This window comes from Manduca sexta, chromosome 7 (genome assembly GCF_014839805.1).
Source record: "Manduca sexta isolate Smith_Timp_Sample1 chromosome 7, JHU_Msex_v1.0, whole genome shotgun sequence".
Taxonomy (NCBI): Eukaryota; Metazoa; Arthropoda; class Insecta; order Lepidoptera; family Sphingidae; genus Manduca; species Manduca sexta.
In genome coordinates, this window is record NC_051121.1 from 6,313,172 (window position 1) to 6,852,292 (window position 539,121).

The 539,121-nt window shown below is 36.0% G+C and overlaps 21 protein-coding genes, 4 long non-coding RNA genes and 5 other non-coding genes across 44 annotated transcripts; 18 read left to right on the forward strand and 12 right to left on the reverse strand.

Annotated features, from left to right (window-relative positions):
* The first annotated feature begins 6,941 nt into the window (after positions 1–6,941).
* On the forward strand, positions 6,942–9,168 carry LOC115454332. Of its 2 annotated transcripts, XR_005114103.1 has the most exons (4): positions 6,942–7,789; positions 7,880–8,106; positions 8,482–8,608; positions 8,872–9,168. It is a non-coding gene; the product is annotated as an uncharacterized LOC115454332 (long non-coding RNA). The 2 variants fall into 2 exon arrangements; XR_005114102.1 differs by having other exon boundaries at positions 6,942–8,106.
* Positions 9,169–9,499: 331 nt separating this feature from the next.
* LOC115454331 (putative nuclease HARBI1) lies at positions 9,500–10,309 on the reverse strand. Its single transcript, XM_037447754.1, has 3 exons — positions 10,269–10,309; positions 10,016–10,157; positions 9,500–9,929 (listed from the first exon to the last, which is right to left on the reverse strand). Exons 1-3 carry the CDS (start codon positions 10,272–10,274, stop codon positions 9,517–9,519), a joined length of 561 nt encoding a protein of 186 aa, XP_037303651.1. The 5' UTR covers positions 10,275–10,309; the 3' UTR covers positions 9,500–9,516.
* Positions 10,310–11,709: 1,400 nt separating this feature from the next.
* On the forward strand, positions 11,710–19,109 carry LOC119193836. The gene is made up of 3 exons (XR_005114072.1): positions 11,710–12,310; positions 12,414–12,514; positions 18,187–19,109. It is a non-coding gene; the product is annotated as an uncharacterized LOC119193836 (long non-coding RNA).
* Positions 19,110–37,872: 18,763 nt separating this feature from the next.
* LOC115440387 lies at positions 37,873–38,855 on the forward strand. Its single transcript, XR_005114073.1, has 2 exons — positions 37,873–38,228; positions 38,316–38,855. It is a non-coding gene; the product is annotated as an uncharacterized LOC115440387 (long non-coding RNA).
* A 3,565-nt stretch (positions 38,856–42,420) lies between these two features.
* On the forward strand, positions 42,421–43,699 carry LOC119188595 (putative uncharacterized protein DDB_G0277255). The gene is made up of 2 exons (XM_037436315.1): positions 42,421–42,679; positions 43,084–43,699. Exons 1-2 carry the CDS (start codon positions 42,570–42,572, stop codon positions 43,697–43,699), a joined length of 726 nt encoding a protein of 241 aa, XP_037292212.1. The 5' UTR covers positions 42,421–42,569.
* A 34,984-nt stretch (positions 43,700–78,683) lies between these two features.
* LOC115450955 lies at positions 78,684–83,788 on the reverse strand. The gene is made up of 3 exons (XM_030179129.2): positions 83,520–83,788; positions 80,696–80,947; positions 78,684–78,903 (listed from the first exon to the last, which is right to left on the reverse strand). Exons 1-3 carry the CDS (start codon positions 83,716–83,718, stop codon positions 78,710–78,712), a joined length of 645 nt encoding a protein of 214 aa, XP_030034989.2. The 5' UTR covers positions 83,719–83,788; the 3' UTR covers positions 78,684–78,709.
* Positions 83,789–84,511: 723 nt separating this feature from the next.
* LOC115450956 (myotubularin-related protein 6) lies at positions 84,512–154,894 on the reverse strand. Of its 3 annotated transcripts, none has more exons than XM_037447567.1 (18): positions 154,635–154,894; positions 101,880–101,996; positions 96,789–96,951; positions 96,117–96,274; positions 95,625–95,797; positions 95,048–95,135; positions 94,326–94,458; positions 93,048–93,123; positions 92,103–92,259; positions 91,501–91,644; positions 90,413–90,519; positions 89,744–89,872; positions 89,120–89,246; positions 88,505–88,644; positions 87,699–87,819; positions 87,231–87,365; positions 86,851–86,992; positions 84,512–86,598 (listed from the first exon to the last, which is right to left on the reverse strand). In XM_037447567.1, exons 1-18 carry the CDS (start codon positions 154,656–154,658, stop codon positions 86,576–86,578), a joined length of 2,157 nt encoding a protein of 718 aa, XP_037303464.1. In that variant the 5' UTR covers positions 154,659–154,894; the 3' UTR covers positions 84,512–86,575. The 3 variants fall into 3 exon arrangements, with proteins under 3 accessions (XP_037303464.1, XP_037303463.1, XP_037303466.1); XM_037447566.1 differs by lacking the exon at positions 154,635–154,894 and adding an exon at positions 151,859–152,240; XM_037447569.1 differs by lacking the exons at positions 86,851–86,992; positions 154,635–154,894 and adding an exon at positions 151,859–152,239.
* LOC119193822 (piggyBac transposable element-derived protein 4-like) lies at positions 120,955–123,049 on the forward strand. The gene is made up of 2 exons (XM_037447570.1): positions 120,955–121,099; positions 121,184–123,049. Exon 2 carries the CDS (start codon positions 121,590–121,592, stop codon positions 122,955–122,957), a length of 1,368 nt encoding a protein of 455 aa, XP_037303467.1. The 5' UTR covers positions 120,955–121,099; positions 121,184–121,589; the 3' UTR covers positions 122,958–123,049.
* Positions 154,895–155,315: 421 nt separating the features above from the next.
* On the forward strand, positions 155,316–164,841 carry LOC115450964 (toll-interacting protein). The gene is made up of 8 exons (XM_030179143.2): positions 155,316–155,518; positions 157,660–157,773; positions 160,048–160,123; positions 160,640–160,751; positions 161,190–161,304; positions 161,588–161,674; positions 162,111–162,284; positions 162,599–164,841. Exons 1-8 carry the CDS (start codon positions 155,471–155,473, stop codon positions 162,707–162,709), a joined length of 837 nt encoding a protein of 278 aa, XP_030035003.1. The 5' UTR covers positions 155,316–155,470; the 3' UTR covers positions 162,710–164,841.
* A 292-nt stretch (positions 164,842–165,133) lies between these two features.
* On the reverse strand, positions 165,134–169,850 carry LOC115450963 (probable ATP-dependent RNA helicase Dbp45A). Its single transcript, XM_030179142.2, has 9 exons — positions 169,638–169,850; positions 169,234–169,427; positions 168,551–168,762; positions 168,138–168,273; positions 167,769–167,938; positions 167,220–167,447; positions 166,511–166,638; positions 165,884–166,037; positions 165,134–165,480 (listed from the first exon to the last, which is right to left on the reverse strand). The coding sequence occupies exons 1-9, from the start codon at positions 169,711–169,713 to the stop codon at positions 165,150–165,152; spliced, it is 1,629 nt and encodes a 542-aa protein (XP_030035002.2). The 5' UTR covers positions 169,714–169,850; the 3' UTR covers positions 165,134–165,149.
* A 509-nt stretch (positions 169,851–170,359) lies between these two features.
* Positions 170,360–189,733, forward strand: LOC115450965. Its single transcript, XM_030179144.2, has 8 exons — positions 170,360–170,579; positions 171,586–171,679; positions 180,230–180,372; positions 182,131–182,296; positions 182,869–182,999; positions 183,393–183,530; positions 186,884–187,061; positions 187,599–189,733. The coding sequence occupies exons 2-8, from the start codon at positions 171,605–171,607 to the stop codon at positions 187,743–187,745; spliced, it is 978 nt and encodes a 325-aa protein (XP_030035004.1). The 5' UTR covers positions 170,360–170,579; positions 171,586–171,604; the 3' UTR covers positions 187,746–189,733.
* Positions 189,734–196,751: 7,018 nt separating this feature from the next.
* Positions 196,752–213,834, forward strand: LOC115450962. 4 transcript variants are annotated; one of them, XM_030179139.2, is made up of 8 exons: positions 196,752–198,094; positions 203,296–203,389; positions 207,904–208,046; positions 209,224–209,389; positions 209,770–209,900; positions 210,132–210,269; positions 211,540–211,717; positions 211,973–213,834. In XM_030179139.2, the coding sequence occupies exons 2-8, from the start codon at positions 203,318–203,320 to the stop codon at positions 212,111–212,113; spliced, it is 969 nt and encodes a 322-aa protein (XP_030034999.2). In that variant the 5' UTR covers positions 196,752–198,094; positions 203,296–203,317; the 3' UTR covers positions 212,114–213,834. The 4 variants fall into 4 exon arrangements, with proteins under 4 accessions (XP_030034999.2, XP_037303496.1, XP_030034997.2 ...); XM_037447599.1 differs by having other exon boundaries at positions 196,753–197,982; XM_030179137.2 differs by lacking the exons at positions 196,752–198,094; positions 203,296–203,389 and adding an exon at positions 207,634–207,690.
* A 717-nt stretch (positions 213,835–214,551) lies between these two features.
* LOC115450961 lies at positions 214,552–217,903 on the forward strand. Its single transcript, XR_003939331.2, has 3 exons — positions 214,552–215,272; positions 217,026–217,083; positions 217,748–217,903. It is a non-coding gene; the product is annotated as an uncharacterized LOC115450961 (long non-coding RNA).
* Positions 214,562–214,633, forward strand: Trnaw-cca. The gene has a single exon. It is a non-coding gene; the product is annotated as a tRNA-Trp (tRNA).
* On the reverse strand, positions 215,403–222,205 carry LOC115450959 (RNA-binding protein 28). The gene is made up of 11 exons (XM_030179135.2): positions 221,962–222,205; positions 221,495–221,758; positions 220,773–220,940; positions 220,403–220,577; positions 219,908–220,085; positions 219,459–219,621; positions 219,043–219,148; positions 217,830–217,994; positions 217,190–217,289; positions 216,541–216,802; positions 215,403–216,168 (listed from the first exon to the last, which is right to left on the reverse strand). Exons 1-11 carry the CDS (start codon positions 221,972–221,974, stop codon positions 215,945–215,947), a joined length of 1,818 nt encoding a protein of 605 aa, XP_030034995.2. The 5' UTR covers positions 221,975–222,205; the 3' UTR covers positions 215,403–215,944.
* A 487-nt stretch (positions 222,206–222,692) lies between these two features.
* LOC115450960 (protein arginine methyltransferase NDUFAF7 homolog, mitochondrial) lies at positions 222,693–225,283 on the forward strand. The gene is made up of 6 exons (XM_030179136.2): positions 222,693–223,190; positions 223,363–223,503; positions 223,788–223,907; positions 224,235–224,495; positions 224,634–224,825; positions 225,047–225,283. Exons 1-6 carry the CDS (start codon positions 222,771–222,773, stop codon positions 225,224–225,226), a joined length of 1,314 nt encoding a protein of 437 aa, XP_030034996.2. The 5' UTR covers positions 222,693–222,770; the 3' UTR covers positions 225,227–225,283.
* A 3,826-nt stretch (positions 225,284–229,109) lies between these two features.
* LOC115447172 (E3 ubiquitin-protein ligase UBR1) lies at positions 229,110–274,035 on the forward strand. Of its 4 annotated transcripts, none has more exons than XM_037447550.1 (28): positions 229,110–229,482; positions 235,548–235,649; positions 248,643–248,791; positions 253,224–253,388; positions 255,816–255,970; positions 256,557–256,696; positions 257,010–257,109; positions 258,724–258,866; positions 259,836–259,928; positions 260,194–260,438; positions 260,792–260,967; positions 261,239–261,436; positions 263,179–263,365; positions 264,010–264,195; positions 264,600–264,748; positions 265,016–265,181; positions 265,549–265,663; positions 265,936–266,147; positions 266,644–266,810; positions 267,117–267,292; positions 267,538–267,629; positions 267,904–268,031; positions 268,268–268,378; positions 268,658–268,887; positions 269,045–269,477; positions 269,738–270,727; positions 270,847–271,026; positions 271,255–274,035. In XM_037447550.1, the coding sequence occupies exons 2-28, from the start codon at positions 235,561–235,563 to the stop codon at positions 271,399–271,401; spliced, it is 5,322 nt and encodes a 1,773-aa protein (XP_037303447.1). In that variant the 5' UTR covers positions 229,110–229,482; positions 235,548–235,560; the 3' UTR covers positions 271,402–274,035. The 4 variants fall into 4 exon arrangements, with proteins under 4 accessions (XP_037303447.1, XP_037303445.1, XP_037303444.1 ...); XM_037447548.1 differs by having other exon boundaries at positions 259,815–259,928; positions 271,255–271,401; XM_037447547.1 differs by lacking the exons at positions 229,110–229,482; positions 235,548–235,649 and adding an exon at positions 240,109–240,659 and having other exon boundaries at positions 259,815–259,928.
* A 794-nt stretch (positions 274,036–274,829) lies between these two features.
* Trnaw-cca lies at positions 274,830–274,901 on the forward strand. The gene has a single exon. It is a non-coding gene; the product is annotated as a tRNA-Trp (tRNA).
* A 482-nt stretch (positions 274,902–275,383) lies between these two features.
* Positions 275,384–275,455, reverse strand: Trnaw-cca. Its single transcript has one exon. It is a non-coding gene; the product is annotated as a tRNA-Trp (tRNA).
* A 731-nt stretch (positions 275,456–276,186) lies between these two features.
* On the reverse strand, positions 276,187–283,913 carry LOC115442897 (putative Ras-related protein Rab-33). Its single transcript, XM_030168137.2, has 5 exons — positions 283,518–283,913; positions 282,643–282,762; positions 282,061–282,210; positions 280,455–280,568; positions 276,187–279,857 (listed from the first exon to the last, which is right to left on the reverse strand). The coding sequence occupies exons 1-5, from the start codon at positions 283,716–283,718 to the stop codon at positions 279,774–279,776; spliced, it is 669 nt and encodes a 222-aa protein (XP_030023997.1). The 5' UTR covers positions 283,719–283,913; the 3' UTR covers positions 276,187–279,773.
* A 508-nt stretch (positions 283,914–284,421) lies between these two features.
* Positions 284,422–334,647, forward strand: LOC119193833 (myotubularin-related protein 13-like). Its single transcript, XM_037447590.1, has 12 exons — positions 284,422–284,945; positions 303,887–303,972; positions 304,291–304,446; positions 330,645–330,761; positions 330,988–331,207; positions 331,608–331,849; positions 332,123–332,373; positions 332,711–332,902; positions 333,200–333,308; positions 333,574–333,710; positions 333,951–334,062; positions 334,258–334,647. The coding sequence occupies exons 1-12, from the start codon at positions 284,891–284,893 to the stop codon at positions 334,444–334,446; spliced, it is 1,866 nt and encodes a 621-aa protein (XP_037303487.1). The 5' UTR covers positions 284,422–284,890; the 3' UTR covers positions 334,447–334,647.
* Positions 334,648–335,621: 974 nt separating this feature from the next.
* On the forward strand, positions 335,622–366,611 carry LOC115443894 (myotubularin-related protein 5). Its single transcript, XM_037447589.1, has 24 exons — positions 335,622–335,736; positions 354,873–355,008; positions 355,410–355,531; positions 355,968–356,065; positions 356,461–356,626; positions 357,355–357,460; positions 357,748–357,882; positions 358,244–358,418; positions 358,631–358,773; positions 359,215–359,372; positions 359,607–359,761; positions 359,976–360,141; positions 360,396–360,527; positions 361,838–361,943; positions 362,337–362,488; positions 362,797–362,939; positions 363,267–363,495; positions 363,934–364,069; positions 364,323–364,505; positions 364,829–364,999; positions 365,311–365,484; positions 365,746–365,894; positions 366,082–366,229; positions 366,339–366,611. Exons 2-24 carry the CDS (start codon positions 354,877–354,879, stop codon positions 366,570–366,572), a joined length of 3,513 nt encoding a protein of 1,170 aa, XP_037303486.1. The 5' UTR covers positions 335,622–335,736; positions 354,873–354,876; the 3' UTR covers positions 366,573–366,611.
* LOC115445528 lies at positions 346,488–349,613 on the reverse strand. Its single transcript, XM_030172229.2, has 4 exons — positions 349,523–349,613; positions 348,819–348,974; positions 347,679–347,840; positions 346,488–347,223 (listed from the first exon to the last, which is right to left on the reverse strand). Exons 1-4 carry the CDS (start codon positions 349,589–349,591, stop codon positions 347,050–347,052), a joined length of 561 nt encoding a protein of 186 aa, XP_030028089.2. The 5' UTR covers positions 349,592–349,613; the 3' UTR covers positions 346,488–347,049.
* LOC115444731 lies at positions 351,782–354,090 on the reverse strand. The gene is made up of 4 exons (XM_030171030.2): positions 354,007–354,090; positions 353,319–353,480; positions 352,624–352,785; positions 351,782–352,270 (listed from the first exon to the last, which is right to left on the reverse strand). The coding sequence occupies exons 1-4, from the start codon at positions 354,076–354,078 to the stop codon at positions 352,097–352,099; spliced, it is 570 nt and encodes a 189-aa protein (XP_030026890.2). The 5' UTR covers positions 354,079–354,090; the 3' UTR covers positions 351,782–352,096.
* Positions 366,612–366,943: 332 nt separating the features above from the next.
* LOC119193834 (myotubularin-related protein 13-like) lies at positions 366,944–372,241 on the forward strand. Its single transcript, XM_037447594.1, has 5 exons — positions 366,944–367,104; positions 367,368–367,494; positions 367,939–368,018; positions 368,172–368,254; positions 368,378–372,241. The coding sequence occupies exons 1-5, from the start codon at positions 367,089–367,091 to the stop codon at positions 368,468–368,470; spliced, it is 399 nt and encodes a 132-aa protein (XP_037303491.1). The 5' UTR covers positions 366,944–367,088; the 3' UTR covers positions 368,471–372,241.
* A 1,228-nt stretch (positions 372,242–373,469) lies between these two features.
* Positions 373,470–487,175, reverse strand: LOC115444425 (protein kinase C and casein kinase substrate in neurons protein 1). Of its 3 annotated transcripts, XM_037447591.1 has the most exons (12): positions 486,887–487,175; positions 461,795–461,877; positions 431,248–431,492; positions 422,230–422,378; positions 401,932–402,120; positions 382,758–382,894; positions 382,287–382,376; positions 381,703–381,823; positions 378,565–378,666; positions 377,341–377,477; positions 376,410–376,627; positions 373,470–375,967 (listed from the first exon to the last, which is right to left on the reverse strand). In XM_037447591.1, the coding sequence occupies exons 3-12, from the start codon at positions 431,462–431,464 to the stop codon at positions 375,855–375,857; spliced, it is 1,473 nt and encodes a 490-aa protein (XP_037303488.1). In that variant the 5' UTR covers positions 431,465–431,492; positions 461,795–461,877; positions 486,887–487,175; the 3' UTR covers positions 373,470–375,854. The 3 variants fall into 3 exon arrangements, with proteins under 3 accessions (XP_037303488.1, XP_030026169.1, XP_037303489.1); XM_030170309.2 differs by lacking the exons at positions 461,795–461,877; positions 486,887–487,175 and adding an exon at positions 437,545–437,762; XM_037447592.1 differs by lacking the exons at positions 378,565–378,666; positions 461,795–461,877; positions 486,887–487,175 and adding an exon at positions 437,545–437,759.
* Positions 487,176–493,522: 6,347 nt separating this feature from the next.
* On the reverse strand, positions 493,523–524,457 carry LOC115439850 (UHRF1-binding protein 1-like). 4 transcript variants are annotated; one of them, XM_037447614.1, is made up of 28 exons: positions 524,290–524,457; positions 521,992–522,193; positions 514,682–514,792; positions 514,215–514,292; positions 513,759–513,863; positions 513,265–513,391; positions 512,491–512,651; positions 511,672–511,819; positions 511,214–511,340; positions 510,719–510,824; positions 510,357–510,474; positions 509,995–510,086; positions 509,574–509,709; positions 508,854–509,023; positions 508,433–508,547; positions 508,051–508,185; positions 507,602–507,771; positions 506,996–507,171; positions 506,627–506,763; positions 506,336–506,473; positions 506,006–506,177; positions 505,575–505,689; positions 504,820–504,954; positions 500,907–501,038; positions 500,362–500,505; positions 499,883–500,193; positions 499,411–499,522; positions 493,523–498,899 (listed from the first exon to the last, which is right to left on the reverse strand). In XM_037447614.1, the coding sequence occupies exons 1-28, from the start codon at positions 524,331–524,333 to the stop codon at positions 498,870–498,872; spliced, it is 3,747 nt and encodes a 1,248-aa protein (XP_037303511.1). In that variant the 5' UTR covers positions 524,334–524,457; the 3' UTR covers positions 493,523–498,869. The 4 variants fall into 4 exon arrangements, with proteins under 4 accessions (XP_037303511.1, XP_037303510.1, XP_030019781.2 ...); XM_037447613.1 differs by having other exon boundaries at positions 504,820–504,957; XM_030163921.2 differs by having other exon boundaries at positions 506,336–506,476.
* Positions 524,458–524,886: 429 nt separating this feature from the next.
* On the forward strand, positions 524,887–529,282 carry LOC115439927. The gene is made up of 4 exons (XM_037447615.1): positions 524,887–524,970; positions 526,063–526,538; positions 527,470–527,689; positions 529,121–529,282. The coding sequence occupies exons 2-4, from the start codon at positions 526,087–526,089 to the stop codon at positions 529,175–529,177; spliced, it is 729 nt and encodes a 242-aa protein (XP_037303512.1). The 5' UTR covers positions 524,887–524,970; positions 526,063–526,086; the 3' UTR covers positions 529,178–529,282.
* On the forward strand, positions 528,265–528,336 carry Trnaw-cca. Its single transcript has one exon. It is a non-coding gene; the product is annotated as a tRNA-Trp (tRNA).
* Positions 529,283–529,673: 391 nt separating the features above from the next.
* Trnaw-cca lies at positions 529,674–529,745 on the reverse strand. Its single transcript has one exon. It is a non-coding gene; the product is annotated as a tRNA-Trp (tRNA).
* Between the last annotated feature and the right edge of the window lie 9,376 nt (positions 529,746–539,121).

Below are 539,121 nucleotides of genomic sequence, written 5' to 3' on the forward strand. Positions count from 1 at the left end.
TCTAAGTTTTCGTCCGCAGTCGTCCCTGCGCGGTGCCGCCTGTTGCGGCCCGTCTCCTATGGGGGGGCTCAGAAGCCCCGCGTAACCGAAGGACGCTCTCGGCGTCAACGGCAGCATGAGGCCTACCTTCCACGCTGCCGTTCATCTCGGGGGTCATCACAATGTGCGAGATGTGCACAACGTACACTAAGGGCGGACGGCCCCCAGCCGCCCGCCGACGACCCCCCGATGGCCCCTATTAGTTGCCTTTTACGACAGGCAGGGGATACCGTGGTGGAATTCTCCAAACGCCCCCACGCCATGAAAGTCTCCGTAAAAATGTGAAAATGTTAATACCAATAAAAGCATCTGTTCTTTAATCACAATTAGGAGCTATCGATGCACATTCCATGCCAAATCTGTTCTCAGGATAAGAAGTTGCCTATGGCACTCAGGGTATATAACTTGTATTAATTAAGTTTTTATATTTGAAAGACTAGTTCCAAATATTAATGGGTTATATATATTGCATATAAGTACATGCTACATTAATTTATTTGAGGTAGGTATAGATGTAAACATAGTTGAAATCACAAAAGTTACTAAGAGACAATTTAGTTTGTAATAACAAGTTTGCCAGTAGGTGTGCGGTAGCATAATTTGAAATGTTGGTCACAAATTCTTAAGTTATTATACACATATTTGGCATCGCGTCTTTGCATTTCTGAGTCCAAAACTGACGTCCATATATAGAACCTGTCTTTACTGTGTTGAGGGTTGGGAAAACGGTGCAAAAGCCCTGAAATAAATAGGGTATTACACTCTTTTTTTAAAAGTGTCTCAACTTAATCTCAAGGTGATAAAATACCACTAGAAATTTCAAAAAAAGTGCTATTAAAATACATCAAATAAAGTGCGAGCAGTGCCTCGAGTCTCTGTATAATACTGAAAAAATTGTGAATAGCCTCCAATTTAAAAAAAGATAAAGGTGGCTTACGATATCCGTCGCGTGACCTTATTTATTTATGCACTGTAGCGGAGGAGATATATAGAAAAAACAAAAATATTTATACGAAAGACGTGATGCATAATCTACTTCAAGAATGCATAAAAAAATGTAGTGGTAAAAGATTACATTATTCTACAAACTCTTATTTAGATAAAAAAGATAGTATAAGAAACTTGTATTCAAAATTAATTTTCTTTAAGGGCCAATAACTAATATATGAAATATTGGTTTGTTTGCGAATATATCGTGAACCACTGATCATATTTTGATCCATTTTCCCTGATTGATGGAGCTCCTTCCCGAAAAGTGCTAGTCGCGGGTGCAAAACTTTTGCAGTTATAGAAAAAAAAAATGCTTCAATTATTTACATATTTTCCGTTTTTATATAGACATAACTATAATAAAATTCCACACTTCCTAATTGGCTTTTGTCATAAATACTAAAAGAACTAAAAATCTTATAAATTATAATGACATACTGTGAAACTTCATTCTCTACTACCACGACTAAAAAATATGCATAACGCTCTCATGAAATTATTTAACTATTTATGATTTGTTTTTAAAATTTATTGTAGCTCTAAAATTAGACTTTCGTCGATTGGGTAAAAATTATGGTAGTTGGTAACCCAACAAAGTACATTGTGTAGGATGTACATTCTATCTGACCCTTTCGGGTGTACGCTCTTGCCATATCTACCTAATACTTTATCTAAGCTATTATACAGGGTCATTTCGACATTGCGTTACTAAATGAAACCACAGGTTCGTGGTGACCTCTGCTAACACCGTGCAAATGATTATTCATAAGTAACGAATATTTTCGTCAATAATCCCGATTTTAGATTTATGGTTTTTTGATCACGCTGTCTCTTAGCGCGCTTAACTGAAGTGAATGAACTACGTCACAGCTGATGATATTATTACCGAACCTATAGGGTTCAGAAGGTCAGCTCACAAATGAACTCCCAATACGTTCACTGACTTGGTTGCAGCAGTTCATTCAGTCAATAATTAATTACTACAAAAAATATTTCGTCAATTATAAACGTTATTTTCGTTATTAAAATAGTTTTCTTACCAAAAAAGTTACCTACATAATTACTAAAGCTACAAAATTTAAATCTATTGGTATCGTATTTTTTAGATTCTACATGATATTCCGACATTTATTTTAATTCCAACATTAATATTTCGGTTTGTCATAATATCTAAAAGAAGACTACGTAGACATTACCGAAAGTCATATTATGCTTTCTGTACCTTTTCTTTGCTAGATAGGTACACTATGGCAACGCGTCCGAGCCTTTGACCGAGTCCGAAGAGCGCGCGATTATTCAATACAATAGTCGTACTCTTTCTAGCCTAAACTCGCAGTGTTGTCAGTATAAACTTTTATATGGTTTTAACAATTTTATTGGTGCAAAACGGGTCACGTCCCCAGAACTCTGAAAATCGGGACGTCCCGCGCAAATCGGGACATCAGGCAACACTACTCTTGCCGCTACTTTGTGGAATTCGCTAAACTCGTGTGTCGCGTGTTGGTCGGTCAGGTACAAAGAAATTTAAAGTAGTCCCCTAAATGCGACCTTAACACGTATAAAATAGAGTCTATTTTTAGAAATATTTTTTGCCATTTTGAATATTTTACGATCGCGAAGTTGCATCGTTGACGCGTACGCGAAACTGAACTAATCACAATCTATTATGTTTCTATCGGAGGCTGTCATTACGATTTTAATGTGGATTTATGAATTTGCGATAGGTATTGAATGGAAAAATCCAATATCATTTTGTCCGACCCGGGATTCGATTCCGTGACCTTAGCAAAGCATCCGTACATACAATTGCGGCACCGAGATAGTCACAAATTAACTGTATTAAAAATACTTTGAAGTATGAAACAACTTTTAAAGGAACAAGCAATCTACAAATCATTATTAGGTATTGGTAAACGCATTTAATATTATGACAACATGCTAAGATACCCATTGGGACGCCGCGCCGCGCCGCGCCGTGACGCATCCCGTCGCTTGACATTTTTACCCCAAACTATCACATTACCTAATTATCTACGTTATTAATTGTTCGTGTGAATTGCCAGATTTGCAGAATGATATTTTATTGTTATGAGTGTTATAAAACTAACCGTTGAACGTATTTATTATACCTACTTATCTACTAAAATGAATGAACTACCTACATTAGAATGTGTGTGTTTTGATTTAAAAGAATGAAATAACTTTAAAATTACGGAAATCATGTGTTATGTGTACCTAACTTATGCAGTTGTGGTTGTTTGATTAGTGTCGTTTGCTTATGATGATAGTTTGAGCATAGAAAATATTATTCTAATGAAATGTGATGATTAGTGCGTGATGTTTATGTTGGCGTTGGATGTCCACCTGCAAGATGGACAGACGACTTGACAAACGTCGCGGGAACACATTGGATGCAGGCAACTTTCGACAGGTCCGTCTGGAAATCTTTAGGGGAGGCCTATGTTCAACAGTGGACTTTATGTGGCTGATGATGATAAAGATGTTTAGGTATGTGTCTTTTTGTAACGTCGGCGTAGTGTCGTCGCTGCTGGTCTAATTGTTGATTGAGTGATGTGGCACGATACAAAACCCTAGGTAGTTAAAGCGCCGACATCAGCTGTTCGGTTGCGGCGCGGCGCGCGCGGTGCGACGAACTACCCTTGCGCTCCGAGTGTGCATCACTTATTCGTGTGCGTGAGCATAATATTATCAATGACTGTGTGCGATGTTGCCGCTCCGACGTATTCTAGTATAGTAGTAGTGGCAAAAGGGTGTGTAAAAATAAAATGACTATTTGAATATTTATTTTGTTTGAAAATTTTACTTTTTTGTTTTTGACCTTAGGTTAGAGTAACTTGTAGTAAACTGCTTCTTTCAAAATGACTTTCTCGCAGTTAAATTTAAGTCTAGGGTTACAAAATGACCCTGTATATGACGTTTGACATGCGTTTGACAGAATACGACCGAATGATTTACCTTATGAAATAAAAAATGGCGACATGTAAGAGATGTAGGAGTGTAACTCCGCATGAGGAAGATAGGTTTCAGTATTCTTCACATTTGATCGGGTAATTACTGTGTTTACGTCCCTCCCCAAATATTGGCTTCATTGTGTTTCGTACATTTTTCTTAAAGTGTCGGGTCCATTCTCAAAGTCCTTGTTCCAGAGTCATATGCGCGGTATAAAAGCCACGCTAACCGCAGCGACCGACAGTTCGGTTTTAATTTGAGTGAAGTGTCAACAGAAAGAAATAAGCGCGAAAATACAAAGCGAAGTAATAAGTGATTCAGAACAAGTGCAGTTTAATAGTGTTTTGGTGAGGCAATAGTTCTAGTGTAGATTTTAACTCGGCTAGCCGGTGTCATATATTTTGATCCACATTCAACGTAGATTTCCTGTTGCAGTTTTAACCCGCCAAGTGCCGTGTATAATTGTGTTGTGAAGTCGTAAGTAAAACTCTGTTATTAATAAGTGTTCCCTTACCTATTTAGTCAATTTTAATCAAATTTAGCTTTAATGTTGCCCAAATATTAAAATAAAACAAATAAATTACTATTGTTTATATGAATTTCTGTAACTGTAATAATTACGTCATTATTTCAGACATAAAATCTGTATAAAAATCTTAAAATTTCTGAGGAATAATATTTATTCCTATTTAATCAATAATGTTTAATCAATTATTTTTGATAATTTAAAAAAGGATGGGTAATTAAAGTAGGTACTGTTATTGTTTTTAGGTGCTGTGTTTATCCTAGCCAGGATTAGAACGCATCATGGAGAAACCGGGACCTAGTAAAAAACGTAAGATTAAAGATGAAAATCGGTAGTTTCAAGAAATTTGGACTGAGAAATACTTTTTTGTATGGTCGCATAACAAAGTCGTTCGTTTAATTTGCAGGAATTCTGTTGCGATTTCAAAGGAATATAATGTAAGAAGGCACTATGAAACGCAGCATTCTTCTTTTACCAAGTTTACAGGCGAATTAAGAAAGCAAAAAAATTTGTCTTTAAAACGGGAGCTTATTAGTCAGCAAGCTATGTTTACAAAACCCATTCAAGATTTAGAAACAGCTACAGAAGTTAGTTTAAAAATTTCTCGAATGATAGCAAAGCGAAGTCGCCCCTTCAATGATGGCGATTTTTTAAAACAATGCATAGAAATTGCCGCTAAGAAAATGTGTCCAGAAGCAGCAAAAAGTTTGAGAAAATTCAACTGAATCGTATGACTACCCAAAGACGAATTATGTCTTTGTCAGGTAATATTACGGACGTGTTTATAGAGGTATGTATTGTGTATTGTTACTATTATATTGCCTGATTACTATTGTTTGACGTGCGCTTAGTGTTTTTTCGCTAAGACTGAATGGTTTTTCTATGAATAAAATTTTATGTCAATGTAGTATATGCGGAAGAGTTGCCACCGTGAGGAGGTCGGGAGACATGCTTAGTGGTTCAACTCTCCCTCTATAGTGTTTATATGACAGATTTTGGAGTTTGGTTTTGCTTGTTTTACTACGTTAAATAAAACTTTTTATTACAGGTTAATTGGATGAAAAAATTGAAATTAAACTAATTTTCGGATTCTATCGCGGTGTTAGTATTTTATTTTCTCCCGACGTTTCGAAGACTTTGCAGCCTTCATGGTCACGGGGGGGACTCCCCGTGACCATGAAGGCTGCAAAGTCAAATCCATGAAGGCATGGATGAAAAAATGCCGTTTAAATACAAGCCCTCTGAAAACACACGCCAAAGAAAAAGACACACCGGCACTGAGTTAGAAAACGCTATACGTGAGGTAAAAGAGGGTGCATCGATAAGAAAAACATCTATTAAGTATGGAATCGATAGAAGTACAATGAGACGTTATAAATTGAATGAAGAAAAACTGTTGGAAATTGTAACCTTCGTCGTGACTTATTATTTTTTATATGTTCTATTTTTAGAACTATTTGTGTTTTTTTGCCATAGTTGCCTCTCTTTAGTCCGAAATAAACACTCATGTCAATAACATCTTTTTACTAACTTTATTTAATTACTAAGAACATATACCATATTTACAACACGTTATCAGCACGAACGCTTAGCTCTTAGTTTTTCACGTTATTTGGTAAAATAAAGTTGAATATATTTTTTGTGTGACTAGGAAATAGTAATAGTCTGAAAATGTCACATGAATCTGGAGATGTTTCGAGTATGAAAAATTCCCCACATCTTTTCCATTTCCTTGTTTGAGGATAAAAGATGGATATCCGACTTGGAGTTCAAGATGCGAAATTACCTTATCCATGAGGATTTATGGGAAACAATTAGTGGATACCGAGATGGAGACACAACCCCTGCCTCTACAAAGGTACGCAAAGACGCAAAGGCATTAGCAAAGATATGCTTATCAGTAGAAGGTGCAGCGATAACCCATATAATATGTGCGAAAACTGCATCTGAGGCATGGACTTGTTTACAAAAAGCCTTTGAAGATAAGGGAATAGGACGAAGATTATTTTTGGAGCGTAGACTGTACAGGTTGAGTCTATCAGAGTTCAACAATATTGAACTATATATTAACGCAGTTATGTCAACCGCACAGGATCTTGCGGATATTGATGTAGTCATAGAGGACAAGTCTATTGCTGCAATACTTTTGGGAGGTCTAACTCCAAGGTATGAACCTCTCATTATGGCTATAGAAAATTGTAATATAGACGTGACTACAGAGTTGCTGAAAACAAAACTGCTTAATGAAATGTCCAAAGATGTGGCTACGTCATTAGGCTTCTTCGCATGAAAAACAGAGTCTAAGTCAATGAAGAAGAATATAGTTTTGTTATGAGTGCAAGACACCTGGACATAAGAGACCAGACTGTCCACTGAGAAACAAGAAGGAGAAAGGCAATGCGGTAAATACCAATGATACGATATTTACAACTCTTAATACTTCTTGAAACCCAAGAAAGGACATATTTTATGTAGATTCAGGTTGTACTAGACACATGACTTCTACACGGGACAGCAGGCTTACTCTGGAAACCAATTCCAATCTCAAGATAACACGAACTCGAAATAGTTTCAATTCCAATCTAGAAGTTATTGTTACTCTTGACCAAATCGAGTCCATTATGGTATTGCAATTGAAATTGAGTATACGATCGAGTATCTGTGTGGCCACACATAGCCACAATATGGCCATATTTAAGATAATACATGATCTACCAAAATACTATAAATAGTTTGGAACGTATAATTTTATTTTAAATAATTAAAAACATGCAATTATTATAATTTTTTACATAAATGTTGTAGAACGTCACATAAATAAATAGAAAATGATTTTTTTAAGTAAAACTTTAACAAAATGTTAAATTCAGGCTGAATATATATATTGCTGCTGCTGCTGCAGACAATGACAATATATATATTGTTTAGATTGTTTAGACAATGACAATATATATATTGTCATTGTCTAAACTATATTAAAAAAAAATAATGCGCTTCTGCGAACCGCGCAAACTTAAAAGTTGAAATTTGAAACTTTGTAAACATACTTCTTGCACTTCGTTTATTAAACCTAAAAAGATGAGTAGGCCTACATTTTTGCAACAATAAGCACTGGCAGATTTCCTGGAGAGAAATCCAGGGATTGCCAAAGGCCTCCTTCGTACCGCCCATGCGAAGCAGGATACGAAAAGAAAGTGGGAGGAAATATCTGTGAACTTTAATGCTCTGGGCGGTGCACAGAAAGATGGGAAAGGCTGGGCGAAGGTAAGCAAAGTGTTTGGATAATTAATTAATGTAATTTACAATCAATTTTGTAGTTGATTTATATAAGTAATGTATCGACTTATTTTTCAGTATTGGGCTGATAAAAAGTGCGCCTTAAAAAAGATATGTGCTCAGAAAGCACAATCTCTTAGTCGAACAGGCGGTGGGCCTGTCGAAACTTTGCCATCGTTGACGCCTATCGACCAGCGGCTGGTGGCTGTGATGGGAGGCCCACAATTTGCGATTGGTGCAATGGTGAGAGCCATCTCACCATTAATCCTTTCCCGGGAACATCTAGCGATTCTCCGTCTCCAGCAGTAAGTTCCTTCATTTATATTAGTTAATAATGTCCTGATAAAAATAAAATATTAAATGGTCAATTTAATACATTTTATTTCAAACAACATAGTCGTCTCCTTGGTCTGTTATATTATAAACAACTCCTTGTCAACATAGTCAGTCCCCTGGGTCGGTTATATACTCCTAGATATATATTATTTATATGAGCTTATACATTACATATTATTATATTAGAGCTGTGGACTAAGTATTGAGTCCGATAAGAGAATAAATTACTTATTGTTAGTAATTTTATTTTATTAATAGTACTTATATGAAATTGAATGTCTTATTAAAAAATAGCTTTAGATGACTAAATTGTTAAATTATACACACTAATTTGCTGATTGCAGGCTACATTTCAAAACATAACTCCTTCATTGGAAAGTGTACCAATGGAGGAGGCAATTCTTTTGAATGTAGAAGGAGCATTAGAGCCTGGCTCTAATTTTGTTGTGCTCAGTGCTGATCCTGTGACAGGTTTGTAAAAACAATTACAATAATATAAAAATATTTTTGTCATCCCACTCAATTACACCTATAGGAGAAATATAAAAACCTAACTTTAACTCAGAAATATATTGTATAAAAGTAGTAAATGTATAGAACCAAGAGCTGACAGTTCATCTTTGATTATTTAATTATATGAATAGTTCCTTCACTAGCTCTTTATTAATATAAGTATAATGGTATCTAATATCAAATTTTTGTACATTTGTTTTTGTTTAATTTGTTAACTCTAGTGAATACAACAACCCATGCCTCACGTGACCAATAACACCGACCACCAAGGGCAAGCAGGGCTCGTTTGCGGTCAAGACCTCTTAATTATCAGCAAGATAGGCAAATGTTTGCTGATATAGAGGCAGCGTGTAGAAGCCGAGACGCTGACTGCAAGAGCAGTAAGTGAGGCAGCTGGTAACATAGCCGATGTTGCTACTGCCATTAATAATTTAGCAGAAGCTATCACAGGTGCGGCCCAAATTATAGCACAAGCAATCAATAGTGCAAATCCACGATAGATGTTTTGGTGTGTATTTCTAATTTATGTTACCTGTTTTTTAATTTAACATATCATTATAATTGTTGAGCCAATGTTATTAGCCAAACTTTAGACATAGTTTTAAATACTTTTCTACTTATTTATGAGAAGTAGACTGGTTCTATATTAAACGAATAGTTAGACATATTGTGATTGTTAATAGGTAATTTTTATTGTTTATGTTAATAATTATAGTTTTGATATTATAATAATTGTCAGCTTAGCTTTAAAATAAGAAGGCGTTCTATTATTTTATTTGAATAGTTAAAAACGTGCTGTGATTATTAACATTTTTTGTGAAAATTGATAATATAAATAAAACATTTACATAAATTATATTTTTATATTAAAAGATACGACGTGCAGTCCACAGTTCATTAACCAAACGTGACCGAGCTTGTATTCCCCTAGTCAATTCTGCAGTTGATGCTGGCAGCTCTTCTGAATTACCTTCTTGGTCATGGTCTGGCTCAACTACACTAGGTAGTCTGGTATCTTGATTATCACTCAGACGCGTCTGATTACAAATGTTGTGCAGGACACAACATGCATTTATAATTTTGGCAGCCATGTCAGGATGATAGTGCAGGACCCTGTGGCCCAAAAGACAACGCCACCTATTCTTTAAGACACCTATAGTGCGCTCCACAGTATTCCGTGCCACAGTATGAACTTGGGTGTAATATCCTTCTGGCATGTTGGCAGGAGCATCAATTATAGGTGTCATCAAATATTCTCTTTGTGGATAGCCTGAGTCACCTAAAAGTAAATAAGTAACATTTACTAGATATAGTGCCACATAGTAGACAAATAAACACTTATTCATAATTTTAACAATAACTTACCTAGTAAGTAAATTAGTTCCCCTACACTTATTAAGTTCATTAAATGAGCTTTGAGAGGGTGCTGATTGAAAATGAAGCTGTCATGTGTGGCACCCCCACATGAAGCATCTACATTTAAAATATTCATGTCAGCATCACAAATCTACAAAGAATAACATGATACACATTAAGTTTAATTTACATAAAAATATGAATAGAAAGTTGAATTATTAAGATGTGGTTGAATGCAACATACACACACAAAATAACTTACAATCATAGCATTTCTTGAGTGGAAATCCTTCCTATTATAAAACCTTTCTTCATTATTACTTGGCCTTATTATTCATATATGTGTACCATCAATAACTCCAATTACTGATGGAATTTTAAACTTTTCATAAAACCTGGAATAAACACAATAGGATTGATTATATCTACATATTGTAAATCAAGGAAATGCCATTATATCACAGAAGGTAAAAGTGCATGAATTATGAAAGAATATCACAAACATGAGTAGGAACTCTACATAATAAGTACCTTTGTTTAATACAGTCTCTTTCTGCGCGTGTTTGGGGAAATTTTATCCATTTTTTTGTTATACTTTCATTATTTAAAGCGTTGGTAACTTCCTTAATAGCCTTTGAAACTGATTGCTGGGACATCATCGTCCCATGCGTAGCACCCACCAAAAGTTGATAACTTCCGGTGGCGTAAAAAGACAATGCTGCTAAAACCTAAAATTGATGTAATTGGTATTTTTTTAACCACGTCTATAGGCATATGTTATGGAATTAATTTATACTGTTTAAGTATATTGTGGTAATGATAAATCGATAGATACCTTATATCGTGTAGTTATGTCACTGCGACGAGTAGGCTTTGGTAATAAACACTGCAGCTCCTCATGCAGTTCTTCAAAAAGTTCTTTACTTAAGCGGTAATTATTTTTAAATTCAGTATCGTTCATCGCGAAAGCATTTTCGGCATATCGCGCTATTCTTCTTAAATTGCGTCTTTGCCGTTTATCAATATTATTGGATTCATCCAAAATACCATATAAAAGCGCAAGTCATGCCATTATCGTAATTTATAAAGTCACAATAACTCACTCGAACACCCAAAAAGTTAACTTTTTAAAACTATGTCGATTCGATTTCAAACACAATATCTAACTCGATACGTCGCTGTCAAAATGTAGTGAAGAGTGCCAAAATGTCGAGATCGTGAAGACTCTATTTCATTTAGTTCATTTAAATTCCACTGGAATTGTGTTTAATCATGCGCTGGTGTCGTGTTCAAGAGTACCATTTATCGTCTTTTCGAACTCAATCCTAAATTTCAAATGAAATCGAGTGTCAAGAGTAAGGCCACTGGTTTCAGAATATCTGGATACAGAATCAAGGTACTGTTATTGTCGCAAATGGAGAACAGATTAAGCGCTGCGGAATTGGAAATATTTCAATAAACACGCCCGAGAACGTGGTCAACAATATTAGTGATATTGCTTATATACCAGATTTGAGAGCTAGTTTGTTATCTGTATATAAAACTGTTGAAAAGGGTTTTATTTGTGTTTTTGATAAAAATGGATGTAACTTTTTTAAATCTGATACTTTTAATTTTACAGGTGAATCTGTTGCTCATGCCTCGCCCTGTGGTGGACTGTACGTTTTAGATGGTACTGTAAATGTTTCCGAGAATGTGGCGGATAATTTTTGACACAAGATGTGCACTCTGGCTGTCAGGATAGTTATCAAATTTGGCATAAGAGGTTAGGACATTTGTGTCGTATAGGCATGAACCAACTGAAAAATCACAAGGTAGGTATAAAGGTGCCTTTCCATGCTTGCCAAGGCTTGACAAGCGTCCACAAACACAAGCGTGCAAAGAGGGTGTTTGGCTTGGCTTGCGTGAGCTTGTGGACGCTTGTATCCGATCCGGTCTAGTGTCGGTTTTTGGACACAGATCAAAGGGCGCTTGCGGCAAGCGCTTGCGACGCGTTCACACGTTGGCGCGCGCTTAGTAGCCGTTGTGATCTCGCGACGAACGCACGTCTAGTTCTGACTTCAAAATGAGCGGCTCGTCGAACGAAGAGAGTTTATCGTTTTTGGAATATTACCAGACCGAAACGTGTATCTGGAACCCCAAAGATGTTAACCATAAAGATAAAAAGAAAGTTGCAGATGCTTGGAGTCGTCTTGCCCAGTTATTGGGGAAGCCAGTAAAGGAATTAAAATCCAAAAAAGAAATATTGATGACAACTTTCCGAAAACATTAAAAAAAAACAGGATTCTACTCGTTCTGGCGCAGGTATGTACAGTGTTTATTATATTAATTAAGTAAGCAAGGTGTGTCTTTGCTCTTATCACTTGTGTTATTAAAAGTAGTTTTAAAATTATATATTTTGTTTTAGGTGCCGAAGACATATATAAACCAACTTGGTTTGCTTACGAAATGATGGAGTCTTTTTTACTGCCAGTATATACTTGCATTGATGGAATAAATACCGAAACCGTAAGTAAAAAGCAACGTTTATTCTAAATCAATGAAACCAACTTTATTTATAATAATTTTATTTTAAATTTTCATAAACTTAACAATTTCTACTAAAATACGAAGTAAATTCGTCTCTGATTTGTCTGGCATTCAGCGGAGATCTTCGTGGTAAAAAAGGTAAATTTTGCAATGAATTATATCCATTGATTTCATTTCGCCACGAACCAGGGGTCATCATATTTCCACTACTATTGTTTAATTTTTATTAGTTCACTAGCTTCCGCTCGCAGCTTCGCCCGCGTGGATTTCGGACTTCAAAAATGGAGCCGGTCGCGAACGTTCGAGAATGTTCGTTTTAAGGTCGATTTACATCAAACGAGCGAATGCTCATTCTATCCCCACTACAGCTAATTCTTCTCGTGTAAACAGGCGTAGAGCATTCCTTCGTTGTTCTTAGTGCGTTCGCAAAGATTCTATGGAATATTCTAAGAATGCTCGCTCGCTTGATGTAAACGGCGCAAGAGCGCGCGAACAGTTGCTTAGAGCGTTCTAGCGTGTTCGGACGTGCTCGCGCCACTAAGCGGTCTCATTAAAGCGTTTTAGTGTTCTAGCGATTGTTTACGTATCTTATCGATTAAGTTATGGATTGGTCTCAAGAAAAATGTTTATTAATGATAGAAGCCTACCGCACTCTGAGACACTAACCAAAATAAAAACATGGTAAGTAGGTAGTTACGTTTATTTATTGGGTATTCTACCATAATTTTAGGTTAGGTTATTTACGCTTTTTATAAAGTAACATATCGCTTTCATTATGCAATATTGTTTTGCCATGGCAAAATATTAGTCAAATTAAAATAGTCTGAAAATTCTTTCCGGATATTTTCACATTGCAAAGTGTGTCTTCGTCCAGTGTTGGGTAACGGGAGAAATGATGATAAACGGTCCATATTTCTCCACTGGCCTGGAATGACGACGTCATCTTCAATTCTGTCCATCATGCCCGGTGAATTATACAGCTTCCTAGAAGCTTTCCTTTTCATCAAATAATTATGTAGGTACACGCAGGTTATTACGACGAGAGATGCTTTATCAGGTTGTAGCAACATAGGTTTTCGCAATACACGAAAAACTGCTGAAAGAATGCCAAATGCATTTTCTACTATTCGTCTTGCTCTAGACAAACGGTAGTTGTAAATTCGTTTTTCGGATCCCCTGGCATGAGTACCAGCCGGCCTAGCATGCGCATCACGAGATATCTCGAGAACGAGAGTAGACAAATTGTCGATGTCGATAAATATCTCGTTTTCTCTAACATGCGCACCACGATCGACAAATTCCTCGTTGAAGACATAAGTTTACTCGTGAAGACAAACCGATGTTGCCCATTGAAATATATATTCTAAACATTTTATTTTCTAATATAGCTACAATGGTTTTAGTTCATTCAATTTTTATAGATCTATGATCCAATTAGGTTTTTGACGTTTTATGTGACAGTTTATGTCATAACAAAGAGCATAATGTAAAATAAAAAACGTAAATAAGTAAACAAATTCAAAATTAATAATAATGTTGTACAATATAATAAGGATTCTAACACAAAATAACAGCTCCGCCCTATTTTGGAGTACGAAGTAACAAGACACAAATCAAATAAAATCTAATAAGACAATTATTTTTACGAGTATATGGTGCCCAAGCCGGACTTTACCTCGGGTGACTACGCCCCGCCGTGAGAACGATGTACCATAATGCCTAATGGAATCAGTAGTCCAATCGGGAAGGAGATGGCTGTGGCTTTGGGCCTGACAAAATACCCAATTGATGTAAGTATATGTAGTGAAACAATAACCTTATTAGCAAAACACCAATGTTGTAAGTTGAACTTTGCAGCCACAAAGCTCAAGTTTGTTCTTATTCGATGGTAATTGATGTTTTTAGTATTAGTGTTTATTAAAATATGAAGTAAGTATATATTTTCTTTTTGTTTTAGTTCCGTGAATCAAGTGCCTCTACATTCATTGGAATGTCCCCAGCCCAGCAGTCAACACCATGTTGAAGAGCTTACCAAATACTACTCCCAAAAAAGTTTTTTAGTTGCTCGGTTTGAACTTAATACTTTAATGAAAATATGTATTTTTATAACCAGTTTTTTAAGAAAAACTACATTTTTTAAATACTTAATATCATGTATATATATTTCGTTAGGTATCTTTATTTATACACTAGATAAAACATCTGTATGTTAGGAAATTTGGTTCTGTTCTGTTGTGTTCTTGTTCTGTTGGTTTAAATTAATAATATAAGTAAACTGCAGCAATTACTTGAGAGTGCAATTTCTGTTTCTTGTAAGTGTTCATAGTATTTCATAACAGTAATTGTAGGAATTTTGTTGTATAACAAGTTATTATGAAATATTCTATTGTTGCCTAAATTTGTGTAGAAGATTTTGTTGTAATAATGAAAACTATCTTGATATTTAAAATGTGAATATAATAAAATATACATTATTTACATAGGAAAATATCTATTTATTATAATTGAGGTCATCCTGCTTGTGAGACACTTGCAGGTACTGATAATTGTACAGGTTCTTCTCACATATGATGGTCATTTATAATAGTTTCCTCCATTGGAACACTGTAACATAAAATACTGCATTACCTACAGTTACTTAACAATAGTAATATACTTAGTCTGGCCATAAATACTGTTACACTTAATTATAAAAAAATATTACATTTGAATTTCGAATCTGTCATTTTTATACGATTGTTCATTGTGTTTTCTCATTTTGGCGCCAATACATTGTAAAATATTTTGCGATATTAAAATGGTGTGGGGTGATAAAGAGAACCGAATCGCTGTGATAGCATTACACAAAGTAGGTATGGAGCCAAATGCAATTTTTAAAACTCTCCATACACTTGGTATTAGTAAAATGTTTGTGTACCGGGCTATTAATAGGTACAATGAGACCTCCTCTGTTTGTGACAGAAAAGATCTGGCCGTCCACGTAGTGTTCGTACGAAAAAGGTGGTCAAAGCAGTAAGGGAAAGAATTCGAAGAAATCCTGTCCGAAAGCAAAAGATTTTATCTCGGGAAATGAAGATAGCACCTAGAACCATGTCGCGTATTTTAAAAGATGACTTAGGACTTGCAGCCTATAAGAGACGCACTGGCCATTTCTTAACTGATAATTTAAAGAAGAATAGGGTGGTAAAATCGAAACAACTACTGAAGCGGTACGCAAAGGGAGGTCACAGAAAAATTTTGTTTACGGATGAGAAAATTTTTACAATTGAGCAACATTTTAACAAACAAAATGACCGTATTTATGCTCAAAGCTCTAAGGAAGCTTCCCAATTAGTCGACAGAGTGCAACGTGGACATTATCCGACTTCAGTGATGGTTTGGTGGGGTGTTAGCTATGAAGGAGTGACTGAGCCATATTTTTGTGAAAAAGGTATCAAAACATCGGCACAAGTGTATCAAGATACCATTCTTGAGAAGGTAGTTAAGCCCCTTAACATCACCATGTTCAATAACCAAGTATGGTCCTTCCAGCAAGACTCGGCGCCGGGTCATAAAGCTCGGTCCACGCAGTCTTGGTTGGAATCGAACGTTTCGGACTTCATCAGAGCTGAAGACTGGCCGTCGTCTAGTCCCGATCTTAATCCGCTGGATTATGATTTGTGGTCAGTTTTAGAGAGTACAGCTTGCTCTAAACGCCATGATAATTTGGAGTCCCTAAAACAATCTATACGATTGGCAGTGAAGAATTTTCCCATGGAAAGAGTGCGTGCTTCTATTGATAACTGGCCTCATCGTTTAAAGGACTGTATTGCAGCCAATGGAGACCACTTCGAATAAGCTTTTTATATTTTTAATTGTTTTATATTTATGTATTAAACTGACACACTGTAAAAGTAATAAATGTTATTTGCAGTTAACAATTTTCTTTTTTCTTTATTACAATATTTATGGCAAGACTAGGTAATGTGAAGTTGTACCAGTGGTAAAATAATATAGTCAAACAACTATTTGAAACAGTGTATAACCATATATCCATTATTGTTATGTCCATCAGTATACAATCAGTGTAAATGAAGTTTTTAATAAAGAAATAAAGCAAGATATTGTTTGTTCATATTGTTAAGTTGCATAGTAATAGTATCTTCTCCGATACCTGGCATTCACATTAAGAGTTTTGGTGTTTGAATCCATAATGTGACATTTTTTGGTAACATATAGGTACTAGTTTTGCAAAACATTATGGTAAAACAAGTTACTCATTTGTATTTGTAGTATTAAAATAAACAAAATTAAAACTGCAATTAATCTGATTAAATAGCTCTTATTACCTCATTAGTTGGCACACTAATTTCATTTTTATGAAAGGTAACACGCTATGTATTAATTGTGAAGATATTTCTCAAAGTACATTCATGTTTTATTTCTATTAACTCTAATAATTAATTAATAGTACATTACCAGTTGAACCTTGGTGTCACAGGCATCTTTCCTCATTTTTTGATATTGTGCACTTTGTGGCTCATTGGGAGGTAATCATTTTATATGGGTACAATCTAAGAGCCCTAACATACCTTGCACGTAAAATTCACGAGTCTCATCTAAAAAAATAAAAATGATTCCATTATCTATAAATCAAAATACTTCAATTGATATTAAACTCAGCTACTTATGTAATTAAGTATGTAATAAATATATTCAATTACCTTTAAACGGACGGCTATGCCTTTGGCTTTGAGACTCCAAATCGGGAGCAAACTTTTCTTTAATATACAATGCCATTCGTTTTGTAGCAAAGGGATATCATAAATCAATTAAGTATAATATGTCTTCTTTCCACTTTACACGCCTCTCGTTTGTCGTATATCGATATTATTTTACTATAGTAAGATACCACCATCGCGTTTTAACGAATAAATTAAATTTATAATTTTCTCGGTTTATCTCTTCGTACAATATCAAAGAAGACAAATATCTCGTTTACATGTGTCAAAAAACGATAAAATTATTTGCTCATGTTAGGGTTTGTAGACAAAAATACCACAGATTAATAAAACATTAATTTTTCTCTACTTTTCTCGTGACAAGTCGAGAAAATGAGCGCGCATGTTAGTGTCGGTAGACATATAGAGATAAACGACAAAATCACGAGAAAAAGTGTCGACAAAATTTTGTCGTCGTGCGCATGCTAGGCCGGCAGGATACGGCTTCATGATGTGTCTTTGTAATGGGAATGCATCATCTGCTACAAATACGAATGGCATATTCTGTTGTCTTCCTGGAAGGCTTTGGTCATTGGGCAAATTTAATTCATTATTTTGTAGTTTCTGATAGAAAGAAGTGTTTCTGAAAACTCCGCCATCTGATATTCTGCCCTGACAACCAATATCGGCGAATATAAAATTGTAGTTAGCGTCTACTATGGCCATTAACACCACACTGAATGTGGATTTATAATTAAAAAAGTCGCTTCCGCTGTTAATAGGTGCTTGTATGACGCAGTGTTTCCCGTCTACAGCGCCAATACAGTTTGGAAAATTCCACTTCTCATTGAATTCCTGAGCGATTGATAGCCATTCTTCTTCTGTTGACGGTGGCTGAAATGAATAAAAAATTATTTTAGGGTGTATATTAATTAAACCGTTTTTTTACAGGCTGATGAGCAGGAGAATGAGCGAATTGGACAAGAAACTCCGGTAGTGGACCCTAATGCAGATACACAGTCAGATTTGTTGTAATAAATAAAATACGATTTGTAATAATAATTGTTAGTTATAATATGAAAAGACAGTTACAAAGGAAAAAGAAATTTTGACAGGCAATAGCATGAAGTTTGGTTCCACAAGGTTTATGTCTACATTCCAATAAGATTCAACAACACATTCACAACCTGCAGCTTCAGTAGGGTCAAGAAACACCACACCACAATGGCAACCATCAACATCACTGCAATCTGGCCACACAATACCACCAAAAAAATCAAAACATGAAGACCCTCGAGTAGCCGAAGCCTACCGTATTTTAAAAGATACACATGATTCAAAGATAAGGGACAAGAGTCGAGCTTTTGGAAATCATGTTGCTTCAAAACATCGCGAATACTCAAAAAGGACGAAAGCGTATGTTGAACATTACATAAATAATATACTGTTCGACGCTGATTTGGGGAAATTTGATTATTAGTCAAATTTAGCATCAACTCCGATGTCTTCATATTGAAACAGTTCACAAAATACTTGCATTGTGTATTCTGTAGCCTCAGATCAATCCCCTCCACCCAACCAAATGGAAGCCAGTTCAGAAAGTAATGTCAATTTAGACCAACAATTACACATTCCGGATGATACCGCAACTGAAGAAACCAGCGAGTCTTTGCTGCATTTTATTAAACATTTTAAGTAACATGTATATCTTTTCTAGTTTCTTTTTGTTTATTTAAGTTCTCTGATTGTGTTTTTTTAAATAAATATCTTAAAATAAATTGTCTTAGTTTATTTACTTACTTTCACTAATAATTACGGTCGTGATAATAGGTGTGTAGGTATGTATAAAAGTAATAACTTTACTTACCTTAGCATAGTCTTGCAATGCTTCATTTATTGCTGCACATACTTCAGATATAGCATTACATATTGTCGATTTAGACATTTTAGTAAAATACATGAGGCTTTCATAGGAATCTCCAGTTGCCAAAAATCGCAAAGTCACTGCTAGTTAGTCATATGCAGGAATCGAGTCTCTAAAATTCGTACTTGATTTTCGAATTTTTTCGCTGGTCAGAGATAGTAAATGATCAAAATCCTCTGGCGCCATTCTACAAAAGTTTTGGAATTGTCCACTTTCTTCTTGTTTTGCATATCCGTCATTGTTTCACCTACATTATCCAGTTTCCTTCGATGCATTAAATTTGTAACCCACCAACGTCTCTTCCTTCTTTTTATTTTTTGAGTTTTTGCGACAAAATAATAAATGCAGCACTTGCAATAATGATATCGCTGTCAGAGTCACACATAACGAAGCACTACCAATACTAACCACAGAATTGACACGAATGAGCAAAGAACATTCGATCTAGCTTTTGTTTACACTAAAAGATTACGAAAGAATGCTCTTGTTCTAGCTCTAGCTCTATGTTCGTTTGATGTAAATCGATACCTCTAGCTTTCGTTTACACTAAAAGATTACGAAAGAATGCTCTTGTTCTAGCTCTAGCTCTATGTTCGTTTGATGTAAATCGACCTTAACATTCGTCATTGTCTCTGGTGGTTCTAAAAATGTAGCCGAGATGTGTTTGGTAAAAATAATAAATAGAAAGTTTTTATAATTGTAGTTATAAAACCTTTCTATTTATTATTTATGCCGCATTGTAATGCGGCATATGATTTCGAGATTGTATCCCAAAAATAAAGCAATGCAGTAGTAGCAGAACGTGGTTCCTGGTTATTTCGGACTTCGATACTCACACGACAGTGCCGGGCACACGTGTTCTCTTGCGATGTGCATATAATAGCCGGAGAATTTTATCTAAATTAACAGTTAATCATGGTGATGCGAGAAAATACCATATTACCCCATTCGAAGGGTCTCATTTCAACACGAGGGCATTCAGACTGCGTAGCAACCTACGCGATAACAATGTATTGAGAGCGATTAAAGATGACAAATTTCATAGCAATGAAGACATCGCGGCGGTAGAGGCGGAGGCCCAATCCATCACTACAGCCGGCGCGGTGGATAGCCAACTAGAATATGTAAAGAAAAATACGGCATATGAAATGTTTAGAAATCTGGAAGAAAATTTAAAAAAATAAGAGGCGTTAGGTCATTATTATTCATAAGAAGAAAATTATCAGATATGAAGTATAGAGAAGCGAGTCACTATTGAAGCGTTGATCGTAATTGGATAAAATATTTACTGAAATAAAAGAAACAGTCAGAATTGAGTGACGTAGAAAAGATTTACTATTTGTTGTTGTCAATGCCAATGTCCTATGAAAGTATATCATTACTGCGTTAGAGTCCCAAGAAGTAATGAAATTTGTTTTGTAAAAATAGATTGTTAGGAGATGAAGAGAAACAGAAATTTTATAAAAATATTAATGAGGAATAGAACATTCAATGAATGGCATTTAATTTTTATACACACCTGGACACAAGAAATACCATTGTATAAGAACTGAGTTATAATGAAAGAAGTAAATACAATTAAGTAAGAGGTAATTATAACCAGCTAGCCGGTAATAGTAATTATTCAGGAAGAGAAAATTAAAACCGAAGGCGTGGTCACAATAACTATTATGTAGGAAGAGCCAGACCATTAGAGAGAGGCTATCAGCCATATGCAGTGGAGAATACAGCAGTGCACGGAGCAGCTTTCCGTAGTAAAATTAATGAGTATAATATTAACATTAACGATAAACTAGTATTGTATGTACACTTCAACTGTTCTGATCATTTAATAAATAGTAAGGACGTATTTTCTGATTATAAAGTGTTAGGTAGACCTAAGAATATTGCAGCGGCAAAAAATAGGGAATGCAGTATGTATAGGAAATATAAAGACTAAAACTTTTCTTGGAAAAGGACCTTTAGAATGCACCGTCAAAAGTGTATATGATGTACAAGATTTAAGGGAAAATATGTAGATCGATTCGCGGCTACATGTTCGCGGTTCGCGGTGTTTCCCGAACGGAGTCGATTTTTTGTTCCGCGACAAAGGGTACGCGCTTTGTTCGCGACTCGTGGTCGCGAAAAGTATTCACACTTGTCAACACGGTCCCCAACTTAGGGGTTTTCCCCCCAAATTTAGGGGGTAAATTAGTGGGATGGGATTTTATATGTTTAGGGGTATTTTTAGGGTTTTTCTGAATATATAATATTCTGAATATAATAGAACTATCCAATGCAATAATAGCGTTTGTTACGGTTCCCATTTCGAATGCAAGTGTTGAACATGCTTTCTCGATCTATAATATAGTTAAAAATAAGCTACGAAATAGACTATCGATTGAAATGTTGCAAAGCATAATGATGATTCGATTCACAGTAATTCGTAATGATGGATCTTGCACAACATTCAATCCATCTTCTAAAATCTTAAGTTTATTCAATGTTAACATGTATGAGTTTAAAAATTCTGACTCTTCAGAGGAAACTGACATAATTTTTAATGTATTAGTTAATTTATAAATAAAAAGCATTAACAAATATTACTGAATATTATTTATTATATATTATTTTGATTGATTATTATTTTTAGGGGGATTTTCAAATAATTGAGGCAGTTTTAGGGGGTTTTGACTTAGAGTTAGGGGTAAATATTTCTGAGAGTTGGTAACACTGCTCGTCAAATGCCAGAAGCGCGTATGACGCGGTATCGAGCGGTCGTATGCAAGTTTATTTTTTGTCACTCTGAGCATCACCTGAACTAATGAACAAGAATTGGCTCTCCTCGAGTACTATCAAGGAGAACGTGAAGAACGTGAGAACGGAGAAGTATAGGCATACTTTGGCAGGCGAAATACGCTGATACATAAAAACAAAAGTACATGACTCTTGGAGAAGAATAAGTGAATCGGAAGAATGGGATTTTGTCAAGATAAAGATCTTATAGCAAAAGTAAGGGATTCTTTTCACATTGGCGCAGGCTCGGGCTAAATTTATAAGCCGATATACTGCGAGTTCAGAATATGTTAATAGACAAATTCTATATCGATCGAAAGTATGAAGCCTTATAGAGTATGCAAACGTTAGGTTGAATATTTTTTCCTGTCACAACTCTTGGGTAGGCAGGTATAAACAGGTAAATCGATACTAGTAACTTGCATCGGTCTGGTTAATATGTTAATTAAAATTTGCTTAAAATAAAGATTATTTCATTGCGAACACGGTGGTATAGGGTTGTTTGCGAAAAAACAGTCCGGAATCCCGGTTGTCGAGAAAAAAAAAGTGAAATGTTGCGGCGAGCGAATGCGTGCGACAGAGAAGTCCCAGCGAACCATCCTATGCGATAGAAAAGCAGCTGTGTATAGTCCGTCCATTAAATGAAAGAGAGCCTAAGTTTGGCTCAAAGACGGATGGCGCAAAAATTCGCCAATCAGGACGGCTGCTACTCAGTTCTAATAATCCATCACTGAATTTAGTAAGTTGCGTCAAACGACTTATTGAAATATCATCAGATAGACGAAGATCTCGAGAGGATTTATGCAGCTTCTTTAAACCACTTGAGGAAAGGTGAAGGCTGCCCCTAGAACAATTATTGCTGGTTGGCCTAAAATCGCCCTTATAAGTGTAGGCATCGACTGCCCAGCAAGGTCAATTAGGTCGGCGGTGGCCTCTTACAATTACGAAAATAATACTCCTCTGGACAAGACCTTAAATCGCGGTCACTGGAGAGGCGCAACAAATTTCTTCAAACATGACTGCAAGCGGAGAGACTGGATAGAGACTTTCTAAGGATAGTAATAATGCTCTGAATGACACATTCGTGTCAATCCGATAAATCATTGAAATTATAATTGTGAATTTTGGTTTAAAATAATTAAATGTTCCTTGATTAAAGAATAAGTTCTAGTTTTCTTTTTAACTTAAATATTTGAGATATAAAAAAAGGGGTTGTGAAACGGAAGAAATTAAAATCTAAATATTTGCAATGAAGTTCCGAATCGGATATTCCGAATATTGCAGACACAGATGATTCTGATTTGATGAATACGTATCAAAATGCTTACAAGAGAAAGGCAGTAAAAGAAACTGGGAGCCACAAAACTTCACGGTACCATTTGGTATTAGTGACATCAACTATTTTACAAGTAATGTAGATTTAAAAGAGGGGGAGTGGGTTGTGGTGAAATTTGTAATAAAAAAAAAGCTTATAACACTGTTGACCGCGTTTGATACATAAAAAACAACATACCTGTTAAACAATTTTAAGTAAACTTGAAAACTGCATGTCCATATTGCTATGCTTAATGCATATTCAAGTATTTCGATTGTGAACAGACAGCATATATGCTGATTTATGTCTAAAAAAAAAGTTTTAAATCACATGACATATGGGCCGTTTAGTTATTTTATCCTCTTCTTTTACTGGTGGTCCACGCTACATGCACGAACGTACACAAGATTCTTTTTGTTACGTAAGAAAATATGGACGTCCCGACTTATTTATTACTGTAACTACCAATCCCAAGTGGGATGTACAATTACCTAGAGTCACGAACCACTGGAACCCTATATCGGAACACCTCTGATACAGGAGACCATTAGCTTGAACAAATTTGAAAAAAATCGTCAGTCTGCATTTCAATGACAACAGTAAGAACCTTCCTAGGGAACATCCTGATCATGACCGCCAGTGGCGTAACTACAGGGTGGCAAGTCGGCAAAATGCCACGGGCCCCCAGCTGGAAGGGGCCCCCGGTCAGAGGAGAACCACAACTCCCAGCATTTATTATTTATCATACATGTTTAGTAAAAAAAGTTTCGTCTTTGATTTTTTTTTTTACCTACTGAGTTGCATAAGCAAGTTCAAAAATGTATTAAAAATTCAAAGGATTTGTAAAAAAAGTTGTAACCCAGTTTTAGAACGTATCCGATGCCACGCGTGTTGGTATTACTGCGGATGTTCGGGGAATTCCCGCTGTAAATTTCGGTCAACAGCGCTTTGAGTATACTTACCTACGCGTCCCGACAATTTGACGCTCTCGGGGAATCCCCGATTCAAGTTTGTATATAAGAAAGAGTCCACTATTCTATTATTACGCAAGCTCTCAAGCAGTTAGCTGTTTATTATTGTAAGAATTGGGTGTTTGTTGCAAGTGAGAATATAATAAGTCAATTGGGAAAATAGGTTGACTATGTCTACGCGGTAAGAATTTTATTCTAATATTTAAAATAATTTATAAGATAACAATCATTTTAATTTTTAATCTACCTATAAAAGCACAAATCACTATTTTGATATTTCGTAACTACCGAAACTATTTACCTATGTTCATCGTTCTTTCAATAATTATAAAATTGCACGCTTGAATTAAGCATTGAACAAACTGGTGGACTTTCGTTACATACATTTGTACGGTCGCTTTTTTGGCATTTCTTAGCAATCAGATTTTTCATTTTATAAAAACTATAGTATTATTACAAACTTTTTTACGGTGTTGTTTTAGAAAGTATCAGAGTGGAAGCGAAAAACGAAAGCGAAAGAAGGAGTCTGAAGAACAAAACAAAAAGTTACCTAAAATAAGTCAGTACTTTAAGAATGAAGATAGTATAGAAGAACAATCAAATGAACAGTGCGTCAGAAGGGCAGAAAATGATGTCGTCATAAGTGGTAATATCGCAGAGCCCGATAACAGTGAATATTTAGATTCAGAGCAACCACAACCCGGTACGAGCAAATCTTCAAACGAATCATTTTTAAATATAGAAAAATTAAAATCTTTACCGTACGTTACTGATAAAGGTAACTTCAAAGAACTCAATGATCAAGTAAAACGGTTTGTGATCGAAAACGGACCCTGTAAACCAAAAGGCTCCTTTTTAAGGGATAGTAACAAAAGATCTTTCTTGGATAGATATTATTACAGTATTTCTAAATCTGGCGTAAAGTTAGAACGTACGTGGCTGTGCTATTCCCTATTGCTGCAAAAGCATATTGTGAACCATGTTGGTTATTCACAAGTAGGGCATCTAAAAATATACAAAATATTTGGATGGAAGGCTATGATGATTGGAAACATATTGTGGAAGCCATAGAAAGACATGAGACATCGAAAGAACATTTGCATTCATGCTTTGTACATCGACAGTGGCAATTACATGGAACACTAGATGAAGAGCAAGAGTCCATTATCAAGAGAGAAAAAAATTTTTGGCGCCAGGTACTCACTAGACTCCTTGATGTTACTCTAACACTTTCAACTTGTAATTTAGCTTTTCGTGGCCATAGAGAACTGGTATATGCCCACGATTCAGGTCCAAAAGGAAATTTTTTGAGTATTGTTGAGTTATTAGCCAAATACGATCCTATTTTACAAGAGTTGCTAAGCAAACCTAAGGGCCAGATTAAATACTTAAGTCCAAAAATACAAAATGAGCTCATTGCTGTTCTGGTTCAAAAAGTGGAAAATGCTCTGGTAAATGAAATAGTAACCGCACCATTTTATTCCATTTTATTTGATACTACTCAAGATATTTCCAAAACAGATCAATTGTGTGAACTTTACCGTTACTGTATAATCGAGAAAGATGAAAATGGAACTCCAAAGACTCTTGTAATTAAAGAGTCATTTTTAGGATTTGATGAGGTTAAGGATCAAACTGCCTTAGCAATGTCCAAGCAGATAATAAAATCCATAAATGACAAAAGTATTTCTCTCAATAAGTGCCGTGGACAAGGGTACGACGGAGCTAATACCATGAAAGGCACTTATGGCGGAGTTCAAAAACTCATAAGAGATGTAGAGCCAAATGCAGTTTATGTCCATTGTGCTGCTCATAATTTAAATTTGGTGGTAAATGATGCAGTAAAAGAGGTCATAGAAATACAAACATTATTCGAAACTGTGCAACAAATTTATAATTTTTTTGGCCATAGTATTAAACGATGGAATATATTATCTAGTTTTATATCTGACAATAAAGGAGAGACCCGGGTATCATCAAATTCAGTAACATTAAAAACAATGAATCCAACTAGATGGGCAGGACGCTTCGATGCCATGTTTGCTTTAAAAGTTCGGTTTGTTGATGTTCAAAAAGCGCTTACAAAAACTATTTTATTAAATTCCAAAACAGATGACAGAAATGAAGCTATCTTGCTGAAGAAGAAGATAGAAAACTACAATTTTATTATGTTGTTAGTTTTCCATTGCAAAGTCTTGCAAACTATAGACGCGGCTTCTAAAGCACTTCAGTCTAAAGCCATCGATCTTTCAAATGCTTCAAAGCGTTTACAAGTATGTCTAGAACAACTTGAAAAGTATCGAAATGAATTTGAAGATTTAAAAATGGAGGCAAATAGTATTGCAACGAAATGGTCTATAAACCCTGAATTTCCTAAAACTCGTCAGAGAAAAGTGAAACGTCATTTTGATGAAATTTGTGAGGATGAACGTCTCCAAGATCCTGAAAGCTTGTTTAAAGTGAACATATTCTATCGTGTATTAGACATAATCATTAATCAACTGAGATCGCGTTTCCTTGGAATGAATGAAATTGTTTCCAATTTCAGTGTCTTGCAACCTGCCACTTTACAAAATTTGAACGATACTGATTTGTTGGAGAAGGCTTTAGCATTTGTCCATCTATATAAAGAAGATATATCCATCTCGTTTTGCAAGGAAATTCTCAGTTTTCGATCCTCTTTTAGACACGAAATAGAAACATCATCTTCTATAAGAGAACTTGCTGACTTATTAATAATAAAAATCATTTTATATCTTCAAGCGTTCCTGAAGTGTGCACTGCATTTCTATTATTTCTCACCATTCCTGTGACTACGGCTAGTGCCGAGCGATCGTTTTCAAAACTGAAATTGATAAAAACTTATTTAAGAAATTCTATGGGACAAGACAGGTTAAGCAACTTAGCTATTCTATCCATCGAAAATTCTATGGCCCGAAATTTAAACTTTGATGATATCATTACCACTTTTGCTGAACAGAAAGTCCGAAGGAAGGAATTTTAATAATTAACATTTTATATTTTGAACAACTTGTGTGCTTTTAACAATATGATTATTCGGACTGCGTATATCAAATTGCTTTTTTTGTTGTTCAAATCATTTTGACTACTCTATGTGCCCATATCAATAAGATGCTGACTGTACTTTTTTTTTTTTTTTTTTATTTGAAATGGGCTTGCTCTTGACCACAATCATGTCTAAGCTATGATGTGGTCTACGATGGAGCGAGCTTACCCAGAAGATGCCTATTCACGTTACTTTTGAAACACCCAGGGTTATAATTAGGTATTTTTATTTTAAAGTGAATTATTAGAAAATCAAGTACCTAAGTATAATTATAAAGTTTGTATGTACCTACTTAACGTAGTGATTTATTATTGTACTCTTACAAGTAAAAGTGTATAAATAAGTATTATAAAATAAAAAAAATTATTATTGTTGGTTCATTTTTTTTAAATTGGGGGGAGGGGCCCATCCGATGAATTTGCCACGGGCCTTGAACGGTATAGTTACGCCACTGATGACCGCATATACAAAATACGTCCATTAGTTGATTCTTTGAATGAGGCTTACAGTAACATCCCAATTGAAAAACACCTCTGTGTGGACGAGTAAAGGTACTCAACTAAATCACGGAACACATTGAAGAGATACAACCCCAACAAACCTCACAAATGGCTATAAAGTCTATGTTTTGAGTGGTGTTACAGGTTTTGCCTAGAAGACAGAGATTGAAACTGGCAAAGAAAATGTCGTCTTGGATGGAGAGCCAGATTTAGGTGCCTCATCTAACGTAATCATGCGAATCATGCTCGTATGATTCCAAGGCACCAGAATTTTAGACTTTATTTTGATAATTATTTTATTTCCCTTCGTTTGTTGGAATACCTAGTCAAAGAAGGCATTCTTAGTACAATACAATGGGTACAATTAGAAAAAATTCGGATCCCGGATTGTAAGCTGTCAACTGAAAAGATAATGATAAAAAAGGAACGAGGTTATTCGGAAGAATATGTGGCCGATGTCAACGGGATTGATGTCTCAACTGTTGCATGGAAGGACAATAAAATTGTCAGCCTGGCGTCCACCTTTGCTGGACAGAAGCCCGAAAGTGATGTTCGTAGATGGGACAAACAAAACTCGAGGTATGTAAATATAAAGCGACCCAATGTGATAGGAGAATACAATCGGCATATGGGTGACGTTGACCTCCTTGACAGTATTATGGGCATTTACAAGATACGTTTGAGAAGTAAACGATGGCCCCTGCGTCTGTTTTACCATTATTTAGATTTGACTATGGCCAATGCTTGGCTTTTGTACAAAAGGGTAACTAAGTACAAAGGCCTCCAATCAGGTCGTTTATCATCTGCAGATTTTCGTCAGGAAGTTGCTGTAACCATTTGCAAATTAGGTACAAAACCTACTATATCTAGTCGGCGGTCACTTGAAAACGAGATCCAAGGAAAAAAGCACAAAGGACATGCTCAACATGTGCCTCCAAAAGCGGTACGTCAATACCAGATTGGACATTGGCCAAAATGGTCTAATAAAAAAAATCAGATGCAAATTTCCGAAGTGCGTAGGATTTACCCATACTGTCTGTGAAAAATGCGGAGTAGCATTATGCTACACGAAAACAAAAAATTGTTTCAAAAACTTTCATTTAGGTTAGGATACCCACCAACTTATCTTACTTTTTTTTTTACCACTTACCTCATTGTTGCTTGTAAGCAACACTCCCTCCTCCCTCCCTCCTATTTTTGTGTTTTTCTTTATAAATATTAAAAATATAGAAAAATAAAAAAATACGTGTCTTTTATTTTTATGCTATTGAATCGAATCGAAATAAATAAATAAAAACAGATTTCATGAATGATAGAGGGTTAAGAAGCAATATTAGGAAGGAGAAGAAATATGACCAATCTATGAAGTCTGGAGCATCTGCTGATGATGTTTACCGCATTACACTGTGGTACTACGATTTGTTCAATTTCGTGCATGATCAATGCACTCCAAGAGAATCTGCATCAAACTTAGAGAGTGATGACGAAAATAGTTCTTGTGAGGTAAGTAAAATTTTGTATACTTCGTAGTATAATTTTTTTATTAAATTGAATACATATAACACATAATAATTCTGAATTTACCTCCATTCTACATTTCACCAAAGCTTATATTATAACTATTAGTGATGTTCCGTTCAGCCTATTTTTTTAATTTACATGATAATTTTGCTTACATTAAAATTTTATGTAAACAATCAACAGTAATAATTTATCTTGGGTGAGTTTGTTTTTCTACTAAAATTGATACACATGTGGTTGTATTTTTTCCATTGGAATTACATGTCGTATTTTGGTCTGTTACAGGATTTTTCCCTTTTAACCTTGCGATGGGCGTCTTATTGATGTTCCCTATTATTGTATCCATCATAATGACATAACCATAATGTATCCAGTTTAAATGTGTAAACCTACATTTGCTGCAATTTTCTGCACCACGACCTCTCCACGAGGACCTGCTTTATGGGACCAGCGGTGAAGAGTGTTCTGTGGTCTTCATTAATTGTACTTAGCTAACTTTAGTTATTTCATTACTCTGGTATGTATTTCTAACTTAATTCCAATGAGGATGCAATAATACCCAAAGGTATTTTTATGTTCTAAAATAACTATTATTTCCAAATTTGTGAATTCCAAACTTTAGCTTACTGGTTGGAGACTTTCATTTAGACCACCCCCCTGAAGATTAAAAGTTCCAGAATCTTCCTAACTTTTCCAGGTAATTCTTTTGCTTATTGTCGCCTGGCGCCCGAACCTTTTTCTTTTCTTTATTTATATTTGCAACGGCGTTCAATAGCATAACCTAGCATACCACATTAATAAATAAAAAAAAAATACAATGGATTAACACAAAGAAAACAAGATCTTTTTATTTGGCTAAGAAACAGGCAAAAAAATTAAACTGACTTCACCGAAACTGACTAGAAAAATTCACATGATTTTTTTTATTATTTATTGACAAAGCCTTAGAGTATCTGAATAAATGGTTTTATTTTAATAACACAAACTGGTTATTTACACTTGGTTATATAAATTTAAAGAGCAATATTGAATTTGTTAATATTGTTAACATAATTGAAAATTTAAATCTTCAAAAACTTAATGTAGATATGGATGATCTTTATGGAGAAATTGCTTTACTAAACCAACTTTATAATCAGATATGTACTTCTAAGGGTTTTGCAGAACTATCAACGGCACAAAAATGGCAGCAAGTATTTAAGAGTGATGATAATTTTTTAAACTTGTATAAAGTAATTTCATTTTTATTGTCTGTTCCCGCCACGTCAGCATTCACAAGAAAGAGTTTTTTCTGTGATGAACAGCAAATGGCAAGACGAAAGAAACAAAGCTTCTCTGAATTTGATAAAAAATGAATTACTTATTTACTTTAATTTAAATTTAGATTGTAAAGATGCTGTGCAATTTTTTAGTAAAGATAGTTATTTGATACAAACTGCAAAAAGCAATAAAAAATATGTTTTTACATATAATAATAAAGAAAAATAAATTGTACTTTATTTTGAACCTAAGTACTTTTTTTTTCTTACCTTTAATAACCAATAAAAAAGCGGCGATAGCCTAGTTGGGTGTGGAACAGACTGCCGAAACGAATGTCCGCAGGTTCAAATCCCAAGGGCACACACCTCTGACTTTTCTAAAAAAATCATGTGTGTATTCTTTGGGAATCTATCGTTCGCTTTAACGGTGAAGGAAAACATCGTGAGGAAACCTGCACATCTGAGAAGTTCTCTATAGGAATTTCGAAGGTGTGTGAAGTCTACCAATCCGTACTAGGCCAGCGTGGTGGACTAAGGCCTAATCCCTCTCAATAGTAGAGGAGGCCCGTGCTCAGCAGTGGGCAAGTATATAATGCAGGGCTGATATTATTATATTAAGGTCAGTCGGGGGAAGTGCGCCATAAAATTTTCATAGCTGGATTCAATGCAAAATAATTTCTTTTTGTGCTGACTTAAGAATGTAATTTTATTAATTTAAGGATATTTGGTATTTCGTGATAACAACCTATAGCCATTCCAGGAAATCGGACCATAAATTAATAATATTTTGCTCAAAGTAAAAAAAAATGGTAGTAGGCGCACTTGCCTCTGGAAATGGGGTAAGTGCGCCTGTGTAACAAAAAACGCCAATATGAAACATTATGAAGAAAACACTCACTTTAGTCCATAGAGAAATAAGTTTTACTCGCATTGCTCTTGGATAATTTTTAATCACTCAATAGTATAACAAACTATGGCTGTCAAATCAAATTCGGGGTAAGTGCGCCATATATATATAATTAGGGCTTGAAAACATTTTAGATTTTTTTTTGATATATAATTTTTTCTTATCTTAGAGTTTTGTGTGCGGATATGTTGGAATAAAAACTGGTAGCCCTAATATAAAATCTATTTTATTTCTTAAAACTAAAAAAAACATACAAAAATGTAGGAATTAACAATTTTGAATGCGTTATAACTCAATTACTTAGAATTTGGCCTTATGACATTTGATATGTTTTAGCTGCATTATATCCAGATAACGTGCCTGATCGAACAGTTGCAACCTATTCACGTAAAGTTGCTCTAGACCAAGGTATTTCAGTTTTTCTTTTGTAAAAACGAATTAACTAATACGCCCATTTATTTAAGTCGGCTCAAAACAAAATACCTTGAGTACAAAAAACTCTGCTGTTAAGTATAATATTTTAATAATAATAATTCATATTAGTAAAACTTATTCTCAAAAAAGGTTGTTTATATATGGATCAGGGGCAAGTGCGCCATACGACTACTAACTGTGGCGCACTTGCCCTACTCGACAATTTTTAGGTACATTTTTTCGCATTGCTAAAAAATCCTTTATTATAGTATATATAAATAAAATTCAGGCAGGAAGTTAAAATAAAAGGTTTAAACTATGTATTCACCTTACTGGTTTACAGAAATATGTTAAATATCTTGAAATATTTGATGTTATCTTTCACAGGGTAATCTGGGTTTACAGGTCTAAATGACACTTAAAATAAAATGGCCAATAAATCGTATTAAAATGAACATAGCCATTTATGTTTTTTAGTGGAACTGTATTTCAGTTAGTGGCATAGATGTAAGATTGCGGTAATTGTATAACATCAATAGTTCTCGATTTTTTTAGGGTAGGTGAGCTTACCCCGTCGGCGCACTTGCCCCACCTGACCTTATAATAACCAATGTACGTTAATTGCAAAAAAAAGGTGGCAACCCTAGCTACAGCATGCGTGCGCCGCGGCCTGTGCGCCGATGGCTGTGATTGGCGCAGGCTAAGCGCGTACAAAGTCTCACCCATCGCGCACGGTGCCGTCATAGAATTGCATATAAATGAGAGCCTCTGAGGCAATTTTACTCAGCCTCAGCACTCAGCCTCAACTCAACTTCAGCAACCTGGCAAGAAAACTCAGCGGCTCTCAAATCAAAGGAAGAAAAGTATATCTATTGTACAAGAATTATTGTGAATGTATCTACTGTGTGAAAACAAGAAAATATACGAAATTTTTTATTGGAAAAAGAAGGTGTCTTATTCAGTCGATCCCTGAAGGAAAGACGCTCCTTACATTGCCCTTTATAATTATAAAAATACGATCCACTGTTAGCCGGTGGAACAATCGCTATGTACTTTCCATCTATTGCACCAAGACAATGAGGAAAGTTCCATCGTTCTTCATACATCTTAGCTATTTCTTTCCACTCTTGTTCAGATGTAGGAAACTGTAATATAAAAATAACAGATTTATCATATATACAATAAGTAGATAATTTTGATGTGAAATATGTATAGCGGCGGGACACACAACATGTAACAAAATTATTTGTTTTCAGAGAAACAAGACATTTCCCTTCGACCATGGAAGAAGGACGCTGCAGGTTCTGCCAAAAGAAAACTGTCGTTTATTGCATAAAATGCAACACAAGATTATGTTTCGTGACAAGAAAAGCCCCCAGAAATTGTTATTTAAATTTTTATACAAAATAAACTGTACTTCGGTATCAATTAGTTTTAAAATGTTAATTTCTGTATTTTTCTTTAATAAAAAAACATAAAAATAATTATGGTTTTTATTTTCTGTAATTTGGCAGTGTCCGCCTCAGCAAACATATAAATCTGACCATTCATTTCACAGTAATTGGCAAGGTCCACTATGACGGACACCAGTTTTCCCAGCAGTGGGCTGTTGTAGTTTATTTTTTTTTCATTTTTCCAGGACTTAATGACTTACCCCTGAAGCTTGTCAAATTCATATATTTTGAATATTTTTATCGGTGCCAAATTAAGGGTTAAAGCGGCGAAGATACTCTTGGCACAAGGCCTTTCAAAACGGAAAGTAGCAGTTCAAACCGGTCTGAAAGAAAGCATCCTTAGAAAACGCTTAAAAGCTGCGGAGAGTTTAAGAAGGTTCACGGTGACTTTCAATGCTGCTCAAGAAAGTAATATTTTTGAGTGTATAAAAAGATGCGATGACCAACATTATGGGTTGAATATAGTGAGTCTGAGAAAATTAATTTACGAATATGCCAAGGTAAACAATATTCCACATCGATTCAATAGGTTTTTAAGGATGGCTGGACGTGACTAGGTTTATGGTTTCTTAGATAGGCACCCCGTATTGAAATTACGTCAACCGACACAAACCAGCATTGCTAGAGCTATGGGCTTTAATCAAACACAAGTAAATATCTTTTACGATAATTTAGATAATATTTATAAAAAATATTATTTCCCCCCTAGCCGAATTTTCGATATGGATCAGAGTGGAATAATTATACACTATACAGAAAAAGATACCTAGGGTTATTTCCATGAAAAGGAAAAGCTAATTGGAAAAATGGTATCTGCGGAAAGAGGGCAAACAATCACTTTAGTATGTGCAATGAGTGCCACAAGAAATTTTATCCCACCAGCATTTATCTTTCCTAGGAAACGGATGAAGTGTTTTCTACTCAATAATGTCCCTGACGGAAGTATTGGTATGGTCTTAGATTCCAGCTTCATTAACACAGATTGGACAATCCAGTACTGCTCGTATTAGACAATCACAGCAGGCATATGTCTTTAGCGGCAATATATGACTATAGAGACAATGGCATTCACATGCTAACTCTTCCTCCTCATAGTATCCATAAAATGCAGCCGTTGGACCGTGGTTTCTTTGGACCCTTGTATATAAAGTTTGTCTACGCATGTGATAAGTGGATGAGTCACCATCCAGGACGAGTCATCGGGCAAACAGAAGTAGCCGTTTTAGACAATGAGGCTTTCTAAAATGCAGCAACTCTTAATAATGCAGTTGCGAGTTTTAGAGTATCCGGAATATGGCCTATAGATACAACACATATTCTAAGATGAAGAATGTTTTCCGTTTTCCAGAGGTTTAAATAGAAATCAGTATTCTCATTGTTTATCTAGAACCCTAGCACGTCACAATATAATTGAATTTTGTTAGCATAATTAAGTATTTTTTGAAACGTTACTTAATTAATAAGCAACTGCCAACAAATTAGTTTTCTGCTCTGGCTAAAAAATAATCTTTTGGCTTTAAACGAATTCCACACCAGTTTTATCATATAGCAAACATCAAGCATGATAAAATAAATAAAATTGCTACCTCTAAGTCACATTCTGGATGTTGGAAAGTTGTCTGAAACGTGGTGGATGATTTAAATGACAACCTAATATATTGGCTGAGTTTATATTAGCTGCGCAGCCATAAAATGTTAGAGCGACAATGTCGATCCCAACACAAAAGCATTCACTCCAGCTTGTCTTCAATAATTTGGCCTGAGTTTCAGTTAATAATCCTTTTAAGAGGAAATATGCCGAAAGAATTTCCCAAGATTAAGAAATAATAATAATGAAAATAACTGTAACTAACCAATCCAGGTTAACTTTTTTATATTGCTGATGACACCGGATTTAACCGGACGTCATTACCTTGTAATTAGACTACCAGAGAGAAAGTGGAAAATTTAAAGTAAATTTTTTGCCTCCTACTGTGAGATCCTTGCTATAATAAACTATGGACCAAGTATTGTTGAAACATTAAAACGACTTTATAGAAAACAATTTTTAGGTAGGTTTTATGATAGTTATTGTGTTGATTAAGATAACGAAGAAGTCATTTTATCATTTTTAAAAGAAATGAATTTAAAGGAGTGTTGTTACATGGTTGCAGATGCGTGGGTTTTGATTGAAAGGAAGATTTTAAACAAGGCTTGAAGCAGAGTACTTAATCGGAAGAATAAAAATTCAATAACCAATACGGATTATTTTAATTTGGAGGATATAAACGAACTAATGTTAGATACAAATATGCCAGGATAGTGATGATGATGATATGAAAGAGTTGATGAACATTATCGTGAAAATAGTGTAGGGATAATATAATACAGCCACCTGCTAGCAGTGCTGGCTCAAATCCAAACAACTCATTTAGTATTAGAACCTCGCCACTTCCAGTTTTAGAAAATGTCAACCCAAACACTTAACCATCACAAAATCGTACTTTACAAGAAGACCAAAGAACGAATTTCAGGCCTAAGCCGGTTTATACTCCGACCTATTAATAATAATATACAACTAGGATTCTGTACCTTTCCCTCAACATTTGGTAGTGATCATTTTCCTATTAAATCTGTTTTCCATACTTAATCACATATTCGCAACACAGAAAATCTCACTTAAGACATAAATTCTAAAGTCACTTATTCCATTGCGTAATAAAACAGATGGCATTTAAAAAAAAAATTAAACAATTAAATTTTATGGATAATAGCGCTTAATAGCGATTCTATCAAAATGTCCAATAAAAAATTACTACCTTACCTAGATCTACTTTGCTATCTGTGCCATATAGTATATTAGTAGCCGATGAGGCATTTGGGTTGCATCAAAATGTAATTGCTGACCCATTACACTTTTATTCAAATAAATCATACCAACAACAACATATCACAACCTACTTATAGCAAATGTCTACATAAAGTAAATCAAGCATTCAATGTTCGAGAAGTCCTACTTAAATACATAGTTTCTTTCATCACAAAGAGCCATCTATGCCATAAGGCAGAGTAAGTAATTACATATAATGTGTGAATTTTGTAACAATTACCTATATTATTCTTCAATGTAACTAAAGTTAGAACAGACTTTACAGTTTTATGGAAAACTTTAGGTCTCCTGGTGTAATTGGATGCATTGATGGTACCCATGTAACATTAATCTGGCCAGTTGAACATAAAGAAGCTTATTTTAATAGGAAAAAATATCATTTTTTGAATGTTTTAATAGTAAGCAGGGATGCTGCGAATATTCGCACCCGCATCCGCATCCGCATCAGCTCCGCACCGATTTATGCGGTGGCGGTGCGTGTAGCAGGTCACGACAAGAAAGGGGCGGGCCCGGCGACTAGCGCGTGTCGACCGCACGTGTTAATTAGTCAAGTGGAAAACAATAATTTTGTTTTGGACTTCAGTGAATTGCTGACGATGACGCGTCTCGCTATTGTTTGTATTTTAGTAAGATTTGACGCGCACGTTTGTTGTTTTGTCGTAAGTATTCAATCACAAGTTAATTACTTTTTTATTGTGTTTTGTGTTTAAAAGTGTTATCGCATACATAACTGTACTATTTACGTACGTAAGTACTACGTATTACGTTACGTAAAGTGAGTGCTGCTTTTTTAATTTATATTGACTTTTCTTAACCTATTGGAGAAGTGAACTATGCCACCACCTACGCAAAGTGAAATTTGGACCTATTTCAAACCTGTTGAAAATGACCGGGATAAATCTCAGTGTAAAGTATGTAGTAAAACATATTCTCGAAAGGGTCGAACAACATCGTCGCTAAAAAATCATCTAAGGTCAATGCACCCCGAAGAGTTTACTTTGTTTGAAAACGCGAATAACAAAAAGCAGCTACAGAAAACAAAAACTGATGCCGGTACGTTGTATTTTAGGCACAATTACCTAATTTGATGCAATACTTACTATTAGTAAGTACTACTATTAGTATTGCATCACGTAGGAACATTATTAAATTATGTTTATTATACCATATTTTTTAATATGCTATAATAATTATAATTTTAGATTATAATTATTATAGCATTGTTGTGATGCAACTTAAACATTTTACATGTTGATGCTTCATTTGGAGGTGCAGCACATGATTCTTATGTGTGGAATCAATGTAATATTAACTTTTATTTAAAAGGACTAGAAAGGACTGGAGTGCATTGTTGGCTACTATGTACGTATCTCTATTTTGTTCTATTCAATAGAAAGTTAAAAATTGTAATTGTAAATGACAACATTTTTATGTAACATAATACAGCACAGCATAATATTATTTTATTCTATTACTTTCAGGTGACACTGGATATACACAACGTCCTTCAATGGTGACACCTATTTTAGGTTCACCTTCAGGGACCCCAGAAAATTTTTTTTGGCATTAATCAGTTTATTATATGATACTTCTAATGTAACGTAATTTTTTGATTACCTTACATGTTTGGTTTGTCAAGTTTTTTTTGTTTCTTATTGCGGCTCTGGAGGCTTTGCTTGGTTTGACAGGTGATTGCCAACATTGCCACTTAAAAATTAAATAAAATTGAGGAAGTAGGATTTCCTGCACTGGTCACATTCGATAGGGTCAGTGGTCGTTTTGATGTCTTTTAGTGGATTGTCTGAGGGACATCTCTACGTCGATCTATGGACTTTCCCATCCCTACGATGATGATGGACGGCTGTCATAGACACAGGAAGTCACTTTCTTTGACGGTTCTTGAAGGATAACATCATGGATTAAATAATCCAATTTAATCTTTCACAATTATGGGCAGTATGCCCTAATATTTTGTTAAAATGTAAAATAAACATTCAAAAGTAATAATTTATCTTGGGTGAGTTTGTTTTTCTACTAAAAATTGATACACATGTGGTTGTATTTTTTCCATTGGAATTACATGTCGTATTTTGGTCTGTTACAGGATTTTTCCCTTTTAACCTTACGATGGGCGTCTTATTGATGTTCCCTAGTATTTATCTAAATTTGCCTTAAAAAACGGTGAGTTATTATACCTTTTTTACGTGGTGTTGTGCCTCCTAGATAAGGTTCTAATTAGATTTTGTTTGTTTTAGCTCTCCGCGTTTTTTTTTTTACAATGGATTAGTTTTTTTTTACAATGGATTAGTTTTTTTTTTACAATGGATTAGTTTTTTTTACTATGGATTAATTTTTTACATGGAACGATTTCATATTGTATCCAGTTTAACCTACATTTGCTGCAATTTTCTGCACCATGACCTCTCAGCGGGGACCTGCTTTATGGGACCAGCGGTGAAGTGTTCTGTGGTCTTCATTAATTATATTTAACTAACTTTAGTTATTTCATTACTCTGGTATGTATTTCTAACTTAATTCCAGTGATGATGCAATAATGACCAAAGGTATTTTTATGTTCTAAAATAATTATTTCCAAATTTGAGAACTCCTCGGAAAATATAAAGAACAACTTTAGCTTACTGGCTCAGAGACTTTCATTTAGACCACCCCCCTGAAGATTAAAAGTTCCAGAATCTTCCTAGCTTATCCAGGTAATTCTTTTGCTTATTGACGCCTGGCGCCCGAACCTTTTTCTTTTCTTTATTTATATTTGAAACGGCGTTCAATAGCATAACCATACCACACACATTAATATATCAATTATTTTATTTATATTTATTACATTTGCCCATCCCATCTCTTTTTTTTATTTTTTTATTTATTTTTATTACACTAATAACTAATCGACTATAATACTTAATAATTTTCAAATAAACTACGCCAATGTCATTTTTAGTCATCTAGTCAGGTAGCCAAATCCCTATAATATTAGGCATATACATGACTATGAATGATAGAGTGCGGAATACTACGGTCATGGATATGTGTGGAGTGACAGAGGATGTAGTTACAAAAATTGAGAAGGGTATGCTAAGGTGGTTTAGGCCTTTGGCGAGGATGGATGAGAAGACACTGACGAAGAGCCGGCAGGGGTCGACCGCACCGAACCTTCGAATGTCAGATATCTGACATTCTCAGTAAAGGCCAGGTCAAAAGTACCCGGAACCGGAGGGAATGCATGAAAGGATTAATGAAGGTTGAGGAAGCTCGAGAAGTATGCCAGGACCGTGCAAAGTGGCAATCTATAGTCTCTGCCTACCCCTATGGGATAAAGGCGTGATACTATGTATGTATGTATGTATGTATATACATAATTGTGCATGCAGGATCGGAGGAAGGGTTTGTATCAGGAGCATTATTGGTATTCAGCACAAAGTCAAAATCAGCCGACTACGATGATGATATGTATGGTAGCGATTTCATGAAATGGATGGAAGAAATGTTGATATCCAACTTAAACAAACCTATTGCGATAGACAGTATCAGTTATATTGAACCAGTGAATAAACCACCTAGAATGTTTGACACTAAAGCAAATATAAGATATGGCTTCCAAATAATAATATTCTCTTTGAAGATTATATTACTAAAGCTGAATAAATGTCTTTGGTGAATAATAATAAACTTCCAACAGTTTATGAAACAGAAGAACTCAAAAAGCATAGTCATGAAGTTTTTCACTACCACCATACCATTGTGAGCTCAATGTTATTGAATTCCTATGGAGTCAGGTCAAGAGAAAAGTGGCAAGCAAAAATATAGAAATACCAGGATCCGAAATACAAAAATTAATAAAATAATGTTTTCTGTGAATAACTGCTAATGACTGGAAGAAATACACTGATCATGTCATAAATATTGAAAATCAATATAAAATAAGGGACCTTGTTGTTGAAAATGAACTGGAAAGATTTATAATACAGGTCGGGGATAGTAGCAGTAGCAGGGAACAAACCCATGATACAGATACATTATTGTCAGGTGTGGAGTACATGGAGTCAGATTTTGACTATGACTCATAAATGTTTTTAAATAATAAAAAGGATCAAATATATTTAGTCAGTGTGTACTTACTCAGTTCTCAGTTCGGTTCTTATTTGTATTTTGCATTATTGTTAAGAAATCTCAAAGTAAGGCTCCCTTTTATATTTTCTTATTTCTATTTGTAGAAACATGTAAATAGTGTATAGTTGTTTTCTTAACTATTTTTTCTTTGAAAGTTTGTTTCTTAAAATAGAATAAAATAAAAATAAAGTAGGTAGGTACTAAAGTAGGTAAAGCGGAGGGGCGTGACGACCCCCACCACCCACTAGTGGTGCTCACTACCACTAGTGCAAATAGTCCACCGACTAATGGCAGTAAAACCATTCCAATATGGCGGAAGAAGTGACAAGACACAAGACGGGCAGCAGCGTCTTGTGATGAGACTTGCGCCACTACGATCGCCAACCCGACTGCCAAGCGTGGCGATTACGGCAAAACCACCCCTAAGATAAGTCCACATAAAAACCGGTCCCTAGTCTCCGGCGGCCCCGCTATTTCTGGCTACGGTAGCGGTCATGGTAACGATGGGGCAAGGGGTGCTAAGAATCCCCGGCAGAGACCAGGCCACAACCGACGAAAACTGGCCCTGGCAATATATAACACACGCACACTGCGGACCGACAAAATGTAAGTCGAACTGGAGGAATAAGTGAGCAGGTTATGATGGGACGTTAGAGGATTATCTGGAGTCCGAAGGCAGGGGGAGGACTCGATAATCCTCAAGTCAGGTAACCTGTTCTATTTTCTGGGGTGTTCCTCATTCTGAGAAGGCCAACTGGGAAGAGGATTCAAATGTTTGCCTCCAGAATCTAGATTGTTATTTAAAAGAAAAAGTCGATGATAATACGGAAGTAGTACATGAAGAAAATGTTATTCATTATAGTGATATTACTTTGCTTTGATGAGTCCTATGATAAAGACGCTGGTCAAAGTAACTATGTTTGTGGTTGGGTTTTGAAAAAATGTTTGACGAATGTAATTATAGGTTGTCAAACTTTTAATCAATTTAAGAAAAAGAAACCAATAAAAACAATGCCTTTATTAAGGCAAAAGAGTATAAAAATAAAAAATAGCTATGCTATCCTAGTACCGAAATTGAAAAATATTTCAAAGATATCAAAAATATAGCTACCAAAACTTTAAAAGTCTGATTATATGCCTATAGGGGTATAAAAACACAAATTAAGCAATTTATACACGCCCTAGTATATCGGTCAGTGTTATGTTCAAATCATAATGATAGCTTTTATAATTATTTCACTAACATGGTAATCAATTTAATAATATTCGCATGGTGCACATCTGTTAATCGAATTTTGGATGGGAAAATGACTAATTACAATGGTGATGATGCTACAAAAATTGCCGCCACAAATTATTACAATAAAATTAAGAATTATACAAACGCAAAATAAAGTATATTATTTCCACTCGCCTATTAGTTGCCAACGTACTTGTCTCACCATTATAATTATTATTCTACTAAAAAACACATAATATACACTATAGCCTTGTTGAGTACTGAGTGCCGAGAGGAAGATAAGAAGGTTTAGAAAACCATGCAGGCACCTCTGACTTTTTAAAATTACATATTATAATGTATTGCTTATCAATTTATCGTTCGCTATAACGATAAATGCAAACATCATGAAAAAACCTACATACCACTTTTCGATTAATGGATGTACCTATTTCATCTGTTATTCATGAATTAAACACAACACGAAACCGATTTGTGCTCATAGGTCGTTATATGACGATACTACAGGTTACCATAATATATAGGTAGAGTGTAACGTAATTTACGGAATAACTCAAATAGAAAAAAAAAATATATAAGATTTTTAATTTAACAAGAGTATAATAGCAAATTATTCGTTGCTTTTTGTGTGAGCGCTATTGTTTATTGAAATAATATTTACGTCTGTGATAACAATTAGTAGCATATATACTTCACGTTTTGAATTATTATGTGTCGAGTCATTTTGTTTGGGTCTGCTGAAGAAGAAAGGAAGAAAAAGACATTGCGTTTAGAAAGACGCCGTTTACGTGATCCATTGGAATTGCCAAAGAACGATTTCATTGCACATTTTCGTCTCAATATAACGCACCCACGGTGCAATAATGTCACTTATGCATTTTATGTTAAAATAAACTGAGTACGCAAAAAGTTGTCTAAAGTCCCTCTGCACTTGGAGCGTTATTGTCACTTTTGTAGTACGTTTAGTTTCCGTGTGAGGGCAGAAGTGTCTTTATGGTTTTGGCGCGAATGCACGGGTCACCGGGAGAAATAATGTCTCATTGGTCAGTTGCGTGCAGCGCCCCGCACGAGCAGGAGTCTCTTGGTGCTATAACGACACTAAGGTAATTGTGACAATTTATTTCGTTGATTTTGGGGCAATTATGACACAACTACAGTAGTGACATTCTTTCTTTAGAATTAAATTTGTTTAATAATTTTGACTTGTAGCAACAACGACTCTTATGTATATAACGACATTGTTTCTCCAACTTACTTTTAATTTCAAAGTCCAAATTGTGACATTGTTTCTTCGGAACTCAATCAGTTCAATAGTTGGGTTTTGCAGTTAACAATTTTTATAATTATTTGCTTAATAAGTTTAATTATGGAATTGACTTTATACATACAATATAACGGAACCAAATATTATAGTAAAACCTTTTTATGAGTAAATTCTAACAACTTTATGCGATTTATTCATTTAATATATTTTAGTTGTAATTACTATAACTTATATTTGTTTTAGATCAACAATGCTGCCACGTGGTAAAAAACTTGTGCTACTTGCACGATCAAGTAGCAATTTAAGTTATAATTCTAGAGAGCAAACAGCATCAAATGATACCATTCCGACCGCACCAGTAAGAACACTACCAGAAGAACATTACACTGTTATAATTCATCAAAGCATTACGGAACATGCACCAGCAACCAGCAGCAGTACTATTCTGGATGAGCCACTAGCACTACCTTCACTGCAAAATGAGACTATTATATCACGCCCAAACTCGCCGTCTATTTTAGGTGACAATGATGTTATCCATGAACAGGAAAACCAGCTAATGGTTAATTTTTCCGGAACCGATTCTAGTGACGAGTTTAGGCCTAGTCCTAATAAGTCTTCATCCGATAGCTCCAGTAGTAGTTCCAGTAGTAGTTCCAGTAGTAGTTCCAGTAGCAGTTCCAGTAGTCAATCGTCCGATGATAGTAGTTCTGATAACAACGATGTTGAAAATGAGACCAGCCATCCACCAAACCTAGCACCTAAACCGAAAGGAAGGAAACGAATTCGTAATCCAACAACCTGGAAAAAGAACATCGCGAAACGATTAAAAATTCTGGCCAAGGCTATACTTCAATAAAAACTAAAAAAAGAAAAATTCTGCTAAGAAAATGGGTCCCGTATGCTCAATAAAATGTCGGCTGTCATGTTCATCGAAATTTAATGAAGAAAAGAGAAATGAAATTTTTCAGTCTTATTGGCAGTTGGGAAGTTTAGAGAGACAGCGAGATTTTTAAATAATTGTACGAGACCACTGAAATGTGCATACCGTCGCATAAAGACAAATAATAGGAAATACGAGAGGAAAGAAAATACTGCATTTTACTTACTTAATGAAAACAAAGACATCCGCGTCTGCAAAACTTTTCTGATCAATACTTTAGGCATAACACAAAGGATTATAAGAACCGTTATTGATGGCAAAGCACGCACCGATGGTTTTATTCCAACAGATTTACGTGGAAAACATGGAAACCAATGCACATTAGATCCATACGTAATACAAGCTGTAAAAGATCATATAGAATCAATTCCAAAAGTAGAAAGCCACTATCTCAGGGCTAGTACGAGTAGAATGTTTATTGATGGTGGCTTATCAGTTGCAGAGTTGCATAGAAACTATATAAAAATTCAAAAAGAACAGCAGAAGCCATTTGTAAATTACGATGCATATTCACGAATATTTAACTGTGATTTTAATATTGGTTTTTAAACCAAAAAAAGATCGTTGCGACCAGTGTGAGGCATATGAAAATGCTCCGGCAGAAGAAAAAAATAATTTACAGGCCAGCTATAAGCTACACCATGAAGAAAAAGCTTAAGCAGACTTGAAAAAGACAAAGATATGAAACGATGCCACGAGCCCGGGGACACATCAATTGTTATCACTTATGACTTACAAGCTGTGATGCCTTGCCCTGTAGGAAATACGTCAGCTTTTTAATAAAAGTCTAGATTGAATTGTAACAATTTCACAATGTAAAATGCCAAAGACCATGAAACAACCTCTTAATTTTGGCATGAAGGCTTGGGCAACAGAGGAGCCATTGAAATCGGATCATGCGTGTATGTATACTTAAAGGACATTGCTGTAAAATATCCAGGGTCGGACGTGATTTTCTACTCAGACAATTGCTGTGGTCAGCATAAAAACAGATTCGTATTTGCGATGTACTACTATGCAGTTACAACGTTAAATATAAATTCGATCCAACATAGCTTTTTGATTCGCGGACATACTCAAAACGAAGGCGACACAGCCCATTCAGTTATTGAAAAAGCCATTACCAAGGCCAAAAATCAGGCCCCATCTATGTTCCTGATCAATACATATCCCTAATACGCGGGGCAAAAAAGACTGGTAAACCATTCGTAGTGAAAGAAATGACCTATAAGGATTTCTTCGATCTCAAATCATTAGAAGTTAAATTAAATTTTAACATGACAAAAAATATTAATGGAGATGTAATTAGAATAAGTGAAATAAAAAGTATTAAGTTCTCTAAAAATAACAGAAATTATAAATATCGCACAACTTATAAGACTGAATTGTGGGACGAGGCAAATGCTAGAATAGAACCAAGAAGAAAGAATTTACGCGGGAATAAAACAAACATCCAAAGCATAGGCAAGATTTCTTTGAAACCGGCGTACTCTTCGAAGATCCCAATTCCAAATCGCAAGACGCGTGATCTTATGCAACTAGTCGAAACAAATATTGTTCCACGTTATTATGAAAAATTCTACAAAGATCTAATTTAATTTTTCTAATTCTATACTAGCTAGGCGAGTAATTAGTATCTAATTGATTTTTGATTTATTCTTACTAAATACAAAGTTTCTGTAATTTAATTAAATAAAAATGTTTATTTTAATATTTTGATAGAGATGTTAATGAATGACTGTTGCTATAAATACAGGGTACAAATTAGAATTATATTGTTACTGCGCTCATGTAATTTAAAGTCTGATTAAACTAAGATAGTAGTTTTGTAAGCGTATTTTCTATATTTTATAAAGAAATTTTAATAAAACTTTGGCTGATTTCATGATCGTTGGTTTTAATCACTGTGTCACAATTATAACTTATACATTAGTTTAGTGCCACAACGTCACTACTGAGAGGGTTTTATTATTAAAAACGGTCTAATTTCTTATAACAATATTTTATAATATTTTCGCTTCTTTTATTATAATAGTAAAAGTATACGTAAAGATATGACATACATTTTTGTTTTAATTAGGAAGTGTAATTGTTTTTAACAACGGTAATTTTTCAAATACGTGTCCTGTAAAAACAACTTTTTGCACAAGTGACTTTATTGCACCGGAGGTACGATAATTGAGATTTCAACAGGTTTTTAAAGAGCTCACTTCATACCCGCCTGTAAGTCGCCGAAACACTGCTGTTTCCAACGAATTTAAAGTCAGTGTACATCTTGTATTGCCAACTTTATCATTATACGAACATTTATAAGTACCCAAAAATAAAAGAGATATCTTCATGAATTTATTTAGAAACTTACCCAAAAAATTACAAGATTTATTTGCTTCTTATATTTTTCAGATACTGGCAGTTTTAAAATTTTATGCAAATGAATCATACCGACGTAATGTCGGGGACTCTTTTATGTTCAACGTATCACAACCTACTTTTAGCAAATGTCTACATGAGGTATCTCAAGGGTAATGCCACGAAAAAATGTTCATTTCAAACATTAAAACTTAGACTGTACTAAAACTTTAAAAATACGGTACATTATTTTTAATACCATTTATAGTTCTATCAATATTTAGAGCCCAGTATGGCATAATTAAAATCTAAAAATATTTTACCGCAAAACAGGGTGAACAGAAATATTCTTGGGAAAAAGTCTAAAAGCCTGTGATTTGAAAACTACTTTAAAAATCGCAATAGTGTTTTTTTGTTTTTACAGTGGCAACATTTTTTTGTTGGTCTGACAACATTTTAATAGTATGAAGTTAGCAATTTATGTCAAAAGATGAGTTTAAAGTGCAACGGTTGTGTGTATGTCTTTTGTGCTCTTATTAACTTCTCTCTAGTTATTATTTAAATTGTGTTTTTGATAGTAAAATAAATTTATTCGACGGTGAAGTGTATCCAGAATAAATTGAAAGGATAAATCCACTGGACCCTACACAAGTACTGAAAAGATTACCTGGATATGACAGAGTTAGCCATCAAACAGAAACTATAAATGAATCTGTTCTAACAATACTAAAAGAAATGAGATATGGAACCATAAATGTCGCTGAACCTAAAAGAAAAAGAAAAATTGAAGTAGAACCTGGAAAGAGCGTTAGTCTTGAAGAAAGTTATGCTGAAACAGAAATCGAGAACCAAGAGCCAAGGAAAAAAAATAAGAAGAGAAATAAAGACAATAACAAGCAAAACGAACCAATAACTAAGAAAGGAAAGGGAATTGGAAAGAAATCAAAAACAAAACCACAAACAAATGTAACAGATGAAACAAAATCTCTCACCGCTAACTTTTTACAAGATGATCATGAAGCTGGAACGTCTCAGATGTTTTACGATCATGAAAGTCAGTTACCCTCTGAACCAAGCACAAGCTTCTGTAAAGAAGAAACAGCCTTATTACCACAGTCTTTGAGTACATGTGAGGCTAATGATTACTTAGATATAGAAAAGGTACAAATTATTTTTGGTGATGATGTTGTTATTGATCATTTTAAAACGATTGACAATTTAAGTGTCAGTTCTGATGCCATAATTTCAAGTAATGAAATAAAAAGCAATAACAAAATTGAAATTTTATCTGATATTTCAGTTACAGATCCTACACAATTAGCAAAAATATTATATAATAATAAAATGAAAAGAAAACAACAAAAACATCGAAATTATTACAGAAATGATGAGGAAATATTATCCGATTTAATGTCTGATATTTATTTAAAAAATTATTCGTATTAAAAAAAAGTGAGTTTGTGATAAGAGACATTTAAGTATAACATTCCAGAATTAACACTTTATATTGACATGCTAAAATTTTTAATAATGACTCATTTTGTTTACTTAATTATTTTAACACCCTAATTATTTTGAACTGATTATTGCACTGTTTTGTTGATTATTGTCAGAAGATTATTATGTATCAGACTGTGTTGGTAATTTAGTTTTAATACGCTTAATAATAATTAATTAAGCTTAATTGTTTTGTAGTCTTAATTCTGAGGCTAAAATTATTTTTGAACTGATTATTCTGTTTTGTTCATTATTGTCAGAAGATTATTATGTTTCAGATTGAGTAGGTAATATAATTTTATTACGTTTAATAATTATTAATTAAGGTTATTTTTTTTGTGATCTCAATTCTAAGGTTACCATTATTTTTGAACTGATCATTTAATAAGCATTGTTATTGGTTGGGATTATTTTATTTTTAATATTAATAAAAAGGTTTTCTAATATATTATGTACACTCTTTTAGTTCATTATCTCTGTGACGTCATACTACGTAATATAAAATATTTTGACAACCCTATCACTTTTCTCTATTAACCTCAAACGTCGTATCTATTGACCCCGTATTCCGGGAAAATAGAAATTGACCAGGTTTTTGTCTTTTTCTCCTAAGTAGATAATAATTTGGCATTAAAATTGTAATTAGGTTGTAAAATAACTTAATAATCCCACAATGAAAGCAGCTTTATTACCAGAAACTTACAATTTATATTATTAAAGTCGGTTTGAAAGTCTAGATTGTTTCTATTAACCCCGTTTTACGGTATCTATTTATGTATTTTTCGATTAAAATAGCACATAGATTTTTCAGAGAATTACGTATGCAAACTTAGCAAGGAAATACAATCGATGCACTTTGGTTCTTCAAAACAGCAATTTTCTCTTCATACCCGTCTTTTGTATGCTACAGATGACAAGATACCATTTGCATCAATTTCTCCAAATAATGACCACGGGCCGGATGGTTTATTGTAACGTAATTTTTTGATCACATTACATGGTTAGTTTGATAAATTTTTTTTAGTTTATTTATTACGGCTCTGGAAGGTTTACTTAGTTTGACAAGTGATTGCCAACATTGCCATTTAAAAAATAAATAAAATTATGGAAGTAGGATTTCCTGCACTGGTCACATTCGATAGGGTAAGTGGTCGTTTTGATGTCTTTTAGTAGATTGTCTGAGGGACATCTCTACGACGATCCATGGATTTTCCCATCTCTACGATTATGATGGACGGCTGTCATAGACACAGGAAGTCACTTTCTTAGACGGTTCTTGAAGGATAACATCATGGACTAAATAATCCAATTTAATCTTTCACAATTATGGGCAGTATGCCCTAATATTTTGTTAAAATTTAATGTAAACAATCAACAGTAATAATTTATCTTGGAATTTTTCCCTTTTAACCTTGCGATGGGCTTCTTATTGATGTTCCCTATTATTTTTCCAAATTTGCCATAAAATACGCTTTCCGCGTTTTTTTTCATGGAACAATTTTTTTATGGAACCAGTTTTTGGTACAGATCAAGTTTTTTATGGATCAATTTCATAATGTATCCAGTTTAAATGTGTAAACCTACATTTGCTGCAATTTTCTGCACCACGACCTCTCCGCGAGGACCTGCTTTATGGGACCAGCGGTGAAGAGTGTTCTGTGGTCTTCATTAATTATACTTAGCTAACTTTAGTTATTTCATTACTCTGGTATGTATTTCTAACTTAATTCCAATGAGGATGCAATAATGACCAAAGGTATTTTTATGTTCTAAAATAACTATTATTTCCAAATTTGTGAACTCCTCGGAAAATATACGGAACAACTTTAGCTTACTGGTTGGAGACTTTCATTTAGACCACCCTGAAGATTAAAAGTTCCAGAATCTTCCTAGCTTATCCAGGTAATTCTTTTGCTTATTGTCGCCTGGCGCCCGAACCTTTTTCTTTTCTTTATTTATATTTGTAACGGCGTTCAATAGCATAACCTAGCATACCTCATTAACAAAAAAAAATATATTATTTCAATATGGCCTCATCTTCTGCCAGTTTTGGAATGGATTCGAGAGAAATTCCCGACAGCAGATTCCATACATTTTTACTCAGATGGTGCAACTAAGCAATATCGACAGAAGAAAAACTTTTATTATTTCACCAAAGTCACAAAAGAACTTAAAAGAGAAGAACTAAAATCTGAAAGAAGTTTTATGGAAAAGTTTGGGTTTCCTAGAGTAATTGGATGCATTCATGGTACGTATGTACCATTAATCCGGCCAGTTGAACATGAAGAAACTTATTTTAATAGGAAAAAATATCATTCTTTGAATGCTTTAATAATAAGTGTTGCATCATGCAGGAACATTATTAAGTCATGTTTATTATTTATTATACATTTTTTAATATGCTTTTATAATTTAATAATTTTAGATTTGTCATACTAACTTAAACATATTACATGTTGATGCTTCATTTGGAGGTGCAGCACATGATTCTTATCTGTGGAATCAATGTAATATTAAGTTTTATTATTTAGAAAAAGCTTTCGAAGCAGTAAAGTTCGGAAAGTTAAAAACGGCAAAAAGTTATGCAAGTTCCAAAGAGCCCATTAAGTAGAAAGTATCGAAACATTGATTGTACTCAAGAAAAAGCTGGACACCCCGCACTGTTTTCACCTGAAGAAGAAAATGTCTTTGTAGAACACATTGTGGCGATAAGCCAGCGTGCACATTGGCGCTCGGCGCAGACTTGAGCGTTGGTGCGAACTCCGCGGGCACACGACGTTTTTCATACGACGCGTCGTGCTTGTTCTTCTTCTTGTTCTATGCTTTAAACACAGCTCGTTTATACGTGCAAGTATACCCTTGGCACCCTATTAGTCCAACAATGCACAAGATATTAATTCATGGTGCAGTTATTATGAAAAACGCTTTATTGCTCATATGGCAGCTTTCAGAAGAGGCCGCAGAAGCACGAAATAAACATTTTAGGTCGTATCGCCAAGATTTTGCTCGTAAATTTTCGACAGAAAATTGTAACTGAGATATTTTTAATAGGCTACTTCTAACATCAGACCTACTTATAAGTAGCATGAGAAGCGTTACAAATTGACGAAGATAAAAAATAATTATTTTAATATTCTTGTAGTAAAAAATATACAATAAACGAGTTTTATAATTAACAAAAAAAAAACCTTTTTTGTTTATCAATGACACGTGACAATCCTTGATCCTGATGTAATACCCGAAGATGCTTATGTTCCTTCAATTATTACTGAAAGACCTTTACCGGAAACGTTACAAGACTAGATCGACCAACCGCTTATATCTATTCAAATCTCGCCTCCTATCTCTGAATCCAACAAAATGTCAGAATTGTCATCTCCTCTGATAAATGAAAGCAGGCCAGCTTATGTTCTCGTCTCTTCAATTGTACCAGCAACTTTCGAAGAGAAGACCGTATCTACATTGCCTAAATTTTCAGCTGCATCAGAAAATAGAAAACCAGTTCTGTGGCAAACAATAATATTATTGTTTGCCACAGAACTGGTTTTCTAGTTTTAATATAAAACTACGGTAGGCTTACCCAGGTAGAGGGGGCTCTGCCTGAGCGGACCAACCTTTCGCCCACACTCGTGGGAACAGTTATGAATGTTGACAATTTAAAAAAAAAAACAAATAATTCTGACGAGGTTGGCCAGTCCGGTTCTGTCCGGAGAGGCGGAGGTCGGAGGGCGCAAGCCCGACGACGGGGACGACGTGGAGAAGAGCGTGGGCGAGAGGCCTATGGAGGTAGTGGCCGCAACATCTAGGCCAGAAGAGGTGGACTCAGAGTCGAGCGACAGTGTCTCCTCTGTCCGGCTCTGGAGATGACACTCTCGGTCCATAGAGAGCTGCTCGCTATTATCCTAGCGACACTGACGAGCCGCCGTCCAAGACGCCGACAATAGACAGCCGAGGTAGAGGCCGTTCCACCCCAACAGTGGGAAAATATGTCGGGCTTAAGAAGGCGCAGCAGGAACGCAACCGTTTGAGGCGGGAGGAGGCGCGGAAAAAGACCGATGAAGAACTGGAGGAGCGACTGCGCCATGTAAAGTCGCCGCTACCTCCCAGGGGCCGATACGGACGAAGACCGCCCCGTCCTCAGAGGACATAATGGAGTGCGGGCACATTGGGCGCGCCAAAGTGAAGAAGTCGGGCAATTTAAAGGGCACATCGCAGAAGGCGTTCAACCGGGTGATCAACATCGTCACCCGGTACGTGGAGCAGCCCGAGTCCGCCGCTATTGCCTGCCTCGAAGACGAAAGGAAGAAGGCAAAGGAGGACAGCGCCCGCCTGGAAACCTTAGTCAAAGAACTAGAGGAGGAGAAGGCCTCGCTCCGCCGCAGAGTAGTTGAGCTGGAGGCGAAAAGTAGCAAACCCTTGTCCGAAGAAATGTGGGCAATGGTCGAGGCGAGGGTCCAGACCAGGCTGGAGTCAGCCCTGATGGGACTAGAAGCACACTCTGGCCCATGAAGGGAAGGCCGCCTCCGGGGACACCCAACTCCCCGTGACAGGCGGATTTGCGAGAGGGGCGCCCAAAGCCAACCCGGCCAAGAATAAAGGAAAGGGGAAGGCGAAGGGAACAGTTCAAACCCGCTCCCCCTCCGTCTATTATCGCTCCTGTCACCGGGCCTTCGAGTGCACCACCGCAAACCATTGCGGACCCTTCTGCGGCGCCGAAGACTGCGACGGCACCTCCCGCCAAGGAGAGAAAAGGGAAGAGTGGCGCCAGCTGAAACAGACACGCGAAATTCTAAGAAGACGAAAAACGGGAAATCTACTCCTCCAACACAACCAGTCCCGGAGCCCCGTCCACTGCCCCCGGCCCCTACATCACTAGAAACGCCGTGGGTCGTGGTGGCCAGGGCGAAGCCCGTCGCAACGCGAACGGCGAACACACAGCCGCGACAGCCGGCGCGCCGGGCCGAGCCGAAGTTGCGACCGCCAAGCTCCGCGGCGGTCATTATATTTATGACACCGGCGGCGATACCTAAAGGTCTGTCCTATAAGCAGATTCTAACGGATGCGCAAAACAAAGTGGACCTCACCGGCCTAGATATTTCTAGGTTAAGACCAAAGTCTGCGACTACAGATTTATGAGGTGCCCAGAGCCAATTCAGAAGAGAGGGCCGACTCCCTCGCCGCGAGGCTGAGGGAATGCTTCCGTGGGTCGGAGGACATAAAAATCTTCCGGCCCACGAAGACGGTTGAGTTGCGACTGAGCGAACTAGACTACACAGCAACACAGGAGTCAGTCGCAGCGGCCCTCTCAAAGGCCGGTGAGTATCCCACGGACAGCATAAAGGTCGGGCAAATTCGGCTCAATCGTTCAGGTGCCAGAACGGCATGGGTCCGTATGCCAATAAAGGCGGCTCAGAAGGTGAGGGGGGCGGACCGCATCCTGATCGGATGGACCGCGGCTCGAGTGACCGTGCTCGAGTCGCGGCCACTGCGATGTTTCCGGCGCCTGGAGAGCGGGCAGGCAAGGGATGGCTGCGATTGCGCAGTAGACCGCAGCGAACTGTGTTACCGTTGCGATCAGGCGGGCCATAAAGCCCGAGACTGTAAGGCCCCGGCGAACTGCGCAGTTTGCGCGGCCGCCGACAGGCCCGCCAGGCACCGGCTCGGGGGGAAGGCATGTTCCGCTCCCTTCCGACGCAACCGGCGCCGCCCCCAACAAGGAAGGAATGACGCCGCGGCTGTGGTTCTGTCGCAGCCGCCAGGTGCGAGCCCATCACAACCAGTACAATTAGTAGCCGAGATGGACGTGGAGGAGATCGCCCATCAATAATGGACCTCAATTTCCTCCAGGCGAACATCAACCACTGCACCCGCGCCCAGGACCTGTTGTCCCAAAGCCTGGCGCAGTGGTGAAGTGGGGTACATAGCACATAGACAGAATAAATCAGTACGTTGTCCAGAACGGTTGTGTAATTTTACTTGCATCTCCCCGCACCCCACACCTCGTGGCGACCCTGCTGTGCCGTGGCGTGGGAGCGTGTCGGGTGACCGGCGAATAATGCACTTACGCGTCGGATTCCTGTGTGCCTTAGTGCCACTTTTAATCATCTTATAATAACTTCCTGTACGTGCGACGCGACTTCAAAATTGACCAAATTGAGTACTATATTGCCATTAATATGGGGAAAAGTTATTCAAAAACAGAATTATGATAAAAATATAAATCAGATAAAATATAGGGTAACCGTGTATCAAATTGCCCAAATATTAACTCCAGCTTACCTGAAAGCAGCCACTCTCGCAAATTCCATACAAAGCTTCAAGATATCTGGCATTCAACCATTAAATCCGGACATTTTTGGAGAAGAGGATTTTTTGGCTAGTGCAGTAACTGAAAGGCCACTGATACGAGTCTAATGAGGCACGCATTTCCCAGTCAGATAATGATCTACCAGAAAATACGCGTTTAGCGGAATCCGGTGACGTACCTATAGCAGAATCAGCTGATCATCTGGCACAAGATATACCGTTGGCAGAATCTAATGAAGTACAGATTTCCCAGCTGTCAAACTATTTGCAACAGAATTATGTGCCAGACAATTCTCCGCAACCTTCGTGCTCAAAAAATTATACACCTATTCAGCAATCAGTTGAGACAGATAGAGCTCGTACACCACTTGCCTGTCTTCAAATTCAAAATATCGAATCGCCTGTTGTCACACTTGAAGAGGTAGCCCCCCTACCACGAGCTGAATATTTGTCACGATCTAACCGCAAAAGAACTAAGTCGGACATTTTGAGTGGGTCTCCATACAAACTCGCTCTCGAGGAGTCTCTGGCTTCAAAGAAAGTTCCAAAACCAGTTTCAAAGACTCTTCCAAAAAAGCCCAAAAATCCGTTCAAAGTGCCAAAGAAAATGCCAAAGGAAAAGGTTTGGAGATGCCCAGCGTGTACTGAAATGTACGTGGACCCCCCAGAAGAAGATTGGATAGGATGCTCAAAATGCTCTTAATGGTGGCACGAAGCTTGTACCACGTATGAGGGCCAGGGAAATTTTATTTGCGACCTCTGCAAATGATTAGAATTTAATATAGAACCTGCGTACTCTTATCAACCTAGACGCGTACTCTTTCACATTAGTAAATATAAGAGTACGCAATTCCCATTTCTGATTATTTTTGTTATTCTAAGAGATAAAACGTAATTTTGTTACTTTTTCTGTTACTGTAAACGAAACTACGGGCACGCTTTTCGCCACCCCAAAACCATTTCGCAAAAGAAGACTGCCAGTTGAAAAAGATACAACACAACAAGAAGCTGTAAAGATTTTACAAAACATGTACGAAACTAGAAAGAGCAGGGATGAAAGTGACGCATTTGGAGAGTATGTCTCTATGAAACTGAAACAAATAAACAGTTATGCTAGGAATACTGCTCAACATCACATTAACAATATTTTGTACAATGCATCAATAGGACAATACGATTTTCCTACAAACCCAACTGCTAGTAGTTCCTGGGGATACAACTCTGAACCAAATCTATCCACTTTTTTGGAAAATAATGCTGTCTGTAGCTCGAGAGGATACTACACCGCACCGAGTCCCTCAGTTTCATTTGAAACCAATTCTTCGGATAGCTCCAGGGCACATACTGCACATCCTCGTACCAGCGCAAGAACACCGAGTCCGTCTCATTTATCGGAATCAAGCCAAGATTCGACCCAATCATTAAACGATTTGTTGGGATCAATCCAAAATTAAAAAATACATGTTTGATGTGTGGATTTTTAAAATGTTTATCAGTAAGGTGAATATCAGTAAAGTATGATTTGTCTCAATTGTGTGAAAAAAAAATTTCAATTCCGCATGCGGAGAGAAACGTAAACGTTGGCGTGACTAATAAACAGTCCATAGTGAAATAAAACATACAAATGGTACACAAGTGTCATTTTTGACAACTGAAACTGCTATTTAGCGTCACCGCCTCACGCTTTATTTATTAACAGTTGTAGACCTCACGCTACGGTATTTATCAACTGGGAAATTATTGCAAATTACTATTTTTTACATACTTATGCATAGTTTAAGATTACTGTGGGCCGCTAATAACGAAATATAATTGGAGAGACAGCGAACAAGAATATATCGCCGCGAAATGGAGACAATTGCAGAGATGTCTGAATCGTAATTTATCATTCGTTTTCGATTAAGTAAAAAATGTTTTAGACGTCTATGTGATGACTTTTGATATTTAACAATTTTAAAAGGAACCCAAGAAATAAGTTTGGACGCTAAAACTTATTTTAATAGATACTATTCATAGTATTTGTCATCACTTGTTATTTAAACTATGTTTCAAGTTTTGTGCACCCTTAGTTTTTTGGCTATAGGATCATATCAACGCATTGTTACTCTTACACAACATTTAATACAAAGATCCGCCAGCAAATACATTCACCAGGTTGCGGATGCATTAAACCATCCTGTTATTTTAAATAAATGGATTGTGTTTCCACAGTCAAGCTTCAAGAACGAGCACAAATACGACTTCAGTAAGTTTTTATAAAAATTACTATATTCATATTTTTTCAGGTACCTATTTAACTTTGAACACAAAACCCATGCCAGTTTAAAGAACTTTCTGTATAAAAATATAAGGAACAAATAAAAGCTTTGCAAAAATTTATATTTAATGCCCATTCTTTTAAAAATGTATGGCAATAAACATTTCACTGGTGTAGTACTTACAATGTTATGTTTGTATAATATTATTTAAGTCTTTGTTTCATTTTATACATCAAATCCTTTTAATTGCAGGTTTCAAAGAAAATTTAGACTTCCAGGCACAATTGGATGTATGGACTGCATATTCTTTTATTTATACATGATTCTTTTATTTGGCCCTCCAGTAGAGTGGAACCATTTTTAAGTGAATTACATCATAATGGAGAGCAAGTTTGGTTATTAGGTAACTTATAGTGAGCACTTTTTACAAATAAGTGTAAACTTGACTATAAATTTAAGCTGTCAGGTGATTGATTCCCTGTAGGTTTTGCATTGCAACAATAAATACATGTCAGTGTATACGACACCGATCGATCCATTAGACCGACGCGGGTAAAAAAGATGTCACAGAATTAGGTAAGAATAGTTATTTAGAATATCTTCAATATTTGCCTTTTTTCTCGTGACTAATAAGATTATTATAATATGCTATATGTTCGTAAATTATTTTGGTTACATCATATGACCTAAAATTGATGTAGTAGGCATTGGAAGGATTTTAGAAGCGAATTAATCGAAGTTAAAAGAAGAAAGGAAAATACAAGCTTATTTAGCTATCGACGCAATTGCGCGATAGCTAAATAAGCTTGTTTCTTACATTCCAAAAAAAAACATGAACATCCTACTGGTATCCAACACGCATTATGATGGAAAAAAATGAACTACAATGCAACCAAAGGAGGCGTTGATACGGTGGATAAAATGTGTGAAACCTACATTGTCGCAAGGGGCACTAACAAATGGTCTTTAGTGATATTTTATAGTCTAATGAATGTAACAGTAATAAACTCTATTGTCATATATTATCTGAACAATCCTAACAAGAAAATCAACCGTACATCGTTTTTTGATGCTATATATCTTCATATCTTACGATCTCATAAACTCACAACTGAGACGTATGGTGAACGCTTTTCAACCCAGATTGATACGGCAAAGAATTCCTGAAATTTGCAAATTACATGGCCCTGAGTCAGCTGTAACAGCAAATAACATCAAAATAGGTCGTTGTTATTATTGTCCATCTAAAAAAAATCGTAAGGTTCGCTACAATTGCATCAATTGTAAAAAATATTTTTGTATGGAACATGCTATTGTGATATGTTCTGATTGCCATGTTAAGTCAACTGAAGCTACTTAAATTATGTTTGTTCCTAGTTCTATATCTTTTTTTGTTTTATATATAAAGAAGTATAATTACGGAAAGGTTTTTGTAGCTACTAAGATTTTAATAATTTTTTCCAGGGTTGTAATAAAACTTAGTTCATAATAAAAGTAAATATTTTCTATAATCCTTTGTTTAATACGTTTTGCCGCATCCCCATCTATAATGAAGCTTCATTTCATAATTATATTTTACAGAATAATCTACTAAAAAGACCTTAATACTTTCAGTTCCACACACCGTGCGCGGGTATATATATTACACTATTCCACGCGGATACAGGAAGGTTAAAGACCCCCATATTCATTTTTCGGTATCAATTTTGTTATATGTGGATATTTTTATATATATAAATTAATTTGCAGGTGATTCTGGATATCCTCAGCGACCATGGTTAATGACACCTTTACTCCTAATGCTACTCCTTGATCTGCTGGAAATACATATACTCAACGACATTTATTAGCTAGGAACTGTATAGAGCGTTGCTTAGGTTTATTAAAATCACGTTGGATATGTTTACTGGGACATAGAGCTTTGCATTACTATCCTGTTATGGCTGGGAAAATAGTATCGGCCTATTGTGTCTTACACAACATAGCTTTAGATGCCAATTACCTCCATCTTCCTTAATAGAAGAGGAACATGACCATGGTAATATTGAAAGTGTCCCTAATGTTGCTATCCAGAGTGAATTACTCCAAGGTAGAATTGTTTTAAATATTCTTTTATTAAGATATTTACATTAAAATAAAATATTTATATTATAATATTGTTTTACATAATTAAATATCCACACATGCAAAGAAAATAAAGCTTTATTTAGGAATTTAGGCCTGATCAGAATATACGGTAGAGTGCCTGCCAAAATTGCAGTAGACCTTTTGACGAAAGACTATCGGAATTTGGCCTGTCTCCCAAGGCCAAATTGAGATTGATATCTACACCCGTCAAGGATAACCTTACTGAAAAGGAAAATAAGAAATCATCTAGAGCAGCAAAGGGGAAAACCCTTATGCCGAAAGCTAGCCAAAAGCAAAAACCTAAGAGATATTGCAAATAAGGCCAAAAGACGCGTACTACAAGATCTAAACACTTCTTCGGAGTCAGATATTAGTCTTAATCAGATATGTGACGATGATGAAGACGAAGTTTTGAATAAATGTTTGGTATGTGATGAAATTGGTCGCAACAATGAGTTATGGTACAGGTGCATTTCTTGTGGCTTATGGGCACACGCTAGTTATACAGGATGGGAGTCGCCAAAAAGTTACGTATGCGACAATTGTTAGGCTACGCTGACTCACATTTTCCTCATAGTGACTGTAATTACCCTCAGATATGGAAAATGGTGGTCAAAGATGTTTTTTTTTTGTAGTTTAATGTTAATTAATATATGATTCTAAAGGTAATACTTTGGGATTTCCCACTTTGGCCCCACTCGGGCCCCAATTGGGAAATATTAATAATAATTTTTTATTTTTACTTTGGGATTTCCCACTTTGGCCCCACTCGGGCCCCACTTGGGAAATATTAACAATAATTTTTCATTTTTACTTTGGGATTTCCCACTTTGGCCCCACTCGGGCCCCAATTGGGAAATATTAACAATAATTTTTTATTTTTACTTTGGGATTTCCCACTTTGGCCCCGCACGGGCCCCAATTGGGAAATATTAATAATAATTTTTTATTTTTACTTTGGGATTGCCCAGTGTACCCAATCTGGCCCCAAGTGGGCCCCAATGGGGCATTCCCTATTGGGAATGCCCTTTGGGGCCCACTTGGGGCCAGATGGGTACACTGGGCAATCCCAAAGTAATTTCTAATCGGGAGGTAGTAGATGTCATATTAATTCATTCTAGTAAGTATATATTATAATATTGATTACTTATATGGTTTTAAACTAATTACATAGGTACTATTATTGTACATTTAGTCATTATATTTCTTAAGTTTTTACAAGAAAAAATAGCAAAAAAGTGTTCAAATATCACCCCGCACCCGTTTAATAAATATTGTAGCCACTTTTAAATATACTTGAAACGTGTAAAAAAATTCTACAAAACTAATAAAATAATATAAAAAGCGTAGGTACTTACCTACTAATAAAATAAAAAGCCTGCGATAAGAGTTTTGTATTACTTACCAGCCCGAATATCTCTGAGAGAGATGATGAGAGTAAGTATTTACTAGCTGTGCCCGCGACTTCGTCCACGAGGAATAGTAACTTTGGAGGTATAGTGACGTTCAGGACTTATTTATTTATTTTAAAACTTCTGTCATCAAACATACAAACGAACTCTTCAGCTTTATAATATTAGTATAGATGTACGCCAAAACATTCACTTATATGTAAAGAATAGTGATTGGCACTAATTCTTTACATATATTTTATTCACGCGTCGCGTCTGTACAAGTAGGTAATATTTAGTGTGTGTTTGTACGCCGCACGCGGCATTGTTTGATTTGCGGCGGCATCCTTTTCATAGAGCCGGCACGTGGCGAGGCGGCGCGGTAGAAAGCAAGGAAACGTACTATAAATAAAGGAATTATTTTAATTCCAGTCATTTCCAATTGAGCTGTGCTTCGAGTCTAACTTAATAATTGTTTTTACTAATTCTCGTTGTTTTCTAAAAACGTATCATGTGTACAATTTAATATGAGTGACGAAGATTCAAATTATTCTAGTCCGAGTAACGAGAGTTTGAGTCACAGATCTAAAAGACCCAAAAGCAAATTTGAGGAGTTTTTCGAAATAATTCATGCATCCCAAACTGCCTTCTGTAAATTGTGCCAAAATAAAAAGATTGAAATAAAAATGAAAAACAGAAACACTTCAGGCTTAAGGAAACATCTAATATCTTTCCACAAAATGGAATCAGAAATATTTCTTCCTGTTAAACCAAAATTAAGTGGAGATATCACAAGCTTTTTAGTAACCGCTGGAAGAAGTGGACAGGTAAGAATATTTTTTTAACAGTTAAAAGAATTTTAACTCTGCGTAGCTATTCATGCGATACTTTCAAAAACGCCATTAACTTACGTAAGTATTTTTGAGTTAGTGGTGTTTTCATCTAGGGGTGCGACATATTAAGTATGTAATTATCGTCTTAAATATTTTTTATAAACACCCATATTTTCATTTAATCGGTCAGTAACAACTAAGTACTTTTTTGGTAAATTACAGTATTCAGTGCAACCTTAATATAACAAATATCAATTTAACGATTTTCTCGATTTAACAACAACAAACCTCCTCCTCTTAAACGCTCAAACCTAGTATGTTTTTAAATAATAACACAAGATTTATTGTTTTGTTTCAGTCGGAAAACAGCAGTGACAACATCACGACAGCTACAGTTGATTGGGTGGTGAAAAATATCTTCCCTTCTCATTTTTCGATGACGAAGCTACACAAGTATATTTTCGACGTATTTGCCCTAATATGGTGTTTCCTAAAAGGTCTACACTTAGAAGGAAAGTCAAAGAGCGATTTGAAGAGCTCCAATTGAATCTCAAGGAACGACTTCAACAATTATCATCTAAAATGTCTTTTACCATTGATGGGTGGACGTCAATTGCTGGTAGGAGTTACTACGGGGTTACTATTCATTATATAGACAACGAATGGAAGTATCAATCTGTAGTTCTTGATTTTTATACCATCACGCGGTCGACATACTGGGGAAGATATTGCAACGATTTTCCATGAATGTTTATTGGAATATGGCATAATTGATAAAATACAAGGTATCACGGTCGACAACGCAACTGCAAATACCAAATTTATGTATGAACTGGGCAAACAGCTGCCGCTACACTTTGATTCAGACAATCAACATTTCCGGTGCTTTGCTCACATTTTAAACCTTGGTGTACAAGATTTATTAAAGACCTTAGCATTACACTGTGAGTCTGACACTAACGCGCAAGATCAGCAGTACGAAGACTATGCAGACGAAACTGAGGATGAGGAAGATGAAGAATCTGCACCAAATATTGCTGACTCGCGTACATCTATAACAAAGTTACGCAGTATTTCCAGTAAAATAAAAAGAAGTGAGATAGTGAAGAAGAAGTTTCAGTCTGCTTGTGAAGCAGCTGGCGTGCCATCAAATCTAAATGCCATTCTTGACTGTCCAACGAGATGGAATTCCACACATGATATGATTGGATTTGGTTTAAAAGTGAGAGCGGGCATTGACATATTGTGCAGTTCTGTCACCGAATTAAATGATTTTCAAATCACAGCTAATGAATGGCAGGTACTCGAAAAATTACATAAATTTCTAATAAACTTTAAACTTTTAAGTACAAAACTTGGTGGAGACAAATATGTTACATTACCGCTAGTCATTGTATCATTCAATCTCTTGCTAGATAAAATTGAATCTATGGTAAAACAGTTAGATGAGAAACCTAATCGATCTGAAGTGGATGAAAGGCTCATTCTAGCTTTCCAAGCAGCTCGAGACAAAATGCTTAAACATTACAAGAAGAGCAACTGGATTTATTGTACTTCTTTAATTTTAGACCCAAGGCATAAGGCTCAGACTTTTGACCTGACAATGTGGGGGCAGCAACTTAAAACAGAAAGTCTGCGCAAGTTCAATGAACTTTATGAAGAATATAAAAGTCTACACTCAGTGAACAAATCTCTGGAATTACCAGAAAAAGAAAATCAAGTATGTGATGAAGATGAAGACGTAATAGACTTTGATAAACTCTATGAATGTCCCTCGACGTCATCTGGATCTTGTCTTCAAGGCTTAGTGATAGACGAGTTGGAGGAGTACCTGAGAAAACCAAGAACTGCCAGCTCGGAAGACATTTTAGATTGGTGGAGGACGCATGAGACAGAGTATCCGATTTTATCGAAAATGGCCCGTGATTTTCTCTCAATACCTGCAACTTCAGTGCCTGCTGAGAGGTTATTTTCTAAAGCATCATTAGTAATTAGAAAACATAGAAATAGGTTAAGTGTTGAGTCAGCCAGATGGTTACTTTGTATTAATTCTTGGTCAAAAAAATTGATATAAAGTATCATAACCTAATGATAAAGCTGTTGATTAGTGTTGTATTTTATTTTTTATTCAAATAAATGATAAATCGTAAAACTCTTTTATTAAATTTCTTATAAGTTGAAGGTTCAATCTCTTTCTAGACAGATAAGTATTGTTCTTTAAAATACAGTCAAGTTATTGTAATTAATTTGTTTTTTTACATGTTTTAGCAAATGTAAGCGTATAAATCATAAATGTTTATTAAGAAACAGTTACTTCCATGGAAAACGACATATAGGTCAGTTGATTTTTCGAATTTCTTATCAAATCTTCAGTTATTTATTAATCTGCTTGATCTTTACTATGGCTATGTTAATTCAAGCTCACAATGTTCCAATTCTAATACGTTTTTCTAAGATTTAAAGTAAACTTTAATAAATAGTAATAGACTAATAGGTAATTGCAAGACTTGCAAGACTCTTGCTGCAAGACCAAGACCAAGACTGGGAGCGCAAGAGCAAGACCAAGACCAAGATCAGGTGTATTGGCGCAAGACCAAGACCAAGACTGGCTAAGTCTCGTCTTGTTCTTGCATTTGGGCAACACTAAATAAAACGGTCGGTAAAGGGATGGTGACATACGCTAATTGCGGTGTATCGAATAAGTGCTTTAATTGTAATAAATTAATAAAAAAACTTGAAATTGATATTTTTTTCTTAATTCCAAAGGATGGCCAGTTTTGATTACCCAATGAAGATTGGATCTCTGACTAATTATGCAATTTGTACAAACATAAAATGCTATGTGAAAAACATTTTGATGGCACAGCATTTACCGGGAGTGATAAGTAAAGGTTAAACAGCCTTTTTTTTTTTTTTTTGTTTTCGCGGAGAAAGTGTCTTATGACTACCGCTCAGCCTTCGTGGGGGGCGACTGAGCGGTTATGTTGGGGTCACCGTGCCTTACGACCCGGCATTGCGCCGCCTGGATTTGATGTCGACCTTCAGGCGACCGCCGGGCCGAGTCCCTAACCTATGTACAACGCACGGCATACCAACTAAAACTCCGCGGTGGCCCTCTTCGGCGCATTAGGGACGACTGCGAGCTTCCTCTGACGGAAATGTCTAAGTCTGCTTCCACAGCCGCCCCTGCGCGGTGCCGCCTAGTGCGGCCCGTCTCCCTGTGGGGGGAGGGGCTCAGGAGCCCCCACGCACCGAAGGACGCCCTCGGCGTCTACGGCAGCATGAGGCCAACTGCACACTGCCGTCCATCCCGGGGGTCAACCGAAAGATGTGCAAAAATGCACAAAAATGTACTAGGGCGGACAGCCCCCTGCTGCCCGCCGACGACCCCCATCGTGGCCCCTATTAGTCGCCTTTTACGACAGGCAGGGGATACCGTGGTGAAATTCTCCAAACGCCCCCAATCCACAGGGCGGAAGGTTAAACAGCCTTGCCATTCGTATTGGATGGCAATGATTGGATAATAAATTACAATTTGGGTAGGTAGTCAAGTCAACTCTCACTTAGCAAGTATTATGTGTGTTCAGAGCTTGTACTTTTAAAGTATGGATCCTTAAACCTTTTTTTAGCTAAATTACCACAAGAGACGATTGCTACGGCAACGATAGTGTCCAAATATACACACTATTCGATGCCATGAATAGAGACACTCCATACAGAAAAAGAGGAAAACCCTTATTAACGAATATGTCCTCAACCAGCCCTCTTTTACAGTTTTTCAACGAAATGAAATCATTTTTGGTAACATAAATTTTTTGGGGGTTAGAAGTAAACACCCTTCACAAGAGGGCTGGTTGAGGACAATTAATGTCATGTTAATGGAAATTTGTTTTTTTAATTTAAAAGATAAATATAAACACTGTCTCATTGCGGAGGCTCAATCAAGATCCTCTCGAAAATTGTTCTGGGTGCATAAGGTCAAATTGTGGTTCGAGCCCTAACCCCATTTCAGTGCAGTTTGTTGCAGCATTAAAATCAACCTAATAACAAATTTCATTAATAATAAAAACAGAAACTGTTTGGACGACGACAATGATTTGCTTAATCATGTTCAAGTATTCCCTGACATAGGTACAGATATAAAATTACAATCAGGCAAAAAAGACGATGAAAACTAAAACAACTCCACTCTAAGTAGTGGAATGTGTAGAAGAATTGGATATACCTCAGTAATTAAGAGAAATTCAAGCATGTGCTTATGTTAGTGGTTACATACTAAAAAAATGTGGAACAAAATTGCCAAATATTCAAAAATATATTTCTTGCAGACCATAATACTGAGGTATGTCATTTGTTCACATCATTTAGCGAGTAGGAGGAAGAAAACGCAAGTTTCAATTATGGCCAGTCGACTTTTTGCAGACTGATAATGCTATAACGGTTATAAACAATTATTTCAAGAAAAGAACTCAGGCACCAATAATATTAAAAATTATTTAATAAAAAAATATGAAAAAATTAATTATGATTGTCTTATAAACTCACTGTGAAATTAATAAAAATAAAATAGTTTAAAGGACAATAGAAAAATCAATATTTGGTTGAGGAAGCCTCAAAACAATCACTATCAAAAAAAATTATATGTGATTTTATTGACACCTTAAAATCCAAAATATGAAAATGAGACACACGGGAATGTTTTATATATCTGTGACGTTTGTATACGGTAATTCTAAAAAAGTATCGTTTACCTATGCACATTTAATGTGTGAAAATGTGGTTAATATCTCCATGATGCCCATAAAATATAGCATACATAGGATTAGAATGCCCGCACTATATTACTGGCAGTGCAAAGAACACGCGAGAATAAACCAATACCGCGGCATCAGGAGGGGTTTCCATCGCGTCAAATACCTGCTGCATGGGAAGAAGAAATTTTAGAATATTTTGCTCGCAATCCAATAACAAATCTCCATAGAGAGCTGCACGGCAGTTCGGAATTTTTCCTAGGACCGTACATGCAATTTTAAGAAGTAATAAACGGAAACCTTTCAAACTTAGAAAAGTACGGGCCTTATAACCAAAGGACTTACCAATCAGTAATAGCTAGTGCCAGTGGTTATTACACAAAATTGACAATGACAGTCATTTCTTGTCCAATGTCATGGGAACCGATGGCATAGCCGCAGATATTGGAGTCTATAAAATCCCCACGTGTATCGGTCTGAGCACTAACACTAATTTAGTTTAAATGTGTGGGTTTGCATACCTAAAACCAAATTATCGATCCCGTTTTTAATAATGGCACCCTTACAGTGGCTAAATTTGTTGAATTACGGTGGGGTCCCGTTGCCAAGTACACTGACCAACTGCCCTGAACCGATCATCAGCAGTTATGGTAACAGTAGGATGGTACTCCTCCACATATTGTGGTGTCTTTCAGAAAGCGGCTAACCAAAAGTTTTGGGCAGCAGTGGATCGGTCAATCGGACCTTTTCAGTGGTCACCACGGTTCCCGGACCTCACTCGTACGAGCTTCTTTTTGTGGGGGTATGTTAAAAGTGAAATGTATGCCACAGATGTAAACTCCATAGTTGAATTAAGAAATCGTATTATTTTAGCATTTAATAAATTAAAGAGTTTAGCCGCTAACAGTGACATTATTGGAATAATTCAAAACAATATTGTTTGTCGATATAATTTGTGCGTCAATAAGGATGTCGGACATATCGAAAATTTAAAAGTTTATATAATACTGTGACGATGAGTGTGTAATTACTGATGAAGTTATTATTGTTGTACCTTCATTCAAACAAATACGCTCCGCTTAGCCCTAGAAATGCCGCGCACCCCGCGCCCCTTGCGCGAAAATTTAAAAAAAGATTCAAATGCTCACGCTATGCTAGATTACTATGCCCTTGATAATGACGGTCCGGAAACATAATGGGCTAAAGTATTGCGTTTTAAAAACATGCAACAGTGTAGGTCATGAAATGTTTTAAAATTTGAAATGTGCGATAAGCCTATTGCTCGTTATACCTCATTTTGAAAGAAGCCGTGCCACATTGCATAGAATATTGCAAAGTATTGGATTTAAATATAAACGTTGCCAGTCCAGTAATAGCCCTGGATATTTTCTTGTGGTCGGAAATAAAAAGACTCGTGAATTTACAGGAACACGAAACACCTGACGAGTTATGTAATGCGATAGTGGACGCCTTTAACCGAGTGAAAAGTGACAGACACATTGCGAAAGCTTAAATACAATATCTTAAAACGTGCACGTTTGTGTATCGCACGCGGCGGACTCCATTTCGAGCAGTTGCTTAATGCTTCGTTACAGGGAAGTGTAAATAGGTAATTTGTAAATAAACTGTTTAGGTATGTAAGTTGATTATTTTGTAAATACCTCCATTTTTTAAATACGCCAGAAATACTCACAGTTCGTTCGCGCTGTTTATTTTTATTAAATAGACAATAAATGAAGTAGGTATTTTATCGGAAAGTAATGCTTAAATAAAGTAGGTATTTCCGACGGTCCTAGGCCCGTGTAAAGTATGAAGGAAAAATTGGAGTATCCATTTACTTATTTAATTATGATTTTTAATAAATTTAATAATGCCTGTTCTACCAAAGTGAAAATGAAAAAAAAATAATAAACAATTGCGTTCTTGCCTCGTATCAGCTGATTCATGATGTGATGTAGGTACGTAACGTAAGTTGTGATCTGATATTATCCAAACCATCATAAAGCAATTAATTTAAAAGGGGTGGTATACCAGTTTTTAAAGGGACTCTGGAAACGCGCGCGCATCTTTTCGCTCTTGGTTGGTATCAGCTGACACGCGTTGGTATTGTACGTCGTTTGTGAATGAATTGTAGCGGCGCGGCGTTACTATAAAATTATTATCAAACTCAAACGAGTGAAAAATATTATTTGGATTATTTTTTAATTATCGACATTAGAATTTATTCACTATTTTTTCTTCGTCCTACAAACTGTTCTAAGTAACCACGCTTCGGTTCCAAAACGACTATAAAGTTACGGTGTATAATTTTAAAGTTTATAATATAATTTTCGTAATTATTAACGGTCTGGCATACAAATTATATAATTGCTACATTTTGAAACTACTATGGTACATAAGGTATCACGAATATTTCATTTACATCTCGTACTAGAGTCTCAGGATACTTTTTTATGGAAGTTCAGTAATATTGCTTTATAGGACTACCTTTGTTGTTGTTTTTCTATGATTTTATAGAATTATATGAGACTGATTTAAATAATTATTATCAATATTTTAAAGTAATAAAATTATATAATTACAATAAATTAATTGATTATATTATACTGTAACACCACTGCGCGGCGAGAGTGTGCAGCCGCAATATTACACGCCTCCCCAGTCGCTGCGCACGCACACAACGATGACCGCCCTAATAAAAACGGCAAACACGGGCCGGAGCAGTCAGTTAACGCTAGCGCGCCGCCGTATCCAGTACTGGAAAGGAGGCTACCGCTAGCTGAGACGCTCCCCGCTCCCCACACCGCGACCGGACTATTCCGCTTCCCGGGTGTAGCTTCGTTTCGCACCACGCGTCACGAACTCGCCTGGAACGGAACGCTGTTCCTACCGCTAATATATCGTATATTGTGACTGTGTGTAAAAATAAACTCATTGTTGGACGATCTTCTTTTAATCTCATCCGTTTCACCAAACAAGTCTTACAATACTGCTTTGTTTTTCCTTAATCCCTTAAAGCTATCATAAATATGATAGCTATTAGCGATCATAGCTAATAAAAGATCGATTGAATTTAACAACATCGATGAGTTCTGCGAATAACCTAAGAAGAAAAAGACAACTACGAAAAAGTCATCCAGGGTTATTCGATCCAAGAGGGGTGATAGTTCGTACATCAGATCAAGCAGCGCTGACGGCACACATGCATCATACAGTATTAAAATTTAAATTTATTATGTGTATAAAATAAAAAATATTGTACCTACGGCACAATGAAAACACGCTGAAATGAGAGTTAAATATTACACGGTAACTGACTGTGATAAGATCTCCCAAACCATAAAGTAACGTAAAGTAAGTAGGACACGATATACAATATCAATAACTGTAGGGACACATATATAACGTAGTGTTTTAAGTTGCAGTAGCGTGAATATCTGTGAGTGACGAATGTAACGTAATATAACAATGGACAATGGATAAATCCTGGACATGCACCACACGGCGACATCCAATCAGTGCCCAGTGGTCAGGAAGATCCGCAGCGATATAATAGCCAAATCTGACTACGTCCAGGAACAATAAGAATCCAACAACCACATGCATCAACATCACCCAGTGCAGTACGGACCGCAATTATAAATGCCATCATGAACTTCTCCACCACTTGGACAATAAGAACTGCGACATTGCTCTTATCAGCGAACCTTACGTGGGCAAAAACCTAACTACATAATTACCACCAGGATTTAATATATACCAGTTTTCTAGAGAAAACCCTGTCAAAGCGTATCGGTCTCAGCCTCTACATAATACTCTTTTACAAATCTATCCACCATGGAGCTATAAATAAGAGGAGAAAACACACGTGACTAATGTCTATGTTGAATCCAGGGAATACGTGAACGGAACCCTACACAAACACAACTACTAACTCAACAGTATTATATTAATTGGTTCCGCCAAGAAGACTTCACATTTTTTAAAAAAAAATCGCATTTATTAGTTGGCAGTCTATTCCCTATTTCCTTCGTTTCCTATTTCCGCACCCTTCTCCCTCACACACGCACGCCTACCCTATCTGTCGCACGCGCCCCGCGCCGAACCATCCACGCGGGCGCTATATTAACATCGGTACTCGCCACCGCCGCACTCAACCTAAGGGGCCTAAAAAGCCACCGAAGGTTATCCTTCAGCTTCCCGAAGGGGTTCCCCTTCAAACCTTCTTTGATGCACTCACCAGTGAGGGCATCAAAATCCCGCCTAACGCCTGGAACAGTGGCCAAAAACTGCTGTCCCTCCAGCCCGGGTCAATTAGCGACCACCGCGAACTGACCAAATTTCTCGATAGCAAACGCTATCACTATTATACCTTTGCGCTCCCGGACGAGCGCCGATACAGGTATGTCATCCGCGGCATACCCATCCAAATGTCGGCCATAGAGGTCCAACAAGGACTAAAGGCCAAGGGCAGCACAGCCCTAGAGGTGCACCGAATGCACCGCAAGTCGCGTCTTTCACGACCAGGCATCCAATATGAGATGGTCCTGGCTGTCCTAGCCACCTCCGATGACGTGAAAGCTCTGTACGAGATTCGCGATATCTCGGGCCTCGGCGGCTTCACCGTCGAGACCCCACACAAGACAAACGAGGTCACGCAGTGTCACAACTGCCAAAAGTACGGCCACAATTCGCGTGGTTGTCACCTCCCCGCCAGGTGCGTCAAGTGCCTCGGCGAACACGGCAAGTCAGAGTGCCCACGCCCCAAAGATAGGTCTCAGTGCACGGAGCCGCCTTCGTGCACTAACTGCCGGCAATCTGGCCATCCAGCCAATTATCGGGGTTGTCCACGGGCACCCAAGTCCCAATTTAGGGCTCCTAGAGCCAATCAGGCCCCTAAGGCGAAGGCCCCTCAGGCCGAAAAATTTAATTTTGGCCCCAGCCCCGGTACGTAATCCGTGGTTTCCCACCGCGGTACGCGCCGACTCGCGTTCCCAGGCCCAGGGCGGTGGTTCTCCCGGAGGATCTCCCGCCACCCCGGCCACACCAGCCGCAGCGGCCTCTGTTCCTGCTCCCGTCCCAACGCCCTCGACCTCTAAGGCTACCTCTTCCAAGGTAGTCAAGTCGAAGGCTCCCTCACCATCCAAACCCCAGGTGGCGGCGACTCCGGCGTCTAGCGGCGCGGCTTCTTCGCCCCATTTCGCCTTCTCTCTGGCTTCTCCAGAGATCATCCAACTCCACGCGCTGATCCATGACTGCGCGTCTCAAATGAAGGCACTGGGTCATTCTGACTCCACCCTTCTCGCCCAAATATACAACGCCCAACAGCGCATCTTCCAGCTCACGCTGGACTCTTTTCTCTCCGTAATGGCTTCACCAGACGGAAATAACCCATCGCGACTCAAGCCCCGCTCCCTCAGAGGCTTTTTCAACCTTAATGGTTTACGAGGCCAACGAGCCGAACTCTCTGATTTTGTTCGCGATCATAAATTGGACGTCTTCCTCCTCCAGGAAACGTTCCTTAAACCCACCCAACGCAGTCCCAAACTTCCCAATTTTAATCTTGTGCGAAACGATCACACCAATGGCCCTAAAGGAGGCACTCTCATCTATTACAAAAGGTCCCTGCATTGCATACCTCTCGACCCCCCCAAAAGCGTGAGCAACATTGAGGCTTCGGTGTGCAGGCTTTCCATGACAGAACACCCGCCGATCACTCAGATCTCGGCCTATCTCTCACCCAGTAAGGAGCTTCACTCCAACGAACTTGTAACCCTACTTAGTATGGGGGAGTCCGTCCTTCTGGCGGGCGACCTTAACGCCAAGAACACTCTCTGGAACTGCAACTCTACCAACGGTAGGGGTGCGGCACTCGAGAGCTGTCTTGACGAAATTGACATGAGTATTCTGGTTCCTTCTGAACCCACCCACTATAGCTTCATAGACGATAGTTACAGACCAGATATTTTAGATATAGCACTCGTAAGGAACGTGTGTCTCAACGTGCGTTCCCTGCGAGTGTTACACGAGTTAGACTCTGACCACAGACCTGTGATCCTAGATCTAGCCCCCCATAACGGTCCCTCAGACACAGGTCCTAACGATCAGGTGAAAATGTCGACGAATTGGCGGCTCTTGAGCACCAAACTCGCCGACACTTCATCTAATGATCTCTCTATTATTCCGCCCAACATCGTGACTCGCGAGGAAACGACCGGCGCGATTCGCTCCTTCACCAACCATCTCCACCACGTCTTGAGCGAAAGCTCCGAGAGGGTGCCCGAAACCGGCAACGATCAAGGGCATCTTCCCGATGACGTGAGATGGGTGCTGAGGAGGCGAAACGCAGCACTAAAAGCCTGCGTGTTTGATCCCTCCCCGGATCGACGGCGTCTTGCGCGTTACCTCCAACGTGAGGCCAGACGTCGCATACAAGAGGCCGTCGATTCGAGGTGGGAACAGCACTTGTCGGAAATCAAACCGACCCACACGGCTTTTTGGAAGCTGGTCCGCTCTTTCAAGAGAAAGGATGTGGCCTCTTTTCCTCCGCTCAATCGTCCGAACCAACGCCCCGCGTTTGACGACGACGAGAAAGCGGAATTATTAGCCTCCACCCTGCAGTCTCAATGCTCGCTCGCATCTACCCCCGTAGACCACGATCATCTTGTTGCGGTAGACACATTCGTCGAAAGTAGGAACGCGATCCCTCCGCCGCCTATTCCGCGACCGTTCCAAACAATAGACCCGGACGTCGACGCGCCCCCCCACCCCCTCGCGCCGGTGACGATTGAAGAAGTCGTCGATCTGATTAAGGCACTAAAAAGGCGAAAAGCCCCCGGGGCTGACGGTATCCCCACTAGGTTACTGAAAATGCTACCGGGGCATCTGGTCAAGATTCTTGCTGACATCCTCAATGCAGCATTCCAGAACTGCTACTTTCCTGAGGCCTGGAAAGAAGCAGTCGTGATAGGTATTCACAAGCCGGGTAAACCCGCTTCAGAACCGGCCTCTTATAGGCCCATTAGCCTTCTCAGTACGATAGGGAAACTTTATGAGCGGATCGTCCTCGACCGTCTCAAAATAGTAGCTCACTCCCACAATCTGCTCCCTCCGGAGCAGTTTGGTTTTCGAAATAGGCACAGTTGGGTGCATCAGATACTCCGCATCACGGAGCATGTCTATTCTAAATTTAAGTTAGGATTTTATACCGATGCTCTCTTCTTCGATGTTGAGAAAGCATTCGACAAAGTGTGGCACAACGGCTTGTTCAAGCTGTACACTCTCAACGTGCCCACACAGCTCGTGCACATCATACGAGAATTTTTGTCGAATCGCGGTTTCAAATATCGCGTCGAGGGCACCCTTTCCACTCGTCATACCATCTCGGCCGGAGTCCCGCAAGGCTCCGCGCTATCACCTTTTCTCTTCTCGCTATATACTAGCGATATTCCTAAATACAAAGATTCCCATCTGGCGCTCTTCGCGGACGACACGGCGATCTACGCTTCACGTAGAGAACCGGAACATGTGGTGCGCATTTTGCAGGCCGCCGCCGACCAGCTCGGCGAGTGGTTTCGCAAATGGCGCATCACAGTCAGCCCCTCCAAAAGCCAAGCTATCCTTTTTTATAGGAAATTTCAGAAAGAAGCGCCTAACGCTTCAGTTAGATTGTCTGGCCAGATCATCCCTTGGACCAATAAGGTCAAATATCTAGGTGTGTACCTTGATCAGAGGTTGACCTTCGTCCCACACGTAAATGCGGTACGCGCGCGAGCCGCATTCGCGATGGGCTAGCTTCGCTGGCTCTTGAACAAAAATAGTAAGATGTCTATCCGCAACAAGATTAGGATCTTTACTGCGTGCGTTAGACCGATCATGACGTACGCGTCCCCCGCGTTCGCGCATGTACCGCCTGCTCGACTTAAGCGTCTGCAGGTGTTACAAAACAAATTTCTCAGACGTGCACTCGGTGCCCCGTGGTACGTTCGCAATCGCAACCTCCACGTGGACACCGATATGCCGACCATAAGGCACTTTATGCACATGGCCAGCAGACGCTATTTCGATAAGGCAGTCAATCACCCGAATCCTCTAATCCGACTAAATTCGAAATACACTCCATTCGACCGCGCGAAATGGAGAAGACCGCGTTCAGTTCTATCAGATCCAGAGGACAATATAACTCTGGCAATCCGTAGAAAGCACGAGCTGTTCAAAAAGCTCAAACACTCCACACGACCGCTGCTCCGTCCTCGCCGTCGAGGACCTCGCCGCGTCCCCCGTCCTCCCGACCCTTCTGATAATTCCGGCCCGGGCGCCGATGTAATCATGTTAGACAGTTAGGTCGCTTGCACACCTTTCGCGTTTCCATAATCGCTGATGTCCCCAAAACATCTTCTCTCAGTGGCCGTCCTGAGCCGAGGCCGTGACCCTTTAGAGGGTCGCCCTCAGCATGGTCACTTAAGGGCTCGTAGTGCCTAAAGCACTCACCCGCAAGACCGGTGTGTTTGTATAAGCCGGCCCTGCCAGGCTAACAAACGTATGACAGGAATAAATAAAAAAAAAAAAAAAAAAACACCGCCGCAGCCATTGCTTTGGCTGTCGAAAATACGCATGAACTGTTCATAACGCTCGCTTTTAAACGCAAAATAACTCCTTTGAGACCGAACTCTTGTGCATTACTGTTGGTAATGCACAAGAGTTCGGTCATGCACATGTTGCATACTGTTGGTGTCACAGCAATGATTGGCAAAGAAAAAGGTGTAGTAAAGAGAATCAAGGATAAAAAATCAGGTCTAATATCGTATCAGTGCATAATTCACTACAGAGCCTTTTGTGAAAAACTTATCACTACACTGAAATAAGTGATACGATAGCTTGGTCAAGTGAATAATAATAAACACCAAGGCAAGAGTTTAATTAACTGGCTCCGAGCTGAAGAGGAAACCGCCTCACAATCTCCCATATTGGTAGTGAAGAAGGTTATGGAGACGGGGGCTTATTAATGTTCGAGGCCAAAAAAACACTGCACTGTCATCAAGAGATAAATGCCGAATATTTCGAAGAATGGTTAGAGGGAATTATACCAAGGCTAAAAACTACTTCGGTATTGGTTCTAGATAATACCCCTTACCACTCAAGAACACTAGAAAATGAAACACTACTGCCTCGCGGGTAGCACAAATTATCACCATTCTGCGACCGCCCATTATCATTGTGAATAAAACCGATAGAATTATTTTGAGCTCAAGTCAAGGATCACGTCGCCTGGAATATTATGACATTCAAAATGAATGAAGTCAAACAATCATTTGAAGACGGTTTACAAGAAGTGACACCGCAGAGGTGGAATGTATGTGTTAAACATGTAATAAAGGTAAAAGACAAAATATACAAATTAGACATCAGTGACAATTAATTTATAATAAATGTTATTGATTCTCAGTTATCAATAAGTTCGTCTGATTCAAGTGATAATGAAGGCTTGTGAACTGATTCAGTATGTGATGATAAAATGCTCTTTATATAACAAATAAAATATAATTCGGTTATGTTGGTGCTTTTCATTTTAACCAGCCTACTTTTATTATAAATGCTAGTTTGTGAGGATGGATGTATGATAGCAGAGGTAATTAAGAGAGCAGGTGATCAGATCAGGGTAGTACGAGTAAAGTTACCTTCAAGAGAAATGTTAACAAGCTGAATTGTGTATATTTATCCACTTGAAATAGATGACAAATGAAATTCAGCACCGATGGCAGAATCACTTAATGAAATCGAAAGCGATATCTTCTGACTAGTAGTCTAGTGCTGGAGGGGTCAAGAGTCAATGAGGCGGCTATAAGGGACAGATCAGACGCATCAGCGCGTGCAACCCAAATCAGAAGCAAACCAAACAGAGTATCAGCAATGAGAGCAAAAGAAAAAGTCAGGGTGTGGACGTCCCAATTGCTTATAAAATTGTTTGATTAAGACATAAATGGTAATCAGTAAACGATAACACTTCTTGTTTGTCTTTTCTCTGGTGGGAGTGTCGCGAATCTGAAATTTTATGTTTTTAGTTGCTTTTGTTTTACCAACCTAGCAACAATGATTAGCGGAGCGAAGATAGTTGCTAAATGGTTAGTAAATAAGTTAATGCTGAAGCACTTTTATTATTATGTCAAGGAGGCGCGGGAGAAAAACATAGCTCGATAAATAATGTAAGTCAATTTGTAGTTTTACCAGTGTTAAAGTATTGCAATCTATTATGTATCCGCCCTAGTAGGAGTCAACTTGAAGAACAAAGAATGGCCCGTTACCTTTTAGTTTTGTCATACATAAATTTAAAATGAGCCTTAAAATAAAGAAGAAAGCTACGAATAGTGTATTTCAATTTAAAAAATTGGCGATGAGGAAGAAGGCGGTGTTTGGACAGATTGAGCTCTATACTGAGGAGAAAGACTTCAACGACTATGTCGATAGAATGGAACAATTATTTATCGTAAACGGAATAGAATAAGAAAGGAAAGTAGCGATGCTACTAACACTAATGGGGCCGGAGCCCTATAACGTAGCGAAAATTAAGTATTGTCATATTCTGATTTAATAGATTTAGATCTGAGAAAATTACTCATCAATCAACTGTTAAGGAGAACAGCTTTTTTATATCCTATTGTAATAATAGAGTTCTACCGGAAGAGCCGGACCAGGCCCTAGTAAGAAATCATCACGACGGCGTACAGTGAAATCAAGACTAGGCCCTACTGAGAATACATTGCCAGACCCAGAAGACGAGCCAATATTGTTATCTAGTAAAAAGACAGCACGAAGTCGTATTGAGATGCCAATGACAAACCCGAACGAGGAGCTAGCACAAAAGCCAGGGCCTGACTATACCCTGGAGTCAGTACAACACATACGATTGAATCTAGTTCTGCCAATCCTATTGATTCTGAATTACCGATAGCGAATGTGTGACATCACCCTACTAGAGAGCCTTCAAATATTACGTATGATTTGAAGTCTCATAACATACCTTCCACATCAAAAAATGATGGAACTAACGAAACACCAACTATCAAACCATGCATAACTACTGAAGTTGAAAGGCCCTGTCCAAAAATATATCCGTAAAACACGACCAGAAAAGGAAAAACGTAAGGTAATTCGCGAATATACACATACTCCGAAAAGTAAAGAATAGAAGAACTGCAAAAGGCTAAGAATGAAGCAGAACTAAAAAAAAAAATAAAAGATATGAAAACTGCTCAAAACTTGTTAGGTATAACTGCATAATTCTGTAAGGTCCAACATGGAATTCTCAGATGATTACATTGTTAATACTTCTCCACCTGCAGCAAGTGACCTTCTGGATAAAGACTATGTTATAACAAAGGTTATTAATGTAGGAAAGAAGCAACATTTTAAACATTTTGCTGGGAAAATACCTATAGTAGGTATTACAATATGAAGATTGCCAAGGGGATAATTTATTAGTCTTTTTTTTAAGCTTAAACTGACTGGAACATTTGTATGCCCTGATATAAAAGATGAAGCTTCGATTAATATCTCTGATATTGTCCTGAAGTAACTAAATCCTATAGTGAAACAAGGCACTAGCAGAAATACTTCTCTATTCAATTTTAAAATAAATATGTCACCTTACATTTCAATGTAATTGAAATGTAAGCTAATTTACTTCATAACTATTAAAATAATAAAAGTAATGACAACTGATTAAGACACTTAAAGAATGATCATCTTATTGTTTAAATATTTTTTTAACAATATTGTGTTGGATACATGAATAGCAGAAAGCATTAGTTCATTTAAATTTTGATCAATCTTAAGCACACATAATTTACCACTATGGGCCCCAACTCACCCTACTCTTATAAAAAATAAAGATTAATGACTGTCAACTGCCAATCACACACTCACTATAAATGCACACTACTACTAGACCAAACATTTTCCAGGGGGGCACCAACAAGGGACAAACAAAATTATGGGCATGTAGTTCTGATCCTCTGGAAGATCCTCATGTGCTCACTCACCTTACCGGCAAGGGAGAAGCAAAATTGCACATCACAGTGAAGCTTCTCTCCTTGCCTGTGTATCACACACACAGACAAACTCACTGGCTCTTTGCAGCAATATTTTCAATACAATCATGACAAAACACTGGAGGACAAAAAGCTATCTGTTAGTAAAACTTTGGAATAATTCATCTCCCCCAATACAATGCCACCGATGATGTTGCTATACCTAATACCATGTTATTTCCTAATGCGGATTCCAACCTTGGTGCTACTAACATGTTTAATAGTAGAGAAACTTTCCAACTTTCCAGAACATTCCCCAAAAGACCACCACAATAATTAAGTATGTTAGGGGATACTAAGCTATTGGTAAATACTATGGGGATATTACAAAATTAGTGATAACTTAGTTTCCAAAACTGTACAAAATGTTAACTTTGGTGGATAATACACGACAAAAAGCTTTTACTATATAATTTATACGCCACCATTAACAAAAATAGATACTTATATAATATATCGACATCAAAAGTTTTTAATACACTGTTTACAGACAATATCACTGCACTTGTTTTAATACCAAAAAAACATTGTAACGAGGTTATGTTATGTTATGAAACGATTCTTCTGAGGATTACTGCCACAAATATACCTATCTACAAAACATTGAGCACTTACAATCGTGAATACTGAATAACCATCATTGTGACCATCGAATATTTTGTGAAACTACGGTATAAAAATAGCACATCTACATTCGCAATATTGAAATTACTGACTAATGCAGACCACATTTGACTAGACAGAAAAGATATTTAGTTTCGTTAAAACGTTGCAATCACCTCACTGATAACATTTCTAATTACTGTTTCTCATCGTCAAATAAAAATAGTAACCACCAAATTCTACGTATATCAACACTCGAAAAGGAATCCAAAGGAGCAAAGACAAATCAACGCAGCCAACAGAGACCAATAAACTAACGCCAAAACGTGACGAAAATCAGAACTAGCGGCCGCCATCTTGAGGAATGTCATAATTGACATACAAAAAAATGTTGCCTACATTATAGTACATAACGTAATGAATAATTATTCTGTTTAAAATGCGTGGTATGCACAGATTGATAGAAAAAGTAAGTAGATACTCGGTGAAACAGTGTTGTAAAAATCGATTGTTACACATGGTAAAATTTAGGATGATAATTTTGATAGGTCATACTTAGGAGAACGGTAGTGTATAATCATTTTTGAACGTATTCGATTATCGATTACTATTATTAAAAACTTGATATCGATATTTGCATAATTATTTGGTACTCTTCTTTCTATTACCTATGTAATAAATAGATAAAAAAACGCTGAATTACTTCCTATGTTAATTTGAAATCTTTAATAGTTTACAATGATTTTATGTTTGTTACTAGCCATGAGATCATTGGTGCACGCGTTTAGCTGGGATGCCAGCACACACTCGTCTCGGTTTCGTGTGCTAATTTCTATACAATGTTCCAAATTCTTGTCCAACTTTTTCATGAGTTTTGTATCTTTGGCGTAGAATTTGCTTACCAATGTCAATAGATTATCTGAAAAAAAATAGTGAAAATGAAATGATATTAAAGAATTTGAGCTGTAGGTATATATTTAAGCGCGTGCGTGCCCTATCCCATATATAACATACTAGGTAGTAGGTACAGACATACGCAAGCATTTTGCTGGAACTTAATATAAGCCGATGTATTACAGAAACGAATCTAAAATGGCGGCTAGTACATGCGTTGACAAATAATACAGTTAGCATATAAAATTCGAAGCCCAAGATTTTTTTTTCAAATTAATAATATTTAATTAGCTTTCAATCATAAAAATGATTATTAATGAATATTACTTTTTACTACTTAATTTATTAATACTGTCTATGAAGAAGAACGAACGAGAAAACATGATAAGTGTCACCATTTTAGATTCGTCTCTTTAATGAACCAGGCTATACCACAGGTCGCTTGATTAACTTCAACTCACTTTAAGGCGATACCTCAAGGTCCATTTTCATACATTTTGTTTCACCTTTAATCTGGGTAACTAAACAAGTATTGGCGAGTAAAGAATTTAAATTCACGTCTAGTTAGTGATTAGTTCTCGCAGTTGAAAGAAAAACGTAAAAATAATTAATAATCATGGATATTTCTGCCTTTAAAATTTCGTCATATTAAATTTTAAAGGACGAAATATCCATGATTATTAATTATTTAATATGACGAAATTTTAAAGGCCGAAATATCCATGATTATTAATTATTTTTACGTTTTTCTTTCAACTGCGAGAACTAATCACTAACTAGACGTGAATTTAAATTCTTTACTTGCCAATACTTGTTTAGTTACCCAGATTAAAGGTGAAACAAAATGTATGAAAATGGACCTTGAGGTATCGCCTTAAAGCAAATAGCCCCGTTTAAATGTTATGACTTCCCTTTACATTGGAGATTATGTAAGAGAATATGTACCTATGCCACATACATATTCGTGTGGACGCGGCGGCCATCATCCCGCCAATAAATATCTACCCTTTCATAGGTTTAAAAGCCAACACCAAACGGATTCGGCGCCACCGTGTGGGTCACGATTTACACACGCATAAGTACCTACTTATAAACTTTACTATTAAAGACCTTTTTTTTTTTTTTTTTTTTTTTTTTTTTTTTTTTTTTTTTTTTTTTTTTTTGGTTTCGCGGAGAAAGTGCCTTATTACTACCGCCCAGCCTTCGTGGGGGGCGACTGAGCGGTTATGTTGGGGTAACCGTGCCTTACGGCCCGGCGTTGAGCCGCCCGGATTTGATGGTGACCTTCGGGCGACCGCCGGGCCGAGTCCCTAGCCCTATGTACAACTTAACCTATGCACGGCGTACCAGCTAAAACTCCGCGGTGGCCCTCTTCGGCGCATTAGGGACGGATGCGGGCTTCCTCTGACGTTGAAGTGTCTAGCCTGCGACCGCAGCCGCCCCTGCGCGGTGCCGCCTTGCGGCCCGTCTCCTATGGGGGGGCTCAGAAGCCCCCGCGCACCGAAGGACGCCCTCGGCGTCTACGGCAGCGTGAGGCCAACTACACACTGCCGTCCATCCCGGGGGTCAACCGAAAAATGTGCAGAGGATGCACAGAAATGCGCTAGGGCGGACAGCCCCCTGCTGCCCATTACTATTAAAGACCTACATATTATCCACACATTATGGCCAATAGCCAACGTGAAGAGTAAAGAAAATCTCACAGTGTTTTCCAAGCTGAGACTCTAACGCAGAGCACACTGCCGGTAGGCTAATGTGTTCCACACAGATACCTGTTTATTGTGATTGTTAATAACTTTGTAAATAAATGAAATTACTTTTATTAATCTTGCCATTGTCGATAACTCCGTTTCTTTTTAAAACGCACGCAATAAGACATTCGCCGTGGATTGGAGATTCTGTTTTTGGGGACAATCGTTTAACAGGACGTTTGTCATTGGCCTGTACTTCCTTGAGGCATTCGGTCATGTTTTTCTTGAATTGCTCGACGTGGGTAGACACCTCTGGAGGTATGGGCTGATAGGACCAGTCCGGCTCTCGTTCGATGTCTTTCTTGTGATTTTGCACGGCTGAAAATTAATAGGTAAATATATCTACTTCCTGTGCCCTGAATGTTTTCTAATTCATACAGTCTATAATAATATTAAAGATTTCGTAGAAGAGCCTATCGAGAGAGAGAAGAATAGAGCCGCCTAGAGCCTTGAAATAGTTAAAGTTGTTACTGATACTTAACATACATGTAGGTTAGTGACATAGATCGATTGAATATACGTAATTAAGGTCCTGCCCGGAGCAAACGGCGTTGAACATTTACGGCGCACGAGTTACGGGCAGAAATATGAAAAGATTTACGAAGAATTTCTTTAAAATAACAAATTTAGTTTGTTTGAAAATTCTAAGCCACGAAAATATTCTTGTCCATCTTTAGTTTTTGTAGCAAATTAAAGTTGGAAACAGCCAAACTAAAAATCCTTATGATGTGATGTTTATTATTATTTCTTTTATGTATTATAAATTTCGAATGCATATCTTCTAACGCCCGAAATTAATAACCAATCCTAATCCAATGTATGCCATCTAAGATTGATAATTCATTCGTTTTTATGGATAAAGCATGCCAATAACCAATCCATAGATTGAGTAAGCTATCTCTAACAATAATCGATCTTTGAGAGGACGGATTACAGATCATATATTACCCTCTGTTTGAAAATGACAGTTTACGCTTGCCAATACTCTATCTACCCATTTTGACATTTGATTTGATTGTTGTAAACAATCGCATTTTCCAATCGGACCAATTCCTCAGTTTACTCCATATGTTTTGAATATCGCTTACACTGATTTTAAGGGAAACGAAAAGGCAATGGAAATATCCATATTCTCTAGTGACAGTGACGACAGTGATTTGGAGGGACTAGCGATACTGATAGCGAAACTGAAAGTCGCGGTTCATCACGGGTAATGAAAAGAGTTAACTACATGCAGACCCTGGATGAGTTTGATTTCACGTTTGGATTAGGCTTTCGAAATCTGCTTGCCAATCAGTGTTAGTTAAACTGATGCCGTATATCCGTGTTACTTGTACATAGTGTACAAGGTAAATAATTTTTATTACATTATTTACAAAACAATATTGTACCTACCGAACTATTAGATAGGTACTAACAAGGGGCAATTGCATCGTTTTTTTCAGGATCTATGGTGTTTCTCCATTCCATCAACTTTTGCTGAGGCATAGGAAATAATTATATTATCGTTTTCAGGACATTTGGTACATGGAAACGTCGCTTCCCTGTGATTGCATTGACATTGCGTTTATCTTTACCTAAAGTTCAAGCAATAATAATTGCAACTGCAGTTTTGCACAATATTTGTCGGAATCACAGGTTAGAGGAAATTCCAACCGAAGTGGAGTTATCAACTGCTGATATTATTAATTATGAGAACAATATAGAGAATCAAGATGTTGGAGGAAGAACAGCATTAATAAATAACTTCTTTACTTAGTAAAATTAAATACCTTTGTACTGCTATTTAGTTTTATTGATTACCTACATTTGTAATTCAAAGTTACAATTATTACAAATTAACATAGTTTTATTAGTTAAAAGTTAATATCATAGAAATCATATAAACAGGCAACATTTCCATACATTAGCTATACTATAATTATATAAAGCCGAAGAGTATGTTTGTTTATTTGTTTGTGTGAACGCGCTGATCTCAGGAACTTCCGGTTCGAATTGAAAAATTCTTTTAGTGTTGGATAGCCCATTTATTGAGGATGGCTATTATAGGGTATATATCATCACACCATGACCAATGGGACCAAAAACGGGTAAAATTGATTACTTCTGAGAGCTTCTGTTTCGTGCGCTGCGTAAACGGTTAAAGTTATGCAACAATTATGTATAACGGAATTGTAATTTGTTCCGTAACACTGGATAATGTGTACAGAGTCCAATTATTATTATATGGCACCGAGTTTACTGCGTACTTCATACTAAAAACTAAATCCTTTAAAGATTTATTAATATATTATGAACAATGTTATTAAACTTCAGTGTCAAAATATGTTAGCAACCACATTACTCACGTTCCATTTCAACTCATCAAATAGTTTGTACCATAAATATGACATGTACTAATTATTAATTATTTCTTTTGAGGGCTAAAATGCATAAAATATTTTTTTTATTACTCCGTCTTATTTTTAGCAATTGGGCAAAATTTTTAAACGAATAGTTAGTATGGAAAATACAAAAAGTATTTTTTTACGAATGGAATATTTTGCATAAAATGGAATGGTCAGGAGGGAACGCATCTGGAAAGGATTGCCGGCGATCTATCGTTGAAGGTAAGCAAGCATAGGCGAGTTAAGATATTGGCATGCCGGTAGGAAAGCAATCGAAAGATACTCGGCAATCTAAGATACGTTTCAGTCTTGGATAGCAGATACATTATTAATTTCGGGCGTAAAACTACAGGTAGCGCACCGTCTGAACTTTATTGAGTATTGCGACATAAAAACCATGCCTTTGCGATACGTTTTTACTCCGTGCGTTTTTCAAACTTCGAACGCGCTTATGATAGTGATATGCGGCGATGTTAAAATATTTTTAAAATTATAGTACTTACATGTTTTAGCTTGACCTTTTTTTTCTAACTTCAAGTTTCTAGTTATAATCGTGTCTTTATCGATTTTCGTTTGTGGGTCATGTATAGCGTCGACGCCCATCATACGCTTTGTATTTACTCCCTTTTTGTAATTTTTTGCAACCCCTTCACCTTCGCAAAATGTTACATACAAAAGCAAAAGAGTATAAATTATGCGCATTGTGAGTGTAGTTAATAACTGCAGTAATAACTAAATGCTGGCGATGTTGCAATCGATGTAGGTAGGTTCGTTAAATTTTTATGGTTGTTACACTAATAGGACTTACTTGTAATAGGTAATTGGTTAGTAAAAACCGTCGTACTATTGATTTTTTTACATTGAAAGTAGTAAATAGAATTAAGTAAGTATATTTTGTAACTTATAAATTAATCTCAACTTTAACAATAATTTCAAGTACATATTTAATGTATTGAACTATTTAATAAATCAAGCTTAAGCTGTCGTTTAACAGCTTGTACTCAGCTGAGTCGGCACTGTTTCATAAATCTAAGTCAGCTATTAAAATCCGTCACATATTGCGATTTAAAATATAATTTGAGGTGATGTTAATATGGGTCTATTAAATAGCGATTATCTTAGATGCCGACCTTAGTATGATAGTCTCATCTGATATTGCACTTGAGAGCGAAACTGAGTTGCTTTTATTAATACTGCCCTTAGTATTTATAGAGAATGGCAATCTCACTAATATACATACGAAGTGTGTGAAAATGTTTGTATGTATGTAGACGGGTTTGGGTGAAATTTGACATGAGTAGACATGTTCTAGATTAAAACATGGGCTACTTTTCATCCCGGTAATTTGTTGCCATTGGATATTATGGATTTAAATAAATGGCACAGTTTTATTACATAGCGCACTATAAGCAGTGTTTAGGGACTTTACTGGCAGGAAAAGCTTTTAACACGGGCAAAGCCACGAGCTATCTCTGGTATAAAATAAACTCCAAAACCGTTTCATAATAATACATTTAATCACAGATATACACATATTATTGTACACTTATTATTTTTTATCATTTATCTATTTACAATTTTCAGGGATGTACTTAATAGCAAAAATCATACAATACGAATATACAAAATTAAATGGAAGGGTCACCAATCATACACAAAAAGGTGTAACTGAGCGAACCTTATAAATCGTTACATTATATTGTATTCTTAATTTTGGATTATAATTTTAATTACGTCTTTGAAGACAGCCTAAAGACTTTTTTTATTTTGTCTTCCCATATTCCAAAAAATAGATTTAATTTAAATATTTAATAACATAATAAATCAAAGCTTTTAGTAGGAAACGAGTTACACTCGCCATGATTGGCCATTGTAAATAATTGTGTTTATTGTAAAGCCTATGATGCCAAAAACGAAACAAAATACTACATACACGATTTTATATGTTATTTTGTCCTCAGAGAACATACCCATTAATATCTAACATTTCACAAGCAAGCTCGCATATATTTTTTTTTAATTATCAAACTGTTAATATTATGAACAATAATTTCTGCATCTCCATAACTTATCCTACAATTATTTAGTATCAACTACTAAATGCCAAATACTTAATTTAAAATTAACTTTACAATTGGACTATCCCTGCTTCCACAGTGTAAAATATCTTTGTAAAGATAAAAATGGATTAAATTTACAAAATAAATATAAAACCTTTTTAAATTGAAAAGTGGTAAAGTTGGTGGGTTATTTAACGGTAGTATCACTACCGTCAATGAACACCCACATTACCACCGAAATTTATGGGTAACATGGTTCAAAAGTGATTTCAATAGACGGAATAATCAGTGTGAAATAATTTACAGAGAGCTGGAAACTATAAAGTATGTACACTGCGCAAAATTCGACGTACGCGAATACACAAATATAAGTGGGGTGAAATGTTAGTAAATCAACTGAATTATTTAACTGCCAGATCACCCCAAAATCTATATATACAAATACTGAATTACCTTCAGAGGTGGAAATACACAATGATCGCAGCGCGCCATTACGACTTTCAATAAAAATCATACTTACAAATACAATGCATGAGTATTATTACAATGACATTGTTTATGCTAATAACGTATTAATTGGCTATCTAATACATTCATATACTTGGCTGAACAATTATGTTACTTTTCGGCTAAACACTTATCATTATCCTGGGGTCACACTAACATGTAATCATATAATTAGATTAATCGAGACGAAAAGTTGATAAATAACGTTAACAGAATAATTTGTGATACTGGTTTGACATTCAAAGTTTAATTTTGATCTATGGTAACATTTTGACGCCCTATTATTGCGATGTCGTTGACGTTCACCATAAGACCACAGGCCAAAATGGATAAATGGTTTTCATTCTGTGTTTTACTGTCCGGACACAGGCTAAATTACTCATAAATTGTGGAAAACTTTAATCTTAGTATAGCCCCAGTAATGCGCATTAAACATTACTCCAAAAATGGGAACTCTAATTGTAATAAGGAACCATAAATATACATACGGTAAACGGCACAAGTCATGAGCACAAATGAACAGTGATGAAGAAGAGGTTGTGTACAAGTCTATAGTAGCCGCACAGGACATATAAGCCAAGAGACAACAAGCATCGACTAAGTAACCAATAGCGTTACACATCGGCGTGTTGAATTTCAAATCGACCAATCACGAGTGTGCTCACGACTCGTGCCTATACGCTGAGGTTGATAACACCAAGTGATATTACAAGATATTCACCAGTACAAGTGGCACCTTAATATAAGTACATGTATTTAAAATGTTAAAACCCTTTATTGTCAATAAACATTCCCAATAGATGGTTAATTTAATCACTGTTTTGTATACAGTAGAAATAAGTTAAAACATTGATGAAGTGTGGTAATGTTTACTGGTAGAAGGGAGCACATTTCATTAAAATATCTAATGGAATATGTAAATCTATATAGTTGTAAACGAAAGCGGCTTACTTAGCATAAATTAATGTTATTTTAATTAATTCTCTTCTATTTTAGTTGGCGTTAGTGGCTATTTCTGAAATAGAAAAATAACCATTATAAGTATTATAATATGTGATTACTTATGTTTGGCTAATGGCAAGTGTTCTAATAATGTATATTTTTTAAATTGAAGATCCATAAAAAGTTGACAAGTATATTTAAAGATCGTTTAAAATTTTCGTCATCTTAATAAGCACTTTACCAAAAGACCACCGTGACGGAGCAAGGCATTAATTATCGTAATATAGATGCCATTGTTAGCAGTGTATTAGAGTGGTATACAGACGGTGCGCGTGCGGCGGCGGCTCGTCGGCGGCGTCGCAGGCGGCGCACAGCGGCACGGCGCGCGGCCACGACAGCGCCGGCAGCGCCGCGCGCCGGCACACGCAGCGCGTGCACACGCAGCGCCCGCAGCCCCAGCAGTGGTGCTGCGGCACACGCGACACGCACGCTCACTACTCGTCTTACCCGCATGCAAGCTGGGTTGCTGTTCACTAATCCTATCAACACACGCTCACCTGCGCACTCACACACCCACGCACGCAAGCACGCGCGCTCACACTAAGCCAAACCAATTTGCGGTAACCATAAATAGACACACCTTTCGTTATTCCAAATAATTAATACCACATCCTCTGAACTACGCCAAACCAAAACAAAACGCACCTTTCTACTATAGTGGTCGAGCGGCGTGGAGCAGCTGCACTCGGTGACGTTCTTGACACTTTTCCAGTCCAACGCGACCGTGTTCACCTCCTGCTCGAGCTGCGCCAGGCTCGCCGGTATCGACTCGTCCAACTTCTACAAATAATATAACCATTATACATTGGCCCTCAACCTCATCATTGTGGCTTCGATAACCACACACATTCACTCACCAAAAAGGATAAGCAAAGGTTCAACTATTGCAGCCAGCTTCAAAACCCGACACACGTGGCTTCAACTTCAATCAGTATGGTTGTAATCAATACCCTTCGGTAGATTTAATTCCATGCATATTATGTTACAAAAAGCCTTAGTGCCTGGAAATCAAACCCAGAATCTACCAGTACACTGACCATATTATATCTTGGCCCAAGGCAATTACTAAAAGTACCGAATACACAACGTTTATTACATAAAGTAGCAGACTACCTCAGTGATGAGCGGGATTTTGCTGGGCTTAATCTGCGCAGGCGCAATCACTTCTTTCAAAGGATGATCGTGGTTGGCGCACTCCAGTTCAGACAGCGTTCCTCCGGACTCGTACAGTAATCTGCAACGTGTGAACGATTATCAATTTTAGTTTCAATCCAAAAATTATGCTTATAAAGAAGTGTTGTATTGTGTAGGCTATATTTTATAAAATGTTAGTAATTGGATAAAATTTCGTATATACTTTTAGACACAGGCCAATAATACTACGTTAGCCTGAGTAATTCACGTACATATTTCTATCAAGATAAAATAGTAACGTCTTGCAAAGTCGCGCGAATACTACAGACGCTGCGAATGTGCATTACGCCGTGGAAATAAGAGTGAATTTGTTGTTTTCTTTTAGACAGTCATTTCGCCGCGCTTCAACCCTGACTGTATAAAATTTTACAGCATAAAAAGTAAAATTACCATACAAAACTTAAAAAGTAAAATAACCATACGGATACAACCTATAACTGTATAACAAACATGGTACCGATTTTACAAAACATTATACAAAGTGTTGTATAGGGTGTTTTGTAAAATCGAGTGCGATTTGTTATCGAAATATAAGGCATATACATACATACATACGTACATACATACATTTGTATGTATGTATGTACGTATCTATGTATGTGGGTATATTTTTATGACGTATATTTTATATTTTTAATTGACTGGTAGAGAATGCCTTCGGCATTAAGTCCGCCTTTATACGCTTTGTTTATAAAGTGTAATAAATAAATAAATATACAACTAACTTATTATCGATCTGCATTGTCTCAATCTTGGTCTCGATTTCGACGGTGTTCACATTTCCGTTCTGATAGTTGACCACCGCGGTCTCCTTGCTCCTGTCAGCCTTCTTGCCTGATAGAAGATTCTTGAACGTGTTTATTCTCTGCGGAAACAAATATGAGTATTTAAATACATGCTAATATATAATGGATATTACGAAATAGAACAGAGTCTTAGGTCCATAGCGTTAAAAATATGCGAGGTAAATATTTTTAAATATTAACGGCCATTTTGGAATTTATTGTTAAGGTGGCAATAACGTATATTTGTAGATATTTTTACCCGATTACGGCGACGCAAGGAAAGTTAATGATGTAGTTCATTGGGCATCTCATTGAAAACCAGCGCTGCAGTATTACATAGGTGGTATTGCAGTATATAGCTAAATGGGAAGCCCACTGCTGGTGCAATGATTGTTTATGTTATGTAGGATTTTGTGTTTTTAATTTTTTATCTTTGTTCCAACAATATACTTCTTTCTTTCTTCTAGTTGTAATAGAGTGGGAATAGGAGCAAAGTGGATATATTTATTTTGACTGTAGTCAACAGTATGATGATGCAGGGGTGGAGGTCGGTACCTTGGCGAGGTAGTTGATGTGGTGGTCGAGCGCGGAGCAGTGGTCCACGGCGGCGGGCAGCAGGTCCGCCAGCGGCTCGCGCGGGTGCACGCCGCCCTCGTGCCGGCAGTACATGCCGCGCCAGAACCTGCCACACCCACCGTAACGACAAACTTATAAGGGCCGCCTTTAACTAACTAGCCCCTTAATATTAAACTATGTTTTTTATCGCAGTTTTAATATTTTAGAATTATCATTGCTTGAATTGTCAAGTGGTTTGACGTAGGTCCGAATGGCGCGTGCTATCTGCGGGCGGGCCCCCCGGGGCAATTCTTGTGCGCTCGGTCTCCATACTAAATGCACGCTCATGCATGGGGGGACATTTGTCGCGGCCCTAGGCACACAATAAGTGATGCCTACACCCCCATGGTTGCAAGTTCACATGGGGGGTCTGACAGGGACTCGTAGAACATTTCACCTCCTTTTCCTCGTCCTTCCCCCACACTCCTCTCCCAATTCCTCCCTTCCACTTTCCTCGTGGCCCCTGCAGTCGTTAAGCCGGGGGGAACCAGTATACCGTTCGCAGGTTCCTCCGGGTGTTGCCTGCAGGATCAGCCGTTAAAAAAAAACCGCCGCCATACTGACCTTATACTCTGAGCGCTCAAATCCGGTTTCAATACATCGGGATGTGCCTTGGGGTTGTACAGGGGATTCTTGTACTCGTTGAGATGGCTCGCCATGTAGCCCCATAGCGAGAATGTACGCTCCGGCAATCTGAAACATGATTATAAGGTATCTATCTTATATAGGAACGTTATAATACAGGTTGTTGCAAAAGAGAGGTATTCATTATAACTTGTGTATAAATATTCTGTACCTATTATTTAGGTAATGCATTCAGAAACAATAAAAATCATTTGCTTTTCAATTACCTTTACTATAAGTATTATAATGTTAGTTAAAAGTTAAACGACCTGTTTATTTATTTTTTTATCTTGGTTTTAATTTCGGAGCTTTAATCTTTAGCAGACATGACAAACGACTTACTTAAAAAAAAAAATATGAAAATTTCATATCACTGGGGCCTTATTCTTTATGTCAGTGTAAACTCGTAACATGGCCAAGTTACACTATCTTCGTGAAATTACTGCGTAATTATATTTTATATACTAATTTCTATTATCATTAACGCGACGCGGTGCGTTACGTGCTTATTACGCACTGTTAAAATAACGTGTGGCGTAGAGAATAAGGCTCCTCATGTGACGACAATAATAATATGAGAGTATAATAAAAAAAAAAAAAAATATTCACCTAAGATCCCGTCGGTCCTTCTCGCAGTTGCCGACGAACGTGCCATACTGACACGCATGCGCGTGGTCGTGCAACGTCAACAGAAATCTCTCGTTGAACTGGAACGCCTGCAACCAAAGATATAGTTCTAATAGCTGTTGGAGATAGTTTCAAACAGGCCGGCATAATTGCGGCGACTGGCGAGGGGTAATCATACCACGTTAGTCGACGGTCTCACCGTGCCTTTATCCTCGAAAGGGATAGGCAGCGAGGCTTCTAATACACACATATTTTGCCGATTATACAATGATGCTTTTGGTCATTGGATTTTAATTTTTGAACCCGTTAAGTCAAATATTTTTCGGACCAAAATACGTGCCAACGTTGTTTGCATAGCTATGTAAGCTGCCACTAGGACATTAAGGTGAGTAATATTTTTTGTAAACGCTAACGAGTCGGTATCTCCAACTCAGTCGCAACTGGTTATAAACTCAAATAATAAAAAAACTGTTTATTTTATTATTAACCGCTGTTATTAATAAACGATCTCAATCGCTTTTTCAATCCATCGTTTTATCTAGTTTAAGATATACATTTTATTGTAACTCTAAGAGTGCATTTGTAAAGAGGAAATAAATGATGATAATCGTGCTCATGGACCAATCAGAAAAAAGGTTTTTGGTATGCTTGCAAATTACGTATTTTGATTGGTTTATGCTCGGGATCGAATCAAAGATTCAAATTAGGTTATTGAAAACAGTGGCAAATCTAATTGAAATCCAAAATAATAACCCCCTTATTCATAAACGTTTTTTATCTAAGGACGGAGTAAAGCTGTGATAACAAGCTTGTTTCTCAGTGCCCAACGGCACTGAGAAACAGACATAGAGCCGTTGTGATTGGCTATTATTATTGTATCTCAATATTAGCCAATCACAACGGCCCTATGTCTACGCACTGCGGAGACTGCCATGCCGTCAGCACTGAGAAACAGACTTGTTATCACAGCTTTACTCGGTCGTTAGATAAAAAACGTCTATGAATAAGGGGGTAAGTGTTTAGAAGGTCAATTTTAACCCCCATAGATTACTGCTTCAGTGGAGACATACCTCAGGTCTCTGCCGGAGCAGTTGCCACGTGCAGTCCAGGAGTTGTGTGAAGACGGGCGAACGCTCGCGGCCGTCGCATGCGATGTGCCCGCACCGGGCTGTGAACTTGTGACCGAACGACAGCCAGTCCTTCTCAATCAGCGCCTGCAAGAACATAGTGTTGTGAGTTAAAGTGAGGGTCATTAACGAATTCCATTGGTTGGAATTTTAGAATTAGCGATACTTGTAATTATTCACTAGTAGGTACATTAGTTATAAATGTAAGTAATTATTTAATCCAAACTTAGAGGCTTGCCGAGTACAGAAGAATAGTCATGAAAACGAATGTGTAACAGCTTATTAGGGTGCATTCGTTACTCATAATTGACATATGTATGCGCCAATAGTCTAAATGCGGTATTAGGAATAGTATGTAGGGCAATACAATTTGTAGCATACAACTGTAATTTTATTAGTGTCCATTACAGATATGGGTGTGCGCTCGTAACAGATATCTAGTACATATACATATAAATAGCAAACTCGGTAGTAATTTCTCCTCAAATTTTGGGGGTTTAACTAGGGGGATATTACTGCAGATGAGTGGCACAGGTGGCACGTACCTGGTATCCGTTGATGGTGCGGTAGTGCGGCTCGAGGCACAGCGCGGCGAGCGAGCACACCTGCGCCGTGCGGTCCCACCCGTCGCTGCAGTGCACGCACACGCTCACGCCGCGGGCGATCGCGCACGACATCCACCACGACGTGTCCAGGATCGACCTGCGCACACACACATACACACACGCTCACGCCGCGGGCGATCGCGCACGACATCCACCACGACGTGTCCAGGATCGACCTGCGCACACACACATACACACACGCTCACGCCGCGGGCGATCGCGCACGACATCCACCACGACGTGTCCAGGATCGACCTGCGCACACACACATACACACACGCTCACGCCGCGGGCGATCGCGCACGACATCCACCACGACGTGTCCAGGATCGACCTGCGCACACACACATACACACACGCTCACGCCGCGGGCGATCGCGCACGACATCCACCACGACGTGTCCAGGATCGACCTGCGCACACACACATACACACACGCTCACGCCGCGGGCGATCGCGCACGACATCCACCACGACGTGTCCAGGATCGACCTGCGCACACACACATACACACACGCTCACGCCGCGGGCGATCGCGCACGACATCCACCACGACGTGTCCAGGATCGACCTGCGCACACACACATACACACACGCTCACGCCGCGGGCGATCGCGCACGACATCCACCACGACGTGTCCAGGATCGACCTGCGCACACACACATACACACACGCTCACGCCGCGGGCGATCGCGCACGACATCCACCACGACGTGTCCAGGATCGACCTGCGCACACACACATACACACACGCTCACGCCGCGGGCGATCGCGCACGACATCCACCACGACGTGTCCAGGACTTAATATGCCATAAATTGTAGTAGATCTTCAAAAAATTACTAAGTTTACAAACAATTGACATAAAAAGTTAGAACACTCACTTGATATGCTTCAGCCAGCCGGAAGACTCCAAGCCGCTCAAAAACGATGACATTGTTGGAGTGTTTTGATCACACGCTAAAAATAGAGTACACAAGTAAAGAAAAATTAAAACTAAACAAAATCCTACCGATACTATTAATGGTCACACATCGTCCAAACATACATATAGAATACTAGCTTTTGCCCGCGGCTCCGCCCGCGTTATAAAGTTTTTCAGGCTAAAGTTTTCCGTTATAAAAGTAGTAGTTTCCCGGGAGCCTATGTTCTTCCCAGGGTCTCAAACTGTCTCCATACCAAATTTCATCTTAATACGTTAGGTAGTTTTTGAGTTTAACACGTTCAGACAGACAGATGCAGCGGGGGACTTTGTTTTATAATATATTTTTTAGAACTTTTTAAGAGGAACAATCCCGTCATACATCATTGTTGCATAACTTTAACCGTTTACGCAACGCACGCAACGGACGCTCTCAAAACTAATAAATTGTCCCCGTTTTTGCAACATGTTTCATTACTGCTCCGCTCCTATTGGTCATAGCGTGATTATATATAACTAAGAGCGCTCCACGAACAAAGGGCTATCCAACGCAAAAAGATTTTTTCAGTTTGGGCCGGTAGTTCCTGAGATAAGCCATTACTGCTCCGCTCCTAATGGGTATAGCGTGATGATATATATATATATATATATAGCCTATAGCACTCCACGAACAAAGGGCTATCCAACGCAAAAAGATTTTTTCAGTTTGGACCGGTATTTCCTGAGATTAGCCATTACTGCTCCGCTCCTATTGGGTATAGCGTGATGATATATAGCCTATAGCACTCCACGAACAAAGGGCTATCCAACGCAAAAAGAATTTTTCAGTTTGGACCGGTAGTTCCTGAGATTAGCGCGTTCAAACAAACAAACAAACAAACAAACTCTTCAGCTTTATATAATAGTATAGATTATAAATTAATTAACTACGCAAACTCACATAGCTGATAGATATTATTGCACATCACAAACATATTTGCTCATATGGGAACTAATCCCATAGCATCTAGTTTTACAGTCGACCTACTACACTAACCGCCATTTTGCTTAAACGATCCCAATCGCTTTTTTAATGTCTCGCTAAAATTGGACAATCAGAGCAAAGATTTCTTGACATGCTCACAAATGGCTTTTTTTTTGGTTCATTCTCGGATCGGATTGAAGATTGAGATTGGGATCGATTTTAGAAAACGGATGTAAGCCATTACATATAATAAAGTTTAATGACTTGTCAACATACTTTCAACCAACTTCTGCAAACTCTTCCTCATCACGTGTATGTTTCCTATGCCCATGAACTGGAACTTGATGTTCTCATAGAACGCCTCGTTTTCATAACCCTTGCCCGCCGCACGATTCACCATTGCGTTGATCTGAACAATTTATACATATCCATTAAAATAATATAAGATGTATGTAAAAAAAATACTTGAGAAAGGCCCGACCGGCTTGACTGATTCCTTTTTTATTATGTTCCCAATAATTGGGACAAGATTTGTATCAAATAATAAATTTATATTGGCAAATTTGATAATTTTTTTGTATGAAAATATTTTTTGTACATGCTAATCTCTGATCGCCTTACCGACGTCGATGAGAATTTTTGTGAGAGTTTAGTTAGTTCCAGCTTAAATCATACGATAATTTTGGACCCCATAGATGTCGCTGTTGTATAAACATAAATTATAATTAAATATAGTTTACATAAATTAGTCTGTAACAGGACAATGTGAGCTGGCCCACTAGTTAAATGATAATTATGACTAATGAGTATTATTTACGGCTGTATATTATAGCTTTAAATTATAATACAAGATAATATATTAATGTCTTTATTCATGCTTGAACATTTCAAAATTTTGTTCCTGGTTTTAAAACATATGGGGCCATTTTATATGTCCAATTCAAAGTTTACATTATAGTAAATAATTATAAACATTATACATATTTTCAATACGTTACCCTAGGTCGTGTGTCCACCACGTACATATATCCGCAGTTAGGATTCGCGCGTCTGATCAAATCCAACATCTGTTCATCTTCCATGCATCTGAATGAAGAAAGAGACTCAAATAAATTCAATACTTAAATATGTTTATGTTATTTTCTAAGGTTGCTATCATTTTATTTTACTTAAAAGTTCTTTCCGAAGGCAGAAAATGTTAAAAAATAGAAGGCAATTCCTAATAAAATGGAGCTGAAAATTATACGCTAATAAACTGATAATCATAATTTTTAGACATGTTGTTTAAAGAATGACAACCACTTGCTGCGTAATATTTGCTGTTGATTGGACAAGTCTTGAATCCTTCCGGATAACCACCACCATACACAAGGTGTTAAAAGCCGCCATAGGGAACCACGAGTATCGCGTTCCGAGATCATCCTGTGTAAATCTGGTTCAAATAGACCGACATAATTACGTCGACCCGGTGATTACCATATTTTGTCAGTCGACGTTCTGGAGCCTGATTCGTTCACCATCAGGTGTAGGATCATCTTCTCGTGCCAATATAAAACAACACCTCTGTAACCTCACCTGGCCGAGAACCCGCTCAGCGGCTGACTGCAGCGCGCTATAGCCGCTTTATTGTGGTGAAGGTAAGCGAGGACCGGGAGTCGACCGCGAGACCGGAAACTAGCGCTTCCCAGCAGAACAGCGGTGGATGCGCGAGCCGGCACGTATATTTCGCTTGGATACGTGTCGCATAGCTGCAAGATGGGTTAGGTTGGGTTAGAAAATTTACTGATTTCGCTTTATCCATGTTATTTATTGATGCTAAAAACAATTGGAGTGAATTATGTGAGTGAACTATATACCTTAGGGTCCTGATATACAAGCTAATGGAATTCAATCTTAGGCACATTGCAGAAATGAAACTGTTTCACAAGAGAATCTTTGAACATGCAAAGTCAGCCCAAGGATATAATCCAAAATATCTTCTGATTCTGAACAGTAAATACTCATTTACATTATTCTGTATTCCTGTTATTCTTTATTCATTAGGGTATTGCGTCTTATTGTCCTCACCTCATAATCTTTATTGGCCGTACACAGCACCCACTGATCGTTTGGCACGTTCATCCTCTGAAACTCGGTCTGTGTGTCGAAGAAGTTCCACCCAGCCGACTTGGGGAGGTCGTCTGGCGTCGATTTGTAATGGAAGCAATAAAGCTCGTCGATGTGAACTGTTGAAATGGGTAATGCATTCAAAATTTAATACACGAATTTTTTTATTTAAGTCTCGGACTATCAATGTCTTTCCTTGCGAATGAAATAGAGATAGCACCTATATGGGTCGAAAAATCTCTGCTTATAAACCAGGCGTAACGCAGATTCGCAGATTTAATTTTCATTCTACAGCTCAAAAACAATTTCAAAATTAGAAATCGATTCCATCACCATTTAAACAACAACGCATCAAAATCGACCCATTCATTTAGAAATTAGAATGCCACAGACGTAAAGATACTTAGCAATGGCGAAGGGTCCATATAACCCGATTCTTGTCGGCTTCCCTTCCATAATTTATGTAAAGTCGAATTATCCACCTATATGTCCTGTTGGGTTACCTTTCGGAAAGCTTCATCCTTCGCCGCTGATACATTGATGACACACCTTAAACTCAAACATCTCTTTTCGCATCGAGGGTTATTTTTTTTTTAAGTTTCCTAATAACATACGTGTGATAGAATAACTCACCAGGCTGACTCAGTCGCAGTAGGGTCTGGTGCATCTCATGACAATCTCTCTCGCGCGGGATCACGAAGAACAAAGACTGGAATGTCTTCGTGCGCACGAGTAGCGGAGACCCTGCGGTCGTGATGGGCAGCCGCTCCACCGAAGATATGTGCGTCAAGAGTATCTGTAAAAGTGTATTGAGAAAATTCAAGTAAGTGGCATTAGTTAGTTGTGCGATGATTTTGAAGATATTTCGAATTTATTCTTGGTCCATAAAAAACTGGTTTTTAAAATTTTTGGACTGTCTTTTAATGACAGTAATATAAATTTTATTGTAATAGTAGTATTTATTTTCATTCTATTTCATCGAGGGTTGAAAGCAACTCTGCTGGTCTTTCATTTATGCTTCCTTGCGTCACTGTTGGTCAAAATGTCTTCTGCCATTCTTTTTACTTTTGTTTCTTATTTATCATTATAACTATCTTTTGCTCGTGGTTCCCCGCTCGCGTAAAAAAGATTTTTCCGGGATAAAAATCCCGCTTTATATTTTCTAGAGATAAAATGGAGCCTATGTTTTAAGAAAGACCTCTAGAAAATTGCACTTAACTGAAGACCTACCTTATTAGTTTCTCTGCAATGTTTATAACGTACAATCGGCCAAGTTCGTGCTAGTACACTTCCAAACACATTTTGCTTGACCGGTCTAATGTCTCGAGATACTTAGACACGCCCCCGTCTCATATTTCACCAAATACGACAGTTTTGGAGATGTGCGAAAGGAACAGCAGATAACTCTCTTTGTTTACTTTAGTTGTATTTTACTGATTGACGACGCGCACGCAACTATTGAGTACCAGTAGTATTTTGCTCACAATTATTTTTTCGTTTACGGACACCGATATCTTGCCACTACGTGTAGACTTATGTTCGTTTACTGGACTCTTAATTACTTAGCCGCCGACCTGTCCTGTGACTACTGCACCATGGATTATATATTCCGGGAATTAAATATTACGGTAAGTAAAACAGTCATACTATACTATATAATATTTTAATATTAATTTTAACTAGTGGACGTTAATATGCGTGGGAAAAATATCGTCAGCGCAGAGAACTAATAATTAAAATTTTGCAGTTTTGAGAAAATCGCGGTTTATGGCTTTTTTAAAATTATTGGTCATCATAATTAATTATATTTAAAGCCAACATAAACCACCACCTTTTTAAGCTCTTTTAAATATAATTATAATATTATTGAGTTTTGATGAATACTTATTCCTTTAATTGTGTAAAACAGACTTCAATATGCAACTTATTATATTTTATATTAATCCTTAAGTTATCCTATCTATCGTAGGGTCAAATATGATTACTGTCACTGGTGTGTTTTTTTGCCAAAAATTAACATAGTGCTATTAATCATACTTGTAGTAATCTATGTAGTATATTATTTAAGTTGCTTTACGTATAATCAAATGTCAAAATATTGAAAAGAATTATAATTGGAAAACTAAAAAGTACTCAATGCAAAAATAAACTACTTCGACGGGTATACTCACTATAGTTATAGGTGTTACCTATCTTTTCTTGATCTCAGTTAAAAATTCAGAGTTTTCGATATTGAAACAGCAGTAGCATTAAGCGTAACTTTTACCGTCGACTTTTAATAGTAAACTCTAATTTAATGTTGGGAATATTAAGACAGGCCGGTAAGCCTTTTAGTCCAGTCAATAAGCTCAAAAAGGTGTCAATTTATGTATTATAAAGATCCAAAAATATGAGTGATAGCTCATTCGATTTGGATAACATGACGTCTAGAAAAATAATCTTTAGTGTTCATTGGCACTTAAAATATACAATTGTTATTAAGAGGATAAAGAGGTTCTTCGATAACTTAAGAAAATATTAATATTTAAGAAATAAGGAGGAAATTTCCAATTTAAAGAAGTCACGACACCCGAAATTCTATCTCCTTTATTAATAATTTTTATTTAATGCCAAAAATATAGACGAGTATAAATAATTTATGTATAGGCGGTAATCTGTTTTTATTACAGTAATATTGCATAGCCAACATTTTTATTGCTGCACATGTGCAGTTTAAAAAGTGTAAAGATTTCACATAAAAAGGGTCTTTGTTAGAGGACGATATTTTTTTTATGTTTTTGTTAACCCCGGTTCCACGTCGACGCCTTTATCGGAAAGCGGCATCCATTGTTTATTGAATTTAGACGAGTTTAAAGATTTTAAGTAGTGGTATTATGATTTCTTACTAGAGTAATTAACTATGTCGGCGCGTTTGTAAGATCCGCTTATAGACGTTTAAGTTCCACCCAGTTTAACCTAGAGGTTTCTGTTATTATTGTTTCTTTTACAACTACATAATATATAGCACTGAATTAAAGTAGAATTACAATGCGATTTAATGCAATTTGGGATTTTTATCTCAATAAAATGTGTGCAATTATGGAAAACAGAGCTGATTTTTTTTTACTTAATTTGGATTATTTCGTACTTGACCCACGTATTTTGTGTCGGCCGCACTGGCGTTCTGCTCCCATATAAATTTTATTATTTTGGCACTGTAGTCATTACGTTAAAATATTATTAGAATAATAGATTTTAGTAATTAATATATAATTTAATTGTATTACAGAGAACCACTGTCCCTCGATGGATACACTAGGATGCGGATGAGAGCTCCATCGCTAACCGATCCAGAGCGCACACTCTACTCAACCTGCCTGCTGAGCGTATCAAACTTGTAATGAATACAATTAAATCATATCACTGAAGTAACAAAAAAATGTGTTTTATTTACATGGACTTTCCACGAAATTTCATTTTACATGTGTATCTCATTATTTGTTGGTATTGCAAATATATTATCTACTATATTCGATTTTAACTTTTGATAATTATATATCGTAGCGATATATGCGTGAGCCTCATCGACTGGTTCACAAAACCATTGATTGTGAGATTTTAGAAAAATTATTTACTTTAAATATTACACTTAAAATGAACTCTTTGCAAATATAAACGTTATTACATTTGGAAGGCATCCCGAAAAAAGTTAAGTAATCAAAAATCTTGTTTAGTTATCTCTGAAAATAATTACTGCGAATAACATTTTTTTCTAATTTTCTTATTTTTTTAATTTTTCCCTTTATATCCGCAAATGATAATAATAACACTTACTTGTGTAAAAAAAGAGAGGTAGTTATATCTTTTGACGAATCGTGAAATTATTTGTATGAATTACTCAACCATGACTTTTCTTTCTTATTTTTCTTATCAATGAAGGGTCTAAAATTATTATTGTAATGACTCCAAGTTACTAATTTTTGGCACATTATTATTCAATAAGTTTGAGGTTGGTTGGAATTTATTCGAAGCAAAAAACCAGCGCCCATAGAAAAAACGGACATGTCCTTTAAAAAGTAAATAAAATGTTCAAAAAGCATAAAAAAATTGAGAAAAAATATAATAATTTCTAATAATGAAACGAATAACAATAATTTATGATTATGTGAATGATTGAACGAATTAAATAAACTGAACTGTTTAAGTAATTTTTATAATTCAAAATTCAATCATAATATGCAGCTATTAAATCGGTAAAAAAATCAATAACTGTAAGTTGATTATAGACTTTGGGTTTTAACTGAGCGAAAACTAAATAATTGGCTAAAGAAAGTAACTAAAATTTACAAACTGGACATGTGCAGCAATAAAATGTTAGCCTTGCAAATATTACTGTAATAAGAATTCAAATCAACGCCTACACTTATAATCTTTAAATGCCTCTAAATTCAATAGCATAACAATAGACTCAGTTTGACGATAAATGCGTTCACGTAAGACCGGTGTCAATACAAACATTGATAAAAAATGCGCTCTTTAAAAACCATTTTATGTGATATATTTATTCTTTTCAAACAACATCTGCAGCAATAAAAATGTTGGCCTTTCAATATTACTCTAATAAAAGCATATTACCGCCTACACATAAAATCTTTAAACTCGCCTCAAATTCAATAAATAATAATCGCCGCATACCGATAAATAGTCCAATTAACTACTTCAAAAAGGTGTTAAATAGTTCAAATTAGGATGAAAAAAGGTATTTCGTTATTAACTCAAAAACTGTTCATATTTAAGATAAAAAAAGATCATTAAGAGGAAATAAAAAAAAACAAAATCTCTAAGAAGCTAATAATTTTAGGTCAATTATTTTAACTTTAATGTTAATACATATTTGTAAATACAGAGATTGGAATAAAATGTTATCGTCTAAGTTTTAGAAATAAAATAAAATAACAATTCAAATAATGAAATCTATTAACTATGATTTATTATTATAATATGAATTATTGAACGAATTGAATAAACTGAACAGTTTAAATTTTTACGATTCAAAAATTCAATCATAATATTATGCAGCCATTGAATTTATTTAATAAATTAATTATAGGCTATGGGTTTAAAGAGACCGAAAACTAAAAAAACGGCTTAAAAAAGTAGCTAATCATAATTTACTTACAAAATATAGTTGTGACAAATATGACGGAAATTGCTTTAAAATTATTATTTTTTGAATACAACATAAAGTTTGGATTGTTAAAAGTTAAAAAGAAGGTAATCAGGCACATAATATGATATAAAATAATTAACGTAATGTCGTTTCTCATTTATTAAAAAATAATGCCAAAAATTCAACAATAAAAACACTGTAAATCGCGATTGTCTCCAAACTATAAAACTTTTGTTATTACGTTCTTTACGCCGACGATATGCATCTTACAAGTATAGAAATTATCGTCATAGCATAGACGTGCGCGCATCAATTTTAATTTCGTTTTCCATTATACACTCAGCAGCGGTTCGGTAGTGTTACGTAACGTCATTGCAGGTAGCCAGCAGTCTTACGACTGATATCGATCTATGCAATCGATCCCAAACCCCGCCTCCCAAACGTAGTAAAACAAATTTGCCAAGTTATTTTGACCCTTAGGGTGGTCGACCGCGAACTTTGCTGATTGTACATACTACGTCTTGTTACAATTTTATTATATGTAAAGATAATATTGAAAGTGTTTTAGTACGTACCCACGTCTCCTTCCTCATCTCATGGTCGACAAATATGAGATGTGTCGTGGCGAAGTAGAGCGTGCCCTTCGAAGGGTTCCGCAGGTTGTACTTATCCAGTAGTTGTACATTTTCCAGCTGCAACAAGAAGAAAATTTTATTAACGATGATAAAACTATCATTTCCACACATCTCTTACATATTAGAGGTGTGGAGAATACTAGACGAGACCTACGTCGCTGAAACGACTACTACAAATTAATTAAGTCACAAAACTAGGTGTATAAGATATTGTTTTTTTTTTTATTTTATTAACTACCATTTACATGTCAGTGGCAACACTAACAGGTTTTAACCTGTTGTGAAACAATAATAATATTGCCCAGGAGCCCGAATTACTAGGAACTACGCTAACCATCTTGAACCTCGAACCGGTCAGTAATTACTTTGGTTATACCATATTATAACATGTCATTCAAAGAAATATCAACATTAGATACTTGCAATGTTAGTTTTACAAAGTCATACAATCAACTATCAAGAGAGTTGTTAGTTAGTTTCAAGTTATGTATCACGCTTTTTTGTAGAATATCTTACTGAGATTACTATTAATAATTAAACCAACATTAACAATATCATAATATATGTTAAACGATCTTAATCTTGAATCCGATTCCGAGAATGAACCGATCAAAATACTCATTTGTAAGCACGTCAAAAATCTTTGTTCTGATTGGTCCCTTTTCACGATGGATCGATGACTATTGAAAACGGAGGTAAAACGGCGTTTGTAGTACAAATCCGCCTTCTGTTCAAAGACAAAACATTCTGCATAAAAATTGTTCCACTGTTGTTTACCAATTAAGAGAATAAAACTTTCTAATGAACGATATTTATTTCTTATTTTAAATTAGTTTATTTTGGTAAGGGTATTGTGTATCAAGTGGCATGCGGCAGCAACAATTTCTTTTTTGGTGATCATAACATAATTAACCTGGCATCATTTCGATTCCTAAACATGATTTGGTGGCAGATTAAACGTGTAATATTTGAATTGATCAGCAAGGTTAGAAATCACATCGAAAACCTTTGATAAATTCTCAAAAAAAGATGTATAGATGAACATTGTACAACTTCATTCACAATTATTATGATCTGTACGAGCGACCAGACTGCTCCAGTAATGAGTTCTTTAATATCAAGATTTAACGAAACTAATTCTTACGACTTAATTACAATATGTTAAGGTACATTTTAAGTATAAATAGTACTATTACGTAGATAGCTTTCATACCCCATAACTTGAGCCTTACGAAGGGACGCGCACTTTACCTGGAATTTTAATTAAATGCAAAATTAAAGAGTTGTTCGCTTGTTTTACACGGAAAGACTAACTCACGGGTAAACTTCTACGAAGAAGTTGTAATAAAATTGTTAAAATAATTACTTGCGCAAATAGGGTTGCTAATCGCCTGATTTTCAAATATGAACGAGGGTTTAGGCAATATATTAATACGTATTTTGCCCTAAAATACTTAACATAAAATCTGACCATTTGTCGTTGTAGAATGTCATAATTCTTATTGCTTTTTGCTCTGTAAGCACTAGATGCAACAAATTTAACACGGATTAACAATTACTAATTTACATTATCGTGTAATCTGGCGCTTGGCATTAATCGTAGTAAGGTATTTGACTAATTCTTGTTCTTTAAGTTTATCAACCTCATATAAATTCTAACACAGGAAGATTAATTAAGTTCAATAAAATATCAACAAGTTACAAGCCTTTTCAATTCGGTAGAAGGAGTAAGAGTCAAAAACGAGAAAAAAGGCGCAATACGCGCACGTGACGTCATTGGGAATTATGTTGCGTGCGAAAAAATGAGATGGAGCTATATCTCCTCTCCCACTCCTACACATTACAATATTTAAAACATGGATTACTGCCTCATTTCTTTGCCAATTTATATGCAGTTTTCAAATAAGGACGTATATTTCGTACTTTCAACTGGTACAAATAGAATAATATACGTATTAATGTACATAATCAAAAATAGGAAAATACCCTATAAGGAACATTCTGTAATGTTTTACAATACAATTAAGAATCATATCAATTCTTTCCCAGGATTCGAATCAACACACTCCAGCTGGGCGATAGATTACCTCACAGCTTTAGACGTGACCCTTCAAGAAATATAAATACAATCTAGAAAGCGCTTATTTAATTTATTCCCTCGAGTAAGACTCGCAGGATGTTTGCAATTTCCACTTGCGACTGCGAACTGAGAAATAATTTAATAAATTTTGTCTGACTGTACTTTATTAGATTCTCTGTACATTCTGCATAAAACATAATCTATTGTAGAGTATCTGACAGACTTATATTAAATCTCTAGTAATTAGTTTATTGAGTTATAGTATAAAACTATTAATATATTTTCTATCCTCGGCAGCATTTCTCTACAAATAATTTTGTAATTACAAGAAAAATTTAAACGGATTCGTAATTGGGCTTATTCAAGAGACCTAGGCAGAAGGTTTTGCTTTGCTCTACGTGATCCTACACCTCTGAACAATACTGTAAATCATATTACAATGACATTATCATCTATATATTACAAGTAGTCTCTAAAATTTGTTACGATAAGGAATTTTAAAAGTATTATATCAAAATATAAAAATATACTTTCTCCTCAACCATGTTTCATAGATGAACATTTTTCCATTCTTGTATAAACCTAAATAAGTAAATACGACTAAAAGGATTTTTCTTCCCCCAGTTTTCGCTTATATCACTTATTATGGGCAATTCATGACCGAAGCTTGCTCCTCGGACGTAGACAAATGCAGGACCCGCGGGAGGCCCGACCTCGAGACGAATTATTTATGGCCTAATATTCAACTGCCCGTGTAATATACGCTAGAAAGATAAAACGTACATTGTGCTTTGAATGTGGCAAATAACACGACACGACTCCGTGTAGTTTTATTGTGATTGGTTGAGAGACGGACACGTGACTGACGCATTGGTCTCTCGACCAATCACAAATATCAAAATTAAACTATTTAATTATTTCATGATTCCCGAGATGGTTGTGCAATTGCATGAAAATTTAAAATTCGTTTATTACCTATACTGCGAGCATATGAATGAAGTACCTACTCTAAACAACAATAAAAAATCCAATTGTTTTTTTTCTCTGTATTATGTAATATGTACTGTGCACCAGCGTATGCACCAGCTTTAGGTTATCAACCTACAATAATAATAGCAAACAAACGTTATATAGAGGAAACTAAATGTACGTTTCTAAGAATTTTATTAAACAAAATTACTTCGGCAAAAGCAACTGGATGCTGTTTTTACTTTTTAATAGGTACATGTTTTTCAACGTTGCCCGTTTCTTTCAGCATTACCGATTTTTTATATTAAAAAAATCTCTCAGAAACTTTTATTTACAATTAGCTTCAACGTGTCTCTCCGTATGTATTGAAATTAAAAGTGAGCCGGACGTTTTTGTTTCTCTTTTATTTTACGTAATAGACACAAGTATCAGAAAAAATCTTATATACAAATCAATGTTCGTGTTAATGCGCTACTAAACCGTTTATTGAGATAAAATTTTGTAAACTTATTGCTTACGCGCAATGAGAGATGTGATGTCCACGCTAATTTACAAACCACTAACAGCTAACTGTGAATAACAACACTACAATTTTACACCGTCGTTTTTTTACTTGTAAACCAACTAAATGATTTAGTGAAATTTTGTGAATGTGTTTGGTTGGTTTCAGATTGAAAGATAAGATAGTTTTAGTTTTATTTGGTTTCGATGGGTAGCGCTTATGAAATGTAACTATTGAATCATTGTCCAAATAAAATGCAGTCTACGTAGAAGTCAATCTGTTGCAGGACAACGTCTGCTGGTCCCGTTAGTAAATAATAAAATCTACAATATCTACTGATTCAAACATTTAGATATCACCCGCTTCCGCTCCCGCTGCCTCTTACATTTGCACCGCAGTGAAAGTCAAGGTCAGAATACCCGAAAGGCAGGGCCGATAGCGCCACCACTTAACAGCGATAAAAACCTGCCTAAACGTAAACATTAAAGGGATACGTGAACATTTTACAGAGTAACTTGACTACATTACGTTTGAATGGTTGCGTAATTTAAATATGTAGTAGGGTTACCCGTACAGTTAAAAAGCTCTTTAGCATTTATAGTTATTATGATAATTTAACAATTACTTTGTTCCAAAACAATTATTTTTTTTGTATTAATTGAGGACAATATAATAATTCCGTGTTTAGGTAGCTACCTCGGGAGAGCATTGAAGTTAAGTTGACAAATAGCCAATCGCAAAAACGAAAGCCGTTTCCTTTATACTTGAAGAACTGATATACGACGACCCCACAACAGTGCAGTGTGACAAAGGCAAATTTTAAAACTAACAGGCCAACAACTGACAGCCGTTTTCAATAAACGATCCTGATAAATTATACATGTTAAGTGACAAGGAACGAAATTGTTTTTAATTTATTCTTATTTTCCATAGACAATATAAGGCATAAAACTATTGTAGATATAATTACAACAAATCCCAATCTCAATCTTCAATCCGACTCCGAGAATGAACCAATCAAAATAACTATTTTTTAAGCATGTCAAAAACCTTTGTTCTGATTGATAAATTTTCGAGACAGATCGAAAAAAGCGATTGAGATCGTTTATTTAAAATGGCAGTAAGTCATTTATCGAACATTTTAAAATAGTATCCTCATAGACAATAGTTCTGGGTGAATTTTAGCATTAATTGTACATAGAAATTAGTTGTTAGGAGGACAATAATTTGAACTTAGCTAAACAACATTAATATATTTACTACACAAAGAGAAGACGCATGTTTGCGTCAGAAAATATTTTAATAGTCCCATATTTACTTTGCAAGGCGACATTATGAAAGTCAGATATGCAGACGTTAGCATTCTGCAAAACTACAATAGAAAAAGTAAATATTTATTAATATAATATAAACAACCAACATTAAGAAAAAAAACAAACAAAAGACTTCATATAAAAATGAATGCAAAATATACTTAAAAAGAAATGTATCTCCATTGTGTATTAAATAATAAAATGTAATCCTCTGAAGGTGTCCTCTCTTACGAAATATATCGATACAATAACATTCAAAACAACAGGTCAATCATTGCCAAAGTTTGTGCCGCATACATTATTATTAAAAAAAATAGTTATAGTGATTATTGAAAGTCAACCAGAAAGTTTTTTTTTTATTAAAGACTACAAAGAGATTACCAGTCGCGTGATGGTAAGTTCATTAAATACCTAATATCGTGAATCAAAGAGAGGTGATCGCCAGAATTATGGCTGCTGAATGATCGCATTCCACCGATAGCAATGATGAGATTGTTACCATACTATGTACGGTGACCCAATAATAATAATGTTCCTATAATTTTAAAAAAATAAGTACATACTGTAATAATATTAGCCTAGGTTTAAATTAATAATTTACAGTAGCTATGGAAAACAATGTCTCCTAATACAAGTATTGTTGTACTTAAAAGGATCCACCAAAATCTTTAACGGTTTAGATTTAGTTGGTGCCAAATTATTATTTTATTTATTTTATTATGAAGTTTCCCACTTTTGAGCATGAGCCTCCAATTCCTCTTCTGCCTTTGACCACTACGCTATCTTAGTGCGATAACGGAACTATCCAATAAGCTATCCACCAAATAAAACAGGTACCCTCCCACCAACTTTAATTCATTTGGATTTAATTCCGTCTCTGAAATAAAATTAAATATATGAAATGAACGAAAGTTTGAGCAGCATTGCCCTTACTTTCGCGCACAAAGGTGGACAAAAGAGATGCTCCAGACGGACCTTTGTCACTTCATCTCGTGTTAACGGTCCATTTGGCGTGCGCTAGAGCCTAGAAAACGCTCCGTTACACATTATTTACTCGCTTCTCTCGATTAATATTGAGTGGGAACGTATTCTTTTTTTGTGAGGAATATTGGCAAAGTATTCGAAATCTATGTACTGATATATAAAATTGAAGAGTTTGTTTGAACGCGATAATCTCAGGAACTACTAAACCGATTGTTTTTTTAGTAATAGGAAGCTACGTTGCTCCTAAGTGCTATAGGTTACTTTTTATCACGGGAAAATATTTATCGCGGTAAAAAAAATCACGCGGGCGGAGCCTCAGACAAAATTCTTCATATTTGTGGACTATTCAGGGACATGATACGATCGAGTAAAATAAAAATTCCTATAGAAATACACAAGTCTTACTTTGCAAAATGTATCTATAATTATGCAGCATAAGAATTAAAAATGTTATTTAAAGAAAACTTACAGAAAAATGTTACCATAAATTATTTATTTCCAGTAGGCTTTAAACGTCTTTGCCGCGTCAAAGTGTAAACCGTGGGGACGGTTAACGAGCTCTTTGCTAAACAAAAATAAAAATAACTCAAAGAGCCACGTGGCTTAGGGCGTAAGAACGGCGGAATTAAAAGAGAAATGGAAGCGCTTCAAAGCAACATCGGCGACTAAATGTTGCAAACATAAATAGGGTTTTTACTTCATTTAATTTTTCACTGGGTTTAGTCAAAATGTAAATGATTTTCGTACAATCTCAACAAACATGACTGGAGTGCAGTTTAGTAAATATTGTGAATTATATAGCTTTCTACTGATTACTGAAAAAATTTTCAAAATGGAACCCGTTCTCAGTTTTGAGGGTTGTGATCACCTCTCACTAGCTTCGGCCGTATGTCATCATGCCATCGAGCCAGACTATTGGTCACCTGAATGGAGTCATATACAGTGGTGTCAAGTGGGATGCGGATCAAAAATATGAATGTGGTGCGGATGTGTGCTCTCTTGACCTCTACTTTGACTATTCTTTTAATATATACGACTACCAGCTTATGACAATTATTCGAAACATGTTTCTTACGAAAAAACCCACAAACAAAATAGACTACGAAACAATAACATAAGTTTATTAAACACATAAATAGAATCCCAGGGGTCATGAAACATGAAATTCTAAATACACAACAAAACGGGGCTTAGCAATATCGAGATCGCTGCAAAGGGTTCCGATGGCCGCTTTGATGTCGCCGCGTGGGCGTGCGTGTGGTTTATCCGCTGGCACAAAGCGGACTGTATCAATAGATTCACAAACAGAATTTTCCGCTTCAGCTCTAAGAGGACATTATTCCGATAAATATTGATAAATTTCGGATAAGCCTGAATTACATGAGTTCCTCACGATAGGATCAAATATGTCCATTTTTTAGGCCTAATCAAGGTATTGTCGGTTCAGTTTGATTGACTTTAACGTTTTAAAGCTAAGCTAAGAATAATCTGAAATAAAAATTAGAAACTAACTTCGAAAACACAATTCTGAACAGATTTCCCGTGTTAAAGTTCTGTGGACAAAAAGTAAGTCTTTTAAAAGTTTACACTCTTTTACGAGTTTGTCGTGTTTATAGATCAAGTAACAAAAATACTTCTTTACAGGAAACCTTTTTAGCTTAGAAAAAGGCCAATTCTATTATCTGTGGGTGTCTGGAGCCCTGACAATCCTAAATTTTAAAAATTCTTCTCAGAATCGCAGCAAGCGGGCGAAATATAATTATTAGTTCAGGGAAAGCAAGATACTTCTGTATTTTGTGACATAGTATGGCAATAGGGGACCGGCCTATGCTTGATTTTGTACATTATTTTATATGTAATGGTTAATAATACGAAAAAGAAGCACTCCTGCGAAAACTGCATAACTATTGGTTATAAAATTAGCGAGTAATTCATATTTTAAATATTGTAATGTGCAGAAGTGGGCGCGATGTGGGGATATCGCTTCATCTCTTTTTTTCGCACGCGGCGTAATTCCCGATGACGTCACATGTGGATATTTCGTCTCTTTTCTGTTTCTTGTTAATTACCCCTTCCACCGAAATTCAAAGACTTATAACTTGTTGATTTTTTACCGGATATTAATAATTCCTTCTGTGTTATAATTTATAATATGTAAATATTTGATAATAGTAAAGAAAAAAAATGAGTCCGGTACCCTATTATTTCGTCTGAATAAAACACGAGTTCGACAGAGCAAGGAAAATTCACTAAACAAACTTCCACGCGACTTTATAACTTTACAAAATTAACGAACAAATTCATATCTTGATGCTTGTTGAAAGTTGACGAAGTCCTAATTACAAGGTGTAAAGTACGAGTTTTCTCATGAAAATTATGTTCACAAAATATGACTTATAATATGATTTAATATTTTTTTTATTGCTTTGAGTGACGCGACGAGCTTGCCATTCGCGTGATGGTAAACGATACAACCGCCCATGATCAGAAGAAACACCTTTCATTATAAAGTATTGTTTGGTATTCCACTGCGCTCGCCATCCTGAGACTTGATAAGTTAAGTCATATTATGTCCAGTAGCTACACTAGCTACAATGTCCTTCAAACCGGAACACAACCGTGACTTCATACTGCTGCTTGGCGGCAGAAATAGACAGTGCGATGGTACCTACCGAGGCGGACTCTCACATATGAGAGACCTACCACCAGTAAAAGGTTATAGATAACAATTTCATGACGCAATTTTTATTACTAATAGAACCACATTTTTGTTTATAATTACAGGTAAGTTCCTGAACTGTTAGTTGTGCCTGTCGCAAATATATCACAACACAACTAAAGGGTAACTGGTAAATGATAAGGGTATAATTGTGTAACACCTACACTATTCGTAATAATAAATGTATTGAAATAAACTTACACAGCAAAGGCAAAGACCTAAATATCTACCAATGGCAGAGTTTTAAATAAAGAGTCCGAAACTACCACGGTCCGCATTTCGGAGTTGAGAACAATTTCAATTTGAGTAAAACAACAGCTGTACAAGGTACGGTGCGCCTGTATCTCATTACTGAAATTCATACGCGAGTTAATTTTGAACAATATCGGCCGTTTCGTACGAATTCCGGACGGGGAATTTCGTGACAACGCGCCAAGCGAATTGTTCAACGGAATTAACGTGAAATACTCAAAGTATGAGTTAACAAGAGCGAATATATTCTAATTGTTACATTTTAGACTACATTAAAGGCATGTGAACTACTTCTGAGTAGCTACTTGTCACGTAAATGTATAAGCCGACTAAATACAAAAGTCTCTCTCTGACCTATGCTACCGAATAAATGGCAATTAAATGACTAGTATCTACATTAGCTGTTTAATACTATAACTGGCAAATATAAATTTACTTGAAACTTGTGAAAAACGCCTTTAATTAATTTGAGGTTTGTTAGTTTCTAATGAATTGTTTGATTAAAACTACATCTGACGTAGTGTAATCAAAAATGTATAAAGTCATACAAATAATGAATAATGCAAAAGTTCACTACAAACCATACCATCAATCTGTATTAATCGTAGATTATCTCTTTTCGCTCAGATAAATGAAAATTGAGATTTTTCATAGACTTAAATGAGTTGGATCAGCCTCGCCGTTTGCCAATGGCAAACGTTATCATAGTACTACTTAGAACCTTGATTAAGAGAACATTACGAAACTGCGTGAATTACTTTAAGACAGATCATACGACACCAGAAGCCGTATTTATTAATGCAGCTCAGTTTAACTCTTAAGTACGACATCAGTTGACACGCTGTCAAGAGAAGGTCGGCATCTTAAGATATTCTCTATTTAATAAACTCATATTAACATCACCTCATATTACATTTTAAGTCATAATATGTGACGGATTTTGATAGTTGACTTATGTTTATGTAACAGCGAAGACGCAACTGAGTACAAGCTCTTAAACTACAGCTTAAGCGTGGCTATTAAATATATTAAATATTTACTTGTAATTTTACCCAAAGGCGAAATTTATTCATTAATACGGCGTCAGGATTATTGAACATGGCAAACATCGCAACCACGAAATACTTCTTTTTGAACCTCATTTGAAGAAGGATAACAGCGCCAAGGAAACACTGAAGGAAAATAAAGGAAAGTATTAAGAAATATATAAAATTACATCAGACAAACTCTGTGGAGTTTTAAACCCCCGTTCCATTGGATTCCGGTACCAATCACAACTTACCGGGGCGAAGTTTACTGTACGCCGTGAAGTTAAATTGACCCCGAGGCGTCCGAGTCCAATGCTATGGAAATAGGTGGAAATAGAGTTCAGTGCTCGGAACTTCAACTTACTAGAAGGACTGATAATATATTTTTAGTTCCGTCAAATTGGAAAGCCATGTGTACACTATACGATAATAAACACTCCAAGTCGAATATGGGTCGAATCGGTATGTCGCATTGAGGGGCTATCGGGGCAAACAAAGTAGATTTCTGGAAGCCCAAACTGTGTTCCTTCTCTAATCCGTATTTCTTTCCTAGACAAGCAACGTATTCATGGGTTTCCGATGTCATAGTTTGTGGGTGCTTATGGATAGCGAATCCAATTATCATCAGATGACCCACTTGGACCTCTCGATCTACGCTATAGATAATTGAACAGTGCTTAAAAGGATTATAATAAAAAAGAAGTATATCAGTAGGAACAACTTATTAATAGATCTAAAGAGTAGAAAATATTTTTAAGAATATTAAATAAACAAAATTAAATTACTAAAATTAACGAGGTTATTTTATTCTGCTGTACACCCCTCAGATTAATTGTTCGATAGCAAACAATGAACAATATAAACAATTTTTATTGGTTGTTTTAAAGCCCAGTAACGATTTAAGGCTTTATGCTAGTGAAACAAAAGTTTAATTACTTGGATCCTTTCCAATACATAGGTGACTTTAAACATTATTCATACAAAGGACACATGTCTACGACATTGAATAGAGGGCATATATCAGTGGCGAAGGGCGAATTTTTCAAAAAGTAACCCGAGGCAAAAAAAATGGTTTAGTAAACATATAATACAATAATATCAGCCCTGTATTATATACTGTCCCACTGTTGTCAGTCTACTACTGAGAGGGAATAACATATCCCAACCAATTTAACCGAAAACAAAAATTTAAAATGAACCTAAAAGGGAAGCCGGCTGGAATCAAGTAAGGTAAGTAGTAGTATGGAAGCTTCGGCACTGGCATATATACATCGGTTTGAAATAAAACTGATTTTACACACTACGAGTTCTGCAGGATCCTTCGACATTGTTTATTATTGTAATAAAATAAAATTAATACAATTGAATGATGCAAGTCTACAACACTATGTCAAGGAGGTTTCAAAACTACTATTTAATTGGTAAAGGTGTACAAAAGGCGACGAGATTTAAAGAAATGGCAAAGAAAACATCCGTAATTACTTAACAGTTAATGCCCTTTAGGTAACTGAACCTACTTCATCACTCATGACTATCGACGTACTACGCCTTAATACTTCTAACTTCAATCTTACGGCGCATAACCGCAATTCAATTAGTTCGGTATAACGCAAACTGGCTTGTTTTGTAGATTTATTCGTTTGCTCTAAAGGTCCGTTCACAAAACAAGGGCCTGATGCCACAACCAAGTTCTTTAGCATTACTAATCATCCAAGTACCATCTAGTCACCATAATCTATACTATTATATTAACACGTAGGGTTTTTGTATCTTTAGGAACGCGCTAATCTCAGGATCTTTTGATTTCACCAATTGCTGTATTCCCATTGAAATTTAGTTTTATCCCCGAATGGATAAATACGTAAAAAAATGTGTTCGATAGTAATTATGTATCACATATTTTACTTTTCATAATCTGCTGTCGATTAACTAAAACTTTAGTTAAAAATAAAAGATCTACGGCGAGCTATAGTCAGTCAAGTCAGCCGACACGGCCGCTCCCCGAGCCACGTAGGCAAACACGGGGGCGGTTTCCCCAAGCTGTATCCGAGTTATTTTGAGTTATCGAAGCGAGGATTAATGATACGGAGTGCTGTTCGCTATCTAGGTCGCTTGTGTAGTAATATAGGCTATGGACTGAAAAAAACTTCTAAGTAGAGAGATTCAATTGCCTAGTCTAAAACTTCTATATTATTTTGAACCTCTTGTAATATCTGATCATACTACATACGGTTTATATTCCAATAACCGGCACAAAGGCGAGAGCTTCAGTTCATTATTAATATATAATTTTATTAATTATAGAATGAGGCCAAAGCAGTACACATCCTGCATAATAAGGTACACATTAATTAGCTACGTTTTCCCTCAGGACGTGACGATTAAAGAACGCTGACGTCACACATCCAAGCCGAATAAATTTCGCATGTCTCGCCCCACCGTTGAATATTTGATAAGAACGCCCAAAACTCGCCTTTACGGCCAAATATAATACAGGGATGCCGTAGCTAATCGCATTAGCTAATAGAACATGAATATGGTAAATTGCGGGTAGAATGAGAAATACTTTTCGGGTAAAATTTGCTAATTTTTCCATTCTCCATGTCCGTAATAAATTGCTAGGGCGGTGAGGCCGCAAATTGCGCTTTATATTAATTATTCTAATCTATATACTACAGCGTGAAGAAAACACTTTGTAGGTACCCTCCTTTTAAGCAAATTACGCGCACGGAGGAGTGTGGGCACGATTAAAGTCCATAATATAGTTGTAAAATGTGAAAAATAAAATCTATGTTGAATATGTATTAAAAATGCGGTGACTCGTAATGGGCATATGCATTGTGTTCATTTCATCATCTATTTGTTGGTTATTGATAGCTGTGAGCCACCCAAATAAAATAAGATAAACGATCGAATTCTGACCACTGGACGACTACTAGTTTAGTAAATAAATAATTTTACAGGGACGCCAAAGCTATAGTCGCTAAAGCCTGAAGTTGACGAGAGTCTTGATTTGTCAAACGTAATAGTATCTCAAATTTCAGTTATAGGAGTAACGGCAGACATCAACTGACAGTAATTAGAGGTAATAGAAGCGTAGTCTTGCATATGCAGGCTACAAAAAAAATTGTAATTTTCATAACTTGTACGACGCCGATTACATAGGGACATAATCGACGTTGGTGACGTCACACCTTTACCTTGAATGTTGTAATATTTAATAACAATGTAATTCTTTTCGTAATTTTACAACTACACGCCATTTTCAATAAACGATCCCAATCGCTTTTTTCGATCTATCTCAAAAATGGACCAATCAGAGTAATTAATTGACATATGTCTTAGCAATGACCCATTTTGACTGGTTGATTTCAGATTTGTTTTTTAATTTATTCGGAATCGGATTGAAGATTGAGATTGGAATCATTTATTGAATACAGCTGTAAGTACCAAACCTCACATTTAGTAGTAACACATCCTCATATTTAAGAGAGGAGCGTTCGTAGCCTTTTTACTGTATAAGCCGCCTAAGATGTAGGTCACCTGATAAGTATCTACTGCCTATAAACACCCACAATACCAGAAAAATGTCACAGGCTTTAAATGAAACAATTAGAAAGTAAATGTGGGGATTGCGTATAAATCTACAGCGTGGCTTTAAAGAACAAAGTCAATGAAGACAAAAAACTGAATAGGCAGGAAACGGTAAAACGTTTATAAATAAGGTTGAAAATTAAATAAATAAATGCGACGCCACTGTGCCTCGTATTTCGTAAACAATGTGGGTTTATATTGAATGTTTTGGAAACAATGTTTCTCTCGGAAGAGATTTTAATTATCTAGTAAGATAATGTTTTTTTTTCGTTTCGTGGAAGTTTATATTATTGAAGCATTAATTATGAAACTTTACATGACGGATTGTATAATTTATTAAAAATAAAAGTTTGTTTTTTATTTTTTTTTCCAGGCACAGCAAAGTATAGTTACTTTCCGATCTAGTGATCGGGACGAGATCGTAAGTTTGATCCAAATTACAAATATAATAATGGCCATCAACCACCAACGAGAAAGTAGAATTGCCTGACGATCTTCAGAATTATGTCGGTCTCTCAACGCGTCAAATTGCGTTTGAAAGAGCATCGTTATCTCCAAGAAAACGTCCGTCCACAGGCTCTATTGCTACCCACATCGTAGCTAAAGTCAACAAGTTACCTTACAAAGACATATTTCGACTGTAAAATGTAACCTTGACAAGGCCTGTGCTACATTCTGAATCCACACTTGAATAAAAGTACCTTTTTACTATTGCCGCAGACTATTCGGAATTTTACGAGGCCGACTCAAAGGTTTGCGTTATACGCGGTACACACGGGCCTAGTTGTTATGGTTAGTAATATAATATCTACTTTACTTACTAGGAAAATTATTAAACACGATGCTTCACAGAATTGACGAGTATTCGGTTACGTTCGTGTTCCCTTTAATTAACGCGGTTTTGTTTAATAATGTGGCTTTTGCAGCTAGCGAAGTAATTACCAAAAATGTAGCAGACCGTGTATTTTAAGGAGAAGTCGATTGATTAATTTTAAGTTGCACAAGTTTTTGTTACGAGCATGGACAACGCTTACCATAAGAAAAGGCCTTAGTGCTTAGAATGTGACAAAAAAACACGACACGACACCGTGCCGTTTTGTTGTGATCGGTTGGAGACTATCACGTGACTGGCGCATTGTGCTTTTGACTAAACACAAACATCAAATTTAAACAACGAGCTAAGGATTTCGTTTATTAGAACTTTACTCGTTTCGTTTTTTAGTCGTACCAAAGTCGTATATGTAATAAATTTTACTAGCCATTATTTGTTGGTCTGAAAAACTGACCCAGTGTAAATCAAAACTGTATCCCAATATTAAAACGTAGCCCGACGGAGCGAAAGCAATATACGGTCGGGTCGCGTTATTTTTTTGTCGGCTCGCTTCATCGCGCACCCGCCCAGTGGCCGACACGAGCCACATTTCCAACGTAATGAAGTTGAAAAAACATTTTTATTCCATTCCGATTGAAATATTCAAATGTTGTATCAAAGATAACAGATTTTAAAATAATAAAATGAGGATAGCTATTTCGCATAAAAGGAGAATCGTCAGTCCTATAAAAAAACAATTGAACATTGGCTGATAGTATCATTCGTAGGTATGCAGCTTGGGTTAATACCTGGTTAAACCCATAGTGAGAAATGGAACACAATTTGCATAATTTTAATTCTTGCCGCATGGCGGCATCACTGTCGGCGGTTATGTAAAATCCCCTTTTTTACCTATTACTTGTAAACTGCTCCTTGAAAATAATATACAGAAATTAGTATCTAATATCAGCGCTATATTTCGCAAATCTCCCACACCCTTCAAAAATGGTAAAATTCTATTCGTGATACAAGGTTAGGCGAAACATTCCGTAGGGTCAGATGGGATACAGTGAAACAACCCCAATTTTTCTCATATCTTTCGTAAATAATTTACAGACAATTTAGGCAAATTTGTTGCGTAAACGACCCACCAATACGGTTGAAAACGAACCGATATAAATCTGGCGACCTCGGATAGATATTACGGCTTTTATTAATTGAAAGTTGAAACCTTATTTACCATTAGGCCCATTACTCGATCAATAGAAAATTATTCCTCACTAATTAATCAGTCAACATAGGTAATCAATATTACTATATCAACGAACATTAATACACACACAACAACACGCATTTATCCACGAAAGGGTATGCAGAGGCGCAACTAGAGCACCCACTTTTCGCCAAGTGTGTTCCGTCCCATGATGTGATAGATGGCGAGCCCATCGCCATATCAGGCACAAATTCCGGACACCGGGCTGATACTAAGCAGAAAAATCCAAATGTCGAACTCGGGACCTCAGAGAGTTGTCGTACCGCGCATGCAGTACAACTACGCCACCAAAGCAGTCTAACATATAACATTAATACAGATCGACATAATTACGAAAAATCCTCCTAATAGGAGTTCAGTTCCCAGCAGTAGGGCAATACCATACAGGGGTGATATTATTTTATAATTACGAAATTATTTACGAAGCGCAACCATTAAGAAATTTGGTCGCATAGTAAGTCTATTTCGCGATTACATTTACATTAGAAACCATGAACGAGAAACATATAGTCGCTTTATTTATGCTGGCGTGAATATACATTATTCTTTATATTCCGCTTAAAGAGCACTATAATTGAAATAAAGTTAACGATTTCATTTTAGTATGAATAGATATACAAATAACACATACAAGTACGTTACATAGGTACATAATAATATATACTAGGTATGCGAGTCTTTATAGAGAATCCCAAAAGAGACATAACGGTATACAAGCAAAATATTCACATAGAAGCACATAATATTTTCCTGCCAATGAGGATTTACGCTTTTTTCACGACATACGCGACACACGCTGTGTCCCTGTGGATATACCTAGTCTTGCCATAAATATTGTAATAAAGAAAAAAGAAAATTGTTAACTGCAAATAACATTTATTACTTTTACAGTGTGTCAGTTTAATACATAAATATAAAACAATTAAAAATATAAAAAGCTTATTCGAAGTGGTCTCCATTGGCTGCAATACAGTCCTTTAAACGATGAGGCCAGTTATCAATAGAAGCACGCACTCTTTCCATGGGAAAATTCTTCACTGCCAATCGTATAGATTGTTTTAGGGACTCCAAATTATCATGGCGTTTAGAGCAAGCTGTACTCTCTAAAACTGACCACAAATCATAATCCAGCGGATTAAGATCGGGACTAGACGACGGCCAGTCTTCAGCTCTGATGAAGTCCGAAACGTTCGATTCCAACCAAGACTGCGTGGACCGAGCTTTATGACCCGGCGCCGAGTCTTGCTGGAAGGACCATACTTGGTTATTGAACATGGTGATGTTAAGGGGCTTAACTACCTTCTCAAGAATGGTATCTTGATACACTTGTGCCGATGTTTTGATACCTTTTTCACAAAAATATGGCTCAGTCACTCCTTCATAGCTAACACCCCACCAAACCATCACTGAAGTCGGATAATGTCCACGTTGCACTCTGTCGACTAATTGGGAAGCTTCCTTAGAGCTTTGAGCATAAATACGGTCATTTTGTTTGTTAAAATGTTGCTCAATTGTAAAAATTTTCTCATCCGTAAACAAAATTTTTCTGTGACCTCCCTTTGCGTACCGCTTCAGTAGTTGTTTCGATTTTACCACCCTATTCTTCTTTAAATTATCAGTTAAGAAATGGCCAGTGCGTCTCTTATAGGCTGCAAGTCCTAAGTCATCTTTTAAAATACGCGACATGGTTCTAGGTGCTATCTTCATTTCCCGAGATAAAATCTTTTGCTTTCGGACAGGATTTCTTCGAATTCTTTCCCTTACTGCTTTGACCACCTTTTTCGTACGAACACTACGTGGACGGCCAGATCTTTTTCTGTCACAAACAGAGGAGGTCTCATTGTACCTATTAATAGCCCGGTACACAAACATTTTACTAATACCAAGTGTATGGAGAGTTTTAAAAATTGCATTTGGCTCCATACCTACTTTGTGTAATGCTATCACAGCGATTCGGTTCTCTTTATCACCCCACACCATTTTAATATCGCAAAATATTTTACAATGTATTGGCGCCAAAATGAGAAAACACAATGAACAATCGTATAAAAATGACAGATTCGAAATTCAAATGTAATATTTTTTTATAATTAAGTGTAACAGTATTTATGGCCAGACTAAGTAAAATGGAGATGCGTATAAATTTTGCTTTTCGTTATTCGTATTCATATTATGTGAAAAATAAACCTTGTAATAAGATAGGCCGAGGTTTACCTTTGAAAATGGACAAGACATTATGCTATATTATAAGACACATATAGGCAATTTTTTTAGCACTAATCGGTAAACGAGTGTGGCCTCTTGATATTAACCGCCATCAAACATCCACCATATCCCAAAAAGCATGAATGTGCATCATGAATACTGACATTAATGAAAAAAAATAAGTATTAAGATGAAATGGAAGTATTTGGGCGAAGTCCAAATGACCGCTCCTTGCACTTTGAAAAGAAAGACTCACTCACTTATTTTCCTTCACCATTCATACTGTAGACGTATGACTATAGAATATGATTGATAGAAATAATATAAAAATAAATAAGTACATTACTAAATCCATTAAAGACACTGAGCAAATTTCGCGCCGGAAACGATTGGCTAAACTGTCACAACTGCAATCAAAACAAATAATATTTTTCACCTGCCGCCAGATCTATTACGAAATTGTTTAATCAAGTCAGAGCCTGAATAAAACCACGCCATCACGTTTATCTTCGACGGCCGGACGGTTTATTGCCTCTTGATCCGTCTAGATTACGGCGAATCCGGAAATTTATCGAAGTGTTACGTTCAGTAAGTTTCTTTGTAGATTTGACTCATATATTTTTTATTATTGTAAAGCAATGAGGTGGTAAGTCTGATGCCTATTCTAATTATTATATTTTTTACAAGATACGACATGAAAACGTATGTCTTTTTTCTTTTATTTATTTGAATAACGAGACAAGCTTGCCGTTCGTCTGATGGCAAGCGATACGACCGCCCATAAACAATAGAAACACCATCCAAAACTTTGAATTTCAAAGTATCGTTTGGTATTCCACCGCGCTCGCCAACCTGAGACATGTGATGTTAAGTCTCATTATGTCCAGTAGCTGCACTGGCCACAACGTTCTTCAAAACTGGAACACAACAGTGACTAGACACTGCTGCTCAGCGGCAAAAATAGACATTGTGGTGGTACCTACCGAGGCGGATTCTCACATATGATAGACCTACCACCACTAAAAATAATGTACTAACACTTTCACAGCCGATCACGTGCAGAGTACGTCCCAGGTAGTTTGCTTCAGGACGCTGATCACGTTCTCAGTACGTGACTGACTTTCCTAGTGTTTATTTTAAAACGACGTCCGTGGTCCGTGTTCCGCGTGTATTGGTATAGTAGTGTGATGCTTTAGCTACGCACATATGTATGATTTACCGAGGTGGAGCGCTTTGTATGAGCGGAACAAGCGACCGAGTGACGCGCTCCGCCAGTGCTTTCACGCCGCTATCGCGAAAGCACGTCCACGATTTTTGGCGCGAAATGACAAGTTCACGGCGAAGTTATCGGCTCGATTCGAATGAAATTCTTGACGCCTTGGTTGCTGATGATTCGGATGTTGAAGAAGCCCCTGATATTGAAATTCAAGGTAAATTATTGTATTTTGGTTTATTTTTGTAGAAATGTAGCCTTCTTGCGCCGTACATATTTTTATTGTTTTTTCTCTTTCCAGACCTTATTCAAGACTTGCAAGAGGTTGTATCGGTTCAAGATCGACAAGATGTTGATGCTGACATGTCAGACGACTTATCTGAACCGGAACACGGACGGGACCGGGGTAGTACACCTCGAAGAAATGCGAGATCCCGCCGCGGTCGCTTGTCGGCGCGTTCGGCTACCCGCGGGTGCGGCGGTACCCGCACATCAGCAGCAGCACTTACCCTCAGAGAAATGGATGAATATAAAGGATGGTCATACCAAGCAGTGCAAGAACCGCCAGAAAATCCAGTATTTAAAGAAGTATCTCAAGTATTGGCTCCAGTAGATGAAAGTTCGTCAGAGTTGGTTTGTTTTTCAATTTTTTCCCCGATTCCTTTTGGAACACTCTAAAGATCGAAACTAACCGTTACGCAGCTCAAATGAAAGCCAAACAAGCAAGAAAAGGCATTCTGAAACCTGGCACTATGTTGTACGAATGGAAAGCTGTCAAAGAATCTGAACTAAAGATATTTTTTTCTATCGTGATTCATATGACGCTTGTTTACAAGGAAAGTTTTGATTCATACTGGTCTACACGGGGAATAATAGCCACTCCATTCGCCGGGAAGCACATGCATAGAAACAGATTCCGAGCCATTTACAGCTGTCTCCATCTAAATGATAACACAAACTACAAACCCCGTGGTGATCCCGAGTACGACGCTTTTTTCAAACTCCGACCTTTTTTTGATGAGCTGTGTCGGTTGTGTCAAGAGTGTTTTTATCCCAATGAGAACTTGGCTATCAATGAGGGCACTTGTGGGTTTAGGGGACGAGTGCACTTCAGAATGTATAATAAAGATAAGCCCGATAAATATGGCATGAAAGTGTACATGCTCTGTGACGCGGAAACAGGATATATACTGCGCATGATTCCCTACATAGGTGACTCGAAAGCGGTGGAAACAATTATCACGGAATTGAGTGAACCTTACTTCGGTAAGTGGCACACCATATACATGGATCGTTTCTTTACAAGTACGACAATCGCAGACTTATTATGGATAAAGGGCACTCGCCTTGTTGGCACTGTAATGGCGAATCGTCGTGGTCTGCCACAGGATTGGCGTCATCAACCGATGGAAAAACACGAAATGGCCTTTTGTCACCGGGTCAATCTAACCGCTTGTAAATGGAAGGACAAGCGTGATGTACTCATGCTTACTACGAAACACGGAGCTAGCTGGACAAAGGTGGATGCGAAAGTCAAAGGTGTTGGTGTGACCAAAAGGCTGAAACCAGATTGTGTACTTGATTACAACCACCACAAAGTTGGTGTAGATCTGAATGACCAGTACGTGTCTTACTACTCCTGGAATAGAAAGAGCATGAAGTGGTGGAAAAAGATGTTTTTCAACTTGGTAGCAAGAGCCATGGTAAACGCTTATGTCATTTATAATAAATCAAGGTCTCAACGCCGTCGCCCGCGATTCTCGCAGTTCCTGATAGAGTGTGGTGACCAGCTGCTGCAAACTGCACCAGAGGCTGAACCAGGACCCTCACGTGGCCCACACCCTGTAGGCAGCAGTACCAGACTAGTGGGAAGGCACTTTCTCGAAAGGATACCGAGCAGCGAAAAAAAAGAGAAAGTGGCAAGAGTGTGTAAAGTTTGTGCAGACATTTCTAAGAAAAACACTGGCAAACGAGGACGCAAAGAAACGATATTTTACTGCCCAGACTGCAACGTGCCTTTATGCTACCATCCTTGCTTCAAAGTGTTTCATACACGCAAGGATTATACGACATAAACACAAATTACAAGCAAACAAGATCATGTTCGACTTGTTTTTTTCATAAAAACCCTTTTTTATACTACATTTCTAAATAAAAAAAAAATAATTTACATATGTTTTTTATTTTTATCCTAAAAATAAACAAGTTAATAATATAAATAAAAAAATAATTATAGATTCATCATTGATAGTTCTTATTTTATACATGTTACAATATCGGCGAAAATCGTCGGCGAACCAGGGAAGGCGCGTTTTAAAACCTTTGGCTGTCAAAGTGTTAAGATTTCTACAAAACAAGTGCCGTTTGTATTCTTAAACTTGCGTTCTAATTACCCGTGGTTTCTCCGGCTATATGAAGACTAATACGTCGATACAATACGTACGAACAACGTCAATAACAATCAAATGGACAGCTTGATCAACTACAGCTATATTGTTGACGTGGACCGGCACAAATGAATTATTTACAGTATCAATACGAAAATTTGAGAAACGATTTACTTTCTACGGGTAATTCGAAATTTCTAAAATTTTACAATGGATCAGCCATAATAATCGTTGTTCAATTGTTTGTTTACTGGTTGTATATTATAAAGAAGGCAATAAATCAGAACACGTACTTTATCAAAACCCAATAAGTCTTCAATAATATTTTATATTTTGTTTAATGTTTGAGCTCTCACTCCTCTTTTTCTTGTAAACTTTAATACCTCATTAAGTGAAAGATTTAGTTCTAGAACTAAAACTATTTTTACCAAAGGGAAGCCTTTTAGCAAGTATTTTGCTCGACTTTGCGAGACGAGCTTTGAGCGCTTTTAGTCAAAGTTAGATCTTCGACGCAAAGTAGTTCAGAAACTACAGCACTGATTAATACTAGCATGATTAATAATTGACGCGTACGCACTGATTAATACATGACACGTACGTATGAGAATTTATATGACGTAACATAGTTTAATATAGGGCAATTTGGGAATTGCATTACTTAATTAAACCACGAATTTATCTTCCTATCTAATGCCTTTTGGCCTAACCTAATGTAACTTATACTCAGAGAATTCGTCGCGGGGTCGACATCATACTTTAAGTCAAAAATACCCTCACGCACACACCGTATTACAGAAAAGTGAAATCGAGATTTTTGGTGAAAATATTAGTCATGCCTGAAATTTGCAGAGGCACAATGTTAGTAGAGGTAAAGACGCATGTGTGGTTTATTTATTAATTTAATGCCAAAATAACTTTTAAGTGCCAAAATAGAATAAAAAGCACTTTCAAAATTAGTATATCAATGATATCATCAGTATATAATATGCAGTTTGATAAAAAAAAATTGTAAATCAAAATACATTTACAACAATCCTACGATCTAAACTCCAAAGCTCTAAATAAAACACATCCCACGTACTCTCGTGAAACTGAGAATCGGCGCAACACCGAAGGAGAAAGATTAAGGGCTTCGACAAACACTTAAACGCTCGCAGCAGAACGTAAAAAGAAATGTAGAAAGGCCATCGGAATAGCATTTTGGGCACGTTTCGCAGAACTCTAGTAATGGATAGTAAAAGGTTTATTAAATCTTTTGACTCAGCGAATGCATTTGGTATAAAATAACAAGGTTATTGAAAAAATATTAGGGTATTACTGGTATTATTTGACTTCATGATATTATAAAATACGGCATTTCTGGAGATGAATTTTTCGAAAACATTTTCCTATAAATCAGCAATACGTAAAATTTTAAATAAAATATCACGGGGGCATCAATGTATAGATAAGGTGAAACCATGGACACAGTGAACGGAAATTACTGAGTAAATTACTAATTATATTATAGGTACAGGGACATAATTGTCTTTTTTGAAATGTAGCGTAACTTTACGCAGCTCCAAAGGAAGCCGTTGGTTTTAATCATAGCGTGCATGTTAAAAGTTAAAGTAAACGAAACCAACCGGCTTTATGACATCTAATACTTCAAATAGTTTCTTTATTTCTGCTTGTCACGACATACTATTTTATACTTATTTTATTAAATAACATGACGAAGTTTTCATTCCACACGTAATATCTCCATGTTAATATCTTAAAAGACATTGATAAAATGTAATTAAACAACATCATTAAGCCAAAAATCAAAGGTATCATTCAAAAATAAATTACAAACACATACATCAAAACTACTTCTTCTTCGGTGGCGGTGGCTTTTTCTTGTCCTGGCTTTTGCCACCTACTTTGTAAACATCTTCTATTACTCTCTGTAAAGGTAACAGTTGCTGATCTGCTAGAGCGAGGAGTTGATTACGTCGATGATTTAATGCATCCATAGCGCGATTGGCACAAATCTCCAAGGCATCGGCACTTTTAACTAGAGCAGCACAGGTTTTGGAGGCTTCCGGTGCTGCATAGCGACCGCCTTCATTGAATAACCTGATTTGTGATATGAAGCGAACATTGGAGATACGACCTTCTTGAATACGATGTTCCATCTGCCTCTTATATTGCTCAATAGCTCCATCCAGCGACTCCTCGAAAAGACTACGGTGCTTGGCCAAGCGTGGTCCATAGCTCAAAATCTTTAGTCGTCGTACTTCTGGATCCAATGGTTCTATCATTGCATCCATGTCCACTTGAATTTGACCGATCCATTTACATAACGGATACAAATATTGCGAGTCCAAAGATAGGAATTCAGTTGCTTCAATAGGCAAGGCGTCTATCAGATTGTAGACCGCAGCTAAATGAGATTCTAGACGATTTTCGTGATATCGTAGTTCTGCCAAGCGAGCATCACGAGCCGCTTTTACACGCTCTGTACGGATACTGTTCGATACTAATTTTAAAGAATAACGCACGTGCAATGCTGATGCTCGCTCTTCAACCCACATTTGAGCTTGATGTTGCAGCTCTTCAGGTACGAATGCCATGTTGCTTTGAAATGATTCCAGAAAACCATTGCGCCAGTTTTGTAAGGCAATTTCTTGAAGTTCTGTTTGTAAAATAGCTCTGGGTAGAGGGGAACGTAAAGCAGTTGGTTGTGCCAACTTAGGAGAGCCTGAATACGGCTGGCTGGTCATGCTGGCAACAGATTGTAAAGTAGGTCGTCGATGCTTCTCAAGAAAACAATCAAATTCAGCAAGTAAAGTCCTAGACATGTATGGAGGTAAATTCATAAATTCTTGAAGCCGGCCAATCTCTGCTTGGCTGTGTTGCATGTACAAGTCTGACGTACGTTCGAGCATCGTCATTATTACTTCAAAATGCTGCTGTAATTTGTCAACATCGGAAGAACACCGCAGCTGTTCCAGAGCTACATTAAATGACATTTCGTTGGCCAGTTCCAAAGTATCGTTGCTGGTAAGCATGTCTTCAACAGCAGCAATGGTTAACTTTTGTGCAAGGGCTAAGCGTAACATATGCGAGTCCCAAAGATGTCCTGCGTCATGTAGAATTGTATATGTTACTCTAAAACATTCCCCTAATGACCACAAGCTTTTCTGCATGCTAGTAATATCAGCACCTGTTATGGCTAACAAATCCTTCGAAGACGTCTGTTTCTGGTGCACGCTGCTAGAAAGACGGCGTAGAGTGCGTTCAATTAACTGCTGCAAGTCAGACATTTCACATGAACTGTTATTAATATCATGTATAGCGTGATGGCTTCCAAGATCTCTTTGCAAAACGCTCAATTTGCCAGAGAAACCCGTAAATACCTTCATCACCGCTGCTCTATAAGCTTGCACTAAGCAAGATACACATTCTTCGAACTCTTCAACTTCACCCAATATCTTTTTAATAGAGGGATCAAAGGATTGTCGGTTTTTATCCACGGCACTGGTTGTACGCCGGGAAGATAGCCTTTCCTCTCTTAACCAGGGTTGCGCACTTCTGCCACGGTTTATCATCGCTACTCCTAGGCTCAATTGGTTTAATGCTGATCGCATACGAACCAAACTCTCATCAGCATGAACTCGCAGTCGAGCTTCTAGCTCCGTGTAGGCTCTACAATTACTCAACAGTTGTTGATTAATGTCATAAATTCGTTGATCAAAATCATACAACAAATCCTTGGGTGTTAAATGACCTACATCAATTAATTTCTGAAAATGATCACGAAGAATAATTCTAAGGCCATCGGCACGTTCTCTTTCTAACGCTAGCGCCTCTAGTTTAAATCTGACTATGTCATCAATGCGATGGTTGAAACATTGATAAATATCGTTAAGTCCTTTGGTACGAATTTCTTTACTTATTGGAATACCTATTTCACTGCATTCATCAACAATATTATCCATATTACGTTGATTTTGTTGAATATGTGCCAGTAAATCCTCAGCCAGATTTCGGGTCATAACATCTATTTTACCATTCACTTCTGCAGCCGCCTCTTTCATATTTTTAAGGAGCTGTTCATGTTTTTGCTCACGTTCTTGTAAATATTTTTTTAATATAGGACCACTATGTTTTGGCTCCCATGTATCGGGAAGTGCCGCCACTGCGGCGTCGTCTTCAGCGCAGCCAGGCTGTGCAACAAGATTCACATTTTCATAACCTGTTTCACATTTACATTTTCCACCTCCAAGACTTTGTTTTGATGATTTTTTACTAAACATGACTTTAAAACGAATTAAGTAGAAGTGTCACAACTGACGTTATTTACAACAAGCCATAAACCGCGTTTAGATCTTTTTACATGTAAGGAATATAATACCTTCTTTTTCATACCAATTAAAAAACTCAGGATAAAGGATTTAACTGGATAAGCCGGTATTAAGAGATGACGTTTGAATGACGGCCTACAGGATAGAGTTAAAATGCTTAAACAGATGCTTAATCCTTACCCTATACTTATATATCTTTTATACCTCTATACTTTATTATAAATACAATTTTACGACGTTAAACAATTCGTTTGGCTGCTGTTAACCAAAATATTATTATAATTTGATGCACATTTCTAGGTAGATCTTTCGTAGGCGAAGAGATTACTTGGCTTGTCATTTAAATCTATAAAAGTAATAAAATTCAAGGTTAAGAATGAGACATATGTATATTGAAATATGTGTTTGAAATACCAACGCGACGCATGAACTAACATCGCAAACAAAAATAAGTATAAACACCTTAAATATTCCGCAAAAGAATGTTTGCTTTATAATTTGGTCCTTTGTGTGGAAATGCTGTTGAAATTGTCGTAATTCCTAGCACGTTTCATATTACTTATCTAATATTTTAACACGAAATTTGTCACCTTGCGGTATATTGGTTTCATGGATACTGGCATATTAATATGTTAGGTGATCTAATTGCGGCGTACATTGGTAACGGTTCGATTAAGGCAATGGATTTAGGCACTATCTATCTTACTATATAAAGATTGTATCACAATAGTTCTCTCTAGTCTAGTCAGCAAGCTGAAAAAGTTAATAAAAAAAAAAGAAAAGATTTCATTTGGTTACTTCAGATAGCCTCCGTCTAACTACAAAATGGGGATCGCGGACCATGGCTTGCTAATCTCTGATGCTAGTCAATATGTTGGATATAGTTAACTAGAAGAAGAGACTACTGGGCACAGCCCTCGGCTACTACTGAGAGAGATTAGCCCTTAATCCACCACGCTGGCCTTGTGCGAATTGGTAGACTTCACACACCCTCAAAATTCCTATAAAGATTTTTTCAGGTCTGCAGGTTTCCTCACGATGTTTTCCTTTTTCATTAAAGCAAGCGATAACTCACAAAGAATACACACATATCTATTTTTTAGAAAAGTTAGAGATGTGTGCCTCTTGGGATTTGAACCAGCGGACATTCATCTCGGCAGTCCCTTCCACACCCAACTAAACTATCGCCGATATAGCTGGCTAAACAAAAATAACCTTTGCATACACCCCACAAGCTGACATAAAAAGGTCTTCCGTTCGTTCTCAGAAAAATCCTTACAATTTCATTTAATGGCAACTCAAATAAACATCATACAGCCTTACGGAAATATGGAATGAAAATAAAACGTAATCCTAGGCGTGGTTGTGAATGAAATATATTTTTTGAAAGCGTTATTACCGTTCACTGAGCGAATTGAGATATTTTTTTACGTACGCGTGTCCAGTTTCACAATAAATGATGTATTTATTTTTAACGCACATTTAGTTCTGAGTTATATATTTTTTTGTGATTTATCAGTTATTCCTAGTGTCGGAACATATTATAACGCTAAAACTACAAGAAATTGTAAAATTTCATAGTATACAATATTACTTCTAAGACGTAGTTGTATTACGATACGTCTCCGATGCTAAGGTCTCAGGTTCGATCTCCTGGTCGGGCAAAATTATATTGGGTTTTTCTACTCAGTATCATTTCAAAGTCTGGAATTTGTGCCCAATATGGCGATAGATTCTGAACATGGTCTTGTATAAAAATATACAAATAATGAAAATAGAATTTCTAGTACTTTAAACGCCGCGACAGTCTACACGTAAACAACGCAGCACCATTTCCGAAGTAAATTATTACGCAAACATACAAACCTATTACATACAGGATATTACTGTTATTGCATAAGGGATTATTATGTTGGCTTTGCGAACACTTAATTTAGTTTAACTTTGAACACAAACTTTCATCACACCTTTATGCCCAAAGGTAAGCAGATATGCAACTAGGGCACCAACCTTTCGTCAAGTATTTTCCGTCCCATGATATGTGAGACTGGGATAACAAAAATCTCTGCCATGTTGTAAAATATGTGAGTCATTTCCTGTACTTACTCTAAATCGTAAAAAAAATTAAGCTTCCCCTAAAGCTGGTTTTTTCTTTTCCTAATCTATCTATCATAAATCTACGATATACTCAAAAAGGGATTATTCCGTTTATGCAACTAAATAAAAATAATCGAAAGAACATAATATTATCATCTTTGCACGGGTGACCGATTTTAAAATCAATTTAAATTGTATTTCGAAATTTGAAAATGCGCTGTTTAAGTCTAAATCCAACTATTTTCTACGCTGTTTCAATATTTTATGTCTAAAATCGAGACGTCTAGTCTACCTCACCGAAATGTTAGAAAAATAAACAATACAATTAAATAATAATATTGTTAGGATATAAATAATTTTGTGATACCTTTTGCTATGGAAGCACAGAGCGTTTGATAAACCGAGGCAGTCATCAGTCAGCAACGAACAGTTGTTCATTACCAGTCGTACCGGTTGTTTGGTTTGTGTATCATTTGAAAAAAGTATATCTGTACTCAGTGATATATCTTTTTATTTTAATAAAAATGGCTTCGGTTCCTAATAATATTATAACAATCCTAAAACCACAAACTCAATTTTCAATATGATGATCGTATGAAAATCGTTCAAGTCGTATAAACACACGGCCTACATTCCATCCATAACTTAGGCCGATGTTTGACGTCGGTCCCACCAAAACCTATACAAACATATTTAACCTGCTTTCAATATTTGGTAAATATAACCTACATAACATGATTAAGGAACAATATCAGCCAAGATATAGGCATGTTTATCTGAATAATGATTTCTTTTATTTACACAATGTAAGACATTGAAATAAAACCTTGTTTCCAATTTTATGGCGGTTTTCTATAATCTAATATATCCCATAGGTATCGAAGACCGTAGCCATCATGGCCACGAGGCGGTCTGATCGAGGCCGAGGTGTTGATCATCCGAAATAAACGTTACAACATCTACCTACATTTTACAATTGTTTTTTTAATATCTATATAACACAAACACAATGGAAATAATTCAAAATATACAAAAAAATCTATTGAATAAGAAAGATGTAAGTTTTATCGCAACGAAATGGGCAGCGGGAAACAATCATCAAAAACTTATTAATAGAGCGATTCGCAATCCTTTAAATCACACCATATTTCATTCTGAAAGTTATCCATTATTCTTGGTTCCAATCCTTTTAAGTATTCTATAAAGGCTATATTAAAGCAATAAAACTTACTCAAGAACAAATCAGTTGATTTATATCTTGGGCTGGACTCTGAATACGGGTAGAAATGACTTCATTCTTTCCAAACACATTCAGAATAAAACCGAAGAAGGTTATATTGTTTTTCAATTGCTATTACTGGTATACAAATTATGAATATAAAGGTCCATTCACACGTACCGCAACCACACCTCATCTCACCGATAAATAGGAATCAAGCGTATCTATCGTAACAGTTAAATAACAAGCACGAAATAATAAAAAAATGTTAACTGCTAAGCAAAAAAATTCAGTAAACAAAATAAAACAATATAAAATATCAATTTGACGATGTGTAAGGTTAGGCATATGAAAATCTAGCACCTATTGGTTATTACTTTAGGCTGTAATAAACTCGAGTTCTAAGTTCAAGCAGTTTGTTTACCCGCTGTCAAACAATACACTATAATTAAACGAAATACTAGAGGTACACGAGACCCAAATGCCCACGATTAGCTTCGGGCACTTCGTCTACAAATTTTGATCCTAATAGTTCAAGCTGAAGTTACAGCCAATGGTTTTCTAAATTAGAAAGTTGGAAGGCTGCCCTTTATTTAGTGGTGTTTCTAGTTCAAATTACAACGAAGGTTTTAAAGTAGCTCAGTGCCGTTACGTAGCTAAGAGAGCTAAGTAGGAGTACTAAACAGATAGGGGAAAATACGTTGAATAAAATTTACTTTGATTTAAAGTTTTAACGAAGCGACCAAATATCGTCACTATGAACTTATACTGAAAACCTTGAAATTCTGTTTATTGATCTTTTTAAGGCAATTCTTATTATTTTCTCGGTTTGAAACGTAAAGCTCGATTTTTAGGTGTATTTATGTGATCTTAATCATCTATACCAACAATATCGGGACCGTGAAACCCTATTGTACATTTATGTAGAATAATGCTTCGAATATAACATACTTGTTCCTATTATAGTAAAGTATATGAACAGGAACTGATTACTGAGCGCTGTTGATTCACCCATGTTTTTAAAACAGCCCTTCCAGATATTATGGCTTGAATCCGAACGCTAGAGAAAGACGTAAATGTACATTTAGTACGACAAAGTAAATCTAAACTCTGCTTCACCGCACACTAAAACTCAAAGTGTAGTTAGCTTTCAGTTTTATAATACATATTTAGAATAACTCAAGCTTCGTAATCCAAACAAGATATGCCTTTGTTGAATGCCCTGAAAATTCTAACGTCATGCATTCTCGTGAATAAGCAGATTTAATTCCAAATATGCCTTTGAAATAGCGCTATAGAATTTGTACCAACAAAATCTTGAATAAGAAATTAATTCTGGCATTTGAGATGGCGCCCACCGCGGTGTTCGTTCACCGAACGTTACACGAGCTAATTCGACAATACCGCCTATTGTTTCTTTCATTGAAAGTTTTATTGTTTCAGCACAAAGGATAAAACAATAAAACTGGCGGTGTAAAGAGACTTTCGAATACATCTCTCGTCTATTGAAAAACTGTTAATTTCCAGCGATTGTTCTCAATTAGTACTTTGCGGAATCTCAGGGATTACGAATTCTAAAGATTACAATATTGTTTACAAAATACAGTTATTTAAGATAATTGGCAGATAGGTAGATATTTGAATATAGTTCTAGTTAAATTAAATTAGTGGTCCTATAGGTATAAAGGCGTGATGTTATGTGTATAGGTAGATATAACTAGCAATGCGGGCATAAGGCACTTTCAACCAGCGGTGCACATTTCGTATCCGATTCCGCTCTCCGGCATTTGACATTCGACATTTGAGCTATGCAATTAAAACTTCCAATAGCCGAGATGAGGAGTCGAGTGGCGCGCAACGAACCTCAATAAAAAAACTAGGGATGCAAAAGAAAAATAAATATGTGCAGCACTCGCAGCCTATTTGTGCACAAAAGTGCGATGGTGTTGCAGTGAAGTGCGTTTGAATATTTGATAAGTATTGTTTCATTTGATATGCCTATGTAAATTATTTATGTTATTTTCTTCAGTTTTTTTTTAATATTTAATATTCTTAAAGATAATACTACTAATATAAACATTTATCCCCTTATTCATAGACGTTTTTATTCAAGGACGGAGTAAAACTGTGATAACAAGTCTGTTTCTCAGTGCTGACGGCATTTTGACGGATGAATAAAGGGGTTATTTTCTAAGTGTTGTCATATTACGTAATAAGTTTATTTGTGAATATTGGTACATCTTTTTTTGGTAAGTACATAAGAACAGTACTATATAAAAAAACTGAACCAATGTTTGTTACGTGTAAACTGTTGATATTCCTATGAATAATAAATATGTTCAATTTTACTCGTAATGTAAATTACATTTATTTCGGTTCATATTATACTATCATATAGTCGTAACATCTCAGGATTTGCATACATTTTCTTTATACACACATTGTCTTCTTTATATTCTTTGAATAGATATCAACAAATATATTATGCGATATTCAGCTAAAGCGTTTACCGTCTGCAAAGTACATAACAAAAAAAATCAATAAAGAGCGAAGTTCACTCACTTCAATTCCCGTGACAGTAGCATCGTGGCATTATATGAACCAATGTAGACCCTTAGGGTCATGAATATTTCATACATGTAGGGGCGCATGCACACAGTTTTTACATGAGTAAAGCCGCGTTTATTTAACGCTTTATTCAGCTTAAAGTTCATAACGCGCTACGGCGGCGAGAAACTTTATTATTGGGTAATACCTCAAAACTGCAACTATAACATGCAAGCGTTGAAAACCCGAATCACAAACGCAAATAATCTGCTACAATGTAGCAACTAAATGGAACTATTAGCGCTATTAACGTTTATCTAAGCGAAAATACTTTTTTTTTATTGCTTTAAATGACAATAAGAGCTTGCCGTTCGCCTGATGGTAAGCGATACGACCGCCCATAAACCGTGGAAACACCATCCAACACCTTGAATTACAAAGTATTGTTTGGTATTCCACTGCGCTCGCCATCCTGAGACATGAGATGTTAAATATCATTATGTCCAGTAGTTACAATGGCTACAATGTCCTTCAAACCGGAACACAACAGTGACTACACAGTGCTGCTTGGCGGCAGGAATAGACATTGCGATTGAGAATAGAAATACCTATCCAGGCGGACTCTCACATATGAGAGACCTACCACCAGTAAACTTAACCAGTAACTTACCCTCTTACCAATCAACATTTTGATTCAGAGTTGTAATTAATAACCGCTGTTCTCACACCTTATATTAGGTTTAATAACTTACGAGTCTAAGGTAACACAAAAGTTAACCACTGTTTAAAATTGTTTACTGGTAAGGACATTCGTGTGTACACGCCCTTACTTGTTACACCTACACGTTCGTCCCCTTTACCTGAAACAATGTTAGGTTGTTGGTGAAATTGATACTTTGATAGCTTTTACGATGTCGAGGATATTGTCTTGCATTCATATCTTGGAAAATGTCTTTATATAACAATGAAAACGAAGGGTTGATAGTGTCATGTTTTAGATTGAGGGTCAAATGGTCCCCTAATAGGATGGATCAAAACTATTTAGGGGATTAAACGGTGAATATAACTAGTTGATAGGTCTTTCGTAGTTAGGGTCTGGCTAGGTAGATAATCCGCCATATCTATTTATGTTGTTAAGCAGCATTGTGGAGGATTTGAAGTTTCAACAAGTTAAAGAATAAACGAGATTCGGATATTCCATAAAAACATATAACTAAATCCGCTTGTTTACGCTACAACGTAACACTTATTGGAAAACAAAGATTCGATTATCCAACTACCTCCATCATCCGTGATATTGAAGTAGCACGTACGTGGGCGGAATCTTTACCCACTACCGTTGTTTTACGCGACAATCAAAGGTTCAATCGGATACTAGTAGATTCTTTTGCGTTTTGTCTCGCCCTTGACCGATTTCTCTATAATCCGCCTCGCCTGATATTAATTTTGTGTAGGAAGCACAAGCCACGCCTTGTCACATTTCTTTTTACGTAATAAAATAATATTGTATTCCAGAAAGATACAATTACTTAGCTGTCAATACATAAGCTACGTATTTTATAAAAGGAATTGCGAAAGAATAAGGTAAAGATAAAATGTTTTTTTTTTTCACCTAGAATGGTATAGTATCAGCTGTGCCCGTAGAAAGAATAATAAAGTATTTCACCAAATATTCGTATCCAGTCAACAGTCCAATGACAATGTTTAAGTATTTATCTAGTCATTAAAAAGAGGATCGTGCTGACCATTTCCATATATTTTGAGTGTATACATTAGGCTACTTCAAGGCTTTGCGTCAGCCCTATTGATAGGACCACGTGTCGTGAATCAAGCTAGAAAATAATATGTTCAGGTCCAGAAATAAAGGAAACAACATGGCCCTTATCGAAATCACCAAAGGATCTAAATACTATAAATCTCTCCAATGACTGATTCAAACGGCAAAGTAATATAAGCAAAATCCAACATCAATCAACATAATTGCCACATCATTAGAGTCGTCCCCAGCCTTTCAAATTACTGACGTATAAAGGACAATGTGTTTGTTACTACACTCTGTCCCAACAAACTATCATATTCAGCATTAACAGTTTCTGAACTCATCAGTGACGTGAGTGTATCAAAGTCGTGTGGGAATTTTGCGAAGTTATAACTCGCTCGTGCAGTGGGATTTGAAGGGATAAGTTACCTAGTAAGCTCCCTATATTTGCGGATGAGTTACTAAATATGTCTCACGTTAGCGAGGTAATATGCAACACGTGCGTATTTAATTAATCGCTTTGAATACCGTGAAGTGAATCAAAATGCTCAAGTTGAAACCGTATCAAAAAATTTATGGTTGTTTCTATAGTAAATTTAGCTGCACAATTTGACATTTGCCGTAAAAGCAGTATGTAGTCTACGCCTCGGTGTAATCCATCCCCCGATGTGATGGGATGTAAGCTTATTATCATATCTGACAAAATTCCAAATCTAGGCAATAACGTAGATGGGATTTTTAAATCAAAGAATGCTCAAATTTGTATTGCCCAATTGCCCGTAGTCATTGGACGATTATCTCACCAAAGAGCAGATCCACTTAATTACATTCACTTCAAATCTATTGGCTATTTAACTTTGACTTTAACTTCGAAATCACTTTTCTCTAATATCAGCACGAATTATCTCAGTATTTCATAAGTTTCATAACTGATGTTCCATTTCACAACCGACCCTTGAAGGCTGCAAACTAACACTATCGTTAAAAGTTCAGAAGTATCTCGGTTATTACGGCAATATGTAGCCTATACTCTGCGACCTGACCTGACCTAGTACATCTAGATAGATAGCCAACCCCCACGAACTGCGTCCCAGTATATATGAACCTATTGGAATTAGCTAGATTATTTTAAGTCAATATTAGTCACGCTTCTTTGGCTAGACGCAGCTTTTATGCAAAATTTTATATTTTTAGTTATGTAGAAAATTGCTTAAAATACAGTCACGCAGAGGACTCATAAAGGCACAAGTGCATCAACATTTTACATACAATATTAAACCATAAATCAATAGAGAGCGAATCTTTCGCCAAGTATTTTAATAAGTAGTCTTGAAAAACGAGACGAATAAGTCACTACTTAATCTTTATCCTTAATCCATTTAGAAGCAAAAAGTATTACAAAAGTGATCAAGCATCTACATATTATAAAATAGGGGTCTTCACATTTATTAGACCTGTAAAACAAACATTCTCTCTTAGAGGCTTTTCACATTTTCGTACCAAGAAAACCTTGGAAGACGCTACAAGTTCCGTTTGAAAGTCGATATAACTTGCGAGACTAATGAGCTCAACATGACATGTTACATGGCCAAAAACAAACAATAAACCAGACAAAGCCCCTAAGCATATGTCCAAAGAAACGGGAAACTATAAATCTCTCAGCGTTTTTGCAGACCAGTGCGTCAAATTAAGAGCTTTAACTTTATTTCAGAAATATCAGATCCAAAGCCGACCCTCGTCAGAACGTTTGGAAGCCTTTTTTGCCCACTTTCCACGTCTCTCTAATTGTAAATGTACCTTTTTTGGCATCATAAATGCGCTGGGACTTGGTAGGTTACATTAATAAACAAAATATTTATGAAGTAATGCCCAAATTTTGTATTTTTCTTTTCACGGTACGTATCACTTAAATATAATTTTTCATGTAAATTAATTTATCAGTAGCAGCAAAAATTATAAACATAAAATATACTACGTTAAACGTAGCATTGTACATATATAGCAAAGTATTGATGTATAATTTTCACTCTATATAAAGTCTAACAAATTACATTCGAGCTCTGACCACGACATATACTATAAAACTAATTACCAAGCATTCGATACGAGAACCGTAGAAAATAGTACATAAAATAAAATCACGTTCGAGAATAGATGGTGCAAGGATCGGAGGCGACGCCTGCTACGTGCGCGATACTATATCGACCTATAACACACTATATAGATATTGTATCGACTAGCTACTCGACCACGTACAAAACTGAAGGACTTTTGTATTAAAAAGTCGTAGAGCCGCGCTGCAGCCAGTTTGTACACGGATTACATCCGCAGAATAAATGGATATAGCACTACTATCTCTACACTAATCAAGAGGGATAGGTCTACTTTATCATGTGAAGTAAAATCGGCTTTCCAAAATATTCCGCAGTCGGCAACATTGTATGTAAACAAGCTAATGTCAAACAAATCAATAGCTATGATAGTCGCTAATTAATTAAGGCTCGTGTTCATTTACCCACGATTTCATACTTGAATAGCACTTCAAACTATAAGTATTAAACGGCTAGAATAATCAGAAACCCCAAACAAGGAAAACCAAAACTTGTAACCTAGAAATGTAATATTACGTTCCATATTGATGCTATAAGGCGGTATCATAAAATGAAAACTGTCATCGTCTCCTAATCGTGATCGTAAAAACGATCCATGCTTGCTTTACGATCTCGTCTGCTTTTTATATTGAAATTAATAAAGTTCGATTTAGACAGATTTATTATTACTACTAAAATACATGTTTAAGATAACGAAAAGTTTAATTGCATGCTATATTACTTAACCTTGAATATTTTGTGTTCAAAATTAAAAAATTACAAAAAAGGTTTGCGGATAGCTCTCCGTCTCATGGTGGCCATTTTGAAAACACTAATGTATATATCTTTATTTACAAATAATAAGACTACACGACGTGAACCAAATACAGACAATCAAAGAACATCATAATCATAACATTTTCAAAAACGTATTAATATTAAAAAAGTAAAAAAAAAATAATTCCTTCGGCGGGTTTATTTTCCCTGAATAGCTTATAATAACGGAGTACGCCCCAGGGCACCCGGTGGGCTATATTAAAATTAATTTGCCTACTAACCGGGACAGCCATCTCAAACTTCACTAATATCAATAAAAACGTCTTTGTGTTGACTTAAGCTTTGTTTCATCAAGAAATAAAATCTTGAGATCCAATCTGAAATCTCTTTGTTATTTAACGGCCCCTGAATTATAAAATTTCACGATTTGTACTATTTTTATTGTGAGTGTTCATTGTCTTAGAAGCATATCTTAATTCGAGTTTTTTTGGAAATAGGAGTTGTTGTTAAAATTATCACAGCCTTATGAACACAATACAATTTGAGATTTCATTTTCACAACATTAATAGCGAAGTAACCATCACATCTTCCTTGTGCAATACAATTGCCACAGCAGCTTTCCTTTGCAATCGTTTTTGACTCAATTACATCTAAGCCTAGAATTTAGATGGCTATGAAATAGGAATTTTAAATTCAACCCAATTTTTTTCCTAAAACTAGTAACGCGCCAACGATTCATTTGGTATTGTAAATATTCACAGATTGTAGTGATCAGTGATCACTTAACATCAAGTGTTCAAAGTACTCTTTTGCCATATTTTTTTTTATTGTTTTGTTTTTTTTTTAATAATGGTGATGTAACGATTCTCATTAAGCCCGTCCAAGCACTTGTAGTCGCCCAGTCGCCATAATACTACGCGATATTTATACAGACTCGTTGGTAAAGCAATTAATGAATAATCTTTCCAATCGATCCTATACCTATTAAAAGAATATCTACTTATAAGGACAGTTATTAAGTATCGTAATTAGATCATTCATACCTTCCTCACAATGAAGTTTATAGATACGGATGCTTTTGAAAAGGGAAAGCTTTAAGTTTCTCTTCAGTCTACGGTGTAATTCATTAGTATTACTGAACGTAAAATCAATGACCATTCAATTATTGCACCATCCACTCGCAATGCAAGATTGACTTAATAACACGGTGGTAAAGAAGGTTTTTTTAATAACAACATACTGACTTTTTCTGGACACTATTAGACTGCGACAGCTCCAAGCACTTTACACAACACTCAGCTTGATACTTAAACTTGAGACCGGACCTGAAGAAAAATGGAAGCAACTTCAGGTCACTCAGCGAGAAATCGGCATTGTTAGAAACATCGTTCTATTTTTTTACTTTACTTTAACTACGTAATTTGTACTGAATATTATATTTACTATACTGCAAGCAGTTACATAAAATGGTAGGTACTTGAAACTAATACCGCCAGATCTAAAACCAAATTATAAATCTAGTATTTAATTATCAGCCTTATACATATTCTTACTACAAGTTGAATTTAGCTAATATACAGATACAGTCATCAGTGAACTAGTTAATTACTATTTTTTTCCTTAAAAAATATGAAATGAAATGACATCTCAGCATACAATCTAATTATCCAAATAGCCATACTTTCACAAACCATTAACAAAACTTGTTAGATGGAACCAATGGATTATTCTTATAATACTATAGGCGAGACGATGTTTGGCGCAATATTAAAGGAAAATATAATAGTTTCTGGCAAAATCGATACCTAAGTAATCATCAAAGCGTGTTCTTGAAGAAAGGGTGGTCGGTGTTTTCGAAATGCTACGTTAGTTGCGGAAATTCTGCTAATAACGTAGATGGGCAAGTTTGGATTTTTTTTTAGATATAGCGATGTTTTTAGAATTAATCATAAGCTATTAACCGTCGTTTTCACATAACAATCCAAATCGCTTTTTTGAAATCAGATCTGATTCATCCATCACGACGATGGATCACGGTTACAAATAACTTATTTTGATTTGCGTATTCTCGAGATCGGATCGAAGATCAAGATTGGGATCAGTAATTTAAAACAGGTGTAAAATGATTTGGCACAAAGATAGACCTGGATAATACTATAGAGAGATTACTTTTTATGACATTGAAGTTCATAATGGGGTTTTAAAATTATGAAAAGACTCACAACTGCAGATTTACACACTTAACTTCGCATAAAATATATGAATAAAAAATGATCATATTCCCATTATTTTTGTTATTATACATAGATCTAACTTTCACATATACCCCTCCACTCACTAATGTTGAGGAAATGAAGAATGGGAATAGTTATGTCCACGAAGCGACGGCCAACGAATACTGATCAGTTTCGTTTACTCCACAACACATAACATATACAAAACGATATATAGATTATACGACTGTGGACCTCGGTCGACCTCGGTGGCGTTGTTGTATTAAGGTACGACTGCAGTGCTGAGGTCTCGGATTCGATACCCGGATCGGGCAGTGATATTGGGTTTTTCTACTCAGTATCAACTTGGAGCCTGGAATTTGAGCCCGATATGGCGATAGGCTCCTCCCCTATCACATCACCTCAACCTCTTCGGGCATAAAAGGCGTGTCTCACTCACTCACGCCTTCTGTGATAATTTTAGCGTATATAATATTGTATAACATTTTATTCAAATCTTTGTAAGGGTCGTGGGTACATTTCTGTTTACGTGAAGATATAAGAGCATCAAAAAAATTATGACGTAATTAAGTGACTTCTCTAATCAGATGTTAATGACGCAAGCTATACCGGACACCTTCTACACTGTTTCAGGATTAAAATCAACATTGTTATCATTATCAGCCACAGGAAGTCCATCGCTAAACACAGGCATACCCTAAACATCCTAGATTGACCTCATTATAACGCTACTGGCGATATACGACATAAAAAATTGCGTGTAAGTCTCGGAGATAAGCAAATGTTTTTTTTTGTTTTGAATGACGAGACGAACTTGCCGTTCACCTGATAGTAAACGATACGACCGCCCATAAACTGTAGAAATACCATCCAACACCTTGAAATACAAAGTATTGTTTGATATTCCACTGCGCTCGCCATCCTGAGACATGAGATGTTAAGTCTTATTATTACAAGTATGTCCAGTAGTTACACTGGCTACAATGTCATTGAAACCGGAACACAACAGTCACTACACACTGAAGCTTGGCGGCAGAAATAGACATTGCGATGGTACCCACCCAGGCGGACTCTCACATACGAGAGACCTACCACCAGTCTAATTTTATTCGACGGTATAGGGTTGAGAAGTAAATACGACAAATATCTAAATTTCTTAATCTTTCATCTGCAGTTGGCAAATAGAAAATTATGAAGGTAATCATACAATCTTGAGTTCTCTTTACAGAATCCTTGACACGCCAGTAGTCACAAACAAAATGAGAAATTCCATTTAATTTCCAAGCACAACATGACGTATTAATTGATGTTGACATTCATTAAAATCTTTTGAGAAGATTTTAATTAAGAAAACCTCTCTCTTTTAAATGAATTTCACAAAGGCGCTACTTTTTAAAGAACCGAGCGAGTTTTGTTCGTTATCTCTTAAACATTAGGTGACAATTTTAGAAATGATTAAAAACGAAAAAACCTATTGGCCAGACTGAAAAACCAACCTCCCTATTTAAATATAACATTGACAAAACATTGGTTACGCTTGTACAATTAGGTGCAGTCTATTGCTTTTCAAAGTGGAGGGGGCGCCACCTAAGAGAAACGTAACAACATATTAATGTAGATTTTGTTAATCGATTTCTATTTCTCGGGAACAGTACTTTTTTCTTGATGAAAGTACCTAGGTCCTTCTGTATGCCTGACAACATATATGCTACATTTTATGATCATAAGTTGTGTATTAAAGGTTTGAAGGCGTATCAAACAAACAAATTAACTTTTATAACATTAGTTAAGATACTTGGTGATTCCCTCGGCGTCCTCTTTTTTACATTGAACAGAAGGGAGGGCGTGGGAATTTCTATTTTGGGCACCATGGTTGCTTGGTAAGTGGTGGCGTCAGTAATATTTTATTTATACAAAAGCTTTAACTGTCGTAAAAGCACTCATATGTAACAAAATCCATTTAAGTTTATGTTAAATTTAAAACAATAAGTCCTCCAGACGAGACGTCAAGAAATATCATGCGAAATTCAACAAAAGCATGACAACAGCTGTTTCAACATTAGAATACCTTCTTAAGTGACATTAAATACATACATGTTGAATATATGAGATGAAGTCAGTGACGTGAAAACGTAGGTAAGCTGTTAGGAAGCGTCACACGCGACGACACTACGGCGACACGATCTTACATCGTAATATTAGACCGAAAAATTTTATAAACTGAATTGGTTGTATGATGGCCTATGATAATCATTTTTATATTAATCATAACGTATTAGATATTACCTATACAGAAATCCGTCTGGATAGGTAACAGTAATTGGTCCATTCCATAATTTCAACACCGAAATATTTTGGTCCTTCTTATATTATATCAGGGTGTGAACTATAGTGAGTGTGTAATTTCTCCTCGTAATACCATTACAATCTCAACCCTGACCACGTCCTGCCTGAGAATCGCTCAAAACTGAAGTAAGTAATAAACATGGTAAAAATCCCAATCCTTATATTTACATAACTAAAGATCATAATCGTGAATGTCTGATGAAACCCGAGCTACATCGATAAAAAAAGTATTACTCGAAGTAACAAGTAACCGGAAGGCCACGGGGAAAATAAAATTTGTCATCGTGGCTGGAGCGAGGTCTCGGTGTTGAGATAACCTCGTTATATATTCCCTCCTCGTCCTACCAATGCATAAAGACGCTACGGAAACGACATCGTTAGGGGTGTAATTTTAAATTGTACTTTGGGCGGTATATGAAGAAAATTGTCTAAAAATGTTTATATGACGACTGATATATCTTAAATAAAAATTGTATACAAAGGCACAGAAATATTGTTATCTTTGGGAATGACCAAAATGAAAATATTAATCCTATGAAAAACGTGATCAAAAGCTTTTTATGGGTGTATTTTGGGATATCTGATTTAAGAACAGAACATAACAGTTATTTATTTATAGCGGATTATGAAGTAATTTTACTTTTATGAATTTTTGTAAGATATATATTTCTTTTAAAAAAAGCCTAATGGGAAGCTTAAAGCTACCCCATCTGTAATATACAACTATTAAGATTTTCTTACGACCACCTTGAAAAAGTTTAATATTCATTAAATCTGGGAACTCGCACTTATACTAAAAATACGAGGATGGTCGCCGAAATTTAACTAAACCAGATAAATTCCAGACGTAAAGTCAAAATATAATGAGCACGTGTCTTTTGCTATAAAGTTCGTATAAAATGTAAATGTAACAATTTGCATAGAACGTGATAAATGTCACAAAACTGTGCAGCATCTCAAGTATTTATGTTATTTGAGTTATAATATGTCTAGCCTTTACCACAGAAATCTCTTGTTTACTTTCATTTAAAACATCTTTATATCAAAACAATGGATTATAGGTTTGTGTCTCTCTCTCTGATAGACTATCACATACACGAAAAATAATAATAGTAATATAATTACAAGTCACGTCGTCGCTTTATTTAGACACGTGTCACCGATAAATCGTGTCGTGCCCCTCACGTGAGCTGTGAAATGCCCTCAAAACCATTCATAGTGCACATTATGCAAAACGCTTCCAATCCGCTGGGTTTGATGAACACATCATGACTTTTTTTTAATAGTCAATCGATGTGCATTAAAGAATCGATGCACTCAAGGACTTCGTTATTATTGAATATTCTCATTATTATCTTAAAAGGAATCGTCAAAGATATTGTGCATAAATAGTACAGGTTTTTTTAAAATAATAAATTATGTTTGCGACAGTTTATGAAGATATGTTAAATAATCGTAAAGAAAGAAGGTAATTAGGAACAAAGGTAGACCAAATCCTGGAGGAACATTATCTAGGGTCCTTTACAAAGAGAATTGTTTTCCCCGCATCAAGGCCTATCAGGAGAATATGAATAGAATGCAGAACCAACAAGACCATATCAAAATAATACTAATCCATATTTATACTACGAACGGGAAAGTAACTTTGTCTGCTACGCTTTTCCGGCTGAACCACTGAAACATAGTTTGAGACCCTTGGAAGGACATGGGCTACTTTTTATCCCCGGAAAATATATAGCGGGACTCTAATCCTGGAAACACAATCGCACGCGAGCGGAGCCGTGAACATAAGCTAGTAAATTATATTTCTAGATTGATTCCCACTTACAGCTCACGAGCCACGAATCTCAATCATGAATATTAATCGGTCCCGATGGTACTTTGTCAAATGGTTTTTTGAGGCTCTCATTAACTTTGCAGAGCGGTGCCCATTCGACCCAAATCTGTCGCTCTGATTTATTAACAAAGCAGCTATATTAATATCTGTAATAACGTTTTTCAAGTTAGGTATTCCTTATATTGTTCCAAAAGCTTAACAAACTTTATCTTAATTGTTTCCTATATTTTGAATTTTGGTACGTTTTTTTAGAGTTCTGTTTTTCAAATGGAACCCTTATAGGATAACTTTGTTGTCCGTCTGTCTGTAGGTCAAGACACTTTTTCTCGGTAACGCGTTAAGGTATCATGTTAAAATCTTCGGGTCTACGGTTGCCTTCAATTATGAATCGAATTTCTAGTTTGTAGCAAATGCGCTAGTTCAACTTGCACTTGACCGGTTTTTCTAGTGCAAAACGCCTAAAAGGACCTAGTAGCTGATATTATATTACATAAAACCTGTACCTATACACTGACTGGTTCGAAACGAGATTCACGTCCTGTGTGTGACAGGTCTTTACCGATTTTTTTTTCATTTTACATTACTTTTTATTACTTATACCAGCCAGACATAGTATTTATATCATTTTTATACTTATATACTACAACGCATTACGATGAAACAAACTCTGTAGCATCCTCGGGGACACATCGCGCTCGCTCGCGGGCAACAAAAGATCGTAAATAACAAACCCCATTGTAACCCCACAGTACTATGATTTAATATACTTTTGCTCTTTCTGCTACTTTTCCCGAGTGCATTTTATTTAAATCATGACATTTGCCAGTCAAAGACCTCGTGCGCGGCGAGCTTTCAAGTTGGCACAGTGTTTATTTAAGGCCCTCTACCGAGCAAACGACCTTCAGCATTCGTTCATACATTTATTGCGCACGAGTTACGAGAATATGCAAAAATTTATCAATAATTGTTTTAGAAATCAATATTAGGTCTGTTTGAAAATTTTAAACTACCAACATTTTTTTTATAACGTTGGCGGTCAAGTGACCCCACTGCAGCTGATAGTAAATGGATTGGGGTCCAATTGAATGTCGACTAACGAGAGATGATTTCCCCTCGACAGTTGACACAATTATGCTGACATGTTAAGTAATTAACATAAAACAAAATCCACATTATATTCAATTTGACACAACTAAAATAAAAATAATATATTATAGAAATATTATGCTTATTTTTTTTTTTCTAAGTGCATTATAAATATGGAAAGCATAACTTTTAAAAACACAGTTAGCGGGTCTTTCTACAGGGACCACGCCGCGCCGTAGAGAATTCGCGTCGCTGATTTACTTTAGCTATTTCGTTGTTTCCTTTTACAAGCTCTAAACATTTAAATATAAAGTTTTATTAAACTTGGAGTATTTATGAGGGATTTCCCATTACATTACGATTGACTTCGTTGTGGTTAAAATCTGGGTCGATTTTATACCTACATCAATAAATTTCATAATAAAAATCACGTGGATTATCCCTTATGAATATAAGTACGTCGTATCAATTTCCAAACCAATAAACCTAAAATATCAACCCACTTGGCTCCGTAACACTGCCGGATCTCTTGGCAACGTACAGCCTGGCTACTTCACTAGGGCGACATAAATAGGTCACATTATACACTAACTTTGCTACGCTTGGTTACTTGCAAACAACTATTGCCAAAGCAAATAAGTTAATACATTCTGATATTAATATTCAGTGACAGATTTTACACAGCTTAAGTAGAGGGAACTTAAAATTTCAAGTGCAAACCCCTACATTACTCAAAAACGGTAATATTTCCACTGACCCTGCTTTATGTACAATGCAGACCAAATATAATGTCAATAAAAATCAAATTTGACAAATTTTGATTTTTAGTGGTTTTTGGAGGCGGTCTAATTTGTTGTAATCCTTCATCTCTGCTGGCCTCTATCCACTCCGGAGTATAGCGAACTACAAAGCAATAAACCACACAATCCTTTTATAAAATGTGCATACAATTTCCGAATACTTCTGCCTTTCACTGGACTAATTCCTGACAGGAAATTAATGTCTGGCACAGGTGTACGCACTGACTAGCGCTCACTCTACGACGTAGGGGAATATTAAGTAAAATTGGGCATTAAGAATTTAATGATTTCATTGTGAAAGATAAATTACACTTTATCACTCGTATTTTATAGATGAATTCAATTAAGCAAGGTTAGCTATTTTAACTTCCTTTCATTATGAATAAAAAATCTCTGTAATTTCTGCAATTATTATGAACAAGGTAGGTCCTGCAAATAATTAAACGTATTCGGTTATTGATACCGAAATGCTAATAATTTTACGGAGGCATAATTTTAGCAAACATCGAAAGATATTTCTAAAGGTCTACAATCTAGACTTGTAAACTATATAAAAACCATGCCTAATTATGTTTTTGCAGTAGCACTATAAAAATAGATTACTTAAAAATATCCATCTGTTTTTCTTTTAATGTCTATCAATAAGATAAATACTCCAATGTTCAATTATATTCCTAACTTTACAACAACTGGGTTTGGGCTGTCAAATACTTCTATAAAAGGCGTCTGTCCCAAGAAATATGCCAACTTGGAAATACGTAAAGTTTTACTCGCTCTGAATTATTTGACAACGAATGAATTCGGGCAAAGTTTGGTTTAGTTGTTTAGGACCTAAAGGCAAAGATGGTACCACTACTCCGAGCCGTTGTATTTAAAAGAATGTTATGTAAAATATCTATTTGGAAATAATACAATGTCATATTTACATGTAAAGAATAACATACATACATAGTAAATAATTGATAGTTTTATTAGAATAAAACGTTACTTTTCAAAGTATTGATAATTTTATTAGAATGAATATATTTTAATGATAACAAATTTGCCAGGAAAAGTGAATACCGATTCAGGCTCGAAGGACCAATCAATTCCTATGCAGGGAATATTACGGACGCAGAGAGCGGACTATTGATCTACATTCTACACAATTCAGCTGCATGCAATCAAATTGCAGTTTACATGACTTCGCAACGGCATCAATTTGGATTTTGTCTGTAAATGGACACGATGCAAATATTGAAAATTTGATATTTATATTTCTAGTTACGTCGTCGTTAAATTTACCCAAGCCTTTTTCGATATATATTAAACCATCTCTACAATCGGTTCAGATAGCGGAATCTTACATCTAAAGAAACTGTATTTTACTTTTTTGGCGGTGATTTTAGATATATTTCGTAACTCGCTACGTGAAGTGACTAATATTGGTCCAAACAGTTCAACTACTACCGCATGGTCCATTACAGTGATTGGGACGCTACTACAACAAAGAGTATATGACTTACAAGAGGACACAATTCTGGTATAACTAAATTGTAACTTACTGGCTATGGCATGCTGTTCGCATGAAATTCTTCGCCACAATGTATCCCATAGTTCGTTTTTAAGTTAATCCAGAACTAGGTCTACCCTCAAACTTCATTGCAATCTATGAAAGGTTTTATGATTGGCTAGCAATCATCCACATATTATTCACAACATTTCAAATATAAAATGTAACTTAGATGACCTTTCATAAGATTTATATTTCTCAAAACACTCTTTTGGTCACATACATTCTTTTATCTTTGCTCTTTCTTCATATACCTGAGACGCCTACGACTTTTATTACTGGAAATTTTCCACGTAACTCATGTTATTACTTAGATTTTCTCTCGTAGTCCATCTTGAGTATTTGATTATTAGTCTCGGTCCCGCTCAAAGGGAAACCTTTGCCGTGCAGTGAGACGTGAAGAGCTAATACAAAAAATACTGCAACCATTAAATATACGATATTCTTATATTTGCCGTTTAGAACGTTACCTATTTATATAAAGTACAATGGTATTCTAGAATGTTGGCTTATATATGTTGGCTTCGTGCTGAGATTGAAATTTCCGCCCCAGCTGTCACCGTTCTGGAGTGTTGCGGCTAACATAAGTATGCAATATTAAAGTGTTCCGGCACTTGTGGTGAGGATACGATCTTTTGTTTTCAAGAGAAACTTGCAGCCAATATACGCAGAACCGATGAGGATCAATAAATTAGTCTACAACGCAGCTTAGTGATTTATTTTTACTCAGCATTGGAAAGTTGCACTACACAAGATTATAAGGTCCGAATATATAAACTAGAGAGAAATGTCGCGGAAATCAAACTATTTTTTTTTTTTTTATACGGGGAAGGTAAAGTGACCCAACTGCACCTGATGAAAAGTAGAGTGTCCAATAGAATGTCGACTGACAAGAGACGATTAACCCTCGGCAGTCAACAGAAATATGCCGGCCTGTTGGAACCGGATATACACAGATTCGAGATCGGGTTCAACCTTCGGTTTCACTCCGGGGAACGCGACACATTTACGTGGGCCACTACGGCGGGTTTTAACACGTTGTGTACGGTGGTCGCTATTCGGGCAGATATAAAATATACCTTAACAGCTGCCTGCTACAAACATCAATTGACTCAGCAACAAATTGGTCAGAACATGAAACTACGATAGCTTTTTTGCCTCGCGCACAGTGATAGTAATTCAATCGTATATTGATCAGCGTAATTAAAGGATGTCTATATTTAACAGTTACTGACATTGGTCGATATAATTAACGATAATCATCCTAATTGATTGTCCGCAGGCCAGTTGGTTTATAAGGATCTAGCAATACGCTCTCAATAGTCCGTTTATGGCAATAATCCATATTTATGATAAGTGATGTATATTATGCAAGTAAAGTGAATATGATAGTCTATATTGCAATACCAGTAGCAGTTCCCTGAAGGTATTACATCCAAGTTAGATAACGAGATTGGATCTGGGTGTCAAGACGAGTTTATGCGCCACGCCGGTTTCCGTCTAAACAGATGGTGGGACATGGTGGGAATTTTGATACCATCTGGTACTTACGCGGAACAATTTCATCCAGTTACATCTGACTTCTATTAGAGGTTCTGACATCTGAGGATAATTATAATTTTTTGGTATTTTACGTGATGTAAGCTCTGGGGAATTATTTGATTATTTTTAAATCTGTAATTTTACTATTTGATAAATCTCATTTAGTTTTATCGACTTGGACTATTAATTTCACTGCTCGGTGTCTTGTCATATTTTGAAAATATATCCTGTGGTTTTCCTAGCTCATTCTACGGCTTTAAATCACGATTCATGTTTATTACTCCAAGGCGCGTTATATGCAATAATATTATGACATTGTCATTTAACCGTGGCATTACTAAATAACGTTATCACAGTTATGCTTGAGTATTTAAATGACGTATGACGCATATCAAGCGGTCACATTTACGCTGATACAACTTATCACAATATTGGTAATATTTAAAACAACATTAACTCAAGTGTTGGAGTGCATTTCGACCAATCGCAGTTCATTGTACTCTTATCTATAACAAGTTAATTCCCTAGCCTATACTTAACCTAGTTGTATGCTGCGACACTCCGACAAATTACCCTTTTTCCCGACGTTCTTTGACACCGACCATGCGTTTGATGCATTGGATATACTCAATATAGTAAGGCAACGGTTTAGAAACACTCGAGTCTCAAACAAATATATCCTCGGTGGATTTCAAATGACGTAAGTCATTTTGTCACAAATACATTCCTTTAAACTGGAAATTTCATTCTCAATCTATCTGTATATTTAAAAATTTGATATCTCTTAAAACGTAAGAGCTACGACCTGAAGTTGTTTTGGCAGTAAATGACAAAAAGGTAAAACTTTTGAGTCTTAAAGATCAAGTTTTTCATTCAAACTTTACTACTTTATATTCCATACATAAATTTTAATAGTGTCTACCTAGAAAGCATCTGAAAAGGAAATTAAATGAAGAAGTTGACAAATATACACTTTAGGTTTATGGCTTTCCTGTACTGTCCACATTTGTCCTTTACAGCATTTTAAATGTCTATACATCGATGTGTGTCTGCTATTAAACAAATTACTAACACCACCTTATTTTAATGGTTTTTAGCATATTCCTATTAGAACTCTTGGCAAGTATGCATTTCAACTACACTAATCACTAAATTTTCTGTGTCTTCTCTGGTCTACTTAAACACATACTTTCTGTGTAACAACATACTATTCGATGTTATAAAATGGAAAAGCTTCAAAACAACCAACCTAAAAGTGATAATGAAAAAAATATCCTAAATAAAAAATCATTAACTTCAATTTTCTTTAGCAACTTCAGTATGGATTCATTTGCAAGCAAGGCCGTGACGTCACTTGTTATGGAACTGCGAAGCAATATTTTACTGCAATCGATACACCGTCATGTCACTACTGTATGTACCTGAATTCAGTTCGAAACAATGTTATTTGATCGTAATTTTACTCAGGGAAATGGGGATACGATTTCCGCACCAGGATAAATAACTATGTTTTCTGCTGATATTTGTCTTAGTATCTGTGGATTGTTTTAATTCTTTTGAGTTGATTTAATACTGGTGTGCTGTTATGAAAATTAAAATTCTTTTGAGTTTAATACTGGTTGTTATGAAATCTCAAGCTACCTCAATAGTCTTTCAGTAGCTGGTAAGAAAATGCCATTACAATATCTAGAGAGGATAATGCAGCACAAATTTTTAAAATTGATGAAGTAGGACAATTTATATGCCCATCCTATCATGATCGCCAATTTTTAAGTTATACTAAACGTTAAATTCTTGCAATGCGCTGCGTTTTTCACCCGACACATGCTTCTTAATGTCCAGTAATGCCTTATGATACTTTCTAGAATATTCTGTCGATTATAATCCAGTAGTATTTGCATAATACTGATTGCCGACGGATATGAAGTTCTATCGTCTCACTTCGAAGACCTACTACAAGCGGTGAAGAGTGAATTGTAAGTTCTAGTCTCAAGCGGTTGAAAAATAATTACTACGTCTGACGAAACAAATTAGATGTATGTATAATGATAACTCTATTGTTAAATGTTAACAACGCCTGACAATCTAAGCAAAATGATCGTAAATCCAAACCTATACACCAAGGATGGACCATCGTCAACAAATTTAAGACTTTTGAAATCTTTTCCCTTTAACAGCATAACTTATTCATCAAGATCCTGAATGGCATCGGGAGATTCCTTATATAGCATGGCCGACATATTTTTTATAAAAGGGAGTAAAAACAGCCAGTCTACATAAAACATTTATAAAACCTGAAGATAAAGCCATCGAAATACCTCAGTTCAATGAAAAATTTTGTATTATAACGTTTTAGGTTCTTTCTGCTTACCTTCTCCGTGACCGCCAGGCCAGCATACTCTTCAGGCGCTAGGCAGTCACCCCTGAGCCAGTTTGCGAGACGGCCAAGTTCGCCAAGCATGTTTGACGGGTGTAGCGAACTTAGAGCCATTTTATTATTTTTGAAAAAAAATCATCGAATCAATTCATTAGCAACATTGATAATGATTGAAGCTGGTATTTAGAATTTATAAAAAAAAGGTCTTTAAAGTTAATGTGATATTTAGAAATCGAATGAACTTGTTAATGAAACCTTAAATAATTCTGCTTTCGTTCAACGAAACTTATATTCGAACTCGCCGCGGTATATTTTCTTTAAAGAGTTTCCGCGCGTTTCCCAGACGTCCGACCGCTCCGACGGAGGGTAGTCGACTAAACAGCAGTGAACAAACCGGGGAAAATCACAGCTTACATTCGTAAATCGCAATTTTTTAAACCGTATATCCCCAGCGTTTTGTAATTTTACGCTCTATTGTGTTCAATTAGAGCACATTTTCAAATGTCAAAGGGCGCAAAACCTAACAGGGAGCATGCGCAAAGAAACGAGGGAGCAACGTGACGATACCTTGCGATAGAAAGGGACAGTATGATTTCCGCAATTTCCACTATCACCCAATTGGAAAAAAGTGCACTGGACGTAACGGCCATTAGTGTGACGTAAGAAGATAGTGTTAATTTAATATGCGGATGCGACCACCAACCGCTACTACCCCTTGCATAAGTATAGATCTAGATTCGGTAAATAGACAAAGATAATCATATTTTTTCGTATTGCATCAGATACCCCATTAAATGCACATACATATATTATATCATATAAGTTTACAATCAATATATTATGTATTTTCCATACAAAATATACTGGTTGTTATAATTTATGAATCAGAAAAGTATTAAATAAATAACATGTAAATATTCAGCATTCAAAAATATAACATAATATTATATTTGTTTTCCTTGTATCATATTTTTATTGACCTAACAAAGTAAACAAATCAGATATTACTTTATGTAATAAAGAGCAGTTTTATTAAATACCTAATTGTTAGGTTTTATCCTCAAGTTTGTTACAATCACAATTGAATGTAAACAAACTGTATGTTAATGAAATTTTAAAGTATAATTTATTAATAGTCAACTGAGAAGAATTATGAATAAATTTTTGCCTGTTATATGCCATTGAAATAAAATTATTTTTCAGATTCTATCACAGTTTTTCATGGGGGATATATTTTATATATCATGGGAGGTCCGTCAATTTTTTTTTTAAGTGTTACATTTGCGTAAACCTAAGAAATCATGATAGTTGTAGAATTATTATCTTAGGTTGTACATGATTTCAAAGAACCAACAAATTCTCAATTATTATAAAAGGAGATACATCAAACGTTACATACAACAATTTAGTAACGGAATGTCAAAATTACCCTGTATACAGTAATCTAATTTACCTCCATTGTTACTTTACAGCAGTAGTACTACATTATAAAAAACACCTGCATAATGTTGTTATTACTACACTTTTACAACTTCCTATTATAACCAATACATACATTTTGTAAAGTAACAAGCTTGAATTTACAAGATATAAATATTCATACTGCTGTTTAATATCATGTTTAGAAATTTCATAACACAAAGCAAATATTACAATCAATATCATTGTTGACATTTATCTAGGTTCAGTAACAAAATAATTTAGACACAACATACCAAATGGGCAACACTGATTGAATGTGTTATCTTCAGCTTATCTTTTCGCATTGCTACAAACATATATTTCTTATTTAATTCACCCACACTTTAGAACTAGCTCCATATTATATTACAGGATATTTATATAAATAAGAATATAATATTATAACATGCCTAAGAATTTCAGATAATAATTCAATATGTACACATTTTCATATGCATATTATGTACATAATCTATATGTACTTTTATTTATGTTTTATAGTATACACCCACATTGTTTCCATACCCCACAGTACATCCACCTCTATAATAATAATAATAAAAGCCTTTATTCACCGACTGAATATAGTACAATTTTTAACTTATTGGGCAAAAATAAATTTATGCTAAAAATGCCTACTTATTCTTCAGCAACCAGTTTGTTGGTTAGGTTATCAACCACCTGTATACATCTACTGTATATAATATTTAAATAAATAAGTAAAAGATTATTATGATACAAACCAATCTGTCTTATTAAAATTATATAGGATACAAAACTGCCCCGTCTGTAACTATTCAACAACATAATATAAAGCCAGTATATTAATAAAATATAACATTAGTCATTATAAGCTGTAAGGATATAATACAACCAGTGCATTCTGTAAATTGTAAATAATAGAAAATCAACCAACTTTTGTAAATAAAGTGTAAATGACGTTCTAGTTGCTATATAATGAAACTCGTCATTATATATAGGCAAAACAAAACATTGGCAACTAAATAATAAAAGAATAAAATGTATAGACCTGCAATAATGCTTTGTTTTGTATAGCTATGTTGACATAGTAACATCAGAGAAGATATAAAAAAAACACAAACAACCAATGCAGGTTATTAGTAGTGCTTGGAGGATATTATCTATAATATATCATGAAAAAAAGTACATTTTCATCAAGAGTGCGTTCCACGCCATTTCTTTAGAATCACAGAGTCAGTAAGGCAGGTAATTTTACTTAACCAATTTATGGTGCTGCTACGAATGAAAATCAATACATTATCATATGTTCATGTAAAAATAAACTCACCTTTGGTGTTTGGATGATATCCATAGCAGCAAACCAGAAAAATCAATATATTCACCATAAAATTCAAGTCCGCATATGTAATCCAAATTCACGCATACATAAACACAACACTGAATTGAAGACAAGCGGGAAGATAATAAAAATTAAACTGATTTTAAACAAAGTTGCATGTATAGTCAACAAGTATAAAATCTGATGGAACAAGAAACGCAAGAAACAAGAAAGTTTGATTTGATTTGTTTGACGTTTTTGACACGGGGCGAATCATAGAAGACAAGTTGCGTTCCAGTTCTTAATATTGATTTATTGAACATAACAATTTTTTTTTATTAATATTATGTACAACATGGGCTTTCCACATTGCAATGTAGAAGTTATGGAAGTACAAGTATAATTTAATATTTTTTGGCTATCCCACCTACAAAACAGCGCGCAAACGTATTTTTTAACGCTATCTATTCTAAATTGATACATAGTATATATAATGTTACCTTTATGTACAAAAATTTAAACAACAATATAAAAATACGTGTGTAACATTTTTATCCACAACTTAATTATGTTTTATAAAGTAACACCATAATTTCAATTTAACTAATTATATACATAGCTAAATTTTTGCTAAGCACAATGATTGTCACTCCTATGCTTATCATTATAAAAAAAAAACTTGCATCTGTCACTGTCAGTATATTTTCCCAAATGTCAATCATTGACATATTTTCGCCTACTTTGTGTCTTTGTCATTGTGTTTTCACTGTGCATTTCAATATTTTCTTGTTGAATCAAGTAATTTTTATCCATATAAAGAAAGTATAGAAAGATTTTTTACTAATATGACTTCAACAATGCCTAACGACAGGAATGAAGAGCGCCGTCGCCGTGTAAGTTCTAATTAGCGTACTTTATCTAGTTCAATCATGAATCATTGTATTTATGCGTTCTACACAGAAAATTACACTAGCATATACGATTTTGTTAACATAAACAAGTTTGCAGACCGGTTTGCCGTTTCTATTTATGTTTTCAATCGTTTTAGAACGTAGCTTATATATTGATTTTGCGAGAAAAATTATCGAGAAGCTTCCAGATATTTCGTTTATCAATTATGCTAAAATGATCATTTCCTAATTAAAACAAATACTGTTGCCCTTCAGATAACGGCAATGTAAATAGAATTATCGTAATACATGACTCATTTGATTGCCATACGAATGTCGGAAACCTAAAAAGATAAGGTGTACAAAGCCATTTGGTACCTATTTGGATCGTTATATTAACCTGTCAATCCCTCCCAGTTTGGTAACAACAGTATGCATTGAATCACATTAAGAAATAACTCTTATTGTTTTGTCTCAATTACAAATGATATTTAAGATAATCAAGCCAGTATTAGAAATCTTAAATGTGTTTTAGTCTAATCATTTGGCATATATTACAACATTGCTTAAATGTACAACAATTGTGATAAATTTGGTCCGGGCTGAAGCACAATATATTTAAACAAATCTATTTAAAATTATAAAAACCATAAAAAAAGAAAATGATATACAAATGTCTGCATAAGAATATAAAATTTCTATGTTTTAAGCAGAAGTTGTTTTTTGCACATTCTGAGACAAGATAGGTAAAAAACAATGTAAGCATGATAAGCTACTTTAGAAATGTCATAGATAAAACAAATAAAAAATTGAATTGATAAACTATTGAGTCTTTGATGTAGCCTTACATACATAAGTAGATTCAATTATTAGTCATAGGTATATTCTATCAACACAAAAGTTGATAAAACAAGTGTTATAAAAGATTAAAAATATTTAGATATTCAAAGTTATGCCTGGTTAAAAAAAGTACATTGGCAAGTTACTGATTGTTTTTAGTAGTTAAATAACGCCACTAATAAATAAATTTGAATGTGGATTTTTTATGTTTAGGTTTAAGAATCATTTATTTCTCATAAGATTATAAATTAATCACTTACTCAGAAAACCACTTAACACAGTTATTTTATATGGGCAAGCATCAATAATATGGTCAGTATATTTTCTTAAAGATCATAGTCCGTGAAGTGTAAAGCTTAAACTAATATCATAGGATTATATCTAAAAGAGTGTTTAGATAAAACTATGTGAAACTAAAACATTACATAATCATTGTTCCATAACTGCCACTGAGTCAGTGAAAATATACATTGAATTATAATTAATTACTTTTTAAATACATTAAACAACTAATTTAAATAAACTTATAAAAATGTATGTTGTAAAACTTGTTTTAGTTTGTTGTATTATTTATTAATATGGCAGCAATACAATGATCACTTAACAATAAATATGTCAAGTCTCTATGGAAATGCAAATTTAAATGTGTTTTTAGAAATAAAATGTCTTCTAAAGTATGTGGATTGCATTTTATATTTTTGCTGAATAATAATTTACTAATATTTATTATGGAAATCTGCAAAAGTAATATGGTATTTTGTCATGCTATGTTTGTGTCATTTCACATTTTAACACAAAAATTACTGCTAATACCGGTCATATCCTAACATCAAAGACACAGCTCAAAGCATAGTTTTATAATATACCACAATTTACTAAGTTAGTTTTAGCTAGTGTTTCATTAATTTTGAATTTGTTGATCCAAACTTATGCCAACATAACTATAACTGTACAATCATCAGTCATTGGTCTAACATTTATTAAATTCTAGTGGCTGCTTGTGACTTCGGGTGAAAGTCCTTTCCCATTATAGAAGTCCATAAATCACGATAGCTAGTCATAGGACCTTCTGTACAACGCCAGTGCCATCTACATAATAATAAGATATTTTTTTTCAAATTGCCTGCGGTACTAATTTATCGGCATAAACAGTAAACTATATGTTTATTCAAGACATGGTCTACCCATGTGCCAAATTATCCAAATCTGTTCAATGGTTACTATGTTTCCATATAATAAACATTTAAGCATTTTCAGAAACACTCGCATTTATGATATTATTAAAAAAGATTTTATATGTTCAGGTATTGTTGGGACCTCTGCCAGCTGGTTTTCTCCGTGCAGATGGCACAACAGACAATGTGGACGCTGACTATCAGGCAGCGTTGGCCCTACAACAGCAATTGTGTGGAGGTTCGGTGAGTCACGACAATCAGTCATAACCACTTATATTTTTAGAATAAGTATATTTCTGTAGTTGCTTAATTGGGTTTACTTGAAAACTATATGAAACAGTCCTGCTGTGTGCTAAAATGAATACTTTGATTATAATATAAAATTAAACACATATATTCAAGGGAAATTTTGGATCTAAACTATCTTCTAACAAAAAAAAAACATCACGCCATTACGAGGTAGAAGCGATAGGCAGAGGTGCAGCTAGAGCACTCACTTTTCGATATTATGTTCCGTCACTCACGTGATAGGGGATGAGATTATCGCCATATCGTGGACAAATTCCAAACTCGGGGTCTTACACTACGTAGAAAAACTCAAATTCATTTTACCTGATTCGAACCCGGGACTTTAAGACGTTGTCGTACTGCGTGCGCAATACAATAACATCATCTCGTATTGTCATCGAACGGCGTAAAGTGTAAGAAAGATATGTCAGTACTTGTTTACATTTATTTATGCTTCTCTGCATACCTTTAAAAATAAATTGAATGAGATGATAAAAGTGTATTATTAGATATTATGTCGCAATCTTGTGATTAATCGTTTATATAAGTACACAATGCCAAAGTGGAGGCCGGTTGCGATGTCCATTGCTCAGGCATTGATGATTATTAGTGTACGGGAATGTAAATAAATATAGTGTACACAAAATCCACACTGAGTGTAGAGAAAGTGATTAAATAAAAACATATACTTATTACCAAACATTTGTGTATGGAATGGTCTATGGAATGATGGTGAGTGCTGACTAATAACAATTAGATTTTTCCTCCAAGCATTATTTTGGATATGATACTGTATACAAAAATATTTTCAAATTCTTATTAAATGCCAATTGTCCCGTTTGTGCAAAGCATATAATTAAAGTAGTGGGAATGTGGATTGTGAAATTGGAATGTGTTTGTAGATAAATTGGCAAATTTCAAAAATATTGTCACATTTGTTAGAAAGTTAAGGCATGGAGGTAGTTTTGCATTGTTTTTCAAATTTTCCTTATTATAAGTATTTAATATCATTAGTTTCTCATACTCTTTTTCTTTAATGTGAAGACATTGTGAGGCCATTCTGCGTAGATCGGACCGTCAACAGCTAAAAAGTTTAGTTTCTAACATCGGGCAAACATAAAAAATCATAATAATTTATTTTATACGGATATGGCAAAGTCGCCTCACTGAATCTGATGGAATAGGATCCATATAATATTCCACCGACTTCAAAATTAGTAACCAGTATGGTAGATAATGATAATATTTTATTGGTTTTTAGTGGTTTTTGAAGGCCGTTTAATCATAAAATCTATACTTATAATAAATCTGTAGAGAGGTCAATTCTGTACATGAAATATATTTCCAAAATAACTATCAGGGGGTGATTAGGGATCGATACTGATGCCAAAAATGCGATTAGTAAAATTTTTGTCTGTCTGTCTGTCTGTATAACCGTTATAGAAACAAAAACTACTCGACGGATTTTAACGAAACTTGGTACAATTATTTGTCATACTCCTGGGCTGGTTATAGTATACTTTTCATCACTCTACAATTAATAGGAGCAGAGCAGTGAAGGGAAATGTAGGGAAAACGGGAGAAGTTACTCCATTTTTTAAACTTCCGTCGCGTGTGCAACCTTAATGGTTAAAGCTACATAGAAATCATGTATGACGGAAATGTTCTCCTTAAAATTATGTAAAAAATATCCCACGACAGCATATATCCATCTTTTATGGTTGACTCACAATAACACGTGTAACTCCCGATAGCTTAGCAGTTCGAAGCTTTCTCATTATATTTGTCTACTCTTACGTTTATAACACTCTCAGTCATCCCTAATTAAAAAAGTTAACATTATTAAATATATTCCATAAAAAAGAATCATAGAAATCGGTATAGAAACACCAAAGTTATACATGAAATACGCTAATAATAAGCCATCATGCGTGAATACTGAATCATGCTATAAGGATAATTTTTGCATATATAGGTATAAGGTCGCGAACGCACATTCAGGCGGCTTGCTTGGCACCCCGAGGCTAGCGAATCACCTAGCGAGTAGCTTCGTAAAACGAACATTCTCGAACGTTCGCGACCGGCTCCATTTTTGAAGTCCGAAATCCACGCGGGCGAAGCTGCGAGCGGAAGCTAGTAGTATAATATTATTGCCAAAAGGAGGCCTGTGATCAACAGTGGACTGTTACTGATGATGACTACTTGTAATACAGTTTTAATTTATAACAGGTGCCTGCAGCAGGACCCCCGCTTACAGCCAGGCTTAGCATCACCATAGCACAAGCGAAACTTGTCAAGAACTATGGTAAGCGACTTACATCTCAGTTATTTGTGGCTAGCTAGACATGAGAATTAACCCACTATTAACGGATTCTTTTTCCTTTAAATCTCTGAAAAGTATAGTTTTCTACACCGTTAGTAACCAATACTCCTTGCAAATGAGGTATTATTTTTGGTATTAGTTGACGCCAATGCGAGGGCTTATCTGTGAAGAGATGGGGAATAATACAAGGGAACAATTGTTAGGAAATATTTCCATATTGACTATTTGCCAAGCTCAAATAAATTAAAAACGAAAAACGTCTTAATACCCGAAAGGGAAGGTAGAGGTGCAACCGGAGTAGCTATTTTTCGCCGAGTGTATTCCATCTCATGCTGTGATGTGGGAGCGCGCCTATTACCATAACGGGCGCAAATCCCGGAATTAGGGCTAATGGCAGATAAATCGAAGTAGGTATCGCTATCTCTGACCAGGGACTCAAACCCAAAACCTCAGGGCGGTGCAGTTTGATTTCGTATAAGTTGTGAATAATTTTCAAAGGTCTCACTCGGATGGACCCGTATGTCCGCCTTCGCGTGGGCCACTGTATATACGAGACGCACACCGATCCCAGCGGTGGGAAGACGCCGCGTTGGAACAAAGTTATCCATTGGTGAGTATTCATTTTATTTATTTTCCAAGACTTGATCCTTTAGAAGGGTTAGTTATGTGGCGGCTCGCAAAATAATTTCTGGAACGTGTTTGAGAATGTGCCGTTGCGCCGACCCCACATTAGAGTGGTAAAAGGGTATTAGGTAAAAGGACGCGATAGGTTATCTTTAGTCCATCCAGTTGAATGACGGGACGAGCTACTGCCTGATGGAAAGCTTCGCGAATGCCCTTAGATAATACTATCTAGATAGTTAAATTACGATATTCTATGTACTGAACTTCACTTGTCATCGATATTAAAAATCACACTTAGCAATTACATTTACTAAAATGTGCTCTATAGAAAAATGGCTACGCAAAGCTGTTTACCTGCATAAATAATCCACATTCTTCCACGTAAGACCTACCAGTAAATAAATAATGTTTATTTATTTCCCAGCCTGCTGCCGCCCGGTGTGAACTCCATATACCTGGAGATCTTCGACGAGTGCTCCTTCACCATGGACGAGCTGATCGCGTGGGCGCACATTAACATCCCGCAAGCCGTGCTGAATGTGAGTGCGCCTTCTCATACCCAGGCTTTCAGTATTCTAAGTTATTTTGTCATGCAGGAAAGAAAAAACTTTGCAATAAATTTTATATGGGTATCGAGTTAATGAAATCGAATAAGCAAGTTTACAAAACTGCACGTAGATGCAATACGGGATATCAATTCCATGAACGATACTCCGCCATCAAAACGCCTGCTAAAAAAATCATAGCAACACTCTGCCACAGCTCCTGTACATATTGCATGATTAATTTAGGTTCGTGTACTTAATCTTGACATTTTTTCAGGGCGAAACACACGAAGATTGGTATCCATTGAATGGTAAACAAGGTGACGGCCTCGAGGGCATGATCAACTTGGTTCTGAGCTATTCGGTAAGTTTAATTTTTATATTCGCCACATGAATTGTCTAAAACAATGCATCTATAAAAATTATCCAACTGTGATAAAAGAGGTCGTGTATTCATTCTCCAATACGTTGCCTCAAGGGTGTCGCCAAGGGAGGGGCAGCTGCCCCCCCTAGAGTTTCTAAAACTCGAATTAATTCACCAATTTCATTCCTAATATTCCGTATGCTCAATTACGCTTTTCTCTATGTTATTGTTAAAGCGGGGGAGGGGGAGTGGGAGAGGAACATGTGCTCTCGACTTTACCTACAATTCATATTTTTCTCATTCTCCATATCAACTTGCTCCCTTCCCCCTGGGCCATCAGCTGGCGACGCTCTTGTCCTTAATACTCATTAGTATGATCGTGATACAAGATCCTCAGTGTGCGTTAGAAGTATGAATGAGGATGTTATTGGTGCAGGTGGGTCCAGCGGCGGTGGCGACGTTCCCACCGGTGCTGGTGGTGCCGAGCACGGGCATGGGGTACGCCGCCATGCCGATGTACGCGGCGCCGCACATGCCACCGCAACAACCGCAAATGCAGCAACCGCCGCAGCCACAGCAACCGCCAATCACCGCCGAGCAGTTGCAACAGGTAAGCTCTTATTTCAGAATAAAAAGAAAGACTTACGAGTCATTTATTTGATCTGAATACCCAAATATTTTATTTCGTAAGGCGGCGTTATTGGCGCCCTTTTCCATGCCTCATGTTAAGAAATAACCATACCACATTACCACAGATGAATACCAACTGAAGTGACTTATTATTCTACAAAAAATTTATATACACCCTAATTGCTTCACAGGAGACACTATCAGTATAGTCATTAAAATGACAAATACTACAAACTGTTTCTCATTAAAGCATGATGCTCGCAAAAGGTAGTCCTAATAAAATGATTTTTCTAGATCGAAGAAATGTTTCCGAGCATCGATAAAGAAGTAATCAAGTCGGTATTAGAAGCGAACCGCGGCAACAAGGACGCCACGATCAACTCACTGCTGCAGATGTCTGAATAACTGTAGTAATTGAACCATGGGTCTATTCGAACGATCTCGAACAGTATAATAAGGTAAACTCACCCGAAGCTGACACTACACCGATTGGCATTTGAGACTTTTTAACTTTAATAAAATCTGTTCCATATTTTCGAGTATTTTTTTTAGGCAATTAAATTCTACTAAAAATATGATATTGATAATTATTAATGTTAAAAAGTACAAGGGGCTAATACTTGGTGTAGTGTCAATGTTTACTTTACCCTAATATGAAATGATGTAACGCGACCAAATATAAAATCTTGCAGCAAAGGAATTAAGTTAACTCAGCTGTCTTATACCTTATTTGGTTATCTCGAATAAGTTCAATACCCATAGAACAGGTAATTGTAGGTAGGTCACAGAATAGACCCTTTAAAATCTCATGACAAGAACTAATTCTGAAGTGTCCATAAAAATAAAGATCGACACCTCCCACGTAAGTTGTACCCCCAAAATCCCAATTTTACGGTAGAACATTTTAAAGATTGAAATTGGACGAACTACTTTACAATTAGTACTAAAATTACAACAACATACGTCTGACAAATCCTTAAAAAAATCGTGTTTTCGTTATTTTTTCACTTTGTATGCAAAATTAATGCAATTTAGGATAGTTTTCAATAAAAACGTTAACATCTTTGTGGCATATAACTCACGTGGGAAGTATCGAGATCCTCATAACAGTATATTTATTGTTTATTTGTACAATATCTCTCAGTAAGATGTCTTGATCCTTTCATCAGCCTGGTTCTACAATCTTGTCGTTACTGGTAGTATTTTTGTAGATGATTAATGGTTATTTACACATTTATTAAATTCTATGATATTGACACAACCATTGTAGTGCCTTCAGAATTAGTTCCAAAATTTTTATTCTACATAGCTTACTGAGCTTCACATAATGGCATTCCCTAAATAATTGTATATAAGTCTATGAAATCGCAGGAGCACGGTCAAAACTTATGATTGTTTAAATTTTCAAATATTGGATTAAAATTAATGAACTTGCACGCTTGTGTATATTACTAGATCTTATTATATGCGGAAAATAATCTTTTGATGTGCGATTCAATTTATTAAAATTATACATTTTTGACAATATGACACCGCAAAAAGCGATTTTTGTCGATATCCTTACAACGATTTGACGCAATTATTCGTCAAAAGTAAAAGTATGCTAGTGATAGCTTCTCGATGCCCGAATACTTTTTATTTCTTATAAAAAAGAATATTGAAAATATATAGTCTATGAGATTAGGTTTTTTCTTTAAAAGGTTATATCCACAATGTAAAAAAATAGGTGCCTAACATATTTTGTTGTTTTTTTTTTTCATATAATTCAGTATTTTACATGTGTTTTAGACAGTCGTAGATTCTATGATAATGTACTATCTATAGGAAACATAAGTCACGAAAACAAAATATAGTCAACTATTTTCCTTTGTTTTGCTCAATTTTGTTATGTTTATTTGTTTACAATTATTGGCAACCCCATCTTTATTCAGTGGCAACATTGTTATTCCAATGTATTGAGGTGCGCAATCATTATAGATTAGTATTATGATGTATTCATAGTTTTTTTTATCGACTTTATTATAATATAAGGAAGGACACGGCACAGTAGATTTATCAAATCGTATTCACATGTAGACAAACTGCAAATTTAATTTTTTGGGTCATGTAGAACTGGTATTATAATATATCCAATAAATAATATTCAAAATAAAAAAAAAACGAAAATACAATATATTCGTTGTAAAATAAGAAATATCACGGTACGTATATAACATATACATGCAATCTAGAATATCAGTTTTATATGACGCCTAAGCTTTGTTACAACTTACTGTAGATTATGAATTAAAATTCTGCCTTACAGTTATTATAAATTTTAACAGAACAGAATTACGTTCGTTATCTCTTTAGATGTATACACAATGTTTTAAAACAATAGCGTATGTCCAAATCGATCGCCCGACAGCTTACCAGCTAAATTTTGTGCCAAATAATTTGCCATCTACGCGACGTTTTGCTTACAAAAATATTGTATTATTGTTATATTTATTTGTAATTTTACATTGTATAAATATAATAAATTATTAACTATAGTACTTATCGTTTTTTTAACGTCGATCTTATTATTTTTGGAATTAAAATGTGCAACAGCCTTTGGAACCTATCAAAGAGATCCTAATAAAATGGTATATTGAAAGTTTGTGAAGCAATTTGTATGTTTGCAAAAAGTAACCGCACAAACCGTTGGTATGATTTGATAATTAGCAAGCAGATACTAAATCTTAGATTGATATGATATACAATACTCTTTACCCCAAGAAAAGCCACAATGGGTTTTTGAGAACTGTCAGCTAGAATAAATAGTTGTGGTAAAAATGAACAACACAATAACAATATACTTTTTTTATTTCTCATCTGTAACTTTTTTCTTTTTCTTCTTTTTAATCTCGTTTGCTTCTAACTTCTGCTTTGCATTATCCGCTTTGCGTTTAATTTTACTTATCTTTCCAATAACATTCTTGAACCGATCATCCTTCTTCATTAAGGTTTTGTTAACTTTCTTCAAGTTGTCTTTGATTGTTTTATCTATGTCTGCGTCTTCTGTCTCCATTGAAATTAATCTGTCTTCATTCTTTCCTTCTTCATCGTTTTTAAATTGTGATTGCAATTGCTTTATTTTCGATAATTTCTCTTTCTTCGCAGCTTTTATTCGTTTTCTACGCATTTCTTCCAACCTGGTGAGATCATAAGGAATAATTAAAAAAGAAGTAAAAAAATCGTAATTTTTCTTCTTATCGTAAAAATATAAATAAGGTTTGTGAGTATATTTAATTGCTTGTTAGAAATAAACATAAATTCGTAACTAAAGTTATTGAGCGCATTAAAACGGCGTGAAAGCAAATCAAGACTGATAATTTTTCTGTCTGCGGTACGCGTGTGAGTGAGTATAGATGGCACTAGTGTGCAAACGAGAGAACATGAGCGCCGCCATTTTAGATTCGTGTCTAATGAACCAGGTTATACAATGAGTTTTTTAACAAAAGAAATATAAGTCACGTGGTCGAATCCTTGATGAACATCTAGTATAGTACAACAAAAACCATTTTTAGAACAACCTATATGCCTGAGTGCACTCACCCCTGCTCCATGAGTTCCGGGTCGACGCCGGCCTGTATCCAGCGCTTGTGGCGGTAGTTCCGTTTCCGTTGCTCGAACTCTTCGTTGTCAAGCTGCGCCTCCTGCTCGCGCCGCGTCACGCTCACCGTAGTGAACACCTTCACTGCCTCGTCATCTGGAAATAACGGCAATTCATCATACAAATTGAAGATATAAACACACACATCACGCCTGTATCCAAGGAGTGGTAGGCAGAGAGGCAACCAAGGCATACACATTGCCCCTTTTGTGTTCCGTCCCATGAAATCATAAGAGGACGAGCTTGTGGACATATCAGGCATAAATCCAGATTCTTGACTGAACCCAATATTACTTTGCCCAAGCCGTGATTTTAACACAGGACCTCAGCAGTGTCGTACTGCGAACGAGAACAACTAACCACCAAGCAAAGATTTACAGATGCATTTATTCTTATTTAGAATTATTTTTATGTAAGTTAAAAGAATTATGTAGTGTCAGAGGAATAAGATTACTAATATTTATAATACTACTAATGTCCCAAAGTGTTTTCAATATTGTTTATAACAAAACGTATTTTAGTTTAGTGATCACTCACAATTATTCTAAAATAATTAAAAGTTAGCTTACCGTCAATTTTGTATTCTGTCAGTTTAGTCTTAATTTGTTCTTCAATTTCGCCCAAACGAAGTATATCGTAAGGAGTGATCAGGGATATTGCCAACCCACTTCTACCAGCACGAGCTGTTCTTCCCACTCTGGAATATTAGTGTCAATGAATTTATCAGCGCAAACCTGTATTAACAACAGGGTATTCGACTATGTTTGATTTTGTGTGTTTTTTAATATGTAACAACAATTAGTAAAAAGAAGTAATCCTTCTGCGAAAACAGCATTAAAATTCGATAAGCAATGAGGCAGATATTCAAATTTCAAATATTGCTAAGGGCAGGAGTAGGCGTCGAGTAGGGAAATCGCGCCATCTCTTTCTTTCGCACGCATCGTAATGCAAGCTGACGTCACACGCAATTATTTCGTCCATTTTCTATTTTTTGACACTCACGCCTACTACCTAAGTTCAATGGCTTATAACTTGAAGGTTTTTCACCAAATTTCAATGCTTTCTTTTGTTTTAGAATTAATACGACGTAACTATTTTATAAAAGTTATAAATAAAAATAAGTCAAATATCTTATTACAGGTTCAATAAATGCAAAAGATTTTGAAGTTATACAACGCACCGTTTATAAGGGATATTTGTTAATTTCTGGTACTAGATGGAAGGAAACTTGTTTCTGCAAATGTCACACTTATGTCAATTTATACAAACAAAATATACCTATGGATATACTCTTTAACATGCAACGGCAGCTTGTGATTGACGACTAGGTCTACAGTCGGTATATCGAGACCCCGCGCCGCTACATCGGTAGCAACCAGCGTGCACTTCAAGTTGCTTCGGAATTGGGTGAGTGCTGCGGCGCGTTCCCTCTGCCTCATGAACCCGTGGAGGCATACATTGTCCATGGATATCGCGTTCAACATCATGGAAAGCACTTGGCATTCTCTAAAACAGGATTTCATTAACGCCATTACTAACAGACTTATAGCAGGACACAGAAGGTATGTGGTGGGATTATTAACTTTAATGCAGTTTGAAAAATAGGACATCAAAGTTTTATGTGGTTCATGTTTTAAGTTGGAATTTGAGATTCAATTCTATATTTTCTGCTCAGAATAGTGAGAGCTGTCAATGGACTAATCCGCACTGCCAAAGGAAAGCATAAAACTGGTAACGTCTAGGCAAATGAATAGCAAAATGTAAATGACAGTTCGCAAATTTGAGAAGGAATCCCAAAAAAGTCTATATTAAATTTTCAAGGCTTACTTTTTAGTGTCTGTAAAGACTATAATATGGGAGCTAGGCTTAGTCTCCCTGTACTTGCGCAGCGTCTGTACTAGGTACACGTCGCGCGCATACGCCGGACACACAACGTATCGCTGGTCTAGGGTCGAAACGGTCAGCTGTGGGTCAGTCTCTGTCCATATCTGCAGTTTCTGGTCAAATACAAAGAAATTTGTTGCTTATTTCGCAAATACATGCAAACCATGTTTTCCGTTATTAAGGTTTACTGTCATAACATGTCTCTACTTAGGAAAATACACCTCAAAATACAGTAATATACATGACTAATGACTTTATTATAAAAATATAAATAATAATATAAAATCACAGTATTTTCTGATAGTAACTTACTTCTTTATTTAGAGGAAGAATCTTAGATTCTCTGACATCTTCCGTTATAGTGGCTGAGAAGAGCAAGTTTTGTCTCTTTGCTGGCAGCGCATTGGATATTGTTTCTAGATCTTCTTGGAATGATTCACTGAAGAGTCTGAAACAATGTAATGTAGTAAAACATGTCAATCTATTGTGTTACTTTATTAGAAGCATCTTGATCACATAGACATTTGGTTTTAAAAATAAACTATTCATTTAAGTATAAGTCAAATTTTGTTTCAAATATAATATTTTAACAGTATTCAACATGAAGTATCCTACTTGCTTAATACTTCATATAATTGCCTTCTTGCTTTGAACTAAATTTTAATTTTTTCCAACAATAAAATTAAGGCCCTTGCACATAATATTCCAAGTTATTAACAAGTCACCTGTCTGCCTCATCAAGTACCAAATACTTAATTTTCTTCAAAGTGAAAGTATCACATCCGGAGATATGATCTGCCAATCTCCCCGGCATGGCAACCACTATGTGTGGTCTCTTGGCCAATTTCAATGACTCCTCTATTTGGTCTGTACCCCCTGTCACTATACATACACGCAATTTCAAAGGTTGGCCGAGTACTGTGAATTGATCTGCTATCTACAAAGAAAAAAAAATTACTTAAATATCAAAGACCATGATAGATTATTATAAAATTGGTATATTTTGTGTATGGTTGGAAAAGGATAACTAAATTAGAAATATAGACATATCAAGAGGTGAGCTAAGTGTCTTCCACCCACAACATACTGAGGCAGCCTATTACTCTGGGGCGTAGCTACCACTGCGACATGCTGATATGTGGCCCTCAGGTTTGGGGCCCCTCTTGGTCCATACCTACATAAAACTAAGCAGGCACCCAAAAGTTTGCACTGACCCAAAGAGCCCCCAAAAAATTTAGTTATAGGGCAAGCTATGCTACTGCTATTACTACTATTTGTTTTTTTAGAGAGAGCCAGAATTAAAAATCATCAAGTACAAAGAAGTTATTTTTTTGGCTATGCTCTATTCATGGAGGTAGGTATTTTAAATTTTACTTTTAATTATTTATACACACTCTCAATATCTTACCTGGTAAGCCAGCTCGTGTGTAGGAGTGAGTACTAATGCAAAAATCCCATATGGATCCTCAGCTAAATGCTGTAGGATAGGTAGGGCGAAAGCGAAAGTCTTCCCTGAACCCGTTTTAGCAGCACCAATGCAATCGTCCCCAGCCAATATCCGCGATATACATCCTTTTTGGATAGGTGTTGGCGATCTTATTCCTAGAAATCACAATATTTGTTTCTAAATTCTTGGTATCAAATTAACGAAACATTTCAAAGAAACACTCTACAGCTATGTATTTATTCGTTTCGGTTTATAAAACAATACCTAATCGTAAATATTAAATACAATTAAACAATTCAAAATATGGATAATTTAAAAGTGAATTTTATTTAGGTATTCATAATTTTCTATTTAACAGTACTTACCTAATGTATGCAGCTGTTTGATAAGCCACGGCTTTACGCCAATCTCTGTAAATTGTTTTTCATTGCTTTCGTCCATTTCTTATTTGATACACTATTCTTAAAATATAAAAATATTTGTTATCATCATATTTACCAATATAACCTCAAAAGCAAAATAAAAATGCAATTCGTATGGCCATGTGACGTTGACATTTGTAATCAGTGTTGTCAATATAAATTCAGCCAAAAACTACGGTTTATAGAAAAAAATTCAAATATTTCCGCTTGCGAGCTGTGATATTTCAGAAATGTCGACGTAGTGACTTAGATTCACCACCGTTTTCAATAAACGATCCCAGTTGCTTCTTTCAATCCATTGCAAAAAGTAACCATCAAAACGAATATTATTTTTTGTGATGCTTACGTTATTAACTTATTTCGATTGTTTTAGTATTGGAATTGGATTAAAAAAATAAGATTAAAAACGGTATTGCGTGAGTCGTTATAACATCTTATGATGAAAAAAAAAAAAAAACACTTTCGCTTACTGATCATAGTAATATTTATATATTACTATGATCAGTAAGCGAAAGTGTTTTTTTTTTTAGATGAATTTAATACAAAATATAAATTTAAGTGCTGACCTAACTAACTAAAGAATAATGGCCAATTTAGGGCTAGTTACTGGACTTCAATGTAGTATAATATTAGTGCTTACGTAAAAAAAAATGTACTATTTAGTCATTTATATTTACACATGGTAATTGGTAACACTTGTCATTTGTCAGTAGGTCATCACGTATTTAGTGCGTGTTTTGAGTGGTACTTGCTTCAGTTTTGTAATTTTATGATGTGGTGTGAGTGAACTGAGTTTGGATTTTAATTTCTGTCGATCTGAACTAATAGCTACACTAGTATTTTTGTAATATATATCAAAAATTAAATTACTTGAAAAATTACAAGGTAAATTTACTAAACTTTATTCACGAAATAAAACTACCTTCGTTAATATATTTTTAACATAAAATGTCCGTTTTATGTTAAAAATATATTAACGAAGGTATTTTCAACGAAAAGAGTTGTTATCGCGTTTATATTAGTTTAATTCACACCTCCAATTTTTATTTGCCATAAATTATTATGATTGATAATTCACTCGACATAGTTACTGCGGTGAAGCGATCTACCGATCGTTCCCAGTACCTATTTGCTGCACGGTAATTTGACGATTGCTATCCCGTTATACACGGGCCGCTAGTCATAAATTTAATAAGTAAATACATGTGCATCTAAATCATCTTCGCACGTCTTTTTTTTCGGTATTGTAGGCAAAAAGTGCCAGTCGTTTCTAATAAACCAAAGCGTAAATTTATGTGGAGACAAGAATAGCTTATCATACATAAATAATGTACCTTATAAAATAGTTGATTGAAACTAATTTTAGTTTTTCTCTAAAATTTACCAGGCAAAAAAATCTTTAATAAAATTTTAATATGTTTATAAACATAGGAAGGTTTCCATGTCTATTAAAACAATAAGTACCCAATAAATATTAAAATGGTATTTAATGAATATTATTTATGGCTCACATAAATCATAGCAATGATATTGCCTCACCTGGATACAAATATTGTTGGTAGTGTTAATTACAATCAAACACTTCCAGTACTTCAGTACACTACTACAGTTCTATGTTGTTTTAGTAATGATGCATTTAGTTCAGTGATCTTTGATCCTTTTGTATGTATGAGTGTCTTTGGGCTAATTGAGTAACTTTTGATATATTTTTTTTTCAAATATTACCCTATATTTATTTTTCATTGACAAACTATATATTTTTGCTGTTTATTTTGAAATTTATAAAGAATATTATAAAATAATTCAAAATTATAAATATATTGAATAATTTTATGTTTTCTTTTCATTCCCATATTATTCAACAGTCAAAGGTAAACACACTTGTCCCCAGGTAAAATTTTCACATCAAAATGGGAGTGTTCAGGACTGCTGTGTCTCTGGCTGTGAACCATGGGAAAGTTGGAATGAAGACGGGTGGTAAATGTGTAAGTTAATAGCTTTATTTTACTCATTTTGTTTGTATGTCATTAATTGTGATCAGCCTCCATTATGAGGCTTATTTTAATGGTCAAATATTTTGGATCTTCTTGCTCTACTTGCGTATAGACTTGAGTGCTTAAAAAGTGTTTCTGTTCTATGATTGATTCCTTCCTTGCCGAATTTTGGCCACAGCGGCCAATCTCAACAGAGACCAGTTGATCTCTGTTGTACCTATACCTGTCTAGATATGCAGGATAAGGGCACAGGCCTCCATTCTCATAGTCCGGAGAGATAAGGACCCAGACCAACGATTTTACAGGCTGTCCAATGCTCTAGGGTACCACCACCAACTTCCTGAATTCGAGATGCAACTGAGTAATTTTTAAGATGGAAAGTCGCAATTATTTTTTGGCCCAACTTGGGATTCTAACCCAAGACTTTATTGCAGTAGTCATACTCATACCGTGTACAATTGCTACTACGCCACCGAGACAATCGCATCTATCCTATAATCAACATTTTACTAAGGTGTGTTGGTTTGTTATGAAAATATTATTTCATATAATGAAATCCAAACTTGACAGTTAGCAATGTGTTGTTGTTTTGGTGCAAAATTATCTGGCATTAGAATTATTTATTGTTGACTATCATGTCTCTATAGCTAAATAGGCGATAAATATTTAAATGTAAACAATAAATATTTTATGAATATTATTTACGTATTAGCACCTTATAAAGTAGAACAAAGTTATTTTTCTCAGTATCTAAGTACTGTGAAAATAAAAGAGCGACATCGAAGGGATCATAAGAGACCTTACTATTTAGGCGTTATAACCGAAGCGTCGCTATAACCGGTTTCTACTGTACGTTTAATTTTGTATACGCTTCCATCTTAATTGTGAAGCAATTATATAAACTCATTAACCCATCATAATGAATTATATACAAATAGTGCAATACATTACGAATTATCTAGTATGTTATATCATGCTGCCGACTGCAATGGAGCTCTTTATGTGGTTGTCCTTGATTCAATCCACGCAATTTATAAACTGTTCAGTGCTGTATTGTGTATTGTACGCACACTTCTTTATCCTCTGTCTACCACTTTTAATATCAGCGTGATAATACACCTTACTGCTTACAATATTTCGTATTTATAATATTAGTAGATTATAATAATATGTTGTAACTTGTATCGTTTTTACTGGCTAGTTGAATTGAAATTAATTAACAGATAAAGCTAGTAACTATTGTATAATCGGATATTATTTTATGCAGGTATAAAAATATACGGTATTGTACTAGGCTGACCAAAGTTTACGAATTCGGCGTTAGTTTACTCATAAACTCAGATTATCTCCGAGTAAAATATATTTTCTGTCTTTACGTATTCAAAAGTCAGTAGGTATCTACTTAGGAAATATCCAAAGTACGCCATATCGATGCATATTATAAGCCAAATAAAGCCGCGATTACATTGATATGTGTTGCATAATGCACTTGGCAACTGCGTACGCGCAACGTCATGCACCACGAGGGACGCGCGTGCGACGACCACGCCATGGCGCCATGGTGTACGGAGATTGTAGACTACTTGTCGCTATACCGCCAAACGCACTTAACGTATTGCTCGGTGTTATAATACTAACAATGACATTACGTAAAACTGAGGAATTATATCTAAAAAAACGACTGGTAGGGATTTTAGATCTAAGCCACTTCAATACTGAAGGGAGAGTCGGTGGGAATTTTGTGATAAAATATTTAGATATAAATATATGTTCTAGCATTTACAAGTAACACCTGATAATCCATTACTCACATGTTTACAGTTATACTCGAATTGTTAGATTAGGTTAGGTTAGAAGCATAAAAAATGCACCCATATTAAACCGAGTTTATGAGAGTATATTCATCCACCCCATGATGTGATAGGAGACGGATTTATTGCTATATCAGGCACAATATTTTTCCCCGTACAACTGAGACATGTCTTTTTGATAAGATACGAACCCAAAACCCTACGGTTCACAACTCAAGTACATCGAGTATAATAGGTAATTGTCTAATAAGAATAAAAAGAAAATTGTATATTCGTATTTAGTGATTAATTTTAATGGTAAAGGTGAAGGACAGTGTTACATTGTGGCATATAAAGTTGGCCAGCGTCGGTCAGTCGGTCACTAGTGGTCTATAAATATGGGCTTCAGATGGCGTGATGCTACGAAATGCCGGCATTGGCGATTGGCTCTCATTTGTAGAGTTCATATGCCAATATTAAATTTAGTATAATTAGCAACAAAATTAACCGAAACTCAAAAGTATCTACTTAATTTTTTCCTGAGCTAATGAGGTGTACACGCGCGCGCAGTCGCGTGTGAAGGCGAGTTTATCTAAAAATAAAACGCCTAGTTTTATAAGATATGGACATTATATAAAAAATAATAGACGTCGCGGGCCAACTTACACTGGTCGACGGTAGATGCTGATGCCCATTGTAGTACCGCGCCACCTAGTTCATCGCCCTTTCGAATTGCAACACATTCGTGGAAGCAATTGAACGAAGTCAACTCGTGCAATCATAGAAATAGTTACAAAATCATATATAATATTTTATCGTAGTCTATCAAATTCACATAAGATTTGTTTTTGAAATTTTCCAATTAAACTTCCTTTAATTATAATTAAGTATTAACTACCACTTACCAAACTTATAAGTACATATTTTTACATACCTTTTGATGAGGTAGATAGTTAGAGTAACGAAGACATGCACAATACGCTTAGTGGTAATTTACCGAGTGAAGTCCACGCCCCTACGTCTAAATGCATTATATCATAGGTTCTATAGGGGCAAAATTTAACAATAAATCTGCCATTAAAATGTAATATTAAATATGTTTTTGATATGAATGGAGGCGCCACGTATTTTGGGCATATTCCACCGCCGCTGCCCTTTCGAAGGTCCATAATACGTGGCGCCTCCAAAAAAAACTTATCTTAAAACAGTGCAGTAGATAAATGCGTTTTTTTCCTCCTTCATCCTTTGGCCTATTTCTTCTAGAGACTAGTAGGACTAGGCCGGTATAATAATAGCAACTAACGACTGTTGCGCATTCTCTGTAATACTTGCCAATTGCATTATACAGCATACTTACCATTAATAGCAATCAAGACAATACGGAGCCACTTTGATATAATTCAAGGTCATTATTGTGTCGTACATACGTGCAATTGGCTCGTTACGTCGGGTGATAGTCACGCGATGAGATTGCTATTATGTGTTTTTGTACAATTTTTTCTATTGATTTAGCCATTTTAGACTGCCCGGTAACCAACATGGCCTCGAGGATTTTCATTACACAATTTTTGTAATGACTAATGTACACTATATATGGCGAAACAGTTTGAAGTGCTAATCTTAAGAATTATAATACTAAAGCGATTTTGAATTTTGTGTCACCAGTAGTAATCTACATTTCTCCTGAGTTCTATAGGCTACTTTTTATCCTTGAATCTTTCACTCGCCTGGAGCTATAGAAAAAATGGGTTATAATAAATATGGTTTTTACTTCTAAAGCATGTTTAGATGGGAGTTTCTCGCATCATAGAGGCGAGATTGAGAAGAGTTTTATGTGCGAGCGCGCATTTCAGAATTCTCTGATCTGTAGTCCATTTGTTTATACTTAGAACAACAATGACATCTTAAAGGAGTTTATCGATAGAAGCGTGTAGTAAAAGAGAAATCGAAATATTTATTTACTTCGTCAGGCTCTGTTGAGCGAGAAACTCGTCTCGTGTAAATCAGGCGTAACGCTCGCAGATAATTATGTTTAATTTTCGTAACAGTTTTTCTATGCATATAATTATAGGTACTATTTCCTCTACCAAATACATTTAAGATACTTTTAGTACGTATTATAAATAACAAAAATCTAGACGCCACATTGTTTTGGCACCGTTTGATATGCTAGTAATAATAGTTTCTAGTTACTACATTTTGTAACTTTACGTACCTATCTCAATATGTTTCATGAAAATTGTGAATAAATTATATTTTATATTATAATAAGTAAGTAGTTGACTATTGCAAGATTACTTTGTTAACTTATTATCTACAATTTATCTTAGTACGAATATGTTATATGTAGTATTTATGTACTATGGAATTCTATTTTGTTAATCTTATAAATCATTAATTATAACATACAAGTATTGGGTCCGATACTACACGATAGTTTTAGTATAATAATCCTCTTTAATACGTCTTAAAGTATATTATACCTCCTTACAGTAAAATGGTAGATTATTAATCCTTGTCTAGAGATAGTTTGAACTCGGAATTAACTACTTAGACCTATTACCGAATACACACGTGACTGACATATTTATGGCCTAAATTGAGACTTCCCCGGCAACCGCATAAACTCAATGCAATACGGTAGGCAAGGCAGCCATAACTGTTAAAAAAATGTAGTCATATATCTATCTAAATACATGTTTGTTTTTTTTTTAAAGAACAAAACACGATTTACCGTGGCGATGTTTAATTTTTATTAGGCATCGACTCCAAAATTGGCAACCAGTATATAGGTAATGTTAAAATATTTCTTGGTTTTTAGGAGTTTTTGAAAGCGGCATAGATTTTTGTTAAAAAGTGTTTATTTTTTCCTGTGTTGTGTTAGTAAAAATCAGTACGTTGAGGACATCATACTTGACGACAATTTTAAGAGTTTTCTAATGTATCTCCGAAGTCCAGGGTCCAATAACAATCAAATTTATATGGCATAACACGGAAAGCACCAGCTTTCAAATAAACAAAGAATCATCAAAATCGGTTCTCTCAGTTAAAATTTTTGAGGTGACAAACATAAAGAAAAAATACAGTCGAACTGAGAAATTTTTCCTTTTTTCGAAGTCAGTTAAAACCGTGATAAAATTCGTAAATTTTAATATTTATCATCATAATTAAGATTTGTAATCAATAAATAATTATTCTCAACACATGCACCATAAAATCCACATAACGTTATATACAGTCGATAGCCAAAGTTATCGTAAATAGAAACACATTACTATAAACTAGGCGATGTTTTCGCACGTGAATGTGTGACGCAGTGGAAAAAGCCGGAACACATTAACTTGTTGCATTTCTATTCATATTGCTAGTGTGTAAGTGCATACGTATGAAATGTGAGTAACGTTAATTGGCTTTCGCGATAGATCTCTCGATTAAAAGTTTTAGAAATAAGTATATAAAGTTGGATTTATTTAATGAGGTCTAACACAAAATTTATTTTTATAGTTAGAAATTACTGAGTTAAGGTAAAATAAAAACACTCAACGATTTGCTAAGCAGCATAATTTGCATCGAGTATCTCTGGCTTAGTAACAAAAATCTCTAACTAATCAGACTTACTCTCGCCCACGAGAAACCTACTCACCTAATTTAAAACTACAAGGAACAAATGATGCACATAATCAAATAACCTCGCTACTGTTTTAATTATTTATTACTAAAGATTACATTCACCCGAAGCGAGATAACCTGATTGAATAAGGGACTTTGTACCAGCTCTGTCACCACGCGGCCCAGCGATATCGCGATAAACACTTGAACGTTTGAGTCATGTCGGAGCATTGGCATTGAACCTGACTCGTTTTAGCAATGTTTTTATTTGCGATTACGTAGAATTATGTACATTCGCCTTGAACTTGTTAAGGCTGTTGCAGTTCGCGCGCCGTGAGTTTGATACAGAAGCGGGTTTTGCGGGTTGTTGGTTCGGAATATCGCCAGATTTAAAAGCGGATTTTCATCAACGTTATTTGTTTATGTTGTGTAAATTATGCATAATGTAATATATTCTTAAAAATTATATTTGAATTGGAAAAGTTGTTATCATAAAATACTGTTACTCAGTTATTAGCTTTAAACCTATCCACTAATCTCATGTCATCTCATGTCTCTTGAAAAAGGTAGATATTCTGGGTTCAAAAGTAACGACAAACTGAGAAACTAACTTTCGTATTACTTAATTGTAATTAAATTAGTTTGCCAGCTGTTCTCGAACTATAGTCCGCTGAGCTATTCAAGTGGCCCATCAGACTTAAAAAAAAACATTAAAGCTAAAGAAACCATTTACCAAGATCAATTGAACTGTATGTTAGCCGTACGTATGTATGTTTTTTTTGTGTATCGGACCCCGCAGTCAACACCGGGGGAAACCTGCTAATGGGATACTGGAATCCCCGAACTTAGCGACCGGGGATATCTGGAGAAGGGAAGTGTGGAGGGTGGACAAAGGACCTTCTTAGGATGGGCAGACGGGAGAAGACTACGAAATGTAACCCATTTCCTCGATTGTAGGTTTTAAAAAAAAATATATCCTAAGTTCTAACGTAGATTGCACAATTGCGCAGCGCTTATGAATTGAAAACAAAACATTATGTACTAGTTGTACAGTGTTATGTTCCATCGTAATATTAGATTAGGATCACGATTATTGTATTGAAAGCAATATAGTCATGGCTGGACTTTAAACATTTGAATCATCGTCAATGTTTTTGTTGAGAAGGGAAGTAAATGAATGTTATTTCATACGCATAAGTATCTTTTCAAATCGATTAATAGTTAGACGGAATAGGCCCTCCTGACTATACAGATGATTTTTTAAAACCCATGACTAAAGTTTTCTTAATATTATCTCTGTAGATATACAAAACATCCTTTTAATATTATGTTACTTTTTAATGCCTCAGAAGGCAGACAGCTACTTGCCTGCCTGATGGTAAGTGGTGGTGGCAATGCTAGAGGCGCAGCCAAGCCACGGCAAAATCTTTTTAAGACTCTTTTGAAGGACTTGTCATAAATACAAGGAAACACCATCGTATGGGATGCATTCCAGCATGCACACGTACGTTGTAAAAATGATCTGTTACCTTTTCTCAAGTAGAGCCAAAGCAGACATAGTATATTTCATGCGTAAACTGTTTTCCTAAACGTCAAGGAAGTTGCATCTTTAATATTTTCCTCGTTCCTTGTGCTAACCACATTGTGTTAAGTTGTACAGCTCGTGTCCTTCATGGGCTTTATAATGATTGATAAATTTACAATGTTCTATGACGCATAAACAGTATTGTTTATCATAGAACTAGCTTGTATCGATCCTGGAAAAAAAATTGCAGGATTCTTTTTATAAATGTTTGTGTGCGTCCCAAGATGTGCGAAAAAATGTTTTCTTCCTTCGAGAACATCCGGTAAATCCTGGTTAATGGTGAACGAGAGCGTAAAAAATTAAAAACATGTGAAGGTAATCATAATAGCCTGGGAAATTATTTATATCCAAAGTATAAGTGCTTTAAAATTTATTTATTACATGTAATAATTCAATGGTCTACTCGTAACATAACCACAAGATAGGTTGTCAATTCCAGCATTGTTTTCCTTTAGATTTGTTAGTCGTACTTTCTCCTGTGAAATAAAGCAGGAAATGTTGAAGTAGGTTAGGTCCGTATCTGATATTCTAGATTATATCAATCTTATGTCGATACCTACTACTTTTGACTAAGTGAAAACTCTTAAATAGATTTGAAATGTGATACACGGATAGATCCTGTCTTGATTAATATAGGCTGCTTTATCCTGTAACGCATTAGGCCTTTCATTCCTGGTAAAGGTCTTTTACATGTAAAGTCGTCAGGAATATGTAGTAAGTGAAACTTACTTGAACTCATATTAATCGAGCCAGCAATACATACATAATATCAGGCCTCTAGTCCATTAAGGATAGGTAGAGACTATGGGCGATTCTGGCATACTACTTTCGCTTCTTCCACATTCATCATTTTCCTGCCTTCACTCCGGTTTAGGGTATTTTCGACCTGCTTTTAATTTTTTTTTTATTACTTTTCCACTTTTACTCGTCTGATATAGTCTTCATCCTGTCTCCTATCATCCATCCCCTACAAATGTCCATACCACCTTAGCATACCCTTCACAATTTTGGCCCATACATCGTCTCTCATGCAACACATGCCCATCAACACAGTATTCCATACACTATATTTTACAGTTATCCCACATATGTTTCTCTGGTAATCTCAATTTAATCAGCCATAATTTTCATGATCATAAGCCAGCAATAGGGGGCCGTTCAAGTATTACGTAACGCATTTTTTGAAGTTTCTTGATTCTTATTTTACGCAAAATACCAGAAAATCGATAAAATACCTTTGTTATTGTTTTAAAATAAAAAAAAACAATGATACATAACGCTTTGTACGAGAGCCCCCCACCCCTGTAACACATCATAACGTTTTACAAGACCTCCCCTCCCCCCAAATTGCATTACGTTATATTTGAACGGCCCCTAGTAATCACAATTTTATGGAACATGTTGCTGATGGTACGATATGTTGTATATCCGCCCGGATTGTGATAATTATACCGTGTTCGTATAAAAAAAAAACATTTCTGCTATTATCTTCCCATCCTTAAGTATTAATGACCCACTTCTTTCATATATTACAATTTATTTTTTCGTTCTCCACAGTCCCCGTTCCGTTCGCTGTTATCGTGTGCTCCTGTGGCCATGGTCAGCTTTGATCGAAATGCGCACACGCAGGACATCACCAAAAACATGCAGTACATCAGCAACGACAAGGTGAAGCTCAAAGCCGACCCCGTCACCATGAAGTAAGTACTAAGGTATTGTATTTGTGTAGTCTTTATCTACTATATCTGCTGTAATGTTGGTGCCTTTGGTAGTATCAGTGAAGATAGTGTCTATGTTTATATCATTTGTTTTATTGTTATCAATATTTTTTATGTTTTATACAATAGTTATTATCATATCATTAAACTATTAATTGCCTTCATGGAGGTTGTTGAATGCAACAAACGAATTTGCCAGTTTGATGAATTATAATAATCTCTGAGTTTGTGGTTCAGTGGCTACTAAACTAGTTTGAGGCTAGTTCTATTGTGCATAGCTCTAGGTTCTAGAATAGTAATGGCTGCTAGTAATCGTGAATCAGACACAATAACCGATCAAAGCTCGTTGTTTAGCGTTGCATATATTATGTATTGGATTGTAGACTGAGTAATGAATCAATTACAAGCCATCGTACAGTGCTCGATGGCCGGTTGTCAACCGTGTATCAATTTTAACGACGTCTTTATTGGCTTCATTGAGTGCGAATCTACACTCCATGCAGTTTCTAAATGTTTAGTTGAAGTGTTAGACACATTTGTCGATGTCGGAGGCAAAATGATAGATATATCCTCAACTTACGGCATATAATCAAAAAGACAATGTGTGCTCATAATTTTAACCAGGTATACTGAATTAAAGATACCAAATATATCATGCAGTTTTTAAGTAAATATTGGCAAAAAGAGAAAGAGTAACTGAAGTTACAACCAGTAGTTGCTTTGTTTTAGAATTCTGAGTAGTCCAAATTCATGGATGTAGCTATGGGTTAATGTGATCAGTTTCGATTCTAGAAAAAGCCTTAGGTATATAGGTGTCTCGCGTGCAGACCTTTCGTTGAATTCGGCTATTAAATTGTCTGTTTCATAAATGTCGAGTACATAGCTTCTAACAATACTGTTAGCACCGTGTTCCTGGGGAGAGTACCTTAAGTCTATTGTTATTTGTTCCACATGCATTCGTTTTGAAATAACCACATTTTGATGCAGAATTATGTATCATTCTAATGACGTGTAAAGTCTTCACGTGCTGTTAAGCGTGACATAAACGTTGAGTTGGTAAAATATAATTTTATTGGAAATTGTTATTGAAATATATAAACGAACGATGAACGGGATACTTTGTGTTACGATTTATGAGGGTTTGATTTAGCGATATTGTCAGATTTAAAATTTCCCGTACTAACACTGATAAATGTTAAATACTTGTGCAACATGAACCACGTTCCTGATTCTTTCAGTCGCTGAAAGTATTTTTCATACATTTTTCAAAGTACTACACACACTCACGCTTTTTATGTCTGAAGGAGTAGGCAGAGGCATATGTGGTGTACCCACTTCCCGCCGTGTGTATTCCGTTCCATTATGTGATAGGAGCGAGCCTATCGCCATATCGCAAATTCTAGACACCGGGCTAATACTGAGTAAAAAAAACAAATATCACTTTGCCCGACCCGGGAATCGCACCCAAGTCCTCAGCACTGAAGTCGTACCGTTACACAACTACAATGTAGTAATATGTTTTATATCATAGACCGATAAAGATACAACTGTTTCATCTAATGTTAACTGATAACCACTGCTTATGAACAAACACAATTCTTAAAGAATCATAATTGCTGCGCCGGTCTTAAAGCACAGAATATTTGATCAAGGATTGGGAAGGATGGGACCATAAGTGTCTGCCGTATTACTTCAAGCACTACTGAAATAGATCTGCAAGTTTCCAAATTTTTCCACCAGACTACACAAACCTCGAGACAGGCCTCTATGCGTGATGATCAACTGGCTGTTGGCGCGGCAGAAGCACGTGATGAAGTACGCCACGCTGTACTTGGAGCAGGGCTTCGATGTGTTATCCGTGTCCTGCACGCCGTGGCAGCTCATGTGGCCCATGAAGGGATCGCAGGTACATTATCCTACTATATAGATCATTTCATTCGCGTAGATGCGCCCCACCACTTTATGAGCGGGTGTGGCGGGGTAAGAGGACATGCTGCTCACGAATACTGTAACCGATAGGGAAAACAGTAGGGCGCGTCTTCGTGGGTGATTTTTTTTCTATTCTAATGATTCACAAGTTAGTTTTATTTTCACAAAATATTAAATTATACATTGTTTTGTTTCTCATTAGGGGAGGGTGGGGTTACGCAAGGTTATGCTCTTTTATACGTAAAACCCGAATTTTTTATCATAGATTCATTTATACAATTATTTTTCTTTCGCTCCGTGAAATTTATTTCTTGTAGTACCGATATATTATCTAAAGATATTTGTAATAAATATATTTATACTACACATATTATGTTTGTAAGGGTCATTATTTACATTCACTGTAACCCAAACTTGATTTCTGGCCACTTATATTGTAAAATTTCGTGGGTCCATCCGTTTTACAAAAGTCTTGGAGTTGCTATTTGCGCCACTGCCAACCCCTCTAGAATTAAAAGTAATGAAAAAGCTATTGTTTGGTATACGCAGTTGGTGGCGGGCGACCTGCTGAACTTCATGGCGTCGAACGAGACCGACCAGCCGTTGGTGGTGCACGGGTTCTCGGTCGGCGGGTACATGTGGGGGGAGGTGTTTGTACACGTCATGAAGGATAAGGAACGGTAAGTGGTATTGGAAAATTGCTGTTTAACATTTTTTTTTGTTTTTTTAAAGCTTTTATTTAACCTAAAATATTAGCCAGGACTTTTTAGAGTCGCGGTTTGTCATTTTGGGGTCGAATTCGGGTCAAATCTTGCAACTGAGTTTTAATGAATAAAATATAAATTGATAGTAAAAAATGACTTTTATTTTTTTTCCTGCTATAAGTACTAAGTAGGTACCCTTTTTTAAAAAAAGACCCTGTTTTTCACTTCTTTTAACGCAGTAGTATTTTTATTCGGTACAATTTAACGTTTTGGTTGCCATTTTAGTTCAGATTTTGAACGAATAGTTTATATGGACGTTCGTGTCTATAGAATATACGTCAATGATAGACGCATTTTTTTCTGTTCTAGGTACCAACCGGTGCTGGATCGCGTGGTGGCGCAGGTGTGGGACTCTGCCGCTGACATCAGCGAGATATCGATCGGCGTGCCCGCCGCCGTATTCCCCAAGAACCAGATCATGCAGAAAACACTCAGGGCTTATATGGAGTGAGTACTTATACTGGTGCAAATCATAATATTTCAAAGATTTCATTACCGATAATGCTCATGACAGTTGGAACTCACCAATGAGGACATGATGGAAAGGGTTGGATTTGCATACTTTGTAAATAAAGGAAGTTGCATGTATGTATTATGAACAATATGCCACAAAATTTGCTGAATAAATTCAAAACTTCAGATCTAATAAAAAACCTCGTGTACTTGCCATTATTTTTCTTTGTTTGACTACAAAGGGTTAATTTTATTTTAGAACAAGAAAAATAAATGCTTGTATTATATTTAACGCGTATACATGATTAAAAGTTTTAAGTTAGTTCAGCTAACTTTGTGGCTAACTGTATCTACATTAAAATTCTTATGTCTCCCTTCAAACGATTAAATATTATGAACGATCAGCCGTAAATGAAGCCATGCGTTGTTGGAAGACATTCTACAATGATTGCTTTGTGAGAAGTTCATAATTGGTCCTTACTCGTGTACCTATACATTTATTTGGGGCTGACTGTACTTTGTTGACGGTATACACCTAAATCCATAGGTATTGGACATCCTAGATTAATATTGAATCATTTATTTAAACGTAGGTGTTGCTCGCGGCTTCACCCGCGTGTTAAACCGTTCCCGGTACAAGTCACTAAAATACTGAATTTTTTCATAGCATCACCTATACGACGCTAGTTTCATGTAAAAATCACATAAAAAAAAAACATTATATTCCTTGGGAGCATATTACCGTGATACCTATGTGTTAATCCAGTGCATGGTCTATCCATATGCCAAATTTCAACCAAATCTGTTCAGCTTTTTACGTCTTCACTTCTACCAAACATTTTCACAAACCTTTATCATATATTAGTTAGATAAAATGATAACACAAATGGTTACCACAAAATGATTTTTCAAACAAATATGTTTACAGACGGCCTCGAGTAACTAGGTCTAATCGTTTTTATCATTACGCGTGTGCACGTGGGCGTTAGTCAGTACTGTAATCTGTGATTGCTAAATTTTCCGTCACAGGTAAGATAAAAATCTAAATTTCAGACTAAATACAGACACGTGTGTCATTATCTTGCGATTAGTTTATTCATTTGTTTTGTTTGGATAATCTTTAGTCTGCCGTAAAATTATTTTTGTATTGTCATGTAGGTTATTTGTATCCATCAGTTTAGCTACCACCGTACACAACGTGTTAAACTCTCCATAGTGGTCCACGTAGGTGTCGCGTTTCGACATCATCCTGTGTATCCAGTTTCAAACAGGCCGGCACAATTGTGTCGACTGGCGAGGAATAATCTCTCGTCGACAGTCGGCTGTCAGTTGATGATCTACCTGCCCCACTCCAGTAACCATCAGTTGCAGTCGAGTCACTTTGCCGAGTGCGAAAGAGACATTTTTAATGTTAAGAACTAGAAAGTATTATGGACACTATTATGACAAACTTATTGCGTAGTTTTATTGGCAGTATTACAAGTAATACTTCAACGTCAAAAAATACCACTAACTTACTGCTTAGGAGTCACAAAGATTTTAGAAACAAATTAAATGCTCATGAATCTCCAAAATACTCGTTTTGACGTTTATGCGATGTTGAAGAAAGGATTAGTTCGTTTTTATATGACGTCATTTAACTATCTGAGATCTGATCCAATCTAAAATTCTCTCCTTCAAAGATAAATTAAATTGCAGAAATTTACGTAAAATACCGACATCAAAATTCAAGAAACAGTATTAAGGTTGGTTCATACGAGAAGCATTTCTCGTAACACAGAGACGAGAATACAAAACACAAATAGACTTTTTATCGCCACGACGCATGATTCTAGTTTCTACTTATCGACTGATGATAATGAAAATACCTGTAATGAAACAAGAGTTCATTATCCATATTATAAAGTACGTTATTTTATAAATAACAGAAAGTATTATTAAAAAAGAAAAATAGCAAACATTAATATATACAATAAAATATAATTTAAAAAACGCCTTTTATTAATCCACGCAAAACAGACTACAACGGTATTTTTTCTTTAAAAAACATGACTACAATTATAATAGAATTACAATAAAATTGGAATATATTTTTATTTTATAATTATTATAGATAGGTACAATTTTGTTTAGCATGGACCCCTATCTAGTATAGGCCATTAGCAAAATACTATGTTTTATATTCTGAGTAGATAGCGTAATTGTTTAATAAACATAAGAATACAATCGTGATAATGTATGCATTAGAATTAACAAAACAAGAGTTAGTAGCAATATGCTTGAAACTCCTCAGTGTAAACCAAACTTTATTAACTTCTAGTGATATGTTTGCTGTCTACCTCCCCTAAGACTTAAAGCCGTATCGACAAACAAGTCTCGCGTTTGAGTATAATTTTAAACAGACATTAAAGATAATGAACCATTTAAAAAACAAAACTTGAGCTGTTATTTGAGCGTCAGTTTTCAGCTGAGTCGGCGCTGTTTAATTATCAAAACTTAACTGTTAAAACTCCACATCTTAAGATATTATTTCAAATGTTATTTATGAAAGAATGACGGTCTTAAGTTACTGACTTTAACTTGACAGCATCTTAACTAATATCACACTTGAGAGCAAACATAAATTGACAGCCTCTCAGCTGATACACTTCATAGCGAAAATAAATAGCATCTATTAATACTGCCTCTAGACGTACAAGTCTGTTTAGAGATAAGTATGGCGTGAATCAATAATATAACAAATTATTATAATCTGATTATAAGACAATGATAATTTATGATTACATTGATAATAATCATAATAACAGCTTTAATATTATTATGATTAAACACTATTAATAAATATAGTTCATGAGAATTTTAGATTTAGTGCCCATATCACAAATTCTGAGTAAGTGCTATTCGTCACAGATTGTTTAAGACAACCAAATACTAAATCAAACTTATCTATCCTCCCAAGTGGCAATCAAATGAGTACTATCTACATCAGATGTGCGAGAACAGTCTAATAAAAACTTAATACTTGTGAAACAGTCCCTTAGTAATCACAGGGGCTTTTGCCATTACTCTCCACCCTTTACACGAATTTGCTAAATACAGGCCCTAAGTCGGTCTGAAAACCTTTACGAGAGACCTTTGCAGTGGCGATGGGTCCATATAACCTGATTCTTGCCGTCAAATGTAATTATCATTATAACGATTTGCAGACCACATTTATGCATATCAGTGCGTATAAGTTATATCGGGTTTCCTTTCGCAAAATTTCACACTTCGTCTCTAGACATTTGTACAGTAATGGACTTCCTATAACCGCTGATGAAAAATAACACTTATGTCTCATCGCCCAGGTACCACATGAAGACGTTCCACGAGGCGGCGACGTCGCACTACATCCGCTCCTCGCAGCTGTTCCACACGACGCTGTGCCGTGCGCCGGCGCTGTTCCTGCTGTCCCGCAGCGACCCCGTCGGCGCGGAGCGGTCTAACCGCAGCGTGCACGACTCCTGGGAGAAGATGGGGATTAAGGTACACCTTATATTGCTACACTACACGCTTGTCTGTTGCTTACAAAGGACAAGGCAGAAGTGTATCCACAGCATCCACTTTTCGGCATGAATGTTACGTCCCATGATGTAATAGGGTGCGAGACTATGGCGTTATCGGGCATAAATTCCAGACTCTACTATACTGAGCAGAAAAACCTAAAGTTAATTTTCCAGATCCGGGATTCAAACCCGGAAACTTAGTGCAGTATCGTACCGTGTGCGCAATACAACATACTTTCATACTACGAATCCTGTTAACCCCAAAGTTTAATTTGATTTGTGTCCAGGATGTATATGTAAATTGGCAACCCTAGTTATGGGTGTACCCACCTGTCTATATAATATGATTTTTTAATTTGAAACCGGGATAATTGAATTAGTGTTGGAGACAAAACAATGTCGATGACATACCCGATATACCGAAATATGTAACAACTCCAATATATATTAATATTATCAACTCACCACATTACTGTTTGCCATACAATATAAATAAAGTGAACTACGTTGTCCACAGTGCACCTGGAAATGCTGGGACAAGTCTCCGCACGTACAACACTACATCTTCCACCCGAAGGAGTACCTCGAAGCGTTGTACTCGCACCTCGACTCGTACGGACTCGTGTCACAGCGGGATAAGGTCGAGCGGCGGATGCGAGTTTAGAGAGTGTGGTCACCTTACTCTATATTGGCCTAAATAGTTTTGTTATGTAAGACAGCCCAATGATTTTTTTTGTGGTGACTGCCAAGTCGAATGCTATGAAGATATCTTTACCCAAAATAACGGAACCTTCCCTAACTCTTATATCTATCCAATAAGGCGTGCAGCACATTAATGATAGTTTTGGAATCATGACTGATTATGGATGGTGCAGATTACAATAAAAATATCAAAATTTTGTATTTAAAAAAGAATAACACTGTAATTTACAGTATTAAGGAAAAGGAAATTTCTACGTAATATTTTATATGTGGAAAAAAACAAATATGTACTTTTTCCTTATATTAGCAGCATTATCACGTCATACAGACATACACTCGTATATCTTCATAGCACTGTTGTCAAAAAATTATTAACATAATTTTATTATAATTCTGCAGTGGGCCTTAGGTAGTGGGCATTACCGGTAACGACATCTAGTGAAATTACTTGGTACTATGAAACTCAACTAGTGATTCGGGCGGATGAGCTAAGTGCAGTGCGGTTTGTGCATTCTTTGTTGGTACTGTTGATTTATAGATGGCGCTTATTGTCAGGCCTGTGGTTGGTGACCTTGTCATTATTTTTTTTGACATGGCAACAACTATTTGATTCCTGACAACTATTGTATTGTTTTATATCAGCTATTACTCGACATTGGTGAAACCACCGGCAGATAAACTATGGTAGCCCTACTATAAAATAACAATAAAAAAATCATCTTTTTGTTTTGATTTTATTACATGATTAGATAAGCTTGGTATGGGTTAATTTGGTTTTCTGAAATGAAATGCAAACAAATAACTTCACATAGATTATAGAGACAGTGATATAACTCCAAGCTCTCCACTCAAGATAAGGATGTATCTTTCAAAGTATTTTCTATTAATTAGTTTCAATCTGCCCGCCAAAAAGCCCGCCTGCCTACGATATCCGCTTGAATTAAATAAAATAAGCGGGATCTTGAAATTGTAAGCTGTAATATAATAAATATAACGAACTTAAAACGGCCAATAGAGGATTAATTAAATACATTATATGCAGTGGCGTAGCATACACTAATAAAGACATGGGCGAAGTCGAATCAGTGAGACCCCTTTTCTTTCGGTCCCAAGATCTACCCAATAAATGTATCTTACCAAATATGCTTTGACACGACATACCTATTTATGATGTGAAAAAATAGAAAAGGGCGGTAGATGAATATTGAAAAGCATATAGATTTGAAAAGTCGCACTTAATGAAGCCGTGTGCTAGGGCCCACTTCGCCCATGCCTACCTACGCCACTGAATATATGTCGACACAATCGTCATCGACTGAACGGATGAATTCGGGGCTAGGTTCCTTTCTCTTTTACCTTTTGCAATGAAAGATAAATTGCTGTAAACTATCCGAATTCTCTTTTACTATTAAATTAATAAGGGTACTATGTCTGGATTTGTGACGAATGGGTCTTGCGTAAATCTAAAATAGAGAGCAATTTGTTTTAACTTTTATTTTTTGTGGTTAAAATATGGATTTAATTTCCAACGCTCAATACGTCACAAAATTTATATTAAAATAAATGAAATCGAATTTGTTTTTGGACGTTACAAATTGTATTTACAGCTATAAAATCAGAAGTAAAGAACCTATTTTTGGATTTTTATACATATTAAACTAATAGTCTTTTATAACCTTCAGTTTCTTTCTAAGGGTAGTCATAAAAATATACGTATGACAATGAATAAGTAGTGGTTTTTATTCCGGTGTCACATTGCAAGCTGAAGAAATCATTGCTATTAATTTAATACTTTCTACTCCTAATTATAAACCAAATATTTCCGGCAAAACCGGTATATTGAAGTGAGTTATGTATTTTTATTATAATTCGTTTTAGTTAAGTTTTTTTTTAGCCTAAATTATTGTTTAAGGAATCTGTAGCAACTAGAGTAATAAAAGCGTTTTTATATTTACGTTCTATTTATTTACCTTTTTCAATATTAGTAAAGATCACGATAAGTATTTGAAGCGTGAAAATGGGAGCAAAATGAACAACGAACGTAAAACCAACTGTAAAATAAAGGTGATACGATATGATATCAAAACTTTCTCCTTTTTTGTCTGGCAATATTTTCAAAAGCGGCGATAGCTTAGTTGGGTGTAGAACGGACTGCTGAGACGAATATCCGCAGGTTCAAAACCCAAGGGCACGCACCTCTAGGTTTTCTAAAATTATGTGTGTAATCTTTGTGAATTATCGCTTGCTTTAACGGTGAAGGAAAACATCGCGACAAAACCTGCATACCTGAGAAGTTCTCTATAGGAATTTCGAAGGTGTGTGAAGTCTACCAATCCGCACTAGGCTAGCGTGGTGGGCTAAGGCCTAATCCCTCTCAGTTGTAGAGGTGGCCCGTGCCGAAGAGTGGCACAGTATATAGGGCTGATATATTTATATAATTGGTTCAGTCTCGTGGCCCATGTAATGGGTAGATGGTTTTTATATTTAGCGTTATTGTTACTACGTTTTTGATGTCTTATACTAAACGTTAGCCTAGTCCCTCTTAGGACAAGTAACTGCATTCAAAGCTAGTCATTATAATACTCGGCTAACGACGCTTTACAGAATCTTAGTAATATGGACGAAAATATACAAATACTGACGTCATCACCATTGCATCGCAACGTTTTCATGTTTTAAACTATTTTGATTCTCTTATCGCTGGTAAAAAGTAGATAAACCGACCGTGGGAACATCTCGACGATTACCATAATGAAATAAATTAAGTATACCTAAGTTATAAAGATTTTAGGAATATTACAATTATAATAATAACTATACGTTATTAAACATACTACGTTTTTAAGGCCTTTAAATGAATGTGGTTAGGTTATCACAAGGTTATTACTTTTATAATTTTGCAGACTCCGATGTAACTTAGGAAAAATAAAAATGATGCGCGCGTAACGCATGCAGTTTGATATTATCGAAAGAATTGATATGACCATTTAAAGCATGTGAATAATTAGGAAGTTTTTATTTATTATGTCATCTTATAGCTTTACACGTGTATGCTTGCTTTATGTTATTCAACAATTACGTAATTTTACCATTTGTCAAACATATAAATCATTTACTACCTAGACACTTACTTATTATATCCATACTCCTTCGTTACTTGTGAATTTTACACATTGATTGTTTAAAATTTTATAACGCGAAGTATCAAATACCTAAGTAGCTACATATCTTTCTTACGTAACAGCCTGTCTGCATAGGTATGCACTTTGTATTGTTGAGGTTACAAGTTTACAACTGATGGACTTCACACACTCTCAAAATTCCTATAGAAAACTTCTCAGGTATGCAGGTTTCATGACGATAGTTTTCTTTACCGTTTAAGCAACCGATAATTCACAAAGAATACACACATAACTTTAGAAAAGTTTGAGACGTTTCAGTTTGTCAGAGAAGCCCTTTGGTTTAGAACCTGCCGATAATCGTCCGGCAGTCCGTTCCACTCCCAATTAGGCTGTCTCCGCTATAATAATGCTTTCTCATAAAAAATATATTGATAAACATAGTAACTTGCCATGTCCTTGCGTACAAGCATGGACGTTGCGAAGGCAAACGAGCCAGTGAGTCATCCGAGTGAAATTTCCACCTCCCATAAACATAGGATCTAAAGCGGGGTTAAGATTGGCAAGAAAACTTGCACGAGCTATCTTACGCAAGCCGCTTTTACCGTGTAAATAGTCACAGCAAGATGACTTCTGAATATTTTGAAGGTTGCAAGACTTGCGGCGAGTAAGATGTGTTAAATATTAAAATGTTGCCGCTAGTGTACAGTGTACACGCATCTGGAAGTTCTTGCGCAGTTTCTTGTTGATTGCAGATAGAACTTGCTAGTCTCAACTTAGCTGAAAGGAAATATATTTTATTTATTCAACAACACACACAGCCATTACAGGGTACAACTAATTCGTACTGGCGGAAATATTAACAATAACATAAAACATACAAATATATTCTATAAGTAACTATTTATAAAAATAAATTATGTAACACGAATACTAACATAACAAATAACTTAAAACGACATTGAAAAATGAGAACGCATTATTTGTTTAAATTTTCGACAAGTTATGTCTCCTATATAAGTAAGTGAGTTCTTTATATACTTAATTACTATTGCGTTATTTTATGTGTTTATAAATTAGATGCCTCATATAACGTAGGCAAGTAATAATAAAAATAGATTGTTTGAAAAACCATGCTACAGGCTACCATTTTTAAATCGAGACATAATATCGCAGTAATCAAAACGCAATAATATAAAAATTATCTGTCCTTGAAAAGCAGACGTTTTTCTACCAGCAAGCTTGATATATTTGCTGTTTACTGCTTAGTGCACATCGGAACACCACACGCAGTGCACGCTCGCATCGCGTGTACTTGAAACAAACAAAAAATAGCCGGTATTGTTTTAAAATCAAGCTACAAATAATCAATTTGTAAGTAATATCAAATGTGGAAGAACTAAAGTGCGGTACCATAATTATTGCGTACTTTTGTTATTTGAAAATCACTTTCTTATGCTGTAACAATTTCACTGACACAATTAGGGTATGTATAATTAATTATTTTGTTATACCGCTGAGTATCAACGGGATATTATCAAGTTTCAACACGTTGACATAAATATTTGCGTGGATTAACTTTGTGAAATTAAGAAACCTCTAGTTTGTTAATTCAAACCTAAAGGGAGGTACATAAAATTGATAGCAATTACAAATATGGAAACCTAAAGCTTCTAAAGAACACCCTTTTTTACCTTAAACTCGAACCCAAAACTTCACAGCCCAAGTACGCTGGCACTATACCAATACAGGCTTTTTGCTATTAGAACTACATAACGTATCCATAAATTCTTATCATTACAATAAAATTGAACCCCGAACTTCACAGCCCAAGTACGCTGCTAATATATCAACCACAGACTTTTTATTACTAGAAAAATGGCAGTCGTCTCATTAGCTAGTCGCAACATAGTTCAGCTGTAAAACACGGGGTCATGGATTCGATCCCTAGCTTACTACGTCAAAAATCACTTAGGTATGTCTTTTATTGATTTTCTCCAAATTAATGCTAAATTACTGCCATGGCGGCGTAGTTGTAACGCTTACGCAGTACGAGAGCACTCTAAGGTCCGGGTTCGAATCTCGGGTCGGAAAAAGTGATAATAGTTGGGTTTTTCTGTTCAGTATTAGTCCGGAGTCTGGAATTTGAGCTCGATATGGCGAGAAGCTCGCCCCCTATCACATGATGGGACGGAACACACTTGGCGAAAAGTGGGTGCCCCGGTTTCGCCTCTGCATACCCCCTTCGGGGATAAATGCGTGATGAAGTGCGTGTGTTTATGAAGAATGCTAAATAGGTTTTGAAGTTTTAATAAATGTTTTGTCTTGTAATAGTTTTTTACCTGATATAGTAATAAATGGTCGATAGGCAAAGCAATATCGACTTTGTTTTCTTTATATATGGAGTGGTCGTTGCATTGGCCAAATAACGCAAATATTTCACCAAGAGCAGTGTTAGTAATTAACATGAGCTTTCTAAACATTGCCAATACTTCGTCCTGCGCCCTCTACCGGTCGGGATGGCGAGGTATTCTCCGATATCCTTGATATCCAACGTTCCAGTGGATATAGAAGCTCAAGTAAGATTTCCCATGTAAACACAATAACTTACGATTAACTGTCGCCGATAAACATCTGATTCTCTTAGTAAGTATTTAATGATTTAAGTAAGTTTATGCCCTTCAAACTGAAATTGGTACCCCCTCTCCCCCCTCCGATGCAATTCTTGTGCGCTCGGTCACCACCCCGAAAGCACGCCCATACATGGAGGGATATTTATTGCGGCCCTAGGCACACAGTGAATGTGTGTATATCCCATGGTTGCAATTACACATAGGGGGTCTAAAAGGGACTCATGAACATTTCCTCTCCTCTTCACTCCGCCCATCCTAATACTTCCTCTTCCTTCCCCTTCTTTCCTCCCCTATTTCTCCTCTTCTTCTCTACCTCCAGGGCTCCGCAGTCGCTAAGCCGGGGGAACCAGAATACCGTTGGCAGGTTTCCCTCGGTGTCGTCTGCGGGGTCTGTACTTAAAAAAAAACTGAATATGGTCTTTAAATCATGAACAAAAAGCTACAGCCTAACCAAGACAATAAACCTGCTTTGAGAGCACCAAGAAATTTTAATATGCACAAGATATTAGTTCCACAATTTTACCACAAGACTCGGTTTTTAATTTCCTGTGAGTAGTAACCAAACTTACCAAGTTTCTCGTCTTTGCCGTGATATACCATACTGCTACACCCTATGAAAATTAGTTCCACATTATTTGCCCATGCGGTAAATTTATAATGCTCCTTGATATCTGAATACTACGAACGAATGCTTTAGGGTTATAATATTTTTTGCCGCCATCTCCCTCTCAGATAAAATTACTTGAAAGAATGCACTGGCGATATTATCTGAAATTCTAAGTTATTTACTCTTTGTAGGTAATTAAATGCAACTTAAATTATGATACTTACCTCGGTTTGTAGTTTTATATCGATTATCGACCTTTGCAAATTTTAGGCGGCGAGTAAGATGTGTTAAATATTAAAATGTTGCCGCTAGTGTACAGTGTACACGCATCTGGAAGTTCTTGCGCAGTTTCTTGTTGATTGCAGATAGAACTTGCTAGTCTCAACTTAGCTGAAAGGAAATATATTTTATTTATTCAACAACACACACAGCCATTACAGGGTACAACTAATTCGTACTGGCGGAAATATTAACAATAACATAAAACATACAAATATATTCTATAAGTAACTATTTATAAAAATAAATTATGTAACACGAATACTAACATAACAAATAACTTAAAACGACATTGAAAAATGAGAACGCATTATTTGTTTAAATTTTCGACAAGTTATGTCTCCTATATAAGTAAGTGAGTTCTTTATATACTTAATTACTATTGCGTTATTTTATGTGTTTATAAATTAGATGCCTCATATAACGTAGGCAAGTAATAATAAAAATAGATTGTTTGAAAAACCATGCTACAGGCTACCATTTTTAAATCGAGACATAATATCGCAGTAATCAAAACGCAATAATATAAAAATTATCTGTCCTTGAAAAGCAGACGTTTTTCTACCAGCAAGCTTGATATATTTGCTGTTTACTGCTTAGTGCACATCGGAACACCACACGCAGTGCACGCTCGCATCGCGTGTACTTGAAACAAACAAAAAATAGCCGGTATTGTTTTAAAATCAAGCTACAAATAATCAATTTGTAAGTAATATCAAATGTGGAAGAACTAAAGTGCGGTACCATAATTATTGCGTACTTTTGTTATTTGAAAATCACTTTCTTATGCTGTAACAATTTCACTGACACAATTAGGGTATGTATAATTAATTATTTTGTTATACCGCTGAGTATCAACGGGATATTATCAAGTTTCAACACGTTGACATAAATATTTGCGTGGATTAACTTTGTGAAATTAAGAAACCTCTAGTTTGTTAATTCAAACCTAAAGGGAGGTACATAAAATTGATAGCAATTACAAATATGGAAACCTAAAGCTTCTAAAGAACACCCTTTTTTACCTTAAACTCGAACCCAAAACTTCACAGCCCAAGTACGCTGGCACTATACCAATACAGGCTTTTTGCTATTAGAACTACATAACGTATCCATAAATTCTTATCATTACAATAAAATTGAACCCCGAACTTCACAGCCCAAGTACGCTGCTAATATATCAACCACAGACTTTTTATTACTAGAAAAATGGCAGTCGTCTCATTAGCTAGTCGCAACATAGTTCAGCTGTAAAACACGGGGTCATGGATTCGATCCCTAGCTTACTACGTCAAAAATCACTTAGGTATGTCTTTTATTGATTTTCTCCAAATTAATGCTAAATTACTGCCATGGCGGCGTAGTTGTAACGCTTACGCAGTACGAGAGCACTCTAAGGTCCGGGTTCGAATCTCGGGTCGGAAAAAGTGATAATAGTTGGGTTTTTCTGTTCAGTATTAGTCCGGAGTCTGGAATTTGAGCTCGATATGGCGAGAAGCTCGCCCCCTATCACATGATGGGACGGAACACACTTGGCGAAAAGTGGGTGCCCCGGTTTTCTGCTCTCTGCATACCCCTTCGGGGGATAAATGCGTGATGAAGTGCGTGTGTTTATGAAGAATGCTAAATAGGTTTTGAAGTTTTAATAAATGTTTTGTCTTGTAATAGTTTTTTACCTGATATAGTAATAAATGGTCGATAGGCAAAGCAATATCGACTTTGTTTTCTTTATATATGGAGTGGTCGTTGCATTGGCCAAATAACGCAAATATTTCACCAAGAGCAGTGTTAGTAATTAACATGAGCTTTCTAAACATTGCCAATACTTCGTCCTGCGCCCTCTACCGGTCGGGATGGCGAGGTATTCTCCGATATCCTTGATATCCAACGTTCCAGTGGATATAGAAGCTCAAGTAAGATTTCCCATGTAAACACAATAACTTACGATTAACTGTCGCCGATAAACATCTGATTCTCTTAGTAAGTATTTAATGATTTAAGTAAGTTTATGCCCTTCAAACTGAAATTGGTACCCCCCCCCCTCCCCCTCCGATGCAATTCTTGTGCGCTCGGTCACCACACCGAAAGCACGCCCATACATGGAGGGATATTTATTGCGGCCCTAGGCACACAGTGAATGTGTGTATATCCCATGGTTGCAATTACACATAGGGGTCTAAAAGGGACTCATGAACATTTCCTCTCCTCTTCACTCCGCCCATCCTAATACTTCCTCTTCCTTCCCCTTCTTTCCTCCCCTATTTCTCCTCTTCTTCTCTACCTCCAGGGCTCCGCAGTCGCTAAGCCGGGGGAACCAGAATACCGTTGGCAGGTTTCCCTCGGTGTCGTCTGCGGGGTCTGTACTTAAAAAAAAAAACTGAATATGGTCTTTAAATCATGAACAAAAAGCTACAGCCTAACCAAGACAATAAACCTGCTTTGAGAGCACCAAGAAATTTTAATATGCACAAGATATTAGTTCCACAATTTTACCACAAGACTCGGTTTTTAATTTCCTGTGAGTAGTAACCAAACTTACCAAGTTTCTCGTCTTTGCCGTGATATACCATACTGCTACACCCTATGAAAATTAGTTCCACATTATTTGCCCATGCGGTAAATTTATAATGCTCCTTGATATCTGAATACTACGAACGAATGCTTTAGGGTTATAATATTTTTTGCCGCCATCTCCCTCTCAGATAAAATTACTTGAAAGAATGCACTGGCGATATTATCTGAAATTCTAAGTTATTTACTCTTTGTAGGTAATTAAATGCAACTTAAATTATGATACTTACCTCGGTTTGTAGTTTTATATCGATTATCGACCTTTGCAAATTTTAGGCGGCGAGTAAGATGTGTTAAATATTAAAATGTTGCCGCTAGTGTACAGTGTACACGCATCTGGAAGTTCTTGCGCAGTTTCTTGTTGATTGCAGATAGAACTTGCTAGTCTCAACTTAGCTGAAAGGAAATATATTTTATTTATTCAACAACACACACAGCCATTACAGGGTACAACTAATTCGTACTGGCGGAAATATTAACAATAACATAAAACATACAAATATATTCTATAAGTAACTATTTATAAAAATAAATTATGTAACACGAATACTAACATAACAAATAACTTAAAACGACATTGAAAAATGAGAACGCATTATTTGTTTAAATTTTCGACAAGTTATGTCTCCTATATAAGTAAGTGAGTTCTTTATATACTTAATTACTATTGCGTTATTTTATGTGTTTATAAATTAGATGCCTCATATAACGTAGGCAAGTAATAATAAAAATAGATTGTTTGAAAAACCATGCTACAGGCTACCATTTTTAAATCGAGACATAATATCGCAGTAATCAAAACGCAATAATATAAAAATTATCTGTCCTTGAAAAGCAGACGTTTTTCTACCAGCAAGCTTGATATATTTGCTGTTTACTGCTTAGTGCACATCGGAACACCACACGCAGTGCACGCTCGCATCGCGTGTACTTGAAACAAACAAAAAATAGCCGGTATTGTTTTAAAATCAAGCTACAAATAATCAATTTGTAAGTAATATCAAATGTGGAAGAACTAAAGTGCGGTACCATAATTATTGCGTACTTTTGTTATTTGAAAATCACTTTCTTATGCTGTAACAATTTCACTGACACAATTAGGGTATGTATAATTAATTATTTTGTTATACCGCTGAGTATCAACGGGATATTATCAAGTTTCAACACGTTGACATAAATATTTGCGTGGATTAACTTTGTGAAATTAAGAAACCTCTAGTTTGTTAATTCAAACCTAAAGGGAGGTACATAAAATTGATAGCAATTACAAATATGGAAACCTAAAGCTTCTAAAGAACACCCTTTTTTACCTTAAACTCGAACCCAAAACTTCACAGCCCAAGTACGCTGGCACTATACCAATACAGGCTTTTTGCTATTAGAACTACATAACGTATCCATAAATTCTTATCATTACAATAAAATTGAACCCCGAACTTCACAGCCCAAGTACGCTGCTAATATATCAACCACAGACTTTTTATTACTAGAAAAATGGCAGTCGTCTCATTAGCTAGTCGCAACATAGTTCAGCTGTAAAACACGGGGTCATGGATTCGATCCCTAGCTTACTACGTCAAAAATCACTTAGGTATGTCTTTTATTGATTTTCTCCAAATTAATGCTAAATTACTGCCATGGCGGCGTAGTTGTAACGCTTACGCAGTACGAGAGCACTCTAAGGTCCGGGTTCGAATCTCGGGTCGGAAAAAGTGATAATAGTTGGGTTTTTCTGTTCAGTATTAGTCCGGAGTCTGGAATTTGAGCTCGATATGGCGAGAAGCTCGCCCCCTATCACATGATGGGACGGAACACACTTGGCGAAAAGTGGGTGCCCCGGTTTCGCCTCTGCATACCCCTTCGGGGATAAATGCGTGATGAAGTGCGTGTGTTTATGAAGAATGCTAAATAGGTTTTGAAGTTTTAATAAATGTTTTGTCTTGTAATAGTTTTTTACCTGATATAGTAATAAATGGTCGATAGGCAAAGCAATATCGACTTTGTTTTCTTTATATATGGAGTGGTCGTTGCATTGGCCAAATAACGCAAATATTTCACCAAGAGCAGTGTTAGTAATTAACATGAGCTTTCTAAACATTGCCAATACTTCGTCCTGCGCCCTCTACCGGTCGGGATGGCGAGGTATTCTCCGATATCCTTGATATCCAACGTTCCAGTGGATATAGAAGCTCAAGTAAGATTTCCCATGTAAACACAATAACTTACGATTAACTGTCGCCGATAAACATCTGATTCTCTTAGTAAGTATTTAATGATTTAAGTAAGTTTATGCCCTTCAAACTGAAATTGGTACCCCCCCCCCCCTCCCCTCCGATGCAATTCTTGTGCGCTCGGTCACCACACCGAAAGCACGCCCATACATGGAGGGATATTTATTGCGGCCCTAGGCACACAGTGAATGTGTGTATATCCCATGGTTGCAATTACACATAGGGGTCTAAAAGGGACTCATGAACATTTCCTCTCCTCTTCACTCCGCCCATCCTAATACTTCCTCTTCCTTCCCCTTCTTTCCTCCCCTATTTCTCCTCTTCTTCTCTACCTCCAGGGCTCCGCAGTCGCTAAGCCGGGGGAACCAGAATACCGTTGGCAGGTTTCCCTCGGTGTCGTCTGCGGGGTCTGTACTCTAAAAAAAAAACTGAATATGGTCTTTAAATCATGAACAAAAGCTACAGCCTAACCAAGACAATAAACCTGCTTTGAGAGCACCAAGAAATTTTAATATGCACAAGATATTAGTTCCACAATTTTACCACAAGACTCGGTTTTTAATTTCCTGTGAGTAGTAACCAAACTTACCAAGTTTCTCGTCTTTGCCGTGATATACCATACTGCTACACCCTATGAAAATTAGTTCCACATTATTTGCCCATGCGGTAAATTTATAATGCTCCTTGATATCTGAATACTACGAACGAATGCTTTAGGGTTATAATATTTTTTGCCGCCATCTCCCTCTCAGATAAAATTACTTGAAAGAATGCACTGGCGATATTATCTGAAATTCTAAGTTATTTACTCTTTGTAGGTAATTAAATGCAACTTAAATTATGATACTTACCTCGGTTTGTAGTTTTATATCGATTATCGACCTTTGCAAATTTTAGGCGACTAGATAGGTACCTACAATTTATGTGCAGTTGCAACGCAACGGAAGTCGATAAAACTATTGACGTATGTTAAAACACTTTGTAATACTTTATACATAAATAGACCAATTGATAGGTATGACTTAAATATGATTTACTTAGCCACTATAAAGGATAAAAATAAAAACTGAAACATCAAAATTAATTTGTCCCATTTTTATATATGTCAAGACAGCAAGTAAGAGCAATGATAATATGTGCACGTCAGGGTCATAATGCCTTAATGTAAAAGGTCGTTCAAATGTATAATTAGGGGTTTTATTTTTCAATTGGTGCCGTTTAAAACCCTCCATGCGCAAACGGCCTTGAGCACAAGTTACGGCGGGAAAATGTTAATGTTTTCCTATGATTGCTTTGAAAAATAATTTATTTCATTTTGAAAATTACCAAAATATGCCTTAAGCGTTGGTTGCAAATTAAAAGGATGTGTAATGTAGGAAATGCGCGGAATCAACAATTTTAGTGACATTTATTGACACTGTATTCTTGTTATAAAAAATTTGAAACTGCCTTAGTAAAGTCAATATATTATAGAAAAATTATACACACGCTCATAAAATCACGCATTTATCCCGGAAGGGGTATGCAGAGGCGCAACCAGGGCACCCACTCTTCGCCAAGTATGTTCCGTCCCATGATGTGATAGGGGGTGAGCCTATCGCCATATCGGGCACAAATTCCAGACTCCGGGCTGATACTGAGCAGAAAAACCCAAATATCACTTTGCCCGACCCGGGATTCGAACCCAGGACCTCAGAGCGCTGTCGTACCGCGCATGCAGTACAACTACGCCACCAAGGCAGTTAGAAAAATTATGTCTAATTATTTTTTCTTTATGTTTTATAAATTTCAAGCAGTCTTCTAAAATTACGATTAGAGCCCGTTTTGCTGGGGGGGGGGGGCACCTTCAGGACAGTTGTTGCGCATGTCACCAGCCGCATGACTTACTCGTCTTGTCATTCAAATAAAAACTTAAATAAAAACAGGTGGAGATAATAGCTTTTTTATATATAGATAAAAAAATATGAACGATTAAGTACTAAAATGACTTCCAAACATGTAAGTACTTGCAAGTCGTACTGCAATGAGATAAGATAAATATCACTAGAGATTTCCGTGAATTAGATATTAATAATGTTCGATCACAATATTGTGGCAGGAACAGATAACTCGGTAGGTAGCACTAATTCGTAGCATCGTTGTCAGGGATAAATTGAGGATTTCTGGGGTTCCTATGTTTTTCTAGAGTCTATGTTGTACTCTTTTTTCTGAACTTATGTACCTGGAGATATGTAAGGATATTTAAATGCGGTGCTGCTTAAGAGCAAAACCGTCAAGGCGAAAATGTCCAAAAGAATTTTGTATACCGATTATGCTTTTGTGTCGACAGGCCGTCGATACATATTATGACCTAAGAAAAGCTAGAAACTCAACAAAGTCCGTCTCTTTCTCCTTTATGCTAAATACAAAATGTTTTTTCTCGATTAAAAAATGTAATTATCATATTTAAAAAGATCGTTTTGAATCATTGGGAGTCCTAAAATTGATGCAAATTAAACGATCATGATTCTATTGAAATCTAAATTTATGATTTCCACAGACAATGGATTAAATTGCAAGTTAAAACTTGTTTTACGAACAATAAAATCAAGATAATGTAAGTATAAGTAGACAGACTAATTACAGAGGTCTTGCAATGTCAGGGTAAAAAAGACAAGCCGTTTATTTTGACATTCACTAGTGTAAGACGTCCTTTAATTATAAAACATGATCACAAGCTCTTGACGCTTTTTGTGCTATCTTGGTAGAGTTGCTAGAATTTTATTCAGTTCATACGTGAAAATGCCTAAAAGGGCATAAAATACGAGAATTCAGTTTTTTACCCGAGACAAATAAGAAACAAAATTATTTTGTTACATTTTTATTTTTTTTTATATTTTTCCGAGGATCGAGTCAGTTTTAACATATTTTTCACAATCAACACATTTATAATCGTAATAAAAAGCAGGCATCAAGTCGCTTTTTATTAAATTTATTCAAAACCGAGTCGTATTAATATGTTTGTGAAAATGCGAACATAGTGTGTGTGAGTACTTGTCAAATGTAGATCGATCGATTTACGGGACAATTTGTCCCGCCGGGACATTTTACAATGTGCCTAAAATACGGGACTTGGCCTAGTACACTATGCCGTGTTTACCGAGTGGTTCTTAGATCTCAGAGCGGATCTTAATGGCCAAGATTTAGATTTATGTCAAAAAATGGGTCATACCGATCATTTAGATTCATTGTCTGTTGGTGATATTGGTATTGATGTAGATACTTACCTACACTTACGTATCTAATGCATGTGTTGGATACAGGTGTGTTGAAAGAATATAAATTCGAGGATTTTATTTTTAAAGATTTGTTAATCGTCATTCTAATTCGGTTTTCGCATATTATATTGATAATATTATTTAAAATACTATAAGTATATTAATTCGAGACCCAATGTCTATAATCTGTAGTTATTCGTAACATAGCTGTGTGTATTTCTGCAGTATGAGAAATTAAGAGTACTATCAAAATTAACGACGGACATTCCTTATGAAATACTTACTTCCTGGGCTAAATGTGGCAAAAATTATTTATAGCCTGATCTTTATTTTAATATACTTTAGTAATATAAAACATAAGTTTCTCAGAATGAAGTTCACCGCAAATAAATATTAAGTACCTGTGTAGGTATTGGATATCTTGGTAACTTTCAAAAAACTCCGACATAATGATTTGCTAATGTTGGATTTATTAAGGTCATGTGAATTGACTCCATATTTAACTAAAAGAACTTGGAAGATTCATATCGCATTATTGACCTGGTTCAACTGTAAGGCCCTGGATTCGATTTCAAGACCATTAAAACGTAAATTATTTAATTTAATAATTTAAAATTCCTCGAACCTGAAGCGAGTATAGTCATGTGTACTTACCACGTATTGGAAAACGCACATATTTAGCCGACATGAGAATCAAAACCAGATCCTCACGGTTCAAAGCCCATCTGCGTACTCACTAAACCAATGAAGCGACACGTAAAGTATAAAGAATTAAACAATTTTACAGAGCGTAAACCTTATGCATTTTGTTTCAGAGTATACCGCTACGCGTGCGAAATGGTTGTGTGCACGCTGTACCGAGCAACATTTAATATACAACGTGCAAGTTTATGGCATAATAAAAAATATGTGAGTATCTTGTTATGCTATATACAAATAATAAAAAAAAAATTGTATTATTGATGTAAATTTCGTTATGGGTCCTTTGTTACATGAAGTAAATAAATAAATAAAATAATTGTAACTGCCTTATTAAACTAGCTTTTGCTAGTGTCTTCGCCCTCGTACATGAGTTTGAACAATTTTAAATAGTGCTAAAAGGATTTAGATAATAATTTAAAACTCCTCTCAACTTGAACGCAGCACTGTCATTGTAAGCAATGTAGAAAAATATGACTCCATAATTATGACGTATGTCCTCAATGCTTCACATTTTGAAAACAATTCTTTCATCTAAGATATGTATGTAACTAAGAGTAGATAAGTATTTTCATATTCGTAAAATCGATTCCGATATGAATATGTAGGACAGGAGCTAATCCACTGCGCATGCGCTAATTAGAACGACGATGACGATCTTTATGTCCTGTTCACCTACCTCATTGCAACTCGAATTATCAAATCCGTTTCTGCTTGGAGATGGAGTCTCGAATTTTCTAATGGGTCCTGAACTTATATTCCTAAATTGACACCTTTAGACTGATGCTATCATTTAAGTATCAAAACCGAATGGAAAATATGAGAAACCTAAGCCACATAGTTTGGTAATTAACGTACCAATGTACATATTTTGCCGACGCGACGTTATCTTTTATCTCTATCTATCTATCTCTTTTTTTATAAGTGCACGACAAAGTGACCCTACTGGACCTGATGGTAGTGGAGTGGGGTCCAATATAATGTCGACTGACGACAGATGATTACCTCTCGACAGTCGACACAATTATGCCGGCCTGTTGGATATAAACAGGATGATCCGGGAAGGTAACACGCTTACGTGGGTCACTATGGCGAGTATTAACACCTTTTTTACGGTAGTAAGCAACTCGCCATAAAAGCACAATTTTTATTTTCGTAAAAACCTCTACAGACAAAGTCTGAATACCTACTTATAGATTCGTTTTGTTTTCAAAATGTTTATTTTCATTTAACAATATGTAAATAAATCTATTGAATACAATAAGCATTGCATGTATTTTTATTACTTATACCAAAACGATTTTAACGAACTTGAAATAAGTAATTAAGTACTAACTCCACAATTTTACATCTAAGGAAAGAAAGTTTAAAGAAACTGCTATGTATGTTTTAAGTTCCTATCTAGGTACCCATTGTTTGTTATGTCTTTACTCTTCGAAATAGGTAGAAACCTATATAGGAAAATAAACTTGAATAGAAACTGCTCTTTGCGGTTTAATCGTCTGCACACTATACAATTTTAATAGACAAAACATAGCTTAGGGACCAATAACCCATACCGATTTTAACAAAATTTAACATTCAAGTTAGTGGAATTGGCAGACAACGAAATTCTCGTCCTTAAAAGCACACATACACAAAAACTCACTCATTCACATATCTTGAATGGTGACATTGCTTGAGAGGTGCTGTTAGATTACTCATGCGCTCATGTACTCTGTTATGTAAAAAAAAAACAAATCCGCCAACCTTCGAGAAACGTAACCACTATTCGCTGACATTATACATTTTCAACTACTTTAAATACTTACTGTTAGTTAATTGTTTTAGGTTAATTGTATAAGGAAAAAAATAAAAAACGAAATATAAACGCAAATAATTATAACTATCTGTAGGTTGATTCCCTATGCTACTCGCGATAACACACCGTAAACGCGTGTTGTCAAAACAAGCTCTAAACACAAACGCGTTTCATACACGCGCCACGATGTGTAATTGAAAAATAGGTATTGTGTATGCCGTACGATAGGTTGTCTATGCTTAATATTTTTTATATTACGATGTGTTAATGCGTTCAGAAATCTTTCATCCCCTCGAACCGGCAAGTATCGGTTTTTTTGAAAAGGCTTTTTTTGTTTGTATTCGTGATATTATATGATGTAACTCGAATAAATCACTGCCAAACTTTATTTAATCCCATTTTTGTATATACTTAAATGTAAGAAACATGAAAGGAATATAAAAATAATTTAAAGAAATTTCTGTAGACTGTGATTGTTTACAAACGAAAAAATATTACTTCAAAATGATTGTCAAATGTCAATGTCATAGACTTATTTACTTGATTTGTTTACTAAAGCCACATTTTAAAAAATGAATTGAATTGATATATTTAATGCTACTGAAGATTTTACACGAATGCTGTTATATGAGTAATAGTAAATGCTGTTGTGCTAATGCAGTTTGTGCTAAATTGGCGCTAACAACGTATATTAAGAGGAATTCTACGGACCTTCCATCATAAAATTTGTTGCAAAATCGTTAAGGCATTAACTCAATTTTTTTTTATTTAGTTAAATAATGTAACTAGAATGCCGTTTATCTGATGATAAGCGATACGACCACCCATAAACAGTTACAATGCCATCCGGAACTTTGAATTGCAAAGCACTATGTGACGTTCCACAGTAGGTTTTCAGAATGAGATAAAGATTTTAGGTCTTATAAAGTAATTACGCTAGTTACAATTTCCTCTAAACTGGTACACATCAGTGCATGGACACAGTTTAACTTGGCTATAGAAATAGACATTGCCGTAGACACCTTATAACTATCAAGACAGACATTCACATATAACAGACTTACCACCAATAATTAAAATAAGTGTATATTGCCTATTAAACGTTATTTTTAAAAATTTATAGCTCTATTACCTAATAACTTCTATTAGCCGCTCAACCGGCATTAATCTTTTTGGAATAAAAAGTACTCTATTCAATCCACAGCTCACTGTCTGAATACCATATTTCATACACATTCATTTAGTTATTAAGGTGAAACTGATTAATTAACAAACATTCAAACTCATGTATAGAAATTTTACTTATGTTATCTAAGACTGAACAACAAATAAAAAATAAAACAAAGATAATGTGTTGTTAAAACTGAGTATATTTTACTATTATTTATTTGGAATATCTTGCATTACATTCACTATCCTGTAAAAGTAAATAATTTTATTATTACATTTGATATTATCAGTTTTGTTAACATTAGTATTCCATGTAAGATGCCTTTGGTCTCCTAAAATAAAAAAGGAAGTGTTTGTACAAACAATTTTAGATTCAACATGATTACATACTTTTGTATGTAATTGTTTAAAATGATTGGGATTACCTACATGAAATTTTTACTTTGTTTCCCTGGATCGATATTCACATTTTGAAGATTTTGATATTTAATTTAAAGCTGGCTAAGCCCTTGATTAAGACGTCACCAATTACTTATAACAACAATAATGTATAACTTGTAAAAATTTCTTCAATAATCTTTATTGTTATCAAACTTTATAGGTACAAAACTTTCACCACAAAGAAACTACATAGTATTAATTGTAATGTACATAATTAAGAAAACATTGTTTAAAAAGATACCTTCATTAGTGTTTTATATTTGTTTGCCTATTTATTTACTAATAGAAATATTACATCGAAGTAATAAAAAATAAACTTGATTGACCTCAATTGTTGTCAAAAGTCGGGTTGCCAATAGTAAAGTAGCTTATTTTTTACCGCTGAGCCCATAACACAAATTTGACTATCAAGATACAAAAACATAGGTTTGAATATTAATTCGATCATTTAGGATTTATGTTTGTTTTTGTTTCTGATAACGTAGAATATTAAATTTGAGTTTTCACGATGTAAAGAGGATACTATCGTCAATAGAAATTATACAGTCGTTGTATCTAAATAATTAATTTGTCTAAACGCGCATAGACGCGCTGGGGCCTTATTCTCTATCCCGCACGTTATTTTGACAGTGTGTAACAAGCACGTAACACAACGCATCATGTTTAGGACTATAGAAATTTGGCTTACAGAATACCATTCCACACACATTTCTCGAAGATAACATGACACGGCCGCGTTGCGCGTTTACACTATCATACAGAATAAGGGCCCTGGATTGCCGCACGTTATTTTGACAATTCGTAACATGCCCGTAAGGCGGATGTGTCACACCTCATCGTGTTCATGAAATGTCAAATTAGCATCCAGAATACTCTTACACAGTCATAACACGAAGTTAACGAAACACGCCGTGTTACAAGTTCGACATTGTCGTAGAGAATCATGCCCCAGCTGTGTTAAATTTACAATAGAATGAAAATAATATGTAACATCGAATATATTGCGTTTGTTTTTTTTCAAATGATGAATATCAAATCCGCACCTCGTCGACACATTCGCCGAAAAGGTCGCAGCCCCAGCATGACGTGTGTTAACAAGGTTGGCTGTTAAAAGTCTGGTAAAGTCAAACTTATTATAATGCTTTAGTCAGCGCAAAAATAGTCCCGAGTGAGGGGACAGATAATATTCATTGGAAAAAGGATCGAGGCGGAAAGGAGGAAGGTTAATAACTACTGACGGAATAGTTTTAATATAAATAAAGCCGTCTGATCAGGTTTTTTATTATCATATTTTTTATTGTAATTTTAACAGGGATGCGATCGTGGTCTACTCTCCCGAGCCCTGCTGGCCGCCCTGAGTGTCGCGCGGGACGCACACACACAGAATATCAACAAAAACATTCAGTTTATCAGCAACGACAAAGTCAAGCTCAAAATCGACCCAGCTACTATGAAGTAAGCTAACATATATAGGTTACTATTATTTCTATCCTACTTTAAAAAAACATCAAGTCTTCAGCAATCGGGTAAAACATTAATATATAGGGAATTTTATGACTTTATAATCTATCTGTTACAAAAAAATACCACCAATGGTGGTCGAGACTAGCAGTCTTGTACACACATCGGCCCACCCTCATAACACGACTCTGTTGAATAATAATGAGCCAAAGAGCGTGTCAGCGACACTCTATTGTTTAACTATTGAACTATTAGGGGATACGCAGACGTGACCAACTTTTGTACTTAGGTCGTGACGTGGCCAATGTTTGTACAGTTGGGGGTAATGAACTGTACTAAATATTTTCATAAAATAATGTAATATTGGCATTTGTGTTAATCGACGAGAATTAACTGCACAATCCCGCGAATCGGACACAGTGTATAAAACTGTAGTTCGATATATTGCGACAACATGAATAAAACGCATAATTAGATAGGTATTGGTAAATAAATGATCAAGTTCATTTAAGGGAAGATAGAGATTGCTAAACTGTTAACTCCGTTTTATCGCTAAAAATGGAGCCGTTAGATATGTGCCTAATTGCAACATTACTGTCACAATGGGGCGCATTTCTTATATCCTATTTGGTATTTCGGAAATAAAAATGATGACTAGGTAGGCAGCACCTTATTCGCACACTCGTCTTTAGATGAATTTTATTATTTAAAAGAAAATCTTATGAAAAATGTTGTTATGTTGTAAAATAATTACACGCTTGCATATTAATTGATCGGTTGCGAAGCAAAATCTAATTAACAAACCGAGTCATAACTTACGCAACTGAAAAAAAAAACCAAGAGCAAAAGTTCAGTATCTACCTATCTGTCTAAACTATGAAAATAATCATTTGGTTTTTTCCGTCGCTAATTATATACATATCATCAGCAAGATATAAGTTAAAGTGGACAGACAACTTGATTAAGGTCACAGCAACACGTTGGATGCAGGCTGATTTCGACAGGTCTGTTTTGAAATCTTTGGGGGAGGCTTATGTTCAGCAGTAGACTTTATTCGGCTGATGATGATGATGAAGATATAAGTTGATTCTTTTTTATCAAAATAATTTATAATTTGTAAAAAACAAAACGTTGATCGACATTAAATATCTATTCACCCGTTTGGCTCCAGACTAAACCAACGTATGAACAAACCGCTGTGCATCATAATGAACTGGATGTTGGCCAAGCCGAACCACGTCATGAAATACGCAAACATCTACTTAGAGCAAGACTATGACGTTATCAATGTGTCCTGTTCTCCATTGCAGCTGATGTGGCCGGCGAAAGGCTCCCAGGTATACAGACTAGAATACTGCAGGTAACGTTGTAAAATTGGTGTCCCGAGGGTAAGCGGTAGTTGTAATAACACTCTTCCCGTAAAAATAAAAGCCTAGTGACTATATACCGTAGGTCTTCACGGCCTAGAACATAAGTATAATGGTAAAATTGTAAAAATTGTAAGAGTCTTGCGATACAAGCTAAGTTTAGTTCGACTCGCAGAATTGTGATGTCAATGTTCCTTACCTTTTGATAATAAACGTTTATTATTTATTTTCGTTGCATGATGTGGTCAGTCATTTGAAAAACACAAAAAGTTTCTTAATAGGTCATAAGTGCATATTGTCACTAGTCAAGATATGGTTACATATCGAAAAATATATTTTCTGATCTTCAGGTTATAGCGGCAGATTTATTGAAGTTTTTAGAGAGTAACGAAGACTTTGGGCCCCTGGTAGTTCACGGGTTTTCGGTGGGCGCGTACGTGTGGGCAGAGTTGCTGGTTCATACCACGCATAATAAAGCAAGGTAAGGTTATAAGACAACTTTTTTTACGCCAAACAGAACTGTTGCAGCTCCTAGCATTGTCGGTGTCACGATCTAATAGTATCCAGTACGAGCATTATCTAATATGGAATATACTTACCGCTTTTATTACCGCCACAATTACACTTGAAAAAACGATAGAAAAACTGGTTTTGTTTGAGAATTATTCGTACTTCTTTTCAAAAGTAAATTTAAACGACAGATATATTTTAGGTACCAGCCGATCCTCGATCGTGTGGCAGCCCAAATATGGGACTCGCCGGCCGACGTTTACGAAATACCAATAGGGTTGCCGTCGGCAATATTCCCCAAGAACAAAATCATGCAGAAGACTCTGAGGGCGTATTGCATGTGAGTTTTTTTTTCTATAAGGTAGGTACTGTTTTCAATCTCGTCTCAGCGTTAAAGTTATTACCAGTGGCGAAAGGTGAAATTTGCCAAAGGAAACCCGCATACATAATATATGTAGTAATTTGCATATATTCAGTCTACAAATCGTTCTAATGATAATTATTGTATTCTACATAAAAAGAAGCCGGGAGGAATCGGGTGATATTACCCACCGTCACTAATAATTACAATATGTCATGAATAAGAGAATTTTTCTAAACATAGATTTCTTAGAATACCCTGATTATAATGTTAAATCGTTTATAAATGGACCTACTTATGCAAACAGGAACCAATACACACATGTGCCAAAATCGAGTTAAGTATGTAGAGAGCTTTCAAAATGTACCTTCTATCCTCTCTGTAAAGATCAAAATGATATGACAATTTTTACTGAACAAACCGTTTTCAACACAAGTTTACCAACCCACATAACACTAGTTGTTCAATAAACTAACAAGATCCAAGCCCCATGGTAACCGGAAAATCTAAAAAACTCTACGAAATTGTTTTTGTTTTTTACAAAGAACCATCCCATAAGACTCACATGATTTTTACGTCAAGCTTGACGGAAATGCAAATATAGAAGACGATCTGGAAGGTTTTTCGGGTCAGTCTGATTTTGAAGTAGAATAATATTTAGATTAAGTAATTTTTGATATTCCACAAAACATTTTAATATAAGAATTTTTATTTTACATAACTATTGTACTACGCTATTGTATTGGGTATTACCTGTAAAATAGTTGTATGTGGAAATAAATAAAAATATTTTTTTCAGTAAAATATATTAAATAAATATGACATTTTATATTTTTATTATAGAATTATTCCAAGATAAAAAAATTAACAAGAGATCAATCCACACAGAAATAGTTTTGCTAAAAGGAACCATTGAGTTATTTTTAAATTCCTTAATTATGTTAAATGATTTTCATCAATATTATATTTGTATAGATAGAATAAAGTATTTTTTACAATATTGTAAATATTTTTCGTCCAAAATAACAAACAATTGTCTTGTATACAAAAATTGGACAAAAACAGCTTTTTCTCAAAACTATCATTGTGTGGGTTGATTCCCTTTTGCGTAAGTAGGTCCAAATGTAATCTAAAAGTTACAACGGACGCCATCGTCATTAGGTATAATTGATTTTTATCTACATATTTTAAATAAAGTAGATACTTACTTTATATGGGTAATAACTATTTAATTTGACTCCATTTATAGATTCCACATGAATCTATTCCACAACGTGGCAACTAAACATTACATGCGCGCGACACAAGTATACCACAATACTCCTTGCCGCGCCCCGGGGCTGTTCCTGTGCTCCCTCACCGACCCCGTAGGCGCCGCCAAGAGGAGCAAGCATGCACATGACTCTTGGGTTGCTATGGGCTTGAAGGTAACCAGCACAAGAAAATTGACTTTTGTAAATGTATCAGTATTGTTGACATTATCTCCACTGCCTATGAAATGTTTTAAATTTAAAATCTTGTTACACCTTACAATAGTGTAGTCATTGGATCATTAAAATATTCCTATACTTACTTCCAAAGGATTAAAAGATACATAGATATGTGAAAAATATTCTTGACGATTTTGAAATTAATTTTGCAGAGGTTCGTGTAAACTTAAGAAACCATTATCCTTTTAACAGTGCAACTGGAAATGCTGGGAGAAATCTCCCCACGTCCAGCATTACCTCCACCACCCTGAAGAGTACCTCACGGCGTTGCTTTGCCACCTGGACGACTGCGGTCTTCTGCACAAGCAAGAGAAGATCAGCATGCGGTTATAGGCGTATCACATTAGGTCTAACTCGATGGACATTATAATTTAAAAGTGTCAGTTGTTCTACTTCTACTACAAAATGTGATTTATTGACCAAAATGTTTATACACAGTGGGGTGTGAGTAATGGCATATTGTGAATTGGGTGCCATTTTTTTTGAAATGAAGAAATTAGCTTTTCACAATGTTATTAAAAGTTGTTAAAAATTCACAATAGTCTGGTTGGGAATTAAATGATTTGCGAATACGAATATGAAAATTTTGTAAACCCAAGACTTTTCTAATTTATGTGTATATTGTTTGTCAATTATCGATCGCTTTAACGGTGGAGGAAAACATCGTGAGAAAACCTACATACCCGAGCGGTCTCCATAAGATATTCGAAGGTATTTAAAGTTTGCCAACCAGCGCTATCGCGGTAGACTAAGGCCTAAGCCCTTTTGATGGCCTTGCTTTGGAGGCCCGGGCTTAGCAGTATGTATTATTATTAAAATTAACAACGTTAAGTCGAGGAAGTGGTATGGACTAAACTAATAACTCTGAATTGATGCGCTTTTGTCCACATTTTACTAAATTTTCAATCATCATCAGCCCCAAGAAGCCCACTGCTGAACATAGGCCTCTCAAAACGAAAGAATGAATGGAAATGCATACTTTTATTTATGTCTCCAAATTCGTAGGAAAGTTATTCTTCAACCCGGAGCATCAGTGTGCATAAAAGTTCTAGTTTAAAAATGCCATACATTGAAGAAGTAAGTATAAGGTCAGATAAAAAAACGCCTATGAAACTACTAATTACCGGCCTTTTGGACTAGTTAGGCCTTAGGGGACACGACAGCATGCTTATGGGCACCATGGACTCAAAATACTTAGATATAATTGACTGAAACAAAAATAGAGTCCTGTGGTGATTATGACCTAAAAGTTCTACCTTTTACACTGCCCCGGATCTAAGGGGAGGCTAGCCGGGGCCCATGCCCCGAGCGGCGAATTCAGAGGGCGGCAAATTCAAACTTGGCAAACGAATACATAATTCATCATTAACGTAACTTTGATTACTGAGACATTCAGTACATTAAATTCTAAAATTATTTCCCGCTGGGCGCAAAATGAAAGGAAAAATATAGGTGGGTGGGAGTGGCATTTTCCAAATTTTGCCCCGCCTCGAAAATATACAAGATCCGGGACTGCTTTTACGCCAAGAAAATGCTTAGCTGTAAACATAATAAAATTGAATAGAATATAACTATGTTATTAGTATAAGTATTGAGTTTTTAACAATTTCTCTTTGACTGGGTATAAAAATGTGATAATGTTGGATCCCTATTATTAATTATAAGTAATAATTATAGTAAATAAATCACTTACTTTTGCATTGAATTGTGAGATCGTAATTCAAGTCCGTGTTTGCGAGATCCCATTGTTTCGCAATCTTAAGAAGTGAAATTATAATAACAAAATTGTAAAATGAGCGTGCATTCGACATATTGGAGAGCTAAATATGGATAAAAATATTAATTGTCACCGTTGATTGAAGCTCGTATCGTGAGAATATCAACATGTTTGCACACTTCCTAAGTCAAGGATACTTGGAATATTTGAAAAAATATGTAATCCTATTAATTTTAATTTATATTACGTGGGTTCTTGTATAAATTAATGTGGTGCTTTTTACACAGCCGTTATTTTTATTTTGTGAAGATACAAAATAAACTGCAATGAAACTTGAGTGTTTGATGATTTCCTTCTTTTACGTCCCAATAGGACCGTTAGCTACAACTAGAGCATTCAATTTTGTTTTAATACCCAATTTCAAAAAATATTTTTAATTTTTTTATAAAACCTAAATTTTATCAATGGGTTTGAATTGTATTCTACAAGGTCATTTTGACACTACGTTAATAAATGAAATCACTACTATTCTTTAGTTTTGCTAACTTTTTGTGTCAAATCACAAAACGACCCTGTATACTGTCCACTGCTGGGCACGAACCTCCTCTATTGAGAAGGCTTTAGGCCTTAGACCACAACGCTGCCCCAGCGCACTGGGGCAGCGTTGTTGTCTAAGGCAGCACAACCCGCAGGTTGGCAGGCTTCACATACCTTCGAAATTCTTATTGAGAACTTCTCTGGTATGCAAGTTTCCTCAGGATGTTTTCCTTCACCGTTTATGCTAGCGGTAATTCACAGCGAACACCCACATAACTTTATAAAAGTCAGAGATGTATAACCTTGAGTTTTGAACCTGCAGGAATTCGTCTCAACAGGCCCTTCTACACCTAACTAGGCTTTTGCCGCTTTCCTTTTTATCATGAAATACCGATCTTTAAACTAGCGTATTACTTTACATGTCATTTGAAAGTGTATTGAATGATTTATTTAGCACCAATTATAAAATTAGAAATAGACTTTACTCGAATAAAACCATGTTAGCAATTACTGATTGACGACATAACGACTCCGTGGCGCAACGGTAGCGCGTCTGACTCCAGATCAGAAGGTTGCGTGTTCAAATCACGTCGGGGTCAATTGTTTTATTGATCCTGTAAAGATACAATGGCGGCTGAAATTATCTACGACCTAAGTATTGTCTAGATTCCCTGCTTCCAATCAACGTTGGTAAAATACAGATATTGTTTTTTTTTTCCACGGTATAGTTACGTAGGAAAGTGCAATACATACTATCAATATCCTACAAAGATTGAGGGCGTATTTTACAAGATTCAACAGCTAAGTGCTCGAACCGTCTACAGTTTATTTTTATGAATAAAATGGTATAACTGTCAAATATAGCCTTCGAAACATAGGGAGAAAACCATAACTTTTGATATATATTTTACATTTATTTTGATTAAAGTGTTATTCGATAGTAATTTTATTATAGTTCTCGAGCGTGGTAGCAAAATTATTTTTTTTATCCACACAGTAGTATCGAGTGAGTGAATAAAGACAGCAATATTGTGTGAGCGAGAGATGATTATCGCCACCATTTTAAATTCCATCTTTATTGGAACGAATTTTATGGACACACATATTAGGAGAATTACTGATTTGAGTCAGTATAGCATACATTCCGGTCAACGAGCCAGATGAATCTTATTTGTTATAAGAATAGGAATCAACACTCCATTGAACAATATAATAATATATTCTAAGGATTTACGTAGGTAATTATATTTATTCACATATCTCTAATTATGTTATACTTAGTTTTGTTTCTCATAGGGTTAGGGAGGGGGCTAGGTTCTTCTATTTGATACGTAATCCCCCTGTTATAATAACAAATGAAACAATTTTGGTAAATATATTACATTTTATTACCATCTTAAGCCACATTGAATTGTAACAGTGCAAATCAAAATATATTAAAAATAGCCACTACTGCAGTGAGTGGTCAATGAACGAGGAAATCATTTTAGAATCGCTTTCCCAATTAAAACGACATCACTATAAAGTATGGGAATTACTGTGGTTAATAATATGATCATCTTTAATTAGGTATTTTCGTGGGTTGTCATGTAGAGGAATACGACGACGAATCGCCGATTTTTTTAAAACTTTTAAAAAACGATCCCAAACGCTTAATAGTCCGCGAAAATGGACCAATCAGAATAAAGTTATTTTTTGCAATACTAACAAATTACTTATTTTGATTGGTTATTTTTGAGATCGGACCGAAGGTTGAAATTGGGATCGTTAAAAACGGCAGATAGGCGTACAGATCACACAATTATATACAGATGTTTTTCGTTCAAACTGTTAAAAGTATCGAAGCAATTAACATGTATTGCTTTTTAACATAACAATTAAATAAGACTTAACTTGATAATAATTTCAAACTACTCATTCCTACGCTGTTTGAACTTCTTCCTTCTAGAAGGTTGTCCTTTATTAATCTTCTGTTTTGGTTGCTTCACTCTCTCCCGAGCCGCTTTCTTCAGTCTCAGAGCGTGTTTGCTTTTCTTCTTCTCTATTTTTACAGTTCTTCGGTGCAAGTCCGCCTGCTCTCTCAACTTGTGGTTACTTCTTAATTTATGTTGCGCTCCTTCTTTTGCAGTAAACCCTGGATAACATAATAATAACTCATGAATTTCATACAGGTATATCTATTCGACAATTTTGGATCAACCAGTCTGAGCTTTAATATGACTTCACCGATTTTGATACGATTTTCATAGACGACAGATGAATGAGTAATGTATGTCTCATTTTTATGCCAGAAAATATGACAATTTCCATATTTTATCTATCTATTTCAGAAAAATCCAAATAAACGATAACAAATAAGCTTAGTAAGAGATTAAAATTTAATGTATTTATATAAAAAAAAATAACTGGACAAAAGTTGACAAAGAGCTGGTAACACAATAGTAAGTGATAACCTTCATCAATAACTAATTTACCAGAAGAATACATTTAAATAAGAGCATTTTACCTGTATATTCGCCAACATCTTCATCGTCGGGTCTCTTCACAAACTTCCCGGGTGGCGCCGGCTTGTTTTTCTCGAACCTGCCTTTTTTCACGTAACTCTCGTCGGGCGGCATTTGATTCTTACGTTTCCTGTTTTTACGTTTCATTGCCTCAGTATCATTGTTATTTCTTGCCAGAGGGTTGTTGGCTATGGACTTCTCTAATCTCTTCTTTCTTGCGTTAAGCGCTGTCCGATCTTCTATTGAGAATGATACTATGGGCCTCTGGAAAAAAAGCAGTTTAATATAAAATTATGGTCATGCATTTAAATGATTCATTGGTAGTATGAATCCCTTCTAGTAGAATTTCGCCCACGGCGGTCAATTTCAACATAGATCAGCCATGTACGCAGGAGATATTGTAGTGCACAAGTATGTGCGCAATACACAGGTGCACTCTCTGTTTCTCCACTAACTCTCTTAATACTAAAGTATTGTTTGTTAACAGATTACTATCTTTTGAATAAAGGAATTGAAGTAAGCCCACCAGGCCTATTTTGTGCAATGTGAGCATTATTCCTTACTAACATAGTTTTTAATACTCTAGAAACACAAGCTAATTCGTTCAAGAGTAAGTACTCTTATAGCTTGTCCTGCAAATATAACACTTACATTGTTCTTGTCGAAAATATCTGGATTGTTGTTAAGTTTCCTGAGACACGCTAGCGCATCCTCGTGCCGCATGAACATCACGAATCCGTAGCCTTTCGATCTAAAACAATATGGTAGAGATCATGAATTTTCAGACATATTTTTGTTTTATTCTAAGTAATAAGTAGCAGTAACTGCCATTGCTAATGCGAGGCTCAGACAGATTTACGAAGTCTTTTGACAGTTAAGAAGATATTTTCTTTGTGCCTCTTACAATCACGGGGCCTAGGGTACCCCCGTTTGCCACCCAAAGTCCGCCACCGGTCATTATTAAATAACTTCAGAGTTTACGTCAGGCAGACTAAACGCGATAAAATCTTATCAAATCATTGATCTCATATTGAGTAAGGTAAAATCAGTAAAATTCACTGCATTGTTGAACGCGAAACATTATTACATATTTATACATATCTTACAATAAAACTAACTAGTTTATGACACCTACCGCATAACTGCTCAGAATAATTATAAACATAAACACAAATCCCTATTCATATTATACTTTACAACTACTTTCAGGATCAATCCAAAGATAGCAATCGAAGATCGAACGACGATTAAACGATCCCAGTTTGAATATTCAATGATGGTGTGTACTCACGGATGCTTCCCGTCCTTGCCGACTAGGCTGCGCAGGTCCCTCATTACCCTGGCCTCGGTGATGGTGGCGCGGCGGCCGGCCGCCTCGAGGCAGATGCTGCGCAGCCGCGAGTCGGTGCAGTTCGGCGGCAGGTTAGACACTACCAGCCGGTAGCGGGACACGAATCTATTTGAATACAGTTAGCATTTATATCTAAAACCAATCTATACTTATAATAAAATTATAACAGGCCATTGTTTGTATATTACAGATATTAAATAAAAACTAATATATTAGATATATACATATAAGTTTTTTAGAGCAACAAGAGACAAAAACATTTTTAGAATTTTTGTTTGTCCCTTTTTTTAAAATCTGTATAACTTTTAAAAATAATAAAATAACACACTTATCTAATTATTTTTAATATTTGCAAGTTTAGAAAGCAGAAGTCAATCTATAAAAATGTGATTCGTATCCTGTCTATTCTTATATAGTTTTCAAAGTTCTACACAATTTATTATTATTATTATATACATCAGGCAGGCAGTTGAAACAACTGATAATGCCCGTATCTCGCTATTACTACAGGTTTTCATTTGCAGCTAAGTAATTGTCCAGTCGGTTCTTAAACTGGTATATGTTTCCAGCTGTAACCACATGTTCTGGGAGTTTATTCCGCGCTCTGACCACTCTATTACTCAAGAAGTGCTTGTGTGGATTATTGTTTGAGAAGCTGGTACGCAACTTTAAAGAATGGCCTCTTAGATGGAAATTTTCGTCGCGTGCGAAGATTTTGTGTTCAAAACCTTGAATGTCGTAATGTCCAGTTAGAATCTTGTACGTTTCGATCAGATCTCCACGGTCCCTACGATCCTTTAGGTTAGTGAGGCTCAACACCTTTAGGCGTTCTTCGTAACTACGTTGTTTCAAGATTCGTGGTATTTTTGTGAAATTGCGCTGTACCTTTTCCAGAAGTTCGATGTCCTTAACAAAATACGGGCTCCAGATCTGGAATGCATACTCCAGAATCGGTCTCACAAAGGTTTTGTGTATCCGAAGTACCATGTCGGGTGTGAGATTTCCAAAGGCTTTTCTGATTAGACAAATAAGGGTCTTAGCTTTCTTTGTAATTGATGTTATATGTTCTTCCCACTTAAGATCCTCCGATATTTTCAATTCAATTTAATCAGACATTAACATTATTACAATGTCTAATTACATGTCACATTACCTGTTCAAGTTTTTGAGCATCTGAGTCTTACTGCGCTCGAGAGCCAACCGTTTGGCCATGTCTGACGCGGAAACACCCACTGCCGCTTTTGTACCAGCCACAATCACTGTAAATAGTATTCATATAAGGTTGAGAGTTTTGAAACTAGTATGTTATCTTATAAATGCTACGGAAGAAAGCAATAAATGTCATGTCCTGGTTTTACTTGCCTATTTGTTACTTGTATTTGTTTTTTGTCGCTTTTTATTAAAGAAAACCAAGTATACAGTGGGAGTTTTATTTTGTGAAAGATGTGTTGCCGGGATAAAGCCCTTACAGTTACATAAACAAATTTCGTCAGTGTTTCTTATTAGTATAGAATATAAGCAAAATTCTTTGTGTCCTTAAAGCTGTATAAAAAATGCATAATATCTTACCTCCCTCCTTTACAAGATATAAGTTTCTATTGTCTTTTGATTCCTTCTTTTTCCCATTCTGCAAGTTTTCCTTCTTCAATGCTGGCTTCACTTGCATCACCTGACCTTCTAGTTTGAGCTGAGCTGCTGGTAGCGCCAAGAATTTATCCGCATCTTCTTTATTCTATAACAATTATCATTCACCTGTTTATGTATCAAATCATACTTAAGATACTAAAGTTTCCTTGGGTTGAGGAATGGGGAACAGTGAAAATGGACAATTAAAATTCAATTTTGTATCTCGGAAAATATGGCTGAAATTAGAATTAACAGGTACAATTAGAAGTGATGCAAATAGATTTTCATTAGAATAATATGAATTGTATATGAAAGACAGGGTACAATTTTAGAATCTCCACTGCAATGTGTCCGTCTTTACTATTTCAGAACCTATATTAAAATGAACTCACCACAAACTTGACAAAACCAGAACCCTTGGAGTGTTCGGTCATTTTGTCAATGCAGACAAGTGCATATTTCACAGGGCCAGTTTGTTCCGCAAAGACCTTTAACTGATCATTGTCCACGCTGAATGGTATATTTGTCATGAACACTGTGCAGCCATCCTCTGCGTCATTCAGTCGCACACTACAATATTTATTAAGAATTTTTATTGTATTTTATTTTTTTTGCCTTATATAAATTGTAACTGTAATTATTTTTTTGTTGTGCACTCCTTTTCCTGCTTATACATTATACACATATAAAAAATGATTTCTTATGTTTATGCAAATTTTAGACATTGAAATAAAACTGTTTTTCGGATTTTACACAGTTTTTTATATCATAATTTCCTCCCTAGAAATAAGGAAACCCAGAAAAGAATTTTAAAGGTAGGAATTAAAATTTTTTTTTAATGAAATGTTACAAACATTTACATAGTGATTTTATTCTCGCATACTAACCGTTTTGATTCAGCTTGCGTACTAGTTACACTTTGAGCATCATCCATGCCCTCATCACCTTCATCTTCAGATTCTTCATCTTCATTTTCCTCATCATCCTCACTATCTTTATTGTCACTCTCATCATCACTTTCAGAGTCTTTGGATTTGTCATCATCAGACTTTTCTGATTCACCTGTAGAAAACATTAAAATTAATTAATTTCCACCACGATTTTAAAATGCCTATGTCAGCATCTTTCTAATATGTTTTATAGACATAAGTTCCTTTATGTAATTCATTGGCTGATTTAGAAAAACAATCAGATGGGCGTCTTGATCAAAACTGAAAAAAATCTGAGCAAATTAGTCTCAAGCTTTTAAATACTCACTCTTGATCTCTTGTTTGAGGTCATCATTGGTCAAATTGAGAGGTGGTCCGTCATCATCACTGTCGGAATCTTCCTTCTTGACTTGTTCCTGAATCTCCAGCTGCCTGTTCACCACATGTTGCATGTATTTGTCTTTAGGCACTGCCCAATCCACAGATATTGGTCTACCTAGAAGACGAAATGTTCTTAAATGTTCATTAAACTTAAATATTTATAGTAATAACACAAAACTAATATAATTTATAGTAATAACTCTTAAAAGTCACAGGAGGTCGCTGGATGCGGACTGCTTCCAATAGGGCGATCTGGAAATTGTTGGGGGAGGCGCATGTTCAGCAGTGGACATCCTGCGGCTGATTATGATGAATAACACCAGTCCTGCACTGGTGATAGGTGAAATTTTTCGAAAGGCAACCAGACACAACATATATTTTCTAATATTATGCATAAATGCGGTCTGCAAAATATTCTGATTATAGATTCTACTTAAAGGGAAGCCGACAGGAATTGGGTTAAGTATATGGACCCTTCGCCACTGCAGTACTGTATTACATGCTATGTATTTATGTGCACTAGCCTCCTCTACTACTGAGAGGGTTTAGGTCTATGCTGGTCAAGTGCTGATAGTGGAAAATTTCACATACCTTTGAAATTCTTCTGGATAATTTCAAAGTATGTATTTTTTAACCTAATATATAAACAATTAATAAAATTCAACTTACCCAAAAAGGGATTCATATTAGTGTTAAGTAACGCCTTCTTTGCCATCGGTACATTCTTGAAATGCACAAAAGCACATCCCACGAGTTTCCCATCAGGCTTTTTTAACAATTTCACTTCCAATATATTGCCGTATTGTTCAAAATGCTCTCTCAGTGATTCTTCAGTGGCTTTAAATGAAACGTTTCGCAGTATGAGCCGAGCGTTTCGGTTTATTCTCATTTTATTTTTTTCTTCCTTTGCCATGGTTTCACCACCAACTTGCGCTTTATAAATACAACAAAATATAGTTATATTCCTATGTATGCATATGAATTTAATTGTTTTTGGTATAAAAATAAATTCTAAATTCACGTGTTAAACCCAAACATAACCTCAACAAAATTGCAGTCATAAATTATTATTTTTATTAACACTCCTGTAAATCTAATGAAAATGTTTTATTACTATAAATTGTGTGTATATTTACTTGGCTTTTCCATATTGTAATGTAGTTGTACCCACAGAAATCTAATGAATTTAAACTTTTCAATAAAACACTTTCGTACTTTGAAGACGTACTCGTATTTATCATAACAGTCAGAGACCAATAAACTAGATAACAGTGAAGTATAACAGGTATGAACCAATTACAAACGGTAGCTGTTACAAAACAAAGAAAAAAGCGGTATTCCACAAGATGGACAAAAGTTCCTTTACACACTGTCGCAAGCTTCATTATATTCTTGACATTTTCATAAGAAAGAAAGAGATGTCATCTGTTGCTGATGACATCCTGTTACAGATAGTTCTATTCTATTATGTTGTCACTTTTTCATCTTCTCTGTAGTTTTAGATGTGAGTTGTAACTCTTCTACTAGTAAGAAAGAATTTGTTTCATGTTTTTAATAAATTCTGTTTCTAATAACAACCAGCTAACTACTATTTGGTACAAAAAAAAGACAAACGGTAACAGGTTTTAATTTAATTAAATGGGAATGATTATTGGTTTAATCTGTGGAAGAAGAAACGATAAAACGATATTTTTCGATTGCAAATCATATACAGCACTACACCGTCTTCTTTGCCATGTCTCTTACGTAGTATTTGTATTCTCTTTGGCCATGTCAAGAAACAGCTAGTAATATACGTAAGACTAGGCAGTATGGTCGTAATACTATAGCCTGTCCTCTAAGGACGAATTATATAAAAAAAAAAAAACAGCTGGTAATGACAGTAGATAATTTTGAAAATGAAATAAAATTGCATTGAAAGCGAATATAACCTAATAATTTAAAAATGAATTCTAGTTTAGTGTTTAGAATGTGTAATAGGCTAGTTTTACCATCGATGGTTGCGAGAGGATATGCTTACAAAACGATAAAACGACCTGATCCCAAAACTTTGAAAATGCCTTCGCCGGCTTCTGCGCCAAGTATAATGGATATTATTAAAGAGAAAATACGACTTAACGGGCCAATCACTGTGGCTGAATACATGCACATAGTCATTACAAATCCTACTGAAGGTTATTACATGAAAAAGGAAGTTATAGGCGAAAGCGGTGACTTCGTGACGTCTCCTGAAATCACTCAACTTTTTGGTGAAATACTAGCGATTTGGTTTTGTGCTGAGACTCAGAAAATGGGACCTAGCAAGCCCTTGCAGATTGTAGAACTGGGGCCTGGAAAAGGCACGTTATTGTTAGATGTTTTAAGGGTAATTTTTATTTTTTTAAATACAGTATATTACTTTAGAAACTCAATTTTATTGCTCTCAGTGTTTTCATAGTATTAAATTTACATTTATAATAATAATAATGCCAAGACGTAATTGAGTTATTATATGAAAAACATTTGAATGACAATCATTTAAATAAAAATATTTACAGGTTTTAAATCGCCTGGGTTATAAAGGATCTGATGTCAGTTTGCACCTTGTGGAGATCTCGACAACAATGCAAGCTATACAAGCCAACAGATTATGTATGTCTCATAGACCAGTTGATATTGATATGCCCCACAACCATGAGGTAGTATTCATTGTATTGATATATGTATATTTCATTTTCTTTATTGTTATAAGATTTTAACATTATGGTTTTTAAATTACCACCACATGAGTAATAGCATGTCTTTATACTTTAGAATATTTGGATAATAGTAAAAACAATCTCAGAATATTTAATAATACATGCTAGGCTGTAGTACAAAATCTTTGGAAGTTACAAATAATATTACAAGTAATAATATGTTTAGAGTTTATTTATATTGGTCTCTTATCAAAATGACAAAGGTTTTTGTATGTCAATTTCAGGGAGAAACAGTAAGTGGCATCAAGGTATATTGGTACAATGATTTGAAGAAAGTACCCAATGCATTCTCCTGGTACATTGCACATGAGTTCTTCGATGTACTTCCTATACACAAATTTGAAGTAAGTGAGTTAATATATTATGGTTCCTTATCAAAAGTATGGTTTGGCCATAAATATTATGTTAACATAAATAAAAACTGTTGTCTCTTTATATCATGACTTACTATGTATTACAGTACCAACAAGATCTTTAGCCTCAGGTTTTGCAATCAATCTATTTAAATAGACAATATATAGACAATAGATATTGCTAAACATATAAAATTTTGTTTTTTCTTAGGGTGATATGTTGGCTACTTATGCTATCATGGAGCTGTATATAAGCCCAATAACAAATGCATTAGTTGCACATTTGAATATTCGATGAATATCTCTATTCTATTTCAGAAAACTGACAAAGGTTGGCGGGAACTCTTGATAGATCTAGATAAAAATAATAAGTTATACTATAGAATATCTGGTGAGGAAACACAGTCAGTTAAGATGTTGGTGAGGCCTCCATTGGATTCAGGAGACAGGACTGAGCTCGAGATCAGTGCACGAGGTCTAGGAGTGGCCAGGCAGTTAGCCCAGAGAGTGGATGAGTTTGGAGGCTTAGCATTGATAGCTGACTATGGTCATGAGGGTGAAAAAGGCGACACTTTCAGGGTGTGTATATTTTATATTTGTTTGTAATTTTAATAAATTATTGAATGTTTTTTATAATTTCGTAAATCATTTTAGTACTTGGTGTTACACAATGTGATATTATTCTTCATATAAGGATATAAACATTAAATTTTTCAGGCTTTCCACAAACACCAACTGGTAGACCCACTTGAGAACCCGGGGGCCAGTGACCTTACAGCTGATGTAGACTTTTCCCAACTCAGGATAGCAGCATCGAAATCTCCTGGAGCTGAGAACTTTGCTTTAGTTGTAGGACCTGTTAAGCAGAAAGAGTTCTTGGAAAGATGCCAGGCTGAATTAAGGTTACAGGTAATGTAATAAATAAATCTATTTTAATCAGTTATTGTATCCTTATGTATCAAAATTGAATTTTTACCTATTGAATATGAAGAACTAATTTTAGACTTAAATCAGATTCATAGTTTCTAATTAGTTTAATTAACTTAAACTAATTTTTAAAATTAAATCCAATATTTATGTTTATATTAGTGTAAATCCATTATATTAATTTGAAACAAATACATTTATAGGTCCTAATGGATAATGCTAAAACTGAAGAGGATAAAGAAAAAATCAAAAGTGCTTATGAAATGCTTGTAGATCCGAAAAAAATGGGAGAGAGATTTAAGTTTATGGCATTTTACCCGTCGTCAATGGCTGAGATACTCGACAAATATCCGCCCCTTGGATTTTCTACCACCAAATCATAAGATATAAAATGTGTTCTATTTTTATAGAAATAAAAACTATAGATATTTGCAACTTCACATTTTATTATTTTTATATTATCTATATCTATACTATTATATAAAGCTGAAGAGTTTGTTTGTTTGTTTGTTTGTTTGTTTGAACGCGCTAATCTCAGGAACTACCGGTCCAATCCGAAAAATTCTTTTTGCATTGGATAGCCCTTTGTTCGTGGAGTGCTATAGGCTATATATCATCACGCTATACCCAATAGGAGCGGAGCAGTAATGGCTGATCTCAGGAACTACCGATCCAAACTGAAAAATTCTTTTTGCGTTGGATAGTACTTAGTTCGTGGAATGCTATAGGCTATATATCATCACGCTATACCCCATAGGAGCGGAGCAGTAATAGCTAATCTCAGGAACTACCGGTCCAAACTGAAAAATTCTTTTTGCGTTGGATAGTACTTAGTTCGTGGAATGCTATAGGCTATATATCATCACGCTATACCCCATAGGAGCGGAGCAGTAATAGCTAATCTCAGGAACTACCGGTCCAAACTGAAAAATTCTTTTTGCGTTGGATAGCCCTTTGTTCGTGGAGTGCTATAGGCTATATATCATCACGCTATACCCAATAGGAGCGGAGCAGTAATGGCTAATCTCAGGAACTACCGGTCCAAACTGAAAAAATCTTTTGCGTTGGATAGTACTTAGTTCGTGGAATGCTATAGGCTATATATCATCACGCTATACCCAATAGGAGCGGAGCAGTAATGGCTAATCTCAGGAACTACCGATTCGAACTGAAAAATTCTTTTTGTGTTGAATAGTCCTTTGTTTGTGGAGTGCTCAAAGTTATATATCATCACGCTATGACCAATAGGAGCGGAGCAGTAATGGCTAATCTCAGGAACTTACGGTTTCAACTGAAAAATTCGTTTTGTGTTGGATAGCCCTTTATTTGTGGACCGCTATAGGCTATATATCATCACGCTATGGCCAATAGGAGCGGAGAGTAATGGCTAATCTCAGGAACTACCGGTTTGAACTGAAAAAATCTTTTTGTGTTGGATAGCCCTTTGTTCCTGGAGTGCTATAGGCTATATATCATCACGTTATGACCAATAGGAGCGGGGCAGTAATGAAACATGTTGCAAAAACGGGGAAAATTATTAGTTTTGAGAGCTTCCGTTGCCTGCGCTGCGTAAACGGTTAAAGTTACACAACAATGATGTATGACGGGATTGTTCCTCTTAAAAAGTTCTACAAAAATATATTATAAAACAAAGTCCCCCGCTGCATCTGTCTGCCTGAACGTGTTAAACTCAAAAACTACCCAACGTATTAAGATGAAATTTGGTATGGAGACAGTTTGAGACCCTGGGAAGAACATAGGCTCCCGGGAAACTACTACTTTTATAACGGAAAACTTTAGCCTGAAAAACTTTATAACGCGGGCGGAGCCGCGGACAAAAGCTAGTATACTATACTAGCGACCCGCCCCGGCTTCGCACGGGTATAACATAACAAAATAACAGTATTTCTCCACTATTTAATGGATGTTATTATTATACATATAAACCTTCCTCTTGAATCACTCTATCTATTAAAAAAAACCGCATCAAATCTAGTTTTAAAAATTTAAGCATACATAGGGACAGAGAAAGCGACTTTGTTTTATACTATGTATTGATTTTGTAGCCACTTTTTATTTTAGTAAAGAAAAACAATCTGCTGCTACAGACGAAGTTATAACGTGATTTGAAGTTTTGAATTTATTTAGCAACTGTTGTGTCTGACTGTAACATCAGTCGCTGAGCTTAGAATAATTAAAAAATATAATAAAATGAGTTCAGAATTTGAGTGGTAAAGTTATTTTAAGTAAAAAAATAAGCTCTAGAAACGTGGGCCTGTACTTAATATTCATGGGAACAACTAGCAACTATTAGTACTTTAATAGTTCATAGTAACATTTCTATCCACTAACCACATCCAAAAAGTATATATTTACAATTTCCTCAGTCCTCATTCCCAGAGCCCAACAGGGGGTGGACACTTAGAACATTTTGTGTAATGATGAATGATTATATAACTTAATGCCGTTACATAGAGTTTAGTTTTGGTTGACAAAAGGACGTCTCATCGTAACATCTTGTACCAACATAATAATCCAAAAAAAAATTAAAGCATGTTGGCTACCATGATAGTTGATAATTTGCCGCCATTGTTGACGGTAGATTTGTCATTGTTGAAGTTTATTTGCAAAAAAATTGTATAATTGCGATTATGTTCAATAATAAGTTAAGTTTTATGTCGAATATGTTGAGTTGAGCCAGCTTTTCCGTTTCGTGTATATTTCTTCTTGAAGGAATTTGTGTAGTGTGTGTTACGAGATAGTGATTCTTATTATTCCGAGATATTGACTCTAACTCTGTTTACATTAGGGTACCGGACTCATTTTTGTTCTTTACTATTATCAAATATTTACATAATATAAATTACAACACAGAAGGAATTATTAAAATCCGGTAAAAAATCAACAAGTTATAAGTCTTTGAATTTCGGTGGAAGGGGTAATTAACAAGAAACAGAAAAGAGACGAAATATCCACATGTGACGTCATCGGGAATTACGACGCGTGCGAAAAAAAGAGATGAAGCGATATCCCCACATCGCGCCCACTTCTGCACATTACAATATTTTAAATATGAATTACTCGCTCATTTTTTAACCAATTGTTATGCAGTTTTCGCAGGAGTGCTTCTTTTTCGTATTATTAACCATTACATATAGAATAGTGTACAAAATCAAGCATAGGCCGGTCCCCTTTTGTGTAGTTTATTTATTTTGTGTGCGAGAATGGGGAAAAGAATTAATGTGTATAAAAATGTGAAGTTTGTGGCATACAAAAGTACCTAAAGTCAAACATATTTATGGCTAAGTATCCACTTGATCCACACCGGTAACAGAAAATTTATATTATGATTTAAAACATTACATAAAAGTGATGTATATTTAATTCAAATTTACAAACTCAGGTAGTCGTTGAAGAGAATACTCTAGATTATGGAGTTTCAATTTTATGCTTAGTAACCTAATCAAAAAGGCACGTGCGAAATCGATGAATTTGCCCTTGCAATAATTGTATCATAGTAATTGTTGATTGGGCGGAAAAAGATCATATATGTAAGGTATCGAATTTGACAATTTCCATATAAAATTGGAAATAAATAACGGAAAACTGGAGTGTTATGAATTTCTAAGTAGGAGACCTAAACATTATACAATTTATACATAAGAAATTCACGTGATAATATTGTGTATTTTCTAATTAAATAAAGGGAATTATTAAAAATTGTGGACGTTTTATTTTTAATATTCTAAATTCAATCATAATTTATACCAGTGTAAGATTTATGGTCAGCAATTTTTATCGATATAAATCTGTTGATACAAAATTATCGATAATATCGATTACATAAGGAACGTCCCTAGAAACGAGCAGATTTATAGTAAGTTGGCAGCCTTGCGTGTCATTTTTCTGCGTAATATTGGTACAAAATATAACTCTACTGGGCTCACGTATGTGTGCGTGAGCTCAAATTCAATGTACTAAGTGCCGCCTCTTCTTACGTAGTATATTACTTACTCTATGGAGCCCAATAAACTAAAATTCCGATATTTGAGAGAGCATAATATTATTACCATTATTAAAAAATATTCAAAATCCGAAAATGTTTATTTATAGAGGCAAAATTGAATAATAAAAATTCAAGTAATAACAAACAGTTCTAATTACTTTTTTGTGTTTTTCAATGATTTCCATAAATATATTTTTTAAAAATCGGTATTGGCATAATAAGTTAAAAACCGATAAACCTCATCACCCAACTTCCGATAAAAATTGAAATCTCTAGCCACACAGTCGATCGTCCGTCTAACGGATTTGCATATTTTTTGTTTTTATTGTTTCTAAAAAGGATAAAAACACTATTTATATTGCATATGCTACTGAATTCTATAAATATCTGCGATTCATTAATCCATCGCTAGGTAGCGGCGGAACTTATGTGTGTTGTGTGAAAATATTTTTTACTGTTCATTGCTCTGTGATGAAACGTCAAAATTTTTGTGGAATCGTGCCAGAGAAAATTTGCTTTATTGGAAATTTGTGATGTGTGCGATATCAGATAATTAATTAATTGAACACTAGATTCGCTGGTTGGTGCAGATTGCCGTTTTGGTTGCATGATTTTACACATCGACTTGTGAAGGTAATGGTAGTTTAATTTTCTTTTGTTACGCTGAAATCTGTCGCGCGTGCAATAATTGCGCTTGTTGCGATGTTTTTGTGTCGCAAATGAATCGTTAGATTTTACTTTTCAATTTGACGTGAAAATTGCAAGTAACGTTCTATACAGATAGGTAGCGCGTTGTTTATAGGAAATGCGGAAGTAATTATTGCACATAGCCGAGCATACTACGAGAAGGTTTAGGATCCACGATAATAGCTTAGACAAACCATGACGTCCAACTGCGCCCTTGGGTAGTTTGCGTACTTTTTCAAATAAGATTGAAAAAGGGTGTTTTTAATTAATAAGACCTTATTTTTTAAAATAGATCCAAAGAAGCCACATTAGAAGGTGTCATCTGCCGCTGTTTCTTACATAATATATTTAAATTTTACTTTATGATAATTTAGTATAGTGTATGAATATGTTTTATATGCATTTTACATAGAGATATATATAGTATTCTAGTAAAACATATTCTACATCTATTATTTGGCATCCTGATATAATAATAATTGGTGTATGTGAGCCCTTAATTTAAATAAACATGGGATGGCAAATTTTGGTGTATAAAAAAACTCATTAACAAAAAGTAAAACTGACTTTAAGAGCCACTACAAACTAAAATAATTAAGCTTTATATATGAATTTTATATTTGGAATTGATTCATCCTTTAAATGGAACATTGTCTTCATATATTTGTGTTTTTTTTGCTTAGCCTAGCTGGCACTTTAAATTAAAGACTGATAAAAAAGATGCCAGCTTTGTACTGGTGCCACTATAGAACGCTATGGAGATATAGAGACTTTTGTAGGGAGAAAACGCTTTACATGGGTTAAGCTGCAAGTAACATCTCATAAAATATTTAGTCATCAATTTACATCTGTTGCTAATTTAATGCATGTAATTTGCAATATTATCATATTAATATCAAATCAGGATGTATTTTTTTTTCTTAATTTTGTCATTGAAAGGGTTCAAATAATCTCTTTCATCATTGATCCATTAGTTTAAGTCCAAATAAATTTTTAATTGAATAAAACAGTATGTGTTACTAGCCTGACGGCAACTAACGCTACTAACCATAAAAGGTAACAACAGGAATAAAGCACTGATCGCGTCATCCTAAAACATTTGATTTTAAGTCTCAAAACGCTGAGTAATTACCCAGGGCTCATCATTTGTCAAATTGGAGTACTACCGTGATTGAACAGTGATTCCTGGGGGTACAAATAGACATTGTATTACATTGACAGTTTGAGGGTTAATTGATTCATCTTACATTTGTGATACAAAAATATCCAAAAAATTAAAAAAAAATGTGTAAATATGTATAAGGCTCAATGTTGCAAAAATATGTTGCTTAAGTTAATTACTCTGCCAACTGTCAACATGTCATTGATCATTATAAATACACTTCCCTATTGACTATTTATGGAATTCTCATTTTTTTTTCAACTAAATTCTCAATAAATCTTTTCCTTTCCATTATAAAATAAATCCTAAAAATCAACTTTTTGTTGTTTTTCTATAAGGCAATATTTTTTGGAACTTTTGCTTATAAAACTGAAATCATTTTCTTCTAGGTTTCTAATAGAAATCTAATAATGTTTCTAATTCATCATGGATTCAATTTATTTAATGAAAGTCAATGATGAGTTTTAGCAATTAAAGAATGTCTTTCTAAGTGGCTTGCAAAACATGAAACCTAAAGTAATTTTTCAATTACACTTTCACTTTCAAACAAGTTGTTTGTAGTTGTTTTATTACACTTAGAATACTTGAGTTGTATAGAACATAAGAGCTTTGGATGGATACCAGAATATGAAGGTTAGATATCTATAATATATGCTGTGTTTCTAGTATTATAATTAGTCATATATTATATATTATATTCATATACATTTAATACTAAACAATTTTTTATACAATGACTTAATCAGTGTCAAATATATCACTACATAATAGATATTAGGCACAATATTCAAGTCTTAGAATTTTATGCCAAAAAATATATAATGTTTTGAAAATAAAGATTTATATTATACATTAATGGAGGGCATATACAGTGTATAAAATAACATTAAATTGAGAAATGTAGCTCTGAAAGTATTTTTTCTATGCTCATTTATCCTTATTTTTAGAATTTTTGAGGCAAAACAGGAAGATCACAATGCTGAGTATGCATACTATAAGTAATTTGAAATCAATATCAAGTTAAATTTAAATACTTCTTGTATTCTGCAATATTGTACAAGTTATACGAATTTATATATTGACTGAACATTATATAAAGTAATTTTAATGTAAATATCCAAACACACACAGTAGTTTTGATATTGTGTTAATAAATGACACCACCTATTAATTTTGACCACTACTAAAATTATGCAAAAAATTATCCATGAATAATATTTCTCATAAAAAATGTGGGTTTTAGTTTTATTTTTTAACACTTTGTAACTTAGTGGGAATATGGTGTGTGTGAATGTATTTTTGACTGAAAATGTATTAAGGCTTGTAAATTATTTTTTTATCTTACCATTTTTTATCTATGGTTAGAGTATTTATGAGTAGCTTATTGTTATGAATGTCATCCTTTTTTCGAGGTTTATTTTAAATTGATAAAAAGACAAAATGTATGACATTAAAATTATATAATTTAAAAAAATCTTGTCTGGTCGTAAATGACCAGTTGTTAATTTATGGTGAATATGTATATGAGTTTTTTTAGGTTATCACAAGTTGTTATCTAAAATATTGGCACAATGAATTAATTTAAATCATACACAATGATACTTTAATTAATTGATATATTTTGTCTATTGAGGCAATGATATCATTCCATGACATTTCTATTGATTTTGGCGAAATAAATACGCCAGGAAAACTAATTGTATGTAATCACAACAATGTTAATATGCAACTATACTATTAGGTAAAACGAGATGCCTCGGGTTCGATTCCTTTACTCACTAAATGATTGCGCCTGGGCTTGGCGGCGAGGTACTTTATAATTTAAAGTACCAATTTTATTTTAACCTATCTACCATGATTGGTTCAGAATAATTATAAATAGCGCCTGCAAATTCATGAACGCTTTTCATTTCCACCGGTTTCTATAATGTTGGAAACATTCTGTTATTGTATACACACTTAAAATGCGCGCGCATTTATAACAAGGTATCAGTAAGTCCTTAAAACAACGTGTGCTTAGGAAAACAAGCGGAGATTCATATAGTATAAGGGCGCGCTTAAATTTACGGCTGCAGCGGGACGGCAGCGCTCCGTCAGTCGCGGGAAAAAGTAATTCTATACAAAAAGTCAAGGCGCGGTTAATTTCGAGGCAGCCTTATAGCCGATGTCAATAAATGATCCCAATCGCTATCGTAAGGTTGATCGCGAATGGACCGATCAGAATAACCTTTTTGGATACGAATAATTTGATTCGATATTTTGATACGAATGATTTGTTTGAAGTTCTGTTTCGGCTGTAAGCAGAAATCAATAACCATTGGATGTATATTCTACCCATGACAATATTATAGTTTGTTTATGAAATCCCTAATCAAAAAGGTACAAGCCACTTAGAATGGGAATTCCGGACTTAACGGAAATCAAGTATATATAACGACTTTTCCTTGTCTGAATTCCTTGATGGTTGTAACAGCTCTGTACATGTTATGACACCTTCTGAATGCGTTTACAAGTTGGCAAAAAGCAGTGATATTACTGGACATTATGAGACCTAACATCTTTCTTTTTTGGCACGGAGTATCGCTATCTCCACTGGGAGGTGAGTGCAACGGATATGTTGGTTTCACCGGCCTTACGGCCCAATGTTGCCACTCGGGAGAATACAGCGGTTGATCGACCGTTGAACCGAGTCCCTGGCCCTATGTACAACTTACACTGGCATAGCAACCAAACTAGCGATGGCTTTCGGCGCGTATAGGGTGGCCGGGTATACTGTTCTACAAAGATAGCTGCTTGGAATCATGCCTGCGCGATAGCGCATTGCGGACCCTTTCTAAACGAAAAGACTTCCCCGAACGATAAAGAACGCCTTAGGTGTATACGACAGTTGGAGACCGACCATCCCCATTGTCGACTTTGGAGTCGTTAAAATTGGATTGAGCAGCCCCCATTGCCATGCCACATTTAGTCGCTTCTCAGAAAAGTTATCAGTAGCTTAGCAACTATAAAACCAGCGGCGCGTCATCAAGTTATACATAAACAAACTTGATGTATATTAAGATGTCATAGACCTTTCGCTTTTCGTATTCTCCAGAGATATAATATTATCATAAAAAAGTAAAGTAAACTGGACTTAATCACAATAAGATGAATTATATTATATTCGAAAGGTCCTAGTGTTGTAAACATATAATTTTGTTAACAATACCCAGGGCATTAACATTGTTGACATTTGATTATTGTTTTTTTGTCGCAATAACGTAATACGGGCCACGTTTTCGTATCATTATCATTGTCAAGAAATTATCTGTATGTGATTTAGAACCCGTTCAGATGAAATTTTAACGTGTATTGCTGTGTATACAGATTACAACTATGCCGAAAATCGTGTTATTATTTGTAATATTTTTGTGACATAAGTATAGTAACAAATAGCAATTTAGTCAATGACATAAAAACGGAACAATAATTACATTTAAATAACTATCTTCGGGAATAGTAGAAGAAACATTACATTTTGAACCATTATAGAAATCGTTCATTAAAATAGGACGGGTGGAATTTGCCATAAATTTGACCTTACCTTTGTTTATGTCATCTACCAGGAAGGCAAATTTTGTTAATGTAACTCAGGTAAAGCGACGTCACCTAAATTTATGCCTTATGTTAAAAGGCTAGAACAGTTTATAATCGCATTTTCTTGTCTTTATTCATCGTTGCGGTTCTCTTAAACTACCGTTAGTGTGATTTCTATTTTTTATGGTTTTCCTGTAATTGAAAATACGTAAATAATATTCCTTAAACTGGTGTATAAGGAATATTTCATCCGTTTGATGTCGCATGAATAGGAGTGAATTTTCGAATATTTACAAAAGATGTTAACTAGTAGTACATGTAAAATTTTATAGCTTTTACGTACTTTATATCGGCAAATCTCTTATTTATTATATATAGTACTACCATTGTGTTGGTTGATTACAATACCTTTTCATAATATAGGAAACATTTTCCTTTTATCCTTCCAGATATATTAGTCACATGTCAAATCGCAAGTGAATATCATACATCAAAGAGGTCCAACGTTAGCACTCAGCATAGTTTGGCGTTATAATGATACATCGTTCATATTGTGTATTATGCTTAATATTATTATGTGTTTAAATAAATAGTTAATGTGTTTTCGTATGCGTCGACTTTTTCAAATGTTCATCAGAGATGAGATACAATAAAACGGTATAATTCTCCTCGTCCCAAAATTAATAACCGCACAGCTCTGGTTGAATTTCAAATAAACCATATTACGGCGATATTAGCAGTCACTCTGTCCTCATTTTAGATAGCAAACAAAATAATGTACGTTGGTTGTCATGACACAACCGTGAAATTGGCTAGACTGACGGTATCTTATCTCTTTAATATCGGAGTCATGTTGGGCGCTACGACATAGTCAAAACAACGATTGATTTGTTATGACGACGGCTGTTGTTTGCACTTATCGAGTGGTTTTAAACGCGAGTTATAAAATTGCAGTTTGGTTTTTAGTTTTGAGTAATTGGTAGAGTAACGTTGATTTGCCTGCAGAATGAATGGGTCCCGGACTAGGGTAGAGTCTCTCAGAAAACTAACTCTAATTGAGAGCTTGCTGTTGATAGTGGGATTTCAGAATTCCAAAACACTCCTGTCACTTCGCTAATTCCTATTCATTTCTATAAATCTGTCATCCACATTCTTTTGGTATTATTTATCTTAATGATATTCATGTTACCAATTGTCTTGTTTTTGTTACGATAAAAATATATTTGGATTATTACATTACCTATATTCGTTTTTAACCAAATGTTTGTTGCAGGTGATTTGTGGAGATGAGCTCTCCGCCGCCGGTCCAGTTGGAGGTGGAGGTTGGCGACGACTCCATGGAAGACGACGCCGCTGACATGATCCCGGCCGACAGGTACCAACTACACAACATACTTTGAACTTAGACTGGCGAAATTAAACTTAATTTTATATTATGGAATTAATCATGCAAGCATTATTTGTCTTGCGATTAGACCTGGTAACCTTATCCAGAACTTTGGGACCCCAAATAGACTAGACAGGTTAATATTTTGGAACGATGTATTGATCAATCGTAGCTGTTTTTAAATTATAGGATAGCAACAGGTTTAGAGGAGAGGTGAGGTAAATAAATAACATCAGTCGTAAAGTAGTGTGAGGTCTTCACATCTAACACTAATATTATAAAGAAAAGTTTTTAACTTTTTTTTTTTTTGTAGGGGATAATCTCTAGAACAACTAAACCGATTTAGAAAATTCTTTTACTAATAGGAAGCTTTATTATTACTGATTGCCAAAGGCTACTTTTATCCCGGGAAAATATTTATCCCGAATTAATGTTATCACACGGGCAGAGCCGCTGGCAAAAGCTTGTCTAGCATTAATTTCAACTTTGTTATGAGCTGTTGATTTTACACGCGCGACAAAAATGTTAACATTGTAATTTTACTGAGGCTGTGACATTCGTTTCTTATCGTGTTTTCTATACGTTACGCGTTATAGAGAACAAACGCATTTGCTCAGTTGTCGCCTTGATCTATATTTTGAAATCAGTTTTCACTTTTCTGTCCGTCGTTTGTGGAAGCGATATGTGTTTTAATGAATTTGAGTTTCATTTTGTTGGGTGATGTTCCAGATTTAATTGAATCATGTTGAGTATTTTTCAAATAGTATATGCTTCAGTATTATTATTACGCTTAGGTTTCAAAAGGCAAAGCAGATATTACGAATTCTCAGTGAGCAGGATCTTAGATTGGGGGCATTCCACGTGAAGCGGGCACGAAAAAAAACTCGAGGTCTCAGATTTTCGTAATATTTGATTATGTTATACCTGTATATATCCTCGATTCAGATACAAAATATTATTAAAGTATAAAGCCTGGTTAGCGAGTAAAAGGACTTTGAAGTTTTGACTGGCCGGCTGGTATATGCCACTTCGAATCCAATTATCAAGTTTTTAAATGTTACAATAAAATAAATAAAGCAATGAAATAAATAATTCATTTAATGAGCTTTTTTATTGTATTTTTGGAAATTGAAAAATGATTTTTTTTCTTTGAAAAAAATGTGTTTGAAAGTTTCAAACTTGAATTTCACAAAGTTGGCATATTTATATATTTTTATTTTTTTCTAAAAATAGCTACTATTGTATAGATAACCCCTGCGAAGTTTCATAATGGGCTGAGAAGTAGTTTAGAGCTAGACCGATTACAGTGCCGAAGCGCGGCGGTCGCCAGAAAGAGCGAAGTAGTAAAACTTTCAATTAAACTAAATACTTTCGATCAGACTATTTTATCATGTTTTGCATCGCGCTAACGATTCAATTACATCTGATTATAATATTAAAAAACATATTTATATTACTGACGGTGCACAACAACATTTGAAACTTGGCAAGGATAATCTATATACAATATTGGCTATTTTAGTAGAAAAAGTTATTATATAAATATGCCAATTTTGTGAAATACAAGTTTGAAACATTAAAATATATATGAATAATAATAATAAATAGTAGTAGTAATAATAAATATGAGTTTGTGGCATTGATGTTCTAGCCTATATGTATAAGCAGTCGGGTATCGTGATGGCTTTGTTTGATGCGTTATGTAAACTAGCTTGTGTCTCCAGGCGTTTTAGGTTATCACCGAGACCGTCAAATTGCCCTTCTGCCATGTGAAGTGGCACGAAAATGAAATTCTGCATCTTTACCACAATCCTGTTTGAAATATAACAAGTTAATACAATTAAATCTTTTTAAAATGTTGTTGTGCACCGTCAGTAATATAAATATATTTTTTTATATTATAATCAGATGTAATTGAATCGTTAGCGCGATGCAAAACATGATAAAATACTCTGATCGAAAGTATTTAGTTTAATTGAAAGTTTTTACTACTTCGCTCTTTTTGGCGACCGCCGCGCTTCGGCACTGTAATCGGTCTAGCTCCTAAACTACTTCTCAGCCCATTATGAAACTTCGCAGGGATTATCTATACAATAGTAGCTATTTTTAGAAAAAAAATAAAAAATATATAAATATGCCAACTTTGTGAAATTCAAGTTTGAAACTTTCAAACACATTTTTTTCAAAGAAAAAATCATTTTTCAATTTTAAAAATACAATAAAAAAGCTCATTAAATGAAGTATTTATTTCATTGCTTTATTTATTTTATTGTAACATTTAAAAACTTGATAATTGGATTCGAAGTGGCGTATACCAGCCGGCCAGTCAAAACTTCAAAGTCCTTTTACTCGCTAACCAGGCTTTATACTTTAATAATATTTTGTATCTGGATCGAGGACATATACAGGTATAACATAATCAAATATTACGAAAATCTGAGACATCGAGTTTTTTTTCGTGCCCGCTTCACGTGGAATGCCCCATTGGTCATTTGACTATCTGCTAAACGTCAACAGCTTTTGAAGATGGTCTGATCATGCTGAGAATTTATAACATGTAAACACTTGGTTTAAGAATTTATTAGACTTCATTTCTAGTTTCACAAGCGACCTGATTATTTCCATATACTACACAATAAATCTGTCTCATATAGTGTTCGGAATTAAACACATTTAAGTTAGAATTGATGTGTGGAACGTTCATAATTATAATGTATCGGTATTTCTGTGGATCGGTAACTCGTCTGCGTTCAGTTGGCATATTATCAAATGGGTCGCCAAACATAATTTCAATCTAACACGGTTCGTGCTAAAGTTCGATGGTACAGTTTGTAATCCAAGGGTCGGCAGAGATTAAACAGACATTGGCAGATATCATAATTTTGTTTCCCGCTTTGCTATGGAGGGGTGTGGAAAAAATATATTACCAACTCCTCCCTATACTTCTAATTTATTAATTTCTTTGTGGACTAATTAGTGCTCGTCGAGCGTCACCGCTCGGTGTCATAAAATGCGTGCCACTGTCGATGCTGGCTTACAGTTTTGCGGTGGTGGATGTGAGGGCGGGAAAGTTTTATTGTAGAAATTGGCATAATATTCTTTGAATACAATTAAATGACGAGACGAGCAAACCGCATACCTGGGTAATCGTCACTTTATCTTTTGTGGGACCGTCTTCTTAGAACTGGTCATCAAGTTCATAAGTACCCGGCTACATGGATCCGTTCGAAACGTTTGTTCGTGAGACAAAAGTATTATTATATTAGTAGAAACATTGTCAGAATTAAAGCAACAGTTTCCGAAAGAATCTATTTAATTCTATATATTAGTAGGCATAGATTTTTACCATCACCTCGCTACCCTTATCCCACTTTACCTGAGTTCGTCATGTTTTATTCTTCGCTTTCTTATTATCCGTCGTCATCTATATCTTCTATCTATCTATACTTATAATAAATCTGTAGAGAGATCAATTCTGTACATGAAATATATTTCCAAAATAACTATCAGGGGGTGATTAGGGATCGATACTGATGCCAAAAATGCAATTAGTAAAATTTTTGTCTGTCTGTCTGTCTGTATAACCGTTATAGAAACAAAAACTACTCGACGGATTTTAACGAAACTTGGTACAATTATTTGTCATACTCCTGTGCTGGTTATAGTATACTTTTCATTACGCTACAATTAATAGGAGCAGAGCAGTGAAGGGAAATGTTGGGAAAACGGGAGAAGTTACTCCATTTTTAAGCTTCCGTCGCGTGTGCAACCTTAATGGTTAAAGCTACGCAGAAATCATGTATGACGGAAATGTTCTCCTTAAAATTATGTAAAAAATATCCCACGACAGCATATGTCTATCTTTTATGGTTGACTCACAATAACACGTGTAACTCCCGATAGCTTAGCAGTTCGAAGCTTTCTCATTATATTTGTCTACTCTTACGTTTATAACACTCTCAGTCATCCCTAATTTAAAAAGTTAACATTATTATTAAATATTCCATAAAAAAGAATCATAGAAATCGGTATAGAAACACCAAAGTTATACATGAAATACGCTAATAATAAGCCATCACGCGTGAATACTGAATCATGCTATAAGCTTCCTTCGATTTCGCCAGGATCCCATCATCAGACCCTGACCGGACAATCGGACCACCTGCATACCACCATACATTAAAAAACATCCCGACAAATTGAGCACCTCCTCCATTTTTGAAGTCCGAAATCCACGCGGGCGAAGCTGCGAGCGGAAGCTAGTATCTGTATATACGACTTTCTAAGATTCACTACGTTCAATCGATCATCTAATCAACTGCATCATAACTGTATGTCATGTCTGTCCGAGAGTAACTGTAGGTTTATCAGTGTCGGACATTCTAGTTCTAATTGTATAGATAAAGCCCTTATCAACGCGTAGGTAACACGAAGCTATATAAACAACATCCTCACTTATTGACAAGATTTTACTAAGCGCATACCATTTATGATTTTTTTATTTAGTGCAGTTCTTTTACTCGTGAACGGATTTCTAGATCAGTCTAAAGCAGTAAAAATATTTACATCATTGACGTGTGTTGTGACAAAAAATAAATTAAAGGGTTGATAAAGGTGTTTATTCGTTGTAAAAAATCGTTTAAATGATTGTGTTTTATAATATGAGAAAACTTTAGACGCTTCTACAATGACGATGCAGCAAATCTCCAGATAAACATATCGATCCCTAATACTTGTGATTATATACGGAACTAAGACATTATCCGCGAAACCTTGTTCTCTACGGGAAAGTAAATCAACGGATTTACTAAAAATGTTAGTGTTTACGAGGTCACACATTTTAGTGGTCTAGTTGGACCATTTCGTTCGTAACGGCTTAATTTTATATGCGTTCGGAATGTTTATAAGCGATTTTCTGACGCTGTTCTGTTGCGACCGCGAGAACAAGGAGGCTGGGACTTCGCAGGGTGGTCATGCGCTGCCCTTGGAAAGTTTTAAGTAAGCATTAGTATACCATTTTGATATATTACGTATGAGTCCAATAATTCTACTACCATTGCCAGATGTTAACTCGGGGTGCAATAGTGGTATTAATAATTAAGCTAATTGTTTTTCCATTCAATTATCTGAGTGGGGATGCTTTAAGCAATATTTGCGGAAGAATTCACTCTGATTTTGTTTATATTCACCTCACTCTTAGATTTATTGTTATTCGTTCTGTAGACGCGACATATTAGCAAATGTTTAGTCGTTCTGTACGTCACAGCAAATTAAATATACATTGGTACGCCCCAAATTCGCGCATGCCTTAAGATGTTTCGAGATGATAAAACTGATCATGTGTAAAATTTTATTAATAAAGGTACAGCAAACGCGTTCTAGAAACCTCGATCGTTCCGTGAATAAGTACGAGAATAAAACTGAAAATAATTTTTATTATTGCGCGTGCGCTGCCCAGGCTTTCATGCGACTACTTTATTTCACTGTATAAATATAACCTACGATTGTACCAACGACGAATCACTTTAAACATCCGTACCGTAGTTTATGTGATTTATTCTAGCATGATAATAATCTAAGCCAAAAGGTCAAACAAATAAACGTTTTTATACTTTTCTAGATTATGACTACGTTAACGGAACCATGTTTTAATGAATCTATTTTAAATATTATTTTGAATTGCTTCAATCTCGTGTTTGTGTATAGTCGCTGATACTTTGCTTAGTAATGCTTAATTTGATACAATGTGGCGCAATTTACACCGAATCTATAAAGAGGAAATTTTATAAAAAAATAATTTCAAATTGATAAGATAGTAAATAATTATTACGATTAAAAAGAAATTTTATTGTCCTTCTGAATCATCGGTTAAAACCTCTTGAACGACTACAATTTGATTTATCAAAGAAAAACGTTATAAAGTAAAAGCAATTGAATTAATTTGTATTTATCTTTCACGTTTACAGAGGACAAATTTAGAATTCGATATGACTTTGTTTGGTTATTGTATGTTTATTAGTAAGGTCGTGCTCGTGTGACGCTGTTGTGACGTTATACGCAGCTAAATTTGATTTCTACCCATTGTATATTATACGTTACTTCCGTCTGTATTAATATAATGGTGTTACTATATCACGTGTACTTGATTTGGCAAAGTTTGGTTATTCGGGGAATGGTCAGAGCAACCACATTAAGGTGTGTGGTCTATCAGCAAAATCTCAAGTCGATTGCTATATGTTTAAGATAACTTTGGTATCTATTTTGCTCACAAAATGTATACTAGATTTCGCTTGCGTTGAAGTTCATTCTTGGCATAAAGAGTACTCTAATATACTCATGGGATAATGTACTATTCTATAAGATAATTAATTTTCGGAATCGGATTCATTTTTCCAGAGATTATTACTATACTAATAAACTTTAACTCTTTATAAGTCGCTTATGTTACGTTTCGGTGTGATAGCCGACCTCCGTGCTGGCTCAATGTCGACCCCAAGGCCTTCATTAGAGACCAGGTAGCTCTTGCATGATGACGTGTCGTTTCGTGTTCACCTTTATGGCTCTTTGCCAGTGTCTCGTGCACAAAACACCACGAACAAAAAGCGTACCTAATGTCAAAGGGTGAAAGTCAATTTCTGCCTGTCTGTGTATCTGAAACTTTTGGGTGGATCCCGTTTCGTCGATATGAATTGCTAGCTTTGTCAGACACGCGAGTGCGTAGGATTTTTTTTTATTTGATTAGGGTATTGTTGTTTTGATATTGTAGAGTTAGCAGTTTGCAACTTTTTGACAAAATTCAAGGGATTTGGAAGTGTCGTCATGATTGGTAGTAGTTTTAGTATTTTGTAGATGTGCATAATTGTGTCGTGATGTATCTCTTCTATTTGCTATAAAAAGTAGGTACAGTTTTAAGTTGTAGTTATTGGTTGAATGGTAAAAGCTGGTTACGGTTATGACATCGTGCTACCTTCGGAGATGTGATAGCTAAATAAATTCAGAACTTAAAATTTTCTAAGTGATACCACCCTCTGTGACTACAATTATTATAAATTGTCTAATAGCGGTGTGTGCTCATGGGTGTCTGAACCGAAACCGTTCCATTGCGAACTAGGCTATCGCCGCTTGACTTTTCTAAAAACATGTGTGTATTCTTTGTGAATAACTTAAACGGTGAAAAAAAACATCATGAGAAAACCTCCATACCTTAAAAGTTCTTTATAAGAATTTTGAGTGTAGTCTACCAAACCGCACTAGGCCAGCGTGGTGGACTAAGGCCTTATCCATTTCAATAGTAGAGGAGGCCTGTGCCCAGCAGTTGGACAGTATAAAATACAAGGCTGATATTATTATTTATTATCTAATAACGCTAGAAGAACTCTATATATCTTCATAATTTATGTTCAATATTTAGGCTGAGCTAAAAGTATGCACTCTTTTATTTTTAATCCAACAGAAAAAATTCGGCTAATATGTTTACGTCGTATGTGGATTAGGTCTGGCGCTGGTTATCTTTAGGTTTTTCGTGTGTTTAATGCCAGTTTTTCGCGTACTATTTGTGATATGCTTGTTGCTGGAAAATCTCATCACTGGGGGTTTAAATCCCCGGGGATTTTTGTCGCATAAGTGTACTCTGGTCTTCGTTGTTTTACTAGAAAGGGTTAGTTTCTGTAATCTAATTGGTTAAGTGCCCAACTTCAGTTCAAGAGAAGGTTATGTTCAAGATATACCTTCTCTTTTTTCAGTCTTTGGAAGTCAAGTGCTACACATATACCTTCCCAAAAGATTTCTAGACCAAACCGTTAGAAGCTGTCAGATATACCTTCTATCAGTGGCGAAGAGTCCGTGTAACCTGATTCCTACCGGCTTCCCTTTCAGGTTTATTTACGTTTGTCTTTATATTCGTTTTTTTGTTAAATTGGCCGTGATATGTTACCTAAGGCAATTTTTTTTGCATCGGGTTACCTTTTGAAAAATTGCACCCTCCGCCACTGCCTTCTATACATAAATGTCTCCAGTGTTCGATGATCATACATAGACAATGCTGGTTATGGAGATGATGTCAGTCAGTCCTGATAAAAATCCAAATCATAATAAAAGCCATAATCACTTTCTTCATAATATCGATAACCCCCTTAGATTCTTCTTTCGCTTTGTCTTTCTTTCTGGTTATCACTTACTATTAGAAAAGCTTAATTCTGTCTTATCAACTTTCTACTATAGAAACGCGATACATATAGTAATTGTATCTGCACAATGGACGTCTGTGTATAATCAGTTTTGCACGCCTTGTAATGAGATGTGAGAGGCATGCGTGACTAATTGACTCCGTTTACGGCGTTGACTCATAGTAAAGTGTAAACGTTACTTTCGATTGAAATGCTGGCCAAATGCAAAATATGTTGTTATTAAAACAATACGATTTCTGTTCTTGTCATTGATTCATACAAAAATAAAAGTCAGTTTCTTCCTTGTTTGTGTTGAAAAATGTTGTGAAATACACTCTTTGTTCTTCTAAGGTAGGTTTATTATAGGTATTTCCTAAAGTCTTATACCAATTGGTCATATAATATTAGAATTGGTTCAAGCATATTTTCCATTTAATAACTTTTTTAACACTGATAGACAACGCGCAGCTGTCACAGTACATCTAGAATCGTGAAATTGTGCACACGAATATCTTATACAACGTAATTTCACTAAGAAAATACTTAAAAATTCATCATCTAAATGGTCTGAAAGCAATCGGCCATGTGACTTGTAAACGTAGTAAATATTTAAACTATTGTCTAGATCGTTCTACAGTTCCTTACTAATCTATGCGCCCAACATCCACCTACATAATATATTCTCTATAGCATAGCATATTTGATACGACAGCACACAGATTTGAAATATATTTTACAACTTTTCCATAACACCACAGATGCTTTGAAATATCAACAATTGCGTCATCGTATTTACAAAACTTTCACGAAGTGGAGATATGAGTGAAATAACAATTGTCCTCGCCGATATCGATTTCTATGCGCTATTCTAGGACGTAATAAAGGGCACTTAACGATTCAACAGTTCTGTACTTACGGCAATTGATCGCTGGCTTGACTTTGTCTGTGGACCTTTTTTTTTCTTCACTAACTTTCTTCGATTTTCCTGGACAGGTTTTGTTTAGTCTCTTCGGCTATAAAGATTTTTGAGATCACGTATTTAGCTTATTTCTCGTGTTTCGTACTTATTTATCAAGATTTTGTATATTGCTATTATTATATCTATACTAATATTATAAAGAGCAAAAATTTGTAGGTTTTTAGTGATTAGTGGCTACTGTCTGGAGCTACTCAGCTGATCTCGAAATTACTTTCACTAAATAGCTACATTACTTCTGTTTGCGGTAGGCTTTATATACCAGGAAAATATTTATCCCAGAGAAACTTTATCATGCGAGCAAAGCCACGGTCAAAAGCTATCACAATATTATGCAGAGATAACAGTTTGTCATTTTGAATATCCCATATAACCTCCCATATTACGAATTCTCCCTATTCTAAAAATATTATTCTTTCTCTAATAGAAAGCTATGTATCTTAAATAATGGTAATCTTTCATCTTGATACACTGCTTTAGATCTATTCTTCAATATCCTGGGGACCTTTTTAGCGAGTAAATCCACGAGTGATAACTAGTTAATCAAACCGTCAATGATCACACCAGTTTTAAAATCAATTAGGGACCACCTAATATCGTGTCCATTAGAAATGTAATATATGATTGCGCAATCATTAATCAGGTAGTTTTTCATAATTCGTAATTGACTGTTTCTTATGTAGTTTTGATAACCATTATAATAATAATAATATAATATCTGCCGTGTATTTTATACAGTCCCGCTGTTGGGCACGGTCTTCCTCAGTAGTAGTAACTACTGAGAGGGATTAGGCCTTAGTCCACCACGCTGGCCTAGTGCGGGTTGGTAGACTTCACTCAACTTCAAAATTCCTATAAAGAACTATTCGCCGTAAGGCACGGCTACCCCAGCATAACCGCTCAGTCACCCCCCACGAAGGCTGGGCGGTAGTAATAAGGGACTTTCTCCGCGAAACCAAAAAAAAAAAAAAAAAAAGGTATGCAGGTTTCCTCACGGTGTTTTCCTTCACTGTTAAAGCAAACGATAATTCACAAAGAATACATAATTTTAGAAAAGTTAGAGATGAGTACCCTCGGGATTTGAACCTGCAAACACTTGTCTTGGCAGTCCGTTCCACACACACTAGGCTATCGCCGCTTTTTTGATACCTATTGGTTTCGATTAATATAAATGATGTGCCCTCTTCTCCCTTTGTGTTCATCGCTACCATTCAACTTTAAGTCATAAAAAAGAGAGATGTTTTTTTAGGTCACCACTCTGTAAACAAAGCATCTACGATATTGTTGACTGCGATATTGTGACTGCAAACTAAACGACAACGACTGGAACACAGGAGACAAGGGCACGACGTGTATTAATAATGCATGTGGTTCCCGAGATCTCTCACAAAGCGAAGTGGTGTGATGTTTTAATCAACATGGGCGAGATGAAACTGTAAATCGATTTTATAGAATTAGATATTACTCCTGCTCTTCTTCAGATAGGTCGGTCATGTCGAGTTTCTTCAGTGCATACATTGTAGATGTATTTCTGTATCGGTTATTTGTATTTTTAAAAGTATTTATTTATTTTATTTTATTTAAAACTTTTGTACACCAAAAACGTAAAAAAAAAAACAAAAAGAAGACAAATTTGTATACAGACGGTGGAAAAGAATACATTGGTGGTACAAATGGCGGTCTTATCGCTCGAGGCGATCTCTACCAGACAACCATTGGATGGAGATGATAAAAATAATCGAAAGGGCAGTTTAGGGCGTACGTAAAAAAGATAAAAAACTATGTATCGAAAGTCTCTGAAACATCCACTTTCATCGTGTGCAAGACAATGAGGTCACCTAAATTTATGAGTAAAGCAGGTGACATCGTCAGGAAAATTTAATGGAGGCTTACTTATTGCTATTGTAGTTGATAACGTAAAGTCTAGTCTAGCGAAACGTCACATCGTTGTTGTTATGCATTATTTCTTACATAGAATAAAAGTATTATTTGTAGAATATATATTATATTTGTGTGTGTAAAACTTATTGAAAAGGGAGATATGGTTAAATCTGCTACTTTGATTAATGAATATTAAATTTTCATTTATACAGTAAAAAACGAATGGAGTTTTCGTTTTTTATGAGTACACGCATGCCATAAATGTAGGCACGCGTGAAGACACGACAGTTTGTCCCATGAATGAGAGTGTCACTTTATCAATATTATAGAACTAATATGACAAATTGCATAAAAAAATAAACAGATAATGCAAGGCATACCAGACTTCGTAGAAAAAAAAGTAAAAGTATTTTAATGAATTCATAGACATAGCATGTTATTAGCGGCTATCATTTATTCAGTGAACGTTTTACACTATGTAGGTAGTAATAATAAAAGGGTTCGTCTAGACGGGGACCTCTGCGTGCCCTCTAATCATGTGAGCGTGATTAAAATAACGTAAAGTTTAAAGGTACGTAATTTTGACTCAAGTTATGGATAAGAATGATAGGTAGCGTAGAAGTTAAAATTATTTTTGTTAGACATCGAGACTCGACGTATTGCTTTCGTGCCAATAAACTCGTGTTCCCGGATTCGGTTCCCCGCTACATTATTGCAACGTATTTTGTCGGTTGAATATTGAAATTTAATTTATCATGGCCAGTTAGAGTTTTGAAATCACCGAATGTTTAGGATTGCACAGTAATGGCAACAGATGGCTATCTCGTCCTTCTTATGAGGTCGTTGTGCTTGAAATGTCCAGAAGTAAGATATTATCGAATCTGGGTATTTATTTAAGAATATATAAAAAGAACTTAACGTCTATCTACACTAGTGTTATAAAATGAGTTTGTGGATCCGTAGGGGCTAATCTCTGGAACAACTGAACTGATTTTGATTTTTATTTTTCACTAATAGGAAGCTATGTATCTTTTGAATGCTATAGGCTATTAATCCGAAGAAAACTTTTACGCAGTCAGAGCTGCGGGCAAAAGTTAGTCTTAAATAACATTATGAGTCACATACACGTGTGAGATGCTTTAAAATAACTTGAATGCGTTTCAAACGACCGAATGTTGTACTTGGCCTTCAAGTGTCGTATACCTAAACATATTTAGGTACAACTAAAACAGACTCTGTCTAGTCTGAGGACTCATAGTTATGGCAAGATTTATTAATAATTTTATTATATATTTAGCTTATTATGTAGGTCGATCACCTTAACGCCAACGATACATTAAAATGTAAATCTAATGAAATTTATAATAACGTACATTTTTCAAGGGAATCTCTTTTGTTTCTATTTTTTTCTTTATAAATAGCGAGCTCATCCGCTGTGGCTTTACGCCAGCACTCAGCCAGTACGTTGTTTACCTTTGCCGGGTAACCTCGCGTGGGAAACAACGCGGCGCGTGATTTTTCACATCTGTCATTCTAGCCAATAGACTTTCATTTGTAATGTCTTCGGAAAATGGCACCAAAGGTCGTCGTATTTTGGGACCCAAAGTTTTGTGAGTGCATTGTGTTCGTGCGGAATTGTCTGACGTCCAGTCCATCAGCTGAAGGAAGTCGGGGTGTCATGCCAGACGCCAATTAGATGCGCGTGCATAGTTGTTTGATTGATACGCGCGACTTTTATGCCAAAGGACGCGTTCGGGAGTGTTACTGTGTCCGAAATTTTTTGTCTATGATAGTGTTAATAGAGGTCAATTCGTATAATCTGTTGCGTATTTTTCAAAGCAAATTACCGTGATTAAACTATTTTAAACGGTGTCAACTATTTACATATTTGAAGGCTATGACATATGTCGAACTGTGTGGATGAAGTGTAACGATGAGTGAAGAGCCGATGCCCGACAGGTTCACGTTGCCAGCGCGGGCTGACGCGGTGGTGGAGCTGTGGCGGTCCAAGATGGCGGATGGGGTGCTCTCGCCGGCGCACTTCCAGGACCACTGGCGCGTCACCGTGCCCAGGATATACTCGCCGCAGCCGAACAGGACTTGCCTAGGTGAGTCTTCTAAATTACGAGATAGCTTGTGGACGCTTAAACTTGTGGTTTCAAAAGAACTTGTACTTGGCATAAGTCGGCAACACACGACATGCTTGCTTCAAGTGTCCAGTTTCAACAGGCCGGCATAATTGTGTCGACTGCCGAGGGGTACTCATCTCTAGTCAGTCGACATTCTATTGGACCCTACTCTGTTTACCATCAGGTGCAGTCGGGCCGTTTTCTCGTGCTCATATAAAAAAAATACTGATGCCGAAGTAGTTGACAGACATTAAAGTAAGTACGCGTATTTGTGGTTCGATGATATTTTATATATATAAAAATTATATTGTATGTGATCCACTTTGCACATCTGTTTAAATTTATTCTGACAAATCGTATCCGTACATTTGATACACCTAAATACATTATTAGTAGACCTTTCAATTTATTCAATGATATACAAATTTAATTGTACCTATGACAAATTTATGTTTGATGAAAACAATTTAAAATAAATGTATTTTAGACTTTACCGATTTCGCAGTCACAAGGGGGAATCGAACACTTTTTATAAGTTATTTTATTCTATTCCACGCAAAAACTTCTAGGCAATCAACAAGGACATTAAAAAACGTTGTGACCACCAACATAATTGTTGCTATGCTCATGAAATAAATAAAATGTTTTATAAATATCACAGAATTTTTTGCTTTTTTTATGAGTATGTCATTATTAAGTCGGCTATTAAAATAAACAAAAAATATTCGTCTCATTTGCACTTAAAATATCATGAAGCTATCTTCAGTTAAAACAATACCAAAAATCAACGTTAGTTGTCCTTCTAATTTATCCGTCCGTTTCTCTATTCACTACGTTTGCCCCAAAGGGTTGTGTTGTGAAGTTTTTTTTTTAAACCGCACTTGACCCAGCCTTTGCAAATGTCAAGGCTACGAGTCTCACAAACCTAGCGCTTTTGAGATAGATGCCGCCACTTGGCATTTCGCTTGAGGGCCTCTGACACGGTTTTGAAGGAAAATATAAATACACTACGGCGAAGAAAATGTACTTATATGAAACGATACGAAAATAATGTATTTTATTTATACGTAAAAAGGAAAATAGGGAACGGTTAGTCAGTATTTGAATTACTAGTAATTAAAGTTGATATACAATTATATTTTTGGTATTTGTATTTCGATTATTTCGTAAATTTTAATTTGTATTTAGTATTTTAAAAAGTGATGGCTTCGAAATACAATTTAACATAAATACATTTAGCATTTTTATTAATAGGTGTGTTCTACAGAAGATGCTTCATTCCCCAAGAAGAGGCTGTATGACTGATAGTACATTTTAAAAACTAGTTTTCATGAATGGAAAATCTTCTATTACTGACTAATGGGTTGGATTGAATTAGTTGTTTTCTATTCACATTACCTAACACCTGATAATTCACATACCTACACGACTTAAAAATATTCTGTATGTCATATTTTAAATACATGCGGGCTAGTATTTTGTAATGTATTTAAATTATAGCAGAGCATCCATATTACCCATTTCTCATCGGGGTGTTATACCAAATAATATAGATACATTCGTATAGATCAAATTTTGCAGCAGGTCGTAAGAGAAGGACGAAACATAATGTATTTTATTGTTATTCTATCTTTAGCGTTCATTGTTTTTCTCCAACTAATATTGTTTTTATATATTTGTTTGTTGCTTATCTGTAGTTGGCGATTTAAATTAGGTACTATCTGCAAAACAAATATTTATTGTGCCTATAAATATAAAAACACGAATTTAAAAAAAGTTTATATTGCTTGTGTGTAAAGTTTAATGATTTTTTGGATTGAAGTGGTTTTTAAAAATATCATTGTAATCCTATTTATCTTTTTGGAGTTCCCCTCTACATCTTCGAAGTTCAAGGTCCTATACATATTAAATTAAAATGGGACAATTCCGAAGATGTACGAAATCGAACTTAAAAAGAATCGTTGAAATCGAGCTAAGAGGGTAAAAAATTGTCGCTGAACATGAAAAAAAATTACAACGAATCGATAAAACTTCGCTTTTTGCAGTTTGGAGTCTATTTAAAAAGTAGCTAAATTATTCACTTTTGAATTACAAAGCGCATCTGCACGGTGAAAACATTTGTTCGAGATGATGTTGTCTAATGCTGGGATGTTTTAAACCAGGTATTTTTCTTTGTTTTAATTATCGCACTTGACTCGACCCGTGCTTGCAAAGGTCAACGCCATGATTATTTCAAACAACAAACCAAAGATGACGTTATCTTCATAATTATCGGTAGAGGTGAGATCTTATAGTTTGTAAACAATTAAACCTCTTTAACGAAATTTAAATTGTAAGAATCCGATCTGATTTTAAAAAATAATTATGATAATATCTAATACTATTGTAGAAAATGTGCAAAAAAAATCACATCACATTGTTGTAGAAAACGTATTTCGAATTCCACACGCGTTTGACAAGGATGAGATAAACAAAAATATACTGCTTTCAAAATTAGAATACGAACTTCAATAACCTCTGACTGTCGACTGTCATTTGAAAAGTATCGTTCGCAAAGAAAATTATTTTGCTCAAATAACCTTTTTCCGTTAATTTTCATAAACATTTAATTTTTTGTTGAAATAGATTAAATACATAATTGTTTTCTTAGTTAATCTATACATAATAATTATAGGGTTCGGATATAAAAATTCCGTTTTGCGCACACATAATTCACAATATATAATAGAAACAGAGAGATACAATAAAAAATAATACTAGCTAAATTAGAATGTTGAACTTGTCTGTGATGACTGATGACAATGCCGATGATGAGTTATCATTGATATCTCCCCTGAGAATTAACAGAAATGAGAATGATATGGAAGTGTTCGGGCTCAGTACTTAAACAATACAAATCAAAACTATTGTTTTAATCTGTTTATTTATTGATTTAATTTTTTTTAAATAGTCTGTTTTGCATACTCTACCTAATCAATTGGCTGGTCGCAAAAATGTAATATGGCGGAAATTCAAAGCTATTCTTATCGCGAATGCACTAAAAATGTTTATAGCCGTACAAAAACAAAGTTAGGTACTAGACTAAAGGAATTTTAATTTTTTCATAGCCGGTAACAAAGATAACAAGCTACTGTTACGTAACAGTGTACGAATATGTAGTTTAGTGCAAATTAAGACAATTTTTTGTTGAGAAATTTTAGCTTCGTAATGTGTTGTGGGAAATGTTTTGCACTGTAATGTCTTGTCTGAAAAATTCAGTTTGGTCTCAAAAATATTATCATGAAATATAATTATGACAATAAAAATAACATTATTCATATAAAAATACTCTATAAAATCAGTACCAAGCATCAATAGTCCCCCCAAGATTAATAATTTTACATATAAAACTAAGTCACCCACCGCGTGTCTGAATGCAATAAACTCAAACTATCGAACGGATTTAGATGAAATTTTGTATGAAGATCATTTGAGACCCTGGGAAGGACATAGGCTACTTTTTATCCCGTGAAATTATAAAACAAGACCTTTATCACAGAAAACTTTCGGCTAGTGTATAGTAAATTATTGTAAAATACAACTGACTATTCTTACACTGCTTTTTCACCGACTTCAAAAAAGAGATTATCAATTTGACGTGTATTGTCTATTACATACTACCAGTACATATCTGTTATGATAAATTATTTTTTGCTTGTTAGTGGTTTTGAAGGAGTTTAATTGTTTGTTAAGAAGTTTTTTTAGACTGCACACGAAAATTACCCTCCTTTATAAGCACAAACGGGTAAATATATCCTTAAGCAACAACCAACTTAATTGTTAATATCTAAACAAACCTCACGTCATTCTCATGATGCTGTGTACGTGAATCGCGCTAATTGGATGATGTCATTGTAGGTAAATAGTATTTGGAACACAACTTGTTTAATAAACTAGTTTATTTTTTATATAAAGAAAAAACAATTATCGCACACAAGTTACGTGTAGATTAAGAGTAGTTTGGCGCGATGATGATGATGACGATGAATACGTACCTTCACCCCTCTGTATGTAACCTCTGAGAAATGTCACTTGTAATTTTGAACTATACTTAAGGTGACCATGTTTCATGTTACGACCAGGACTTCTCGTTCTCGACGTCCCCAGGACTGCCAATTGTCCCGTTTACAAAGAAAGAATTTTTTTTAGCAATTATGAATTTATTTCAGTTTCTGTAGTTCATCAAACGTTTCATATGAAAAGTAATTTGGTTGATTTCCTTTTCTTTAGTACCGGTTCATTCCATTGACTGGTTTTAATTTAAAAAAATATTATATTACCAATGCTCGCAATTAGTGATAATTATCATAGAAGTAACATCCACATCAGCGGTCTAATTCATTATTGATGGTTTCATTCCACTTCTGTTCAGACTGGTCGTTCGACGAGGAGCTGGCGACGAAGCTACTGATTCAGCCATTGGAGCAGTTCATATGGGGCACCACGGAGGGTTCGCAGCCCGCGCCGCCGCGCCGCTCCACGCTCTGCGGCCGCGTCTTCAAGCAGGGCGAGCCGGCGTACAGCTGCAGGGAATGTGGTACGTAATCTTTAAATATCACAAATACATTACGACGGTCCCTACGTAAAGTATCGAATCTGCAAAATAGCGTTTTGTAGATACTTTACGTAGGGAGCGTCGAATATACATCGCTTGTTTAGTGTTATATTCCACAGCGATAAGCACTTCGATCCTTATTGTCTTAAATAAATGCAGTTCATTTTAATAAGGACCGTTTAAATATCGACGGACCCTACGCAAAGTATCGAATCTGCAAAATGAAATTTTGCACTTTCGATACTTTACGTAGGGACCGTCGATTAGGTAATGTATATTTCCCTTACTTCAATTGGCATACGTATCAATTGACGCACTTTCCAGCTACTAATATCGTATAATGTATATTTTCGTATTGCTATTTATCGTAAAATACGACCATGTAAAAATATACATTATAGCTGTCGTGTGTGGTCACCTGAAGATTTCCATGGGTAAATCAATTGGAATACGTTGTGCTATAATAAGCTGCTGTGTGTGGTGCGCGTTACGGCCCGTTTCGATCAATGATCCCAATATTAATCTTCAATCTGATCCCGATAAATAAAACTTTGTTCTGATTGATCTATATTCGGGACCGATATTGCCTTCTCGGTATTTATATGCTATAATATCGCTGGGTCACTATTACAAGGTCCTATGTTAATTATTTCTATGTTACCTCTTATTTATCTTTCGGAATTATTGTTTTCAATTTGTGAGGAAAATATAACACATCTTTTTAATAATGATCTGACGAAATTAAAGGGCACGAGCTTAAGCAATATTTTTCTTTTACTGTCAATCACGAACAATTTATGCGTATAATGATTCCTTTGTATCTACGCGACTGTTAGACATTGAAATAATAAACTATAACTGAAAATATATTTGTCTGACGTGGGAAATGAACTCACGGATAACGACTCGGTAAAGGAAAAATATCAGAAACCGATTTATTAATTAAAACATTTATTAAATATATTTATCATTATGGTATGCAAAGTATCAAAACACCTGCATAAATTAAATCGTTTACGTCATATTCCCTGAACTCGAGTATGCAAATAATAACGATATACTATAATATTTGTGTTTCAGAGTACACAAACTGTATATTATATTTGCAGGTGTTTTGAACTTGTGCATATTTACTTCTAGCAACAGTACCAACCATTACTAACAAGGAATACCCGGTCAACATTGGCGTTTATTCTATGGACACGAACGTCCATATAAACTATTGTTCAAAATCTGAAATTAGAACTAAAGTTCGCTACAGCGCTTAAATATTAATCGTCGTCTAACCAAAAGTTTTGTACATGCAGTGCAAATGCGCTTTATATAGAGTATAAGTAAAATGGCAACCAATACCGGATTGCAGTACACTTCAGTTGAACACAGTGAATGTTCGGAATGCCAGATCTAGTACATAGTTCATATATATATATCGATGCCAGTAAACTATTCTATAAATTAAGCCAAGTAAATCGTTCAATACACTTTGAAATGACATCCAACATGTAAAGTAGTATTCCTGTTCAAGGATCGGTATTTATTGATGAAAAAGTGCCAATAGCCTAGTTGGGAGTGAAACGGACTGCTAAGATGAATGTCTATATCTAAGGGCATCTCTGCCATTTCAAAAATTACGTGTGTGTCTTTGTAAATTATGGCTTGTCTTAATCGTGAAGGAAAACATCGTGAGGAAACCTGCATACATGAGAAGTTCTCTATAGGAATTTTGAAGGTGTGTGAAGTCTACCAATCGGCACTAGGCCAGCTTGGTGAACTAAGGCCTAATCCCTCTCAGTAGTAAAGGAGGCCCGTGGCCAGCATTGGGACAGTATTATAATACGGGGCTAATATAATTATTATGCAACTCATTAATTATTAATTCGCCGAATAGTGACCACCGTACACAAGGTGTGCAACCCGCTATAGTGAACCCATCTGAGTGTGTCGCGTTTAGAGATCAACCTGTGTATAACCGGCTTAAAACAGGCCGGCATAATAGTGTGTCTACTGGCGAGGGATACTCACCTATAGTCTTCTGATAAAATAGTCTCTACTTTACTTACCATCGGGTGCTGTGAGTTTACTTTGTTGTGCCCGTAAGAATAAAAAGGAATTCGTTGGGTCTTAAACTCTTATACTCCTCTTACTGGCGGTGGGTGTCTCAAATGTGAGAGTCCGCCTGGGTAGGTACAACCGGAATGTCTATTTCTGTCGACAAGCAGTAGTGTGTAGTCACTATTAGGTTGTAATTTAATGTGTTAGATGGGTCTCTATTGTTTATGGGCGTTCGTATCGCTTACCATTAGGCAAACGGCAAGCACGTCTCGTCATTCAAAGCAGATTTTGGCCAGAAAAGACATTGCCAATTCCTCTAGCTCAGTCAAACTGGACATTACCATCCCCTACCTGCAGGTATGGACAACACGTGCGTGCTGTGCGTGGAATGCTTCAAGGTGTCCGCGCATCGGCACCACAAGTACAAGATGGGCCAGTCCGGCGGCGGCGGCTGTTGCGACTGCGGCGACACCGAGGCGTGGAAGCGCGATCCGTTCTGCGAACTGCACGCTGTAAGTAACAATGGCGATAAGTGAAAACTAGACATAACATGTAGGTATTAATATGCATTAACGCTGTATGGAAATCGTTGAAATTATAATTAGGTTATATAGACCCTTCGCTATTGGTAATTAGTTTGTGCCGAGTCAATCGACTGATTTGATAATCGGTTTAAACGATTATGGTCTCCTATGAACTCGTATTATATAATGTAATGTGTTTCTATGGAGCGTTGGATCTCCTAATATCCTGGAAGGGAGCGATGTTACGCTTTATAGGTGACTAATTTGGTATTCGTTCGAAGTCTCAATCATGGGATGGCAAACGGCTTTTTCTAGGCTGAGCCTTGCAAAAGACCTACCTGCAAAACCGACCTGCAATGCATCTCTATTAACCCTGGTATTGTAGATGTTCATGAACCGTATGCTAATTTGCGCCCTATAAGAAAAAAAAAGAGTTGTGTACACATGCACACACTGTTATCTTTGACTTGAGAAAAATAATTGTTGTGAACGTTTGATAGTGTATAGTAAAATCAATCGAAGACCCCAACTCTTGTTTGATTCTATCCTTTTTAACCTGCGTGATGTGTGGCAGGCGTCAAAAGACGGCGAGGCGGAGGCGAGCGTGAGCCCTGACGTGGTGGAGCGCATGAAGATCGTGGCCACGGTGTGCCTCACGTACTGCCTCAGGCTGCTGACCCACGACCACGCGCCCAACCTGCCCAACGATCTCAGGTTAGTGTTATAAAGTTTTGTTGATTTTCTTGCGAATTGGAGAAGGTAACATAATATTTTTTTTATAAGTCACTAATTATCATGTCCCCTATTAATGCTGACACTGCTCGTAAAAGTTGAGGTAGACCAAAGAGGAATGGCGGGACGAACTGGAATCATTTAAAACTAGTTCACTACAGCGCAAGATCGTGATTCATGGAGGGATCTTGAGGCCTTTGTCCAATATTTTGACATTATAGATAGATATATTGAGACAATATTTTGATATTATATATACAATAAAATTATTATGTGACAAATATGTTATTTTTAGACTGAAAGACGGCGAGAAGGACCTGGTCCTGCAGATCCTGGAGCAGCCGGACTGTTTCTGCACAGTGCTGTACAACGACGAAACGCACACCTTTGAACAGGTAAATAAAACCTATCGTACATGTTATAATCCTCCGAACTGAATTTCGATTGCGATGGCAAATCGCACACACACAACATCACGCATTTATGCCTGAAGGGGTATGCAGAGACGCAACTAGGACACCCACTTTTCGCCAAGTGTGTTCCGTCCCATGGTGTGATAGGGGGCGAGCCTATCGCCATATCGGGCACAAACTCCAAACTTCGGGATGATACTGAGCAGAAAAACCTAAATATCACTTTGCCCGATTCAGGATTCGAACCTAAGACCTAAGAGCGCTTTCGTACCGCGTATGCAGTGCAACTACGCCACCGGTGCAGTCTTAACTAATATGATATCATTCTAGTACTTTTGTTAATAGGATATTGTCCTCGAGTTCTAAAGTCAGTTTTAACCTTAAATCGGACTTTGATGCGAGTGAAGCAGCGAGGTGAAGCTAGTATGATATAAATACATGAATAATTAAAATACAATTTGTAACTCGTTCAACTTGTTCGTCGACAAAAATTAACCTTTTCTAGTTATGATAAAATGGACAACATCTTTACAATTTTATTTCCTATATAAAAAACTTTATGTCAAGTTTATTACAAATAATAATTATAAATATTTATTAGCAAATAAAATTCAATCACTGTAATAAAAAATTAAAAACTTGTTCAATGTTTGTTACTACTCAATTATTACTAATGAATTAAAACATGTAAAGCTACACTAGTATTGTAAATATAAAAGTAATTTTGTCTATCCGTGACGCTTCATGGCTGAATGAATTTTGATAAAATTTTGTTTGGAAATATCATTTCTAAGAGAGATTGCATAATCTCGATAATAAAGTTACATGCAAGCGGAACAATTAATAACAATCATGCGCATGCGCACAATATTGTTTTGTTTTATGCGTACACTAGAATAATTACAACCTTGAAGACTTATGTTTTTTATGTAAGCATATTTTAATTAGCATTGAATTATTTAGTAACATGTGACTATCACGTGAACTCGTAACAAAGACATTAAACTATATAGTTAGTTATAGTTAAGGCCAAATTTTTGCTCCAAAAATGTTACCTTTACCTACCTACCTTTTACTTTGACCTTTTATCCCGTAAAACGTGACGGAGCCGCGAGATATTGTAGTATATGAATTACTAGGATTCACTCGCGACATTTCGTGTTTCTAAACTAAGCCCTATAGCAGAGTTTTTCCATTAAGTCCGGCATAGTTGTGACTGGCGAAGAATGGTAATCTCTCGCCGATCGACATTATTTGCACCCCACTCCGCTTACCTTCATATATAAAGGGGTGTTACAGCAATATATAATATATTTTTAAACATGTACACAGAAATGATAAATTGTTGATAAGAGCCATCTTGCGCTCATTATAAAAACTAAAAGTAACAGTAGCCATTTTTCCTTTTTTTGCTTGTCAATTCAGTTCCAATAAAAATGTCAACGCATGGCCAGTTGTGCGTTTTATTTAATCAAAACGCAAAACGATTTAATACAGTGGTCAATACGGACGCGAAACAAGGGGGTACTTCACCGTGGCCGTGTAAAAAAAAAAAAAAAAAACACTGCTTAACTGAAGTTTAATTGTTATCAACAGGTGATAACAACGTTAATACGCGTGACGAAATGCAACCACCGCGACTCCGTGGAGCTGGTCAGCCTCATCGACCGCGAGGGGCGCGCGCTCATCAAGTGCCACACCTTCCAGGTCTGCGACAAGCTCAAGACGGACATCGAGATGTAAGTCATCAACTTCACTGCCAACCCACGATAATATCACCTTGAATCTTTGGCAAGTTAGGCAGTTTGAAAATCCAAAAGTATAAATGCTTGCTAGGTATAAATTTCTATGTTAGGTATAACATAGTTAAAAGCTTTTGAGTAGTGTATTTGAGAAAAAATGGGAGTACAAAAGTACGCACGTATACTGACTGTTCTAAGAGGAAATAACGAAGAATGAAATAACTAATCTTTGACTTTGCGGATGAACAACACCTCATTCCCCCCCGTGACCACGAAGGCTGCAAAGTCTTCGAAACGTCGGGAGAAAACTAAAACATTAAATCCGAAATATAGTTTAATTTTAATATCTAACGCGTAAACATAACAAATCATTATACTAACCAATCTTAATTGATGGTAATGTAACTGGTTGGTAATGTATCTACTCTACTTTACTCCGGTATACTCGGGTCCCTTGCTAACTGACCTTAATTCCATGCATTCGACTACAGCGGTCAAGATTCATGTCTTTATTCATAGTCTCCTCGGATTTTCGTCCAAAGGTATGATTTAAAGAATGTGACTCAAGCCTTTTGTGTATCAGATTCCACTATAAATGTATTTGTTTTATTTTTATACACTTAAAATTATTTAAAAATTTGGCATAAATTATTGCGTTATCTTCCTAAATAAAATTCGCCTTTCCGTCCGTTTTTTAGTTTGCTTATAAACAGTTACAGATTGCCTTTTTTAAATGCCCACAACTTACATAACCGATTATCGATATCGATTTTGACATGCATAGTAAATTAATTATCGATACAATAACAGAGGTTGATTGCTAGTGAACGTTTTTAGCATTAAGTATTATATTATCGATATCGATGGTCGTGAACAACGTGACCTGCACCCCTGTAATGTATCGGCCAGTATCGGTGTGGGGTGATGTGTGCGATGTGTACTCAGCTGCACGGCGATGTTCGAAAGGTTCACGACGCGCCAGGGCTCCGCGCTCAAAGTGCTCGTCATGCACGCGCACGTCATCGCGCACCAGACCTTCGCCATGAAGCTGCTGCACTGGTGAGTACAAAATGTTGCTGTTACCGACAGTTTTAGACATCTACACTTGTAGGTCAAAAGCGATATGTTAATGTTGACTAATTAAAAGTTATACAATTATTATTCATTGTATTAACTGTATTGTATTTGATTTAATACATACTTTGTAACTGTTTGTTGCCCCAAGATTAATAAATAAATAAATAGAGCAGCGCTTAAATAATAACATAATCTTACTATACTAACAAAATGTTTAAAAGATACTATCACCTGCTTCACGCTTCAGGCTCCAGAATTTCGTAAGTCAAGAGCCGCAGCTGCGCCTCGCGGTGAGCCAGGTGGCGCTGGGCGAGGAGTGCTGGGGCTCGGCCACGGCGGTGGGCGGTGGCGGCGTGGCCGTGGGCGTCATGCAGAACGACTTCCGCATGTGGAAGGCGGCCAGGACCGCCTGGCACCGCCTGCTCATAGCCACCACACTCATGGACTACACCACCAAGCGGACCATGGCTATACTCTTCACCAAGAACTATGGTTAATTATGTTGATAACATTTTTAATCGTCTTTGAAAATCACTATCGCTCGCTTCCTATCGCTCTGGAAAGCTTTGGGGAAGGTTCATGTTCAGCAGGTGACATACTGCGGCTAATGATAATGATGACTTCCGTTCATGGACACAGCCTGCCAGTTCGATTAAGACGTTGCTCAAGTCAGATTTGATAAATTGTTCGAGAAACAAGGACAAGAAACACTCATAAAGCTATACATTTGCTACACGGATTCAATAAAAATAAATTACTAAAATGTTGACACAAGCGAATCACCTCTCACTTGAATATCAAGACTAAAATACCTTTAAAATTTACTTTCAAATTCCTCGTTTCAGGTTCGATTCTCAAAGACTTCATCCGTGACGACCACGACCATTCGTTCTCCATATCGTCGCTCTCAGTCCAGTTGTACACTACACCGACTCTTGCGCATCATCTCATCGCCAAACAGGACGCGTTGTTCGTCGTACTTAACACCTTCGTCAGCGAGTGCAATCGACGGTGCACTAATGTAAGTATCGAGATTAATATCGATGTTTATATCGATATATGATATAGATGTTTTATTGATTTTTAATAAAAAAAAAAATATGTATTATCTCTTATTTCTTATGCTTATACGATATTATGCAGCAATATATGCTATTTATTTACTTTAAAATTGAACAGACACAAGGTACACGATTTCTGAATACCCTAAAATTTTGCTGTCGGCCTCTTCTATGGAAATCGAAACTCATAATACTAATCAGATAGACTGTAATATTTTTTCTATATTCCAGGGTCGTCTAGAATTCGATCGCAACCACGTCTCAATACCGTTCAAGCGAGCTCAGTTCATCCTGTATGACGTGAAGTATCTTCTGGGATCGGTGCCGGCGACGTTCGACGACGACCTGCGCAAGGGCTTCGTGCACGGGCTGTCGCTCATGCTCAACCTGCTTGTGATGATGCAGGGCATGGACTCAGTGGTGAGGCAGGTGAGTGATCCGTCGAGTTTGATGTAAATATTATCTATTGTAAGGTTTCCCTGGATTATACTAGGTGATTTTATAGCTGTTTTGGAACCGGAAATTTTAAATTCTGTATCGATAATAGAGGTTAAAATAAATAAATAGCATTGAATTTTATGCATCGAAGACTTACTAACATGAGTTTCTGTATACCTAGTCTTGCCATAAATATTGTAATAAAGAAAAAAGAAAATTGTTAACTGCAAATAACATTTATTACTTTTACAGTGTGTCAGTTTAATACATAAATATAAAACAATTAAAAATATAAAAAGCTTATTCGAAGTGGTCTCCATTGGCTGCAATACAGTCCTTTAAACGATGAGGCCAGTTATCAATAGAAGCACGCACTCTTTCCATGGGAAAATTCTTCACTGCCAATCGTATAGATTGTTTTAGGGACTCAAATTATCATGGCGTTTAGAGCAAGCTGTACTCTCTAAAACTGACCACAAATCATAATCCAGCGGATTAAGATCGGGACTAGACGACGGCCAGTCTTCAGCTCTGATGAAGTCCGAAACGTTCGATTCCAACCAAGACTGCGTGGACCGAGCTTTATGACCCGGCGCCGAGTCTTGCTGGAAGGACCATACTTGGTTATTGAACATGGTGATGTTAAGGGGCTTAACTACCTTCTCAAGAATGGTATCTTGATACACTTGTGCCGATGTTTTGATACCTTTTTCACAAAAATATGGCTCAGTCACTCCTTCATAGCTAACACCCCACCAAACCATCACTGAAGTCGGATAATGTCCACGTTGCACTCTGTCGACTAATTGGGAAGCTTCCTTAGAGCTTTGAGCATAAATACGGTCATTTTGTTTGTTAAAATGTTGCTCAATTGTAAAAATTTTCTCATCCGTAAACAAAATTTTTTCTGTGACCTCCCTTTGCGTACCGCTTCAGTAGTTGTTTCGATTTTACCACCCTATTCTTCTTTAAATTATCAGTTAAGAAATGGCCAGTGCGTCTCTTATAGGCTGCAAGTCCTAAGTCATCTTTTAAAATACGCGACATGGTTCTAGGTGCTATCTTCATTTCCCGAGATAAAATCTTTTGCTTTCGGACAGGATTTCTTCGAATTCTTTCCCTTACTGCTTTGACCACCTTTTTCGTACGAACACTACGTGGACGGCCAGATCTTTTTCTGTCACAAACAGAGGAGGTCTCATTGTACCTATTAATAGCCCGGTACACAAACATTTTACTAATACCAAGTGTATGGAGAGTTTTAAAAATTGCATTTGGCTCCATACCTACTTTGTGTAATGCTATCACAGCGATTCGGTTCTCTTTATCACCCCACACCATTTTAATATCGCAAAATATTTTACAATGTATTGGCGCCAAAATGAGAAAACACAATGAACAATCGTATAAAAATGACAGATTCGAAATTCAAATGTAATATTTTTTTATAATTAAGTGTAACAGTATTTATGGCCAGACTAAGTATAGTTTTGGTCTCCGATTATATATCGCCCACAGTTTAATACACAGCGGAAGGCAAACATAGTGGCTTCTTCTGGTTTAAACTATTACATCGAGTAACTAGACGGTGTAATTCTGGTGACGCTCCGAGTCGCAACGTTTAGTGTTAGTCGACATTATATGAATTTAGAGATTGATCGCTAGTACGCTTATATATAATTTATATGTTATTAAATATAAATAATGAAACTCCTACCGCTATCGCGTTGCAGATGGGCCAGCACATGGAGTACGAGCCGGAGTGGGAGAGCGCGTTCAACCTGCACGTGAAGCTCGCGCACAGCATCACGCTGTCGCTCGAGTGGTGCGCGGCAGAGAAGCAGCTCGCCGTCGCCGCCTACCGCATGGCGCTGCGCAGGCACGCCGAGACTTACACGCCGCCCGCTAAAGTGCTCAGAGGTAATTACGTATATTGTTGAGCACAGCATAGTGTAGTTATATACATATCGACACTTGAAAGGCTAATTGATTTAAGCGTCATTTTTTTCGATACTAAGTTTCATATATATTAAAAATCAGCACGATTTTCTATGTTTTTTTAAAATAGTTAAAATTTTTCGAAAAAAGAAATCTCGCTTACGCTAATTAGCCTTTTAACTGTCAATATGATAACTACACTAACGTACAAAAAATCCCGCGTAGGGTGCTCAAGTTGTTGGGCGGCTATTGTACAGTCCTGAAGAAATATAATTTCTACTAATTAAGCACAAACGGCATCTATCGATATAAGGTGTAGGTTTGTTACGAAAAAAAACTTATAAGTTGATCGTTTTTGTAATTCGTGGTGAGTGTGACGACAAGTTCGCCATTGCATCTTGTGACCGATAGAAGCTTGGTGAAGAATAGGTAGCTCCGTTGATTCACTGGCACAAATTATGTATGTATCTAGGCCGGCATAATTGTGCCAAGTCGGCATTATCTGGATCCCTCTCCGCTTACCATCATGTGGGTCACATTGCTGTGCACGTTTAAAAAATGCGTTAATGTGATGATAGTGATGTACCACATCAGCGATATCGATAAAATGGTGGTATTGTTTACAGAGTTGGGCGGACAGAGTGCGCTGGTGATCCCATATGACGTGTCCGTTAAGGCGGTGTCCATCCACCGGCCGCTGTCGCGCTACATCGCCGGCTTGCACTTACTGCTGCACCGCCACGGGCTGTCGTATCACAGCCGCGAGTTCGACAGGCAGGACAAGCCGAAGCCGACGCCTGAGGAGCTTATAGGTAACGTGGACAAATTTTGAGTCACGCAAGCATGAAATAGAATTATAAGTGTTATGGGAATAGGGTATGAAAATAGCGATAGTAAAAAAAAAACAACCAATATGTATACCAAAAATAATGTTTTTAATGATTTCAAACGTTTTTAGCACTGTTTTGGTTGTTATGAGAAATATAATAAATTATAATTTTTTTCCCGAGTATATTTTTTAACGGCTGCGTTGCTGTCGTGCTGACGATTTGTGTCGATCCCCGGGTTGGATAGCCATATTTAATTTAAGTCTAGAACTTATGCCCGATATGGCAATAGGCACAGCCCGTATCACATTTTATTGTGTCGGTTGGGACTATTTTTGTTTAATGTCCGCAAATAATAAACAAACGAGTGTATCAACTCATGTCTCCAGAGCCGGTGCTGCAGACGATGGCGATGATCGCGCAGGTGCACGCGGGCATGTGGCGCCGCAACGGGTTCGCGCTCCTCAACCAGCTGTTCTTCTACCACAACGTCAAGTGCCGCACAGAGATGCTCGACCGAGACGTCGTTATGCTGCAGGTCCATACACTGCATTATTATGTCTTTTTAAATTTTAAATAGTGTTTTTGATCGAATTTTCTACTCCATATTTGATTATTTAAACGTCATTTCACGACCTACTAACGATCCTAATAGCTTACTTCGTATTGGTAGCGAAAATGGACCAATCAGAATAAAGTTTGTTTGACATTTCTATGAGTCATTTTTATTGGCTTATTTTTATGGTTGACACGAAATGAAAAAGTTAAGTTTATTGAAAAGCACCCATTAATTTATTGTAAACAGATCGGCGCATCCCTAATCGAGAGCAACGAGTTCATAATCCACGTGCTGAACAAGTTTAATCTCCTGGGCTGGGCGTCGGCGGACTTCGAGCAGCGCGAGGTGGAGGACGACACGCTGCGGCACACCATCAGCATGGTCGAGGAGTTCCTCGGACTGCTCATCACTAGTACGTATGCGCAACACAGTAATGTGATAATACTTCTTGGTCTGGTCTAGCAGTAGCCTGTTCTCACAGGGTCTCCCCTGGGTTTGAATAATATGGGCCATAATTTCGTTTGAGTTTCTCTAATGCATGGTTTACGACATTGGAGCCTTCAAAGGTGTAGAGTGTAAAAATGCCAAATTTTCTCTGCTTGAAAAAAATGTTGCCCCGATCTCGCATTGGAGTGGGATAAAATGTAAAAAAATGATAATTACACATAGGATAGGAAAATTTGCGTTATTGCCGTAATACTAAGACGAGAGTATAGAATATAGTACTGTTCGATAAGAAGAATAAACAATTGCAATAATACTAAACATGTTTTCCATAGTTGTCGGGTCGCGGTACGTGCCCGGCGTGGGCGAGGTCACCAACGAGGACAGGACCAAGAAGGAGATCATACAGATGCTCTGCGTCAAGCCGATGCCGCACTCGGAACTCAACAGGTACTGCCATTTTGTTTTAAGCATCAAAAAACGCGATGTTTGTAATGAGCATGTTAACTAGTATATTAAAGCTCGTATAAGGTGCGCATGTTCGGGCGCAATCAACAGAAGTTATGATGTCATTAGTTCGCGCGTGCACTAATTTACGACATTAAGGACATAGCTGTTTAAACCGCTCCAAAACGAGGTCATACTTATTGCAAACTATGTTCAATAACTACACTAAGTCCCTCTCGCATATCAAAATGAACATTTAAAAATATAATTTACAGATCCTTACCGGAAGACCAGCTCCACGAGACAGGTCTGGAAGCGGTGATCCACGAGGTGGCGGATTTCATAAAGCCCACGGGGGGCAACAACCGCGGCGTGTACAAGCTGAAGCCACACCTGTACGACGAATACGATACGTTCTTCTACCACTACACGCGCGAGGAGCTGTCCAGGAGCGAGGAGGAACAGAGGAACAGGAGGAAGGCTGCTGGTTAGGAAATAGTTTATGTATTCAGAACTAAAATAATGGCCTTAGGGGTATATTAGAGACGTGCTACAAGCTGTCAACAATTCTTTCAATAAAAATGCTCAGGCCTTATTAATTTGTCGCCAATGACAATGTTTTTTGCGGACATGGCAAAGTGGCCCTATTATACTTGATGCTAAGGAGTGGGGTCCAAATAGAAGTGTAGACTGACGGGAGATGGTTCGTCGCCAGTCCATACAATTAGGCCGGCTATACCGTTGTAAGTAAAAGAACGCCAATGGTATGATTAGTTGTCTATAGCTTGCTCTTATTGTGCAACATTAATTATAAAATATATGTAAGTTCGGAGTAATCAAAGACATTCTATGTGAAGAAAGCGATATGTGAGTTCCTATTTACTGATGCAACATTAATTATAAAATATATGGGAGCTTTGAGTAATCAAAGACATTTCTTTGTAAAAAAAAGAGAAATGTGAGTGTGAAAGGTGTGCCGTCAGGTCTGGGCGAGTGCTGCCCGCCGCCGGCGCTGCCGCTGCTGAGCGCGCCCTTCCGCCTCGTGGCGCACCTGCTGCAGAGCGACGCCGCGCTGCACGTGCTGCGCACCGTGCTGCAGCGCGCCCGGGACCTGCGCGCCAGGTCCTTCTCCGAGACGCAGGTGCACAAGGTGAGCCACCTCCACGCACATACTTACATAAGTGTAATTAAAATTACGTTAGTGCCAACGGCGTATTATCTAGGGCATGCTAATAACACTTTCTTTCTGCATAATCTTATTTCGCAGAAATGGCTTTACGAATATTTTGTTAAGATGGCGATAAAACTTAGCTTGTATCTGAATTGAGAGTTACTTTCAAGTTTCTTGTTCCATAATTCTTAAAATTTTACTGTCGTTAGTATATTCGTTATTGTAATCGGATAAACTGCCATTGTTAAATTTATGATTGAACATTTGCTATCTGTTTGTTGACAGGCGCTGCACCTGATGGGCTACGCGGTCCGCGACGAGGAGAGCGGGCACTACGAGTTCCTGGCCTTCGCGGAGAGCGCCGCCCGTGCCGGCCTGGTCACCCTACTGCAGCAGCTCATCGCCAGCCCCAGGGTCGACGCGCACCGACCCCTCGCCAAATGGGTGCTGCACCGGATCAAGTACGACCTACTCTGATATTTAACCGTTGTATTATTTTATCTGCACGAATAATGCCTATACCAATACTCAATGAGTCATACGAGCTGTATTGTTCCATGTTATTATGTCGCGTTCCGCCATCAGTCTATGTATACCTAATCAATAAGTATACCTAATATTATTTTATCGGAATACCAACTTCACTCACTCATAGCCGTTACTTCGCCGTGAACATACAAAAAACTTAAAAAACATAATCTTACAGAAATCTGTTGGGTCAAGGCGACGAGCACGTCGGCGATGGAGAGAACATGGAGGTAGACCAGGAGGAGAAGCCTGCCACTGATGAGGCAGCAGGTAGTTTAAGTTTGGGTCAAACTAAAGTGGAAAGTTTTGTATTAAAAAAAATTATATGCGTAGTCCTTAAGCCTACGTATGTTATATATGCTATTCATAAAACTATCATGAATAATATACAAATAGTATACATAGGCCACCCTGAAGTTAGTAACGAGTGGCGCCGTAGACACTGATTTCAAATCTAAAGGGTCACTAGGGCTGTAAAGTTTAGAATCTTGTTTACACGAATATTAATGATAGTGAAAATATAATTTGTTTCATTCATTTTCAGAAGCTGAGAAAACTCGTCGCGCGAAGTTTGCAGCAGAGCGTCGTGCCAAACTGATGGCGCAGATGAAAACACAAATGAACAATTTCATTTCAAACAACGCGACTCTCTTCGAGGAGACTAATACTGAGGTGGTATCCTTGTTTTTAAATATTTCAAGTAACTTGCGAATACATTACATACATTGGTTTATTCTCTGGATCAGATTGAATATTACGATTGGGACCGTTTATTGAAAACGACTGTTAAACTAACACTCTTTGGAGCTTTATAAAATCTAAGTACAAACTAGTCAGTATACTTAATATGCTTTTGGTCTTCATTTCCCGGGGACACGTTGTAGAATGGCTGTGTCGTGTGTCCACAGGTGACGGCGGAGGAGCAAGACATCCGCCCGCTGTACTGCGGCGCGGCGCTGGGCGTGTGGGGCGGCGGCGTGCCCGAGCCCGTGCGCACCTGCATCATGTGTCAGGAGGAGGTACACATACACATTATACACTTTTCTAGCAATTGAAAAATCAACGAAATTTTTTACTTTTATTTTAATAGAATAAGCATTACTTTCACATAGGTTGCGATATACAGACGAATGTTTTTCACGTATTATTCTTATTAAATTGCTTTCCATATATTATAAAGTGCTCGCGATTTGGTTATTTAAGAAACTTATATTTACATAAAATTTCACAAAAAAATTAATCTATTACTTTCTCAGAAAATATGTATTCCATTTAACTAATGCTTTAAATTGTTGTAGGCTCGCGTGGAGGCGATGGGCGACCCGCTAGTGCTGGTGGCGTTCGTGCAGCAGTCGCGCGTGCTGGACCGCAGGCGCGGCGCGGGCGCGGCGCCGCCCGGCGCGGGCTCGTGCGCCACGCTCGCGCCCGGCCTCGGCGCGCAGCCGCACGTGTCCTCCTGCGGGCACGCGCTGCACGCGCGCTGCTGGCGCAAGTACGTCGACAACGTGCAGGACAAGGAGAACCGCAGGTACGCACCGGCCTCTGTGTAGTGTAGCGCGATAAACGGCGAATCATCTCAACTTTATTGACAACTTCGTTAGCTCTGCTTATTTTACGTCTTTGTGAATATTGTTCTACTGCAAAATCTTGCATTTCTAAGACATTCCGATGGTCTTCCATTACAGACCTTACCGCATGCGCCAGCCAGCAGCTTTCGACGTCGAAAAGAAGGAATACCTATGCCCCCTCTGCGAGCGACTGTGTAACACCGCGCTCCCACTCCTGCCGGGTCCCAATATCCCCAGCGGCACGCCACCACCCCTCAATGAGGAAATGTACAGTGACTCAGTAAACATGATCCTCAAGCTGAAGCACCAAGTGTGCGCTGCGTCGGTTCATGTGTGCACGGAGATCTGCGAGGACATGCACTGCCAGGCCCGCGCGAGGAGTGTCGGCGCCATGTCTTCGGATATGGAGGAGGAATCCGCTGACGAGACGGAGGTGTATGTGTCCACACACTCGGAGAACCTGCTGTCGCCAGAGTTCCTGGCGCATTTTGAGGGCGAGATACCGAACTACAATGTCAACACTAAGCTACTCATTCAGGAGTTTGCTGATGTAAGTAGTTGATGTTTAATATTGAGATAATGTGAAATAACTTAACTTGAGGGTGTATCCCATCTGCCTCTTTTTATTTAATATAATTATGTATTACCATATTTCTTTTGATATGGTGCGACTAAGTTGAGATCTAAATAGCGCGTTCTTCTTTGGTTACAACTTGGTAGGAAGTAAACCAACAGCCTTAACAGACTAATGTAATTTTTATTTATTATTCATCTTTTGTTTAGGATCTAATTGTCATTGGCTTTTCCCAGGTCCTGCCGGTATCAGAGAGCGGTGATATGGCAGCCAGCGCCGCGCTGTATCGCGCCACAGCATATACTATCATCAGCACAAACGTGCTGCTCCAGGCAGAGAACAGGCCGCTCCTGGTAGAGGTGCCGTCCAGACTCCGTGACGCTCTCCAGGCGCTGATCAGGCTCACCGCTGTCGTACCCTCCATCTGGTCCTCACCGAAACACTTGGCGCACCACGCTCTCAGCAGCCTCAACACCCTGGAGAGCACCTCGCCACTCACCCACGATGTGTTCGGCACCATGGTTGCCCTGGTTCTCACTGCTCCGTCCATGTTTTGCAAGCAAGGCAGCACCGCCAGGCCGACGCACCTGGCGCGCCAGATAACGCTGCAAGCACTGCGGGCGGATCTATTCCGCGCGCTCCTAGTCACTGATGTGTCATCCTGCGCTGAACCCATGGAAGGCCAGGAGACTTTCAACGCGAAGCCAGACCTGGAGAATCTGCTATCGATAATGAAAGAAATACGACGAGGAAACCTGCCAGACGGACTTAATCCTAATGACGTATGGGACAAGATCAAGAAACAGTGCCATCCCTTCTTGAGGTGTTGCTGCATATTTTATCATTTTCTGAGCGACATCAACCCGCCCACAGAACTGACAGTGCCAGAAGGTGACACCTGGGAGGTGATGTGTGGCTACTTAGATCTGCCGACTACATTCAAGGACTTGATAGACAATCAAACTGCCAAAAAGAAGTTTAACGAATGGGGAGCGCAATCGAATGATTGGTTTACGGGAGATATACTTCCAGAAACAGTTGTGTCTCCTAGCGAACCGCCGCGACTGATCTCCTTGCCAGAAGACTTCTCGGAGTTGATGAATCTTGTGTCTGACTATCCATGTCCAAATTCAGACCGTGAAGATAGCAAGAACCCCACGGTGTGTCTCGTGTGTGGCCAGATAATGTGCTCGCAAAGTTATTGTTGTCAGGCGGAGATACCCAAGGTCAGTACGATATCCATGTTAAATTTGGTAGGATATATTTGTGGGGAATATTGACTAATGGAATTGAAACGTTAGTGATTACGCGCGGGATATGCCTAATTTGGTGTTTGTGTGATCAGGCGGGTCGCAGCGGCGGCAGCGAGCGCGTGGGCGCGGTAGTGGCGCACGCGGCGGTGTGCGGCGGCGGCGTGGGGATGTTCCTGCGTGTGCGCAGCTGCGAGCTGTTGCTGGTCGCGGCTCCTGCGCGTGGCGCTAAACTCCCCGCGCCATACCTCGACTCCTACGGCGAAACTGATCAGGTCACTACCACTACTGTACACATTGTTAAGGGACATTAAAGTGTTGATGCGATCATTGGTCAAATTTAAATATTTTTATCACTTATACATAGCTCATACTAAATTTTCAAACTTCAACTTACCAAATTATAAACAAAACTTTGAGTACAATCCTCCACACAAATCTCTGTGAAACCTGCTAGTATCATTTCAATTAATAAATCTAGAATGATTTGCTTTGTATTGCAGGGTCTGAACCGCGGCAACCCGCTGCACCTGTGCCCCGAGCGGTACGAGTCGCTGCGCACGCTGTGGCTGAGCCACTCGCTGCACGAGCGCATCGCCCGCGCCCTCGACACCAACATGCTCGCCACCATCACCTGGCAGAATTTCTGATTCACCTTCCGCCAGCTGCAGCAAGCCGTGCGGAGGATACGCCGGATGTCCGGACCGCAGCCGCCGCGACCCGCTCGGGGAACGTGAACTCATGTTGGACAATGTCGCAATGTTAAACACCATTATTACCAGTTTTGCTGAACACTTAATTATATATCAAATAACAGCGACGGTATATGTCGTCGTTAAATTTTTACTCGACGTTATTATACGTCATGCCAAATTCTCTTGTACCGTTAACATGTTATTCGGTCGTAGTATAATCATAGTAAAAATTTTCCATGTCATGTTTATACTGTCTTAGTAGTTTGGGTTACACTGGAGTTTTTAAAAATCATATTACGATAAATAAATGTGAGCATTAAATATATCTCGCAATTAGTATGTGTTCCGTTGTCACTATCTTGTTGTAATGTCTACTGTCTATGTTATATTTAAATAAATATTTCTCGTCGTAAACGGTTCATGGAAACCAAAATTATTGACTTACTGGAATTTAACGTTATAGGATAAAGAATTGTTGCTTACGATGTGTACTAATACTTAGGCAGCGAATTGAATGTTAGTTTAATACATTGGGAAAAGTGATTCATTTATGCTTACCATGAAAGTTATATTCCAGAGTAGATAAAGTTGATTTATCATAAAGTCAGCATGTTTTGTCGCGGTAAGCTAATTTATAAATTATGACAAATAATTTTCCCATGTTGATTTGCTGTGGATTAAGGTTAACCAAATTTTTGTAAATAATAATGCTTATAACTGTCGTTTAGTACAAAACGACAATAAATAAATAAATATGAATTTTATTGACATTGTCGTACTTAGTTTAGATATTCAACGGTTTATAAATTACATAAACACCAGTTTTTAGGACACTAACATTTATTTAGACGTACGTGTTCTTCAGAAATGTTCAATAGGGTCGTTAACCGTTGAGTTTTTTGTCTCTTTCACTCTCACGACTTTCATAGAGAAAGTGACAAAATATCGATAAACAATTCTATTGAACATCGCGAACTTTGCAAATTATTTAGGCTGTATAGCTTTCATCTTCTACTTAGTATAAAACAGAAGTGGATATAAGATCAAATCTCATGAATAAAAAGAATGGTTAATGAATTTTGTAGCATCAATAAAATAGAAAGAAAATAAAGTTATGAAGTTCGTCACGAGCATAAATTGAAAACATGATTTTGTGTTATTGATTCTTTGTGAAATTATAAATTTAGAAATGGTCTCATAAATGCTAGCGTGTCACAATATAATGATTAAAGTAATAAGAGATAAAATTGTCCATCATGGCCGATTTGTGAAGACTTCATACGTATTAGAATAAACACCACCTTCGTGGATAAATGAAATTTATTAAATTTGTCTGTTTTCACAAGAACTTTGTATTTGTAGTGCGATTTTTGGTTCAGAATTTAAATGTATCAAAACTTGGCAACTATTATGCAGCTCAATATAAATTGATTTAAATTAAGATAATGTATTCTAGCCTAAATATGCTTGTTACTATTCATATGTTTCGAATATTCAATACAGCTTAATATTTTTAAAAGTTTTAATAATAACCGTCTATATATTCAGTAATGATAGGCCGATTTCTTCGCTCATTAACTATGTCGAGGAGCTTGTATGTTATATGAAAATATAATTTTTCATTATCCAAGTTATGCAATTAGTTTTGTACAAACGTTTAGGCCAAATATGAGATTAATACAGATGTATTATTTCTTCACCTAGATTGTCCAAAGATGTTCCTAAATTTCAAAAGGTATTTTATGTACAGTCGAAGATAAAAGTAGCTGAACAAATTAAAAAATTTAAAATGCTTCCACACATTAAATTTAATCGAAATTTTCTTTTTTGTTTTTATAAAATAAATTAAATATATGAAGTTTATTTTAATCAATAAAAAAACACTGTTATATAAAAATAACATACAACAATACAAACGCTAAAAGGTGATTCGAAATTTTGTATTTGTTCAACTACTTTTGTGGCTGACTGTACATGAACTTTTTACTCATTTTCATTTAGTGTAAATATGCTGGGATTTTGTCACATTTACATGCTATAAAAAATCCAAGTTGATACTTTCCATTTCACCAAACAAATTTTCCACACTTGGAGCCTGTTCCGCAAGTTCTAAGTAAATGCTACCTGTTACATAAATATATAAACCCAAATACAAAAGTCACACTAATCTATGCTAGCAAATGAATGGTGATAGTTAGTACCATCTACCTTAGCTGTTTGATATGATAACTAAAAAAAATTGCTTGAAATTTGTGAAACAAGTCCTGAGTTAAAGAATGACCTAACTCACTAAATGTATCAACTAAGAATTGTGATAAAATGAGGCATTTTACACCAATAATTACTGTTGTATACTATTTATTCATTGAATACGGAGTTTATTTGTCTTGATTGTTAAATTTGTAAAACACAATATTGAATGCAAAATCTCGCAGTTAGTATCATTGTTTAGCATTTCACTTATAGTATGTAAAATTTTGTCTTATATCTACAGATTACGGTGATATTTTGTGTTTTTAATTATCTAATGGTTGTAATAACGATTAGTTATTAAATCTATTAATATAAATAAAATTATTATGAAATAGATTTTGGTGTTTTTGTCTGATGAAGTAACCTGCATAAATATGTAGTTGCACGTCTTAGCATCTATTCTTCCGCACACTCCATATGTATTTTCCATAGCAAGCCATATTTGGGGTTGGAAATCAGTACCTAGTATTTAATCACTTACACTACACTACACTACACTTTAATCTCACAATAAGTTATGCAATTTGCTATGGTTTTAGTCAATCGGAAATAAAGAAATATCTCTAATAAACTATGTCAAAACTTCATAAAAACGATCCCAATCTTAATCTTCGATCCCATCCCCAGAAAAAATTAATCAAAATAGGTAATTTGTCAAAAAAGCTGTCAAACTTTATTGAAGATAAACGACACTACTAGCTACTCATAAACAATAATTAGGTATGACATCTACACTTTGAATACCAAACAGCACTGTGCTCGTCACCCTGGGACGACATTAGATGTTAATTCTCAAAATCCACAGCAAAATTACGATTAGCTATAGGTACAGTCCTTCAAACCGTAACACTATGGTGCTGGCACATTATTGTTTGGAGGCAGAAATATATATAATATTACCTACCCAGCCAAACTCTACAAAAGACTTAGTACTGCGGCTACCTAGTAAAAATAACATCAACTAAATCATTCCAAATAATAGGTAAAATGTATTTACATATATAAAACCGCTATCCAGCAATATTTTTTTTTCATATATATTTAAGGTGCTTGGTCGTTATTTCACGACTATCTCGCTCCAAGTGTAAAAATTATAGAGCTAGTTATAATTTATAAACTTCATCGGCAACGACTCCGTGGCGCAACGGTAGCGCGTCTGACTCCAGATCAGAAGGTTGCGTGTTCAAATCACGTCGGGGTCAAATTATTATTATACAGGGTGAGACCACGTTGATTTTTGGCATCATAGTCCTGTATAGAAGTCGATGTTGCTACTAAGATTATGTGGTAATGAGCTAAAATCAAAGTTTGGTCAATCTGGTTTTATCTTAGTAAAACAGTGCGACCAATCGCTGCCCTTGTTCAGCCGAATATTTGTTGCTTCAGGCAGCGCGAATGAGCATTTGGAAGAATACGTTTTGATGTAGGCCGTTAGCAATTACTTTTACTAAGCGCACGGTCCGCATGCAATCTATCACAACCTTGAAGGATTGGCGATTATCAAATCATACCACAGCTGTTATAGGTGCAGTGTGTGTAGGTATACCCCTTGTGCACTGTAAAAGGCGTGCAAGAAAAGTATTATGTACCCGCAGTTTTACATTAGCCAATAAGTGGTTTCAGGATGCATTTTAGTATTAACTATCAATGCAAAAAACTTTGTTGCATAAAAAAGAAAGAACGATGACCCCGACGTGATTTGAACACGCAACCTTCTGATCTGGAGTCAGACGCGCTACCGTTGCGCCACGGAGTCGTTGTACTATTAATTTGAAATTAGCAATTGATATCTATTTAGGAGTTTTGGTAAAAAAAAAAATGAATAAATAACAATTATTACTGTAGTTTGCCATATAGCTACATATTTCTTATATTAATGTAGTACTCTATCTGGACCCTATTGGTTTTGACATCAGGTGCTATCACTGCTGTGAAATGAAATAAATCATTTATTTAAACTTATAAAATGTTATAAAATATATTTTAGATTCCGTCAATATAAACTCTACCACTTCTAAACTATGGTGTTGCTTTTTTCAAAATTAGTTTAAAGTATAAAGTACAGTGCACATTATACATATACAATACAATTGGTTTCTTTTTTTATTGTGTTATAACCGTAGTACATAGCAACAATACACAGCACTTTTCGGATGCACTGGGAACTGGACGCAAGCCCACTGCCCACTAGGTAACTTATGCTGGTGGTAGGATATATTTTATATCCGCCCAGATAACGTCTCACATACACAAGGTATTAAAACCCGCCATAGTGCCTCACGTAAGTGTGTCGCGTTCCGAGATCAGCCTGTGTATATCCGGTGCTAAAAGGCCGGTATAATTCTGTCGACTGCCGAGGGGTAATCATCTCTCGTCAGTCTACATTTTTGGGCGCCACTCCACGTACCATCAGGTACAGAAGGGTCACTTCGCCGTGCACGTATGAAAAAGGTAGGTCTGAATTTGGAAGGTTAAGATAAAAAAAAATTAACGACGTAATAATTTTTATTTGTAATCGCTCTAACATTGTGTTATCGGACTAATCTTATACAAAAATAAATTACACATATCTTATAATTAAATAATCGCTTAACATTTACATTCTTCCATTATCAACCGGTCACATACGGTTTTATTCGTCGGAAAAACAAGGTACAAAATTAAATAAATTTTAATAAATAATTTTCTAATATAATTTCATTGATACGATTCTATACAAGGTGGCTGTCAATGCTCCTTTTTTATATGCATACAGAGTCACAAGTTAAGAATCCGTACATACCCTGTTTTAAACGTATAACAAGGTACTTCTCGTAAATTAATTCTTCAAACATGTGTCGACGAACAAAGGAAGCTGATTACTATAAATGCGAAAGTATGTAGCTGTCAGTGTTAAATTAATAAATCGATTTTGATGAAATTTGGTATGTAGTAAGTTTGGTTCATATTTTTTTTTAACCAGATTATACGGTTAGTAGCCTAGCAAGGGCTGGCTTATACAAACACACCGGACTTTTTGGAGAGCTCTACAGGCGCTCGCAAACCTTGAAAATTGAGCGAGCTACGTATCAAATAGCGGAAACTCACTCCCCCTTGACACCCAGTACTAACCACACTTGCAAGCCGCCATAGTTGTAATCTGCAGATTATAAACTTATTGGTGGCAGATTTAAAACATTATAGATAAAATTTGTAAAACCATTAAGAGAATAAAAATCCTTGAAAATAAAGCGACCATGCTGAGGGCAACCCATTGACGGGTTATGAACCTCGGCTCATCGTGGTCACTGGGATTATGTGCCAATATGTTGATATCCGGAATAAATAATTTTATCCATTTATTTATTCCGGAAAATAATACAATAGCACATTTATTACAGAATACCTTTATCACGCAGGCGAAGCTAGGAGAAGTGGTGAAGAATTAATTGACTTACCTTTGAACATTTTCAGATAATTATGTAAAACTCACTGTTTTCGAATGTGAAATAATAATTTGTTTCCCATCAACATTACGTGTTTTTCAACTGTGGGATATTTTGTTTCCCATTAACATTACAATGTAATCATACGATATCTCACGATTTTCACTATAAGGTCAGGGCTCCTATTCCTTCTACGGTGGTATATCTGTCTGTTTGCAATCACAGGCGTTTTAATCGAAGGACAGCTTTAATGTCCTTTGAATAGGAGATTTTCAACTGTCTTGCCTATACAGCTATCAAAGCAGCCATACGAATAGAACGCCCGTAATTGCAAGACAACGGATTCGCCTCTATAGACGGAATACGGCCTGAATTTAATATTAATTCTAACTGCTCAGGAATGTACAAATAAAAATGAGTTATACTTAAGTTTAAGAACACAGGCACAGGTTAAGCTTAGTACAATCACAAGTTAATACATTTGGCTCACAGAATATTTGTACAACATATTATACCGTTGGTTTACTGAAAGAACTCACTAATTGCAAAAAATCATCAAGTACAGTTTATAACGCCCTGAACATAATATAATATTTAACATGCTCACTTGATTTTAATAATAAAAATTATATCTAATAGGATATAGGGAAAACAATATAACTAATTCATACTTTTGTATTTGTCAGTTAATGAGTTCTCGCAGTAAACCGACAATACTTTTATTATTATTTTAATAATTTATTCATTTTTACTAATCAACGTGATATCAATATACACCGGATTTTTTTATGATAATTAAATCACATTTATTAGTAAATCTATTTTATAACTTACACTAAGGAAAAGGGGCTAAAATGGTCTACAACGTAAAACTTATATATACATGGTGTTCTTTTAATCACCTTTATCGATTATGACTAAGGTAAGGTCCTTACTAATAAACGTTGCATATATCTCTCATAGTTCTACAATGGTGTGTCTGGTTTCTTATAAATTATTTGTCGGTCGACATAAAAAGACATGTTACCGTATAACAATGTCACATGTATAAAACCTTTATTATGCTTTCTAAGAATTGAGACGTCCTGTGGCAGCTCTTATTTAAAATTTCATATTTTTGGACGGTAGAATGTATTAACGTCGTTTGTATGTAAATGAAAAATATCATAGTTAGTAATGCAACTGCAGTTATACTAACGCTTCTTACCACGTGTTATGAGTTATCGATTTAGCAAACAAAATAAAATTATTTTAATATAAAATATTATAAATATACACCTTAAAACCCCTTAGATGAAATAAAAAAAAACATATCAATCAAAACATGATTTCAATCGAAAAAACTTAAACAATCAGGAAACTAAGCATCTATCGTTAATATCCCAATCCCACAAAGATTACTTTGACAGCTGTTACAGGGTTCATGATTTTAACCAAGTATAGTAAGATGGTATGGAGTATAAAACTTTATTTAAACCTTTAAACAACGAGTTATTACACGATCAGTCCAATCGGTGGCCTTGTATCAATCTTTTAATTTTATTATGCAAATATATTGTGACCCAATCTATAATCTATACTATTTGATCAGTCGACAGTCAGATATCTATCGTGCTATGGTTACTGAGTGAACTGTTGAATTCACCGTATAATAGCTCACATAGATTCCAAACCCAGTGTAATATCGGTCTTAAACCTTGGTAGAAATTCAGTAATCATATTTTTGTATTTCATTAAACCAGCATTTCCCCACCCTCGTCTTTTATCTCTGTCCATCGCAATCGACTATTTCCTTTATAATATGCTTATAGTAAATGTTACGAGAGAGCTTACAAGCGGTAAAATTATATTGAACATAATCTTTTCAACGACTGGAGACAAGTTTTGCCAAATTCAGGGTCCATCACTAATTTTGAACCTTGCTCGAGCGTATTAAACTTGAGATAGGTATTAATGGGACAGTAAAATCGAAGATTCATAGAGTTTACCAAAAGCAAAACCCATAAATATGGCCAATAACTATAAAGCTTACGAAACCACTATACTGCGCTAGCTATTTTTACCGGCAAATTAAGAAAGCATACCTACATTACATAACACCATTCAATATTGCAGCAAGTAGACTGAATGCATATAGACACAACACCGAAAATGATGCACCGACTTTGATAGAGGAACACTTTATGAGCTACCCTAAGCGTACGTAACGAATATCCTTATTTTTTAATGTTCAGATTAAAATTAAGTTTATAAATGTCTTGTCAAACTAGAGTAAGTAAAATGCTAGGACGGACAGCAGTCCCACACATTTCCGATTACAACTGAACTCCACTCATATAATTCTTAGCAATATTTTAATATGAAAATGATGCAGTTTCAGCTTCAAAGTTCTCTATAGGAATTTCGAGGGTGTGTGAAGTCTGGCAATCCGCACTAGGCTCTCTGTAGTAGAGGAGATCCATACCCAGCAGTATAGAATGCAGGGCTGCTATAATTATTATATTCAGCTTCATAATCTTATTTCCTTAGTCAGGCGAAACAAACAACTGGATTTTTTCAAAATAATTGTGTTGCATGTTTTTTACGCCGGAAAATAATTAATTCTAGATTCCGGCGTAAAAAACTCACAGAAATATATCGTGTTATAATTTAACTACAAAGGCAGCTGTTGTCGTTGGAAGGCGCGGACCTCCTCTGTCGCGGCAGTGTCACTACTCCGTGACCCACTTCACCCTGGGAATGAGAAGAAATTAGGTCAGTTATAGTAATTAACTTAACGACGGTTGAATGGTTAATTAACTTAAGTGTCATTTTTTGCGATACTAAGTTTCATACATATTTAAAATCAGCACTTTTATGTTTTCTTAACCTAGTTAAAAATTATCTAAAAAAAATTCGCATAAGTCAATTAGATACTTTCAAACGTCGATATTGAATCTACAAGGAACTTAATGGTAGGTTTATTACTATACCCAGTTTGGCAAATTTTTTAATCTCGCAATAATTTTATCTAAATCTTTTAGTCACTAATTCAGAAGACAGGGTCGTCTTCGCCAAGGGATTCAAGGGGGTACGTGGCAACATTCTGCTCAGTAATGGCAATATAGGTAATCTAATAGTTTCCCAAAGCACTCGTTTTTCAACTATCATTTTCAATAAACGATTCCAATCTCCTTTTACCATTCATAGCCAAAATAGATCAATCAGAACAATATTTTTGCCATGTTTACAAATGACATATTTTGATTGGTTTATACTCAGGACCAGATCGAAGATAAAATTTTACATAATTTACTGAAAACCGTCATAAGACTTTTACAGTGTACTCACCGCTACTTTCACCACTCTGAGAGACTGTTTCGAATACAATTTGTGCGCTAACGTCATGAATATAGACTCGACGTTGTCACACTCGGATTCAAGAAGCGCAGACGTCTCGAACAACTGGAAAACGCAAAATGCTATAAAGGTACAAAGTATTGTTTGGTATTCAATTGCGCTCGCCATCCTGAGACATGATATGTTGAGTCTTATTATGTCCAGTAGTTACACTGGCTGCAATTCCCTTCAAACCGGAACACAACAGTGACTACACACTGCTGCTTGGCAGCAGAAATAGACATTACGTTGATCCTACTCAGGCAGACTCTCACATATGAGGAACCTACCACCAGTGTTTTTTATAGGTAATTTCTTCCACGAAAACGCGCCCTACCATATCTAAGTCGGGGTGGCGCAGTAAGGAGACCGATGCAAGCCTCAGCCTCGAAGACCCCGTAGGCTTGTCTCTGTGACGAAGTTCTACTGTGGTTCGAACGGTGGGCAGAAGTCCTGGGTCCGATCTCCTTATTGGGTAACGTGAAGAGTGTTATTGTGTTTTCCTGCTCACAGCTCAGAGTCTAGAATTTGTCAGCGTGTGCTTGATATGTCGATAGGTTTGTGCCTACCTTTTCGGTAGAAGAAGACGTGGTTGTATAAGTATTATTTCCCACGATTTTTGGGTCGGAATAAAGATCAAGGCATGATAGCTTATAAGTAAGTTGATGTATCCTCACTGCGAATAATGTAAGTAATTTACAAAATCTAAATAGTATGACTGGCTGTTGCCACCATTAATTACTCCGCAGTCTGTACTGAAATTTTGACAAAGGGGTATGGGATAATAAAAGGTATAGGAATGTATATAGTGGGGGAGCTTGTGATCTCATATTTCAATATCGATTTATTTTGATAACTTCGAGCAATAATTGATAACATAATATAATATTTTTATCATGAGTATTTATGATAATTTGAAATTTGAAGCACTTATCTATCGTAGAACGTACACTGTAATCACAAGTCACGAGCGGTGCGTCAGCCTTTAGATGATTTAATGATGTCAGGTGGTGTATAGACGAGGGGCAGGAAGGATTCTGCTTGCTCACCTTCTTTAATTTAGCGAACATAAGATTGTTGGCAAAGCGGGTGCTTGATTTTGTGTTATCGTAGACGCGAAGAGTGTCCTTTGATGTTGGGAAGCATATTTAGCCCCCGAATACAGAGAGGGCCTGCAAGGCAGGATCGAACAGGGAGATCACGCGAACCTAACTCAGTGCAACAGGATATCCAGAGGCAGTCTCGTTTTCGCCAAAGAAGGCTAACGCGGTGACTAGTCCCAACTCCCAACGCTCGCTAGGATTACTTTATATACCCGAGAATCGACATCATCAATCGCTATATACCCGAGAATCGACATCATCAATCATTGGGTCGTAAGACCGATGAAACTAACACAAACGTTCCACTCATTATACCAGTAGTGGCAGACATAATGTGATTTTTTCTCTCTCGAATAATAATTATAGGATAGAGGAAATTACTTCCAAGATTTCTGCGGAAATTTTCGCGTTCGTAGTATTAATAAGTAACGTAATAGAACATTGGTAATACTCACTGGCATTCCGTATTTATCTGCCAGCCGCTGCGCGTAAGTTGTTGCCAGCCGCGACTCTGGCGTGCCACAGTCGCACTTGTTTCCTACCAGAACCCTCGGAGCTCCCATCAGGCCGTGAGACTCCACTTCTTGCATCCAACTCGCTATGGACTGAATAACGAATATGGTATATTTAAATTGGGTCTGCCATTGCTTTTGTGTTCATTTAATGCATGTGTCTAGAAATTCCCATCCTATTTAGCCAATCGCCCGGTTTGGTCTATCAGAAAATTTTTTTTTGATTGGAATATTCTATTTTCGATAGCCTGGTCCGAACTGTTGGTAAAACTGGTACTCTAGATAACTTGAATTTCATATATCAAACCGTTAGGAAACAACATGGGTTCCACCCAAACAAATCCAAAAAATAATAATATAATAATAGTTTTACTATGTATATGTACATATAATTGGGAATAATTCGGAACTTTCTGAGATTTTGTTGTTCTGTCCTTTTTATTATATTATATCTACTCTTTTATTTTATTATATGTAGAAGAAAGAACCTACATTTCTTGTATACTTATTTTGAAGTGTACTTACATGAAACGTTTCTGGCTTAGTGACATCGTAGACTATAACAACAGCATGTACATTCCTGTAGTAATGCTGCACCATGGACTTGCGGAACCTCTCCTGACCTGCAGTATCCCATAGCTGGAGCTAGAACATGAATAAATTATGCTCTACTGCAAAAGCTTTTAATGTTTTTGGCCTCCAATAATCACTCCAAAACCACTTGTCTCAATATATTTTTAATGAGACATAATAATCTTTTTCTTCGAAACAAAAAAAATATATATTCTTTTATAAAAATAGTTGTGGCATAATAATTGTCAAAATTGTACACAAACCACTTAGCCTAAATAAAGAAATAAGTAACAAGGCATGCAGTGTTCACATGTAAGTTCTGTTACTTAATATACTATATCTACTGAAGTATGAAATATAGTTACTTTTCAATTATTTAATCATATGTTAGGAAATGATTACCTTATATTAAACTAGAATGTGGTGGTCGGCTACAGAACTGCATATTTTATAAATACATCAGAAAGCGACATTGTGGTTGTGTTCTGATGCAGAAATCTTATTTTGTGTTCTTTCCTCTAAAATGGATGAGCTGCTGACTGGCGCAACAGTATTACTATGGCCAAATCAGAGTGTGAACAGTCCCATAGATTAGACCCGAAGAAAATGTTTGAATGTTGGCATTTTTTTAATTTTTCATGTATAAACAATTATTTAAATAATTGCAACAGTTAAATTATTGATATGATTTCTCGAAGTAATTGCATCATATTATCATACAATGTGTTAATAATGTTTTTTTCTATAATATATTAATTTACAATGGAGTAATAAAACACATTTTCTAATTTAGTATTGGAACGGTGGTAATTATTACAAATTGTTACCTTTATATCTTCATTCGCAATTTTCACGGTTCGTTCTCTGAAGTCAACGCCTATCGTAGCTTCAGATTTCTCTAAAAACTGTCCTTCACAGAAGCGATAAGTCAGACATGTCTTACCCACACCTGAATCACCCAAAACAATAATTTTAAATACTTTTTTCTGTTTCAGTCCGGGAATATCGTGATTTACAATCTCTGACATTGTTTAATTTGCCGTAATACGGAAGTATTTGCATAAAAGGTTATCACTTTTATTGACTCTCATCAAAACATCAATATTTTGTTTGGGTTATCAATTAGATTAACCTTCCTAATAAAAAGACACTACTTTTCACAAATATTTTCTGTCAAATTACTTATCTTCTTCTTCACAAATCATACTTCATGAGAGGAAATGAGACAAAGCAAGACGACTTTTTACTTTGTCATGCTGGATAATAAGTTGGATTATATATTCGGAACAGATAATATTTTTGACTAAAGAAACGTTATTATACATCTATTATGAACTTTTCTGTTCAATACCTATAACGTATCTACATTAGCTAGAAAACATAGTATTATAAAATGTAAACATTTTAATTATTGAAGTTTTTTTACTTTACATCTCTGTAGATAATTATATGATACTAAATTAGTCCTTAATAATATTTACATGGTTGTTCTGAATACATAACTTTTGTATAAGGTACTTACTTCTTATTGTTTGTCATTGTGATCCACAGTTTGATTTTATTATATATCTTTATGCTCTTATTTTTATATATTTAATAGTATTGTCGATTATTACCTCAATTTATTACTAAAAACACTCAAAGGAAACGTTTCAAAACGGTTACAAGTTATTAGGCTGGCAATGATTTTATGGTAGATTTTTTAGTACTTTACTTGCAAATCTACCAATCTACCATATTCATAGTACATTTTTTAGACATGTCGGTCGTACAACTAAAGGACTACGTTGATTGACGCGAGAATAGTTATTTTATTATAAAATATACAATTGACCGCTTGTTCTACGTATTAAGTTTGATATTTACACGAAAGTTTAAAATTGTTAAATTATTCCATTGACAACCGGTTTCGTATGACGGAACAGTGCAGCTAACCTATGTATCTGGGCAATCTATATTCTTTCTTGTAATTTGTGGTTCAACTTCTTCAACTGGCGATAAATGAAAGTGTTGTTTACATTCCGTGAAGTGTATGGTGTGCGAATATTGTGCGTAGCGTGTGTTGACCGTCTGGGAATGTGTTTGTGTTTCTAATATGAAGGCGCCGACCGTTCTGTGTATAAAATGTGTATAAATGATTATAATTTAATTAATAAGTGTTTTTGTGGTGTGTGTGCTCGGATGTTGCCGTAGGATTGCCATGTCCAGGCTCGTGGACTACTTCGTTATTGTGGGATTCGACCACGAGAAAGAAAGTAAGTGAAGATTATGATAATTACTCTTGATCCGCGTAGATTGATCTGATGTCATAGTTACGTGTTGGCGCGAAACTTCTGCATTCAAATATTGATATTATTTACCCCTTACATTTTATAATAATTCTTAGATGTTAGACCAAGGAAGTTATAAATTATCTACTATTGAATTAACACAATATTATTATTGTAATTATTTTTTTTGTGTTTTTATGTTGCCAATATTTTAATAAAATTGTTAATATTTATTCTAAGTTTATACCAACCAACGAAATCATATTGTTTTCAGCAGTTTATTAAACAAAACACAATGCAATTAAGAAAGTTTGATAAGCTTATCACACATAATACATTAAGAAAATGTTTAAAAAAATAGATAAGAGCCATAACATTATCTTTCCTTCATTTAGTGTGATGATTAACTGTTTGAGTAGTAAATTGATTCCATTACCAAACCTCCATACATTATGAGAGACCCACAACTTTATGATTCACCTTTCCACAATCATCTTTAAAGATAACTCGTGAGTTAGGATTTTAAATGAGTTTTCTCATTAGATCAAATCAGGTTGTATGTAATGTAGTATTTTTAATTATTACCAACATTAAATAATCTTAATTTTTTTTAGAACATTTGATGTTGATCGATGATAAATTCAATAATGGGCTACGCTAGGGAATGCTTTATTATACATTCTGGATGGTATTTTCACTATCTTATTACATCTATCATTAGTAAGTGGCACTGGATTGCTGGTTAAAATTATTAATTATATTGGATAATAAATATTAATGGTGTCATCGAATAATACCTCTTAAGTTTTTTTTTGTGATTGCAACATTCTTCTTCTTCTTGTCATTTGTGTTATTAGTTACGGTGCATATATTAAACGTGTTACAACAGAATTCTTGTTAATTTTACCATTAAAAGCCCTAATATGAACAAATTATAACTCATAATTTAAATTGTGTATAATATGGTATAAAAAAAGGCCTCTAGAAATATTTAAGGCACTTTGATAAGATAGTATTAAAATAGAACAATCTTTTGCTTGCAGCTTTGATTATATGAATGATTTTTTGCAGGATAAAAGTAGCCTATGTCCCACCCAGGATTAAAAAACTATCTCCATACCAAATTTTATTGAAAGCCATTCAGTAGTTCTTGAATTTATCATGTTCAGACAAATGGACAAAGCGAGGGACTTTTATTATTTTTGCAGGAATAGTGTTATTTTCTTAAGCCATATTTCAAAATATTAAAGCAGTCAAAGTAAAATAAATAGCTAACTATTTTACTATTTATTTAACAAAATTATAGTGTCCGTATTGCCAAATCAATAAATATTTCATAAGTTATACTGCATGATATGGAAAACTTCAAATGTATTTTATTATGTCTAGGGTTCCATGTAAATGCATTTTGTTAAATATTGTATTTATTATTTACAAACCTTTAATTACAAGTGCCATAGTGGCATAACAGGTAAGAAGCTTGCTATCAAATAACAGGCTGCAGTGTTTGTGTGCAATTTTGAGCAAATATTGACAGTGGTTTTAGGACAGCTAAACATACTTCTGGATATACAAAATTCAAAATGTCAGTAACTCACTATGGAATAAAATTGGACAAAATGGTTTTTACACAAAACCTTCCATTTGACTATGACATGCATAGTTTTATTTATTTATAAAATTAAATTATAACATCAGTTACAGTTAATGCAAGCATTATGACCCCATTGCACCTGATAGTAGGTTCAGTGGGGTCCAATAGAATATCGACTGACGAGAGATGATTACCCCTCGGTTGTCGATACAATTATGCTGGCCTGTTGGAACCAGATATAGACAGACTGATCCCGGAATGCAACACTTACCTGGGCCACTACAGCAGGTTTTATCACCTTGTGTACACAAATATGTGGTTTTGGCCTATTCGTCTACTTTATCTTATGGAAAATTAAGATTTATCTATTATTTTGTATTGTATTTTTCTTCTAACAATTAAAGTTATAGAATAATCAATTTTCTATTATAAGAATAAAAAAAAGTGTCAAATGAATATCTGCAACAGAATTATCGTAATAAAAATTTAGGAAGAATAAGATATTACTACACAGAAAGATTTATTTTGTTTCTAGGCAGCACATTGTTTACTCCTTCGAGCGCGGTATATTGGGAAACAAACACGTCGATATAAGTTACACTATGCTGGCCGAATATTAGGCATGTGGCCATAGATGCTATTTGTTGTAAATTTAATTATAATTAGTCATTACGACATTATCATGCACCTCATGAGAATTATTCCCAGCACTATAATGTGTATTTCCAAGGGCTCAATGTTCACATGTTGATGAGTCAGTTGGTTCGTCGACACGGTATGCATTTATCGCACACCGTCGATTAAAAGTCAATGCATAACGCTATTGTGGCAAGCCGCTGATAAGTCTAATTAGTGTTGTGTTTGACTTTTAGTACAACATTTCTTCGACCAATTCACGGGTAAGCATACTCACGCCATTTATGTCCCCACTGGGGTAGGCAGCCGCGGCAAAGGGCTCATATAATCCGATTCCTGCTGGCTTCCCTTTCGTAATAATATAATAGTAATAATATCAGCCCTGTATTATATACTTGCCCACTGCTGAGCACGGGCCTCCTCTACTACTGAGAGGGATTAGGCCTTAGTCCACCACGCTGGCCTAGTGCGGATTGGTAGACTTCACACTCCTTCGAACATTCCAATAGAGAACTTCTCAGATGTGCAGGTTTCCTCACGATGTTTTCCTTCACCGGTTCAAGTGTGGAGCAAAGTTTCCCTTTCGTAACTTATGTAAAATCTAACTATTTGTGAACTGCATTTATGCATATCAGCAGTACCTAAATATTGTGCCGGGTTCCCATTCGGAAAATGTTATCCTTCGCCATTGGTAGGCAGAGGTTTCGAAAAGGTAGTGTCCATGGGAGAATATCCTGCATTGTTTGAGTTACGCCTAAAGACGCTCGAGAGACAACTGCATAAAATTGTCGGCGTAAAGAGCGGCAAAGGTAATTCAGGACATGTAAAGGATTGGACTCAGCTATACAAATCGCATTTGTACTACTTATTCCTGTTGTAGCCGGAAGTCCAACAAGTGTTACAATATTTGCTCGACTATTTTCCTGCCCCATAGTACGTAAGCATATCCATTTCAAACGCAAATACATACACTCAGATTCTTATTTGTCTATTATTGTTCATGTAAGGTAGTCAAAAATGCTGCCATCGTATCGAAGACAAATTGATTTTCTATTGTTATGTATGGCCGGATAGACAGCTGCTAAGTTGTGGCAAACAGTTAAAAACCAATTTTAATTCCTCGATGGAGGAGGAAGGCCTGTTATAAATACCTTTCTTTTTAAATCGTAATGCAATTAAGGCAATCGTAATGCAAAATTTCGTCGTATTAAATTTTAAAGGCCGAAATATCCATGCATATTAATTATTGTTACGTTTTTCTTTCAACTGCGAGAACTAATCACTAACTAGACGTGAATTTAAATTCTTTACTTGTCAATACTTGTTTAGTTACCCAGATTAAAGGTGAAACAAAATGTATGAAAATGGACTTTAAGCTATAAGCTACCTTAAATTAACATATTCTGGATTAGTATAAAAATGTGGTTAACCTCGTTAAAATATTAAGCGGCCGTAAACTTTAAATCGTCCTTGAACTTATTCCGCCTGCGACTCCCAGTGTCGCTGTGATGCCAGAAATTCGTTAATGTATGCCAGTGGCGACGGGTCTATATAATCCGATTCCTACCGGCTTCCCTTTCGTAATTTATGTATAATTATCATTAACACAATTTGAAGACCGCATTTATGCACATTAGTAAGTACCTATAAGTTGTGTCGGGTTTCGGAACAGTTCACTCTTCGCCACTGATGTATGCGTAGAAAATTCTCCGGACACCCAGAATTCTCAGAATCGCTAGACATGTCATTAGTATAAATTTATCGTTCGGTCAGCTTTATCCTTGTGAATACTGTGCGTACTAACAGACGGTTGGTCGCTGAGGATTGTTGGTTGGTTATCGAGTCGCGAAGAGTAACTTCTATAGCAATTCGGAATTACGATGGCCAGGGAAATACATCCATAAATCTTGATTCTTTTTCTCTCGTTTTAGTAGTTGAACGTGACATACTATTTTGACTATTATTTTTTTGAATCCCAACACCCTCAGTATTTTTTTAGTTGGTTTAGTGGTACTCAAATCGACTGTAACTTAATTATAACCGGAAACGACGGGTTGAATTGACAGGGTAAGAGGGGTTCAATCTACTCATTTTTAACACTATCCAGCGTAATTCTAAGTTACGCCACCCAGATGATTATAATTTTAAAGGTTTCTAGCCGAGCTAACAATTTGAAATAAACGGAACATTCCGTCATACATTAGTATTAAGTTTGAACGAAGAAGGCATCGTCTCACTAAATTGACCGCCTAATTCATTCAACCTTGGGCGCCACAATGCACGTTGAATAGTTCCAGATTTGATCACATTGGTTGTAGATTTATTCCTATTAGTTCGGCATCAATTGGTCTCCACTCCCCCGTTTCATTAAACATCGTTTACAACGGCAAGAACAAATTGTCTTGTTGCCTGATTTAAATATTCATTGTGGCATATTGCTGAATTTATTGGAGTGTCATTGCTATTCGATAAGTTTGTTGAGTAACAACTTGACTTTGAGCCGATCTGCGATCTTATGTTTTTATAGATGGGACTTCGTTATTATGATCAGTTAAATTTAAGTTTTTTACATAAATATTTTATACCTTTTTGAACAGTTTAGGATGGATGGCTCTATTGTTACGAAATTTGTACTCTTTACGGGTTATTTATTTCATTAAATAGCCTCGGAATTTTGTAAATAGAAAATAAAAACTTAGAAGAGCAAACTCCGGTGGTAAATACATCGAGATCGGAAGGAAACAGAATTCTAAACTTGGACGTACGGAGCAGTAGTTATACTTTCATGTTCTAATATTAGCCGGCGTAATGAGCGCCGGGGGCTATTGATGCGATCGACCTATTTATTCGTCGGTCGACCGCTGCCGCCTAAATTGGGCCCGCCCTTTGTTCTGACTGTCATGACTTAATTATTATCCTACATTTAGCGCTATGTACAGCATAATTGTACCCCGCGGTAGAGAACATCTGATGGTAGGCTATTTTTTTTATAAAGTAAGGAGATTTCATTTTTTGGTAATATTTTACCAAATTATCGTTTCTATAGTTAACTTTGTCGAAAAACATCAACTACAAATCTGTTTAAACTTTAAACTGTTACAAAAAATTCTAGCCACTAGAGTACATTACGTGACTCGACAAAATTGATTATAATTGAGGTGATTATCAGTGAAGATCCATGATGTCATCCTTGTAGTTCTTACGTCAGAGATACGATAGTAATTATTTTCACACTCGAACTAGTTTTAACGATTGTAGAAAAAGGTTTGAAGCCATTGCCACTTGTCTAGGCCGGCCTAACGGTACGGGGCTCCATTTAGGCTAGTTAATTTGGACCTTTTGGATCTATTGTGGTGTTCCGTCATTCTAACAATACTATTCAAGGTTCAAGGCCATCTATACAATTCAACAATAGCTCAATTTTATTTTGCGTTGCGGATAAATATTTCTTTTGTAAAAATTTAGATTGTCTACGGTTGCCACAATAAAATGACTTCATAAACGGAAGTGACCTTCTGTATTGTTAGATTTAAACCAGTTTGCTTTATACGCCTTGGTATTGTAAATATTATTTACAAATGGCAGTATTACGACTAATTCATCTTAAAACCTATTCGGTTGTAAACATTGACGTATATTCGCTGTAAGCCTTTTTTGATAGTTGATATCATTAAAAAACTTATCCTCCTTTTCTTGTTCTATTGGGTAACTACAATAATGTTAATCACATTATTATAGTAAACCTAAACCTCTTCTTTTGGAAGGTGCTTTTAAAGTTTAATGCAAATTGGACTTTCAATGACAAGTCGATTTTAATTAGTAATTAAGAGTAGAAACAGGTGGATTTGTAACCACCAAGATTTAATACAAACTGTACTAAATTTATACAACAATGGACTGTCTGGTGATACAAACCATTCTCGGAATTACTTGCGGTTTGTTTATCATCAGTGTGACCTGAGATGGTTGATGGTGCGCTGACTCTCGAGGAAATTTTTACCATTAAGTCGCCCAACTGATGGAAATCGTGCTAAACGCCACTACAAAAACAGAACCATCAGGAACTTTGAATTACAAAGTTCTTCATGGTTCTTCCCCTTGTTCGTCGTCTTTAGAATTTAGAATAGATGTATCACAGTCTTCAAACAGGAATTAAAGTATTTACACACTACTGCTAGTTGGTGGGAATACGCAATAATATGATCCTCATTAATTCGTTCTTTCAAATACGAAGGGCTTAGCGTCTAGTCGCATATCTTCATGAGCAATCTTATATTATGGTTTAGTACTTGTGACCTAATCCCACCTCAATAATAATAATCAAAAGACCTTTTTAATCTATTCCCAGTGACTTCCTTATTTTGGTTTACCGATTAGTTGGTACAGTTCTCGACCCTGGCATTGCCTGACATCACATCCTTACGTCATGCCAGTGACTCATGTGATACGTTGACCGGAGTTCTGTTTGTACAATAACGTTATGATTCATATGACATTAATTTCACTTCGACTTTCATTATCATTTCTCTGATATGAAGTCGTTTGTGATGTGATTGGCCGATAACAACGTTTCGTTACACTAAAATGTAAGAATTTGGGCTAGCGTTTTTGTAAAGTTGGTTCTATGACGGTATAGGTCTTCATGTAATTTGTCTTGTAAAAATTGTTAGCCACTAAAGAATGGAAAAAATATGTTTTATTAAAAACCAATTTATTCTTTTTGTGTTCGACATTGTAAGACGTTCTTGAGTTTTCTTTAGATTAAATAATAAGACTAAGTTATCGTCGTGATCCGACGAGCGCCGCGCCGTCTTCGCAACTAGTGAAAATTAATCTACTTTTGCTATGAACTTGGTTACAATTTTTCATAGTTTTCATTAAAGGATGTAAAAACGAAACCCTCCTACTTTTTGTTTTGGAATCCGGATATTAAACGTTAAAAACTATAATAAATTACAAAGTGACATGGAATGCACCGAATAATAAATTACTTTTTGTCCTCTGCAAATGGGGTCAAATTTTCCATTTGCTAATGACTTTGTTAATGGTTAAGGCAAAATCGAAAGCGTTATTGGGTGAAATGAAAATGAATACAAATATTTGTACGGTTCAACTCTTGAAGTAATAATATCTGCATAACACTATCTTGAAATGCTTTTGCTAAGGTAATTTAGATCTAGTTTTGTTATGTGCCTCAAAAGGAACATGATTATTTTTCTTACATCTTGGCCATCGCTTCGCCCGCGTTTAAAGCCTTTTCCGCTACAAAATTTGCTAAAACATTATACGACGTCAGCGCCATCTAGTCAAAAAATCAGATTTCAGCATTTCAAAATTTTCCGTTGGAGTAATTTAAGGGAATGCAGGATAAATTTCATCCAAATCTGTTTAGTTGTTTCTGCGTTTACTTCTAATAAACATACAAACATTTTCACAAACTTTCGCATTTATAGTATTTGCAAGAGTAAAAAGTTAAATAATATGTGTATAAATATCAAGCACCATAGATAGTATAAAATTCCAGCAATACTTAGCATGAATACACAGCCGGAACACGTCACCGACTCGCGACTGCCGACGGTTGCTGGCTGGAATCTTAATGCGGGCTTAAAACGAGAATGTTAAATAGGCTTCGACCGGCTAGCGAGTTGCCATCTTAATTAGATGGCTTGGGGACTACTTTCTAATTGTAGCTCGATTTATGATTTATGACAGATGGTTTTTTTTGTTGATTGGTTGTTGTTGATGATCCTTTCTTTTTAGCCGTCTTCAAAAAAGGTTGTCTATTCATTTTTTTATAGTTATAAAGCAAGTCTAGATTGCTAAGCTGATTGAATACGTAATGTCAGTCTATACCGACCAATATTGATTGTAGCGCTATTCAGAATTTTTAGCTATGACTTACAACTGTATAGCACTATACTGCGCTCGTCATCTTGATGCTTTAGACCTCTGGGATCAAGTCTAATAATGAGTATTGGAAGAAACACACCGATTCAGTAAATCGTAAAGCCTACGCGAATAAATTGTAGAGATTTTGGACTGGAATGTTGCTATGGCCCCAAAACAGTAATTTTATTCGAAAATTTAGTAATGTAGGAGGACATGCGATATAGATTATATCATTTTAGAAATATTTATGAATATTATTTTTTATATAGATTTTATCAGTTTAATGCGCTGTTAATTTTTGATATCATTTTCAGATTCATGTAAATTGTATAAAACATAAAGATTACTTAATGTTTTATCTGTGTGTACTTTATTGTGTTACAAAAATATAACAATGAGATTAGGTAGCTTTACAATAGAAATTATATCATAGCGATAATGATGATTATCAAAAAAACATTTTAACAAAAAAGATTTCATCGGTTTTACGATAATTTTTATAGTAATATTTATAAGTTTATATTGGTACCACATGAGGCAGAGATTTGCCACTTGACCTTCGCAATTAGTCGAGTGCAAGTCCAGGTATACTTGGCGTTGAGCCAAACGTGTGCGACCATGTGCGAGGCATCATTCATAAACTATTTGCCATTACAACTAGAGAGGTACTCGATTGGATCGGTCGATTAATGATTTATTTCCTTTCAATTGTAACAAATCTTCCTGTTTTTATTACCAATATCTATTGCTTCGCGTTAACGGCTATTTCCTGCATTAAATGGAATGCAGCTGAAACCCAAAGATGATGCGGTATATATTTTTTTTCTTTTTTTAATTCAAATGCAAAACAGACAATCAAACACGATATTTTCAATTTTATAACATTTGGACTTAAAACTACATTAATACCAATATCTAGAATAATATTCAGCGACGGATTAGTGAAAGAATATTTGCACTGGAGCAGTTGTTTGGATTACCGATCATCTATAATATTTGTGTTATAAAGACTGTTGTCGCTAATTCGTCCTTCCTGGTTCAATGTACGGTGCTCTCACAACATAATATGTATTTAAAAGATCTTATCACTAAACAATTCATGATTAGTCACCCCTTTATCAGTGTTTCTTCTTATCAGACAAAACAGCTGTTACTAAAACACCGATTAGTAACGGTGTATTGGTAAAGGCATATCAAATTATATATTTTCTTAATATGCTAATCTTTCTAGTTATTAAAATTCTGAATCAATCGTGAATGGACAGTAAACTCTAAGTTACAATTTGTCTCACAGTCCGAAGCTTGGTCGGCCTTCAGACGCGATAGCAACCTGTTAGCCTCAGTTGCGCAATCGCGAGAACTTATGTTGTGCTTGTTTTCCTGCTCTCGACTAAGTGCAATCTATCGGGACACGATGACGTGCAAAGTGCTTCCGAAGGTCGGTCGAAGCTCCGTTTATATTTCACTAGGTTTTCCTCGCAACTCCGCTTAAAAGTTTTTCCAGGATAAAGTTCCCGCTTTATATTTTCCTGGGATAAAGTATAGCCTACGTCCTGTCCAGGGACTTAAACTATTTCCATACCAAATTACATCGGAATGCTTAAGGTAGATTTTGAGTTCATCGCATTCAGACAGCTGAGGCAGGGACATTGTTTTCTAGATCAAGTTAAAATAGCTCAATCCTTATCCACAATTGGGCGATTGAATTATTTACCTAATAAAGTTACAAGCATGGAACGAAATGGCCATAGCCCCATCACGCGTGTAACGTGTATGAATAATTGGAAACCCGTCGTCGGCGGACGTGAGCAGCAATATGCATCGCGTCCTCGAATCCAGTACATCCTAATGAATACCTGATGAGCATTCCGCTTATTTACTTTATATTTGGACATTCCGATCGATAGCCGTCCGGTGATAGACTGTAAGCCTTTGGTAATAGGTCGTAGTTTTACCCATATCGCGATACAATGTGGTAAGGGATTGCCGGCGGCTCGAACATTCCGTGGTCTCACCTAATTTTATTTCTTTCCTTAATGGTGACAATACATCCGTGATTATTTTAGTATTGTGAGTGTTTATGATCAATGAAATGTTTGCCGGTTATTTTAAAATAAAAACAATGTGAAGAAATTGAATTTGAGATTAAAAAATATAGTTAAGGAAACACAGAATTCACTTCCTCATTCCCGAAGAAGTAGGTAGGAGCGCAATTAATGGAACCAAAGTTCCTCGAGTCAACATGCCTCCCCAAGATGTTATAAGGGCGTGTTTATCACCAAATGAAGATATCAATGTAAGTTAGTTAGTTAGAACTTGACTAATGAGTGTCTTATGTAAACAAAAATGACCAATGTTGGTGGCGGATTAAGATTTAATGCAAATTCCAAGATAAGCTCTAATTACGACTGATTAAGTAACAGCAAACACAATAACCTTTCCTTTGATTTAGAGTCGGAGTGTTCACGCTGATGTTGTTCCTGAACATGATATATTTCGCAATACGATAACATTTATTTTACTGGATATATTATGAACTTTAATCTGTTTTGGCTTTGTTTCTTCGATGTGAAATACCACTTATCACGATAAAGCTGTATATTTTTTATATCTAAATACAACTTTTAGTAGCAAGTTAGCAAGTTACCAAGTTACTAAGTACCATTTTTGGTAGCAAGTGTAGCTAGCTAGCGTGAAAGGGCTTAATAATTTGACACACCCTACCTTTTCAGTATTTTTCACAATACACATTGAAACGGTGACCCAGTGTTTACTTGCGAGAATACCAAGTGACAACACGTCACGCAGACAATACTGGTGTGTCAAACATGTCATTTGCATGGTGTATACTTGTATAGATGAATAAATAGCCTATATCTATTGTATGGACTATAGACTGTTCGTCTATAATGCGCTATGCCAGTGGTGGTCAACCATTTGCTGAATTAGTTTATAGCAACATTTTACGTCCGCTGTGTTTAAAAAAATATTTTTAGGTATCCTATATTCAGCTAAAATCCTTGGTATACCTAACGAAGTTTCTTTTTATGAAGACATGTTTGAGTAAACTGGCTTGATAGATATGTTCAGACTTATAACTACAAATAATAACCAAAATAAAGATATAAATTTTAATTATGGTTTGGTAGTTTTTTTAGTGGCTACAGTTGTATTGTACTGCTTAATACGACGATTTTAACTTAAGCTATTCTACGAAGTTTCCAAAGATCTTTGTCAGGTCACCGACGAGACACTTCTGAACTAATGTAACAAGTGTCACAACCGCTAAACAACATAAATATTAATAACGGTCCACTTAATGTTGCATACGCGACCCAAAACATCCTCCGGGTCGTGCGTATTACACGACGAAATTTAATGAATACCATCACCGTCTGTACTTAGTTGTAATTAAACTTTATGGAATGGTTGATTAACGAACCCTTTTCATGTATGTTAATGTAAATTGTTGGAGTTACATAGCTAGATAAAATTTGTTATAATAGAAATTGTTTGCTACCTCTGCGTCTTTTTTATTTTATTTTACTTTGTAATTTTAATTGGTAAAAAACATTTACATGGCGATGGTCAGTTTATCTAAGGAATTCAATTCTTAAAATTGATAAATTTTATGTTATTGGTGCAATTTTAAGTTTTCAATCCATTAATAAATATTATACTTACCATGTATTTTTAAAAAATCACCGACCTAAGTAGTACCGATTTAAAAATAGACGTCACTCAAATGGCGCTTAAGACGTTAAGCAGTTGTATTAAATAAATCTAAATGTTCAGCTGAACAGTTCTTATCAATTCCTGTAACGACGTCATTAAAATAATAGGAAAATACATTATCCTTGATTGGTGTTGGTGACATTTAATCCCGTTACAGGCCTTTATCCCAAGAACAAACCGCATTCTTAATAAAACATTGACCTATTCCAAAATTGTTAATTTGTGGGAATCGTCAAACTAATTTTTGTTTGCGACTGTTTTTGTTCCTTTTTTACTCTATAGGTTTCACTATTGACCTATCTTTAATAAGTTAAATTTTTATAGCAACTTAAAAAAAATTGGAATAGGTCATTATTTTATTAAGAGTGCGAAACCATAGTCTAAAAACAAAAGTGTGCAGAGACTAGTTTCTAACAAAACGTCTGTTTTATTTACAAAACTCACTCATGATCAAGTTCATACATGCTAGGTGTTGTTTTTTTTCTTGTTCGCCCGTCAGTCCGTCTCGCGTGGGTAACTTGTGTAAATGACGATTGTCGACGAGCAAAACAGCCACGATCGCTGACTTTCTAACGTCGGTTTGGTGGGTCGTTTTGTCAAAAACTCTTTCTTTTTGTTACCTCACTTGTATATCCTGTTGATTTTAATATTATACATGTAGGTTTATACTTAATGATATTCAGTCTTACTTATAAAATCGTCTTATGTTTTAATCAATTGCTTTGCCACCGATCACCAAAAATTTTGCTTATAAACTTGTTTTAGTGTTAAGAGGTGTGCATTGCTTGATAACTGTCAAAATGGAACATCGCCGATGATTAGAAGTTTAAGAGTAGACTTGTTAAGACGTAACTAAGCATAGCTTTGCGAATTTTTTATAAGTAAAACTGATAATCTCGAGTATCTGTTTATATTTAAGGTGGTAGCTCAAGGTCCATTTTCATACATTTTGTTTCGGCTTTAATCTGGGTAACTAAACAAGTATTGGCAAGTAAAGAATTTAAATTCACGTCTAGTTAGTGATTAGTTCTCGCAGTTGAAAGAAAAACGTAAAAATAATTAATAATCATGGATATTTCGGCCTTTAAAATTTAATATGACGAAATTTTCAAGGCAGAAATATCCATGATTATTAATTATTTTTACATTTTTCTTTCATCTGCGAGAACTAATCACTAACTAGACGTGAATTTAAATTCTTTACTTGCCAATACTTGTTTAGTTACCCAGATTAAAGCCGAAACAAAATGTATGAAAATGGACCTTGAGCTACCACCTTAAGGGATTTTATGTATAATATGAGGATGTTGTTCCATTAGTTGGATATTTTTATAGAAATCTTTACTATACTTTGTGGGAGAGAATGTTAAGCTACTAATCTGTTTGTTACCTAATGGAAGCACTCGGTGATTTTGTTAATTGAAGATTTGGACATTGTGGTAGATGGAATGTTCCTTCTCATTTAAGATTCCACGCAGACAATACAGTTTCTAATGCTAAAACAGTTGTTAGTTCACCGGGATTGCTTGCGTTCCGTGAAGCACGTAGGTAAGAGGAAGTAAGGAATTTAGTCACTCCAACGCAATGACTTGCGTGCCATTAGAAATGTGACTGAGTCTATTTTATTGTTACATTGTAACTTCTTATAACAAGTAAAGCAAAATATATATTAGAAAGATTTTTCTAGAAAAATGTCACTGAACTTGTTTCTACAAACTTTTATATTTATAATACTAGCTTCCGCCCGCAGCTTCGCCCGCGTGGATTTCGGACTTCAAAAATGGAGGAGGTGCTCAATTTGTTGGGATGTTTTTTTAATGTATGGTGGTATGCAGGTGGTCTGATTGTCCGGTCAGGGTCTGATGATGGGATCCTGGTGAAATCGAAGGAACTTTTAACCATTAAGCTTGCACACGCGACGGAAGCTTAAAAAATGGAGTAACTTCTCTCGTTTTCCCAACATTTCCCTTCACTGCTCTGCTCCTATTAGTTGTAGCGTGATGAAAAGTATACTATAACCAGCTCAGGAGTATAAAAATAATTGTACCAAGTTTCGTTAAAATCCGTCGAGTAGTTTTTGTTTCTATAACGGTTAACAGACAGACAGACAGACAAAAATTTACTAATTGCATTTTTGGCATCAGTATCGATCCCTAATCACACCTGATAGTTATTTTGGAAATATATTTCATGTACAGAATTGACCTCTCTACAGATTTATTATGAGTATAGTATTTGTAATATTAGTAATATTTTTGTGATATCTATGACATCCGTATCTATTTTCAAAAGAATAAGCAGCATAAAAAAGGGTAACGAGATTTTGCCTTTTAAATTTTCTTCTACATCTCTCCATAGATAAGATGACAGTCTATCAGATTTGTATATTAAAACAACTCATGACTCCGATTTTAGACCACGCACGCTGCCAGTAATCCAATGACACGATGAAATAATAGGCCCAGTTCCATAAACTAATCTAGCAGAATCTATTCTAATCTGTCTCTAGGTTCACGGGAGGCGCTTAGGTCAAGGCTCTTCAGGCTGGTCTAGTACTTGTAGAGAACGTCCGCAATCTACGCACGGAATTACGTATTCTCTTTTTGCATCTATCTATATTTAGCTCAAGTGATATCATCGTAGTAGTTGAAGTTATTAATAATTTTTTTTATAATTTGACTAAATTGTCTGCTACTTTTGTTTGAAAAAGGACCGTGTTTTAAGGCTGTTAAACGTTGTAAAATTATTTTGTATAAAAATACTTGAAATAGCGATTTATAGCACTATTATGTTGTAAGTTCATTCGTATAAAAAATTAATTTTTATTTGCAGTTAATTTTTATATTAATTTTACTTTGCAGCCTTCATGGTCACGGGGGGGCTGACCCCCCCGTGACCATGAAGGCTGCAAAGTCTTCGAAACGTCGGGAGAAAAATAAAAAACAAAAAACCGCGATAGAATCCGAAAAATTAGTTTAATTTCAATGTCTAACATTCGCGTAAATATAAGAAATCATTAATTTTTATTGTTATTTTTTTATGTATTTGCGATTGATTTTTACGACCTCATTTTCACAGTTAGGAAATAAAAAGTACGAGTTTTTAGAATCGTAGACATCGCTCTTATATGACATATTACGATCCGGATATTTGTTTGGTAAAATGTTGACAGAGAATAAAGCCGTCTGTTTGTGTATTGTGATTTTACTTCTGCTGACAAAACGTTGACACGTTACGTAGGCCGTGCAAACCTTCCAAACCACAATTAGTGTCTCCAAGATAAATCCATTTTATTATTTATAGTTTAATTTTATACCCTACCAAATATTATTAACCTTTCACACTGTAACTACCCCAGGGAACCGTTTCTCACCCCACATAATACAAAGAGATAATTAAAATTATTCACGGCCTTTTAAATTCTCAGCCACATTACCGAAAATCACATTATCGAATCTCACCACAACACCGAAACTATTTTAAGTAAACGGAGGTTATATTTGAAGAGTATTTGCGGATAGAATAATAAATTAGTTTGGAACAACGACTCGCGTTCGGCAATACCGGGGTTTATGACCGATGAATAGTTTATCAGATCTCTGAAGGAACATTGTTCGCGGGTGCCTTTATACGAGCCGCGCTGTTATAATTAATTGCCGTCTTCGAACGTTCAGGATGAATTTTAAAGCGAGTTTGGTTTCATGTGAACTGTGTAACTTGTGGTTTTGGTAGTAATTTACTAGCCTCAATATTTCTAGGTTACCTAGAAATAAGAATTTGTTTGGAGTAGAGACCCTTTGGCAACTACTAACGAACCTTTTGTCGAGATAATATCCATAGTTTCCGATACTCATGAAATTAAGATTTTTTTATGCTACAATATTTGGGAATGAATATGTCGCTATGATGTATTCACTGTAAAGTCTTCCAATAGCCAGTACGAATATCAAGTACTTTATATAGTCTCGAATTACAAAGATTAAAATTATGACACCATAGTTTGCATTGCAGTTATCATGAGACATGAGATTTTAAGTATTATAATGTCCAGGTATTAAGACTGGTAACAATGTTCTTCAAATCGGAACACAGCGGTTGATAATGGCAGATATAGAATCACCAGATTCTGAATTATACATGTGGTTCGAGTTATTGTTTATTTATTGTAACGTAGTAACGTAAGCGTTAGGTAAATAGTAAACAAATAAATAAACAGACAATTTAATTGTACAGCATTCTATAAACACTATCGTTTCGTCGTACCGAGAATAGATAAACGTTTAATAGATATTCCTGGTATCACGGGAATATAATCCTTACTGAATTTAGTAACAGAAATGATTTTAGTGTTTAACTACAGTTTGGTTAAACAAATATTGTTTCAGCGTAAGGTGTTATCCATCTGTGTCTTACATGGCTATTTTAAATTAATTTATAGTTCTTTATTACCATGGTTTTAGTACATACACTATAGTATGCACGTTTTGTTTTTTAGTAATTTTGTGTTAATAAGTACCATATTTTAGAGTGGTTACTTTGTTAATTTTTCAAACATAATTTGAATATGTATAATGCTTTTGATACATACACGTTTAGATTTTATTCTAGTTAATTCTAGTAAAGTATTATATTAATATTATGGTCGATTAGTTCCCGACATCAACCCTTCATGGCCTACTTGTTAGTGCTATGGTATAATGTACTTTTCACAATACAGTGGATACACAACAAGGGGTAATAGCACCCTATTAACATACAAACACAAATATATACTGCTTGAAACATATAACACATCGCCATTCGCCACCTACTGTAAGTTTTCTTCTGGTTGGTTTTATGGCGTGGACATTGAGATAGTAAACGGCAACTAAAAATACTTAAAAAGCCATTAATACCATGATTTTTTTGTTTTAACTATAACTCTTAATTTAGATCTTCCCGAATACAGGCGAATAGGCACGAACACGAATGTTTAAACAGCTTATTCGGGTGTATTCGTTAATCATAATTCACGGTCATATTTATTCGCTAATCGTCTTCAAAAAGTTTTCAAAAAGTGATCTCATTTTCAATCTTCAATCCGATACCGAGAATGAACCAATGAAAATACCTCATTTATGAGCATGTCAAAAAAACTTTGTTCTGGTTGACCTATTTTTGAGATAGATCGAAAAAAGCGATTAAAATCGTCATTGAAAATGGCAGTAAATGAGACATAAAGCGATAATTAATGTAGTGTGTAATAAATTGATTGATAGCATTTTAATTTAATGAGTTGATTCGCGTACTTATTACTATCATGGTTCTGGAATATCTTATTAGTATATTATCATATCGGCGATAAGGCTGACCTTATTATCAAAGTGTTGTCAATTTGTGCCGTTGCCAGGTATTCGATTATAACAAATTGTGTTATCTTATCCATCGCAAAACTTTCCCCGTCCTCGGGCGGTTTGTAGCAAAAAATAACTCGTTTCAATCGATGTGGGTTTTTCGATTAGATGCCATTTTATTCCGTTTTTAGCATACTTTTACTCCAATAATGATTTATTCATTAAAAATTTCTTTTTGTCACTGATTAGGTGTACTAGTTCAACCAGGATTTGAAGATGATTTAATAAGATGCTAAAGGTGAAATCTGAGGGCATTGGTACTTCTGTAAGAAGGCATATCACCCTCAAAATTACCAAGAGTTCAATTTGAAAAGACAATAATTTCTAAAAAAAAAAGAGAAATTTCTCGGCCTCAAAGGAATTAGAAACAGGGAAAAAGAGAAATTTCGGTTATTCAACTGTGGTCCTTTGTAAAATTGTTCAAGCAATATCTGGAATTATTTGTAACGGTTTTAATCAAAAGGTTTTGTAGTTTTCAAAGTGAGAGACTGTTTAATTCGTTAGAATATTTTAATTGGCACGAATTAATTATTTAATTTAAGACGGATGGACACTTTTCAAATATATATTAGGGTTAGTTATTTCCTCTCCAATGTTAAAATTGCTTATTATGTTGTAGAGATGTAATTATTCATTAGTTAGAGACTAGATATATTTATTTAATACACTTTGTACACAAAGTGTATCTAAGGCTTTATGCCATTGGCATTCTCTCCCAGTCAAATACATCTATGCTAATATATAAAGCTTTCGAGTTTGTTTGTTTGAACACGCTAATCTCAGCAACTACTAAACCGATTTTGTTTTTTTTTTCACTTATATCTTACATTACTCCTGAGTGCTATAGGCTACCTTTTATGCCGGAAAAATATTTTCACGTGGGCGAAGCCAGGAGAATATCCTGAGCATTTATAAAGTGCAATAAAAAATTACACACACACATCACCATCATTATCTCCGAAGGGGGTACGCAGAGGCGCAACCACGACACCCACTTTTCACCAAATGTGTTCCGTCCCATGATGTGATAAATAATTGTTTAGGTACATTTCTGTTACCAAGGCTGCTGAATACACAACGTTATGTTTATCGCTATCATGGTCGAAGTTTAAAAGAAGTTCATCATTGATCAAAGTAGTTTTTGCATATCGATGTTGTCTTATTACAATACGAAATCAAAATAAACATTTATTTATTTATTTATTTATTTATTATCAAACTAAAAACTAACATGGTTCGTTATACATCCAGTTCTCGACAGCCTTGTACTAACGGTTATACCAACCGGTTGTTTAATTATACGTTCATTGATTATTGTAATGTGTATTTGTATTTATACGTTTGCTTCCCGTACTATTGATGCGAGGACCTTGAGGTTCGTGAGGTGGATGATTTTTGTTACAATAGTTAAGGGATGGTAAGTGGTCACCATGATAGCCACCAGAATGCTAGAGGGATTGATAAAACAATGCCTGAGTAATGCAAGAAATTTCAACTTCATTAAAATTTGCCCCCACCGCTATAGCAGGAATTTAATCCGTTCCTACATCGAAAGAAAGTTCAATAACAATAAAATCTTGCTCAAGAATGATAATGTCCAAGTAGATATTTATGATGTTACATTTTAGGCACAGTATAAAGTAAAGGATATTACAAAGGTTGATTGTTTGGTGCAGGAGGCGGCCTGAACAGCGGCGTTGTGCTCCAACGATTCCCCGAGACAAACTGGGACGACGTACCATTCCACGAGGGCATAGGATGGGTAAGTTTAAGTGTTTTCTGTATAGTTTAAGTAATTTAATGAAAGTGTTCAAAGCATGTTAGATATAAAGCTATAAGATCGTTAAAGTTTAATTCTAATGTCATCTTAGTATGTAAAGTTCAATGCAGTGAAACGGATTTGTATATGATGTCAAGCAGTGCTTCATGCTTTCACCGTCTAAAATTTACAGCATGTATCAACCGAGAATTGGATGTCATTGACGGATATTGATTTAATCATCTTACAGAACAATTCTTAACAATGATACATACAAACATTCGCCTTATCTAGAACCACTCATGTTTCGTTCTGTCTCAGTTCTGCCAACCGCAAGGATGGGCCCTGTCCACGGAGCGGTCGGAGCCGCGCTTCTACGTGTCGGTGCTGACCGACGTGGACGCGAACCGGCACTACTGCGCATGTCTCTGCTTCAACGAAACCGTTGCCATCACACCCACCAAGCCAGCGGACGAGGTGGGTACTGATGCTACTTACTGCGGTAGTGGTATGATTAAATAAAGTTTTTAGAAAATAGTTAATATAGCGCCTAAATTATCACATGAAGTATTATTAAGATCTTCTATGGTATTTTAATGAGTTTTATAGGATGTTAGTTTGCCTGTACCCTCAAAAGCATATGGTTGTACCCAGATGTGATGAGAAGATATATGCATAAGTAAAATATCTTGGTTGACACGACCGTAAGTCTAGATCAGATAAAGGCAACTTAACGGTACCTTTTTTCATAGGAATTATGGGGCACGCTACCAATTTGCAATATTATACAGATATTATTAATTTGCAGTTCTCCAAGTATCTACCGCTCTTCGATATTCAGTTCTTGCGCCATTTAAATATTTAATACGTAGCATTGTGAAGCTTTCATTAATTTATCAAGCGCTTCGTATTTATACTCGTATGTCGCAGTGCGGACTATCGGTCTGTTTTAAACTAATTTCATTACCGGAATTAATATTAGAACGAAGTCTAGGGTAATAAGTTTATTATGCTTTATTTATGTATGCAGTTAATACATTTTCATATAATTAATTCTGACATTGTTAAATGGAAACTGGAATCAGAAATTGATTTCCTCCCATTGTTATTATCATCGGACAAAGCGCCGTCGCTTGCAGCTTCCGTTTGATAAGGGATAACTAAGGACGCGCACTTGGCGATGTCAAGGGCGTTGGTACGTCCTGTTGCTATATAAAATCTTGCAACGGTTACACTATAGTGCTGAACGCAAACTGATATATCTCATATCTTAGGTAGAAACTGCGTGAGATTTTTAATTCCATTACTCGAATGTGCATCCTGGCTTATTTCTAACGACGGTCTACGATATTTTTCTGTGGTTAATATTGTATTTACTGTACTGAACTTATCATAAGAAGGATTAGTTGATACCTGAGCCGTGACAAAAAAATTTACATGAGTTACATTATTTGTATGCAATACGAAAGGTAAACAGACTTATAAAAGCCTAATAAATTGAAGTAATAATAAAATACGTGAATATATGGTGAATCATGAATTCCATATGTTAGTGTTAATTTATAGCTGACCTATTATTATAGTAAAGTTAACGTTATAGGATCGTATGCGTCGAAACAAAAGCAGGAAACCCACCATAAAACAAGTACGTATAGTGAATACAAAGAAAGCGGGCCAAATAGGGCGCTGGGAGGCATGGAAACAGACATATTGCCTCCATACAGTAGGTTTACTGTTATTATCTCTATATGAGGACGAGTTTCATATTACTAGAGGAAGAACGCAGTAATATTGGCACATGGGAACAGCACGTTTGACACTTTTGCTGTTGATGGTTGCGATTTATTCAATACATCGGTAACGTAAACTCGCACATGATGTTGGTATTATGATTTTCGAATTCTTAGATGCTGGTACATAATATGTTATTATAAAATAACTAACGATTTGGAACAATATAATGCAAAATTTTAAGCAAAATTGGTTTCAATACAATCGAATGCAAGAGGTCGTCCGAGTGCGATGTACAATCTATACAACTGCAAAATCAACTAATCCCAGAGATGAAAGTATGGTTTGCGCCCCGTATACATACTTGACTAATTGAATAGCTTGTTGACTGCTGATATGTCTAATCATAAACATAACATACCGGTCATGCTCTATCGCGGAAGGAGGTCTAGGCATCTAGTGCACTCACGGTTCGATGGGTTTATGATCTAAAACATAATAAAGGTCGATTCTATCGCCAAGAATAATTTATTTGTCGATGTAGCCAATCCCAAGACTAAACACTGGAACATATCCAGATCCTTACTGCTTCACAGCCTAAGCTTGTTGCCATTAAACAAATAATATAATGCCACGTATGGAATTCTATTTGCCGATTACTATGCGTTTATTGTCATGCGTACCCGGTATGAATACGACTAGCACGCTGAGGTCCTGGGTTCGAATCTGGGGTCGGGTCAAAAAAATAATTGTGACTGGCTTTTTCCAATAAAATTACTCAGTCGCAGCTTGAAGTCAGAAAGTTGGCAGTGTGATACCCTTGCTATGAATAGCACGTAAAGACAATGGTCTAGCGCCTGGTCTCTCTCCGATCATGTCGGTTTGCCCTCTCGTCCGACTAAGAGAGTGAAGGAACAGAGTGTGCACCCGTGTATTGCGGGCACACTCGTACACTATATCTCTTACGTACGTGGTTGATCTCCGTTGAGATTGGCCTCTAAATTCGGCTAAGAGATAAATGTGTTTATCCTGTGTTCAATACTAGCAGTATGTGAATTCACCAATGTTTTTATTTAACATCTAGCCAATTTAAAATGTGTCATTCATACTAATGATTGATTACCCGTTGGTACATTATTAAAAACGGTTAAAGACAAATTGCCGTAGTGGCGATGTATTATCGGCAGTAAGTCGTGTCGCTCAATGACTGGACTGGTCGGCTCGGGTCGGGTTTCAGCCGTTGCGGTTAACCTCCCCGCTGGTTATGAATTATGATACACTTTTACCTGTGTGCCTTTGTGCTTGTGTGTTGTCCAATCTCTTGTAAAGGCGTTGTAGTTGTGTACAGCGCTGGCTACAGTTGAATAGATTTGTCTCGTGTTTTGGATGCAATTTTTGTTTGGTTTTTATAATTTCTTTTTTTTTTGTGAATGAAATTTTTCAAAACACGTCTCAATTATAGTTTTATTAAAAGTGATTTTCTATCAAATACATTGGTGACCAGCATGATTTTTATAATCCTTATAACTTTTTACGTCGATATAAAATCTTTATTCCACTGGAATTTTAAATTACCTAACACTCAATAAAAAATACAAACAAAAACACTTGTGTTTTATACGAGATATGAACGAGTTAGCGGAATCACCGTGTTATAAGAGCGAATGTAGCGCAAGGTCGCCTCTCAGATAGTTTCAAGTGTTTAACGTGATGTGCGATTGCACTTAGTAATAACAATACGGTTTTTTTATTAGCTATTGTTGGCTTTATAGAGAAGGTATAATTAGTGCATGGTAACAAGGATATTGAAAGAAAAAAACTTTTCGAACAAAACTAACTTAACCCGTTACACGATGTATAAAAATAACGTTTTAAACAATTCTAACTTCACCCGTTATAATAATTAATTCGATTTTTGAAACTACTGTCACGTAATCTTGACTATAAACATTTAATCGTATTGTTAGTAATAGGTAGTTATATGGGAAGTTATTGGAGTCGATATTTGAAACAAATCGGCAGATTTGAATACATTTACCTAAATTCTGAAGTCGAATTCACTTCTGTATTCGGATTTAAGCGAGACATATAAAAAGCACATATCGTTGTATCACAAAGACTACTTGCTCGAATCTAGCAACTAAGAGGAATATGAAATGTGAAACACAAAATAATTTATAGTACATACGCGATTTTGTTGTATTAGCTCATTTTTATAATAACACTGTCAGTAATGATCAACTTTGTCCATGTCACGTTTCGTGCTAAAATTGTGGTGCACGAATCCTAAAAAACTTACGTCATTAGTTCTATATATCTGTATTATTTACAATAAAGTTTCAACACGACCTCTATTTTTATGTAAATAGGGTTGAAAATGGTACACGCATTGTTGCGATCACTGTTTTCAAGTGAAATTTAAATGCAATTCTAAATTTAAAAATCCATTGGTTATACCTGCGTTATGGTCAGTTTATAATGGCTTTTATGGCTAATGTAAATAAGCTTGAAATTAAAAAGTACTATGCATAGAACGTGATAAGTGTATAATAATAGTTTCGTATATGACCACTTATAGATAAACAGTATGTACTTATTAAGTAGTATAATTAAGGTAAACGGAATATTAATTAATACTATGCTAAAATCACTATTGCGAATATATCCTTTATTATACATGTAAATAAAGTTTAAAATGCATATGGAAAATCTACGTGAATAATAATGATATAAAAACGTCACGCAATTCGCTGGAACGTGAACGACATCACTCAAGTATGTATTTGTATACAAACATTTTTACATTTCCTGGTGGATTGTGAAATTGTCTTGTTATTTACATGTTTTCTTTAAAATTAATTGCTTACTTATCCTAGCTCATGGATATTAACAAAATAAATATGTTCGGCACAATGCAATGTAAAACCATCAATAAAATAAAGCCTGACTGACTGACTCATTTGTCGCAATCATCATCTCCTTTACGGAAACTTTATGATACTAATTAGTACAAAGCAAACCAAATTAATAATAATATTAAAAAATATTGGAAAAGTGGAATAGCAGACTCGTCTACACTTGAATACAATTGGGTCAGAGAAAAAAATTGTTAAAATTTGAATCCCTATTGTACTAATTAAATTCTGTGTTCGTTTTTAGTTGCCGGAATTAAAGTTTCTATTCTGTTTAGTAGAAGGAACATATTTAAGTTTTTTTATGTGTCATTCCAAATCTAATTTACTGTACTTCAGATTAGTTAGATTGCGTAGGTTCATGCATAGGATGTCTTCGAGCTAATATCTTTAGGATAAAGATTTTGCACAGATATCTTACAATAGCTTTTACTTGCGGCTGCGTGAAAAAGTTTTTCCGGAATAAATATTTTCACAAGATAAAAGTAGCCTTAAGGACTTACGAGTGATGTAGTTGCCTACTAGTAAAAAAAAGCAAAATCGGTTTAGCCGTATCTGAGATTAACGCGTTCAAACAAACACTCTCTTCAGCTTTATATAATTGTAAACATAGATAGTGAAGGTTTCCTTTAATCAAAGCATTTTTATAATCATTCTGATAGTTACAGAGATTATTTTTAACAAAGTTTTAAAACAAACCTTATCTTATATAAGCGTGCACGTTATCATTTTTTATTGTCTTTACGAGGCGAGATGCGTCATACGTCAGCGGTATCTCACGCATGTTTCCCGCGGCGTTCCCAGGACCCTCCCGCCTGTGGACGTCGTTAATGCCCTATAAATACTCGCCACCGCCGGGCCACGTCGACCGTTCACAATCATTACACTGTTATCGTGATTCATACAATATTTTGTCAAACATGGAAGTTTTATTGTTCACTGTACTATCGTGCTAAGCGCAAAAGCGGTATGTCAGGGAAACCTTACTTCGAGATGATTAAAGTTTTGTACATATAGTTTTATAGTTTTGTATGTAAAACTGAGATAGAGAAACTCTTAAGTTTTTTTTAACAAGTTCTAGACAAGATAGCGTTATTTAGGTAAGTTCATTGGATGGGTATTTCTTTAAGCTATATGACGACATAAAAATCAATATTGTGTTTTTTTTTAGACACCGCTTTTGAGCTTAGAACGGCCGTGTATCAGTCTTATAAAAATTTCGCAAAGCTATGCTTAGTTACGTCTTGACTAGTCTACTCTCAAACGTAATCTCTGGCGATGTTTAATTTTGTCAGCTATTTAAGCAATGTTTAACCACCTCTTAACGCAAAAACAAGTTTATAAGTAAAGATATATAAATAGAGAACATAATTTAATAGGACAGCAAAAAAATGAAGACCGCAAAAGAAAGATGCCTTAACACATTATCAAATTTCTCCAGGCCAACTAATATAACCTCGCACGGCCGTTCCAATACCCATTAATTTCGATGTAGAACGTACTTATACGATGCTTCTGGTGTTATATTTTAGGTATACAATTCCTAAGCAAATAATTAGCTCTAAGAGACGTCGGTAAAGCTATAACAATAACGGCAAACAAGTAAGCCGTAAGTGATGGTATAGTTACAGCTATTTCTCAAAACACTGAAACAGAAGTTACGTTAGAAACTTTACTAGTATGTCGGCGTATCTCCTGGTTTACCGCACAATTTATGCGTATTTCACAACACCGAGACCTGATGCCCGCCACAAACGATATGCATTACCGGTCATGTTGCATGCATATGCTATGCGCGCTGGGGGCGGAAGCGAGTAATCACAGGCAGGTGCCATGCGAGGGGTGGTTGCTGTGTATTTGTGAGGAAATTAGAAAAAAATAACAGGTTTAGAGGGGTGTTTGGATGTTGATGTTTTTAGGTAAGGTGTTTGTTAATTTTGAAGTCGCTTAAACAGTATTATATCTCTGCATTTTGTGTGAATCAGAAAAAAATAAAAATACTAAAAAAAAAATTATGGGAAATATTTACTTACATTTCTATGATATACAAAGTTTTAATTATTATTATCACAGTAAAGAAACGGAATTATTATACGAAAGATGTAATAATCATTTTATGTATTATAACAATGGCATGGAAGTGCGCAGTACTGATCATAATAATATAATACACAAAGGAATTCATTCATACTTCCCTACTTATCTATAAGAATACCAAGCCATTGTCAGGTATGAACTAAAGTAACGAAACAATATACTTTTTTAGTTAGGTATTAAGTTACTGCACCAAAGTTATATTTAAAAAAAAAACGGTTAATTACACCGTGTCCGTCCCATGGCTTTTTTCCCGGAATGGGTTTTCCCTCTCTCCTACCTAATCTAGTTTGTACGTTCTCAAAGCGTCCCTGTAAATTAACACAGCTGCAAAGCAAAGTGAGCTAGATTAGACTTTTTAAAATGCCAACGGCAAAGTAATTAGTTCCCAAAGAATGCTACTCTATATTACGCTGTATAGTCGTACTTCATAATATGGGTAGCGTTGGGCTCTGAATAATGTGATTCTGGAATGGCTTCCTTGATAGGAACTTAAATTAATAAAAATATTTCGATTAAAATGAACTGGAGTCGTCTGGACCCGCATTTTATACCGACGCGAACACGCATTCCGTATGAGATTGGCGAAGTATGCACACGATGGCTCCTAAGTAAACTATCGTATCTGAACGAATGGCGATATTCCCATTTTTACACTTTCGTTATGTCGATACTGTTTACTAACAAAACCCATTAAAAGTTTGTAAATGATTGTTAATGAAGTGTTTTTTCGCTTATTAACTTTTGAATTAAATGGGATTGGTGGTAAACAGTAACTGCATAGCGGAACGTTAAAATATGAATGTCGTAATCTTTCCAGATACGATAGTTTACTTAGGAGCCATCGAAATATATCAATCCGCTTCAGAGTTTAAGTTATGTTCTGCTACGGTGAGAAAAAAAATAATATAAATATTTTCTTTACTTACATCGTAAAAGCAGCAATGACATTTTCATAGAAAGAATCTCCCTATCATCATGATGTAAGTAAATATGTTAAAAGATACGGTTCATGTGCCACTATTGTGCTCGTTTCCTCGAAGGGTGCTCGTTTTTTATCTGATTGTAGGAACCCTCGGCATATGCTCAATGCGTGGCATGGAATACCTCACGTTTATCTAGGGCCATTTAGATCTTATCTAGTTTCGCAGCCTTGGAGTATGTTTCCAATAGTTGAGGTTGAGATCGGTTTTGGTCCTAAATAACTAACGATAAGGTAAAGGAAGTGTTATTTACTAGGTTATTTGCCCCACTAGGATATTCTTTTTATTTAGCGTGCCGTTCTCTTATTTGTAAACGTTTGAGGATGTAAGTAGACGTCTAGTACTAATGTCACTTTCTTAACATAATCATTTTTTATAACCCACATCAGTGAGGTTATAATAAAAAGCAGACTACTGAAACGACCCGTTGCTAAGACAGTCATGCAAATCGACTGTTGATAGGGTTGTCAACTTGTCGATATATTTGTTGATGGCTTACGGTTTCAACTTGAATACTTTATACAATTTTAAAGAATTGGGTCATTCAATTTGTGCCCATTTATTGCAGCTAGTAAAGAAATTGACTAAAAGTATGTGTATGAATTGTTGATTTATATTTTTTTGTAGATCCGTATATTACTTACTTTGTCGCTATTCATTTTCATTATCAAATCAGTGGTTAATTGACAGTATCTTAGTAAAGTTTTTGAAGTTTCTCGCATTGACAACCCTGACGGAGGGTGAGTGGTGCGTGTATCCGCATGTGGCGCACGGAGCGAATGTACCGCGCGTGTGACGTCATCACTCTTGTTTCGCGTTGTTGCGCGTTTTCACCACAACATTAGGCATGACGGCTGGTTGAAATTTATGTGAATTGCATGTTGGTTGATGATGACTTGAACATACATGCGCCGATAAATTAACAACTGAATAATGAGATGATCAGTAGGCTGCTAATGGTTACTGGTATGACTGTCGTATAAACTGTATTAACATCACCCATGATATAAATTTCAAAAAATCAGCATGGCTATAAACTGTACTAAGAATTGAGAGACTATATTTAGCATTATATAAACTGAAAGGGATTTCGTTTCTACAAATAATAAACAAAAGACCATCATATAAATACTCCGGTAGAAAATTCCTGTCATCGGCCTCCAGAAACTGTGGGTTACATATTTAGAACCTCACAGGTTCATACTGTCCAAGCCTACATATATAATAGTATAACTAACGTTTAGACACTAATCTTCGACTCGTTTTTTAAATGTAAATGCACAAACAAAATGAGATATACACGCTTGTCCCAAATGAGTTAAACTGCAGAGCCGGTTGTGACGAAACTTTGCAGATGCGTTCTACATATTTCAAATTAAAATAACAAACGCCGGGAACATAATCCAGTCTCGCGGGATGTTGATTTTTTCCTCATAAATTATGCTAATTAGAAAAGTCGAATTTATAATAACTTTTGGGGGAAATTGTTAAGTCCGCTGTAAAATGTAGAAATGAGTAGTTTCCTTTTTTGTTCGTCCTACAAAGCTGGCCATAAAATATATGTGTTTTATGTAATACATACATAACATACGATTTTTAAAGAAATATAAACCTTACAAAGTATGAAATAGTTATTAATTTTATAGAATTCAACTCTATTCTTCGTATTATGATTTCTTATGTTTACGTGAATGTTAGACATTAAAATAAAACTATTTTTTGGATTCAGTTCCCCGCGTGACCATGAAGGCTGCAGTCTTCGAAACGTCGACAGAAAAGTAAAGTATTAAAATCGCGATAAAAGGCGAAAATAGTTTAATTTTAATGTTTATTGTTTGTCTCATATACAGCAGAACTTCACGAAGTTTCAGCATTAGATTTAAACGGGTTTAATTCCCATCTGATAAACCGTTTCCCGAGCGAGTTGCTATCAAAAGACGGCGTTATTCCTGAATGGTGGATCGTTCCCGTTGTATAAAAAGGGACTTCATGGGATGCCGTCCAATTAAATATACATGTGTGGGAAACGTTGGTAGCGGCGTCGTGGATTGTTGAACGAGGCAGTGTATGTTTAGCAAATAGGGTATTCAATTACATTTGTGGGTATACATATAATCTAACTAGCTATTGCTCGCGGCTTCGCCCGCGTGAAGGAGTTTTCGGATTTTTTTTTCCAACTTACTTGATATGTGTCGTTATAATATGATCAAATTACACAAAATCATTATAAATTGTATCCTATGTGTTATCCTGAAGTATACAAAAACCTACTGAACGGAAACTAATCCGTTCAGTAGTTTTTTCGTGAAAGGTGAACAAACATACATATATCCATACATCCATCCTCACAAACTTTCGCATTTATAATATTAGTAGGATAGGTGTTTGTCTGCTTCGCACGCTTGAAGCGTATTGGCTGGTATCATAGTCCCACTGAATTGTATACTCGAGGAAAAAATATAGCCTATATGTTATACTTGACCTATCTGTCAACCAAATTCCATTTTAATCCATTTAAGAGTTTCTGCGTTGATTTTTAGCAAATATTCAAACAAACTCAAGCAAGCTATGGAATGTATAATACATTGATTATGATGTTTAATACTTGAATGTTATAGTAAGTTATATATCACGCAACACTGGCTATTATTTGTTTAATAGGAGAGTGCAAGCCAAGTATTATGATGACCGGAGAGGCATCTCGCGACTGGCCCCATTTTTATTCTGGCTTGCTACTGCACACTTGAAGTGTCCCATATTCTGGGTGGTAACGTACCCAACTATTCTATTATTTAATTGTGTGTGTGTATTCGTAAACTTCTCTTAGAGATTTCCAAAATGGACATTACAATAAATAATTTCGTAAGTCACCAATTACGATGTTATATTGATATGTATATGATTAAATTCGACAATTCCTAACAACATTTATTTGAAACCCTTGTCCTCTTGCTTGGGGTTAAAATCTGACACTGAAGGTCGTCATTTATAAGAAATTAAATGCGTATAATACTAGAGTACAGAAAGCAAAGTTCTATCTCGTAGTTGCTTAGGAATTGAATGCCTTTACCATATACATGGAAAGGAAAATTTTAACAATTAATGTCATAAAAACCCATTTAATAACCTTTATTGTATAAAGTAATTGACTTATTTGAATTTCGAACAAAGGTATGAGGTATTTAAAATTATATACTATCAGTTAAAATTTTCCTGAAAGGACAATGCCCAAAACCAGGCTATCTTTGCGTCAGTCATGCGTCTAAACCAAATGTCCACGAAAAATCATCATACTAATTATTACTTCATCTGTATTTATTTCACTCATAAGCGAATGGGGGTTTAAAAGATATGAAAAAAGTTGTTTAATTGTTGCAAATGAAACACCGGATAATTTGCTGCCAATATGGCGAATTGATACCAATTCATAACAAATTCCCTTTTTAAATGGAATAAAAAAGTAAATATATATGTGCAATAAATGTGCCCGCACTTGAATCTATAATATATGTATCAAATATATTATTCCTCTCAAATATATTGTTATAAAATAATATTATAAAATAATATATATTTTACTTAATAATTATGACCAAACTCCAAATAGCTGGTAAAAAAAGAGAAAATATTTAATCGTTCCAAAAACAAACAAATGGCGACTTGTACTTGCATTGACAAAAATATTAAAGTCAACATGTCAGGACTTTATTTTTAATTAATGAATATATGGGTACAGATTTTTATTATACTGGCAACTGAAATTAATGTCATTTTGACACTACAGATTTGTTTGAATGTTAAATCATTAAAATATTTTTATATTTTATCTTACTCGAGGTCGGAGCGTTTCTCTTATGTATTTAATGTGGAGTCGAGAAATCCTCTGTTAAAAACAACGTGTATAGTGTGTGTTTCGAACTTTGAGACGGAAGGCTTTTAGTTAGGAACGCAATGTCGTCTAGAGCCTAGACCCAGGACAGTTAATCGAGACGGCATATCCCGGCGGTGTATTAACTGCACCTCTGCGGCGCCACAGCAACGATAAGTATATTTCTTGGACGAGCTGTCCAGTTTGTAAGTTATGTAGATTATTATTAACATACCCACAATGTCGAAAAAATCTTCCCAAAGTTAAAAAAAAAAACAGTTTAATAATAATCTGAACATGTTTACTCAACTTCTACATTATATTTTAGGTTTCAAGGCTGGAATGAGTTTTTGCTGCCTGCTGGAGATCAGCTAATAGAGAGGTTCACAGACAACAACATGACATGACCCGACCAGCGCTGCAAGAAGTTATTCACTCACTTCAGCAGTATACATATATAAACGTGCTGCAGCTATATCAAATTCTTTTTTTTATTTTGGGATGCCAAAACCTCTATTAAACATATACATCTATATAAAAATATGCATCAGATTTCGTATTTCTCGTTTAATTTTCCTTTCCCTATGATAACTAACTATTAGCCTAATCAGGCTGTGAAGTGAGTTCCTGGGTTCGATTTCCAGGCCAACCATCATTTTATCTTGGTGTTTCTAACATGAGTTGCCTGGGATTGGAATCCTCCAAAGAGGATTGGTGTCAGGCATACGGCTGGTCATAAAAACTAAGCTGAATCTATTCTACAATATGTGTTGACGCCATATTGGAGTGAGATAATGGCAGGTGGAAATAAAGATTAGGTAATCCATGTAATAGAATAAGTTAAGTCAGAAAATCATATACACAAAAGATCAGGTAACATATGCATACTATCTTAGAAGTTTTATTGGAGTTACGTCTTATCAGGTTTGTTAGTATCTATTAGTTTCTTATGAGGGCAATTAAAGCTAGGTGAAAAGACCGTCCAATAATTGCTTATAGCAATAACAAGTAAGTACTTAATTAGGCACGTAGGTACTTTCTACCGTACATTATTGCAGTTCATACTTAACCTCAAAATAACTGAGCTATAAAAATTCTGATTAATCCAAACTCCCATCGAATATCCAATTGTTTTCAATTTGTATAAGATTTAGGATATATTCCCTATAATTTAGTGAAGGTTTTGTACAGACGCAAGCGTAGCCCAACTTTCATACAAAAATGGGCATTCTCCTTTATCAAGTTGGTACCCTATTGTTCGCAAGGTTTAAATAATTGGATTTGTTTAAATTATGTTATCTTAATACTATAGCACAAGTATGAAGGCTTTTTAAAAAAGGATACTATCCCGTACTTGCTAGACAAAAGATGAATGGGCAAGTGCGTTGACCCCCTACGCTTCAGCATCTGCGTCGATGTTTACTGCCGCCCGTAAAGCTCGTGAATATAACACGTGCACCGGATATGGGTGCACACGTGATGACGGATCTGTGGGATGCTGTAGGGGTTTGGATGTCCCAGTGTGCTGTTAATTGTGTCACGACGTTTAAATTAGTCTAATATGGCCTAATCTGAAGTTTCTGTTGTGAAGTAATTAATACGGAATTGTGCGTGTGCATATTACTTTATGTCGAATATTTTCAAAAATTCTCGTAGGATCAATTATGATGAAAAAATCTGATGTTTAATCCGTCCGTTGCAGTACGAAAAAAAACTAAATCGAATTTCGTATACATACGTATATTTATTATAGAAATAATCTTAACATGAATTGTATAAAATATTCAAATCAAGAAGTTTCAATTTAATGAAGAAACGATGCTGATATTGATATCTGAAGAAAATCTCGGCAATTAGTAACAATACATAAACCAGATTGGGACTTGTATGGACGTGTACGCAGAACATTGTTATTGCTTCCTGCGATTTAGATTTATTGTTACTTCGTGTCTAGTACATGGAATTTTCAGATCTTCCAGATGTAACATAAAACATCACGTTATAAAAAAATAAAGTTTTACTTTCTGATTTAATAGGTGATAATCATTGACATCAAGTCGCTGTAGGTCGCTGGATGCGGGCCTCCTCCAATAGGTGTATCTGGAAAACTTTGGGGGAGGCCCATGTTCAGCAGTGGATATCCTGAGGCTGATGATGATGATGATGATGAATCATTGACAATTGTTTTGTTAGCTGATAAAGATGTCTGAAGTTATATTTCCTGCATTGAGACTCCTGCGTAAGTTTTGAGTATATGTATACACACGCCCTTTATTTTCGAAAGGGTATGTAGAAGCGCTACTGGTGCACCCACTTTTCGCCGTGCATATTCCCTCCCATTATGGAAACAGACACAAATTCCAAAGTCTGGGTTGATACTCGGTAGAAAAACCCAATTTAAATTTGCCCGACCCGTAGATCGAACCCGAGACCTCAACACGGCAGTCGTACCGTAATACAACTACGCCACTGACGCATACATTTCTCTCCTGACATAAACTGAATTATGTAAAAAAAAACTCAAAGTGAATTGTCTGTAAATGCAGGCCAGTCTGGAAACATTATATTTCTCATTTTTTGTTCGAATGCTCAACCGATTATTAACGAAACAAACTTCGTACTTGTAGCACAGTTTAAACTGATTATCTCATAACATGAAGACGACAATGGTATGAATTTTTTGTACAATTAGTTTGGTATGCCATTGGCATCGCTAATCTTGCGGCGGCCTTCAACTAATTACGTTTGTTACGTTTTTGTATGAGTGCACAATTTTGACATGCGTGTATATTGTAAATGTATATGAATAATTGCTTGCGGCGTCGCCCGCAGCAAGAAGATAAAAAGTAGCCTGTGACACTACGGAGTAATGTAGCTTCCTATTTGTGAAAAAAGAAATATATCAGTAGAATCATATAAATGTATGCTGTTACTTCAATTTGGTTTTATTCTAAATATTCATCGGTCCCAGGTGTAGTTCATATCCCACATTATGATAAGTTTATTTCTTATCAGGAATAAGAATAGCGTGTTATTGATAAAGAATTAATACGCCCCGCGAAAACACAATTCCATTGAAAATTTACAAAAAACGTAATATTATACAAGTCAGTGAAATGCCAATAATGTTTCATGTAATTACAAACAATATATTATTTCTTGTTTATATTATGGCAGGCACATATAACTAACATCACTTACATCTTTGATGTCAACTAGTATTAATCATGTTTCAGGGTATTCCCTGTCACACAGTATAAATATCCCGTGATCAGAATTTACAGACCGAGTCACGGGCAAAGACTAAACACATAAATCCACCGTGACTATTCCCGGCGTCTAAATTGGCCTCTTTAATTAACAGTCTCGGATTTTATGTCTTCGCTAACAAGTCTGAAAATAGCTTGTCTGATTGTCCAGCCTAGACGTGTGACGGCCAATGGTGTAGTTTTTTTTGCATGTATCAGACTAATTAATGGTCCGTTGGCGATGTCGGTGAGGATATTTGGAACTGTTTTATGATTTGTATGTACGTTTTTGAGGATGATTTAATTGGGGGCGTCGCTCCCGGTCGTCTGGCGATGAGAATGCGCATAATGCGAATGAGCTTACTAAACATATTCCTGTAAAATGATTGTATTGTACTGTTGAGTCAAATCGTGATCGCCCATGTGCGGTACATAATATGTGTATATCTTCAGCTTTGACATATAATAAGTCAATCGTCTTGAAGTATAGGTACAGGTGTGTCTCCTCCATGTGAGAGAGCGTTGCAAATCTACAGTGACTGCTCCTCAGTTTCGGTCGGTTCGTTCCCTACACTCATATTAAAAAAAATACGTGGGGTACATACTATGATTAAAACCATAAAAGTAGGCATAACTTATATTTTAATGATGCACCAGCAGGCAGCAACTTTTATACTAAAATACACAGAATAAAAACTTATGTGTCTCATTGTATAATAAAAAACTTGGAAAAATATGAATACCGTTGTTTATGAGTTTCCGCCCCGGACGTAAGCCTGACAAATAGGCCACTGACTACCCCACGCCCCACGTAGATATGGGTAAGAGGAATAAGTCGGCCACTTTATGCATTCCCTAGGGCTCTAATTATAAGACTCATTAATTATTACTCAGTCGTGAACAACGTCAGTGTATCACAGGCTATGAGGGGACGAGACTTCCGAGTTCTATGGTTCCAAGTCAAGGACTGACATCAAAATGTGTGATTACATCAGAATGAATGATTCTTTGGTTCCGTTCTTTAAGGTCATTCATAGATTTCGACCTTCGATTGAGTAGTAAACGATTTCAAGTATTTTAAGTCAAGTATAACTTACCATCAAGAACAATGAAAATAGCTTTTGGATTGTCAGTGATATTTACTGAATTAAAGCTTTTGTTTGGTCAGTTTTGTCTACAATATATTATATTACTTGGACATTTTCACACCAAATCATCCAGCGCCATTTTCGTGTACAAATAATGCTTTGTTTGTTTACATAACCCATATCCCTTTATAAACATCCAGTTCAGTACAACTATGTATTACAGCACGTGCCACGAGCCGTTCAGCCTAACTAATTGTGCCCATTGTTACGTGTTAATTCCGCACAATTTGCGATCGTTTCCCAACGTGGGACGTGACTGAGAAACGCTCGTGGTTGTTGCTAATTTGATGGTGTGTTTGTCAAATTTTGATTTGCAAATTAAGGCACTTTGCTAATCGTGTTTAGGTAGCTCGGTTCTGATGTGCTGGTTTAGTGACTGTGACATTAAGGCGAGTGCTTCGGATAACTTCATAAACTATTTCTCGCTTTGTTAGCTGTAGGCAGACTTATAAGTTTGCTTACGGCAGACAGAGCTATGAAGTATAATTGAATTTAATGCATTTTTTTTATTTTTAGTGGTCGTATTTGTAGTGTTTTTTTAAGTCTAATATTATTGTCTTTTAAAGTTGATATCGGAGTTGGACATCTTATAGTATAATCGCCGTCGGAGCATATCTATAATATACGTTTTATTTATGCATCTCTACTATTAGTATACCATAACCAACGAGATAATAACTCTGTGATCTTAATAAACGCGTAAACATTTCTACTTTCACAATCAGTACTAGATTAGCACCAAAAATCTCCGAATAGACAGAAGTTTACATTTCCCTGTATAGGAGTTAGTTATGCGCTTTGATCGCAGGAAGCGATGACTGCACTCTGCCAACAAAACTGACTATGCGTATGAATTAAGACTTTATCTACTGTTAACAAAGTTGTAATTTGTTAATTTAAGCCTACAATATTTGTAAAAATATCAGTCCATTTTAACTTGTGGAGATATTTCTTTGACGTTATTCTAAGTTACATAACACAAATGTATTTTTGGTAATTTATGGCTTTAGTGTTTCCGCATAGCACGCATAATCGTACACCGTTTAAAATGGCTGGCAATTTAAAAATATTCCATGATAAAACATGTCATTTTCCCCCTTATTTATTCGGATAACGGGAAATTATTTTATTCATTATCAATATATTGTCGTTAAAAGAAACGTGTGATTTAAACACGTATCCGAAAGAAATAAAAATAAAAACGATACAGTTATTCTCCGTTAGCTGGAGTTTTATGTTGATTCATTGACGTATATTCTATAGACACGCACGTCCATATAAACTATTTGTTCAAAATCTGAACTAAAATGGCAACCAAACGACACTGTTGTAAACTATTTGTTCATTTATAAAACAAATCATTTTACTTATTTGACTAATATATTTAATTCACATGCAGATTTACACTTAGATTCGCGTTTTTATATTATGAACGCTACCCCGTACACGACCAAAAGCATCAATATTGACACCATACTAAAATCAGTTTGAATGGATGCCAGTTCAATTCAATTGAACACAATGAATGTTCGGAACGCCAAATCTAGTACGTTGTACATATTATATATAGATGGTTTTGATTAAGATTTTTTGGTTCTAAAATGAATATTCTGTGTTTTGTGTCATAGTGAATTAGTTTTCTAAGCATCAATATCGAAAATTACTTGAGACGTCTTTCATCCAAATCAGTGAAACAGGATATAATTGGTATGAACTGAATTCCCGGCGGCACTCCGGCAATGTTTGGTGCGCGGGAACTCCATGCCGGCATTGCTCCCATAATTGAAATGCTTGCACATTCGCGTCGGCTAACAATACCATTATGATTGGCCGAAGGTTCTTTTCCTAGTCGTTTGTCTACGGGGATGTTCTCGAAATGAGAATTCGTTTTGATTTGGTTTTCTTTCTCGGTTGATTAATGTTAATGAGTATTTCTCGCAATAAATTTACGTAACGCATAATGAATAGTTTTTTACGAAATGTTCTGTCTCATTTGTCTTGTTCTATCAAATAATATAAAAAAGGAATGTATTAAATAAGATGAACAAAAAAAAAAGAACAGGTGAATCTGAAAAAATCGTTATGTAAGTTCATTTATTCTGAGAAATACTTTAATATAGTTTTATATGAATATAGGTTTTGCTAATAGCTCTGGTGTATCACCGTTTTCCGAAATAAAGGCCCACTCTGTACTTTCCACAATAAAAAGTATGTAATTTAGGGCTTAGCCTATCAGTGTACCCAAGATCTAAACCCTCTCAGCGGTTTCCGTGTTTAATTCTATCAAACTTCCAAACATTCATAAATAAATGAACCAATGAGTCACGTATATTTTGAGGATTTAATATTAATTGTGATGTAACTGTGTGGCCTTTGCACAAATGTCATTACCAATACATGCGACTTTGTAAAAACTTGTTATCGGTGGCGGACGTTCATGCTAGAAATATCTAGATTCTTCGGACCTATATCTTTATGGAAATTTTACAAGTTTTTGTACCTAATTCCGAATAAACTTGATTGGGTGATTGCTTTCTCGGTTTTGTAACATGATTAGGTATATAAATAAACATTAGTGTACGCTTTGTAATTCGCATATTTTGATGTGCTGTAATTATGTATAAATTAAAGCTCTAGAACTGTCTATTTGAGCCCTTTATTGCCTATCTGTTAAAAAAAATTCATACATTTTACAGAGCTGAAATATTATCGAATTATTTTTAATCCCTAAGCTGATGAAGTCCTAAAGAGTTACGAACGAAACAGACGGTCCCTTATTATTCTGCAAGGTAGTTGTTTGAATGGTATTTAGCGAGCGATGTGCCAATGAATTAGTCAATTAGCTCGTTTCATTATGCAAAATACATATGGATTCATGTATTCAGTAGTTAGCGGCTTCGTTTTTTCTGATCTATTAATGTACTCATATGTTTGAATGCGGGGGTTACTTTAGAGTTCCATTGGCTCTCTGATGAAAAGTCAGTTGTTTCAGGAGTATTGTACTAAAAAATCAAAAAGAATTTTCATTAATAAATAAATATTTGTTCTTTTTGTAAAACGTAGCGAGTTTTAGTCCAAAAGGAACCAATAGTTTTTTACGTAACTCAATAACCATTGTTCAAACGAATTGTTCGGTTTTAGCTCGTAGTAATCGAAATCCCTATTTGGAAACCTTTAGTCCTTTTCTCGCATTGTAAAGGAAGGCAAATGGGTTAATGTACTTTTTGGTAAATGTAAAAAGTTCTTGTTTTCTTTTTATTTGTGCACGCTTTCGCTTTTGGCTGTTGGTTACCTTTTTCCTGTACTTTTCAGTCGGCCTTTGTTTTACCGAACTGAAAACTCTTTGTTCGTTTGGGACAATAATGCCTTGACTAAAAGTAAATCTTTATTTGGTGGATTATTAGAATGTTTGAGTGTAAAAAATGTTGTAAATTTATTTATGAATATATTTCAGTTTTATATGATGAAATTAAAGTCCGACTGACAGTATTATTAAATGCTTGTAAAATCTGAAAGTTAGTTGAATTATAAGCATATTTAGATGTTTTTTTTTTATATTTGACTTTGAAGTTAAACGATGTTAAAACACACAAATCATATGGTTGGTTTTCCTAATGATATGGAGATGAGCCAAATCTGGCTGTAGCATGCCTACTATTGCATACGTCGTTGCCATGGTAACATCGATTTACAAATAAATGCAAACGTATTATCCAATGCCTAATGTTACATAAAATATCAAAACGTTTAACTAGTAAGTTTATTCAGGGGTTTTTCAGACGCCGCAGATTCCAGCCTTCTCCAATCCGTCTAGACAACTTGTAAATCTATATATAAGAATTAATCACTATTTCCGTTGGTCATCGCAACACGCGTGAACGGATAGAAAAATTTCGCTAATTATTTTTTGTTGTGTTAATTATAGTCAAGTTCTTATCAAAGAAAAAAATAAGGAAGTTAAGCGAAACATTAGAAAATTTAAGAAAACTGAACGACAATATTAATTTTACATAACTGTTAGTTGTTTGAAATCATTGTTAGCGATTGACAAAATGCGCGCTGCAAATTCATAGTTAAGACAGGACAACGTCTGTCGGGTCAGCTAGTAGTATTAATAATCATTATCACTGTAACCCTTCGCTAATCTGACGTACACTGTGTAGTGACGTAACAGCATGCAGCTGTTAACATTTGCGCACAGCACACATGTTGAAATAACAGCACATTAGCTCGGCAAACACTGCATGTGTGGCCGGCGCTTTATTTAATTTGTATCGATTACAAAACATTTGACTCGCACGTTGCGGTGTATGCCATTACAATTTGCATAGTTATTAAATTAGGTTGTTATAAATAGATTTTATTCGTGACTTCGCTAGCGTCCCGGGTTAAAGTAACTTGTAGCACACACACACTACGGTCTTTAATTTTTTATACGCGCATGGTAAAGCCTTTCATACCTTATTGCAATCAGGAACTTCGTATTGGTGAGAAAATTATTATAATCGGTTAAGTAATTTTGGATTAGTGTTGTAGCCAGTGCGACTATTGGACATAATGAGACTTAACATCTCATGTCTCAGGATGGCGAGCGCAGTGGAATAGCAAACAACACTTTGTAATTCATGGTGTTGGGTGGTGTTTCTATTGTTTATGGGCGGTCGTATCTCTTACCATAAGGCGAACGAAAGATCGTACAAACAAATCTTTCCGCTTTATATTACTATAGATAAATAATACTGGTATTATTTTGATAATGTCTCGTTATTAAAGTTGAAAATTTTTAATGAGATTTCTAGAGACCTATTTCCATCGTTAGGTACAGATAGCTTCAAGATAGACCTTTTTCCATTATAAAGGCTTTTAATGCTTTGTCTGTTTTTCCGATATTGTAGATGTCATGGGCAATGGTGATATTTTACCGTCGGGCGGAATACTGTTTCGGTCGTTGCATTCTTCTATAAAGAGAATACTTACATTATGTACCTACCTAAAAATAACCATAAAACAAGTTGTTACATAAAGTATTATCCAGTTGTGATACGATTCAGATCATTTTAGAAAATGGTCCTTCGAGCACGACTAAAATTTACCTTTAACGCCGACGTGCCAAAACGACATTGCATTCCAATAAGTCAGTTCATCCGATCAGCAGTCGACAGCTGGTCGGACCGCGGTTTTAATTGTGCAATATCCGCGACGCCGGCGGAAGCGCTCCAGTCGGCACTGCATCGGATCGCGGAGACTCGAACCGGAACTAAACTTCACTGTCTGCGACTGAACAATGGGATTAATATCAGTTTGGAGTGTTCGGATTGGTGTGCTGATTTATAGGTTTAGTCGGGATGAATTTTTGATACTGGGATTTTAGGTTTATATTTTTAAGTCAAGAATTATTCGTGCAATGGAAATAATAAGATTTGTTTGTTATTCAAGCTATCAAATGTGAGGATCGATGGCAATATTGTGTGTGCCTTATGCCAAAGTCTGTCATTATCGCTATATTCGCGTACAATAAGACAGACAGTATGTATTGTACAGCTACTATATTTTACGGGATTTCCCTAGATTTTTTATCTAAATCGGACGGATATATTACTCTCCCTATGATAAGTTGTACGACTGCCAATAAATGTTATACCTCGTAATTGATAGCAATAATATTATTTATTATAATGTCTGTTACGATGAGAATTGAAACACAATAGTGCTGTTCGGAAGCAGTCAGCAACAAATCGGTAACTAAGACAAATTCTGGCATACAGAAGACCGCCATTTAATTCTATAGGTTAATTTATAGACCCATAATAAATTAGTGTTGTGGACTAAGGCCTTCTTCTTAGTAGTGGAGGCTCTTATAACAGCGTGTTAATGTATAATATATGGCTAATATTATTATAATATTACATACTTCATTGAACCTTACCGTCGCGAGCTAGATGGCAATCTTGCAGTATCCGTGCAGCGGAAATTCGCTTCATCGACGTCGACTGAGACAAATCGCAAGGATTACTCATTAGGATTAAATATTGATAAAATGGTTTACCGCTTAACTATCTTTCTTTTTAATTAAAAAAAATGATATCTTTGTTGTACTAATAAATCACTCCTGGACAGTTTACAAATCCTCTTAACCTACGGGTTATATATAAATGATGTGGATAAACTGTAACGTATCCCAATTTTACTGGTAATCTTTCCTAATATTATAAAGCTGAACAGTTTGTTTGAATGCGCTAATCTCAGCAACTACTAAACCGATTTGATTTCTTTTCACTAATAGGAAGCTACAGTCATCCTGAGTGCCTTATGCTACTTTCTATGCCAGGAAAATATTTATCCCGAAGATTTTCATGCGATTTTTCATGCGAGCAAAGTCACAGATCAAACTAGTTTGTCATTTTGATATAGCATTTAACTCCCCTACTAGTAATTGTCCCTATTTCAAAATTGTTATTCTTTCTGTAATAGAAACCTATGTATCTTATTCGTGTATATTATATTGAACCCGTAACATAAGGTATTTGGTAATATGGACTTAAAGGTTTTTATTTTCAGGCAAAGTAGTTGTTCAAAGGGTCATTATTGCCTATGCTTCGATAAAAAAATACAAGGTATTCATTTCCATTTGCATATCAGCAAAACAATAGTTTTATTCACGACTCTGATTAGTCATACACGTGATAACAGAGTACTGAAATAGTGACTGCAAATAAAGATTTAAAGAATAATTTATGTACTAAATGTCATTGACGTGTTTTCCTTTGTATAAATGCGTTCCCGGTATTTATAAAATATCCATCCATTCTATTCCAGTCATTACCTATAAGGAATATTCCATTCAGTAATCATATTAAAAATAATATTGTTAACACTACAGTATTATTTGTATAACTCGTGGGGCATATATAAATATATCCATATATTGAAATACATAAAACCGACTGTATGATAGAACTCGGTGTTGCATTAGCATTTTATTATATCTAAGGCCGTATAAAACGATTCCTAAAGCTATAATATGGAACCACGTGGCTATGCCAAATTTATTTTCACACTTTCACGAATCATTGGGTTATCTATATCAGGGCAGGGGCGGATCGATTGTTAAGCCTCGCGCATACGTACGACACGATTTAACAAATGGAAAGAATTAGCGAACAATTAAAACAAAGTTTGTTTCACGTCGTGCCTTAATTTACAATATGCGTGTTAACTATTAAGTGTGATTATGTGTCAAACTTTTCTCTTTATTATAGATTTCCCAGTCCTACATCCCTTCACTTATTGTATAGCTTAAATCTATAAAGCTAAAGAGTTTGGTAGTAAGTAATTTTTCATGGGTAAAATCTGTATTGTCGCTACCTCACTAATGGGATGAGTGTAACGGTTCTGTTGGTTTGACCGGTCTTACGACCTGATGTCGACATTCAGGAGTATAGCTACTTCAAGCCTACACAACTAGGCATATAAATATAGTGGGTCAGACGGCCTTGTAGCCACAGTTGGGAGCGTCCTGCCTACGCACCTGGGACGCACGATAAATTTCACTCCAAATACTTGGACATATTGAAGGCATGTCTGTGAAGGGAATATTACATTTTGTTATGTAAAAACGGGTACTCCATCGATGAGGTATAAAGCCATAGTTTTTAAATTTCAACGCTATTGTTATGATATTAAGGAATGTTTTGTCTGAGATGAATATTTTTATAAATATTTGTGACTACCAACTTTTATCTAAGTGTTAAGGTTATCAGTTTGCATCCCGGATTACAATTTACACGCAGTTTCTATCTTGTTTAGTCGGTAATGAGTCGAAATAGTGTTAAGCCGTCCCTAAGCCACTAAGCTGTACAGTTGGTTTATTCAATTATCAACAAATCTGTTTAAATTGTAACTATTGCGGTTCAATAACCGCCATAAATATTATAACCCTTATTAACACAATAAGATACGATATGATCACTAATCGTGTCATTTCACTGTCAGTTTAGGAAATTCGGTTTTTACTCAGCCATAAAAAAGGACTATATTTCCGTACCATGAAACCGCAAATATGTCTGCCGTTTCCAAATGTCCAATTGAAAGCGGAACGATGTTGGGCGCCCGGCTCGATCTTTATTGTTGACGGCGCTCGTCGACCGGGCGAGATGAAATTCCACAGGTATTGCCAGCCCACCATCCTGAAGTAGGTCTGATAATACTTAAATTACCTACTACCGATAGACATGCCAAATTGTGCGAATACTCGTACATGTAGAATGTATTTGTTGGTGGTAAGATATGTTTTATATCCCCCTGTATAGCGAACACCGGACCCAAGGTGTTGATACTCGCTATAGTAGCCTACGTAAGTGTGTCGCGTTCCGGGATCAACCTGTGCGTTCAAACAGGCCGGCATAATTATGTCGACTGTCGAGGTGTAATCATCTCTCGTCAGTAGACATTCTATTGGACCGTACTCCACTTACTATCAGGTGCAGTGCGGTCGATTTGCTGAGACGAAATAAAAAAAACTCTGCACACGATATACCCTCGTTCTATCGAATTACAAATAAAATAATAAATATCAGTTTCTTGGATACTAAAACTCCGTACACTTTACAAGTCCAGTTTGGGCTACCCAGGGGCATGAGAAACTAGGAGAAATCCGCGAAACTCGGTCGGATGGCAGCCCTAACTTCATCTTTCCCGCGTCGCCCCGGGGAGCGATCCCACAAAAATTTCCCATTTCCCCATTTTAATAGCGCTCGTATACGACCAATACTCTCGGTAAAGTACTTTAGTGCAATTAAAACCGGGATTACGTTCCATGCTATGTGGTTTTTATTGTTTGCGCTGTTACGGCGGATTGTGGGCGAGATTACGATGCAAGTTTTATAGTCTGGGAGCGCTTTGGAATCTATTAAAAAACTTCGATTTTATTGTGATGGGATGGGTTTGTTTGTAGCCATTTACGTGTATTTTTCCGTAAATTCGTAAAATTTTATTTTATTCAAGAGGAACAGAAAATAGTTACACATAAATAAGTGAAGAGTAAAATTACATATGTACTGAAAAATTTTGTTATATTTAAAATTGCGTTATATTAGAACATTGTTTAGTGTTTCTGCTCACGATAACGGCTGGTTTGAGCAGCTAGTCCGCAACGCGAAATTTGGCGCGACCACACCTCTTTACTGTAGGTATACCAATACATAAATCCGCTACCAAAACTGCGGTCGTATCTTTCGAGGTAGAATCGGTCTGATAACTCACCAGCGTAGATGCATATTTACTTCGCATCTTCTACGCACGCTATTTAATCATCTCGTAGATGTTAATTGCCAATGATGTTCATTTAACAAAATGCTCTAGGCAACAAATTTTCACTGTTTATTGAATATCGAAATACGTATTTATGAGGTCACTTTTAAAACTTGTTTGCAAATAAATAGGACACATGTAATGTTGATTAACATAATTTGTACCGTCTAGACGGGATGGACGATTATCTAATATCTATCTACATTATTTTGAATATGTAAACAATCTATGTTATTAACCTAAGTGCCAGTATTGTTATCTACCTCCTGGCAGTATGTTTGATGAAATTGTTGGATCTTTACATTTTGTTTATCGCTTTATTCTGCGCAAAATTCCGTTTGAATTCGAATTTTGAAACTACGTAGTCACTAATCAGTAATAATAATGTATTATTATTATCCTTATTCATTGGATTGGATTCTTTTACTAGTTAATTGAATCCTCCAAGGTTTGTTTGTCGCCGATTTCGGTAAGATAGCCATTTTTACTTGTTGTTCAAGTGTAGTCTCTATTGTATTTAGTTTTGTTATACGCCTTAATGTACAATAAAGGGTTTAAAACAACATAAATAAATAAAATATTATATGATGTCTTTAAAGGACTTAATAAAAAGTATAATATGCAGGGCCCGGATTAATATGTAAATACATATTTTTAATTTACGCGATTTTCGTGCTAGAACTTATTCTCTACATCTATTATCGTAGTTGGCTTGTGAAAAACAAATTTTTATTTTCCATATTTTTTCCATATTTTAAGGTTAAGTCCATATTTTACAAAAACATATCACCATCATCCATATTTTCAAACATTATACGTACGTGACGTTTTAAGCTGCTTGCACGTCGGTGTATTTTTACGTACCTACATTTGCGCTATTACATAATATTATATTTTTCTTTCAACGTTTCGAAGGCTGCAGCCTTCATGGTCACGGGGCGGATTAAGGTGTTGGAGGTCCGAAAGGGCTGCGAAGTCTCCGAAACGTCGGGATAAAAATATAATATAAATAACCGCGATAGAGTAAAAGAAAAATGATTTATTTTTGATGAAACGATAATTTTTATAGAATTTTAATTCAACATTTCGCTACCTTTTTTAAAGTTGTTTTTTAAATATAACTCTTACTGTAACAGTAACTGATTTTTCAAAATAAAGAATGTTTAAAATGAAAGGTATTGTTGTTTTATACTCCATATTTTTGCCATATTTTAGATTTTTTGGTCCATATTATATGTACATATTTTGTTTTTTTTTATACATATTTATCCGGGCCCTAATAATATGTAATCTATAAAATTCCTATCACACTAAATATAAGCAAGCGCTTTTGCACATGAATCTACATAATAGAATAATGAATGTTTGTGTGTTTTTTACAGGACGAGGAGTCGCTGGAGTCGTCGAGGCCGGTGTCGAACATCACCCACCACAGCATCATGTACGCGCCCAAGTGTCTCGTCATCGTGTCGCGGCAGGACTACATCGACACCTTCAGAGTAAGTACTGTAGCACAGACAATTATACTACATTATACTTAGATAATACAGTGACCTTGATAATAAATGGATTGCATTAAACTTATCCTTATATCGTACTCGTATATGAAGTAATGGCAAGTTCTCGGATTATGGATCCTATATGGCAGACGGTAGATGCAAAAATCTGGTGACATAAAAAGGCACAAAATCCTATTTATATATTGCTCTTGATTTCATGTTCCAGAATTGCCTAGGCATAATCTACACAGTATGGGTGGAGAACTTGGGCGTGCCACTGGAGACGCTGGTGGGTAACCTGCTGGGCGGCGTGCTGGTGCCGGAGCCGGGCGGGCCGCAGGTGCGGTTCAGCATCGGCGCCGGCGACCGGCAGGCGCTGCAGCCGCCCGCCGCGCCGCCGATGCCCATCACCCACACCTCCGTGTATATGCTGCTTAGGTTGTTAGGTGAGGATTGCTGGTTTAGTATACAGTTATGTGTTTTAGAAACAATAATATAATGAGCTGGAGTCACGACCTAGATAAATCAGTACTCGGTTGCATCGATGGATGCAGTAGTACATTTAATATATCGATTACAGCGTTGATATTGTTACTTTCAACACGTCTCTTAAATTCATGTACAAAGACTTTAAATCACAGATTTGTTGGCCTTAATAATAGCACCAAAGAAGCTGGCATTTTCTGAAATAAAAAAAAAAAAACTATAAATACCATACAATACAATTGTAATTCTACATGTTGTTAATTAGTAACATGTGGTTTCTTACCTGAAAAAAAAAACAACCTATGAATACAATACAATTGTAATTCTACATGTTGGTAATTCGTATCACGTGGTTTGCAGGCATCCACAACGCGGTGACGCTGTGGTGCGCGGTGATGAGCGAGCACAAGGTGCTGGTGGTGTCGCTGGCGGCGGCGCGGCTGGCGGCGGCGTGCCGCGCGCTGGCGGCGCTGATGTTCCCGTTCCGGTACGCGCACGTGTACATCCCGCTGCTGCCCGCCGGCCTCAGCGAGGTGCTGGCCACGCCCACGCCCTTCCTCATCGGCGTGCACTCCAGTCTCAAGGAGGAGGTGTCCGAGCTGGTGAGTGGTGGCTTGGACGGTGAATGAAGAACACAAGTTCACAAAAAAAATCTTTATTCAACTATTATTTCTCAGTTCTTTTAGTCTTCTTGAATCAACCAACAGTGAATTTCGAATTGAGCCTACAACTGTATTATTTACCAATCTTTCGGCCACACAAAATACTAATTGATTAATCTCATTAATCCTTTAATAACTAGTGCCACAAATAATAACTATGTTTCTTTTGATTACTTTGATTCTAAAGCTACATATTTGATGTCATCGTTTCAGTTGGACGTGATCGTAGCGGATCTAGACGTAGGCTCTCTTCACATACCGGCCGGTGTCAACATCCCCCGACCTGAAGGCAAGCTGTTATCATCATTACAAGACGCCCTGGCCCTGGTGCTACAGCCGGAGCTTCGGTCCGCGGACTCGGCCTTCGCCCCGCCTCCGCCCTCCGCCTCGCCACCTCACATGCTCGATAAGGAGATCAGGGCGGTGTTCATGAGGACCTTGGCTAAATTGCTGCAAGGGTATAGGTAGGTTATACATTAAACACTTATTACTGTTATACATTAAAATGAAACTATTTTTCGGATGTTATAACGGTTTTTATATTTTAATTTTCTCCAGACGTTACGAAGATTTTGCAGCTTTCGTGGTTACGGGGGGACTAACGGACTAAATCCGATAAATAATTTAATTTTAATGTCTAACATTCGCGTAAACATAAATCATTATAAACTATCATTTTAATACAGACAAGTCTAATATGGTTAAAAAGAAAAAGTAAAAAAAGTTGTTTTTTTTTTTATACATCATTACGCTCCTTTCTTTGCATAATCCAATTTATAGAATCTTTATAATTTTTTCCAGGCATTGTCTGACAATAATCCGCATCCATCCATCTCCGGTTCTGACATTCCACAAACTCGGGTTCCTGGGGAGCCGGGGACTGTCGCAGTGTCCCTTCGCGGTTCGCCTGTTAGACTCCATGTTCTTCAACGGGTTGGTGGCGGAGCGAGGTCCCCCGTGGAGATCCACTGACATTTTCGACGATCTTGTACAGTGAGTATGATTAGGCGATAGTAACAATGAAGTTAAAGAAAATCAGTCAACAGCTCAAACATTCTTCCCTAATCCACATTAGTCATTACCCTCCTTTAAGGGCAGTAATGCATTCAAAATTCTTGCGATGGTGTGGTTGTTTTCGAGCTTATGAGGTAAATTTAGGTGACTAACTTGTACCTTTGCTGGACTAAACTATAAAAAATGTTCCTGATACAATGATGTCATTCAGTTAAATTCAGTAAAATTACATGAAAATACATTTGAAGTCTTATCAATCAATCATTTTTATTTCAGAAATCTTCCGGAGCAGTTGAGGCTAGAATCATTAAATCCAGAATTAGAATTACAACACATACAGGACTTAGCTATGCAGTTACATCTAAATGAAAATCCAAATCCTCAGGTATAAATCTATTTCATTCTTAATTAATACTTGCTATGATAAATATCATAACAACATATTTTATATTATTTATAAATACACCCTAAAAACATAAGAATATTTTGTAGTACATAACTATAATTGTAGAGAAAGTTTGCAGTATTTTTAAGTAGTTTTGAGCTAATTTACTGCATTGAGTCATAATGTGAACTTTTATTAAGATTAGTCGGAGGTCACACTTGGTGTGTAGTTGTATGTTTTGTAATGTGTATGTGTGGTTGCGCAGGCGTTCCAGCAGCGCGTGCTGCGGCCGCCGGCGGGCGCGTCGGGGCGCGTGCACCAGCCGCCGCTGCCCGCGCTCGACGCGCGCGCCGTCACGCACGTGCTGCACGACCTCGCCGCCAGGACCGGCAACGAGCACAAGTACGCACACCACACTACTCATGTTGCTACATTACGGGAGCACATTAGAACCAAGTAAACAGGAGGACTCGTGTTGAAACGATATCTTGAAATTAGTGACATTTGTTTTACAATGTTGCCAGTAAAAACATCTTAAAATATACTTTGATAATTTTTTTATAAATTTGGGCTGTATGTGCTTAAAACACATTTGCTTTTATATAATAATATTTGTGAGCATCGTATTTTTTTTCATTTCAGATTAACAGCATTAAGGCCACCGCAGCCAAGAATAGTACCTTTATCAGCGCCACCGACCGGCGCCAGCGAATATGGGCAGCTTTTACTAACAAATTCCGCCAGAAGATTAGAGGTATTTTGTGTGTTATAATTAGTAGAAAGTTATGGGCTTACTTTTAATGTAAGTTAAATTTGATTTAGTCATTACTGAATTGTTACATAAATAATTTTTTTGTCACAACATAATAGCTTCACTAAGTCTTATGGTACATGTGTTGTTAATGTTTTGGTATGAAGGTAGTGTAAAGTGCGTGTGTACATGGCGCAGGTGCTGAGCGGGTGCGTGGCGGCGCTGTTCGAGTGTCGGTACGCGGACGCGCGCAAGTCGCTGGCGGGCGTGGTGCGCGCGCTGCGGGCGCCGGCCGCGCGCGCCGCGCTCACCCGCGACCTCGCGCGCCGCCTGCCCGCGCCCAAGCACCTGCTGCACCACCACCAGTTCGAGCTGCTCGTCAGGTAACACCACTCACCTGACCCCTGTCCTGTTCGAGTGTCGGTACGGACGCGCGCAAGTCGCTGGCGGGCGTGGTGCGCGCGCTGCGGGCGCCGGCCGCGCGCGCCGCGCTCACCCGCGACCTCGCGCGCCGCCTGCCCGCGCCCAAGCACCTGCTGCACCACCACCAGTTCGAGCTGCTCGTCAGGTAACACCACTCACCTGACCCCTGTCCTGTTCGAGGTGTCGGTACGGACGCGCGCAAGTCGCTGGCGGGCGTGGTGCGCGCGCTGCAGGCGCCGGCCGCGCGCGCCGCGCTCACCCGCGACCTCGCGCGCCGCCTGCCCGCGCCCAAGCACCTGCTGCACCACCACCAGTTCGAGCTGCTCGTCAGGTAACACCACTCACCTGACCCCTGTCCTGTTCGAGTGTCGGTACGGACGCGCGCAAGTCGCTGGCGGGCGTGGTGCGCGCGCTGCGGGCGCCGGCCGCGCGCGCCGCGCTCACCCGCGACCTCGCGCGCCGCCTGCCCGCGCCCAAGCACCTGCTGCACCACCACCAGTTCGAGCTGCTCGTCAGGTAACACCACTCACCTGACCCCTGTCCTGTTCGAGTGTCGGTACGGACGCGCGCAAGTCGCTGGCGGGCGTGGTGCGCGCGCTGCGGGCGCCGGCCGCGCGCGCCGCGCTCACCCGCGACCTCGCGCGCCGCCTGCCCGCGCCCAAGCACCTGCTGCACCACCACCAGTTCGAGCTGCTCGTCAGGTAACACCACTCACCTGACCCCTGTCCTGTTCGAGTGTCGGTACGGACGCGCGCAAGTCGCTGGCGGGCGTGGTGCGCGCTGCAGGCGCCGGCCGCGCGCGCCGCGCTCACCCGCGACCTCGCGCGCCGCCTGCCCGCGCCCAAGCACCTGCTGCACCACCACCAGTTCGAGCTGCTCGTCAGGTAACACCACTCACCTGACCCCTGTCCTGTTCGAGTGTCGGTACGGACGCGCGCAAGTCGCTGGCGGGCGTGGTGCGCGCGCTGCAGGCGCCGGCCGCGCGCGCCGCGCTCACCCGCGACCTCGCGCGCCGCCTGCCCGCGCCCAAGCACCTGCTGCACCACCACCAGTTCGAGCTGCTCGTCAGGTAACACCACTCACCTGACCCCTGTCCTGTTCGAGTGTCGGTACGGACGCGCGCAAGTCGCTGGCGGGCGTGGTGCGCGCGCTGCGAGCGCCGGCCGCGCGCGCCGCGCTCACCCGCGACCTCGCGCGCCGCCTGCCCGCGCCCAAGCACCTGCTGCACCACCACCAGTTCGAGCTGCTCGTCAGGTAACACCACTCACCTGACCCCTGTCCTGTTCGAGTGTCGGTACGCGGACGCGCGCAAGTCGATAATCGACTATCGACATTATATCTCTTTCTTACTCACACGGCGTTATAGCCGATGACGCTCGATGTAGTCACAATTTAATATTTGTATTATTTGACAGCCTCACCACATGTATGTTGTCGCTATCTTAGCGAATACAAATATAATAAAATATTTTCAAATGACTTATTTTAAATGGTGTATTACTACTATCTCGTAGTTAACAATTGGGAAAATTTTAGAAATCAAACATAATTAAGTACACCCACTATCTATGGCCATGAAATATTAACCTGAAATTGACCTACATCTCCCTTAAGATATACACTACAAAAAAAGCAATAACAGGCGATACTTGTCGTCAAATTAGAATACATCCGGCGCGATATTTAAATTCGTGTATATCAGTATACAAATTTTATTATAATGATAACTATGCCTTAATTGACAGCCTAAAGAGCGATGGTATTCATAACCATTGTACATCCTTTCGAGTATAAATAATAAATACCGTAAATGAGATCTGGATCGATTGTGCAGTTAGCTACAAAAGTAGCTAAACAAATTTAAAACTTCATAAAACTTTTACACATTAACTTCAATCGAAATATTCTTTTTTCTTTATTGTAAGTCAATTTAACTTTGGAGTTTATTTTAGATAAGAAAAAACGATAGTTGATAATGACAAAATTTCAAAGGCGATTTGAAATTTCGAATTTGTTCAGTTACTTTTGTGGCTAACTGTACTTACAGGTTTAGAATAACAAGAACAAGCAGCATTCTTGTTGCATTAATTATTTGATGTGTAGCTGTAATTGAACTATTTGAATTCGGTCACTCCTGCCCAATACATTTTTATCCATTTTAGTCTTAAAAAACAAAAACTGAATTTGGCTAATTTTTATTTTAAAATATTATACAATGACATACCATTTGACTATAAAATAAATAAATGTTCCTTTTAATCGTCGCCAACATCTTTATCGAATTGCAATGTTACTAATAAGCAAGCTACTATCTCTGGCGGTTGCATCCCCACTTTTGGATGATGAAGGTACACTCTCGTATCATAGGTTCCGTATATTCCTTTTGACGGCAACGCGGCATAGTTGAAAATGTAGTCGGTCACGTTGACTTCTCCCTGATAAATTCATAATAATATTCTAAATTGTTATGGTATAAGGTCAGTCGGGGGAAGTGCGCCATAAAATTCTCATAGCTGGATTCAATGCAAAATAATTTCTTTTTGTGCTGACTTAACAATGTAATTTTATTAATTTAAGAATATTTGGTATTTTGTGATAACAACCTATAGCCATTCAAGGAAATCGGACCATAAATTAATAATATTTTGCTCAAAGTAAAAAAAATGGTAGTAGGCGCACTTGCCTCCGGAAATGGGGTAAGTGCGCCTGTGTAAAAAAAACGCCAATATGAAACATTATAAAGAAAACACTCACTTTAGTCCATAGAGAAATAAGTTTTACTCGCATTGCTCTTGGATAATTTTTAATCACTCAATATTATAACAAACTATGGCTGTCAAATCAAATTCGGGGTAAGTACGCCATATATACGTAAATCAGGGCTTGAAAACATTTTAGAATTTGTTTTGATATATAATTTTTTGCTATGTTAGAGTTTTGTGTGCGGATATGTTGGAATAAAAAAATGGTAGCCCTAATATAAAATCCATTTTATTTCTAAAAACTAAAAAAGACATACAATTATGTAGGAATTAACAATTTTGAATGCGTTACGAACTCAACTACTTAGAATTTGGCCTTATGACATTTGATATGTTTTAGCTGCATTATATCCAGATAACGTGCCTGATCGAACAGTTGCAACCTATTCACGTAAAGTTGCTCTAGACTAAGGTATTTCAGTTTTTCTTTTGTAAAAACGAATTAACTAATACGCCCTTTTATTTAAGTCGGCTCAAAACAAAATACCATGAGTACAAAAAATTCTGCTGTTAAGTATAACATTTTAATAATAATAATTCATATTAGTAAAACTTATTCTCAAAAAAGGTTGGTTATATATGGATCAGGGACAAGTGCGCCATACGACTACTAACTGTGGCGCACTTGCCCTACTCGTCAATTTTTAGGTACATTTTTTCGCATTGAAAAATATTAAGATATAAAATATTTAAATAATGTTTTTTTATGTGTTTGGTAGTAAACAGTACCTAGATAAAGACATGATAAAAAAAAATGTAATTTTTACAGATACGATAGTTTACTTAGGAGACATCTATATTATGTTAGTTCAGTCATGGGAAAGTCATAGGTTAGGAAGAGTACTTTTGACATTGCGTTAATAAATAAAACCACATACATGTCTTTACCTTTGCTAATTTTGTGCCTAAAATCATCCAGTATATTTTCACTAAAAAAAGTGTATATTTTTAAAAAGTGCTAGTTATTTTTTTGAATTTGTTATCATTTTATAGTTAGTGCGAAAATGGCGTATGCGTGAGTGTATTTCTGACTAAAAGTGTGATGTTTCCTCTGCGACATATTTATTAGAGAAGTAGTAGTAGAATCTATACTATTATATAAAGCTGAAGAGTTTGTTTGTTTGTTTGTTTGTTTGTTTGTTTGTTTGTTTGTTTGTTTGTTTGTTTGTTTGAACGCGCTAATCTCAGGAACTACCGGTCCAAACTGAAAAATTCTTTTTGCGTTGGATAGCCCTTTGTTCGTGGAGTGCTATAGGCTATATATCATCACGCTATACCCAATAGGAGCGGGGCAGTAATGGCTAATCTCAGGAACTACCGGTCCAAACTGAAAAATTCTTTTTGCGTTGGATAGCCCTTTATTCGTGGAGTGCTATAGGCTATATATCATCACGCTATACCCAATAGGAGCGGGGCAGTAATGGCTAATCTCAGGAACTACCGGTCCAAACTGAAAAATTATTTTTGCGTTGGATAGCCCTTTGTTCGTGGAGAGCTATAGGCTATATATCATCACGCTATATTCAATAGGAGCGGAGCAGTAATGGCTAATCTCAGAAACTACCGATTCGAACTGAAAAAATATTTTTGTGTTGAATAGTCCTTTGTTTGTGAAGTGCTCAAAGTTATATATCATCACGCTATGACCAATAGGAGCGGAGCAGTAATGGCTAATCTCGGGAACTACCGGTTTCAACTGAAAAATTCGTTTTGTGTTGGATAGCCCTTTATTTGTGTACCGCTATAAGCTATATATCATCTCGCTATGACCAATAGGAGCGGAGCAGTAATGGCTAATCTCAGGAACTACCGGTTTGAACTGAAAAAATCTTTTTGTGTTGGATAGCCCTTTGTTCCTGGAGTGCTATAGGCTATATATCATCATGCTATAACCAATAGGAGCGGAGCAGTAATGAAACATGTTGCAAAAACGGGGAAAATTATGAGTTTTGAGAGCTTCCGTTGCCTGCGCTGCGTAAACGGTTAAAGTTATGCAACAATGATGTATGACGGGATTGTTTCACTTAAAAAGTTCTAAATAATATAACAAAGTCCCCCGCTGCATCTGTCTGCCTTAACGTGTTAAACTCAAAAACTACCTAACGTATTAAGATGAAATTTGGTATGGAGACAGTTTGAGACCCTGGGAAGAACATAGGCTCCCGGGAAACTACTATTTTTATAACGGAAAACTTTAGCCTGAAAAACTTTATAACGCGGGCGGAGCCGCGAGCAAAAGCTATTTTTTATATAAGAGCGAGCGTATAAGTAAGTATATGTATAGTTATGTATACATTAGCATCTATATATATAAAAATGAATCCCTATTTCCCTTGGTCACGCCATCACGCTTGAACGGCTGGACCGATTTCACAATTTTTTTTATTGTGTTTGTTATTGTCAGGAGAAGGTTCTTATGAAAGAAACTATTAAAAAAATTGCGCCGAAAATTTGAAAATTTAAGAAAACTTAACGACAATAATAATTGTACATAAATGTCAGTGGCTTGAAATAACTGTCAGCGATCGACAGAATGCGCGCTGCAAATTCATAGTTCATACAGGACAACGTCTGTTGGGTCAGCTAGTTAGAACGTATAAAATTAAAATTATATTTTATTGATATTTATTTTATTCGAAATGTAAACGTTTTTATTTTAAATCTACGGATACAGTAGCTTATTTTAAAATGTTACTTTCAAGAAGATAAGTATGTGGTTTCATTTAGTAACGCAACGTCAAAATTATCCTGTAAATAGAATAAAATTCACCTGTGGCAGAGGGCATTCTGGTGGATCAATACCCCCCATTATGAACAGTTCCCTCATGTTTTTCTCCGCGTGCCGCTTCAAGAAACAACACGCACAGTTGTCTGCGAACGTTTGGTATCGCTTGCAGCCACCGTCCATATACTTGCATGCTTCTATGAAGATCTGAAAACAATTAAAATCTATTTGTTTTGCTGGCGGTAGCATATAATAAAATAAGTAGCGGACTGCTTTGTCCCACCTTAGACAACCGTGGATATGGTGAACATAATGTTTATATTTTTTATTGCATAACCTGAAGAACGATCAGCTGGTTTACTTAATATTAAATGATCTCTATGGTTCATAAACATGGATTATTGCAATAGAATAATAGATGCGCTGACAGCTTATGATGGAATAGGTTTTAGGGAACGGTTGGGATCTTCCGGATCCCAGACTAGCAGTCGGCAGTTAATTGGTGTACTGTTGGAAAAAAGTTGTAAATGTCCATCGTTCGTCGACATTGTAATTGCATTATAAACAGTAACGTGTAATACCCACTAACTGGTAGCCCTAGCATGAGTTAACGCTTATTCGTATCAAGGAAGTTAACGTTTACATATTGATAGTTGTTTAATTATAGTTTTATTATAGCATATGTCAGTTTGCCGTTACCATGTGAACGTCATCCGCTATTCGAAGTCTATATGAGCGATGTTCACATTGCTGGATTTTAGTTCCATATACGGTCGCGGGGCGTAGTTCAAAATTCCATACAAAAAACTATTTAAAATCATCATCATCTATAAAATCATCACGTTCAAGATACGATAGCGCGTAAATTGGCTTTAGCAGTATAGTTTTCTACTGAAAAAGAATGCATGTATTGTGTCAAAGTTTATAACATAATTAAAAAAACTCACGCCGATGCTGTTGTCCAGAGTGAAATCTAGCATTCCATGGATATTAAAGCCGTCATGCGTCCGATTTACTTTCTTCTTAGTTATTAAGAGCGTTTACGCATCCGCGCGCCGTATGTCTCAAAAACAGCACTTTTCGAAGGAGATAATATCCATCAAAACATTATTTTAAAAACATATGAATTAGTAATTATTATAGAAAATTTTGTTGTCTAAAAAGTTAGTAGAGAAAATTTTTAGTTTTATTGAGTATTTGTAAATTGTTTAATGATTACTGAACAGAGGTTTTCAAATTTGCGCTTCGAACGTCTATTTCGAAGCTCAAAATATCTTAAACCACTAAGGAACATAACAATATGTTATTTTTATCTAACTAAAAAGATCCTGAAGAAAAAAGTTAGTAGAGAAAATATATCTTTTTATGTTTAATTCATGAGAAATGAAAATTCAAAGAATTCGAAAATTTCAGAAATGTTGGTCATTTAAATGATTTTTTTTTATCACTATATCTTACTTAATTGAATATAATATTGGATTACTATAATAGAAGAACATCTCCTTAAAAACATACAATTTAAAAATTCAACAAAATTAGTTCTGTTATTTTTCTATAAATATTTTAAATACAACTATAAAACGCAACGCGCAAATCGTTTCAAATTAGTCCGCCTTGAGGCTTTCTAGAGAGAGGACGTATCGCTCGTCGCTCCGGCCAGACTCCAGTCGGCCTTTGCTGTGCGTAGAAAAAATAGTCACGTGTATACAGTGATTGCCACATCTTAGTACTTTAGTAAGTAAAATATTTTTTTCTTTAATGAGTGACAATAATTTTAGTAGTTACTATAAATTATTATTATATTATTATGTTTCAGACACAATGGGAAGTAAAGCTATTTCTAGGCAAGAAAAGGAAACGCAACAACGCTGAAACTTCGGCTAAAGCAAAAGCTAAAAGATTGATGTACTAATGTTATAACATGCGTCAGTAGTTATGGTTGTTGCTTTTTACTCATTAAACACTTGAGCAACAGTTACTCGAAGGAAAGAAATGGAACCTAGTAATTCATACATTTCGGCAAAGTATTGGCAAGTTTTTTTCTAGTTAGTGATTAGTTCTCGCAGTTGAAGAAAAATGTAAAAATAATTAATAATCATGGATATTTCTGCCTTTAAAATTTCGTCATATTAAATTTTAAAGGCCGAAATATCCATGATTATTAATTATTTTTACATTTTTCTTCAACTGCGAGAACTAATCACTAACTAGACGTGAATTTAAATTCTTTACTTGCCAATACTTGTTTAGTTACCCAGATTAAAGCCGAAACAAAATGTATGAAAATGGACCTTGAGCTACCACCTTCAGCTAAAAACAATTAGCCCATTGAAATGTTACATGAGCTTTGTATTTTTTAGAGGACCCAATTTTATTTTTAGAACAAGTGTGGGGGGTCAATAGAAGCTTAATCTCAAGTTTGTGAGGTCGCCCCCCTTGTCCCCTGGCGCCATCATGGAAAAAGGGGTGAAAACACTTTTTTCGCGATATCTCGGAAACTATGCGTCTTACATAAATTTTGTAAAGTCATAATTTGTAGCAAATTGTTTTGCCTACAAATATAAAAGTTTTCTTTTTTGCTCTATAACTTTTTTTTACATTTTACAAAAAAATTACCTCAAACTAACTTGTAAATGATCTTTTGAGGAAAATTGTTCCCTATATTTTTTTTTTATTTCATTCATTTAAAACGCTGTTACAGCACTCCAAAGTTTACCGGGTTCGTCAATGCTCATGAGAATCCGGTCGAAACAACATGTTTAACTTAGAAGATGTTGCATGTGGCGATGTAAAAGACGGTATTTCCATACTTACAGTCAAAGCTGACTGCTGATGGTCAAAAAAAAGTACAGAACCAACTATTTTGCTTCGTCCTGTGTCGCAAATATTATGCAAAACTATGGATACAAAACTGGTAAATTGTTATACATGGATGTACAATCGATCGATTGATGATCGATGTCACTGAGAAGCAATACCTATTAAAAAAAAAAACTATCCAAAAAAATATAACCAACTTCCGAAAAAAGAAGTCTTTTATTTCTCACTTTTTAGTTATACATCTAAAAATGACATCTCATTACATACACCTTCTGACTCAAAATATAAATTCCAATATGTAATTTCTAATGACTTAATTTAAACTTTCAATACGCTAAATATTAAAAACTGCAGATCTATGGAGTAATTATGTGGTCCATTATAAACATCGTAGCACAGTAATTTTCCTGATTTATTGTCTGATTACGGAGTTCTGGTGCCTATCTTTCGGCTTCATGATGAGCTCCACTTTACTAAGGGTACTTTTTCTAAATGCAAATGCTTAAATTTTTTAAGCATTTGCATTTAAAAAGTGAAAATAACAATTTGTAAAATTGCCGTTAAAATTTGTTAAAAATGTTTATTTTTTTTTATAATTACAAAATGATACATATAAACTATTTCATGATGAATTCTTATATATTTAATAATAGAATTCTTCATTTATCATAAATTCATAAATCATAAGTTACATTCCAATTAGATAATTAAAGCGAAAAGATGAAAATTGGTTGGTCTGACTATAAAGATAGCCGACGCGCTAACTCTACGCACACAGCTACACACGGTTCTGTGTGAGTGAATTTTGCGAAGAATTACCTATAGTTGACTTCACGCGCGGCACGTAAACGCTCTTAAGAATTTCGTGTTATACTTCTTGTCATCCGGACATTTTGATAGTTTCTTGGCCATCCACATGCCGTCGCCCTGTGTTACTGATATATTTTAATGGGTACAGTGAAAATTGACTAGATAAGGAAACAAATATTACTGTATTGTTTCTTATCAGTCTTAAATATATACTTTATATGTATTAAAAATGGTTAATTATGTATTCTTGACTATGGCAATATTGAACATGGGACTTAAAAATATTTATGATATCTTTCAAATTAGTTTCTCACATACAAATAATTACTTCTTATAGTTGATTAATATTGGCTCGCACATGGTTTATACGTAGATACCATATAGAATAAGACAGAATTTTCTTACAACGTTCTGAATTATCAAGGAATAGGATATAAACAAATACTTTAAGTACAATTGGGTTGTTCAGAATTAATGACTTACAATCATAATATCGTTCAAGCCCCAACCGGCTGCCATATGTATAAAGCACAACACGAAATACACCATCTTCATGACTGAGGAATTCATATTCTACGGCCACAACCCCCTCATTAAATAACCTTTATGTCGTGTCAACACGTTATTAAGATCGTATCGGTCCGATTAATCGGTTGTTCGTTATCGCCTGCGCATAGTTTAAAAAATTTCATACACCACAATGGATACGATCTATTCTGTTATTCGCATTCCATTGATATTGCGTAGTTGTATGGTGTATGCGTGTAATTTGTTATCCGGATCGCGAAAAGAGGCTTTACAGCTCTTATAAGAATTATTATTATTATTTCTGAATAACACTCAAAACCAAAGGATTAAATTCTTATGGAATACAAGGCATAAGGTAAAACAAAGTAGCTAGCTCGGGTTGGCAGGTAGGGGGAAATATAAGGCTAACCCGTCGCGATCCTCACCTGTAAGTACATGACCCCTAGCCTAGCTAACCTACCAGCCTTTCACTAGCTGCCTAAGCAATGATTACCCAAAGAAGAAAGGCAGAAAGAAACTCCAGGCTTACTTTTTTGTCATCAATTGTTCATCACATATTTTGTATATACTTTTTTTTTTTCAAGTCTTTCTTGTATAGAGTTACAATAATTATGACCTGGTATAATATATGACCTGGACTAACATATAGGCTATATTTATCCCGGCAACCTATTCCTGTGGGAACTAATTGAAATTTTGTGATTTTTAGGTAGATGGCGTTTGCGTCGTTCAGATGGCGCTATGGAACGCTAAAATGATTTAGGTTTTTATTAGAAAAGGCTTTTCACACGTGCGAAACCGCGAGCAATACCTAGTTAATATTATAAAATAGTGCACTGATGTTTTTAAGCTTCTTTTCATCACAGCGCAGTTCATGTTTAGACTGTCGCTTTTTTTCCGTTTCTAACTTCGTATTCCTCGATACATAGTGTATTCCGTAGACAAGGGATGTGGCAAAGTATAGACATTAGTTACTTATTTATGATTTATTTATACGAGGAAGGGTAATAATTTTAACACCCTATGTGTGTATGTATCTATTTTATGTTACAATGTAACGTCGCTCCCACTGAACCGATTTTGATAAATGAGGTACCTATAGATTCGTATTTATTATGCGGTGGTTATGGGCTATATATTTTCTACCAACTTATTCAACAATTTCTTAATTGTTAATGTTGTGTAATGAGTATTGTATGGATATTCTTAAGTTCCATTGCCCAATTAGCGGTATGTGACAATGCAGAAAAATGCCTCACAATATATTCTTCATGTTATTTATAATAATAATATCAGCCCTGTGTTATACACTACCTCAGTGCACTGGCCTTCTCTTCTACTGAGAGGGATTTTAGGCCTTAGACCACCACGCTGGCTTATTGCGGATTGGTAGACTTCACATACTCTCAAAATTCTTATAGAGAACTTTTCGGGTATGCAGTTTTTCCTCAATACGTTTTCTCTCTCCGTTTAAACAAGAAATCATTCACAAAGAATACGCACATAACTTTGTACTTTATTTTATTATCATGTTCCATGATGTATGTCTCTGGTGTACAAGAAAGTGTAAATAAATAAATAACTTAAGAAAAGTAAAAGGTGAATTCTGAACCTGCGGACATTCGTCTCGGCAGTCCATTTCATTCTCAGCTAGGCTATCATTGCTAATGTGTTTTATTATCTTATAATACAGACGGCAACTCATTTCAATCCAAACGTCTAGTAGTAATTCAGTAATACATAAACTTTTTCATTATGTGGACAAGTAACATATGAGTTGATTTTTGTAATAGACATAAAGAGGAAGTGATAACTTTTTATTACAAGCTTTTATTTAACTTTCGATATATGAATGTATGCTTGTATGTATGTTCGACAAATATCTTGTAGCTGAATTTTAAAGCAGTTAGCCTCAATAGGGTACCGGACTCATTTTTCTTTTTTACTATTATCAAATATTTACATAATATAAATTATAACACAGAAGGAATTTTTAAAATCCGGTAAAAAATCAACAAGTTATAAGTCTTTGAATTTCGGTGGAAGGGGTAATTAACAAGAAACAGAAAAGAGACGAAATATCAACATGTGACGTCATCGGGAATTACGACACGTGCGAAAGAAAGAGATGTAGCGATATCCCCACATAGCGCCCACTTCTGCACATTACAATATTTTAAATATGAATTACTCGCTAATTTTTTAACCAATTTTTATGCAGTTTTCGCAGGAGTACTTCTTTTTCATATTATTTACCATTATATATAGAATAATGGACAAAATGAAGCATAGGCCGGTCCCCTATTGAGATGAAATTTTGCATAAGTACATGTTTAGTTTGGATAACAATGCAAAGTTAGCTAGGTGATGTCATGCTGTTTCTGTTTAACTCTGAGAATAAACATGGGACGCTATTTTCTCAGGAAGTGAAATAGGATAAACGTTGATCGTCCATAAAGGACCTGATAATTAATAATGCTTAGTTGGTGTTGTATATTTTATTTTAAACTATAATTACACGTTATTTAGGTCTAAAATTACAATATTATGTTATTTTGTGCAGCTATAATTAATCTTTTTGGTCATCCCGAAGCTAGATACCTTTTTAAGCATCTATACCTCGTATAACCATTTTTGTTTTAATACAGTGAGGATACATACATAACTATGTCTTAATAAAAATATTAAATTATAATGTGCTAATAAACGGCACGTGTAAATATTATAGTTTAGGGTAAGTTCGAATTACGGGATAACGTCGTCATATTATCTTGACATTGAAATGATAGCCTTAAATTCTACTTTATAAATTACCATAATTGTTTGCCACTGAATTAAATTTACTTACAATTTAGCAGTAATTTTAACCTATCGGTATTACCCCATGACCCGAACTTACCCCAGCACACCCATTTTATATATTTAATCAGTTTCGTTTTCAAATTGCAAAGTTAGTAGAACGCAACCAATTTTTTCTGGCGGGTTCTCCCCTACTTTTGGCTGGAGAAGGTAAATTTTTGCATCATACGTTCCGTATATGCCCTTCTCTGGTAACGCGTTGTAGTTGAACACGTAGTCTTTCACGACCAATGCTCCCTGTAAATACGTATCAATGTTAATAATGGTACATTTGTTTAATTCTCTTGAGGAGATATTATTTTTAAATGCTGTAATGCGAATACAAGACATCGATGTAAAACTATTTTTCGTTTTACATTGCAGTCTTAAAGTCTTCGAAACATCGGGACGAAATCATAGTATAAAAAACCGCAATAAAATTCTAAAAGTAGTATTATTTAGTTCTCTTGAGTACATTTCAATATATTAGCTAAATCAAAAATCTATAAATATAATGTAAAATGGAATATTACGTTGCCTTTCTTATGTATTCATTATATTTAAACGTTTTGTTCATTAAGTTTGTGTGTTTGGATGTAGGAGTTAATTTTAAATACCTAATTAATTTTATAATACATATTGTAGAGTGATTTAGGTTTCTTATCCAACGAAAAGACTACGGCAAAATACGAACAATATCTAGTTGCTGCTACCTTAGGGATAGGACAATCGGGAGGATCGATTCCCGCCTTCGTGAAAATTTCCACCATGTTAGATTCTGCGTGCTTCTTCAAGAAACAACACGCACAGTCGTCGGCAAACGTCTGGTATGGCTTGCAGCCGCCGTCCATGTACTTGCACGCATCTATGAAGATCTGCAAACAATATACCCCGTATTCAATAATCGATCTCAGTCGCGTTTCTAGATCTATCTAAAAATTGACCAATCAGAACAACGCTTTTTGACATGTCTACAAATGAGTTATTTTGATTGGTTGATTCTCGGAATCGGATTGAAGATTGAGATTAGGATTGTTTATTGAAGACAGTCGTAACTTCTTTTGACGTTATATGCATTACACGGCGGTTTATAGTGCGGGTGAACAATCTACGACCTGTATATGGGGTTGCAAGGCCACAGCAAGGCCATGTCTGGGTTGCCCATATCTGTGGTCGTAGCGTAGACTTTCTACTGACGTTGACGTTGTATTTGGAAATGACATATCCGAGCGATAGACTTATCTATCTGATATGCTATGCCCATACATTTGTTGTTTTATATTAGTGTTAATGAATGTAGAAAGGCGTCTTCGCTACGGCCTCTGAAATTAAAGGGTGGATTTGCAACCGAAAGCCCAGTACTTTTCAGATAATTAATTCATTATAGGTGTAGCTTGAGGCTTTTTCCTCGTAAAATCTTTCTCGGTATTGAGAAGGATAAAAAAAGCTAATGTGAATAAGTATGATCTTTTAGTTCAAGCTTACTCTATGCTAAATCCAATTAAGTCAGTGATTTAACCGTATTTTTTTTTTAATGTTTGGATGACGACATGAGCTTGCGTTTGCCTGATGGTAAGCGATACGACCGCCCGTAAACAATAAAAATACCATCCAACACCTTTAACTACACAGTATTGTTTGGTATTCCACTGCGCTCGCCATGCTGAGACATGAGATGTAAGTCTCAGTATGTCGAGTAGTTACACTGGCTCCAATGTCAAATTACGTAACAAACAGTGACTTTTGCATTTATATATTAGTATGAAAGTGGAGAAATGCGGTTAAATTTAATTGAATAATATGTATGTCTCTATTGTTTAATAAGTGAACATGTTTTCTAAAATATAACTTACACCATGTTCATTGTCCAACACAAAGTCCAGGTCTCCATTTAAGTTAAAGCCATCGTGGGTCCGATTAACTTTTTTCCTGCTTATTTCGAGTTTGGTGGTGTACTTACTGTCGTCTGGACACTTCGCGACATTCTTTGTAATCCATCTGCCATTGCCCTGGGGGTGTTGGGCGCGTTAGTTATTCATAGTTTTGGATATTTTAGAACTATACATTGTCTCAAAACTATATAAAAAATTATTTTTGAATACTATTAAAACAGAAATTTTAGAATATTATGTCTTATAACAGATTTTAAGTAAGTACTAGGTGTTGCGCGCGTCTTTGCCCGCGTTGAAAGCATTTCCCGCTACAAACACTACAAGTTGTACGATGCCAGCGCCATCTATCTTGAAATTTAGATTTAAAATTAAAATAGTTCCCAGAGGAGTAAATTACCGAGAATAAAGTAGCCTATATGATAATCCGGGACATAGCCTGCGGTGTGCCAAATTTTATCCAAATCCGTTCATCAATTTCTGCGTTTAGTTCTAACAAACATCAAAATATTTCAAGAAGCCACTTAAATTACTACAAATAAGCATTTAACTGAAATATTAGCATTATGTTTTTATTCATTTAAATTATGTACAATTATAATTATTAATATCAATTATATGACAAAAAATTAAAGACAACTTCTATCATAAGTGCAAATATAACTCACTATCATGTCGGTTGCGCCCCAAGCCGCTACCAGCGGTACAGCGCACAACAATAATGGCAATATCACCATGGTTATAGCACTCGTAATACTCAATATTTACATGTAACCTCTCGTTAAATAACCATGGTGTCGTGTCGATAAACTGTGTTGATGCTATCGCTCTTTACTGTTGATGCATAGTGCGCATTCTTTTATAAACTACATGCGATCTGTTCTGTCATTGCAGTCTATTTGAGGCAATTAATTGTTGTGTTTGTTTTTTTTTTTCTAAATAGCGAACATTCAGCTTTGGCAAATGTAATCGCAGATGGATGCTTACGTATTTAGAGAGCGAAAAATAATGGCCGTAAAGGCATTTCATATTATTTCTTACTATTTAACATTTTTTTTTGCCTTCTATATAAATACTAGCTTTTGCTCGCGGTTTTGCCCGCTTGGAGAAGTTTTCCGGATTTAATTATATTCATGGCTCACTATTTTGGTCGTAGTGGCTTCCACATAAGGTAGATATATGATTTCGCAGACTTTTATTTAGAACTATTTAAGACAAACAATCCTACGATACATCATCTTTGTCTAAATCCAACGGTTTAGACGATACCAAATATATAGCAATTTTTTGCGACTAACTTGATATGTATCGTATATTATAACCAAATTACATAAAATCATTATAAATTGTTGACTATATGTAGACGTTATTTATCTAAGGACGGAGCATTGCTGTGATAACAAGTCGTTCAGCCTTGTTTATCTGACAGCCAATTAGATTCAAGTTGTATTTCAATATTAGCTAATCACAATAGCCCTTTGTCTACGTACTGCGAAGGCTGCCATGCCGTCAGCACTGAGAAACAGACTTGTTATCACAGCAAAGATAGGGCTTAGATAAATAACGCCTATGAATAAGTGGGTATGTGTTATTCTGATGTATAACCAATATTACTGTAAAGTTTCATCCAAATCCGTTAAGTAGTTTTTTCGTGAAAGATGAATAAACATACATACATCCTCCCAAACTTTCGCATTTATAATATTGATTTATATAAATATAAATGGCATAAAACAATCAAACATATTTATCAAAAGGTTTTCAATTGTTAATATTACGTAGTAAGTACTATTCAGTATTCTGGGCTGTCTGGATGTTAGAAGTAAACGCAAAAGCAGCTGAACGGATTTTGATTAAATTTGGCGTACAGTTAGACAATGTCTAGGATACTATACGTATGGGTTGAGATCGGATTATATGCAATGTTATTCCGACTGAAAAAAGCGGCGATAGCCTATTTGGTTGTGGAACGGACTGCCGAGACGAATGTCCATTGTCCGTAGGTTCAAAACACAAGGGCACAAACCTCTGACTTTTCTAAAATTATGTGTGTATTCTTTGTGAATTATCGCTTGCTTTAACGGTGTAAAACATCGAGAGGAAACCTGTACACCTGAGAAGTTTTTTATAGGGATTTCGAAGGTGTGTGAAGTCTACCAATCCGCACTAGGCCAGCGTGGTGGACTAAGGCTTAATCCCTCTCAGTAGTAGAGGAAGCCCGTGCCCAACAGTGGGACAGTATATAATATAGGGCTGATATTATTATTTATATTCCAACTAATTCGTCTACTTGTTTTGTACAGTTATTTCCTGACACTGATTAATGAAAATGGTATTATGAGTAATGTAGCTTCCTATTAGTGAAAGAATTTTCAAAATCGTTTCGGTAGTTCTAAAGATTGAGCCTTAGAAACCTACAAACAAACAAATACATTCACAAACTTTTATTCTTTGTAATATTAGTGTAGATATAGAAATAAAAATTAAACATCTTTTTTTTACAATACGTAATCTTTGATTTGGGTGATTCAAAGTATAATATTGTTTCATTAATTTTATAATGAAAATGCCAATAAGTTCGCTGATTGCGTGCATCTTCTCCTAAAATATAAATCTTTTTTGTCACCAGCATAATTAGATACACAAATTATTAATAAGGAATATTTTGGTAGCTAAACATTTTCAAAAATACCCAAACTTCGTTTTTATAAGCTTTATAAATCTTTGTAATTTTTTTATTAGTCATTTCTTAGTTTATTTCCAACAAAAATCCAATAATTTTATAAACTTTCGCATAAATTATATTATGAAGAAATAAGATGAGATGTGTGAATATCAATGATTCTCGAACTTGAGGGCCTTGAATCTTGAATATGTCGTTGAATCTTTCAAATAACAATGAATTATTGGGTAAAAAAACAGATAAGTACATTTATTATATCGTTTATTAAAATGCATGGAACATCAAAAATATAGTATTACACATATTACTATAGAAAGTGATACTAAAGGCAGTATTAAAAATTACACACTGAAGAAAATATGTCCTTAAATAACAAATATATAAAAATTCATCGCAAATAGACTATAGACATATCCATCGCCCCTTTACGTAGTATCTCAACGGCCCGTTGATGCATGGATCTTGTCAAACTAATTTGTGATCTGAATTATAATAAACATATCAATGATTGTGTTTAACATATACATAATTATTACGACTAAACTGAATGTTTCGTTGATTATTCATAACCGCATACGTCGTTATTGTCTTCCACGAACTCGACGATGGCCGCCACGCAACAGACGCGCTGCCCGTGTTTAGTTATGCACCCCGTGCCCTCATACTCTCCGTAAGGGCAATTCGGTGGCAAATTACAGTAATCTACCATATAGTTTTGCACTTTATATGATCCCTGGGGAATAAAGAGAAAAGCCCATTCATAAAACTGTCTTCACCACTACCGTCAGAACCATAGTGATAATTGACCAATCACAATTGAGTTTGTATGACGTGTTTACGGATGAGTGATTTTGATTGGTTCATTACAGTTAGTTGGTGGTTGGGTTGGTTTATTGGAATCTACCGTTGGAAAATGATGTGTTTTAATAATAAATAGTTAATTATATTGGATTGATTACAAGTTTTAGTTTGGAATTCGAAGTAAATAGATTTTGATGCAATTTTGTTACTTCAGAATCTTTATATACTACTTACATCTACGTTTTTATAGAGAAAAGACCATATTTTTAATTCTATTACACATACCGTCGCTAAGGGGAACTCTGGTGGATCGACGCCGGCTAACAAGAGTAATTGCTTAATATTTTCATTGGTATATTTCTCGAAGAATTGGGTAATATTCTCGTCCTTCAATATCTGATAGGGCTTGCATCCGCCGTCCACTTTCTTGCATATGTCGATTAATATCTGTGAAACATTATTATGAGTGTCAAGGCAGCAAACCTTTAGTAAATTCGTGATTGATAGTGTGGTAGCTTAGATTAGATTTCGTACAATAGGGTATTTGACTCATTTTTGTTTTTTTACTTTTTCAAATGTTTACATAATACAAATTCCAACACAGAAAGACTGATTAAAATCCGATAAAAAATAAACAAGTTGTAAGACTTTGAATTGCGGTAGAAGGAGTAAATGTAAAAAACAAGAGGCGCAATACGCGCACGTGACGTCATCGGGAATTACGTTGCGTGCGAAAGCATGAGATGGAGCGATATCAACACTAAGCGTCCACTCCTGCGCATTGCAATATTGAAATATTTATTACAGGCTCATTTTTTTAACTAATTTTAATACAATTACTTTTACATACGAAATAATGTACAAAATGAAATAAAAGAAAGTACCCTATATTGCTTTAGGTGAACTGTAATAAGGCCTTGTATACAAGACTTGAATCTCCGACTACCTTTAAGAGGATATAAGCTAGAACTTTACGTTACCCCATACGAGTCGTCCAAGTCTTTTTCAAAATCACACGTGACGTTATAGCCTTCATTGGTCCGGTTCAGCCTTCTCTTCACCACGTCGCAGTTCATGTACAAATTGTCCCCGACCCTGGGTTCGTACTCCATAAAACTCAGAATGTTCCATAGGCCAGGACCCTGACAAAATGAAGATAGAAGTTTAACAAATACATTCACATTATTTGAGCGAATATAATTGAGTGAGAAAATGTGAAATAGTAGTTATCGATTGAAGTGGCGTGCGAGGACTTCAGGCAAATGTATGTAAAAAGTCGAGCCTGTGCTTCATATTATTATTACTTTATTGGTGTCTAGCACTACGCATCATTAATAATCATCAAATATTATAAATAAGTATGTTTGTGAATATATTTGGATGATTGTTTGATTGATTGAAGTAAACGCGATACCACTGGGCGGATTTGGATAAAATTTTACATATAGTTAGAAAACATCCTGGAAATATAATAATACACATTACACACATGCGTCTTTGTCCCGATAATTTGCTCCTATGGAAAGTAATGGTATTTTTTTAATTTAATTTTGTATGTAGCCGTCTACCAAGCTGTCATCGCCAGTGTTTTAAAAGATTGTTGTAGCGGGAAAGAGTTTTGCCGCGGGCCAAGGTGCAATAAACATCTAATAGTATATAAGTACTTACAATCATGGAACCCTGCTGTCCATGCACCATAGAAAAAGTAAAAAATAATGTGAAAATTATTCTCAAATACATTTTGAATACCTTAATGAACATTCAGTTCTAATGAATTAATATTCCCTCCATGGGTTTATATACTGTGATACAGCATGACAACCAGCGGTTTATTCAGTATTGCATGATCAGGCTACTTCCTAGTACATACATATCAAGGTGAAAAACTGTCAGGCGTCCCTGACATGGTTATATAAATCATCCTCTCATGATTTAACATCTATTAGTAAGAACATCACCGGGCTGTACGGCTGAGCTGATGTTTTAAAAAGGTAAGAGATCCCTTGATAGCCCGTCTAGTTTTAAAATCTTCATAACAGCCTTTCGTGAAGGAATGTAAATCAATATCTTTGATTAAAACGCAATAAAAGTTAATTAACCTAATAAAAGTCGCAAGGGGACGCTGGTTGAGGGTTCATAGATCGATCTGGAAATCTTCGGCGAAGGCCCATGTTCAGCAGTGGACATCCTGCGGCTAATGATGATGAATTTGTAACGTGTTTAGTAATAAAAGCAGCAATCAAAAATGATATTGTGTTTTATATTATAAAACAAAAACAAAAAATTGTGTTGTTTTTATATTACAACTCTAAAAGAAATCTAATATTCGTAGGCATGGCTGGTGGGTCATGTGACGGTGCTCAACATGTGTGAACTCGACGATTTCCTAAAGCATCTGAGGCGCTAAATTATGAGCATTGTGTTCATAACCTAATAAACGGTGAAGCCGTGCCCAAAACTCGTTCTGTGATTCTAGTCAACAACACGATAAGTATATTGAAAGTATAACCAATAAAGTATGTTTTTATTTGCAGGTTGATGAACTGCGCATTGCAATCGACGACCGCGATCGACGAGCACTCGATAGCGGCGGCGATGTTGCCGCTCGCCACAGCCTACTGCAGGAAACTGTGTACGGGCGTCATACAGTACGCTTACATGTGCATACAGGTCAGATTCATGTGCAGTTTCTGTATGTCCCGTTGCCGTTTTTTTTTTCGAATAAAATATCAACGGAACTTTACCGATGTCTGGAAAAGAAGCTGCGAAGATGCGTGGCGGGAAAAATTACAAATAGATATTTTCTTTATAATTGTATGAGGCTTTCAGGTTTAAATAAATATATTAATTACCATGGAAGAGAATTAATGCTATGGTATTGATATTCTATATACATTATACATACAATACTAACTTGTAGAAACAATAACAACAACACTTACTCCAGTGTTCTTTCTCTTTCGGTATTTACTATTGTTATCTTCATTTCTTAATATATATCATAGACTTGAATGACTAAAACACCTGGAAGAAATAAACAAAATATTCCTTAATCATATTTCCTATTACAGGAACATCAAGTATGGACGAGCCAACAGTTCTGGGAGGCGGCCTTCTATCAGGACGTACAGAAAGACATCAAGGCCCTGTACCTGCCCAGCCCCACGCACCATCAGCGTGTGCCCAGTCCGAGGTAACACCACACACACGGGCCCTGTTGCCAATCATGTTTGTTTTGTACGCCGTAACCAGTCTAGAAATAAAAAAATAAATAATTGACATATCCAATATTTTGCCTCAATGACTTGTAACATAGAAACTAAGATTATTTGCCCTTGAACTGCAACCAGTAGGAATTTACGCGCTTCGTATAGTATTTGTATCAATCGATCTTCTAGTTGGGCAAAGTGATATTGTTTTTTTTTACTCATTATCAACCAGAAGTGTGGAATTTGTGCCTGATATGGCAATAGGTTCGCCTCCTATCACACCATGGGACGGAGTACATACGACAAAAAGTGAGTGCATAATTTGCGCCTCTGCATACCTCTTGGGAAAAAAGGCCTGAGTGTGTGTGTGATTTTTTATTGTAATTGACATATTTTAAATTTTACACAATTTTGTTTCAGAGACGACGAGGAATACATATCGTTACTTAAAGCTCAAGAGCCGAGTGCGTTGGAGATAGCAGCGGAACAGATGAGGCTGTGGCCTAGTTTACCACCCGGTGAGGATGCTGTTATTTATGCCACAGTCAATGAATGCAAAATAATGAAAATACATAAGTTTGTTTTAGTTATTTCTATTGTTAGCAAAATATTTACATGAAAAGAAGGCTTTATTTGTTTTAATTTTTTCTACCGAATACCTTTTATACTTAGTTAAATTATTTTCTGGCGTGGCCTACATCAGTAATTCATATTTCATCAGTCAACGTCGACTCTACCAAGTTTTAATCCAATGTTCAGGAAACATTCACTTCAAATAAATTAGATATCAAGCGGAAATATATCGTAGTAGTAGTTAAACGGTTTACTTGGATCTGAGTTCACACGATGTATAGTTTGTAATTGCACCTCAAAAAATTAAATGACCATTGTAAAATAATCATGTTTATTTCAGAAAAACAAAGAGAGTTAATCGCGAGCGAGGAGTCGACGCTGTACAGTCAGGCGATACACTACGCGAACAGAATGGTGTATTTGCTGTTGCCGCTAGAGGGCGCTGGCAGGAGGGCCGAGGCGAAGGGCGACGACACGGATAGAGCTAGCAATAGTATCACTAACAGGTACAGCAATACAATCACTTCAACTTATTTGAGGGTAGTAAGGTCTGAGTTGATAGATGAAACTCAGTTCTCTCTGAAGTGTGATATCAGCTAAGATGCCGTCAAATTACAGCATGGTAAGGTTCTAGCTATTTAAAAACATATACTAATCCAAATCCAATTTATTATGATAGGTTGCATCGTGCTTACGACAATTCTGCCGATGTCTAGTATTGAAAGCAGATGACTAAAACTTATATCAACAACATCTCAAATGATATCTTAAGTCACAAAATGTGACGGATTTGACAGCTGAGTTTTTGTTTACGCCAAACTCAGCTGAGAACAAGCACTAAATAACAATTTAAGCTTTTTTTATTAAATGGTAAAATACTTTTAATGTCTACTTGAGATCGTACCCAACTTTGAGATTGATTTATTTATGCGGTCCTAAGAGTTTGAGTGTTCGAAACACGAGCATATCTGTTATATTGCAAACACAACCGGCAAAGTCAAACTCTGTCCCACATTCTTATCAAAAGTTTGATAGTAGCTTAGTTTCAAAAATTACACATTTAAACTGTAAAGATAATATTTGTATAATTCGACCCGAATTAACGAAGGAACTTTGAAAACCATGGTATCATATCACTAAATTGGCCATCTAACTAATTATAATTTACTATTCATGTGTACTATTATGCCAAGTATCTATTACTTAGGATTTGATTTCTTTTTTATTATCGCAGTGTCGCCGAGTCTGACAGTGTGGACGCTGAGTCTGGGTTTGAAGAGGCGGATCCTGGCGAAGCAGGCAACAATGTCATAAAAATGGTTTCCAGATTTGTCGACAAGGTAAAATTTGACATACGTGTGGACTATCTGAATTTTATTGGTATAGTTTGTCTCCCATAACCTGCATAATATTATGTAAACATTCAAATTTGTGATATGCATATATTTTAATTTTGCATATATCTCAGTAAATTTTTTCAGAAATACCTACACAACCGAATCAAACAACCAGTCTTGTATAAAATTGAAAACAATACCTCCATTTTGGAACACCTGTGTGTATAAAGTTGGGATAATATTTTTAAGATTATGTGTCACAGGGTTTATTTAATATTTTAATATTGCAGGTGTGCACGGAAGGCGGTGTAACTGCGGAACATGTCCGCTGCTTACACCAGATGATCCCGGGCGTGGTGCACATGCACCTGGAGACGCTGGACGCGGTCGCGCGGGAGAGCAGAAGACTGCCACCCGTGCAGAAGGTACTGTTAATTAATCACGTGATGTCGACAGTTGTATGATCAGAGTGTTTACGTTGTTTAGGCCCTTGTTACATAGCGGCATAGCTGCAGTTCGTATTGGGTTCGATCCCCAGTTCGGGTATAGTGATATTAGTCTAGAGTCTGTAATTGTGATTCGCCTTTCGCCATTACAGGTGTAGGTGCGGTTACACTTGTGCTTTTTTTACTTACTTAGAAAAGCGAGTAGAGTCCAGATTGTGTCGACTCATGAGAGTTGATATCCTCGTCAGTTGACACAATTGTATATGTGCCGGACAATCCTGGAACGCAGTGTACTCAGGTGGGTGTAGGTATAGGTAAGCGAGTGCGGGTGTGTGCGCAGGCGCGGATCGTGGCGCCGGCGCTGTGCCACGGCGAGACGGGCGCGGCGGCGGCGCTGCGCGCGTTCCTGGTGGCGGACGGGCGCGCGCCCGCCGCCGCGCTGCTGCCCGCCGAGGGCGCGCTCTTCCTCACCAACTACCGCCTCGTGTTCAAGGGCACGCCCACCGACCCCTACGGTAAGTACATACTTATCTGCCAAACAAATAAACCATCATCAATACGATTTGTGACTATGAGATCACAACATAAAACCAAACAAATTATGTATAAGCAATCTAAACTAAAGGGTATTATTAAAACTATTACAATATTACGTTATTTTTTAACTCAGTAAGAATGTTAACCTTCAACACAATTGATCTATAACAACCATTTTAAACCATTGCAGCGTGCGAACAGACGGTGATACGATCGTTTCCAATATGTTCCCTGACGAGGGAGAAAGTGGTGCGCACCCACTACCTGCCGCACCTGGAACAGTCGCTGCAGGAGGGGCTGCAGCTCAGATCTGCTACATTCCAACTTATTAAGGTACGCTTATAACATAAATAGACAGATATAGGCACGCGTTGTGAGCACTCTCGTGATTGGTCGATTTGACATCCAACGTCCCGATGTGTAACGCTATTGGTTACTTAATTCATGCCCGTTGTCTCTTGGCTTACATGTCCTATGGGGCTACTATACATAAGCTCGCCTCCACCATTGATTTGTGCTCATGACTTGTGTCGTTTACAATAATAATGCCAAATAAACTTTTTTTTAGTTATGAGGGGACTGGTGCTGCCTCATCCTGCGTATAGAAGTCTCTGATATATCGCTCTTACAATAATTGCTTCAGTGTGTTTGTTATTTGGTATACCATAAAGGCACTGCAGTTGGCACCAGAATTGAAGGCGATCAATAGTGTGCCATTAATGATAGTTTCGTTAAGTGGGTTCCTCGTGGTGTAAGGGTTGGTACTGCGTGCAGGTGGCGCTGGACGAGGAGGTGACGAGCGAGCAGGCGGAGAGCTTCCGCAAGCAGCTGGCGCGGCTGCGGCACCCCGAGCACCCGCTGCTGCACTTCGCGCTGGCGCCGCGCCCCGTGCCGCCGCCCGCGCACCACCACGCCAAGCACCACACGCTCAAGTAACTACACCATGCCACTATACTAAACCACTACGAAACGGGAGAGTAGCTTGCTCAACTATTGAACACCTGCCGCCTTACTTCCGAAACTAGTAGTTCAATAGCATGAACAAGACACAAGCAGGTCCAAATGATAAAAACGTTTATTGACTGAATTAAAAAAAAAAGTTGACTAAAGAATATTTTTAAATTATAAATTGTAAAATCAATATAATTTAACGTTATTTTTTTCAGAGGGTTCGCGAAGAAAACTCTATTGAAGACTGCGCGTAAAGCAGGGTTGAAACCAAAACCGTCAAAACGACAGAAGTACGTCCTGCCATCGGCTGATGCGAGGTCGTTGACGTCACCACCTTTGATGTCTTCGTTGTCCGCTGACACCTTGTCCTGTACGTAAAAATTACATGAACTTTTCTTTTGACTTCTTTTTATTATGTAATATAAGCGCAAAAGATAGTACAGATCCCACTAAATTGTATGGTCATCTAGATTATTTATCACACCGCAACCTAAGTCAATGTTTAGTTTTTGGAAACAATAGCTGTGACTATCCGTGAAAAATTTAATACGACTAATTTAATTCGGATGATGTTGCATTGACAGTGGAAGACCTGGATCTGGGCGGCAGCGAGACCACAGAAGCGCCGGCGGCGCGTACGCTGGAGCGCGTGCGCGAGCGCATCTATGCGCGGGATTGGGCTCGACTCGGCCTCGCTTCTTCTCCGTTCCGCCTCACGCACGCAAACGCCGTTTATACGCTCTGTAGAAGGTACATTGACAAGTTTGATGACTTTTATAGCATTACTGGGAAAATAAAAACCCTTCTTTTTCAGACACCACTTGCTTTTTAGTATTAGCCTTTCAACCGTCGGTATTATGTTGCTTATTTATGGCCAGTTTATTTATTGATAGTATCTGTCAAAATGAGTGGCACTCTTGTGTAAATGATGAGGTTTATGTTGTAGCCTTTGTGAACGGTTATAGTTGTACAGTAGCTGACCTATGTGTGATTGTGTGTTGCAGCTACCCGGCGGTGGTGTGCGTGCCGGAGGGCGCGGGCGAGGAGTGCGTGGTGCGCGTGGCGCGCGCGTACCGCCACCACCGCCTGCCCGTGCTCACCTGGAGGCATCCGCGCACCAGGGCGCTACTCGCCAGGTAACCATACTACAAGCTCTTACTGCTGTGGACATAGTCACAACACGTGCCGGAGGGCGCGGGCGAGGAGTGCGTGGTGCGCGTGGCGCGCGCGTACCGCCACCACCGCCTGCCCGTGCTCACCTGGAGGCATCCGCGCACCAGGGCGCTACTCGCCAGGTAACCATACTACAAGCTCTTACTGCTGTGGACATAGTCACAACACGTGCCGGAGGGCGCGGGCGAGGAGTGCGTGGTGCGCGTGGCGCGCGCGTACCGCCACCACCGCCTGCCCGTGCTCACCTGGAGGCATCCGCGCACCAGGGCGCTACTCGCCAGGTAACCATACTACAAGCTCTTACTGCTGTGGACATAGTCACAACACGTGCCGGAGGGCGCGGGCGAGGAGTGCGTGGTGCGCGTGGCGCGCGCGTACCGCCACCACCGCCTGCCCGTGCTCACCTGGAGGCATCCGCGCACCAGGGCGCTACTCGCCAGGTAACCATACTACAAGCTCTTACTGCTGTGGACATAGTCACAACACGTGCCGGAGGGCGCGGGCGAGAGTGCGTGGTGCGCGTGGCGCGCGCGTACCGCCACCACCGCCTGCCCGTGCTCACCTGGAGGCATCCGCGCACCAGGGCGCTACTCGCCAGGTAACCATACTACAAGCTCTTACTGCTGTGGACATAGTCACAACACGTGCCGGAGGGCGCGGGCGAGGAGTGCGTGGTGCGCGTGGCGCGCGCGTACCGCCACCACCGCCTGCCCGTGCTCACCTGGAGGCATCCGCGCACCAGGGCGCTACTCGCCAGGTAACCATACTACAAGCTCTTACTGCTGTGGACATAGTCACAACACGTGCCGGAGGGCGCGGGCGAGGAGTGCGTGGTGCGCGTGGCGCGCGCGTACCGCCACCACCGCCTGCCCGTGCTCACCTGGAGGCATCCGCGCACCAGGGCGCTACTCGCCAGGTAACCATACTACAAGCTCTTACTGCTGTGGACATAGTCACAACACGTGCCGGAGGGCGCGGGCGAGGAGTGCGTGGTGCGGAACTTGGTGAACCACCAAAATTTACAATTTTAGTCTTAGTAGTGTGCTATTAAAACTATCTTATATAATCGATACTATCGAATGATATATGAAGATTTAAAGAATCGATAAAATCACTTGTGTTTTGTATAACTTATATTGCTACAGTAAAGACAAAATTTAAAATATGTTTAAAGAATAAAAATATTCAAATAAATAAAAATCACCACTTTTGGTTTGCGCCTTTTTAATAAATTTATATATTACTTTAATTCATATCGATAACTAAATTACAGATCGGCAGCATCGAATCACAAAGGCGTCATCGGTATGTTAAAGGCGACGCATCAGACACAAGGTGCGGCGCAAAGTGGCACCGAAACCACATCCACTTTAGAACAGGTGTGTCTAATATTTATATTAATTTACTCCCAAAGAAATTGGTTTATCGGAGAATTTTCTTAAGGACGCCTACGTTCAGTATTAACGGCGATAAGCTGATAAACTGATTGAAATAACTGGTAGAGTTTTCAATCTTCTAGTTCGGTTTGAAGTTTGTGCGAATGACAATCGTGCACGTTCTGAGTTTACATCCGAATAGAACACTGCGGGCGTTTGTATTGGCCTTTCTTACTTGAGAGCGTACTTGGATTTTATCGATAATTATACTTATTCCTAAGCGACTATTTTTGCTATTGTAGATTATTGCTGGCATACGTTAGAACGTAACGTTGGTTAGAACCAATTCTTAAAAAAATCATAGAAATTAAAATCGCTTTCTATCGGATGTCGTAGGAGCGCTACTTGTCGATGATAGTTGCGTGTACCCCGGCGTCTCGTGGCGACCTCGAGGACTCCAGTCTCAGTCTGGACTCGTTACTACTGTGCTGTGAAGACCAGCAGCCGACGCACACCCCGCTGTTGACCAAAGCGGCTGGAACCCTTGGGTGAGGTTATATTTTATATACATCGACAGTTGAAGGTATAATTGACAAAGCGACAAGTCTTTTTTTAAATTTTAACTAGTTTAAAAAACAGAGAAATGTGCTGATTCCAAATATGTATAATAGTTGTCGTCGCAAAAAAATTTCGCTTTAGGCAATTAGCCGTTCAACCGTCGACATGTATTTATATACAAAGTTGATATATAAGTGTGGGGACGGGTGTGCGTGCGTGCGCACTTGTTTGTATACGTGTCTTTCTAATAGACCATCGACTTGTTATCTATAAGTGATGTGCTGCTGTTTTGTCGCAGCGTACTGGGTCGCGGTAGCGGTGGCAAGGGGTCAACAGGTGCGCGACATTTCGGCCGCTGGGGCTCGCTCAAGGACCGGCGCCAGCCCTCGCACCTGGAGCTGGCGCCGCGACACCGCCTCTCTACTGCTGATGTTGACTCCGGTGAGTACTTGTAGGAGGCTAGATCGTGCTGAAGTCGATAGATTTATTGCCAACAAAATGTATGTGATATGATGTATATTTTGTTAATTTTTACTTGCACTTTCAATATTATGAGTATTTACAAATACAAATAGACAAATAAACTATATACTTTATGAAAATATATATTTTGCGGGGATTAACTATCGGTCATTTTATTTTGAGTTCATAATTGTCCTGGAAAAAATTATGTACACTCGTAGCTCCGTTGCTACATGAAATAAGGTCCAATGAATGACTAGTAGCTTTTTTAATATCAATACGTAACAATGTGTTCTGTGTGTGTAGTGGGTGCGCACGGCAGCCAGCCAGAGTGGTGGTCGGCGGGCGGCGAGGCGGGGCGGCGCGCGGCGCTGTACGTGCTGACGGACAAGGGCGGCGGCGCGGCCTGCGCGGGCGCCGAGCTCGTGCCCGTCGAGTACCCCGAGGCGCGCGCCACCCGACACGCCTTCAAGAAGCTCATGCGCGCCGCCGTGCCCTCCGCGCCGCCGCAGCCAGACGACCCCGGCTTCCTAAGGTTACATTGCGATTATTCTACCTTTTATAAGTCAAAGTCACTATTAGAACTCACACGAAATAATTTTCACTGAATAGTGAAAGTGGAAAGCTTAACTTAGTACTAATATAGAGAACAATATGAAACCTTTCGTAACGCGATATTTTAGTAAGAGATGACGTACTTCATGTTTTGTCGGAGTGTGTGCGGAATGGGCCTCATACTTTGAGCTTTAATGTGGGCAGCATAAATAACTTTTTGTCGGTTCCTGTATCGGAAGAGGCTAAAGCTTTATTAAAAAAATATTTTGATTTCATCAAAATTTAGTAGGCACGGGTAGAAGTGGACGTACGGAGCGACATAGTTGCGAAATATCGACCAAGCTCCTTAAATAAAGATTAAAAAAAAAAAGTGATATATTCGGGTTTTTTTATTTTATTAAATCATCTTTTTTCTTAGGTTAATAGAAGAATCAGGCTGGCTATGGCAGCTCCGGCAGTTATTCCAGCTTTCCGGAGCTGTGGTTGATCTTCTGGACCTACAGGGATCATCAGTTCTGTTATCCTTAGAGGATGGGTGGGATGCCACCGCGCAAGTACGTAGATCGTTTTCCAAGTTTTAATTGCGAAAGTATATTTTTAAAAACGGAATACTATGAATATAGGTAACTTAAAATTAAAAAATATAATAAATTTTAATAACAACTAGGCTGCAAACAGGTCCAGTTGTTGAATTAAATACATCAATTTTATTTGTCTGCACTCCCCCATGTGTGTCCTTAAAAAGGGGTACAAAGTTTCACGTATTAATATATAAGTAATAATATTATTGTTGTCGGTTTATTCCAGATATCATCACTAGCACAAATTTGTTTGGAACCATATTACAGAACATTAGAAGGGTTTAGAATAATAGTGGAGAAGGAATGGCTCGCGTTGGGGCACAAATTTCAGCAGCGATCGAACATAGCGGCGACACCACAGCAGGGCTTCACACCGACATTCCTCATGTTCTTGGATGCTGTGCATCAAGTAAGAACTGAAATATGGACAACAATATTCAAATATAGACTCCTTCATTTTTTACACCGGAAAGATGTAGAACTTCTTAGAAAGATTTTACCTTAGTTTATCATTATCGTCTTGTTATTAGTTTAAGGAACATAATAAGTTTTTTTTATTTCGATAGATAGATAAATATGTAGATTCATCAGCCACAGGAAGTCCATTAGCATGGCCTCGTCTAAAGTTTATACAGAATAATTGACATCATTTGATATCGATATTAAAATTCATGTATGAATTTATATCGATAGTTAGACTAGTATCGATACTGACCCGAGATGCACTCGCAGCTGCAGAAGCAGTTCCCGCTGGCGTTCGAGTTCAACGAGTACTACCTGCGGTTCGTGGCGTACCACAGCGTGTCGTGTCGCTTCCGCACGTTCCTGCTCGACAGCGAGGCGCAGCGGGCCGAGCTCGGCATCACCGCCGCCGACGACCGCCGCGCTGACGCCAGCCGGATGGTAACATACACACACTTATTTTTCGTGATTTTTCGATCAGTTTAGTATCACATATTTAATTCAGTCGTAATGTATTAAGTATTGGGAGCGTAAAAGTACTTTAACTTCAACGTATTAGAATTGAGAATTAGTTACAATATTTTTTTTTATCTAACTACTTTTTATTACTAAATTTGAATTCTAAATAACGAAGTCCCTTAACATTAGTCAGTAAGCTACAAATGTTTCCAATAAGTCAAGTATCGTTCTAGATTTCATAAAATACATAGGAATGTTATGTTAATTTCCACCATTGTTACCATGTGTGTCAGGGCGTGGAGACGGGCGCGGGGTCGGAGGAGGAGTGCGGGGGGTGCGGCTCGTTCGGGGGCTCGTCGCCGCGCGCGCCGCACATGGGCCACTCGCTGTTCGACTACATCGACAAGCACCACCAGAAGTCGCCCATCTTCTACAACTTCTTGTACACGCCGGACCTCGACAACCCTGTAAGCCATTCTCACTATACACTATACAACTTCAACTCAACTAATAAATCCATATCTGTTGTTTCATTACCGAAAGTAAACCGCCCTAGTGAATTGCAATAATGACATAAATTATTTTATAACATATTTTTCGAACATATGATAGATGTTACAGTATTAACATATATACACTTCTACCGCTATACTTTTAGCAACTAATACAGCCGCGTCGAATTAATAGTTCACGTGGCATGAGTCGTTTAAATGCCAGATTGTGTGCAGGTGTTGCGGCCGGTGTCGTCGGTGTGCGCGCTGGAGGTGTGGCAGTACTACACGGGCGAGGAGCTGTCGCACGGCGCGCCCTACGACCTGGAGCTGCTGGCGCCGCCCGACCACGACCGGCAGCCGCCGCGCAGGGTCGTCACCGCGGGGTCAGTGGGATTTTGTTTCTGATACTGAACGCAACAGATTATGCGACTTGATAGGTAGCTTCAGGTTGGCCGATCATTTGGGAGGAAAGCAAAATATAGCAATGATCTGCTATTTTTAACGGCCAAAAGAAACACTTATAGCAAAATTATTATTTCACTTTAGACTAATTAATACATTTCATTAAAGATACGACAGCATATCGCGAAGCATGCCGGACGCGTTCACGGGTTTGTTGGAGCGCATCCGACAGCTCGAATTAGAGCTGGGCCATCTGCCGCAGAAGTGGCGTGTCCGGTGGGACCAACTAGAGCTGCCCAACACTGTTGAGCTCCAGGTAACGTACTCATATCTACACACGCAAATTGTATTGTTATTCGATAAAATAGAAGTCCGTTGCAGTTTAAAGACAACATTACAAGCGAAACCGTTTATTTGTGTTGTAGCGCAACTCGTCAATGTGTAGCGGCGTGGTGCGGCGCGCGACGCTGGGCTGGCACAAGCGCAGCACGCTGGAGGTGCTGGTGCGCGGGCGTCTCGCCGCAGGCGCGGGCGGCGGGGGCGGGGGCGCCGCCGGACAGGGGGGCGGGGGCGCTGCGCATCGCTGGGCTGCTGCTGCGCCCGCCGCACACACCGCCGCGACTGCCAGGTCAGGATTTGATAGATATTTAGCGGCGTAAAGGTAGACGCCACTGTAGAGGAACAGATGGTTATGTTCCTCTATGGAAGGGGAAGATTTCCAGTCAGGCAGATGTTGCGCCTGACCGGCCACGGCCCCTCCGACAGTTTCTATTCGGAGATGGTATATATGCTGCACGTCGCGCAAATTGTGCAAGCGTGACTCAAGATCGATGTCGCCATCTATCGTGATTGCTGTGTGATTATCACTCCAGTTGTGTCATTGCATCGATCCTCTTGCAGTTCCGGCGATGTTGACAAGATGGCGGTATATGCACTAACTGTACCGCCACAGATATTCAGTCACTTGTGGTATTATATCGTTAGTCGAGCACTAGTGTAACAAACACTATGGTCCCTGCAGATGCGGCGCGTGCGGCTCGCCGGCGTGGGGCGCGTGGCGCGGCGGCGTGCGCTGCGTGCGCTGCGCGGAGTGCGGCGCCAGCGTGCACGAGCGCTGCGCCGACACCGCGCCGCCCTGCACGCGCCGCGCGCCGCACGACCACGACCACGACACCATGCGCAACAACGACGGTACGCACACACACACTGCACACTACACCCGCACCATCCGCACCACTCATATTATTACCACACTAGAGATTATCGACGAGTATAGCAGATACCGACCCCTATAAGTCTACCCAACCATATAATTTGTCGTTCATTGCAAAAACAAACTATTACTGTCAAGGCAATGTAACAAAAAATACATGCTACAAAGAAATATACACATTAAAAGTATAGAAAAAAAAATGAGATATAACTAATGTATTCAATATCATATGTACTTTTAGGTGTGGGCACACTGCAAGCGTCGTCGCAACAGTACTACGAACAGTTCTCGTCGAACGTGGCAGAGAATAGAACGCACGAAGGGCATCTGTACAAACGGGGTGCGCTACTCAAAGGGTGGAAACAAAGGTAATCTTTACAAAATGTAATGTTTAACTTTATTAAGTTTACATCAATTTAAATCCAATACAGAAACTAAAATAAAAATCTGCTAAAAAATCAACGAGTAGCGTAGTAGTATAAGCCCCTGAAATCTAATGGCGGGACTAAATGACCATAAATGGAATTAAATATTTCCATGTATTACCGTCGTAGTCACGACATAAGATAATAAAACTTAAACAAGCTTATGATGGCGATTCAATCTATTTGAAAAAGTTTCTTATGGATAAAAATCCTACATGCACTTCAGTGGGCTAAAAGTAGATTATATGATATTTTTTTGGTCTACAAAATTATCATAACATCATCACGAACCGTCACAGGTGTAATATTAGCAAAATGTCTCGATGTTTTCCATACATTATCGATATGATTCGCTTGCATGGTTAATTCTATTATCGATTATTACAGATGGTTCGTGTTGGACTCAATAAAGCATCAGTTACGATACTACGACGCGATGGAAGATTCACATTGTAAAGGATTTATAGGTAATATTATTCATACAATACTGTACGTACTATACCTAATAGTTTTTGTATTTGAACCGTATGTTTGTATGTCGGCGATTTTATTAAAAATTACTATTTCGAATTGGATGGTGTTTTCTTATAGTATTTAATAAATGTTTACTGCATCATCAGATCTGGCGGAGGTAATAACGGTGACGCAGGCCGCGCCCGCCCCGGGGCCGCCCAAAAAGTGTGACGACAGATCATTTTTCGACGTAAGTATTAACTATCCACACGTAACAAAATTATTTATTGATATGAAATACATAATCTCCACCGTAACATATTTTATGAATTGCAGGACTGTAAGGTGATATCAATTTTGTCACTTGTTTCAGTTGCGCACAAGTCGTCGTACGTACAATTTCTGTGCAAGCGACGCAAACGCAGCCCAAGAGTGGATCGAGAAACTGCAAGCGTGTCTGCAGTGAACCATTGGGCTTATAATGCTCGGTTATACAGAACCGCAGACAAAGTGCCGTTATCGATATTGGTGTTTAAAATTATACATATATTTATCACAATACATAGATCAGAGATAATACTGCATTTATATTTTATCGATACGAACAATATCTTGCTTTGAGAATTTAGAATGTCGATAGTATAGACTACAGAGTTAAACTACAGGTATTTAGAGCTTACTGACTTCGACTAGAAGTAGGTTTTTAGCTTCAGCCGAACCATAGAAATATTTTTCCATTCTAGGCTTACATACAGTAGACAATAGTACAATATTGAATGCAACCATTTAACAATCGATTATAATTTTAATAACCAATATCGACAACGAATATCGATAAAAGGGACCTCAAAAACATAAGTGACAATGAACGCGTGTGTCAGTGGATATTTCGACTTAGATTTAACTGCAGAGATATTGTTGATTGTAAATAGTTATTGTTATGTAAAGTGTTTCGTTCCACTATGCTCCTACTGTTTATTTGTTTAGTTTATATACTTTTTATCTTTGTGTCTCGTGACGTGAGAGGTCGTGTTAGGATTTTTGTGTGGTATGATAATTGGCCAATACCAATTTTAAATGAAATATTTAAGTTAAGTTCGATGACAGTTCCCTTTTTTATTATGCGACTTGCCGATATATTGAATATAAATAAAAGAAATGCTAATTTAGTTACCAATAATAACTCTCTTATTCCGTCGGGGGTTAAAAGACAAATTATAAATCCAAAATTACACAAAAATCCAAACTTGACTGGATGTACTCGTAGCTTATGGAGTTATAAGGACCCGCGATGAGTAAAGGCTTGTTATATTAATGGGCTTTAGAATACGATATGAATAAAACGGTCGACTTTGCCAAAAGGACAATATCTATTATTTAGACAAACTCATATCAATGAAAATTATAAGTCGACAATCTATTAGTAAGATGTATTTGATGATTCCTTAGGCCGTGTGCTCGTATGGCAATTGAAAATCTATTATATTGCAAATAAATAAATTTACTGCTCTGAACTAAACAGGAAACTGAATCTATCTTTCTTTGTATTATATACTACACCTTAGAACTGATTTTGAAAAGAGCAACACTAAAGTTTCTTGCTAGTTCTTCTCTGGTGGAAACTGCTTTCGCAATTGGTGGTGGAATAAAAATTCTACTGAATCTGAAGAACATTTTCAAATTTAGATAAATTTTTCATTTCATAATTTTCGCCTCTTTTTTATCGATAAGTCTTAGTCGATGTTTTGGCAAATGTCGACATGTTGTCGCTAGATAAATCCCTCGTTACGTCCTGTGTAGAGCGGTTTAGTGATAATGTACATGTGGATATTCGTTTAAGTTGGGAATCTCATGCGCATGAGCGTCCCGTGGGGTCGCGTCGAGTGTTAGTATCGTTGTCAATTCTCGTCTGTTACCTAGTAACATGTACTGTTACCTTTTCGTTATTCTATATCGAATGTCCGTAGTTGTGTTTATAAATGTAGGAGTAAAGTTATATTCCCATTATCCAGTTTTATTTACTTAAGCATTAGCATATGTGTATGATTTTTTCTCTTTCAATAGTTTAACCTAGCTTCTAAACTTTCCATTTGATCATAAATTTAATTATATACAGCATTCTCTATTATAGAAAGCGGGTACATACCGATTTTTTTACTTCACGGATAAAGCGAGCGAGTTAGTAACTATAGTTTTGTTTAAATGTTCATAAACAATTCTTCCATTAGCCACAGACGCGATATTCCTCATCGATTAGACACTCGACACACCTCACAATAAAACATTGTTATATACTCAGATATTATTTTGTACGTTATATTATTCCTCTTTTGTAAATAAGTACATACGTTTTGCGTTGGACATATCACGCGCCATCGCCGTGATGCGCCCGTTTTTATTATAGTTATGTTATTTATAGCTTGCTGAGACGCTCAGGCTTGATTGCATAAACTTGGCAATATTATAATATGGTTAGATATATGTATGCCGTTTGGTATGCTTATTTATCGAATCTATAAAAAAAAATATCGTTGTTTCTTTAAAATCGATTCATGTGAATTGTTATGACTTTAATGAAGTATTAAAACGTAAAATGTATCTGGGTAACAGAAAATAATCGATATTCTTATGTAGTCTTGAAAGATTTGTTGTCAAGCCTGCGCATCACAGCAGCGTTAAGTTTATTTGTTATGTAAATAAAATTATTTCTACCTTGAACGGGTTGCATTTAAATGAATATCGATTCGAATGAATCTGCTTGTGTGTGGGAGGATGTTGAACTGAAGCGATCTATGGCGCTGCGGCGAGCGATCCAGCGGTGTAGACACGGTTTAGTTTGAACTTTATTCACTTTGTCATTCAAGGTCGTCATTCTGATACAGATTTAATATATAAATATCTTCAAATGTCGACGTTTTTGTCGATAGAATTCATTCACTATTATTTGCAATCATCATGCTTGACGAAGATGATTATTATTCATTGTAATTAAAATGTTTACAAATTCGGTAGTCAGAAACGATCTTGCGTGACAATGGGTATGTATAATTGTATTTGTGAGCGCGTCGATGTCGGTGTTGTGTGAGTGTCACCACTCACTCGGGGCACCACGCACTAGCTCACCACTTCATATTGTATGCTGGAGTGCTGCGCGGAACTAACCTCGCGATCAAAAGTAGTGTGCGGGGCTCATCGACACGTCCGTCCATCAGAATGTTGATGCAGCCCGTCAATGTTGGAGGATTTATTAAAATCTATGGTAAGAACATATCGCGATGATCAATATGAATTTGGACAGCATTAGTGTCCTAAATGACCTTTCGCAATTGGGTGTGGGACTTGTAATTTACTGTATAAAATTAATTATACATGGTCGATTAAAAACAATATTTTGTTTCATAAATTTTTTTTATGGAACGTAAATTGTGTTTTTAGATATTTCGAATCGGATATCGATTCTGATATGATGTGATATCGATATGTAATCATGCATAACGAGAGTTCCGCGCTCCACTGATTTTAGAATATTGTCGGCTTGTAAAGTGATCGAATTTTACAATTTATAAACGTCGGCCTCACTATATGCAAGCGTTGCGCTGACGCTTTCACGATTGGGAGCGTTGCGTGAAGTGTTCATTGTATCCCGATTATTAAAATCGATAAATAACATTTTAAACATATTTTTATTTGACTATATAGTAAGAAGTAATTTCAAATAAACATTAACTCATATCGCCTGTATGACATAAAATTTCGAAGAAATTATATGTTGATAAATAGTCGATTATAAGTTCAACTCCAATTGTGTGTAATGGTTAGATCAAATGTTATATTTTCCTACACAAGATGGATAAAACCTAAAGCTAAATAATTACATAACGATTTATTGCATATAATCATTGAATTTATTCATAAAAAAAAAATCTATTTAAAATTAATATTAGCAGAAAAAATACTATGTGGAGCTTTCGTTTTGAACATGACCAATGTTTTCTCTTAAAGTGTGATCTCAATAATGTGGGACGTGAACAGTTCATGCGACGCCACGATGGTAGTAGCTTGGCATAGATAATCAAGTATTTATGTAATGAAACTGTATGTGACATTTCTATATCTTCGTCGTATTTCTGTGCAATATTATGACTTCACTGTCCTCGTCAACGTTAGACTAAATCCGTGACAAACCACATGAGAAGGTGTGCATTGCGAACATCAAATAAAGAGATTTTTAAAGTAATATTGATTTTTATTCATAAACCTGTACCATCACTACCCTTGATATGAACGAGATTATTGGATATAGAAAAAAAAGTTTGAACCCTGGACCGCGGGGATTAAACTACCCTGGCCTTCCCCGACGTGATGATGGTCATAATATTATCACTTAATTATCATAAAAGAGGAGCAAAACAAAATCTCTATTAAGATGGATTATTCACAAGTATACAATTTTATAAATCCTATTTGGAGCTCAATGTTTTTTCCCCTTTAAGATATATTCTTTTACACCACGAGCAGCTTACAATGTCGTTTTATTACAGATGGCTAACACATAAAAATCTTTACATGACGCGTAGTCAAATTTATCGTGAAATTCATGCAGGCGATTATGATTTTGACTATAGTTTATTTACTATAATGAAACCATGTTCGGCAGTGGCATTTAAAACATGATTCTATTCCCACACAATTCTCTCAGTAAATAGTTGTCATTGTACAGTTTATTTTTGAGCCAAATCACCACAAATCACTGATAAAATCTAGTTGTTAGAGATTAACTTAGCGATCGACATTTAGCGCGCGGTGCGATGACGAACGGCAAGACAATTCATTTTCAGATTTTAATAAAATACGATCGTTTTTGCCGGGGGAGTTGGCAACTCTAAGTTTGTATAACGTTCTGAGGTGCATAACCCTAGATAGACAACTGTAAACACTGAGAGCTGTTGTGGCAGATAACCCATATTCTAAATAAGCAAAAACTAAAAAACGACATGTGAGTAAACTACTGCTTTTAATTAAATACAGGCAGTCCTCGTACTTACGGCATATTTTTTCATATGTTTACATGGGTTAGGGCTTGGTTCCACAAGGACTCAAAATAAAAATAAAACTGCATTTTTAAAAGCAGGTTCTTAAAATAATTATGTACTTATGAAATTAGTTGTTATTTTTGGTATATGTGTATAACTTTAATAAGCGACAAATGAATTCTCCTATGCCGGAAATCGAATCAATTCACGTATTCTTGAGGAATAGTGTCAAAACATTGTTCGCCGTAACTCGATACGACGTAAATTGAAATGAAGTCGAGGACTGCCTGTAATCTATTGCGTAGGGTATGAAAATAGTACATAATATACGTGGTTTAAATAATTGCCCCCTGGTTGTATCAACCTTGTATATAATTATTTGCCATTTCTAAATAACACCTGGAATATTTGAACTAAATGAAACACACCAAATCATATGTAACAATTTTTATTTTACCAATATTAATAATATATTAACATATATGTGGTCCAAAACCACCCTCTCTCTGATAATAATATAATACAAATAATTTTCACAGGAGGTCTCTGAACCCATAACAATGAAAACAATGAGCTACTCTACGTACACGACACGACCGGGTCAAGTTTTAAAATTCAGCCTCGACTGTTAATCACTTTCCACAACGTAATTACAATATAAATGTTTAAAACGAGGTAAAAAAGGAAAAAGAAAAGGTAAACACTTCGTAATATATTAATAATTATTATATTTAACTAAAGTGCGAGGGGGCGCTAGTATCGCGTGGCGCGTCTCACCGGGCCTCGGGCGGCTCATTACACACTTAACAACGTTATTATACAGTTTTATTATTAACATTTCGTTCACAACAGCCGGCGAGGCCCGTCGATATAGCACCGTCTAGCAGCGAGGCGCGCCCACACGGCCTAAGCATCGATATTGGAAGCCACCAACAAGTCCGCTTACCAAATATTAGGCCATTATTCAGTCCAAATTTATTCGCGCCCGCCTCGTTATAATTACTAGTGTTGTTCTACATCGATACATCGTCTAAACATAGCCACATAAAACATGCTAATAATAGTGGCGTTCTGAAATGTATCGATGTTTAACACACTATAACTTAAACGTCACATTACAGCAATAATTATACATTATATACAATGGGAAATAAATATTTATTCACGACAAGTATATCATAAATCGTGTATGTACACAACCACACGTACCAGTGCAGTGACGACCACCGACAGTTTATATCACAAAATATATATCCCATTGCCACCTACAAGTTTGGTTTGCCTATTTTTATTATATTTATGTATTGGCGTACACTTTTTGGCTTAGCTAAGTTACATGCGCCCCGCCCGGGGGCGGTGGAGTCGAGCGATATACACATAAAATCTTTTACCACTATGTACTTGAAGCATCTTTAAACACAAAATAAATGTCACTAATACAAACATTTTTGGTTTTCGTGCAAATCGTATCTACAAAATTTCATATCCGAAAAAACAAGTTCGATTCACGTCACAATGTTATGAAATAGTTAGGCGTTTGGCAGTTAACATGTTGCGGTGCTCATCATATTTGCGTTTAGCATTCCATCTCTGCATGTCGACGAGTGATGTGATGACAGTATCGATATTTTATTTCTATATGTAAATTTAAAACATATCGATATTCTCGGCACATCACTAGTCTTACAATGACTTATCACATTACCCACGTAAGATATCAAGACGAATTTTTTCCATTTTTTTCCGCTGAGTTAAATACTCGCATTAAACAAACAGCAATTTGCTTTTTATTAAAATTTTATAATAATAAGTAGAAATGTACAAAATTTAGGTCAAAAAGTCGAATCGAAAAGTTTCGCTGTAAGATTTCCTTCGAATATGTTTAAATAGAGCTCGATTGCATCAGTAATATTTCGATGAATATTTTTTATGAATAATGAACCGATTCATACAAGAGCGTCTAATCCTCTAAGATACATACTTTATCTGTTTAATACATCAAATATATATTTATAATACTGTTCAAGGTGATAACTCTTAAAATATCTAGTCTAAGGCGCACGTTAAAGGCAAAAATTTGCAGATTCATGTAACATTGTATACATACTTTCTTCAAATATAATAAGGGCCTAACTATATCCAATTATAATTCAAAAATCCTCTAAAACGTAATGTAAGAGATTTAATTGCAATAATATCAGTTAAATCTTTTAAAAAACCATTACAAACAATAATTCTCAAGTAAATAACGCATACAAAACAACTTTGCATTGGTCAATAATTGATTGTAAAATATAAAATACGCTCTTGAATGAAATCGATCATTGTGTCAATGTCGATGTGCCATTACAACTAAATTTAGTTTATCGACAAACATAACTACAGAACAGTTACATATTAATGTACTTAAGTTACCGGCTCTTTTATGTATAACAATAATGACTAATTAGTGACTCGCGCATATAAAAAAAATCAACATTTTTATAGGGAATCTGTCACGCATATCTATCATAGTTAAATTTTTTATGACTAATTTATTAATGTCTAGAAATGATTTTTAATCCTTCACAGAATAATTTTTGAACCTTCCAAAGCAATAGACATCGATAAAGTTTTTAGAACTTGGACACAATCATAGAATCACTATAATTTTTACATTCATAAACAAATCATTTCTAGCCATAACTTTCGGAATTAAAATATCTACACAAAAATAAAACTGACCGCGACATCTAGAATTATGCACGAACTGTGTTGACGAGCGGATGAGTTGCCGGCGTGAGGTGAGGTGCGGGGGGCTGCGGGGGGTCGCGGCCACTAGTGACCCACGGGCTCCACGTAGTTGGCAGGATACAGGCCCACGCGCCCGTCTTTGCGTCCTTTGCACCAGCCTTGCTCGTCTTCGTCTTCTAGTTTTTCAAATAAATCACCTGTAATAATAAAAACGAAGTTATGGTAAGCCATTGGAGATGGATATTTCTTAGACTTTTCAAGCTTAAACGAGATTTTTTTGGCAGTCATAACATATGACAAGTGAAAAGCGAAGTTGCACCTAAAACTCAGTGTATATGGATGCACCAAGCCGAAAGTAATTACCAGGTTTTGGTATATGAGAATCGTTTAATTGACTATGAATATTATCACCCGTCCCCTTAGTATATCTCACAAAACGAGATTCGTAAGTCGATGTCGTTTAATATTGATGTCTGTGATTGGTCGAAAGACCATTGTGTCAGTCACGTGTTCGTCTCTCAATCAATCACAATAAAACGACACGGAGTCGTGTCGTTTTATTGCCCCATTCTAAGCACAAGTACAAGTATAGGTTGGTGAAGTGAGTGTTCGCTGTGAGTACAATCAGTATGTGCGCACCCTGTCGGAAGCTGAGCTCGTCGCTCTCGGCGCCGGTGTAGTCGTAGAGCGCCCGCACGGGGACGCCGGGCTCGCCGGTGTCGGTGAGCGCGCCGCCCGACTCCTCGTCCCACTCGTCCTCCTCGAACGGGTTGTCCTGCTTCCCGCCACCGCCGCCGCCCGCCGGCTCCTTGTTCGGGGATGTTTTCGCTGATTTAGGCGCTGCTGCCGTGCCGTTACTGTTTGGAAGATATGTTATTAGAAACAACAATTATGAATGATGGAAAAAAGGGTATGTAAGGCGATGTTATTTAGTGATGGGTGATAAAAATAAAATTATATTATGATGGTACAAAAATATGACTGAGATATTTGGTTATGGTAAAATCGAGAAGGAAATTGACAACTATCAACGTTCAAACGCAAACTGCTCTTAGATTTTTAGGTCAACGTAACTAATAAACAACTCCTACAGAACTTCTAAAAATCTCTTACCGAACTACAATACGACCCAAAATAACGAATTTGCCGATCTAACTTTTCTACTCAAAATACACTTTATACTGTTTATAAAGGATTGATAATCGCAGTAAACTAACGCAGGCATGTACTGCGAGTCGAGATCAGTGATAGTGAATCGCGAGTTGTGTTCTATGTTGGGGCGCAGCGCGAGGCGCAGGAGGTGTGCGCCGAGCGAGTCCGCGCGCGACGCTTGTGCCCGCGCCGACGCGCATGCGTAGATCTCCAGCCTTTCGATACTGGGGGGTGTGCGAAGATTTGATAGAGGCTTAGTGAAAACTAGTATTAACTAGAGAAAACACGTTGTAACCGAGAATTTAACTGTAACATATATAATTCAATTTTTAGAGCAAATATACATTGAAACTTGTTATATGGTGCCAATAGTTTATTAACTACCCTCATTATAAAAAAATACGTGAAATATACGTACGTGACCGCGATGGGTGCGCTGATGGTCTTCTTGTCGATGGTGTTGTTGGCGGTAGTGTTGTTGGCGACGGGTGCCGCGGGCGGCTGCTCCGCGTGGTTCGTCTTGTTCGACTTGTTGTTGCTGATGGGCGGCAGCTCCTGGACCACAACACCAACGTTTGATCCAACTCACATACAACACCGTCACACATGCGACCAGATACAATTATTGAGTTTAGTCGGCATTCAGTTAGTTGTAGGTATTTATTTTATTGCTCGATGCTCTGGTAATCTAACTCTTATGAAATCTATTCTGTTTATGTTCAATACAATAATTGTATCATGTCACACGATTCTAAATTTACAAAAAAAATATATATAACTTGAATTATTTCATAAATAATATATTCTTTATATATTTAAATATCAAATAAAGTTTATATATTTTATTATAATAATCAGGTATACATACGATACTTGTAGATGTGTGTGTGAGTTAAGAGGCATGCCAAAATGCATACTAACTGTAAAGCAACATCCAACATGCAACATCGAGGGATAATGTTAAAATATAATAAATAAAATTAATAATAACAAGCTTAAATAATGTTTTAATTGTTTTAGATCGAAATGAGAATGACCTTGACACCGGAGAAATCTAATGCTACTTGAAGTACACCCGGATTTATAACATGCTGGTATTAAAAAGCCAATGAATACCACAATTTAGTACCGTTTCATTCTCATTTTTATCCCACGAGAGTGCCAACGTACAAAACGTAAAAAAAAGCAATAATTCGCCTGTATAGCATTCACAAATATATTAGGAATAAATAAAAGAAAAATTACGTTCAAAACTTTAAAGTTCAAATTACGTTGACACCCTCTCCTGCTTAATGTGTGCTAATCTGACGTCGCGTAAGCACGTGTTAACACCGACAGGGAACAATATGCAGTACTGGGTAATGTAGTCGGAGTATTATTGGATTTTTTTATACTAATACTCACATGAAATCCTTGCTACACGAGTAAACCATTTAAAAGTATAACTGCAGTAAAATATTTGAAGCTATCGTTACTAGTATGAACAATTATTTTAACTTTGAAGTTATTTCTTTCATTTTGGTTTGACTATCGAGAATTTTATGTTAAATTAGCGGACGCGTTCTCATTTCCACGTAGTACGTAACTAGCGGACGCGGCGTGCGTACGCGACGTCAACGCAACATAAATGTAACAGACGTACATCCTCGCTGACTGGCCTCTGGTTGAGCAGTGTGATGGGGCCCGTGGGCAGGCTCTCCTTCGATTTGCCCTTGGCGATGTCCCGGAACTCTTCAGTGTACTCCTGGGTCACGACACACCCAGTCACAAGCCGGCACGGCGGAGCGCCACGAGACGTTCGCACAAACACTTTATTCATTGTATTCATATTTTTTTTAAATAATTTTGTTTTTTTTTAGTGCCAACGTCTCGCCGCGCGAGCGAAATCAAAGGTAATGGAAAAAAATATTAAAAAAAAAAAACAATAAACAAGTCCATTCAAAGCGTGAGTTAATAGGGTAAAACAAGCATATCGCTAATCTATCGGATTTGTATAGAGATAGAAATATTTCAAAAGTAACTAATAAGACATTCATGCGATTAGAAAACTATTTAGACTCAGAAGAGAAAAGTAGATCAGATTTTATTTTAATAATGTAATAATGTAGCTGTCTGTAAAAAGATTATTATAAAAACAAAAAAGTTACCTGTTTTTATACTCTATAAAAATGTGATATAATTTGAAAAATTCGTAAAAAATATAACTATCTGATAAAATACAAGATTTTTTAACAATACACGCGCGGAACGTAATCTATAATCTTAAATATTTACAGTGTTTTCCTAAAACCATGTTTGCGTTGCATTCGTTTGCTGTTTGCCATCTACCCGCTTCTGTGAGGATGAGTGATCGTGTGGTGCACCTCGTATGAACGGTTATGTGACACTACGGTCGACATTAGACTCTATTACCATCCATCACGGTGTAGTTCTGTGTGACGCATTGTGCCAATTTATTATATTCAATATCTCATCCATTTTCGTTTTGATATCTGTGCGGTTTTTGCACTAGGCGATTTACAGTGCTCTTTGTTTTCATCAAACTTCCTTTTGAAATATTTGACCCAAGCCTTTGATTTTAAAATTGAAATACTTACCTTTTCACAAAAAATAATACAACAAACATTGTGATAGGCATTGCAGATGACCGACAATCGTAATGGAACACGGCGGTGCGCCAGCCAAGTTCAAAGTTCACCTGAACACGCAATGAATCCGCATGATCTGTGCCGTGACCACGTTCAGTGTAAACACCACACATCCTCCAATCGCCTAGTCAAAATCGTGTCCCGCGTACACCGTGCCTACACCGTGGTGGCGTACCATGAGCGGGTTGGTATAGAAACGGCTGGAGCCGTGGTGGGAGGCGGCGTCGGAGGGCGCGACGCGGCTCGATCGCTCATCCGCACGGAAGCAGAAGGCGGGCAGCGCCAGCGCCAGGTACCGCGAGGCGCGCGCCCACAGCCGCGGCGCCGCCAGCGGCCGCGCCGACACCGACGACACCGACGCCATCACACGCGCCAGCGCCGCAGACGCGCTCGAAAAGTACTTATTCGTATCGGTCTCATCCGGTGCCTCCTTTATTGAATGGTTTTTGTTTCAATACGTCTGGCTACAACCGACTCGCGTGCTAATCATATTCTGATAGCATCACCATTAAAAAATCTATTACATTCTGTAATTCTATTTGCAGTCGCGTCAAGATATTTATTACTACGTCAAAATAAGACTCGGTGTTTTCCCCAACAGATCTATATACGCATGACTTCTAATATATTTATTTGCAAAGTAAATTATAACCAAACGATATTCAAATATTTATTTATGCTTAAAATGCATGACTTTACAACAAGTATAATTAAATTAAGCCATGCTTTCATGCTCATTGTAAACAGCAATATAAAATGAATACCGGTCAATGTGTCAAGTTTGGTTGTCGTAACGAGTGTAACTAAACACTTTATCAATATAATTATCACTGCGTCGTGGTGCAAAATCCACATTTGGTGTGCGAAGGTTGTCGCAGTTTGAGATGAGATGTTTCATACTGACGTTAACAGAACACACTATTTATATTATACGTGTTGTTAACATTGTGCGCAATTACGTATGATAACCATTTCAGAAAACCATGCTAATAAGATACCTAATTAACACAGAGGTTTTTCTTTATACCGAAAGTCCTTATTTAAAATTTGAGACCTCAATAAACCAGTATGACCCCTATCCTATAATTCTTCATTGTCTCCACGACCTGCTCAAGAGATCACAGCGTTCTGTATTCTGCAGTGCGCTTGTACGTTACTATTGACGTATACCGGAATACATAATATCTCAACCAAACATTGTATAGTAAATATTGAAATTAGCATTTGATAACAATGTGTATTCAGATGGCGTTTGTGGGTTTAAGTTTTCCAAAGTTTAATTACGTAAAATAAAAGGAAATTATAAAGAATTAATGACTTAAAATGTATAAAATTTCTATAGTTTTGTACTAAATAGTTGCTAATCTTCCACAGTGTAATGAGCAGATCAACATTTTGAGTTTCTATGAGTAATGGACTAAACACTAATAAGAGAACAAAATTGTTAACATCATTGTATAAGTTTTATATTACATAAACGATTTCATAACAACTGCAATATTGAAATGAAAAACTTGGCAATCATTTTCATATAAAATTTCGTCGCCAAACATTTTGTAAAGCGAACTTTGCGTCTATTTATTTATCGAACCTATATCGTAGCGACTTTATTTCTCAGTTAACAAGGTCGATATTCCGGAAATTTAAACATTTAAAGCGCACACATTAAATATTACCTGTGTATTCAGTTAGGCTCGGCATGTAATCTGCGGATTACGCTGTGGACACGTGGCCAAGGTCTAGGCGGATTGGGAATGCACTACCTACCTACAGACAGTATGAAGCATACGATAAGTTAATACGATGCTTTGGGATATTGAGCTGTATCTGCATACATAATTAATGCGTAAACTACCTAATTTGGAATGACAACGTAGCTCTTATAAAAAATAATTCTGGTGTAATATAAAATCTACCTTTTTTTGATTATGGAATTTGTTTGACATGATTTTTTAATCATATCAAATTCTATGCAAAATGACACATATTTCACATAGTCAATTTATATCTGACTAATCAAATCATTGGACGGGAGAACACATTCGGTTATCAGTTGTCATTCCAAACCCCGGTAGTGGTGTTATGCGTGGCTTGCATGGGGCGGCAGGCTCCCGCGCGAGCGTCGCACTCACCTCGAACTGGGGCCACGCCATCGCCATGTTGACGCCGTGGTTGTTCGCCCACCACTTCAGGTCCTTCTGGTGGTCCGCGTTGTTTATCGTGTGGTGGAACTCCTCGTAGATTTGTGGTAATCTGGAAGGTGTGATTTTTGAAATTTAATAAGGCGTTTTTGGAGTAAATTTCTTGGATTTTTGTTGATGGATGTCATGTAAAACGACAGCGTTTGGCTAAATGACTTTTAAACATAGAATTTTGAGCGTATAAGTATAACTTATTGTATTATTTATTGCTGATGTTATGATATGTCTTTTATCTGTCCGGATAGCGACCACCATACACAAGGTGATAAAAGCCGTCATAGTGGTCCACGTAAGTGTATCGCGTTCCGGGATCAGCCTGTGTATATCCGGTCCCAACAGGCCGGCATAATTGTATCGACTGTCGAGGGGTAATCATCTCTCGTTAGTCGACACACATTCCAGCTATGAGCATGTGCAGTTATAAAAAAAGTTGCCGTGCCAGAAAGTGCTTATAAGAGAACCTGGCACAGTCCGAATAACGTCAGCCAGAAACAAAAATATTTGGTTGGACTCACGTTGGTTCTTGACTGATATTGAGGCATTTGTGGAAACTGAAGAGAACGTCTTTGAAGAACTTCAGCCGCTGCGCCTCCATTTGTTGGCACCTGGAACGTCACAGTATTTGGTTAAACATATTTATATACTAACAATAAACAGCATACATGAGATGAATGTGTAAAAGTCTGCATTCAGTTACATCATGTTTCCTCGGATTACATTTTTCCTTTTACAGTTAGAGATATATAATTTAATATTTCCTTACTTTCAATGCATTTTTTTTTTCTGTAAGTCAATTATAATGCCAACTCATTCGTTGCGGGCCTACAGCATAGCTGGACCATTGTAATAGGTCCAAAGCCTCATTTACCAACACACTTTAAAAACTCCTTCAATTATTACTTCGACGATAACTGGCGAAAAGCAATACAATCCTGAAAATCATTCAAAATTAGACTAAAAATATGGGTTTGTAGTTGAAGCCTGACCTGTCGAATACTCCGGTCATGTCGTCGATGTAGCGCGGGTTGTAAGCCGTGATCTCGGCCAACGCCGCCTGGTACTTCTCGCGGCTCTTCGACACCTCCTCGCGACACTTCGCCACGCGCTCCGCCATTTTCTTTACCTGGAGAATATTCAATACATTGCAGAAGTTTGTTTTCAAAATTTATGTATATTGGAGATGTTAATGACTTTTATAAAACTTTGTGATGGTTGTCCACTGTGCAACAGACAATGCAACAGTATGTTATACGTAAATAATTGGCAACATGGGTTCAGTAGCATGTTCTTATAAATCTTACAAATATAACGCCCACGTTCCCATTTCGACATGTTTTATAACAGTTTATTTGTTTAGAATATATTCGAAACATCATAGTTATATAGTTTCCTATTTATATCAGCTAGCGTTGAGGAAGGCATACCACATAATGCGGTTACCTCGAGGGGCGATGGGGCGTGAGGACAAGGGGCTAGGGGGCTAGGGGGCTAGGCGGCTGTTGGGGCGTCGCAAATTGCCGCGTCCGCCGGCGTCACATCCACCGCACACATCTAGATACAACACGTGCGCCTCGGGCTACTGAACTAAAACTATTTGCAACATAATTTTATCATGATTTTTCTACGGTAAATAATATATGTTAGTGGTAACTCTTAGTACCAATGTATTTCTATTATTAATATTCACAAAGATATCATAATTGACGTAAATTGTAATATTTTACGTATTTTTTGGAACTAAAATTTCACCACGAACATTTTTAAATGAACGGAATTGTAATCAGTTCAAAATATTTATATAAAAAGCAGTGTTCCGAAAATAAAAATATCTCCACAGTACAAAACTAGAAAGAAAACTTAGTTTAAAAGCTATTACCAACTTCTGCCCAAGTTATATTAGAGTCACGTGAAATCAAGATATCTCAGTTCCCTAAGGACACTGACCGCCCATTTAAAAGATCTGGATAGACTCAACTTTTCCTTCACCGAACATTGGTCCCCGGAGTGCTGTCATGTAGATATATCTTTTATTATGACTAGAAACTATTTGGTGGATATTAAGTAACCGAAATTAATATAGCAACCCTTCAAAGATCATTTAAATAAAGAACACTATTTATAAATCCTTAGAAATCACTAAAATGCATTCTTATTTTAAACTTAAAGTCACAACATTGACTGTATTCTGCATTCTTTTTTTAAATAATTTCATTAAAAATAATATTTCAGATTACACCCCGCTGATTCTAGTAATCCCTCCAAAATCTTAATAATAATCTTGTATCTCACAAATCCCGTTTATGTTGCGCCATTCCCGCGAATAGCTGAGTGGTAGCACGGTCGTCGCAGACCGCGTAATGAGCTCATCAACACCACCCGACCGTTACCACCCTGGGGCTTTATTCCCTACTAGCTTTTGCCCGCGGCTCCGCCCGCGTTATAAAGTTTTTCGGGCTACAGTTTTCCGTTATAAAAGTCACGCTATATATTTTCCCGGGAGCCTATGTTCTTCCCAGGGTCTCAAACTGTCTCCATACCAAATTTTATCCTAATACGTTGGGTAGTTTTGAGTTTAACACGTTCGGGCAGACCGATGCAGCGGGGGACTTTGTTTTATAATATATTTTTGTAGAACTTTTTAAGAGGAACAATCCCGTCATACATTATTGTTGCATAACTTTAACCGTTTACGCAGCGCACGCAACAGAAGCTCTCAAAACTAATAAATTGTCCCCGTTTTTGCATCATGTTTCATTACTGCTCCGCTCCTATTGGTCATAGCGTGACGATATATATATAACCTATAGCACTCCAGGAACAAAGGGCTATCCAACACAATTTTTTTTTTTCAGTTCGAACCGGTAGTTCCTGAGATTAGCGATTACTGCTCCGCTCCTATTGGGCATAGCGTGATGATATATATAGCCTACAGCATTCCAGGAACAAAGGGCTATCCAACACAAAATGATTTTTTTAGTTCGAACCGGTAGTTCCTGAGATTAGCCATTACTGCTCTGCTCCTATTGGGTATAGCGTGATGATATATAGCCTATAGCACTCCACGAACAAAAGGCTATCTAACGCAAAAAGATTTTTTCAGTTTGGACCGGTAGTTCCTGAGATTAGCCATTACTGCTCCGCTCCTATTGGGTATAGCGTGATGATATATAGCCTATAGCACTCCACGAACAAAGGGCTATCCAACGCAAAAAGAATTTTTCAGTTTGGACCGGTAGTTCCTGAGATTAGCGCGTTCAAACAAACAAACAAACAAACAAACAAACAAACTCTTCAGCTTTATATAATAGTATAGATGGGTTATGACACAGCCGTGTTATGTTATCTTCGTGAAATCAGCGTGGAATGGTATTCTATATGACAATTTAGACAACATTGAACTGAAAACTGTAACTTTTTGTATGTAACTGTGAGATAGCGAATGCTGTACATATCTATAATAGACATATGCATTAGAACATATTGTACCTATTATATATGGATTTGTCAACGTAGAATGTATGTGTTGTTATAAATACTATTGAAATAACGTGTGGCATAAAGAATAAGGCCCCTGTACCACTTTTTAATATGAAGTTAAATTTAAAAGAAATTTTGCTATTATCATATGTTACTTTATATTTAGTCTCGTTTAACAGTAAGAGCTATGTAGATGTCTCTTAACTTAATGAATTGTAATTAAGATATAATCATAATATTTTATTTGTTTTATAATAAGAATATGAATTTAAAGCGTGCTTATTACATGAAAAAAAAAAACTTTGGAACAATAATAATTGATCCAATTATATCAGTAATACGTAATTCGTGGACGTATCCAATAGCTTCATACAATAATAATATATTTAAATCAATCAATCATAGCGTAAACGAACAAGGGTATGAGCTTATAAACAAACAAACACAAATTATTAACATAAAACTTACCATTAACACTCTCTAGTGAAAGCAAGAAAACAAAAATAACAAAAAATAATATAAAGAATTACAAAAAATATACCAACACATTCATTCGTAACAACATTTCCAAGAGACCTATTACGAGACGTCTTGAAAACCTTTTCCTTATTTTTGTCAGTTAATAAATAACTGGTGTATATTTGAAATTGTCTGCGCGTGTCTACTGTCACATGGTTGTCACACGAGACACGCGAAGTGCACAATTTGCGTAAAAAGCAACACAATAAAGTGCTATTACTCCGTGCCGACACAGCCTCTGCGTAGGGTTGGCACACGAGCGAATTGCTTGCTTAAACCGTAAAATTTTAACGTAATTCAGAAGTTTATTTGTGAAGGATGTTGTCGTATTGTATCGTGCAATCCATTTGACAGCCTAAGAAGGTAAATATTTATGTAGTAAGCGGCATATAATTTGACTCGATGCTCGCACGATTGTTTTAAGTGCCATCCATCACACCGTGTTGAGTCAGCTATTGGGCTAGGGCTGTCACCTATACTTTAATATTATTTGTACACGACATAAAAAAATCGGTGATATTACGTTACGCTTCTTTGTATTTATTAAAAACAAAAGGAGAATGAAGCTGATTGTGTTTTTATATCACATTTAATACAACAATTCTCATCATGATTCGGTTTAATGTAACTCAATGAAGATATAAATCAGTACTATATAAAGTTCCGCCAATACTCATACGCAACTTAAGTATAATCTAAATTAAATCGTCTAGAAGATTTTATCTACCAAATCGACCCAATTATGGATTGGATTAGCTCAACAAGTTATTTACGTCCATTTCAAGAGATGTTTTTTCCTCTATTCCTTGCTAATTTATTCCGCACGTGTAGGGAAACGTCGTCATCCTTGTTGGGCCCCGGGAGCCACTTGGAACGAGCGGCGTGAATTCAATCAGCCGGAGCGCCCCCGCTTGACACTTCATTACCTGCCACCACCACCTGTCTACCCGCTGCTACCTCACTCATACCAATATGCGTCTTTTCGAGCCGACTCGTTGAAAATACTCGTATTTACAGTAATCAGTGTAGTACAATCATCTATTAACATTAATTTCAAAATGATCGACAATAGCATTTCATATAACATTGACATAAAAATGACATCACTCGCCCTTCATTATAATTTCTTAATAATAAAGCAGCATCAGTAAATTGTGCTCCGACAGAATAACAAACGTTTTACGTACACATTTCAGAACGGCCATTAAAGGTACGTATTTGGTCTATAAATTTCCGAATGCAAACAAAATAACCCACGTTTATAGCTCCGAGTAGTTCTAAACTAATAAAAAGAAGATACGACTCACCGGTACACTACAAAATTTACCGTGCAATGCCTACCGCCTTGTGCAAAGCCTGCCTAATATATGTGTCCCTACATTTAATCCAGGGCCGAACGTGACAGACGGTGCGCTTCGGGGCCCGCTTCCCCCGCCGCGGCGCGATGACATTCAATTTCCTGCCAACACGGCCGCAGGCTTTCTAGGTCACGCCGCTATGTAGTCTAACCTAATAATACGAATTGGACTGGAGTTTTATAAGACTTACATTTGAATTTCATTTCTAAAGCAAACTTTATTGACTTATTGCTAAATAAGTTTCGATATTCCATAAAGATTGAATGCTGTGAAGAGGAAAGATGTTTCCTCAACTAGAAATTTACCTGACCCATGAAACTAAAGACACGGTTGAAGCCAAACCCACACAAAAATATAATATTGTAACTAAGAATACTAGTAAATTGAGGAAAATAATAATAAGTAAAAACTCAATTTCGTTTATTAAGTGCGTGAGACAATTGTAATGATAAAAAAAATATTGTTATGGTATAAATATAGTGTTTTAACAGTAAAAAGTAGTCCAAAATATATGATATCGCAATACTTATACAAATACTTATCATGCTATTCAACTATCCTTTTTAAGATGCAATTACCGTCACTTGGATACATATCTGTATTAACCCATTAGGACTGGCCAATCAGAAAATTCCAATCAAAAATATTAAGCCGTGTTCATGAGGTGAATTGAATTTGTTGGATTTGTCCAATTAATGCGGCATCACGCGTCGGTTACAACGGATGCGTCTGATGAGCGCTCCACGTCAGATGATAGATGGATTAGTTTGTGGCGGACATGTTTGATCAAACATTGGCGTGCAATACTAGTTTTTAAGTTATATACAGTAATAAATATTTACATTAAAGAAGAACGATAAAGTATATTGTAGCAAAAATACGAGAATGCTGTGATAGTAAACTCAACATTTTGAATCGAAACTAAACATTGTCAAACATTTACGTTTCAACTTTCAGATCCGCGGTAAACTCCAACCTAAGCCGCAAAAGGAAAAATTTGAGGACACCAATTTTTCATAAATAGGCTTAACATGTTACTTGGCATGTGAGATGATTATTCGCTTCCCGTGGTCTCTAACGTCTCTACAAAACCGTTTGACGCATAAGGTCATTTTTCACACACTCCAAAGCCAATTTCAACAAATTAACCTTGCGTTTATCTGAAATGTTGGCTCAAACGTTCGCCGAGCGCGGTCCAAGTGTTTGCGAAGTCGACACCGGTAAATAGATGGGATTGAGTGTGGACTGTGGCGCTGTGCAAACGCGTTGGGATTAAATTGCGCGGCTTGGGGGACGGCAATGGCTTATATAGCCGACTAGTGACTTACTGGCGGTTTTTAATTAAGCCTGTTTCTGTGTTTGTTTTAAACGACAAAGCAACTACGGTTTCGAGTATATTAGTCCCACGTTCGTCAAAAGCTATTTTAGGCTTACGTGATATGGCACCATTATGAAAATAAAAATTATATAGGGAAGTGAATGTATACTTGACTTCTACACAAATCAGAAAGATATCTTTATATCTCTCGTATCATCGGCCCGCGGGAACCGCAACGAACTAAAGCCACTACACTGAATCACTACGAAACGAAGTTTATACAAATAACGCAATATTTCGTATATTCGAAGTTCAATCAGAGAAGAAATGAGATTCAACGTCGCGCAACGCCATCGGGGATTCAATTCCTACATACAAAGCGGGGAAAATCTTTTACATCAGCGAATATAGGTCGACAAATGTGAAAATATTACAACGGTAAGACAATGCATGTACGAAACGTATTGTGTTTTTGTATGGATAGTCTGAAATACACTGGCCTTTAGTGCACTGTAACATAGATTCTTTTGTCTTTTCATTTCTCTACACGTAAACCACCTCTTGGATTTAATAGCAACAAACTTATACCGGTGGAATATTAAAAAACATAGGTCCATAGTCCATATCCGCTGCCACAAGGAGGACAGTAAATAAGGATCTCTAATATTTTACGAACTGAAGAACGAGCAGTACGATCATGCAACATACAGTATGGACCTCAAATATATATCGACGGTTGACAGGTTTAATTGACTTAAACGCCTTTTTTTTTCGAAATAATTTAGGGTAAAATACATAGAAAAAAGTGCTGATTTCAAATATGTATGAAACTTCGCCAAAAAATGTCGCTTAAGTGAATTAGCCTTTCAACCGTGGATATAATAGTCTACTTTGTAAATATATTTGTTGTAATAGTCTGCGATTCAATTTGTCAACGAAGCACGCAGCATGGCTGCCAGGAAATTGTCGTGAGAACATTCTGATACAGTCTAGACAGTTATATTATTATTCATATATTACGTTTATTTTATTGAGGTCTTTTTGTTATCTTTTGTAGCGTGGAAATCGTATTTTTCTGACGCGATTGAATTATCGTAATTTAAAAAAAAAGATTTTAGCCCGAAGGAATATACTGCGCTGACAAATGTTCTGTATTTACTATCAAGACACATCTATACATATAAAACAAAGTCCCCTCATCTGCCTGTCTGTATGTTATCGATTTTATCAAAATCTAATAAACGGATTTTTCTGAAATTTTATATGGAAATAGTTTAAGACCCTGGATACGTTGTAGGCTACTTTCTATCCCAGAAAAATATAAGGCAGGATTTTTATTCCGGAAAACACCATCACGTGAACAAAGCCGCGAGCAAAACCTAGTATTTCATATAATATCAATTGAAAGAAATGTTTTGCACACATTTGATTCACTTTATAATATATCTATCAAATCATATCTATATCCCATACTATCGTGCCGGTAACACAGTTTTCCCAACACTTTCTTCCGTCGTACCATTCTCGTTCTGATGGGCCGTTTAGCTTGCGGTAACGTCCGCGTACAACATAGTCACAAGCATTACAATGTAGACAGAAAATAACTATTGGAAAGCGAGTTCGATGTTTAAACTTTCAATAGTTAAATTATTGTTTGTTGTCTATGTAAGTGTAGTAGTAAAAAGTTAATGCCAATGTGATTATATTCTGCTTTTGTTGTATTGAGCGTGAAGGACGTTGCAACTCTTGGCTGTAATCAGAAGCATTTCGGTATTTTTACTAGACGTATATTTATCGTGAACCATTGCTGCAGCATGCATGCTCCGATATGAGGAGAGCACTAGTAGACGCATTATTGTTTATCGCCTCATAATCATGTTACTAATATGAATATAAGTATTGTTTAACTAACCCCAAATGAGTCTATGTTACTTGATTAATAATAATAAATAAATAAAATAAAAAAATATATATCAGCTAATGTTAGAACATGAAGCGGCAGAGTCATAATCGGTTTTCACTATAAACATGTCAACAAGTATACAGTCTATGTAAATATTGCGTACCTCTCCGTCACTGCTTGACAGTCGCCATAAATATTTCCGCCTATTTATTGCTAAGCCTAACAGTTATAAATCGTACTACTGATAAGTCTTGATCAAAACACCAGTTTAATTTGTAACCATTGAATTTTCTCATAATACGATACCTGCAATTTGCCGGTCGTCAGAGCTTAAGTCCATTGAGACTCCTTAGTCCGTCATAAGCCCGCACCATTCACGTCAGACGTCTTGACGAGGGCTCAAGTGGCATTACGTTTGGAGTACACGCATGCCTGTTTTATTGTTTACCTTAAATGTATACGTGTGTTCTATCTTTCATATTAATTTGATGTAGATGACAACTTTTTGCTCGTTCATGTTAGGTATTTTGTAACATTAATAGTACAACAATATTTTCGATATTTTCGTATTCCACTGCACCCGTCATCCTGGGACATGAGGTGTTAAGACTTATTATGTCCAGTAGTTACACTGGCTACAATGTCCTTCTAGCCGGAACACAACAGTGACTAAACACTTGGTGGTAGAAATAAAAATTACGGTGGTATCTACCCAAGCGGAGTCTCACATATGAGAGGCCTACCACCCCATAAATGTAATTTGGATTGTATAATTTAACCAAAATCCTAGTTTCAATCTTATCACACTTCGCTTTGTAAATCAATGCTATCGACCAACATTCCTCATGTCAAGTATTATTAATAGAAGACAGTGCAGTTATGTGTGCATGACGTGAAACGGGTTTGGTGTGGCGTGCGTGGTGCTGCGCAGATGGCGCAGGTGGCGATGTGGGCCACGTGCGTGCCCCGGGCGTTACGTAACACGCGTTTGATGGCAATACGATCGCGTGCACACTTACAGCAGACTGGAGTGAGCGAATACGTCTTGAGGATAGTGTGCAATTTATTTTGGACTTTCTTCTCTTAACACTTGAATATAAGTTTCTACACATTATGTGTTGAAAATATGATTGATAATTTTTAAATTCACAGATATCACATGACTGAACTAACTAAAAAAAAACTTTTTTTGGGGGATCGCATAAATCATTTTTGCCGATACTTGCTTAACTAAATGGCTTATTAATAGGTAAAAATCATAGTAAAAAATATTTAACGTGCGAATAATTTATTAATCGGGCACTTTAAAATAAAAACGCCTTACTTTCTAACACTATTAATATACGTTACTGGCTTATAATAATCATTATGAGAAGGTGTGAAAAGTGAACACATCCATGTAGTTGTTAATCGACGTAGAAACGAGATATCGGAAAGATACTTAGATAGGAAGATAGATGACATTGAGATAAATCTCTTTGCATGGTTAACCCTTTTCGGACCTAAACCGTAATAGTTCAGTCTTGCGGTGCTGAGGTCTTGGGTTCGACCACCGGGTCGCGCAAGGTAATATTGGATTTTTCTACTTAATATCAGCCCAAAGTCAAAATACGCAAAGCAAATAATGGTTGCACCAGTTGTGCCTCTGCCTAGCCCTTCTGGAATAAAAGTCATGAGTATACGTGTGTGTGTAAAATATTATGTAAACAATGCCGTATTCATTACATCATTTAGATATTAGTCAAATATCCAATTTGGACCGCAAAAAGCTGTTGGAGCGAGATGAAAGTTCTAACAAAAAATATTCAGCCAATATCAATTGACGAATTCAAATAAAAAAAAAACTTCGGGAAATTCAATAGATTTCATCAACTTTTTTTAACAATACGGGGGCATAGCGCCGCGGAAAACGCGAAATCCGGATCAATGTTTTCTTTTGTTTTCAATTTGTTTATTCTGTATACAGTGTAAAAAGAAGTTAAATTTAGCATCAAAAAAATAATTAAATTTTCACCAAAATGGATAATTTAATATTCTATATAAAGGGAACAATTCCGGCTTAATAAGTAGTAATTTGGTAAATAATTTTTCAATTCAGCACGTAAAATAGGTCTGATAATCTTCCATTATGACAGTCTCAAATTTGATAGCCTTCATCTAAAAAAGTCTTACTTGTTACTAATTCACAGGATCACTACGATATGAAATAAAACCAAATATATTTACTAGTATTAACATCAATATCAGGATGCGGCAGTAGCGAAAGGTGAAATTTTCCGAAAGGAAACCCGACACAACATGAAGTATCTATAAGCATGAATGCGATCTGGAAACCGTTCTGATGATAATTAGATTCTACATAAAAGGAAGTCGGCAGGAATCGGTTTATATGGTCCCTTCGCCACTAGGATGCGAAGAATTATGTGAGCATACAGAGCTTTCTAGAAATTTCCAAGTGATACTGCTGTTCATGTTCATGGACAGTATTTGTTTACAATCAAGCTAGCGACTGGACATTCACACTTGACATAAAAGGCATTTCGATTTCATCTATAACGCATATGATTCCAGCCTATTTCGTAAAAATGGCCGGTTTTGCGTGACGACCGGGCCGGCGACCGGTAATCGACCAGAGATGGAAGTGGACAATTATGAACAATTTGGAGTGAATGAGCGACGGCACGACAGGCACCGCTACTCGGTCACTCGCCCCACCATTGGACTGCGGGACGGCGTCGTTCATTCATAAAACATGGATTTAGGACGCGTTTTACACATAACAGTGCATAAGAGATGTATAATTAATGACATATGATAGACACATATGTATTTTGTAGGTTTAACGCGTGATTACAAGACCAAATATGTCGGACCCTATTCTGAGGTTTTGCCATCGCGCTACGGACCTTATCTTTAGCCCAATTATAAACATTACTTCATAGTAATAGTAAGCAGTAAGAACAACAGAATCAAAGTAACATTTCTCTTATTTAAAAAACACGAGAGTACAATGCTCATCGCAAGTATTCTGTGATAACACCGATACACGTTATCAGCAGCGACTCGCGACTATTGCCTCAAACGTGACATCGTTATCATATCGCGAATGTATTAGACACTTTATTACGCGAACACTTGGTTAAATTGTGAATACTACTATATCGATTTTTTTCTTATAAATATTACAAAAATCTTATCCTACTCTTACATACATACTTACTAATATGTATAATTACATACATACTTAATATTATAAATGCGAAAGTTTGGGAAAATATTTGGGCCTTTGTTAGAGGTAAACGCAGAAACAGCTGAATAGATTTAGATGAATTCGGCGAACAGATAGAACATGTCCTGGATTAACACACAGGCTACTTTGAATGTCAGTAATGTGTTCCCATAGGAAATTATTGAATTTTATCTAATTTTTGAATCTCTACAGTAGTTTAGGAGCTTTTGTAGCTTAAAAGACTAACACGCAGGCGAAGCCGTGAACAACACATAGTCCTATATAAACTTTGAGTATAATAAATTTCTTAGTTTATATAACTATATTTTATACTTACCTATGGACTCTATAAGCCAACATATAAAGGACGTGGGTATTATCTCCAAAACATCATTAGATATCATGTTGAAGTATTAGTATAATTTAACGAAGACACGGCAAAGCATAAATTTAAACTGGCTAGACTTTAAAATATCACTAGAGAATAAATACTGATGAATCTATGGCGAGGAATTTTAATGGCATCTTGCAACACAATGCACAAGACAAACGGTCAGCGGCGGCGCGTCGGGCGGGTCGCATTCCTAGACCTTGCGCTGTCGCAGACATCTGGAGAACTGCAACGGATAGCGAAATGGTGGTACCGACGTTCTAATACCTGGAGAGATATTACAACCCCTGTATTATGCTACTACTTCTTTTCTCACCCGTATTATGCGACACTAATGTGGGGTCGAGGGTTGTTGTGCTTTCCACAACATACTTGAAAAGTATATTGTTTTAACTATTCGACTTCATATCTGGCCACCTATCTACCTTCGTGAAAACTCAAAACATGATGAAGTCTTTAGCTAAATTTTCACTAACTACGTCGAAGCAAAGAAAGTTAAAACTTCAAATCAATCGTTATGCAATCACCTTCTTTATGATGTTTTTTTACCAGTTTTCGAATACATAAATATAATTTACTTCACCGACAGACAAACTCAGCTAACTAACAAAATGTAATTCGTAACTACAACAGTGGCATAAGGCAAGATTTATTTCCCTTCAAGCGTTTCATTCAGTCACATTGACACCTGCTGGCTGCTACAATCGAGCAAGACAAATGGGTAGACTAAAAACGTTATTATAGTGTCTGGCTTGGGCGAAAGGAGAGGAGGGAATAGCCAAGTGTAATAACACTAAAGACAAACAATATATCAGGTTTTCTATCTTCATTGTTGACATTTTCGGACGACTTTCCGTGTTAACGAAAGTTGACGTTGAAATAACCATTTTAAAAAACCGTTCTTTACACCATTTCTCCAGAATTACGGTAACGTTTTGGCTTAAAATAAACCGTAAGTACCCAAGTTCACTGAACAAGTTGTATGCCAATACACATTTCCGAACACACGGTTGCGTACACCACTAAACGTTTTTACAGTGGCCCAGCGACACGCCCAAACACTCTTCACGGGCCACCGACTCTCAAAAGGCACTCACTGAAGCTTCCAAACTTCGAACCCGCTTTGAGTTCCCACTTTGAGTCCTCTTTGAGACGCGCTTTGAGCTCGCTTACAACGTTTTGTTCCCCTCTCAATTATGCCGAACCGTTATTGTGTGCCTCTGTAATTGAAATCTCGAAGGGACGACACAAGAGGGAGATTTCTTTAAGATGCGCAAAATTAATAAACATCAAAATTGGGTCAACATGTTCCAGTATCTACTTATAAAATGTTATCTACAATATGCTAGAAATAAAGCATTTCCGTTTGCTGAAAAGGCGACCGCTGAGGACCGATAGACGTATACGATGGTATTAACAGATATTGGAAGAATTTTTGAATTAGCTCTCAATCCACAATCTTGAATCTGGACTATTAACTACTGTTACAAAATCCGAATCTATCCACATTTAAGGTTTAATGCAGTCATCAGCTCGTAAACATCATTAAAACACAGACGTCTTGATGGATACGGTGCAGCATTTTGGCGACAGTTCATCGCTCTGTCTGGGGGCACAATAAGCGCAGGAGCCCGGGGTCCAGACTGGTCCCATACAAACAGACGGTGCAGCGCGCCCTTTATGCGTCACTGGCGGCTCCATTGTGCGTGTTAGGGCTACCGAACGCGACGTGATGCAGTCGAGACTGCAGTAGATCAAAGAGAGCATGTAAAGATGTACCTAGTACATGACTTATCATTACTTTGGGTGTTAGTTTTTTTTAATTTTGTGAAGAGTAAATCACTCGCCTGATAATGCTTCATAACCGTAAGAACACTATCCAAAAGTTTCAATTGATAAGCGCTGTGTGGCACCGAATCGAAATTTGTAGGTCTATGAAACAAATATTTAAAGTTATAAATATTTTAAAAATAAATAATATTGATCATATTTTTTTATATAAAAGAGAAATGATTCACGTCGGATTATTTCTTTGTAAGGCGTATTTTATTGGTTGGCTTTTATGATCTCCCGTTAGTACCATTAGGTAATTATAACAATGATGTAATACTTTTAGAACAATGTATTTTACGTAATCTAGACGGAAACTACTCAATATAAGTGTTTACGTTGATAACAGATGTCTCGCAAAAGGATGGATAAAGATAATTTTGCACAGTTTTTGTATCCTATGAAAACAGACTTGATAATAAATCTTTTGTTTTAACATAGGAGAATAGTTGCCTGAATATGTAAGCAACTGCTTGAATGGATATTAATAAATAATTTCTAGGTACTGAAGCTTTTCGAGTTTCAATGTAATTAACCCGCGGAAAATCCGTGTCATTTTATAAAATTAAAGCGATAGTTTGAAGTACTGGGGCCTTATTCTCTATCCCGCACGTTATTTTGACAGTGCGTAACAAGCACGTAACACAACGCATCATGTTTAGGACTATAGAAATTTGACTTACAGAATACCATTCCACGCACATTTCTCGAAGATAACATGACACGGCCGCGTTACGCGTTTACACTATCATACAGAATAAGGGCCCTGATTGATTTTAGAGATTTTCTTGATAATAGGAAGCTATATTATACCTTATCCCTAAGTGTTTTAGAATACTTTTTTATTCGTACGAGCTTTAGTTAGGGAGGAGGTGCGAACAAAAGCTATTAATAAATAGAAGAATTTGGTTATAATTTATTGCTCGCTAGAAGTTTTCAGTGAGGTCAAGCAGGAACTGGTTTTCTCCACACCTAATCTACTGGCATGATTTAAACTGCGGCACATCAACTATTGTGTCCGTATCAATCCACACAACGGTTAACGATCATTTTCCTGTGTCATTGCAGCGCGAATAACAACGCTATAATGACTGGCGGATTGATAATGGGTGCAAGGTAAAGTAAACTTTATTGACTGTGGACGTCTGCCAGTTTTAAATTTGTTTAAATTCCGGGTAGGCATATAAAATATAGATTGAAAAATAAATACTTTGAGGCCGTTGTAACATCGTATATACGGAAAATACAATTATGTAGAGTATATTATCATTTAATTTACACATCCCTAGAATAAGTTAAATTTCGGAAAAATCCGCTACGCATACAAGCTGTCCATCTTAGTATTCAATCATTGCAACTTCCTATAATTAAGTCTATGTCCTAAACCACCTCTTGCTCGTCATCTCCGCACATTTCCCACAAATAATCATCATGATGAGTGTTTAATGACGCCTGAATCATCCGTGTCATGGCTGGGTGTCGACCGTCGGCCCCGGACACACTCCGTTCCCTCATTAAATCATTATTTTTATTGTTATCATTAAGAGACTTTCATTTCGTTTGCGTTGTGTGTACATGTTATTACATGATGTATCTAACAAATAAACAATTCATAACTCATCAAGTAGCTTTTGAAGGTGATAAAGGATCGAAATTATATTATACAATTGGTATCAAGAATGGAACTAAAATATAAATGACAATAGAATACGGTTCATTACAGGTTCAATGTGCGAACGCTTGCACCGCACAATCCAGATTCGGTGGTCAAGTATAGTGTCGCAACAGACTGGTCGGCTCGAAACTTCCCCGCATAATTACCGAACCGAAGCCATTTGTCGACGTGTTAGGGATTGTAAAGTGTGTGCAATTTGAGTTTTATTGTATACTGGGCTTCGAAATCCCGATCGCTATTACTTTTATCTGCAATGAATAAATTATGTCAAGCTTCTTTGATTGTGACTACCTATGATTATTTATTTTGTTTCTTACAAAACAAACATACTTAAACATTGTGATTTCTTGAAATAAAAAGCTTAAAATATACACTCACATCGATGCATTTATTCTTTCGCTTCCCAATTTTGAAGTCAACAATCCGTGGCCCATTAACAAAAGAAGATATTTCGAGAGGTTCCGCCGAAAATAGAGGCGCTTGTGACGTCAACACTCCAGAAATGAGTCGGCGCAGGTGCGAAATCTGAACCACTAATTGGGGCCTCTGCTGCTAATTTAAATAGAGTTTGGATATTTGTTATTTCTTTTAGTTAAACCAAGTGAAATTATTTAAAAAAGCATTTTTATGGGATATATTACAGAATAATTAAACAAGCAGGGCTTCTACCCAATGGTTAAGTTGAAGACTATCATATCTTAAACAGTAGTTTGTTCAAGGCAGACTTCTTAATCCTGACACACCGTCAAAACTCATGATGCCATAATAATGATTATATGTAATTCCAAAACACACAGCATTTGTTGATTTAATGCAAAACAGTATTATTTTAGCGTCAATGCCCAACGAACTGGAAACAGTGCTATTAACAGAAATAAACACAACTATTTACAACTGACACTTGTGTTTAAGAGAAATCTACTGCCTAGCATATCACCTTAATTAGGTGCCCAGAGTTTGAAATAAAAAATAATTTATATATAATTACCCCCCTGCGAAATTTCCAATTACGCACCTGCGTACTACAAATAGCTACGGATAGATAAACCAGACGCATCGATTTATTTATTTACATTGGATGTATCGATGAAAACTGTATTTACACGGGGATGAAAAGAACTGAGGCAATTTCGCGCTTCGTAGAATTCTTAGTCGGGAATATTTTATGGCACCGTCTTTTAGGGCCGTGGGCGGGGAACGAGTGAGGGACGATTGCATACTCATGTATTTATGTTAAACATAGAATTCAATGAAATATTTTTGTCTGAAAATGATATGTAATATTTATGGAGCTTTACTTTAGGTTTAGTGTCCGGCAGAAATGGCACCTTTGGGCGTAAAAATGATCGAATTCCGGTAAGACATTGTTAGAAGATTATGTATTTAGTATCTATATTTAATAAATATATATATTTTATTAATAATCTCAACAAGGTCATTATATATTTTTACTATAACGTAAAACCGTATTTTACTAATATCTTTCGCGAAATATAGAAAAATATCGCAAATAGTTAAATAGATATGTATTTTACATTTCTATACGGTATCAATAATTACGTCCTCAATACAATAGACTGCATATTGGATATTAAAAGAATAAATCTTATTGGCAGGTGACATCGTTATATAACCATTCCATTCATTCCTCTAGTGGCGGTTGCAATAAGACATTTTTACCCGGGGTAAAAAAAAAGAAGTGTGTGAAGTCTACCAATCCGCACTAGACCAGCGTGGTGGACTAAGGCCTAATCCCTCTCAGTAGCAGAGGAGACCCATGTCTAGCAGTGGGACAGTGTATAATACAGGCCTGATATTATGAAACAGTAACTGGTAGATTTCAAACAACTTTTCTATAACAATAATGTTCATTACCGCCAGCATGGCCTGTAGAGTATTGACCAAATTTATTGTTCCAGTTGTTTACTTCAAAACTAGTACCACAAGATATCGATTCTTGTAAATAATTCGCCGCGTTCGACTTTAGTATTGGGGTCGGTGGTCAAAGAACCCAAGGAGGTCGAAGGATCGATACGCTCGCGGTGCTTTATTAAGCTAGTTTACATAGAATTTAAAAATGTGTTATGATAACCTAGAACTGGTGAGTTAAACTCTATCGCTAGTACTTGTTTGTGTGTAAATGCATTGTTTTCAATACATTATACCAGCCCTATATTATATACCGCAGTAAACAGCAGTTGCACGGGTCTCCTCTGCTATTGGATGGGTTTAAGCCTTAGTCCACCACGATGGCTCTGTGCTGGTTGAAAGACATAACATAACTTAGAAATTTTTATGCAGAAGACACAGATATATATTCACGATGTTTTCTTTCACCGTTAAGGCGAACGATAATTGATAAACAATACACGTATCTTCGAAAAGTCAAAAATGTGTGCGTTGGGTTTTGAACCTGCGAATAAACGTCTTGGCAGTCCATTCCATTCCCAACAAGGCTATCGTGCGCCTTTATGCGCTAAGTTTATAGTGATTATATCCAAGTCATACTTGTGTCATATTACTCTTCTTTCCCATTATAATCAGATTATCACCAACTTTCAGATAATCGTTGCCACTAAACAAAACTTGCTTAACCGACCCGCTTGAACTATAGATATATGACGTCATACACTTCACGAAAATCAACGTTTCCTCGCACATTTTCCACAGGAATGTTAATAAACTCGCCGGGATGCGAAAGTTAAGCGTGACGCGTCGGACCGGCATGCGGTACGCCGTGAATGTTAGCTAGTAATCTCGTATGTGATTCATTCAGAAGTAGATGTATAGGTTAAAATATATATGTTCCTTAATCCTAAATAATAACTCATTTATATTAAGGCTACTTTTCAGTGGCAAAGGGTGACATTTTCTAAAAGGGAACCCGACAACATAAAGGTACTAATAATATGCATAAATGCGGCAAATCGTTCTTATGATAAATTAGATTTTACATAAGTTACGAAAGGGAAGTCGGTATGAATCGGGTTATATGAGCCCTACTCCACTGCTACTCTTACCCTGTTTCTGAAATACTATGAGATACGAAAAAAAGATACGAAAAGGTACGGCGCCCCTGAACATATGACACCATATGGCAATTTCATAGTTTTTGGCTTCGTTCAGCTTTGGCTATTTGGTAGCTAACTGAAGCAAAGTTGCATTTCAATATAAGCCAATCATAGCACCTCTATGACTTCACACTGCGAAAGCAATCACAGCGTACGCACTGAGAAACACAGCTCCGTACTTAGTTAAGTATTTTTTTTTGAATACGGGCCTTATACTATGTAAAATAACTGTAGGATTCTCGTAGAACCCTACAATAACTACGGAAGAGCATGGGAAACTATCGACTTTTCCCCGGGTTCATTTCTGTTATAGGTACTTTTCTCTGGACGCAGCAATGTTAATTTAACTCAATATCTATCATATCAAAGTTGAATTCATTTTGATCCAAATGAACGAAACATTCATATGCTCAACGGATAAAATATGATAACCAAACACGACCCGAAAACCTTCAATTTGCAAATATTTCTTTCTTCATAAGAAAAACTACATGCGTCAGGGTTTATAAATAACTACTGTAATATTATAAATAAATAGTTGACTGAAGTACTTAGTTCTGAAGTTCTGACGCCAATTTATTAACTATTTCAAGCACCTAAGAGTACAAGTTCGTTTACAATAAAACAAATCATTCGATAAATAAATAAATTCAGTTGTATATGTCACCTTGTACAAATTACGGCAACATGGCGCGATGTTATCGTTTGATAATAGTTGATTGATAAGTCAATCATGATACATGTATGATAACTGAATATTTGAGATACGACACTTTATGTGGGACATGAAGCGACCTCAACTCACCGGCAGAACTACAATAACGTGCAAATAAATAACATTATATAAATAGTATGTATTCATATAGTACATATGTCATACAATTGAACTTGAGGAATGTACGTGGATTATGATTTTAAATATAATGTTCCAAAAGACTTTACTTTGTATTATTTGACTTTACTTTGTGTTATTGGAATTAATCAAAGCAATATATTTGATGTAATGTCCACTTACAGTCGTTCTCAATAAACGATCTCAATCTCAATCTTTAATCCGATTTCGAGAATGAACCAATCAAAATAACTCATACATAATCATGTCAGAAAAACTGTTCTGATTGGTCCATTTCGAGATAGATAGAAAAATGCGTTTGGGTTCGTTTATTGAAAATGATGATTAAACGAGCACGCAGCAATCCTAACATGTACCACTTTTATTGATTTCCGATCTGTGTTGGTATATTCGCAGCAGTCTATGAATTCCTAGTTGACAAGCATATACTGTCCTTACAATTTTTTCACGCAAACGATCTATAATATTCTATCCACAAGGGAACTGCTCGAACTGCCAGCTAAACCTGCAGGCACAAATGAACAGTTCAAACTAACCTGGTCTGGACTCAAAGAGCTGTCTCCGCTTGCGTTCCTCTCCTGGTTCTGGGCTGTCCGTTCCTGCTTGCACGCCGTGTGGTATTCCAGCCTGGTGCGCTCCACCTTCTGTAGGAGTTTCGCCCACGGCTTCTGCGCCTTCTTGAAAGCCTCGTCCATCTCTTTGCGCTCTTTTAGCTGGATCATTGACTGTGGACAAGGATTTGTGGTTAGTTCGTGTGTGAGCAAAAATTTATAACATTAGTACGCCATATATAGGAAACCTGAAATTGTATTTGTACTTGATTTAATTTACAGATCCTAACAAGGGCATACTATTTTAGAACGTATTATTTGTTTACAATTACTTTTTTCTTTCTCGGAATTTGTATGTCTAAGTTTGACACTGAGGGAACGTCATGGCATGATATGTGGTAAGAGCTTAGCAAACATATATCTTATCCGGCCTAATTCTCTTATATATTTTGTACTCGTCAAGATAAACAAATATAACTCATATTGCAGCAGCAGACCGCTGAAAAATGACATCGTTATGAATTTCTTCCCCACCTTTATCTATAGTTACAAACTAGACAGTCAACCAATATATTATCTCTAACAACACAGGGTTCTCCATGAAACAGCAGTTCAGAATCTACAACGTACATCATTCCCAGCAGATAGACAAATTGCGTACGAACGTCAACCTGTTGGCGCGTGCGATGCGCGGACACGAGCCGTGTTACAGCTGTGTATGAAAAGTTTACGCTCGACACCAGTGGTATAGCCAAGAGGATGGATAGAAACGGGACAAGTCCTAGACTCCTAATGGAACATTCGTAAATGTGTGTATATTCTGGTACAGGAACCTTGATGGTCGTCGCGTTAATGGCGAGTCTGCTATACATTTCCCGGATACTGTGACCAGAAGACCAGATGTATAGTAAATGCTAATCACTTGGCAAATGATGCTAACCAGGTGGTAAATGATACGTGAAAGAGAAGTACTGCGTCGGTATATAAGAAAAAAAAATTAACGCGTAGTAAACTAGGTAATTTACTGGTTACCTACATAATCAGTTGCACAACATTCGTTCACGCCCTAAATTTCCATTGTTTTTTGTATTGAAAAAAAAAAAAAAACTTTAAAACCTGTTTGCTATTGTGAAAATCCTGTCCCACCGGTATTTTCCGGTCGGATGGCCACCGTACGCGTTTGCCGCGACCGTTTACGACGGAAAACAAGCGAGTTTAACGCGTTTGACTAACTTTAAACGAGTTTAGTCAAGATAAAAGTTAAACATTATTGAATATAACGAGGCGACTCACCTAAACCGTTGGGGGTGTAGGGAATCGGATGTAGGGCACGTTGCGGCAGTTTATATACAAATTGATATTGAACATGGAAACTTACGCACTTTGGACAAGATCAAGAATAAATTAGATGTGATTCGACGCCATAAGAATGTTAACTATCTAGTTCATGGGATTGGTTGTCGAACTAAATTGATTTTGAATGGCTTCTTGTTCATTTTGGCGATGGGTACGTGATAATATGTTTTTTTTTTTAATCACAATTACCACGATTTTGAGAAATCGCATAATATTATGACTCTATTGTCTGTCGCCCAATAAAAACCTTTCCCCAAATTAACCCTTAATAGAATGAGTGGATGCTTGGCATCATATGACCAACATTGTCGATGTTTTCTGCAAAAATAATCGCTATAACAATAGGTTTAAGTCTCACAATAGATCCCAAACCTATCGAACTAATACATTTATAATAGTACCGTAATAGAAACTGGAGCGAAAGTATTACAAAATTGCTTTAAATTAATAACTGCGAACGTGCAGTGGACATGCCATCTATTTCTCATTACAAACACATTATTAACATCACTTGTGTAATGCAAAACTAAACGTTTACTTTTATAATCATCCGATGAAATTACTAAACCTAACGTGATGACGTTCAAAAATGAATGCGACGCGAATGAAGAACCATTAGTTGTCGCTATGGAACGTTATGTAGAATTAAGACCGATTTGATAGGAGATTATGATAATTGTAGGTTTTACGCCATGTAGAGTATTGTTATATTATTTTGAAAAATGATCAAATGTTATAATTAATAAAAAAACATGAAATCACTAAATGCTGTTCAAATTTTTTGCCACTAACCGTCATTTTCCATAAACGACCCTAATCGCTTTTTTCGATCTATTTAAAAAATGGACCAATCAGAACAAAGATTTTTTTTGACATGCTTACTAAATAAGTTATTTTGATTGGTTCATTCACGGAATCGGATTGAAGATTGAGATTGAGATCGATTATTGAAAACGGCTGTAAACCAGTAATGTCAAGATAACCTTCTTGGGGGAATCGTAAATAACACTAACTCCAATAAACAGTAACAAATCTAAACGCTTTATTACTAAATACCAAATAATACTATGTCTGTCATCTTGAAACTAACTCTTCTATACAAGACACATTACTTTTTAAACGAATCGTATTAATTTTCGTAATCGAAATGTCAGTACAGTGCGTAGTTAGCTTGCAACTTTTCATACACCTATTAGACAGTGTAGGGCGAAATTGATTACTTTAGTAATGAAATTAATGATTATATTCAAATCTATTGAATATTATAATTGATTATCTTCGCCTGCGTGAAGGAGTTATCTAGGATAAAAGCCCCGCTATATATTTTTTCGGGACACATAGTAGCATATAACCTGTCCAGGATCTTAAATTATCTCCATCTATCTACCACATTTCATAAAAAACCGTTTAGTAGATTTTGAGAAAATCGATAACATACAGACAGACATAAGAGAACTTTGTTTTATAATATGAATAGATATCATTGCGGAATAGGTGCATATTATAACCAGTTTGTATTGAGCCGCGGCGTCCGTCTGTGTGTAATGCATTCAGAGACACGCCCGACATCCCCATCTATCTATTCTATGCCATAAAACAGTATTGCATAACTGACACTGTTCCCATAACACTTATTCATTAGTTTATACTAATATATTAAACTGAAGAGTTTGTTTATTTGAACGCGCAACCTCAGAAACTATTAAACTGATTTTGATTTAATTTTCGTAAAGAAGTTACATTATTTGTGAGTGAATTAGTGAAATGGGGACTTTTATTACGAAAAAACACTTTCACGTGAGCGGAGCCGTGATGAAAAGTTAGTTAGTTTATTTTTATACTGGATATTATTGCTTTGAAACTTCGTAGAGTTTTAAGAGTAGGACTTATGTAAGAATTTGATGTATACTTTTGTGTTAGGAAGCTTATCGATATAAAGAACAATGTCTAATTGAAACTGAAGAGCTCTCACTCAACTTGATACTCTACTTTACACAATACATCTATATATAGCTATTAGTAATTTACGATTTATCGCCTATATTTTATTGTTCAGGCGGAGATACACATGCCTGTAGCTGGCATACTAGCATAACAGCTACTTGCACATGCCATTTATTAAATCATATGTATACACGAACTGGCATGCCTGTATTTAGCTAGCAAGTACATATTTATTATTTATTTTGAGTACGTTAATCTGCATACATATAATAACACTGCTTTGTTATATGCTATACCAATGACTGCTTGCAAATCCAGGCATGCGCAAATCGCATGCAAGTAACTTGCCTACTTGCAAAACCCGGCATGCAAGTAGGCAAATCGCATGCAAGTTACTTGCAAATGTGTCGACGGTGTGCCAATTACTTGTACATACAGCAAAGTATCAAGCTACTGTATCGTTCTACAGTCATGTGTATCTGCGCCTTCAGGCTGCGATCCCAGAACGCGTTGTCAAAGTTCAAAGTGAGTTCAAGTTGCGAAGTTGCAGTCTGTAGTCTATGTCTGCTACACGTACAGTCAGCAACAAAAGTAGCTGAACACATAAGAAACTTCAAAACGCGTTTACACATTAACTTAATCGAAATATTATTTTTTCTTTTCTCTTAACAAAATAAACACCCAATGAAGTTTAGATGCGAACAGAATAGTTTAAATGCTCTTCAATTTTGAATTTGACCAGCTACTTTTGTTGTTGACTGTACATCTGACATAATAATTTCATTACCGTATCGTATGACAGAGGACACGGTATCTAAACGTCCATACAGTCGTTTCGTATGTCTGTACGTGTTGTGAATGTGGCGGCCGATTGCATTCATACTCGATACCGATGCGCCGCATGGCAACGACCTTCGGTTGTACTGGTGGTGAATCTAGTTCTTAGGAAGCTGTTATAGTTTTACGGGTCTATTGTGAATGAAATCCTACTCAACTTTCAGAGTTTTTTCTGTCTCGAACTTTTTTGCTCGGATTTATTGACCACCCGCCCTGATACCTTCAGGACCTTCTTCTTCGCCCTGATATCCTACTAATATTATAAATGCTAAAGTTTGTGAGGATGGATGTATGTGTGTTTGTTCCTCTTTCACGAAAAATCTGCTGCACGGACTTGGATGAAACTTTACAGTTATATTGGTTATACATTAGAATAACATATAGGCTACAATTTATTATGATTTTGTGTAATTTGGTTATAATATAACGATACATATTAAGTAAGTCGGAAAAAAAATATCCCGGAAACCTCCTTTACCCGGGCGAAGCCGCGAGCAAAAGCTAGTATTATATAAAACCTGGAATTCTGTAATTATGGATAAAGGCATATCAAAATATAATGAAGACCGAAATAAATAATCAAATTGATTCTTGGAATAAGAGAGAAGAGTAAGTTTTGTAAAACAATCTGCCCGTATCTATTCAACTAAATTGATATTTTTTTATTCGAAACGTTGTACAAAAATGTTAGAGATGGCGCCACGTGTTATCCAAACACTCATTACACATACATTATCAGCGTTTATCACGGCACCGCACTGTTATAAATACCTGTGAATTATCACTTCAATTATGCTAAGGGACGATTCCATACACTGGCGTGATTTTAAACGATGTGTCTATGTCATGGCGTTAAAAAAGTAGAGATATAACGGATTCCTATCCGGATACCGGATGTCGGATATTCGGCCAAACTTGTAGCCGGATATTCGGCCGCCAGATGTGGCGCTAACATAGTGAAGAGTTTTCTGAGTATGATTCCGCTAGATGTTTTATATATTATATGCTTCAAAGAGCTATGAGTGAATCGCTCAAAGTCCAGGCTCAAGTGACAACAATTATTGCTATTGGAAGATGACTTGTGGATACCGGATAGTTACCGGATTTTCTTTTTTTCTTTTCTACAAAAAAGTCGCCATCAAAACTCATATTGATAAGTCGCATTCAGGCATGAGCTAATCAGGTTATCCAACAACCGTTACGACATGCCAGCATAATTTTGACAATCGTTGAGGCACACAAATCTCTCGTTTATTCCAGTTATATTTAAGCTACATTGGATTTACCCGATGTCTTCGTATACAACTGTAATTTACCATTGAAGTTGATTCCTTCAGCTAACATTAACCAAGTGAGGCAAAATGTCACCTCCAATATGCCCAATTTAAAAATCCGCACTCGCCATTTACTGAATCTGCTGTCGGAGTTTGCCGCTCCAGTCGTGTACGGAACCGTACCTTAACACACAAGGCGACGCGGGCTATTCCGTCGTGCGTCGCATAACACCGCTTATCTACGCAAATGTGTTGTGGAATTGTTATAAGGTAACATTAGAGCGGCGTGAGTAAATTTAAAAAAAAAAACCTTGAATACGGTAGGTGTCAATTGTGGAAATGGAGAACACATTCTGTTTTATTCATTGAAGATTTAGGTAAGAATAATGCAAGTTAATTTAAATAATTTCTTGTTACGTATTGAATTTTCATATTTGAAAAAAAAATAGACATAATCCCAGATCTTATGTCACCTGACTCCATTAGACTCAATGCATAATATTAAGATTGTATTACAATAGACGAATCATACAATCAATGCCCGTAAATTATATTGATAGGCTTTTATTTATAAATATACCAACAAAACTCCTACTACCAAGGCTGCTAAATCTTCGAAACGTTGAGAGAAAATTATAACATAAAAACAGCTATAAAATACGCAAAGAAGTTTTATTTCAAATCTAACACAGAAATAAACATCTATATTACACAACCAAAGTACAAAGTTACTGCTACAATACAAAAAATGGTTATATTCCATACATTCATTCATATCACCTTATCGTACTAGATGTAGAAATATTTGGCGCACGTGATAGTTATCGTGTAATCCATGCATCATGATAAATGATAAGATGCACCAGATATTATGCACCTTATAGGTTTGTGGATTAAATTTGTAAACGACAGACGGACAGTACCGATAAATAAGTAGGTGGTTTACGTAATTATGACTCAAAAGACACACACATCACGCGTTTATCCTCGAAATGGTATCCCCTATCATAGGACAGAGCACATGGAAAAGTGGGTGCAGTAGTTGCGCCTCTGCCTACAATTACGGCGATAAAAACGCGTGAGTATAATTGTTTTATAGATGTAAGTATGACTTTAAGTTAATTATAATTTCAATAAGTAATTTCTTTCGAAATAATTTTAAATGGTATCTTATTTGTACAAAACTACTGACAATAACAATGTAAATTATATGAGAAGAAACGTGCCGTGCCTCATCATTCCAATTGCACTGTAATATACTACAATGTTCTTTATATCGTTCTCATCTATAAATACAATGTAGGCATGAAGTTTCGTGCATTCTAAATGAAAAAATAAAAAAACTGAAGTGTACCACAAGTTGCAACACGTATAAAATTATAGTAATTTTAACCTCGTTTCAGACATACATTAATATTGCTTGCTTGGTAACACGATTCATCTAATCAGCGGTTTTAAAATTTCATCCACCACGAGATAAGCTAACTGCGTCACATTCATATTTGACAGTGGATTAGGTGTGTTTGCACGTACCCAATTGACATTTCCCCGTATATCATGTTGTCCCTTATCATTCAAGATGAATCATTTTACGGATCTGCTATGCTAATATATAGTTTGATTAAATGGCGTAGTAATAATTAACTTCTTAAAACTTGTAAATCGTAAGATTTTGGATTCGATTCCAAGTTATATAATATATATGAGAGTTTTTAGATTTCATAAAGCATTGGACAATCAAACAGATCTATAACAATAACAAAATAAGCCCTTTAGATAACCATTTATACAACTTTTAACATGAATCTAAAATATTATAGTTAATTGTAGATTTTTTTCGTTATGAGGTTATATTCTCCCCCAATTACATCATATGACTGACATAAGCTCAGAACCGTATTTGCGCTACTCTCCTGTCTACCCTTCAAGAATTTAAGATGTGAGTGTGTGTAAGTTGTAATTAGAACATTGCTTTATTAGGCACCGACACGAGGTGGAATGGCGTCGATATTTCATGTCGTTATCTTGTCACGATACTAATTAAACAGATTGTTACTGTTTGGGTATTGAATATTTATCGTCGAACGGCTTTGAACCAAATAATTATTATGTGCTTAGGTGATTAAAACAGTGATGTAGCTTATGTTCCACTAATTAAATATAATAAACAAGATATTATGTATTGAAGTCATATTAATGCGTACTCAATTATTATATTATCATATTCTGGTTATATTTACATCAGTCTCCACAAAGAAAATTGCAATTTTATCTTAAACGTGCTCTCTTTGTCCTAATCACATTTAAAACTTTGCAACCATTAAAACATATAAGTAGAATGTTCTTAAAATAGTAAGGCAAATCCACAAAAAATAAGTTAGAGTTTTTATTCAATTTAAATAATTCATGGCAGTTTTAGTTTTTTAAGTACATATATCCGAAACGTTGAGCCTCGAGTGCATAGGTGAGCTGGACAGATTCACAAAGGTCACGCGGGTTTATTTTCACACTTTCCTTCGAAAAAACTTGGACTCGCGCCAAACGGGCCAACTTTTCACGGCATCTTAATAAATGTACGGAAAACGTACGCGAGGGAAATGAGAAATGTTGCCGTTCTATTGATAATGTATCGAGTTTTTATTGTAGGGTACGGGATTTGATGTCGTCGACATTTTATATTTAGCTCTGGTTATTTTTAAATTAATAGGTTTTGAAAGTATGTACATTACGGTTTCAGTCAGCTGGACAGTCTTACATTTTGAACATAAACGATCTTTTAGTAACGAGAATTTAAAATTAAAATTCAATATTCTGAATTGGTCTAATGAGAGGTTTTCATCTGGTGCGAACCCGCGTTCGATTTCCGGCAAGAGTAATTGTAGGTAACAATAGAAATATAATAAAATTGAGAAATTTTGGCAATAACCAAAACATAAAATTATAAGTACCAAATATGCTCCACAAAGTTTTAAAAAAGTAACTCTCTCTGGAGTATTTGTTACACGTTTCGCAACCCTCAATCATTGTAAATCACATTATCAGGTCGAGTGTGCTCCTCACGATCGTCGATTTGGTTGCGATCGGATAAACAAACAGCCTCCGCCCACGCGCTCTTTATTCTCGCCGACACTACGCTATGAAAACGGACATCGACCTATGTTGATATGACGTAAAAAAATCAAATTGGAATTTTCATTTTCGCTGACTCGAGCAAGTGTCCAAATAAACGCTAACTTGATGTTTTATTCTGTCTGAATACAAAAGATCAACCTATACACTGAGATCAAGAAAAGTACCATCAATTCTTCTCATATCGAAACTAGATTTTGTTCGCGTGAAGAAGTTTTCCGGGATAAAAGTCCGACTTTATATTTTTCCGGGATAGAAAGTAGCTTATAACCTTCCCAGGGTCTTAAACTATCTCCATAGCAAGTTTCATAAAAATCCGTTCGGTACATTTTGAGAAAAACGATAATAAACAGACAGACATAAAATGAGACTTTGTTTTATCATATTTAAAGATATTATAATAAAAACCGATAGAATGCGAATATGTTTTAAAATCTTGTGGACTGAATAAACTTTTAACATTAAAATCGATGTTCAGTCCAAAAACAACGATAATCATGTGTATTTGTGATATGTAAACGTCATCACAATGACCTTCAAAGCATCTGGACAAATACGGGCTGGTGACAAAATTCTATTCTCATACTAGTGACCGGCTGAACCACATCACAGTAATACAAGAAGAAGTATTAATGACAGGTACAATTAATTAATTTAAGTACAAAAGCAATGAACGCGAACTGAATTTAGGAAATGCAGTTTAATCTTAAATTAGCGTTCTATTAAAAATGTGCAAAAAGCCTCTAACCAGGCAATACTCCTTACCGAAGTTCAAAATGAACGAAAAGTCGCTCAAAATCCCTTAACTTCTTACGTCTCTGTCAGTATAATTGTTTCCATGTCCCATTCAAAATAATAAAGACTACGTGACATTTAAATCACATATAATTCTGCATACCCTTGGAACGTGACACATTAATGGAACTAAACACGTACGCACATACTACCATTTCTAGCATGTTATGTGTATTTGATGATATGACGTCACAATAGTACGGAGTTATTGTATGCAAATTATATATGCCACTGTTTGATAACTAATTTAAATAATTATATAGTCTCTGTTTTAGGTGAAAGCTTATTACCTGAAATAGATTATGTCTACATAGTTTTTGGAAAATTTTAAGATAGGACAATATCCAAGTGAAAATTCAGTCAGACGACTCCTAATTAAAACTTATTTTCCTTTTTGTACATACTAATTTACCGGTGGTAGTTCTTTCATATGCGACAGTTCACCTGGGTAGGTACCACCGCAATATTTATTTCTGCCGCCAAGCAGCAGTGTGTAGTCACTATTGTATTCCGGTTTGAAGAACATTGTAGTCAGTGTAACTACTGGACATATAAGACTTAACATCTCATGTTTCAGGATGGTGAGCGCAGTGGAATACCAAACAATTTTTTAGAATTCATAGAGTTGGATGGTGTTTCTACTGTTCATGGGCGATCGTATAGTTAATATCTGGCGAAAAGCATGCTCGTCTCGTCATTCAAAGTAATAAAAAAATCTTTTAAAATAATAAAAAAAAGCAACGATGTGATTATTCCGATAAAAATGATTTACACTCTCTAAAATTTTAATTAGACAGGAACATTTAAATAAATTTATTATGACTATACAAACCCAACCAGTCTACAGACATGGCCGACCACGTTTACAACTCCAACACAAATCTAAAATGAAGTCATTAAGACCTTACGGTACAGCGTGTTTGCGTTATACCGGGCCGGATGTTTTCCGGACCGTATAGATACATGCCAATAGAGTTTTATAAGTAAGGTCTTTTGTATTATAGAATGTGTATATTAGGTACGATTGCATTGTCTATTTATACATCAAGCAACAATAGTTCTTGTTCATTACTTATTTGCAGATGTTGTAGCCAGGGTATTTACCAGGATAACTACATATGCTGCTGGTGATAGGATATCTTTTATATCCGCCCGGATAGCGACCACCGGTACACAAGGTGTTAAAACTCGCTATAGTGGCCAACGTAAGTATGTCGACTGAAGAGGGATAATCATCTCTTGTCAGTCGACATTGTATTGCACACAACTCCATTTACCATCAGGTGCAGTGCCCGTATAAAAAAAAAAGAATACATATTTATGGACTAATGACTTATAACTGCTTATAACCAAACGTTCTTAGTATCAAAGCAAAAATAAAATATTATAGGCTATGAATTCGAATTTTATAAGGTGTGAACACAAATTGTGAGCGACAGGCACCGTTTCAACAGGCCGTTCGGTATGGTGTGATCCACGCTTAATCACAAACACGTCCACGAAATAGACATTGAAAAAAACTGGTTACTTATTAATGGAAATTTTGTGTAATTATACAAATTAAACACGACTAGGAATTTATATGTGATATAAATAACGCATTAATGTATTTGTATAAGCGTTGTTTAATTTGATAAAAGATCTCGATTAATACTTAGTAGGTATCATTAGAGTGATGACATACAGTCCTCAATTTACTTTGCATCTTGAAGTGCGACTTTGCCCCTTATGACTTATGTGAAGTTAGTCATAAGCCAACGCAGGTATTGTACTCGAAGACTAAACGATGATGTATGCGTAGAGGGAGGATGACTTCAGACCTACTATAATCGATGACACATGCAAATCACATTCTGTCATACATTTTTACAATTACGATAATATAGAATAACCTAAGGACTAGTGGCAAAGAGTCCTATAAATCGTAAGCCGATTCCTATCGGCTTCACTGTTGTTAATTATATAAAATCTAATTATCATTAAAACGATTTGCAGACCGCATTTATGCATGTTATGTTGTGTAGGGTTCTTTTTCGAAAATTTCACCCTTCGCCACTGCTAAGGAAACACAAACGAGATATAATAACAGCCTATTTCATAACTTCTTAGTGAATACTACTAGTCACATAAATGTATAAGCCGAACAAATAAAAAAGTCGCACTCTATGTCCCCCAATAAATAATAAAATAAGTAGTACATCAGTTGTTTAATACGATAACTGTAAATTAAATTTACTTGAATCTTATTAAACAGGCACGTTCCAATTTAATAACGAAAGTGTCATGTGTCAAGATATTTCATATGATTTTGTGATCTGTGCAGTTTATTCTCGTATTTTGATCACATCAACACGATCGGTGTGAGTACGTGGCCGTCGTTCCGTCGATGACCGAGCACTTGGTTGGCTCGTCTCCAAACAGCGTGAGATAACCGCCCTCATCCACTCCTACTGTTATGACGACGTTCTTTATTCACGATGTTTGCAATGTTATCGTTGTTTTATATAGTTAACAGGTTTAAAGATAGATTTAATGCTTTAATTGTAATGTGTTGACTAAAGCATTCACTCTGATCAAACATTCGGATAGCCTGACGATTAAATTAGGTAAACGAAAGAATAAAGTAGAAATGAATACAGTTTACCTTTAAGGGGATAAAATCTGGAGTCCCTTCAAATATAGAGCTTGCGTAGAGCATGTGTATTCCGTCCCATGATATGATAGATCAGCATATTGTCACACTGAGGACACTGCTCCCTCCTTAGATAAATAACGTCTATGAATAAGGGAGTAAAAATATATCTCTATGTTAGTCAACACATCTCTTTATTGTGGATATTTCAAATGATTATATGCTGAAATTTATATTCTTACCTCGTATTGCACTCTAAATATTCGTTTAAGGGACTAACAGAGTAATATATACGAGACGGTTCATTGTTTCAGTTTCTTACAAAAACAAAGGACTCCTTATGTGGCGCCGGCGACCGAATAAAATGAAAATTATTAAAAACTAACTGTTCTGTGTTCATTTATGCCGTTATATTGTTGTTATAGTAATAATAAGGTCGTGGTTCGTGGGCTTCGAATTACTCACGTCTGTGTAGGTAAAGTTTATTTTGAAGTCGAAAGATACCTAAGTTATTAAGAGTATATTACGATTGATGATACTGCAAGTTGGACATGATTATTGTTTTCAGTTTAAAAGGTTTTAGAGTGCGACGTTGGTTTGTGCTTCGGTTATTGGCAGATATTAATGACTTATATCAGCGGGGTTGCGTGTGTTTATAAATGAAGAGAAAACTTAACTATTTAATGTATAACGTAAAATAATGATCGATTTTATTGCATCAACAATATCTTAATATGGATGTGCGACATTTCTATCAATATAGAAAGAAAATAAGTTTATTTCATGAGATATAAATTAATATAAATATACATAATAACTGCCCGCTATTAATACCATATCCGCCTCGGTGGCATAGTTATATAAGGATGTAACTGCAGTGCTTAAGTCCTGAGTTCGATCCACGGGTTGGGCGATGTAATATTGAGTCTTTCTACTCAGCATCAACATGGAGTCTGGAACTTGTACTTTATTGGTTGTACCTCTGGCTACCCCTCTCGGAATAAAAGGTGTAAGTGTGTATGTTCATATTAATACCATAAAATAACTAGCAGATTCTTTGACAAAAACGAGCCTGATTCCTCAAAAACGCACACAAAATAACAGCGAAAAAGCTTTTTTCATAAAAATGAATTTAAAAAATAAACATTAAACAAGGCAGTCGATACGCAGGAGCAGGAGCGACCTCACAATCAGGCTCATTATATCACACCTCGACCGAACGACGATTGTTGCGCGAACAATGGGCGGCCGTGAATCCAAAGCAACGGCTACAATCACCATTATACTGCTAATAAGTGTATAATTAATTATTATTTATGTTTCGTTTTTGTGGAGAGGAGGTGCGAAGGACTATACAATTTATACGATGTGAGACAAATTTATATAATATAGTTTTACTCTATCACGTTGCCCTAGTGTGAGTTGACAGACTTCAAATACTTTACTACTGGTGATAGATCTCTCATATGTGCGAATTCGACGGGGTAGGTAGCACCGTAATGTCTATTTCTGCCACCAAGCAGCACTTTGTAATCACTGTTGTGGTCCGGTTTAAAGAACATTGTAGCCAGTGTAATTACTTAACATGAGATGATGAGATGTATTCCACTAAATATCAAACAATACTTTGTAATTCAGTTTGTTGGATGGTTTTTCTACTGTTTATGGGCGGTCGGTTCGCTTACTATCAGACGAACGGCAAGCTCGTCTCGTCATTCAAAGCAATTAAAAAAAAACTTCAAAAATTTTATTTGGTATTCTTTGGTATATACATAGGCCAAAGCAAGCGATCCTGATAAATAATATGGGGTCAATAATGTCCTAAATGTCAATAATTATAGATAAATGTAGTAACAAATCTGTTCGGACGTGGTTCAAACGTTGTCTATTCACTAATCAAAACAAACATCATCCAATTAACTAATTGAAAACGGTGCGCCGGATACGACGGTAAATGCTTCAATGGACAACTTTATACTGATTTTTTAACCAATCTTCTTTATTAAATACTGGTGATACGATATCTTGGTTTTGAAATGAGAAGCTAATTAATAATAATTGAATTAAAAACATAATAAATAAAAAGTATCATAATACACGTTACACTGATTCGAGACAACGATATTTATTAATAAACGGGGAATTCCAATGTGTTGATAGAATTGTGCGTAGGATGTACGCGCATCAGGAATTAATGTTTTGTTTATATGCACCATCAATCAGGTAGTAATAAAAATATTGGTGTTTGATAAAAATATAGACAAATCGCGTTACAACTACTATTTCCGCGCAACAATTTCCTCAAATGTCTGAGTATAGATCGTACAAATCGTGTTACCACATGATTTCGTCTTATGACTTGTCTAATAACAGTCAATTAGTGGATATATTGACACTGATTCAATTTCGATATCCCTTAGGGTTGAACTTTGTTCTTGTGTAATCATTTCATATTATTATACTATAGTTCCTCGGGAAAAATATAGTAATTTAATATATATATATATTTTTATATTGTATTTACTCACCGAACTAAAAAAAAATTAAAATACCCATTCATTTCATTCGTTTACAAGTTGATTGATTCGTATATTAAACGCGATTTAAATAAAAGTAAAAAAAAAACATGTCGCAAACCTTGTAGACTCACAGCTAAGAAACATAGAGTATATGCTGATTTGCATTAATGTACCACAAACATCTGAACGTACCCACGGTATTTACTGCGGGCACTGCCTGGATGTGGAAATTAGAAAAACCAACAACTAAACAGCCGACTTGGTTTTGAACCATGCACTACGGAGTTGCTTGCCCATGTATTCTACCATTGGGCCAAGAAAGCTCTTTCGAAATATAACAAAATAACTTACATATTTAATACAGTTATGTAGTTCAATTATAAACATTTTATAGACGTAAATAATCGATATTACCACTTTTGACGTGCCGTTCAGAAGCGATATTTATATTGTCGATGTATTCACAGCTTTATTGACTGCTGGCTATTTAATATTAATAGCTTGTGTCATGCTTGGCAGCGAAGATATTGACATCTGACTTAAACGACACCGCCTTTACACATATATAATTGTTTATCAACAGTATGATAAATATTTTGTTCTATACTAGTTTTTTTTTTAATATCGCACTCTTAATAAATAATGACCCATTCCAAATTTTCCAATTTGTAGGAATCGTCAAACAACCAATTTCTGTTTGCGACCTTTTAGTTTTTTATCCTTTTTTTTGCATGCTATAGGTTTCATTTTTTACCTATCTTCACTAAGCTCAATTTTATAGCAACTTAAAAAAAAAGTAGCAAACAAAAATTAATTTTCCGACTACTGCCACAAATTAACAATTTTGTAATAGGTCATTATTTTATTAAGAGTGCGATATATGTTACAATTTACTTCTGAACGTTTCCGCAATGACTGAAGTATAAAGAATAAGTCGATTTAAAATATAGATATATGCATAACATAAATAAAAAAGCGTGTACTGGGGACGCGACTTTGCGTTTTCATTTTATGCTTCGTTTAGAATATTGGCGAATGATTTGGCAAATAACTCGTACACGAATATAATGACTGAATTATGAGTAAGGAATACACCCGAATAAGGTGTTTACACACTCGTGTTCGTGACTATTCATTTGTACCCGGCAAATATGTAAACCAGAGTTTAAAATTATCCTTGTCAATACAAGAATTAGTTTCATATTACAACATGGCGAAGTATTTTTCCTCGTCAGACTATATTCTTGAAAAGTCTTGATCGATTTTGACGGGAATAGGAATAGTGCGTATAATGATTTCTTATGTTTACGCGAATGCAATATAACTTTTGCGTATAACTTTTATGGATGACCAACACCTTTATCCGCCCCGTGACCATGAAGCTTGCAAAGTCTTCGAAACTTCGGCAAGAAATTTTTATTTCAATAGAGCGTATCCTAGAATTCCTTAAAAGGTCGTTATTCCAGTATACATATTTTCTCGGAAACGGATGTTTTCGCGAGAGACCGCAAGCAATTTATACATGCATACAGATCGAATTCTGTTCTTAATGACATCTGTGTCAAAGGTGCAATTGAGCGTTCAGATTGACGGAAAAAAACGTCTGTACTTTGTACACCTGCGTCATTGCGACATTGTAACTAATACGTGAGTAATTATTTATGCAAACGTGACAATCGCTGCCTACCCTGACGAATGCACGCCGTAATTTTATTCATAAACGAATGAGTGAGTAATGTTGAGGTATCATTAAAATAATCTCTCGTCGATCTACAGTGTAACTGGATCACATTCTGTTTATCTTCAGATGCATGGGGTCACTTTGCCTTGCTCGTAAATTAATAAAAATGGATTTCTAATTCAAGTTTATTAGAAGGTAGTATGAGTAAGTGAAGTAAGAAGACTAAATATATTTATTTATTATCTTTTTTTTATTTATTTATATCCCTGGCTGACTGTTATAAGGTCCTATGTAACTTTTATTGATATTGGAAAAATGAGATTTAAAATTTTCGTTTGGGTAAATATTAAAAAAGACAATAACTCATGGTTTTGCGCTTAATCCTATCGGAATTATTAGGTTACTGAAAAATACGCAGAATAACGAATTATAAAATTCAATTTGTGCAAAAAAATACAACCCAGAACCTTGTAATAGGAAGCCCGAAATATGTTTTCCAAATTACTAAATACCTTTCGCCATAACAACTTCGAAATATATTCAACCAGGTATTTCACTGTAGTCGCCGTATTCAAAGCACAATAGCATTACGCACAACTTACATAAACAGACGCTTACGTTTCCGTCCGTGTGTCACGGACGCGACTGTACTGCCTTCGACGAGCCAGCACCGACGAGTGAGTACACTCGTCGTGTATTATTCATGAACGGCCGTGTCGCCGCGGAATTCGACGCACGTGCTGACATTCCGCGCGGGTTCGTGTACGCGAACTTAATTTCGCCTTTTGTAGTTGTTCGTGCGATCTCACTTAAATGATTGAGGATGTATGCGTTTAGGAATAAAATAAGAAAGTATAATTTTTAGCAATACTTATCAATATCTCAGTCGTAACAATCTATCCTACTAATATTATAAATGCGAAAGTTTGCGAGGATTGATGTATGGATGTATGTTTGTTCCTCTTTCACGAAAAAACTACTCAACGGATTTGGATGAAACTTTACAGTAATATTGGTTATACATCAGAATAACACATAGGCTACAATTTATAATGATTTTGTGTAATTTGGTCGTAATATAACGACACATATCAAGTAAGTCGGAAAACAAAAATATCCCGGAAAACTTCTTCACGCGGGCGAAACCGCGAGCAAAAGCTTGTACTAATATAAAAAAGGCGAGGAGTGCAAAAGAATTTCGATTCTACAACATTTAGACCTAGTACAAATATATTTGTGTCAAGTAGATAGAACGTTTATATTTTTTATGCTAAACGTCTCCACAGATTTGCAATACTTTCAGAACAACGCACGCAACGAACAAGCACTTGTTCGAGTAACGCCAAGAGCAATTTTACACCGAAATAGGACGATAAATTATAACATACAACATAATATAATAAAATACTATTTCGGGCAGTAAGGTGGACGATTAATTTCTCATTTACCGAACTTTTATGTATGAGTTAATTGATGATCCATAGGAAATCGAGCATGTTTAAAAAAATCAATTTCCCTAACCAATTACAGTTAATTAATTGGATCAATCAAATCGAATTGAAGATTTATTATCATTGCTAGTTACAATATTTATAGGTACCTAATAACATTTTGAGGATATAGTATTTTTTATAGACTGATAGGCAAATCTGTTTGGACAAAACTCGATGATTACTTAATTGAACACTAAAGAAGATAAATAACTAAACTATCAATGACCTTCTCAATTGACTCAGACAATTCTAAACCATCTAAATCACAAAGGCAACTAACATTTTCGTCGCCATACGGTGAATAGTCAAAGAAACGTTCCTGCAAATGCATTCGTTAGTCAGAACTTTGTACGTGGATTAAAATGGGTAGCATTAGCACAGATTAACAATTTAAAACTAACGTTTTAGAAAGGGGGAATTTTCACTGCAAAGTTTGCATGCGATCGCGACCCGACTGTGTAAATTGTTTGCATAATGCATTTTGCAGAACGATCCTTCGGACTTTCGAGTTGCGAAATGGCAGACGTTGTTTCAATTTGTAAATTAAATGAAATCCTGATGGCGAATTAAATAAATACACGTACAAATCTACCTACTTATAAAAATAATCTTACGAAATAATTTTACAACTACCAGGATACCATAAAAAGACAGCACCAAAGGACCCAGGTGTTTAAAGCATATATCATAAAGGTTTTTATATAATGGAATATAGAATTATACAACTACCAGGACATCATAAAAAGTCAGCACCAAAGGACCCAGGTGTTTAAAGCATATATCATAAAGGTTTTATATAATGGAAATAGAATTATACAACTACCAGGACAGCATAAAAAGACAGCACCAAAGGACCAGGCGTTTAAATCATGTATCATAAAGGTTTTATATAAAAGAAATAGAATTATACAACTACCAGGACATCATAAAAAGACAGCGCCAAAGACGCAGGCGTTTAAAACATGTATCATAAAGGTTTTATATAATGGAAATGGTTTATTTTCCCCGCGTGAAGGCTATGTTGGCGCACCTGATGTGTCGCCGAGACGGTCGTTCGTTAATTGCTAGTCGCGCCGCGTGGCAACGTTGGCTCCAGTCCAAAACACTTGAAGCGCCACTTACGGCTCGAATGGCTCAAACTTGCGATTTATGCTGGATGTCGTATAGCAGGATAGCTATCGTATAACTTGAAGGTTTTAATTTTGCTGATTATGGTGAAATAGTCCTTGTTTCGTTTACATTAACGTTAGGAACTAGCAAGGTGAAAAGAACTACGGCAGCAACTACATTATTTTACTAATATTATAAAAGCAGAAGGTTGTGCAAAAGTTTGGATGTTTCTTAGAAGTGAACGCATAAACGGCTAAACGAATTTGGATGAAATTTGGCACAGATATGCTTAACGTATGAACTTGACGTAAAAGAAAAAGGCAATTTAATATATTTTCTTTTTATTTATTTTACCTTACTACAGTGTCTTAGGCACTTCTGTAGTGGAATAAGGTTTTCACACGTGAGACGCCGCGCCGCAAGCACTACCTGGTTTTGCAGTACCAATGAATTCAATCTGATATCTAAAAATGAATAATGACAACTAGGCTGATGACAAATGGAGGAATCTGTCGTAAAATTTTGAAACTACATCGAAGCTATAATCTATACAAATTCCTTATAAGCATTAACGAATTCAATACAATTGGAGATCAGATCACGAAACTTTATTTGAAGGAATACGTAAAATTTTCAGGTATTAAGAGGCTTCAAATCTAGTATCAAAGGATGACGAGCCCAACATTATTGAAGGTCTTGTAATTTGGAAGGCTGGATTCTGTTGCTACTGTTTATTTAAAGGTCAGGTCTATGTTTTAATTTTTATCGAGGGCTTGACGAACTGACTTCACTGCACCTAGTGTTAAGTCAAACAAAACCCAAAAAATATTTCAAGCCACAAAAGATGAAAATTTCCCTAAAGATGGGCACAATTGTCCAGGTCTACTAATAGCTTCTTCACGCTCAGCTTAAAGAACTCCATTTTATAAGACGTTTCTACTACTCTACTAATATTGTTTTATAAATTCGATACCATAACAGCGTCAATTCGTAATCAGCGTCTGGCATTGCTGGCACCGATCCAGCGCCGGTATCGCATAACCGGTGGTAACATGACGGTTTGAAGGTAATACTATACGAGGCTATAATTTCGCACGATAATTAGACAGTCAAAGGTCATGACTGCATAACAAATACAAGTATCAAATGAAATGTTTGCCATTATTTGATGACTGACTGTTTAAACAAAATATGCCTATGTTTATTGAATTTTTGCCTGTGCCCTGATTTCCTCTGTCATACATTATTCTGACAGTTTATAATAAGCACTTTACGTACCTCATCGCGTATGGCAATTGAAATTGACAAACAGAATATACCATTCCACATTAATTACGCGAAGATAACCTTTAACATGGCTGTGTACGAATTTACAATGTTTAGAGAATAAGGCTCAATCTTAAAAAACCTAAAAAGAATTTTACGTCTGTACTCTTCCAACATCATTGCCTGAAAACCTTCACCAACTGAAGGCGAACCAGTCTTCGTCGACCCTCCATTGCCAGTAACTCACCTTGTGATAGGTGTCTTTCTGCCAGTTCTTGATCTGTGCCATGACGTCGTTGACGAGCCGGTCCCTGACTCCGAGGTGAAGGTCCGACAGCCTCTCGGCCTCGACCATGCCGCCCTTCCACGCCGCCTCCATCGTGCCGTATTCAGGTCCTGGGGATGAAGATAAAAGTTAGTACTATCGATCAAATTAACGTCAGAAAGTTGATAGGAATTTGTATGTTCTAGGCTTTTCATTTACTTTAGACTTAAAAAATATTTTTAGTACACTCAATAGTACATATGTACGTTATAAGTAAATAAAATTTATTTCCACATCAGAACAAAATAAAACATGGAACAGAATATAAAAAAAAATTACTACATTAATTGTTTAAAACGGTAACATTCCCAAAATATGTAACGCTCTCTAGAAGTCATCCGTCTTCTGGTTTCTAACAGTTTCATCGAACGTATTTTACTTCTAACTAAGCTTACGTTACGGTATACAAAAAGGCCCATGAAATCAAGCTGAAATATACTATGCCAAGTTCAGAGAACTTAGTTTAAACTTTATCACAAATATTCAGCTCACTTGAAAGCTGCTAGCTAACAACAGCTAGCTTTGAAATGAACTGTAGGTACCACATGAATTAGAGTTAATGTCATTATCACATAATAATATAATATAAACCAGTCTTGTATGTATATACAAGAGAATATATGAACATTCTCGTACGGAGGAACTTGTTTTTACTACTAGATGATACAGTAAGGATTTTGATGAACCTAAATAATGAACTTTTTATAGGTTCCGAACTTTGTAAATTGCTGCATTTAGAAGTCAAAAATTTTGTTATTACGATATTTATTGGTAAAAGGTAAATAGATTATTCATTAATTTCTTATGTTTACGCGAATGTTAGACATTAAAATAGAACTAGTTTTCGGGTTTTATTGTATTTTATTTTTTTCTCAACGTTTCGAAGATTTACAGCCTTCATCATTCAAAATGAGGATTCAATGAAGATTTTGACCCCATAAAAATTATGCTAAAATAAAAATTATTTCACTTATATTTAAGGTCGATATTATAAAGCGTTTAGAACGTTCAAGCAAATTGCCAGTTCGTCGGACGCTGGTTATTTGCCGCCCGTTTAATTACTCCTCAACGCTAACCGCGCTGCCGAGCGCTTTTTAGAATTTTACTAGCCAACTTTAAGGTGTAATTTAAACTGGCAGATGACAAGAGCAAGAGTGATTTAAATGCCTGTAATCAAGCTTTTAAACGGCGAGACACTGATATGCTGTTATTTTCTCGTGACTTAGTATTCGGTTATTCGAAATATACCAGATATTTACAAGCTGGGACTATGTTCACTATGTCTCAAATTCCATACAAAACCAACCATAATGTAAAAGGTTATCAGACATCGTAACAAAGATCTACACAGTGATATTGAATTAACATCTATTCCCATAATCCACAGCGAAATACAGACGATTCCTTGTTTCATAGAAAATTACCATCCTGATCTCACATTAAGATTATTTTTACAATTAAAATTAATAAATTTAACACATAAATTTTTGTCTGGTAGCTTTAATAAGAACAAAATAAACATACACAACACCTTACTTTTTGTACAATCTAAATACATTACATGGAAAACATAACTAGCAACATCGTACTGCATTAACTTGTCCGGTACGGTATTCGCGAAACAATTTTCCATGAAATTATGAAACGGCGCAAAAATAAAAAGGTGGCCAAGTGCGAGTCGGACTCGCGCATCTAGAGTTCCGTCGATTATTTTATGTCATTAATAATATTTATTACAATCCCCTGTGTAAAACTTTAGCCAGCTACCAATCATGGCTCAAACCATAGAAGCCTTTACAAATAGGAGACAGGCAACATAGGCTTAGTAATAAGATTCCGCTGCACACTCAAAAGTTATGATCCTTTTTATTACTCGTACAGGCAAAAACCTTAGACCTAAAAAAAGGTTCCGTGGCACTCTTGAAAACGGAATCCTAATACAACATTAAAGCAACATTGCTTCTCACTTGATAGCAACCGTTATGCAACCGCTCGGTTTGTTGGCCCGCCACCGCACCCGCAATAACAATAATTTTGGACAATTATGCGTGTGCAAGATAGTTACTGGGTAATTGGCTTGTTGGTCTAGTGGCAACATGTATAGTGAATGTAGAAATCCGTATACGAATACTTGAGATATTTTTTGTAGGACGTTTTAATATAGAAAAGTTTTAAATTTACGTCTAAAAGATGTCTTCTAATTTTATTATCAAGCCCTACTGCAGCATTTTTAAATCCATATAAGAAGTTGAATTACGCTGAGTTTTATATACTTTATACTCCGGGAACAACTGATGGAGGCGAAGCCGTGAGCAAAAGTTAGTCACAAATATTTCCAAATAACATAAGATACGAAAACCTACTATCTAAGCAAATAGGCAATGATGACAAGTATCAGTGTCATAACAACCGCCTATTAGTGGTCGTCATCGGAACATTACGTTTAATGAGGAATCCTCTGGAATACACGCAGTACGCGCACACCTTTGCCATGCAATCAAAGTTTAAGTGGTGATGGTGTATAGTGGGCGAATCAGGCTCCTCAATTAAGCAGGTTATATTGAGTAATCATCAGTAAGTATACATTGAGCTATAGAGAAGATAGAACAAATCACACATTGGCTTTAGCCGTTGATCATGTTAATTATGGTTATCTTTACTTCTTATTTGATGTTCTGTCGCTGAGTTGCCTATTCCATTATATAGCTCGAAGTATAATTTGTTCTTTTTTTTTCAAGTAATAAGGTTATTCCTACAGTGGAATAGAGTCCTGCATTCTTTTCTTGCCTTGAATCTCAGTTGTAACCTACTGTTATACGCGAATTGTCTTCATTGTGAGTTTATTTTACAAATTATAGTGAACAAGCAATTCTGAACTTGGAAATACAGTGTTGAAGAAACGCAGTCCCTTGAATTCAAAAAATGTTATATAAAAAATCTCTTTCTTTAATAAACTTGTGTAAACCGTGTCACGTCATGCAAAAAGCATGTCTTGTTTGGTACCTTTAAGGAAGAAACATGCAATTTAATCTTACAAAAGCATCCAGAACATCATCACCAAGGTATTAACTGCATCGCGATTCATCTCTCATCATCGTAAAGCGCACGAGGTCGGTAACCAGTCGTAATTTTCATATATATGGTCAACGAGCATGAGAAAGTTCCTCAAACAAGTGGCATTACAAAAAGCTGCGGTGCCAATGTTGACCGGTCGCCATCCGCGCCGCGAAGGCAGCCCGGTTATTTTCGCAAGTGCCCAGTTTCATAACATATTACTGGTAGTTAATCGTGTGACGTAAGTTGCCACTAACTTGATGGGCTGTCTTCTATTGTGGCATCATTGTCTTTTTATTAAGGGCAATGTAAGGTAATTTCGAATAATTAATGAGAGTTTTAATACACTTATAGATATAAATTGATTATAGAATGGCTAAGGACTTGCTTTCAAATGCCTTTGATGTTAGACGAATTACCATTCACCTGATGTGAGGGTGTGATTATTGTAAGCGATGCTGATCAGTTTTGCCAGATTTATACCAAAACAACCCGGCCCGGGGAATACTTTCTTTAAACTACTTTTGAAGAATTAAATGTCATATTGCAGAAACGACATCGTGGAATTCACTCGAGACTATTACATTAAATACTAAAAGCTTCATGAAGCCCGATAAGTGGAATTTATAGACCGAATTCAACATTAATTGTGACAGTTAAAACTTAAAAATAAATAAAATTATGTACCAATTAGTTCACACGCAATAAAACCTCTTTGCGAAGATGTAAGCGAATTCAAAATACGAGACTTCGAGCAGACATTAATAATGACAGATACATCGTAACAAACAAATGCCAATCGGTTGTAACTTGTAACGCGTTACGTTAACAATTTGCCAATACCAATAATTCGATTGTATTTTACACAACTCATTTAGCTTCAACAATAAGAAACATTCAATGCAGACGGAGTACTAAATTTTTTTTGCGTTTTTGGCCATTCGTTTGTGGAATTTGTAAAGAATTTTCGAGTCGAGCGGCTGCGGTCAATAATAAGTGGTGAATACCTGCGTCATACCGCCGTCTTAATGATGATGAAACTTTTCATTCACTCATTAAAATAAATAATACTCTTTTACCTCAGCCTTTTTTAAATTTAATTCTCCTTGGTATTCAAATTTGTCAGTGTTACTCTTTTGGAATACTTTTCACGTAAAACAAACAATGACAGATGCTAATTAATAGATAATAGTTACGACATACAAGGACTAAAAAAGCGCTGAATAGAACGAAGTAGAAAGAAATGGAGGAGGCCTTTGCCAAAGTTAGGCAAACAGACCAAGTTGTCGGTGTCACCGACTCGTCGGCATCGCTCGTTTAAGCTGTTAAATGAATCTAAAATTGTGTGTCTGAATAAAGGCTTATATTATTATTATTATCTTTAACAACACAAAACCTCTGATTTGGACTGTAGCTTACTTAAAAGTCTATTACAACACTATACCACAATGGATTTGCATCGAGTGCAGTTACTTGAACGCAAAATTCACCGGCACTTTCTTATTTTGTCATCAAATCGATCCCGATTCGACTCACAAAACGTTTGCACGTGGCTCGCATACACACTCGCCGATTAATACGTTCGCCGCGAATCCTCCGAATTCACAATTAACTTTCCATTTCGTCGAATATTATTCCGATCGCGTTAGAGTTACACAATACAAACTTTCGTGCGGACGAATGTAGATGCAATTGCTCCTTTAATTGCCCAATAGTAAACGTGTTAATTAACAGATTGATTTGGAAAATAATAAATTGTATGATTACTATCGATTTTATGGTCCAAGGATATTAAAATATAATTATGCTATGACTTAAGAGATAGGGAGGTGTTGTGCTGAGGAGAATGGTATTTCTGAACATTGAGTGATGTTATGGAAGTCAATATTTTATAATGCCAAATGCTGCCTGCGATTATTTTTGGCAGTTAGCGAATGACTGAGATAGGAAAGGTCTAAAGATGGCGACCAAAAAAGGTAGTAGGAATGTACCTATTATGTAACTGTACCATAGTAGCGTATGATGTTTATGATGTTAGAACAGATATTATTATTTTAGGATTCTATAAATTTTAAATCATTTGGACCATTTATTTCTCTTTTATGTATAAAAATCACACGTATTTAACAATTTTGTTATATAATTTTACACGGGTTTTTCTTAACATTTAGAGTAGGTTCGACCATCACATTCAGTTTAGTAGCACTTCAGCCAAAAAAAAACATAAAATTACGTAATTTATAAAGCTAATAAAACCGATACTGTATTGTCGTTAACAATATAACTGGTAATTGTTATCAGTGATTTTCTAATTGACGAATGGTTGCGATGATTTATCAGCAACACGATTAAACTCGAGTGGCAATCGATAATATCGAACGACAACCGATTGTAATTCGTAATCCGGTAACCCAAATACACAAGGTCATACCATTTTTGTTAGCAATAATTTACTGCATATAGAGTTAATTTAATAGCTTGATGAGTCAAAAGCGGAACTGGTTCATTGTTACAATCATGTATTATGTTATTTTTGGTATAAGGAATTTAAAGTTGTATTGATATGATTTATTAAGTTTTGTGTTCAAAAACGGTTCTATTTTTATTATTCAAAAGACCTAGGACAACTGATTATGTACTAGGATACTAAAATACGCCTTTACTAACAGTTCGATTGGAAAGTACGATATTTTATTCACATCATGACTATTCAATAGTGATTTGTAAACCAAAAAACACCGCACATCAACACCAGAAATGACTAAACACTTCTAAAAACAAAACGGTCCTCATTCCCCCATTTTACTCTCATCTATGAGCCAACAAGTCGGATAGTACTCGCCGGCGGTCCAGGCATGCGGTCAGTCCAGTTCGCGGCGTCCCTACCCGACTCTACATGTATAGTAAATAGTACTGTACGCGGCAAACACACCGCTTCCTGGTATCGAACTGGTATCGGAAGACATCGACTATAAACACCGCATGTTGATGGCCGGTTTAAAATTAGAATCCAACTTGCTATGTTCAAAGTTGTGGATGGAAGATACCTGATTTTTTGTAGAAAGGACAAATGACAAATCAGTATCTGTGTCCAAGCTATGCATTAATTTATGGCCTACTAGCTTTTGCTCGCGGCTTCGTCTGCATAAAGGAGTTTTCCGGGGTAAAAGTCCCACTATATATTTTCCCGGAATAGTAGACCTTCTTCTTCTTCTTATAACCTTCCCAGGGTCTTAAAATATCTCCATACTAAATTTCGTTTTGTTATACCAAGTTTTATGTCACGTGCCGTTCCCGTGGGAACGGGATAAAAAGTATCCAATGTCCGTCTCCTGGTTCTAAGCTACCTTCCTACGAATTTTCAGCCAAATCCGTTCAGCTGTTCTTGAGTTATAAACAGTGTAACTAACAAAACTTTCTTTTATATGTATATATATAGATTTTGAAAATCTTTTTAACTATAATGTATTGGCAAGACACGGCATTAAACATGAGTGACATATCAAAAGAGACATACAAACTTGCACGCTTTGACGGATGCCCGCATTCATCTCCAGCGATCACAAACGACCGTGCCTTTAGGATTAACAGAATGAATGAGTGAATGGGCTTCCGGTGTTAACGCATCAAACGTACTAGAATTGCGTCGCGTCTTGATATTCCATTTAAATCGTATGAATAACGAGGGGGATGGATAGTGGACGGGTCGCCGATTTTGAGATGGTACGTACCTAAGTTTTTTAAAGGGATCGTGAGATGGTTTTAAGATAAGTTTATTCTAAGATACTAAGTTCTTCTACTTATTCTTATTCCATCCAATGTGAAGAAGACGATACACTTAATTGCACATCTTGAAGATTTAGCAGTGTTTTCGATTGGCCACATGATCAGCCTGTAAGCGATAGGGTATCACACATTAAAACAAACATTTAAATATGCTACAATGGCCTCTACTTCGCTTAATTAACCATTAGCGTTACAATAAAGAATTGACTATACTATACTCGTAACTTGAGAACCAATTACACTTGTCATAAAACACAGATTTCGGCAAGCATACTTTCTAAACCTTGGAAGTGTGTAATGTTTCATGCACAGGGGTAAAATATTAACAGAATAGTGGAATATTGTATTCAAAAACAACACAAGTAGAGTAGGAAATGTCACCTCAATTAGTGAAATGTTCCATAGAATTTCTTTTATTTCATTGCTCACTACTAGCTTTCCTCGGGGTTTCGCACGCAAGAAGTCACGATCTCATGACACGATTTATTTTATGACCCTACTTCCCGATCTTATTACAATGATAAATAATATCGTGTAATGTAACGATGAACTGTTTATAATAGTTATTACGGCTGTTTCTTTATAATGTACTAACAACCAGGGAACTTGCGGATTTTAATTTATTCAATGTTTATAAATAACAATTAGTTTTGTCTTCTTTCTGTCCAGGTTATTCGGAGAAATATTTGCAATATTTTGCTAAACACTATTTTTAGGATAGTCGACAAATCCACTATGCAAGTCAGAAAACGTGATAAACATAAACATTTAGGATAGTCGACAAATCCACTATGCAAGTCAGAAAACGTGATAAACATAAACACATTGTCGCATCCAACGGTTTTGTATAACGCGTTTTTCATCACATAAAACAGGAATACTGTTTATAATTTGAAAAATACAACTACTACGGCGTATTCTAGAAATTCACTATACAGTGATTGCACTTGAAATATCTAGATTTTTATCTTGTTTATGAGAGAATTCGTTTTCCCACACGACAATGATGCAAATAACACACGTAAGCGTGATTGTGAGTTGACGATTCAGATGTACTGAGCTCGGGCTGCAACAATCATGTTTAGTTTCTGAATGGAAAAAATACGCAAGTGTTTGTGGTACGCTGAAGGTTCCGTATTAGTGAGAGATTAAACAAAATATAGATATTGATTTATAAATTTATTTTGGGAGATCATTCATTAACTAATGAATTTTTGGACAACAAACAGTTAAACAATATGTATTAACTCAGGTACAATACAAGCTAATTTCACAAATAGTAACGCACATCGTTATATTCAAATTATATCCAGACAAATTTTGTTGATTGATAACTAAAGTAAATGCAAACGGTGTTCAAAGAAACATAAAGCGAATATGATGTATTATTAATGTAATGTTATTAAATTTTAAACACTAATCTTTAATTGGATGGCGTATTCTTTAAATTGGAACAGCGAGTTCTGCAACTATACCAAAATAAAATGCACAGTAACTTCTAAGAAAGAACCAAGTAACTGACAGTTGTATAGTTAACGTTTCACTCTACGGAACCCCGAGTACTATAACATTCGTACTAGTTATTTAAAAATGTAGGTTTATTACTTTAGAATACTCTGATGTTGTAACATCAATTTGTAAACGAGTGCGTTGAAAAAGAAAGTCTATGACGTTTGTGGGAATTTTAATGTTTATGGAATTCTTATAAACACAATTATTTATTTATTAACAGATAGATAGATTTATTGCTAAACGGTTAAATATATGTCAAGGTTTAGTTCTGAACGTAAACACCATCTTTAAAGATCAACCGCGCATACCTCATAATTATTACCTACCATCTGCATTTTATACAATACTTTGTTAGAGATCAATTAATCCACACTACATCTATTTTACACTGGTATTTTAAGGTTTATTAGTATGAGTGTATTCATTATGAATTGACTACAATTCACAACACTTAACGATTAATTTATTGCATCAATTTAAAAAAAAAAAAACCTGCAATATTGGACGTCTTTTACATGTCCTGCAAATGGGTCTTTTCAATTCCAAAATTCACCCCTAATACCAATTTCAAAATCACCAAAATCTTACCTTTTTCAATCAAATCGTTCCACTTCTTCGCCCATCCTCGCAGACTCTTCGCGTACGCCTTCTCTATGTCGGCCCGCTCTTGCACGAGAGCCTGTAACTCCCCGCACAGCCGGTGCCCGTCATCCACCCGCTTTGTGGTCCGCTTGTAGTTGCCGGGCTCCCAGAACGAGTCCGACGTGGTGGTGAGCAACGCCTGCTCGTCGCTGTGGTGCGACATGGCGGTGCGACACTCACACACCGCCCCTCTGCAACAATAATTATATATTTATATTTAAGAGCTCTGACATTAAACGCTTACTGTGTACTTCTGGATAAAAAGTATAATTGCTTATCCAGGTCGTGTGGATAAATTTAAATATATATTTTAGTGCCAAATACCATCCGAATTGGATAAGAAGCCCCTGCGTTTACTTATTACAAACACTGAAAAATCTTTACAATATTTCGTTTTTATATTGTCAGATTAAAAGTATAGATACATGGTTTAAAATATTTAGTAGCAGCTCATACATTGGTAAGCTCAGCATTTACATGAAAAAAAAAACAAAATACCCAAACTATAGCCACGATCGACATCAAATATTGCCAACAATTTGAGGCAATATGTCCTCACTAGTTAGTCATACAATAGGTACTAAAGGAAAATTACCACAATAGACATAAACAAATGAAAGAAGTTCCAAACAGATCCTTGGCAGAGGCCAGGGCCACGTGACCGAGAAATATACCGAAACGTGGGAATCGAATACATCACAATTGAATAAAATGTTTTTGTATACAATCCTCAGGGCCTTTTAAAGTATTTGTAAATTCTGATGCAAAATAATGCAAAATTGTATTTTACAGAATACAATGACCATGCAAATTGAAAATAATAAAAATAAAACCCATTTTTATTTTCGCTATATTTGGAACAGTAAAAACATATAGTTTAAAAAAAAATCGCAACACGAACTTATACTTAAATTGTAATCAACGACTAAATAAATCTTGGCCAGGTATGACATTGTATAAAAGGTCAAAACCTTTAATGGCTAATCAAAAAGGGACATAATTTTACGCTGGATTATGAACAGTTTCACAGTAAATTAATACACGATTGTTATCATTCAGCGTTTTATCAACTCGCATTGTATGCAAATCGAGCGGAGACAGTGAAAACTGGACCGAGTTGTAAATCTAGTATTATGAGGCAAGCTTAGCGTTTAGTTTATCACAAATCTGTCTTTTGCTAAGAAAAGTTTACAAACAAGCTATGTTTTAGATTATAAACGAATTAGTCCGCAGACCGGCAAAGTGATTTAACAAATTAATATCATTGATTTAAACTTAGACCTACCTAGAACTTACAGATGAGATTCTAAAAGACATAAAAGAGTAATAATAAATCATAAATATTTTGATTGTGCGTTTCATCTCCTTATCAGCCACTTGACGTAAGAAAGTAACAAAACAACACCGATTTCTACAGTTTGTTGGCAAGGGGTTTATGTCAAGTTCCTATCGGAACACAATGTGTTACTTATGACACATCCTTCAAACAATCGCCGACGTAAATAGAAAGAACGTTGTGTACCAAGTAAATGCAGCCGTTATCTTATCGTGGTATAACAACTTCTTTCACTACTGTTGCTGCATCGGAAGCACTAGTCGTATCTACGGTACTTCTGTGAATGGCACTATAGTGGTACTATTCTCTGCATTTACATTATAAGTGTTATAGAAGGCGTTACTCACGGCTCTACCCGCGTGCAAACCCTTTCCAGCTACAAAAGTCTCCAAATTCCTGTAGCGATTCATATCACTTGTACGATCGTTACCTATTTAAAGAATCAGATCATAAAATTGCATTATTACCCATGGGAGCAAATCACCAGTATAAAAATTAGCCTACGTTTTAATCCAGGCATTGTCTATCCGTATGCCTATTTTGAGCCAAATCCAATCAGCTTTTTCTTGTTTACTTCTAACAAACAAACATCTAAACATCCAAAGGAAGAGTTGTATCAAAATCTCACAATATGCCAATCTAATCTCCAATACCTTTATCGGATGCTGGTAATATTTATGTATTTGTATGCAATCATCATCAAAGATGGCGACGCGTTGATTTACCACCGAACGCGGACGCATCGTCCTTCACGACGTTTGCGATGGTGATCAGTTGCAAATCGTTCGCGGCCTCACGAATGCCGTCACGCGTGCTAATTGCTCATTGTTTTCGTTTGCGGACGGCGATCATGCATACCTACCTTCAATGCATTTAGTTCATGCGCATTCTAATGTTGAATCTTGAGGTTATGTGGGTCAGTTGAATCTGCATATTTAGATTAAATTGGAAACATATTCTAAACTCTCAAGGTATAGGATAAATAATTTTATTGGAAAGTTAAACACCTTAAATACATTGATGAATAGCGTTTTATTGTTTTACTGCAAAGTAAGAAGCGAATTACTTTTCCTAAAGGTTACTATAAACCACGATAACGCATCAAAGTAGCATCTCCTAAAATTTTAATTTGTAAAGTGCTGTACTGCGCTAAAAATTTACTCTAATTCTTTTTTTTAAGGCAAGATTACACTAACACTTCAGAGATACATACTTACACACTATTGAATACTCAACTTCAATGTTATGATAATATAACAACAAGTACATAGTTATAATTAGCATCATCTTACATCATTGAGCAAACCATTACTGCATTTTCATTAACACCAGCACTAATATGAACGATGTAGTACACGATAAGGAGTCACGCACACCATAAACTGATTATAACGTAAATCTATCCAAGAATGTCAGTGGTACCGATAACATCACGCCTCGCACGATGGCGTCACCGACAGAAATACACAATGTTGTCATACGATAAAAATTCACATTTGTAATTAAAATACCTGGTGTTATCATTATGGATGTATGGTGTGTTGCGGGAAGATATTATCGTGGATTATTATTGTAATGCCGTAATCCGTTCTCCTACGTCTTGTTTAGTTAGCTTTGTGTTGCAAGATGATTAAAGGACATTTAGTAAATGGAGACGTTAAAAGTAATCACGCTGAGAATCTACACAAGTAATCTTATTCAGAATCAACACAAGTTTCTCGTTATCTACTGATATGTCGAAGTGATTCCATACGAAATCAATAAGTGCAAAATTATGTATCGTCGATACCAATGCTTAGTTCCCTTTGACGACATCTAAACAAGAATAAAATATGAAGTGCTCTATGGAGTAATTTTCTCTTTCTGTAAGGAGCAATTGTCCATCATTGTTTAATAGATAGATTATTTAGTCCCGCCCCCGTGACCATGAAGGCTGCAAAGTCTTCGAAACGTCGGGAGAAAAGTAAAATATTAAAACCGCGATAAAATCCGTAAAATAGATAGATTGTTTCGAAAATCAAACCTGATACTACGAACTGTTTCAATACTGACCATTTCATCTAAGCAAGTATAAAACTAGGTAGGTCGCGTAATAAACAGGGTCTTCAAAGAATAATCTTCAATTTATGAGTCTTGGAAAACGTTAAATACAGTTATTATAGTTAAATCATAATTCTTTGAATTCCACAATAATCTCGAGTTATTGAAATTAACTTTATAGTGTGTAATATTTATAGTTAATAGTAATCCCAAGGCGTGTCTATGGCATGGAGATAATTCTTTTTGGAAATCACAATTTTATTATAGCGTCCGTAGTTTTAAACAGATCATTGACTGAATCGGGGTTGCCACCAGGTCCTTTTATAAGTCATCTTTGTAAGACCTTGTCAAATACGAATTATAAGGCTTAAAATAGAAGATTAATAAGCAACTGCGGTTTGCAGAAGTTCAATTGAGTCTAAGAACAGTTAAATGACTAGGACCAAGGAGAGAGTTTAAAAACTATCTTTAGGAGACTGACGGTGATAACTGTAAAACCATAAACAGTATCATAATATATAATGGCTTTGAAACTACAATTAGAGGTTAATTGGAAGAAGCCTTATGTCACAATACATATTCCGTCATCCTACTGTGTATAGTGAACGTAATATAACACAATTTATTGTAGTATAACGTTTATTATGCTTTATATAAAATCTCTACCATTAAAACTTTATGTACTGTCTTAATAAATTAACTCATTAAAGATGTCGACACAGACGTGTACGTTATTCGCAAATTACGCAATATAACTTATGGAATTACGACTAAAGTCTCTTAATTTTATTATCTCTCATATGATACCCGTAGATTAATACTTGGTTATTTCAATATGTACCTACCTAAATAAAATGCTTCTCTAAATTCATGATAAATAGATAGATTATTTCGAAAATCAAACCTGATACTACGAACTGTTCAAAACTGACCACCTCATCTAAGCAAGTATAAAACTAGGTAGGTCGCGTAATAAACAGGGTCTTCAAAGAATAATCTTCAATTTATATTTATTTATTCTACTTATTATAATGCTGATATTGAATGATTTAACATACTGATAATAAATTTAGTTAAACAATGCTTCGTATGGATAGTTTATCGATTACAAGCAGTCTGAAAACATTAGCACATATAAATATCTTTAATCGAAAAAGCATGAAAACAAAACCTAGATGCACAAATTTAATGCATGCATGCATAATTTATTTATTTATACATTTTATTAATAACATGAAGCTCATATTTCCTTGCTTACATAGAGAAAAACTAATATATGAAAATTTCCGAGTATGCAAACTTACTCTGACCCTAATTATTTTTGGTGGGTAATTTTTCACACATCCATGGATCCCAGGTATATGCAATATACAGCTCTGTGTAACCTGCTAGCATTCTTTGAATTTTGATCACAAAGGTCGTAGTTTACCCAGAACTCAATAAAGCCGTGAACAGTACGAAACAACACCGTATCATAAAGCTGGACGTGTTGAATACCAACGCTGCAATTTTAACCTTAACATTCGTAAAATGTCGAAAGTATTAAATATTGGATGATGCAAATTTATGGATAGCTTTTGGCGTCGGTTCTGCCCGAACAATGATTCATTCCCGGGATAAAAAGTAGCTTATAAAACTAACAAATAATGTTGGTTTCTATAGGTAAACGAATTATCAAAATCGAATTACTTGTTCTGGAAATTATCACCACCATTCAAAATCGTGATCTTGTATGTTTATAATATTACAGATGATGCATATCAAATGTTATGAAACAAGTTTGTCACTCTGACACACAGGTCACATATTATGCCATCATTGTGTTTCCTTTGATCTTGACATTAGGAATGACTATAATAATTATACATAATGTTCAGCTATGAGTTAATAAATGACTGACAGCATAAATGCAAAAGGTAATTGCGAGACACAATATCTCGGAGTGACAACTGAAATTCAGTGGCACTTCGTAATTTCTGAATGGCGGTATTATTTTTTGAGGAGTCGAAGAGTGCACTAGGCAAGCCACTAGGTCGCCTCGTCGTATATTGTACATATATAATAACTAGATAACTCTGTAGGCGATGACGCGTGCACAAACATATATAAAACTAACAGAAGATGTATGTGTAAATATATAGTAAAATGTATAGAGTACCAACAGTGCTCAGTAAAGCAAAAGCAGCTGTTACATGTTACAATGAACATGACCAAAGCATGGCGTCCGCATTGGTCAACACAAATGTCACCCAGACAGCGGATCTCGCCGAATGCCAAGCTCAGTGTATGTCGTGACCTTGACATTAGCATTTACTTAGCATTCATAATAACGTGCCCGCACAAAAATGCATCACTCGTTCTGTATACGTGTTTTAAATATCTACAAGATGCGACTGCGCATTTTTTTTTTTTTATAGAACAGGCAATTGGGCGCGTGTGATTGCCGTCGCCTATAAATGTTCAAAAATACTAGAGGAATCATCGGCGTTATTGGGTTCATTGATATAGAAATTGTCTTTTAATTTTATTTATATTTTTATTGCAAGTGAATGACGAGACGAGCATGCCGCTCGCCCGAAGGATGATAAGCGATAATACATACAAAAAATAATACATACATCATTGTATCACGGCGACATAATGAATTGTAATCAAACCGTCATCTTCACAATAGCAAGGTTGGCGCAAACTTCTCAATGTTATTACATATTTTCAAACATTATTGAGACATCAAATATTATAACAATTCTTACAATTATTGGATAGGACATCAAAAGTATATAACTACTTTTACGCTACACCAGCATGACCAAAAATCACCATAATAAGAGATATTCTCACGAAAAATATTTTTTAAAAAATCTCACCTAAAATACTGCAGCACATGGTGCACTTTGCCACGACACCGTCTGCACTTTGCTCTGGTCATGTTCAACAGTGTTGAGCAGGAGAGCAGTCACTCTCGCGACGCATGAATCACTGGTCCACGGTGTTCCTCCCACGCTCGTCTGGACTACGCGACTCGCGAGCGATAACGATTTGTATACAAACAACACTATTCACGGTGTGGCGCGCGCTCGCGATTCTATTGAGCGTTTTTATTAGATCAAAGATCGGCAGGGTGGCCAGGTTTTGGTGGCTAGACGGGACTTTACCAATCGGAAATATTTCAAGACAGTTCCAATATGGACGAAACTATTGGATAATTATATACAATGTAATAATTCCAGGGAAACTATAGATTTTCCCTTCGCTTCTTGTTATAGAATCTATCGAGTCATCATTAATATTAATAATTTTAATATTCTCTTATTCCCACAATGCCTTTTATGACAAACATTTTTTATCAGTTTTTTTTAAATAATCCCGGTTTCATCACTTTCTTCCTTAAACAACTTTTGTCCGAAAAAATCCCCGCAACACCTGGCCACCGCGACGATAATTGTATGTATCATTAAATCGTAATTAAATTGCGCTCTCGTGGTCGTTTTGTGATGTCGACTAAAAACCTTTTCATGTTAAACATTACATAAAATGGAATGTTGTTTGTGTTCGATGCAGAAAACTTAACTAAACGATTATTTAAACGCCATTGTTCTGTTGTTTTATAACTTCTGTAGCAATCTATTGTCAGTATAGTCATAGAGGTAAATTAAATTATTTATATTTCGTGCTAAACATGTTACAAAATAACCCCACCGGATGTAAAGTGGCGCCTTCCAGGTGGACACAAGTACCCTAACACTAAGGGCAGCTGGTCTCTGGACGATCCCCATCGGAATATTCATAAGGGGCGACTACGACTATCTTATGTAATCGTATAAAACTCCGACAGGAATGATTTTGTCACCGATTTATGCAAATGAGTCGTGTTTGTATGTGGAACTTATGGATACCAAATTGCTGTTTGAATTTGAAAATATTGTAGATTCATTATAATTGTGATAGCCTAGTTAGGTGTGGAACGGAATGCCGAGACGAATGTCCGCTGGTTCAAATCCCAAGGGATACACCTCCTCTGATTTTTCTAAATAATTATGTGTGTATTCTTTATGAATTATCGCTTGCGGTGAAATAACGATGAAGGAAACATCGTGAGGAAACCTGCAGACCTGAGAAATTCTTTATAGGAATATTAAGGGTGTGTGAAGTCTACAAATCCGCACTAGGCCAACGTGGTGGACTAAGGCCTAATCGCTCTCCGTAGTAGAGGAGGCCCGTGCCCAACAGTAGGACAGTATATAATACAGGGCTCATATTATTAATTATTATAATTGCAGATGCCAGGTATCTTTAGCTCTACCTAAACGGCGAGTCGAGCGTACTGGCAGAGCTACAACTCTAGATAGAGTCCAGATAACTGCACTGAGTTCGTCATCCTAGCATTAGGATAATAAAAAACCTAGACCTAACTCTTAGACATCCACCACCGAATGCAGGTGTAAAGATATGAAACACGTATTGCATGAAAATAACGTGTAAAATGCGGAAGGCACGATATTGGCAGTTTTGGTTGCAGTGCTAATGTCATGTCAAACAGCAATGATTAACAACTGGCGCGATGGCGCAACGACTCGTACGAAATCCATTAGTGACCAAAACTTAGCTTGTCGTTGACAAACATTGCTTTTTTAATATAAACCAAGTCTGTCTTACGAGTGTCCTTGTTGGTGTGTAAAATTCTTTTAGTTTTTGAATATTAATTATATGACTTCACCATTTCGTATATTAATAATACATTTACAAATAAATATTAATGTATTGAGAAAGATTACTCTTTTTTGTTAAAATTATTTGTTACACAAACTTTAACGACTTCTACCAAAGTACATTGCGGAACTGAAGAAATAAACTAGGGTGGACCCTCAAAATCCCTGAGCTTTCGTACAATAATTACAGATTACGAACTTGCCCGTTCCCTCTGTTTACCCGCATTAATAGGCTTACGTCGTAAGGAAGTGTCTTTAGAATGATGTCATACAAAGTCATCAGCAAGTGTCAAATTAATCTTGCCACTACAGAACTAACCGTAAAGGTGTCAAGGAACTGGCCACGAATTATAAAACTTGATAAGATAACAGACGTTTCTCGTTTGATACTTTTAACGCGTGAAAGAATATCCATAATTTGCATAATGTCATCATTGTTGACATTTAATATTGTAATGATCGTTATAAAACATAACTTAGCATATGTTTAAAACCACATTCGACAATATCATACCGTAACTTTTACCGCATTTAGACACTAACATTCAAATCTATTTTAAGACTTAACCGTTACACACCACACGTTTACCGATCACGGACCGATTCAGCTTGATAATCACTACTATTTGACACAATCGACATCACAAAACAACCAAACACGCAAAAACCAATCCTTTGACAATGTCACCGAACGCGCAAAGGACAGAAGTCGGTAAAAACACCCACGTCAAAGGCACATTTGACACGTGAACTAGTACTGACCGACACGGCCCGCACTGCAGGCTATTACTATTTTGTATGTACTCGGTTCGATTTGCAACAATTTCGAGCAGCACACGCGAGAATTAGTGGAAACGTAACGTTTCCTTGCCGGCGCGGTGCGGCGTTTTGTTGACGACCTTGGTCGATGGAGTCGCGTAACTTTTATAGTGCTGTGGTACGAATCGATTATGTTTTTAGTCGATCGATTTAGTTTAATCGACTTTTTGTTCGTCGTCTTTAGATTTAATTTAATGTAATCTGAAGTCTATGGTATTATTAAATTTAATTAAAAATATCACCTTATTCGATTAAGAATAATTTATGATTCAATAATGCGCACGATCATTCCAAAATGATATTAGATAATGACATGAAAGAACACTGTACAAACAAGATTAAATTTAAGATCTTACAAATAAAATCGATACGCCGCTACACAATCTAGATTATGGTACAATGTACTTAAAAACGCAGTACTCGAATTAAAAAATTCCAACACTAGCGCTATTTTACCCACAGCGGCATTGTGTTGCCTAATTGAGAAAACGTAAGAGAACACAATCGCATGAAATCTGTGATAAATGTTAGGTGTGTTCATTACAAAGGCTGGAATTTATTTAGCGTGTTTGTCATACTTGGCTTTAAGCTATTGTATATTTACTGAAGATGAGTGTAATAATTACTATAGACATGGACATAGCCAAGGTGTACATTAACATTATTAAAGTTTGTTTGACTAACTATTGATTGGTTCTAAACTTTTTAAGACTTCTGTTATTTTTTCAAATAAATATGAATTTCATTCAATGCACATTTTTTGTTGTTTTTTTTTGATCCCCCGCGATGTTGCGCGATGAAACTTGGCTACGTGCATGACTATAGATATGTACGGTCAAGTAAGCGCCTGACTCACGTGCTATAGTCCTAATTATGTAAATCATCAGCTTGTAATGTTCCTTATCACTCCTCATTAGTCTACTGGTACTGTAATGTGTACACATAAAATCAATCTTAATATTTCGGAAGTTATATAGACATAGGCATATAGCTTTAAAGATTTAGGGAAGTACGAAATAGCCCGTATATGTATGTAGGTAGGCCCCAAGTATTAAAGGACCTGGTAACTTAATAAAACATGATAATTTCAGCGCCATTGATGACAACCATACATAACTGTTAAAAAGATTGATTATCCAAAGGTTAACTGAGCAAGGCGCCCTATCAGGTACGTCAGTCATTTATTTAATTATGTTCTTATTGATGTCAACATTATCAGGACAAACATGGGAAAACAAAACAGATTTTTCTTAACTAATCGTTCCATACTTAAGTCATCTGTATAGTTTGTATGACTAAAAAATTAAAACTAAAACAATTATAGTGTCTTATCATATAAGCATAAGATTCATTTTGTAGAACATCGCTGAAACTATGAAACAAATAAGCACATTAAATGTATATGACGAAATTTATTCAGCTGGTATGTCAGTTAAAACTATAAACAGGCTGCCATGTGTTGGAACCATAAAAAGCAATTTCCCATGAGAAGAGTTGAACGAAACCAGTCTTGAAGTGAGATTGCTATCTCTTTCGCGCGCACATCAATCAAATAAGAGCGAAAGGAATGGATGGGTGTAGAATAGGGTTGCCACGTAATCGAAATAAAATAATGAGTAGTTCCGAAATTGTACCCGACTGGATAGTTACTATCGGTACACACATAATGAAGACTATCATAGTGGTTTATGCAGTAAGTGACGTTTTGGATTCAGCCGGTGAAGTCCAGGAACGGACCGGCATAATTCTGACGACTTACAATTCTGAAGGACGTCAGATATTATTATAATATGCAGTAATTTTGCCGTATCAGAAAAAAAAAATTATAGAAAATCCTAACCTCCTAAGACTGTGTGTATTATTATTATTAGTAACAAATCAAGTTCACAAATCATAAAAAAGCCACGATAGGATTTACTACCAGTTTGGCAAAATAATTATAACAAGAAACCGATTCGCACTATTAAACGCGACAACCATAATGCAGAGATTTGTCGCCTGCTATGCAAGTGGGATTTATGTAAGAAAGCACGTTGTTTATGTCAGTCTGTTGTAATGGAACCGGTGGAATTAATGTAACACGTCGGATCACTGGAATAGCAATCGGTATCGGGTCGAATAGTTAATAGTCGCGGTATTAGATATGCGGACTATTCGGCAAACTATGTACTACATTTTGAACATATTTGTTGATTACCTTGGGCTTGGTGGTGTTTATCTAGCCGAAGTATAATTTTGAAGAAGTAACTGAATCAATATGATCTGTATTGAGTAGTTGTTAGTGTTTGAGTGTTTCATAGCCCCATATGTATAATTATCGCATAATTAAATGAGGAAGCAAACTATGCTGTATCTATTATTAATAATAATAAATAAATAATACTTGATATTAAACAAATATGCGTGGAAATGATTTAATAATTATTAATAAAATATTTCTTATTATGCTTATAAATTGTTACACATTTTCGGTCACTGATTTAATTTAATTTGAATTTATTTATTAATCATGGGACAAACAACTGATAATACCGAATACACACAACGGGTCCCAATACTAAAGCTTGGAATCATGTTTGCCGACTATAATACGTAATAAATCATTATAATATTATAATTATTTTTACGGATTTTATCGCGGTTTTAATATTTTACATTTGCGTAAACATAAGAAATCATTATAATTATTTTTTCTTTATATTTTGTTTTAGTATGAAAAGGGAAAAATAAATAATAGTCTACATTTTAGTCTTATTAAATGTTTTTACTATGTAATTATTTATACGATTATTAAATTTCTCTAGTGTTCACATATTAAAATTTTCTCTAAGAATACCAACGCAACTTTTAACCCTTCACAAGCACTACACTTGTACTTTATACTATTTCAACTCAACCCTTTCATGCCAAACTCAATATGCAAGGTCCGAGTATGGAACCCGTTCCAGCCGCAAGATATCGGCGCAGGACAGACGGCTAGACGTCCACGATAAGGGGCGAGAGGCCAAGCCAGCGTCTGTCCAAGCGAGATAACGGTCAAGCGACCCTCTGTTGACGTTTGCGTCAGCTGCAGATCCCTGGAGGGGGGACAGAGATCTTTGTCAGCGATTTTAAACTGTACGTTTTGTTGTCTGTTCGGTTAACAGTTTATGAACGAAACGTGATGGAATTAGAATGTTATCGTTGCCATTAAAGTTCCTGTTAACAGTCTTATTTCAAATCTAATTAATTAAATCGATATTACGAATGGACTGGAAACACCACTATTGTGACATTATAAAAGTACATTGGCGTCTATGGTCACCATCGAAACATCATATGCGTGTTCACTGCTATCCGCGAAATATAAAACTTAGAAAAATATATTAGTGTTGCACAACTTTTTACTTTACAATGAAGCACCATTACTGCGACAATTTATCAAAAACGCGTACAAATATGTTGCTGATATCTGAAAACGCGGTACAATGAACCTAATTCATTGTCGCCAATTACACAACTCGCCTGATTTGCACGCCTTGCCGTTTCAACTTATCGATAATTTTTTACATCACTTGATTTACTTGTGGTAAAAAATGTTGTTCAAATAATGTAGACTCAACGCGGCGTGGCTTATCGATTTGTTTTATTTGTTTTTTCTAAACCATCTTATTTAACTGATGTATTGTTATCCTAACCAAAAGCGATACATTATTCAACATTTACCATTCTAATTTGTAATTAATTCACTGTTCAATAAAAGATAAATGTACTTATTTCTTACGGTAAAATAACGATATTCTTACTATTTGATGGGCGGAGTAGGGCGCTGGGTGCGGGGTGGGGGGGTCAAAAAATTACGAGGGACTATCAAGCGAATAAGTAGTCTGTAATTATATAATTGGTATTTGATGAAACTTACGTTTAATTTCAAACGCCATACTCATAACCATGTCTGTATATTCGTCTTATATCCCATACTTCCTCTCTGATTATAACATAAAAATCACGTTCTAAATTTGGTATATAACTTAAATTCAGGCTCTTGGCAGTAAGTACCACGAAACGATAAACAAGTTGCAACATTGTCTTGTTGGTGTCAACAGTTTGCGGTTACGCCCGCATGACTCCTCGGAAGTTCATGGTGAAAGATTTCATGACATGTTCCTGCTTTTTATCAAGTTTTGTAAAGTTTGAGACTACGGTTTATGTAAGTGATTTCAAAAGTAAAAATGTGATGTAATTGTATGAGACTTCTGCTAATCATTCATCATCAAAACGTGGTAATATCTGCTTATTAGCACAAATAACTCGTTCAGACCTGCCACTATGTCGTAATATATGGGTAAATTTACTTTTTCGCATAATATTTACACACTTCTTTATGCTATCACTGCGAAATGGCTTATTGTCCGTGATACTATTACACTGCAGCGCAAATATTATATAATTTAGTCTACCTTGTAGACTATCGTGGGACGTTGAATGCCTCGGTGGGTGCCAAAATCCCGGCCTATCTTATTTCTATAATATAAAATATAAGCCGATATCCATACTAAACCTCATTTCTAACGGTCATAAAACCATGTCGTCAAGGTGTAAACGCACAAGACGTTTAAACTAGCGACTTATCGCCAAACTTGCGATTCAATTATGAAACTAGAGATCGTAGCGGTCACGGGCGTGCGAGCGCGCTAACTCAATTTCCCTTGCCTAACTACATCCAGAGCACTAGCTGCACAACACGTATTGTTTATTGTTAACCATCATGTATTTGGAAAGGAAAGAGAATAAACGTCGTATTTGGTCTGGTATTGATTATCTTGTAATATATAATAGTTAATGGATGGTGACTGGTGGTTCAAACCTTAGGAGTTTGGGGAACATAGCTGTAAAGACTGCATCCATCGAAGCTGATTGATATCTTTTATGCAGAGGTAAAAATTCCAAGCATACAGTATGCGTGTAAACCAGGCGTCGAATATATAACAACACTTATAAAGGAGCATCACGGCAATCCATCTTATGATTACGAGAATTTCGGTATTTGATGCTCAATCATGTTGTAAAAACTAAAAGGTATTTGATCTAAGATGGACTTTGGATGTTAGAGAAATGGATTGAAAGAAAGTACTTCATAAAATGATCAATACAAGTATAAATTTTGCGCATTTTAATAAAATTTGCCTGTTTACCGACATAATAAGAAGTCTCATTACAGAATTTCAAATAACATTAAAGGACATTAAGGATTTTCACCATTAACTACGTTTACTTACTCAATGATGAGCAAGTGAGGTTATTTCCTTATCGGTTATTGTCTCTAACTCTCAATTTATTATTTAACGGGAGGAACAGAATGACAAAAGAGTAATAAGTTTATACACGATTATGTTATGTGGGTTTACCACTTTGTGTGTGTTTACACTTTACTAGTTGGACCTGAGCAGATAAATAAAAATAGATACTGGCATTTAGTTTTTTCACAAGGAGAATGTAGTACAGTTTGTACATGACACTGCAAACAATCAATAAATCTCGCGGAGCATAATGTAAACAATAGTTAAAATGTCATTACAAGTCACGATTCACAAATTGTATGAATTTCATATCGTATAACCAGACGGCGCATAAAGTTTAAATGGTAGCGCGCCTTCTTCACGCATCCCTTCATAAGGTTCGAAGATTTAAGCTTTGAAATTTAGTTATTTGAGTTACTACTCAAATAGCTCAATTTGCAGACAAAGTTGTTAACCCAAATATTGATCGGTAACACTAATGTCCCACTGTTATGTAATGATTTTCAACTCGCCCCAATTTCTTTTTCCCTTAAGACATTTGCTCCCGGGAGCCCTTTTTGTTCCGATTCCGATAATTTTTTTTTCAATAGTGTCGGTCTGTTGTCTACATTTTTAATAATATGTATATTGACAGTTCCTTTGTACCCCCACCGCAAAGAGTTTATGTTCGAATACATAATATATATTTATGTGTGTTGTGCTATGTGTAAATTGATTTGGCCAAATCTGTCCGCGCTTCCAATAATGGACTAATAAAATTAAACACCCACTTTAAATAAGATTATTTTTTTTTTTCATGTAAGTGAACGGCGAGACGAGTACGTTTCTCTGATAGTGAGTTCAATTGCCCATAAACAAATACTTTACCATACAAAACTTTGGGTTGCAATCTTTTGCACGGCAATTAACTAGTTCCTCATTTTAATACCTTAAACGTGATCTATACTAGCTTTAATGTTCTTTAGACAAAATAGTGCTTCCATTTAGCTACCTGACTGCAGTAATATATAAAATGCTATCGTATTAAAATGCATCACGGAATAAATTTGAAGTAATATATTTATAGTTATTCAAATGTTTGAAGTACTTAGTTACGACACGAAAATCTCCATACGTTGTAGATATTTCGAGAAAGTCGTTTAACTGAATTCCGCCAAACATGCAAATATTAATATCCGGATATAAATGTTATTTTCAAGTCAAAATGTAAATTTATTCCGGTGGATAATTCTTAATCCAACATTGCTTATTAAAAATATTTAGCTTTAGTAACAAAATACCATTCGGGCATTATTTCGGAATCTAGCACAGATTCATAGTTCGCAAGTGTTGTCATGTTACGGCTTCTTCCAATTAAGCCGAGATGTCTAGAAGTTATAGGAATCTATATTGTTACTGGTCCAATTAATGCTTGTATATAGGGATTCTTTTGCCAAGTAAATGCAATTTGCTGTTATTATACAAGTTTGTAGATGACTAAGCATAGGATCACGCCTCTATCCATCTTCAGGGTTAACCAAAGATGTATTTATAAGCACATTTCGCTAGCTACGTAATAATATCATGCCCATGTAATAGAGAGCAGTCTATTGCCATTAATGCCAGTCGTTGATCAAGTCTTATTTATTATTTGACACTACCATATATTTAAACAAATATCTATAATTCAATCCATTAAAGTTAGAAGAGAATCACGTTCCATTTCGCACGGCAAACGCAAACACAACTCGGTGGAACGGAACGCAATTATAATTATCGCCTCGCTCTCTGGTAATATTCCGCGTGGGTCGAGCCTAGCGCATCCTATGATCAATTCAATTAGCTTTGACGTGCAATTAACTACTTATAATAATTGCTATTATAACGATAATTAAATTTATAATTTTTCGGCTTGATACGAAGAAATTATTATCTGAGTGCAAAAGATATACGAATTAAGACTGTAAAAAATCATAGAGCCTTAACTTTTGACGTAGATTTCTATCACATACAAAACTTAAGCACGAGTTTTTTACGGAATATTATAAACACATTACGTAGATAGCTATGTATATATTATACAGCTGTTTGCGCCTTTCGAGTTTGAATAATCAATGACAGAATTCATTTTAGCTACAAATTCGTTTACGCAAATTGGTCAACGCGAGAGGACCGGATTTCCTGATGAATGTGAGTAATTCGTTACATTCTTGATCGGTCTTAATACGAAATGTGCCTATAAAAATATAACTGGTTGCCCAAGAGCTGTGACATCAGCCATCAAACATCTATACGAAAATATCATAAGTATAAGGAAATATCGATGAATAAGTAGCGGATTTACCCGATATATTGTATAACGCGAATTTAATACCATGTTTTAAATTTTATTACATGTCAGGACTCCCGGCGCTTTGATTCCAAATCTAATAATAATTATAATGAGCCTTTGACGAGTTTAATAAGGTCTTTACTTTTCTATCAAATCCTAAACATTACCATATTTTCAGTATTTTCTATAGTGCTCTCGCAATCTCTAACACATCAGCTATTTATAGTAAAAGAAATCCACTTCACCCATTTCCACCTAGCAACGTGGGAGTGGCATTGTTTACCGCGTTTTACAAGAAATGCCGTCCGATTCCGTGGACCCTTAACAGAATAAAGTCGTAAAGTCACTCTCGGCACGTTAATCAATTACTGTCCCGGGCACGGAATGCGGCACCGACCTGCCTCAAGGAGTCCGGTCGATTTACGAGCCACCGTCGACTACGGTTTAATTTATTGCGTCGTGTCGTATTGTTTCCTTGACGCTTTTTCGGTAACAATACAAGTCTGTTTTGCGGTGGTTCGATTTTTTTTGTACGTGCGAGGAAATTTTTTGAACCTTGTTTGTGGAAAGTGTGTCAAGTTCAAATTATTTTTGGTGATTGTCGTTCAGTCGAGTACTTATGCATTTAAGAACAGCTCAATTATTTTAGATATTTCTATATTACTGTAATATTGTCAAAAACTCGTTCTGACTTGAGATATTTTTTTCATGTTTTACATATTACATTTCCCGTCACTTTCTAAGCAAAACTCGTTGTGCCTACAACGATATCGACATATCTCCACAACTTGCCTCATTCCTAAGTTCCTTGACCATAGATGGTAAAAAACCATAAACACGACACGAAGAATGTGATTTCCCAACGAGCGTGCCCGAGACAAATATATGATAGTCGTAAGTAATTGTCCGCGTCGGGAACGGACCTCTGACCTCCGCCTTTATAACCCGTACCATCGATAGCCGTAACTTTATACGGTTTCGGAGAATTTGAAAAAAAAAACACATTTTTTATTGGTATAATATTACAGTAGATTTACGTGGATCCGATTTTCGGATGAAAGCGACTTTAAAAACAGACATTTGGTAAATTATTTCAATTGCTTTGAAACACTAAAACAACATATTTTCTTCTTTACCTTTACACTTCCAAATCCCTGGCCAATCTGACGAGCCAGTTCAGACTTTAATCGATCCATAAACTCTCATTTTTGATCTTCAAATAAAACCCAGTATTTAATTACAGTGACACGAACCCTATCTTTTAACCGACTTTATAGTAAAATAATCATCAGTAAACGGCATACGGTGATAATTTTAAATTGAATAAATGCGACTCGTACTTTCTACGATTTACTTGTAACGTGAGCTTAGCCTCTGTAACCGGTTTTGAGAAATGTTAACGCGCATTACACTGGACACTGGTGGTCTTTGATCGCGTGCGTTTTACGGAAACATATTAACCGTTTGACATCGTGTATCATTCATTGCGCAAAGTATGGTGGAAAACGAAAGTTGTTTGGTATCGTCATTTGATTGTTTTATTTATCTTATGTTTACGCGAATGTTAGATATTGAAATAAAACTCCGCTACTAGTCCGCCCCGTGACCATGAAAAGGCAGGCTGAATCGTCCGATGAAAATTATAATATAAAAATCGCAATAAACTCCGCATAACAGTTTTATTTCAAGTATTTATTCTTATGTTTTGAAATAGTATTTAACCAACCCCGTTTTGTTTTTGCAAAAATACAATACCTAAGCATCACTTTGGGTTTTATCCAACTTCTGCTAATACATTTGCAATTAATTCTCCTGGTCTAGATTTATATATTCCTAGAACCTAACTTGATTTTAGGCTCCTATATAACGATAACAATGAAGGCTACGTCGTCAAACCTTGTAGGCTAGATTTATTACCTCATAACCATTAAAACAGTAATATCAACATAGGAAACTTCCTTAAACATCGGACAATGTATTCAAAGAACGTTGTCAATAACAATAAGCGGAACACACGAATAGCACGACAGCCGTGAAATAGTCACAAGTGTCAACACATTACAACCGTGGTGCGGACGGTGCATTGTGGCGTGCGCGTGCGAACATCCACGACGCGCTTGTAAATATAAGCTTAAGGCGATACCTCAAGGTTCATTTTCATACATTTTGTTTCACCTTTAATCTGGGTAACTAAACAAGTATTGGCAAGTAAAGAATTTAAATTCACGTCTAGTTAGTGATTAGTTCTCGCAGTTGAAATTACCCAGATTAAAGGTAAAACAAAATGTATGAAAATGGACCTTGAGGTATCGCCTTAAGTAAGCAACGACAGCGATGACCTAACTTTCTAGGCTATGCAATTTACGTGGTACATCCATCCTAATTTTAGATTGTGTTGCAAAGGGGTTCCGCGTTCGATTATAATAATAGAAACCTATTGTCAATTATGTCTCGGTGAATATCTACTTATTTGACCTCCATAAGTATGGCAGATTGTTTATAAACTCCGCTTATCTTACACACATGTATACATATAAAATCCGCTGGTCAACACAGCATTGCGCCAAGGCAAAAGTTAACAAGGGCCGAGGTGATATCGGCCGGCGCGCTAAAAGAATTACCTTCGGCCTAACGAGATTACCAGCTTTCCCCAAGGCCTCCCGTGGGATCGGCTAGCGGGGAATAGCGATTTTAGCGCTTTGAAGCGCTTACATGATAGATTTGACCTACTAAACGATTATTGGTATTGTTAGACATAAAGCGAACCGCGATGAGGGTTTCTGAGTCGGAAAATATTTAATGGGGAATCACGTATTCCAAACAAATGGTGTACGACCTGAAGTAATTTACCTTATTGCATAGAGTTATCTACGTAACACATCAGGTAATGTTGACGTTTCTAAAAATAATAAAATGAACTAACAATCACAATTATTAACTTCCTTGATATCGAACCAAATTTTAAGTTGATCAGTCCACCCAAAAGACAGATGGCGGAATGATAAAACATCTGTTATGTTCTTTTAATATAAAAGTAACAGCTTTCGCTTAATCATTAAGCATCCTTCATTCTGAACAAAAAACAATCTTTTTTTGTGTAAAAATGTTACGACTGATTGGTGCAGACACGTGGAATTTATGAATGAACGGTTTTACAAAAAGTTGTTTTTCCAACCGATTTGATGGGAGCTATTATAATCGTTTTCGTATTATTAAAAAACAGGTCTTGGCGTATGCCATGTTTTCAATTCATAGAAATAAAATAATTAAGATTAAGATATTTACGTCGTGTCGGATCGCATCTAGGTGTAGAGGAAGGAAACTTCCTTTAGCCTTTTCCATTACCAATAATTTCTATAGTCTATAACACTGAAGAGTAATGTAGCTATTAATGGAAAAAAAAATCAAAATGGATTCAACAGTTTCCGAGACTAGCGAGTTCAAATAAACTAACACTCATACTCTTTAGCTTTATATTATATATCAAACTAAACACTATACTTGTAAGTATAGTTTGGTAGGTTAATTTAGGGATGGAACGATTTATTTAAAAAATAAAATACATCCATCTAATTGTGAAATGGACACAGACTTCTGTACTAAAAGATGTTAAGCCATTTGTCTCACACGCTGTCTTGATGCGCATTAAGGTCGAAGTCCTTCAAAACACACAGACGGAGACCTAGAATTAATACCCCAAGGATTTAAAGTACGTTCTACTTTAACTATTAATAAACTATATTAACTACTTGGAACAAAGTTGGTCTTAAAATCTAATTTCTTACCCACTTATCAACCGCCATCACAGTAAAACTGCACGTGCCTTACGATCAGTAACAGCTGCGTAACACGCTTGCATAACTACACATTCTTTACATCAATAAACTTACGTGTATGAATCATGTACGTGCAGACGATCAAGGCAAAACACTGCCAACGGTGACTAAACACACCATCGGGTTTTTTTGCATAACATTTAAAATAAGACATTTTTATTTATATCCGTGATATATTTTCTATTGTAGAATATATATAAAGCCATATGTAACAGCCAAATACAGATAGATATATCCTCATCGATATATATATACAACGTACTAGATTTGGCGTTCCGAAAATTCACTGTGTTCAACTGATTTGAACTGCAATCCATTGAAAATGACTTTATTATGATCAATATTGACAGCTTGTGGTTGAGTACGGAGTGGCGCTCATAATATAAGAACTCGAGTCTAAGTGTAAACCTGGATTTCAATAAAAAGTATTAGTCAAATAAGTAAAATTATTTGTTGTTCAAGTGACTAAATAGGTTATAACAGTGACGTTTTGGTTGCCAATTTAGTTCAGACTTTGAACAAATAGTTTATATGGACGTTCGTGTCTATAGAATATACGTCAATGGGTATATCGAAATTCATTGAAACTTGCTTATTGAGGACACATAAGAAAATGAAAAAGATATTTATCATCAATTACGTAAGTCAATAATTTTAGCATTCTGTGTCATCAATAAAGTGCCTTCGTGGAATTATTGCATTCAAATTCCTAATATAGATGAAAGAGTTTCAATAGATCTGTTCGAGTATCTCCACGTGGCATATTGAGTTAAATTAATCGATTCTAATATTTTGTAATGTACACCACAGTTTCGTTTACACATCTGTCGTCCACAGCTGGGACCTTGGGCACGAGGCGGCCTCGATAAAAAAATTCGACCGTTATCGCTTTTATACGAAACACAATGAATAAGATCGAAGTAATTGGGATTCTTCTTCGAACTTACCGTAAAGAAATGTGTATATTTAGTCAAATGTTCGAATGATTCACCGAAGCACGTCCACTTTCGTTTTAAATAATTTTCTTAGAAATACACAGTCGCTTTCTAAGTGTTAACCGATTCAGATGAATATTTCTTAGCATTTTGTTAAAACAAAAAAAAATTGCAGTCGAATTGAGAACCTTCCTACTTTATTGAAATCGGTTAAAAATCAGCCGTCAGCATCCCTTTTGTCATGCGGTCGCGCTTTTCTTCTAACAATATAAAAAAATGGTTTAGACTCTTAAAAATCCTATTACACTTGTTACATTAATCATCATCGTAACACACAGACTGACAATAGTACTTCGCACAATTACATCCGCATGTAAATTTTTCCGTTCACCCCGAATTGCGTTAGTTTTGAAACACTCTAATTCTCTGTCAGTATGCTGCTAGCTTCGTGCTTGAGAGGTTTTATTGTTGAAGAGCGAGTTCGATCTGAGTCGCAATTAATTTTATTGTGTGTTTGTTCCGCATTACATGTACAAATTCTACTTATACATTATCAAAGCTTTAATAATAAGTTAAAATTGTAAATAATTTGTATTAGAAGAACATCAATTAACTTTCACTGAAACAATTTCACAACTGTTGGTACCTTTCCAAGATCAACACAAAAGGAGTATTAGTCATTATTAAAACAGACTTGCATCAACATTAATAAGGCGCAACACAAATAACCGTCCAATAAAAACGCAAACATTAGAAAACAATGACATAGGTTTTCCAATACAAAACTTTTATGGTTGAAAAAGATGGCCGCCCTTGACGGTGCAATCACCCGTGACGGCAACAATGGCGATCGGCACGACATCAACTGATTAACAAGTGGTAAGGCACCATAATGACAATCTATAGAATATAATTGAAAAGTGTTGTGTAATCAAATTCTTCTGGTAGAAGGTTACCTGATGTATTTTAATGAGAATGTGTCACAAGTATCCTACGAATGGTGATACACTACTATACTGCCGTGCTAAGTGCAAAAACGGTATGTCAGGGAAACCTTATTTCGAGATAATCGCAATATTATTTATTTATTTAAGGACCTCCAACAAAGGATACATGGCATATAATAAATACAATGTCTTAATATTGGTACAATTAACAATGTGACGTGCCTCTTCAATTATAGGAGACCACAGCATGCAAATTTATATATTAGTACAGCGGCAAAAATAATAATATTTGTTACTAATATTATTTAGGTATATAAGTAGAAACTTAAAGCAGACAAATATAGTTTGATAGTTTTGTATGTAAAAATGAGATTGAGAATCTCTTATAAGGTTTTTTTGACAAGTTCTAAACAAGAAACCGTTATTTAGGTAAGTTCATTGGATGGCTATTTCTTTAAGCTCTCTGCATATCTTTGTAATTTCTTCACTAGTAATTATTGAAACGGCTAATGTGCGTATATCCAACGAATGTAAATTAGCCTTTAGACTAAATTACAACATAAATAATGTAGTTTGCCAATAATTTGATATAATATATTTAAATTATTAATGTTGAATATAAATCATTTTGCAAGACAAGAATGTAATATTTCGAAAACGCATGGAACGTCGACTAATGATTTACAAATATTGTATATGTTTTATTTACCAAATACTTCTAAACATATGTATATAAGAAGCGGCTCGTTTGGAAACGTTGTCAGACCTTCAAAAGTCTTGTATAAATAAAATGAGAAATTACCAGACAGTAACCCGAACTTGAGAATCAAAGCTCGTACCTACTTACTACAAAATCATTATCTATCAGTCAATATTCCACCAAAACAACGTAAATTCACACTCCAATACAACGCCCGTCACATCAAAAAATGTTTTTCCCGCCGTAATTTAGTTTCTTTTGAAGTTACCAGAGTTGGAATACAATAACATGCAAAAATCGCCCCGCCAATGTTATTTACATTTGTGTAAGGACGAACGAGGGGGTGTACGCGGTTGCGGAGGGATGCGGGGCCAATGTTTGAAGGGTGCTTGTTTACATCAAGAGCGTAGCCACTCCTCGAGGAGACGATCGACTACAGCGCCTTTTGTAATGGAAGAGTTTGTGTAGTCATCGTGTTTTTAGATTTATTTTTATGGGATATTGATGACGTTCGAAATTTAAAAATTCTATGTCTCGTAATGATTTATGAACGACACCAAAAAATGACCTGCACAACTATATTTGAAGTTAAGACTAGATAACAGGTGTAATATGCCTTCTATAAACGGCCGGCTGATTTTTTTCATTTTCAAGTTCAATCAAACATGATATCCAATTTTAAATTGTATTTAAATATATCCATACTTTATCTTAAAACTTCGTAAAACATTTATACTAAAACCATTATACTTATCGATGTATTAATTCAATCAATATTCAGAACGACAGATTCACATTAACCTATTGAGAACAAAGTATTACTCAATGGTGTAAGACGAAAAGTCATGGCCGCCGAGGATTACCTCACGCCGCTTCTTTAACGATAATTAACTAGGTGTAGTTAATAAATATGAGTAAATAATCGATAATCGACTGCTCTGTACATTATATCGCGTTTACACAATCGAGCGGACAATGAAGATCTGAACATTCGACGAGTAATATCAAGAGAATATGCAAAAACATACGCCTCGATTGAATATAAGTTATAGCTGTTAATTTATAAAAGCAATAAAATCCATCCTTATAAACTCTATTGTATTGAATATAAATTAATTTCCACAGATGGCGCGAAATGTCATTCGTAGGCGCCGTTTAAAGATTAATGAAATCCTATAATAATAAATGTCTTCTATGGTATGTAATCAAGCCGGTACTATAAATTATTATGCGCCAACTATAAACAAACAAATAAAATAGAAAAAAATGAGAAAATAGAAACAAAAAATGAGTTACCCAATAGGGGCTTTGCTAGGCTCGATACCATTTCACGCAGGCGAAGCCGCGAACAACACCTAGTCTATATAAGTGATACACATCGCGGTAGATCATATATTGTTCCGCATGAATGGAAAGACAATACTACATCGTATACGTCATATCATCCACGAAGACGCGCCCCACTACCTTATGAGCGAGGGTGTCGCGGGGTAAAGAGACTTATCCAAGTACTTTCCCCAACGCAGTATATCGTAGTTTCAGCCCTGTGGAATGAGGGCGTTTGGAGAATTCCACCGCGGTATCCCCTGCCTATCGTAAAAGGCGACTAATAGGGGCCATCGGGGGATCGTCGGCGGGCGGCTGGGGGCCGTCCGCCCTTAGTGTACGTTGCGCACATCCCGCACATTGTGATGACCCCCGAGATGGACGGCAGCGTGGAAGGTAGGCCTCATGCTGCCGTTGACGCTGAGAGCGTCCTTCGGTTACGCGGGAGCTTCTGAGCCCCCCCATAGGAGACGGGCCGCAACAGGCGGCACCGCGCAGGGACGACTGCGGACGAAAACTTAAACATTTCAGTCAGAGGAAGCCCACAGTCGTCCCTAATGCGCCGAAGACGGCCACCGCGGAGTTTTACAGTATATCGTAGTTTGCGTGTGACACATGCTGCTCACGCAATATATAAGTGATTAAGCAAAGTAGTGGGACGCGTCTTCGTGGATGAAATGATCTATAATAATTCATAGAGAAGTAGCCGCATGACTGTTAAATGTGTTATCTATTTCAACAACATAACGCTTATTGATTAAGTGTTATGCTGTGTTTATGTGAGCCTTTATAGGCGTTGATTTGATCGTAAAACACTGCCTCGTTTTACATTATCGGTGTAAGAAATATTGAAATGATTTCTTTGATTCCTATTTTCATTTTAATAGCATGATTTTTACATAGTTAGTTATTTGAGCACAGCTCCTTTGTTTAAATGCAATAAATCTAATCATCGTTACAATTTAACAAGCAATAAATTCCCAGATTCTGAAGATTCTTTAAAAATACATTCCTTCATTTTGTTAACACTAACAATAAGAAACGCTCTACAAGAAATAACTTTTTTTACAAAACTGAATCACTATCAAAACTCGATATTTTATCGTCAAAACTGCGCTAAAATTCACCGGCGAATCGTAACATCCGCGAAATTCAATAATTGGATAAATAAGTAAACATCTTTTGTTACCATTCGTTAAATTCCGGTGATCTGTTTATATCTAAAGGCGATTATACACGTGCCTGCCGATCGTTAATCTAGTTGCCGATAACATTGAACGATTAATCAAACCGTGAGTGCGAAATAACTAAATGTTATTACAATTTTTTTTATTCGGTTATATTTGTCTGTCTTATCTACGAACATAGATCATAACAGCGAAAGTTAAGTTAGCGATTGTAAAGTTTTACAAATAATGTTGTATACACCTGTAAAGGTTTATCACCTAGTATAAGAAAATTCATTGTATTAGTTGTAAGGTTATACTGGTAAACCGATGGTGTAACTATTGATTAAATAAATAAAGAACGATGTGCCAGTAGGTGTATTAGCTTTAACATAGCTGGTCTCGCGAGCAGTGATCTCCCTGCGTCACGATTCATGTTTTTCTCATTTTATTTGTGCAGTGGAATTTGTCATTTCTGTGGTGTACAATTGCTCCGTTTTTGCGTTGAATCGAGTGCGTCGCAGTCTGCGTGTTGGAACTGTGACACGGAGATAGCATTCGAGTGTTTTTGTATTATTGTAGGGGGTTTTCCTTATTTCCTTTAGGTATTTTAGTACCGTATTAAATATTCCAGTGATGGGAATAAACTGGGGTAGAGTTCCAAAGCTTAATCTGTGAGGCAGAAGGACGTACTACGTCTATGTAGTTATGTCGCAATTGTTATGATGCCCACATAGAAGGTTATTGTGGTTAACAAATAGTTTACACTAAATACAAAGTTTTCCTAATCGTGTACTTTTATTTATTACTAATATTGTTCCTGAGAATTGTGCCCTGGCTAGACAAGACTTGACCAAGTTCTGCTATCAAGCCTACAATGTAATATTTTTAATCTGGTTTTAGTTGAGCGTGTGCTGGAGGGCCCTGCGCTAAGTTATTATCATAAAAATCAAATCCCAATAAATAATATCGTATGAAGTCTTCTAGCTAATTATGTCTCTAAATGTGACATAATCGGTTAGTGGCGGTGGTAACATATATTTTTCGTAATCTTAAGATAAAATGGCATTAAAACTTTCTCGGAACAAAGCCGTACCCATTTATTAGATTTCGATAGTTATTGTGTGCAAATGCGTATCGAATTTGGTTGATAAGGTTTGCACTATCGCAGATTTGATAAGAAAAATCTAGCATACTTTATTAACTACGTACTATGGCAGAGACAATTAATAATTCTCGTAATATTAAGTAATAGCAAACAAACAACAGTCAAACAAATTTAACCAGGGGCCTTATTCTCTACCCCGTACGTTATTTTGACAGTGCGTAACAAGCACGTAACACAACGCATCATGTTTAGGACTATAGAAATTTGGCTTACAGAATACCATTCCACGCACATTTCTCGAAGATAACATGACACGGCCGCGTTACGCGTTTACACTATCATACAGAATAAGGGCCCAGTAAAGAAATGTTTAAATCTATATTATGTATTGCATCCAGAAATGACAGAAACCTTTATACAATAAAAACAAAACATAACTCAAGTGGAAACGAACACATTTTCTTCACTTGACACTACTAATATGAATTTTTGACCAACTTCAAGAAAAGGATGATACGTATATTTGTATTTTACCGTATCACTTTTATTTATATCACTTTTATTTTATTACTTCAATGCGGTTTTGATAAAAATAAAGATAACGTACGTGTATCGTGGTTGTTAAACTTATAATATTATAAAATCAAATAGTTAACACATTACATACACCGATAATAATTGTGACGCATGCAATTACGTAATATTCCTAGTATGCAGTTATACGATATAATAAATAATTATTATCAAATCGATAAGTCTTATCAAAAATGAACCAATGACTCATGGCCTGAAATATATTTTTTCTTTTTAATCACCTGATACCCAATTATATCGTAAGAACAATATGACTACGATACGGAATAAATGAAAAATCGAATGAAGTTACTTTCCCGTTGTTAATACATAGCAGATTTTAACCGACTTTAAAGAAAAGGAGGAGGTCTTTAATTCGATGCCTAAGTTTTTCTTAAAATATCAACAAATCTATATTGAGCGATTAAAGGAACCGGTTGGTATTTTTTAAATTCTTAATAACATTCTGGACATTTAACAGTTTTTTCATACAAGATGTTAACGAAATTCTTAATTTACGATAGATGTTTACACTAAATTTTAAATAATATCGTTATAAAAATCATTTATGGCCAATGAAAAACGTGACGTGGAAAATATATTCGACTCTAAACCAAACATTTACATATTTGATGATTAAATATTAACACAAACGAAATTAATATATTAAAAAACAGTGAAGCATTGATGGGACCTTATTTTAATTTTATGAAGGTTTATCCTACTGTACCGTTGGTAAAGGGCCTGCAGGTTCGAATTTTTTTACGAACCTAAATATGGCATTGAAATAATAATATTGTTTCATATAAATGTAACTAATACAAACAATTATTTATCTTAAACTACAACGCCACGATCCATCATTTGATCCAAAGCAATTACCAATAATAATGATTAATTAAAAAAAAGTAAACGCGCAAAAATACCACAGTATAATCAGTTGTCAGTTGTGCAACATCGACCGCGCTGGTTTAATTAAACAAATCGCATAATTGCACATACGTGTAAACACTTTGTATGTGTAACATTGTAGGTGTCGTACTTGTTAGGTTAGCAGGTAGCGCAATTAGCGATTGGTCGCATCGTTTGTTTAGTTGATAGCGTGCGGGAACTGTGTGTTATGGAATTTTGATTCCATGGATGCCACTAATAATTCAATAAAAATAGATGACCTAATAAAAGTCGAAGGAAGTTGCTGGATGCGGGCCGCTGCTAAGAGGTCAAATTGGAAATCTCTTAGGGAGGCCAGTAGTCTGGGCCATGTTCAGCAGTGGACATTCTGCGGCTGTTCATGATGATGATGAATAATTGAGACACATTCTCTGCTAATCCAAATTTGGTTAGGACCAAAAAATGCCACTGGAAACAGAGTACTAAATAGCTAAGGGCGGCTTACAATTCTACGATACATCACATTATCATTGGTTTTAAAATAATGTTACGTACTAATAAACGTACGCTATTCCTGCCCAAGACAATTCGTAAAAGTTATTCATGATCTATAAATCGATCTTATTTCGTCATTAATAAGGTCAGAATTAATGTGACTATAAACTCGCTCATAAATAAGAAACACGACCATTAAGTCATGATGTCCGACAAACCAATTTGAACGCTATTCCATTAATATATGCGTTCTATAATATAAACCTAGAACTAATACAAATGCAAGGTCGATGATTATTGAATATATCACGGTAAATACATCAATATTCGAAATGTCGACTAATTCGAGCTAAAATGTTATTATTTCTTGCATCCCATATACGTTATTGCAATGACACAATCCAACGATATTGCTAATGATATCGAAATATGAAATTTAAATGTCTTATAACTTGAGTAATAAGGTAGGAATTCGCTTATACATACAGCTAGACACGTCCCTCACATCGGGAGCGCTCCCTGCACGTTTGAACGACCATAAAACACGTGCAATTTGCATAAATTCCGCCATATTACATGTGCAGTCTGACAGGCCCTTAGACTACACCAAGAATATATTTTGTACGTGAAGATATGCACGGAGAATTCTTGTATCAATTATGGAAAATACTTTTCGAGTTTCGGCCATTTGTAAATAAAACAACCAATTACAACTATGTATTTCGATTTTTTAATACTGTTACGCACTGATAATTTGAATATTCATAATTTTAAAGGAATCATTAAGATACAGCGTAGCTGGTGGATTTTAAATTTTCTACTAGGTGCAGGTTTTCCTAGATTTCCCGAGACACTGAATACCCAAGAATCTAGAAATTCCCGGGCGCAAAAACCCGATACAAATCTCTCGTACTGACATAATATAAAGCATTAACTATATTAAAAAATTAACTATATTCAACCCTCATATACCTTCATACCATTCATCTAAAAAACCTAAAAAAAACATATCAATATCACCATTCTTCAACAACTATTGCCTTACAAGCCACGCTCCACAGACGGATCTGAATGCGCGTCCGTCCATCCGAGACGCGTGTCGGCCGAGCCCAGTGGTCGCGGGCGGCGCCGGGCCAATGACCGTTTTTATTGAATGATTGCCGCACTGACCGGCATGAATTGGACGTATCATCCGAAGGTGCGGAGACAAAGGACGTTAGAGCTCAGACCTGAAGTGTGTCGGTCGTTCCAGATCTATTTGGCTGGATTAGTTTGTGTTATCGTAGGAAAAGGTATCTAAATTAATATTATGTTAAGTTATAATATACGAACATCTGGTCCGATACCATATGCTCTCGAACAAGTTAAAAATATACGCTTTCAAACGGCAGAAAACGGGTTAGTTATATAGCATTTAATGTTATATTCCTTAGCTCCAACTTTAACGATAACAATACATCGTTATATTAACAGAAACGACTCGAAATATAAACACGGCAATAGTTGCAATGAATACCGAGTTTATTTGCATAATATTAGTTCGCAAAAGCCAGAAATTTCCCCGTGGAATGGAAATCCGCGTTACCACCGAGCGCGAAGACCATTCCGCGTATTTAAGTACTTAGCCTGTGTCGTATGGGCAAGAACCGACGGCGTTATTATTTTTTAACGTTTTTAACACATTCACTTAGTTTAAAATCCGTTGTGTAGTCCATTGTGAAAGATGGGAATAAGGCCTATTTAAATAAAATCTGAATAGGATATTTCCTTATGATATTGTTCGTGAAAATAATATTCAAACCCTATACTTCTAATAACTTGCTCTGGAGGCGTGCTTAATAACCCACTACGTTACCAAACACGCGCTTTAATTTATACTCCTTGCAGTAGGACCAATCTTAAACGACTTAACTTATTTCGATGGGACTTTTATTCGCAACTAAGGTTTTTCCATCCATATTACGCTTATCTACAGGACGTTCCTAAAACATTAATTTTCCTTATAAAATCAAGTATACTCACAAGTTAGTAAAGCGTACAGTGTGACGACTCCCACGTCACGTGCGTTTATCGTAGTTTCATCGATGCACCCTGTATCATGAGATCTGCGAACAAACAAACCGTATGATAACTCCGAACTGGATCTATGTAATTCGGTCAAGGCGAGACGAATGAAAGTTGTCTGGGAGATGTATTTCGGCGCGACCCAATGTAATATTGTGATTTAATTTGATGTAAACATTGGCGAATATTGAATTAGCATTTGAATGCGTGTGTTATTGCCTGATATTTTTGGTACCAAAAGTTATGAGGCACATAAATCATAATTAACACTGTTTATGTAGTGCAACTGCCGTATGGTAAGTCGTTTATGTGGACCGCTACATTCAATTACTTCGCTTGCAATTACTTTAGTTGACACAGTTTATGTCTGATTAGATGTTAGTTTTTTTTCCGAGGTATGATAGCAACTATACTATATCTAAATGTAGTGTAAGGCAATTAAATTCATGATCACTAAGAGACCAACCTATCGATGGTCAATAAGTACGCCAATATAATAAGAACGATAGCATACTTCAGGAAGGTTTAAGACGAATACCGGTGACATGTTCCACAGCTTAATTTACAGCAAAGTAACATGTACACATCACGCATAGTCATTACAGGTGATAATTGCTAAGCTTTACTCAAGTTTATAGATTTATAGCAACTATTTTATATTAGACTACAGTATATTGTAAGAAAAAATAATTTATCACACGCCAGCATAACGCACAAAAGAGGCGTCAAAACTTTACCCACTTCGCTCGGCTAGCGCGCTCTTTATAAAAGAAAATAAACTTTAACCACTAACAAAGCACGTCGCGAAAGTTTTGAAAAAACTTTTATAAAAAGCCGTCAAGTAGTCAATTGCACAAAGAGTGAAGATACTTGGTTAATTATTCAAAGGGCCGACACCGCAGTAACAATCAATTATGAATGGCGGTGCTGGCCTCGGAGTACAAATGCCAAGACACTTTTTAAGAGAATTATTACGGTAACCTTTACCTCGAATATAACGATAACTATGTGGGTTTTTCTAGCCTGATTTACCTGGTACTGAATCCCCCAGAGCATTGACGTCAGACAGCCTGCCGGTTCCTCGTAAGTACTAAATCATTTCTGCAACACGTTTGAATGAATGGTTTAGCACAGACTTTATATTGGAGCTGAGCTTCAAATTGGTGACGGCGCTTTTGGTTTCACTAAGAATCCGAGATGGCTACTCTTACTTTTAGCAGGATGAGCCAGTCGGAAGTGAACAAACCTGGAGGAGACTTAGATGCGTTACCAGCCTCTGTAGAGGAGGCATTTGAAAAAAAAAAAAACAAAATTCATTTGTTTTTTAAATAGTTGGAAAGGGAAGACAGTTTATTTGATAGCAATCTGTCTATTCTTTGTGAAACATCGGCACCAACAAAGAACTGACCTCTGATCACCTCTAACGTTTAAAATTTTGCCTCCACACCTTTATCATCAATCATATACAGTGGAATCAGTTACGATACTTAAAAACCTATTACTTAACAAACCGAAGAATTACTAACTGCGTAATAGAAGGCTATAGCGGTTTGCAGTCAGCATAAAACCTAACTACCGCAAATATCACTATGACATTTTCAGTTGGAATTTTAAAACGTATTGGCACAAAATATCTTAAATATCGTATGACGGTAGACGAAAACATTTTAATACGTATTATTAATTGTGATATTACTACACTGCTAAATTGGTGTAATGCTAACGGACTTAATGAACCAGGTTTCGAGTTCTATAGGAATTAGACTAAAACCTGGATCAGTTTTTAGATAAGAAAAACGTACTTTTATACTCCTGTGTTGTATGGTGTTGATTAAAGTTTACTCCCTGGGATTGGAATTGGGCAGGCCCCTATGGGATTCATGTAGTTGCGCTTCTACCTACCTTTCTGGTTAAATATTCAACGAGATAGCGTGATACATTATTTCCCTCATCTGGTCATAGTTTGAACGAAATAATTAATTATTAAAATCACTTTCCCAGTTTAAAACCATTTGTTCCGACGCATACAACTATGAGTTTTGTAAAACTGATGGCAGTACGAGTATTTGTGTTGAAGAGGCTGTTAAATTGGTCGAATGAACCATCCGAATTTTCACAACGTCCGTGATCAACAACAATTCAATATTTCTAAAATAGCCTGAATAATTTTCATAGTTATTTAATGAAACCTTGCAAATATTTACCGTACAATAATTTACACAGACAACATCACGCATTTATCCTCGAAGGGGTTTGCAGAGGTGTGTAATGGAAGGATGGATATATATGTTGAGACGTGTTGTTAGTTTCAGGTTCTTTATTAGACTGCTCTCATTATACTAACTTATTACAATACATTACATAGGTTATATACTAAGTACACACACTACAGGTGCAACAAGGGCACCCACTTTTCGCTAAGTGTATTTCGTCCCATGTGATAGGGGGCGAGTCTATCGCCATATCGAGCACAAATTCCAGACTCCTGGCTGATACTGTGCAGAAAAACCCAAATATCACTGCCCGACCCGGTATTCGAACCCAGGACCTCGGAGCGCTGCCGTACCACGCATGCAGTACAACTTCGCCACCAAGACAGTCAACAACAATAATTCCATATACTGTATTTAAGAGTAAAAGTGAATGTCAGAGTTGAGTGCGTGTATCGTTAACCGCAAACAGTTTGACGGCGTTTGTCCTTTGGATCGCGTCGCAAATTACTTAATTGATGCGCGCAGGTTTTTGCGTGGGACGCGTGTGAATAATGAGACGATGATTACGTGCGCTGTCTTGCGGATTTATTAAGGATTGTTTTGTCATTACAGTGATTACAAATTGTTTACTGTAATGTTTAAAACATAGAGAAGCTAATTGAGTATTACGAAACGTGTTTGCTGCGATTAGTTTGAGAATCTAACACGCACGAACAATGTATAAATTTTAGAGAGACTAAAAAATCTTTTGCGTTTGGGGGGTGGTTATTGGGAAATAATGTCAATGCAATATGACAACGGTTATGGCAAAATCGAACACACAGTATTAATTTAATGTCAGACACATAAGTAACTAAACAAATTGAAGACTTTAAATCGATACACTTTTGTCTTCTTACTTATATTAGTCTATCGCTTTGATTTTACTTCACAAAAAAATGTTTTATGTTAACTTAATTCAAACTAAGCTGCTTATGGGGCTGACTGTACTTATAGTTACTGTGGTTGCCAATTGGATCAAACCATATAACTAAAATAATCAATAAGAACTATAAATCTAGTTAAATCACCTACAATTATTGCCCATATCTGTAATAATTTGTATTATGTGGCCAATAAATCCCTTTTATTCATAGTTACGCATTATCACACATCCGCAATCCATTACAAATTACTAGGTATCCATGTGACATGACGAATTATCATTCCACATACAAAATACTAACAAATTCATTAATAGTAATGAAACTACAATAAAATAATGATTTAGTATGTAGGTAGGTACATTAAGAAAAGATTTGCAACCAACATGCACAAATTAGTCGCCGAGTGCTGTGTGTTAGCAGTAAGTTTGCAGTGAGACTGCGCGAAGCTTTATTGTATAGATTTGTATTGCAGCACGTCAGTCGTGCAACAGCGGCGCTGCACGCGACTACTTTCAAAATGATAGTTGTCATCTTCCGATGATGAAATGATCTTTGCACTTTCATTTTTCTGCTCACATACTAACGCACCGCAATAATATCTGTGCTACTCAAAAATAATTCAACAGAGTTATAGTCTTGATCTAATTACAGTGCATTTGGAGTACGTTTCGTATATTTGCATTTATATTTGCGAATGTTAGCGCAACGTTATAAAACCGACATTAGCATTTGGAACGCGAACTATGAATTTTTAACTGCACATTATTTACCTAACTTGTGTGTGGGTTAGTGTACCACACGTTATTTTCATGCTTTAAGTAAAATTACTCGCAGATCTGATCAAATCCTATATTACAAGATATGTTTAAATATTAGATTTAGTTCGCAAGTCTACCCACGTGAAGTAAAATCGAGTAGAACTTATTTCAACATCAAACATTGTTGTTCTATTAAACACAAACACCGTATGCATAAAATTCTGAAGAGACAACCCTATATCAGCACTTTTATGACACGCGCGTCAACCCTAACGGAACAACACAAAGCCTGCGTACATCATCTGAACCCGGCTAGATGTTCAGAATGAACGGCCTTGGCCAGCCCTCTCCGGAGCATCCATTCATGACGACCAAATCCAACGGCGAGAAAAATAAACCATAATAGTTTCACATAAAGTTTGTTTTTATATGCATTGTGTCCAGATTATAGGGCAGCAGTACGGCACGACCAAAATTCAACTCTATATTACAATGTGAAAGTGTATATTAGCTAAGTACTATGTTAGTATTTATCATTTTCTGTAGCGGTGGCGAGTGGATTAATGATTAGGGGAGAACAGAATGGGTGCTTCGTCGTCAGAATTAGTCTCTGTTATTGCTGTGATATAGTTAGAGCTTATGTTTTATGTTGAACAATACGACTTTATGAAGGGGACCAGGCGAATGAACTCTAGGTAAATATATGATGTATAATATCTTCACTTATTTATAAAAATAACCATAGGCATATACAAAGGGTGGACTGAGTAGTCTATAGCCGCCCCAGAATTGCTCGGTGCCTACCCACAACATTATGTGGGAACCTACTACTAGGTACTATAAATATTTTAACAAAACCAAATTTAGTCTAGGGCACAAGGCCGCCGTGAAAATAACTCTGCGCTCATGAATACAACAGCATACAATAACAATTTTGGCAAAATTTAAACTTTCGAACTTAATAACTGGTGTGGCCTATTAAGTTACTATCATCTAATAGCATCAAAAAAACTATATACCGTAGATTTCACAACATTGCCTGCAAACAGCGTCGCGTGCAAAATCAAGTTATTCATAAACATTATTTAGATACCAAACCAGTAGTTGTTCACATATCAAGCGACTAATTAAAAGTGATATTTGCGAATGCGCACGGGCACAGTGAAACTCGCCACTTCGTTAATTAAGCTCTCGCGTTGCGTCGACGGTCATCACTTAATTAACCTGCGGGAGTTATAACTGACCGTACGCGAATGCATACCAAACTTTGCGGAATGCATAGAAATTTGAAAGGAATTAGTGTGTTGTTCGTTGGAACTTAGAATTAGATTCGTTTATCAAGCCGACCGTAGTGGTCACTCTCTACAGATTATATTTTACAGACTGCTGAGCGATTGCAATTAACAATTAAGGAGGTTTGATTTACGTGTATTGCGCTGAATACGCTATCAAACGTTCGCTATCAAAATTTCTTCTAGCCAAAGAAACGAATGATAAAGAAAATTGTTTCATTTTTTGCTTATAATAATAATTATATTGATGATTTATGTGCATTTCGCTGAATATAGGCTCGCTATCAAAATTTAATCGAGCCAAAGAAACAAATGAAAACGAAATTTATTCGATTGTTTCTTTATAATTATTATTGATAACAACGTTATTACAATCATAAGATAGAAATCGTGGCGCAGGATAATATACGTATGAATCAGAATCGGCCAGATAGACCTATTGAATCTATCGAGACATCAATAAAATGGTGACAAGTGAAAACAACACACCTATAATAGATGCCGCAAGATAAAAAAAAATATTGATAATTCTGTCACCTGTCATACGCGTCAATCATTTTTGAACTGCAACCAACCTGCTACCAGATTGGTAGCAATTCTGACAAGCGACCATAAAAATAAGTTAACGGTAGTGCCAACCGTCCGGGCTGCGGTAATCCGCGCTCGGCCGCAATACGCTAAATTGAATTAGGAATACCCGAGCGTGCCACGACGTCCTTACACGTCCGAGGTTGTAGTCAAGTGTCAAGTGATGTTTTCACGGTTTTAAACGTTCCACGCCGGCATTACAATTGCGATTAATCATGGACAAAGTAAAAATATAGATCCGATCAAAAGAATTTTAATTATCACACACTACTACCATCGATGAATAATTATCTATTTTGTCACCAATTGCTATCATTAAACGCATGGAGTACGATATCCGATAAACTGACTTTATTACTTTTTATAAGAGGCATTATAACGTATCAAATAATTAATAGTAAGTAAAACACGTGCAATAAATGTAAAAATGTATTTTATGTGGTCTAATCCACACACAACACACCATTATTGATAACTCGCGTACACTGGATTCGAACCGGTGTCACGCGTAGTAGGGTTGTTGAGGTGAAGCCGAGGTTAACCGATAAGCGGTTAACGACTTCACTAGGCTTACTATACAGACAGAGCTGAAAGTTCGCGCTACGGGGATATTATTGCGTGTACATAATTAACTCTCTGTTATTATTTACATGTAAGGCAATTGAACTATGATATGTTCATTCTGTTATAAGTGCAGATAAAGTCTAAACTCATTAATTGAGGTTGATTATGAACTACAGATATTATAAATTATTGCTAAACTTATAAGTAGTGTTTTGATTTTTAACTTACACATTGCAATAAAGAAATAAGAAAACTGATTTATAAGAAGACAATTAGCTTATTAAGTACAGAGATTTCAAATTTAATAATGGATGTTACTGCAATGCTAAAAATTAATAGCTAACAAATTTAGACGGCTTACAAAGAGTTAATTCAAATCCTTAGGCAAGTAGCAATTTCCGAAAAAAACTTACGCATCACGATCAACCCAATAACCCAAAAATTTACTTCCCACAGTTCCATCGCGTGCGGGCTATAGTGACCGCATGCAGGTCATCGTTACGTGCCGGCGATGTAATATGCCGTGCCGGACACACCGTCCATTAGATAATCGTTAGGAAGTAACAATGGATGCGATTCGTTACGCGCGCAATAAACGTTTGTAATATGGGCTAATGTTCGCTTCTGTTATACATTTTTATTGTGTTATGGCTGTGCGGAATTTGAGCATAATTGAAAATTGGCAATTGAGGTACTACATTTACTATTGAAGTAGCTTCTTTTGAGCATTAAGCATTTGGGGAAGCGGACGTTATTTTCTATCCCGGAAATTCTTTCACGCGGGCAAAATCGCGTGAAAAGCTAGTATACAGTATACATCTAAGCCACAAATAAGTAAATTAACTTTTTACAACACTACACACAAATTCTACCAACCGAAATTCTTTCCGAAATTCCACCCAAACTCAAAACATGAAATTTCAAAAGACAAAGCCGAACTTGCAAGTATTTTAATTGAAAGATCCTGAAGCCCACGCACTGCCGCTCGGCGCTCCCTCGAGTCCCGACACCACAGTTTATGGGCTCGATGCCCCGCCACTATAAATAGCGGGCATGCTTTATGATTCGCCTGTGAGTAAACCATGATACATTTCTGTTGCGGACACTGTATCATTGAGGTGTTAAGAATGTTTATACGAAGGTGGTAGAATGGCCATACTACACCCGATGCTAAATGAAGTAAACTGATGAGTGTCGACTGACGAGGAGTGATAACCCTTCACCAGTCAACTGACTTACATACGTGCACGACTATGAGGGGTTTCACATCTTGTGTCTTCATTAGTATAGATACAAATATCCTACCAACAGCAGGTATGTATTTGGAGATTTTAGATAGGAGGGCAAAGCCGTTGAACACACCTTTGTGCCTGATAAATCTCGAACTGTAATCTCTATGACAAATTATGCAATGTGCACTCTTATTTCAAGCTTGTCCAAGATCAATAAGGTGAAAATGTTCACAGTAATCTAACCTATTAATACATACACATAGTAAATTGTAACATCAGGTGGATTTGTAATATCAATATATAGTATCCGCCCCGTTCCAGGAATCGAAGCGCCTTATTGTAACTTAGTCCGTTAACATTACTTGTACCAGACCATAAAGGTCATTAAACGTAACGTAAGACACTTCAAATTTTAAGAACAAAGCACTTTATGGTTCAAGAATACAAGCGGTAAGTCGGGAATTAGACGGAGATTACCGATGTCGACACGAGCTTTCTCATATTACACGTTGCTTAGAGCGAATGGTTTCTTGTTATTGCCTCTTGGCAATATTATGATTTATGAATGTGCTTGTTTTGAATTTGAGGAATTTAAAGGCTTTCGAGCCTACGACAAAGCTTCTTAAATAAGGATGTAGCTAAAATATATGTCTAATATGTTCAGCAGTTTTTCATAAACTGGGATTAATTCAGAGCGGCATGGCTTAAACATGCTGGTTATATAAATGCTAATACCAAGTCCGATGTAATTATAAACCGTTTATTGAAGAATCAACAATCACATTTAATAATTTTGTAAAAATCAAAAGATCGACGTTGATTCCAAGGACACTTGACAGCTTTATTCCTACAATACCACTGATATTATCTACTTGAATGACCTATTTTACAAAAAATCATCTGTCGTCCCGAAACCGCTGCACAATACCCCCGAACAACTCATTGTTCCGAGAAAAACTCGACCTTGACCATCGTCGTGCAATTTATCGCAACGAATCGCACGTTAATACATTTTTAATCTATCCCCGGCAATCTCGCATCACGAGAAAAACTCACGACACATGTACACCCGCCGTAATCCCATTAAAATACCACGGGCCCACGCACCGCGATCACGACGGCGAGCGAATCTGAAGGTTATTGTCAAACGTGTAGGTCCATTTTGGGACGTTGACATCCCATGGAACAGGTCCACGGTCAGACCATAACAGATATTAACAGGTAACGTTGCAAGAACTATTAGACGCAAGTTGTTTTGATAGTACGAAAGGCCTTGGTTGACATCCTTAATGAAAGTCACCAGTCGAGACCAGTATTTTATGTGTTGCCAGAGTTGATAATGTCCGTTCATTTGCATAAATATATCGCGTAGTGAGCATTTAACGGCAATATTCTCATGTGTACATGTTTAATATGAGGTGTAATGGAGACGGCTTGATGCTTTCGGATAATTCTAGCACACGATTGTAGGAGATTAAGCGGAGATGTTATCCCATGATGTCGTGTGATGGTTAGTTACTTTCAAACATAAATAACATGGATAAATGAAGTTTTCCATGAGGCGTTTGCTCGTTAAAGCTAACGTTAAAAGGCAAGCAATTTAGGATAACTTCAATATGGCGATTTAAATAATTCCGATATTTATAAAAATATAAGATAAATAATTGCATTCAACTTATTTATTCCTATTAAATAAAATATCTAATCAAATGCAGCCTAACCTACGACATCAATCAGATACCTTAAACAAATATCGTTATTACACCGACATAACAACTTAATAATGTCTCTTAAATGGCGAACAGTAAATTTATAACAAGATACACAATTAACCCTAGTTACTTACTTATTTGGAGTTACAGTACAATACTAATGGCACTGGTCGTTTGCTAAACCCTGCTAAACTCTACTATCCGTTGTAACAATTTGCACCGTTATTCAGATTTACTGTTAACGGTTAACAGGCAAACCTAATCGCGAATTTTAGAGCGGCATTAACTCGGTAATGTCTGGAAATATATACTCAACTTTATGGTACTTCATTTTTATTTCTCTCGAGGATTTCGCGTATTCTCTCTCAGTAGAAGAGGAGACTGAGGCCCAGCAGTGGCACAATATATAATACAGAACTGATATTATACGTAAATAATGTCTGGAAATTTATACTTAACTCTATAGTACTTCATTTTTATTTGTTTCGACGATCTCGCGTATTTTTCATTCATTAAAGTCCATTATGATAAGATCTAGAAGTTATTTTAATGGTTTGATATTATTTTGATTCTGGAAAAATATTGATTGACAGTCGTTTTTAATGAATGATCCCAATCTCAATCTTCAATCCGATTCCGAGAATGAACCAATAAAAACCGAGTCATTTATAAGCACGTCAAAAAAACTGTTCTGATTGGTAAATTTTTCAGAGCGATCGGACAACGATATTGGGATCGTTTATTGAAAATAGTGGTTAGTCATTTAGGCAACATAACTTTTCTTTTTGACTGTCGATTGTCTGAGCGATTATTCAAAGAATATCCAAGTCAATGTACAAAATATTATACTCAAGTTATAACCCACTGGCGACAGGCCACTATAGAATTTGTGAGGTCCAGTGATGCACAAAAATATCACTCGGTCGATAACTAATCCTGGTAATGAATTCTAAACCAAGTCAGTTTAACTTGACGTATTCCGACGACAAATCAAAAGTTGCATTAGTTTTAGTTATATTTTGCGGAGACTTGTTTGTATTGACGAGAAATGGTTTGGGAAAATTCACTAGCTTGAAGTTTGAGAGTTCGAGTGGTTTTGGCATGGATTGACGTTGGATAATTCGTTTTGAACCGAATAGTGCTAAACAATTGTATTTATAGACTACATACAGAAGATACTAAAACAATTTCGTGCTACGTTCAGCAAATACAAATAAAATTATGCATCGACCCCAAAGGTGTTCTATTGTCCATAATATAAACTATTGGTGTTAGGTAGTAAATTGTAATTGGCATTTAATACGAGGTGTAATACTTATAATTTATGTTCATAAACTTACATAATTGGATTTCCCCGTTGCACTAAAATATATAATTAATCATGACATATTTACACTCCTTTCAAACAATACAATAATTAATCAAATTGTTTAATGGAAACACAGTACATACAGCAGTCACGGTACATAAAACAAAAATAACCACTCTTATATGTACTAGAAACTTCTGGCCAAACAGTTGTCAACCCCGTGCTCTATCAATGCACAACGAAAAACAAATGCCAAAAATTCCCAGATTAACCAACCGTCCGCGATTATCATAATTAGAAAATCGAAACTGTTCACGTCACTAATTAACGAATCCGGACATGTCGGAGGCGAAATCGCGTGCTCACCCGGACATGGCAAGGTTCGTTGCCGAAACCGCCGGACGAGCCGCGGCCGGTCGATCCGGAGCGGTTCAATTTCCAAACGTTTCCGCACATTCCGGGATATGTGTTGCAAGCGCGTGCGGTGGAGCGCGCTTCCACGGACATTTGCATGGGCCGCACTCAACAATATTGCGAAATAGCACCGATTCGAGCGAGGCTCGTGTTACGTACGGCAACACGTACTAAGCGCCGGTTCGCGTGATAAGTCGAATGCTCCACGTGAAATTATTATTATGTGAGACGGCTATCGTAATACAGCCCTGGGAATGGGTACTTAGCATTTATATATTGAAATTATTATCTTTATCTTTAATAGTCCATGATACGTTGTACACAGTACAAACTACAGTAGGATCCATAAATTGGTTTACTTGTATGTAATTTTTTTTATATTCATAAACATATAAGCCTTAATACAAATAAAACCCTCACTAGTACTTAACAAATTATTAACGATTTTCCACAAGCAGGGTAGAAACAACACAAACTCTAAAACAACGAAACTAAACCGGCGTTATACAATCAAGCCATTCAACTTAACTAGATCAGCTGAAACAATTTAAGAAGCGGGAAAACAGTTGATCTTGTTTCCAACAAAGCGGGGAAACAGGAACAATGTGATTAAGCCGGCAACTCTGGTAAGCCACAAAGATTCGCTGCCCGCCGCGCTGGAGCCAGAAAGGGCTGGGAGAATTCAATTACTCCGACCGTCTTATGTTGGCTAGTTGTATTTCAACAATTATATGGGATGGGATATCACTCAATACTCTGATTTCACAGAAGCCGAAGAAGATGAACTGCTGCAAAGGACTGCCGCAATGTCACGCAAATATGCTTCCCATCGTTGCATGGGTATAATAGTTGTTAGATAAGAAGGAATATATTCCTTATATACATTACAATATATTGTAAAGTGAATGAAGAGTGCTATTATCGGAAACTCGCAAACTTGATGACGAGAGCTGCACAGTAGGTTCAAATGGTTCTAGTAGTTTACCACAATTTTTAGACAATCGTATTTGTCATCACTGCTCATCTAATCTAGTTAAATAGCAACATAAAAACATTACAAGTATTAAACACGAACATTCGCAAAACCCTAATTACGCGCGCTAATGTACCGAACGAAGTCAGGTACGACGGACGATCTCTGGCGGAATTTCCCGAACCTAATTCATCGGCAACCTGTTCCATCGAGCATGAATCATGTTGTTTTTTGTGTGCCGGCATTGTTGTGCGACTGAAGATGCAGACATGACGGTAATTAGGAGACACGCTTCGTCAGAGTTGGTTTGGTACTTTATGTTACAGAATTTAGGGTTTGATTATTGTACTACAAAAATTACGGTTAAAATTCAATCCAAAATTATGATTATCTGTCATACATAAAAATATATTCATTCAAATTTTCCACTATCCATATTACGATTCAAATTTCGACCAATGAACGATGGTATCACTGACTGACGTGATTAATTTTCGTTTAAGCTAAAATTTCTTTCCTAAACTATCTAAAATTGTCAATAGGGTATAGAACACGGTAATTTTATGAAACTCATACATTATATCCTTTATGAACCAAAATTTATTTTCAATAAACGACATACAAACTGGAAGGTAAAGCACGATATTCTCCACTACAAGTTTGATATTAAGACCATAAATATTTATTTTGGTCAGAGCGGACCGAACTGCTAAGGTGGCTCGACGAGTGACGCATAAAGGTCGTGTAAGGACAACGGGCTACTGTCACATTTTTTGTATCAACATACAAAATTCAATAGTAATACATTTAACCTGTATTCAGATAGGAAAAAACGTAGGCGTCAATAAATATATATATCAGTTATTGGTTTAACTAAGATTTCTTTACAAATAAATGCATTAATTTAAAGGTTATTTACTTACATTTCAGTCTTTCCTTCCGTGATTGTACAAATTTCAGTAATTCTTTTAAATTTGTTTAATAAAAAAAATGTATACGAGTAACGAGGACATTAAAGAATGATAACCTAAAAACTGGGTCCACAGAAAAATAACGGAAACTGTACATTTGTCAAGCAACTTCCAGCCGGGGATATTCGTCGACATGCGTCCGACATTATGATGAATGAGCATAAAGAATTAATAACTTCTCCCGGATTCATCGTGATACTTCGCCATTACGTGTTCATACCGAAGTGGTGCCATAAAACGGGGCGAACTAATGGATTCCTGCAATTTGGATGGCGAGTAACGATTTTCAAGTTTGATATCAATGGTAATAGGAATGGCAAATGCTGGTCCGTGTTTAGGAGTTTGCAAAGGGCCGGCAGGGAGAGGCTTTATGAGATGGATGATGATTATAATATAAAAAATGACCTAATTATTTTCACGAATTGTGCCGCAGAGGGCCAATGGTATGTTTAAACTATCAAGGAACATAATATTTAAAACACACTGACACTTGTATCCAATTGTTTCCTATAGAAATAGGTAACACAATATAATATAATATAATATAACACAGACCACAATACACTTGGTAAAGAAAAAGTGATAAATGGCACACACGAAGACAATAGACTGGCAATGATTAGAACAATACGTAAACGGGCTAATAAGATACAATAGTTATCAAAACTCAAATGAATCGACATAATGCGATGTTAAAAACTGTGTCAGGCGGCGCGTTCGGTGTCCTTGCGTGAATCATTAGCTTTTTAATATCCACTTTGTAATGATAATAAAATCGCGACCGATCGCCCGACGCGAAGCCGGTTCACTTTTGCGACGTTGCTTAATTTCACGATTTGGTACGTCTGTATACGTTTGCAATCCTTCTAAGTTTTGGAATTGTATATCAAGAAATGGGTTTTGTGATTTTATTGTTTAATAAATTTAATAAACACACAGCACAATTCTATTATTATAATTAATTACAATAGTTTTGAATTCCATTTATCCCGAACCGCATGTACATTCTAATATTTCAGACAAGATTTTCCTTGGACGAATTCTACTGCTTTCCACAAACCATTACCCACCGCCGCGCTGTGGGTAAGCCCCAGTCCACTTTTACAATGGTGCACGATAATAAGCCGCGTGGGCGTAATCGTTGTAAAATACACACCGGTTTGTGCCGTTACCACTTTTTGCAAGTCACCTGACAGATATTACCGATACCAGAGAAATTCAAACACAATATTAGACTTTACAATCGAATGATAAACTAGCGTAGTGTGATTCCAAGAATTACTGTGACGGGAATGTTAACTGAAATAAAAGTTATATTAAAGGTACTAGAATATGGAAATTAGGGTAGAATAATATTTAAACAAAGATTATAACTAATACAAGCAATGCTAGAAGTAAATCTGTTTATTAAACACAGAAGGCCTTTTATCTTCGTTTTTCTTGCTACGAGATCATCATCAGATTTTACCAACAACGTGCAATAAACACCATATTTTAAATGTTTTTGGAGTGCCTAATTACCACTAGCAAGAATCAATTTGTAAATTATAAATAATATAGCATAAAAGTCATATATTTTTTCCCATTAAAATGTTTTACATAATATGACAGGAAACCGCTTGGTATCCATAATTTCGTGGTCAGTGTCGAGGTTACACGAACAGTAACCCCTTTTAATACAGTAAGTGGTTTCAACTCAATTAAATCGACTGTATAGATGTACATAATTATAAGCAAGTCAATAGACGCTGTCGAATACCGCAAATTATAGAACATGGGCTTAGTAATTGTTGACGTAGTTAATCTGTACTAAAATTTCAGATAAGGAGTAGCCAGAATTATAAAATGAGTATCTCTTTGTGACCCATAGATTCAATCACTAACGGTTGTATTGAAATAGTAAGTCCATAAGACGATTAATGGATTTGCTGATCAGAAGCCACCAACGCAAAACATCTGAATCTAGTAACTTTGAACGTATTGTAAATTTTAATAAACTTAAACGGAGTGTCTGCCCAAGACCCATTAAAAAATTCTTGCTTTTTACTTTATAACACTATGTAAATTGATTTACTATACTCTAGTTTCGAAGTACAAGACTAAGGGCACTTCACTAATAGCGGTAGTGCAATATAACAAAGCGTGCATCGTTTACTAGCACTCTGCGACATGAAGCACTTGTCGGAGAATTTAGTCTGCACATCACGGATAAACACTTGTAACGTAGGACAAAGGTAACCACGTTCTAGGTTTGCACGAATACTTATCTTGAAGATTTTAGTCTTCGCCTAAATGTTTCGAACGTGAGAATATTAAGAACCTAGGTTATAAGATAAAATTTAAACATTAGGTAACGGACTGATATTTTATTATCACGCTAAATTCAAATATAAATCTAAAGATGATAAACTTTATTACTGTTTGTATTTTATGAAACTAAATGTCGCGACCAGAATGTAATGCGTCTGTGGGTAAGAACAGGCCACTCTTAAACAACACCCAGAACTTTGAAATACAATTTTGTGGATTGAACGGCATCCCTCATCGTAAGACATTAAATATTACTATCATAATCCCCAGCAGTACTGGTGAAACTGTAATATCTTTCAAAACAGAACATAATAATGCATTACTAGACGGCAGAAAAAAACAATCGTGTGATAAACACGAGATGACTATAATAAAGTTAATAAAACATAGCGAAATATATTTCCGGAATGCCATTACAGCTAAATAAACATACGTTTGTTTCATACCAATGGGCAGCAACTATTCATATAAAACGGGTTTTACAACATCATTATACGAACTCAGAATGGGCCCTATATATTTATTTCACTGCTATTAAGTTTTTACTAGTGTTATTTACAATACAAACCAGTTGGTCGCTTTTTCTTTGCTGTTAAGCTTTGAAGGCCTAAAGCATCGTATGAAAAAAAAAGCTTATTTTATTGACGTTTTCATTAAATAAAATTTTAACCACCTCTCAAAAATATGAATATATTATCTTACGTATATTATAACAGCATGCAAATTTGTGCAAATGTTTGGATCTTTAGGTGTTTGGATAGTTGTTAAAAATTTAGTAAAACGAAGAAAGAGATAAACGGATTTGGATAAAGTTTGGCACACAATCCTACAATCAGCAATTTTTCTTGCTATATACTATAAAATTCCCCAGCACCTTTCAACCTACACATCACAATTCACAATCTCAGTGCGGGTGCCGCGCGCCAAGCTCAGCAGCCCGACAAGTGACAGGCATCGGCGACCTTGTCGGCGCACCGGGCCGCTCGCAAATCTAAACGTTATACAATTTACAGATTCCGTTAATGTGTTCCTTTTAATCAGTGTATATACAAAGATAAAAGATATGAAATCATTGAAAAAAGAAATTTTCTTATCTGGAATGAACATGGTGACGTTCATGACGCTCCTACTGCGATTTTGCCATAAGTTAAAGAAACTTATAAGAAGTGAGAAGAGAACAGATGAAATTTTTATACTGCTAAAATCCCAACATATCTTTAGCTTTGCTATTTTCACGTAAAAATTAAAAACGGGTAATTGTACTAGTACGCTATAATCTATCAACAAAACAACCACTGTAACAATAATTATTGATAAAAAAATCCTATACCAGTGAGTCATAGTGGCTTATTAACCAAGTGTCGCTATGCCGAGTGCAAGTGTTACACAAACAAATGTACAATACATTAATCAGCGAGAGATTAATGACGCTGCGGAGGTCCCGGGAGCTTCGGTTTAATCGGCTGGATTATGTGGTGGACCAATTGGACGGGAAAGGGTTGCGGGGCGAGTAGCTCGTAATTGACAATGCGGTGAATCGTGAACTCTGCCTGTTTGGTTACATTAGCATTTAAATTGTATTCATTCTAGTTTCTGAATAGGGTTGCCAGATTTTTTTTCAGCCTATAAGGGCATACAAATGCCTAAATGGGTAAAAAATACGGGGCTTCAGTTTTTTACCCGGGACAAATATATAAAATTATGAAATATATGTAAATTTTAAGTATTTTAAAATGTCACAAAATTATTTTGTGACATTAAATTTTTTTATTATATTTTTTCGAATATCGAGTCAGTAAAACAGAGTCGTATTGATATGTATGCGAAAATGCGAACGTTACTTGCATGAGTTCTTGTCAATCTTAGATCGATTGATTTACGGGACAGTCTATCCCGTCTGGACATTTCAAAATGTGCCTAAAATACGGGACATCTTGCAACGCTATTTCTGAACCATCGAAATTGTTTGATGAATACTATAAATTCGTATCGCAAAATACTATAATATAGGAAATATATGATTATGGATATCCTTTTGATAGTTCGCAAGTCGCACGTCGAAGTTAGTAACGTGAATAGGAACTAGTACATACACTGAACGTTTTAGAATGGACAACATAACCATATCTCCCAACGAACTTACTCAAACTTAGAATAGTAAGTAAGACCACTGAATCCTAACAAGCAAGCAACGTACAGCTGAAATGTTGTTTAATAACGACAAAATCCTCACAGTTTAGTCTTATTAAACCATGAACAATATAGAATCATATCAGAGAGTAGGAATCTACGTTTTTTGCAGGAAAAGATCCCGTGCCGATCCGTGAAGCTGAGCTGGTAATGGGGATCACTCGCCAAATTCCTGCAATGGCATACTGACTAATACCCTTTCGATATCTCCTTCTTGATGCCGAGTGATGACTATACGAGGTATTGCAAATGTATAATAATACTCGCGTTTATTATCGGACTCATAAACCGCTCAAAAGTTGAGAATTTTCATCAATCAGGTAAAGCCAACAAGTGCTTCAAATTACAATACAACAATTATGAATTATTTCAACATGAAAACAGTTTCAGGCAAAGAATTATTTCGGTTCACGCACAAGTAAATACTGAACGATCGATACCAATCCTGTATAGGTATTTAATATTTGTGTGACATGAGTACGAATTTAATTAAACATGTTCTGCTCTAGTTAATTTGAACTCCGGTATTTCGAATTCAGGGTAATATTTGCGACCGCAGGATACAAATGTGTGGAATATTCAATAATACCACGCATACATGATAGAATTATAATTAACAACGATTCTATGTGGATTTAACTCTCAATAGTACAACTGGTGAATTGGGTACAAATATTTATATGGATTAAAAGATTTATAAAAAGAAATCTAATCAACAAATTATCTGTATCGACCTAATTTTTAATATACAATACCAAAAAGATAGTAAACGTTGACGCCTTTTGAGGACAGATGACCAAGAAGCTTGGCTATCTATTTATCTATCGTAATGGAATATCATACGCTCATCAATGACGTAGATACTTAAATGTTAAATCTAAAATTCGCATCACCATCAGCGCATTAATTAGCACATCGTAATTAGATGCTTATTAATATCGCCACCGGAGTTATTTGCCGAGGTATTCTGAATATTTAAACATTATTATAGAAATATTGCAATATCAGCAAACATCACGAAACCGATAACCTTGTAACTGTTCTGGTGTTAATAACAAACAGCGCACGTTTCATAATGCTAACCAGCTCTGTGCTATGGCTGTTGGTGAAATTACTCGTATTTTAAACTTGCTTTATGGTAGAGGAGCAAAGGAGTAAAAAATCCTATTGTTAAGTGATCACCAGTACCAATAAAACTTTGTGACATAATTAGTTTGCTGATAGATTTAAGGTCTCTTAAACGTCCAATCATAACATGATGCGTCTGACACTAACTTTGACTAGTTTTCTGTAAGCCAGACATTTTCTGAATGACCCAAACAACAACCCAAAAAAATTGTCATACCAAAAGGTATTTCCTATTATGTCCGAAATTTAAGACCCTCGCCCGGGCAGACGGCCTTGAGCATCCGTTCCATACGTTTTCGGCGCACGAGTTATAGCGGGAATATAGAGATTTGCGAATAATTTACTTAAATTATCCATATTTGGTCACATTGAACATTTTAGTCTACTAAAATATTCCTTATTAAATTGGCTATTTAATAGTGTGGGTTGCTATTTAAATATATGTGTATTTTAGGAGTTGCACGGAATCAACAATTTTAGTATCATTTGTATTGTGAAATTAATGACCCCATATCCACATTATAAGAAAATTTAAACCACCAAAGATAACATATTATAGACATACGATGTTTAATTTTTTATCTATATATTTTATAAATTTCGAAGTTTCTAAAAATACAGCTAGCGCGCTGTTTAGCTGAGGGAGCACCTAAACAAGGCGTCAGTGTCTTGCCGTATTGTTCATAGATTTTTCCCATGAGGAAAAAAAAGGATCAAAAATTCCTTCGTCCCTCATACAACATCGCACGCTGATTACAATTAAAGCAATTATAAAATGACTGACATGTGCCGTGGCCTGGTGTAACGGGACCGCAAATTACTAATTCACCTTGCTCCAATACGTGTACCGGTGATTCATTTGTTTGGTAGGCAAATTATTTCTTGGTTGCGTTTGCTCTAACCAATTGAAGACGGTATGTAATTGCATCTAAAATGTCGTATGTATGAATAATAAGTATCACACGATGATGTCAATATTGTTTATTATGAGTGTATTTTTAGCATTTAAATATTATAAATGTATGATGTTATTGTAATTTATCTATATAAATATAATTCCTCAATGTTACTGGTCTTTAATTAATTTAAAATAAGAGATTCGCAACTCATTGTATTGTCTGCTAATAATCCACAACTTTAAACTTCACTCTAAAATTATTTGTGAATGGCGCGCAATTATGCGAGATTTGAAAGAATACCTTTGTTTGTCTACTGGTTATTCGCCTTTCCACACCGAAATAGCTATATATATATACATGTAATAATAATTGTACCAAAAACCTATAAATTTTATTACAGTTAATTAAATTATCAATTCAAATAATAAACACAAGGCCACAGAGGGACATTGAATATAAATAGACCATGATTGATATTAAAAAAAAACCATTAACACTTGACAAACGCCTCTAACACCAGTAGCATAAGGACATGACTTCAGATTACTAATGTCTGTTGAGTTGATGATCTGAATTGTTACCAAATTAAAATTCCATTAATATTATGAATGCGAAGTTTGTCCAGATGTTTGGATAGATATTTAGAGTTTAAATGCATAAATGGATATACATCAAAATTTGTCACACAGACAGAGAAAGTAGGTAGTGAATGAAAAAAATATAGGTTACTCCCTGAAGAATTACTATCGGAATTTAATTTCAATTAATAATTTTCACACAGACGACGCCGCAATGTTAAGCTAGTGATTACGAAAGCTTAGCTCTATACGCAGATTTGATCGTAAAATTATTTTATCGGAATTCATTTAAATGAATTAAACATTAGGCAACTAACATTTTTACGAGATTTGCAACTTGTTTTATTCATACAGATTCTTTTACAAACCAACAAAAGGTTATACGTGTAGTATCCGTATTATGCGAGAAAGTAAACTCGCATTAAAGTTTAAAAACTGTTTAGTCCCAAATTGGCCGAAACGAGGCAATAACACACTTCCGCCAGCTTAAAGTACGAACATTGTGAAATGTTCCTCAAAGTAGGTAAATTTTTTATTCACCCATAAATAATAATGAGCACTCTACCTCGCAACTGGGTTATAGAGGAAAAGATAAAAACTTTTGGAGTTGTAAAATGATTATCATAAACATGGCCGGGCGCCAAGTAGGTGGCTATGAGATGGGCAAATTTGCCTTATGAATGGTAAACTTATAGTTGGATATTGGAAACCGCGGCAGTAGGATTTAGGGGTAATAATCGCTTGACTTATATTATATCCAATATAAATTTATAATTAATAATTCAGGATAACAGGAAGGAGTAGAATATGCGTAAATGATTTAAATATGTGAGGCAGACGCAGCGAATAACTGCAAAAGGTAACATGTGGTTTTTAGATTAAAACAAAAAGATTATAGCGAATTTTTAACAACGTAAATTGAATATTAGAAACAATATATTTGAGCACTGATTCGTAAGAGGGATCCCTAATTTCATATACCGTTCATACATCATAAGATTGCAACGACGCAACATCAAATAAGGTCAAAATACCACTCTGGTTTTGTGGATCGGGGCTAGAATGGCGCGGCTAGAAACGGGCATGTCTGTTATATCTCCCACAATACCTTATATTAATTTATTCGGCGGGTAGATAATAAAACGTAGTTAAACATAAAAATAAGGAAGTTAAACAGATGTAAATACAAGATGAGACGCGACCTTGCGAGTCGCAAGTAAATGATGTCACGATGAACGCACACTTGTTACATGCCATGAAGACGTTACTGTGACTTACATTACTTGCACACGGATAATTATAATTATATCGCACTTACATGAGACGGTAAACAAATGGAAACATGGGCAATATGTGTTACGAACAGTAAACAAAAATAAAGCCATGTATTAAACTTATAGGCGTGAGACGTGAGGGTCTGAGTACGATTTCTGTATTGAGCACAATAAATTAGTAATAATGGTTTTTCGCATTACCTTTGCAGTCCCAGTATGATGATATTAAAGCGACGACGTGCCATAAAAGCCAAAACCTCCGTAGAAATTGCATGTTGCGTTTGCTTTTACCAGAAACTTAATATTATAACCGCAAAACGTGATCTTTTCATATGACGCGTATCCGACTATCAAACTTACGATGCGAAGTTGGACACGTTTTATTTTGAATGGCCCTTTGCTTTCAGATTATTTAGGCATTTTCCTTTTACTGGATAAAATGAAATACGTAACAGGCTCTTTAGACGTATACGGCTTTATAAGGTAATACAAATAAATACTTCTTGTCAATAATAAAAAGAATCATTGTATGGACTTTAGCTCTCAATTTCTTATGGTTAGGTTGAAGTAAGTAACAAGGTATTGTAACATCTTATTTTATTGCTTTAGAGTCTAATGGTGAAGACATAAGAAAGAATCGGAACGACATGACACAACAAGGAACGTCGTAAATAAATCGCAATTACAATCACCCACATACCGCTGTGACAAAACAACTGACAATTGGATAACACACTACTGTTTATAATGCTAATCTCGTAAAAACTACGAGACGCGGTGTTATTTATGTGGTACTTGGAAATTGTGATTTCCTTTGCTGACAATGTTTTATGTTTATTTCATTTGATTGTGAAACTTTTTAGAATTTGTACACTTTTATTAAACATAAAATAAAATATGTTTTCGCCTTTGTCTCGTAAGGGTTAGAAAGAAACGCAGTTACTATGCATTGGTTATAAGCTCCCATGTTGAATTTTATGCCAAACTTATAACCATTTTTGTCATTAATTTGAATAAAACACTTATATACATAATTTTAAGAGTTATCTTGAGTACATTTAACATTATAATGATTTCCTTTACGTGCAAGGGCGCCATAAAATTAACCGCGCGGCTAAAACGTCACATTAGTGCTAAATGCATAAGAATTGCCACAACCCAAACAGAACAAGTGAAAGACCTAACAGGGCATTCAATTTGCGTTCAAGTGCCGTGCGGCTGCAGCGCGGCAGTCGCGCATGTATTTTTTATATGGATTTACCTTGGCACGCGAGTGCAGCGCTGCTGCTGCGCGGTTAATTTGAATGCGCCCTAATAATTGAAATGTAAAGAGACTACAATACTACATATCGCACTCTAAATATAATAATGACCTATTTCAAAATTTTAAAATGGGTCATTATTTTATTAAGAGTGTGATATATAACTGTGTGGTATTTATCCACATAGTGATTTGAATATTTGTTATCTTCTTGTGGGTTGGTTTTTCATAATGATAGGTTTGTTATTATTATTCAAACTTTTCCTTATGTCTCGAGAATAATTGTTTTAACCTTTTCTATATAAATAGGGTCAAAAATAGGTCAATGAACTGTTGATTATTAATTTAGTGTCACTTTTAAACAGCAGTAATTATGTGTAACAGTAATTGGGTAACACAGTTTCTTTTATCTACTTTATGGTTTTTTAATGAGAAAGTCAATTGACGTCCAATTACAGATAACAAAAAGAAACAGTTAAAATCAAAATATATCAAAAGTGATAATATATTACCATTTATTTAGGCTGGATATGATTTACATTAAACCCAATTAATTATCTTGTCAATGTAGTTAAAATAGAAAATTAATTATACTTATTACAATTAACTTTTAGGCTTATCATGAAAATTTTCAAATATAACATCACACATTCTTTTTAATTATAGGTTTTCATATAGTAACATACACGTTGATGTTTATATTAAAGTTAGCTTTAAACAAATTTTGGTTATTCCTAGGGATGGGCGATTGGTAATAAAGTATATGTTAAAACTAGCTTTTGCTCACAGCTCTGCCTGTGTGAAAATGTTTTTCTGGAATAAAGTTTTTCAGGGTAATGGTACTGCTACATATTTTACTACTGTGGAAAGTAGCCTATGTCCTTCCCAGGATCCTAAATTATTTCCATACCAAATTTCATTAAAATCCATTGAGTAGTTTGGAATTTATTGCATTGAAGCAAACATGACAGATGTGGCAATGGTCTTAATATTTATATAATATGTAACGTTTTATAATATGTAAGGATATTTTAAAAAGTAATGCCTCATAAACCTTAACTGGGTTTTCACAGAGATAAGTGTCATAAAGCATAATATATTCCATATTAATTATGTAAAGTGGATTATAATAAGTTGTGTATATTATATTGTTAATAAACCACATACCCTCAAATAAAACTAAATCCTAGGTAGGAGGCGACTCTCTGTACATAATTCTAATTAGTCTGAGGGTTTTGTACACTAGTATGTTAACTTTGTTTAAGTTTATATAGTTTTACAAAAGTTAGATTATATAACAGTATTGATATATGTGTTTTTTTATATCAACTGTGTAATTATTGTAATATTTGCTATATAATAATGTTCATCTTGTGTTAAGATACTGTCTCACTGCTGAGTGTGGGTTTCCTCTACTACTGAGAGTTTTAAGATCTTAGTCCACTACGCTGGGCTAGTGCGGGTTCCCAGACTTCACATACATTTGAAATTATTATACATGTTACACTATATGACCTAATATGTGTACAATTTACAGATTTAGAGTAACAATATTCAAGGTATGAGAAAATTTATAGTAAAAAATGAGGCATTGATAAAAAAAATAAGTTTGTAAAGGTATTTGAATTATTTATAAGTATTATAAGACATTTCAAAGTGGATATATATTTGTTAATATTTGAGTATTTCTTACCATGTGTATGGAATAGAAATTTAATGTCATTTTGCAACTATCCAATAAAAAGTAAATTAATACATGCATCATATATACCTACAAATTTTTTTAGATTTAAATTTTATAAACTAATTAATTCCTCTGTAATTTATACATATTTGTATTTAACTTATGTATTTATATACCAAAATTTATTATACATATGATGACAATATAAGGTAAACGTAATTCATTGTAATAACATAGTCCAAAGCAAAAACCTATGCTTCATGAGGAACAGAATTGACATGGTTGTGACAATGCTCTACTATAATATTTAGATGTAATGCACTCATAATATAGACATAAATTGTTTACTGTATAACATAGGTGCCAGTTTCAAATGATTAGCATGATATCGTAAGATTTATACTGTCGCACGAAATGGTGTGCGTTGCGAGTAATGTGTAATGAGTACATAAACACCTCTCACTGCGATTTCTCAATTTATAACAAAGTTTTCAAAAGGAAATAGAGCATGAAACATTCCGATTCTACACTTGCCATTTTATATCAAAATTTCGACTTTATCATTGTTATATTCGTACAATATGGAAGTTCAACGTATGAATTTGATGTTGCACAATTTCCTTAGGTACAGAATCTTATCAGAAATCTGTACAATCAAGTGTGAGCTGCCGTTATCTCCCGGTCGCTCGGTCACCATCACGCTTCAAGCGTTCGTGGCATCACTTCCCCGTATAGAACTCAAAAATTATATGACACTGGGGCAACAAAACTTACCTTAAGTCCACAACAATTAAATAAACAGCTAAGCAGTAATCCAATATATATTTAATTTCCACTGATCTAATTACAATGACACAACAAACATTCTTTACCGAACAACACTGACAATTTAGTCGCAATTGGTTACACAAATTCACACAGTAGTGTTACGAAATACGATAGAAACACTTTATAACACCGAATTATGAGAAACTTGGTTTATTTCAACACAAAAATTCGGCAACGGTCGTCATAAAACCATTCAACTCGAAACATCGGCCATCACTGAAAATGTTGCCATAGTATGAAAGTCACGTTATTTCCCACTTCTTACCTCACGTGTGTTAATGTTGCCAATATATTATTAAAAAATGCTTGAATACAAATAAATTATAATTTTAAAATTGTGTATTTATAATCAATGGGGAATTACTACCGTATAAAATTTGACCAATCACAGACTCTTTCAATTTTTATCATCGCGATTGGTATAGGTAGTTTTATTTAATACCTTTGCTTTTGTTTATCTCGTTTTGAATATATTGATAGGATTTGTAAACATTTAAAGTATGAACGATGCATTGGTAAGATGTCCATATTGACTAAAATATAGTACAGTTCGAATAGGAAAGATATAGTATACCCTTTGAAAATCGCTTTTTCAAATTATCTTTTGGGGTATCGTTGGTGTGATAAATCGTGAGTACATTTTATCTGATGTAGTGAAATATTTACCTCTGCAAAGATAATAGGGGTAACAATTTGCCTTCATAATTATCCGTTTATATTCATTTATTTTTTTTTGTTTGGATATTTTTAACTCTGAATCAAGTTATTTTTACTTTTGTAGTAACATTGTAGTTCAATTGTCAAAGTGTATTTTTTTTTTCATTTTGGCCAGTCGTGCTTTGAATATCTGCTAGTGTCTAACTTTGGCGTCCAGTTTCTAGTACCCTACACGTTATTACACAGCGTTATTTTTTTATAGTATTATAAAGTTTATGTAGGATACTTCATAAATCTACCATTTTAGTTTATATTTTTTTATGGTAGTTAAGTACAAGGTGATCAAATTAATGAAGGATGTGGAGAGAAAATACAATTTTCTGAAGATTTATTTGCAGCGGTAAAAATATATTTTGCAAAATGTTATAGTATAGAAGATAAATTCAAAGCAGCATTTGAAGTAATTACGGATTGATATATATCTTTAGTGCGGAAGAAAGTATTGGAATTTTTATTATTAAAAAAAATATTTACTTTGGTCAGTAAATATAAAATTGAAATTTGTTCTGATTGGAAACCAATTATCCTTACAATTTGTTCTTACCCATACATTTATTCAGGCACAGATGTGTATTTCGTCCAGTTTTAATGTGAAATTAAATCTGTTCATGTGCGTTTATAACTGCTCCCACCTAGAGAATATTATTTACGTTTAGTGTCCTTATGCTTCAAATGATTGGCATTCTTTGTTTACTCTTGTGAGTCATAAAATACTGATCCTTGGGAATTTGAACGGTCATCGTTTCTGTTGGTTTTACAAAAATGGAGAGTAAGGATTCTCAGATTTTCAAGCTTTATTGGATAATGATATTGCCTGTCTCAACAATGGTCGATCAACGCGTTTTTAATGGAGAGATGCTACGATTATCGTCTCCAGATATTTCCATTCCATTATTAGATGTTTCGTCTAAATTTAATTAGTCCATTATAGAATAATTCATTGGGAGTGATGAAAATATTATAAAAATAAGACCTCCATTGGAAGCAGGTACCGAATATACATAAGAGTATATAAAGAAGAAATTTCAAAAAGGCAGATTGGTTATCTCATAGAGCCTATTAAGATGAAGTTTTTAAGAATTTTATAAGTAATTCCTCCATCTTTAAGGATGGTAATAGTGTATTTTTAATATGTTTTGATTGAAGGCATTGAGGCATAACGCCTTGCACACCTTGATCCAGAAAGAAAAGCATAAGCGCACATAATATACGTACAATCAGCAAAGTTGGCGGTCGACCACCCTAAGGGTCAAAATAACTTGGCAAATTTGTTTTACTACGTTTGGGAGGCGGGGTTTGGGATCGATTGCATAGATCGATATCAGTCGTAAGTCTGTTGGCTACCTGCAATGACGTTACGTAACACTACCGAACCGCTGCTGAGTGTATAATAGAAAACGAAATTAAAATTGATGCGCGCACGTCTATGCTATGACGATAATTCCTATACTTGTAAGATGCATATCGTCGGCGTAAGGAACGTAATAACAAAAGTTTTATAGTTTGGAGACAATCGCGATTTACAGTGTTTATATTGTTAAAATTTTTGGCATTATTTTTTAATAAATAAGAAACGACATTATGTTAATTATTTTATATCATCATATTATATGCCTGATTACCTTCTTTTTAACTTTTAACAAACCAAACTTTATGTTGTATTAAAAAGATGTTGTTTGAAAAGAATAAATATATCACATAAAAATGGTTTGTTAAAGAGCGCATTTTTTATCAATGTTTGTATTGACACCGGTCTTACGTGGACGCATTTATCGTTAAACTGAGTCGATTGTTATGCTATTGAATTTAGAGGCATTTAAAGATTATAAGTGTAGGCGTAGATTTGAATTCTTATTACAGTAGTATTTGCAAGGCTAACATTTTATTGCTGCACATGTCCAGTTTGTAAATTTTAGTTACTTTCTTTAGCCAATTATTTAGTTTTCGCTGAGTTAAAACCCAAAGTCTATAATCAACTTACAGTTATTGATTTTTTACCGATTTAATAGCTGCATATTATGATTGAATTTTGAATTATATAAATTACTTTAACAGTTTATTTAATTCGTTAAATCATTCACATAATCATAAATTATTGTTATTCGTTTCATTATTAGAAATTATTATATTTTTTCTCAATTGTTTTTATGCTTTTTTGAACATTTTATTTACTTTTAAAGGACATGTCCGTTTTTTGTATGGGCGCTGGTTTTATGTTTCGAATAAATTCCAACCAACCTCAAACTTATTGAATAATAATGTGCCAAAAATTAGTAACTTGGAGTCATTAAATAATAATTTTAGACCCTTCATTGATAAGAAAAATAAGAAAGAAAAGTCATGGCTGAGTAATTCATACAAATAATTTCACGATTCGTCAAAAGATATAACTACCTGTTTTTTTTTTTACATAAGTAAGTGTTATTATTATCATTTACGGATATAAAGGGAAAAATTTTAAAAATAAGAAAATTTGAAAAAAATATTTGCAGTAAGTAATTATTTTCAGAGATAACTAAACAAGATTTTTGATTACTTAACTTTTTTCGGGATGCCTTCCAAATGTAATAACGTTTATATTTGCAGAGTTCATTTTAAGTGTAATATTTAAAGTAAATAATTTTTTTTAAATCTCACAATCAAATCTTTCAAATAAAATGATTTATTTCAATAGGCTCGTTTTGTGAAACAGTCGATGAGGCTCACGCACATATCGCTACGATATATAATTAATTATCAAAAGTTAAAATCGAATATAGTAGATAATATATTTGCAACACCAATAAATAATGAGATACACATGTAAAATGAAATTTCGTAGAAAGTCTATGTAAATAAAACACATTTTTTTTGTTACTTCAGTGATATGATTTAATTGTATTCATTACAAGTTTGATACGCTCAGCAGGCAGGTTGAGTATCCGCCCTGTGGAATGGGGGCGTTTGGAGAATTCCACCACGGTATCCCCTGCCTGTCGTAAGAGGCGACTAATAGGGGCCACGAAGGGGGTCGTCGGCGGGCAGCAGGGGGCTGTCCGCCCTAGTGCATTTCTGTGCATCCTTTGCACATTTTTCGGTTGACCCCGGGATGGACGGCAGTGTGTAGTTGGCCTCACGCTGCCGTAGACGCCGAGGGCGTCCTTCGGTGCGCGGGGCTTCTGAGCCCCCCCCATAGGAGACGGGCCGCAAGGCGGCACCGCGCAGGGGCGGCTGCGGTCGCAGGCTAGACACTTCAACGTCAGAGGAAGCCCGCAGCCGTCCCTAATGCGCCGAAGAGGGCCACCGCGGAGTTTTAGCTGGTAGGCCGTGCATAGGTTAAGTTGTATATAGGGCTAGGGACTCGGCCCGGCGGTCGCCCGAAGGTCACCATCAAATCCGGGCGGCTCAATACCGGGCCGTAAGGCACGGTTACCCCAGCATAACCGCTCAGTCGCCCCCCACGAAGGCTGGGCGGTAGTAATAAGGCACTTTCTCCGCGAAACCAAAAAAAAAAAAAAAGGCAGGTTGAGTAGAGTGTGCGCTCTGGATCGGTTGGCGATGAAGCTCTCATCCGCATCCTAGTGTATACATCGAGGGACAGTGGTTCTCTGTAATACAATTAAATTATATATTAATTACTAAAATCTATTATTCTAATAATATTTTAACGTAATGACTACAGTGCCAAAATAATAAAATTTATATGGGAGCAGAACGCCAGTGCGGTCGACACAAAATACGTGGGTCAAGTACGAAATAATCCAAATTAAGTAAAAAATCAGCTCTGTTTTCCATAATTGCACACATTTTATTGAGATAAAAATCCCAAATTTGCATTAAATCGGATTGTAATTCTACTTTAATTCAGTGCTACATATTATGTAGTTGTAAAAGAAACAATAATAACAGAAACCTCTGGGTTAAACTGGGTGGGACTTAAACGTCTATAAGCGGATCTTACAAACGCGCCGACATAGTTAATTACTCTAGTAAGAAATCATATTACCACTACTTAAAATCTTTAAACTTGTCTAAATTCATATAAACAATGGACGCCGCTTTCCGATAAAGGCGTCGACATGGAACCGGGGTTAACAAAAACATAAAAAAAATGTCGTCCCTCTAACAAAAGACCCTTTTTTATGTGAAATCTTTACACTTTCTAAACTGCACATGTGCAGCAATAAAAATGTTGGCTATGCAATATTACTGTAATAAAAACAAATTATCGCCTATCCATAAATTATTTATACTCGTCTATATTTTTGGCATTAAATAAAAATTATTAATAAAGGAGATAGAATTTCGGGCGTCTTCTTCTTTAAATTGGAAATTTCCTCCTTATTTCTTAAATAAGGAGGATTTAAATTGGAAATTTCCTCCTTATTTCTTATTTTTTAAGTTATCGAAGAACCTCTTTATCCTCTTAATAACAATTGTATTTTTTAAGTGCCAATGAACACTAAAGATTATTTTTCTAGACGTCATGTTATCCAAATCGAATGAGCTATCACTCATATTTTTGGATCTTTATAATACATAAATTGACACCATTTTGAGCTTATTGACTGGACTAAAAGGATTACCGGCCTGACTTAATATATTCCCAACATTAAATTAGAGTTTATTATTAAAAGTTGACGGTAAAAGTTACGCTTAATGCTACTGCTGTTTCAATATCGAAAACTCTGAATTTTTAACTGAGATCAAGAAAAGATAGGTAACACTTATAAGTATAGTGAGTATACCCGTCGAAGTAGTTTATTTTTGCATTGAGTACTTTTAAGTTTTCCAATTATATTTCTTTTCAATATTTTGACATTTGATTATTCGTAAAGCAACTTAAATAACATACTACATAGATTACTACAAGTATGATCAATAGCACTATGTTAATTTTTGGCAAAAACACACAATGACTAATGATATTTGACCCTACGATAGATAGGATAACTTAAGGATTAATATAAAATATAATAAGTAGCATATTGAAGTCTGTTTTACACAATTAAAGGAATAAGTATTCATCAAAACTCAATAATATTATAATTATATTTAAAAGAGCTTAAAAAGGTGGTCTATGTTGGCTTTAAATATAATTAATTATGATGACCAATAATTAAAAAAAAGCCATAAACCGCGATTTTCTCAAAACTGCAAAATTTTAATTATTAGTTCTCTGCCCTGACGATATTTTTCCCACGCATATTAACATCCACTAGTTAAAATTAATATTAAAATATTATATAGTATAGTATGACTGATTTACTTACTGTAATATTTAATTCCCGGAATATATAATCCATGGTGCAGTAGTCACATGACGGGTCGGCGACTAAGTAATTAAGAGTCCAGTAAACGAACATAAGTCTACGTAGTGGCAAGATATCGGTGTCCGTAAACGAAAAATAATTGTGAGCAAAATACTACTGGTACTCAATAGTTGCGTGCGCGTCGTCAATCAGTAAAATACAACTAAAGTAAACAATGATAGTTATCTGCTGTTCCTTTCGCACATCTCCAAAACTGTCGTAATTGGTGAAATATGAGACAGGGGCGTGTCTAAATATCTCGGGACATTAGACCGGTCAAGCAAAATGTGTTTGGAAGTGTACTAGCACCAACTTGTCCGATTGTACATATAAAATGCTCATGGCTAGCTCTCCTTTTTGTTATGTAATGGATTATTTAAGACATTTGGATATAAGGACACCGTAGATATATGTGCATAGAATTTAGACTAGAGGTACTTTAGAGCTGCTCAACATAATCCGTAGCCAATTACGATCAAACATTAATATAAAATTGACACTGCAAATACATAAAATATTTATTCCATCTTGTAACATAAACGAAGGTTGTTGAATTGCGAATAAAAACAAACAATTATAGAATATTGAATTTAATTTTAACAATTCCTCCGTAACTAAACAAATAGCAACAACAATATGATACATGGTTCGAATGTACGAAGTCATAGCACGGTTATCAAAGACAATCTACTGAATATACCGTAAAACACTTCGTCGAATTTGTATTATCATCTAACCAATACTACGAACGCTAAAAATAAATAATCGGCACTTTTACCCCCGACGAAAAGAGAGGGGTGTTTATCATTGCTTTTCACGTGTTCAGATATTTTCAGTAAATGTCGATGATGAAAATAAAAATATTTAGTAACATATAGCTAAATTAACACAGTTTAGAATATTAGACAAAAATGTGATATCTCTCTTGTGTTACACACAGTATGTGACTATGTCCCTCATATACCACGACTTCAACAGTGCAGATAGTAAGTTAATAAAAAATAATAAATTTTAGTTTTGAGATCTTCAACATCAACACAAAACCGCATATAAGTAATAAACTATAAATTATAATACGGTATGTAAAGATTGATTTGTTATTCGAATCTCGCGGTACATGAGCGACTTGTACATTGAAATATAAAATAGAGCAGTAACGATAAAAAGGACGAGACACAGCGCGATCGCATTATCGATATTTCCATCGTGTTGCGTTACGTGTGCGAAATTCCAAGCAATATATTAATGCACCTTAATAAAATACAGGCACAAGTTATTAACCCTAACATATAAGAAGATATCGACACTTAAAACGATATGGTAATACAATACCTGTAATTTAAATCGATAACATTATTTTTTATGTATCGATTTTATCTTTTACATTATTTCATGATCTCTAACAACAGTAGTTCTAATAAGCAAGTATTGCATTACCACATGACCGAGTGTTGGTAACATATAACTAACATTCACAGCTACCTACACACTGCCGTACATTGCGAGTTTTCAACAAGTGACGAGAAATCTAGAAGATTAATTGTTTAGATTCAGCATCGCAAGGTATTGTATACTAAAACAGCAAGTTGTGTGTAAAAGTTTTTTTGGGATAAAAATTTTCTTGCCGATAATAGTAGCCTATAGCACTCAGGACTAGCTTCCTATTAGTGAAAGAATTTTCAAATCGGTTCAGTAGTTCCCGAGATTATCCCTACAAAAAAACAAACTTTACTTTTCACAATATTACTATAGATTTAGCATGAAAAATAAGGAGATATTTTACTATAGTTTTTCTAATACTTTTCATTGACATAAGGAAAATTTTATTTTTTATAACAGATTTTGATACCGTTGTAATCTTAGATGTTTCTAAGCCGACGGAAATAAATAAAGATAAAACGATTCTTTATTGATATAATACTAGTTTTCCTTGAAATGCTAAATTTAAACAATTTATTGTATAAGATTCCGCTAAAACGATAATCACGAAAATCTTCAATGAGGACAATCACATGCTATTTAGATGTCGCATGAATCGTTTTAGCGAAATGAAAAACTACACTACAAAATGGACGTCATTGGAAATCATCGATAAAGAATTAAGTTGTAGTGTTCGAATTTATATACAAATACAAAAATAAACAGGAACTGAAGATAAATCTCAGTTCACAAAGAACGAATCACATTTATGTACAAACTTTTGTAAAATAAATTAAAAAATACAGTCTGCGATTTTATTTTTGGCACCAAAGCTCCGCACACATTTATGAGGTATGGAATAGATAAAACAGATTTCATGTGTTTAAGTAGTTGGGCGATATCCGCAGTCCGCAGAAAATGCTAATGATCGCAATATGTTATTATAGGGTTCATTGTTCGCGTTAATATATATTTTCCTCTTTAAATAATTTATCGTTTACTCTATACAAACTTCATTCTAATGCGATAAATTGACTAGATTAAACAGCGTAAAAAGATGTTTATACTTTGTATACGCTGATATGACCAAAATAATTTACACACAATTTCCATTTTATAACATTTCTACTGCGTTATCTTTTCTTATAATCTCAAAAATGTGTGTGATGCCTAACACTGAATATCATATAAATATATAGTTTATTATATAATGAACATCGAAAGCTTCATGTGATACAAGAGTATATGAATATAGTGAGTTAAATAAGTTAGTGACGAAAGAACACAGCCAACGCGCACATACACAACACTGGCATCGTTTAGTTTCACAGCACTAGCCACGATAGTGACGTACTGAGTCGATAAACTGCATCTTCCACTTAAAAAAATTATTATCTGTATCAAGTCTCAATTAACCTGCTACTTTTTATTATATTTAATCGTCCCATAACATTTTTTCAAATTGAGTTGAATGTAATTTACATACGTTGACTTTAATAGTCGACATTATTTTAACGACATCAAAGATGTTTGGTGTTAATAATTGTAAATAATTCTTACACCTTAAAGTACAATAACAGACTCAGCACATCACTAATCCATCTCTTAATAAGCAAATACTTTTCTCGACATATCAATTGTGACGTCACAACACCAGGCATTCGTTATCCAGTACTATACATATCGAGTCACCGGAAGACGAGAATAGGACAGATTATAAATACAATTAATATTATATTTATAGATAAGTTAGATAATCAATCTACAAAACATTAAAAAACATCGACAAGTCTTCAGACTAAAGTTATCGAATATTATGAGTTCTAAATACCAAGGTATGTGAATTCGAAGGAGTACAAATTTGATGCGTATTCAAAAGTCAGTTATTTGAAATTGCTTTCTAATTACACAGTTAATTAGTTGCTGGAACACACAATAAATAAAACCGAACTTGTATAATTTACAAAGAAAACACTCGGAGATGAATGGCCCCATAATAAGACACATATATACGACGTTACAATATGAGACAATCGTTTGTCGATGCAGATCTCCCCTGAAGATATTCTTGAGGGCCATTTACTATTATATTTTCTGAACATTCTTAACTATCGAAAATATTTCTATACTTATACGTATAATCGCTGATAATCCACATATTAAATATCCGAATCTCGTCTCCGAACATATTTTAAATATATCTGTACTATAACACCTATATTACATAGTGTATTGTACATACAGTAGGATATACAAGCGCAGTATTGACACATACAATTACACGCACTACATAGATTAATTGGTGTTTATGTTGATATAGCCACATATTATAATACATAATATTATATATAGTATGCAATCACATTGCGTTGACGATAAAAATCAAATATTAAATTTCTATTTCAGGTTGTTTTCTGTTGCCAATAATGTAAGTATGTATAGTAACCAGACCTAGATTAATTTCATTAAAACATGTCGATAAAACATTCACTGATCGATTAAAACATTGATACATCGAATATTGCAGGTTTGATTTTCATCAAACTCTCTTTTCGCATATGAAAAGAAATGTAAAATCGATAAAAAAAATTATGATACAAATTAAGAGATACAATATTGTAAAATTTTCTAATACATATAGCATGGTGTGATATGCCAAAGGAAGACCTATTTTTTTAAAATCTTGAGTCAATCCTTTCAGTGCGGAACTTTTTCATTTGACATTTTGTCAATAAACACTTGCAAAATTATGAAGAATTCTCTATATGCAAAGACTCTAACTGGGCATTTCTTACCTAGTTTCGCATAGAAGGTTGTACTTCGCAAAGTCTTAAAAAATGTTTAACTGTAGAATCGGCATACATATGGTAATCGTTTCGGTAAAGCTAACTTTAAATCTAGTCAGTATAAAGTAAACTTAAATGAGCTTACCGTCACGTGCAATGTAGCCAATTCGCCTTACTGCCGATGAACGAAATTTACAAATTTATAAATATATTGATCACATATAATGCATATTAAACTGCAATAATTCGCGTAGCCCTTTAAAAAAGGACAAATAATTATTAGTACTCACATATTAATACATGATATCGCATCTTACCTTTCTCAGGATTTGTTCCTTATCGTAATAATAAAAATCGTTAATAAACAAATGAAAATCTACACAATCCTACAAATATACAAAACTGTCATAGACACTCAAATCTACACGCATAGATAATAGTCACGTACTTTATAAGGTAAATGCACGTTACGTAAGTACTCACTCGATTTATATTAATCACAATATCGATTACTAATCGATTAATCGTGAGATATCACTCACGTAGAATGGTGTACGGCGCTATGCCTTTGTGACTGCTTGACTTGCCAGCACTTAAGTATGACTTGATGAATTATTTTTGCTAATGAGGGCATTGTTTGGAAGCTTTTGTGATTTATTTTGTTTAACGATTAAAATGTTTAGATATGTCTAGTACCAATCTTTTCATATCAAATCACACACATTTATTTTGGTCTCTCTGATATAACATTTGAGGTTAAGTCGCTCCCCCGAGCCAAATGCACCACCTGTACTCTTAGAAGCTATTTATTCGATTTATAAACTGCATATAGAAAAAAAATATATACGTCATATTTCTATAAACGTTATTTTTATGGTTGTTTAAGCTTTTTATTATAATGTGAATATTGTTTTATTACTTAAAAAGTTACTAAAATTGTCGATTCGGTGCATCTTCTCCTAAAGTACAAATCATTTTAATTTGCAACAAACGTTTTTAGATATATATGTTAACTACGAATATTTTGGTGGTTCAAATATTTTCAAAAGGACCAACTGATTATTTAAAGAGTTTACTTGTAATAAATATTTACATATTCTCACCGAAAATGTATGGAATGAATGTTCAAGGCCATTTGGTCGGGAGAGGGGCTTAACTGAAAAACATCCTATAGAAGAGGGATAAATTACATTAAATCACTCCGTCACCTTTAAAACGTGAGAGAAAACAGTTTCACGCGGACGCATCTAAACATTTATATTAGTTTCAATCGGTTTGTACTTTGTGTAGCAACTCAGATGTTATAATTTTTGCATCTTTGCATAAGTTTTTATAAAATTTCCAGTCTTTAACGTCGAGATGCGTACCCAGTCTTAAAATTAGGGAAGTTCACTTTTATTGATGTTAGAAGCAAGAAACATTCGCACGCATCGAATATCAAATCGATATTATATCAATAGAGGATCACAACCACATTTATGGGGCCGTTATTGTTTATCGATATTAAAAGCATATCATTTTGATTCAGATATAGCAGCTGTTGTGCTAAACGATGTTTGTCTCAAAATGACAACGTTTTAGCTTCGTATGATATTAAAGATGTGTAGTGGAGTCCATGTTGTATGTGTTGTATGGTGAGATGATGTCTGGCTAGGCGTGTCGGTGCCGGCAGCACGCCGTGCAGTCGAGGCAGGCGTGCGCGCCGCCGCGCGAGCGCTACCTCTTGCCGCGGCACCCCGCCTGCTCCTGGGAACATATGACTATTGTTACAACATACCTTCGCAGTACATAACTAGGATAGCGTTAGAAAATATTGCACATCGAATCACGTGAATGGGAGAGATCTATAAATGTATTTAAAATAGCAATAGCATTGGATCGAGTACTGCACTGCCTCGGTGGCGTAGTTGTACTGCATGCGCGGTACGGCAGCGCTCTGAGGTCCTGGGTTCGAATCCCGGGTCGGGCAAAGTGATATTTGGATTTTTCTGCTCAGTATCAGCCCGGAGTCTGGAATTTGTGCCCGATATGGCGATAGGCTCGCCCCCTATCACATCATGGGACGGAACACACTTGGCGAAAAGTGGGTGCCATGGTTGCGCCTCTTCATACCCCTTCGGGGATAAAATGCGTGATGTTGTTGTTGTGTTGGATCGAGTACTACATAATGCAATGTTACTATGAATTCAATATATTTGACACTTTAACTCAGAATGCTTTAAGTATAAGATATGTAATATATTAACATATAACTCACTTGTAGCACACGCATGGCATCGAGCAGTTCCTGTTTGTCGGCTAGCAAGCTGGCGGCCTCCTGTTGAGCCGCGTGCACGTACTGACGCAGCACCGAAGCCTCTTCCGCTTTACTGTAATAATGTGATTATGACTTTTAAAGGCACCAGGATATTTGTGCTCCGTAATAAGCTCACAAAGTAAAATAAAATACTGTTGTATGTTCTGGAAAATCGATCTAATCATAACCAGTATACTATTGAACTTCTTTCATATTGATTATCACATCCAATACCACAAGTTTAAATGTTGCACATGCATATTTTTAGTATAGATATATAGTGAGCTTTAGGGAGCACTAACGAACATTTGCGAAAGTGTGTGTGTACGATTCACCGAAAGCGAGCTAGCATGTGGTCCTGATCGGAGAAAATCACTCACTTAATTCGGTCTGTAACAGTCATATTAATTTAGCAACATAATAACATACTCACGCTCGTAACTCCCTGTTATCATCAGCGATCCTGGACAGCGTGAGTAACCGTTTCTTTAACTCCTCATTCTCTCTGACAAGCCGATCGATCTGTTCCCGGGCGTCTTCCAGGTCACCTCCAGGCTGGGGAGTGGCGGGCGACGCAACAGTAGAGGGGGTTGATAAGGCCGGACCGAGCCGCAGCTCCCCTCCTGTGTCGCGCGTCAGACGCAGTGACGTCACGCACACGTCGAGCGGCTGCGGCGGCGGGGACGAGATCGAGCGAGTGACCCGATCCTCGATTAGGTGTAGCTTTACGTTCTCCACTAAAACCTGTGGATTACAAATTACTGGCTTAACTAAGAGGGGTAAATACAGTCTAGGTTAAAAACTTGCCTGTAATCGTACTAGAGTATATTGCAATATCGATGATTAAAATTAATTTTTTTTAAGCACTCAACAAGCCTTATTAAAAGTATGTGATAATTAAATGACGGTGACCTCCAGCGGCATGGGCGGTGCGATGACCTCGTCCTCGACGAGTTCGGCGAGCGCCAGCACGGTGCTCATGTTGAGCGCCACACTCAGCGAGCGCACGCGCGCCTCCAGCAGCTCCTCGAACGGCGCCAGACCGTACGGCTCGCCCTGCAATTAATTATGCCTATTAACTGGGAAGTACCATTAGACTACGGTCAATATATATATTTTTTTACATTTAATATAATATTTACTTATTTTTAAGTCACTTCCACTGAGGTTATCTTCAGGATTTGAAAAAAGTCTTAACGTCATCGAAATTCCATATCGATAATAGACATTTTCATTTCGATTATCCTAAATCATGAAATATTAAGTGGTTGCTTGGGAGGAAGGGTCTACACCTATTTTAAAAGTTTTATAAAAACAACAACAATGTTGCCAATCGACAAATCAATGCATTTACGAAGCAGATAAAAATTGTCTACAGTTTGGCTTAACTAGGTACAAATATCGATATATTTTTCCCTTATGCATACCAGATGTCATCTTCTATTAATTTTGCATACCTTTTCATCCAATTGGCGCGGTAGCTCAGTCCGCATGAGCCTAGCGGTGACGCGCGGCGCCCCTCGCGGTGTCAGCTCGTCGACCTCCTCCACCGGCTCGGACCACGCGCGGGCACGCATCGAGAACTTGTTCTGGAGTGAACGTGTTGTATTGGATAGGTGGTAAAATATACGTGTGTACGTTTTACATTTGTCTGCATGTTTAAAAAAAAAACAACACCACGTCCAGATTAATTAACTATTAGAGACATTCTAGTTAATTTCAATTGGAATAAATTGTAGTGTTATAGTTTATAGAATTGCAGTCATCGAATTTGTTTAAGTAACAATTTTATTTTATTCTAAAGCACTGCTCGGCGCCATCTGATGGTTGTGGTCTTACTGGTGTTGTTTTTTGGTTAAAGATCTTAAAGATGTGGCATATCAAAACAAAGTTTCAATTTAGACATATAAAGACAACACAATATAGTTGAACCTTTGACTATAGGCTTTTGTTAATAATGTACTTAATTTTGTAGATACTACATTCTTAATATTACACAACCATAATTATTCTCTGCTTAATATGTCACGAAACTTCATTTTGACACGGCCCGTATAGTAAAAAAAGCTAAGCATATCAAGACCAGCCTAGTTTTAAGAACGTAAACTTAAATTTGAGCAATAAAAATTTGAAACCTAGCAACAGTGTAAAATTGAAACGTATATATTAAAATTGTTGTTTTTTTTTGGCTCAAAGGTGTGTGCTCTAATGTACATCGTTAACTTGATATTTTTAACGAGTTTTGTGTATGGACATATAGAAATAATTTAAACTCTTTACTTGGAAACATTCATACGTTAGAAGTTGGCCACTTTCCAAATACATATAATTTTGACAATGCTACTTTAAAATCGATAAGTCGGATCAATAATCGATTGTAATATTTGGAAAGAGTCCACAAACATAGAGGACAATGAGATGACGATGATGGAGAACAAACATACCAGACCATGCAAACACTTAGAACATAAAATTATGCGTTGATAAAAATCGAACCCTTGTAATTGTAAATGCTAAATGAGCGAACTTGAATAAAGTTAACCGTTATTTTTATAATGAAAATAACGATTGTTTGCGATCTTTTCCAAAGCATGCTCAAAAGATATTCGAAATCATTGATCATTTTGTGCGTATGCACCCTACAAATTCTTACATGTTTTGTTTAAAAATTATTAAAATCATTAAGCGATTTAATCTTGAATGGCAATATTGGACAATAATATATAATAGCAGTTCATTTTCAAGCAAGATTTCGAATAACATTTTAGAGGGAAGAAGCTAAAAGTTATCTATAAAGTATGTGCAGAAGAACAAATAAAATTTTTGGATAAACTTTCTCATCACTGAGAAGGGAGTGATTATTAGGATACTGCATATTTAACTTTTTATATATTTACATTCATGGAAGATATTTTCATTAGCTATGGCTATCGAAAATTTAATTTAATTTAATTATAATGATTAATACTGCAGTAGAAATTTGTTATTAAGGTGGTAGCTCAAGGTCCATTTTCATACATTTTGTTTCGGCTTTAATCTGGGTAACTAAACAAGTATTGGCAAGTAAAGAATTTAAATTCACGTCTAGTTAGTGATTAGTTCTCGCAGTTGAGAAGAAAAGTGTAAAAATAATTAATAATCATGGATATTTCTGCCTTTAAAATTTCGTCATATTAAATTTTAAAGGCCGAAATATCCATGATTATTAATTATTTTACGTTTTTCTTTCAACTGCGAGAACTAATCACTAACTAGAGGTGAATTTAAATTCTTTACTTGCCAATACTTGTTTAGTTACCCAGATTAAAGCCGAAACAAAATGTATGAAAATGGACCTTGAGCTACCACCTTAATATGCAAAGATAATGATATCGATAAATAGGCGTAGTACATGTCAAGCGTGTTTCATACCTGATAGGTCATCAGAAGGCGACAGTGTGCCCGGGAAAGTGAGATTAAATAAGGTAACACTGAAATATAGCATGAAGCATTTTTTAACATGATTCCGTCACAATTATTCAGTAACTTATTAAATGCATTAAAACGTATCTTAATGCTGCTATTGTGGCAATTAATATCTGGAGTATATTCTTAAAATAACTGCAAAGAAATAAGCATTCTTTATCGATATTCCACACAACAATATATCGATATTAACAAATAATATTTTTACAACTTTAATGATTGTTAGAGCGTGACGGAAACACATTTAGTCTCATTCACTCATACACATACAAACCCCCTTGGCTACGACACAAAACCTCTACAAACTAAATCGGCACTCAACATAATGATACCACTACATCGTGTTCATTACAGACATGGAACGATCTGTGCGGATCGTTGTTATTAAAATACCTTGAGCCGGTTCTTTCGTCGCGATAGCCGAGCGGGCGGGCAATGCCATAGAGAAAAAAAAACACACATAGACACATATAGTTAGAGTAAAACGGATGCATTCCTTGTGTGTCGAGATCAAATCGAGATTGCCTTGCTAATGGTAAATATAATACAAGTTTCAAAATATAGTTTTTATTTCCAAAGTAATAACAATATTCACTACAATTGTTTTTTAAATTTTTTGTGGACATAATAAACCGGGATAAATTAAGAATCTACTTGTTAATTAAAACTACAAAATAAATAAATAATGAATAAAATCTTTGTAAATAAACAGGAAAGTGGTTAACTCAATCTGAGGAGCCTGTAAAAGGCAACAAAACCGTTTGAAGATCAGGGGAGACGTGGAACGTAGTTTTGCTAGTAAATATTCTACAACCAAATAGTTTCCATCAGTCTTATTACACAACAATTGAATTTATCCACGGTTCAACCACCTACCTTTTAATTTAGTGCTGTCGTAAAATCTCGATTTTACCTCAATATATCATCGACATTAATAACCATTAAATACCGGAACAGCGAACTGACCTAACGGGGCACGGTATACGATGGGGCGTGGAGAATGGTGTGATGGCAATGGTCATGCACAATGGGACTCGTGACTTTACGATTATTATTCGTTTCCATTCAAGTATTTATGGCTTAACATATCTTTTAAGGTTGGCTATGAACTAAAATAGTATGTTTCATGAATGAATTCACAAACCGAAATGATTGAAGTGTTGACACAGTCGTTCTATTATGTTTATGTACGCATATTCTCTAACATAGATAATAAAATACAGTTAAAGTTATTTACAAAGGTTACTGTTCGTTATATCTCAGCACAATAAAGCCATAAACTTTTGTATGAAAACATGAGAATGGTACCTGGATTTTATATTAAAATATTATTAACCTACAAAAATATCAATATAATTAATTAGTGGCGGTATTTCGTATGTAAATACATGCTACAAAATATAATTGAGGTTTTTTGTAAACAATTCTTGTTAATACTGTACTCTAATATATATTTATTAATTTGTACTGAATGTGTGTTATGAATGGAAAAAATTGAATGATAACTGATCCGTGAAAAAATCGAGTTAAATGGTGTTCAATAGCTTTAAAGATGAGTGGATTTGTCCGCAACATTATAGGTTCGTTGAATGTACGTTTCCCTATTGGATGAATTCGTTTGGATCTTTACGAGATATAATTTATAAGTAAAATAAACTATATCAAAAAAATATGTTTCCGAGATACAAAAGCAGAAAGAAAAGAACGAAATAAAAATGTACATTTTATAAACAATATTGAAGTAATATCTAAATCAAAATAATTATTTTTCCTGACTTAATGCCACGCTCCTTATTCTTTTTTAGATACCAATAAAACAATTAAAACCCATACAATTATCGATAATTAAATAGTGCAGACAAATACACCCATATCGGTTAGAGGATGTCGCTTTGAAGTACTCACCTGGAACTCGTCCCAGGGTATCGCGGTGCACTCGTCAGCCTTCAGGTCGTCAGCAGCGAGTCGCAAGCAGGATTTACCGTTAACGCTCTGCTGTACTATGTGGATGTTGTTTAGACGCCATGTCGATGTCGATATCTGCTGGATCAGTTGACAGAGCTTAGGGACAATCAATTTTATCGACACAAATTTGTTCTTAGAAACGAAATGCAGGAGTCACGATCCTCAGTAATGGGGGAACTATTAAGAAGAAGAGAGATGTTCTTAGAAAATATTTATTTAAGGTTATAGCTTAAGGTCCATTTTTCATACATTTTGTTTCACCTTTAATCTGGGTAACTAAACAAGTATTGACAAGTAAAGAATTTAAATTCACGTCTAGTTAGTGATTAGTTCTCGCAGTTGAAAGAAAAACGTAAAAATAATTAATATGCATGGATATTTCGGCCTTTAAAATTTAATACGACGAAATTTTAAAGGCCGAAATATCCATGCATATGGTGAAACAAAATGTATGAAAAATGGACCTTAAGCTATAACCTTAATTGTCATTTTTTATATGAGTTATGTTTTTCTTTTGTTTTTGGAACTAGATTAATCTTATAAATATTTTATTAAAAATCAATTTAATAGAATTAAGATCTAGGTTCGAAATTATTATGGCTGTAATAGAAAGGTCTGGTGCAATAATGAATTATTTTCCTATCACATTGATACGCCAATAATAATTTTATATATATAATTTATCGATTACATACCACGTCTCGTCTCCTACACGAGCTAGTGACGGAGTGGTCGCTGGGAGATGAAGACCTTTCCAAAACTTCCGCTGCAACCTCTACACCGCTTGATGCGCGGCCGTGCTCGAATTCCCTGTGAAGAATCATATCCGGTGTAAAGATTCAACTCATAGAAATCATTAATTATTTTTACATTTCGAGAGATTTTGTAAAGTTATTCCTCATTGGCCATTGTGCAGAGTTTTGAGGAGTTAAATAAAAAAGTAAAATGTTTTTCATAATGTTAAACTTTTCTCGATAGAATATTATGAGATATTGTATGCTGCGAAAGAAAATATTTATTTTGTTGGTCAATAAAATCTGCGGTTCCTTTTATCAATACAGTCGTAATCATTATAAGTTAATGATATATCGATATGAATATCAAGTATATCTTTAATGTCGTGTACCGGAATGCCATATCAGCGTCGTCAGGCGATTCGGCAGCGAGTCCGACCACGACATATCGATCACTGTCCGAGCTGGCAGTGGACGCGGCGTCGCTCCGGGTGTCATCTCGCGTCAACGCGCTGTCTATCGACGTCACTAGGGATGTGAAGCCGCGACGCATCGATGAAAAACCTACAGGAATAAATTTATAGAGTGGCAAAAAATCGATCATTAATGTTTAAATGTTATGAGTGATACGTTATTAAAAATATCGATATGCCTTATAAAATTAATAAAATGCAAAACTTCTTTGAAAAACCATAAATAATTATCGTGTAATGAATACTGACCACCAAAGTTGATTCCCGGACTGGGAGGCGCCATTTCCTCCATAGGTATCGCCACGCCGGTTATAACTTCCACAGAGGTTGTGGCCAGCACTCCGCTGTCTCTGTCTTGCATAGATGGAGCCATTGTGGCTTCTGAACCTACTGCAATTATTAAATTTGTAGGTTTTTTGCCATCGATGTTTATATTTATAATAAAAAGCGGCATTTTGGATTCAGAGTTACGATGTTTAGTGATCGTTTTTTCTAACCATAAATAAGCTTGGTATTATTATTCAAAACAGGTGTTCTTACCCATCTTTAAATCCTGCAAACTGGAAGAATCAAGTGGCACACTGTCTAAGTCTCTGGAAGACTCCTGCCCCGGGCAGTTGGTCGGAAGCACGAACGTCAACTCCACCGCTGGAACTACCAGCCCTAATACTATAGACCTGAAAAGCGTACAGGTTGAGAAATTTAAAAGTTAAGACATATGGAAGAGAATATTGATAGAGGTTACTGATCAAGATACAGTTTGCATTCAAATTTTTGCTACATATTGCAAATTAATCGTTGTTGAAACTTGATTTCAAAGATTTCTTTTGTCTTCAGACGTTTTTAATCAAATTTTTTATCGCCCTACTTTTTTGACACAAAATTATTGAATTACTGCAAGAATCTAACCCTTCATCAGCATCAGGCTGCCGATTAGCGTCATGAGCGAGCCACGCCATCATCTCGGAAACGCGCTCCAGCTGCCGCATAAGGAATAGCAGCTGGTAGTGGTTGAGTTGCAGCCCCGCCAGACCGCTGGTCCGCGCCAGCACCCATATGCGCGAGAGACCTTCGTCGAAACACATCTGGAAACAACAAAGCTCCAATGATGACTGTTGTAGTGAGGTATATCCTGGGAGTCACCATGTAAAACTAACAAAATATACTTATTTTATACTAAACTGTCCCACTGTACAAATCTGTAACTTCTACAAGCCAGGATTGGTGGCAAGTGACAAAGAGTGGAAAATAAAATCATAATACAGACAAGGAAATATCAGAGTAGTCAGTTGTTAGTCTGATAGTCATTTATGAATGGTTATAAATTGCTATTAAGATCAACAACTTGCTAGAATATTTATGAAAACTTAAAAGGAGTTTTTGCGCCTAAGATTTATTAGTAGATAAGCGTCATAGTATTCGATGCTTTACTATAATGGGAAACGAAAGACGAAGCTGTCTCTAAGCCAATTCGTAAAAAAAATAACTGTGCAGCTTTACATGTAGTAGACATACCCATGCAGTAAGCGGCGTGGCGTCCAACAACGGTGCAGGCTTGTAATTAGTAGCACGGGCTCCACAGAAATCAGCCCACAGCGGTTCAACTCTCGCGCACCACACGGATCTGTTCTCGCGCCACAATAACTCGTGAGAGATCGCCGTGCCGCGGTCGATGTCGTCCAGATCTGATATACAGTTTATAGTTAAAAAAAAAAAAACAGTATAATTTCATGGCAGAATATATAAGATCGTTCGAGGGTAGTTTAAAACAATTCCACTTAAAACAAGACAGTATGTAATTAACTCTAAAACAATAAATCACAACGCAATTTTTATTAACTCAATATTTCTAAAACATTTATTTACCTTAGTTACGCTTTTTTATCAATATAAAATGAGATAGTGATTTCTTTTTTGGCAGTACTTTTGGTTCGTATTTTATATTATTTAACAAACTGACTCACTGTCCGCATGCAATATGAACTGCTCGTGTATGGGGTCCATGTCCTCCACGGAGCACGGGAACTGCCCCCTGGGAGGCGCCGAACGACGTAACGCCGATATTATCGAGGCCAGGTCTGCGCGGGTCCCTGCTGTGTCTGTAATTACGAATGATTACTTTACTCCTTAATTTACTGTTTGTTATAATGTAGACTTCGTTTTATAAAATAAATTCTTAGTCGTGAAAACACTAAGGGCTATTTCCTCATTAACTATCGATATCGATTTTCTATAAGAGGAATCGTAGTCTTCTCTAATCTTGTAACATGCAATGTTGTCAACGATTATACAAAGGACATATTTTTTTTTTTTTTTTGTAGCTGGGATTATGATGTTATTACTCACTAGCCCGCGCAGATTCCCTGACGTTGGTAAATGTGGCTCTAGCAGTGCATATGTGTAGCTCTTTGGGCCTGTCCCTCTGTTGAGACACGTGTTCTGCGCCTGCTTCCAGCACTATCTGCAAAACATGCCATGATTGTCTTATAGACATCCCAGTGGCAAGTTTAGACCTCCTCAATATTAAGGGGTTTGAAGTTAAAATGAAATTGTTTGTGTTTAAAAAAATATAAATAAAATGTTAAAGCTTGAGCTATCAGTCAATGTAAAAAGTGATAATGATACCTACATTAAGTGTTTGTAAATTTTATTTCTTTGGTCTAAATATCAATATGTCGGCCTATTGTAATATCGATATATACACAACATAAATTTGCTTTTTAAAATATATAAATTTACATAAATGATGGTAACGCTAGTGGTGTACCTTGGGCATGATGGCCTCGACCCTGACGTCCATGTACGCGGGCGCGTCGTGGTCGTCCGCGGCGACGGCGCGCGCCACGTGCGGCAGGAAGGCGGCGCCCCACACCACGCTGTTCACGTCCACGCACACGCGCACCGGGCTCACCTGCACGTACAGCTTCGGCGCTGGCACTGGAGCGAGTACCAAGTGTTATGGGGGACGAACTACGTATCAAATTGCGGAACCTCTATTCCCCCCCCCCCCCTCACCCTATGAGAAACACTTGACCCCCTTCTTGACTTAGAAATAAAAACTTATGTGATTCATTTGGACAAAAAAATATCAAGTGTTATGTCATGACGGTGCATTGCTTCAGGACCTGTATTCGTCTGTCAATGCCTATTTTTACTGTCATTGATGATATCAATATTACTGCTACCAATTTCATGATCCTTATTAACTGCATTTATCGACTTTCTTACGATTAATATAATTATTACCAGACATGATTAATATGGACCATTGTGTACAATATCACGTCATAACGTAGACATTTTTTCTATGTGGATTTTGATTTTAATATAAAGGATAGAGCTATAAAAGTTCACGATACTGAGCACTTATACCATATTAAACTGGCCCACAACTTGTAATGTAACATCATAATATTTTAAATGCAACGTTGTAGCGCAACTTATTGCCGTCACTACACATATTTTTATGAACGCAACTCAATATTACCGGGAAAGCAAACATCTCCAGGATAGTAGAAGAACGTGAGTTCTGCGTGTAACAACCCCGCGTCCCCGGGGAGCGTCGCTTTCTCCGCGCTCACCAGCGGCCGCGGCGCCTCCCGGGACTTTGAACCTGTCGACACCTGGAATCAATAATAATTTGTATTGTATTTCTGAAATAAGTCCCATTGTACAAATTAGTCAAAAAGCTTATGTACAAGATATTAAGACGGAAATTATTATCGATAACGACTTACACGTTAATCGATAATTATCTTTTATTATCAAATAATACATTTCATATGTTATGACTTATGACGGACAATAAAGATCATTTTCTCCATTACAAATTTATCTAGACCTTCATCAACCCACGTTTATACTAACTTTATATAAATTATCGATAAAAGCTTCATATAAATTCTCACCTTATAAACGGTGAAATCATCTATTCTGAGCACCAAACACGTCGTCATAAGCTTGCCAAGTTGCTGCAGTATACGCGTTCTTGTTGGTGATGCTGAAAATAAATATTATCCTTTTCAGACTAATTACGGTTAATTTGCAATTTATCGATAAATAACCGAGACTTTATTAATACATATGTATTCGAATTGCACTTTTTCCTTCTGGTTTATCGATTATGTGCACTAAATTAATAGTTTTAGTATTGTAATATAATAGTTTTGACAATATTTGGTGATCTCCGATGATGAGATAACCTATATACAAGTAGGTAGAGTATATATATATTTAAATTCTTCTAAGTTATAATCCGTCTGTAACATACGTTGTGAGGTGGGCGTGGTGGTGGAGGGCGCATGGCCCGCGCCGTGTTGCGGCGCCGCGCCCGCCGGCCGCGACACGCCGTTCGATACCGGCTCGGAGCTCTTCTCGGAACCACCCGTCTGCAATATTCAATAAAGCGTCGTATATATATATAAAAAAAAAAAAAATATTGGCTCTTACTTTATTTTTTTAATTTAATTATTACGGCTCTGGAGACAAGTCCATTGAACCTTGCCTCCTACTAAGTTATGGAGATTGCCAGTCATTGATGAGGCGGATTATAGGTTATTTTTATAGTTCTAAATTTGAACCACTTTAAATTCATTTTGCAGAAAGAGTCTAAAGTTAAGATTGTCGACCCACCTTAGTGTTAGGAACAACGGGTCTAGGGTCTAGCGACTCTAATAAATTCGTACAGAACGATGACAAAGATTGTGAAAGCCATTGACTATGCGGTGTGGCTGCTTCCCTGAAATGAAACATACATTTTTATCGACCATACCATGTAAAGTTTTTTTTTTATTTTTTTTATTATTTATTTGGTTCACAACTTGAAATATACACATAATATTATCTTACTCTTAAAAACAATTCAATTACAAATAAACATTTTGGTGTAATTTCTAAAAATAGTGAACATAACATGCAATTAAGCTTTTTTATACTTGCTATATGTATGTTATTATAAACAATTGAAAAAGGATTAAAAATAAAGCAAAAAGTAAAAACTAATCATTATCAATAATTTTTAAAACAAAGTTAATAAAGATACTACTATATTTTTGGATATTCATTTGAAGAGAGTTTAATACATATTCTAATATCCCGTACTGTCGCTGTAGTGGTTGTTATAATTACCTGTATCCCCGCCAATGCCTCCGGTCATTCGAAGCCTTGTGATAAGGGAACAGGTCCGCCTGCATGCTGACTAACGTCAACTGCAGCGCACCGCCGTTGGACAGCGAAGGTTTCTCAGACCTGCCCACTGTAAACACACAATACGTGTTATGAGTATATTATGACATTGTTTGGAAGTGAAGTGGGCCATGGAAGGCATGTAGTATTTATAAATGACCAGCTAGGTACTTTATCTTGTGGTCTAAAATAGGTTGATTTTAACACATTCAACGTGAATATAATTCTTTTTTTAAGACATGATAAATATTATTGATTATGGAACCTTATGTTTTAGCCAGCTTTTTCGCTTCGTACGGAGTTATGACAGCATCCAAATGTTGATGGGTAACAAATGGCAGTCAGTGGTAAAAAAATACTAAAGAATATAGCTACTGTAGTGGTAATAATCTAGTACTGACAACCAGGGTCATCGCACAGATGCAGGTCGATCCTCGGCGCCAGCAGGTGGTACGAGGTCTCGCGCACGTCGTGCCGCGCGAACATGCGCGCGAGCACGTCGCGCTCGCCCGACGAACGCGTCGGGATCTGCTCGCGAGGCTCTTCGATCTGCAATGGTAATGGGATGTAGCCTGAGTAGATCTTATTGGTATAATTAATTAGTCTAGTGATACAATTTTTAAACTAACCAAAACTTGCTGCTGATTACAAAGATACCTCGACTGTTTGCACCGGCGGCAAACTTTTTCTCTTATGACAGTGCCAAAGTTTGCCATAAATGGCTTTAAATCTAAATTTATTAAGACCCCTTCAGGACAGTGCGATTTTTTGGGCGCTCGCTTAGTTTAATGTAGGTATGGGCCAAGAGAGGGCAGTAGCTACGCCCCGGTATGTTGAGAGAGACCGTGTGGTGTAACTTTTTTTTTTTAACGGCTGATTCTGCAGTCCACACCGGGAGGAACCTACGAACGGTATACTGGTTCCTCCCGGCTTAATGACTGCAGGGGCCAGGAGGAAAGTGGGAGGGACGAATTGGGAGAGGAGTGTGGGGGAAGGAAGAGGAAGTATTAGGATGGGCGGAGAGGAAAAGGAGGTGAAATGTTTAACGAGTCCCTGTCAGACCCCCCATGTGAATTTGCAACCATGAAGGTGTAGGCATCACTTTGTGTGTGCCTAGGGCCGCGACAAATGTCTCCCCATGCATGAGCGTGCATTCGGTGTGGAGACCGAGCGCACAAGAATTGCCCCGGGAGGGTAAAGTGTGGTGTAACTAGGCGCACCTTCCGGAGCGCCTTGGCGCGCGTGGCGGCGGCGGTGGCGCGGCGCACGGGCGCGGCGAGCGCGTGCGCGCAGGCGAGCGCGGCGCGCAGCTGCCCGTCCGTCAGCGCCCACGCCAGCGGCTCGGGGCAGATCGCCAGCCGGGACCCGATCACCGCGCAATCTAACGACATAAATTACCTTTATTATTTTATCGTGGACAAAAGTTAGCATAACAAATACTTCGACGGTCCCTCGTATAGTATCGAGTCTGCAAAATTGCGTTTTGCAGATGCAATACTTTACGTAGGGACCGTGGAATAAACATCGCTTGTTTACTGTTAATTACCATGACGATAAGCAATTAGATCCTTAGTGTCTTAAATAAATGCAGTTCATTTTAATAAGGACCGTTTAAATATCGACGGTCCCTACGCAAAGTATTGAATACTATACGTAGGGACTGTCGACTTATGCCATGGAAATAATAGTTAATTATATATATATATACTATCCTTAAAGTATGGCTATATTATCAAGTACCTTAACCGTAGTTATATAGCATTAGTAAATCTATACCTACCTATGCATATAGTAAAATAGTTGACTTTCCTTGTTAGTACATTAACTACTTTTGAAAAGAAATAACAGGAAAACGCGAAGGATAAATATCTTATTGTACTTAATACAGGAGACTAAGCAATAAGCATAGATTAAGGTCCACAAAGTCACTAATCACAAGCACTTTTTATTAATTTAAGAACAACATAAAGTATTGTAATGAGTGTACAGTTTACCCGACAACCGTTTCTTGATGACGATCCGGCAGTGCGTGTTGCCGAGCAGCAGCCGCAGGGGCGGCAGGCTGGCCGCGTCCACGCCGTGCGCCTTCGCTTCTATCCGAGCGCTTTGCCATTCTAGTTCCTAAATGGAAACACCATATTATTATGTTACATTGGGTTCAAAGTTTTCCAAGACAATTTTTTTTCTTCATAACCTACTTACGATTGGTGCAAGGAAGGACATTTGTCGCGAGTCAAGGCACACAGTGTAGAGTGTAAACCTCTTAGTTGTTACAACACATTGATGCCTAAATGGGGCTATGAACATTTCCAGTGCCTTTCCTCTTTCTCATTTTAAGAATACTTTTCCTTTCCTTACCCATCTTCCCTCACATTCATTCGAGGCCCTTGCAGTTGTTACGCAAGGGATTCCCCTTTGTACCGTCGGCAGGGTATGTCGGTGAAATACAGCAGATAGCTTAAAATAAACCTAACCACAAAGATATTACCTTAAAAATAAGCAGTTGTCCGGTGTCGGGCGATTTGATTCTAGTCAGTCTTAGGTCTCCCTTCCGACCCTCGGGAGTGCGCGACTCCACCGTCACGCGCGATATCTGAAATCACACCATATTTCTTTAATATTCAGTTACTGCAGAATCTAAAACGTGTTGTTGATGTTTTTTTCTGTAATGTTCACGAAAAAAAAACTATATGTTAAGGAATACTTAAAATAGGTCCTCAATTACACCAAAAACAAATATAAATAATTCAATAAATTTTCCCAGTTTTTTGAGTATCACTAGTGTCATTATTTTCCTTGAATGGAGTTTGTAAAATGTATGTCACACTTTAGCTGTAATAAATATTTGCCCCAGTCTTGTTGTAAGCTGTGTAAACTTGTTTGACGAACCTGTTGGCATGAATACCTAAATTTTGCACAATAACTCGAATACACATTAATTTACCTGAACACTACTGGTGAAAGCATCACAGTTGAAGTCTATCTGAACTTGGTTCACGGCCACTGAGATTCCATCAATCACCTGTAACATTGTATTACCACTCACATTTCTAGAATTATATTGCCATGAAATGCAAACAAATAATCTGAAAGTTGATTAACTATAGCAAATAGAAAAAGTCAAGTTAAATAAATAAAAATTTGACACTGAAAAGTATTTTTCTCAAATAATGGTACTTGTATCTATGTTCTTGCCATTTGTGATGATGCAGATGCAGCTCCACCTCGATCATTTTGCCGGGCCAAAGTCTTGATTGGTAAGGAAATAACTTCAGACCAAAATTATACTATCATCTTAATCGAAGCAATTTACTAGATCATATAGCATTATTTTAAGTTTATTAAAGAGGAACATCATTCAGCATTGGATCTCCCATGACTCACCCCATGATATTGACGATGAACAGTTACCTTATGTATATAGCTATATTTGCCGGGGACGGGTAGCGCGCTGCCCGCGCTTTGGTTCATGACGCGCGGCTCGGAGCACACCGCCAACGCTATGTGCACCTCGTCGAGGTTCTGAAACAGAAAGACACTTTCAAGAATAAAATATATTTTGTATACATTCAATATATTTAATCACATAATTTTGGTTGGAATTCACTGTTAAACAACGTCTGAGGGTTGAACAAAATCCTTTCTCTGATTATGAGAATTTGTAACAAGTCTATGATATCCTTGTGGGGTTGGACATTAACAGCCATTTTCAATAAACGATCCCTACCTCAATCTTCGATCCGATTCCGGAGAATAACTCATTTGTAAACATGTCAAAAAATCTTTGTTCTGATTGGTCCAATTTTCACATAGATTAAAAAAACGATTGGGATCGTTCTTTGAAAATGGCGGTAAGATTCAATTTATTTAATTTACACTTTAAAAACCCCAATACGCATGATTATTCCACTGTTATTACACTCAGGAGTTATTCCTATGACATTTTATAGCTTTCGTCTCGCCGAAAGATGCGGACGCGATAGCGAGTTCAAACGACCCGCGAGGCAATTGCGGCGGGTTCAAGGCAAACTTAAAATGCATTATTCATGCGGTTGTGACATGAAAAGTTTCAGCTGAATGTTACGCTTCAACGGAGACAAATTTCGAGACATTGTTAAAACCAACTCGTTGGTTTTACTTCCGCATAATATAGTTCTATTGTGTTTTTTATGTATTAATACAAGGTTTTCAAATCGCCTGAGTCGATTACTGCCTCTTCTAATTACTTTAATCGGCATGGCGTGTTGGGGGAATTTTACCATGTATATAACATATTTATAGTCCATTCATTATAAAAATAGTGAGTAATCGGCTTCTGTCATCACTGCAAGCAATAACGTTGCTTAAAAATCTAATTGACATCGACAACTTAAATACAAAATTTATGCAATTTTATTGGTTGCGGGGACATCTTCCGGCTTATGGACAACGATGGCTTTCTATTTTCTTAACGAGAATGAACTGAAGGATATTCGCTGCATATGAATCGGATAGTAGTTGCCGGATACAGGATACTGAATATCTGTCAAGGCCTTACGACACAGTCGTATTTCCGGTTGGCGGATATTTTCAAACACCATAACACGTTGCGATTTGCGCGGTGGCTCGTATAACATACATTTTGAATTTGTATAGTGTTTTAATTTATGAAACAAAATACATAATGTATTAGTTAGTACCCATATATATGTAGTATAAACTTGAAATATTTTATTTGTATACGTGTTGAACTGATAAGCCACGCAAACGATACAAATTTATATTGAGTCATATTATAAAACTTTTATCGACAGTAATCGCACGCTACGGAAGCAAAAAGATAGTCCAGTTGTATATAATATTATAAAATTATGATAATTTTCAAAATTATAGTATGCTATGACATTTCTTAACGAGGCATTAGCATTACTGTTGTTTGTTTCTACTAGCAATTGGTATATTAGAGTTCCTCTGTAAATTATATTTGCATTGAATTTCAATAACAAACAAGTCTAGTTTTCAATTATTATTGCTCCATAGATACAACAATAGCGGCATTACCGTCGTAAACAAAACAATTAAGACTATAAAGCATTATAATTGAGTTATGTAATATGGTGCGCGAATCATAAGGTGATGTTTATTAATCATACTGTGCCCTTGGCCTTAGCTAAACAAATTGAACACTAATAACTCAGTACAAATTATATTATTGGATACATTTAACGACTAATGGGCGCCTACCCGCAGATAAATAGATTAAAAACGAGAATCTCATATTATGATGCATGTAGGAAATTTTTACAAGAGATTTAAGACCTACTTCCAATCTGGTTATGTTCTCTCTGATGTTAGTTTCAATATTTAGTATAAGGGGCCGTTCAAGTATTACGTAAGCACTATTGGGGGGGGGGGGGGTCTTTGCTTTGCTTATTTTGGATGACATGGGGGGTAGGGGAGTCTAGATGATGATTACGTCATCTGTAGTTATTTACTTTTTTACACAAATAGCAACACTCACATTGTCTTTGCTTGAAAACGAAACGCATTTTCGGGGATTCCCGCAAATAATGCATACGTTTAGGCACTCGCTTTAGAACTGAGTAGGGGAATTACCGCGCGCTGTTCACTTGTCTAAATTTCCTCTATCAGTGTATTGTTTCGTTTGGATACTCTAGTGAGTAGATGTATTGTAAGCATAGTAAAACAAGTTAACATTTGTGTTACCATTGATTCTATTAGCCAAAGTTTAATGTTTAAATAAGATGTCGTTTCAAATAGACAAATCCAAATTATATCAAAAATTGTTTGAAAGTTTTAAAAAAAATACAATCTACTACATTTTTTTTCTAAGGTGAGTGACGAAATCATTTTAGGTACCTATGAGTACTAGAAATATTAGAAATCGCCAAAAAGTTTATCTTTATTGATTAAAAAAATATTATGGCCTATATCAAAGTATAATATTCAATATATAGATTTATTTCTTATGATTGATTCCGTCAATTGGTTACAAAATACAGGATGTTAGTTTTATTCATATATACAGAAAACTAACACCCTGTATTTTGTGTCCGGAACGAATTGCTTGATTAAAGATATTAGATTTAAAGCCATAGGGTTTTGAATTTACCATATATATTGCCATACTTTGTATTTATGTAGCTTAATAAAAGAATCTTTAGCAGAATCCATAGAAAGTTTTTATTTTTAGGTAACCTGTAAACCTGCAGAAAAATCACAAATTATACAGCCAGCTTCAAATATTAAAAAACAAGAAGAAGATATAATAAAACCCGGTAATGAATCACAACAGCAATGCGAAATTAATGAAAATACAGATAAACAGAGAGCAAAACCTTCTCAGGAAGCTATGAAAAATAAGATTGCTCTACTCGAAAAAAATCTGAATGCATTGTATTCTGCCAGAGATACTATGTCAAGCCGTGCTGAAGTTGATAAACAGATCATTAAGTTGGGCGAGGAAATAAAAACAGCAAAACAGTCTTTAAACAGGAAGGTTCAAAACGCAGTTGCCCAGAAGAAACACAGGGATGGTATGAAAAGAAAGTTAGAAGATATTTGTCATGAAAATCCAGAAATAAAAAAAAGACTATCTCTGAGGGATTCATTGGGACGTCCTAATCTTGAAAGCAATCAGCCTTCACTATTGAAAACAATCGCGGATATAGCTTTATTTGGGAGTGCAGCAGATGATAGAAGACGAACGGAATCAATTCGTAGCGTAAAAACTCTTGATGAACTCACACAAGAATTACGTAAAATAGGATTTGACATTAGTCGCAGTGGGACATATCTACGTTTGATTCCTAGAAAATCTAATTCTGCAGAGGGACGAAGACATGTATCGACAGTCCCTGTTAAGCTCATTCGGGCTCAAACTGATCACCACAAGAGCCATTTAGATAGCAAGTTCGCTGAAACATCAATCCATTATTTAGAGAACATAGCATCCATTCTTGAACCAGATCAAGTATTTTTCATATCTCAAGATGATAAAGCTCGAGTCCCTATTGGCGTAACTGCGGCAAATAAGCAGGCACCTCTTTTAATGCACATGGAATATAGAATCAAATTGCCTGATCACGATTGGGTAATCGCTGAACGTCATAAATTAATACCATCTGTTTATGCTGGTATCAAAATCAATTCCAATATGCTAGGACAACCGTAAGCCGTTCGATATTCTGGACCAACATACATCGCCATTCGAACCGGAAAGCATAGTTCATCTGCTGCTAATAGTCATGCTCCGGATTTCGAGACGCTTCTCGAACTTGAAGAGTTTCGACCATTAGCTAAAACTGACCATGGACTAATAAAACCAGTGGTAATCATGACGGTTGATGGAGGGCCAGATGAAAATCCACGTTATCAAAAAGTCATAGGGTTTGCTATACAACACTTTAAGCGACATGATCTCGATGCATTGTTTTTAGCTACCAATGCTCCTGGAAGAAGTGCGTATAACAGAGTAGAGCGCAGAATGGCTCCTCTTAGTCGGGAACTGGCTGGTTTAATATTGCCTCATGACCACTTTGGGTCTCATTTGGATGAACGTGGCGTTACAATTGATGAACATTTAGAAAGATCTAATTTCGAATTTGCAGGAAATGTATTAGCTGAAGTATGGAGTTCAATGGAAATTGATGGCTATAATGTTAATGCAAAATATGTTGGGGCAGGTGAACAAGTTCTTCCCTGATTTTCCAGACATTAAATGGTATTCAGAACATGTGCGTGAAAGCCAATACTTGCTTCAAATTGTAAAATGTAGAAATACAGAATGCTGTCGTCCAAGAAGTGGCCTATTTAGATTACTAGACAACAGGTTTCTTCCACCACCTGTAAAAGTAAAACAAACAGTTGATGACTTGGTTTTGGATGAAGGAGGGCAATTTCTTAATCTTCCAGTCAATTTAGCTCTACGCTTAAGTGCTTCACTCAAAGATTTCCTGCAAATGCCCTACGATTATTTTTGTCCGACGGTAAAATTGAGGCTATCAAGTCGAACATGCAAAACGTGTGGTCTTTATCATGCTTCCGTCAAGTCACTAAATCGTCACATCGAAAACATCCATAAAAAAGTAAACACGCACACTGATGGTAAAGTTAGACCTGTCTTCTAATAATTTACTTTTAAATGCCGCAAAAACGAAATGTGTCAGATTTTCGTTACTGAATAAAAAAAAGGAACTAAATATTGATTTAGATGGGGATAAATTAGAATTAGTTCCCTCAACGGTCTTCCTCGGGGTTTCAATCGATAGTAAATTGCAATGGGGCCCCCATATTCAAAAAAAATTCTAGTAAACTGAGCTCTGCCGTGTTTGCTATTAGGAAGATTAGACAATTAACTGACGTGGCTACGGCAAGGCTAGTGTATTTTGCATACTTCCACAGCATTATGTCCTATTGTATTCTTCTGTGGGGCTCTGCTGCAGATCTGCAGACCATTTTTATCTTGCAGAAACGAGCGATTAGAGCTATTTACAACCTTCGCTCTCATGATTCCCTTAGGCAAATGTTTAAGGAGGTGAATATACTGACTTTGCCGGCCGAATATATTTTTCAGAATATAATGTACGTACGTAAAAACCTTAGTACTTTTATTAAAAACAGTGACTTGCATAGTCTAAATACCAGAAATAAAAATAAATTGGTTGTCCCTAATCATAGGCTCTGTAAAACCAATAAATCTTTCTTAGTTAATAGCATTAAGTTCTATAATAAACTTCCCTTCGAAGTTACCAATTTGACCGAACAAAAATTCAAGTGTTATGTTAAGCGTGAATTAATGTGTAAAGGATACTATACTGTATCTGATTACCTTAATGATAAGACGGTTTGGAAAGTTTGTCCTGCACACAATGACCCACCATGTTAGCACACATTAGTAATTAATTAACTGCCTAAAATGTCTTTTGTTACATGTCTCACATGCTTTTTTTTTATAATAATGACATTTCTATAGTTCTAATTTGACATAATCATATCATATCTTAATGAAATGTAATTTTTGAAAGACGACCACCCGATCATGTTGTGTTTGCCTGTTCAATATCACTATTTTTTTTCTTTTCTCATGATTGAAAACTATGATTGTAAATGTAGGCGAATGCACGCTGTACGCCGTTATTTAAGTATGAATCTATGTTCTCTTTTATTTGCTATCGCTAATTTTATTTTATGCCGCTCCAGGTTTAGTCGATTGGATTTCATCTTATCCCATGTTAACGGTGATGTGCGTGCATTAGCTTATATAACTATTGTGACTATGTACAAGAAAGACTTGGAAAAAATACAAAAGAAGTACTGAACAATTGATGACAAAAAAAGAAAAGCCCGGAGTTTCGTTCTGCCTTTCTTCTTCGAGTAATCATCACTTAAGTAGCTATTGGAAGGCTGGTAGGTTAGCTAGGCTAGGGCTCATGTCTTCATCGGTGAGGATCGCGACGCGTTACCCTTCTATGTCCCCCTACTTGCCAGCCCGAGCTGGTTACTTCGTACTTTTGTACCTAGTCTTTTGTATAAACTTTATCCCTAATTTAAAAATCTCCATAGTTATATAAGTGATTTTAATAGTTGTTTAGAAATAATAATTATTCTTATTCTTTGTTTTGACGTATCATAAGTGCAACTTTGTTCGCCTACGTGATAAATAAAGTATTTTATTTTATTTTATTTTTTTTTTTTGTAAGAGTCGCTGCTCGTCGTGCTAATGAACTGATGTGCATTATTCAAAATTTAGAGCACCATGATGTTGAATGGCTCGATGAGAACGACGTAGACATTCCAAAATCGGATGAAAGCGAGCAGACTCACAACTCTGAGCAGCAATCGAAGCAATCCAATGTCATCGAAAACTTAGAATCATGGATTCGGGTTTCATGGACTGAAGACTGTTAATTTGAATTTAATATGTGCACGAAAAATTTAAAATAAGTTTGTTATGTTAGTAAGATATATTTTTGTCCTTAACTCTATGTTGAATACCATATCAGTAAAATATAATTTCCATCCTAAATCTATTTTCTTATTTTTCAAATTATAATTATAACGTTATAATTATAATATAAAAAAGAAACAATACATTGATTGACAAATGTTTACGTAAGCATGGGGGCAGGGGGTAAGAGCTTTGCTTACTTTTGCTGACAAGGGGGATGGGGGGGTAAATAATTGTAATAAATCTGCTTACGTAATACTTGAACGGCCCCTAAGTTGCCTGAGGCAATTATTGTATCCGGGGAAATACTGATGTACAATAATGTATATAAGTATTACCAAGATAGGTTATGATTATAATGGACTTGATGGTGAATACAAAAAAATCGCAGGTTGTAGGATATATTTTATATCCGCCCAGATAGCGATCACCGTACACAACGTGTTAAAACCCGCCATAGTTTCACATGTAGGTATTTCGCGTTCCGGGATCAGCCTATGTATATCCGGTTCTAACAGGGCGGCATAATTGTGTTGACTGTCGAAGGGTAATCATCTCTTGTCAGTCAACATTTTATAGGACCCCACTCCACTAACCATTAGGTGCAGTGCGGTCACGTTGACGAGATATTATAAGAATAAAAAAATTACCATTATTAATGTATTACTGATCAGACACTGTCTCTTAATTTAGAAGGCAGAACTTTTCTCTAAGGTTCCTAATTTCAATGATTTAGTACATTGATACAAAAATATTTCCAACTGATATTCACCAGAACAATAGGCACAGTCTTCAGCTTGGTCCATTGTATCCTGAATGTGGCGCGGTTGCATTTGGCAGAGGTGAGACGCACCCATCCCGGCAGCTCTAGCAGGTCAGTCAGCAGATCCTCATCGAGGGTCAGGTCCTGGAGCTCACCAGACCCTCGCAATGCTGAGAGGGATATTTGCTCTGGTGATAAATTTTTTGTGAACCTGTTTAGAAAAGTAAATTATTATACAAACATCTTATAACTGAATGTTTTTTTATTTTATGAGGGTTTGGCAAAAGAAAATTTGCAGCAAAAATAGAGTAAATATAAAATTGTATTAACTAATGCACATTAAGCATAACCAATACAATAACAGTGAATGAATGAACATTTTTAACCAATTTAAAATAGGAAGAGATACCCAAGTCATTTGTATTTCTTTTGTATGTAATGTTTACTCTGCGATTTATATGTTGATTTGTATGATTCTTATTTCATAAAAGCATGTATAATAGTTGTGCTAAACACAAATGGATAATAAAAGTCAGAGTCCAATACTTTGTTACTGTAGACATTATTATTTATTATGAATCAATTGTCATCTGTGACTTTAGTTTATTTTAATAATAAAATGTATTTGATAGTGGAGACACATGTATTTAAATTGTTTTCAAAAGTAGATTGAAAATATATAAATGTGATTAGACATACATTTTTATTGTGTCTTTGATGCAAAACTTGTATAGTTCATAATTTTACAATATGTGAAGAAAATATGACATAATGTTAAGAAATGAAAACAGGAAACCCTGTAAAACTATAATTTCTCACTTACATTACTGACAAATAGTATTTCCATTGTTTTTAAATGAGTAATAATGATTATTACATTGAATGAACATCTAATTATAGTGTATACATTTTCCTTGACCAGCTTACTTGTGGAGGTAACAATAACATTTTGGTTGTCTCGCATAATCATTTTAGTCTGGTTAGATAACACTAAAATATTAATTTATGTCACTAAGCAGGATTATGCAAGCACTTTTGTATTCATTGTAGGATGTTATAATCGGTATAAATACTGGGTAATTAACACAAAATAATATCTATGTCTCAGAGTAGAAACAAAAGGCTATACTGCAAAGTGCCTTGTAGTATAGTTCTGAATGTTTTTGCAATAGTTTATAATTTTAATAAATACAATTATTATTAAAATAATTGTATTTGCTATTACTTCACTAACTTGTATTATTATTATTAATTAATACAATAGCTGTCTAATTTTTACATTTTTATAAATAACTAACAAATGACAATATTAAATTTTACTATAATAACATAATAGCATCAGTAAAAATCTGTTCAGGTTAAATAAAAATATCAGAATTCAAGTGTAATTTGTTACTGGACAATTTATCTCATGTTTGTATATAAATTAAGGTACTGACACAAAACAAAACACTTAGATAAGAATGCAATATGGACATGTATTTGTTTACTGTTTAGGGATTTTTTAGAACTGCATTTGGAATAAAAACATTCCTTCTACTAGGTAATTTATATGTAAATAGCGTAGAGTTCTAATAGAAAGTATCATATAAATATTTGTTTTTGTCACCAAAATCAATAAACAATTTTAAGATTGAAGACAAAATACAATAATCATAATTATAATAATATTTTTTTGGAAATATGTTTTAACACTTTTTTGCACAAAATAATTAATTCCATTGTATTTGGACCATGTAAACAAAGATTACTATTTAAAATATAATTTATATCCATTTTGTAACAATTATTATTGTTTTATTAATAATATACATGCAGTCATGACCTTATTTAGTGTTTATTAAAATTCCTAAACTGTAGCTACTATTGGACATTTTTGAGAGATATAAGCAATAGAATTTTATAAAATTCTTTTAAGTAAATACTTCAGGGTTGAATACGTTATCTATTACAAATATTATGCAAAGAAATGTAAAAGATTACAAAGAAAAAATAAATGTAAGTTGTGTGCACTTTGTTTGTTTTCACAACATTGTAACTCTAATCACGTTTGCATTGATATTTTTAAACACTTCCAGTTATAAATCTCGCAATACAGGTATATTTTAGACAAAGGAGTTTTGTTGTATCTCTAGTTTGCATTGTTTTACTTATGTAAGGCCACGGGGGAACCATTATCGTGTAAACTATATGAATCAAAAAGTTAATTACATGTAATCAGTGAGTATATTAATTGAATTACTGATCCAACACGAAAACTGATACATTTCACGTTCCTAATACTGTATCTATAAATGGGTAACTCACCTGGACAGATGTTTCAGTAATTGGTTCTTTATTATAGTAACCATTTTTAAATAAAAACTTGTTTTATTTAAACTGTATAATATGGTGTATATCAAAAATCATTATCGCATAAATTTATTCCTCCATCCAAAAGTATTTTCATAGGAGTGAATGAAACGAACGAGTGAGTGATTGGTGACTGGATAAACAAACGTCAAAAATGAATGGAATGACGGATCACGGCATGACATTCTCATTGCGACAAATGACCCTTTAGCACAGATGATAAATGTTTCGTGAAATTAGAAATAGTCATGAATGTTACGACGTATTAGGGTGTTTTTCTGCGTGTTTGGAAAAAATGCATGGAAACCAAATGTAAACTTAGCAACTGTGAAGAGCGCGATATTTATTTATCCGTTGTTATGTGTCTATTGATTTTTAGATAAGTAAAACTAATCAAATGCTAGGTACTAAGTAAAGTAAAGAACAATATCGCAATAAAAGAATTGTATATCCTGAAGAATAATGTGTTAAAAAAATAACTTGGTTTTTATTACTGGCTGTTTACGATCACTGCAAATCTGAACGTAAGATTCGAAAACCAAATTTATTATTTTGACACCATCACTCATCAGTGACTTTGCTTTGCTTTAATATATTGTGCCTTTATTTATATGGAATTTGTAGAATTTTAATTAGGTATTATTCCCAACAGTTTATAATTTTACTCTACACATTGTATATCTACTATATTTTTCATAAATACATAGCTAATAATAAATTACAAAGAATTGCTAAAGTAATTTCTATAGGCGCTTCAGTTAATAAATTATCTTAGTTTTAAGGATAGAAACTGATCCATGTAGTCTAGACTTAATTTTCTAATCAACAGTATTTATCTTTTTGTATGGTAATCTCTTGAAATATTAAGCATCAGAAATTCTAAAAAGTAGAATTGTACGTGGAGTCTAATATTTCTAAACTATCATTAGGTATAATTAATACGAAGATACTAGTTTTCTATATTGTATGTAGAGGCGCCAGTAGTTTCGTCTACAATATAGCATACTAAAAGTTACAACTTATCATAGAAGTTGAGGATATAAAACATATCCAAATTATTTTTATTTCATAAAAACGTTGTCATACACAGACTTACTCAAAAAGAAAACTAACAAAGTTGTTTTTTTTAGATATGACTGTGTAAATTTAAGTACTTATACTAAGATTTAAGTAATATTTTTAAATCTATCTCCCTTTCAACATAAGATCCAATCTCTAATTTATTACACGATTGACTTTACTTACAGCACTCAAAGTAGGCCTAAAAGTACATGTAGTTATCTCAGCCACTTCATTACAATTTACAACCTTAAGGTGGTAGCTCAAGGTCCATTTTCATACATTTTGTTTCGGCTTTAATCTGGGTAACTAAACAAGTATTGGCAAGTAAAGAATTTAAATTCACGTCTAGTTAGTGATTAGTTCTCGCAGGTGAAAGAAAAATGTAAAAATAATTAATAATCATGGATATTTCTGCCTGTAAAAGTTCGTCAGATTAAATTTTAAAGGCCGAAATATCCATGATTATTCATTATTTTTACGTTTTTCTTCAACTGCGAGAACTAATCACTAACTAGACGTGAATTTAAATTCTTTACTTGCCAATACTTGTTTAGTTACCCAGATTAAAGCCGAAACAAAATGTATGAAAATGGACCTTGAGCTACCACCTTAACAGTAAACTTTTGAAATAACGTCTCCACCATTAATTAGAAACTTGTATTTTAGCGGGTAGACAGCACGCAACGCACTATGTCACGCCGCGACAGCACCGTAGACATGGACGCAAAATACTCCTCAGGCGACTCTGTAGCCATGAAACCTAAAATACAGGAGGAGAACAACAACGACATAGATGAACTGTCCAAAGAGTTGCAAATGGGATGCATCGTGGACGCTGTGAAAAAACCAAACATTTGTGTGGAAACGTGCGTTTACGAATCTGATGATGAAGTTAAGACCGAAAGTTATAATCCCGAAAGTTATAACCCCGAAAGCTATAATCCCGAACAAGAGGAAGATGCGTATTCTGACGAGTTTGAAGAAGATAGTGGAGAAGAACAGGTTTCGTTTAAGAGTGAACCGAAAGCGAAGAAGACTTTGAGCCGCGAGCCGAGCCAGTCGTTTGTGAAAATATCAAAAAGTAACTCTTCGGTTTCCACTAATAAGCCAAATTCTGTATCCGGAAGATCGACGAATTATGGGTCAGTAATTTCAAATTTTCAACGAAATTGTAAGGTATATAGATGCTTATATCTCCGAAGTGTGGGTAGAGGTCCAACTTGTCTATTGATATTTTACCGAGTTTATATGCGTGATGTGTTCTATGAGATGCTAAGTAGTAAGAATATCAAAATTCATGAATTCCAAAAAGGCATCTCAGGTATCTATACTAAAATAGTTGTTTATCATATATAATTGAAATTTAAAGTTGATTATGTCAATTATATCATCACCCTTGAAGGTAAATTAATTACTGTACCCAATATTGAACGGTTTGGCCTCCACAATTACATCACCGTAAACATAATTATCAAAATTGTCTCGGCCCTGAACAAACTTGACCAAGACCTCGAACGTTCGTGGAGAGATGACATAACGATAATTGTATATAATCCTGCGACGGATAATCTTCGCGTAGAATTGAATACGTTCTTACATTGTCATTTCTAGATTACGGTATTTATTAACCAACAGGCCGGCATAATTGTGTCGACTGTTGAGAGGTAATCATCTTTCGTCAGCCGACATTATATTGGACCCTCCTACACTTACCATCAGGTGCAGTGGAGTTACTTTGTCGTGCTGGTAAAAAAAGATTATCAATTATCTATGACGTAAAATATACTTAGTAACAAACAGGCAAAATTCCGATGGTAAAATATTGATGGCGGTATATAAGGTGACAGAATTTATGCTTTACGCCAATAAGCACATGGCGCGTCACTTCTAGACGGTCGAAATGATTCGAATGGTGATGATATTTGAAAAGTATTTCCAAATTATATAAAACCATATTATTCATTTCAATTTTATATTTAGATCTTCGTTTTTTACTAAACGATTCATAAGCCTGCCTGATTAATAAACGTCTTCTTTTCATTAACTTTAAACAACTTAATGATTAACATGCAGATCGCTCTCAGTGCCTCAAACTCGCCGCATAAACATGTCGTTTACGAACGAGAGATTGCGCGAGATAGAGAGACACAATCACATCCTGCTGACGAAGATCCTGAGCGCCAGGAACAACAGGAAGTCTTCCATTCCCGGCCGGGAGCTGCCCAGGAAGCCAGTGCCGTCCGCCGCCGTGTTACGGAAGAATCAGCAACGGCAAATAGACCATGACAATATGGTAACTATTTTCTTGCTATTTTTATTTTGTTCCAATATGGAGTCGATATAATACGCTTTTGTAAACAAGTTGTAGATTCATTTAGTTCAGTATGACCGGCCTCCTGTCCGATGTTATTTACCTTTAGGAAATCTAGTCCTGTGCGAATTTGGGGAGAAACCCAACAAGACAGCGACATTAATATGGTAACCATAGAAGAATATTATATTTTTCCTCAAACTTTTATATTGTATATAATCTAGTAGTTTAATTTCTATAAGATAATTTTAACTGATATTATTAGACCTAAGCAGTTTAAAAACGAATGGAGGAGCAGTTAGTCCTAACCCCGCCTAACACCAAAGGGGCCAGGAGTGGCTGAAAACCAGCGCTGGCCGAGTTTCACAGCTCAGACAGCAGTTAGCTGAGCCACTTCCTTTTGCCATTTTTATTTGTAAGATTGTTTTTTAATTTTTAAATTTCTGTAATAGTTTTAATTTTGGCAATAAACGTTTTTATTATTATTATTATTATTATTATAGTCAATTATAGAAATGTTTTCGATTATGTTACATATTTTTGTTGCTACACTCAACGACTCCGTGGCGCAACGGTAGCGCGTCTGACTCCAGATCAGAAGGTTGCGTGTTCAAATCACGTCGGGGTCACTCCCGAATATGTTAAGCACAGTTTTGTACTAGAAATAATGTTATTTTAATTTATTTTCGTGATTATAACACGTAATGTAAACATGTTTATTTATTTTATTAACTGCTTTCCAATTTCTGGTTGAACGAACTATCCAAGTGTATGTACGTAATTAATAATATTAAATAAGATTAATTTTCTTCTTTTTTACTTTATGATCGTGTTTGTCTCAAACGTAAAATACTAATCAGTTAAACGCTTCCATCCTGTAAATAAAACAAATGTGTTATTTGCTTTGTGTCATTGATTAAGATATCAGTATCTATCGCTACGATTTTGTGTAGAATTACTTCTGAATTACGAAAACTCTTTTAGAGTAAGTAATCTACACGGTTTGTAGTGAATGAGACATCAACGATTAAGATATAGAGGTAGAACTGTGGAAACTGTAGTATTTACATATCTTCAAACTCTAAGTTTTCCTACGGTGATTGTTTTTAGCAGTATTGAATTTAGTACGTACAGTTAGCCAAAAAAGTAGCATTGTTCATTCCAAATGTAAGCTGGCAAAATTCAATACTTTATGGCCTGTTCAGTGTACACGTTAAGTTTAAATGAATTTGTTTCATTATTTCATTTTTGTGAAGAAACAGAAATGTCGGTAAGAATAAAGAGTGTATAAGCGATTTGAACTTTTGGATTTCTTCAACTACGTATGTGGTTGACTATATATAAGACTGTGTACAACGATCTACTATTGATTACACCACGGCCTAGTTATAGTTGTGTATATATCATCCTCAGATCCTATTGAAGAAGATCCAGCGTGCCAAGTCGTCAGCGTGCAGCATCCGCCGTTGATACAGAGGCGGCCCTCGCGAGCGCGCGCGGGGGCGCGACGCATCCTCATGTTACATGTTTGCTCACACACCGTGTCTTGTTAATAAATTTATTATACGTTTTTTATTGACTTGTTTTATTTTACACATGCGATCTATATCTATACTATTATGTAGAGCTGAAGAGTTTGTGTCAAAGCGTTAATCTGAAGATACATATATCAATAAGTAACCAGGTAAGTGAAATCTTGGAAATTTTAATGCGAGAGTAAAGTGACCCCACTGCGCCTGATGGTTAGCAGAGTTGGGTCGCAATAGTCTCGACTGACGAGAGATTACCCCTCGTTAGTCAATATAATTATGCCGGCCTGTTTGAATCAAATGAAAATGAGAAACAAGTAAATGGCACACACTCAGTTTAATAAAACAAACAAATGTATATATTACATATTATAATCATCAAAATAAATAAAAATAACATTATTTATATTACAAAATAGTGATGAAATAGTCAGGAGTGACCCCGACGTGATTTGAACACGCAACCTTCTGATCTGGAGTCAGACGCGCTACCGTTGCGCCACGGAGTCGTTGTAAGGAGAGACAAAAGTGTTTAGAAGAAACGAGAAAGTTTCTTTAATTGTTAAGGTAGAGTCGATCATTTCAGATAACCGTTTTTTAGTTTGTCCGAAAAAAATATGATGTAAAGTTCGAAATGGAATATATTCCTCTAGGATAATTTGAAAATATGCAATACATTATATTATACTTAATGAATTTCGAACAATGCTGATGAAAATATTTAAAATTATTAGGAGACAGTGTGAGACGTTGACATTATTTAACAGGGTTATTATATTGTCATTGTCTTGTTGTTGGGTTTATCTCACAATTTGTTTTAGACTAGTAGTCCATTGAAAAGTTACATTTGAGGTTGCGTTTTTTAGAGGACGCAATTTTATTTTTTTGAAGTGTAGGGGGGGTCAGTGTGAAGCTAAAACCAAGTTTGTGTTAACGCAAGGTAAGGCCTAAAAAATGTAACATTTCAATGAACTATAGATTTTCTAAAGGGGATTAACATCACACAGGAGGCCGGTCATATTGAACTAAATAACTTATACAACTTGTTTGGAAAAGCGTATTAGGGCGATTCTAAATTGGAACAGAACTAAAATAGACTTAAGAAAATAGTTACCATATTGTCATGATCTGCCGTTGGTGATTCTTCCGTAACACGGCGGCGAACGGCACTGGCTTCCTGGGCAGCTCCCCGCCGGGAATGGAAGACTTCCTGTTGTTCCTGGCGCTCAGGATCTTCGTCAGCAGGATATGATTATGCCTCTCTATCTCGCGCAATCTCTCGTTCGTAAACGACATTTTTATGCGGCGAGTTTAAAGCACTGAGAGCGATCTGGATGCTAATTATTGTAAAGTCGGTTTTGATATTTAAAATTAATGAATTTAAATTCGGTGGTTTATTTATCACATAGGCAATTAGCTCTGATGAATACAAAACCAACATCTAAATATAATAATAATTAAAATTAAAAATATGGTTTTAAGGGATTTGTAAATACTTCTCGAATCCAGCTGAATAATATTATTGTCACTTAGACCATCTAGGTGGGACTTGCTATGTGTTTATTGCTGCTAATTATAAATTCAGGCACTTTCAGTGTAACTACTATAAAAAAACCATCACACATAGTTTACTATTGTCTTAATTATACCATTTTAGGTCGTGATGCACGCACACATAAAAAATCAAAGACACATGTCTATTTTACGCACACTACAACAGTTTTTATAAGTGTGTGATGAGCATAAGTTCTTATACTTTGGCAGAAAGAAAGCATACAAGGCGCGTCGAATATAGCACTTTTCATTTTGTTTACTATTACTATGATTTAATTCTATAAAACTCACGTCAGCAATATATTTCAATGAACGCAGCTGGAACTATCCGTGGGAAATTTTACGAGGGTCAGTCATAACAACGGTCTGGGTTATGATAACTTTTCATCAAGAGCACTGAGGAAATAATTTATTGTATATTACTAGAAGAAAGAATAGTCTTTCTTGGCGTGAAGTCAGAGTTAAAAATACACAAGAGGTGTGTGAAATGATTTGTTTTATTGAGGATGTGGGAATATCAATGGAATGATCTCGTATAGATTCAAAACTTCTATTTTAATTTATGCAATGTTGTATATATCATTCACGGAACGTTCTAATATAAAATTACAAATACAACTATTTATTTAGAATTCGTACGTTACAAGCCCACGTAACTATACCATCTGACAATTTGTAACGCTATGTTTATATAGAATAGAATTCGTACGGTACAAGACTACGTAACTATGCCATGTGAGTTATGTCAATTTGTAATGCTGTTCTCCAGAAAATATTTTCATATACAGGAACAACCATCCCAATACTTAAGCCCCTTCTGCATAGAATGTTAGCCATGCTATTCCAGCCGATTAGGTAACCAAACCAATATTTAAACACAGCCAGTGGCACTGTGTGAGTTCTTGCTCCCGGGGCGGACCCCCAAATTTGTAGCCTCAAGGCGAGAGAAAAGAAAAGGTCATTACAACAAATAAGTCGAGCGTGCGCTCCATAGCTTTTACATGTGACAAAGTTTAAAATATTTAAAGGTTTTATTTTACGCATTTCTCTGTCTCACTAAAAGTGTGGTGGCCCGACTACGTAATGCCACTACCCATAGAGTAGGCAGAGACAATAGATTGACAGTGTACGACCTTGATAGCTATACTATTACACATTTCGCCCATTCAATCATCGGTTTAAGGTAAATACCAAATCTTATTACGCTTCAAATAAATAAGCCCCTAGTAATGAGTTTTTTTCGTTTACCTACAGAGAAACAGGCCATGTGGTTGTTAGTCGACCACAAAATTTGATAAAAGAGCAACAATATTGTTATAGAGAGTGGCGTATGAATGTGTTTTATGACATATTGACTCATTGTTGTTTACCGCAGGTTTCCTGGAAATATTTTGTAATATGGATCTGTGATGCAATTATGTATGTTTACTGGGGGTTTATAATCAATATTACTATATAATAATAATATCAGCCCTGTATTATTATATGGGTTAGAAATTAGCCTATGTATTTCCTAGGGTCAAACTATCTCCATACCAAATTTTACATAAATCCGTTAGGTCGTTTTTGAATTTATTGCGTTCAGACAAGCAGACAGTAGCGGCGCGGCGCTCCGCGGGGGACTTTGATTTATAATATACCTTTAAAACTTCTTAAGAGGAACAATTTCGTCATGCATGTTTGTTGCGTAACTTTAACGGTTTACGGCGCGCGCAAAGTTGTCAAAATGAATAAGTTTTCCCCATTTTTGCTAATTTTGTATTGATTCTCCTATACTTTTGGCTATAGTGTGATGTTATGTAACCTATAGCCGCCCTCGCTAAATATATATAATAATATCAGCCCTGTATTATATACTGTCCCACTGCTGGGCACGAGCCTCCTCTACTATTGAGAGGGATTAGGCCTTAAGAACACCACGCTGGCCTAGTGCGGATTGGCAGACTTCACATACCCTCAAAATTATTATAGAAAATTTCTCAGTTATGCTGGTTTCCTCATGATGTTTTCATTCACGGGTAAACCAAGCGATAATTCATAAAGAATACACACATAACTTTAGAAAAGTCAGATGTGCGTGCTCTTAGGTTTTAACCTGCGGACATTAGTATCAGCATTCCGTTCCTATCACAACTGGCCTAACTTTTTTTTTAAATATTGCTATTATAATGAAGAATAAGAGATGCGTCAGATTGAAATCTATTTACCTAACTGTTTTTTTTTTTACTAGCACGGCTGTGACCTCGTTGCGCCTGATGGTAAGTGGAGTGGGGTCCAATAGAATGTCGACTGACGAGAGATGATTACCCCTCGACAGTCGACACAATTATGTCGGCATGTTAGAACCGGATATATCAGGCTATTCCCGGAACGTGACACACTTACGTGGGTCACTATGGCGGGTTTTAACACCTCGTGTATGAGGTCGCTATCCGGGCGGATATAAAATATCCTACCACCAGCAAAACATTAGCAATTGTAATTCCACGTGACAGAGCATTAGAAAAGCAAGCTCGGTATTGTTGATTATTCCTTATTGTTTAAATTAGATAGAAATTTCCGTCCGGTGAAAATTCAAACAATGGCCGTGCAAAATAAAACGTATCGATTCAAACGGGTCAATAGAGCATTGTTTTTCATTCAAATGATTGCAATGATTTCCCGCTTACATTACGTTAGTAAAACAGATCAGTCACAGTGCTAAATATAGCTATCTAGGACATATCGTCTACTGATATCGCGTCGAGAATAGAATATTATCGAATATTATTAGATTTTATCTACCCTCGTAAAATAGCCTGTAAAACCAGTCATAAATGTTTATTTTAGGCTGGCAATAATAAACAGAACACGTGAACTAGAAGCGAGACGCAATCGTAGACAAATTCGCCATAAAAGCGACCTTGTTAACCGCTTTCAAAAAAAGGAGGTTATCAATTAGACGTGTATTTTTTATGTTTGTTACTTCAGAACTTAGTCAATTATGAACAGATCTGAGAAATTATTTTTTATTTCAAAGAATATACTTTCAGTCTCGTTAAAAAAACTTTTCTGTATATATTTTTTTCCTGTTTGTTGTTATGAATAATGCGGAATAGGTGCAAAAAGGTTTGATTATATGTTAATTGATGTAAGGCCAGGGGGCTCTATTCCGTCTGTAGCGGCGAATCCGGCATTTTGCAATTACGGACGTTCTATTCGAAGGACAGCTTCGGTAGACGTAGAGGCAAGAGAGTCAATAAATCACCTATTTACCTATACGGCCACGGTTTTCCTTACACTTTTAATTCTAGTTTACATAAATACTGGTGGAAGGTCTTTCATATGTGAGAATCCGCATGGGTAGGTACCATCGCAATGTTTATTCCTGCCGCCAAGCAGCAGTGTGTAGTCACTTGTGTTTCGATTTGAAGAACATTGTAGCCGGTGTAACTACTGGACATATTAATAAGACAACATCTCATGTCTCCGGATGGCGAGCGCAGTGGAATACCAAACAATACTTTGTAATTCAAGGTGTTGAGTGGTGTTTCTACTGTTTATGACCGGTCGTATCGCTTACCATCAGACGAACGGCTTGCTCGTCTCGATATTTAAAGCAATCAAAAAACATACTTGACTATGACCTTCCATTCTTTCTAAATGTACATTTTTATACCACTCTCAGACGCTGCTTTTAACTTCGCTATCTGTAAATTCGGATCAATACTCTCATGTTCACAATACTCGGTAGTTGAGTGCTGTTTGTGTATACGTCCAGCACTTAGCGATAACGATAACGACAATAAATACCATTATCGTTAGTTCGTAAAAACAAAAATGAATTTTGTGACTTGATTAGTCAGCCTTTTATAAGCATGTTTATCAATGATTTAATTGGTTCTTTGCGTTTTCGATAAGATTGACCAATTTGGGTTAAGTTTCTTGCGTTGTGTTTTTTGGATTGGTTGAAAGTTATAAATATACTTAACTAATATTTTATTGATTAACAAAAAATACTTATCTCGGTATTGTTACTTGTTTACTTTAGCTTGTTCCGAAACCAGCATTATCTTTGACATAAAAAACAAATAATACAGTATTTTTATTTTTGCACAAACAGAATTTAACAAAAAGTAGGAAATATGGTATACATTGTTGCTATATTGTAAATAATGTTAGTAAATACTTATAACTAATTTAAACAAAATAATATTTGGCAGAGGGCCCCAAAAACAAGGCAGTGCCTTGCTGTAAATTTAACATAAATGTGTTGATAATAATAATTTGTAATAATTGTTTATAGTAATTATTTATCTTAGTACGCTAACACGTAAGCATCGGTCTTTTGAAATCTTAATATTAGGCTTAATTTTATTTATTTAAAATATTTTCAGTTTGAGTACTTCAATGATAGTAACCATTTTATCACCACTTTGCTTCTCGTAATGCAAGGCCTTGTAATGTCTATTAATGGCGAGGGTATTTGAACAAAAAAAAAATCAACAAGACAGTTACATTTTCTAACTTTGCGAGGTATTTATGGGTATATAAACAGTTTTTAAGGATAAATAGTTAACGCACAGTTCGGACCATCGCTTCTTTATATAAATTATGTATATCTATCTGAAAGGTTTTATTAACATTATCTTACTAACGGATCTTTGAAATCTTTCTTCTATAAGTAAGTTGGATGGCAATTCCCCAGATACAGTAGGTGATGATGGATTGGTATATGGTTGGGTATATAAGTTTGAGTGTTTTGTGGCTAGCGTAATTACTATTTTATAAAAATAGGTGATTTATTTACGTATACATAAACGTGTTTATAGCAAAATAATTATAATATTAATATGATATAAATAGCTTCTATCTAAAAAATATTTCTATAAACTCTCTTAGCTATAGGAAATGATTCCGATGTAGGAGGATCCAACACTAAGCGTGTCGGAGACAATACTATCGTTGGTAATATTGTACAGTTCTCTAGGAACTTGTTTTAGATGACGACGGGTTAAATGATATTGTTTAACTAAACTTCAAACATTGAAACGGGACAACTGGCCGTAAATCTGATATATGGGTTTTGACAAGCAAGGACTTAGGAAGTAATGTGTAAATACGAGCAAGGTAATATCTGTTTATTAAACATAAGTCAGTGATTGTTTACAAATCATCTGCGCTTTGAAAGGGCTATAGGAAAATGTTAAATGTTCTAAATATTTGTTAATGAAATAAGCCCGGAACTAAAAATACATATAGGCAATGCATGCGTGCGCATTATGGTGTGTAGCGCTGCTCTTGTATTATATATTGCATGCACCAGGTCTGAAAATGAAACCTATTTTTCTTACTTTTTCTTTATATACATTATACATAATCAATTCAACATAAAAATCCTTATTGATATTAAAACTAGTTTAATTGAAATAGTGATTTGACTCTATCATATTACTTGACTCTACTAAAGTATTGAACAGTGAGTCTACTGATTAATTAAGTTACGGGTATAATAAGACATCGAAATGATTCAATTTTCTAATGGCGTTTTGAAGACGGTAGTTTGGGTTTCGAAATAAATTAAAAGACCAGCGGTCAGACTTTAAAACACTGAGCTTATTCTGCGTAGATTGGACTGTCATCAGCAATTTTTTAATTGCATAATTGTAAAATGTAATGAGTTTTCGGACCAAAAGTCCTCAATCCGCCCCGTGAGCATGAACTATAAAGGCTGCAGTCTTCGAAACGTTGGGAGAAAAATAAAATCCAATAAACACCAATACAATCTGAAATCTACTTTTATTTAAAGTTAAGATTAAATTAGAATTAATGTTACAATTTCAAATAATAATTATCAACATTGATCACAAACAATATGGAGGTCAGTCAGTTGTTTACTTTTTACTCGCGATGTTAGGAAAACAGGCAGATCACATGTTATCGCTGGCCGGACAAAGGAAAACAATCGCAATGTAAGCAGATATGTGCGACAATACATGTTGAGAATGTTATGAGTATTGTTTTCCAGCGCCCGGAGTTGTTATACGAACTTCGGACAATGCATAAACGATTTTGGATAGCTGATGTTCATTTAGATTTTAGATTGTATCAAAATGTTTGCTCGTTGTGACATATACCTTTTATAAAACTTCGCAAATATTTATAAAATATACAATAGTTACTTATATTAGCCATTACGTTTATAAAAAACCATTTCATACTTTTATTGGGATTATTAAAAACTCACTTATATGTAAGAATAGGTTATAATAGGTAAAGAAATCTGTATAAACATTAATAATTAACAGTAAAGACAAGTATGAATGGATTGCAATATAAAAATAGGACAAAACATGAGAACTGTTATTCCATATTTGTATAAATAGTTCGGGTCGTCCTTTAAGAAGGTCATGTTTGTTTACTCAATTATATAAACAGTAATATTTATATTGAACTATATTCCTAAGAAGGACTATTTAAGTTCGTATTACAAGGCAAATAAACCTTTGAATGTTCCTGTAATTCTCGTAATTTTACTATCACAGCCTATTAATAGCATCGTGAAGCAATACATTTTATCGCGTATCAATGAAACATTTATAAGTTAGAATTTTCTACAAACATAATTACGACTGCCTCAGTAGTAATTAACTAACTTTATTTATTTTCTATTCTAAAAACTATATCGTCATTATTAAAATCATCATTTAAAAAAAAAAAATTAGCATTATAAATTAAAAATCCAGAACAATATGTTAAATTACCAAATTATAATAGTAATCAATTTTGGAGTTTATGGTTAATCAAAATTAAACATTGCTGTTATATATTTTATTCAAGTATTTATCGAGCTTAACTAGCAATATTGTTGATAAGGTTTTATTTTTTTCTCCTTTTTGAAATATCAAGAAATAGATTATCTCGATGGTGTAGTTGTGTTGCGCACGTGGTACGACATCGCGTTGGGGTTTTAACTTCCTGGAACTTCTCCTGTTTTTGAAGTCGTAAAAAAACATATTCACAATTTAACATTTCATTTTCTACCTGTTTTTAACAATCGTGCGGCCTTTGTTGGCTGTATTTCGTCATAATGTCTCTTGCTTCGTGCCGTTGACGCACCCCGGGGCCCTGAAACGCGTTTCAATACCACGTGGATTATGAAAGCGGAGATGACGTAGGCGCGTGCAATGTTATACGCAAAAATGTGTTAATGAAATAGATGTTTTCATTATTCATGATGTTCTAAGCTTAAAAGAAATATTAAAAAAGTGCAGATGCTTTATGGGGTTTGAAAAGAATATAAGATATCAAAAGTGAAATACAAGGCACAGTTTTTTTTTCGATTTTGATACATATAATCGTTGAATTTGACCCATTCAAAATTCCCGTATAGGTATTTAATTATAATTTATTATGTAAAGAACATTACCTATATTTAGATTTAAAATCACTTACGTCATAATACAACCGTAGATACGTGTTTACAATACCGAATACAAAATGTGTTTGGCTCATTGACCTATTGTTTTCTAGCATAGTATCAAAACAACCTCCTGCAACGGATCAAATGGAAATAAGGCCTTGTTTTGAAAAACTGTTCGGACGTCACCAAATTAACTTTTGTTTTGACGACTGAGTTACTTTTGCAAAATTGGCTTATGTAATTTTTTTATATATTTACGCATAAAAACATAATAGTGTGACGAAATAGAATATTAATATTCCCTAAGTGTCACCTGCGGTATCGCCCGCGTGACGGACCGTGACCGAATGATCATATAAAACCAACTTCACAAACATATCGACAATGATTTTTTTTCTGTCGCAAAACGCAAGGACGCCGACGCATTCTGCCAGGAAATAATTAGAAATAGATTTTAAAACAAATGTGCGCAGTATTTTAAGTCTGAAATTAAAAGCAGTGATTCTAGTCAGGGTCATATACTGATTTGAACTTATGTACTGCTGTAAACGTAGACCGGTGACTAACTTTCAGTAAAGCTATAAGAAGTAATGACTATTTGTAAAATAGATACTTAGTTAATACATTTTGATAGATTTACTTATTTATTTATAAGGAGGCTTTATTAACTTATTGATTTATTTATTTATATTTGGGATAGACGTAGATTAGGATCGAGGGCATATGTAATTAAAATAAAACTATTTGGCGGATTTTATCGTGGTTTTTATTTTTAATTTTCTCCCGACGGCTGCAAAGACGGATACTTCTGAAAGGTTTCAGGAGCGTCAAATCCGGGAATTAAACAATAAATTCAACAATACGGTGATTTCAGCAAAAATTTATTGTTATCCTAGTTTTGGATTACGAGATTTATAATGATGTAATAA

Excerpts from the sequence above, each read along its gene's own strand:
- LOC115450956 (XM_037447566.1), bottom strand. The coding sequence starts at position 151,978 with ATGGCTCTAAGTTCGCTACACCCGTCAAACATGCTTGGCGAACTTGGC. Across the intron at positions 95,798-96,116 it reads CGGCCAATAAAGATTATGAG|CTATGCGACACGTATCCAAG; the intron begins GTGAGGACAATA and ends CCCATCTTGCAG. Across the intron at positions 91,645-92,102 it reads GCACCATCAACGGATACCAG|GCGCTGATTGAGAAGGACTG; the intron begins GTACGTGCCACC and ends ATGTTCTTGCAG.
- LOC119193822 (XM_037447570.1), top strand. The coding sequence starts at position 121,590 with ATGAAAGCCAAACAAGCAAGAAAAGGCATTCTGAAACCTGGCACTATG.
- LOC115450959 (XM_030179135.2), bottom strand. Across the intron at positions 217,995-219,042 it reads ATGCTCAAAAACTTGAACAG|ATTCGTGTCCCGCTACCGGC; the intron begins GTAATGTGACAT and ends GTATTCAAATAG. Across the intron at positions 216,803-217,189 it reads ATATTTTCGACAAGAACAAT|AGGCCCATAGTATCATTCTC; the intron begins GTAAGTGTTATA and ends CTTTTTTTCCAG.
- LOC115450960 (XM_030179136.2), top strand. The coding sequence starts at position 222,771 with ATGAATTCTAGTTTAGTGTTTAGAATGTGTAATAGGCTAGTTTTACCA. Across the intron at positions 223,504-223,787 it reads ATATGCCCCACAACCATGAG|GGAGAAACAGTAAGTGGCAT; the intron begins GTAGTATTCATT and ends TGTCAATTTCAG. Across the intron at positions 224,496-224,633 it reads AAAAAGGCGACACTTTCAGG|GCTTTCCACAAACACCAACT; the intron begins GTGTGTATATTT and ends TAAATTTTTCAG.
- LOC115442897 (XM_030168137.2), bottom strand. The coding sequence starts at position 283,718 with ATGTCAGAGATTGTAAATCACGATATTCCCGGACTGAAACAGAAAAAA. Across the intron at positions 282,211-282,642 it reads CTAAGCCAGAAACGTTTCAT|TCCATAGCGAGTTGGATGCA; the intron begins GTAAGTACACTT and ends TTCGTTATTCAG. Across the intron at positions 280,569-282,060 it reads CAGATAAATACGGAATGCCA|TTGTTCGAGACGTCTGCGCT; the intron begins GTGAGTATTACC and ends TGCGTTTTCCAG.
- LOC115447172 (XM_037447547.1), top strand. The coding sequence starts at position 240,559 with ATGTTTATAAGCGATTTTCTGACGCTGTTCTGTTGCGACCGCGAGAAC. Across the intron at positions 253,389-255,815 it reads GTACAGCTGCAGGGAATGTG|GTATGGACAACACGTGCGTG; the intron begins GTACGTAATCTT and ends CCCTACCTGCAG. Across the intron at positions 256,697-257,009 it reads AACCTGCCCAACGATCTCAG|ACTGAAAGACGGCGAGAAGG; the intron begins GTTAGTGTTATA and ends TGTTATTTTTAG.
- LOC119193834 (XM_037447594.1), top strand. Across the intron at positions 368,019-368,171 it reads ACATTGTAAAGGATTTATAG|ATCTGGCGGAGGTAATAACG; the intron begins GTAATATTATTC and ends CTGCATCATCAG. Across the intron at positions 368,255-368,377 it reads ACGACAGATCATTTTTCGAC|TTGCGCACAAGTCGTCGTAC; the intron begins GTAAGTATTAAC and ends CACTTGTTTCAG.
- LOC115444731 (XM_030171030.2), bottom strand. The coding sequence starts at position 354,078 with ATGTATTTGAGAATAATTTTCACATTATTTTTTACTTTTTCTATGGTG. Across the intron at positions 353,481-354,006 it reads GACAGCAGGGTTCCATGATT|GGTCCTGGCCTATGGAACAT; the intron begins GTAAGTACTTAT and ends TCATTTTGTCAG. Across the intron at positions 352,271-352,623 it reads CAGAGTTCCCCTTAGCGACG|GGATCATATAAAGTGCAAAA; the intron begins GTATGTGTAATA and ends TTTATTCCCCAG.
- LOC115450963 (XM_030179142.2), bottom strand. The coding sequence starts at position 169,713 with ATGGACGAAAGCAATGAAAAACAATTTACAGAGATTGGCGTAAAGCCG. Across the intron at positions 169,428-169,637 it reads CAAACAGCTGCATACATTAG|GAATAAGATCGCCAACACCT; the intron begins GTAAGTACTGTT and ends TGTGATTTCTAG. Across the intron at positions 167,448-167,768 it reads GTCTTTACAGACACTAAAAA|AGAATGCCAAGTGCTTTCCA; the intron begins GTAAGCCTTGAA and ends ATCCTGTTTTAG.
- LOC115439927 (XM_037447615.1), top strand. The coding sequence starts at position 526,087 with ATGTCACGCCGCGACAGCACCGTAGACATGGACGCAAAATACTCCTCA. Across the intron at positions 526,539-527,469 it reads GGAAGATCGACGAATTATGG|ATCGCTCTCAGTGCCTCAAA; the intron begins GTCAGTAATTTC and ends ATTAACATGCAG. Across the intron at positions 527,690-529,120 it reads AAATAGACCATGACAATATG|ATCCTATTGAAGAAGATCCA; the intron begins GTAACTATTTTC and ends TATCATCCTCAG.
- LOC115443894 (XM_037447589.1), top strand. The coding sequence starts at position 354,877 with ATGAACTGCGCATTGCAATCGACGACCGCGATCGACGAGCACTCGATA. Across the intron at positions 357,883-358,243 it reads GACTGCCACCCGTGCAGAAG|GCGCGGATCGTGGCGCCGGC; the intron begins GTACTGTTAATT and ends GTGTGTGCGCAG. Across the intron at positions 359,373-359,606 it reads GCCAAGCACCACACGCTCAA|AGGGTTCGCGAAGAAAACTC; the intron begins GTAACTACACCA and ends TATTTTTTTCAG.
- LOC115439850 (XM_037447612.1), bottom strand. The coding sequence starts at position 524,333 with ATGGTTACTATAATAAAGAACCAATTACTGAAACATCTGTCCAG. Across the intron at positions 511,820-512,490 it reads GCGCCAAGGCGCTCCGGAAG|ATCGAAGAGCCTCGCGAGCA; the intron begins GTGCGCCTAGTT and ends TTACCATTGCAG. Across the intron at positions 510,825-511,213 it reads AGGCATTGGCGGGGATACAG|GGAAGCAGCCACACCGCATA; the intron begins GTAATTATAACA and ends GTTTCATTTCAG.
- LOC115450962 (XM_030179139.2), top strand. The coding sequence starts at position 203,318 with ATGGTTGTGTGCACGCTGTACCGAGCAACATTTAATATACAACGTGCA. Across the intron at positions 209,901-210,131 it reads ACCACGCATAATAAAGCAAG|GTACCAGCCGATCCTCGATC; the intron begins GTAAGGTTATAA and ends GATATATTTTAG. Across the intron at positions 210,270-211,539 it reads ACTCTGAGGGCGTATTGCAT|ATTCCACATGAATCTATTCC; the intron begins GTGAGTTTTTTT and ends CTCCATTTATAG.
- LOC115454331 (XM_037447754.1), bottom strand. Across the intron at positions 9,930-10,015 it reads GGAACTAATTTACTTACTAG|GTGACTCAGGCTATCCACAA; the intron begins GTAAGTTATTGT and ends ATTTACTTTTAG.
- LOC115450955 (XM_030179129.2), bottom strand. The coding sequence starts at position 83,718 with ATGCGCATAATTTATACTCTTTTGCTTTTGTATGTAACATTTTGCGAA. Across the intron at positions 80,948-83,519 it reads AAAAGGTCAAGCTAAAACAT|CCGTGCAAAATCACAAGAAA; the intron begins GTAAGTACTATA and ends ATTAATTTTCAG. Across the intron at positions 78,904-80,695 it reads CAATGGCAAGATTAATAAAA|ATAATCTATTGACATTGGTA; the intron begins GTAATTTCATTT and ends ATTTTTTTTCAG.
- LOC115445528 (XM_030172229.2), bottom strand. The coding sequence starts at position 349,591 with ATGGTGATATTGCCATTATTGTTGTGCGCTGTACCGCTGGTAGCGGCT. Across the intron at positions 348,975-349,522 it reads GGGGCGCAACCGACATGATA|GGCAATGGCAGATGGATTAC; the intron begins GTGAGTTATATT and ends CAACACCCCCAG. Across the intron at positions 347,841-348,818 it reads TGTTGGACAATGAACATGGT|ATCTTCATAGATGCGTGCAA; the intron begins GTAAGTTATATT and ends TATTGTTTGCAG.
- LOC119188595 (XM_037436315.1), top strand. The coding sequence starts at position 42,570 with ATGGTTTTGGCGCGAATGCACGGGTCACCGGGAGAAATAATGTCTCAT. Across the intron at positions 42,680-43,083 it reads GGTGCTATAACGACACTAAG|ATCAACAATGCTGCCACGTG; the intron begins GTAATTGTGACA and ends TATTTGTTTTAG.
- LOC115444425 (XM_030170309.2), bottom strand. The coding sequence starts at position 437,606 with ATGACCAGAGCAAAGTGCAGACGGTGTCGTGGCAAAGTGCACCATGTG. Across the intron at positions 381,824-382,286 it reads AATATCAGTCAAGAACCAAC|ATTACCACAAATCTACGAGG; the intron begins GTGAGTCCAACC and ends CACACCTTCCAG. Across the intron at positions 375,968-376,409 it reads CGAGCTCAGCTTCCGACAGG|GTGATTTATTTGAAAAACTA; the intron begins GTGCGCACATAC and ends TTATTATTACAG.
- LOC115450965 (XM_030179144.2), top strand. The coding sequence starts at position 171,605 with ATGGGAGTGTTCAGGACTGCTGTGTCTCTGGCTGTGAACCATGGGAAA. Across the intron at positions 180,373-182,130 it reads GCCGACCCCGTCACCATGAA|ACTACACAAACCTCGAGACA; the intron begins GTAAGTACTAAG and ends TTTTTCCACCAG. Across the intron at positions 187,062-187,598 it reads GGGAGAAGATGGGGATTAAG|TGCACCTGGAAATGCTGGGA; the intron begins GTACACCTTATA and ends CGTTGTCCACAG.
- LOC115450964 (XM_030179143.2), top strand. The coding sequence starts at position 155,471 with ATGACTTCAACAATGCCTAACGACAGGAATGAAGAGCGCCGTCGCCGT. Across the intron at positions 161,305-161,587 it reads TCCCGCAAGCCGTGCTGAAT|GGCGAAACACACGAAGATTG; the intron begins GTGAGTGCGCCT and ends ACATTTTTTCAG. Across the intron at positions 162,285-162,598 it reads CCGCCGAGCAGTTGCAACAG|ATCGAAGAAATGTTTCCGAG; the intron begins GTAAGCTCTTAT and ends TGATTTTTCTAG.
- LOC119193833 (XM_037447590.1), top strand. The coding sequence starts at position 284,891 with ATGTCCAGGCTCGTGGACTACTTCGTTATTGTGGGATTCGACCACGAG. Across the intron at positions 331,850-332,122 it reads AGGAGGAGGTGTCCGAGCTG|TTGGACGTGATCGTAGCGGA; the intron begins GTGAGTGGTGGC and ends TCATCGTTTCAG. Across the intron at positions 334,063-334,257 it reads ATTCCGCCAGAAGATTAGAG|GTGCTGAGCGGGTGCGTGGC; the intron begins GTATTTTGTGTG and ends TACATGGCGCAG.